The 576,716-nt window shown below is 39.3% G+C and overlaps 1 pseudogene; it reads left to right on the plus strand.

Annotated features, from left to right (window-relative positions):
- The first annotated feature begins 497,205 nt into the window (after positions 1–497,205).
- Positions 497,206–498,412, plus strand: LOC145064598 (pentatricopeptide repeat-containing protein At5g50390, chloroplastic pseudogene; annotated as a pseudogene).
- Positions 498,413–576,716: the final 78,304 nt, after the last annotated feature.

Below are 576,716 nucleotides of genomic sequence, written 5' to 3' on the forward strand. Positions count from 1 at the left end.
TGTCATAACAAAACATTCGGGTCTTGGTAGAAGACTACATTATCATAACAAAACATTAGGGTCTTGGTAGAAGACTACATTATCATAACAAAACATTCGGGTCTTGGTAGAAGACCACATTGTCATAACAAAACATTCGGGTCTTGGTAGAAGACTACATTGTCGTAACAAAATATTCGGGTCTTGGTAGAAGACTACATCTCAAACTAATAGAAAATAAGGGATTTTCTAGAACTTTTCATACTTACATCAACATTTTCATTTAAAGATTTACATGACTTCTAAAACAGCTTTTAGTAAGCAAGACAATGACACTTAAATACTTATGAATTCACCAGATTTAAAGCTGATACTCTCTTTCAAAATAACTTGTATTCTCAGGTCATCAATAGACAGGTACGGTGGCCAGGTTTTGAGAAGACGGAGCAGACAAGTCTCGTATATTATTTTGATTATATATTTTTGGTGTCTTATTACAATGAAAGAACACATGTATTAAAACTTTACTTATAATGCAATAGATGATGTTGTTGCTTGTTTACTATTTTACACTGCTGTGATACTATACATGACGTCCTCCACCCCTGAACGTTTCCGCCGTTCGTGGTTTTGGGGTGTGATAGAGATTTCACATTCTTGGAGAGATTTGGGAGAGATTTCACATTCTTGGAGAGATTTCTCATACAAAGAGATATTTGGGAGAGATTCTCGATAAAGAGAGATAGAGTGAGAACGATTGAGAGAGGTTTCATGTGTGACAATGGTGAGTGTTTGGCTCCGCAACGCAAGGTCCGTGAACCCCGTTAAGTCATGTTTAAGGATCTTACCCACTCCCGATGAGTATGTAACATTGTTTTATCAGTTTGGTTCATTGTTTAGCACTAAGGCTTAGGAAATTTAAACACACGAACTTTTCCAAGTGATGTTTTCTCATTAAAATAGTGAGTTATACAGTAATTACATAACGTACACTCCAATACTCAAGGTTAAACAATTCGATCAGTTTGACTTGTTGACTTTGACTTGACTCGAAATTGACGATTGTCACATCATCCCCCCGTTAGAGGGAATTTCGTCCCGAAATTTAAACTCGGATTGGGACTTCAAGGGTTTGGGAAGAGATGCGGATACTTTTGTTTCATTTGGTCTTCGCGTTCCTAGGTGAACTCAGGTCCTCGTTTCGCATTCCAACGAACCTTCACTATGGGAATGCGACTTTGTTTCGTTCTTTTGATCTCCCGATCCATGATCTCGACTGGTTCCTCCACGAAGTGGAGGTTTTCGTTAACTTCGATTTGGTCGAGTGGTATTACGAGTGTCTCGTCAGACAGGAACTTCTTCAGGTTCGATAAGTGAAAGGTGGGATGTACCTTATCGAGTTCTTGAGGTAATCGAAGTTTGTATGCCACTGGTCCAATCGTAGCAAGGATTTCAAATGGACCAATATACCTTGGATTCAGTTTCCCATTCTTTCCAAAATGTATCATTCCTTTCCAAGGGGAAACTTTTAGTAGCACTCGATCACCAACCTGGAATTCCAAAGGTTTGCGTCGCTTATCCGCGTAACTCTTTTGCCGATCTCGGGAGGCCTTCAGCCTTTCTCGGATTTGAACAATCTTTTCTATGGTCTCCCTTATGATTTCAGGACCAGTGAGGGTGCTATTAGGAACTTGCTCCCTAGCTAGCTGAGTATCCCCCACTTCGGCCCAACACAGGGGTGATCTGCACTTGCGGCCATAAAGAGCTTCGAACGGAGCGACTTTAATGCTAGTGTGATAGCTGTTATTATAGGAGAATTCGATAAGCGGTAAATTGGTATCCCATGCTTTTCCAAAGTCTATCATACAAGCTCTCAGCATGTCTTCCAATGTCTGGATGGTTCTCTCGCTTTGTCCGTTGGTTTGTGGATGGTAGGCCGTACTCATGTCAAGCCTAGTTCCCAAGGATTTCTGTAGAGACTGCCAAAATCGCGAGGTGAATCTACTATCTCGGTCGGAGATAATGGATATTGGTACACCATGCAGTCGCACAATCTCCTTGATGTACGTTTTGGTTAACTTCTCCGTCTTGTCGGTTTCCTTTATTGGCAGGAAGTGCGCAGACTTGGTCAATCTATCTACGATTACCCATATGGTGTCAAACCCGCCTGGAATCTTAGGCAGCTTGGTTATGAAGTCCATGGTTATCCGTTCCCACTTCCATTCCGGTATATCAAGTTGTTGTACTAGTCCTGAGGGTTTCTGGTATTCCACCTTGACCTTGGCGCAAGTCAGACACTTGCCCACATAAGTAGCAATCTCGGCTTTCATGTTCGGCCACCAGTATAGCTTTTTGAGGTCTAGATACGTCTTATTTGACCCTGGATGGATGGAGTATCGAGTCTTATGTGCTTCATTCATGACCACGTCTCGGATCCCACCGAACTTCGGTGTCCAGATTCGGTTCCTAAGATAACGAGTTCCATCATCCTTGACTTCTAAGCTCTTATCCATTCCCCTTAATGCCTCACCTGCCACATTCTCTAGTTTCAAGGCTTCTAGTTGAGCTTCCTTGATTTTCGTGGCCAGGTGAGAATGGATGGTCATGGTTAAGGATCTTACTCGGCGGCCCGAATATTCCTTCCTGCTTAGGGCATCAGCCACTACATTGGCCTTGCCCGGGTGGTAGCGAATTTCACACTCGTAGTCGTTCAGCAGTTCAACCCATCTTCGTTGCCGCATGTTAAGCTCTTTTTGATTGAGGATATGCTGAAGACTTTTGTGATCAGTGAAGATGGTGCATTTTGTGCCGTAGAGGTAGTGCCTCCAGATCTTTAAGGCGAACACTACCGCCCCCAGTTCAAGGTCATGGGTAGTGTAATTAACTCCGTGTGTCTTAAGTTGCCTTGATGCGTAAGCGATGAATTTCCCTCTCTGCATGAGCATGCATCTGAGGCCTTGTTTTGAGGCATCACAATATACCACGAAGTCATCGGTTCCTTCCGGAAGAGACAAAACCGGTGCGCTGCATAGGGCTTGTTTTAATGTCTGGAAAGCGGCTTCTTGTTTATCTTCCTAATTAAATACCACACCTTTCTGAGTCAAGGTGGTGAGTGGTTTGGCGATCTTAGAGAAGTTTTGTATGAATCTTCGGTAATAGCCGGCAAGCCCTAAAAATTGTCGAATTTCTGTCGGCGTTGTAGGTGCTGACCAGTTTTCGATAACTTTGATTTTAGACAGATCCACGTGTATCCCCTTCTTGCTGACCACATGGCCAAGAAAATTCACTTCTCTGATCCAGAATTCTCACTAAGAGAATTTGGCATAAAGCTTCTCCGCCCTCAGTATTTCCAAGATTAGCCGGAGATGTTGACGGTGCTCTTCCTCGCTTTGGGAGTAGATTAAAATATCGTCCTAAGTAGGGTCGACACACTCGATTCATCAGGTCCATGAATACCGCCGGTGCATTCGTTAATCCGAAGGGCATTACCACAAACTCGTAGTGCCCGTAGCGAGTTCTGAACGTAGTCTTGGAAATATCCTCTTCTTGTACTCGTAGTTGATGATAACCCGACCTCAGGTCGATTTTTGAAAAGTAGCTTGCTCCTTGGAGTTGGTCGAAGAGGTTATCGATTCGGGGTAGGGGATATCGGTTCTTGATAGTGAGTTTGTTTAGCTCCCGATATTCTATGCACATGCGAAAAGATCCGTCCTTCTTCTTTACAAACAAGACCGATGCTCCCCAGGGTGAGAAGCTTGGCCTGATGAATCCTTTGCTTAATAGTTCATTCAAATGGCTGGACAGTTCTTGCATTTCTGCCGGTGCTAAGTGGTATGGAGCTTTGGCGACGGGGGTAGCTCCTGGAATTAAGTCGATCCAAAATTCGACTTGTCGTGCGAGCGGTACACCTGACAGATCTTCTGGGAAAACGTCGGGGAAGTTGCACACTTCCGGAATGTTTTTGATGTCCTTTACCCCATGATTCTTATCTACGATGTGGGATAAGAAGACATGGTATCCTTTCGGAGATACTTTCGGGCTTTGACACAAGAGATGATTTGTAGGTTTGCACTAGGTTTGTCGCCATAAACGGCGAGGGTGTTGCCATTCGGCAACTTGAGGCGGACGACCCTTTCGTAACATAAAATGTCGGCACGATTAGGACCCAACCAATCCATACCAATGATGACGTCGAGACTTTTTATTGTGACCGACATTAGATCGATTTTGAACGAATGGTTGTCTAAAGTGAGGGTACACTCCATGTAAATATCATTAGCGCGCTCAACCTTTCTGTTTGCCATTTCTACGACGTATGAATCTTTTAATGACTGGGAATTTTGCTTAAGTAAATGTTTGAATTGGTGACTTATAAAAATTCTTTCTGCCCCACTATCGAAAAGTACGCATGCATAAGATTTATTGAGGAGGAACGTACCGGTAACCACCAAGGGGTCCTTGACTGCTTCTCCGTGTCCCATCGTCAGGACTCTCCCTACACCACCAGCATTAGGAGCTTGTGCCTTGGGGCAGTTTCTCGTGAAGTGTCCTGCTTCACCACATCCATAGCAGGTTTGGCTTGCCCCCGCATTGGCAACTTGGTTGTTCGGTCATGCTGGCGCTTTACAGAAACAAGAAGTATGCCCTTTCTTGTCGCAGTTTTTGCAGTGCATTTCCCGACAAGCACCATTATGGTGGTAGTTGCACTTGTTGCACTTGGGGAGATTTCCAGCATATTGCTTCGGTGGTGCTAGAGTGGTAGCAGTAGTGGCAGCACGGACAGCAACGGTCTGTTGCTTCTTTGTGGGGTCCAGTTCCGGTTGCTTCTTTTTATGGTTCCAGAACTTCCTCTTGTTGTTTCCTCCCTTTGATTGGTCGGTGGTGGCGATCACGGTACCACGGCTGGCCCTGTGATCGATAAGTTGTTGTGCCAATTCCTTGGCACTCTCAAAGGTAGTAGGTTTCGAGGCCAGTACACTATCATAAATCTGGGATGATAGCCCCCAAAGGTATCGTTCTACCTTTTTCTCCTCCGGAGTGACCATTGCGGGACAGAGGAGTGCTAGGTCATTGAATCGGGCGATATAAGCTTCGAGATCCGTCCCCGACATCTTGAGATTCCAGAGTTCTTCTTCGAGTTTTTGTATTTCTCCCCTCGGGCAATACTCCTTTAACATCAACGCTTTTAAGTTTTCCCAGCCTATGGAGTTAGCCACTGCAGGAGTAAGTGACTTAACTCGGCCATTCCACCAAGTAAGAGCTTTTCTTGTGAAAGTGAATGCCGCATACTTGACCTTGCTCGCTTCGGGACAAGCACATATTTCGAAGACTGCTTCGGTCCTTTCGAACCATTGCATCAGCGCAATGACGCCCCCGCTTCCGTCGAAAGGATCCGGTTTGCCATTCGTGAAGTCTTTGAAAGAACACTCCTTAGTACACCCCGTGTTGTCCCCCTGATTCGAGTTAGTATTCCCGGATCCGGAACCGCCGGAACCATTTGTACCCATTTGCGACATTGCTGCCGCCACGGCTGCTGTTACTGCAGCCTGAAACATCACAGGATCAAACTCCGGAGGTGGTGGCGGAGGGGGTGGTGCTGAGTTTCCGGAAGGTCTTGGTCTTTTCCTTGGTGGCATGGTTCTGACATAAAAATAAAAAGAAAAGACTTGTCGGTAAGACTTCAATGGTCATAACGAGTCGAGTGTTACTTCTTTCATCTCAATTGTATTTTATCCGAGTTTATTACTTTAGAAGGTATTTCATCGAAAAGTTTATGCAATTTAAACTTATGAATTAAATAGTGTTGACCCAAGCAGATTCATGTGTTTGGTTCGTGTCAGCATCCAAGGAAGTAAAATACATGCCACATTCATTGATAATTTGTTAGTACATATTGTTTTGAGAAATTTGACCTCACAAGGGTCTACATTACATCATATTAAAAGATAAAGTTTTGGCAGTACAAAAGCCCCTTTGACTAGTGTGATCACTTAGTCGCGGGGTCAACCTATTCGCAATAAAGAGTAGCACCAACGCATACTCGAAATCCTAGATTTATAACAAAATATGAGCAGTGCGAACACTACTCGCGGCGGGTGGTATCTGGTTCATGGTGCCCCTGAGATGAGGTCGAGGCTCCCTGAAGCTCCGCAATCCGGCGTTCGGCCGCGATCACTCTGTCCTCAAGAGCTGCGTGCCTCTCCTGGTACTCCCTTACCTCCGCTCGAGCAGTGGTAAGGTCCTCGATGAGTTGGTCCACTGGATAGAAGTCCCTCTCCAGATCCCGGGTGCGTGCATCAGTGGCTGCCATAATAGCGCTGAGATTTCGAACCTGGTCTGCCATTTCCCTACTCTGGTTCCCCAAGTTCATGATGTGTTGCGTCATAACGGGGAGAGCTCTGTGAGCCGGTCCCCCGTGACTGAGGTCATAGTAACCTCGTTGGTCGCCATATGGTGACCGATGGCGCTGTTGTCGGCTCCACCTTTCGATTGTTGTTGCCCAACGGGGTTCAGGCCCGTTGTGCCCCCAGCGGTTTTTAGGTACCCTCGCGATGTAAGGAGGGTTGAAGACTTCCTCCTCTGGCTCTTCTTCACGTTCTTCCTCATCCATGTCCACCTCGTCGTCTTCCTTCTCTTCTTCTTCTTCGTCTACCCCCTCTTCTTCTTCTTCTTCGGGTTCTTCTTCGGGATCCTCTTCAATCCAGCCGACATTTCCCTGATTGGGAAAGTATGGGTCTCCTGGTAGGTGAAATCCTGCCATGTCGTTTGCGCGAGAATAAGGGTGTAAGAAGCAGATAGCGGTTAATAATAATAATATTGCGATATAGCAACATACAAATACTCCTATAGTATTTTAAATGTTTGGATTTGGTTCTTATAGCATTCTTTGTAGGGTGAAGTTAGGTTATTAGATTTGTTGCCCTTACAGATTTTTTTCTTCCGTTTGAATTCATTTCAATAATTCTTTTAGTTGCGTTAATCGGCGCAATTGCTGTAGCTCCTACGACTATCCCCCGATATGAGTAAGTTACTTCCCGGACGAATATAGTTGATCAGGCTATATCCTTCCCAGAACTGATTACTCATACCAAGGCATACTCGTAGCGTTCAACCCCTTTTCTTTTAGTTTATGTTCTTCTAGTTATGACGCTATGCAAGTATGCAATGCATGTAGGTATACTTTTAAACAAGAAACTATTCATTTTCTAAAAGTATAACCCGTTAGGTTGTTTTAAAATCAGAGACTCTTAGTCCCAAATGTGTTTATAGTTTGTATATCCTATGTTGTTTGATATACTTAATTCACTATAAACCGTGCTCTGATACCAATCTGTCACACCCCCAAACCAAGGATGGCAGAAACGTCCGAGGGTGGAGGACTTCATGTATAGTATCATAACAATAATGGCAATAGTGATGAAAGTAAACACAACCAACATATATATAATTGAAACAGTTACATCATTGTAAGCGTTACATGTTTCAAAATCAATTAAAATATGTTAAAATAAAGTTTTGGGTGAAAATCTCGTGTTAAAACAATTAAAAACAAGCCTAAAACGCAAAATTAGTCGAAAACCGGGAGAAAATGGACTTCCCAGCGAGACCTCTCGGTCCTGGCCGAGGCTCGGTCCGCTCTGATGCTGAGCCGGAAGCGAAAGGAAGCAGGAAGCGAAGGGCTCGGTCCAAGGCATTAGAAGCGAAATAGCCCGAAATGAACAGTACCTTCGGGTTCGGGTGGTGTGCGAGGTTCGGTCCTGAGAGGACCCTTCGGGTTCGGTTCCATTGAGCGAGGTTCGGTCCTGAGAGGACCCTTCGGGTTCGGTCCTCTTGGTTTCAGTCCCTAAGAGGACTTTCGGGTCCTAAGAGGCTTCGGCCCTAATAAGAGGGTTTCGGGTCCTTAAGCCCTTTTTGCCCGTTCTTGCCCCATTTTGAGCGGTTTTTGACCCGGTTAAGGGTCGGAATGACCCGTAAGACTTCAAAAAGTTATGGAAACGTTTGAGAGAGATTTGGGAGAGATTTCACATTCTTGGAGAGATTTGAGAGAGATTTCACATTCTTGGAGAGATTTCTCATACAAAGAGAGATTTGGGAGAGATTTCATATTCTTGGAGAGACTTGGGAGGGATTTCGCATTCTTGGAGAGATTTCTCATACAAAGAGAGATTTGGGAGAGATTTCACATTCTTGGAGAGATTTCTCATACAAAGAGAGATTTGGGAGAGATTGTGACAACCCGGAATTTCCATTCTGTACAAACTAGATCACTTCAATAGAAGTTATAGCAGTCACAGTTAATTTTCAGACTTTTTCGTGTAAGTTTGAGTAATTCAGTGTTTACACTTCAGGAGATATCAGAAGAGTGGATGCATTAGGGTTTAGTGCAACACTGTTATTCCAACACTCTGTTATATGAGAAATCATTTCAGGAATAAAACTATTTTCTGCCAAAAATATCTCAGGACTATAAATAGAATTCTGAACCGAATTCATTCATTATTCGCATTTCCAACTAGAGAAAATCCATTTTCTCTCTCACGGATCTTCGGGTTTTTATACCAAAACGTGAGTAACTCTCTCTAGTAGTGTTAGAAAGCTTATTATGTGTTTATAACATGATTTAGATGGCTAAATCACTAGATTTAGGAGTTTACTCCCCAAGGTGTTCTTGTGCGGTAAAGTCCCGAAATAATGCCTAGACCTTCCCTTATGATATGATACTACCTTGGACTCATATATATGTGTGTTAGGGACAAGAAAACAACCAAGAAATACCAAAATATGGGTGTTCACGGCCCAAGATCATCTTGGACCGTGAGCTCCAAAATCATGGACAAAAGGGCGCTTTTAAGGCACCTAAAGCCTTAGACAATTACTAGGAATTGTTTCCACTTAAATCAAGGACCAAAACACATCAAAAACACCCCTCAAAGTGAGTTCACGGCCCTAATAAGGTTCTTGGGCCATGAACATCAAAGAAGGGCACCAAAGTGTGCCTAAGGCCTTCATATGCTTGGGATAAAAGTTTAAGACCTATACTACATGTGTATGAGACATTGAGACTTGAAAGCATCAAAAACACCCATCTTTAAGAGTTTACGGCTACAAACTCTAAAGGAAATGGCCTTAAGGTCGTAAACTCCTCAAAGGGGTGTTTCTATGCCTTAAACCCTTCCAAGAATTTAACCACCAAGTTGGAATAATTCTAGGGATCATTTAGAACTTCAAAACACAAAATACCACCAAGTTGGGAGTTTACGGCCGTAAACTCCATGTGTGAGGATATATGGAGAGTAAACTCATGTATAGGGTCCTTTGGAACCCTAAACACAAGTGCCTTGTCCCATAATAGCTTAGATGCAATCCTTAGGGCTTAAAACACTTATATAAAGTGTTTATTATGTCTATGATGTCTTAACATTATCAATTAGTAATTTAAGACTAATTAAATGCATATATTTGTGATTATATGTTCATTAGGATCGTAGTGTGTGTACAAGTCCTCACTTGACACCTAACAATCCTACACCGTCCAGTTCATCCAAACCACCATCTACAGGTGAGTTCATACCCCTAAATGAATATTTTAAATGTTTTTAAATGCTTTAATGGGGGGGGGGGAATACAAGTAGAAAACAGTATGTTACTAAATCACTCATATGTATTTTATAACTGTGTTTTCATCCAGCGGATTTCACATACTTCAAAATGTGATGCATGAAATGGTTTTCTATCTTAAAATACTTTGAAGAACAAAAGTATTAGTTTTGAAATGTTTATAGAAATGACATCAAGTCACTTTTATATTTGTTCAAAACCCTTAGATGTCTTACAAAACCATTTTACATTCTTGAACTAAACTATGCATATACACTTATATTCTTATATATGTATTGATGTTATAGTTTACATCTTTCATTTAGTTTCCCACACTCTTGAGTAGTAATAGTGTATAAACCTACTTGAACAACCAATTACTTTTCAGTAAATTATCATAGGGATAATTTGAAGATATCAAACATTATTCCTATTACAAGGAATCACACAAGAGTCAGTTCATTCATGAGTCTACACCAGTATATTACCTGATACATGAGTACATATACATATGCTTACCTGATACATGAATATGTTTACATATACTTACCTAATACATGAACACACTTACATGAATACCATACATGAACACTGTTACATAGGTGCATTATCCTGTATTCACTTACCTGGATACTTTTACTTAGAACTATGAGGAAGATTTATTTGTACCTTCTGTGTAAATTTTCCTGCCTATCCCTGTTCGACGGGATGTCTAGACGGGACTAACCATTCCGGAACCCAGCTGTTAGCACCACTGGGTGATGAACATCTACAGATGTCTAAGGTTATCACTTATAATAGATAGATTGATATCGGAACTAACCATTCTTCCATCCTGCTGTTGCAACAGAGGATGAGATGAAAATCTTCGGATGATCATTAGGTTACCACTTATATTAGGAGTCGGCTACGGGACTAACCCTTCCTCCAACCTGCTGCTGCTACAGAGGACAATTGGACCATCTTCGGAGGTTCATTAGGTTATACATATCGCTTACTGCGATGGCGTGTTAGTCCTGGTATCCATGGATAACACTTACATGGTTATATTTTTCCTATTTACTTTATTTTGTGATATATTCACATAAACGATGAGTTAGACTAATTACTGTTGTAGTAGTCAAAAAGAAGGAAAAACTATCATTTTACTTACAAAACATTTGGGTCTTGGTAGAAGACCACATTGTCATAACAAAACATTTGGGTCTTGGTAGAAGGCTACATTATCATAACAAAACATTCGGGTCTTGGTAGAAGACCACATTGTCATAACAAAACATTCGGGTCTTGGTAGAAGACTACATTATCATAACAAAACATTAGGGTCTTGGTAGAAGACTACATTATCATAAAAAAACATTCGGGTCTTGGTAGAAGACCACATTGTCATAACAAAACATTCGGGTCTTGGTAGAAGACTACATTGTCATAACAAAATATTCGGGTCTTGGTAGAAGACTACATCTCAAACTAATAGAAAATAAGGGATTTTCTAGAACTTTTCATACTTACATCAACATTTTCATTTAAAGATTTACATGACTTCTAAAACAGCTTTTAGTAAGCAAGACAATGACACTTAAATACTTATGAATTCACCAGATTTAAAGCTGATACTCTCTTTCAAAATAACTTGTATTCTCAGGTCATCAATAGACAGGTACGGTGGCCAGGTTTTGAGAAGACGGAGCAGACAAGTCTCGTATATTATTTTGATTATATATTTTTGGTGTCTTATTACAATGAAAGAACACATGTATTAAAACTTTACTTATAATGCAATAGATGATGTTGTTGCTTGTTTACTATTTTACACTGCTGTGATACTATACATGACGTCCTCCACCCCTGAACGTTTCCGCCGTTCGTGGTTTTGGGGTGTGATAGAGATTTCACATTCTTGGAGAGATTTGGGAGAGATTTCACATTCTTGGAGAGATTTCTCATACAAAGAGATATTTGGGAGAGATTCTCGATAAAGAGAGATAGAGTGAGAACGATTGAGAGAGGTTTCATGTGTGACAATGGTGAGTGTTTGGCTCCGCAACGCAAGGTCCGTGAACCCCGTTAAGTCATGTTTAAGGATCTTACCCACTCCCGATGAGTATGTAACATTGTTTTATCAGTTTGGTTCATTGTTTAGCACTAAGGCTTAGGAAATTTAAACACACGAACTTTTCCAAGTGATGTTTTCTCATTAAAATAGTGAGTTATACAGTAATTACATAACGTACACTCCAATACTCAAGGTTAAACAATTCGATCAGTTTGACTTGTTGACTTTGACTTGACTCGAAATTGACGATTGTCACATCATCCCCCCGTTAGAGGGAATTTCGTCCCGAAATTTAAACTCGGATTGGGACTTCAAGGGTTTGGGAAGAGATGCGGATACTTTTGTTTCATTTGGTCTTCGCGTTCCTAGGTGAACTCAGGTCCTCGTTTCGCATTCCAACGAACCTTCACTATGGGAATGCGACTTTGTTTCGTTCTTTTGATCTCCCGATCCATGATCTCGACTGGTTCCTCCACGAAGTGGAGGTTTTCGTTAACTTCGATTTGGTCGAGTGGTATTACGAGTGTCTCGTCAGACAGGAACTTCTTCAGGTTCGATAAGTGAAAGGTGGGATGTACCTTATCGAGTTCTTGAGGTAATCGAAGTTTGTATGCCACTGGTCCAATCGTAGCAAGGATTTCAAATGGACCAATATACCTTGGATTCAGTTTCCCATTCTTTCCAAAATGTATCATTCCTTTCCAAGGGGAAACTTTTAGTAGCACTCGATCACCAACCTGGAATTCCAAAGGTTTGCGTCGCTTATCCGCGTAACTCTTTTGCCGATCTCGGGAGGCCTTCAGCCTTTCTCGGATTTGAACAATCTTTTCTATGGTCTCCCTTATGATTTCAGGACCAGTGAGGGTGCTATTAGGAACTTGCTCCCTAGCTAGCTGAGTATCCCCCACTTCGGCCCAACACAGGGGTGATCTGCACTTGCGGCCATAAAGAGCTTCGAACGGAGCGACTTTAATGCTAGTGTGATAGCTGTTATTATAGGAGAATTCGATAAGCGGTAAATTGGTATCCCATGCTTTTCCAAAGTCTATCATACAAGCTCTCAGCATGTCTTCCAATGTCTGGATGGTTCTCTCGCTTTGTCCGTTGGTTTGTGGATGGTAGGCCGTACTCATGTCAAGCCTAGTTCCCAAGGATTTCTGTAGAGACTGCCAAAATCGCGAGGTGAATCTACTATCTCGGTCGGAGATAATGGATATTGGTACACCATGCAGTCGCACAATCTCCTTGATGTACGTTTTGGTTAACTTCTCCGTCTTGTCGGTTTCCTTTATTGGCAGGAAGTGCGCAGACTTGGTCAATCTATCTACGATTACCCATATGGTGTCAAACCCGCCTGGAATCTTAGGCAGCTTGGTTATGAAGTCCATGGTTATCCGTTCCCACTTCCATTCCGGTATATCAAGCTGTTGTACTAGTCCTGAGGGTTTCTGGTATTCCACCTTGACCTTGGCGCAAGTCAGACACTTGCCCACATAAGTAGCAATCTCGGCTTTCATGTTCGGCCACCAGTATAGCTTTTTGAGGTCTAGATACGTCTTATTTGACCCTGGATGGATGGAGTATCGAGTCTTATGTGCTTCATTCATGACCACGTCTCGGATCCCACCGAACTTCGGTGTCCAGATTCGGTTCCTGAGATAACGAGTTCCATCATCCTTGACTTCTAAGCTCTTATCCATTCCCCTTAATGCCTCACCTGCCACATTCTCTAGTTTCAAGGCTTCTAGTTGAGCTTCCTTGATTTTCGTGGCCAGGTGAGAATGGATGGTCATGGTTAAGGATCTTACTCGGCGGCCCGAATATTCCTTCCTGCTTAGGGCATCAGCCACTACATTGGCCTTGCCCGGGTGGTAGCGAATTTCACACTCGTAGTCGTTCAGCAGTTCAACCCATCTTCGTTGCCGCATGTTAAGCTCTTTTTGATTGAGGATATGCTGAAGACTTTTGTGATCAGTGAAGATGGTGCATTTTGTGCCGTAGAGGTAGTGCCTCCAGATCTTTAAGGCGAACACTACCGCCCCCAGTTCAAGGTCATGGGTAGTGTAATTAACTCCGTGTGTCTTAAGTTGCCTTGATGCGTAAGCGATGAATTTCCCTCTCTGCATGAGCATGTATCCGAGGCCTTGTTTTGAGGCATCACAATATACCACGAAGTCATCGGTTCCTTCCGGAAGAGACAAAACCGGTGCGCTGCATAGGGCTTGTTTTAATGTCTGGAAAGCGGCTTCTTGTTTATCTTCCTAATTAAATACCACACCTTTCTGAGTCAAGGTGGTGAGTGGTTTGGCGATCTTAGAGAAGTTTTGTATGAATCTTCGGTAATAGCCGGCAAGCCCTAAAAATTGTCGAATTTCTGTCGGCGTTGTAGGTGCTGACCAGTTTTCGATAACTTTGATTTTAGACAGATCCACGTGTATCCCCTTCTTGCTGACCACATGGCCAAGAAAATTCACTTCTCTGATCCAGAATTCTCACTAAGAGAATTTGGCATAAAGCTTCTCCGCCCTCAGTATTTCCAAGATTAGCCGGAGATGTTGACGGTGCTCTTCCTCGCTTTGGGAGTAGATTAAAATATCGTCCTAAGTAGGGTCGACACACTCGATTCATCAGGTCCATGAATACCGCCGGTGCATTCGTTAATCCGAAGGGCATTACCACAAACTCGTAGTGCCCGTAGCGAGTTCTGAACGCAGTCTTGGAAATATCCTCTTCTTGTACTCGTAGTTGATGATAACCCGACCTCAGGTCGATTTTTGAAAAGTAGCTTGCTCCTTGGAGTTGGTCGAAGAGGTTATCGATTCGGGGTAGGGGATATCGGTTCTTGATAGTGAGTTTGTTTAGCTCCCGATATTCTATGCACATGCGAAAAGATCCGTCCTTCTTCTTTACAAACAAGACCGATGCTCCCCAGGGTGAGAAGCTTGGCCTGATGAATCCTTTGCTTAATAGTTCATTCAAATGGCTGGACAGTTCTTGCATTTCTGCCGGTGCTAAGTGGTATGGAGCTTTGGCGACGGGGGTAGCTCCTGGAATTAAGTCGATCCAAAATTCGACTTGTCGTGCGAGCGGTACACCTGGCAGATCTTCTGGGAAAACGTCGGGGAAGTTGCACACTTCCGGAATGTTTTTGATGTCCTTTACCCCATGATTCTTATCTACGATGTGGGATAAGAAGACATGGTATCCTTTCAGAGATACTTTCGGGCTTTGACACAAGAGATGATTTGTAGGTTTGCACTAGGTTTGTCGCCATAAACGGCGAGGGTGTTGCCATTCGGCAACTTGAGGCGGACGACCCTTTCGTAACATAAAATGTCGGCACGATTAGGACCCAACCAATCCATACCAATGATGACGTCGAGACTTTTTATTGTGACCGACATTAGATCGATTTTGAACGAATGGTTGTCTAAAGTGAGGGTACACTCCATGTAAATATCATTAGCGCGCTCAACCTTTCTGTTTGCCATTTCTACGACGTATGAATCTTTTAATGACTGGGAATTTTGCTTAAGTAAATGTTTGAATTGGTGACTTATAAAAATTCTTTCTGCCCCACTATCGAAAAGTACGCATGCATAAGATTTATTGAGGAGGAACGTACCGGTAACCACCAAGGGGTCCTTGACTGCTTCTCCGTGTCCCATCGTCAGGACTCTCCCTACACCACCAGCATTAGGAGCTTGTGCCTTGGGGCAGTTTCTCGTGAAGTGTCCTGCTTCACCACATCCATAGCAGGTTTGGCTTGCCCCCGCATTGGCAACTTGGTTGTTCGGTCATGCTGGCGCTTTACAGAAACAAGAAGTATGCCCTTTCTTGTCGCAGTTTTTGCAGTGCATTTCCCGACAAGCACCATTATGGTGGTAGTTGCACTTGTTGCACTTGGGGAGATTTCCAGCATATTGCTTCGGTGGTGCTAGAGTGGTAGCAGTAGTGGCAGCACGGACAGCAACGGTCTGTTGCTTCTTTGTGGGGTCCAGTTCCGGTTGCTTCTTTTTATGGTTCCAGAACTTCCTCTTGTTGTTTCCTCCCTTTGATTGGTCGGTGGTGGCGATCACGGTACCACGGCTGGCCCTGTGATCGATAAGTTGTTGTGCCAATTCCTTGGCACTCTCAAAGGTAGTAGGTTTCGAGGCCAGTACACTATCATAAATCTGGGATGATAGCCCCCAAAGGTATCGTTCTACCTTTTTCTCCTCCGGAGTGACCATTGCGGGACAGAGGAGTGCTAGGTCATTGAATCGGGCGATATAAGCTTCGAGATCCGTCCCCGACATCTTGAGATTCCAGAGTTCTTCTTCGAGTTTTTGTATTTCTCCCCTCGGGCAATACTCCTTTAACATCAACGCTTTTAAGTTTTCCCAGCCTATGGAGTTAGCCACTGCAGGAGTAAGTGACTTAACTCGGCCATTCCACCAAGTAAGAGCTTTTCTTGTGAAAGTGAATGCCGCATACTTGACCTTGCTCGCTTCGGGACAAGCACATATTTCGAAGACTGCTTCGGTCCTTTCGAACCATTGCATCAGCGCAATGACGCCCCCGCTTCCGTCGAAAGGATCCGGTTTGCCATTCGTGAAGTCTTTGAAAGAACACTCCTTAGTACACCCCGTGTTGTCCCCCTGATTCGAGTTAGTATTCCCGGATCCGGAACCGCCGGAACCATTTGTACCCATTTGCGACATTGCTGCCGCCACGGCTGCTGTTACTGCAGCCTGAAACATCACAGGATCAAACTCCGGAGGTGGTGGCGGAGGGGGTGGTGCTGAGTTTCCGGAAGGTCTTGGTCTTTTCCTTGGTGGCATGGTTCTGACATAAAAATAAAAAGAAAAGACTTGTCGGTAAGACTTCAATGGTCATAACGAGTCGAGTGTTACTTCTTTCATCTCAATTGTATTTTATCCGAGTTTATTACTTTAGAAGGTATTTCATCGAAAAGTTTATGCAATTTAAACTTATGAATTAAATAGTGTTGACCCAAGCAGATTCATGTGTTTGGTTCGTGTCAGCATCCAAGGAAGTAAAATACATGCCACATTCATTGATAATTTGTTAGTACATATTGTTTTGAGAAATTTGACCTCACAAGGGTCTACATTACATCATATTAAAAGATAAAGTTTTGGCAGTACAAAAGCCCCTTTGACTAGTGTGATCACTTAGTCGCGGGGTCAACCTATTCGCAATAAAGAGTAGCACCAACGCATACTCGAAATCCTAGATTTATAACAAAATATGAGCAGTGCGAACACTACTCGCGGCGGGTGGTATCTGGTTCATGGTGCCCCTGAGATGAGGTCGAGGCTCCCTGAAGCTCCGCAATCCGGCGTTCGGCCGCGATCACTCTGTCCTCAAGAGCTGCGTGCCTCTCCTGGTACTCCCTTACCTCCGCTCGAGCAGTGGTAAGGTCCTCGATGAGTTGGTCCACTGGATAGAAGTCCCTCTCCAGATCCCGGGTGCGTGCATCAGTGGCTGCCATAATAGCGCTGAGATTTCGAACCTGGTCTGCCATTTCCCTACTCTGGTTCCCCAAGTTCATGATGTGTTGCGTCATAACGGGGAGAGCTCTGTGAGCCGGTCCCCCGTGACTGAGGTCATAGTAACCTCGTTGGTCGCCATATGGTGACCGATGGCACTGTTGTCGGCTCCACCTTTCGATTGTTGTTGCCCAACGGGGTTCAGGCCCGTTGTGCCCCCAGCGGTTTTTAGGTACCCTCGCGATGTAAGGAGGGTTGAAGACTTCCTCCTCTGGCTCTTCTTCACGTTCTTCCTCATCCATGTCCACCTCGTCGTCTTCCTTCTCTTCTTCTTCTTCGTCTACCCCCTCTTCTTCTTCTTCTTCGGGTTCTTCTTCGGGATCCTCTTCAATCCAGCCGACATTTCCCTGATTGGGAAAGTATGGGTCTCCTGGTAGGTGAAATCCTGCCATGTCGTTTGCGCGAGAATAAGGGTGTAAGAAGCAGATAGCGGTTAATAATAATAATATTGCGATATAGCAACATACAAATACTCCTATAGTATTTTAAATGTTTGGATTTGGTTCTTATAGCATTCTTTGTAGGGTGAAGTTAGGTTATTAGATTTGTTGCCCTTACAGATTTTTTTCTTCCGTTTGAATTCATTTCAATAATTCTTTTAGTTGCGTTAATCGGCGCAATTGCTGTAGCTCCTACGACTATCCCCCGATATGAGTAAGTTACTTCCCGGACGAATATAGTTGATCAGGCTATATCCTTCCCAGAACTGATTACTCATACCAAGGCATACTCGTAGCGTTCAACCCCTTTTCTTTTAGTTTATGTTCTTCTAGTTATGACGCTACGCAAGTATGCAATGCATGTAGGTATACTTTTAAACAAGAAACTATTCATTTTCTAAAAGTATAACCCGTTAGGTTGTTTTAAAATCAGAGACTCTTAGTCCCAAATGTGTTTATAGTTTGTATATCCTATGTTGTTTGATATACTTAATTCACTATAAACCGTGCTCTGATACCAATCTGTCACACCCCCAAACCAAGGATGGCAGAAACGTCCGAGGGTGGAGGACTTCATGTATAGTATCATAACAATAATGGCAATAGTGATGAAAGTAAACACAACCAACATATATATAATTGAAACAGTTACATCATTGTAAGTGTTACATGTTTCAAAATCAATTAAAATATGTTAAAATAAAGTTTTGGGTGAAAATCTCGTGTTAAAACAATTAAAAACAAGCCTAAAACGCAAAATTAGTCGAAAACCGGGAGAAAATGGACTTCCCAGCGAGACCTCTCGGTCCTGGCCGAGGCTCGGTCCGCTCTGATGCTGAGCCGGAAGCAAAAGGAAGCAGGAAGCGAAGGGCTCGGTCCAAGGCATTAGAAGCGAAATAGCCCGAAATGAACAGTACCTTCGGGTTCGGGTGGTGTGCGAGGTTCGGTCCTGAGAGGACCCTTCGGGTTCGGTTCCATTGAGCGAGGTTCGGTCCTGAGAGGACCCTTCGGGTTCGGTCCTCTTGGTTTCAGTCCCTAAGAGGACTTTCGGGTCCTAAGAGGCTTCGGCCCTAATAAGAGGGTTTCGGGTCCTTAAGCCCTTTTTGCCCGTTCTTGCCCCATTTTGAGCGGTTTTTGACCCGGTTAAGGGTCGGAATGACCCGTAAGACTTCAAAAAGTTATGGAAACGTTTGAGAGAGATTTGGGAGAGATTTCACATTCTTGGAGAGATTTGAGAGAGATTTCACATTCTTGGAGAGATTTCTCATACAAAGAGAGATTTGGGAGAGATTTCATATTCTTGGAGAGACTTGGGAGGGATTTCGCATTCTTGGAGAGATTTCTCATACAAAGAGAGATTTGGGAGAGATTTCACATTCTTGGAGAGATTTCTCATACAAAGAGAGATTTGGGAGAGATTGTGACAACCCGGAATTTCCATTCTGTACAAACTAGATCACTTCAATAGAAGTTATAGCAGTCACAGTTAATTTTCAGACTTTTTCGTGTAAGTTTGAGTAATTCAGTGTTTACACTTCAAGAGATATCAGAAGAGTGGATGCATTAGGGTTTAGTGCAACACTGTTATTCCAACACTCTGTTATATGAGAAATCATTTCAGGAATAAAACTATTTTCTGCCAAAAATATCTCAGGACTATAAATAGAATTCTGAACCGAATTCATTCATTATTCGCATTTCCAACTAGAGAAAATCCATTTTCTCTCTCACGGATCTTCGGGTTTTTATACCAAAACGTGAGTAACTCTCTCTAGTAGTGTTAGAAAGCTTATTATGTGTTTATAACATGATTTAGATGGCTAAATCACTAGATTTAGGAGTTTACTCCCCAAGGTGTTCTTGTGCGGTAAAGTCCCGAAATAATGCCTAGACCTTCCCTTATGATATGATACTACCTTGGACTCATATATATGTGTGTTAGGGACAAGAAAACAACCAAGAAATACCAAAATATGGGTGTTCACGGCCCAAGATCATCTTGGACCGTGAGCTCCAAAATCATGGACAAAAGGGCGCTTTTAAGGCACCTAAAGCCTTAGACAATTACTAGGAATTGTTTCCACTTAAATCAAGGACCAAAACACATCAAAAACACCCCTCAAAGTGAGTTCACGGCCCTAATAAGGTTCTTGGGCCATGAACATCAAAGAAGGGCACCAAAGTGTGCCTAAGGCCTTCATATGCTTGGGATAAAAGTTTAAGACCTATACTACATGTGTATGAGACATTGAGACTTGAAAGCATCAAAAACACCCATCTTTAAGAGTTTACGGCTACAAACTCTAAAGGAAATGGCCTTAAGGTCGTAAACTCCTCAAAGGGGTGTTTCTATGCCTTAAACCCTTCCAAGAATTTAACCACCAAGTTGGAATAATTCTAGGGATCATTTAGAACTTCAAAACACAAAATACCACCAAGTTGGGAGTTTACGGCCGTAAACTTTATGTGTGAGGATATATGGAGAGTAAACTCATGTATAGGGTCCTTTGGAACCCTAAACACAAGTGCCTTGTCCCATAATAGCTTAGATGCAATCCTTAGGGCTTAAAACACTTATATAAAGTGTTTATTATGTCTATGATGTCTTAACATTATCAATTAGTAATTTAAGACTAATTAAATGCATATATTTGTGATTATATGTTCATTAGGATCGTAGTGTGTGTACAAGTCCTCACTTGACACCTAACAATCCTACACCGTCCAGTTCATCCAAACCACCATCTACAGGTGAGTTCATACCCCTAAATGAATATTTTAAATGTTTTTAAATGCTTTAATGGGGGGGGGGGGGGAATACAAGTAGAAAACAGTATGTTACTAAATCACTCATATGTATTTTATAACTGTGTTTTCATCCAGCGGATTTCACATACTTCAAAATGTGATGCATGAAATGGTTTTCTATCTTAAAATACTTTGAAGAACAAAAGTATTAGTTTTGAAATGTTTATAGAAATGACATCAAGTCACTTTTATATTTGTTCAAAACCCTTAGATGTCTTACAAAACCATTTTACATTCTTGAACTAAACTATGCATATACACTTATATTCTTATATATGTATTGATGTTATAGTTTACATCTTTCATTTAGTTTCCCACACTCTTGAGTAGTAATAGTGTATAAACCTACTTGAACAACCAATTACTTTTCAGTAAATTATCATAGGGATAATTTGAAGATATCAAACATTATTCCTATTACAAGGAATCACACAAGAGTCAGTTCATTCATGAGTCTACACCAGTATATTACCTGATACATGAGTACATATACATATGCTTACCTGATACATGAATATGTTTACATATACTTACCTAATACATGAACACACTTACATGAATACCATACATGAACACTGTTACATAGGTGCATTATCATGTATTCACTTACCTGGATACTTTTACTTAGAACTATGAGGAAGATTTATTTGTACCTTCTGTGTAAATTTTCCTGCCTATCCCTGTTCGACGGGATGTCTAGACGGGACTAACCATTCCGGAACCCAGCTGTTAGCACCACTGGGTGATGAACATCTACAGATGTCTAAGGTTATCACTTATAATAGATAGATTGATATCGGAACTAACCATTCTTCCATCCTGCTGTTGCAACAGAGGATGAGATGAAAATCTTCGGATGATCATTAGGTTACCACTTATATTAGGAGTCGGCTACGGGACTAACCCTTCCTCCAACCTGCTGCTGCTACAGAGGACAATTGGACCATCTTCGGAGGTTCATTAGGTTATACATATCGCTTACTGCGATGGCGTGTTAGTCCTGGTATCCATGGATAACACTTACATGGTTATATTTTTCCTATTTACTTTATTTTGTGATATATTCACATAAACGATGAGTTAGACTAATTACTGTTGTAGTAGTCAAAAAGAAGGAAAAACTATCATTTTACTTACAAAACATTTGGGTCTTGGTAGAAGACCACATTGTCATAACAAAACATTTGGGTCTTGGTAGAAGGCTACATTATCATAACAAAACATTCGGGTCTTGGTAGAAGACCACATTGTCATAACAAAACATTCGGGTCTTGGTAGAAGACTACATTATCATAACAAAACATTAGGGTCTTGGTAGAAGACTACATTATCATAACAAAACATTCGGGTCTTGGTAGAAGACCACATTGTCATAACAAAACATTCGGGTCTTGGTAGAAGACTACATTGTCATAACAAAATATTCGGGTCTTGGTAGAAGACTACATCTCAAACTAATAGAAAATAAGGGATTTTCTAGAACTTTTCATACTTACATCAACATTTTCATTTAAAGATTTACATGACTTCTAAAACAGCTTTTAGTAAGCAAGACAATGACACTTAAATACTTATGAATTCACCAGATTTAAAGCTGATACTCTCTTTCAAAATAACTTGTATTCTCAGGTCATCAATAGACAGGTACGGTGGCCAGGTTTTGAGAAGACGGAGCAGACAAGTCTCGTATATTATTTTGATTATATATTTTTGGTGTCTTATTACAATGAAAGAACACATGTATTAAAACTTTACTTATAATGCAATAGATGATGTTGTTGCTTGTTTACTATTTTACACTGCTGTGATACTATACATGACGTCCTCCACCCCTGAACGTTTCCGCCGTTCGTGGTTTTGGGGTGTGATAGAGATTTCACATTCTTGGAGAGATTTGGGAGAGATTTCACATTCTTGGAGAGATTTCTCATACAAAGAGATATTTGGGAGAGATTCTCGATAAAGAGAGATAGAGTGAGAACGATTGAGAGAGGTTTCATGTGTGACAATGGTGAGTGTTTGGCTCCGCAACGCAAGGTCCGTGAACCCCGTTAAGTCATGTTTAAGGATCTTACCCACTCCCGATGAGTATGTAACATTGTTTTATCAGTTTGGTTCATTGTTTAGCACTAAGGCTTAGGAAATTTAAACACACGAACTTTTCCAAGTGATGTTTTCTCATTAAAATAGTGAGTTATACAGTAATTACATAACGTACACTCCAATACTCAAGGTTAAACAATTCGATCAGTTTGACTTGTTGACTTTGACTTGACTCGAAATTGACGATTGTCACATCATCCCCCCGTTAGAAGGAATTTCGTCCCGAAATTTAAACTCGGATTGGGACTTCAAGGGTTTGGGAAGAGATGCGGATACTTTTGTTTCATTTGGTCTTCACGTTCCTAGGTGAACTCAGGTCCTCGTTTCGCATTCCAACGAACCTTCACTATGGGAATGCGACTTTGTTTCGTTCTTTTGATCTCCCGATCCATGATCTCGACTGGTTCCTCCACGAAGTGGAGGTTTTCGTTAACTTCGATTTGGTCGAGTGGTATTACGAGTGTCTCGTCAGACAGGAACTTCTTCAGGTTCGATAAGTGAAAGGTGGGATGTACCTTATCGAGTTCTTGAGGTAATCGAAGTTTGTATGCCACTGGTCCAATCGTAGCAAGGATTTCAAATGGACCAATATACCTTGGATTCAGTTTCCCATTCTTTCCAAAATGTATCATTCCTTTCCAAGGGGAAACTTTTAGTAGCACTCGATCACCAACCTGGAATTCCAAAGGTTTGCGTCGCTTATCCGCGTAACTCTTTTGCCGATCTCGGGAGGCCTTCAGCCTTTCTCGGATTTGAACAATCTTTTCTATGGTCTCCCTTATGATTTCAGGACCAGTGAGGGTGCTATTAGGAACTTGCTCCCTAGCTAGCTGAGTATCCCCCACTTCGGCCCAACACAGGGGTGATCTGCACTTGCGGCCATAAAGAGCTTCGAACGGAGCGACTTTAATGCTAGTGTGATAGCTGTTATTATAGGAGAATTCGATAAGCGGTAAATTGGTATCCCATGCTTTTCCAAAGTCTATCATACAAGCTCTCAGCATGTCTTCCAATGTCTGGATGGTTCTCTCGCTTTGTCCGTTGGTTTGTGGATGGTAGGCCGTACTCATGTCAAGCCTAGTTCCCAAGGATTTCTGTAGAGACTGCCAAAATCGCGAGGTGAATCTACTATCTCGGTCGGAGATAATGGATATTGGTACACCATGCAGTCGCACAATCTCCTTGATGTACGTTTTGGTTAACTTCTCCGTCTTGTCGGTTTCCTTTATTGGCAGGAAGTGCGCAGACTTGGTCAATCTATCTACGATTACCCATATGGTGTCAAACCCGCCTGGAATCTTAGGCAGCTTGGTTATGAAGTCCATGGTTATCCGTTCCCACTTCCATTCCGGTATATCAAGCTGTTGTACTAGTCCTGAGGGTTTCTGGTATTCCACCTTGACCTTGGCGCAAGTCAGACACTTGCCCACATAAGTAGCAATCTCGGCTTTCATGTTCGGCCACCAGTATAGCTTTTTGAGGTCTAGATACGTCTTATTTGACCCTGGATGGATGGAGTATCGAGTCTTATGTGCTTCATTCATGACCACGTCTCGGATCCCACCGAACTTCGGTGTCCAGATTCGGTTCCTGAGATAACGAGTTCCATCATCCTTGACTTCTAAGCTCTTATCCATTCCCCTTAATGCCTCACCTGCCACATTCTCTAGTTTCAAGGCTTCTAGTTGAGCTTCCTTGATTTTCGTGGCCAGGTGAGAATGGATGGTCATGGTTAAGGATCTTACTCGGCGGCCCGAATATTCCTTCCTGCTTAGGGCATCAGCCACTACATTGGCCTTGCCCGGGTGGTAGCGAATTTCACACTCGTAGTCGTTCAGCAGTTCAACCCATCTTCGTTGCCGCATGTTAAGCTCTTTTTGATTGAGGATATGCTGAAGACTTTTGTGATCAGTGAAGATGGTGCATTTTGTGCCGTAGAGGTAGTGCCTCCAGATCTTTAAGGCGAACACTACCGCCCCCAGTTCAAGGTCATGGGTAGTGTAATTAACTCCGTGTGTCTTAAGTTGCCTTGATGCGTAAGCGATGAATTTCCCTCTCTGCATGAGCATGCATCCGAGGCCTTGTTTTGAGGCATCACAATATACCACGAAGTCATCGGTTCCTTCCGGAAGAGACAAAACCGGTGCGCTGCATAGGGCTTGTTTTAATGTCTGGAAAGCGGCTTCTTGTTTATCTTCCTAATTAAATACCACACCTTTCTGAGTCAAGGTGGTGAGTGGTTTGGCGATCTTAGAGAAGTTTTGTATGAATCTTCGGTAATAGCCGGCAAGCCCTAAAAATTGTCGAATTTCTGTCGGCGTTGTAGGTGCTGACCAGTTTTCGATAACTTTGATTTTAGACAGATCCACGTGTATCCCCTTCTTGCTGACCACATGGCCAAGAAAATTCACTTCTCTGATCCAGAATTCTCACTAAGAGAATTTGGCATAAAGCTTCTCCGCCCTCAGTATTTCCAAGATTAGCCGGAGATGTTGACGGTGCTCTTCCTCGCTTTGGGAGTAGATTAAAATATCGTCCTAAGTAGGGTCGACACACTCGATTCATCAGGTCCATGAATACCGCCGGTGCATTCGTTAATCCGAAGGGCATTACCACAAACTCGTAGTGCCCGTAGCGAGTTCTGAACGCAGTCTTGGAAATATCCTCTTCTTGTACTCGTAGTTGATGATAACCCGACCTCAGGTCGATTTTTGAAAAGTAGCTTGCTCCTTGGAGTTGGTCGAAGAGGTTATCGATTTGGGGTAGGGGATATCGGTTCTTGATAGTGAGTTTGTTTAGCTCCCGATATTCTATGCACATGCGAAAAGATCCGTCCTTCTTCTTTACAAACAAGACCGATGCTCCCCAGGGTGAGAAGCTTGGCCTGATGAATCCTTTGCTTAATAGTTCATTCAAATGGCTGGACAGTTCTTGCATTTCTGCCGGTGCTAAGTGGTATGGAGCTTTGGCGACGGGGGTAGCTCCTGGAATTAAGTCGATCCAAAATTCGACTTGTCGTGCGAGCGGTACACCTGGCAGATCTTCTGGGAAAACGTCGGGGAAGTTGCACACTTCCGGAATGTTTTTGATGTCCTTTACCCCATGATTCTTATCTACGATGTGGGATAAGAAGACATGGTATCCTTTCGGAGATACTTTCGGGCTTTGACACAAGAGATGATTTGTAGGTTTGCACTAGGTTTGTCGCCATAAACGGCGAGGGTGTTGCCATTCGGCAACTTGAGGCGGACGACCCTTTCGTAACATAAAATGTCGGCACGATTAGGACCCAACCAATCCATACCAATGATGACGTCGAGACTTTTTATTGTGACCGACATTAGATCGATTTTGAACGAATGGTTGTCTAAAGTGAGGGTACACTCCATGTAAATATCATTAGCGCGCTCAACCTTTCTGTTTGCCATTTCTACGACGTATGAATCTTTTAATGACTGGGAATTTTGCTTAAGTAAATGTTTGAATTGGTGACTTATAAAAATTCTTTCTGCCCCACTATCGAAAAGTACGCATGCATAAGATTTATTGAGGAGGAACGTACCGGTAACCACCAAGGGGTCCTTGACTGCTTCTCCGTGTCCCATCGTCAGGACTCTCCCTACACCACCAGCATTAGGAGCTTGTGCCTTGGGGCAGTTTCTCGTGAAGTGTCCTGCTTCACCACATCCATAGCAGGTTTGGCTTGCCCCCGCATTGGCAACTTGGTTGTTCGGTCATGCTGGCGCTTTACAGAAACAAGCAGTATGCCCTTTCTTGTCGCAGTTTTTGCAGTGCATTTCCCGACAAGCACCATTATGGTGGTAGTTGCACTTGTTGCACTTGGGGAGATTTCCAGCATATTGCTTCGGTGGTGCTAGAGTGGTAGCAGTAGTGGCAGCACGGACAGCAACGGTCTGTTGCTTCTTTGTGGGGTCCAGTTCCGGTTGCTTCTTTTTATGGTTCCAGAACTTCCTCTTGTTGTTTCCTCCCTTTGATTGGTCGGTGGTGGCGATCACGGTACCACGGCTGGCCCTGTGATCGATAAGTTGTTGTGCCAATTCCTTGGCACTCTCAAAGGTAGTAGGTTTCGAGGCCAGTACACTATCATAAATCTGGGATGATAGCCCCCAAAGGTATCGTTCTACCTTTTTCTCCTCCGGAGTGACCATTGCGGGACAGAGGAGTGCTAGGTCATTGAATCGGGCGATATAAGCTTCGAGATCCGTCCCCGACATCTTGAGATTCCAGAGTTCTTCTTCGAGTTTTTGTATTTCTCCCCTCGGGCAATACTCCTTTAACATCAACGCTTTTAAGTTTTCCCAGCCTATGGAGTTAGCCACTGCAGGAGTAAGTGACTTAACTCGGCCATTCCACCAAGTAAGAGCTTTTCTTGTGAAAGTGAATGCCGCATACTTGACCTTGCTCGCTTCGGGACAAGCACATATTTCGAAGACTGCTTCGGTCCTTTCGAACCATTGCATCAGCGCAATGACGCCCCCGCTTCCGTCGAAAGGATCCGGTTTGCCATTCGTGAAGTCTTTGAAAGAACACTCCTTAGTACACCCCGTGTTGTCCCCCTGATTCGAGTTAGTATTCCCGGATCCGGAACCGCCGGAACCATTTGTACCCATTTGCGACATTGCTGCCGCCACGGCTGCTGTTACTGCAGCCTGAAACATCACAGGATCAAACTCCGGAGGTGGTGGCGGAGGGGGTGGTGCTGAGTTTCCGGAAGGTCTTGGTCTTTTCCTTGGTGGCATGGTTCTGACATAAAAATAAAAAGAAAAGACTTGTCGGTAAGACTTCAATGGTCATAACGAGTCGAGTGTTACTTCTTTCATCTCAATTGTATTTTATCCGAGTTTATTACTTTAGAAGGTATTTCATCGAAAAGTTTATGCAATTTAAACTTATGAATTAAATAGTGTTGACCCAAGCAGATTCATGTGTTTGGTTCGTGTCAGCATCCAAGGAAGTAAAATACATGCCACATTCATTGATAATTTGTTAGTACATATTGTTTTGAGAAATTTGACCTCACAAGGGTCTACATTACATCATATTAAAAGATAAAGTTTTGGCAGTACAAAAGCCCCTTTGACTAGTGTGATCACTTAGTCGCGGGGTCAACCTATTCGCAATAAAGAGTAGCACCAACGCATACTCGAAATCCTAGATTTATAACAAAATATGAGCAGTGCGAACACTACTCGCGGCGGGTGGTATCTGGTTCATGGTGCCCCTGAGATGAGGTCGAGGCTCCCTGAAGCTCCGCAATCCGGCGTTCGGCCGCGATCACTCTGTCCTCAAGAGCTGCGTGCCTCTCCTGGTACTCCCTTACCTCCGCTCGAGCAGTGGTAAGGTCCTCGATGAGTTGGTCCACTGGATAGAAGTCCCTCTCCAGATCCCGGGTGCGTGCATCAGTGGCTGCCATAATAGCGCTGAGATTTCGAACCTGGTCTGCCATTTCCCTACTCTGGTTCCCCAAGTTCATGATGTGTTGCGTCATAACAGGGAGAGCTCTGTGAGCCGGTCCCCCGTGACTGAGGTCATAGTAACCTCGTTGGTCGCCATATGGTGACCGATGGCGCTGTTGTCGGCTCCACCTTTCGATTGTTGTTGCCCAACGGGGTTCAGGCCCGTTGTGCCCCCAGCGGTTTTTAGGTACCCTCGCGATGTAAGGAGGGTTGAAGACTTCCTCCTCTGGCTCTTCTTCACGTTCTTCCTCATCCATGTCCACCTCGTCGTCTTCCTTCTCTTCTTCTTCTTCGTCTACCCCCTCTTCTTCTTCTTCTTCGGGTTCTTCTTCGGGATCCTCTTCAATCCAGCCGACATTTCCCTGATTGGGAAAGTATGGGTCTCTTGGCAGGTGAAATCCTGCCATGTCGTTTGCGCGAGAATAAGGGTGTAAGAAGCAGATAGCGGTTAATAATAATAATATTGCGATATAGCAACATACAAATACTCCTATAGTATTTTAAATGTTTGGATTTGGTTCTTATAGCATTCTTTGTAGGGTGAAGTTAGGTTATTAGATTTGTTGCCCTTACAGATTTTTTTTCTTCCGTTTGAATTCATTTCAATAATTCTTTTAGTTGCGTTAATCGGCGCAATTGCTGTAGCTCCTACGACTATCCCCCGATATGAGTAAGTTACTTCCCGGACGAATATAGTTGATCAGGCTATATCCTTCCCAGAACTGATTACTCATACCAAGGCATACTCGTAGCGTTCAACCCCTTTTCTTTTAGTTTATGTTCTTCTAGTTATGACGCTACGCGAGTATGCAATGCATGTAGGTATACTTTTAAACAAGAAACTATTCATTTTCTAAAAGTATAACCCGTTAGGTTGTTTTAAAATCAGAGACTCTTAGTCCCAAATGTGTTTATAGTTTGTATATCCTATGTTGTTTGATATACTTAATTCACTATAAACCGTGCTCTGATACCAATCTGTCACACCCCCAAACCAAGGATGGCGGAAACGTCTGGGGGTGGAGGACTTCATGTATAGTATCATAACAATAATGGCAATAGTGATGAAAGTAAACACAACCAACATATATATAATTGAAACAGTTACATCATTGTAAGCGTTACATGTTTCAAAATCAATTAAAATATGTTGACAAAAATATGAAATGTTTGACGCCTTAACGTCCCATCCTCAAAATGCACTTGGTTTCCTGTTTAGTGATTTCCTGAGAATACAAGTTGTTTGAAAACGTGTCAACACAATGGTTGGTGAGTTCATAAGCTTTTGTATGCAATTTTTGAAAACCTTGTCTCGTAAATGTATGGTTGTTCCAGAAAATTCCGATAATTTTCCTTAAAAATGTGTACTGTAGTCTTATATATACAAAGACCGTAACGTATAAGTAATCTTCCTTATTTATAGAAAATAATATGAGTTTAATTCAACATAACGCGTATGATGTCAATGAAATTCCCGTAAATTCTTATGTTTGTTAATACTTTCTGTGAACTATTATAACCATGCTATGACCTAGATGGCCTGAAAACGACGTTCTTCAGGCGTCGGAACTGTTATGACATTTGTCACCTCAGACCTGCCGGTCTAGCTGTTGCATGCAGCTCAGGTGTGGGTTTGTCATGCCCAATATAGATCTATATACAACTATCACGCTCTCCCTCCAGGAGACTCTGGTTACAATACAGGACTTATGATTAATGCGAAGGGGATGTCTCACAAAGTCATTATCGAATTTACACTTAGCGTAATGAAAGTTCCCTTTTGTATAAATGTACCCTTCTGAATTATATGTATTTTGTAATGTATCATAAACTATACCTATTATAGTTTATCAAAACAAGGGTAGAAATAGTAAAGTACATAAACTATACTTAACATAGTTTAATAAAACATTTGTATGTAATGGGTGTACTTTAATTATAACATTTTGTTATTTCTATGCATTACCTAGTAAAAATCCAATTGTTCACTGGTGTATATCTAGATACTAATACAAAAATGTCATATATTGCAACAACACATAATCACATAATGATATATACCTTGCTCAACATGTTACAAGGTGAAATGAAATTTATAGTGTTTTTCTGTTAATAACATTTTCTGTAACTGTTATTGGAAAATTTGTAGAAAAATCATAAAATGTCCAAATCAAGTTCTGTAACTTCTGAGAGTTTGGAAAATGAGTCTAGCTTGTTCATAAATTTTTCCATAATTTTTAGTGACCTCTAACTTGTGTGAACAAGTCCATAATCACAGACTGGTCCGGATTGATGTTTGAAATGATAAACAGTTTTGTAAAAATCACCATAAATTGTAGAAAAATCGTATTGAGATGTGCAAGTAGTCATTTTAAAGCTAAAAACATTAACTACAAGAACCTAAAACAGTTTTGAAAACAAAAAATGTTTAAGTTGTCCAAAACAGTCCGTGAATGGAGCCCAACTTTTCTGATGAAATCTATTAGAAAAGTTTAGTTATGTTCTTGGTGTTTTAACTTGTATTCCCCCCCCCCCCCCTAAAAACTTGAGAAAACATGAAAATATAGGGGTATGAACTCACCTTGAGTGATTTCAGTAGGTGATTGTTGAGGAATGGAAGTGTTTAACTCAAGAACACTTGAAAGATCACTTGGAGATTCGAAGATCTAACATGAACGTGATGATGTTTGTGTAAGGAATCAATGATTGGATTAGAATGAAGTGTATAAATCACAAGAATGATGGATTATACTTACCAAGAGTGGGAGAACACTTGATGATCAGCCTTGGGATCTCGAATTAGAGAGAAAAGTTTGAGAGAAAAGTTGTGTTTGATTTTTGGTGAAATGAGAGCAAGTGAGTGAGAATGGGGAGAGAGGATGAATGTCCAGCTCTATGAACGTGGGAATAACTTGTGAGAGGGGTAAAAAGGACAAGGAAGTGACAAGGTATGGTGGGGAGGAGTGTGGGTTGGTCATGGAGTGGGTATGGAGGTTGCTTGTGTCATAATACAAGGAAAAGTCAACACTCAACCTTTGTACTTCACCCACTCATCTTGGATAAGGTTTTATCCTTAAAACGTGATTAATCATTAATTAAGGGGTCTTATATGTTAAAATAAAGTTTTGGGTGAAAATCTCGTGTTAAAACAATTAAAAACAAGCCTAAAACGCAAAATTAGTCGAAAACCGGGAGAAAATGGACTTCCCAGCGAGACCTCTCGGTCCTGGCCGAGGCTCGGTCCGCTCTGATGCTGAGCCGGAAGCGAAAGGAAGCAGGAAGCGAAGGGCTCGGTCCAAGGCATTAGAAGCGAAATAGCCCGAAATGAACAGTACCTTCGGGTTCGGGTGGTGTGCGAGGTTCGGTCCTGAGAGGACCCTTCGGGTTCGGTTCCATTGAGCGAGGTTCGGTCCCGAGAGGACCCTTCGGGTTCGGTCCTCTTGGTTTCGGTCCGTAAGAGGACTTTCGGGTCCTAAGAGGCTTCGGCCCTAATAAGAGGGTTTCGGGTCCTTAAGCCCTTTTTCGCCCGTTCTTGCCCCATTTTGAGCGGTTTTTGACCCGGTTAAGGGTCAGAATGACCCGTAAGACTTCAAAAAGTTACGGAAACGTTTGAGAGAGATTTGGGAGAGATTTCACATTCTTGGAGAGATTTGAGAGAGATTTCACATTCTTGGAGAGATTTCTCATACAAAGAGAGATTTGGGAGAGATTTCATATTCTTGGAGAGATTTCTCATACAAAGAGAGATTTGGGAGAGATTTCACATTCTTGGAGAGATTTGGGAGAGATTTCACATTCTTGGAGAGATTTCTCATACAAAGAGAGATTTGGGAGAGATTCTTGATAAAGAGAGATAGAGTGAGAACGATTGAGAGAGGTTTCATGTGTGACAATGGTGAGTGTTTGGCTTCGCAACGCAAGGTCCATGAACCCCGTTAAGTCATGTTTAAGGATCTTACCCACTCCCGATGAGTATGTAACATTGTTTTATCAGTTTGGTTCATTGTTTAGCACTAAGGCTTAGGAAATTTAAACACATGAACTTTTCCAAGTGATGTTTTCTCATTAAAATAGTGAGTTATACAGTAATTACATAATGTACACTCCAATACTCAAGGTTAAACGAGTCAATCGGTTTGACTTGTTGACTTTGACTTGACTCGAAATTGATGATTGTCACAGTCGGTATCCTGGTTAGGATGATCTTATGCTATGTGATCTGTTAGATCGGTTTGATTGGATGCGAATTGTTATATGTTTGAATGTTTATGTGCACAAGGTTGTTGGACTGGGGTTGGGTTCAGGCGAGTCCTGCTTTGTGTTGTAGGCCAACATACCCAGGGCGGGCCGGTTATCCTGAAGGCCCAACGAGTAGTCCGGATAGGCTGTAGGCCCCAAGAGGGCGGACCAAACGTACCGAGGCTCGAAGAGTGGACCAGGCCGACTGAAGGCCCAGTGCGGGCGGACCAGTCATACTGTAGACTCAGAGAGTGGACCAGGTGGATTGAAGGCCCAGTGCGGGTGGACCAATCACATTGTAGAATCGATGTATGTGATTAGACACAGAGGGTGGACCAGGTAGACTGAAGGCCGGTGCGGCGGACCAGTCACACAGTAGACCCGAAGTGCATGGTTGTTCTGTGTTCTGTTATGATATGGCATGTTGTGCGTGTATGGTATATGTGGTTGGTATTTTGGGGGTATCTCACTAAGCTTTCGGGCTTATAGTTGTGGTTTAATGTTTTTCAGGTTCTTCAGGAGACCGTGGCAAGGCAAAGGCGTGATCGTACCGCTCCTCTGGATTATGCTTATGATGTGGTTCTGGGGAAGACTTTGATAATAATTGTATTGAAAATCTTTTTGTAATAACTTTATGAAACCGGGTTGTTTTTAAAAGTTTATATTGGTTGGAATTTTATGGTCGTTACAAGTTGGTATCAGAGCCTTGGTTTGAGTGAATTGGAGGAACATTCGTGTGAATCCAGTCTCAAATCAAGGAGCGTTTTTAAAAGAGAATTTAAGATGGTTTTCAAAAATGAGTAAAGGAGGACGCGGAGGTACGATCAGCCGGAGCCAGTAAGTAACCCCAAAATACCATACAGGATATTTGTTTTTGAGCTATGATAGAACAACATGCTAGTACTAGGCTAGGGATCTTCAGGATTTCATGATAATGTTGCCTGATTTATGATGCCTGTTAGCCTAGGGTTTCCTATGTAGGAGACTTCCAGTGTTCCTCTATGAGTGAGGGTTGAGTGCTTGTTATGTATGTCCTTCACTAGGGTGTTGTGGTATACTTGATACAAATATAAGTAGGTGTGGAAGGTAGTATGGGCCCGTAATACTGAAAGAACATGACCCATACGCGTATCAAAGAAACCATAACCTATAGGGATGGGTTGGGGGTTGATTCCCGGGTTAGTGGGAAGTATCTGAGATCATGCGGTGTTTTTCAGTATGGAGGTTACGAGGCATGCTGGGAGCGGATCTGGGTTAGGATCGGGAGCAGGAGAGGGCGGTCAGGGAGGGTCAGTACCGCCCGAGGTTATTGGTCAGATGAGCACAGACGAGTTGGATGCTAGCATTCGTGAGATCCTGCATGAGGAGGTTGCTGCGTTGTTCCGGGCCGAGTTGTCGGAACTGTTTGGGTCGATCAAGACTGCCATGGTTGAGTATTTTGATGAGCGCTATGCAGCTCTCACAGAGACAGCTGCCACGGCGGCTACAACATTTGTAGCAGCGACAGGGGGGAGTAGCCGGCAGAGTTTTTCAGTATCGGGACTTCCATAATACGAAGCCTCCTACCTTCGATGGGGTTCAGGACCCGATTGTTGCTATGAGATGGTTGTCGAACGTGGAGGGGTGTTTCTTCACGTGTTCATGCCTTGTTGATCAGAGGGTGAGGTGTGCTCTGAACCTGTTGAGGCTCGGGGTGAAGGATTGGTGGAGATTGACCACAGGGTCATATTCGGATGCGCAGAGGGCTGCGGTTTCATGGGATCAGTTCTGGGAGATGTTCAGCACTCGTTATGTTCCGCGGGTTGAGAGAGAGGTTGGCTCAGGAGTTCCTGGAGCTAAAGCAGGATTCGGAGTCGGTGACGGAGATCACCAGGATGTTCACCGAGAGGGTGATGTTTTGCCCTGAGTTCGCTTCGGAGCAGGCTCAGGTGTCCCGATATCTGAGTATGCTCAAGAGGGATATCAGGTAGTTTGTGTCTACGCAGAGGTGCGAGACCTTGTTAGAGCTGCAGGAGGCCACCAAGCGGCATGAGTTGGAGATTGAGTTGCAGTTGAGAGAGCAGAGGCAGGCCCTGGCATAGTCACAGCCGGCGCCGAAACGGTCCAAGACCGTTGATTTTAGATTGGGAGATCAGAGCAGCCGCACTTGTGGGAAGTGTGGGAGGGGTCGCTTTGGAGTTTGTAGGTCCGGTAGTGCATGCCACAAGTATTGGAGAGAGGGGCATTATGCGAGGGATTGTCGGCAGACAGCCCCGGTTCAGGATTTGAGGATTTGTTATCACTGCCATCAAGTTGGACACTTGAGGGTCAACTGTCCACAACTTGTTGCAGGATCGGGGCAGGTTCCAGTACCGACGACTTTGAGGATTACGGGTGGAGGTCACGGTGGAGCGGAGCCCCCAAGGGCTCAGGGTCATGCTTTTCAGCTTACAGCAGAGGAGGTCAGGGCAGTGTCGGATGCAGCTGCGGGTATGTTTCTTTCTTGAGGTCTTGTTATCTTGTAATTATTATGCAGTATTGTATATCTGCTAGTCTCGTTGGATGATTTTTGGTATTGTATTCGTTGTTCCTTGAGGGTTATGGTATGGTTATGGGTTTGGTGTTGGAGATTTCGTTGGTTATCTTTTATAAGGGTTATTAGTGGGAAATCTGGCTTTTGGTCTGAAGTTCGGGGAGCATTTGCAGTGTGAGGAGTGGTTTGCTGAAGGTCGGGTTTCTTTCAAGCCCGAGATGATCAGTGTTGGTATGTAATTTTGTGAAGGTTGCTCGTTCTAGTGGGAATCAGTTCGTGTGTAAGGGATTGTGTTGTGTAGGATTGATAAAGGAGGTCGGTGATGGCGACCGGTGGTTGATAGTCAGTGCTCTAAGTGGGGGAGAATTGGAAAATTCTCCGGAAGATCGATAAGCATGAGAGGATGATTAGCTGTTTGAGATCCAGCAATGATTCTGTCAGCCAAGAGCGTAGGTTGGTATGAGTAAGTGGTCGGCATGCGGGGCGGGATACAGACCAAGGGTGATTTGTTGAGAGAAAAACTTGGAGTCACACTTGAACAAACGTTAGAACAAGTATATTGCGGAATAGTTAATCTCAAAGGATCTAAAACCTCAATAATAATATAGTTAGATAGTTAGATAGTTAGTTGCGGAAAGTAAAGAAATATAAATGACAACAATTGTTATATCAAGAATACACTTAAACTGATTCATAACAAGGAATGCATTCACTCCGAGTTAATAAGGAAGATCAAGTTTAGTGATTAAGTCTAGAAGACTTGCTCCGAAGAGAGGTTATGTTTCAGTAGCAATTTAGAGTATGAAGAGTAGTAAGATAGAGGAATGAAGAAGATAACTTGTGTATTAAGAAGTTATAAGTTATTTAGAATACATCAGAAAGAGTCTCTATCTATAGAGTCTCAAAAATAAACAACTACTCTATAAGCAACCGTGCAAGGCATGCTGGATAATAGAGTACATTACATAAAGATAAGAAAAGAAATAAAAAAGGACTGCGGATACTGAAGACGAGTTCACTCCGGGTGCTAAGATGATCGCCGATGGTGAATAGTTGCGGTAGATAGATGATTGCGGTATCTTAGTTCAAGAGGGTCACATTTATGTTTCAACAATTTTCCCCCTAAGTGACCTCTTTAACTTCGGTTTAGGTATCAAGTTTGAGGAACTTGATCAAAATCCACCAGAATTTTCTGACATTTTCAAGCCAAGTGATTCTTCTAGAAATTTCAAACTTGACTTCAGCAGTAGTGTGCTTCGATCTTTCTATTGTGGTCTTGCAGATGTCAAGTTGTTTCTTGGGCAGGCGGTGCATAGCATTCATTGGAATGAAGTATTTGACATTGTCAACCTTCCGTTTGAAAATGATCCCAAGTTCAGGAAAGTTTGTTGCGCCTAATGATCTTTCTTCAAAGCCTTCGGTGGGCATTGGCACAGGTTCAAGTGGGGGGAGATCAAACTTCCTGATGATGGTGGGGTGGATATCCGCATCGATCTTGGAGAAGTCACAAACAGTGTCCCTTAGAAAGGATTTGGCTTTGTCGAGCGCCATTTGCATCTTCGGATGCTTTTCTGCCTTGTTTTGGAATACTCTGGCAATGAGGAATATTTCTTCCGGATTCATGCTTGGAAAATCTGCCTGAGTGCGTATGTAGTCATGCTCTCTTCTGGTAAGAGTGTACTGAACGAAGTCAGCTTTCATGAACTTCCGCATCTTGTAATTTTTAACTGCGGATGGTCTATCGTTAGACCATATGTTTTCCACAGAGGAGCCATGCTTCGCATAAAAGCGATTGAGTCTTTCAAATTCCATAGGCAGTCGTTTGTGATCAGGGAGACTGCAGTCAAAGGACTCAAAAATTGCAAAATACTTGGCAATGGGAGAGATTGGAATATCCCAATAACCATTGGACGGAGGTTCAGCATACGTGAGATGTGGAGTGTAGTCTTCATCTAGTAGCCTGCGGAGCGGATTGACCCATGAGTTAATCAGCGACCCATCTATCATTGTATCAAATCCGCATTCTCTCCATATGAGTTCAGCAAGCTTGGCCGCTTTCCAATCGTGTTTCCTTTGGGCTGTGGCAGGAGAGTCTGTGGAACTTGTTGATGACATATTTTCCTCAAGATTTTTGAGGTGAGGAGGAGTCTCAGACCTATTGAGGGTGTTGTTTATAGGTGAAGAGTGAGGAGATGGAATATTATGGGATGGTGGAGGTGAGGGCTGCGGTGTGGGAATTTTCTTTGTGGTGATGGGAGGACTCTGATGGATGGAGGTATCCGAGTGGTGGACTTCTTCATCATTTCCCCCTCTTGAGGGATGCAACGGAGTTGATTCCTCAAGCCATTGTTTAAGGCCATCCACTTTGGCACAGACTTCTGCAAAGTGAGCTTTCATGGTCTCGGCCAACTGTGAGTTGTTTTAGGTGGAGGAGTTGAAGAGCAGCTTGTGTATATCTTTGGTAAGCTGGAGGATCTCAGGGCCATGGAAGTTAGAAGTGAGGGATTTATGCATTCTATTGATTGTGGCATGAAGAACAGAGATAGTGGACTCATAGGCAGTATGAGTCTCATCTATCACTTTCTGAGATAGTGAAGCTTGATCCGCAATGGCTGTTTGAAGATCTTGTTTGATTGCGGTCACCTCAGTAATGAGGCGTTCCGCTGCAGCCATAAATTCTTGATGATCGGCCCTGCGGTTGTTGTCAAGAGATCAGATCCCCATTTCAACTTTGAGAGAGATGCGCTCAGCAGCCATACGCTCTCTCGTCTCAAGTCTTTCAACTCGTTCAATTAAGGATTGTGGTCCTGGAATATCTTCAGATGGAGGTTGGGTGGGTTTAACCGCAGCCAAAATTTGATCAACTTTGGCTAGGAGATTGAGGAATTCCTTCCTGGTGACAGCATCCTTCTTCTTCTTCTTTTTCTTTTCCTTGGGCTTAGAAGTGGAATGTTGAGAACCGCTGGACTCTTATTCTTCTTCGAACATCATAAGGTCATCGTCTGAAGGATTTGGTTTGTTGACCTCTTGGATGTCTTCATCATCAAAACCGAAGGTAGGGGCTGAGCTGAGTTCAATTGTCGTCTTTTTGTCTTGAGATGGGTTGACTGCGGGAGATGGAACAGGAGTTGGAGTAGGAGGAACTTTCGAGGTAGTTGCGGCTGCGGCTGAAGCTTGAGCTTTCAACATAGTGTCTGCCATTTGATCCATCTAGGTTTGAACCTTTTGGATTGTGGCAGCAGTATGGGCATTGCTGATGGCATTTGCCCAGTACTTGGCCACGGACAGTATTTCCTGTTCCTTCTGTTGTTGTTGTTTGACCTGTTGCTCCTTGCGGGCTTGGAATGCTCTTTTAAAAGCATCATATTTCTTGATTTCGGCATATGTAGTTGGTTGATACCGACTCCAAGAGTCACTTGAATCATTGCCATCAATTCGTTGTGTTCGCACCAAGGTGTCCCTTGGCTTCACGGATCCATGCACATAAGTGCTCACCGTGCCTAAACCACATGAATAGAATGGAAGCAGAGTAGGATTTCCTGGGCTTCCTTGGTCTCCTTGACCCGTGGTCAAGTCTGGCCTCGGCCCAGTTCTAGCATGGGCGAAAGAGATGCCCTGCGGATGGATTGGTGTTTGAAGTGTTTGGGATACATGCAAAAGGATGGAGTCTAACTCCTCAGAAGAAAAGGTATGCAGTCGGGAAGCCCTGGAGACCTTAGGGCGATGACAGTGATGCATACTATAATTTAAAGTTTGGATCATGAGTTTTACCTGTTCAATTATGCATAGAGTCCCATCCTTTGCCATGAAGCAGTAGTTCTTGTTCAACATTGCTGACCCATCATCATCCGTAGTGGCCAGAATGCAGATTTTCCCTTTTCCTTTAACACTGATGATGGTCTCTTCTTCATATCCTGATGACCAAACTTGGTGGTCTCTTTTAACTTGAGCCACATATGCCCTTTCCTTTTCTTTTTCTTCCAACTCTTGAGCCATTCTAAGATAGAATGCTCTGTCCTTGACTACATTGGCCTTACAGTCTTTTGCGAAGTGATTTTCTTTATTGCATTTGTGACAAATCACAACATCAGTCTTGTCTTCTGATTGAGTACCGGAGTCATTTTTCTGAGGAGACTGCGGTACCTCCTTTGGTTGATTGTTCTGAGAGCCTTTAGGATATTAAGAGTGGTTGTTCTGAGGACCGAAGTTACGGTTGAATGGAGGTTTGTTGAATTGTTGATTATTGCGGAAAGAAGAAGGTGGTATGCGGTTGAACTGTTGGCTAACCAGAGCAATAGCCTTCTGAAATTCTTCTTCATCATCATACTCAGAATCTGCTTCGTATGACTATGGTGGGGTATCATACGATGAAGAGTAGGGTGACTGCGGTGGAGCTTGTGCTATGAGAGCAAGTGGTCCTCCGAAGTCAACACAGTCTTTGAGTACAGTAGATTCTTGTGCTTGGAGTTCTCCATAGAGTTTGTAGAGTGATAAAGAGTGAATCTTCCTGTCACCTTGGACTATCATCTTAGCCGTAGTCCAATGTCATCCTAAGCCATTAAGGAACTAGAGATTGGTTTCATGGTTACTGCGGATGGTACCAGCATTTGATAACTTTGTGACTATCAGGTTGAATCTCTTGAAGGAGTCTTCCAAACTTTCACCAGTATGAGCTTTGAAGTTGTTGAAGTCGTTGAGTGCGGTAGTGAGCTTCTTATCTTGTGCTTGTTCTGAGCCTTCGTAAAGGTTTTTGAGTACATCCCAGATCTCTTTTGCTGACTTGCAGTTTATGATTATATCAAAGTTGTCAGGAGCGACACCACAAGAAATTTCATAAAAAGCAACAGCATCATTTTCCATTTTATCGAGATCATCCTTGGTGGGACGGCTCATGGTTGCTTGACCTCCTCCTAGCCTGGTTGACGCGCCGTCAGTTTGGACTGGTGTGAGGACTGAAACGTGTGGTCCTTCTTCCACGGATCGCCATACATCTCAACCCAGTCTTCTTAAGTACCTCTCCATTCTTTGTGACAAGTGATGATATTCATTTGCTACCAGTATTGGAGCTCGGTTAGAACCACCAACACTATTGGAGACATTGAGAGATAACGATTGTGCCATTTTGTTTTTTTTTTTGTTTTTTTTTGAGAAATGAGCTTTAGTGGTATAGAAGGCTTAATGAGAAAATCAGAGTTCCGATATTCAAAAAGCAACCACTTTGGCTCTGATACCAATTGTTGAGAGAAAAACTTGGAGACACACTTGAACAAACGTTAGAACAAGTATACTGCGGAATAGTTAATCTCAAAGGATCTAAAAGCTCAACAATAATATAGTTAGATATTTAGATAGTTAGTTGCGGAAAGTAAAGAAATATAAATGACAGCAATTGTTATATCAAGAATACACTTAAACTGATTCATAACAAGGAATGCATTCACCCCGAGTTAATAAGGAAGATAAAGTTTAGTGATTAAGTCTAAAAGACTTGCTCCGAAGAGAGGTTATGTTTCAGTAGCAATTTAGAGTATGAAGAGTAGTAAGATAGAGGAATGAAGAAGATAACTTGTGTATTAAGAAGTTATAAGTTATTTAGAATACATCAGAAAGAGTCTCTATTTATAGAGTCTCAGAAATAAACAATTACTCTATAAGCAGCCGTGCAAGGCATGCTGGATAATAGAGTACATTACATAAAGATAAGAAAAGAAATAACAAAGGACTGCAGATTCTGAAGACGAGTTGACTCCAGGTGCTGAGATGATCGCTGATGGTCAGGGGTTGCGGTAGATAGATGATTACGGTATCTTAGTTCAAGAGGGTCACTTTTATGTTTCAACATGATTGATTATGGAAGGCGTGGGATTGGGCCGGGATTGAGTGTGTAGGATGGAGATAGAGTTCGGAGCCCCTAGAGGGCTAGAACAGTATGCATGGGAGAGTTTCCCTGGAAGGATAATTCGGGATGATGAATGCTAGTTGAGCGGTCCGGATAGACTGAAGGCCAGTGGGCATACCAGTCAGGCCGAAGGCTCGGAGGACGGTCCAGACATGCTGAAGGTTCTGAGAGTGGTCCAGATTGGCTGAAGGCCTGGTAAGGCGGTCCAGTCATGCTGAAGACCCTATATGTGTTGATTGATCGGTGCGAGGAAATGGAATGAGTATGTCGTGATGTGTTAGCATTAGAAGGTCTGGCCCCAGGTATTGATCGTGGTGAGTGGTGATGGATTTTGAGCATTCTAACACTTCCTAAGTGTACATGCAACCCTAATAACCTTGAATCTATGTTTTCTCTATATACATGCAAATTTCTTTTTCAAGGTTATTTCCTAACTAGCATGGCATGGGGAATATATGAAACATAAAAACTAGTAGAAATACATACCTTGTTGTTGCTTGGATTCCTTCAAGACGTTGTGAGCCTAGCACCCCAAATGTTGTGCCTCAAATGCTTCACACAACACCACAAAACTTGGAATAACTTGAGAGAATACTTCTAGCACTCAAAATCGGTTATGCCCTCTCTAGTCACACTAGGTCATGATTTTGCTAGCCAAAGGGTTCCTTTTATAGTGGTGTCACAATTAGGGTTTCATTAAGAAGACCCATAATTGTCATGACTCTTCATTTCTCATGACCCATGGGTTTGTAACTCCCATGGACTATCCATGGAGCTCCAAATGGTTACATCCATAACCCATAAACCATGGATCATTAATCCACTATAAAAGAATAGATGATTGTCATAATCAACCCTATCTATTTAATTAGTCTCACTTTGATCACCAAATTAATACTAGATTAATACTTGATCAATACTAATTAAATAACACTATTATTAATATATTAGAACTTATAATATATTAATAATCATAAGTGCCATATTCTCTCATTTAGTCTATCCAAGTATTGCAATGCCATGCAACCCAAATGGACCATGCCGGGTCGGATCAAGTACATACCAAATAAAGTTATGGACTTAGACACTATATCCAACAGTCTCCCACTTGGATAAGTCTAATAACTATATTTGCAAATATGATTTCAAAATCCGACTAGCAATCATAGCTCTTTCAAAGTCTCTCGGAACTGAGATGATGATGATACGCCATTTAAGATAAGTGATCATATAATCCTCTGCTCTCATGATATCAGCCGGACAAACACATGGAACATGGTCTCACTTATTGTCCAGGATTTGTTTCTCGATCTCCTGATTTGTTTCGACATAGAACTAAATTGAACACATCAATTAGGTTCTGACCGGGCCCGGTACATAGGTCAAAACCAAATCATCGAGGGGCCCAGATATCGCTTCTATTTCTAGAAGGAATAGATAAACTTCGACTGATATGCTTGTACTAACTACTCGTTGAATTACTCACAAAGGCACATTTTATAACATCGAGTTACCAATGCGTTTTCGTACAATCAATGAATAACCAACTCATAGTCAACAACTCATATCTCTAGGTTTGAAGATTTATATGATATTACCGTCTCACGATCACTCGGGATAAATTCCATGAAGTGATGCAAGTGAGCGTGGGTTGAATCCATTACTCAGCCCTTATGAGTACTCATGAATGTTGTAGCAACCATTGCATTGTCTAAAGCACTTTAGACAAATCATACAAGCCAAATTCATGACAGTCTTGAATCAATACTTACTTCCAAAGTTTGACCGGCTGTGGATGGTTTGAATAATAACATGATTATTCTGGAAGTAAAAACATGCAAAATTGAAACATAGTAAACAATCAACACAAGATAGTAACACCTTACTCATAAATAAATAACAACTTTTATTTATCATCAAATGTCAATTACATTTTACAAGTTTCAGGAATCTAATTATTGAAACTAATATCATCCTTCAGCCCAATGCGCCTTGCATGCTGTAAATGCTTAACCCTGCTCAGTCCCTTCGTGAGGGGATCTGCCGGGTTCTCATCTGATGATACCCTCTTTGCCACGAGGAGTCCTTCTTCAATTCTATGTCTGATGAAATGGTATTTTTTGTCAATGTGCCTAGATCTCCCGTGATCTCTTGGTTCTTTCACCAAAGCAACCACACTTTCACTGTCACATAAAATTTCCATTGGCTCCTTTATAGCTGGCACAACTCCAAGGTCTCCGATGAAGTTCTTTAGCCATATCGCCTCTTTTGCTGCCTCGCTTGCTGCTATGTACTCTGATTCACAAGTCGAATTAGCTACTGTCTCCTGCTTGGAACTTTTCCAAGTAATTGCTCCTCCATTTAGAATAAAGACCCATCCTGACTGAGAGCGGAAATTATCCCTATCAGTTTGAAAGCTAGCATCACTATATCCTTCCACTCTCAAGTCATCACTGCCTCCGAGGGTAAGGACCCAGTCCTTAGTCCTCCGCAAATACTTGAGAATGTTCTTTACCGCTGTCCAGTGTGCCTTGCCAGGGTTCCCTTGATATCTACTGACCATGCTCAAAGCAAAGGCCACATTAGGGCGAGTACAGGTCATAGCATACATGATCGAGCCCATAGCGGAAGCATATGGTATCTGACTCATCTCAGCTATCTCAGCCTCTGTACTCGGACTCTGAGTCTTACTTAGCTTGGCATTACTCTTGATTGGTAACTCTCCTTTCTTGGAATCTTGCATACTGAACCTCTTCAGTATCGTATCCACATAAGTACTTTGACTAAGTCCAATTAGTCTCTTACTCCTATCTCTCAATATCCTTATCCCTAGGATATAGGAAGCTTCCCCAAGGTCCTTCATAGCAAAACACTTCCCAAGCCAGGCCTTAACCTCCTGCAAAGTTGGGATGTCGTTTCCTATGAGAAGTATGTCATCCACATACAACACCAAGAAGCTAATTATGCTCCCACTAGCCCTAACATACACACAAGACTCATCCTCACTCCTAGAAAAGCCAAACTCTTTGACTTTCTCATCAAACCAAAGATTCCACCTGCGAGAAGCTTGTTTCAATCCATAAATGGATTTTTCAAGCTTACACACTCTATTAGGGTATTTTGGATCGAAAAAACTGTCACACCTCGCTAAAGCGGAAACACGAGGCGTGGCAGTATAAAGGGTTTCATAGCAAAAGTTAAAAGACAACACCAACCATAGTATTAAAAATCATTACAAATTTACAATGGGTTTGAACAACTTTTACAAGAAATTACAATGAAAATAGAAATACAACACATGCAAATGCTCCTAAAAGTGAAGTGTCCCTAAGTGCCACTTACTCGATAATTCCTGAAAAAGCATGTAAAACGAGCGTCAACTATAAAAATAGTTGGTGAGCACTCACGAATAAACAAAATAATCTTGGTTCCATGGGTTGAAATCAAAGTTTTGATAAAAGTTTCCAATAATACAAGTATATTGTTAAAATGAGTAAATAAGTTTGTAAAAGCAAAGTTCTTTGTCATCATGAGAGATAAAGTATATTGCCCAAATAAGATGCAACATTCATATTCTCATGGAAGATAAAGTTCGTTACTCAAACGAGTAAACAAGTTTCATTGCTAAACTGAGCTGTCAATTTCGTTGCTACAAGGAGCAAACAATCTCATTGCTAAAACATGTATATAAGTTTCCACTAGTAAAAGTTCGTTGTTGTAATGAGAAATAGAGTTCATTGCTATAATGAGAAACCAGTTGATTGCTATAATTGATAACAAGTTTATTGCTATAGCGAGAAACGAGTTTGTATGTGTATGAGCAAACAATGAGTCTCAACCAAACCTATGACTGAAGCCCTATCAAGATCTATGCTTATCGTTCCATAGATGAATATGGTATCATGCACTCCAGCAATAGGACGAGTGAGGAGTTGTCAATTCCTAATAGCGCTATCCATAATGATCATTGGCTCAAAGAGTTAATGGTTAGAGACAAGGGAAGGGCCTTAGTATGATAAGTTCTCATGTTTCGTGTTGCATAGACATACATAAAGAGACATAGTAATAAAATAGCAATCGTGTTTGATACAAATCAATTTTAATACAACATGAAAATAATAGTTTTTCTAGACATGTTTTTCCACCCCAAAACATAAAAACCGAAAATAGGGGAGTACGTGAATACTCACAATATGCTAAATATAGCAACCAAGTATATACGAGTTAAATAAATACAACATATATAAATAGTTTAAGACATGCTTTTCCACCCCAAAACATTTAAAAACCGAAAATAGGGGAGTGGTGAATACTCACAACACATTGAGATGATGCAAATAGTGTCTTGACTATGTTCCACGTGTACCACTACCGATTCCTACAATATTGGTATTCACTAGTGAGTCTCTAATCGAAATGTAACACTAGTATACTTACTACTACAATAGAATTATGTCAATACTGAGTCACAATTGAATATTGATAAATTATAAATATTTTTCTGTGGAAATTAAGTTTCAAAGAATCAATTGTTATATAACAATTTAAGCGGAAAATTTCCATTATTGAAATGTTAATATTTAACATTTTAGAGGTGTTCCAATGATTAAATATTCAAAAATAAATCAATTTAGTTCTAAATTTTTCCAAACTTTGGATTTTAGTTTTAATTGAAGTCAAAGACCTCAAGATAAATTTTCTTGAATTTTTGATTTGTCTAACTATTTTTCACCACTTTAGTTTCTTGAATAACCATAAAATTATGAAAAATACTAAACAGTTAATAAAAATTACCAAACTTCAGATTTGGTTCTAAATGTGTTAAAAGACTACTAGATAATATGTCATCGATTATGGATATGCATAACCATTTTTCATATATTTAATTCTCTAAATATATAAAAATTCATGAAAAATAGAAATCAGTTAAGAAAATGCCCCAAACTTTTTATAGTAATGTCATTACACATACGTAATCTGTGAAAATATAAAAATGGGTTTCTAAACTGTTTAACCAATTGTTATGATTTTTCTGCCTTTATTCTAATAAAAATTGAAATAAATAGAAAAAAGTTTCTAAAATTACCCAAACTTTTTCTTATTACTGTTATTAAACATTATTGAGCTGGAAAAAATATAAAAATTGATTTATAAACTGTTTAACCCAATTTTATGATTTTTGAGCATTTATTCTAATAAAAATTGAAATAAATATAAAAAAGTTTCCAAAATTATCTAAACTTTTGATTTAACTTTTATTATACATAAATAGGCTGGGAAAAATATAAAAGATATTTTTCAGTGGGTATTTCTATTTTCCCTTGTTTTAACCCCTTAAATAATCATTAACTGAAGAATAAATAATAAACAGTTAAAATAAATTACCAAAAAATTTTGTAACATCATTTACAGTGTAAGTAATCTGGGAAAAATACTAAAAGTGGTTTTCATACTGTATAATCCGGTTTTGGGTATTTATGTGTATTTAAGTGTATTTAACCTTAGAAAATAGAAGAAAAATAGTATACAGTAGAGAAAAATCATCAAAATTTGTATGTGACCTCCTACTGTAAAAATTGATGTTCTGGTAAAATTTCATGAATTTTGGATAATCAGAACTATTTTTCCTATTTTTAGGCCATTCTAATTACCAAAACTTGGGAAAAATAGGAAGACATGATGAAAAATTCTGAAATTATTTTTCTTTGTATCCATCCACAGGTAAGAGCTGCGAAAACTGTTAGATACAATTTTCAGACTTCCTAAAGTGGTTTTGTGATTTATTATACCCAAACAAAAAGAAAATCGAAAATCATACTAAACAGCAACATAAATCGATGAAATTTAATGAGAGGTCATTACTCACCATAGGGGATATCCACGAATTTATACCGGATTTATAAACCTCTGGAAGTATTTTATATGATTTATTGCCTTATTTTATTGCATTAATTATAGTAATTCGAGCATCTTGTGGAAATTTACAGAGCATCTTATTTTGTTGATGAGAATCTGGGAAAAATAGGATTTGGTCAGAAAATGATTTTTAGATATTTATTTGGAAATAAATCTTTCATTAACATATTTGAAAGCTTTTTAACAACTTTGATCATCAAGCATCTAAGCTTGAAGATCATCACATGCATGTTGTTCTGAAGACCATTCATGAGTTTGAAATGTTCAAAAATCGTTTTTGATAGAAACTTTGGATGCATGTGGTGATTTTTACCCAAAGCTTGTATAAAAGGGCATTATGTTGATTTTGACTTAGGTTTTGGTCCTTGGATTTCACCATTAACAACATGCATGTTGTTTTTGGGTGAAATCCTACCACCATCATCATCAAAACTGTGAGTTTATGTGTGTGTATGTTTATGTGTTCTTGATCTTTCATTAGAATGGTGTAGAAGAACAAAGAAATGCAAGAAAATCCATGAAAACTTGAAGGAAAATGAAAGGAAATGGTGTTCTACCTTAATGAACACCATTAGATGATGAAGATTTTGAGTATCTTGAGTGTTCTTGGACATGTTGGCTGTAAAATTTCATGGTTCATAGTGGGAGGAAGAGAGAAAATGTGTGTGAGAGTGTGAGAGAGAAATGAGAGAAAATGAGGGAAGATGGAGTGTGAGAGAGAAGAAGAATCATTTTGTGTTAGGAAGAGGAGAGGCATCTTGGGAGGAGGGAGTCCGACTTTGGAGTGGAGAGAGGGTCTCCCTCTCTTAAATTTTATAAAATTATAACTTTATTTTATAAAAATATCAAGTTTTTATAAAATATGTACCTTATTTTAATTTTCATTCACAAAACCTTGATTTTTTTGCATAGAAATAAGGTTAAATACTAATGACTTAAATTTTATTTTTCTTAATTGCATTCTCATAATTTTTATTATTATAAGATCATATTATAAGTTTCATAATTATTTTTATAGAAATTTTTAAGGTTAAAGTTTATAAATATGAGTTTTTAAGGGTTTTTGATAGTTTGTAAGTCTTTGGATATCAAAATTAATTAAATTTTGAGACTTCAAACTATTTTAGAGTTTCATAACTCTTATTCAAGTTAGAAATAATGTTTGTAATATTTTTTATCGGTTTATTGGCATTCTATGTAGTGATTCCGAGATTCAAGCGAAATTGAGGAATCAAGTATACTAGTCCTAGTCTATAACTTTAACTTAAGTTTCTATGAGACTCCGACCTAATTTCTACTACTAGGTCAAGTGCATAATGTGTGTATATGATTCATGAAAAGGTGTTCGAGTCAAAGAGTGGCCTGAATAAGGATAGTTACTACAGTTAAGTAGTAGTAAATTCACATATCAATGTGAAATTTAAGTACACTATCCATTGATTCTAATTGTTTCCAAGTTTCTAGTAGGTTATAACTTAGCTTCTAGTTACTAAGTCTAGTACGTGTAGTGCCTATATGTGCAACTAAGTCTAGTCAAATCTAGAACCGACTCGAATTTTGACGGTTGTCACAGTCTCCCCCGGTTGAAAGTATTTCGTCCCGAAATTCAATTTGTGACGCATTCTATTAGAACTCAGCCGAATACAATTGTATAATTGGAGAGGTGGTGACTTGAAGAGCTCTTTGATTATTTTGGATTAATTCCTCAAGGGAAGAGCCCAACATTTTAACTATAATCAATTTAATGTTTCCCTAATTCGAGTTCTACAGTCTAGATTGCGAGAAATTAGGATCATGGAAATCATGATCCAACCATGGTGACCTAGTTGAAAAAGATCATCCAGTTAGATATTATATGAATTAAGAGAGCGGTATAAGTTTTGCTGAATCACCAACTGCACTGAGCGTTAAATCCGCATTGATGCTTAAGTCGCATTCTAAATTAGCACTAAGTGTTAATTCGCCACCTAATAAAGAAGAGATTAGGAACAATTTGTTCACTTCTGGGTTAGATATTACCTCTGGAAAAGATATATTTCGAAATAAGAAGGGGTAGCACGAATGAAAGGGAAGCGATCGAGGGTAAGTTCCTAAAAATACGTAGTAAGGGTAGGCAACGAAGCTTTGGTACATCTCAAATGTAAAGGCTATTTAAGTGTCATCTACAAAATAAATTACGAGATGATTGAGGATCTCCGAGGCTATAATTACTACTACGGTTACTCTTACAATAATAGAACTATATTCGAAGAGTATATATAATTAGAGAGTCATTGTTTCTAATGAAGGCGGTGAAAGTTTATGATAAATTAAATCACATTGTGTAGATAGCACTTTAAGTGCTTAGAAGTGATAAAAATCTCATTGTTATCAAAATGTTTGTTTAGAAATGATAATTAATCTTACTATTATCAAAATGTGTAATAATTCCAAGACAATGAAGATACATGTGTGGCGATCAAATAAAGTAGTAAAATAATATAAAGATTAATTAAGGTTAAAGGTTTAAGTCGTCATTAAAGGAATTTGTATAGAAATATTTGTATTAAACTTTTGAGAAATTGTCGAATTGTCTAAGTCAGGACAAATTCAAGTTTACGAGGAGTCAGAATACTTATGAAAACAAGTTTGAGAGTTTAGTAACTCACTGAAAATTGCAAAGTAGAATACTATTTTAAGAAAAGTGTAAAAATGTTAATCTTTGAAAATAGTGCATTCATAGTTTAGTGTTTCTACAAAAACAATCATTTAGAGAATAGATAATCGTAAAATTCAAAAATTTTGATGTATTTAAAGAAAAGAAGAAACATAAGGAAATATATCCTTCACATATATTTTCCGGATATAGAAAAATTATAAGCATAAGAGTATTCATCTTGTGTATTACTTATAACGAAAAATACAATGAAACTTGCATTTTAAATCAAGTTTCCAAATTTAGAACGAAAGAGCAAATGTAAATAAGGATTACTTGTTTATTGTAGATTTCAAAATAAAAACAAGATGTATATGGAAAAAGGCATAATTGAATATTACAAAGTTGACTAAATCGAAATTATGACTCACAACTATACACATATTAATCGCTCAAAACGAAAGGGGTAGACTTCTAGTCTATATGTGTACGAACATGGTACCAAGAGAAGCAAAATAGATAGTAACAAAGTTAGACAATGTATTATGTTAATATTATGGCGTGCGAGATCTAAAATCAGAAGGAGAGCGAGAAATAAAGTTTGGGGGAAAGAAAAAGGAAGGTAGCAGCGACAATGATTGTTATTGTTAAAATTATAAGAACAATACCTATAGGTAGATTTAAAACCAAGTTGAGATATATTTCAAACTTCAATATTTGATGTATATTGATGATTAAATAAACATATGGGAGTTTTAAAGTGTTTGCTAAGGATTTCTAAAAATTCACGAGTTATCTATTAAGTTAAACTCCATTTGTGAAAAAGAAGAAACACTAAAACTTGTAATTCAAAATCTGACAATTTTGACCTTTTTGATTGGGGTCCAATAATGGTTAAAACAGATAAAGTAAAGACTTAACATATTTAGACGAATAATTGTGCATTGTCAAAAGTACGTCGCTGCAAGTTTAAAAGTAAACACTAAGTTTTGCAATGTTGTAAGTTTTATAAACACATTATAAAACTAATTTGAAATAAAATAAACAAATAAGGTGTGTTTTGAAATGTAGGCATCAATGATGTCTTTTAAACACATTTGGATTGGAAAGTTGTAACACTACCATGTTAGGTTACTAGAAAACACATTTAAGTTTAGTACAATGCCTAAATGAGAAAGTAGTCAAAAGACTTAAAACAAAAGTGGTTTGAAGATCCGATGAAGCTTTTACACATAATATGAATTTTAATGTCATATGTTTAAGTTTTATAGCATAGGGTTTAAACACTTTTATAAAAGAAATTGTTTCTAAGTTTTTCGAAAACGTGCCAAAATGGTAAGCAAGGATTAAAATGGTTTATATTCCCTTAAAAGCACATCTATCCATTGAAATGGATTTGAAATGAAATTAAAATAACAAGGTTAAAACAAATATTGGTTAAATTGAGTTTTGAAGAAAAGTGTTAAGTTAACGCAAGTTGTCAAAAGATTTTTTTAGCGAGAATATGGCTTTCATTGTTAGGAAAGATCTAATAAGTTATATGAAAGGGTTATAAAATATTTTATCGATGATAAATAAAACCGATGAAATGAACTAACTTATTGATGGAAGATTAAGAAATAAGGAATAAGTATGTTAGTGTAGCTGATCGTACCTAAATACTAAGGCGAGTACAAGGCAAGTCTAATGCGAGTACCGGTGTCTTTTCCCCAAGATAAAGAACAAGAAAAAAAATTATTTGAAAAACGTTTTATGGTGTCAATGCAGTTTCACAGCCTTTTATAGATGTCAAAGGGACATCCTATGTTAAGTTTTAAGCTCAAGGTGGAAACAACGTAGAGTTAAATCGTAGAGTATTAATAAGGTCTCACGTATGGGTAGCAATGGGTTAAACCTTTGTGTCTCCTCGTGAGTCGAATCTGGAATGTCCGCTAATGGTATCCAAGTGATTACTAAGTGGCGACTCATCTACCTCCTTACACGATGCTCCAATTATCATTCGTGTCGATATCGAAATGCTTTTTCCTAGTCGTAACTCTAGTACAAAGACAATGAAGAAGTATTGAGGAATAATTGGTATAGGTTTCGACTTATGATTATTACTAGTGTATATCTAGCTACTAACCTTACATCTAAAGTCAATAGCTACCAAGGAATACTCATTCTCAGTACTAAGTGCATTGTTCCTAGAGTAGCTAGTGGTATAACATAAGTGGTTAACCTAGCACTTGATAAGGGATAAGAATATTTCTAAATAAAGGCATTGTGGTAAAAGTGTACTTAGTTTCTAAGTGTACCTAGATGAATGCCTATAATATGCAATGCCCGTACGCACACCGAAAAACTTTGTTTTTCAAAAGTTTAAGCTGAAAATAGTTTTGAACATAATTCTACTATAACTGTTTCAAGCCTTGCATTAAATTTCCTTAATTAAGCATAGTTGGTCAGGCTATACTTAATTAAAGTCCAATAATGCGTACTCAAATTAGTTATACCAGTACTATGTTCAGTATTTTAAAAAAAAAACACGTTTAGAAATTTTTTGGCTATAGTTGTGGTTTTCCAAAGGAAAACTGGTACTCTCATGTGAATGCTCCTAAAAGTGAAGACAACACTAACCATAGTATTAAAAATCATTACAAATTTACAATGGGTTTGAACAACTTTTACAAGAAATTACAATGAAAATAGAAATACAACACATGTGAATGCTCCTAAAAGTGAAGTGTCCCTAAGTGCCGCTTAGTCGATAATTCCTGAAAAAGCATGTAAAACGAGCATCAACTATAAAAATAGTTGGTGAGCACTCACAAATAAACAAAATAATCTTGGTTCCATGGGTTGATGTAACAACGGAAATTTTTAAAACAAAATTTTCATTTCTTAAAAATATATTTCCATCCAAAATAAGTCATAAAGATCCAATGTATCATGTCATAATACAAATCATATAAATCCCAAGATCATAAATCCTCCATCAGTGTGTACAGATCACGCCGACGCCTTCCCACGGTCCTCGCTGGTACCTAAAACACATATCACAACAACTGTAAGCATAAATGCTTAGTGAGTTCCCCAAAATACAACCTACACACATACGCCTTTCCAGGCCCTGACCTTCCGGTCCATGTGTCTCAGGGGACTTCCGTCCCGACTAGGTAAACATTCCGGTCCTACCCACGCCAACCTTACGGTCCACATTACAACGCCTTCCGGCCCATAACACATTCACCTTCCGGCCCATAACATAATGCCTTCCGGCCCATATCAAGCATATCATACATGGCACATATAACGATTAACTTATCACACACAACACATATATCTCATACCATATCCGACCTTCCGGTCACACAGTCAAACCCTTCCGGGTATAGTATAGTGATAAGACTCACCTCGTGGAAAGTCTAAGATCTCGTGTCCTCGCTAACATCGACCCCGAATGACGGCTCAACCTCGCCTAAACATAAAAATATCATTTATTACGTAAGGACTTCCACCACTTAGAACTTTACTCCTTATCATCATTCCTCAGAGGGTAAAAGACCATTTTACCCTTTCTTGACCTAAAGTCCTCAAGTTGACCCTGAGAGTACGCGGGGCGTACTCTAGATGTACGCGGGGCGTACGTCGCCAACCCCTCCCTGATCGGGGTCTCCACCCAGTATGCTGCGCGTACTGGAAGTTACGCCCAGCGTAATCCCTAGAATCAGCCACTCTCCATTTCTGGTCTTAATCGGTTAAGCCATTACTTCCACTTCTAGATCCGACTCTTCTAGTGTGTCTAAACCCATAAAGTCTAGACCTTTAAGCCTTGGCACGGCTGTAAAGGCTCCAACATCACATAACAACCCTTTATTCAAACTCAAGGACCTAGATCTCATGCATGGTGCAAACCCCACGTCCAAGATGCCATTTTTATGAGTCTACAACCCCAATAGATCAGAAATATGAAGTATCTAAGCTTATGGAGGCCATTTGCACAAAAGTCTCCACCTTTGGGACTTAAACCCTAGAAAATGACCTTTTAAGCATACAACATGAACCAAGTGACAAGATCCGAACTTTATACCTGGAAATGAAGCTTTAGCCCTTGCAAGGTTCAGATCTACACTTGGGCACCACTTCGAGCCTCTCCAACAAGCTCTACTTCTCCTTTGCAACCTTGAAATGACACCACCAAGCTTAGAATACACACACAATGGCCTAAGAACGAGGGTACACTCTTTTTAGGGTTTCACTCTGAGGGATGGTGGCTGAGAAGACCAACCACATGTTCCTTTTATAGCCCCATCAAAGGAATTTAGGGTTTGGGTCTGAATAAGTTACGTCGGGCGTAACCTTGGGTACGCCCTGCGTACCTGAGGGGAAACGCGTCCAAATGAGGCGCGCGAGTACGCGCAGCGTACACCTTGTACGCCCAGCGTACTCGCCTACCATGAAAACCCTAAATCATCAACTTAACCAAGATGTAAGGCCAAAAGAAGAATACCTGGATTTCGGGCTGTTACAATTCTCCCCCACTAGAATCAGACTTCGCCCCCGAAGTCTCATACTGAAAACAACTCTGGATACTGATCCCGCATCTCAGACTCGGTCTCCCATGTCAGCTCGGACCCCTTCCGATGTTGCCACTGCATTTGTACCAGAGGTACTTCCTTGTTCCTCAAAACCTTAATTTTCCGATCCCTGATCGCTACTGGTCTCTCCACATAGTTCAGGCCTGCATCCACCTGAATATCATCCAATGGCACCACTGCCGACTCATCGGCAATACATTTCCTCAACTGCGAGACATGAAAGGTATCATGAATCTACCCCAACTCAGCAGGTAGCTCCAACCGGTAGGCTACCCGGCCCACCCTAGCAATTACCCTGAAGGGTCCAATATACCGGGGTCCCAACTTGCCCTTTTTCCTGAATCGTATCACCCCTTTCCAAGGAGAGACCTTTAGGAGCACAAGGTCGCCAACCTGAAACTCGAGCTCGGACCGCCGCCTGTCCACATAACTCTTCTGCCGACTCTACACAGTCAACAACCTCTGCTTGACCTGCTGAATCTGCTCGGTCGTCTGGAGTACAATCTCCGTGCTACCCATCACCCTCTGCCCTACTTCTCCCCAACAGATGGGGGTGCGACACCTCCGACCATACAACAGCTCAAAGGGTGGCATACCAATGCTCGAATGATGGCTGTTGTTGTACGAAAACTCTGCTAAAGGAAGATAGGTGTCCCAGCTCCCCCCAAAATCCAAAACACATGCACGGAGCATATCCTCAAGCGTCTGAATCGTCCGCTCGCTCTGTCCGTCTGTCTGCAGGTGGTATGCGGTACTGAAATGCAGTCTCATACCCAACTCCTCATGAAACTTCTTCCAAAACCTGGAAGTAAAACGCACATCACGATTTGAAACAATCGACATCGGAACCCCATGCCGCGATACCACCTCCCTCACGTATAATTCCGCCAACTTCTCCGCAGAAGAGCTCTCGCTGATGGCTAGAAAATGAGCGCTCTTCGTCAATCTATCCACGATCACCCAAATCGCATCGACTCCCCTCGCAGTCCACGGCAATTTGGTGATAAAATCCATGGTAATCTGTTCCCACTTCCATTCGGGAATCTCTAGCGGCTGCAACATACCGTGCGGACGCTGGTGCTCGGCCTTAACCTGCCGACAAGTCAGGCATCTCTCAACAAACCATGCAACATCCCTTTTCATACAGGGCCACCAATACTCCTTCCTTAGGTCCAAATACATTTTCATAGCCCTGGGATGAATCGAGAATTTCGATCGATGCGCTTCCTCCATCAAAATAGTACGCGTACCGCCCACAAACGGTACCCAAATCCGACCCTGAAAAGTCATAAGCCCTCAACCATCCGTAACGAATCCTGATACCTGACCCACAACCCACTCCCTCTTTTGGTTTTCTGGTTTCACAGCCTCAGCCTGAGCTCCTCGAATGGTATCTAAAATCGGGGTCATCACCGTCAACCTCATACAAATATCTCGGATCGGGGCGCTTTCCGCCCTACGGCTCAACGCGTCGGCTACCACATTAGCCTTACCCGGGTGGTATAGGATCTCACAATCGTAATCCTTCACCACGTCCAACCATCTCCTCTATCGCATATTCAGGTTTGGCTGATCCATCAAGTACTTCAGACTCTTGTGGTCCGTGTAGATGGTACACCGAACCCCATAAAGATAATGCCGCCAGATCTTGAGGGCAAACACCACAGCCCCTAATTCCAGGTCGTGGGTGGGATATCTCGACTCATGAGGCTTCAACTGCCTCGAAGCATACGCTATCACATGCCCCCTCTGCATAAGCACCGCCCCTAAACCCGATATAGATGCATCACAGTACACCACAAAATCCTCCATCCCTTCCGGGAGTGCAAGCACCGGGGCCTCGCACAATTTCTGACGAAGGGTCTCGAATGAGGACTGCTGCTCCGGTCCCCACGAAAATGCAACACCCTTTCGGGTCATCCTAGTAAGTGACACGGCGATCTTGGAGAAATCCTTGATAAACCTGCGATAATATCCAGCCAAACCCAGAAAGCTCCTGATCTCTGTGGGCGATCTTGACACTTCCCATCTCATCACCGCCTCTATCTTGGCCGGATCGACCAAAATCCCTTTTTGGTTAACGAGGTGCCCTAAGAACTGGACCTCTCGTAACTAGAAATCACACTTGGAGAATTTGGCATACAGCCTCTCCGACCTCAGAACTCCAAGAATCTCCCTCAAATGCTCCTCGTGCTGCTCCCTAGACCTCGAATATACCAGAATATCATCAATGAATACGATCACCGACCGATCCAACATCGGCCTGCACACCCTGTTCATGAGATCCATGAATGCAGCTGGGGCATTGGTGAGCCCAAAAGGCATCACCACAAACTCATAATGCCCATAACGAGTTCTGAAAGCAGTCTTCTGAATATCTTCATCCCGAACCCTCATCTGATGATAACCCAACCTCAAGTCTATCTTGGAGAACCAAGATGCCCCCTGCAACTGATCGAACAGATCGTTGATCCTAGGTAACGGATACCGGTTCTTAACCGTCAACTTGTTCAACTCCCGGTAATCGATACACATCCGGTGTGAACCATCCTTTTTCTTGACGAACAAAATCGGCGCTCCCCAAGGTGAACTACTCGGTCGAATAAACCCCTTCCCCAACAGCTCCTGAAGCTGCGAGGATAACTCCTGCATTTCCGGTGGAGCGAGACGATAAGACGCCTTGGCGATGGGCGCCGCTCCCGGAACCAAATCGATACGGAACTCCACTTGCCTTTCTGGAGGCACACCTGGTAACTCTTCGGGGAACACATCCGAAAACTCGCATACAACAGGAACGTCATCCACTGATTTGGGCCTTCCCGTGGCCACTCGAGTATCCTTCACGTAGGCTATGAATCCATTGCAGCCCTGCTGTAAACTCTGCCTCGCCCTGGCAGCCGAACAAAACGCCGACCCACACCGGGCCCCCTCGCCATACACCGTAAGCACTCCCCCACTAGGGTCTCGAATCGTCACCAACTGTCTCTCGCAGTCAATGACTGCCCCAAACTTACTCAACCAGTCCATGCCCACGATAACTCAAACATCCCCCATCGCTATAGGAACCAAGTCTATAGGGAATTTGACACCAAAAATCTCGAGCACACATCCTCGAATCACGTATGCGGCATATATCACTTTCTCATCAGCTATGGAAACCCTCAGAGGTCGACTCATCACTTCTCGATCAATACCGAGGTGCTGACTAAAAGCCAGAGATACGAAAGACCGACTCGCACCCGAGTCAAATAATACTAAAGCAGGTACAGAGTTCACAAGAAAAATACCTACGCATATCATGAAATAAGCACAACATCTCATAAAAGAACAATAAATACATGAAAGAATACATACCAGCCACAACATCAGGCGCCGCGCGGACCTCCTCCGCAGTCAACTGGAAAGCTCTCCCACGAGCCCTCGGGGCCTCGACCTTCACTGGTCGAGTTTCAGTAGCCCTGGCAGCAGGTGCAGATCCCTGGAGAAGCTGAGGGCACTCGGCCTTCCGATGGCCGGTTTGATTGCAATGAAAGCAAACCATAAACCCCTTGTAGCAATCCCTAGCAATGTGCCCCTCCTTGCCACACTTGTAGCAAGCACCTGATCGACATGTCCCCTCATGACCCTTGCCGCACTTTCCGCAAGTGCGGCCCTTCTGACCTCCCGTCCTCGAATCGGCGGACTTGGTCCGCTTGGCTGCCGGCTGGGACTGAGCCGGCCGCCGATCCACCCGTTGAGACTCGGCCTCCTCCCTAGCCTGGGTCTCTAACTCGATCTCGCGCTTCCTGGCATTCGCCTGAAGCTCAGCAAAAGTCTGGTATGATGAGTTCGATACAAACTCCCGGATATCCCTCCTCAGCACACCCAAATACCGGCTCATCCGAGCCTGCTCCGTGGACACCTGCTCGGGGCAGAACATCGCCCTCTCATGAAACTTCCGCGTGATCACCGTGACAGAATCATTACCCTGCTTGAGGGATAAGAACTCCTGAACCAACCGTTCCCTCTCTACCGGGGGAACGTACTCGTCTCTGAACATAGTGGTAAACCTCTCCCATGTCACAGCTGAAACCTCTGCCAGAGTGAAGTTCACCGTCACGAACTTCCACCAATCCTTTGCTCCCAGGCGGAGCTGGTTCAAGGCGAACCGTACCCTCAGATGCTCTGGACATGAACAAGTGTAGAAGCATCCCTCGATATCAGCAATCCATCTCATCGCAGCGATCGGATCCTACGTCCCGTCAAACTCAGGTGGCTTCATGTTGCTGAAATCCCGGAACAGCAACGAGTCACCTCCCTGTGGTCTGGCAGCGGCCACAGCTGCGGTAGCTGCAGCGGCTGCAGCCTCAGTCAACGCGGCGTACCGCTCATCAAATGTCTCCATCAATGTGGTCTTAATAGACCCAAACATCTCCGGAATCTCAGCCCGGATCGCTGCAACCACCTCCTCATGAATCATCTGACGAATCTCCTCGTCACTCACACTGCTCGTACTGGGTCTGTGGCCTGGTCCAACCATGATGCCTCTGAAATACAACATAGAAATATCAGAGACTCTATCGAGGATAATCGCACTCGATAACGCAACCCTACTCAGTCTCTGATACCCAGGGATTCTTACTTGGGTTGCCCACTGACCCGGTGTCTTCGGTAGTACGGGCCCAATACTACCGACTACACCGCATCAGCATTCACCCCAAGTCCTCCTCCCCAAACCCCGGATCCTGAGTACTCTATTCTTGCCATGCACTAGCTACCCACTCGCTCTCAAAGCACCTCATAGCAACAAATTTCCCTAGACTAAGGCATCACAAATCAGGCCACTCTAGTCCTAATATGAATACCTAGTCTTCTAGCATGCGTATCATATCATATCATATTTCATAACACATATTGTAAGGGTATTTTGGGGATTTTTACCGTTCGGGCGCTGGCTGATCGTACACACTGCTTCATCCTTGGTTATCACAAAATCCTTTATAAAAATTTTATGCTTTTGTTTTTGAAAGATTTCCTCAAATCCTTGGTTTGAGTTCAGTTATGCCCGAAGGTGCACCCGAATCCCTCAAACCTAGGCTCTGATACCAACTTGTAACAACGGAAATTTTTAAAACAAATTTTTCATTTCTTAAAAATATATTTCCATCCAAAATAACTCATAAAGATCCTATGTATCATGTCATAATACAAATCATATAAATCCCAAGATCATAAATCCTCCATCAGTGTGTACAGATCACGCCGGCGCCTTCCCACGGTCCTCGCTGGTACCTGAAACACATATCACAACAACTATAAGCATAAATGCTTAGTAAGTTCCCCAAAATACAACCTACGCACATACGCCTTTCCAGGCCCTGACCTTCCGGTCTATGTGTCTCAGGGGACTTCCGTCACGACTAGGTAAACCTTCCGATCCTACCCACGCCAACCTTACAGTCCACATTACAACGCCTTCCGGCCCATAACATAATGCCTTCTGGCCCATATCAAGCATATCATACATGGCACATATAACGATTAACTTATCACACACAACACATATATCTCATACCATATCCGACCTTCCGGTCACACAGTCAAACCCTTCCGGGTATAGTATAGTGATAAGACTCACCTCGTGGAAAGTCTAAGATCTCGTGTCCTCGCTAACATCGACCCCGAATGACGGCTCAACCTCGCCTAAACATAAAAATATCATTTATTACGCAAGGACTTCCACCACTTAGAACTTTACTCCTTATCATCATTCCTCAGAGGGTAAAAGACCATTTTACCCTTTCTTGACCTAAAGTCCTCAAGTTGACCAAACCCCTAAAAGTCAACAAAAGTCAAACCCTAAGAGTACGCGGGGCGTACTCTAGATGTACGCGGGGCGTACGTCGCCAACCCCTCCCTGATCGGGGTCTCCACCCAGTATGTTGCGCGTACTGGAAGTTACTCCCAGCGTAATCCCCAGAATCAGCCACTCTCCATTTCTGGTCTTAATCGGTTAAGCCATTACTTCCACTTCTAGATCCGACTCTTCTAGTGTGTCTCAACCCATAAAGTCGAGACCTTTAAGCCTTGGCACGGCTGTAAAGGCTCCAACATCACATAACAACCCTTTATGCAAACTCAAGGACCTAGATCTCATGCATGGTGCAAACCCCACGTCCAAGATGCCATTTTTATGAGTCTACAACCCCAATAGATCAGAAATATGAAGTATCTAAGCTTATGGAGGCCATTTGCACAAAAGTCTCCACCTTTGGGACTTAAACCCTAGAAAATGACCTTTTAAGCATACAACATGAACCAAGTGACAAGATCCGAACTTTATACCTGGAAATGAAGCTTTAGCACTTGCAAGGTTCAGATCTACACTTGAGCACCACTTCGAGCCTCTCCAACAAGCTCTACTTCTCCTTTGCAACCTTGAAATGACACCACCAAGCTTAGAATACACACACAATGGCCTAAGAACGAGGGTACACTCTTTTTAGGGTTTCACTCTGAGGGATGGTGGCTGAGAAGACCAGCCACATGTTCCTTTTATAGCCCCATCAAAGGAATTTAGGGTTTGGGTCTGAATAAGTTACGCCGGGCGTAACCTTGGGTACGCCCTGCGTACCTGAGGGGAAACGCGTCCAAATGAGGCGCGTGAGTACGCGCAGCGTACACCTTGTACGCCCAGCATACTCGCCTACCATGAAAACCCTAAATCATCAACTTAACCAAGATGTAAGGCCAAAAGAAGAATACCTGGATTTCGGGCTGTTACAGTTGAAATCAAAGTTTTGATAAAAGTTTCCAATAATACAAGTATATTGTTAAAATGAGTAAATAAGTTTATAAAAGCAAAGTTCTTTGTCATCATGAGATAAAGTATATTGCCCGAATAAGATGCAACATTCATATTCTCATGGAAGATAAAGTTCGTTACTCAAACGAGTAAACAAGTTTCATTGCTAAAATGAGCTGTCAATTTCGTTGCTACAAGGAGCAAACAATTTCATTGCTAAAACATGTATATAAGTTTCCACTAGTAAAAGTTCGTTGTTGTAATGAGAAATAGAGTTCATTGCTATAATGAGAAACCAGTTGATTGCTATTATTGATAACAAGTTTATTGTTATAACAAGAAACGAGTTTGTATGTGTATGAGCAAACAATGAGTCTCAACCAAACCTATGACTGAAGCCCTATCAAGATCTATGCTTATCGTTCCATAGATGAATATGGTATCATGCACTCCAGCAATAGGACGAGTGAGGAGTTGTCAATTCCTAATAGCGCTATCCATAATGATCATTGGCTCAAAGAGTTAATGGTTAGAGACAAGGGAAGGGCCTTAGTATGATAAGTTCTCATGTTCCGTGTTGCATAGACATACATAGAGAGACATAGTAATAAAATAGCAATCGTGTTTGATACAAATCAATTTAAATACAACATGAAAATAATAGTTTTTCTGGACATGTTTTTCCACCCCAAAACATAAAAACCGAAAATAGGGGAGTACGTGAATACTCACAATATATATAGCAACCAAGTTTATACGAGTTAAATAAATACAACAGATATAAATAGTTTAAGACATGCTTTTCCACCCCCAAAACATTTAAAAACCGAAAATAGGGGAGTGGTGAATACTCACAATACATTGAGATGATGCAAATAGTGTCTTGACTATGTTCCACATGTACCACTACCGATTCCTACAATATTGGTATTCACTAGTGAGTCTCTAATCAAATGTAACACTAGTATACTTACTACTACAATGGAATTATGTCAATACTGAGTCACAATTGAATATTGATAAATTATAAATATTTTTCTGTGGAAATTAAGTTTCAAAGAATCAATTGTTATATAACAATTTAAGCGGAAAATTTCCATTATTGAAATGTTAATATTTAACATTTTAGAGGTGTTCCAATGATTAAATATTCAAAACTAAATCAATTTAGTTCTAAAATTTTCCAAACTTTGCATTTTAGTTTTAATTGAAGTCAAAGACCACAAGATAAATTTTCTTGAATTTTTGATTTGTCTAACTATTTTTCACCACTTTAGTTTCTTGAATAACCATAAAATTATGAAAAAAACTAAACAGTTAATAAAAATTCCCAAACTTCAGATTTTGGTTCTAAATGTGTTAAAAGACTACTAGATAATATGTCATCGATTATGGATATGCATAACCATTTTTCATATATTTAATTCTCTAAATATATAAAAATTCATGAAAAATAGAAATCAGTTAAGAAAATGCCCCAAACTTTTTATAGTAATGTCATTACACATACGTAATCTGTGAAAAATATAAAAATGGGTTTCTAAACTGTTTAACCAATTGTTATGATTTTTATGCATTTATTCTAATAAAAATTGAAATAAATAGAAAAAAGTTTTCAAAATTACCCAAATTTTTTTTTATTACTGTTATTAACCATTATTGATCTGGAAAAAATATAAAAATCGATTTATAAACTGTTTAACCCAATTTTATGATTTTTGAGCATTTATTCTAATAAAAATTGAAATAAATATAAAAAAGTTTCCAAAATTATCTAAACTTTTTATTTAACTTTTATTATACATAACTAGGATGTGAAAAATATAAAATATATTTTTCAGTGGGTATTTCTATTTTTCCTTGTTTTATCCCCTTAAATAATGATTAACTGAAGAATAAATAATAAACAGTTAAAATAAATTACCAAAAAATTTTGTAACATCATTTACAGTGTAAGTAATCTGGGAAAAATACTAAAAGTGGTTTTCATATTGTATAATTCGGTTTTAGGTATTTATGTGTATTTAAGTGTATTTAAGTGTATTTAACCTTAGAAAATAGGAGAAAAATAGTATACAGTATAGAAAAATCATGAAAATTTGTATGTAACCTCCTATTTGACCAAATGATGTTCTGGTAAAATTTCATGAATTTTGGATAATCAGAACTATTTTTCCTATTTTTAGGCCATTCTAATTACCAAAAATTGGGGAAAATAGGAAGACATGATGAAAAATTCTGAAATTATTTTTGTTTGTCTCCCACCACAGTTAAGAGCTGCGAAAATTGTTATATATAATTTTTACACTTCTTAAAGTTGTTTTGTGATTTATTATACCCAAACAAAAAGAAAATCGAAAATCATACTAAACAGCAACATAAATCGATGAAATTTAATACGAGGTCATTGTTCACCATAAGGGTCACGCACGAATTTATTCCGATTTATAGACCTATGGAAATATTTTATATGATTTATTGCCCTATTTTATTGCATTAATTATAGTAATTCGAGAAATGAATTATCTTGTGGAAATTTACAGATCATCTTATTTTGTTGATGAGAATCTGGGAAAAATCGGATTTGGTCAGAAAATGTTTTTTAGATATTTATTTGGAAATAAATCTTTCATTAACATATTTGAAAGCTTTTTAACAACTTTGATCATCAAGCATCTAAGCTTGAAGATCATCACATGCATGTTGTTTTGAAGACCATTCATGAGTTTGAAATGTTCAAAAATCGTTTTTGATAGAAACTTTGGATGCATGTGGTGATTTTTACCCAAAGCTTGTATAAAAGGGCATTATGTTGATTTTGACTTAGGTTTTGGTCCTTGGATTTCACCATTAACAACATGCATGTTGTTTTTGGGTGAAATCCTACCACCATCATCATCAAAACCGTGAGTTTGTGTGTGTGTATGTTTATGTGTTCTTGATCTTTCATTAGAATGGTGTAGAAGAACAAAGAAATGCAAGAAAATCCATGAAAACTTGAAGGAAAATGAAAGGAAATGGTGTTCTACCTTAATGAACACCATTAGATGATGAAGATTTTGAGTATCTTGAGTGTTCTTGGACATGTTGGCTGTAAAATTTCGTGGTTCATAGTGGGAGGAAGAGAGAAAATGTGTGTGAGAGAGAAATGAGAGAAAATAAGGGAAGATGGAGTGTGAGAGAGAAGAAGAATCATTTTGTGTTGGGAAGAGGAGAGGCATCTTGGGAGGAGGGAGTCCGACTTTGGAGTGGAGAGAGGGTCTACCTCTCTTAAATTTATAAAATTATAACTTTATTTTATAAAATATCAAGTTTTTATAAAATATGCACCTTATTTTAATTTTCATTCACAAAACCTTGATTTTTTTGCATAGAAATAAGGTTAAATACTAATGACTTAAATTTTATTTTTCTTAATTGAATTCTCATAATTTTTATTATTATAAGATCATATTATAAGTTTCATAATTATTTTTATAGAAATTTTTAAGGTTAAAGTTTATAAATATGAGTTTTTAAGGGTTTTTGAGAGTTTGTAAGTCTTTGGATATCAAAATTAATTAAATTTTGAGACTTCAAACTATTTTAGAGTTTCATAACTCTTATTCAAGTTAGAAATAATGTTTGTAATATTTTTTTATCGGTTTATTGGCATTCTATGTAGTGATTCCGAGATTCAAGCGAAATTGAGGAGTCAAGTATACTAGTCCTAGTCTACAACTTTGACTTAAGTTTCTATGAGACTCCGACATAATTTCTACTACTAGGTCAAGTGCATAATGTGTGTATATGATTCATGAAAAGGTGTTCGTGTCAAAGAGTGGCCTGAATAAGGATAGTCACTACAGTTAAGTAGTAGTAAATTCACATATCAATGTGAAATTTAAGTACACTATCCATTGATTCTAATTGTTTCCAAGTTTCTTGTAGGTTATAACTTAGCTTCTAGTTACTAAGTCTAGTACGTGTAGTGCCTATATGTGCAACTAAGTCTAGTCAAATCTAGAACCGACTCGAATTTTGACGGTGGTCAGAAAAACCCTCTGGCTGAGCCATGTAAACATCCTCAACCAACTTCCCATTAAGGAAAGCGGTTTTGACATCCATTTGCCATATTTCATAGTCATGAAATGCAGCTATGACTAACAACACTCTAATAGACTTAATCTTAGCTACTGGTGAGAAGGTCTCATCATAGTCAACTCCCGGAGTTTGAGTAAAGCCCTTCGCAACCAGTCGCGCTTTATAAGTGTGTACTTTCCCATCCATGTCGGTCTTCTTCTTGAAGATCCATTTGCACCCAACTGTCTTACGACCTGGTACATTGTCAACCAAGTTCCAAACTTGATTGTCATACATGGACTAAATCTTGCTATCCATAGCCTCCTTCCATTTCGCAGACTCAGGGCCTGTCATGGCTTCCTTATAATTATTAGGTTCATCCAAATCTATTAGTGTACTATCACTGATAAATGTATCACCTTCAGTGGTGATGTGATAACCATAATAAAATTCAGGTGTGTTCCTCACCCTAGTGGAACGTCTTGGAGGTACAGACTCATCTATCGGCTCAACAGGAGTTTCCTCCTCAGGTTGGCTGACAGCATTTGAGGTTCCTTCACCACTTGACTCTTAAAGCTCTTCAAGGTCAATTTTCCTCCCACTGTCCCCTTGGCTTATGAATTCTCTCTCACGAAAGACTCCTCTTCTTGCTACAAAGACCACATTATCACTAGGTCTGTAGAAGAGGTAACCAAAGGATCTCTGTGGGTAGCCGATGAAAATACACCTCTCACTTCGGGGCTCAAGCTTGTCATGAGTCTCACGCCTCACAAAAGCTTCACAACCCCAAATCTTGATGTGGTCCAAATTGGGCACTTTTCCAGTCCACATCTCGTGAAGTGTTTTGGCAACCTTTTTAGTAGGGACTAAATTAAGGATATGGGCGGCAGTCTCTAAGGCATACCCCCAGAAAGAGATTGGTAATGAAGCTCAACTCATCATGGAACGAACCATATCCAACAGGGTTCGATTGCGCCTCTCAGCTACACCATTCAACTGTGGTGTCCTGGGAGGTGTCAATTGTGAGACAATCCCACATTCCTTAACATAGTCAAGGAACTCAATGCTAAGATACTCTCATCCCCAATCGGATCGGAGCATCTTGATGTTCCTGCTCAATTAATTCTCAACTTCCTGCTTAAACTCTTTGAACTTTTCAAAGGTTTCTGACTTATGCTTGATTAAGTAAATATATCCATATCTACTGTAATCATCAGTAAAAGTCACATAATAACGATTAGCATCCCTTGTAGCAACTCTGAAGGGCCCACACACATCCGTGTGTACAAGGTCCAACAAACCTTCACCCCTATCACAAGTACCTGTGAAGGGTGACTTTGTCATTTTTCCAAGTAAACAAGATTCGCAACTATCATCTGACTTGAGGTCAAATGATTCCAAGACTCCAGCCTTTTGGAGTTGGCCTATGCGCTTCTTGTTAACATGTCCAAGACGACAATGCCACAAGGATGCTTTGTCCAACCTATCAGAAGAATCAATATACAACACATTATTTCCTAAATTGTCTGCAACATTCACAGCTTCATATACACCATCACAAGGTATTGCTTTAAAGTAAAATACATCATTGTAATAAACATTAATAGCACCATTTTTATTATCAAATGAAAATGTAAAACCTTGTTTGTACAAGCCATGAAAAGAAATAATATTTCTCGCCATTTCGGGCGAGTAACAACACTTATTCAAATCTAACATTAACCCATTATTAAGCAATAAAGAATAAACTCCTATCTTGGTAACAGGTGATGCTTTCATGTTGCCCATGACTAAGTTTATCTTCCCGTGCTCCACTTGCTCACTTCTTCTTAGTGCTTGCAAATCAGTACAAATGTGAATACCACACCCTGTATCAAGCACCCAAGAATTAGCATTAGATGAGTTGTTAGACAATATTGTGTAAATACCTGCATGGGTGGGTTTAACCTTCCCATCCTTTACATCTTGCAGATATTTGGCACAGCTTCGCTTGAAGTGTCCCTTATCTTGGCAATAGAAGCACTGTGCTTCCTTTGGGTTCGAAGAAGGAGTAATGGGACCTTTCTTTGTCCCACTTGAAGAGGAACCATCAAGAGTCTTACCCTTGGTACCCTTTCAAGGGCTTTTCCTCTTCTTACCCTTCCCTTGCCCAATTCCAAGAACAGGGGCTGTTAAAGGAGTAGAAGTAGTAACCGCTTTACCCTTAAGGCCATTTTCAGTTGTCCTTAAGAGTCCTTGAAGTATGCTAAGTGTGACTTCTTCCTTGTTCATATGATAAGTAATACGAAACTGATCATAACTTTGAGGTAAGGAATGGAGAATGATGTCAATCGCCAATTCCTCAGGGAAGTCAACATTAAGCTTTAGCAACCGGTCAACGAACCTCTGCATCTTCTGCAAGTGACCGGTGATGGGTTCACCATCCTTCATCCTTGCGGTTATCATGGAGGAAATGATTTCATACCTCTCTTGACGCGCGCTCTGATGGTACCTTTCCATAATATCTAGGTGCATCTCATAGGGCTAGAAATCTTCATAAGATTTTTGGAGTTCCGGAGTCATTGTGGCCATCATGATGCAGGACACCTTGGTGGCATCCTTTTCATGTGCAATGAACTCTGCAAGCTCTTCTGGAGTAGCAGTGGCTTCATTAACAACCTTAAGCTCCCTGTCAAGGACATATTCTTTGTCCTCATAACGGGTAATCATCCTGATGTTTCTGATCCACTCATTAAAGTTGGATCCATCAAAGATGACCTTACCACACAAGTTCATTAGGGAAAAGGAGCCTGTCGGGTTTGAGCCAGCAACGTTATTGGAAGACATCTGGAATAAAAGGAAGATAAGTTTCATTAGATTAAGAGTCCTTAATAAGTCACCCAAATGAAATATTAAGGCTAGGATCCAACAAACTATTTATAGGTGGAAGAGGGATGCCGTAATCCACACTATAAAATATTTGAAGGTAGATAAATGACGATTTACCAATTTCCACCATAAGACGAAATATTTTATTATTAGGTTTTATTGGTTTTGAAACTCCTAGATCTTTTGAGATACATTAAACTTTTCAATGGCATGTTTGAATCTCGAATGTGCCCTCTCAAGTTTGTTACTGGGATGCCGAGGATCACAAACAAGGTGTGAATAACCATACAAATTGACTTGGTACCCTTAACAATATTACCTAATCGATGTGCCGGTTAACCACACACGCTCCACCGATCTATAATAAAGTCAAGTTACCCTTTGCCACTCTTACTAGTCCATGTTAGTGTGCCGGTTAACCACACACGCTCCACTAACGACTTGGTAAGGTACAAAGTGTAATTTTATGGGCTAGCACCAAATTCACATTTTCCTAAAGTAACTAAGATTGGGAATTTATAATGTATAGTTACTTTATAATTCATTATACTTTTAATGAGAATTTAAAGTCATATCCTACCCGTTCGGCTAACGATCCTCCACCGATCAAGGAAGCGGTGGGTGAGAGTGGACACCCATTAAGTCACCATTTTATAGGCAACAACCTTATACCCCCCTTATAGATCGGCTTCGTGAATGAGGCCTACTAACGGTAAGAACGACATATTCTTATACATATCTATATAATAAAATTATAATAATAGTATAAGTAATGATTTTTAAACCTTTTAAAAATCTAAGGTTTAATTTGAAATTAAAGTATTAGAGTGTAAGACTTTTCAAATTCCAAAACTTGAGGGCAAGAATTGAAACTATTCCAAGTCTCTTCAATTTGTAACTTATGAGTTTTAATGGTTCATAATAATGAAGACTCTTCATTTTATGAAACCTCTTTAGTTCTTTAATCATAATTTAAAGAAGTGACTTTTGGTTATCCATAACTTGAGGACAAGTTATGAACACCATCATTACAATTAAGATCATGAATTAAACACACATGGAGGTTACATATAATTCCTATGATCTTCTAAAAACTCATAAGAACACAAATTCATGCCAAGCAATTTCATGAATCATATTAACATATACAATTCTTGAAAATTGATAAAAGTCATGTGAAAATGGGTTAACATAATCATTATCATTTTGAAAAACAATTTTTACAAGTCCAAAGCAGATTGGGATAATGATTTTAATCCATTTCCAGCAACAAAACACGAAAAGACTGCCCAACACGCACCTACTCGTCGAGTGCATGATCCTACTCGACGAGTAGGATGAATTTGTACATGGACTCGGCGAGTCTAGTCGACAGTGAGCAGAATTTTCGATTTTCAAGCAGTTTTGCATCAAGTATACTGAAAACAATCCTAGGCTCTGATACCACTGATGGGTTTTGAGCATTCTAACACTTCCTAAGTGTACATGCAACCCTAATAACCTTGAATCTATGTTTTCTCTATATACATGCAAATTTCTTTTTCAAGGTTATTTCCTAACTAGCATGGCATGGGGGATATATGAAACATTAAAACTAGTAGAAATACATACCTTTTTGTTGCTTGGATTCCTTCAAGACTTTGTGAGCCTAGCACCCTAAATGTTGTGCCTCAAATGCTTCACACAACACCACAAAACTTGGAATAACTTGAGAGAATACTTCTAGCACTCAAAATCGGTTATGCCCTCTCTAGTCACACTAGGTCACGATTTTGCTAGCCAAAGGGTTCCTTTTATAGTGGTGTCACAATTAGGGTTTCATTAAGAAGACCCATAATTGTCAGGACTCTTCATTTCTCATGACCCATGGGTTTGTAACTCCCATGGACTATCCATGGAGCTCCAAATGGTTACATCCATAACCCATAAGATCATTAATCCACTATAAAAGAATTTATGATTGTCATAATCAACCCTATCTATTTAATTAGTCTCACTTTGATCACCAAATTAATACTAGATTAATACTTGATCAATACTAATTAAATAACACTATTATTAATATATTAGAACTTATAATATATTAATAATCATAAGTGCCATATTCTCTCATTTAGTCTATCCAAGTATTGCAATGCCATGCAACCCAAATGGACCATGTCGGGTCGGATCAAGTACATACCAAATAAAGTTATGGACTTAGAAACAATATCCAACAAGTGGAAGGTAGTGCATGGACTTGAGAGTCCTGCGAGCGGATCCAGAGCATGTGTGGTGCATAGGATAGTGGTTATGCTATAAGGGAATGGTGTAGTATTAGGTGAGCACCGTGGCACTTGTTGTAGTGACAAGGCGGCCAAGTGGATTTCCTTGGTAAAGAAAGGGAAAGGAATGTAGCTCCGAGAGGGAGTGTAAGTTCACGGAAGTGAGTGCAGGGTTATGATTGAGGTGTTCCAATTATGATTTTTGAGCAGTGTGTTTGCGGCAGTGGTATGGAATCACATCCGGTTGGGATGTCTGCTTAGGTCACGGAAGGAAATTCCGAAGATGTGGAGCCAAGAGGCTCGGAAGGGATGTAGGGATGGAGTCTTGGATTCCTAGTTTGATTTGGCCAATGAATTATGTATGTAGTGGTAAGTCATCATGGGGGATGTTGGAGGTGTCGTCAGTGTATCGGGTTTTCCCAACCCGAGGATGCTAGAGCCAGTTCAGCATGGGTATGAGATTACGGAGGAGAACTCTTGGGATTTGCTCTGAGGCTAAAGGATATGTCATCCCGTCAGCATGGAGTGGATAAAGTTGGACTCAGATCGGGATTCCGGTGGTTCAGGGTTATTTCTAGCTCGTATGAGTCAAGTGATTGCCGTGCTTTGGAGAGAGTGATGTATCATAGAGTGGTACTCGGTTGATAAGTATGGTTATCATAGGATGAGGCCGGTGGCCGGCTTGAAGCGATGGTTAGGACACCGCAAAAAGGGAAAGTGGGGTTTTGGGTTTCGGTGGTTGTATTTTGAGGAGCTTGGTCTGGTTAATGCCAGGTGGTGCATTGCGAGAGTACTTTTGGAGTTGTGTTGCCCCAGGCTTCGAGGACGAAGCCTAATTTAAGTGGGGGAGAATTGTAACATCCCGAGTTCAGGAGTACAAGTTCAGGGTTCAAAGTGTAAATGTGAAAGGGCAACTCGGCGAGTCCATGGGTGGACTCGGCGAGTAGGGTCGCGATTCTGGTCACGTGTTAAGTGGCCAACTCGGCGAGTCGGCGAGTTGGTGCTGTGTGGAGAAAACCCTAATTTCGGAGGATGATCCCTATATAAAGGACATTATACCCTCCCCCAGCGTCTTTACCCTCTCTTGAAGTCCAGAAAACCCTAAGGAGCATTTGTGAGTGATTTTGAGGGCTTTTGAACCTTAGAGAAGAGATTTTGGAAGAGATCTTGGAGAGTTAAGAGGCTTGGAGCAAGGGGCTTTGCTAAGACTCAGATTCTCTTCTGTTGGAGCTTCCTTTTGAGGTATTATTTCGTTGCTTGGGCTATTATTCATTATTTTGGAGTATTTGGAAAGAATAGCTTGTGATGTTTTGAGTTTGGAGGTTAGATCTGAGGTTGCTACCTCAGATATGGAATGGATAAGGTCTAGAGTGCATTAAAGTCCCTGTTCTTGAGTGATTGGTGAAGCCATCTTGTCCCAAACCCAAACCCTAGAGTGTAAAATTCTTAGATCTACTTGGATTCACGTAAAGTTTGCCACTTTACGTGAAGGATGGCTTGTAGAAGGGTAGATCTATAGTTTGGATCATCTGCATGGCCTGGAAAGCTTCTATATGGGTTAAGATCTAGGGGTACTCGGCGAGTTATAAAGGTGTACTCGACGAGTTGCATGAAGATGGGCAGGAACTCGACGAGTTGGAAGAACAACTCGGCGAGTTGGTTGAAGATAGCCTTGGACTCGGCGAGTCTGTTCTTGGACTCGGCGAGTCAGGTCGTGAGGTCCTAACCTTCTTCTGGTTGAGCCGTGAATCGGTGAGTCAAGGGATGACTCGGTGAGTTGAGTGAGAAAGGACTCAGAGTTGTGGGACTCGGCGAGTCTCGGGGTGACTCGGCGAGTTGAGTCGCGGATTGGGGAAGTTCTGAGCATGGGGACTCGGCGAGTCATCAGGTTGACTCGGCGAGTAGAGTCAGTCAGGAAGATGACTTTGACTTTGACTTTGACCAAGGGTTGACCAGTTGACTTCCAGGGGCATTTTGGTAATTGTTGGCATTTGTTTTGAGTTCAGTGTTTTGGTGTTGGCTAGTGGTGGAGATCGTGTCAGTGGTCGGAGCAGCTTGGGCTTATCTTTTCAGTCGGCAGTTGCGAGGTGAGTTATCCTCACTATATCGACAGGGTCTAGGGCACCAAGGCCGGCCCTTTATCGGATTGTGATCCGGGTATCGTTGTTATGTTATTGTCTTGCTATGTTTGCATCCTGGTAGTTAGAGTGGTATATGTTAGAGACCTGGTTAAGGTCGGAATCCTGGTATATAGGATGATGCTATGCTAGTGACCGGTTAGGTGCGTATCCTGGTTAGGATAATGTTATGCTATGTGATCTGTTAGATCGGTTTGATTGGATGTGAATTGTTATATGTTTGAATGTTTATGTGCACATGGTTGTTGGACTGGGGTTGGGTTCAGGCGGGTCCTGCTTTGTGCTGTAGGCCAACATACCCAGGGCGGACTGGTTATCCCGAAGGCCCAGCGAGTGGTCCGGATAGGCTGTAGGCCCCAAGAGGGCGGACCAGACGTGCCGAGGCTCGGAGAGTGGACCAGGCCGACTGAAGGCCCAGTGCGGGCGGACCAGTCATACTGTGGACTCAGAGAATGGACCAGGTGGATTGAAGGTCCGGTGCGGGCGGACCATTCACACTGTAGACTCGATGTATGTGATTAGACTCGGAGGGTGGACCAGGTGGACTGAAGGCCAGCGGCGGACTAGTCACACAGTAGACCCAAAGTGCATGGTTGTTCTGTGTTCTGTTATGATATGGCATGTTGTGCGTGTATGGTATATGTGCTTGGTATTTTGGGGGTATCTCACTAAGCTTTCGGGCTTACAGTTGTGGTTTAATGTTTTTCAGGTTCTTCAGGAGACCGTGGCAAGGCATAGGCGTGACCTTACCGCTCCTCTTGATTATGCTTATGATGTGGTTCTGGGGAAGACTCTGATGATAATTGTATTGAAAACCTTTTTGTAATAACTTTATGAAACCGGGTTGTTTTTGAAAAGTTTAAATTGGTTGGAATTTTATGGTCATTACATGCAGATTACAAACATTATGTGTGATAGGGATTCGTTGTCTAGTGACGTAAAACTCTTATTAGCTCAACGAAATATATACTGTAATTCTGCTAAACGTCTATATAGAAAATTGACTGCATTGCATCATTCGTGTGAAATTAACAAGGAGAAACATAGGAAATTATTACCTTTTTTAGCATATGAGAGAGAGAGAAGGTTGATAATATTTCATATGATTATGAGAAAAATATTGTTGAGTTTGACAAAATCCTTGATGATAAATATGCTTATGGAATTGTCAAAATTGATGAATGTTTGGATTCGAATGAATTAGTCATTGTGAATGATACATTGACTAAATTAGAACATATCAAAATTTTGAAAAAGACTCAGAATTCAACATCTAATTCTCAATCTAATTTTGCTGATATTGAAGATAGCTCTGACAATATTAGCGAAATTAGTGATATTGAGGATGTTGATTGTTCTCGGTTGTCTGTCATTAATGTTGTATCAAAGTCTAAAGGAAAAGAAAAGATTAAGGATTTGATGGTTAAGATTGACACTGAAAAACCTTCAACTTCGAAAGTATATGATCCTGATTTTGTGGATATTCGAGATAGTCAAACAGATAGCAGTGATGATGAAAATGATGAAGACAATTCGCACAATAAGGTCTCATCAAACAAAGATTCGAAAGAAACAGAAATTCCACGTGTTGTTGTTGATCAAGTGTTAGGGAACACTAAAAATTTCCACAAAGTTTTGTATGAAAAAGGAGCCCATTAATTGGAAACAAATCAAGTGGTGTATCTAAATTTTAAGTGTAGAGATGATAGTGTTTTTCCAAATCAAGTTTTTGTCACTATTGGAAATGTTGAAAACATTAAACCAGAATTCAACAAAATGGTCGAAGATGACAACAAGAAAACAACAGACAAAGGATTCTTTTCAAATCAAAGCACTGTCGAAAATAATCTATCAAAGAATTCGTATGTTTTTCAAAGAGAAAAACCACAACGCAAATGGGTTGAAAAATCTAAAGTTGTGAAAGAAGTTACAAAAGAGGTTATTGTGGAGAATGAAATTATTGTCAAATTAAATTCAAAAGAATTTAAAGAACAAATTGACAAGTTTTAAAAAAAATGAAATTTCAAAAAGACAAGCACGAAAGAAGATTTTCTGGCAAACCGTGGAGTCTCGAAAGAAACAAAATGGTTTGACATTGAAAACGTCTGAAAACACAAAGACTAAATCTGTTGAGAACAAGTCTTCGAATTCAACATCTTATTCAGATCAAAAGAAAAATCTCGCTCAATCAAACAAAACAAAATCTGAATTTTATCCAAAAACAAGTTCTTCGAAAGTTCAAAATACAACAGTTTCCACAAATATCAAAAATACCTCAAAGAGCTTTCAAAATCAACAATCAAAATAACGATTTTCTTCTAATCAACAACCAAGATTTTTTCAAAAACAAAAATTTCACAACCGATTTTCTCAAAATGCAAGCGTTGAAAACAATTTTGGAAGTCGATATGCCATGGAATTTTGTCCTAAATCAAATGTTGATTTCGTCCCACAAAAACCGAATTTTCCAATTCCGTCTGGGAAGCAGAATTCGAAAGTGTCGTACACAAAAGGGTTGTTTCGTGACAAAAACATCGATCATTGGCTTGAAGGAAAAGGATGAGTGTATCAATCAAGGAAATACTCTCAACAACAAATTCAAGAAGCTTATCAGAAGTATGTGAATACTTCGTCAACTGCAAGCTCGTCTTCAAAAGATTCGAATGTTTTGGTAAAGACTTGGCAACCGGCTTCGAAAGAAAAGCATGTTCATACGCAATCTAAAAAGACAAAGGCATGTGTTAGTGACAATCCCAAACTAACAAAAACTTGTGTTTCCATTCCTTTACCTAGTGATGTGGACTTAATTGATAGTCTCAAAACTAAAGTTTGTGGTTGGGTTAAAAGTTTTGCATTTCATTCTGTTTTCAAAGGTAATTTCCAAGGACCCAAACAGCCTTGGGTACCTAAATTCTTTCATTGATCGCAGGTGCTATGTGACGAGCAATATGATGAGAAATAGTATATCGATAGTGGTTGCTCACGTCACATGATTGTGTTGGATATAGTGTATAAGTCGATAACTATATTTGGTATGTACTTGATGATGGGTTTTGAGCATTCTAACACTTCCTAAGTGTACATGCAACCCTAATAACCTTGGATCTATGTTTGTCTAATTATCATGCAAAGTTGAATTCCAAGGTTATATTCCTATCTAGCATACATGGGGAACAATTTTTAATTTGAATGAAAGATAGAATAACTTACCTTGTTGTTGCTTATGTTCCTTGAAACCTTGTGAGCCTAGCACCCCAAGTGCGATGCCTCAAATGCTTCACACAACACCAAATGCTCTTGGAAAGACTTTTGAGAGAACACACACTTCTTGAAATCGGCCTAGCCCTCTTGTTTCATATGTGTAACCGATTTTGGTGGAGAATGGGATTCTTATATAGTGTTCACACATCTAGGGTTACACCATGTAAACCCTAATGTTTCATGACTCTTCATTTCCATGACCCATGGGTTTGTAACTCCCATGGAGCATCCTATGGGTGGAACCCAACTTGATAATCCATGGAGCCTCTTAGCCCACTATACAAGATATGAATGATTTACATAATCAACCCATATATTTAATTAGTTATCTTTTGATCACTTAATTAATTCTAAATTAATTCTTGATCAAACTAATTAAATAATATTATTAATATATTAGAACTTATAATATATTAATAATCTCCAAGTTTTATTTCTTTCATTTAGTCTATCCAATTGCATGGTGCCATGCAACCCAAATGGACTGTGCCGGGTCGGGTTAAGTACTGACGATAAATAGTTATGGACTTAGACACCTTATCCAACAGTCTCCCAATTGGATAAGTCTAATAACTATAACTCCAGTACGTCAGGAACCAACCGGCAATCGTAGCTCTTTCAAGGTCTCTCGGAACTGAGAAGATGTTGATACGCCATTTAAGATAAGTGATCATATAATCCTCTGTTCTAGATATCAGCCGGACAAATACATGGAACAATGTCTTACTTATTGTCCAGCAGTTTGTTTCTCGATTTCCGATTTGTTTGACAAAGAACTTAATTGAACACATCAACTTAGTTCTGACCGGGCCCGGTACATAGGTCAAAACAAAATCATCGAGGGGCCCAGATATCAGCTTCCAATTCAAGAAGGAACAGATAAACTTCGACTCATATGTTTGTTCTACCACTCATTGAATTATACACAAAAGCACGTTTTATAACATCGAGTTACCAATGCCTTTTCGTACAATCAATGCATAACCAACTTGTAAGTAACAAATCATATCTCTAGGTTTGAAGACTTATATGATATTACCGTCTCACGATCACTCGAGATAAATTCCATGAAGTGATTCTAGTGAGCGTGGGTTGAGTCCAATGCTCAGAACTTATGAGCACTCATGATTGTTGTAGCCTTGTCCAACACCTTGGACCTCTGCAACCAATCATGACAGTCTTGATTCATACCTACTTCCGACATATGACCGACTATGGAGGTTTGAATAATATGTTATACCAAACAAAATTATTCTGGAAGTCAAAACATACAAAAGAAATATAGTAAACGATCGACAAGAGATAACAACACTTTACTCATAAATAAAACACCTTTTATTCATCATCTAATGTCAAGTACACTTTACAAATTTCTAGGTTATCTAACTACTAAATCTAATATCATCCTTCAGCCCTTTGCTCCGAGCATGCTGGAGATGCTTAACCCGAGTCAGTCCCTTCGTGAGGGGATCTGCTGGGTTCTCATCCGATGATACCCTCTTTGCCACGAGGAATCCTTCTTCTATCCGATGTCTGATAAAATGGTATTTTTTGTCAATGTTTCTGGATCTCCCGTGATCCCTTGGTTTCTTGGCTAAGGCAACATCGCTTTCACTATCACAGAAAATTTCCATTGGCTCTTTAATAGCTGGTACAACTCCAAGGTCTCCAATGAAGTTCTTTAGCCATATCGCCTCTTTTGCCGCCTCGCTAGCTGCAATATACTCTGATTCACAAGTTGAATCAGCCACTGTCTCTTGCTTGGAACTCTTCCAAGAATTGCTCCTCCGTTTAGGGTAAAGACCCAGCCCGACTGAGAGCGGAAATTATCCCTATCAGTCTGGAATCTCAGCCTTAGTGCTAGGGCTTTGTGTCTTACTCAATCTGGCGTTACTCTGGATAGGTAACTCTCCTTTCTTGGAGTCCTGCATGTTGAATCTCTTCAGCACCTTATCCAAGTAGATACTCTGACTAAGTCCAATTAGTCTTTTACTCCGATCTCTCAAGATCCTTATCCCTAGAATATAGGCAGCTTCTCCTAGGTCCATCATAGAGAAACACTTCCCAAGCCAGGACGTAACTTCCTGCAGAGTTGGGATGTCATTTCCTATGAGTAGTATGTCATCCACATACAATACCAAAAAGCTAACTATACTCCCACTAGCCTTGACATACACGCAAGACTCATCTTCACTTCTAGAAAAGCCAAATTCCTTGACCTTTTCATCAAATAAAAGATTCCATCTGCGAGGTGCTTGCTTCAATCCATAAATGGATTTCTCAAGCTTACATACTTTATTAGGGTACTCGTGGCTGATAAAACCCTCTGGCTGACTTATGTAAACATCTTCAGCCAACTTTCCATTAAGGAAAGCGGTTTTGACATCCATTTGCCATATTTCATAGTCATGAAATGCAGCTATGGCTAACAGAACCCTAATAGACTTAATCTTGGCTACTGGAGAAAAGGTCTCATCATAGTCCACTCCAGGAATTTGAGAGAAGCCCTTTGCAACCAGTCGAGCCTTATAAGTGTGTACTTTACCATCCATGTTGGTCTTCTTCTTGAAGACCCATTTGCACCCTACTGTCTTATGACCTGGTACATTCTCAACCAAGTTCCAAACTTGATTGTCATACATGGACTGTATTTCGTTGTCCATTGCCTCTTTCCACTTGGCTGACTCAGGGCCTGCCATGGCTTCCGCATAACTGTTAGGTTCATCCAGACTTATCAGTGTCTCATCACTGATAGGTGTATCACCTTCTGCAGTAATGTGGAATCCATAGTAATGCTCAGGAGCATTCCTAACCCTTGTGGACCGCCTCAGAGGTACAGACTTGTCAATTGGCTCAACAGGAATTTCCTCCTCAAGTTGAGTGCTAGGGTTTGAAGTTCCTTCACCGCTTGACTCTTGAATTTCTTCAAGATCAACTTGCCTCCCACTGTTTCCTTGGCTTATAAACTCTCTCTCTCTCTCTCTCTCTCTCTCTCTAAAGAAAGCCCTCCTAGCTACAAAGACCACATTTTCACTAGGTCTGTAGAAGAGGTAACCAAAGGATTGTTGTGGGTAGCCGATGAAAATACACCTCTCACTTCGAGGTTCGAGCTTATCATGAGTCTCGCGTCTCACGAAAGCCTCGCAACCCCAAATCTTGATGTTGTCTAGTTTAGGTACTTTACCAGTCCACATCTCGTGAGGAGTTTTGGCAACTTTCTTTGTAGGGACTAGATTAAGGATATGGGCGGCAGTCTCTAAGGCATACCCCTAAAATGAGATTGGTAGCGAAGCTCGACTCATCATGGAACAAACCATATCCAACAAGGTTCGATTATGTCTCTCAGCCACACCATTCAACCGTGGTGTTCTGGGAGGTGTCAATTGTGAGACTATCCCACATTCCCTTAGATAGTCAAGGAACTCTGAACTAAGATACTCACCACCACGATCGGATCGAAGCCTCTTAATGTTCCTGCCCAATTGATTCTCAACTTCCTGTTTAAATTCCTTAAACCTTTCGAAAGTCTCTGACTTATGCTTGATCAAGTAGATATATCCATATCTACTCTAATCATCAGTAAAAGTCAAATAATAACGATTAGCATCCCTTGTGGCATGTTTGAATGGTCCACACACATCCGTGTGTACAAGGTCCAACAAACCTTCACCCCTCTCACACGAGCTTGTGAAGGGTGACTTTGTCATTTTTCCAAGTAAGCATGATTCGCAACTATCATCTGACTTTAGGTCAAATGACTCCAAGACTCCATCCTTTTGGAGTTGGCCTATGCGTTTCTTGCTTATATGTCCAAGACGACAATGCCATAATGATGCATTATCCAAGTTATTATTAACAGAATCAAGACACAATACATTATTTCCTATGTTATCAACCACAGATACTGTTTTATACACGCCATCACAAGGTAATGCTTTAAAATAAAGAACATTATTATAGAAAGCATTAATCGAACCAACTTCATTATCAAATGAAAAGGTGAAACCTTGTTTATACAATGCATGAAAGGAAATAATATTTCTTGCCATTTCTGGCGAATAACAACACTTATTCAAATCTAAACTAAACCCACTACTTAGCGATAAAGTATAAACTCCAATCTTGGTGACAGGTAAAGCTTTCCTATTCCCCGTGATTAGGTTTATTCTTCCTTGCTCCACATTCTCACTTCTTCTTAGTCCCTGCAAGTCACAACAAATGTGAATACCACAATCGGTATCTAGGACCCAATATTTAGAATGGGGTGAGTTATTAGAAATGATAGTGTAAATACTTGCATGGTTGGGTTTAACTTACCCATCCTTCACATCTTGCTGGTATTTTGGGCAGTTCTGCTTCCAATGTGATTTTTCATGGCAATAGAAGCATTCAGCCTCTTTTGGGTCAGAAGGAGTAACGAAACCTTTCTTGGTTCCACTTGAAGAAGAGCCATCAAGTGTCTGAGCCTTGGTACCCTTTGAAGAGCTCTTTCTCTTCTTCCCTCGACTTTTCCCGATTGCCAAAACCGGAGTAGAGTTTGGAGTAGGAGTGTTAACAACCGACTTCCCCTTAAGACCTGTTTCTGCAGTCTTGAGAAGTCCCTGAAGTTTGCTGAGTGTGACCTCTTCCTTATTCATGTGATATGTCATGCAGAATTGATCATAGCACGATGGTAAGGAGTGCAAAATGATATCTATTGCAAGCTCCTCAGGGAAGTTCACATTAAGCTTCAGCAATCGATCCACATACCTTTGCATTTTATGCATGTGGCTCGTGACGGATTCCCCGTCCTTCATCATGGTTGTTATCATGGAGCAGATGATTTCATACCTTTCTTGTCGTGCACTTTGATGGTATCTTTCCATCAGATCTTGGTGCATTTCATAAGGGTAGAAATCCTCATAGGACTTTTGGAGTTCTGCTGTTATCGTGGCCATCATGATGCATGCCACCTTGGTAGCATCCCTTTCATGTGCCTGAAATTCAGCGATCTCCTGGGGAGTTGCAGTGGTCTTATCAATCTCCTTAAGCTCCTTGTCAAGGACATATTCTTTGTCCTCGTAGCGGGTAATCATCCTGATGTTTCTGATCCATTCATTGAAGTTGGATCCATCAAAAGTGACTTTCCCACACAAGTTCATAAGGGTAAAGGAGCCATTAGGATTAGAGCCAGAAGCAGCATTGTTTGAAGACATCTGAAGGAAAAAAGGACAAGATTAGTTTAGATATTTAGAGAGTCCTTATAAAGACACCCAAATGTAATATTAAGGCTAGGATCCAATCACAATATATTATAACTTAGAAGAGGTATGCCGTAATCCAAGCTATAACATATTTGAAAGGTAGGTGAATGACGATTCACCAATTTCCACCACGAAAAACGAAATATTAAATATTAGGTTTTTGATTGGTTCTTAGAAATTCCTAGATTCTTTGAGATTCAATGAACTTTTCAAAGGCATGTTTCAATCTCGAGTGTGCCCTCCAAGTTTTGTGACTGGGATACCGAGGATCACAAAACGAGGTGTGAAGTAACCATGCAAATCACTTGGTACCCTTAAAGTTTATCACTCAATCGATGTGCCGGTAAACCACACACGCTCGACCGATACTATAATAAACCTTAAGTTACCCTTTACCTACCGTGTTAAGTCCAAGTTAGTGTGCCGGTTAACCACACACGCTCCACCAACGACTTAAACAAAGTGTAAAGTGTAATTTCATGGATTAGCACCTTATTCACATTTTTCCTAAAGTAACTAAGATTGGGAATTTAATAAAACATTTAGTTACTTTATAATATTCATCATACTTTTAATGAGAATTTATAAGTCCTTGTCCTACCCGTTCGGCTAACGACCCTCCACCAGTCAAGCAAGCGGTGGGTGAGAGTGGACCCCCATTAAGTTGCCATTTTATAGGCAACAAATTTATACCCACCTTATAGACCGGCTTCGTGAATGAGGCGTACTAGCGGTAAGACGACTTTAATCTTATACATACATATATATATATATATATATATATATATATATATATATATATATATATATTATTAACTTATAATATTATAAGTATAAGGGTAGAATTTTAACTTTCAAAATTCTAAGGGTTGGAACTAAAGTTTTAGCATGACTTTACTTGTTCCAAAACTTGAGGGCAAGTTTTTGTAAACTTTCAAAACTTTTCATTTCTTGTAACTTATGAGTTTATTAGAGTAATAAAAATGAAGACTCTTCATTTTTCTAACTCTTGTGTTCTTTTAATGGTTTTAATTCAAGTGACTTTTGGTTTTCCATAACTTGAGGACAAGTTATGGACTCCATTAAAACACAATATGATCAAGAATTAAACTACCACATAGGTTACAAATAATTCCTATGATCATCTAAACATCATAAGATCAAGAACATGAACATGAACACTTTCATGAATCAAAATTACACTTAAAACTTTGTAATTTTGATAACTAGTTGTTGTAAATGGATTAGCAAAGACATTACACCATCTAAAATAAGTTTTCAAGTACCAAAACAGTTTAGGGTAATGTTTCTAGTCCATTTCCAGCAACTAAAGTCGAAAATCTGCACTCTGTGGCTCGTACTCGCCGAGTGCATGAACCTACTCGGCGAGTAGGTTGAAGATACAAGTGAACTCGGCGAGTCTCCCCTTGGACTCGGCGAGTTCATCAGGCAGACAACAAGTTTTTCGACTTTTTTCAACTTTTAAGCACAAATAACAAACAAACAAGCCTAGTCTCTGATACCACTGATGGGTTTTGAGCATTCTAACACTTCCTAAGTGTACACGCAACCCTAATAACCTTGGATCTATGTTTGTCTAATTATCATGCAAAGTTGAATTCCAAGGTTATATTCCTATCTAGAATACATGGGGAACAATTTTTAACTTGAATGAAAGATAGAATAACTTACCTTGTTGTTGCTTATGTTCCTTGAAACCTTGTGAGCCTAGCACCCCAAGTGTGATGCCTCAAATGCTTCACACAACACCAAATGCTCTTGGAAAGACTTTTGAGAGAACACACACTTCTTGAAATCGGCCTAGCCCTCTTGTTTCATATGTGTAACCGATTTTGGTGGAGAATGGGATTCTTATATAGTGTTGACACATCTAGGGTTACACCATGTAAACCCTAATGTGTCATGACTCTTCATATCCATGACCCATGGGTTTGTAACTCCCATGGAGCGTCCATGGAGCATCCTATGGGTGGAACCCAACTTGATAATCCATGGAGCCTCTTAGCCCACTATACAAGATATGAATGATTTACATAATCAACCCATATATTTAATTAGTTATCTTTTGATCACTTAATTAATTCTAAATTAATTCTTGATCAAACTAATTAAATAATATTATTAATATATTAGAACTTATAATATATTAATAATCTCCAAGTGTTATTTCTCTCATTTAGTCTATCCAATTGCATGGTGCCATGCAACCCAAATGGACCATGCCGGGTCGGGTCAAGTACTGACCAGAAATAGTTATGGACTTAGACACCTTATCCAACACTTGACCCGAACCGGCATGGTCCATTTGGGTTTCACTTCACCTGAACAATTTATGGATAATCTTTTGAGAATAGTATAAGTTATGATTTATTAGTATATTATAAGTTCTAATATATTAATATAAAACCATATTATTTAATTAGTGTTGATCTATAATTAATCTAGAATTAACTTAGAGATACAAATATATGACTAATTAAATATGGGCTCTTGTATTTATATAGTGTGGGCTAATGCTTATTTGGAATGGGCTAGGCTTACATGGAAAGTCTATGGATACTCCATGGAGCTTTAACCCATGGATCTCATGGATATGAAAAGACATGGGTATTAGGGTTTACATGGATGTAACCCTAATCCACCACACTATATAAAGGAGGCTTTAGTTCTTGAAATCACACTAGTTGTTGTGAGAAAACCAAGAGGGCCGATTTCAAGAAGTTAGTGACTATTCTCTCAAGTTTCCAAGTTTGTGGTGGTTTGTGACTTCCATTTGAGGCATCCACATTAACTCCAAGCAGTCAACTACAACTACAAGGTAAGTAATTCTACTAGTTTTATTTGATTCAAGTACCCCATGCCATGCTAGTTAGGATAAGAACCTTGGAAAAGTAATTATTTGCATGTATCTTAGTCAAACATAGATGCAAGGTTTCTAGGGTTGCATGTACACCATACAAGTGTTAGAATGCTCAAAACTGATAAGTGGTATCAGAGCCTAGGCTTGTTTACTTGATACTTGATGCAAATAGCTTGAAAATCGAATTTTTTGTTCACTGCACGTATGAAATCGCCGAGTCCATGGGGGGACTCGATGAGTCCATGAAGAAATGCATGCTACTCGTCGATTTTGTTCATGCACTCGACGAGTAGAGGCTGCAGTGTCCAGTTTTTCGAGTTTTGCTGCTGGAAATGGACTAGAAACATTACCCTAAACTGTTTTGGTATTTTAAAACTTGTTTTAGATGGCGTAATGTTCATGCTAATCCATTTACAATGGATATTATCAAAAATTAGAAGTTTTATATAAGTTATTTATGCTTCTTGAAATTATTGGTAATCATGTACTTGAACTTATGAGTTTAGATGATCATAGGAATTATTTGTAACCTCCTTGGTAGTTTAATTCTTGATTATTATGTGTTTTAATGGAGTCCATAACTTGTCCTCAAGTTATGGAAAACTAAAGGTCACACTTTAATTAAAAACCATTATAAGAACACATGAGTTATAAAAATGAAGAGTCTTCATTTTAATACTCAATTAACTCATAAGTTATGAGAAATGTAAAGTTTTGAAAGTTTAAAAAACTTTCTCTCAAGTTTTGGAACAAGTAAAGTCATATTAAAACTTTAGTTCCAACCCTTAGAATTTTAATTATTAAAATTCAATCCTTATACTTTATAATATTATAGGTTAATAATATATATATAAAAGAAAAAAGTCATCTTACCATTAGTAGGCCTCATTCACGAAGCCGGACTATAAGGGGGGCGGGGGGATAAGGTTGTTGCCTATAAAATGGCAACTTAATGGGTGTCCATTCTCACCCACCGCTTCCTTGATCGGTGGAGGGTCGTTAGCCGAAAAGGTAGGACAAGTACTATAATTCTCATTTAATTATGATGAATATACTAAAGTAACTAAACCCTTATTAAATTCCCAATCTTAGTTACTTTAGGAAAATGTGAATAAGGTGCTAATCCATGAAATTATACTTTGCACTTTGATTAAGACGTTAGTAGAGCGTGTGTGGTTAACCGACACACTAACTTGTACTTGTCAAGGTAGGCAAAGGGTGACTTAATGTTTATCATAGTATCGATATAGCGTGTGTGGTTAACCGACACATCAATTGAGGGGTAATACATTAAGGCTACCAAGTAATTTGCATGGTTACTTCACACCTTGTTTTGTGATCCTCATCATCCCAGTCACAAAACTTGAAGGGCACACTCGAGATTGAAACATGCCATTGAAAAAGTTCAATGAATCTCAAAGAATCTAGGAGTTTCTAAACCAATTAAAATCTAATTAAATATTTTGTTTTCCATGGTGGCAATTGGTGAATCGTCATTCACCTACCTTCAAATATCTTATTGATTAGATTACGACATCCCTCGTCTAAGTTATAAGATATTGTGTTGGGTCCTAGCCTTAATATTACATTTGGGTGTTTTATTAAGGACTATCTCTATATCTAATCTAATATATTCCCTCTTCTTTTCAGATGTCTTCCAATAACAATGCTTCTGGCTCAGACCCTACTGGCTCCTTCTCTCTCATGAATCTTTGTGGGAGAGTCATCTTTGATGGATCAAACTTTACAGATTGGATCCGAAACATCAGGATGGTCACTCGGTATGAGAACAAAGAATATGTTCTCGACAAGGAGCTAAAGGTACCCGAGCAAACTACTACTCCTGAAGAACTTGCTAAATATGAGGTACATGAAAGAGATGCTACAAAAGTGGCATGCATCATGACGGCCACCATGACAGCCGAGCTCCAAAATTCCTATGAGGACTATTATCCTTTTGAGATGCACCAGGAATTGATGGACCACTACCATCAAAGTGCTCGTCAAGAGCGATATGAAATAATCTCCTCTGTGATAACAACCCGAATGAAGGATGGTTAACCCATATTGGGCCACATGCAGAAAATGCAAAGGTATGTTGACCGTCTACTGAAGCTGAATGTGAACTTCCCCGAGAAGTTAGCAATAGACATCATTTTGCACTCCTTACCATCATGTTATCATCAATTCCGCATGACATATCACATGAACAAGGATGAAGTCACCCTCAGCAAACTTCAAGGACTCTTGAAGACCGCCAAAAGTTGTCTAAAGGGTAAGTCGGTTGTTACTACTCCTACTCCAACTCCAACTGCGGCCAATGTATTGTCAATCGGGCATGGCAAAGGGAAGAAGAGAAAGAACCCTTCTAAGGGTACCAAGGGTAAGACCCTTGAAGGCTCCTCTTCAAGAAAAACCAAGAAAGGTTTTGTCACTCTTTCTGCTAACCCTAATGAGGTTGAATGCTTCTGTTGCCATGAAAAGTCACACTGGAAGCGAAACTGTCCAAAGTACCAGCAAGATTTAAAGGATGGGAAAGTAAAACCCAACCATGCAGGTATATACACTATATTGTCTAATAACTCACCTCATTCTAAGTCTTTGGTCGTTGATATAGGTTGTGGTATTCACATATGTTCTGATTTGCAGGGACTAAGAAGAAGTGAGAATGTGGAGCATGGAAAGATAAACTTGATCATAGGAAACAGGAAAGCTTCATATGTCACCAAGATAGGAGCTTATTCCTTAGTGCTAAATAGTGGGTTTACATTAGATTTGAATAAATGTTATTATTCACCAGAAATGGCAAGAAATGTTATTTCCTTTCATGCATTGTATAAACAAGGTTTTACCTTTTATTTTGATAATAATAATGGTAGTATTGATGCTTTCTTTAATAATGTTCTTTATTTTAAAGCATTACCTTGTGATGGTGTGTATGAAACTGTATCTGTTGTAGATAACCTAGGAAATAATGTATTGTGTATTGACTCTTCCACTAGCTTAGATAAAGCATCTTTATGGCATTGTCGTCTTGTACATGTAAGCAAGAAACGCATAGGCCAACTCTAAAAGGATGGAGTCTTGGAGTCATTTGACCTAAAGTCGGATGATAGTTATAAATCTTATTTGCTTGGTAAAATGAAAAAGTCACCTTTTACTGGCACTTGTGCTAGGGGTGAAGGTTTGTTGGACCTCATACACACAGATGTGTGCGGACCCTTCAAAACCGCCACAAGAGATGCTAATCGCTTCTATGTGACTTTTACTGATGATTTTAGTAGATATGGATATGTCTACTTAATCAAACATAAGTTAAAAACCTTTGGAAAATTCAAAGAGTTTAAGCAAGATGTGGAGAATCAGTTGGGCAAGAACATTAAGATGCTTTGATCCGATCGAGGTGGTGAATATCTTAGTTCAGAGTTCCTCGACTATCTCAAGGAATGTGGGATTATCTCACAATTGACACCTCCTAGGACACCTCAGATGAATGGTGTAGCTGAGAGGCGCAATCGGACCTTGTTGGACATGGTTCGTTCTATGATGAGTCGAGCTACGCTGCCAATCTTATTTTGGGGGTATGCCTTAGAAACTGCCGCCCATATCCTTAATCTAGTGACAAAGAGGTTGTCAAAACACCTCACGAGGTATGGACTGGAAAAGTTCCTAATCTAGACCACATCAAGATTTCGGGTTGTAAGGCTTTCGTGAGATGCGAGACTCACGATAAGCTTGAACCTCAAAGTGAGAGGTGTATTTTCATCGGCTACCCACAAAAATCCTTTGGTTACATCTTCTACAGACCCAGTGATAATGTGGTTTTTGTAGCAAGAAGAGGATTCTTTCGAGACAGAGAATTCATAAACCAAGGAGACAGTGGGAGGAAAATTGACCTTGAGGAAATTCAAGAGTCAAGTGGTGAAGGAACCTCAACCTCTAGCCCTCAACATGAGGAGGAAACTCCTGTTGAGCCGACTAAAGAATCTATACCTCTGAGGTGTTCCACCAGAGTTAGGAATGCACCTGAGCATTATTATGGTTTCCATATTACTACAGAAGGTGAAACACTTATCAGTGATAACACACTGGTAAATCTGGACGAGCCTAACAGCTACACGGAAGCCATGGTAGGCCCTGAGGCTACTAAATAGAAAGAGGCTATGGATAGCGAGATACAGTCCATGTATGACAATCACGTTTGGAACTTGGTTGACAATCTACCTGATCATAAGATAGATGGGTGCAAATGGATCTTCAAGAAGAAGACCAACATGGATTGTACTGTACACACTTACAAGGCACGACTGGTTGCAAAGGGTTATTCTCAAACTCCGGGAGTTGATTATGATGATACCTTTTCACCAATGGCCAAGATTAAGTCTATTAGGGTTCTGTTAGCCATTGCTGCATTCCATGACTATGAAATATGGCAAATGGATGTGAAAACTGCTTTCCTTAATGGAAAGTTGGCTGAAGATGTCTACATGGTTCAGCCAGAGGATTTTGTCAGTACAAACTACCCTAATAGAGTGTGTAAGCTTGAGAAATCCATCTATGGATTGAAACAAGCACCTCGCAGATGGAATCTTTGTTTCGATGAGAAAGTCAAAGAGTTTGGCTTTTCAAGATGCGAAGATGAATCTTGTGTATATGTCAAGGCTAGTGGGAGTATAGTTAGCTTTTTGGTATTTTATGTGGATGACATACTACTCATAGGAAATGACATCCCAACCTTGCAGGAAGTAAAGTTATGGCTTGGAAAGTGTTTCGCTATGAAGGACCTTGGAGAAGCTGCCAATATCCTAGGGATAAGAATTTTGAGGAACCGGAGTAAAAGACTAATTGGACTTTGTCAAAGCACCTATGTGGACAAAGTGTTGAATTGGTTCAACATGCACAATTCCAAGAAAGGTGGGTTACCTATCCGGTGTAAGTTCAGACTAAGTAAAACTCAAAGTCTGAGTACAGAGGATGAGATAGCTGAGATGAGTCGAGTACCATATGCTTCTGCTGTAGGCTCGATCATATATGCTATGACTAGTACTCGTCCTGATGTTGCCTTTTCTTTGAGCATGGTCAGCAGATATCAGGGGAATCCTGGCAAGGCTCACTGGACAGCGATAAAGAATATTCTCAAGTACCTGCGAAGGAAAAGGACTAGGTCCTTACCCTTGGTGGGAGTGATGACTTGAGAGTTGCAGGGTATAGTGATGCTAGCTTTCAGAGTGACAGGAATAATTTCTGCTCTCAGTCGAGCTGGGTCTTTACCCTAAACGGAGGGGAAATTACTTGGAAAAGTTCCAAGCAAGATACAGTGGCGGATTCCACTTGTGAATCAGAGTATATCGCAGCAAGCGAGACATCAAAGGAGGCTATATGGCTAAAGAACTTCATCGGAGACCTTGGAGTTGTACCATCTATAAAGGAGCCAATGGAGATTTTCTGTGACAGCAATAGTGTGGTTGCCTTAGCCAAGGAACCAAGAGATCATGGGAGATCCAAACACATTGACAGAAAATATCACTTCATTAGACATCGAATAGAAGAAGGAATCCTCGTGGCAAAGAGGGTATCATCGAATGAGAACCCAACAGATCCTCTCACAAAGGGACCGACTCGGGTTAAGCATCTCCTGCATGCTCGGAGCATAGGGCTGAAGGATGATATTAATTTTAGTAGTTAGACAATCTTGAAATTTGTAAAATGTAATTGACATTTGATGATAAATAAAAGTTGTTATTTATTAATAAAATGTTGCTATCTCTTGTGAATCATTTACTATTATTTCTTTTGCATGTTTTGACTTCCAAAATAATTATGTTATGGTTTATATCATATTATTCAAACTCTCCATAGTTGGTTATATGTTGGAAGTAGATATGAATCAAGACTGTCATGGGTTGGCTTGTAGAGGTCTAAGATGTTAGACAAAGCAAGGCTACAACACTCATGAGTACTCATAAGTTCTGAGTATTGGATTCAACCCACGCTCACCAGTATCACTTCATGGAATTTATCTTGAGTGATCGTGAGACGGTAATATCATATAAGTATTCAAACCTAGAGATATGATTTGTTGCATATGAGTTGGTTATGCATTTATTGCACGAAAACGCATTGGTAACTCGATGTTATAAACCGTGCCGTTATGTATAATTCAACAAGTAGTAGAGCAAACATATGAGTCAAAGTTTATCTGTTCCTTCTAGGATTAGAAGCGATATCTGGGCCCCTCGATGATTTTGTTTTGCGTATGTACCGGGCTCGGTTAGAACTAAATTGATGTGCTCAGTTAAGTTCTATGTCAAACAAATTGGAAATCAGGAAACAAATGCTAGACAATAAGCAAGACCATGTTCCATGTATTTGTCCGGCTGATATCTAGAATAGCGGATTATATGATCACTTATCTAAAATGGCGCTTCATAGTTCAACAGAGTTTAAGGAGCTACGATTGTTGATCGGTTCCTGAAGTCATACTTTCAACTATAGTTATTTGACTTATCCAAGTGGGAGACTGTTGGATATAGTGTCTAAGTCAATAACTATATTTGGTATGTACTTGACCCGACCCGACATGGTCCATTTGGGTTGCACTTCACCCGAACAATTGATGGATAATCTTTTGAGAATAGTATAAGTTATGATTTATTAATATATTATAAGTTCTAATATATTAATATAAAACCATATGATTTAATTTGTGTTGATCTATAATGAATCTAGAATTAATTTAGAGATCAAAAGTATGACTAATTAAATATGGGCTCTTGTATTTATATAGTGCGGGTTAATGCTTATTTGGAATGGGCTAAGCTTGCATGGAAAGTCCATGGATACTCCATGGAGCTTTAACCCATGGATCTCATGGAAATGAAAAGACATGGGTATTAGGGTTTACATGGATGTAACCCTAATCCACCACACTATATAAAGGAGGCTTTAGTTCTTGAAATCACACTAGTTGTTGTGAAAAAACCAAGAGGGCCGATTTCAAGAAGTTAGTGACTATTCTCGCAAGTTTCCAAGTTTGTGGTGATTTGTGACTTCCATTTAAGGCATCCACATTATTAGTGCTAGGCTCTCAAACTCCAAGCAATCAACTACAACTACAAGGTAAGTAATTCTACTAGCTTTATTTGATTCAAATACCCCGTGCCATGCTAGTTAGGATAAGAACCTTGGAAAAATAATTATTTGCATGCATCTTAGTGAAACATAGATCCAATGTATCTAGGGTTGCATGTACACCATAGGAGTGTTAGAATGCTCAAAACCCATCAGACTGGACAAAAGGAAAATTTGAGAGATTTTCGAAGCTTGGAAAATGCAGGTGTTGTGAAGTTTGTAAACAATCATAAATGTCAAGTGAAAGGCTGTGGGAAAGTAACGAATGGACAGTTTACTGTAAATCGCGTTGCTTATGTCGAAGGTCATAAACATAATTTGATAAGTGTTTCACAACTCATTGTGGGTACTGGAAATCAAGTTGTATTATCTCAAACGTTGAAATGAACGAAGTATTGCTGAAGTCAAAATGCTATGGCGATATGTTTACACTTAATCTAAAACCGATTGTTGGGAAACCTTCAGTTTGTTTACTTTCGAAAGCCACATCTGATGTTAGCTAGTTATGGCATCGTCGTTTATCACATTTAAATCTTCGAAATTTAAATAAGTTGGTAATTGATGATATTGTTCGAGGTTTACCGGTTTTAAAATTTGACAATGATACCTTATGTGCAGCTTGCGAACAAGGGAAACAACATAGGAAAGGACATCCAATTGTGATAGATTCGAAAATTGTGGAACCGTTGGAACTTCTTCATATTGACCTTTGTGGACCATCAACTGTTGAAACTCTCAACAAGAAACGGTACATTTTGGTTATTGTTGATGATTTTTCTCGATTCACTTGGGTGTATTTTCTCAAGTTAAAATCTGAAGTCGCTCAAACAATGATTGATTTTATCAAGAAAATTGAGATGAGTTTGAAAAAGAATGTTCGAAAAATCAAAAGTGATAATGGCTCTGAGTTCAAAAACAATATGTTGGATTTGTACCTAATTGAGAAAGGAATTTTGCATAACTTTTCGTCACCATATACACCACAACAAAATGGTGTAGTTGAACGAAGAAATCGGTCACTTTGCGAAGCATCCAGAATAATGTAAACATATGCGAATCTTCCTCAATATCTATGGGCCGAAGCGGTGTCAACATCATGTTTTACTCATAATCGTTCTTTTATTTATCGATGTTTCAATATCACTCCGTATGAAATTATCAATAACCGAAAACCAAATGGTAAATTCTTTCATGTGTTTGGTTGTAGGTGCTTTATCATGAATCTCAAGGATAATCTTTCGAAATTTCAAGCGAAGGCTGACGAAGGAATATTTTTGGGATATGCGCACAACTCCGTGGCATACAAAGTGTTAAATAAGCGCACACGAAAAGCCGAAGAGACATTTAATCTTACTTTTTATTACTATTACATCAATCAAGTTGAAAACCATTTCGAACAAAAACCGTTTTTTAATGAATCAACAAATGAATCTGAAATTGTGAGTTCATCTAATTTTGATTATGATTTAATTTTTGGTGTTCCTGACAGGGCTGTGGATGTTGAAGTTCATGCGAATGATAATCAACAATCTTGTGACAACCCGAAATTTCCATTCTGAACAAACAATATCACTTCAATAGAAGTTATAGCAGTCACAACAAATTTTCAGACTTTCCGTATAAGTTTGAATATTTCAGGGTTTACACTTCAGGAGATATCAGGAGAGTGGATGCACTAGAGTTTTGTGCAACACTGTTATTCCAATACTCTATGATATTAGAGTTCATTCCGGGAATAAAATATTTTCTGCCAAAAATCTCAGGACTATAAATAGAAATCTGAACCATATTCGCTCATTAGTTACATTTCCAACTAGAGAAAAGTCATTTTCTCTCTCACGGATCTTCGGGTTTTCATCCCAAATCGTGAGTACCTCTCTCTAGTAGTGTTATATAGCTCTTAATGTGTTTATAACATAGATCAAATAGCTAAACAACTAGATTTAGGAGTTTACTCCCCAAGGTGTTCTTGGGCGGTAAACTCCCGAAACAATGCCTAGCCTTTCCCCGTGATATGTTACTACCTTAGGCTTGTATATAGGTGTAATTGGGACAAGAAACATCAAAGAAACACCAAAGCTTGGGTGTTCACGGCCCAAGAAGATATTGGACCGTGAACTCCAAAACCATGGACCAAAGTGTACTTTAAGACTAATTGGCTACATATATGTGTGATTATATGTTCATTAGGATCATAGTGTGTGTACAAGTCCTCACTTGACACCTAACAACCCGACACCGTTCAGTTCATCCAAACCACCATCTACAGGTGGGTTCATACCCCTAAATAAATATTTTAAATGCTTTAATGGGGTGGGGGGGGGGGGAGGGGAATACAAGTAGAAAACAACATGTTATTAAATCACTAATATGTATTTTATAACTGTGTTTTCATCCAGCAGATTTCACATGCTACAAAATGTGATGCATGAAATGGTTTTATATCTTAAAAATACTTGGTTATCAAATGTATTACTTTTGAAAGGTTTATTTAAAATGGCATCAAGTCACTTTTATTATTGTTTCAAAACTCTTAGATATCTTGCAAAAACCATTATTTTTACTTTCTTGAGCAAAACTACACTTATACGCATATATTCTTATATATGTATTGATGTTATAGTTTCATCCTTCGTTTAGTTTCCCACACCCTGGTGTAACGAGGGTGCATAAATCTACTTGAACAACCAATTACTTTCCAGTTAATTATCATAGGGATAGTTAGAAGAAACAAAACATTATTCCTATTACAAGGAATCACACAAGAGTCAGTTCATTCATGAGTCTATACCAGTACACTTACATATGCTTACATGATACATGAGTATATTTACCTAGGATTACATGATACGTGAGTACGTCTACATAGATACCTTTATCTGATTACGCTTACATGAATACCCTACATGAGTACTGTTACATAGATACATTATCCTGTATTCACTTACCTGGATACTTGTACCTAGAGTCACGAGGAAGATTTAGTCGGACCTTCTATGTAAATTTTCCTGCCTATCCCTATTCGACGGGAAGTCTAGACGGGACTAACCATTCCGGAACCCAGCTGTTAGTACCACTGGGTGATGAACATCTACGGATGTCTAAGGTTATTACTTATACTAGGTAGATCGATATCAAAACTAACCCTTCCTCCATCCTACTGTTGCAACAGAGGATGAGATGAAAATCTTCGGATGTTCATTAGGTTACTACTTATATTAGGAGTCGACTACGGGACTAACCCTTCCTCCAACCTGCTGCTGCTACAAAGGACAATTGGACAATCTTCGGATGTTCATTAGGTTATACCTTTCGCTTCTGCGATGTCGTGGTAGTCCTGGTAACCCAGGGATAACACTTACATGGTTATACTTTTTCCTGTTTACTTTATTTTGTGATAGTTTCACATAAACGAGGAGTTAGACTAAGTACTTTAGTACTAGTCAATATAAAGGAAAAACTATCATTTTACTTACAGAACATTTAGGTCTTGGTAGAAGACTATCTTATACTTTTTCCTGTTTACTTTATTTTGTGATACTTTCACATAAACGAGGAGTTAGACTAAGTACTTTAGTACTAGTCAATATAAAGGAAAAACTAACATTTTACTTACAGAACATTTAGGTCTTGGTAGAAGACTATCATATACTTTTTCTTGTTTACTTTATTTTGTGATACTTTCACATAAACGAGGAGTTAGACTAAGTACTTTAGTACTAGTCAATAGAAAGGAAAAACTATCATTTTCATAGTAAAACATTCGGTTCTTGGTAGAAGACTACATTTCATACTTGTAGGAAATAAGGGATTTTCTAGGATCTTCAAACTTATATCAATTGTTACATTTAAAGATTTGCCAGACAATCATGACAGTTTTCCAAACAAAGCAATGACACTTAAATACTTATGAATTCACCAGCTTTAGGCTGATACTCGCTTTCAAAATAACTTGTATTTTCAGGTCACCAGTTAGACATGTACGATGTCCATGCCTTGAGAAGACGGAGCACAGTCAGGACTCATCTTATTTTGATTATTTATGTTATTGTTGTACATTATGAAAGAACAAACATGTATTAAAACTTAACTTTTAATGCAATGGATGATGTTGTTGCTTCTTTACTACTTTACACTGTTATGATACTTCACATGACGTCCTCCACCCCGGAACGTTTCCGCCGTTCTTGGTTTTGGGGTGTGACAGATTGGTATCAGAGCACTGTTTATAGTGAATTAAGTATATCAACCCATAAAAGATATACTAACTATAAATACATTGGGATTAAAACACTCTGTCTAAGAGTATATAGTTTTAAATAATAAAATATTTAACAAAGTATACGTGCCTGCATTCATACTAAAATCCGTGTCACAATGACAAGAACAAAAGTATTGTGATTGTTGAATATCACAGGTAAGCTTGGGGATGTATGGTCAGTCTTGGGAGTGGCTTAGCCTGATCAACTATGTTGTTCCTAGGAGTGATTAGCACATGCCCAAGAATGGTTGTGATATGGCAACAAGTCTAAAAACTTACCAACATTACCACAATGAGAACATTATAACAGAACCTAAGTCTGAAATACCATAGGGGTGTTTTGTGTTACTATAAGTACTTTATACTTGAGAACTAAAGCGGGATCTTCATTACCAAGTTGATAGTTGGTAAGTGGATACACTAAAGTTATATGTAACTAGGATGTTATAGACTTAGAATTGGTGAAATTTTGCTTTATCCCTGTTCCTTGTGAATTTGGAGTTGAGGTCACTTATTCGAAGGACTATCCTGTGTTGATTACATATAACTGATATGCACTTTACAAATAGCGATGTAACTAATGAAGATTTCCTAAATAATTATCTAGATAGTTCGTCTAATAATTATTTCCTTACCCCAATTCTCGCGTAGATAACATGGTTGGATTCCATCCCCACAGCAACCTGTTCCTTCCGAACGAAGTAATTGATGGATGGTTTGGAGAAGAACCAGATAATGATCATCCGATCCCTCTGAATGATCACCATGCTGAAGACCTTTCAGATGGTGCTATTTCTGAACCCGAAGTTGAGAATCTACCACAGGCAGCTCCCTTTCCAATCCCTAACCCTCGTCCGGCTTTTCATGGCCCGACGCCTGAGTGGGTGGAATGTTTGGAAACATGGAGCCAGTGACAAGATCAGCCCATGCCATTTAATGGTGACCGAAGCTTCTATGACCTGAACAATGGGGGCTCAGCAGATAGAATCATGCCAATTCTGATTCGAAGAGTTGCCCGAAACGAAATTCAAGGCAGGACAGCTCTACAACGTATCACAGAAGTTGGTACAAATGGAGGAATGCATATGCTTCGCACCAGTCGCCTTGAACATGCTTGTGAGAGGTCTGAGAGAGACCATGAAACCCTGTTGCAAGCACTGGCTGAATCACGAGTCGAAGTCATAGAACTTCGAGTACGCCAGAGGGTGTACGAAAGACACCTACTTGATGTGGAACGTCAACTGGATGAACTTATAATTCACCAGAGGGATGATCGTCGCCAGTAGTAGATGCCTTAGTTTATTTTCCTTGTTAGAAAGGAATCGTTTTCTGTCTATGCCCGATGTGGCATTTTCTATGAAACTATCTTGTACTATAAGTACTTTTGGTTAGGTCTTTATGCTGTTGAGAACAATCTTCTCTGGATATGATGTAAGACCTTTTTACAAGGTCATTTTCCCGAACTTGTACGTCATGAATATCAAAGGTATTGACAGTCGGCTAACTTCTGTGTCATTCTTTATTCAAATACTTTTATCATACTTTCATTTGAGTCTATTTGAAACATGCTCTAGTCAAGTCATTGGACTATAGCAATTTAACTCCAGAGACATCTCCAAGTCTCTTTTAATGGTTGGATCACGTTATTCGCCAACCAGCAATATCTCGGCTAGAACGAAAAATGTCTTGAGACATTGTACAAACTTACTTCCGATCTTTGCTAGGACTGCATCATAGGGATGTAGGTCGAACCTTTGTGAACATACTTCCAATCCATACTAGGACTGCATCATAGGGATGTAGGTCGAACCTTAGGGAACATACTTCTATTCTTTACATGAGCGATCAATCTATGTCTAGGTTCAACCATTCTCGCTCACAAATTCATTTTCTTTCGTTGTAACAGAATCATGTCACCTAAGAAAAGCGATCAGCCCATCAACCAAACACCAACTCTTCAGATTGATGCAGCTACCTTTCAAGCTGCAGTCTCGGCTGCCGTGTCAGCTATTCTGACCCATCTGAACGCTAACAACGCAAGTGTTAGCGGGATTGTTAATAACCATTCCAATCCAAGTAACATTCAAGCACCGCAACGAGCAACAAACTACCACGATACCCCGAATTCCGAGACCATGAGTAACAAACGGAAGTCTTGGACTAATTCTAAGGATAAGTCGCTTCGAAGGGCGAACAGGAAACAACCACCAGTAACAACCTTCACAGCCACGACATCAGTACTTCCTACTACCATCCCTTCGGGCATCCCAATTGTCCCTAAACCAGCCAAACTTTATGCAGGAAATCTCCCAAAATGCATTAAATGCAGTTTTCACCACCATGGACCTTGTAGGGAGATGCAGTGCTCACACTGCAACAGGAAGGGGCATACAACCCGTTACTGCAAGACTCCGACAGCTCAGCCCACCCAAGTGCCAAACACCATTGTGAACCAGGCTTGCTACGGTTGTGGCAAGGTAGGTCACTACAAAAGGAACTGTCCAGAGGCAGTAATTGCTGGCACAGACGAAAGTCTACTACCAACCACCGCAGGAGAGTCTACTCCGGACCCACGTTATTGTAATTTAGGCGTTTCGTTGTAACATACTTATGAAACATCCCAAAACTAGTGCAACCAGAGTCTTATTTTTGTGGGATCCCATCCTTTTAGGGATGTTCGTGCTGCGTATACTTGTCTTTTGTAGTATACCTTGTTTGCAGCAATAGTCTTGTAGTAAATCTAAAAGTACAGTAACTCTGTTAATGGTTGTACTGTTGTGTTTTGTCTGTAATGCCTTATGTTCAAATCTAATGTCTTTAGTTTCCATATGATTCCGACTTTATCATATGACTCGAGTAAATTCGATCGTCGCAATACCAGCTTCATAAGTACATCTCTTTCTCAGTAAACGTCTTTTAGCGAAGCCGTCATATCAGAACACCGAGGTACTCGTGCATGAAGTACCTTATAGTTCTTTTCCTTCCCGAAGGAATCTCCACAATATTACTCGTGCAGTACGTCAAGTTTAATCCCAGGATTCACACGGTTGATCTATCACCGAAGAATGTATACATGAGAGTGATATATAATCAATGTTCTTCAGGTTTAGAATTGATGATTCCACTTTAACTTCTTTTCCCTCGATGGGATGTGAGATTAAGGAAGAATCAGTTATTCGACTACCTTTTCAACCTTAATTATATACAACTCATATACACAAGATTGTGAGCATTGAATCATGTATGAATTCTAATATGAACTTAAGGACGGAGACTGTCCAAGAGTACGAGTAAATTGCATTGGCGTAGGAACAAACTTAGAACCCAGTATGACTCTTATAACCAGATCGCCTTGCAGTCTAAACACCTACAGAAGATACAAGAACAGCCCGGGCAACACAGCGAACTACTCAACAATAGAATTAAAAGACCAGGCTTCTCACCCTTGAGAGCTCCGATCTTATTCTTACCAGAAGTCGACAGAGTGCATCATATGTACCTCAACGACCGGAGACTTCATTTAGATTTCCTTTAGAAATCATTGTCTTTGCCTCGCTTAGACGAGTTGATTGAGCAAACACAGGGAAAGAGTTACTTTTAGAAATGGACCTGAGATCCGAATATCACCGGTTCGAGTGATAGGGAAGGATGTCTTGAAGACTATCCCCTGAACTTGATACGGACACTTCGAGTCCGTAGTGATACCCCTCGGATAGGACCAATACACCCATAGTATTCATTAGCTAAATGAGTGGAGTACGCCTTCTTACTGGGATCAGTTCGTCATTTCCCCATGTAATGACTTGTTTATCTACCCTCGTAGTAAGAAAGAACCCATAGAAACATTACCCTCGGAGATACTTTTCGCAAAGTTCTCTGAACAAGAGTTTTGGAATTAAGAGTCAAATTTCCTGAGACACACTATTAGTGTTGTGGAAATTATTGAGTACTCTGTCAAATTATCCAAAACCTTTGGGAATTTGTCGGCACCGTAGGCACCAACGGAAAATTTGCCAAATACTAGGTCTTACAGACCTACTATCATAGTCCATTTAGAACTCCTCGCAAATTTCAGAAACCCTTTCGACTTTGAACCAGCAAGGGGTGGCCCTTGACTGGGAAGTTAAGCGAGAGAAAGAACCTTTGGAATTCCAAGTGAGAGGCCAAATTCTTTAGGAAACTTCACTCTGGGAACGACTTAAAACGCTTCGTAAAGCGTGGAAAGCTAAATCCAATGTAGTTAGGACCTCCGAGATTCTTACCAGAATCGGTCCTGCATCTCCGCGAACTCAGTAACATGCATTTTACCTTTCGCAACTCGAACTTGAAACTGTACCTTTCCAATTAAGACCCTCGTAAGCCCTCTCGACGAGATAGAGATTTACGAGATCCTCGCCTTCGTATTAGAACCGTAGTGACCCTCGACCGAGTGGTCAAGCGGACGAAGCAACGCCATCGCCCGTTAGTGAAGGTTCGTTGGAATACCAACCGAGAGCCCGTTTTCACTTTGGAGCGTGAGGAACAAAGCGATTAGGAAGTTTCCACCTCATGACTCGATCATTCGTACCTACTTCTTTGCCTAAATTCTAATTTCGGGACGAAATTCCCTTTAACAGGGGGATGATGTGACAACCCGAAATTTCCATTCTGAACAAACAATATCACTTCAATAGAAGTTATAGTAGTCACAACAAATTTTCAGACTTTCCGTATAAGTTTGAATAATTCAGGGTTTACACTTCAGGAGATATCAGGAGAGTGGATGCACTAGAGTTTTGTGCAACACTGTTATTCCAATACTCTATGATATTAGAGTTCATTCCGGGAATAAAATATTTTCTGCCAAAAATCTCAGGACTATAAATAGAAATCTGAACCATATTCGCTCATTAGTTACATTTCCAACTAGATAAAAGCCATTTTCTCTCTCACGGATCTTTGGGTTTTCATCCCAAATCGTGAGTACCTCTCTCTAGTAGTGTTATATAGCTCTTAATGAGTTTATAACATAAATTAGATAGCTAAACAACTAGATTTAGGAGTTTACTCCCCAAGGTGTTCTTGGGCGGTAAACTCCCGAAACAATGCCTAGCCTTTCCCCCGTGATATGTTACTACCTTAGGCTTGTATATAGGTGTAATTGGGACAAGAAAACATCAAAGAAACACCAAAGCTTAGGTGTTCACGGCCCAAGAAGATCTTGGACCGTGAACTCCAAAACCATGGACCAAAGTGTGTTTTTAAGGCTCCTAAAGCCTTGGACATTTACATAGAATTGTTTCCACTTAAATCAAGGACATAAAACACATCAAAAACACTTCCCAAAGTGAGTTCACAGCCCTAATAAGGTTCTTGGGCTGTGAACATCAAACTAAGGCACCAAAGTGTGCCTAAGGCCTTCATATGCTTTGGGTAAAAGTCTAAGACCTATCCTACATGTGCATTAGACTTGAAAGCATCAAAAACACCATTCCATGTGAGTTTACGGCAGTAAAATCCAAAGAAATTGGCCTTGGGGTTGTAAACTCCTCAAAGGAGTGTGATTATGCCCTAAACACTTCCAAGAATTAACCCACCAAGTTGGAATGCTTCTAGGAATCATTTAGCAACTCAAAACAACAAAGGACATTAAGCCTTCGAGTTCACGGCTGTAAACTCTTGAGTTTACGACCGTAAACTCCTTATGTGGGGTTATATGGAGAGTAAACTAAAGTATAGGGTCCTTTGGAACCCTAAACCCAAGTGCCTTGTCCCACAACAACTTAGATGAAATCCTTAGGGCTTATAACACTTATATAAAGTGTTTATTGTGTTCTAGGATGTCTTAACATTATCAATTTGTAATTTAAGACTAATTGGTTACATATATGTGTGATTATATGTTCATTAGGATCATAGTGTGTGTACAAGTCCTCACTTGACACCTAATAACCCGACACCGTTCAGTTCATCCAAACCACCATCTACAAGTGAGTTCATACCCCTAAATGAATATTTTAAATGTTTTTAAATGCTTTAATGGGTGGGGGGAATACAAGTAGAAAACATCATGTTATTAAATCACTAATATGTATTTTATAACTGTGTTTTCATCCAGCAGATTTCACATGCTACAAAATGTGATGCATGAAATGGTTTTATATCTTAAAAATACTTGGTTATCAAATGTATTACTTTTGAAAGGTTCATTTAAAATGACATCAAGTCACTTTTATTATTGTTTCAAAACTCTTAGATATCTTGCAAAAACCATTATTTTTACTTTCTTGTGCAAAACTACACTTATACACATATATTCTTATATATGTATTGATGTTATAGTTTCATCATTCGTTTAGTTTCCCACACCCTAGTGTAACGAGGGTGCATAAATCTACTTGAACAACCAATTACTTTCCAGTTAATTATCATAGGGATAGTTAGAAGAAACAAAACATTATTCCTATTACAAGGAATCACACAAGAGTCAGTTCATTCATGAGTCTATACCAGTACACTTACATATGCTTACATGATACATGAGTACATTTACCTAGGATTACATGATACGTGAGTACGTCTACATAGATACCTTTATCTGATTACGCTTACATGAATACCCTACATGAGTACTGTTACATAGATACATTATCCTGTATTCACTTACCTGGATACTTGTACCTAGAGTTACGAGGAAGATTTATTCGTACCTTCTGTGTAAATTTTCCTGCCTATCCCTGTTCGACGGGATGTCTAGATGGGACTAACCATTCCGGAACCCAGTTGTTAGAACCACTGGGTGATGAACATCTACGTATGTCTAAGGTTATTACTTATACTAGGTAGATCGATATCAGAACTAACCCTTCCTCTATCCTACTGTTGCAACAAAGGATGAGATGAAAATCTTCGGATGTTCATTAGGTTACTACTTATATTAGGAGTCGACTACGGGACTAACCCTTCCTCCAACCTGCTGCTGCTACAAAGGACAATTGGACAATCTTCGGATGTTCATTAGGTTATACCTTTCGCTTCTGCGATGTCGTGGTAGTCCTGGTAACCCAGGGATAACACTTACATGGTTATACTTTTTCCTGTTTACTTTATTTTGTGATAGTTTCACATAAACGAGGAGTTAGACTAAGTACTTTAGTACTAGTCAATATAAAGGAAAAACTATCATTTTACTTACAGAACATTTAGGTCTTGGTAGAAGACTATCTTATACTTTTTCCTGTTTACTTTATTTTGTGATACTTTCACATAAACGAGGAGTTAGACTAAGTACTTTAGTACTAGTCAATATAAAGGAAAAACTAACATTTTACTTACAGAACATTTAGGTCTTGGTAGAAGACTATCATATACTTTTTCTTGTTTACTTTATTTTGTGATACTTTCACATAAACGAGGAGTTAGACTAAGTACTTTAGTACTAGTCAATAGAAAGGAAAAACTATCATTTTCATAGTAAAACATTCGGTTCTTGGTAGAAGACTACATTTCATACTTGTAGGAAATAAGGGATTTTCTAGGATCTTCAAACTTATATCAATTGTTACATTTAAAGATTTGCCAGACAATCATGACAGTTTTCCAAACAAAGCAATGACACTTAAATACTTATGAATTCACCAGCTTTAGGCTGATACTCGCTTTCAAAATAACTTGTATTTTCAGGTCACCAGTTAGACAGGTACGATGTCCAGGCCTTGAGAAGACGGAGCACAGTCAGGACTCTTCTTATTTTGATTATTTATGTTATTGTTGTACATTATGAAAGAACACACATGTATTAAAACTTTACTTTTAATGCAATGGATGATTTTGTTGCTTGTTTACTACTTTACACTGTTATGATACTTCACATGACGTCCTCCACCCCGGAACATTTCCGCCGTTCTTGGTTTTGGGGTGTGACAAATCTGAATCTACGAAGCATATTGATGACTCCGAACGCAGTCAAACTATTGTTGATAGGAATTCAACATCGAATTCTCAAGGAGTTGGCAAAAGTATGCACAATAATCCAGTGTAGGGGAAGCACTTACATTCAAATACTCTGATTGAGGGAGAGCATTCTTTTGAGGGGAGAGAATGGGAGATTGGATGAAGATGTTGAGGGGGGAGCATCTTGTTGAGGGGGAGCGTCGGAATGATAATTTTGTTAAAAATGGACATAATGATAATGAGACGATAAGTCTTGAACAAAATGATGAATTTCACGAAATAAATGATAATCTTTCTGTTGCAGGTTCAGAAAATGAAGAATTATACGAAGATGCACATTTTGGATTTTGATCCAGCATATCCACCATTAGATAAATGGACAAGAAATCATCCGAAAGAACAAGTGATTGGGAATCCAAAAGAAGGAGTATTGACAAGAGCTCAAATTCGTGTAAAGAATGAGGTATTGAATACTCATCAAGAATTTTGCATGTTTAATGTTTTCATCTCAAAAATTGAACCAAAGACATATAAGGTTGCAATGGAACACTCTGATTGGGTTATTTCAATGCAATCTCGATTGGCCGAGTTTGAACGAAACAAGGTTTGGAGATTAATTCCTAAACTTGAAGATGTTTCGATTGTCGGGTTAAAATGGATTTTCAAAAATAAAACCGACAAGGATGGAAATATTGTACGAAATAAAGCACGATTAGTTGTTAAAGGGTATTCGCAACAAGAAGGTATTGATTATGAAGAAACTTTTTCCCCTGTCGCAAGACTCGAGGCTGTTCGAATATTTTTAGCTCATAAAGATTTCAATGTCTATCAAATGGATGTGAAATGTGCATTTCTTAATGGTGAACTAGAAGAGACAGTGTATATTGAACAACCTCTAGGTTTCATAAATGAAGAATATCCTAATCATGTTTATATTTTAGATAAGGCTGTTTATGGGTTAAAACAAGCACCAAGAGCCTGGTATGCAACTCTTACTTCATTCTTAAAACAGGCAAAATTTAAACAAGGATCAGCTGACCCACGTTATTTTGAAAGAAAATTAGGAATCATCTAATGGTTGTTCAAATTTATGTCGATGATATGATTTTTGGCTCTACTGACCCTGCTTTGTCTAATGAATTCGGAAATCTGATGAAAAGAAAATTTGAGTTGAGTATGATGGAAAAAATCAATAATTTTCTTGGTTTGAATATTCATCAAAACAGAGAAGAGAATTTTATCAATCAAGAAAAATATACAAAAAATTTGCTTGAAAAGTTTGGATTGATGAATAGCACGAAATTACGAGTACCAATGGCAATGGGAACAAGGCTTACACCTCCGTTAGATAAACCTGATGTTGATCTAACTCTTTACAGAAGCATGATAGGTTTGTTACTTTACCTCACGGCAAGTCATCCTGATATTATGTTCTCTATTTGTAATTATGCTAGGTACCAGTCAAATCCACGAGAACCACATCTTACTGCAGTCAAGAATATTTTTCGTTATCTCAAAGGCTCAATTTTGTTAGGATTGTGGTATCCTTCGAAAATTGGTTTCTTCATACAAGCTTTCTCAAATGCTGATTTGGGAGGTTGCAATCTTGATCGAAATAGCACGCGTGGAGGATGTCAATTACTTGATGGCAAATTGCTGAGCTGGCAATCGAAGAAGCAAACTTGTGTTTCGATTTCCACAGCGGAAGCAGAATATGTTGCTGCTGCAGCTTGCACATCACAAATAATTTGGATTCAAAGTCAATTTCGTGATTATGCAATTAATATGAAGAAAATTTCATTATATTGTGATTCTTAGAGTGCAATTCGTATTTGTCACAATCCTATGCAACATTCGAAGAACAAGCACATTGCTCTTCGTTACCATTTCATAAAAGATCATGTGGAGGATGGTAATATTGAAGTTCATTTCATGAAAACTACTGATCAATTGGCTGATATTTTCACGAAACCATTAGATGAAAAATCATTTGTGAGAATTTTAGGAGGACTTGGAATGAACGAAGGGAATTCTGTTCCAGGAGATAAGGAATAATGGTTCAAAAATGACGATTCAGAGGTGCTGAATAGAATTACAAAGGAATTTCATTCACCGTTCTGAGGTTACTGTTCATATTCAGCGCTTCGACACGCTTTGAATTCGAAACATTGCGCATTTTGGTTTGTCAAATTTTCGTTAGTTTAACAAATTTTCATTAGTTTTTCATTTTTTCGTTGGTAAGTAAAATAGCTTTATTTTCGAAAAATCAAAAACTCCAAAAAAAAATTATTTATGTTTTGTTGTTTTATTTTCGAAAAATCAAAAACTCCAAAAAGATTTTATTTTTGTTTTGTCATTTTATTTTCGAAAAATAAAAAATTACAAAAATATTTTCTTTTGTTAATTGTTTTCTTTTTCGAAAAACTTATAAAAACACAAACATATTTTCTTTCTTTTCGAAAAATCAAAAACATCAAAAAGATTTTTGTTATTTTGTTCTTTGTCTTTCCTTTGTTCAGATTTCACGAAAGTTTTACAAGGGTCATGCTTGTGTTTCTATGGGAAGGTACAATTTCGACAACTTTGTACTAGTTATACTGTCCCTAGAAGCATGATGCAGCATGTCGACCCAAGCCTCTAATGACTCAATGTGTGATTTCGAAAGCCTTAATGAAATTTTTCGTACGAAAATTTCTTCCCAATCTGGCTTGCATTCACGTTAGTCTCCTGAGCTACCTTACTCTTCTCAAATGAGTTAGAGTTGTCTGTTTGGTCCAATCATAATAGAGGTACAGTTAATTTCATGAACCAATCTTTTTCATCTAAAAAATCTAGCACAATTCACACACAATGACATATGTCCAAGAGGTCATTGATCAAACCAATCATGACTTAGGCATATCAAAATTTTGTGTTAATGATCCAACATCATGAGACCGTGATAAAAGTGAAACCCAACCTTACGAACTCAAGGAATTGACGGGGAACTAAGTTCCAGTTTTAACGAAACATTTGTGTTGAGAGAAATAACTTGAGACAGACTTGAACAAACGTTAGAACAAGTATGATTGCGGAATTAGTTAATCTCAAAGGATCTAAAAGCTCAACAATAATAAGTTAATATGTTAGATGGTTAGATAGTTAGTTGCGGAAATATAAAGAAACATAAATGACAGTAGGTGATATATCAAGTAAACACATAAGATGATTCATAACATGGAATGCATTCAAACCAAGTTAGTAAGTAAGATCAATCTTAGTGATAGAGTCACGAGTGACATGCTCCGAAGAGAGCTGTTAGTCAGTTGTGTTCGAGAGGATTTCAGAGAGTAAGAAAGATATGAGATAACATGAAGATAATTAAGATCTAGAGATGAGTAAGAAGAGATTTGTATTGATTGATAAAGCGTAGTCTCTATTTATAGAGACTAAAGAGATACAATAGATTGACTCTCTAAGAGTAGCCATGCAAGGCATACTAGACAATAGAGAGTATACAAGAAATAGATACAAAATAGACTAAGTACAGAAAGAAAGACTGCGGTAGCTTTGATGACTTCGGATGTGATCGTTGAAGGAGCTTAACTGCGGAGAGCTAAAGACAGTGGTAGACAAAATTAAGAGGGTCACTTCATGTATCAACAATTTCCCCCTAAGTGACCTCTAATTTTCTTCACTTATCAAGTTTAAGGAACTTGATCAGGATCCACCAAAATTTCCTGACATTTTCCAACCAGGTGATCCTCCTTAGAATTTCGAACTTGACTTCGACAGTTGTATGCTTCGATTTTTCCACTGCGGTTCGACAGATTTCAAGTTGTTTCTTCGAGAGGCGATTCTTGGAGGACATGGGGATGAAGTATTTGACTTGATCAGTCTTCCTTTTGAAGATGACTCCAAGTTCATGAAAGTTTGTAGCACCAAGGGATCTTTCCTCATAGCCTTCGGTTGGCATCGGTGCGGGATCAAGAGGAGGTAGATCAATCTTTTGGGCAATGATTGGGTGAATCTTCGCATCGATCTTAGCGAAGTCACAAATAGTTTCTTTCAGATACGTACTTTCCCTTTCAAGTGCTATCTTCATCTTCGGATGCTTTTCACACTTATTCTGGAACACCTTTGCTATCAGGAAGACTTCTCCTGGGTTCATGCAGGGGAAGTCAGCTTGGGTGCGGACATAGTCCTGATTCCTTCTTGTGAGTGTGTATTGCACAAACTCAGCCTTAATAAATTTGCGTGGTTTGAAGTTCTTGACTGCTGAAGGTCTGTCATTAAACCATATCTTCTCAATGGGAGACGCATGCTTGGCATAAAAACGGTTAACTCTCTCGAACTCCATTGGTAATCTCTTGTGATTAGGAAAGTTGCGGTCAAACTACTCAAATACAGTGAAATATTTAGCGTTTGGGGAGATAGGGACATCCCAGTATCCATCCGAAGGAGGTTTTGCATATGTAAGATAGGGTTTGTAGTCTTCATCAAGGAGTCTGCGATGGGGATTGATCCAGGAGTTTACTAAGGACTTATCTATCACAGTGTCAAAGCTGCACTCTCTCCAAATGAGCTCTGCAAGTTTAGCTACTTTCCAGTCAGCTTTCTTCTGCTTCGTTACAGGGGAGTCATTTGAGCTTGGAGAGGACATGTGATCCGCAATGTTCTTGAAGTTTGGGGGAGTTTCAGGTCTTTCAGGGGAAGGGATGATTTTGTATTACGGTGGTGGAGAATGGTGTTGCGGTGAAGGGATTTTTGGAGAAGCGGTGTTGGAATGATGTTCTTTGTCACACCCCCAAACCAAGGATGGCGGAAACGTCCAGGGGTGGAGGACTTCATGTACAGTATCACAACAACATGTATAATAGTGCTCAAAGTAAATACAACCATCATAAATATAATTGAAAAAGTTACACCAAAGTATATGTTTACATGCTTCAAAATCAATTACATTATGATGACAAAAATAAATTGTTGACGGTTTAACGTCCCATCCTCAAAGCGCTGAAGTTTTCCTGTTTCACTAATTTCCTGAGAATACAAGTAGTTTTGAAAGAGTGTCAACAATTAAGTTGGTGAGTTCATAAGAGTTTTGTTTGGAGTAGAAACCGTTTTCCTTTTAAAATCGATAGAGTTTGATCTCCAGAAAATCCAATATTTTCTTAGTTAAGTGTAAATAGAATATTCCTATATGATGTGTTGATGTATCCTAGATTGACCCATAGATTTCCCCTATAATCGTCCAGCGTATATAAGTTATATAAGATGTAGGTTAGATAAAACGTCGAATATAATGGGTCCGCCCTAGGTCCACAACCAAACAAGGAACAGGAGATGAGGCGGGCACCACCAATTCTAAGCCAATCCAGACTAAATTCTTGTATGACTCAAGCATATACGCTCAACGATTATAGTTGAAGTCTAACAATGCGAAGATTTAATGTGAATATAACCTATACATATCATAGTTCACCGGGGAGTAATAGGGATTAGTGAACCTGAACTATGCATATGATAGCTTATCAAAAGTGATGGTGATGGTGAATATAACCTATACATATCATAGTTCACCGGGGAGTAATAGGGATTAGTGAACCTGAACTATGCATATGATAGCTTATCAAAAGTGATGGTGATGGTGAATATAACCTATACATATCATAGTTCACCGGGGAGTAATAGGGATTAGTGAACCTGAACTATGCATATGATAGCTTATCAAAAGTGATGGTGATGGTGAATATAACCTATACATATCATAGTTCACCGGGGAGTAATAGGGATTAGTGAACCTGAACTATGCATATGATAGCTTATCAAAAGTGGTGGTGATGGTGAATATAACCTATACATATCATAGTTCACCGGGGAGTAATAGGGATTAGTGAACCTGAACTATGCATATGATAGCTTATCAAAAGTGATGGTGATGGTGAATATAACCTATACATATCATAGTTCACCGGGGAGTAATAGGGATTAGTGAACCTGAACTATGCATATGATAGCTTATCAAAAGTGGTGGTGATGGTGAATATAACCTATACATATCATAGTTCACCGGGGAGTAATAGGGATTAGTGAACCTGAACTATGCATATGATAGCTTATCAAAAGTGGTGGTGAATTCCTTTCTTGTAATTAAGTTCTTAGGGTAGATGAAACATAAACTATACTTATTATAGTTTATCAATTATTTGTGTGGGTAGTGAGCATAGGCCTTTCTTGTCATAAATTACCAATGTTTGTATTTTAATGGGTATAGCCTTGTAATATCATTTATATATTTACCATACTTGTGGAGGTGTAAATCCATTTATTTTCTGATGTATGTCTATATAAGAATACAAAATTGTCATATATTGCAACTACACATAAACACATAACGATGTATACCTTGCTCAACATGTTACAAGGTGAAATGAAATTTATAGTATTTTTCTGTTAATAACGTTTTCTGTAACTGTTATTGGAAAAATTGTAGAAAAATCATAAAATGTCCAAATCAAGTTCTGTAACTTCTGAGAGTTTGGAAAATGAGTCTAGTTTGTTCATAATTTTTATTATAATTTTTAATGACTTATTACTTATGTGAAAAAGTCCATAATCACAGACTGGTCCGGATTGATGTTTGAAATGATAGGCAGTTTTGTAAAAATCACCATAAATTGTAGAAAAATCGTATGGAGATGTGCAAGTAGTCATTTTAAAGCTAAGAAGTGGAACTACATGCACCTAAAACAGTTTTGAAAACTAAAATGTTTAAGTTGTCCAAAACAGTCCGTGAATGGGGTTGAACTTTTCTGATGAAGGCTGTTAGAAAATTTTAGTTATGTTCTTGGTGTTTTAACTTATATTCCCCCCCTAAAAACTTGAGAAAACATGAAAAATGTAGGGGTATGAACTCACCTTAAGTGTTTTCAGTAGATGATTGTTGAAGAATGGAGGTGTTTAACTCAAGAACACTTGGAGATGCCTTGAAGATTTTTGAGAATCTAGCATCATAGTTATGGAGTTTGTATAAGCTATCAATGATTTGAGTAGAATGAAGTGTAAAAATCACAAGGAGGATGAATTACACTTACCAAGAGTGGAAGACACTTGATGATCAGCCTTGAGATCTTGAATTAGAGAGAAAAGTTGGAGAGAAAAAGTTGGAGTTGAATCTTTGGTGGAATGAGAGTGATTGAAAGAAAATGAGGAGAGAGGTTGAGTGACCAGCCCTAGAACGTGGGGATGGCTTGTGAGAGGGGTAAAAAGTACAAGGTATGGTGGGGAGGAGTGGCTGGTCATAGAGTGGGTGTGGGAGTGGTTGCTTGTGTCATAAAGTAAAGCAAAGTCAACACTCCACCTCTTTGTACTTTACCCACTTGTTTTTATTATTTAAATAAAGATTTTGATGAAAATCTGATTAAATTGTGAATATTTAAGGTTTATTATGTTAAAATATGATTTTGGGTGAAAACTCCGCGTTAAAATAATTAAAAACGGGCCTTAAACGTAAAACTATGCGAAAACCGTGAGAAAAATGCTTCCCAGCGAGGCCTCTCGGTCCTAGGCCGAGGTTCGGTCCCTAGGCCGAGGCTCGGTCCACGCTGAGGTTGGAGTCGGAAGCGAAAGGCGCGAGAAGTGAAGGGCGAGGGTCCGGTCCGAAGGCTCGGTCCGAAGGGTCAGCAGGGAAGCTTCGGTCCTCGGTCTGGAGATAAGAGGCGAGAATGTCAGAACCGAACGAACTGTAGTGAACAGTAATGAACAGTACCTTCGGTTCGGTTGGTGAACAGTACCTTCGGTTCGGATCAGCAGCCTTCTTCATCAGGAGGGTTCGGTTCCTAAGAGGGGTTTCGGTTCCTTAGAGGGGTTTCGGTTCCTAAGGTCCGTTTTTCGCGTAGACTTCCGTTTTTGGGTTGTTTTCGCCAAATTCGAGGGTCGGGATGCCCCGAGTGATTATAGAAAGTTGGGAGAGATTTCGAGAGAGATTTGAGAGAGATTCCACATACTTAGAGAGATTTGGGAGAGATTTGACATTCTTGGAGAGATTTCACATACAAAGAGATATGTGGGAGAGATTTCACATACTTAGAGAGATTTGGGAGAGATTTGACATACTTGGAGAGATTTCACATACAGAGTGATATTTGGGAGAGATTTCACATACTTAGAGAGATTTGGGAGAGATTTGACATACTTGGAGAGATTTCTCATACAAAGAGATATGTGGGAGAGATTTCACATACTTAGAGAGATTTGGGAGAGATTTGACATACTTGGAGAGATTTCTCATACAAAGAGATATGTGGGAGAGATTTCACATACTTAGAGAGATTTGGGAGAGATTTGACATAAGAAGAGATAGAGTGAAAACGATTGAGAGAGGTTTCATTGGTGACCTTTTTAAGTGTTCGGCTTTGCAATGCAGGGTCCGTAAGTCCCGTTACGCCTTGTTTAGGGATCTTGCATACTCCCGATGAGTATGCAACATTGTTTTATCGGTTTGACTTGTTGACTTTAGTTGACTTTGACTTGACTGAATATTGACGGTTGTCACATCATCCCCCCGTTAGAGGGAATTTCGTCCCGAAATTTGAAATCAGGCAAGGAGTTTGTGAATGACTAAGGTCGGCTCTACATTATTTTGATTCTGACTAGGAGATGAGTTATTATACATGAAAACTTAGCTTATACACATTATGATATAACCAATACGGGGCGGATAGTAAAATGTGTGATTCTACTTCATTTTCACATCCCAACGAGGAAAAGAAACTAAGTCAGAATTCTCACATTCTATTATCTACCGGGTATTTGTTATATATAACTGGGGAATGTATAAGTGAGGAAATCATAACAAATAACATTCTTAGTAATCCTTCTTAATGAATTAGAGTTCCTAGTCAGGGCTATCATTGAATCTAGATGTATTTCAACCGTTCACCTATAGAGTAGAAGTATGTTCTCGAAGGTTTGACCTACATCCCTATGATGTAGTCCCATTACGGAGTCGAAGGAAATTCATAGAATGGTCTCATGACGGCTTTGGAATTTCTTGTTGTTTATGCTCTCAGTTTTATCCTTGGCATTACTACTATGCATGCTTTAATCGATGCTAGACTTAATCAAATAAAGAAATTTGGAATTTAAACGTCGATGTTAGAAACACGTACTAATATTTGCGGGCAGTTCCTGTTGGGTTATGTGCATTCTAACACTTCCTAAGTGTACATGCAACCCTAAATACCTTGGATCTATGTTTTCTCTATTATACATGCAAATAAGAACATCCAAGGTATTATCCTAATCTAGCATACAAAAACTATGAATGTAACAAGATAGAATACATACCTCTTGATGTAGCTTGATGTCTTCAAGCTTTAAGAGCTTAGCCCCAATAGTGTGGAAGCCTCAAGTGGAATCACAAATCACCAAGACACCTTGGAATACTTTAGAGAATATGATTACTTGGTTCTCTCTAATGAAATTGGCTAGCCCTTCTTTAGTGTATCCACACTAGTGCCTATTTCACCAACCAAAGACATCTTTATATAGTATGGAGGATTAGGGTTAAACCCTAATACCCATGACCTTTCATTTCCTAGGATCCATGGGTTAAACACTCCATGGACTATCCATGAAAGCTTAGCCCGACCTAAATGAACTTGGCCCATTCCATATATATAAGAGTCCATATTTAATTAGTTCCTTTTGATCACTTAATTAATTATAAATTAATTCTTGATCAATACTAATTAAATAATATGATTCCATATTAATATATTAGAACTTATAATATATTAATATTAATCATAAACATACTATTCTCAAAAGATTATCCATATAAATTGTGTCGGTGAAGTGCAACCCAAATGGACCATGCCGGGTCGGATCAAGTACATACCAAATATAGTTATGGACTTAGACATTAATCCAACAGTCTCCCACTTGGATAAGTCTAAAACTATTATTGCGTATGACTTCAAACCTAACTGGCAATCGTAGCTCTTAAAGCTGCTGTCGAACTCTGATCTAGTCAACGAACTTGTCCATTAGATAAAGGATCATATATTCCTCCATTCTAGATATCATATGGACTGAGACATGGATTATAATCATTCTCTCTGTCCATTTGTTGTTTCCCGATTTCCGATTTATGACGACTGACTAATTGAACAAATCAAATCAGTCCTGGCCCGGCCGAGCACTTCCATTTGTCATCATCAAATCATCGAGGGGCCCACAAATATCGCTTTTATCCCGAAGGTAAAAGGAATGGATAAACTTCGACTCATATGGCTTGTTCTACTACTTGTTGAATCATACACAAAGGCACGTTTTATAGCACCGAGTTACCAAATGCGTTTTCGTGCAATCAATGTACAACCAACTCATAGTAACAACTCATATCTCTAGGTTTGAAGAATATAAGATATTATTGTCTCATGATCACTCGTGATAAAATCCATGAAGTGATTCCAATGAGCGCGGGTTGAATCCAATACTCAGAACTTATGAGCACTCATGAGTGTTGTAGCCCTTTGTCCAACACCTTAGACCTCTACAAGCCAACCCATGACAGTCTTAATTCATATCTACTTCCAACATATGACCGACTATGGATGTTTGAATAACTTAGTCATTCAGGAAGAATAACCCAGTTTATTCGGGAAGTCAAAACATGCAAAATAAAACACAATAATAATTGAATCCAATATGGTATCAACCCTTTGAACATAAATAAAACACCTTTTATTTATCACCATATGATTACACATTATTCATTGTATACTGTTTCAGCTATCAACTTTATTCTTGAATTTAAAACAATAGTTGTCCCATGCTCCAAGCATGTACACTATGTTTTCTTAAACACTAGTCATGCCACACACCAAGTATGCATACTATGTTTGTCTATGATCTTTATTTTGTGAACTAGATCAATTGAACATAACTTCAATGATTCTCTTTTCACACTCCCAAATCCTTACTGCAAATGCAAGAATTCCAAATTCATGCCATTTACAGAAATCTGTTAGATTCTAAACTTATATGCATTGATCCTCTTGTAACGATTATGCACAAAGTCACAAAGACTTGGCAACAATCATTACAGAGTATTCCAAAGGAGATCAACTCCTTGAAATATCCTTCTTGCATTAAGTTTCCTTAATCTTACACAGATTGAAAATTCTAACTTTGAAACTTTTCCAGATTCCATTTTGACTATCACTTCTGAACAAGAGTTGCCTCCTTACAGATTATGTCAATATGGTCCTTCCAGAATTATCACTATACTTCCAATTGTCCTTGAGTAACCAATCTTTGGTAAACCTTAGATTGTCCTCGACAATTGTTTAATCCTTTTAGTCATATCCAGTTCTAAACCTTTTCCCTTCTTAATGCCCCAGGCATTTTGGAAAATTTTAGAACGGATGAATATAGCACATGTAATCGATCCTATATCCGAAGCATATGGGACACGATTCATGATGTCTTACATAAAGACTAAACCAGTCTTTTGCTATAATATTTCCATTTCAATTTGCCAAGTTCTCATAATTCAGATTATGAAAAGGGATGCCGTAATCATAATCGAATTTTAGAACGCAAATAATGGACCCATATACAGAATTTCCTTATGTTGAGCCATTCCAACATGAAATTCATATATATCCTTGACTAAATGATTAAAACCTCACGATCTAAGCTTATAGATTTGAGATGAAGCATAATTTCCTCTCCCTTAATTATAGCAAAACAACTTTTTCCCAATTGAAACTTTTGTTTTCTATAATTAACATTGCTAACTTGCAATACTTATCATAATTATCATGCTCCCACTAACATGATGATTATTAGCATAACACTTATGCTCCCACTAGCTTTGACATGTACTCAGAAATCAGCTGGACAGTCTGAAATTTAGATTCACACACCCTTTCCGTAGATAGCTCACCTGTGTGTCTAAGCAATTTCAAGAACCATGAAAAGGGATACCGTAATCATGGTCTCAATTGCTTAGGCATTTGCCATTTCTCACAAGTCCATGTTAGTGTGCCGGTTAACCACACGCGCTCCACTAACGACTTTTGAAAATGCAAATAACACAATTGATATCTTCGTAAAATCTACTTAGTGAAAGCGTTTCCTCACCATCATTTTCATGAATCGGAGAGAAACCTTATGACACTTAGATTTATATGGTGTATGAGTTCCTACCCATATGAATTTGTCAAACCATAATCACAAGACAAAGATAATGACAAATCCAAAACCATATGGATTGAACTCAATCTTAACTTCTTGCCACCTGGCAGCTCAAGGGCCTGCCATTGCTTCCAAGTTGTTATGCAACAAACTGAGAACTCTAAGAACTCATATGCAAAGCCAACTTTAACTGGAATGGGCACAGATATGTCAACACGATAGGTTATAAACCTCAAGTCGTGTGCTAGTGAAGAACTTCAGGTTTTATTCTTGATTATTTCTTGAGACTTTCAAGACCTTTAAGACTCCTACTGTCCTCTTGACATATAAGACTCCCTTGTCAAACATCCAAGAGATAGTGCGGATTCTAATCAAGAAAAACACTTTACCCAATTGGCCTAAGTTGGTCTTTGTTTTATCCAAAACATCACAACTTACCAATTTCAAATGTACAAGAGTAGAAAATTTTTACTCTTACATTTGACAAGTGTTTTAAACCTTCTTTAAGACATGTCACTCAAATGACAATCTTGGAGTATGACTCTAAGACTTGTATTGGAACGAAGTATGACTCATCTTCTTGATTTAACCATTTCAACAATTCAAGTTCCTCTTCTTAGTCATAAGAATGCACTAAGATTTCCTTAGAGAACTAATTTTGATATGGTTTCTTAATCATTAAGATGATCACAAAGAATGATACTAAAGTACTCTCCCATCTTTTCAGATTTGAGAAACTTTTATCCTTCTACCTAATTTGATTCTTCTTATTCGCTCTGCCTTACATTGGAACCTTTTCCAATGTCTCAAAGTTACACTTAAGCATGTAAGTATAATCATATTTACTGAGCTTTAGTAAACTATGACGAATAATCTTATCGATCTTTTGTGGTGGACTTAATCAGTGCACAAGACTGTGTACTCGATCCTTTAGTCCTTCACTTGACTCACACATCCATGTGAACCAGTAATTAGTCTTAATTTTTCCAAAACTTGAAAGTTCTCATTCATCATGCTATATAACTTGCATGATTCCAAGTCCCGGTCCAAATGAAACTTGGGTGATGAGAATCTTTCCTTATTTGGTAAATATAGACATTACCACAAATGAAAGAATCAACTTCATATTTCCACTCTTGCTCTTAATGGAATCATATAAGCAACAATTTTTCCTCAAAAGCCATTGTAAGGATATCTTAAAATAAATAAAATCAAAAAATTTTTCTTTTATTTTAAAACTTTATGGAAAAACTTATCCTTACAATCCATATGAAAACTTGTTGTTATCTATTCCTAAGCAATATCTCATAACTCCTAAGAAGTTGCTCAAGAATCCGATCTTCAAACTATGCGATAGAAATCCATCTACGCCATCAGATTCAACATATTCTTTCTTTAAGTTTCTTCACTTTTCTTTGATTCTTAAAACATCACCATGTGACCCAGTCACATCATGTATCAGGAATCTCAGAATAGAAACTTAACAGAGTTAGATAGTGGTCTTTACCTGAAGTAGAGTCAAACTTATTGACTTTAACATCCTTAGGTAAATTTGGCAGCTTCGCAACCAATGCCCCTTCCCTTGGCAATATAAACGTATGGACCCTTTGATAATGGTACACGAGACTATCACAGACTTAGCTTTTCTCTTTACCATTTGGTCAACCGAGTTGACTATGGCCGATCCCTTTCCATTGGGAAGAGAATGCTTTACTGGATATCCAATGTCATCATTGTCAATGTCCATAAAGTTTTAGGAAGTTGATCTTAGCAAATAGATAAGATCATTAAGGGTCTTGTCATAGTCTGTTTCATAGGTGTCCCAAAGGAACTCACTATGTGACTTAGAAAGTGATTGAACCACCAACTTTCTCAAGACTTTGACACCCAACTCTCCCGGCTTGTCAATATGTGACTACATCTCCAAGATGTGTTCACACCTAGACCTTGCCTTGCCAATAGGGCTTGAGTGACCTTAAACTTTTCAAGAACTTGTGGGTTGGGGAGAATAATTGGAGGAGGTGAAAGAAGTATGATTTCCAAAGGACATCATCTTCATTTAGGAAACCTTGTTTCACTAGATTTGGGAAGATCATAGGTGTCTATTACAGACATCTTTTGGGAGATATTCAAGATAGTTGATTTAAAGTCCTTAATATGACACCCAGTATGAAATATTAAGGCTAGGACCCAACAAACTATTTTATAACTTAGAAGAGGTATGCCGTAATCCAAGCTATAAAATATTTGAAGGTAGGTGAATGACGATTCACCAATTTCAACCAAGATAAACGAAATGAATTATTAGGTTTTAATTGGTTTTGAAACTCCTAGATCTTTGAGATTCATTGAACTTTTCAAAGGCATGTTTCAATCTCGAGTGTGCCCTTCAGGTTTTGTGACTGGGATGCCGAGGATCACAAAACAAGGTGTGAAGTAACCATGCAAATTACTTGGTACCCTTAAGTGTTTACCCCTCAATCGATGTGCCGGTTAACCACACACGCTCCACCGATACTATGATAAACATTAAGTTACCCTTTGCCTACCTTGTTAAATACGAGTTAGTGTGTCGGTTAACCACACACGCTCCACTAACCGACTTAAACAAAGTGCAAAGTGTAATTTCATGGATTAGCACCTTATTCACATTTTTCTAAGTAACTAATATTGGGTATTATTAAGAGTTTAGTTACTTAGTATTTATCATTAATACTTTTAATGAAGGGTTAATTATAGTCTTGTCAAACCCGTTCGGCTAACGACCCTCCACCGGTCAAGCAAGCGGTGGGTGAGAGTGGACACCCATTAAGTTGCCATTTTATAGGCAACAACCTTATACCCACCTTATAGACCGACTTCGTGAATGAGGCGTACTAGCGGTAAGACTGACTTTACTCTTATACATATATATATATATATATATATATATATATATATATATATATATATATATATATATTATTAACTTATAATATTATAAAGTATAAGGGTTGAATTTTAACTTTTAAAATTCTAAGGGCTAACTTGGAATTAAAGTATTCATAAGAGAAAACTTTACAAATTCCAAAACTTGAGGGCAAGTTTTGAAACTATTCAAAACTAATTAATTCCATAACTTATGTGTTTAAAGTAGTTTTAATCCAAAAACTCTTCAAGTTCCATAACTTGAGGACAAGTTATTGAAGACTTTAAACTAATAAAAGAATTAACTTTTTCTTTATTTTATAACTTATGGAATTAATTAAGGTTACACTTTTTTTTTTAATTTATTATTTAATGAAGAGACTCTTGGTCCTCCATAACTTGAGGACAAATTATGGAGTCATAACACCTTTTAATTAGAACTAGACTCTTCATTTTTGTAACCTTTGCCAACTTTTATGAGTTTTAAGATTCATAAATGTGACTTATAAGTTACATAAACACATTTTATGAACTTCTTTTAGATTAATTTGGATTAAAACCAACTATCACATAATTTTATTCATTAATCTAAATTCACTCATAAAACAAGGTAACACAAAAAACTTTTGGTGATCCATAACTTATTCTTAAGTTATGGAATCCTTTAAAACATTAACACCAAATTTTGTAACTCCATAAAAACTTTGAATCAATTTTTTTTAAAAACCTTTTCATATCCATAACTTATGGAGGTTTCAAAAAATAAAACTCTTTAGATCAAACTTTTAAAACTAATAAAATAATCATATCATTTTATCTTTTATTAAATTTGACCTAATTCAACTCATAAAGCAAATTATTCAAATTTTACAAATAATTAGTTTTTCACAAGAACAAGTAATTATCTTAAAATTTGACAAACTTCATGGTTTTTTCCTTTTTTTTTCAACTTGGAAAATAAAATATTTGCATCAATATAACAGAAAACAACCCGTGGCTCTGATACCACTGTTGGGTTATGTGCATTCTAACACTTCCTAAGTGTACATGCAACCCTAAATACCTTGGATCTATGTTTTCTCTATTATACATGCAAATAAGAACATCCAAGGTATTATCCTAATCTAGCATACAAAAACTATGAATGTAACAAGATAGAATACATACCTCTTGATGTAGCTTGATGTCTTCAAGCTTTAAGAGCTTAGCCCCAATAGTGTGGAAGCCTCAAGTGGAATCACAAATCACCAAGACACCTTGGAATACTTTAGAGAATATGATTACTTGGTTCTCTCTAATGAAATTGGCTAGCCCTTCTTTAGTGTATCCACACTAGTGCCTATTTCACCAACCAAAGACATCTTTATATAGTATGGAGGATTAGGGTTAAACCCTAATACCCATGACCTTTCATTTCCTAGGATCCATGGGTTAAACACTCCATGGACTATCCATGAAAGCTTAGCCCGACCTAAATGAACTTGGCCCATTCCATATATATAAGAGTCCATATTTAATTAGTTCCTTTTGATCACTTAATTAATTATAAATTAATTCTTGATCAATACTAATTAAATAATATGATTCCATATTAATATATTAGAACTTATAATATATTAATATTAATCATAAACATACTATTCTCAAAAGATTATCCATATAAATTGTGTCGGTGAAGTGCAACCCAAATGGACCATGCCGGGTCGGGTCAAGTACATACCAAATATAGTTATGGACTTAGACATTAATCCAACAGTTCCGGGGTGGTCTCTCCTTCGGTGATCGCAAGCACCCTTCCACCACCACTGGCATCTCTTGCTCTTGGGCAGTTCCTTTTAAAGTGGCCTGTTTCTCCACATTTGTAACAGGCTGGGCTTACTCCAGAGTCGGGGAACTGGTTGATGGGTCGTGCCGGTGCCCTACAGAAACGGGTAGTGTGCCCTTTCCTATTGCAGTTCATGCAATGCAATTCTCTACAAGCCCCAGTGTGATGGAAGCTACACTTGTTACATTTCGGAAGGGTTCCAGCGTATTGTTTCATGGGAGTTGGCGTGGTGAGGGTTGTGGCAGCATGAACAACAAAAATTGGCGTGGTTGTCGTAGTGTCATGGCTGGCACGATGGTCGATGAGTTGTTGTGCCAACTCCTTGGCGCTGTCGAAGGTAGTTGGTCTTGAGGCCAATACACTATCATGGATCTGGGATGATAGCCCCCAAAGGTATCGTTCTACCTTTTTCTCCTCTGGGGTGACCATTGCAGGACAGAGGAGTGCTAGGTCATTGAATCGGGCAGTATAAGTTTCGAGATCCGTCTCTGACATCTTGAGATTCCAGAGTTCTTCTTCGAGTTTTTGTATTTTTCCCCTCGGGCAATACTCCTTTAACATCAACGCTTTTAAGTTTTCCCAGCCTATGGAGTTAGCCACTGCAGGAGTAAGTGACTTAACTCTGCCGTTCCACCAAGTAAGAGCTTTTCTTGTGAAGGTGAATGCCGCATACTTGACCTTGCTTGCTTCGGGACAAGCACAAATTTCGAAGACTGCTTCGGTCCTTTCGAACCATTGCATCAGCGCGATGACGCCCCCGCTTCCGTCGAAAGGATCGGGTTTGCCATTCGTGAAGTATTTGTAAGAACACTCCTTAGTGCGTCCTGTGCTGTCCCCCTGATTCGAGTTAGTATTCCCGGATCCGAAGCCGCCGGAACCATTTGTACCCATTTGCGACATTGCTGCCGCCACGGTTGCTGTTACGGCAGCTTGAAACATTATGGGATCAAACTGCGAAGGGGGCGATGCTGTGCTTCCGGAGGGTCTGGACTTTTTCTTTGGTGGCATAGTCCTGTCATAAGTTGGTAGAGACGAACAAACGATAAGTTTTTAATATTAGTGACAAGTCAGATGTTATCAAGCCAGACTTGTCTGTATTATGTTCTGACTTATAAGTATTTTGTATGTAATTCATAACAAAGCCCCTATGAATGAATTTTAGTGGTAGTGACTCAAATGCAACTTGTGATTTGTTTCGCCTGATCCCTTTCTAAAATTACTTGGTATATATTAAGAATTTCTTGGAGTTACCATATGTAAATTGTTTGTAGTATAGGGTTTGAGGAAAATAGGTCTACATCTCATTAACGTAAGGAAGATTTTGGGCAATGCTACGGTTCCCTTGAATAGTGTAGTCTCCGGATTCTGAAGGATTCGAATGTCTCCATTTAACAACCTAGGTTGGTCATGTTCTTCGTTCCAGGTTTCCAAGCACTCTACCCAAGGAGGCGTTGGGCCTTGAACAACTGGACGAGGGTTAGGATTTGGAACAAGGGCCATCAGGGTAGGTTCTCCACTTCAGGATCGGAGTCAGGACCATCAGCAAAGCCTTCAGCTTGGTGACCATCCAAAGGGATTCGGTAATCATTCTATGGCTCCTCTCCGAGCCATTCAGTATTGTCGTGGTTAGGGTAGTACGGGTCGTCGTGGGGATGGAATTCAGCCATGATATCTTCGTGAGAAAGGGGGATATAAGAAATAGCTAAGTAGACGTACTAATTAGATAATTATAAGATGATCTTTACCAGGTACTTCAATATATTGTTTAGTGCATACTAGTCATATGTATTTGGGACAGGATAGACCTTCGAATAAGCGATCCTAACTCTAAATCCCCAATCCAACGAGAACAGGAAGTAAAGCAAAGATCCACAGATTCTAAGTCTATGACGTCCTGGATACATATAATTTTAATGTATCCACTAGGCAATTATTGACCTATTGATAAAAATCTATTTAGTTCTCAAATAAGTAATTATAATAACACCAAATACCCCTATGGTATTTCATTGTGCTAGTGTTGGTAAGTTTTTAGACTTGTTGCAACACCTACGACCATTCCTGGGCATATGCTAATCACTTCTGGGTGACACATAGTTGATCAGGCTATGTCATTCCCAGACCTGACTATACACCCCAAGCCTACTCGTATTGTTCAACAATCACTACTTTTGTCCCATCCCACCGTGATACTGACCCTAGTGTGTGTGCACATGCTCCTACTTTTAACGAGAAATTATTTGTTTCTAAAAGTATAGTTGCTTTGAAAACTTTAAATCAGAGACTTTCAGTCCCAATGTATTTATAGTTTGTATATCTTATGTGGTTCGATATACTGAGTTCACTATAAACAATGCTCTGATACCAATCTGTCACACCCCCAAACCAAGGATGGCGGAAACGTCCAGGGGTGGAGGACTTCATGTACAGTATCACAACAACATGTATAATAGTGCTCAAAGTAAATACAACCATCATAAATATAATTGAAAAAGTTACACCAAAGTATATGTTTACATGCTTCAAAATCAATTACATTATGATGACAAAAATAAATTGTTGACGGTTTAACCTCCCATCCTCAAAGCGCTGAAGTTTTCCTGTTTCACTGATTTCCTGAGAATACAAGTAGTTTTGAAAGAGTGTCAACAATTAAGTTGGTGAGTTCATAAGAGTTTTGTTTGGAGTAGAAACCGTTTTCCTTTTAAAATCGATAGAGTTTGATCTCCAGAAAATCCAATATTTTCTTAGTTAAGTGTAAATAGAATATTCCTATATGATGTGTTGATGTATCCTAGATTGACCCGTAGATTTCCCCTATAATCGTCCAGCGTATATAAGTTATATAAGATTTAGGTTAGATAAAACGTCGAATATAATGGGTCCGCCCTAGGTCCACAACCAAACAAGGAACAGGAGATGAGGCGGGCACCACCAATTCTAAGCCAATCCAGACTAAATTCTTGTATGACTCAAGCATATACGCTCAACGATTATAGTTGAAGTCTAACAATGCGAAGATTTAATGTGAATATAACCTATACATATCATAGTTCACCGGGGAGTAATAGGGATTAGTGAACCTGAACTATGCATATGATAGCTTATCAAAAGTGATGGTGATGGTGAATATAACCTATACATATCATAGTTCACCGGGGAGTAATAGGGATTAGTGAACCTGATCTATGCATATGATAGCTTATCAAAAGTGATGGTGATGGTGAATATAACCTATACATGTCATAGTTCACCGGGGAGTAATAGGGATTAGTGAACCTGAACTATGCATATGATAGCTTATCAAAAGTGATGGTGATGGTGAATATAACCTATACATATCATAGTTCACCGGGGAGTAATAGGGATTAGTGAACCTGAACTATGCATATGATAGCTTATCAAAAGTGGTGGTGATGGTGAATATAACCTATACATATCATAGTTCACCGGGGAGTAATAGGGATTAGTGAACCTGAACTATGCATATGATAGCTTATCAAAAGTGGTGGTGAATTCCTTTCTTGTAATTAAGTTCTTAGGGTAGATGAAACATAAACTATACCTATTATAGTTTATCAATTATTTGTGTGGGTAGTGAGCATAGGCCTTTCTTGTCATAAATTACCAATGTTTGTATTTTAATAGGTATAGCCTTGTAATATCATTTATATATTTACCATACTTGTGGAGGTGTAAATCCATTTATTTTCTGATGTATGTCTATATAAGAATACAAAATTGTCATATATTGCAACTACACATAAACACATAACGATGTATACCTATCTCAACATGTTACAAGGTGAAATGAAATTTATAGTATTTTTCTGTTAATAACGTTTTCTGTAACTGTTATTGGAAAAATTGTAGAAAAATCATAAAATGTCCAAATCAAGTTCTGTAACTTCTGAGAGTTTGGAAAATGAGTCTAGTTTGTTCATAATTTTTATTATAATTTTTAATGACTTATTACTTATGTGAAAAAGTCCATAATCACAGACTGGTCCGGATTGATGTTTGAAATGATAGGCAGTTTTGTAAAAATCACCATAAATTGTAGAAAAATCGTATGGAGATGTGCAAGTAGGCATTTTAAAGCTAAGAAGTGGAACTACATGCACCTAAAACAGTTTTGAAAACTAAAATGTTTAAGTTGTCCAAAACAGTCCGTGAATGGGGTTGAACTTTTCTGATGAAGGCTGTTAGAAAAATTTAGTTATGTTCTTGGTGTTTTAACTTGTATTCCCCCCCTAAAAACTTGAGAAAACATGAAAATGTAGGGGTATGAACTCACCTTAAGTGTTTTCAGTAGATGATTGTTGAAGAATGGAGGTGTTTAACTCAAGAACACTTGGAGATGCCTTGAAGATTTTTGAGAATCTAGCATCATAGTTATGGAGTTTGTATAAGCTATCAATGATTTGAGTAGAATGAAGTGTAAAAATCACAAGGAGGATGAATTACACTTACCAAGAGTGGAAGACACTTGATGATCAGCCTTGAGATCTTGAATTAGAGAGAAAAGTTGGAGAGAAAAAGTTGGAGTTGAATCTTTGGTGGAATGAGAGTGATTGAAAGAAAATGAGGAGAGAGGTTGAGTGACAAGCCCTAGAACGTGGGGATGGCTTGTGAGAGGGGTAAAAAGTACAAGGTATGGTGGGGAGGAGTGGTTGGTCATAGAGTGGGTGTGGGAGTGGTTGCTTGTGTCATAAAGTAAAGCAAAGTCAACACTCCACCTCTTTGTACTTTACCCACTTGTTTTTATTATTTAAATAAAGATTTTGATGAAAATCTGATTAAATTGTGAATATTTAGGGTTTATTATGTTAAAATTTGATTTTGGGTAAAAACTCCGCGTTAAAATAATTAAAAACGGGCCTTAAACGTAAAACTATGCGAAAACCGGGAGAAAAATGCTTCCCAGCGAGGCCTCTCGGTCCTAGGCCGAGGTTCGGTCCACGCTGAGGTTGGAGTCGGAAGCGAAAGGCGCGAGAAGTGAAGGGCGAGGGTCCGGTCCGAAGGCTCGGTCCGAAGGGTCAGCAGGGAAGCTTCGGTCCTCGGTCTGGAGATAAGAGGCGAGAATGTCAGAACCGAACGAACTGTAGTGAACAGTAATGAACAGTACCTTCGGTTCGGTTGGTGAACAGTACCTTCGGTTCGGATCAGCAGCCTTCTTAATCAGGAGGGTTCGGTTCCTAAGAGGGGTTTCGGTTCCTAAGAGGGGTTTTGGTTCCTAAGGTCCGTTTTTCGCGTAGACTTCCGTTTTTGGGCTGTTTTCGCCAAATTCGAGGGTCGGGATGCCCCGAGTGATTATAGAAAGTTGGGAGAGATTTCGAGAGAGATTTGAGAGAGATTCCACATACTCAGAGAGATTTGAGAGAGATTCCACATTCTTGGAGAGATTTCACATACAAAGAGATATGTGGGAGAGATTTCACATACTTAGAGAGATTTGGGAGAGATTTGACATACTTGGAGAGATTTCACATACAGAGTGATATTTGGGAGAGATTTCACATACTTAGAGAGATTTGGGAGAGATTTGACATACTTGGAGAGATTTCTCATACAAAGAGATATGTGGGAGAGATTTCACATACTTAGAGAGATTTGGGAGAGATTTGACATACTTGGAGAGATTTCTCATACAAAGAGATATGTGGGAGAGATTTCACATACTTAGAGAGATTTGGGAGAGATTTGACATAAGAAGAGATAGAGTGAAAACGATTGAGAGAGGTTTCATTGGTGACCTTTTTAAGTGTTCGGCTTTGCAATGCAGGGTTCGTAAGTCCCGTTACGCCTTGTTTAGGGATCTTGCATACTCCCGATGAGTATGCAACATTGTTTTATCGGTTTGACTTGTTGACTTTAGTTGACTTTGACTTGACTGAATATTGACGGTTGTCACATTCTTCTTCATATTCTTCTTCTCGATGGTCTTCTCCTTCACTTCCCCCTCTTGAGGAGTTCAGACCCAGAGACTCCTCAAGCCATTGTTTAACGCCATCGATTTTAGCACAAACCTCTTGGAAGTGAGCTTTGAGAACTTCAGCCAGTTGCTGATTATCAGGAATGGAGGTGTTGAACAGCAGTCGGTGAATCTCCTTTGTTAGTTGGAGAATCTAGGGGCCATAGAAGTTGGATGATAATGAGCGTTGAAGTTTGTTGATGGTTGCATGGAGAACTGAAATAGTGGACTCATATGTAGTGTGAGTCTCATCAATCAGTTTCTGAGACCGAGAAGATTGATCTGCGATGGCTGCCTGCAAATTGTCCTTTATTGCGGATACCTCAGATATAAGGTGTTCTGCAGCAGCCATAAACTCCTTGTGATCCGCTTGACGATTGTTGTCAAGGGACCTTATCCCCATTTCAACTTTGAGAGAAATTCTCTTAGTAGCCATTCTTTCCCTTGCTTCCATTCGTTCAATCCTTTCGATTAAGAACTGTGGCACAGGATTGTCGTCAGACTGCGATAGAGTAGACTTGACTGCGGCCAGGATTTGATCAACCTTGGATTGAAGATTGAGAAATTCTATTCTGGAGACGGCCATCTTTTTCTTCTTTTTCTTCTCATTTGGATTGGAGGTCGAGTGCTGAGAGCCACTCGATTCTTCTTCTTCAACATACATCATAAGGTCATTATCCAAAGGGATTGGCTGATTGACCTCTTGAAGATCAACAACGTCAAAACTGAAGGTAGGAGCAGAATTGACTTCGATTTCGGTGCCTGCATCTTAGGAGTCTTGGGCATTTGGAGATGGAGGAGGTTTTGAGGGAGTCTGATCAACAATCGCCTCTTGAGCCTGCGGATGGTATCAACCATGTCGTCCTTCATGGCATGGACTTTGCAGAAAGTGGCTATAGTATTGGCATTGTTTATTGCGTATGCCAAATACTTAGCCACAGAGAGTATTTCTTGATGTTTCTGCTGAAGCTGCTTCGTTTGTCTTGCTTTTCGTGCTTGGAATGGCTCTTCTTCAAGTGGAACCAAGAAAGGTTCCGTCACTCCTTCTTCTGACCCAAAAGAGGCTGAATGCTTCTATTGCCATGAAAAGTCACATTGGAAGCAGAACTGCCCAAAATACCAACAAGATGTGAAGGATGGGAAAGTTAAACCCAACCATGCAGGTATTTACACTATCTTATCTAAAAACACACCCCATTCTAACTCTTGGGTCCTTGATACCGGTTGTGGTATTCATATATGTTCTGATTTGCAGGGACTAAGAAGAAGTGAGAATGTGGAGAATGGAAGAATAAACTTAATCATGGGGAATAGGAAAGCTTTACCTGTCACCAAGATTGAAGTTTATACTTTATCGCAAAGTAGTGGTTTAATTTAGATTTGAATAAATGTTGTTATTCACTAGAGATGGCAAGAAATATTATTTCCTTTCAAGCATTGTATAGACAAGGTTTCACCTTTTCATTTGATAATGCAGTTGGTTCGATTAATGCTTTCTTTAATAATGTTCTTTAGTTTAAAGCATTACCTTGTGATGGTGTGTATGAAACTGTATCTGTGGTTGATAACTTAGGAAATAATGTATTGTGTATTGATTCTGTTAATGATAATAACTTGGATAAAGCGTCATTATGGCATTGGCATCTTGGATATATAAGCAAGAAACGCATAGGCCAACTCCAAAATGATGGAGTCTTAGAGTCATTTGACCTAAAGTCAGATGATAGTTGCGAGTCATGCTTGGAAAAATGACAAAGTCACCCTTCACAGGTTCTTATGAGAGGGGTGAAGGTTTGTTGGATCTTGTACATACGGACGTGTGTGTGTGTGTGTGTGTGACAATAGTCAATTTCGGGTCAAGTCAAAGTCAATTAAAGTCAACAAGTCAACCGGTCAACTCAATTAAACCTTGTATATTAGGGTTTACATTATGTAATTACTGTATAACTCACTATTTTAATGAGAAAACATCACATGGAAAATTCGTGTGTTTAATTTTTCCTTAGCCTTAGTGCTAAACAATGAACAAAACCTATAAAACAAGGTTGCATACTCATCTGGAGTGTGTAAGATCCTAAAACATGGCTTAATAGGGTTTACGGAACTTGCATTGTGAAGCCGGACACTCAAAAATGTCACAAACGTAACCACTCTCAATCGTATTCACTCTATCTCTCCCAAATCTCTCTCCGTATGTGAAATCTCTCTAAGTATGTCAAATGTCTCCCAAATCTCTCCAAGAATGTGGAATCTCTCCCAAATCTCTCTTCGTATGTGAAATCTCTCTAAGTATGTCAAATCTCTCCTAAATCTCTCCAAGAATGTGGAATCTCTCCCAAATCTCTCTCCGTCTGTGAAATCTCTCTACGTATGTCAAATCTCTCCCAAAAATCTCCAAGAATGTCAAATCTCTCCGAAATCTCTCCAAGAATGTGGAATCTCTCCCAAATCTCTCTAGAATAACTCGGGGCATCCCGACCCTTAATTTGGTCAAAAAACGCTCGAAAACGGAAGTCTACGTGAAAAACAGCCTTAAGGAGCCGAAACCCCTCTTAAGGAGCTGAAATCCCTGTTAGGGCCGAAAGTCCTCTTAGGGACCGAACCCTCTTGGACCGAACCCGAAGGCTGCTTAACCGAACCCGAAAGGTGCTCTCGGGCCCGAACCTCGCACAAAGAACCGAAGCCACCTTCGATCCATTTCGCTTCATACCCACTTTCGCTCCATTTCGCCTTCGGCCCATGATCAGAGGGACCGAACCTCGGCCAGGACCGAGAGGTCTCGCAGTGAAGCCCATTTCTTCCGATTTTCGATTCCGACTTCGTTTTGGCTTCGTTTTTCATCGTCTTAGTGCGGGATATTCACCCAAAACTTTATTTTATCAATTAAAGTCTCATAATTTATTAATTCCCACGTTTTTGGCGCAAATCTTATCCAATAAATGAGTGGGTGAAGTTCAAAGGTTGAGTGTTGACTTTCTTTGTATTATGACATAAGCAACCACCATACCCACTCCATGACTAACCCACACTCCTCCCCACCATACCTTGTCACTTCATTGTACTTTTCCCTCTCCCTCACAAGTTAATCCCACGTTCTTAGAGCTGGACACTCATCCCCTTTCCTCATTCTCACTCACTTGCTCTCATTTCACTAAAGATCAAACACCTCTTTTCTCTCTAACTCCCTCTCACAAAAACGAGATTTCCAAGGCATTTCCAGCTTTTCTCCTTCACTTGGTAAGTATAATTTATCCTCCTTGTGATAATTACACTTCATTCTACTCAAATCATTGATGGCTTACACAAACTCCATCATTATTGTGTTAGATTCTTGAATCTTCAAAGCAATCATTCAAGTGTTCTTGAGTTGAAAACTTCTCTTCTTCAACACTCAACCTCTGAAATCACTCAAGGTGAGTTCATACCCCTCTATTTTTATGTTTTCTTAAGTTTTAATGGGGGGAATACAAGTTAAAACACCAAGAACATAACTAAACTTTTCTTACAGCCTGCATCAGAAAAGTTGGACTCCATTCACGGACTGTTTTGGACAAATTAAGCATTTTAGTTTTCAAAATTGTATTAGTTGCAAATAGTTCAAGTTCTTAGCTTTAAAATTACTACTTGCACATCTCCATACGATTTTTTTTACAATTTATGGTGATTTTTACAAAACTGCCTATCATTTCAAACATCAATCCGGACCAGTCAGTGATTATGGACTTGTTCACACAAATCAGAGGTCATTAAAAATCATTAGAAAACTATGGAGAAACTATACTCATTTTCCAAACTCTCAGAATTTTTGGATTCTGATTTGGATCTTTGATGATTTTTCTACAAATTTTCTAAGAATAGGGATAGAAAATGTTATCAACAGAAAAATACTATCAATTTCATTTCACCTAGTAACACGTTGAGCAAGGTGTATATATTTATGTGATTATATGTTATTGCAATATATGACATTATTGTCATAGTATGTAGACATACATCAGTTAACAAATGAAGTTTTCTAGACAAAGCATAGAAATAACAATTTGTTATCATGAAAGTACATCTATTACATACAAACATTTGAATAAACTATGTTAAGTATAGTTTATGTACATTACCACTTTTACCCTTGTTTTGATAAACTATAATAGGTATAGTTTATGATACATCACATAACACACTCATACAAAAAGGTTACATTCATACAAAAAGGAATTTTCCATTACATTACACGTGAATTCGTTAATGGCTTTTGTGAGACATTCGCTTCACTTTACCAATAAGTCTTGTATTGTAACCAGAGTCTCCTGGAGGGAGAGCGTGATAGTTGTATATAGATCTATATTGGGATTGACAAACCCACACCTGAGTTGCTTGCAATAGCTAGACCGGCATGTCTGTGGTGACATATGTCATAACAGTTCCGACGCCTGAAGAACGTCGTTTCTGGCCAACTAGTTCATAGTATGGTTATAATAGCTCACATCAGGTATTAACAAACATAGTATTTACGGGGAATCCATGTAGATCAAACGAGTTTACATAGATTTAAACTTGTATTATTTTATCATAAGTATAACAAATTACTGGTACACCTCGGTCTTTGGGTTTTAAGACTACTTTTACACTTTAAGGAAAATATTGGATTTTTCTGGAACAAACACTACTTTTACAAGAAAAAGCTTTTCATAAAACATCTACAAATGCTTATGAACTCACCAACCTTTGTGTTGACACTTTTTCAAACAACTTGTATTCTCAGGAAATCACTAAATAGGTAACCAAGTGCTTTTGAGGATGGGACATTAAGGCGTCAAACATTTCACATTTTGTCAACATATTGTAATTGATTTGGAAACATGTAATTCATACAATGATGTAACTCTTTCAATTATATATGTTGGTTGTGGTTGCTTAAATCACTATTGCAATTTTTGTTATGATGTTATACATGAAGTCCTCCACCCCCGGACATTTCTGCCATCCTTGGTTTGGGGGTGTGACATATTAGTATGAGAGCACGGTTTATAGTGAATTAAGTATATCAAACAACATAGGATATACAAACTATAAACACATTTGGGACTAAAAGTCTCCGATTTTAAAACATTTTAACGGGTTATACTTTTAGAAAATAAATAATTTTCTCGTTTAAAATTATACCTACATGCATTACGTACTCGCGTAGTGTCATAACTAGAAGAACATAAAGTAAAAGAAGAGGAGTTGAATGCTATGAGTATGCCTTGGTATGAGTAATCAGCTCTGGGAAGGATATAGCCTGATCAACTATATCTGTCCGAGAAGTGACTTACTCATACCGGGGGATAGTCGTAGGGGAAACAAATCTAATAACCTAACTTCACTCTACAAAGAATGCTCTAAGAACCAAATCGAAACATTTAAAATACTATAGGAGATTTGTATCTTGCTATAGCGCAATGTTATTATTATTAATCGTTACCTGCTTCTTACACCCCTATTCTCGCGCAGACGACATGGCAGGATTCCACTTACCAGGAGACCCATACTTTCCCAATCAAGGAAATGTCGGCTGGATTAAAGAAGAGCCCAAAGAGCTGATTGAAGAGGACCCCGAAGAGGAACCCAAAGAAGAAGAAGAAGAGGTAGATGAAGAAGAAGAAGAGGAAGACAACGAGGTAGACATGGATGAGGACGAAGGTGAGGAAGAGCCATAGGAGGAAGTCTTCAACCCTCCTTACATTGCTAGGGTGCCGGCAAACCGCTTTGGCCATAACGGGCCTGAGCCCCGTTGGGCAACCATGATCGAGAGGTGGAGCCGACAACAACGCCAACGGTCACCATATGGCGACCAACGATGTTACTATGACCTCAGCCACGGGGGACCGGGTGACAGAGCCCTCCCCGTCATGGTCCAACACATCACAAACTTGGGGAACCAGAGTAGGGAAATGGCAGATCAGGTTCGAAATCTCAGCGCTATTACGGCAGCCACCGATGCACGCACCATGGATATGGAGAGGGACTTCTATCCAGTGGACCAACTCATCGAGGACCTTACCACTGCTCGAGCGGAGGTAAGGAAGTACCAGGAGAGGCACGCAGCTCTCGAGGAGAGAGTGATCGCGGCCGAACGCCGGTTTGCGGAGCTTTAGGGAGCCTTGACCTCATCTAAGAGCCACCATGGACCAAATGCCACCTGCCGCGAGTAGTGTTCGCACTGCTCATGTTTTGTTATAAAACTAGGATTTCGAGTATGCATTGGTGCTACTTTGTATTGTGAATAGGTTGACCCCGCGACTAAGTGACTACACTAGTCAAAGGGCTTTTGTGCCGCCAAAGATCATCTTTTATTTTGATGTAATGTAGACCCTTGTGAGGTCAAATTTTCTCAAAACAATATGTACTAAAAAGTTATCAATGAATTTTGGCATGCATTTTACTTCATTGGATGTTGACATGAGATTTCACTATGTGGTATTACAAACATTTTACAACTGATGACTATGTTTGGGTCAACACTATTTAATTCATAAGTTTAATTGCATAAACTTTTCTATGAATTACCTGCTAACGTAATAAAGTCAGGATATAATATGAATGAGATAAAACAGATAACACTCGGCTCCTTATTACGATCGAAACCTTACAAACTTTCCATCTTTAAAAATATATGACAGAACCATGCCGCCAAGGAAGAGACCAAGACCATCCGGCAGCGCAGCACCACCTCCTCCACCGCCACCTCCGCAGTTTTACTCCGTGATGTTCCAGGCTGTAGTAACAGCAGCTGTGGCAGCCGCAATGTCGCAGATAGGTACGAACGGTGCTGGTGGTTCTGGATCTGGTGCTACACACTCTAACCATGGGGACAGTATGGGGCGTACGAAGTAGTGCACTTACAAGGACATCATAAATGGGAGACCCGATTCTTTCAATGGAAGCGGGATAGTCATTGCACTAATGCAATGGTTCGAGAGAACCGAAGCAGTCTTCGAAATTTGTGCTTGCCCTAAAGCTAGAAAAGTTAAGTACGCGGCACTCACTTTCATCGGAAGAGCTCTCACTTGGTGGAACGGCAGACTTAAGTCACTTACTCCTGCAGTGGCTAACTCTATAAGCTGGGAGGATTTAAAAGCTTTGATGCTGAAGGAATATTGCCCGAGGGGCGAAGTGCAAAAACTTGAAGAAGAACTCTGGAACCTTAAGATGTCGGGAACGGATCTCAAAGCTTATACCGCCCGATTCAATGACCTAGCACTCCTCTGTCCCGCAATGGTCACTCCAGAGGAGAAAAAGGTGGAACGATACCTTTGGGGGCTATCATCCCAGATTCATGATAGTGTACTGGCCTCGAAACCCACTACCTTTGAGAGTGCTAAGGAATTGGCACAACAACTTATCGACCATAGGGCCATCCATGCTACCGTGATTGCCACCACCAACCAAACAAAAGGAGGGAACAACAAGAAGAAGTTTTGGAACCAAAAAAAGAAGCAACCGGCACTGGACCCCGCAAAGAAGCAACATACCATTGTTGTTCGTGTTGCCACTACTGCTACCACTCCAACACCACCGAAACAATATGCTAGAAGTCTCCCTAAGTGCAACAAGTGCAACTACCACCACAATGGTGCATGTCGGGAAATGCACTGCAAAAGCTGCAACAAGAAAGGGTATACCGCTCGTTTCTGTAAAGCGCCAGCACAACCGAGCAACCAAGTTGTCAATGCAGGGGCAAGCCAAACCTGCTATGGATGTGGTGAAGCAGGACACTTCAGGGGAAACTGCCCCAAGGCACAAGCTCCTAATGCTAGTGGTGTAGGGAGAGTCCTGACAATGGGACACGAGGAAGCAGTCAAGGATCCTACAGTGGTTACCAGTACGTTCCTCCTCAATAACTCTTATGCATGTGTACTTTTTGATTGTGGGGAAGAAAGGAGTTTCGTGAGCCACCAATTCAAAAATTTACTTAAGCAAAATCCCCAGTCATTAAAAGATTCATACGTCATTGAAATGGCAAACAGAAAGGTTGAGTGTGCTAATGATATTTACATAGGGTGTACCCTCACTCTAGACAACCATTCGTTCAAAATCGATCTAATGCCAGTCACAATAAAAAGTTTCAACATCATCATTGGTATAGATTGGTTAAGTCCTAATCGTGCCGACATTTTATGTTACGAAAGGGCCGTCTGCCTCAATCTGCCAAATGACGAAACTCTTCTCGTCTACGGCAATAAACCCAGTACAAACCTACAAATCATTTCTTGCGTTAAGGCTCAAAAGTATCTCCGAAAGGAATACCATGCCTTCTTAGCCCACGTCGTAGATAAGAATCAAGGGGTAAAGGACATCAAAGACATTCCGGAAGTGTGTAACTTCCCCGACGTATTCCCAGAAGATCTGCCAGGAGTACCGCTCGCACAACAAGTCGAATTCCGAATCGACTTGGTTCCTAGTGCTACCCCCGTAGCCAAAGCACCATATCGCCTCGCACCGGTAGAAATGCAAGAGCTGTCTAGTCAATTTAGCGAACTATTAAGCAAGGGATTCATCAGACCGAGCTTTTCACCCTGGGGAGCACCGGTTCTATTTGTGAAAAAGAAGGATGGATCCTTTCGTATGTGCATCGATTATAGGGAGTTTAACAAACTTACCATCAAGAATTGATATACCCTACCCCGAATCGATGACCTTTTTGACCAACTTCAGGGATCAAGCTACTTTTCAAAAATCGACTTGAGGTCGGGTTACCATCAATTGCGAGTTCAAGAAGAAGATATCCCCAAGACGGCATTCAGAACTCGCTATGGACACTATGAATTTGTAGTGATTCCATTCGGATTAACAAATGCGCTTGCGGTGTTCATGGATATGATGAACCGAGTGTGTCAACCCTTCCTAGATAAATTCGTAATCATGTTAATCGATGATATCTTGGTCTATTCAAGGAGCGAAGAAGAGCACAGGCAACACCTGCGACTAATACTGGAGACTCTAAGAGCTGAGAAGCTTTATGCTAGGTTTTCAAAGTGCGAATTTTGGCTCCGGGAAGTGGGATTCCTTGGCCACGTAATTAGCGATAAAGGGATACATCTGGATCCCTCAAAGATCAAATCAATTGAAAGCTGGCCAGCACCCACAACGCCGACAGAAATCCGACAATTCTTAGGACTCGATGGATACTACCGAAGGTTCATCCAAAACTTCTCCAAGATCTCAAAACCACTCACCACCTTTCAAAAAGGTGTGATGTTTAAGTGGGGAGATAAACAAGAAGCCACCTTCCAAACGTTAAAACAAGCCTTATGTAGTGCACCGGTCTTGTCTCTTCCAGAAGGAACTGATGACTTCATGGTATATTGTGATGCTTCAAATCAAGGCCTCGAATGCGTTCTCATGCAGAGAGGGAAAGTCATCGCTTACGCGTCAAGACAACTTAAGACACACGAAGTTAATTACACTACCCACGACCTCGAACTGGGAGCGGTAGTGTTCGCATTAAAGATCTGGAGGCACTACTTCTACGACACAAAATGCACTATCTTCACCGATCACAAAAGGCATGGGATACCCATTTACCGCTTATTGAATTCTCCTACAATAACAGCTATCACACTAGCATCAAGGACGCCCCTATTCAAAGCTCTTTATGGACGCAAGTGTCGATCACCCCTGTGTTGGGCAGAAGTAGGGGACACTCAACTAGATAGGGGGAAAGTCCCTAATAGCACCCTTACTGGTCCTGAAATCATAAGGGAGACCATAGAGAAAATTGTTCAAATTCGGGAAAGACTGAAGGCGTCTCGTGATCGATAAAAGAGTTACGCGGACAAGCGACGCAAACCCTTGGAATTCCAGGTCGGTGATCGAGTCCTACTAAAAGTTTCCCCTTGGAAAGGGATGATACGTTTTGGTAAACGTGGGAAACTAAACCCAAGGTACATCGGACCGTTTGAAATCCTTGCCAGGATTGGTCAAGTAGCGTACAAACTCCGATTACCACAAGAACTTAATAACGTACACCCTACCTTCCATGTATCCAACTTGAAAAAGTGCCTATCCGATGAGACTCTCGTGATACCTCTCGACGGAATTGAAGTTAATGAGAGTCTCAATTTCGTGGAAGAACTAGTTGAGATTATGGATCAGGAGGTCAAAAGAACGAAACAAAGTCGTATTCCCATAGTGAAGGTTCGTTGGAACGCGAAACGAGGACCTGAGTTCACCTGGGAACGCGAAGATCAAATGAAACAAAAATACCCGCGTCTCTTCCCAAACTCTTGAAGTCCCTGTCATAATGTAAATTTCGGGACGAAATTCCCTCTAACGGGGGGATGATGTGAAAATAGTCAATTTTGGGTCAAGTCAAATTCAATCAAGGTCAACAAGTCAACCAGTCAACTCAATTAAACCTTGTATATTAGTGCTTACATTATGTAATTACTGTATAACTCACTATTTTAATGAAAAAACATCACCTGGAAAATTAGTGTGTTTAATTTTTCCTTAGCCTTAGTGCTAAACAATGAACAACACCTATAAAACAATGTTGCATACTCATTTGGAGTGTGTAAGTGTAACGCCTATGTTTCCGGGCTCGTCAGTAATATTGATATAGTAATCCAGGTTAACCTTTGTAACCCGTTTTGAAATAATAGAAGTGTATTATTTGAGTATTATGTGTTATGTGCTTAATTGTGTGTCTTAATTTAATTAAGAATAAAAATAAGCATCAAAATGAAATGTTAGATAAAGTCGATATCTATGGATAATGTTGTAGTAGTTGAAACAAGGTTTCCGAATATATAAAGAATGCCGAAATCCGAGTTATAACGAAGAAGTTATGACGTGTCGAAGTTTCGTGGCAGAACCGGCAACGTTGAATGACGTAAAAAGTGAACTTTACGTTAGTGCGATATTTAGCCTTAGTGATCTAAACGAATGTTGTAGAGTTCCTTAAACCGAGAGCGTGCATGAAAAGAACGCCCAAATCTGACTTCGTATGAGGAAGTTATGATATTTCGAAGATTCGACTTAGCGGTATGCAGCCCGAATACTCGAAATAGAGATCGAGTGATATTTAGCCAAAAATTTCTAAATAAGAATTGAATATCTCATTGATAGTAGTCCAATGATAAAAATACAGACGAAAACGGAGTTCAGATGAAGGAGTTATGAATTTCGAACAGATTTTTCCTGTCTCGGCCTAATAATAATAATATATAAGTAATATACTTATAATATATTAAAAATCAACTCCAAATTAGCCAATGGAGTCTAAACGAGAGTTGTAGAGCATAATCTCACCTTCGCGTCGATATAAAGAACATCGAAAACGGAGTTCGTATGCGCAAGTTATGAATTTCTGAAGTTCGGGGCGTGAAACCCCAAAACTGTCAGATACCACGACGTGGCAAGCAGTGCCACGACGTGGTAAGTCTTCTGACACCTCCGGGAGTCCCCTAGATGCAACTTGCATTGACGCATGCAGTGACGACCAAGCCCACGACGTGGCAAGGGCCAATTTTGCCCTATAAATAGATTTGAAGGGCCAGCCATTTAGGGTTGCTATATTCTCTCATCTCTCACATATATTACCTCGATTTACGTGCAAAGAAGTACCCCCGAAGCCCCGGTGTCAATCCCGAGTCCCGAAGCAAGTTCCGAAGCCCCAAAGATCCCGAGAAGTGCAATTCCTGAGCCGAAGCTCTGCTCGCGAGAAGCCCGGTTTTGTGAAGATCTTCCAGATCTACTGAAGAATACTACTTCTGCAAGTCGTAGTGTTGTCCGATCATCTTCTGATCAAGTGAGTGTGTAGTTACTTTCTTCTAACGCATAACTATGAAGTATTTTATACGATATACGTGTTATGTGTATATTTTGTTGTTATATGTGTGAATGTATATTCACTTTCTTCTATCTCATAGATATGATTTATTCTCTATGAAATACGTGTTATGCGTATGTGTCTCATCTGTTGATTGGAATATTTATTGAATGAGAATGCTATACAGGTTTTAAACTATGTATAAAAATATATATTTTTATCTACTAATATGTTGGGTAGAACATGGGTAGATAGTTGATGTGTGATAAATAGATGAGAGGCCTCGTTGTTGTTGTTGTTGATCTAGTTATTCAGCGGAGTATGGATAACAACCACCGACTCTTTCTAGACAGTCATGTGGAACGCTAGCAGGTTCATAACCTGTAGGTGTTGTGAACGATGTGTTCACCGGTGTACTCTATCCCCCTCATGGTTGCCTTTAGGATATCTATTGTTGAGGAAACCCCTTAGCAGTAATGTCCGTCCCGATGAAAATCCTAGATTAGGTCCCTTGAGATAGATGTTGTTTTAGGGACATAAAGTGAGGATAACGGGAATGGGTAATCGGGTTATTGTTGGTTGGTGAAATTAAATATAATTATTTATTGTGGGTTGAAAACCCTATATGCTCATCGGGCTCCCAAGCTTGACCCACTCAGTTTATTCGTATTATAGGTAGTGGCACGAGGGCATAAGATGGTTGAATCATCAAGTTGTTTTGTTTACAAGTCTGTATATGTATATATTTGTTGAATGACTTGTAATGTTATCGTTTATGCTTTACGGTCTGTATCGGAACATGACATCCCGAGTTTTGATTATATAATGAAAATGCATCTCTTGATGAAATGCTTTGATAAATATTATTTTATCATATTTTGTTTTGGGAACAAATTCCGCAACTCTTTTAAATCAAAAGGATTTACTTTGAAATTATTTTAAAAAGCATAAATGAAATCATTCTTTTATGGTCGTGATTTTGGGGATGTCACAGTTGGTATCAGAGCATTAGTTTAAGCGAACTAGGAATTTATAGGATTTCTAGACTTAAACTTAGAGTGCTAAGTGGAGATTGTGAGATGTGTGTGTGATATATTATAGACACGAGCACTAGTATATTTTAGGAAGCTGTCTAAAATGCTTTTATATGCTAAATGTTATATGTTGCCATATATGATATTATTTGTTCGGATCTATGGTCTGTTGCCGACCAGATCTGGAAACCTTATGTGTGTAGGATTCTAAGCGTACGTCTACGATATTAGAACTAACATGTAAACGTTTCGGAGTGATACAGATGATTTATTTATCTATCATGGATGAGGATCTAATTTCACCTTATTCGGTGTGTAGATCAAAAATAGTAAGAACCAGGAGTGGCGTTGGAAACGCGGATGAAAATAGGAATCAACCACCAGTGATTGAACAAGCACCTGTTTTATCAACAACACCAGAACCAATAACGATGGCTGGGGTGCAAGCCATGATTCGAGATATGTTAGCCGAACAAAGGGATGAAATGCGGCAGATGTTGCATGATAATAGGGACGTACCTATCATACCTATTGAGGAACCCGAATTGATTCCCGAGCAATCGGAGGAAGGGAACAATAGTCGCATGGTGAGTCAATTTTGGACTTAAGGAGAACGAAGGAACGATCTGGAAAGGAGAAACAACAAGGATGGGTGAATATACAAGAATTTCTTGGGCGCCAAGCCGCCAAGTCTTTCTGGAAGCCCAAAGCCTGTTGAGATTATGGATTGGATCTCCGAAATATAGATGGTATTTGAAAGTTGCGACTGTAGCAACAAACATAAGACTATCTTTGCAGTTAGACAACTGAAGACTGGGGTCTTGAGTTGGTGGAAGTTGCTGGCAGATACTATGCCACAAGGAGAAGCCCTGAAAATGTCATGGGAGGAGTTCTTGGAACAACTAAGGGTGCAATATTGTTCAGAGATAGATCAGATTGATCTAAACAATGAGTTCCAAAACTTGAAGAAGGGGAAGATGAGCATAGATGACTATGCTACTGCATTCACTGAGAAAATGAAGTTATTTCCATACTTAGTGCCAACAGAACTCTCTAAGATTGAGAGGTTCGCTAATGGGCTGCCTGCCGACTTTGGCCCGATAGTCAAGATGACAACTACTCTGAAAACAGTTGTTTGAGCAGCTAAGAATGTGGAGGCCCAACAGAAGGAAAAGGTTCTGGAGAGGATAGAGGTTGGTGAAAATAGGAAGTTCGATGGAACTTCAGGGTCCAACAAGAAAAACAAGTTCTCAAAGTCTAGTTCGAGAGGAGGAGGAGGGGAAGCGAAATGGTGCGAAAAATGTAAGAAGAAGCATCATGGAAAATGTGAGGTAGTGGCCACATGCTTCAAATGTGGAAAGCCAGGGCACTATGCCAATGAATGCACCCTCGCTAAGAAAGTTTCCTATGGTTGTGGTGAGGAAGGACACATGTCGAGGGACTGCCCGAAAAAGAAAGAGGCAGCAAGACCCAACATTCCGCCAAAGCCGAAGGCGAGAGCATTCCAGATGACACTGGAAGCTGCTAAAGATGAAGCTGATGTCGCTTCAGGTACCTTTCTCGTAAACAAATTGTCTGCCCCAATTTTATTTGATTCTGGAGCTAACTATTCCTTTATTTCGCATGAATTTGGTAGAAAACTAGCTTTGCCTATCGATAGACTAGATAATGCTTTATTAGTCGAAGTTGCTAGTGGCAAGTTTGTAACTATTAGCCATCGTATGAAAAACATCTTAATTGACTTAAATGGGAATAAGTTCCACGAGGAATTATTGCCTATAGAACTTAATAGTTTCGACATCGTGTTGGGAATGGATTGGCTTAGCGCCAATGACGCCGAGATATTGTGCAAGAAGAAGATTGTAAAGGTAAACCCACCAGGGAAAGAGTCGTTTAGGGTGTATGGAGATAAACGCAGAGTAAATTCTGGAATCATTTCATTGATGAAAGCCAGAAAGTGTTTGGCCAAAGGATGTACGTCGTATCTAGCATTTGTGATAGATGCTAAGAAGGAGAAAAAGGCGATGCAAAGCATTCCTGTCGTATGTGATTATCCGGAAGTATTTCCCGAAGATCTTCCCGGATTACCGCCTGATAGACAAGTGGAGTTTAGAATAGACATATTACCAAGGACGACGCCAATAGCAAAAGCACCTTACCGATTAGCACCGACGGAGATGAAGGAGCTGATGATGCAACTTCAGGAGTTATTGGACAAAGGTTTCATTATACCTAGTTCATCGCCCTGGGGAGCTTCAGTGTTATTCATAAAGAAGAAAGATGGGAGCATGAGGATGTGCATTGATTACAGAGAGCTGAATAAAGCAACAATAAAGAATAGATATCCATTGCCGAGGATTGATGACCTGTTCGATCAACTTCAAGGTTCGAGCTATTTCTCGAAGATCAATCTTAGGTCAGGATATCATTAGCTGAAAGTAAGAGAGCAGGATATAGAGAAGACTGCATTCAGAACATGATATGGGCACTATGAGTTTTTGGTTATGTCGTTTGGACTAACCAATGCTCCAGCAGCATTCATGGATTTAATGAACAGGGTTTGTAATCCGTTCCTAGATAAATCTGTGATAGTGTTCATAGATGACATTCTAATTTATTCGAAAAGCCAAGAAGAGCATGGCAGAAACTTGCGAGAAGTGTTAGAAGTTTTGAAGAAGGAGAAGTTGTATGAAAAGTTCTCCAAATGTGATTTTTGGATTCGAGAAGTCCAATTCATGGGTCACGTTGTCAACCAAGAAGGGATAATGGTTGATCCAGCAAAGATTGAAGTTGTAATGAAGTGGGAACAACCAAAAAGTCCCACGGAGATCCGAAGCTTTTTAGGATCAGCCGGATATTACCGAAGGTTTATCCAAAGATTTTCTTCGATCGCTACTCCATTGAAAGCTTTGACCCACAAAGGAGCTACTTATGCTTAGAGTGATAAGCATAAAGAAGCATTCGAGAAGCTAAAGAAGAAACTATGCGAGGCACCGATACTTTCTCTACCCAGTGGAGTTGAAGACTTCACTATTTATAGCGATGTGTCTGGGGTTGGATTGGGTTGTGTTTTGACCCAAAGAGATAAGGTGATCGCATATGCGTCTCGACAATTGAAAGAGCATGAAAAGAACTACCCGACTCATGATTTGGAGTTGGCAGCGGTAGTTTTCGCTCTGAAGATATGGAGGCATTACCTCTATGGCACGAAGTGCAAACTTTTCACTGATCATAAGAGTCTCCAATATCTATTTAATCAGAAAGAATTGAATATGAGGCAACGACATTGGCTAAAGTTACTTAAGGACTATGACTGTGAGATACTTTACCACCCCGGTAAAGCAAATGTTGTTGCTGATGCTCTCAGTTGGAAAGTCAATCTAGAAAGGAAGAGGCCAAGAGCATTGAGAATTGAAGTTGTCTCGACCATTGTGGAAAGTATAAACAAAGCTCAAGAGGAAGCTTCTGAGAAGAATGACCGAAAGGAGGAAAGTTTGGGCAAAACGTTGGTGTTCGGTATAAACAGTCATGGACTGAAGGTGTTCCTAGATCGGATTTGGATACCTAAGACAAGAGGAGTCAGAGATCTTCTGATGGAAAAAGCTCATAAGACCATGTACTCGATTCATCCCGGTAGCACTAAAATGTATAGGGGCCTGAAACCCTACTACTGGTGGCCGACGATGAAGCTTGATGTCGTAAAGTATGTGCCTATGGGTAAGTGGGAAAACATTGTTATGGATTTTGTCACTAGACTGCCCAGAACAAAGAATGGTCACGACATGATTTGGGTAGTCGTTGATCGATTCACTAAGTGTGCGCATTTCATAGCATCCAAGGAGAAATGGTCTATGGATAAGCTTGCAAATTCTTACGTGAAGGAAATTGTGAGGCTTCACGGTGTTCCGTTAACGATTGTGTCAGATCGTGACAACCGTTTCACCTTGCGATTTTGGAAAAGTCTACAAGAGGAATTGGGTACCAAGTTGTGTTTGAGTACGGCTTACCATCCACAGACTGATGGTTAGAGCGAACGGACGATACAAACACTTGAAGATATGCTAAGAGCATGTACCATGGAATTTCAAGGTAACTGGGATGAACATTTACCTTTGGTAGAATTTTCCTACAATAATAGTTCCCACTCGAGCATAAAGATGGAACCTTATCAGGCTTTGTAAGGACAAAAGTGTCGTATGCCGTCTTGTTGGCTTGAGGCTGGGGAAAAGCAGTTTATGGGACCGGAGATAGTCCATCAAACTGCTGAAAAGTTGAAAATAATTAGGGAAAGAATGTTAGCAACTCAGGATCGTCAAAAGAGCTATGCTGACAACAAGCAAAGACCCATGACTTTTGAAGTTGGAGATTCGGTTTTGCTTAAAGTCTCACTGTGGAAGGGACTTATAAGATTTGGTAAAAGGGGAAAATTAAGTCCAAGGTTTATTGGACCGTTTAAAGTTCTTCAGAGGATTGGGAACCAAGCTTACAAGCTCAAACTACCAGAAGAACTGAATGGAATTCATAACACTTTCCATGTGTGTTATTGGAGGAAGTTCACGGGAGAAGTTCCCGACATGATTCCACTTTCGGAGTTGAGAATCGATGAGAACAAAAGGTTGATTGAAGAACCAGAGGCAATCATTGACCGAAAGACTAAGAAGTTGCAATGCAAGATGGTCGAGATAGTGCTTGTCCGATGGAAACACTCGAATGGGCTGAATCTCACCTGGGAGACGGAGAGTGACATGATGGGTCGCTATCCGCATTTGTTTGTTGGTGTGTGATTCCAGGGATGGAATCATTCTAAGGTGGAGAGAATTGTAACGCCTGTGTTTTCGGGCTCGTCATTAATATTGATATAGTAGTCCAGGTTAACCTTTGTAACCCGTTTTGAAATAATAGAAGTGTATTATTTGAGTATTATGTGTTATGCGCTTAATTGTGTGTCTTAATTTAATTAAGAATAAAAATAAGCGTCAAAATCAACTGTTAGATAAAGCCGATATCTATGGATAATGTTGTAGTAGTTGAAACGAGGTTTCCGAATATATAAAGAATGCCGAAATCCGAGTTATAACGAAGAAGTTATGACGTGTCGAAGTTTCGTGGCAGAACCGGCAACGCTGAATGACGTAAAAAGTGAACTTTATGTTAGTGCGATATTTAGCCTTAGTGATCTAAACGAATGTTGTAGAGTTCCTTAAACCGAGAGCGTGCATGAAAAGAACGCCTAAATCTGACTTCGTATGAGGAAGTTATGATATTTCGAAGATTCGACTTAGCGATATGCAGCCCGAATACTCGAAATAGAGATCGAGTGATATTTAGCCAAAAATTTCTAAATAAGAATTGAATATCTCATTGATAGTAGTCCAATGATAAAAATACAGACGAAAACGGAGTTCAGATGAAGGAGTTATGAATTTCGAACAGAGTTTTCCTGTCTCGGCCTAATAATAATAATATATAAGTAATATACTTATAATATATTAAAAATCAACTCCAAATTAGCCAATGGAGTCTAAACGAGAGTTGTAGAGCATAATCTCACCTTCGCGTCGATATAAAGAACATCGAAAACGAAGTTCGTATGCGCAAGTTATGAATTTCTGAAGTTCGGGGCGTGAAACCCCAAAACTGTCAGATACCACGACGTGGCAAGCAGTGCCACAACGTGGCAAGTCTTCTGACACCTCCAGGAGTCCCCCAAATGCAACTTGCAATGACGCATGCAGTGACGACCAAGCCCGCGACGTGGAAAAGGTGCCACGACGTGGCAAGGGCCAATTTTGTCCTATAAATAGATTTGAAGAGCCAACCGTTTAGGGTTGCTATATTCTCTCATCTCTTACCCGTATTACCTCAATTTAGATGCAAAGAAGTACCCTCGAAGCCCCGGTATCAATCCCGAGCCCCAAAGCAAGTTCCGAAGCCCCGAAGATCCCGAGAAGTGCAATTCCTAAGCCGAAGCTCTGCTCGCGAGAAGCCTGGTTTTTGTGAAGATCTTCCAGATCTAGTGAAGAAGACTACTTCTGCAAGTCGTAGTGCTGCCCGGTCATCTTCTGATCAAGTGAGTGTGTAGTTACTTTCTTCTAACACATAACTATGAAGTATTTTAGACGATATACGTGTTATGTGTATATTTTGTTGTTATATGTGTGAATGTATATTCACTTTCTTCTATCTCATAGATATGATTTATTCTCTATGAAATATGTGTTATGCGTATGTGTCTCATCTGTTGATTGGAATATGTATTGAATGAGAATGCTATACAGGTTTTAAACTATGTATAAAAATATATATTTTTATCTACTAATATGTTGGGTAGAACATGGGTAGATAGTTGATGTGTGATAAATAGATGAGAGGCCTCGTTGTTGTTGTTGTTGATCTAGTTATTCAGCGGAGTATGGATAACAACCACCGACTCTTTCTAGACAGTCATGTGGAACGCTAGCAGGTTCATAACCTGTAGGTGTTGTGAACGATGTGTTCACCGGTGTACTCTATCCCCCTCATGGTTGCCTTTAGGATATCTGTTGTTGAGGAAACCCCTTAGCGGTAATGTCCGTCCCGATGAAAATCCTAGATTAGGTCCCTTGAGATAGATGTTGTTTTAGGGACATAAAGTGAGGATAACGGGAATGGGTAATCGGATTATTGTTGGTTGGTGAAATTAAATATAATTATTTATTGTGGGTTGAAAACGCTATATGCTCACCAGGCTCCCAAGCCTGACCCACTCAGTTTATTCGTATTATAGGTAGTGGCACGAGGGCATAAGATGGTTGAATCATCAAGTTGTTTTGTTTACAAGTCTGTATATGTATATATTTGTTGAATGACTTGTAATGTTATCGTTTATGCTTTAGGGTCTGTATCGGAACATGACATCCTGAGTTTTAATTATATAATGAAAATGCATCTCTTGATGAAATGCTTTGATAAATATTATTTTATCATATTTTGTTTTGGGAACAAATTCCGCAACTCTTTTAAATCAAAAGGATTTACTCTGAAATTATTTTAAAAAGCATAAATGAAATCGGTCATTTCTGGCCTTGATTTTGGGGATGTCACAGTAAGATCCTAAAACATGGCTTAATGGGGTTTACGGAACTTGCATTGCAAATCCGGACACTCAAAAATGTCACAAACGAAACGTCTCTCAATCGTATTCACTCTATCTCTCCCAAATCTCTCTCCGTATGTGAAATCTCTCTAAGTATGTCAAATCTCTCCCAAATTTCTCCAAGAATGTGGAATCTCTCCCAAATCTCTCTCCATATGTGAAATCTCTCTAAGTATGTCAAATCTCTCCCAAATCTCTCCAAGAATGTCAAATCTCTCCAAGAATGTGAAATCTCTCTCAAATCTCTCTAGAATCACTCGGGGCATTCCGACCCTTAATTTGGTAAAAAACCGCTCGAAAACGGAAGTCTACGCGAAAAACAACCTTAAGGAGCCGAAACCCCTCTTAAGGAAGCCGAAACCCCTCTTAGGGCCGAGAGTCCTCTTAGGGACCGAACCCGAAGGCTGCTGAACCGAACCCGAAGGGTGCTCTCGGGCCCGAACCTCGCACAAGGAACCGAAGCCACCTTCGGTCCATTTCGCTTCTTAGCCACTTTCGCTCCATTTCGCCTTCGGCCCATGATCAGAAGGGACCGAACCTCGGCCAGGACCGAGAGGTCTCGCAGGGAAGCCCATTTCTTCCCGGTTTTCGATTCCGACTTCGTTTTGGCTTCGTTTTTCATCGTTTTAATGTGGTATTTTCACCCAAAACTTTATTTTATCAATTAAAGTCTCATAATTCATTAATTCCCACATTTTTGGCACAAATCTTATCCAAGAAATGAGTGGGTGAAGTACAAAGGTTGAGTGTTGACTTTTCTTTGTATTATGACACAAGCAACCACCATACCCACTCCATGACTAACCCACACTCCTCCCCACCATACCTTTTCACTTCATTTTACTTTTCCCTCTCCATCACAAGTTAATCCCACGTTCTTAGAGCTGGACACTCATCCCCTCTCCTCATTCTCACTCACTTACTCTCATTTCACTAAAGATCAAACACCTCTTTTCTCTCTAACTCCCTCTCACAAAAACGAGATTTCCAAGGCATTTCCAGCTTTTCTCCTTCACTTGGTAAGTATAATTTATCCTCCTTGTGATAATGACACTTCATTCTACTCAAATCATTGATGGCTTACACAAACTCCATCATTATTGTGTTAGATTCTTGAATCTTCAATGCAATCCTTCAAGTGTTCTTGAGTTGAACACTTCTCTTCTTCAATATTCAACCTCTAAAATCACTCAATGTGAGTTCATACTCCTCTATTTTCATGTTTTCTTAAGTTTTAAGGGGGGGGGGGGAATACAAGTTAAAACACCAAGAACATAACTAAACTTTTCTAACAGCCTACATCAGAAAAGTTGGACTCCATTCACGGACTGTTTTGGACAACTTAAACACTTTTGTTTTCAAAACTGTATTTGGAGAGAATATTTCAAGTTCTTACCTTTAAAATGACTACTTGCACATCTCCATACGATGTTTCTACAATTTATGGTGATTTTTACAAAACTGCCTATCATTTCAAACATCAATCCGGACCAGTCAGTGATTATGGACTTGTTCACACAAGTTAGAGGTCATTAAAAATCATGAGAAAAATTATGGAGAATCTATACTCATTTCCAAACTCTTAGAATTTTTGGATGCTGATTTGAACCTTTGATGATTTTTCTACAAATTTTCTAAGAACAGGGATAGAAAATGTTAGCAACAGAAAAATACTATCAATTTCATTTCACCTTGTAACATGTTGAGCAAGGTGTATATCTTTATGTGATTATATGTTATTGTAATATATGACATTATTGTCTTAGTATGTAGACATACATCAGTTAACAAATGAAGTTTTCTAGACAAAGCATAGAAATAACAATTTGTTATAATGAAAGTACATCTATTACATACAAACATTTGAATAAACTATGTTAAGTATAGTTTATGTACATTACCACTTTTACCCTTGTTTTGATAAACTATAATACGTATAGTTTATGATACATCACATAACACACTCATACAAAAAGGGTACATTCATACAAAAAAAATTTCCATTACATTACACGTGAATTCGTTAATGGCTTTTGTGAGACATTCGCTTCACTTTACCAATAAGTCCTATATTGTAACCAGAGTCTCCTGGAGGGAGAGCGTGATAGTTGTATATAGATCTATATTGGGATTGACAAACCCACACCTGAGTTACTTGCAACAGCTAGACCGGCAGGTCTGTGGTGACAATTGTCATAACAGTTCCGACACCTGAAGAACGTCCTTTCAGGCCAAATAGGTCATAGTATGGTTATAATAGCTCACATCAAGTATTAACAAACATAGAATTTATGGGGAATTCATGTAGATCAAACGAGTTTATGTAGATTTAAACTTGTATTATTTTATCATAAGTATAACAAATTACTGGTACACCTCGGTCTTAGGGTTTTAAGACTATTTTTAAACTTTAAGGAAAATATTGGATTTTTCTGGAACAAACACTACTTTTACAAGAAAAAGCTTTTCATAAACCATCTACAAATGCTTATGAACTCACCAACCTTTGTGTTGACACTTTTTCAAACAACTTGTATTCTCAGGAAATCACTAAACAAGTAACCAAGTGCTTTTGAGGATGGAACGTTAAGGCGTCAAACATTTCACATTTTGTCAACATATTGTAATTGATTTGGAAACATGTAATTCATACAATGATGTAACTCTTTTAATTATATATATGTTGGTTGTGTTTGCTTAAATCACTATCGCAATAATTGTTATGATGCTATACATGAAGTCCTCCATCCACGGACGTTTCCACCATCCTTGGTTTGAGGGTGTGACAGTGTGGACCCTTCAAACATGCCACAAGGGATGCTAATCGTTATTATTTGACTTTTACTGATGATTACAGTAGATATGGATATGTCTACTTAATCAAGCATAAGTCAGAGACTTTCGAAAGTCTTAAAGAATTTAAATAGGAAGTCGAGAATCAATTGGGCAGGAACATTAAGATGCTTCGATCCGATCGAGGTGGTGAGTATCCCAGTTCAAAGTTCCTCGACTATCTTAGGGAATGTGGGATTGTCTCACAATTGACACCTCCCAGGATACCGCAGTTGAATGGTGTGGCTGAGAGGCGTAATCGAAACTTTTTGGATATGGTACGTTCCATGATGAGTCGAGCTTCGCTACCAATCTCATTTTGGGGGTATGCCTTAGTGACTGCCGCCCATATCCTTAATCTAGTCCTTACAAAGAAAGTTGCCAAAACTCCTCATGAGATGTGGACTGGTAAAGTACCCAAACTAGACCACATTAAGATTTGGGGTTGCGAGGCTTTCGTGAGACGCTAGACTCATGATAAGCTCGAACCTCGAAGCGAGAGGTGTATTTTCATCGGCTACCCACAGAAATTCTTTGGTTACCTCTTCTATAGATCTAGTGAAAATGTGGTCTTTGTAGCTAGGAGGGTTGTCTTTCGAGAGAGAGAGTGTTCATTAGCCAAGGAAATAGTGGGAGGTAAGTTGACCTTGAAAAAATTCAAGAGCAAGCGGTGAACGAACTTCAAACCCTGACACTCAACTTGAGGAGGAAACTCCTGTTGAGCCAATTGACAAGTCTGTACCTCTAAGGCGTTCCACAAAGGTTAGGAATGCACCTGAGCATTACTATGGATTCCATATTAATGAGGAAGGTGATACACTTATCAGTGATGAGACACTGATAGGTCTGGATGAACCTAACAGTTACGTGGAAGCCATGGCAGGCCCTGAGTCAGCCAAGTGGAAAGAGGCAATGGACAACGAGATACAGTCCATGTATGACAATCAAGTTTGGAACTTGGTTGAGAATGTACCATGTCGTAAGACTGTAGGGTGCAAACGGATCTTCAAGAAGAAGACCAACATGGATGGTAAAGTACACATTTATAAGGCACGACAGGTTGCAAAGGTTTTCTCAGAAACTCCGGGAGTTGATTATGATGAGACCTTTTCTCCAGTTGCCAAGATTAAGTCTATTAGGGTTCTGTTAACCATAGCCGCATTTCATGATTATGAAATATGGCAAATGGATGTCAAAACCGCTTTCCTTAATGGAAAGTTAGCTGGGGATGTTTACATGAGTCAGCTAGAGGGTTTTGTCAATATAGAGTACCCTAATAGAGTGTGTAAGCTTGAGAAATCCATTTATGGGTTAAAGCAAGCACCTCGCAGATGGAATCTTTGCTTTGATGAGAAAGTCAAAGATTTTGGCTTTTCTAGGAGTGAAGATGAATCTTGTGTATATGTCAAGGCTAGTGGGAGTATAGTTAGATTTTTGGTGTTGTATGTGCATGACATACTACTCATAGGAAATGACATCCCAACTCTGCAGGAGGTTAAGTCCTGGCTTGGGAAGTGTTTCTCTATGAAGGACCTAGGAGAAGCTGCCTATATTCTAGGGATAAGGATCTTGAGAGACCGGAGTAAAAGACTAATTGGACATAGTTAGAGTACCTACTTGGATAAGGTGCTGAAGAGATTCAGCATGCAGGACTCCAAGAAAGGAGAGTTACCCATCCAAATTAACGCCAGATTGAGTAAGACACAAAGCCCTAGTAATGAGGCTGAGATTGTAGAAATGAGTTGAATAAATTATGCTTCAGTTGTAGGATCGATCATGTATGCTATGACGTGTACTCGACCTGATGTAACCTTTGCCTTGAGCATGGTTAGCAGGTATTAGGGGAACCCTGGCAAGGCACACTGGACTGCGACAAAGAATATCCTCAAGTACCTACGGAGGACTAAGGACTAGGTCCTTACCCTTGGTGGGAGTGATGACTTGAGAGTTGTAGGGTATAGTGATGCTAGCTTTCGTCTATAATTTCCGCTCTCAGTCAGGCTGGGTCTTTACCTTAAACGGAGTAGAAATTTCTTGGAAGAGTTCCAAGGCTGATTCAACTTACGAATCAGAGTATATAGCAGCTAGCGAGGCAGCAAAGGAGGCGATATGGCTGAAGAACTTCATTGGAGACCTTGAAGTTATACCAGTTATTAAGGAGCCAATGGAAATTTTCTGTGATAGTGAAAGTGCAGTTGCCTTAGCCAAGGAACCAAGGGATCACGGGAGATCCAGACACATCGACAGAAAATACCATTTCATTAAACATCGAATAGAAGAAGGACTCCTCGTGGCAAAGAGGGTATCATCGGATGAGAATCCAGCAGATCCCCTCACGAAGGGACTAACTCGGTTTAAGCATCTCCAGCATGCTCGGAGCATAGGGCTGAAGGATGATATTAGATTTAGTAGTTAGATAACCTCGAAATTTGTAAAGTGTAATTGACATTAGATGATGAATAAAAGGCGTTCTATTTATGAGTAAAGTGTTGTTATCTCTTGTCGATCGTTTACTATATTTCTTTTGCATGTTTTGACTTCCAGAATAATTATGTTTGGTATATCATATTATTCGAACCTCCACAGTCGATCATATGTCAGAAGTAGGTATGAATCAAGACTGTCATGATTGGTTGCAGAGGTCTAAGGTGTTGGAGATGACTACAACAATCATGAGTGCTCATAAGTTCTAAGCATTGGACTCAACCCACGCTCACTGGAATCACTTCATGGAATTTATCTCGAGTGATCGTGAGACGGTAATATCATATAAGTATTCAAACCTAGAGATATGATTGGTAATTATGAGTTGGTTATGCATTGATTGTACGTAAACGCATTGGTAACTCGATGTTATAAAACGTGCTTTTGTGTATAATTCAATGAGTAGTAGAACAAACATATGAGTCGAAGTTTATCTGTTCCTTCTTGGATTAGAAGCTGATATTTGGGCCCCTCGATGATTTTGTTTTGACCTATGTACCGGGCCCGGTCAGAACTAAGTTGATGTGTTCAATTAAGTAAGACATTTTTCCATGTATTTGTCCAGCTGATATCTAGAACAGAGGATTATATGATCACTTATCTTAAATGGCATATCACCATCTTCTCAGTTCCGAGAAACCTTGAAAGAGCTACGATTGTCGATCGATTCCTGAAGTCATACTTGCAGTTATAGTTATTAGACTTATCCAAGTGGGAGACTGTTGGATAAGGTGTCTAAGTCAATAACTATTTCTGGTATGTACTTGACCCGAACCGACATGGTCCATTTGGGTTGCATGGCACCATGCAATTGGATAGACTAAATGAGAGAAATAACACTTGTGGTTTATTAATATATTATAAGTTCTAATATATTAATAGTATTATTTAATTAGTATTGATCAAGAATTAATTTGGAATTAACTACGTGATCAAAAGATAACTAATTAAATATATTGGTTGATTATGTAAATCATCCATAACTTATATAGTGGGCTAAGAGGCTCCATGGATTATCAAGTTGGGTTAAACCCATAGGATGCTCCATGGATGCTCTATGGGAGTTACAAACCCATGGGTCATGGAAATGAAGAGTGATGACACATTAGGGTTTACATGGTGTAACCCTAGATGTGTCAACACTATATAAGGAACCCATTCTACACCAAAATCGGCTACACATGAACAAGTGAGGTCTAGGCTGATTTTTCAAGTGTGTGTATTCTCTCAAAAGTTTACTCCTTTGCATTTGGTGTTGTGTGAAGCATTTGAGGCATCACACTTAGGGTGCTAGGCTCACAAGGTTTCAAGGATCATAAGCAACAACAAGGTATGTTATTTTATCTTTCATTCAACTTAAAAATATTCCCCATGTATGCTAGATAGGCATATAACCTTGGAATTCAACTTTGCATGATAATTAGACAAACATAGATCCAAGGTTATTAGGGATGCATGTACACTTAGGAAGTGTTAGAATGCTCAAAACCCATCAGTGGTATCACAGCCAAGGCTTGTTTGTTTGTTATTTGTGCAAAATTGTTGAAAAAAGTCAATTTTGTGTTATCTGCCTTCTGAACTCGCCGAGTCCATGGGGGGACTCGTCGAGTTCATGTGTAAATTCATCCTACTCGCCGAGTAGGTTAGTGCACTCGACGAGTAGGAGCCTCAGAATGCAGATTTTCGACTTTTCCTGCTGGAAATGGACTAGAAACATTACCCTAAACTGTTTTGGTGTTATAAAACTTGTTTTAGATGGTGTAATGTTTATGCTAATCCATTTACAATGGCTACAATTGTAACACCGTAAAAATTAAAGCAATTTTTCACACTTTCAAAACACATTATTCATTAACAATTATTAATAAAATCTCATTGTATCATAACTCGGTTCCACAAAACATTTCCCAAAATCGAATTACATAAAACTCCATGTGCATGTACGAATTATGTTGGCGCCTTCCCACGCTCCTCACTAGTACCTGAAACACATAACACAAAACACTATAAGCAAGAAGCTTAGTGAGTTCCCTAAAATACCACTCTAACATACATTAGCCACTCAAGGCTATAACTCTGCTGACCCTCTGGTCAGTGTGTCTCAGTGGGACCCTCTAGTCCTAACTCTCTCTGTGGGCCCTCTAGCCCTAACTCTATGGACCCACTGGTCCTAACTCTGGAAACTCTGAATCATGCATATCACATATTACAATAACACATAAATAACATACAATATACTAGCACATAGCTCTGTTACCATTCTAGGTAATGTATATTGAGAAGACTCACCTCAGATGTCTCGGTAAATCTCTGACTCGGTAGAAATATGGTCTAGCATCCTCCTAATCACATAAAGTAAATACTCTCATAAATATAACTCTCGAGACTAGACTCAACCCTCTCTTGGCATCCTCAGAAGAGTAGAAGACCATTTTACCCCTTTCTTGACACAAAGACTCCATTCTTGACCAAACCCTCAAAGTCAACAAATTCAACGATCCAACTTTGACCCGGCTCGCCGAGTGCACTTGGGTGACTCGGCAAGTCTACGCATGTCCACTATCCCGCTAGTCTCGCATGACACGTCGAGTATTTCCCCTGCTCGACGGGTTACACCTGGCATGAATTGTGGGGTCACCCCGACTCAACTCGCCGAGTCCCATTATGAACTCGGTGAGTTCCGCCATGTACTCCAGTCCTCTAATTCCCTCTGACTCACCGAGTCATTCCCCCAACTCGGCAAGTACTCACTGAGTAAACTATGGGAAACCCTATCCCTACTCGTCGAGTCTGTTCTTGGGACTCGGCGAGTCTACGCCATGCTCAAGCTCAAATGACCTCCTGAGGTCAGATCCGTTCCTCTAATCCATAGATCTGGCCTCCTTAAGCAATATAAACACGTAAAGTCTGGATCTTGATGCCCATGCAAAGATCCGATGGCTCTATTTGAAGAAATGGCCTCAAAATGTCACCCTAAGCTCATATTACCCAATGTCACCCCATAAAGATCAGGGAGTTAAGGTCTCTGGACCTCTTTGGATCCAGATCCGCAGCCTCAACACAAGAAGGGACCAATTGCACCATCAGTCACACTCTAAATGGGCTAGAAACCCTAACTCTCATGGATTAACACCCAAAACTGAAAGAAGGATCCAATATATACCTCAATATGAAGTTCTTTGGCTCTGAAATCCACAGAATAGCGCCTTTTTCAGCTCCCTCTTGCCTTGGTCACCTTCTTCTTGCAAAAACAACCACACAAGGATCAACAATGGCTCCCCTTCCTCACAAACGCTCTAGATCGCTTAGGGTTTCACTCAGGGGTCTGGTAGCCGCAATTGGTGGCTATAAGCCCCTTTAAATAGGCCTCAAACCCTGGGGATTAGGGTTTCATTAAACAGCACGGACTCGCCGAGTCCGGTCATTAACCCGGATGGAATTCGCGACTCTACTCGGCGAGTCTAAGCATCAACTCGCTGGGTCCCTCCAAAATCTCCAAATTAAATGAATAAATAATGTGCCTGGAAATCCAGATGTTACAATTCTCCCCCACTAGTATCAGACTTCACCCTCGAAGTCTCTTTCCACAAATAACTCTGGATACTGCTCGCGCATCTCTAACTCCGGCTCCCAGGTCATCTCGGAACCCTTCCGATGTTGCCACTGGACTTGAACCAATGGCACCTCCTTGTTTCTCAAACCCTTGATCCTTCTATCCCGAATCGCGATCTGCCTCTCAACATAGTTCAGGCTCGCATCCACCTAAATGTCCTCTAATGGAACCACTGCCGACTCATCAGCGATACACTTCCTCAACTGAGATACGTGGAAGGTATCATGAATCTGACTCAACTCTGCAGGTAGCTCCAAACAGTACGCTACCCTGCCCACCTTGAAAGCACCAATATACCGAGGCCCCAACTTGCCTCTCTTCCTGAATCGGATCACTCCTTTCCAAGGAGATACCTTCAGGAGTACGAAGTCACCAACTTGGAACTCGAGCTCCGAGCGACGCCTGTCTGCGTAGCTCTTCTAAAGACTCTGAGTCGTCAGTAACCTCTGCCTGACTTGTTGAATCTGCTCATTCGTCTGAAGTACTATCTCTGTACTACCCATCACATGCTGACCGACCTCACCCCAGCAAATGGTAGTCTGAAACCTCCTCCCACACAACAGTTCAAAGGGTGGCATACCGATGCTCGAATGATGGCTGTTGTTACAGGAAAACTCAGACAAAGGCAAAAATGTGTCCCAACTCCCTCCGAAGTCCAGTACACATGCCCGAAGCATGTCCTTGAGAGTCTGAATCGTCCGCTCGCTCTGCCTGTCGGTCTGTGGGTGGTATGCGGTGCTAAAATGCAGCTTCGTACCCAACTCCTCATGAAATTCCTTCTAGAACCTGGAAGTGAAACGCACATCTCGATCTGAGACAATCGAGATCGGCACTCCATGCCGTGATACCACCTCTTTCATGTATAACTCTGCCAACCTCTCAGCGGAAGAGCTCTCACTAAAAGCAAGGAAGTGAGCGCTCTTCTTCAAGCTGTCCATAATCACCCAAATTGCATCTACGCCCCTAACAGTCCTCGACAATTTGGTGATAAAATCCATGGTAATCGGTTCCCACTTCCACTCGGGAACCTGCAACGGCTGCAACTTACCATGCGGTCTCTGGTGCTCGGCCTTAACCCTGCGACAGGTCAAACACCTCTCAACGAACCATGCAACATCCCTCTTCATACAAGGCCACCAATACTCTCTCTTCAGGTCCAAATACATATTAGTGGCCCCGGGATGGATCGAAAACTTCGATCTATGCGCCTCCTCCATCAAAATGGTACGCGTTCCGCCCATAAACGACACCCAAATCCGACCCTGAAAAATCATAAGCCCTGGGCTATCAGTGACGAACTCCAATACCTGCCCAATAACCCGCTCCCTCTTACGGTTCTCTGGTCTCACGGCATCAGCCTGGGCCATTCAAATGGCGTCAAACACTGGGGTCATCACTATCAGCCTCATACAAACATCTCGTATCGGGGCACCCTCCGCCCTACGACTCAGGGCATCGGCTACAACGTTAGACTTGCCCGGGTGGTACAGGATCTCATAATCGTAATCCTTCACCATATCCAACCATCTCCTCTGTCGCATGTTCAAGTTGGGCTGATCCATTAAATACTTCAAGCTCTTGTGGCCCGTGTATATGGTACATTGAACCCCATATAGATAGTGACGCCAGATCTTGAGGGAAAACACCACTGCTCCCAACTCCAGATCATGGGTGGCATACCTCATCTCATGAGGCTTCAGCTACCTCGATGCGTATGCTATCACATGCCCCCTCTGCATAAGCACCGCTCCCAACCCCGATATCGATGCGTCACAATACACTACGAAGTCCTCCATCCCCTCCGGAAGAGCTAACACCGGGGCTTCGCATAGTCTCTGGCGAAGTGTCTCGAAGGAGGCCTACTGCTCTGGGCCCCATGAAAAAGCAACACCCTTCCGGGTCAACTTGGTGAGTGGCACGGCGATCTTGGAGAAATCCCTGATAAATCTCCAGTAATAGCCTGCCAATCCTAAGAAACTCCTGATCTCGGTGGGGGATCTCGGCACCTCCCAACTCATCACTGCCTCAATCTTGGCCGGATCGACCAATATCCCATTCTAGTTAACGAGGTGCCCAAGGAACTGGACCTCTCGTAACCAGAAATCACACTTGGAGAATTTGGCGTAAAGCCTCTCCGATCTCAAAACTCCAAGGATCTCCCTCAAATGCTCCTCATCCTACTCTCTAGATTTCGAATACACCAATATATCATCGATGAACACGATCACCGAGCAGTCCAACATCGGCCTGCACACTCTGTTCATGAGATCCATGAACGCCGCCGGTGCATTGGTGAGCCCGAAAGGCATCACCACGAACTCGTAATGCTCGTAACGAGTCTTGAACGTTGTCTTCTGGATATCCTCATGTCGCACCCTCATCTGATGATATCTAGACCTCAAGTCAATCTTTGAGAACAAATATGCTCCCTGCAACTGATCGAACAAATCGTCGATCCTTGGCAACGGGTAACGACTCTTGACCGTCAACTTTTTCAACTCACGGTAATCAGTACACATCCGGTGTGAACCATCATTTTTCTTGACAAAGAGGATAGGCGCTCCCCACGGCGAACTGCTCGACCGAATAAACCCCTTCCCCAGCAGCTCCTGAAGCTGCGAGGATAACTCCTGCATCTCTGGAGGTGCAAGGCGATAGGGCGCCTTGGCGATAGGTGCTGCCCCCGGAACCAAATCGATACAAAACTCTACCTGCCTCTCAGGAGGCACACCCGACAACTCCCCCAGGAAGACATCCGGGAACTCTCGCACTATCGGAACCTCATCAACTAACCTCGGCCTCCCTAAATCAACCCTCGTATCCATCACATACGCCACAAACCCACTACAGCCCTGCTGTAGACTCTATCTCGCTCTAGCGGCCGAACAAAATGCTGACCCAGAACATGTACCCTCATCATACACCGTAAGAACTCCCCCACTAGGGTCTCGTATGGTCACCAGCTGTCTCTCACAGGTGATGACCGGTCAAAATTTTCTCAACCAGTCCATGCCCACGATGACACAGACATCTCCCATTGAAATAGGAACTAAATCAATCGGAAACTCAACGCCGAAAATCTCGAGTACACACCCTCGGATCACCTCGGTGGCATACACCGCCCTCTCGTCAGCTATGGAAACTCTCAGAGGTCGACTCAACGCCTCTCGACTAATACTAATGTGCTGACTGAAAGCCAAAGATACAAAATACCGACTCGCACCCGAGTCAAATAACACCAAGGCAGGTACAGAACTCACAAGAAAAGTACCTACACATAACATAATATAAACACAATATCTCAGACATCAAAATAAATATATGAAAGAATACATACCAGCCACGACATCGGGCGTTGCGCGGACCTCCTCCGCGGTCAACTGGAAGGCTCTCCCTTGCGCCTTCGGTGCCTCGGCCTTTACGGGCCGACTGTCTGTAGCTCTCACTGCAGCAGGGGCAGATCCCCGAGATGCTCCCTGAGCTATCCCTCGCAACTGTGGACACTCTGCCTTTCGGTGTCTGGTCTGGTTGCAGTGGAAACATACTGCAAACCCCTTGGGGCAATCCTTGGCCATATGCCCCTCCTTGACACATTTGTAGCAAGACCCCGCTCTGCACACCCCATCGTGGCTCTTGCCGCACTTGCCACAAGTACGGCCCCTCTGACTCCCGGATCTTGAATCAACGGGCTTGGCTCGCTTGGCTGCTGGCTGAGACTGCGCTGGTCGCCGATCTCTCCCCTAAGACTCAGCCTCCTCCCTAACCTGGGTCTCCAGCTCTATCTCCCTCTTCTGGGCATTTGCCTGAAGCTCAGCAAATATCCGGTACGTCGAGTTCGCCACGAACTCCCATATATCCCTCCTCCAAATGCTCAGATATCGGCTCATACGTGCCTAATCGGAGGACACGTGCTCTGGGCAGAACATCGCCCGCTCATGGAACATCCTCGTAATCACTGTAACAGACTCAGTACCCTGCTTGAGGGTAAGAAACTCCTAGGCCAAACGTTGCCTCTCCACCTGGAACGTACTCATCTCGGAACATAGCAGTGAACCTCTCCTAGGTCTGTCACACCCCAAAACCAGAACGGCGGAAACGTTCTGGGGTGGATGACGTCATGTCAAGTATCACAAAATATGCAGTATAGTAATCAAAGTACAACAACCATTTCATTAATAGTAGTAATTTTACATAGGTTACATGTCATAGTAATATCAAAGCAATTACAGAACATAACATAGATGCAGCTCGGTACTAGGCTGTCTTCGCAAAAGCTCCCGAAATGTACCTGTCTATCGATGACCTGAGAATACAAGTTATTTTGAAATCGAGTATCAACATTTTTATAATGCTGGTGAGTTCGTAAGCATTTAGTTTCATTTGTATAAATACACATTTTTAATCAAAATAACTTTATGAAAGCTAGTAGTTTAGAATCTACGATGTATTAGTGTCCTTTCTAGAAAATCCTATATTTTCTAAATAAAGGCAGACTTCTACCAAGACCGCGGTGTACCGCTCATCAAAAGTCTCCATCAATGTGGTCTTGATAGACCCAAACATCTCCGGAATCTCGGCCCTGATCGCCGCAGCCACCTCATCGTGGATCATCTGACGAAGCTCCTCGTCGCTCACACCGCTCGCCTCAGGTTTGTGGCGTGTCCCAACCATGATGTCTCTGAAAGATAACATAATAATATCAAAGACTCATTCGAGCATACTCGCACTTGATAACTCGACCCTACTTGGTCCTTAGTACCCAAAGGATTCTTACTTAGAGTGCGCACTGCTCCGGTGTCTTCGGTCGTACGGGCCCTTATACTACCGTCTACACCGCATCATTATTCACCCTAAGTCCTCCTCCTTGGATTCCAGATCACAAGTACTCTATATCTCACTGGCATAGGCTACCCTTCGGTAGGCCTCTTATCACCCCCCTCACTGCTATCTACTCGCTCTCAAGCATCACATAGCAGCACATTCCTTCCTAGACTAAGGCATCACAAAATCAGGCCACTCTAGTCCTAATATGAATACCTAGCCAATTCTAGCATTCATAATATAACATATCATATCTCATAACACATAACTTAAGGGCATTTGGGGGTTCACCGCCCGGGCGCTGGCTAACCGTACACACTGCTCCGCTCTGTTGTCTCAAAATCTCTTGCTTTTTAGAAAATTAGTTTTTATCGTTTGAAAATTTTCTCAAATCCTCAGTATGAGTTCAGTTACGCCCGAAGGTGCATCTGAATCCCTCAAACCAAGGCTCTGATACCAACTTGTTACAACGTAAATTTTCGAAACAATTTTTCATTTCTTTATAACATAATTTCATTCAAGACAACCATAAAATCCAATGTAGCATAGTCATAATACAAAACATATCAATCCTAAGATCAATCATATCCAAATCCGCCTGTGTGTGTGTATGAGTCATGCCGGCGCCTTCACACTGTCCTCACTAGTACCTGAAACACATTACACGTCAACACCATAAGCAAGAAGCTTAGTGAGTTCCCCAATATACCACTTACAAACATACGCCTTTCCAGGCCATACTCCACACGACCTTCCGGTCTATTTGTCTCAGGGGACTTCCGTCCCAACCCGGTAAACCTTCCGGTCCTACCCGTATTGACCTTCTGGTCCATAACTCTCTGACCTTCCGGTCCGCATCATAATGCCTTCCGGCCCATATCATAATGCCTTCCGGCCCATATCAAGCATAGAACACATATCACATACATAGCACATACGAAATAGGCAACTCATAGCATACAATGCACATATCTCATAGCATACCAGACCTTCCGGTCACACATAGGTACCCTTCCAGGTACAGTATAGTGAGAAGACTCACCTCGAACGATGTCTAGAATCTCACGTGCTTTATATCTTAGAATCTCGAAACGACAACCTAGCCTTGCCTAATCACAACAAATAATCATTCCAATCATTAACGACTCTCAAGGCTATGCTACACCCCTTTCCACAATCCCACAGAAGGGTAAAAGACCATTTTACCCCTCCCTAACTCAAAAGTCCACATGTTGACCAAAACCCTAAAAGTCAACAAAAAGTCAACAGCAAGTAGTAAGCGGGGCATACCAGCTCCTGTATGCGGGGCGTACCCTTGCACTCCAGAAACGGGAACGCGACCCTCTACGCAATGCGTATTGGGATTAAGCCCAGCGTAAATCCCAGTTTCTTATTTCCTCACTTTAATGTCTTAAGTAGTTAAGACATAACCCTACATTCCAGATCTGGCCATTCTAATACCTCTTAATCCATAACGTCGAAACCTTTAAGCCTTTGCATGGCTATAAAGGTTCCCCACACCTTCTACACCTTTCCTTTCTCCTCCAAAAGTCTAGATATCATGCATGGCTCAACATTCACGTCCAAGATAGCATTTTTATGAACATATAACTCATATAGTACTGGAATATGATAGATCTAGGCCAATAGAGACTATTTTTGCTCATAAAGTCTCCACCTTGGGACCAAAAAGCCTAGAAATTGGTCCAAGAAGCACACCACACAAACCACAAGGCAAGATCTGAACTTTTTACCTCAGGAAGAAGCTCCAACGCTTGTAGTCCTCAGATCTACACTTGTCCACCACTTCTAGCTTCCCCAATGGCCTCCTCTTCTCTTCCACCACCTTGAAATGGCACTTTGAAGCTTGGAACACTCACACCTAAGCTAAAAATGAAGGAAATACACTCTTAGGGTTTCTTTCTGAAAGATGGTGGCTGAGGGACAAGACCATCTCATTCCTTTTATAGCCTTCAAGTCATATTAAGGTTTTGAAACTGGGCCGGTTACGCCCGGCGTAACCCTTAGGTATGCCCAGCATACCCGGATGAATCCGCGTACAAAATAAGCGCGTGAGTACGTGCAGCGTACTCCCAAGCTTAGCACTTTAACACGAAGGGACCTAATTTGACAACTTGGAAAAGAAAAAGGGTTAAATGGTTAAACCTGAATTTCGGTATGTTACAATCAAGCTAAACAACAAGTTAGGATAGATTACTTACGATTATGGTGCTTGAAAGAGGCGTTTTTGGATCAAAATTGGCTTTTAGAGAGAGAGAGAGAGAGTAGAGAGAGAGTGTGTGTGTGTATGTGTTATGAGTGGAAAAGTTTGAAATGGAGTTCCACTCACCCTTATATAGGGGTTTGAGTTTGTGGCCCGGAGGAAATCTACCCGATACCGACGTTGAACGGGGCTTATGGTCGTACCCGATTAAGTGGCTGTAACTCGACGTGGTCGTAAACTAAAAACTTTTCAAAGGGATACCGAGGATGTTTCACGTTTTTCTAACTCGTTTGGACACTCATGAAGTCATAATAAAAGTCCCAATTTAATTAACCTAGTCCAAAAGGTTAAAGGAACAGTTTAATAAAACGAGTTTTATTAGCAGAAAAGGGGTTTATTGTGACAGGATAAATTTCAGGTTGTCACAAGGTCACTACAGCAAGCTCAGCAGGCGAATAATGCACCGTCAAAAACTTCCACCAGTCCTTCGCTACCAAGCGAAGTTGGTTCAATGCGAACCGGACTCTCAAATGCTCTGGAGATGAGCAATTGAAGAAAGACCCCTCGATCTCTGAGATCCACCTCATCACTGCAATCGGGTCCTGGGTCCCATCAAACTCCGGTGGTTTTGTGTTGCTGAACTCCCGGAACAGCAATGCATCACCACCCTGCGGCCTAGTCGCAGCTATGGCTGCAGCAACCGCAGCCTCAGAAAGAGCAGCGTATCTCTCGTCAAATGTCTCGATCAGGGTGGTCTTGATAGACCCGAAAATCTCTGGTATCTCTGCCCTGATGGCCGCATCCACCTCCTCATGAATGATCCTAAGGATCTCCTCATCTCTAGCACTACTGCTCCCTAGTGTGTGGCGTGTCCCAACCATGATCTCCCTCTGAAATACGACATAAGAATATTAGGGACTCGCTCAAGTATACCTACACTCGATGACTCCACCCTACTTGTTCCTTAGTACTCTAAGGATTCTTACTTGGACTGCGCACTGACCCGGTGTCTTCAGTAGTATGGGCCCAATACTACCATCCACACCGCATCAGCATCCATCCCAAGTCCTCCTCCCGGAGTCCCAAATCCCAAGTACTCTACTCTCTTTAATCATATGTTACTCACTAGCAGATCTCTCATAAGCTCCTCGCTGCTATCTAAACACTATCAAGCATCCCTAGCAGCAAAACTCCTAGACTAAGGCATCACATATCAGGCCACTCTAGTCCTAATAAGAATACATAATCTACTCTAGCATGCATAATATAACTCATCATATAACATAATATATCTCATAACACTTATTGCAATGGTATTTTGGGATATCACCGTTTGGGCGCTGGCTAATCGTACACACAGCTCTGCTATGTTTGTCTCAAACCTCTTTTTACTCTTTTAAAATTGTTTTGTTATCAAAACTTTTCTCAAATCCTCAGTTTGAGTTCAGATACGCCCGAAGATGCATCCGAATCCCTCAAACCAAGGCTCTGATACCAACTTGTAACACCGTAAAAATTAAAGCAATTTTTCACATTTTCAAAACACATTGTTCATTCACAATTATTAATAAAATCTCATTGTATCATAACTCGGTTCCACAAAACATTTCCCAAAATCGAATTACATAAAACTCCATGTGTGTATACGAATCATGCTGGCGCCTTCCCGTGCTCCTCAGTAGCACCGGAAACACATAACACAAAACACTGTAAGCAAGAAGCTTAGCGAGTTCCCCAAAATACCACTCTAACATACATTAGCCACTCAAGGCTATAACTCTACTGACCCTCTGGTCAGTGTGTCTCAGTGGGACCCTCCAGTCCTAACTCTCTCTGTGGGCCCTTTAGCCCTAACTCTATGGACCCACTGATCCTAACTCTGGAAACTCTTAATCATGCATATCACATATCACAATAACACATAAATAACATACAATATACTAGCACATAGCTCTGTTACCACTCTTGGTAATGTATAGTGAGAAGACTCGCCTCAGATGTCTTGGTAAATCTCTGACTCGGTAGAAATATGGTCTAACCTCCGCCTAATCGCATAAAGTAAATACTCTCAAAAATATAACTCTCGAGACTAGACTCAACCCTCTCTTGGCATCCTCATAAGGGTAGAAGACCATTTTACCCCTCTCTTGACACAAAGACCCCATTGTTGACCAAACCCTCAAAGTCAACAAAGTCAACGGTCAAACTTTGACCCGACTCGCCGAGTGCACTTGGGTGACTCGGCGAGTCTACGCGTGTCCACTATCCTTCTAGTCTCGCATGACATGTCGAGTCTTTCCCCTGCTCGACGGGTTACACCTGTCATGAATCGCGGGGCCACCGCGACTCAACTCGCCGAGTCCCATTATGAACTCGGCGAGTTCCGCCTTGAACTCCAGTCCTCTAATTCCCTCTGACTCACCGAGTCATTCCCCCAACTCAGCAAGTACTCACTGAGTGAACTATGGGAAACCCTTGCCCTACTCGCCGAGTCTGTTCTTGGGACTCGGCGAGTCTACGCCATGCTCAAGCTCAAATGACCTCCTGAGGTCAGATCCATTCCTCTAATCCATAGATCTGGCCTCCTTAAGCAATATAAACACGTAAGGTCTGGATCTTGATGCCCATGTAAAGATCCAATGGCTCTATTTGAAGAAATGGCCTCAAAATGTCACCCTAAGCTCATATTACCCTACGTCACCCCATAAAGATCAGGGAGTTAAGGTCTCTGGACCTCTTTGGATCCAGATCCGCAGCCTCAACACAAGAAGGGACCAATCGCATCATCAATCACAATTTAAATGGGCTAGAAACCCTAACTCTCAAGGATTAACACCCAAAATTGAAGAAGGATCGAATATATACCTCAATATGAAGTTATTAGGCTCTGAAATCCACAGAATAGCGCCTTCTTCAGCTCCCTCTTGCCTTGGTCACCTTCTTCTTGCAAAAACACCCACACACGGATCAACAATGGCCTCTCCTTCCTCACAAACGCTCTAGATTGCTTAGGGTTTCACTCAGGGGTCTGGTAGCTGCAATTGGTGGCTATAAGCCCCTTTAAATAGGCCTCAAACCCCGGGGATTAGGGTTTCATTAAACAGCACGGACTCGCCGAGTCCACTAGTCGACTCACCGAGTCCGGTCATTAACCTGGATGGAATTCGCGACTCTACTCGACGAGTCTAAGCATCAACTCGCCGAGTCCCTTCAAAATCTCCAAAATAAATGAATAAATAATGTACCTGGAAATCCGGATGTTATAATAATAAAAAATTACAAGTTTATGAGTAATTTATGATTCTTGAAAGTGTTCATATTAATGTTCTTGAACTTATGAAGATTAGATGGTCATAGGAATTGCTTGTAACCTTCATGGTAGTTTAATTCATGATCATAATGTGTTTTAATGGAGTCCATAACTTGTCCTCAAGTTATGGAAAATCAAAAGTCACACTTTTATTAAAGCCATTAAAAGAACACAAGAGTTATAAAAATGAAGAGTCTTCATTTTTATTACTCAATTAACTCATAAGTTATAAGAAATGAAAAGTTTTGAAAGTTTACAAAACTTGCCCTCATGTTTTGGAACAAGTAAAGTCTTGATTAAAACTTTAGTTCCAACCCTTAGAATTTTAAAAATTAAAATTCAACCCTTATACTTTATATTATAAGTTAATAATATATATATGTATAAGATCAAGTCATCTTACTGCTAATACGCCTCATTCACGAAGCCGGTCTATAAGGGGGGTATAAGCTTGTTGCCTATAAAATGGCAACTTAATGGGTGTCCACTCTCACCCACCGCTTCCTTGATCGGTGGAGGGTCGTTAGCCGAACGGGTAAGACAAGGACTTATAAATTCTCATTAAAAGTATGATGAATATTATAAAGTAACTAAATGTTTTTATTAAATTCCCAATCTTAGTTACTTTAGGAAAAATGTGAATAAGGTGCTAATCCATGAAATTATACTTTACACTTTGTTTAAGTCGTTGGTGGAGCGTGTGTGGTTAACCGGCACACTAACTTGGACTTAACAAGGTAGGTAAAGGGTGACTTAAGGTTTATCATAGTATCGGTGGATCGTGTGTGGTTTACCGACACATAGATTGAGTGATAAACTTTAAGGGTACCAAGTGATTTACATGGTTACTTCACACCTCGTTTTGTGATCCTCGGTATCCCAGTCACAAAACTTGGAGGGCACACTCGAGATTGAAACATGACTTTGAAAAGTTCATTGAATCTCAAAAGAATCTAGGAATTTCTAAGAACCAATTAAAAACCTAATATTTATATTTTGTTTTTCATGGTGGAAATTGGTGAATCGTCATTCACCTACCTTTCAAATATGTTATAGCTTGGATTACGACATACCTCTTCTAAGTTATAATATATTGTGATTGGATCCTAGCCTTAATATTAAATTTGGGTGTTTTATTAAGGAATCTCTTAATATCTAAACTAATCTTGTTCTCTTCTTTCAGATGTCTTCAAACAATGCTGCTTCTGGCTCTAATCCTAATGGCTCCTTTACCCTTATGAATTTGTGTGGGAAAGTCACTTTTGATGGATCCAACTTCAATGAATGGATCAGAAACATCAGGATGATTACCCGCTACGAGGACAAAGAATATGTCCTCGATAAGGAGCTTAAGGAGATTGATGAGACCACTGCAACTCTCCAGAAGATCGCTGACTTCCGGGCACATGAAAGGCATGCTACAAAAGTGGCATGCATCATGTTGGCCACCATGACAGCGGAACTCCAAAAGTCCTATGAGGACTTCTACCCTTTTGAAATGCACCAAGATCTGATGGAAAGATACCATCAAAGTGCAGGACAAGAGAGTTATGAAATCATCTGCTCCATCATAACAACCATGATGAAGGACGGGGAATCCGTCACGAGCCACATGCAGAAAATGCAAAGGTATGTGGATCGGTTGATGAAGCTTAATGTGAACTTCCCCGAGGAGCTTGCAATAGATATCATTTTGCACTCCTTACCATCATGCTATGATCAATTCCGCATGACATATCACATGAATAAGGAAGAGGTCACACTCAGCAAACTTCAGGGACTCCTCAAGACCGTAGAAACAGGTCTTAAGGGTAAGTCGGTTGCTAACACTCCTACTCCAAACTCCGCCCCGGTTTTGGCAATCGGGAAAGGTCAAGGGAAGAAAAGGAAGAGCTCTTGGAAGGGTACCAAGGCTAGGACCCTTGATGTCTCTTCTTCAAGTGGAACCAAGAAAGGTTTCATCACTCCTTCTTCTGACCCAAAAGAGGCTGAATGCTTCTACTGCCATGAAAAGTCACATTGGAAGCGGAACTGCCCAAAGTACCAGCAAGATGTGAAGGATGGGAAAGTTAAACCCAACCATGCAGGTATTTACACTATCTTATCTAAAAACTCACCCCATTCTAACTCTTGGGTCCTTGATACCGGTTGTGGTATTCATATATATTCTGATTTGTACGGACCAAGAAGAAGTGAGAATGTGGAACATAGAAAAATAAACTTAATCATGGGGAATAGGAAAGCTTTACCTATCACCAAAATTGGAGTTTATACTTTATCGCTAAGTAGTGGGTTTAATTTAGATTTGAATAAATGTTGTTATTCGCCAGATATGGCAAGAAATATCATTTCCTTTCATGCATTGTATAAACAAGGTTTCAACTTTTCATTTGATAATGAAGTTGGTTCGATTAATGCTTTCTTTATTAATGTTCTTTATTTTAAAGCATTACCTTGTGATGGTGTGTATGAAACTGTATCTGTGGTTGATAACTTAGGAAATAATGTATTATGTATCGATTCTGTTAATGATAATAACTTGGATAAAGCGTCATTATGGCATTGTCGTATTGGACATATAAGCAAGAAACTCATAGGCCAACTCCAAAAGGATGGAGTCTAGGACTCATTTGACCTAAAGTCAGATGATAGTTGTGAGTCATGCTTGGAAAAAAAACAAAGTCACCCTTCACAAGTTCTTGTGAGAGGGGTGAAGGTTTGTTGGATCTTGTACACACGGATGTGTGTGGACCCTTCAAACATGCCACAAGGGATGCAAATCGTTATTATTTGACTTTTATTGATGATTACAGTAGATATGGATATGTCTAATTAATCAAGCATAAGTCAGAGACTTTCGAAAGGTTTAAAGAATTTAAACAGGATGTCGAGAATCAATTGGGCAGGAACATTAAGATGCTTCGATCCGATCAAGGTGGTGAGTATCTTAGTTCAGAGTTCCTCGACTATCTTAGGGAATGTGGGATTGTCTCACAATTGACACCTCCCAGGACACCGTAGTTGAATGGTGTGGCTGAGAGGCGTAATTGAACCTTGTTGGATATGGTTCATTCCATGATGAGTCGAGCCTCGCTGCCAATCTCATTTTGGGGGTATGCCTTAGAGACTGCCGCCCATATCCTTAATCTAGTCCCTACAAAGAAAGTTGCCAAAACTCCTCATGAGATGTGGACTGGTAAAGTACCCAAACTAGCCCACATTAAGATTTGGGATTGCGAGGCTTTCGTGAGACACGCGACTCATGATAAGCTCGAGCCTCGAAGCGAGAGGTGTATTTTCATCGGCTACCCATATCAATCCTTTGGTTACCTCTTCTACAGACCTAGTGAAAATGTGGTCTTTGTAGCTAGGAGGGTTGTCTTTCGAGAGAGAGACAGAGAGAGAGAGTTCTTAAGCCAAGGAAACAGTGGAAGGCAAGTTGACCTTGAAGAAATTCAAGAGTCAAGTGGTGAAGGAACTTCAAACCCTAGCACTCAACTTGAGGAGGAAACTCCTGTTGAGCCAATTGACAAGTCTGTACCTCTAAGGCGTTCCACAAGGGTTAGGAATTCACCTGAGCATTACTATGGATTCCATATTACTGTGGAAGGTGATACACTTATCACTGATGAGACACTGATAGGTCTGGATGAACCTAACAGTTACGCGGAAGCCATGGCAGGCCCTGAGTCATCCAAGTGGAAAGAGGCAATGGACAGCGAGATACAGTCCATGTATGACAATCAAGTTTGGAACTTGGTTGAGAATGTACCAGGTCGTAAGACTGTAGGGTGCAAATGGATCTTCAAGAAGAAGACCGACATGGATGGATGGTAAGGTACACACTTATAAGGCACGACTGGTTGCAAAGGGTTTCTCATAAACTACGGGAGTTGATTATGATGAGACCTTTTTTCCAGTGGCCAAGATTAAGTCTATTAGGGTTCTGTTAGCCATAGCCGCATTTCATGACTTTGAAATATGGAAAATGGATGTCAAAACCGCTTTCCTTAATGGAAAGTTGGCTGAGGATGTTTACATGAGTCAGCCAGAGGGTTTTGTCAATACAGAGTACCCTAATAGAGTGTGTAATCTTGAAAAATCCATTTATGGGTTAAAGCAAGCACCTCGCAGATGGAATCTTTGCTTTGATGAGAAAGTCAAAGAATTTGGCTTTCTAGGAGTGAATATGAATATTGTGTATATGTCAAGGCTAGTGGGAGTATAGTTAGCTTTTTGGTATTGTATGTGGATGACATACTACTCATAGGAAATGACATCCCAACTCTGCAGGAGATTAAGTCCTGGCTTGGGAAGTGTTTCTCTATGAAGGACCTAGGAGAAGCTGCCTATATTCTAGGGATAAGGATCTAGAGAGACCGGAGTAAAAGACTAATTGGACTTAGTCAGAGTACCTACTTGGATAAGGTGCTGAAGAGATTCGGCATGCAGGACTCCAAGAAAGAAGAGTTACTCATCCAGAGTAACGCCAGATTGAGTAATGAGGCTGAGATAGCAGAAATGAGTCGAATACCTTATGCATCGGTTGTAGGATCGATCATGTATGCTATGACGTGTACTCGACCTGATGTAGCCTTTGCCTTGAGCATGGTTAGTAGGTATCAAGGGAACCCTGACAAGGCACACTGGACTGCGGTAAAGAATACCCTCAAGTACCTATGGAGGACTAAGGACTGGGTCCGTACCCTCGGTGGGAATGATGACTTGAGAGTTGTAGGGTATAGTGATGCTAGCTTTCAGACTAATAGGGATAATTTCCGCTCTCAGTTAGGCTGGGTCTTTACCTTAATCGGGGGAGGAATTTCTTGGAAGATTTCCAAGCAAGAGACAGTGGCTGATTCAACTTGTGAATGAAAGTATATAACAGCTAGCGAGGCAGCAAAGGAGGCGATATGGCTGAAGAATTTCATTGGAGACCTTGGTGTTGTACCAGCTATTAAGGAGCCAATTGAAATTTTCTGTGATAGTGAAAGTGCAGTTGCCTTAGCGAAGGAACCAAGGGATCACGGGAGATCCAGACACATCGACAAAAAATACCATTTCATCAAACATCGAATAGAAGAAGGACTCCTCGTGGCAAAGAGGGTATCATCGGATGAGAATCCAGCAGATCCCCTCACGAAGGGACTAACTCGGTTTAAGCATCTCCAGCATGCTCGGAGCATAGGGCTGAAGGATGATATTAGATTTAGTAGTTAGATAACCTCGAAATTTGTAAAGTGTAATTGACATTAGATGATGAATAAAAGGCGTTCTATTTATGAGTAAAGTGTTGTTATCTCTTGTCGATCGTTTACTATATTTCTTTTGCATGTTTTGACTTCCAGAATAATTATGTTTGGTATATCATATTATGTGACAACCCAAAATTTCCATTTTGTAAAACATATCAAGTCAATAGAAGTCAAAACAGTTACTGCTAACTTTCAAGCTTTTTGGTTTACGTTTGAGTCCTTTTAAGTTAGTACTTCAGGAGATATCAGGAGAAAGGATGCCCTAGGGTTTATTGTGCATCAATAACTTTCCAAAACTCCAAGAGTTTGGAGTTTACGGCCTAAACAAGGGTGTTTATGGCCGTAAACCCTATACGGGGGTATATATTTGACACTTAGTCATTATTTACCCTTTTTCACAAAATCAAGATCTAAACTCTATTCTCTCTCAAGTATCATTCACCATTTCTTCAAGATCTTCAACTAGTAAGTATGTCTAATCCTTATTAAGTTGATATATCACTTAATCTAGTGTTTTAACACACTTCCATCCTTGAAATCATTCCAAAAGGTTAGATCTTCAAGTTTCACCAAGAACACACACTAGTGTTCTTGGCCTTTTGGTATCTTTTCAAGCTTCTAACTAGTAAGTACTTCTATCCTAGAGTAAGATAAGGCTTGTTACACTTCTTTACATCAAGAAAACACAAAGAAACACCAAGATCAAAGGTGTTTACTGTCCAAGAACTCCTTGAACCATAAACCCTTCTTAAGGGGGCCAAAGTGGCCCTAGTCCCTTCCTTAGCTTTGGAAACTAGTCTAGACTCATTCCTTAATGTGTTTACGACTTGGAAATATCAAAAATACCATAAAACATAAGGGTTTACAGTCGTAAACCCAAGGAAAAATGGTCTAGGGACCGTAAACTCCTCAAAGGAGTGAAATGGTGCCCAAACCTCTTCCAAAGGCTTAACCATCAAGTAGAATTGCTTCTAGGGACTCATAAGCCTTCAAAACACCAAATGGTCAAAAGGGTATGAGTTTACGGTCGTAAACTCATGGGTTTACGACCGTAAACTCAATGAGTTTAGGTCACAAAATCGTAAACTCCAAGGGAGTTTACCCTTGAACCCCAAACGCAATAGCAAGGTCCTACCACCGTTAGATGCAATCCTTATGACTTATAGCACTTAAATCAAGTGTTTTACATGTCCTAGGATGTCTTAAACTTGTTAATTTAGTTGTTATATGACTAATTGGATACATATATGTGTGATTATATGTTAACTAGGATCATTGAGTGTGTACAAGTCTTCACTTGACACCTAGCAATCCTACATCGTTCAGTTCATCCAAACCACCATTTACATGTGCGTTCATACCCCTTAATCAATGTTTTAAATGTTTTTAAATGTTTTTATGGGGGGAGGGGAATACAAGTTAAATCATGCTAGTTATTATATCAATCACATGTGATTAATAACCAACATACAAATGGATTTACTACACTTTTAGCTGTTTTATCAAACTGTTTACTTCAAACGACTTTCCAAAACGTTTTACTTGTTTAACAACTTTTTATTAAACTGTGTTATGTTCTGTATGTTTTCTTCCAAACTCTGTTATACTTTGTTATCAAAGGAATTACTTTTGAAATGCTTTATAGAATGACATCAAGTCATTATTATTTATTTATTGTTCAAAACCCTTAAATGTTTTACAAAGCTTCTTTTATACTCTTAAATTTTTAAAAGCATGCCTATATATGTATAGTTATATAAGTAACGTTTGAAGGACTTAGGAAGGCTAGCTCGCCTTATTTCCTTTTCCTCGTTGGGATGTGGCTTTAGGGTATCGGTTATCCGTCCGAAGGTCGTTTAACTATTAGTTATATATCATGTATACATATATAGATATAAAAGTACCCTCAGTCAGTTCAATACCTTTGGCTAGCAAAGCTATACCTTCGTTGATACTTGTATATTGCTAGTAACCATTATAGGTGTAGTTAGGAGATACTACTTGTTATTCTTATTACAAGGAATTACACCAGAGTTAGTTCATACATGAGTCTATACTAAATGCTATATGAAGGGATACACTTACATGGATACACTTACTTGGATACACTTACATAGACACACTTACTTGGATACACTTACATAGATACCTTGTTAAAAGCTTGCATGTATATGTATAGTTATATAAGTAATGTCTAAAGGACATAAGAAGGCTAACCCGCTTTATTTCCTTTTCCTCGTTGGGATGTGGTCTGGTGGGTATCAGGTATCCGTCCAAAGGCCGTTTAAATATTTAGTTATATATCATGTGTACATATACGTACATAATAGTTCTGATCACTCAGTTCAGTACCTTTGGGTAGCAAAGGTATACGTTCATATATCCCTATTGATATTATAGGTATAGTTTGGGCTTATATATGATTTGGTAATAAATATGGATTTCGACCTAGCGATTCATTGCGGAAGTCACCTTTAGTTCTAAACGTAGAATACGAACTACCAATCATATTATTACTTACTTACAGCGGGTCTCGTGAGAAGACTACTTACTTACAGCGGGTCTTGTGAGAAGACTACTTACATACAGCGGGTCTCGTGAGAAGACTACTTACTTACAACGAGTCTCGTGAGAAGACTACTTACTTACTTACTTTCTTTCACTTAAGTCTGGGTAGAAGACTACTTTCAAAACAGTCTAGTTTTGGTAGAAGACTACCTTTTTATACTAGTAGGAAATATGGGATTTTCTAGGAAATTCAAACGTTTACAATTTTATTTATAAGACTTTTCATTAATAATTATATAGATAACGACATTAAATACTTATGAATGCACCAGCTTTAAAGCTATTACTCGCTTTCAAAATAACTTGTATTCTCAGGTCACAAATAGATAGGTACCGATGTAAGGTTTAGAGAAGAGGGAGCAGTCAAGACTCGTCTTTTATTTTGAGTATTCATTATGTTGTTATTACTATGAAAGAATACACTTGTAAGTAAAATTATACTAATAATGCAATGGATGATGTTGTTGCTTGTTTACTACTTTGCATTGTTGTGATATTATACATGACGTCCTCCGCCCCCGAACGTTTCCGCCATTCCGATTTTGGGGTGTGACAGATTGGTATCAGAGCTTTGTTTATACTGAATATAGTATATTAACCCATAAAAGATATATTAACTATAAATACATTGGGATTAAAACACTCTGACTAAGATTTAATACTTTTAAATAATAAAATATTTAAGTAAGTATACGTGCTTGCATTCATACTAAAATCAATGTCATAATGACATGAACAAAAGTATTACGATTGTTGAACATCACAATTAAGCTTAGGGATGTGTGGTCAGTCCTGGGAATGGCATAGCTTGATCAACTATGCTGGTCCGAGGAGTGATTAGCATATGCACAAGAATGGTTGTGATGTGGCAACAAGTCTAAAAACTTACCAACATTTCCACAATGAAATACCATAGGGGTATTTAGTGCTACTGTAATTACTTATCTGAGAACTAAATAGATTTTTATTAGTTTGTCAATAGTTGTTTAAGTGGATACACTAAGGTTATATGTACTGAGATATCATAGACTTAGAATCTGTGGATCTTTGCTTTATGTCCTGTCCTCGTTGGGTTGGGGGCTTAGAGTTAAGGTCACTTATTCGAAGGTCTATCCTATCCTAAATACAAATAATTGGTATGCACTAAACAAGTATAGAAGCAACTAATAAAGATCATCTTATAATTATTTTAGTTAGTTCGTCTATTTAGTTAGTTCTTATTATTATTCCTGTTCTCGCGTAAATATCATGGCTGGATTTCCATCCCCACGACAACCCGTACTACCCTAACCACGACAATGCTGGATGGATCGGAGAGGAGCTAGAGAATGATCACCTAATCCCTTCAAATGATCACTCAACTGAAGACTTTTCTGGTAGTCCTCGTAGCTGATAGAATCTCATCGACTTCTCCTTCGGATATAACCTAGTTTATCTAAAACTCCCATCTAATTTCCTATCGTTGTAAATCTTAGATCTATTAGGTCTTGATTAGGTCGTTGTCCTGTCAAAACTTTCCCATCAACGGTTGATGTAAGGCCTACTCCTAGGCCACTTTTCCAGAACATGTTACATCTATAATTCCAGTATTTTTGACAGATACCAAATCGTATGGACATTATTGCCCAAATGCTTTCACCTTTCGATACTAGATCCTCATTCAAACATGTTATTAAATTGTGTTGTTGGACTATGGAGAGTTATTCCATGAGTCACTCTCCCTATTCATTTATTCTTACCGTGTTGTCATCTTTTAATTGTATATTCAAAAGATGCCGCCTTCCAGGAATCCAAGGCGTCACCCTAATAACGAAACGCTGATACCACCACCACCTCCACCACCTCAACCACCTCCTCATGTTGACACTGCCATGTTCCAAGCAGCCTTCACGACAGCAGTAGCAGCTGCCGTGTCAGCCATCAATACTCCTGTCCCTAGTGGATCGGGAACAGGTGCACATCCTTCCAACCATGGCGAGAGCTGTGGGCTTCCCCGGGGATGCACCTACAAGGATTTTACGAATGCCAAATGTCATAACTAAGAATTTTGAGGCCTTGTAACTACAACACTTATAACAATTATGAATCAATAACAAGAAAACATGCAGGATGCTTATTCTATAACAACAAAACTTCATCAAATACTTCATTCTAGCACTACAAATGGTCAACAAAGAATTGGAAACCATTGAAATCCCAATTTGAGTCCATTTTGGACTAGGATTTCCTTATTGGGCCTAATGGACTAATAAACTTCCAAATTATCCATCTTGAACCTAGAACTCTCAAATGGGCCCTAGTTGGACCCATATACATGAAACTTAATATTTTTGGGCCTTATGAGCCCAAAATATACTAGGTTAACTTTAATGGGCCTTAATGGGTCACAACCAAATTAATTTAACCCTATTAGGTCATAAAAGTTACACTTTGATTTATTTGGGCCCAAACATCATCTAAAGTGAGTCATAATATGGGTAAGCACTTAAGACCCTATTCTTTCTCTTTTCCCTCTCCATTCTAGGCCCAAGCCCACAAAGAAGGAGGAGTTGACTTTGTGTGTGCCAACTCATTTTTACTTAATGGTCTTCCTTGCATTCTCTCATATTTCCATGCAACCATCTCATCAACCTTCTCTTTTCTCTCCTCTCTTCTTCTCTCGGCCGAACACAACACACACACACTCACAAAAATTCATTCCATTCTCTCAAACTCTCACTAGAACATCCTTACACTCACTCATCAAATTTTCGAGATTAAGGGAACTTTCAAGGAGATTTTTCCCACAAACACATCATCTAAGGTAAGTTGATGTTAAATCCATGATCTAGCTACTTCATTTCATCAAAAATCTCTTCTAAATATATTCCAACTTGTGATCTTGCACCTTAGAAGTCACTAAACTCGAGATCTACCAAGAAGACTTGCTAGGATTGAAATTTTCTTCTTTTCTCTCTTCAAAATCGAAAATACAACTCAAGGTGAGCTTCATACCCCTCTCTTTTCGGTTTTCATATGTTTTATGGGGGAGAATACAAGAAAATGTGTAGATCTATGTGTATGTGTATGTTATGTGTGATTTTATGCATGTATGTGTGTGATTTTATGTGTTTTTGTGATAAATATGTAACCAAAAGGGGTGTTAACTCAAGATCTATGACATGATAAAGGAAACAAACATAATCTAAGTTATTTTACACTAAACAAGTCAAGATAAATACCTTATAAGGTTATGAGGAACATATTCTAGCATAAAACCCATTTTAGGGCTTAAATTGTCAAAAATACAAAACTTGGGTAAAAAACTTCACGGTTTCTTGAGGGTCAAAAGAGTCAAAACAATTTCTATAATCATTTTTCTAAATATTAGAATTTTCAAAGGACTTGAAATGCAAAAAATAAGGTTAATGGGCTAAATTTGGGCTTTTCGGCCCAATAAGCCCATAATTGCGAAATTTGAAGTTTTAAGGGGCTGAAATGTAACATTTTGCAAAACAAGGCATAAGAAGTGAAATAAAACTATTTCAAATGTCAAAAATGCTTTTCAAGTCCAAAAAGGATAAAAAATGTAACTTTTTTATATTTTGGACCAAAACTATAAAAGTTGCGAAATATGGGGTTCTAACCAAGAAACTCCATTCTAGAAGGGCTAGAGTTGTTTACGAAATAAATTTTGGGTTAAACCTGTCTTTTCAACAAGTTTATGATACAAAAGTGTCAAGAAAATGTTTTAAGGGCTAAAAATGAAATTCTTTTATATAAAGGACTAAAAGTGTTATTTCTATAAAAGAAAGGTAGTGAAAGGGTCAAAATCATACTTTTAAACAAATTAATTCATTAAGACAAAATACAAGATACCCGACTAGCGACAAAACGGAAAACGAATACACCTTCAATACCAAATATCGTTATAAACGAATTGATTCGGTTTCGAATCAACACAAAACAACAATCGTTAAATAAAAACTCTCCAATAGATATGTGATGACTAAGATGAATAAACCTACAAACTTTGGGCTTATGAGTATCAAATCATGCTTGTTGGGCCTTGCAAGCCCACCAACATGATCTTTGGGCCCAAAGGGATAACGCTTATATGTTATTGGGCCTTCAATGCCCCAATGTTTTATAAAAGGACTTTCAATAGCTTTTATATGCTAGTGGGCCAAAGTGTCCCGTTAGAAAAGCTAGTAAGGTCACAATAATCAAATGCGAGTTGGACCATCGTGTCTTTCGCATCCACGACTGCCTAAGGTACTTACGATGGTAGTGGGACATAATGCCCCCTTCTCGTCGTTCGCTAAGGCTTACAAGAAATCAAAGTAGACAAAATTAGGACGATATACCATGTGGATTAATCAATATTCATTCGTTAAGACAATACAAAAATCAGTAATCACGAATACATTTCAACATCGGAAAACATTGGGTTTTCCAGGGAATTCAATACTACTCACTCGAAATCTTATATCTATAATACAAAATACCCTTCATATATATATATATATATATATATATATATATATATATATATATATATATATATATATATATATATATATATATATGTTTTTGAAATCATTCATGCATCAACTTATGGATCTTCACACTTTGATAAACAAAAGTGTTTTCAGAAAATATCGGATTTTCTGGGTTTTACAAACTATACAAATCATTTTATCACAACATTGCTTATGAACTCACTAACATTTCATATGTTGACGTTTTTCCAAAATAACTTGTATTCTCAGGTAACAGGTAAGCGGAATAGTAACATGAAGTAATGTTAGATGTTATGTTTTTAAAATCACTCAAACAATTTATTTTATGAAAGTGTAATGTTAAAACAATGCCCTTGATGTGAACAATTCCAGTTGTAATTTATTGATGCATGGTGACGTTTATGTTATGATTCATGTATATGCATTGTGATGATATTAAATTTAAGTCACGCGAGCCCTCGGTTGTCTTCGCCGTCTGGTTCGGGGGTGTGACAGGTTGGTATCAGAGCATTGTTTATAGTGAACTAGCATATGTAACCATACATTGATATGCAACTATAAACCAAAAAGGGACTAACCCAACTCTGAACAAACCAAAACAAATAAAAACACAACTATAAAACATCTTTGCATGTGTGAATTAGGAAACATAATATAATACCAAACCAAACAAGATAATGCTATCATCTCGGGTAAGCCGAGACAGTTCACGGTTGTATCGAGGAGAGGATGTAGCCTGATCAACTACATTTCCTCCAAGGTACAACTGTCACGTGTCCCGAGGAAATCGTGATGGTAGGAAAACCTAAAAGCATACCCCTTTATCACCAAAAAGAGAACAGCAACTTAACCTATACAATACTAGAAGCGTCATAGGAGTAACGATAGTTATTCGCATACCCCTCTCAGTCGACATGGACGGAGAAAACCAGGGCATTCAGTTTCATCAAGCCCTAGTAACCCATGGGAGGATCAAGGATGAGCCAGAGGTAGATCAAGGAGGGGCACACAACATTGGACCTGAAGAGGAACAGGACAAATACGTAATAGTTGATTTCGATTATGATGAGCTGGACCAGGAGCCAGACGAAGAAAAGGGCGTACAGGAGGCACGCAGTGAACACCACCAGTCGGAAACCCCGCCAGATTCTCGTGCGTTCCAAGGGGTTGATACAGACTATCTACGCTCTCTCGAGGAGGCAATTATCAGCCAGAAGCTTCAACTTATTATGGCTAAGGCAAGGGCTGTGCGAGCCGAGCAAAACGTAGAGGTAATCACCCAAGAAGCGGATGAACAAGGCTAAACTTCTGGTATGTCATCTCGACGATTGAGCGTCGTCGTCATCCTTACTAATAGGACCTGCTCTACTACCTGCCATATAGGCCTCACCGTACGAGGAAATAGTTGTACCCGTCTTTAGTACTATGTCACTAGGATCTATGCTATGTACCCCGACTCTATGTTTAAGTGATTACACTACTCATAGAGCCGTTATGCTGCCGAAATTGCACCACTTATGTATGCTCTCTTGAGCAAAATTTTCATGTATCAAAAATGCGGATAATATTAATGAAAGGTTTTATGTGTTCTACTGTGATGTTGTAATCTGCTATGTGTTATACATCCATGATTGTATGCTAAAATTGTGAAATTACTTAAGTTCGTGCTACACACCTAGTTTATAGGATCACAATCTCACAAAACCATAGGCACTCAACATATTTCTGTTCCATGACAGAAAGATGCCTCGACGACCAACTCGCGGTAACCCTGGGCCAACCCCTCCAGAAGTTGACTCAGCTGCATTCCAAGCAGCTGTGTCTGTTGCGGTCACCGCAACAATGGCACAGATTCACCAAGGGAACAATGGATTAGTCAACGGACAAGGGGCAAGAAGTTCGAACAACGGGATCAATCGAGGACCAACCAAAACATGCTCCTACAAATATTTCACCAATGCCAAGCCGCGAACCTTTAATGGCACAAGTGGTGTAATAGCCCTGAAAAGGTGGATTGAGAAGGTGGAATCATTGTTTGAAATATGTGAATGCCCCGAGGAATTGAAAGCGAAGTTTTCCGCGTGCACCTTGGTCGACCAGGGTCTCACCTGGTGGAATGGACATATAGAGGCCATGACTCTCCCTGTAGCCAACTCTATGCCATGGACGAAGCTGAAGGAAATGCCGATGGCTGAGTACTACCCTCGTGGAGAAATTCAGAAGATGGAGCAAGAGCTGTGGGATCTCACCGTCCGAAACTCTGATATAGATGCATACATATCAAGGTTTAGCGAGCTGTCATTATTATGTGTCACACCCCCGAACCAGACGGCGGAAACGTCCGAGGGCTATTGTGACTCAATTGAATACCATCACAATGAATATACATGAAAAATAACATCATACATTACCAAGCATTGGAATATCACAACTGGTAGCGTTTACATTCGGTACATTGATCCATAATATTACATGCCCAAAAAGTACATTGTTCGATACTATTTAAAACAACAGCAAGACGTTACTGAATACATATTTCCTTTTCGATTTACCTGTTACCTGAGAATACAAGTATTTTGAAAACGGTCAACATATGAAATGTTGGTGAGTTCATAAGTAATGTTTGAAATATAGTGGTTTGTATTGTTTTGAAAATCACCAGAAAATCCGATATTTTCTGAAAAGAGCATAGTATAAAAAGTGTGAAGATCCGTAAGTATGCTTGTTTGTTTCTATAAATGTAAAAGTACAATTTGTAAAACTCGGTATGTAACTCGTAGGTGTATTAATTGAAAACCCTAGGAAAACCCGATGTTTTCCTGATACTTTGCATCAAATGATTTATATCTTGTTATTTCGTTACGACGGGTGTATTCGTTGAGTCCCGGTGACGTTGGATTAATTATGGATTGTGAATTGTTATAAACACACATTAATGAAAATGACTAGTTTACAACCATACAAACGATCCCTTAGGCGTCGCTCGCACTATTCACTTAATCCAATCACCCGGACTTCTCGTAGCCCCACAACCGAGGAGGAGAAGAGGGTGCGAAGCCCCGATATCTTCCGTAAGTCGTTCAAGGCTATCGTGAATGCGAAGGGCCCTTAGCCCGACTCGCATTTGGTGAATTCTCGACTTTTCTAGCAGCACCAGAGGGCCCTTGGGGTCCAATAGCACAAAGCCTGTAAAAGTCCTTTTACACGAAATTAGGTCATATAAGACCCAACTACATGTAAGCGAGTTTCCTTCGGGCCTAAAGATCATGTCATTGGGCTAGCTAGGCCCAACAAACACGATTTGAAACTTTCAGGCCCAAAGACGGTGTATCGACATCTGGTGTATTCCCATGTGTGTATTGACTTCCCGAAATTTCCGCGTGTGTATTGAAGTTTCGTCGTGTTAGTAATTTCGGATTCATTATTGATTCGAGACCGAATCAATTCGTTTGATAACGATTTTTGGTGTTGAAGGTGTATTATAATTCGCCGATAGTCTAGTATTTCATCATGTCGGATTTATTGTTTAAAACATTAGAATATTTCATTTTTGCAACCTCTTTCTGTTGGATAATTTACACTTTTAACCCTTTGTATAAAAAAAATTTCTATTTTAGTCCTCAAACCATTTTTCTTGACACTTTAGTATCAAAACTTGTAGAAAAGTTATTTTTCAGCTCAAAGTTATTTGAAAAACAGTTTTAGTCCATCAAATGAAATTTTTCTCGGCTGAAACCCTTATTTTCGTAATTTTTACACTTTCGGCCCATAGTAGAAAATTTTTGCATCTTTGGTCCCTTTTAAATATGAAAAGCATTTTTAACCCTTGAAATGGACTTGGAGCACTAGTAGTCCCCTGTTTTACAGAAAAATACAGTTTCAGCCCCTCTAATTTGAAAATCTCGCATATTGGGCTTTATTGGGCCGAAAAATTCATTTTTGGCCCATTATGCTTAAAAATTTCACATTTAATCCTTCAAAGAGAATATTTCCAAAAAAATACATTATTGAAACTGTTTTGATTCATTTCATCCATCAGAATTTGTATTTTGTCATTTTGGGCCCTTTAACCTTATATTTTTAACATTTTGAGTCCAAAAATGGGATTTTTAGCCCAAGGAGCTCATCTTAACCAACTTGGTTATTTTTCTAGAAATGATTTGTGGGTAATAATATGTTTAATACTTGATTCATACGTCCTAATGCAAATCTCGATTTTGAGGACTTTTTGACTAGTTTCAACACCACAATCACATAAGAACATGTAAATAAACATAGAAATCATACAAAGCATGCATATACTCATAGATCTACACATTTGCTTGTATCCCCCCCCCCCCCCCCACAAAACTTATAAAAACCAAAAAATAGGGGGTATGAAGCTCACCTTGAGTTGTAGTTTCGGTTATGGAGGAGAAAGGAAGAAGTTTAATGTTGTTTTCGGACTTAGATGGTTGTAAGGAGTTAGACCATAAATTTTTATGAGTTAAGATGAGATGTTTGATAAATCAAGGAACCTAGATCATAGATTTAAGTATAAACTTACCTTGGATGGTAGTTCTTGTGAAAAATCTCCTTAGAATGACCTTAAATCTCGAAAATTTAGAAGAAGGAGGGAGGAGATGTTCTTCAAAACTTAGAGAGGATGAAATGAATTTTTGTGAGTGTATGTGTGTGTTCGGCCGAGAATGAGAGAGAGGGAGAAGAAGAGAGATCTTGAAGTGATGTATGCATGGATATATGGGATAAGATGCATGGAAGAATGAGATATGTTGCATGGAGAACCAAGAGATAATAATGAGGTGGCAATCCATAAGTCAACTCTTCACCCTTGGATTTGGGCTTTGGGCCGAGATTTTGAAAGAAAAAAGAGAGTATTGGGCTTTAATGCCCCTAAGCCCATATTAGAGTTAGGTTTGATGATTGTTGGCCCTATAAAATATAAGTGTGATTTTTATACTTTGTTAGGCTAGTTTTGGTTAATTATGGTTCATAATGGTTCATAATATTTAATTTATTCCATTCTAGGCCCAATATGGCCCAAAATGTTGAAATAAATGAAAGTGGTTCCAATTAGAGCCCATTTGAAGGTTCTAAGCCCATGATAGTCAGATTGGAAGCTTATTGGTCCATTGAGTCCAATAAGAAAGTCCTAGTCCAAAATGGACCTAAACAAGGACTTCTAGGGTTTCCAATTGCTTGTTGACTATTGAAGTACTTGTATGGTGTATTGGATTGAAATTTTTGTTGTCATAGAGTAAGCATCATACATGCTCTTAAGTTTTTGATTCTACATTTTACTTGAGTGTAGTGATTACAAGACACAAAATTTCTAATTATGACATCATCCCCCCGTTAGAGGGAATTTCGTCCCGAAGTTCTGTTTGAAAGCTAGATTTGAGAATGCTAGAATAGGTGAGGGTACTTTTGCTTCATTTGGTCTTCGCATTCCCACGTGAATTCTGGCCCACGCTTCGCGTTCCACCGTACTTTCACGATCGGGATGCGACTTTGCTTAGTACGCTTCACCTCCCTGTCCTTGATTTCAACCGGTTCTTCAACGAACAGGAGATTCTCGTTGATTTCGATCTCATCAAGGGGAATGACGAGTGTTTCATCCGATAGACACTTCTTTAGATTAGAGACATGGAACACGGGGTGTACACTGTTTAGCTCTGCGGGTAGCTGCAGTTTATACGCCACTGGACCTATTCGGGCGACGATCTCGAAAGGTCCAATGTATCGTGGGTTCAGTTTTCCCCTTTTTCCGAAACGAATAACTCCTTTCCAGGGTGAGACTTTCAACAATACTCGATGCCCGACCTGAAATTCTAAGGGCTTTCGCCGTTTATCGGCGTAGCTCTTTTGTCGGTCGCGCGATGCTTGTAATCGAGCTCTGATTTGAACGATCTTTTCCGTGGTTTCACGAATGATCTCCGGTCCCGTTAGTGCCTTGTCCGATGTATATGTTTTTGCTAGTTGGGTATCACCCACCTCAGCCCAACATAACGGTGATCTACACTTACGCCCGTATAGTGCTTCGAAAGGAGCGACCTTGATGCTCGAATGGTAACTGTTGTTATATTAGAATTCGACTAAGGGTAAGTGGGTATCCCAAGACTTCCCAAAGTCTGTCACACATGCGCGAAGCATGTCTTCGAGCGTTTGGATGGTTCGTTCACTTTGACCATCCGTTTGTGGATGATAAGCGGTGCTCATGTCGAGATGAGTTCCTAGTGCCTTCTGGAGAGATTGCCAAAAACGTGAAGTGAACCTACTGTCCCTATCCGAGATAATAGACACCGGTACTCCGTGGAGTCTCACGATTTCTTGAATGTATAAACGTGTCAATCTTTCCATCTTGTAGGATTCCTTTATTGGCAGGAAATAGGCAGATTTCGTCAGTCGGTCGACTATTACCCATATGGTGTCTAGTCCATCCGACGTCTTGGGTAGCTTGGTCACGAAATCCATAGAAATCCCCTCCTATTTCCACTCAGGGATTACCGGTTGCTGTAATAACCCTGAGGGCTTCTGGTACTCCACCTTTACCTTGGCACACGTAAGGCACTTACTAACATAGGTGGCAATTTCCGCCTTCATGTTGGGCCACCAATAGTGTTGTTTAATATCCAAATACATCTTGTCTGAGCCGGGATGAATGGAGTATCGCGTCTTGTGGGCTTCCTTCATAACTACCTCCCTAAATCCTCCGAGTTTAGGGACCCAAATACGGTTCATGAAATAGTATACTCCATTCTCCTTTGCCTCTAGGTTCTTCTCCATTCCGCGCAATGCTTCGCTTGCTCTACTTTCCGTCTTCATGGCCTCTGACTGGGCTACTGCAATTTGAGTGGCTAGGTGAGATTGAATGGTTATTGAGAGAGTTTTCGTACGACGATTAGAGTACTCCTTCCGACTTAATGCGTCAGCTACCACGTTGGCCTTGCCTGGGTGGTACTTGATCTCACACTCGTAATCGTTTAGTAATTCAACCCATCTCCGTTGCCTCATGTTAAACTCTTTCTGGTTCAAGAGGTGCTGGAGACTCTTGTGGTCCATGAAGATGGTGCACTTTGTACCGTAAAGGTAATGCCTCCAAATTTTTAGGGCAAAGACCACGGCTCCCAATTCTAGGTCATGGGTCGTATAGTTCACTTCGTGCGTCTTTAGTTGGCGGGATGCGTAAGCTATCACCCTTCCACGCTGCATGAGAACGCAACCTAAGCCCTGATTTGACGCATCACAGTAGACCACGAAGTCTTCCGTTCCCTCCGGTAGTGATAGTACCGAGGCACTACAGAGAGCTTGTTTCAGGGTTCGGAATGCGACTTCTTGTTTGTCCGTCTATTTGAATGGTACGCCCTTTTGTGTAAGCGAGGTAAGTGGCTTGGCGATCGTAGAGAAGTTTTGAATGAATCTCTTATACTAGCCTGCTAGGCCCAAGAATTGACGGATTTCCGTGGGTGTTGTCGGGATTGCCCATCCTTCAACAGCTTTGACCTTAGAGGGATCCACATGAATTCCATCTTGGCTAACTACATGACCTAGGAAGTTCACACTCCGGAGCCAGAACTCACACTTGGAGAGTTTCGCGTATAGCTTTTCCGATTGCAGAGTTTCTAGGATTTGTCGGAGATGTTGGCCATGCTCTTCTTTGCTTCGGGAGTAGACGAGAATGTCGTCGATGAAGACAATGACAAAGTTGTCGAGGAATGGTCGACAGATTCGGTTCATCAGATCCATAAATGCGGCAGGAGCATTTGTTAGACCGAAGGGCATTACGACAAATTCATAATGTCCGTAGCGAGTTCGGAAAGCGGTTTTTGGAATATCCTCTTCCCGGACTTTGAGTTGGTGGTATCCGGACCGTAGATCTATCTTAGGAAAATAACTAGCTCCTTAGAGCTGGTCAAATAGATCATCGATTCGTGGGAGTGGGTAGCGATTTTTAACAGTGAGTTTATTTAACTCTCTGTAATCGATGCACATTCTAAAAGATCCGTCCTTCTTTTTGACAAAGAGGACTGGAGCTCCCCATGGCGAGTAACTAGGGCGGATGAATCCCTTGTCCAAGAGTTCACTGAGTTGGCTGGACAATTCCTGCATTTCAGCAGGAGCTAGCCGATAGGGTGATTTAGCGAGAGGAATTGCTCCTGGAACGAGGTCAATTCAGAACTCCACTTGTCTCTCTGGGGGTACTCCTGGAAGATCTTCAGGAAACACGTCTGGGAACTCACATGCTATGGGAATGTCTCGAACATTAACCTCTTCCTTGATTTTATCCACTATGTGAGCCAGGAATGCCAAATTGTTCTTTCGTAGATGTTTTCGTGCCTTGATGCACGAGATGAGGCGAAGGTTCATGCTAGGTTTGTCTCCGTAAATTACTAGGGTTTCGTGATTAGGAAGGCGAAGGCGAACGGCCTTCTCGTGACACATAATTTCAGCATGGTGGGGGCTTAACCAGTCCATGCCAATAATCACATCGAAACTCCTAATTGATACAGGCATTAAGTCTATTCGAAAGACGTGTTGATTTAGGGTTAGGGTACATCCGATGTAGATTTCCCCGGTGGATTCGGTTTTCCCATTGGCCATTTCCACCGTAAAGGTTTCATTTAGCTTCTGGGGCTGTTGTTTTAATAAATGATTAAACTTATTGCTTACGAAACTTCGCTCCGCTCCGGTGTCAAATAGGATGCATGCATAAGTGTGGTTTAGGGGAAACGTACCGGTAACAACAGCGAGGTCCTGAATCGCCTCTCCCTGACCCATGGTCAGCATCCTTCCTGTTCCTCCGTTTTCGGGATTGTTTTTGTTAGGGAAATCTCGGCGGAAATGCCCAGTCCTCCCACACCCATAGCAGGTGTGGCTAGGCCCTGCATTGTGGCCGCCGGTGGTGATGTTGTTGTTGCGATTTGTTGTTGTTGTTGCTGTTTCCCTGTTGTTGGTTCTGGGGAGGGTAGGTCCTGCAGTACCTCGCCGTGTGTCCCCTTCGATTACAACTGGTGCACTGCAACTCCTTGCATTCTCCATTGTGATGGAAACCGCATTTGTTGCACTTGGGAAGATTACCGGAATAAGGTATGGGAGCATTTGAAGCAGCTGAGGCTGGAGCATGTGGTGTGGCTGGAACCGGTGCGGTGACAGCATTAACTGCCACTGTCTGCTGCTTTTTAGAGGTCTCGGGGCCCTAACGCCCCTTCCTCTTGTTGTTCTTCCCTTTCTTGCCATCACCTTCCTTCTTGCCTTCAGTCTCCGCTGGCTTCTCGCCCTTTTTGTTGTTATGGTCATACAGCTTCTTCGCCAATCTTTTTGCACTGTCAAAGGTTGCGGGGTTTGCAGCTATCACGTTTCCTTGGATTGGTGATGTTAGTCCCCAGATGAATCGCTCAATCTTCTTTCCTTTCGAGGTGATCATACTCGGGCACAACAGAGATAGTTCACTAAATCTCGGTATGTAGGCATCGATATTCGCATTCTGCACAGTGAGGTTCCACAGCTCTTGCTCTATTTTCTGAATCTCACCTCGTGGGCAGTATTCAGCCATCAACATTTCTTTCATTTCCGACCACGGCATGGAGTTGGCTACAGGGAGTGTCATGGCTTCCACGTGTCCGTTCCACCAAGTGAGCGCTTGATCAATAAAAGTGCAGGCTGCGAACTTCACTTTCATCTCCTCAGGACAATCACATATCTCGAATACCGATTCCACCTTCTCGATCCATCGCTTCAGAGTGATCACCCTTCCAGTGCCGTTAAAAGTTCGTGGTTTGGCGTTTGTGAAGTCCTTGTAGGTACATGTTTTGGTGGGTCCTTGATTCATCCCGTTGTTCGAACTCCCGGCCCCTTGCCCGTTGCCTCCTCCGTTATTCCCTTGGTGAAGTTGTGCCATAGCTGCGGTGACCGCAGCAGACACGGCCGCCTGGAATGCAGTGGAGTCAACTTCGGGTGGGGTTGGTCCAGGGTTTCCGCGAGTAGGTCAGCGAGGCATCTTTCTGTCATGAAACAGAAAGATGTTGAGTGTTTGGGGTTTCTGGGAGGTTGTGACCCTACTGACTAGGTGCAAGGTACGAACTTAAACACTCCTACCATTTAACATACAATCATAGATTCTCAACACATAGCAATTTGTAATATCATAACAAAGCACGTAAAAGTTTACTAATATTATCCGCATTTGATATATGAAAAATTTGCTCGTAAGAGCATACATGAGTGACACTAGTTCGACAACATAACGGCTCTATGAGTAGTGTAGTCACTTAAACATAGAGTCGGGGTACATAGCATAGTTCCTAATGGCCTACTAAGATAAGTCTATCCCTAACCGCGATGAGTTGCGTCCGGAGGTGGTGCCGAGGATGTGGATGCTCCCTAAAGACGAACCACCAGTCGTTCTGCATCCTGGAGTCGAGACTCCCACCTTACCTGCCTCATGTGAAACTCCCGAAGGACGTCACGTGTCTCCTGTTCCGCATGCTCGACCCTAGTCCACAGCTGGCGTACCTGATCAGCAGTGCCCTGAGCAAGATCGCCGGTGTTCCGTAATCGTCTCACCATGACCGGTAGGGCTCGGTCGGCCGGTCCTCCGTCCCTCAGGTCAAAGAACTCGCGCGACATGCCGAACGGGGGTTGCTGTCCCTGCTGTCTGCTCCATCTCCAAAGATCAATACCCCAGGGAGGGGTAGGACCAGTGGGGCCCACACGGTAAGCAGGCACCCTGATCGGGTAAGGGGGGTTGATGACTTCGGACTCCGTGTCCGAATCACCCCCTTCACTGTCATCAGGTTCCTCCTCGAAGTTCCCTTCGTCTTCTTCTGGTTCGGCAGGCTCGCCTTCGACTCCAGCCTCCGGTTCCCCGTCAGAATCCTCTTCGGGGTCTTCCTCAGGCTCTTCCTCTAACCATCCGTTATTCCCCTTATTAGGGAAATAAGGGTCTCCAGGGTGATGAAAACCAGCCATGCTGTCTGCGTGAGTATGTAAATATGCTAACATTATTCCTAGGATGCTACAACTATTGTACAGACTAAGCAGGCGTTCTCCTTTTGGTGATAAAGGGGTATAGTTTTTAAGTTCCCTAGTTATCACGATCTCATCAGAACGTGTGTTAGTTATACTTTGGAGAGAATGTAGTTGATCAGGCTACATCCACTCCTTGGTACCACTAAGAACAGTCCTGAATTAACCGAGATACTAGCATTATTTTGTTTGGTTCGGTGTTATGTTCCTTATTCCTAATGCAAGCAAAGGTGTTTTATTATTGTATTATACTTGTTTTGTTCAGAGTTATGTTATTCCTTCTTTTGGTTTATAGTTGCATATCAATGTATGGTTAGATATGCTAGTTCACTATAAATAGAACTCTGATACCAACCTGTCACACCCCCGAACCAGACGGCGGAAACGTCCGAGGGCTATTGTGACTCAATTGAATACCATCACAATGAATATACATGAAACATAACATCATACATTACCAAGCATTGGAATATCACAACTGGTAGCGTTTACATTCGGTACATTGATCCATAATATTACATGCCCAAAAAGTACATTGTTCGATACTATTTAAAACAACAGCAAGATGTTACTGAATACATATTTCCTTTTCGATTTACCTGTTACCTGAGAATACAAGTATTTTGAAAACAGTCAACATATGAAATGTTGGTGAGTTCATAAGTAATGTTTGAAATATAGTGGTTTGTATTGTTTTGAAAATCACCAGAAAATCCGATATTTTCTGAAAAGAGCATAGCATAAAAAGTGTGAAGATCCGTAAGTATGCTTGTTTGTTTCTATAAATGTAAAAGTACAATTTGTAAAACTCGGTATGTAACTCGTAGGTGTATTAATTGAAAACCCTAGGAAAACCCGATGTTTTCCTGATACTTTGCATCAAATGATTTATATCTTGTTATTTCGTTACGACGGGTGTATTCGTTGAGTCCCGGTGACGTTGGATTAATTATGGATTGTGAATTGTTATAAACACACATTAATGAAAATGACTAGTTTACAACCATACAAACGATCCCTTAGGCGTCGCTCGCACTATTCACTTAATCCAATCACCCGGACTTCTCGTAGCCCCACAACCGAGGAGGAGAAGAGGGTGCGAAGCCCCGATATCTTCCGTAAGTCGTTCAAGGCTATCGTGAATGCGAAGGGCCCTTAGCCCGACTCGCATTTGGTGAATTCTCGACTTTTCTAGCAGCACCAGAGGGCCCTTGGGGTCCAACAGCACAAAGCCTGTAAAAGTCCTTTTACACGAAATTAGGTCATATAAGACCCAACTACATGTAAGCGAGTTTCCTTCGGGCCTAAAGATCATGTCATTGGGCTAGCTAGGCCCAACAAACACGATTTGAAACTTTCGGGCCCAAAGACGGTGTATCGACGTTTGGTGTATTCCCACGTGTGTATTGACTTCCCGAAATTTCCGCGTGTGTATTGAAGTTTCGTCGTGTTAGTAATTTCGGATTCATTATTGTTTCGAGACCGAATCAATTCGTTTGATAACGATTTTTGGTGTTGAAGGTGTATTATAATTCGCCGATAGTCTAGGTGCTAGTATTTCATCATGTCGGATTTATTGTTTAAAACATTAGAATATTTCATTTTTGCAGCCTCTTTCTGTTGGATAATTTACACTTTTAACCCTTTGTATAAAAAAATTTCTATTTTAGTCCTCAAACCATTTTTCTTGACACTTTAGTATCAAAACTTGTAGAAAAGTTATTTTTCAGCTCAAAGTTATTTGAAAAACAGTTTTAGTCCATCAAATGAAAATTTTCTCGGCTGAAACCCTTATTTTCGCAATTTTTACACTTTCGGCCCATAGTAGAAAATTTTTGCATCTTTGGTCCCTTTTAAATATGAAAAGCATTTTTAACCCTTGAAATGGACTTGGAGCACTAGTAGTCCCCTGTTTTACAGAAAAATACAGTTTCAGCCCCTCTAATTTGAAAATCTCGCATATTGGGCTTTATTGGGCCGAAAAATTCATTTTTGGCCCATTATGCTTAAAAATTTCACATTTAATCCTTCAAAGAGAATATTTCCAAAAAAATACATTATTGAAACTGTTTTGACTCATTTCATCCATCAGAATTTGTATTTTGTCATTTTGGGCCCTTTAACCTTATATTTTTAACATTTTGAGTCCAAAAATGGGATTTTTAGCCCAAGGAGTTCATCTTAACCAACTTGGTTATTTTTCTAGAAATGATTTGTGGGTAATAATATGTTTAATACTTGATTCATACGTCCTAATGCAAATCTCGATTTTGAGGACTTTTTGACTAGTTTCAACACCACAATCACATAAGAACATGTAAATAAACATAGAAATCATACAAAGCATACATATACTCATAGATCTACACATTTGCTTGTATTCCCCCCCCCACAAAACTTATAAAAACCGAAAAATAGGGGGTATGAAGCTCACCTTGAGTTGTAGTTTCGGTTTTGGAGGAGAAGGGAAGAAGTTTGATGTTGTTTTCGGCCCTAGCAACTTCTTGAGGAGATTTTCGGACTTAGATGGTTGTAGGGAGTTAGACCATAAATTTTTATGAGTTAAGATGAGATGTTTGATAAATCAAGGAACCTAGATCATAGATTTAAGTATAAACTTACCTTGGATGGTAGTCCTTGTGAAAAATCTCCTTAGAATGACCTTAAATCTCGAAAATTTAGAAGAAGGAGGGAGGAGATGTTCTTCAAAACTTAGAGAGGATGAAATGAATTTTTGTGAGTGTATGTGTGTGTTCAGCCGAGAATGAGAGAGAGGGAGAAGAAGAGAGATCTTGAAGTGATGTATGCATGGATATATGGGATAAGATGCATGGAAGAATGAGATATGTTGCATGGAGAACCAAGAGATAATAATGAGGTGGCAATCCATAAGTCAACTCTTCACCCTTGGATTTGGGCTTTGGGCCGAGATTTTGAAAGAAAAAAGAGAGTATTGGGCTTTAATGCCCCTAAGCCCATATTAGAGTTAGGTTTGATGATTGTTGGCCCTATAAAATATAAGTGTGATTTTTATACTTTGTTAGGCTAGTTTTGGTTAATTATGGTTCATAATGGTTCATAATATTTAATTTATTCCATTCTAGGCCCAATATGGCCCAAAATGTTGAAATAAATGAAAGTGGTTCCAATTAGAGCCCATTTAAAGGTTCTAAGCCCATGATAGTCAAATTGGAAGGTTATTGGTCCATTGAGTCCAATAAGAAAGTCCTAGTCCAAAATGGACCTAAACAAGGACTTCTAGGGTTTCCAATTGCTTGTTGACTATTGAAGTACTTGTATGGTGTATTGGATTGAAATTTTTGTTGTCATAGAGTAAGCATCATACATGCTCTTAAGTTTTTGATTCTACATTTTACTTGAGTGCAGTGATTACAAGACACAAAATTTCTAATTGTGACATTATGCCCTGGCATGATTACGTCTGAAGGAAAGAAAATCGAACGATTCATCTGGGGACTGACCTCCCCAATCCAAGGAAATGTGATCGCTGCAAAACCTGAAAAGTTCGACTATGCCAAGAGATTAGCCAAGAAGCTGTACGACCACAACAACAAAAGGGCAAGAAGCCAGCGGAAATCGAGGGCAAGAAAGAGAATGACAACAAGAAAGGAAAGAACAACAAGAGAAAAGGGCGACAAGGCTCGGAATCGGCAAAGAAGCAACAAACGGTGACGGTCAATGCTGCAACCACTCAAGTACCCTTCACACCACATGCTCCATCCTCAGCTAATCCAAGTGCTCCTAGGCAGTATTCTAGGAATCTCCCAAAGTGCAACATGTGCAACTACCACCATAATGGCGAATGCAGAGAAATGCATTGTACCAGTTTCAATCGGAAGGGTCATACTACAAAGTATTGCAGGACCTATCCTCCCCAGAATCAACCACAAGGAAACAACAACAACAATAGAAACCGCAACAACAACAACACCACCAACAACAGCAGCAATAACACGGGATCAAGCCCCACTTGCTACGAATGTGGAAGGACAAGGCATATCCGTCGGACTTTCCCCAACACCAACAACCCTAGGAACACAGGAACATGAAGGGTGCTCGCTATGGGTCAGGGAGAAGCGGTTCAGGATCCCACTATTGTTACTGGTACGTTTCTCCTAAACCACACTTATGCATGCATCCTATTTGATACCGGGGCAGAACGGAGTTTTGTGAGCAATAAATTCAAACACTTGTTAAATCAACAACCCCAGAAGCTTAATGAAACCTTCACGGTGGAAATGGCTAATAGGAAGACAAAATCCACAGGGGAAATCTATATCGGATGTACCCTAGCCTTAAATCACCACATCTTTCAAATAAACTTAATGCCTGTTTCCATTAGGAGTTTTGATGTGATAATCAGCATGGATTGGTTAAGCCCCCATCATGCTGAAATTATGTGTCACGAGAAGGTCGTTCGCCTTCATCTCCCGAATCGTGAAACCCTAGTTGTTTACGGGGACAAACCTATCACGAACCTTCGTCTTATCTCGTGCATTAAAGTGCAGAAGCACCTACAAAAGAAGGACTTGACGTTCCTGGCTCACATAGTAGATAAATCCAAGAAAGAGGTCAACAATCAAGACATTCCAGTAGCTTGTGAATTCACAGATGTCTTTCCTAATGATCTTCCGGGGATACCCCCAGAAAGACAAGTCGAGTTTCGAATTGACCTTGTACCAGGAGCTACCCCCATCGCCAAATCGCCCTACAGATTGGCTCCTGTGGAGATGCAAGAATTGTCTAGCCAACTCAGTGAGCTTTTAGAAAAAGGATTCATCCAACCCAGTTTCTCACCTTGGGGAGCTCCAGTTCACTTTGTCAAGAAGAAAGACGGTACATTCAGGATGTCTATCGACTACAGAGAACTTAACAAGCTCACTGTCAAAAACCGATATCCACTTCCACGAATTGACGACCTATTCGACCAGCTCCAAGGAGCTAGTCACTTCTCAAAGATAGATCTGCGATCTGGATACCACCAACTCAAGGTCCGGGAGAAGGATATTCCTAAAACCGCCTTCCAAACTCGTTACGGACATTATGAATTTGTTGTAATGCCCTTCGGTCTAACGAATGCTCCTGCCACATTCATGGACCTAATGAATCGAATATGCCGACCTTTTCTTGATAATTTCGTAATCATTTTCATCGATGATATCCTAGTATATTACCGAAGCGAAGAAGAACACGGCCAACATCTTCGACAAATCCTAGAAAACCTGCGAACCAAAAAGTTGTACACAAAACTCTCCAAGTGTGAGTTTTGGCTCCGAAGCGTGAACTTTCTGGGACATGTTGTTAGTCAGGAAGGAATTCATGTGGATTCTTCTACAATCCAAGCTATTGAAGGATGGGCAATCCCAACAACACCCACATAAATTTGCCAGTTTCTGGGTCTCTCAGGCTATTACAGGAGATTCATCCAGAACTTATCTAAGACGGCCAAACCACTTACCATGCTTACACAAAAGGGCATACCCTTCGTATGGACGGACAAGCAGGAAGCCGCATTTCGATCTCTGAAGCAAGCACTCTGCAGTGCGTCGGTGCTATCGCTACCCGAAGGAACGGATGACTTTATAGTCTACTACGATGCGTCAAATCAGGGTTTAGGCGGTGTACTCATGTAGCATGGAAAAGTGATAGCTTACACGTCCCGAAAACTAAAGACGCATGAAGTGAATTACACGACCCATGATCTGGAGCTAAGAGCAGTGGTCTTCGCCCTGAAGATTTGGAGACACTACCTGTTTGGTACCAAGGGCACTATCTTCACCGACCATAAGAGTCTCCAACACATCTTGAATAAAAAAGAGCTAAACATGAGGCAACGAAGATGGGTCGAACTACTAAACGACTATGAGTGCGAAATCAAGTACCATCCAGGCAAGGCTAACGAGCCGATGCCTTGAGTTGAAAAGAATACTCAAATCGTCGTGTGAAAACTCTCTTGATAACCATCGAATCCCACCTGACCACGCAAATCAGAATGGCCCAGTCAGATGCCATGAAGGCGGAAAACAAAACAAGTGAAGCGTTGCGTGGAATGGAGAAGAACTTGGAGGTGAAGGAAGATGGAGCATATTACTTCATGAACTGCATATGGGTCCCTAAACTTGTGGGATTCAGAGAGGTAGTCATGAACGAAGCTCACAAGACGCGATACTCCATCCATCCGGGTTCAGACAAAATGTAATTGGATGTTAAGTAACATTATTGGTGGCCAAATATGAAGGCAGAGATTGCCACTTATGTGAGCAAGTGCCTCACTTGTGCTAAAGTAAAGGTGGAATATCATAAGCCCTCTGGATTACTACAACAACCAGTAATTCCCGAGTGGAAATGGGAAAGGATTACCATGGATTTTGTGACCAAACTACCCAAGTCGACGGACGGTTTGGACACGATCTGGGTAATAGTTGATAGACTAACGAAATCCACCCATTTCCTACCAATAAAAGAATCATACAAGATGGAGCGCCTGACAAGAATCTACATCAAAGAAATCGTGAGACTCCACGGAGTACCGGTATCAATCATCTCAGATAGAGATAGTAGATTTACTTCATGCTTTTGGCAATCGCTTCAGAAAGCTATGGGAACACAACTCGATATGAGCACTGCCTACCACCCATAAACGGATGGTCAAAGCGAGCGAACCATTCAAACACTAGAAGATATGATCCGAGCGTGTGTAATAGACTTTGGAAGATCATGGGATACCCACTTGCCTTTGATCGAGTTCTCTTATAACAACAGTTATCACTCGAGTATCAAGGTTGCTCCTTACGAAGCATTATACGGGCGTATATGTAGATCACCGTTGTGCTGGGTTGATTAGGGACTTACAATTCGTATCAGAGCCAATTTGTATCAGTCAAAAAGATTTATTGTTTCATCCAAATATCGAATATTCTGTGTTTACGGTCCAAGCTTACGGCCGTAAACACCGAGTTCTTGGGCCATAAACTCTATTTGGAGCATTATTTGATCTTATTTTCGAAATATTTTTGCGTTTTTGGATAGATCTCGCAAAAATAAGGGGGTTTGTTCTTTGTGTTTTTCATAAAAAGGGGTTTTTGATCGAGTTTTGGAGCTTCAAAGTCGAAAAATCGCTGTTTTTCACGTAATCTTGAAGGGTTTTCGACCGGAGCTTACTGCCGGAAACAGTTCACGGCCGGAGTTTACGGCCGGCGGTGGGATTCGGGTTTACGGCTAGGGTTTCCGGAGTTTGCGGCTCGGCTCGGCGGCTTGCGGATCGAACGCTTTCGGCTCGGCTCGGTTTGCGGCTTGGAGATCGGCTCGGCTAGGCAGCATTAGTAGGCGCGCTTCGAATAAAAAAGGGGGGACGCGAAGTTGTGGGTAGCAGGGATCGAACCTGCGACCTCTAGGTCATTGACACAACTCTTTGCCAACTCGTCCAAGTGAACACTTGTTTTAATCCACCGAAATATTAGACTTAACCTCTCCCAGTCGCAGCAAATTTCGCTTTAAGTTTTGATTTTTGACACTTTTAACCCCAAAACTCAATTTCTTTTATTTTTAAATTCCTTTTTCATCCAAATTAAAAAAAAATAATAATAAAATTTAATTTTAATTTTTTTTGAATTTTATTTTTGACTTTTTATTTCAAGTTTTGATTTTGACATCCAAGTTTGACCTTTGACTTTAAACTTTGACTTTTTCGTTTAACTTTTAAAATTTCAAATTTAGTTTTTCGGTTTGACTTTTAAGTTTGACTTTTAAGTTTGACTTTTCAAGTTCGACTTTTGAGTTTGATTTTTTTAAATTTGACTTTTAAGGTTGTTTAAAAAAAAGGGCCATTTTAAATTTGACGTTTAATTTTTATTTTAGCTTCTAGTTTTTTTATTATTGATTTTAAGGTCTACGAGGGAGTTGAAATCATGAAAGAAAGTCGTCAGGATATGTTAAGACAAAATTTCAACTTTTTCGATTATGTCCCTGGAGAAACGCTCGAAACTCAGTTGCAGCGGTTTACTACACTTATTACCGAGATGAATATAGCTGGGATCTTCTTGTCTAAATCTGAGACAAACAAAAAGCTATTGAATTCACTTCCAAAATCGTGGGATATGGACGTGGCTGACATCAAGAAGACAAAAGATCTCAATCGTCTTAGTCTGGCTGATATAATTGAAGAACTTAACGCTTTGAATTGTCGAAAAACAATGAGTTCAGCAAACCTTCCGGTCAATGAAGTGTCGTGTTCTCATTCATGTGAAGTTTCATGTTCTCAATCATGTGAAGATACAATTAAATTTCTTCGGGAACAAATTGATTTATTAAAAGGGGAAGTTGAGGACCTGAGACATAAAGGATATCAACTCAGGAAAGGACAGAAGCCCCTGAAGGCTGAATTAGAAGCTAAAACCAAGGACTTTAGGAAACTTCAGGAAGAGTACAGCAACAAGTGTGGAAATTATGATTATGTTAAGAGTCAACTTGCTGCTGTAACTGAAGAACTTGACGCTTTAAAAATTAAGTGTGGAAAAACTGATGTCAGTTTCAAAAATTATACTGCGTCAAGTCAGACAGTCGAGTCCTTATATGATACCCAGTTAAAATTCAAAGAAAATCAAAGCAAGGGTCTAGGGTATGATAGTGTACCTCCTCCTTACAATCATAACTACACATCCATCCCTATGAAACAAGAAGAAATTGACAGGGAGGCACATCTTAAATATGGAAAACCAGCTGGATTTGTGTCAGGAGGAGTTATTAATGTTGAAAATATTGATGTTTCTGTTACATGTGCAGGTAAAGTAGCAGAGGATGAGAACAAGGAGAGTTCTTCTGAACAAACCAATAACTCCTTGAACTCTAAATCTGTTGCTTCGAACTCGGCTGCTTCTAACAAACCTGCCGTTGAGAAATACAGGCCACCAATTCCAACGCAACAGAGTTCTTGTGGCAAGTGTGCATGTGGGAACAACAAGAAACAAGGCAATGATATGTCACCAGGGGCAGGAAGAGACAACTCCTCAGTGAAGAAAAGGACATGTTTTCACTGTGGAACACCTGGACACATTGCCAAAAATTGTCCTAATCACGCGTATGTTCCCTACTACGCACAAGGATGGAAAAATGCGCCAAGTGGGAGATACTTCAAAAGAAACCCTTCCAGGTCACGTTCAGACAATGGTGATTGGAACGCGCACAAGGCCAAGAATCAAACCCACAAGGCAAAGAATCTGAATCCCAAGGGCAAGAAGGGAATGCAGGCCCAGAAGTCTAGTTCAAGAGATGATCCTATGAAACCAAGACCGATTAGGTCAAAGTCATCTAGGCAGACGACTTCAAGTTCCAAATCAAGTGTCGAGGCACCCATCGGATCGAAAAAAAAATGGGTTAAACCCAACTACAAATGGGTTCTGAAGGCTCAATCTCCCAAATCAACTAATGACTCTAATGTTTCTACATCTTCTGTTTGTGATAACCAGGATATGTCATGGGAGAAAGTATTTGTGTTGATGACAAAGGTCGACCCAGTTTCAAAATGGACTGGGTTCCAAAGACCAACTAATCCCGCTATGTGTCGGAGCAGCTATGGAGGCATATCATCAGACTTCGATTTATTGGTAGTGGTTGTTCCAGGCACATGATAGGAGGCATCTCTCAACTATACAACATTCAAAATTTTGTTCGAGAGTATGTGTCCTTTATGGGAAAGGAAAGAAGGGATCACACGGGGTTAATGCTTAATGATATGAAGAATTTTTGGATCTATTCTGAGATTACGTGTTTTGTTCGCAGATTCAATCGGTGAATTACGGTTTGCGTTTTCTTCTCTATACTCCTAAGTTTTTCTTAACCTGATTTGCTTTAAAGACTAATTTTTGTTTTAGGATAATTTAAATTTGCGCATTTACTTTCGTTTCTCTCCTATGCACAAATTTAGGGGGAGAAATAAAAACAAAACAAAAATTAGAAAATTTTTAAAAAAATCCAAAAACATCAGAAAATCAGAAAATAAAAAAATAGGTCTGTAATGATATGTGATTGAGGGAGTTGTTTTGGGAAGTGATATTATCAAGTGATAATAGGCAACCTGAGTCTGCGTAACGTACCCGAAGTTGAAGGGTCTATGCTCTGGTTTGATGCGTCGGTAGGCACGAAATTTTTTAAATGGACTTGACTAGGGAGATTTGAACTTAGGAAATTTATAGACTTGACAAATCTTGACCTAGTTAGATACGTTCAGCCTGACAATATGACGCTCGGATAGGTTGAGCAGGGAGATATATATGGGAATCTACTCGTCACATTAATTGAACCCGTACTTGGAACTGTGGTTTAACTTTTCCTCGATGTGCGGATTCTGTCCTTAATTCCGGTTGGATGGGGCTGGTAAATTCCGATAAATTAGGTCTGTAGAAAATCGTTTTCTTTCTTTCTGTCTGTTAGTCATATGTTGTCTCCTTTGCGTGACTTATAATCCGACCTGGTACACAACATATGCAACTCTTTTTCTCTGCAGGCTATATATAAATGTGTGAAATACTTCTTATCTGTTAGCCATATGCTGTCTCCTTTGCTTGACTTCTAATCCGACCTGGTACACAACATATGCAACCTTATTCTTCTCAAACCCTCTGAAGTAGTTAGCAATAGAATTCTGAATCTCTTCTCTCTCTGAATGGTTGTCTGCTCACCCGGTGTATGGAGTACTCTGGAAGTTCTTGATGGCTGGGGCATATCAGGAAGCGGGAAACACGTTCCAGTACACTTAAAATTGAACTCATACAGATTGTCTATAGATCTCGCTGCTCAATTTAGGTGGACAACAATATCCCTGGTTGTCGTCAGATGAATGGTCCTTAAGATATAGTATTTAAGGAATTAGGATCAAATATAATTACTAGGAACTTAAGTTCACCTTGTCTTGTAACAAACAATATGTCCTAAATTTGTCACAATTTTTCGTGTTTAAGTGGACAACAATACCGACGATCGACCAGACAAAGATGTGAATATGAAAGGTACCGACAAGTGGATAAACGTTGTCTAAAAACTTTGATCCCAAATCACTCTTAAAGTTAGATATCAATTTTATTTTTGTTAAATTTTGTCATAGTTTCTTCTAATTTAAATATTAGGGGAAAATTAAAAATTAAAAATAATGAAAAAAAAAAGAAAAATTAAAAAATTAAAAATCTAAAAATAGTGTTATTTCTGTTTTGTTTCTTGTTCAGAAAAATAAAGAAAATTCAAAAATATTTTTGTTTCCATTTTAATTTGTGTGCTAAGTTTTCTTTTAGTTTTGTTTTTGTCTTGAATAGTGATTTCAGATATAGATAAGACTCATGGAGTTTGTGTTGAAGATTTCTGAGCCAAAGCCTCGTCCGTGAGCATCGAAGAATTCTCATTTGAAGGAGCAAGAAATGAAGATCATTCTTTCAACATTCAATCCTTCAATCCCAGATGCAAGGTGAAGCTGAAATTGAAGATTATGTGACGGATTGCATTGAAGCCTCCTCAATCAGTCTGCTGCTATCTTTGTACCTGCTGAAGTGATCCAAAAGATTTGTTCTCTCTGAAGATTCTCAAGCTGAAAGCGCTATTTTTTCAAGAATCAGTACGTAAAACCTCTTCCTCCAACGTGCGATCAATGCTAAATTCTGAAGAAAACCTCAAGTGCTCAAGATGAAGTCATTCATTGAAGATTCATATGTTCATCTTGATGCTATGAAGAAATTGAAGATAAATGCTGAAGCCAAGCTCTCATTGAAGATTGACAAGAAGAGCCAGCTACCTTTTAGGGGGAGCTTGTTGGGTCATTAAGAAAAAAAGATATAAACCAAGGGGGAGATTGTTGGGTCAAAAATATGGTTTATACTTTACTTTTCTAGGCAATTATTTTTATGTAATATTTTATTAATTTGTGGTCTAGTTTACGGCGGAGTTTACAGCCGTAAACACCTTACGGCCGTAAACTCATTTACGGCCCATTTGTTTCCGGCCCATATCCAACATTTATAAATAGAGGTGTTAGGGTGAGGAGTAGAGATTGATGAACCCTAGAGAGTTTACGGCCAGAGAGAAGAGAGAAACTTTAATTTATATCAATACATACAAGATTCATATTATTCTTCGTCTTCTTCTCTTCTATTTTATCTGACATCATCCGTTTGATTGGGATTCCGCACCATCAAACGGATCTGACTGATACACAGGCAAATTAGGGACTTACAGACACCCAACTAGCGGAAGGGCAGACTCCAAACAACGCCTTAACGAGACCGGAAATCATACGCGAGACGACCGAGAAGATAATTCAGATCACAGCACGACTGCAATCGTCACGAGACAGACAATAGAGCTACGACGATAAATGACGAAAGCCCTTAGAATTCGAAGTCGGAGATAGGGTGTTACTAAAAGTCTCTCCTTGGAAAGGTGTGATTCGTTTTGGGAAGCGGGGAAAACTGAACCCTCAATACATTGGACCCTTCGTGATTCTTGCCCGAATCGGTCCAGTGGCTTATAGATTGCAACTACCCGCCGAGCTCAGCACTGTACACCCTGTGTTCCACGTCTCCAACTTGAAGAAGTGCTTATCCGACGAGACTCTCGTCATTCCTTTAGAGGAAATCGAAATCAATGAGAACCTTCTGTTCATCGAAGAGCCGGTTGAAATCATGGACCGAGAGGTAAAGCATACCAAGGAGAACCGCATTCCAATTATGAAAGTTCGATGGAACGCGAGACGCGAAACAGAATTCACATGGGATCGCGAAGATCAAATGAAGCAGAAGTACCCTCATCTATTCTCGCATTCTCAAATGTAGCTTTCAAAAGAATTTCGGGACGAAATTCCCTCTAACTGGGGGATGATGTCACAACTAGGAATTTTGAGGCCTTGTAACTACAACACTTATAACAATTATGAATCAATAACAAGAAAACATGCATGATGCTTATTCTATAACAACAAAACTTCATCAAATACTTCATTCTAGCACTACAAATGGTCTACAAAGAATTGGAAACCTTTGAAATCCCAATTTGAGTCCATTTTGGACTAGGATTTCCTTATTGGGCCTAATGGACTAATAAACTTCCAAATTATCCATCTTGAACCTAGAACTCTCAAATGGGCCCTAGTTGGACCCATATACATGAAACTTAATATTGTTGGGCCTTATGAGCCCAAAATATACTAGGTTAACTTTAATGGGCCTTAATGGGTCACAACCAAATTAATTTAACCCTATTAGGTCATAAAAGTTACACTTTGATTTATTTGGGCCCAAACATCATCTAAAGTGAGTCATAATATGGGTAAGCACTTAAGACCCTATTCTTTCTCTTTTCCCTCTCCATTCTCGGCCCAAGCCCACAAAGAAGGAGGAGTTGACTTTGTGTGTGCCAACTCATTTTTACTTAATGGTCTTCCTTGCATTCTCTCATATTTCCATGCAACCATCTCATCAACCTTCTCTCTTCTCTCCTCTCTTCTTCTCTCGGCCGAACACAACACACACACACTCAAAAAAATTCATTCCATTCTCTCAAACTCTCACTAGAACATCCTTACACTCACTCATCAAATTTTCGAGATTAAGGGAACTTTCAAGGAGATTTTTCCCACAAACACACCATCTAAGGTAAGTTGATGTTAAATCCATGATCTAGTTACTTCATTTCATCAAAAATCTCTTCTAAATCTATTCCAACTTGTGATCTTGCACCTTAGAAGTCACTAAACTCGAGATCTACCAAGAAGACTTCCTAGGATCGAAATTTTCTTCTTTTCTCTCTTCAAAACCAAAAACACAACTTAAGGTGAGCTTCATACCCCTCTCTTTTCGGTTTTCATAAATTTTATGGGGGAGAATACAAGAAAATGTGTAGATCTATGTGTATGTGTATGCTATGTGTGATTTTATGCATGTATGTGTGTGATTTTATGTGTTTTAGTGATAAATATGTAACCAAAAGGGGTGTTAACTCGAGATCTATGACATGAGAAGGAAACAAACATAATCTAAGTTATTTTACACTAAACAAGTCAAGAAAAATAGCTTATAAGGTTATGAGGAACATATTCTAACATAAAACCCATTTTAGGGCTTAAATTGTCAAAACTACAAAACTTGGGTTAAAAACTGTCAATTCAGGGTTTCTTGAGGGTCAAAAGAGTCAAAACAGTTTCTATAATCATTTTTCTAGATATTAGAATTTTCAAAGGACTTGAAATGCAAAAAATAAGCTTAATGGGCTAAATTTGGGCTTTTCAGCCCAATAAGCCCATAATTGCGAAATTTGAAGTTTTAAGGGGCTGAAATGTAACATTTTGCAAAACAGGGGATAAGAAGTGAAATAAAACTATTTCAAAGGTCAAAAATGTTTTTCAATTCCAAAAAGGATAAAAAAATGTAACTTTTTTATATTTTGGGCCAAAACTATAAAAGTTGCGAAATATGGGGTTCTAACCGAGAAACTCCATTCTGGAAGGGCTAAAGCTGTTTACAAAATAAATTTTGGGTTAAACCTGTCTTTTCAACAAGTTTATGATAAATGTTTTAAGGGCTAAAAATGAAATTCTTTTATATAAAGGACTAAAAGTGTTATTTCTATAAAAGAAAGGTAGTGAAAGGGTCAAAATCATACTTTTAAACAAATTAATTCATTAAGACAAAATACAAGATACCCGACTAGCGACAAAACAGAAAACGAATACACCTTCAATACCAAATATCGTTATAAACGAAGTGATTCGGTCTCGAATCAATATAAACCAACAATCGTTAAATCAAAATTCTCCAATAGATATGTGATGACTAAGATGAATAAACCTACAAACTTTGGGCTTATGAGTTTCAAATCATGCTTGTTGGGCCTTGCAAGCCCACCAACATGATCTCTGGGCCCAAAGGGATAACGCTTATATGTTATTGGGCCTTCAATGACCCAATATTTTATAAAAGAACTTTCGATAGCTTTTATGTGCTAGTGGGCCAAAGTGTCCCGTTAGAAAAGCTAGTAAGGTCACAGTAATCAAATGCGAGTTGGACCATAGTGTCTTTCGCATCCACGACAGCCTAAGGTACTTACGATGGTAGTGGGACATAATGCCCCCTTCTCTTCGTTCGCTAAGGCTTACGAGAAATCAAAGTAGACAAAATTAGGACGATATAGCATGTGGATTAATCAATATTCATTCGTTAAGACAATACAAAAATCAGTAATCACGAATACATTTCAACATCGGGTTTTTCGGGGAATTCAATACTACTCACTCGAAATCTTATAACTATAATACAAAATACCCTTCATATATATATATATATATATATATATATATATATATATATATATATATATATATATATGTTTTTGAAATCATTCATGCATCAACTTATGGATCTTCACACTTTGATAAACAAAAGTCTTTTCAGAAAATATCGGGTTTTCTGGGTTTTACAAACTATACAAATCATTTTATCACAACATTGCTTATGAACTCACCAACATTTCATATGTTGACGTTTTTCCAAAATAACTTGTATTCTCAGGTAACAGGTAAGCGGAAGAGTAATATGAAGTAATGTTAGATGTTATGTTGTTAAAAGCACTCAAACAATTTATTTTATGAATGTGTAATGTTAAAACAATGCACTTGATGTGAACAATTCCAGTTGTAATTTATTGATGCATGGTGACGTTTATGTTATGATTCATGTATATTCATTGTGATGATATTCAATTTAAGTCACGCGAGCCCTCGGACGTTTCCGCCGTCTGGTTCAGGAGTGTGACACCAAACCCCGAGACTTCAATGGAACTGGTGGGGTTATGGTCTTAAGGAAATGGATAGAAAAGACAGAAGCAGTCTTTGAGATCTGCACCTGCCTGGAGAACAACAAGGTCAAGTTTGCTGCTTGTACCTTTTCAGAAAGAGCTTTAACATGGTAGAATGGCCACGTTAAGGCACTGACTCTAGTAGTGGCAGATTTGGTAAGTTGGGAAAACTTAAGGATCACGCTGATGAGAGAGTACTGTCCACGAGGAGAAATTCAAAAGCTCGAACAAGAACTCTGGAGCCTTAGAATGGTTGGTACTGATATATCGACCTATACGGGTAGATTCTATGATCTGGCAATTATGTGCCTAGATATGGTTGCTCCTGAGAGTAAGAAAATAGAGAGGTATATTTGGGGACTGTCTCCGCAAATTCAGTCAAGTGTGTTAGCTTCAAGGCCTGATACTTCCGATAGTGCCAAAGAACTAGCACAATCTCTGATTGACCACGGAAACCATTGGAACTCAAACAAGAAGGAAACAACAAGAATAACAAGAGGAAAGACGAGTCCTCACAAGAATCCTTAAGGAAACAGCAATAAGTTACAGTCAATGATGCTACAGTACCTATAATAGTCTCTGCTAACCCATTACCAGCAAAGCCATATGCGGGTAATCCCCCAAAGTGTAACAAATGCATCTATCACCACCATGGACCTTGTCGGGAGATGCAGTGCTTAAATTGCAACAAAAAGGGACACACCATACGTTACTGCAAGAATCCAGCAAGACCGATCAACCAAGTACCCAACGCTGGTATGAGCCAGGCTTGCTATAGTTGTGGCAAGGTGGGTCACTACAAAAGAACTGCCCAGAGGCAGCGAATGCTGGCACAGACGGAAGGATGCTAATGATCACCGCCGCAGGAGAGACTACTTCGAACCCACGTTAAAGTATCTACGACATTCGTTGTAACAGACTCATAAACTATTTAAAACTAGTGCAACTTGAGTCTTATCTTTTTCTAGATCCCGTCAGTTAAGGGACCCTCGTGCTGTGTATACTTGTCTTTTGTAGTATACCTAGTTCGCAGCAATAGTCTTGTAGTAAATCTATAGTATTGTAACTCTGTTAAGAGTTACACTGTTGTGTTTTTTCTGTAACACCGTTAGATCAAATCTAGTGCCTTTATTTCCAGGTAATTTTGATTTCATCATACGACTAGAGTCCATTCGATCCTCACAATACCAGTTTTATGCGTAAATCTCTCTCTCCGAAACCGTCTTTCTAGTAAAGTCGTCGTTCCAGAACTCCAAAGTACTCATGCGTAGAGTACCTCATGTTTCTAATCCTTTCCAAAGGAACCTCAACAAATGTCCACGAAATACCACTCGTCCACCAGATCAAGTCCGAGCACAGAGGCTATGGACGAATACAGCCCACCTATTACTATTTAGTGTATACGCAAGGGTGGTATATGATTATGATTACGCAGACTTAGTATGTGTGTTTCCGCCCTTTCTCCTGTTCCTTGTTGGGTTGTGGACCTAGGGTAGATTCGCACATTCGAACGTCTAACTAATCCTAATTATATACGGCTTGTATACATGAGGAAATGATAGATGGACCAAGTATGAATCCTATCATGAACAGAAGGGCAAAGTTGCCAAGTCTACGAGTGGGTATTCTGCCAATCAGAAGAGCGCAACCCCAGTAGTAATGCTAAGAAAGCTAATTTTGGGACGAAATTCCTTCTAACGGGGGGGATGATGTGACAACCCGAAATTTCCATTCTATACAACATATCAAGTCAATAGAAGTCAGAACAGTTACTGCTAACTTTCAAGCTTTTTGGTTTAAGTTTGAGTCCTTTTAAGTTAGTACTTCAGGAGATATCAGGAGAGAGGATGCCCTAGGGTTTATTGTGCATCAATAACTTTCCAAAACTCCAAGAGTTTGGAGTCTACGGCCTAAACAAGGGTGTTTATGGTCGTAAACCTTATATGGGGGTATATATGACACTTAGTCATTATTTATACTTTTTCACAAAATCAAGATCAAAACTCTATTCTCTCTCAAGTATCATTCACCATTTCTTCAAGATCTTCAACTAGTAAGTATTTCTAAGCCTTATTAAGTTGATATATCACTTAATCTACTGTTTTAACACACTTCCATCCTTGAAATCATTCCAAAAGGTTAGATCTTCAAGTTTCACCAAGAACACACACTAGTGTTCTTGGCCTTTTGGTACCTTTTCAAGCTTCTAACTAGTAAGTAATTCTATCCTAGAGTAGGATAAGTCTTGTTACACTTCTTTACATCAAGAAAAAAAAAGAAACACCAAGATCAAAGGTGTTTACGGTCCAAGAACTCCTTGAACTATAAACCCTTCTTAAGGGGGCCAAAGTGGCCCTAGTCCCTTCCTTAGCTTTGGAAACTAGTCTAGAATCATTACTTAATGTGTTTAGGACTTGGAAATAACAAAATACCATAAACCATAAGGGTTTACGGTCCTAAACCCAAGGACAAATGGTCTAGGGACCTTAAACTCCTCAAAGGAGTGAAATGGTGCCCAAACCTCTTCCAAAGGCTTAACCATCAAGTAGAATTGCTTCTAGGGACTCATAACCCTTCAAAACACCAAACGGTCAAAAGGGTATGAGTTTATGGCCATAAACTTATGGGTTTATGACCGTAAACTCAATGAGTTGAGGTCATAAAACCGTAAACTCCAAGGGAGTTTACCCTTGAACCCCAAATGCAATAGCAAGGTCCTACCACCCTTAGATGCAATCCTTATGACTTATAGCACTTAAATAAAGTGTTTTACATGTCCTAGGATGTCTTAAAATTGGTAATTTAGTTGTTATATGACTAATTGGATACATATATGTGTGATTATATGTTAACTAGGATCATTGAGTGTGTACAAATCTTCACTTGACACCTAGCAATCCTACATCGTTCAGTTCATCCAAACCACCATCTACAGGTGAGTTCATACCCCTTAATCAATGTTTTAAATGTTTTTAAATGCTTTTATGGGGGGGGGGGGGATACAAGTTAAATCATGGTAGTTATTATATCAATCACATGGGATTAATAACCAGCATACAAATGGATTTAATACACTTTTAGCTGTTTTATCAAACTGTTTACTTCAAATGGCTTTCCATGTTTTACTTGTTTAACAACTTTTTATTAAACTGTACTACGTTCTGTATGTTTTCTTCCAAACTCTGTTATACTTTGTTATCAAAGGAATTACTTTTGAAATGCTTTATAGAATGACATCAAGTCATTATTATTTATTTATTGTTCAAAACCCTTAAATGTTTTACAAAGCTTCTTTTATACTTTTAAATTTTTAAAAGCATGCCTATATATGTATAGTTATATAAGTAATGTTTGAAGGACTTAGGAAGGCTAGCTCACCTTATTTCCTTTTCCTCGTTGGGATGTGGCTTTAGGGTATTGGTTATCGGTCCGAAGGTCGTTTAACTATTAGTTATATATCATGTATACATATATAGACATAAAAGTACCGTCAGTCAGTTCAGTACCTTTGGCTAGCAAAGCTATACCTTCGTTGTTACTTGTACATTGCTAGTAACTATTATAGGTATAGTTAGGAGATACTACTTGCTATTCCTATAACAAGGAATTACACCAGAGTCAATTCATACATGATTCTATACTAAATGCTATATGAAGGGATACACTTACATGGATACACTTACATGGATACACTTACTTGGATACACTTCCATGGATACACTTACTTGGATACACTTACATGGATAGTTTTACATAGATACCTTGTTAAAAGCTTGCCTGTATATGTATAGTTATATAAGTAATGTTTAAAGGACTTAGGAAGGCTAACCCGCTTTATTTCCTTTTCCTCGTTGGGATGTGGTCTGGTGGGTATCGGGTATCCGTCCGAAGGTCGTTTAAATATTTAGTTATATATCATGTGTACATATACGGACATAATAGTTCTGATCACTCAGTTCGGTACCTTTGGGTAGCAAAGGTATACGTTCATATATCCCTAGTAAGATATTATAGGTATAGTTTGGGCTTATATATGATTTGGTAATAAATATGGATTTTGACCTAGCGATTCGTTGCGGAAGTCAAGTTTAGTTCCAAACGTAGAATAGGAACTACCAATCATATTATTACTTACTTACAGCGGGTCTCGTGAGAAGACTACTTACTTACAACGGGTCTCGTGAGAAGACTACTTACATACAGCGAGTCTCGTGAGAAGACTACTTACTTACAGTGGGTCTCGTGAGAAGAATACTTACTTGCTTACTTTCTTTCACTTAAGTCTGGGTAGAAGACTACTTTCAAAACAGTCTAGTTTTGGTAGAAGACTACCTTTTTATACTAGTAGGAAATATGGGATTTTCTAGGAAATTCAAACGTTTACACTTTTACTTATAAGACTTTTCATTAATACTTATATAGATAATGACATTAAATACTTATGAATTCACCAGCTTTAAAGCTGATACTCGCTTTCAAAATAACTTGTATTCTCAGGTCACAAATAGATAGGTACCGATGCAAGGTTTAGAGAAGACGGAGCAGTCAAGACTCGTCTTTTATTTTGAGTATTCATTATGTTGTTATTACTATGAAAGAATACACTTGTAAGTAAAACTATACTAATAATGCAATGGATGATGTTGTTGCTTGTTTACTACTTTGCATTGTTGTGATACTGTACATGACGTCCTCCGCCCCCGAACTTTTCCGCCATTCCGGTTTTAGGATGTGACATATTATTCGAACCTCCACAGTCGGTCATATGTCGGAAGTAGGTATGAATCAAGACTGTCATCATTGGTTGCATAGGTCTAAGGTGTTGGACATGACTACAACAATCATGAGTGCTCATAAGTTCTGAGCATTGGACTCAAACCACGCTCACTGGAATCACTTCATGGAATTTATCTCGAGTGATCGTGAGACGGTAATATCATATAAGTCTTCAAACCTAGAGATATGATTTGTTACTTATGAGTTGGTTATGCATTGATTGTACGTAAACGCATTGGTAACTCGATGTTATAAAATGTGCTTTTGTGTATAATTCAATGAGTAGTAGAACAAACATTTGAGTCGAAGTTTATCTATTCCTTCTTGGATTAGAAGCTTATATCTGGGCCCTTCGATGATTTTTTTTGACCTATGTATCGGGCCCGGTCAGAACTAAGTTGATGTGTTTAATTAAGTTCTTTGTCAAACAAATCGGAAATCGGGAAACAAACTGAAGGACAATAAGTAAGACATTGTTCCATGTATTTGTCCGACTGATATCTAGAACAGAGGATTATATGATCACTTATCTTAAATTGCGTATCATCATCTTCTCAGTTCCGAGAGACCTTGAAAGAGCTACGATTGCTGATGGGTTCCTGAAGTCATACTTGCAGTTATAGTTATTAGACCTATCCAAGTGGGAGACTGTTGGATAAGGTGTCTAAGTCCATAACTATTTCTGGTATTTACTTGACCCAACCCGACATGGTCCATTTGGGTTGCATGGCACCATGCAATTGGATAGACTAAATGAGAGAAATAACACTTGTGGTTTATTAATATATTATAAGTTCTAATATATTAATAGTATTATTTAATTAGTATTGATCAATAATTAATTTGGAATTAATTAAGTGATCAAAAGATAACTAATTAAATATATGGGTTGATTAGGTAAATCATCCATAACTTGTATAGTGGGCTAAGAGGCTCCATGGATTATCAAGTTGGGTTAAACCCATAGGATGCTCCATGGATGCTCTATGGGAGTTATAAACCCATGGGTCATGGAAACAAAGAGTCATGACACATTAGGGTTTACATGGTGTAACCCTAGATGTGTCAACACTATATAAGGAACCCATTCTCCACCAAAATCGGCTACATATGAACAAGTGAGGGCTAGGCCGATTTTTTAAGTGTGTGTATTCTCTCAAAAGTTTACTTCTTTGTATTTGGTGTTGTGTGAAGCATTTGAGGCAGCACACTTGGGGTGCTAGGCTCACAAGGTTTCAAGGATCATAAGCAACAACAAGGGATGTTATTCTATCTTTCATTGATGTTAAAAATGTTCCCCATATATGCTAGATAGGAATATAACCTTGGAATTCAACTTTGCATGATAATTAGACTAACATAGATCCAAGGTTATTAGGTTTGCATGTACACTTAGGAAGTGTTAGAATGCTCAAAACCCATCAGACCTTAGGGTGAGAGCCTGACCCATCCTCTTGGGAGTGACCTAGGGGGGAGTCTCAATGTTGTGGTTAATCAGACGCACTGCTTGCACCTGAGTGGTATAGGATGGTTGTTTCGAATGGATGTGCAGCCATCCCAAGGACTACTGGAGCCTGTTGAGAGGCTGAGGTATCAGTCTGGTCACGCATATGGCTAGTGGGATCGGATTTGCGTTTCTTGAGGATTGCAATGGGTTGATCATCCTCATCAGAGTCACTGCTGGAGATACGTCTGCTTGGTTCGACTATAGTGACCACTGGTGGAGTTTTTCTTTTCTTGGAGGGCTTGGAAGGATTGGAAGCATCCTTTGTAGGAGTTCCTTGTTTTTTGGTGTTGCGGGGGCCATGACGAGCAGAGACTTTCTGCTTGTGTCTTTGGGATAGAGAAATGTTGGAGAGAGTTGTGGAAAATGGGACTGCAGTACTGGTGTGATCAAGAACTGCAGCATAAGTTGGAAGAGGCAGGGTAGGAAGGTATGGGGCAATACCTTCTGTAGCGTCAATGTGATCTAAGACATCAACAGTCTCAAGACCGAGGGTAGAAAGAATGTGAGTGGGTAGTCTTCTTATTGGTCCAAAAACAGTTTGATCAGATGAGGGATTGTACCTTTTGAGATCCTTGGTTATAAAGAAGTTGATGTCGTTTCCCATGTTGATTCCTGCATCCGCATGGAGGTCTGAGATGCAGAGAGACCAAAACCTTGCAAAGGTGAGTTCGGTAGGGTTGTCTCTTGGGCTTTCTTTTGGAACGTACTGCAAAAATCTTCCCATAGGATTTGTCCGTAGTTGACGTCATGCCCTGTAAAGATGCTCCATACGAGTTCTAGGAGCTTTAATCGCATGTTGTTTGTGCCTCCAGTTCTGCCAGACAGACTGCGGATGATGAAGTGACAAACAAATTGCCAGACCGCAGGCAATTGGTTTTTCTTGAATTCCCCAATTCCCTTGATTTTCTTCTGGTATCCCATTTGGTAAAGCGCAGATAGTATATCCGCCATTGATGGAGTAAAAACCTCGATGGATGGATGAACAAGGAGGTTTATTGCAGTGAGAAATTTCTCCTTGGTCAAGATGACAAGAGAATCGTTGACTAGATTGAGATGCACTTCTTGAAGGTTTTCGAGTGGTCGATAGTGAATGAATCGAGAGGGACAACGTCTGTGAATGAATCGAAGGGTCCAAATAGTTGGTGATTGGACAAGAACTTGATCATCAGTTTTGTGGGATGTTTTGAGGCAGAGGCTGAACCAGTCGGTGTGGGATGTTTTGAGGCAAAGGCTGAACCAGTCGGGTTGACTGATCCAGATGCCTTGGAAGGTTTCTTGGATACACCGGATTTCACCATTGTTGAGATTTTGAGGAATCTTTGAAGAAGGAAGGTAGAATGCAAGAGAAAGGTTTATGGTTTAGAGAGCGTAAAGTTTTCTTTGTGGAGAAGAAAGGATTTTTTATAGTGGTTTAAGGGAGCGGGAAACGTTTTTTTTTCCTAAGTGAATTTGGGAAAAAACGTTTGGGGGTTTATTTTGAATTAAGAGTATTAATCTCAACCACAGATTAAGAAAAGAGGGATTAAATCTGAGATTTGGGGTTTACCAAAAAAGGTTTGCATTTAATGAAATGTCAGATTTGTGACCACGTCTGGTGAACGTGTGGTGAGCGTGTCACGCCCCCAAACCAAGGATGGCGGAAACGTCCGAGGGTGGAGGACTTCATGTGTAGTATCATAACAACAATGACAATAGTGATGAAAGTAAACACAACCAACATATATATATATAATTGAAAGAGTTACATCATTGTATGAATTACATGTTTCAAAATCAATTACAATATGTTGTCAAAATATGATAAGTTTGACGCCTCAACGCCCCATCCTCAAAAGTACTTTGTTACCTGTTTAGCGATTTCCTGAGAATACAAGTAGTTTGAAAAAGTGTCAACACAATGGTTGGTGAGTTCATAAGTTTTTGTATATAATTATGAAAAAAAAAAGCTTGTCTCGTAATTGTATAGTTATTCCAGAAAAATCCGATATTTTCCTTAAAATGAATACTATAATCTTGTATCCAAAGACTGAAACATATGAGTAATCTTCCTTATTTACAGAAATAACGTGAGTTTATTTCAATATAAACGCGTATGATATTAGTGAAATTCTCGTAAATTCTTAAGTTTGTTAATACTTTCTGTGAGTTATTATAACCATACTTGACATAGACGGCCTCGTAATGCGACGTTCTTCAGGCGTCGCCGTTAAATGACACTTGTCACCACAGACCTGCTGGTCTAGCTATTGCAAGCAGCTCTGGTGTGGGTTTGTCAAACCCAATATAGATCTATACACAACTATCACGTTCTCCCTACAAGAGACTCTAGTTACAATTTACAGGACTTTTCGACTTTGTTACTTTGGAAGTAACCCGAAGGGAATGGCTCACAAATTTATTCATTAACAGATTTACGTGAACTAAACTGAAAACCTTTGGTAAATAAGTTTGAGAAGTAAATGATACATAAACTATACCTATTATAGTTTATCCAAAACGTTTGTAATGTATAAGAATTCTTTTATGAATGCTTTAATACTATGAATCCATAAACTATGCTCATTATAGCTTAATTTACGTATTCTAAATGAATGAATAATCTTATCATGAATGACTATATTTCAGTTTATGATGATAAACTAACAAGGAAACACATTCAATATTTAGAACTTATCGTTATACACTTTGCTCAACATAATACAAAGTGTTATGAAAGTTATAAGCTGTTAACAAATTTTCAACCTTTCTACACTGTTTTTGAAAAGTCATAGAAAAATCATACGAAGTTGAAAACTAAATCCGTAAATTCTGAGAGTTCCCAAAATGTGTCTAGTTTACTCATAATTTTTATCATGATTTTTAATGACCTCCAACTTGGGTGAAAAAGTCCATAATCACAGACTGGTCCGGATTGGTGTTTGAAATGATAGGCAGTTTTGTAAAAATCACCATAAATTGTAGAAAAATCATATGGAGATGTGCAAGTAGTCATTTTAAAGCTAAGAACTGGAACTACTTACAACTAAAACAGTTTTTCAAACAAAAATGTTTAAGTTGTCCAAAACAGTCCATGAATGGAGTCCAACTTTTTTGATGAAAGCTGTTAGAAAAATTTAGTTATGTTCTTGGTGTTTTAACTTGTATTCCCCCCCCCCCCCCCCCTAAAAACTTAAGAAAACATAAAAATGTAGGGGTATGAACTCACCTTGAGTGATTTCAGTAGGTAAGTGTTGAAGAAGAGAAGTGTTCAACCCAAGAACACTTGAAGAATCACTTGAAGATTCGAAGATCTAACAAGAATGTGATGATGTTTGTGTAAGGAATCTTTGATTTTGAGTAGGAGGATGTGTAATAATCATAAGAAAGATTATGATACTTACTAATTGTAGGAGAAGAGTCTTGGAGTATGCTTTGAAATTCTTGAATTAGAGAGAAAAAGATGAGAAAGTTTGGAGTGGGATTCTTGGTAAAAATGAGAGAATGATTAAAGTGTGAGGAGAGAGGATGGATGTTCCAGCCCTAAGAACGTGAGAATAGTTGTAAATAGTAAGAAAGGACCTATGAAGTGACTAGGTATGGGCTGGTGGTGAATAGTGACATGGAGTGGGTATGAGAGTGGTTGCTTGTGTCATAGAAGTAAGTAAAGTCAACACTCTACCTTTGTACTTTACCCACTCTCTTTTGGATAAGGTTTTATCCTTAAAAATGTGATTAATTAATAGTTAAGGGTCCTTATATGTTAAAATAAAGTTTTGGGTGAAAATCCCATGTTAAAACAATTCAAAACGGGTCTAAAATGCGAATTTAGTCGAAAACCGGGAGAAAAACCATTCCCAGCGAGACCTCTCGGTCCTAGGCCGAGGTTCGGTCCTTGCTGGTGCTGAATCGGAAGCGAAAGGCGCGAGCCAGAAGCGAGAAGCGAAGGGCGAGGGGTCTATCCGAAGGTTCGGTTCGGTTTTTCTTCATCAAAGGGTTCGGTTCGGTTCTTCTTCATCAGGAGGGTTCGGTTCGGTTCTTCTTCATCAGGAGGGTTCGGTTCGGCAACCTTCTTCATCAGGAGGGTTCGGTTCCTAAGGGGACTTTCGGTTCCTAAGAGGGGTTTCGGTTCCTTAAGTCCGTTTTTCGCTTAGACTTCCGTTTTTGGGCTGTTTTTGCCAAATTCGAGGGTCGGGATGCCCCGAGTGATTATAGAAAGTTGAGAGAGATTTTGAGAGAGATTTGAGAGAGATTTCATATTCTTAGAGAGATTTGTGAGAGATTTGACATACTTGGAGAGATTTCACATACAGAGAGATATTTGGGAGAGATTTCAGTTTCTTAGAGAGATTTGGGAGAGATTTGACATTCTTGGAGAGATTTCACATACAGAGAGATATTTGGGAGAGATTTCATATTCTTAGAGAGATTTGGGAGAGATTTGACATTCTTGGAGAGATTTCACATACAAAGAGATATTTGGGAGAGATTTCATATTCTTAGAGAGATTTGGGAGAGATTTCACATACAGAGAGATATTTGGGAGAGATTTCACTTTCTTAGAGAGATTTGGGAGAGATTTGACATTCTTGGAGAGATTTCACATACAGAGAGATATTTGGGAGAGATTTCACATACTTAGAGAGATTTGGGAGAGATTCTCGATAAGAAGAGATAGAGTGAAAACGATTGAGAGTGGTTTCGTGTGTGACGAATGTGAGTGTCCGGCTTCGCAATGCAAGGTCCGTAAACCCTGTTATGCCATGTTTTAGGATCTTACACACTCCCTATGAGTATGCAACATTGTTTTATTGTTCTTATTCATTGTTTAGCACTAAGGTTAAAGAAATTTAAACACACGAACTTTCCAAGTGATGTTTTCTCATTAAGATAGTAAGTTATACAGAAATTACATAATACAAACCCTATTATACAAGGTTTAATTGAGTTGACCGGTTTGACTCGTTGACCTTGTCCGGCTTAGACTTGACCCGAATTTGACTATTGTCACATCATCCCCCCGTTAGAGGGAATTTCGTCCCGAAATTTACGCTTTGGCCAGGACTTTAAGAGTTTAGGAAAAGATGCGGGTACTTTTGTTTCATTTGGTCTTCGCGCTCCCAGGTGAACTCAGGTCCTCGTTTAGCGTTCCATCGAACCTTTACGATGGGAATACGACTTTGTTTCGTTCTTTTGACCTCCCGATCCATAATCTCAACTGGCTCCTCTATGAAGTGGAGATTTTTGTTAACTTCGATCTCGTCAAGAGGTATTACAAGTGTCTCGTCAGACAGACACTTCTTTAAGTTGGATACGTGAAATGTGGGGTGTATGTTATTAAGTTCTTGAGGTAATCGGAGTTTGTACGCCACAGGACCAATCCTGGCGAGGATTTCGAACGGTCCAATGTACCTCGGGTTTAGTTTCCCACGTTTACCGAAACGTATCATTCCTTTCCAAGGGGAAACTTTTAGTAGCACTCGATCACCAACCTGGAATTCCAAAGGTTTGCGTCGCTTATCCGTGTAACTCTTTTGCCGATCTCGGGAGGCCTTCAGCCTTTCTCGGATTTGAACAATCTTTTCTGTGGTCTCCCTTATGATTTCAGGACCAGTGAGGGTGCTATTAGGGACTTGCCCCTAGCTATCTGAGTATCCCCCACTTCAGCCCAACATAGGGGTGATCTGCACTTGCGACCGTAAAGAGCCTCGAATGGAGCAACCTTAATGCTAGTGTGATAGCTGTTATTGTAGGAGAATTCAATCAGCGGCAAATGGGTATCCCATGCTTTACCAAAGTCTATCACACAGGCTCTCAACATGTCTTCTAATGTTTATATAGTGCGCTCGCTTTGCCTGTCGGTTTGTGGATGGTAGGCCGTACTCATGTCTAGCCTAGTTCCCAAGGATTTCTGCAGGGACTGCCAAAATCGCGAAGTGAACCTACTATCTCGGTCTGAGATAATAGATATTGGTACACCATGCAGTCGCACAATCTCCTTGATGTATATCCTGGTTAACTTCTCCATCTTGTCGGTTTCCTTTATTGGCAGGAAGTGCGCAGACTTGGTCAATCTGTCTACGATTACCCATATAGTGTCAAACCCGCCTGAAGTCTTAGGCAACTTGGTTATGAAGTCCATGGTTATCCGTTCCCACTTCCATTCCGGTATATCAGGCTGTTGTAGTAGTCCTGAGGGTTTCTGGTATTCCACCTTGACCTTGGCGCAAGTCAGACACTTGCCCACATAAGTAGCAATCTCGGCTTTCATATTCGGACACCAGTATAAATTTTTGAGGTCTAGATACATCTTGTCTGACCCTGGATGGATGGAGTATCGAGTCTTGTGTGCTTCATTCATGACCACGTCTCGGATCCCACCGAACTTTGGTGTCCAGATTCGGTTACTGAGATAACGAGTTCCATCATCCTTGACTTCTAAGTTCTTATCCATTCCCCTTAATGCCTCACCTGCCACATTCTTTGGTTTCAAGGCTTCTAGTTGGGCTTCCCTGATTTGCATGGTCAGGTGGGAATGGATGGTCATGGTTAAGGATCTTACTCGGCGGCCCGAGTATTCCTTCCTGCTTAGGGCATCAGCCACTACATTGGCCTTACCCGGGTGGTAGCGAATTTCGCACTCATAGTCGTTTAGCAGTTCAACCCATCTCCGTTGCCGCATGTTGAGCTCTTTTTGATTGAGGATATGCTGAAGACTTTTGTGATCGGTGAAGATGGTGCATTTTGTGTCGTAGAGGTAGTGTCTCCAGATCTTTAAGGCGAACACTACTGCCCCCAGTTCAAGGTAATGGGTAGTGTAATTAACTTCGTGTGTTTTAAGTTGCCTTGACGCATAGGCGATGACTTTCCCTCTCTGCATGAGCACGCATCCGAGGCCTTGATTTGAAGCATCACAATATACTACGAAGTCATCAGTTCCTTCTGGAAGAGACAAAACTGGTGCGCTGCATAGGGCTTGTTTTAATGTCTGGAAAGCGGCTTCTTCTTTATCTCCCCACTTAAATACCACACCTTTTTGAGTCAGGGTGGTGAGTGGTTTGGCGATCTTGGAGAAGTTTTGTATGAATCTTCGGTAGTAGCCGGCGAGCCCTAAAAATTGTCGAATTTCTGTCGGCGTTGTAGGTGCTGACCAGTTTTTGATAGCTTTGATTTTTGCGGGATCCACGTGTATCCCCTTCTCGCTAACCACATGGCCAAGAAAATTCACTTCTCTAATCTAGAATTCGCATTTAGAGAATTTGGCGTAAAGCTTCTCAGCCCTCAGTGTTTCCAAGATTAGCCGGAGATGTTGACGATGCTCTTCCTCGCTTCGGGAGTAGATTAAAATATCGTCGATGAATACAATCACGAATTTGTCTAAGTAGGGTCGACACACTCGATTCATCAGGTCCATAAATACTGTCGGTGCGTTCGTTAATCCGAAGGGCATTACCACAAACTCATAGTGCCCGTAGCGAGTTCTGAACGCAGTCTTGGGAATATCCTCTTCTTGAACTCGTAGTTGATGATAACCCGACCTCAGGTTGATTTTTGAAAAGTAGCTTGCTCCTTGGAGTTGGTCGAAAAGGTCGTCGATTCGGGGTAGGGGATATCGGTTCTTGATAGTGAGTTTGTTTAGCTCCCGGTAGTCTATGCACATGCGAAAAGATCCGTCCTTCTTCTTTACAAACAGGACCGGTGCTCCCCAGGGTGAGAAGCTTGGCCTGATGAATCCTTTGCTCAACAGTTCATTTAACTGGCTGGAAAGTTCTTGCATTTCTGCCGGTGCTAAGCGGTATGGAGCCTTGGCGACGGGGGTAGCTCCTGGGATTAAGTCGATCCGGAACTCGACTTGTCGTGCAAGGGGTACACTTGGAAGATCTTCGGGGAATACATCGAGATAGTTGCACACCTCGGGAATGTCGTTGATGTCCTTCACCTCTTGTTTTGTATCTACTACGTGGGCTAGAAATGCGTGGTATTCCTTTCGGAGATACTTTTGGGCCTTGACGCAAGAGATGACTTGCAAATTTGAACTGGGTTTGTCGCCATAGATGAAGAGGGTTTCGCCATTTGGCAGATTAAGGCGAACGGCCCTTTCGTAACATAGAATGTCGGCACGATGGGAACTTAACCAATCCATACCGATGATTATGTCAAAGCATTTTATTGTGACCGACATCAGGTCTACTTTAAACGAATGGTTGTTTAGAGTGAGGGTACACCCTGAGTATATATCATTAGTGTGCTCTTCTTTCCCATTAGCCATTTCTACTACGTATGTATCTTTTAATGAATGAGGGGTTTGTTTTAGTAATTGTTTGAATTCATGGCTCACAAAACTCCTCTCTGCTCCACTATCAAATAGTACGCATGCATATGTGTTATTGAGGAGAAACGTACCAGAAACCACCGAGGGATCCTTGACTGCTTCTCCGTGTCCCATCGTCAGGACTCTCCCTACACCTCCAGCATTGGTGTTTCGTGCTTTTGGGCAGTTTCTTTTGAAGTGCCCTACCTCTCCACATCCGTAATAGGTTTTACTTGCTCCGGTGTTGGCGGCTGGGGCGACTTGAGGGGCGGATTGGGCTGGCACTTTACAAAATCGAGCAGTGTGCCCCTTCCGGTTGCAATTACTGCAGTGCAATTCCCGACAAGCAGCGGTATGGTGGAAGTTGCACTTGGGAAGAGTTCCTGCGTATTGCTTTGGTGGCGCTGGAGAGGTAGCAGTAGTGGCTGCACGGACAACAACAGTCTGTTGCTTCTTTGTGGGGTCCTGTGCTGGTTGTTTCTTTTTACTGTTCCAGAATTTCCTCTTGTTGTTCCCTCCTTTCGTTTGGTCGGTGGTGGCGACCATGGTGCCACGGCTGGCCCTATAATCGATAAGTTGTTGTGCCAATTCCTTGGCACTCTCAAAGGTAGTAGGTTTCGAGGCCAGAACACTATCATGAATCTGGGATGATAGCCCCCAAAGGTATCGTTCTACCTTTTTCTCCTCCGGGGTGACCATTGCTGGACAGAGGAGTGCTAGGTCATTGAATCGGGCAGTATAAGCTTCGAGATCCGTCCCCGACATCTTGAGATTCCAGAGTTCTTCTTCGAGTTTTTGTATTTCTCCCCTCGGGCAATACTCCTTTAACATCAACGCTTTTAAGTTTTCCCAGCCTATGGAGTTAGCCACTGCAGGAGTAAGTGACTTAACTCGGCCATTCCACCAAGTAAGAGCTTTTCTTGTGAAAGTGAATGTCGCATACTTGACTTTGCTCGCTTCGGGACAAGCACAGATTTCGAAGACTGCTTCGGTCCTTTCGAACCATTGCATCAGCGCTATGACGCCCCCGCTTCCGTTGAAAAGATCGGGTTTGCCATTCGTGAAGTCTTTGTAAGAACACTCCTTAGTGCGCCCCGTGCTGTCCCCCCGATTCGAGTTAGTATTCTCGGATCCGGAACCGCCGGAACCATTTGTACCCATTTGCGACATTGCTGCCGCCACGGCTGCTGTTACTGCAGCTTGAAACATCACAGGATCAAACTCCGGAGGTGGTGGCGGAGGGGGTGGTGCTGAGTTTCCAGAAGGTCTTGGTCTTTTCCTTGGTGGCATGGTTCTGACACAAAAAAAAATAAAAGAAAAGACTTGTCGGTAAGACTTCAATGGTGATAACGAGTCGAGTGTTACTTGTTTCATCTCAATTGTATTTTATCCGAGTTTACTAATTTAGAAGGTAATTCATCGAAAAGTTTACGCAATTAAGCTTATGAATTAAATAGTGTTGACCCGAGCAGAGTCATGTGTTTGGTTCGTGTCAGCATCTAAGGAAGTAAAATACATGCCACATTCATTGATAATTTGTTAGTACATATTGTTTTGAGAAATTTGGCCTCATAAGGGTCTACATTACATCATAATAAAAGATAAAGTTTTGGCAGTACAAAAGCCCCTTTGACTAGTGTGATCACTTAGTCGCGAGGTCAACCTATTCGCAATAAAGAGTAGCACCAACGCATACTCGAAATCCTAGATTTATAACAAAATATAAGTAGCGCGAACACTACTCGTGGCGGGTAGCATCTGGTCCATGGTGGCCCTGGGATGAGGTCGAGGGCCCCTGAAGTTCCGCAATCCGGCGTTCGGCCGCGATCACTCTCTCCTCGAGAGCTACGTGCCTCTCCTGGTACTCCCTTACCTCCGCTCGAGCAGCGGTAAGGTCCTCGATGATTTGGTCGAATGGATAGAAGTCCCTCTCCAAATCCCGGGTGCGTGCATCGGTGGCTGCCGTAATAGCGCTGAGATTTCGAACCTGGTCTGCCATTTCCCTACTCTGGTTGCCCAAGTTCGTGATGTGCTGGGTCATAACGGGGAGAGCTCTGTCAGCCGGTCCCCCGTGACTGAGGTCATAGTAACCTCGTTGGTCGCCATAGGGTGACCTCTGGCGTTGTTGCCGGCTCCACCTCTCGATCATGGTTGCCCAACGGGGCTCTGGCCCGTTGTGCCCCCAGCGGTTTGCAGGTACCCTCGCGATGTAAGGAGGGTTGAGGACTTCCTCCTCTGGCTCTTCTTCACCTTCATCCTCATCCATGTCCACCTCGTCGTCTTCCTCTTCTTCTTCTTCTTCGTCTACCTCCTCTTCTTCTTCTTTGGGATCCTCTTCGGGATCCTCTTCAATCAGCTCTTCGGGCTCTTCCTCAATCCAGCCGGCATTTCCCTGGTTGGGAAAGTATGGGTCTCTTGGTTGGTGAAATCCTGCCATGTCGTCTGCGCGAGAATAGAGGGGTAAGAAGCAGATAGCGGTAGATATTAATAATATTGCGATATAGCAACATACAAATACTCCTATAGTATTTTAAATGTTTAGATTTGGTTCTTATAGCGTTCTTTGTAGGGTGAAGTTAGGTTATTAGATTTGTTGCCCTCCTACGACTATCCCCCGATATGAGTAAGTCACTTCCCGGATTAATATAGTTGATCAGGCTATATCCTTCCCAAAATTGATTACTCATACCAAGGCATACTCGTAGCGTTCAACTCCTCTTCTTTTAGTTTATGTTCTTCTAGTTATGACACTACGCGAGTATACAATGCATGTAGGTATACTTTTAAACAAGAACTATTTGTTTTCTAAAAGTATAACCGGTTAGAATGTTTTAAAATCAGAGACTCTTAGTCCCAAATGTGTTTATAGTTTGTATATCCTATGTTGTTTGATATACTTAATTCACTATAAACCGTGCTCTGATACCAATCTGTCACACCCCCAAACCAAGGATGGCGTAAACGTCCGAGGGTGGAGGACTTCATGTGTAGTATCATAACAACAATGGCAATAGTGATGAAAGTAAACACAACCAACATATATATAATTGAAAGAGTTACATCATTGTATGAATTACATGTTTCAAAATCAATTACAATATGTTGTCAAAATATGATAAGTTTGACGCCTCAACGCCCCATCCTCAAAAGTACTTTGTTACCTGTTTAGCGATTTCCTGAGAATACAAGTAGTTTGAAAAAGTGTCAACACAATGGTTGGTGAGTTCATAAGTTTTTGTATATAATTATGAAAAAAAAAAGCTTGTCTCGTAATTGTATAGTTATTCCTGAAAAATCCGATATTTTCCTTAAAATGAATACTGTAGTCTTGTATCCAAAGACTGAAACATATGAGTAATCTTCCTTATTTACAGAAATAACGTGAGTTTATTTCAATATAAACGCGTATGATATTAGTGAAATTCTCGTAAATTCTTAAGTTTGTTAATACTTTCTGTGAGTTATTATAACCATACTTGACATAGACGGCCTCGTAATGCGACGTTCTTCAGGCGTCGCCGTTAAATGACACTTGTCACCACAGACCTGCCGGTCTAGCTGTTGCAAGCAGCTCTGGTGTGGGTTTGTCAAACCCAATATAGATCTATACACAACTATCACGTTCTCCCTACAAGAGACTCTGGTTACAATTTACAGGACTTTTCGACTTTGTTACTTTGGAAGTAACCCGAAGGGAATGACTCACAAATTTATTCATTAACAGATTTACGTGAACTAAACTAAAAACCTTTGGTAAATAAGTTTGAGAAGTAAATGATACATAAACTACACCTATTATAGTTTATCCAAAACGTTTGTAATGTATAAGAATTCTTTTATGAATGCTTTAATACTATGAATCCATAAACTATGCTCATTATAGCTTAATTTACGTATTCTAAATGAATGAATAATCTTATCATGAATGACTATATTTCAGTTTATGATGATAAACTAACAAGGAAACACATTCAATATTTAGAACTTATCGTTATACACTTTGCTCAACATAATACAAAGTGTTATGAAAGTTACAAGCTGTTAACAAATTTTCAACCTTTCTACACTGTTTTTGAAAAGTCATAGAAAAATCATACGAAGTTGAAAACTAAATCCGTAAATTCTGAGAGTTCCCAAAATGTGTCTAGTTCACTCATAATTTTCCCATAATTTTTAATGACCTCCAACTTGGGTGAAAAAGTCCATAATCACAGACTGGTCCGGATTGGTGTTTGAAATGATAGGCAGTTTTGTAAAAATCACCATAAATTGTAGAAAAATCATATGGAGATGTTCAAGTAGTCATTTTAAAGCTAAGAACTGGAACTACTTACAACTAAAACAGTTTTTCAAACAAAAATGTTTAAGTTGTCCAAAACAGTCCATGAATGGAGTCCAACTTTTTTGATGAAAGCTGTTAGAAAAATTTAGTTATGTTCTTGGTGTTTTAACTTGTATTCCCCCCCCCCCCCCTAAAAACTTAAGAAAACATAAAAATGTAGGGGTATGAACTCACCTTGAGTGATTTCAGTAGGTAAGTGTTGAAGAAGAGAAGTGTTCAACCCAAGAACACTTGAAGAATCACTTGAAGATTCGAAGATCTAACAAGAATGTGATGATGTTTGTGTAAGGAATCTTTGATTTTGAGTAGGAGGATGTGTAATAATCATAAGAAAGATGATGATACTTGCTAATTGTAGGAGAAGAGTCTTGGAGTATGCCTTGAAATTCTTGAATTAGAGTGTCACACCCCCAAACCAAGGATGGCGGAAACGTACGGGAGTGGAGGACTTCATGTGTAGTATCATAACAACAATGGCAATAGTGATGAAAGTAAACACAACCAACATATATATAATTTAAATATTTACGTCATTGTATGAATTACATGTTTCAAAATCAATTACAATATGTTGACAAAATATGATAAGTTTGACGCCTCAACGTCCCATCCTCAAAAGTACTTTGTTACCTGTTTAGCGATTTCCTGAGAATACAAGTAGTTTGAAAAAGTGTCAACACAATGGTTGGTGAGTTCATAAGTTTTTGTATATAATTATGAAAAAGCTTGTCATGTAATTGTATAGTTATTCCAGAAAAAAATCCGATATTTTCCTTAAAATGAATACTGTAGCCTTGTATCCAAAGACTGAAACGAATGAGTAATCTTCCTTATTTACAAAAAATAACATGAGTTTATTTCATTACAAACGCTTATGATATTAGTGAAATTCTCGTAAATTCTTAAGTTTGTTAATACTTTCCGTGAGCTATTATAATCATACTATGACCTAGGTGGCCTGAAAACGACGTTCTTCGGGCGTCGTAGAACTGAAATGACACTTGTCACCACAGACCTGCCGGTCTAGCTGTTGCAAGCAGCTCTGGTGTGGGTTTGTCAAGCCCAATATAGATCTATATACAACTATCACGCTCTCCCTCCAGGAGACTCTGGTTACAATACAGGACTTATGATTTATGCGAAGTGAATGTCTCACAAAGTTATTAACGAATTTACACTTAACATAATGAAAGTTTCCCTTTTGTATAAATGTACCCTTCTGAAATGTATGCATTTTGAAATCTATCGTAAATTATACCTATTATAGTTTGTCAAAACAAGGGTAGTAACAGCAAAGTACGTAAATTATACTTAACATAGTTTAATAAAATGTTTGTGTGTAATGGGTATACTTCAATAATAATGCTTTGTTTAATCTATGCTTTATCTAGTAAAAATCCATTTGTTAACTGGTTTATGTCTAGATACTAACACAAGAATGTCATATATTGGAATAACACATAAACACATAATAATATACACCTTGCTCAACATGTTACAAGGTGAAATGAAATTGCTAGTGCTTTTCTGATTATAACATTTTCTGTAACTGTTATTAGAAAATTTGTAGAAAAATCATAAAATGTCCAAATCAAGTTCTGTAACTTCTGGGAGTTTGGAAAATGAGCCTAGTTGGTTCATAAATTTTCCCATAATTTTTAGGGACCTCTAACTTGTGTAACCAAGTCCATAATCACAGACTGGTCCGGATTGATGTTTGAGATGATAGGCAGTTTTGTAAACATCACCATAAATTGTAGAAAAATTGTATGGAGATGTACATGTAGTCATTTTAAAGCTAAGAAGGGGAAATACTTGCATCTAAAACAGTTTTGAAAACTAAAATGTTTAAGTTGTCCAAAACAGTCCGTGAATGGGGTCCAACTTTTCTGATGTAGGCTGTTAGAAAAATTTAGTTTTGTTCTTGTTGTTTTACTTGTATTCCCCCCCCCCCCCCCCCCCCTAAAAACTTGAGAAAACATAAAAATGTAGGGGTATGAACTCACCTTAAGAGTTTTCAGTAGATGATTGTTGAAGAATGGAGGTGTTTAACTCAAGAACACTTGGAGATGCCTTGAAGATTTTTGAGAATCTAGCATCATAGTTATGGAGTTTGTATAAGCTATCAATGATTTGAGTAGAATGAAGTGTAAAAATCACAAGGAGGATGAATTACACTTACCAAGAGTGGAAGAACACTTGATGATCAGCCTTGGGATCTTGAATTAGAGAGAAAAGTTGGAGAGAAAAGTTGGAGTTGGATCTTTGGTGGAATGAGAGTGATCGAAAGAAAATGAGGAGAGAGGTTGAGTGACCAGCCCTAAAAACGTGGGGATGGCTTGTGAGAGGGGTAAAAAGTACAAGGAAGTGACAAGGTATGGTGGGGAGGAGTGTGGGTTAATCATGGAGTGGGTATGGGGTTGCTTGTGTCATAAAATAAGGTAAAGTCAACACTCTACCTTTGTACTTTACCTACTCTCTTTTGGATAAGGTTTTATCCTTAAAATGTGATTAAATCATTAATTTAGGGGTGTTATATGTTAAAATAAAGTTTTGGGTGAAAATCCCGTGTTAAAACAATTAAAAACGGGCTTAAAACGCGAATTTAATCGAAAACCGGGAGAAAAAGGCTTCCCAACGAGGCCTCTCGGTCCTAGGCCGAGGTTCAGTCAGGATGGTGCTGATTCGGAAGCGAGAGGCTGAGCCAGAAGAAGGAACGAGGGCGATGGGCTCGGTCCGAAGGTTAGAAGCGAGGGTCAGAAGCGAAGGTCAGAAGGGAAGGTTCGGTCCTCGGTCCTCAGAAGAGAAGGTTCGGTAGCCATTAGAAGAGAAGAGGTCAAAACCTAAAGGTGCCGAACGTTCGGGTTCGGTTGAGCAGCCTTCGGCTCAGAAGGGTTCGGTTCCTAAGAGGGGTTTCGGTTCCTAAGAGGGGTTCGGTTTCGGTTCCTAAGAGGGGTTTCAGTTCCTAAGAGGGGTTTCGGTGTTTCGGTTCCTTAGGTCCGTTTTTCGCGTAGACTTCCGTTTTTGGGCTGTTTTCGCCAAATTCGAGGGTCGGGATGCCCCGAGTGATTATAAAGAGTTGGGAGAGATTTCGAGAGAGATTCCACATACTGAGAGAGATTTGGGAGAGATTTGACATACTTGGAGAGATTTCACATACAAAGAGATATTTGGGAGAGATTTCACATTCTTAGAGAGATTTGGCAGAGATTTGACATTCTTGGAGAGATTTCTCATTCAGAGAGAGATTTGGGAGAGATTTCACATACAAAGAGATATTTGGGAGAGATTTCACATTCTTAGAGAAATTTGGGAGAGATTTGACATACTTGGAGTGATTTCACATACAAAGAGATATTTGGGAGAGATTTGACATTCTTAGAGAGATTTGGGAGAGATTTGACATACTTGGAGAGATTTCACATACAAAGAGATATTTGGGAGAGATTTGACATTCTTAGAGAGATTTGGGAGAGATTTGACATACTTGGAGAGATTTCACATACAAAGAGATATTTGGGAGAGATTCGACATTCCTAGAGAGATTTGGGAGAGATTTGACATAAAGAGAGATAGAGTGAAAACGACTGAGAGTGGCTTCATGTGTGACAATAGTGAGTGTTTGGATCCTCAATGCAAGGTTCGTGAACCCCGATAAGCCATGTTTTAGGATCTTACACACTCCCGATGAGTATGCAACATTGTTTTATTGTTTCTAGTTCCTTGTTTAGCACTAAGGTTAGGAAAAATTTAAACACACAATTTTTTTTCCAAGTGATGTTTTCTCATTAAAATAGTGAGTTATACATAATTACATAATACAAACCCTAATATAGAAGGTTTAATTGAGTTGACCGGTTTAACTTGTTGACTTTGTTCGGCTCAGACTTGACCCGAATTTGACTATTGTCACATCATCCCCCCGTTAGAGGGAATTTCGTCCCGAAATTTATGCTTTGGCCAGAACTTCAAGAGTTTGGGAAAAGATGCGGGTATCTTTGTCTCATTTGGTCTTCGCGTTCCCAGGTGAACTTCATTTAGCGTTCCATCGGACCTTCACGATGGGAATACGACTTTGTTTCGTTCTTTTGACCTCCCGATCCATAATCTCCACTGGCTCCTCTACGAAGTGGAGATTTTCGTTAACTTCGATCTCGTCAAGAGGTATTACAAGTGTCTCGTCAGACAGACACTTCTTTAAGTTGGATACGTGAAATGTGGGGTGTATGTTATTAAGTTCATGAGGTAATCGGAGTTTGTACGCCACAGGACCAATCCTGGCAAGGATTTCGAACGGTCCTATGTACCTCGGGTTTAGTTTCCCACGTTTACCGAAACGTATCATTCCTTTCCAAGGGGAGAATTTTAGTAATACTCGATCTCCGACCTGGACTTCTAAGGGTTTGCGTCGCTTGTCTGCGTAACTCTTTTGTCGATCACAAGACGCCTTCATTCTTTCTCGAATTTGAACAATCTTTTCTGTGGTCTCCCTTATGATTTCAGGACCAGTAAGGGTGCTATTAGGGACTTGCCCCCTAGCTAGCTGAGTATCCCCCACTTCGGCCCAACACAGGGGTGATCTGCACTTGCGACCATAGAGAGCTTCGAACGGAGCGACTTTAATACTGGTGTGATAGCTGTTATTGTAGGAGAATTCAATTAGCGGTAAATGGGTATCCCATGCCTTACCAAAGTCTATCACACAGGCTCTCAACATGTCTTCTAATGTTTGTATAGTGCGCTCGCTTTGCCCGTCGGTTTGTGGATGGTAGGCCGTACTCATGTCTAGCCTAGTTCCCAAGGATTTCTGTAGGGACTGCCAAAATTGCGAAGTGAATCTACTATCTAGGTCGGAGATAATAGATATTGGTACACCATGCAGTCGCACGATCTCCTTGATGTATATCCTAGTTAACTTCTCCATCTTGTCAGTCTCCTTTATTGGCAGGAAGTGCGCAGACTTGGTCAATCTGTCTACGATTACCCATATAGTGTCAAACCCGCCCGAAGTCTTAGGCAGCTTGGTTATGAAGTCCATGGTTATCCGTTCCCACTTCCATTCCGGTATATCAGGCTGTTGTAGTAATCCCGAGGGTTTCTGGTATTCCACCTTGACCTTGGCGCAAGTCAGACACTTGCCCACATAAGTAGCAATCTCGGCTTTCATATTCGGCCACCAGTATAACTTTTTGAGGTCTAGATAGATCTTGTCTGACCCTGGATGGATGGAGTATCGAGTCTTGTGTGCTTCATTCATGACCACGTCTCAGATCCCACCGAAATTCGGTGTCCAGATTCGGTTACTGAGATAACGAGTTCCGTCATCCTTGACTTCTAAGTTCTTATCCATTCCCCTTAATGCCTCACCTGCCACATTCTCTGGTTTCAAGGCTTCTAGTTGGGCTTCCCTGATTTGCGTGGTCAGGTGGGAATGGATGGTCATGGTTAAGGATCTTACTCGGCGGCCCGAGTATTCCTTCCTGCTTAGGGCATCAGCCACTACATTGGCCTTGCCCGGGTGGTAGCGAATTTCGCACTCATAGTCGTTTAGCAGTTCAACCCATCTTCGTTGCCGCATGTTGAGCTCTTTTTGATTGAGGATATGCTGAAGACTTTTGTGATTGGTGAAGATGGTGCATTTTGTGCCGTAGAGGTAGTGCCTCCAGATCTTTAAGGAGAATACTACCGCTCCCAGTTCAAGGTCATGGGTAGTGTAATTAACTTCGTGTGTTTTAAGTTGCCTTGATGCGTAAGCGATGACCTTCCCTCTCTGCATGAGCACGCATCTGAGGCCTTGTTTTGAGGCATCACAATATACCACGAGGTCATCGGTTCCTTCTGGAAGAGACAAAACTGGTGCGCTGCATAGGGCTTGTTTTAATGTCTGGAAAGCGGCTTCTTTTTTATCTCCCCACTTAAATACCACACCTTTTTGAGTCAAGGTGGTGAGTGGTTTGGCGATCTTGGAGAAGTTTTGTATGAATCTTCGGTAGTAGCCGACGAGCCCTAAAAATTGTCGAATTTCCGTCGGCGTTGTAGGTGCTGACCAGTTTTTGATAGCTTTGATTTTAGAGGGATCCACGTGTATCCCCTTATCGCTAACCACATGGCCAAGAAAATTCACTTCCCTGATCCAGAATTCGCACTTAGAGAATTTGGCGTAAAGCTTCTCAGCCCTCAGTGTTTCCAAGATTAGCCGGAGATGTTGACGGTGCTCTTCCTTGCTTCGGGAGTAGATTAAAATATCGTCGATGAATACAATCACGAATTTGTCTAAGTAGGGTCGACACACTCGATTCATCAGGTCCATAAATACTGCCGGTGCGTTCGTTAATCCGAAGGGCATTACCACAAACTCATAGTGCCCGTAGCGAGTTCTGAACGCAGTCTTGGGAATATCCTCTTCTTGAACCCGTAGTTGAGGATAACCCGACCTCAGGTCGATTTTTGAAAAGTAGCTTGCTCCTTGGAGTTGGTTGAAGAGGTCATCGATTCGGGGTAGGGGATATCGGTTCTTGATAGTGAGTTTGTTTAGCTCCCGGTAGTTTATGCACATGCGAAAAGATCCGTCCTTCTTCTTTACAAACAGGACCGATGCTCCCCAGGGTGAGAAGCTTGGCCTGATGAATCCTTTGCTCAACAGTTCATTTAACTGGCTGGAAAGTTCTTGCATTTCTGCCGGTGCTAAGCGGTATGGAGCCTTGGCGACGGGGGTAGCTCCTGGGATTAAGTCGATCCGGAATTCGACTTGTGGTGCGAGGGGTACACCTGGAAGATCTTCGGGGAATACATCGGGGTAGTTGCACACTTCGGGAATGTCATTGATATCCCTCACCTCTTGTTTTGTATCTACTACGTGGGCTAGAAATGCGTGGTATTCCTTTCGGAGATACTTTTGGGCCTTGACGCAAGAGATGATTTGCAAATTTGAATTAGGTTTGTCGCCATAGATGAAAAGGGTTTCACCGTTCGGCAGATTAAGGCGAACGGCCCTTTCGTAACATAGAATGTCGGCACGACGGGAAATTAACCAATCCATACCGATGATTATGTCAAAGCATTTTATTGTGATCGGCATCAGGTCTACTTTAAACGAATGGTTGTCTAGAGTGAGGGTACACCCTGAGTATATATCATTAGTGTGCTCTTCTTTCCCATTAGCCATTTCTACTACGTATGTATCTTTTAATGAATGAGGGGTTTGTTTTAGTAATTGTTTGAATTCATGGCTCACAAAACTCCTCTCTGCTCCACTATCAAATAGTACGCATGCATATGTGTTATTGAGGAGAAACGTACCAGAAACCACCGAGGGGTCCTTGACTGCTTCTCCGTGTCCCATCGTCAGGACTCTCCCTACACCACCAACATTAGGAGCTTGTGCCTTGGGGCAGTTTCTCCTGAAGTGTCCTGCTTCACCACATTTATAGCAGGTTTGGCTTGCCCCCGTATTGGCAACTTGGTTGTTCGGTCGTGCTGGCGCTTTACAGAAACGAGCGGTATGCCCTTTCTTGTCGCAGTTTTTGCAGTGCATTTCCCGACAAGCACCCTTGTGGTGGTAGTTGCACTTGTTGCACTTGGGGAGATTTCCAGCGTATGGCTTTGGTGGCGCTGGAGCGGTAGCAGTAGTGGCTGCACGAACAACAACAATCTGTTGCTTCTTTGTGGGGTCCTGCGCCGGTTGTTTCTTTTTACTGTACCAGAACTTTCTCTTGTTGTTCCCTCCTTTTGTTTGGTCAGTGGTGGCGACCATGATACCACGGCTGGCCCTATGATCGATAAGTTGCTGTGCCAATTCCTTGGCACTTTCAAAGGTAGTAGGTTTCGAGACCAAAACACTATCATGAATCTGGGATGATAGCCCCCAAAGGTATCGTTCTACCTTTTTCTCCTCCGGAGTGACCATTGCAGGACAGAGGAGTGCTAGGTCATTGAATCGGGCAGTATAAGCTTCGAGATCCGTCCCCGACATCTTGAGATTCCAGAGTTCTTCTTCGAGTTTTTGTATTTCTCCCCTCGGGCAATACTCCTTTAACATCAACGCTTTTAAGTTTTCCCAGCCTATGGAGTTAGCCACTGCAGGAGTAAGTGACTTAACTCGGCCATTCCACCAAGTAAGAGCTTTTCTTGTGAAAGTGAATGCCGCATACTTGACTTTGCTCGCTTCGGGACAAGCACAGATTTCGAAGACTGCTTCGGTCCTTTCGAACCATTGCATCAGCGCTATGACGCCCGCGCTTCCGTCGAAAAGATCAGGTTTGCCATTCGTGAAGTCCTTATAAGTGCATTCCTTTGTGCGCCCCGAACTGTCACCCTGATTAGAGGGTGTAGCACCGGATCCGGATCCACCATTACCGTTAGGGCCGATTTGTGACATAGCTGCTGCCACAGCTGCCGTCACTGCAGCCTGGAACATTGCTGGATCAAATTGTGGTGGCGGCGGCAGAGGAGGTGGTGCTGTGCTACCGGAAGGTCTTGGTCTTTTCCTTGGTGGCATGGTTCTGACACAAAAATAAAAGAAAAGACTTGTCGGTAAGACTTCAATGGTGATAACGAGTCGAGTGTTATTTGTTTCATCTCAATTGTATTTTATCCGAGTTTACTAATTTAGAAGGTAATTCATCGAAAAGTTTATGCATTTAAACTTATGAATTTAATAGTGTTGACCCGAGTAGAGTCATATGTTTGGTTTGTGTCAGCATCTAAGGAAGTAAAATACATGCCACATTCATTGATAATTTGTTAGTACATATTGTTTTGAGACATTTGGCCTCATAAGGGTCTACATTACATCATAATAAAAGATAAAGTTTTGGCAGTACAAAAGCCCCTTTGACTAGTGTGATCACTTAGTCGCGAGGTCAACCTATTCGCAATAAGGAGTAGCACCAACGCATACTCGAAATCCTAGATTTATAACAAATATAAGTAGCGCGAACACTACTCGTGGCGGGTAGCATCTGGTCCATGGTGGCCCTGGGATGAGGCCGAGGCTCCCTGAAGCTCCGCAATCCGGCTTTCGGCCGCGATCACTCTCTCCTCGAGGGCTGCGTGCCTCTCCTGGTACTCCCTTACCTCCGCTCGAGCAGCGGTAAGGTCCTCGATGAGTTGGTCCACTGGATAGAAGTCCCTCTCCAAATCCCGGGTGCGTGCATCGGTGGCTGCCGTAATAGCGCTGAGATTTCGAACCTGGTTTGCCATTTCCCTACTCTGATTCCCCAAGTTCGTGATGTGTTGGGTCATAACGGGGAGAGCTCTGTCAGCCGGTCCCCCGTGACTGAGGTCATAGTAACCTCGTTGGTCGCCATAGGGTGACCTCTGGCGTTGTTGCCGGCTCCACCTCTCGATCATAGTTGCCCAACGGGGCTCAGGCCCGTTGTGCCCACAGCGGTTTGCAGGTACCCTCGCGATATAAGGAGGGTTGAATACTTCCTCCTCTGGCTCTTCTTCACTTTCGTCCTCATCCATGTCCACCTCGTCGTCTTCCTCCTCTTCTTCTTCTTCGTCTACCTCCTCTTCTTCTTCTTCGGGTTCTTCTTCGGGATCCTCTTCAATCAGCTCTTCGGGCTCTTCCTCAATCCAGCCGGCATTTCCCTGGTTGGGAAAGTATGGGTCTCCTGGTAAATGGAATCCTGCCATGTCGTCTGCGCGAGAATAGGGGTGTAAGAAGCAGATAGCGGTTAATAATAATAATAATAATAATAATAATAATAATAATAATAATAATAATAATAATAATAATAATAATAATAATAATATCGCGATACAGCAACATACAAATACTCCTATAGTATTTTAAATGTTTAGATTTGGTTCATATAGCATTCTTTGTAGGGTGAAGTTATGTTATTAGATTTGTTGCCCTCCTACGACTATCCCCCGATATGAGTAAGTCACTTCCCGGACTAATATAGTTGATCAGGCTATATCCTTCCCAAAACTGATTACTCATACCAAGGCATACTCGTAGCGTTCAACTCTTCTTCTTTTTAGTTTATGTTCTTCTAGTTATGACACTACGCGAGTATGCAATGCATGTAAGTATACTTTTAAACAAGAATCCATTCATTTTCTAAAAGTATAACCCGTTAGGTTGTTTCAAAATAAGAGACTATTAGTCCCAAATGTGTTTATAGTTTGTATATCCTATGTTGTTTGATATACCTAATTCACTATAAACCGTGCTCTGATACCAATCTGTCACACCCCCAAACCAAGGATGGCGGAAACGTCCGGGGGTGGAGGACTTCATGTGTAGTATCATAACAACAATGACAATAGTGATGAAAGTAAACACATCCAACATATATATAATTGAAAGATTTACGTCATTGTATGAATTACATGTTTCAAAATCAATTAGAATATGTTGACAAAATATGATAAGTTTGACGCCTCAACGTCCCATCCTCAAAAGTACTTTGTTACCTGTTTAGCGATTTCCTGAGAATACAAGTAGTTTGAAAAAGTGTCAACACAATGGTTGGTGAGTTCATAAGTTTTTGTATATAATTATGAAAAATATTGTCATGTAATTGTATAGTTATTCCAGAAAAAAATCCGATATTTTCCTTAAAATGAATACTGTAGTCTTGTATCCAAAGACTGAAACGTATGAGTAATCTTCCTTATTTACAGAAAATAACGTGAGTTTATTTCAATACAAATGCGTATGATATTAGTGAAATTCTCGTAAATTCTTAAGTTTGTTAATACTTTCTGTGAGCTATTATAACCATACTATGACCTAGGTGGCCTGAAAACGACGTTCTTCGGGCGTCGTAGAACTGAAATGACACTTGTCACCACAGACCTGCCAGTCTAGCTGTTGCAAGCAGCTCTGGTGTGGGTTTGTCAAGCCCAATATAGATCTATATACAACTATCACGCTCTCCCTCCAGGAGACTCTGGTTACAATACAGGACTTATGATTTATGCGAAGTGAATGTCTCACAAAGTTATTAACGAATTTACACTTAACATAATGAAAGTTTCCCTTTTGTATAAATGTACCCTTCTGAAATGTATGCATTTTGAAATCTATCGTAAACTATACCTATTATAGTTTGTCAAAACAAGGGTAGTAATAGCAAAGTACGTAAATTATACTTAACATAGTTTAATAAAATGTTTGTGTGTAATGGGTATACTTCAATAATAATGCTTTGTTTAATCTATGCTTTATCTAGTAAAAATACATTTGTTAACTAGTTTATGTCTAGATACTAACACAAGAATGTCATATATTGCAATAACACATAAACACATAATAATATACACCTTGCTCAACATGTTACAAGGTGAAATGAAATTGCTAGTGCTTTTCTGATTATAACATTTTCTGTAACTGTTATTAGAAAATTTGTAGAAAAATCATAAAATGTCCAAATCAAGTTCTGTAACTTCTGGGAGTTTGGAAAATGAGCCTAGTTGGTTCATAAATTTTCCCATAATTTTTAGGGACCTCTAACTTGTGTAACCAAGTCCATAATCACAGACTGGTCCGGATTGATGTTTGAGATGATAGGCAGTTTTGTAAAAATCACCATAAATTGTAGAAAAATCGTATGGAGATGTACAAGTAGTCATTTTAAAGCTAAGAAGGGGAAATACTTGCACCTAAAACAGTTTTGAAAACTAAAATGTTTAAGTTGTCCAAAACAGTCCGTGAATGGGGTCCAACTTTTCTGATGTAGGCTGTTAGAAAATTTTAGTTTTGTTCTTGTTGTTTTACTTGTATTCCCCCCCTAAAAACTTGAGAAAACATAAAAATGTAGGGGTATGAACTCACCTTAAGAGTTTTCAGTAGATGATTGTTGAAGAATGGAGGTGTTTAACTCAAGAACACTTGGAGATGCCTTGAAGATTTTTGAGAATCTAGCATCATAGTTATGGAGTTTGTATAAGCTATCAATGATTTGAGTAGAATGAAGTGTAAAAATCACAAGGAGGATGAATTACACTTACCAAGAGTGGAAGAACACTTGATGATCAGCCTTGGGATCTTGAATTAGAGAGAAAAGTTGGAGAGAAAAGTTGGAGTTGGATCTTTGGTGGAATGAGAGTGATCGAAAGAAAATGAGGAGAGAGGTTGAGTGACCAGCCCTAAAAACGTGGGGATGGCTTGTGAGAGGGGTAAAAAGTACAAGGAAGTGACAAGGTATGGTGGGGAGGAGTGTGGGTTAATCATGGAGTGGGTATGGGGTTGCTTGTGTCATAAAATAAGGTAAAGTCAACACTCTACCTTTGTACTTTACCTACTCTCTTTTGGATAAGGTTTTATCCTTAAAATGTGATTAAATCATTAATTTAGGGGTGTTATATGTTAAAATAAAGTTTTGGGTGAAAATCCCGTGTTAAAACAATTAAAAACGGGCTTAAAACGCGAATTTAATCGAAAACCGGGAGAAAAAGGCTTCCCAACGAGGCCTCTCGGTCCTAGGCCGAGGTTCAGTCAGGATGGTGCTGATTCGGAAGCGAGAGGCTGAGCCAGAAGAAGGAACGAGGGCGATGGGCTCGGTCCGAAGGTTAGAAGCGAGGGTCAGAAGCGAAGGTCAGAAGGGAAGGTTCGGTCCTCGGTCCTCAGAAGAGAAGGTTCGGTAGCCATTAGAAGAGAAGAGGTCAAAACCTAAAGGTGCCGAACGTTCGGGTTCGGTTGAGCAGCCTTCGGCTCAGAAGGGTTCGGTTCCTAAGAGGGGTTTCGGTTCCTAAGAGGGGTTCGGTTTCGGTTCCTAAGAGGGGTTTCAGTTCCTAAGAGGGGTTTCAGTTCCTAAGAGGGGTTTCGGTGTTTCGGTTCCTTAGGTCCGTTTTTCGCGTAGACTTCCGTTTTTGGGCTGTTTTCGCCAAATTCGAGGGTCGGGATGCCCCGAGTGATTATAAAGAGTTGGGAGAGATTTCGAGAGAGATTCCACATACTGAGAGAGATTTGGGAGAGATTTGACATACTTGGAGAGATTTCACATACAAAGAGATATTTGGGAGAGATTTCACATTCTTAGAGAGATTTGGCAGAGATTTGACATTCTTGGAGAGATTTCTCATTCAGAGAGAGATTTGGGAGAGATTTCACATACAAAGAGATATTTGGGAGAGATTTCACATTCTTAGAGAGATTTGGGAGAGATTTGACATACTTGGAGTGATTTCACATACAAAGAGATATTTGGGAGAGATTTGACATTCTTAGAGAGATTTGGGAGAGATTTGACATACTTGGAGAGATTTCACATACAAAGAGATATTTGGGAGAGATTTCACATTCTTAGAGAGATTTAGGAGAGATTTGACATACTTGGAGAGATTTCACATACAAAGAGATATTTGGGAGAGATTCGACATTCCTAGAGAGATTTGGGAGAGATTTGACATAAAGAGAGATAGAGTGAAAACGACTGAGAGTGGCTTCATGTGTGACAATAGTGAGTGTTTGGATCCTCAATGCAAGGTTCGTGAACCCCGATAAGCCATGTTTTAGGATCTTACACACTCCCGATGAGTATGCAACATTGTTTTATTGTTTCTAGTTCCTTGTTTAGCACTAAGGTTAGGAAAAATTTAAACACACAATTTTTTTTCCAAGTTATGTTTTCTCATTAAAATAGTGAGTTATACATAATTACATAATACAAACCCTAATATAGAAGGTTTAATTGAGTTGACCGGTTTAACTTGTTGACTTTGTTCGGCTCAGACTTGACCCGAATTTGACTATTGTCACATAGAGAGAAAAAGATGAGAGAGTTTGGAGTGTGATTCTTGGTAAAAATGAGAGAATGATTAAAGTGTGAGGAGAGAGGATGGATGTTCCAGCCCTAAGAACGTGGGAATAGTTGTAAATAGTAAGAAAGGACCTATGAAGTGACTAGGTATGGGCTGGTGGTGAATAGTGACATGGAGTGGGTATGGGAGTGGTTGCTTGTGTCATAGAAGTAAGTAAAGTCAACACTCTACCTTTGTACTTTACCCACTCTCTTTTGGATAAGGTTTTATCCTTAAAAATGTGATTAATTAATAGTTAAGGGTCCTTATATGTTAAAATAAAGTTTTGGCTGAAAATCCCATGTTAAAACAATTAAAAACGGGTCTAAAATGCGAATTTAGTCGAAAACCGGGAGAAAAAGCATTCCCAGCGAGACCTCTCGGTCCTAGGCCGAGGTTCGGTCCCTAGGCCGAGGTTCGGTCCTTGCTGGTGCTGAATCAGAAGCGAAAGGCGCGAGCCAGAAGCGAGAAGCGAAGGGCGAGGGGTCTGTCCGAAGGTTCGGTTCGGTTTTTCTTCATCAGAGGGTTCAATTCGGTTCTTCTTCATCAGGAGGGTTCGGTTCGGTTCTTCTTCATCAGGAGGGTTCGGTTCCTAAGGGGACTTTCGGTTCCTTAAGTCCGTTTTTCGCTTAGACTTCCGTTTTTGGGCTGTTTTTGCCAAATTCGAGGGTCGGGATGCCCCGAGTAATTATAAAAAGTTGAGAGAGATTTTGAGAGAGATTTGAGTGAGATTTCATATTCTTAGAGAGATTTGGGAGAGATTTGACATACTTGGAGAGATTTCACATACAGAGAGATATTTGGGAGAGATTTCACTTTCTTAGAGAGATTTGGGAGAGATTTGACATTCTTGGAGAGATTTCACATACAGAGAGATATTTGGGAGAGATTTCATATTCTTAGAGAGATTTGGGAGAGATTTGACATTCTTGGAGAGATTTCACATACAAAGAGATATTTGGGAGAGATTTCATATTCTTAGAGAGATTTCGGAGAGATTTGACATACTTGGAGAGATTTCACATACAGAGAGATATTTGGGAGAGATTTCACTTTCTTAGAGAGATTTGGGAGAGATTTGACATTCTTGGAGAGATTTCACATACAGAGAGATATTTGGGAGAGATTTCACATACTTAGAGAGATTTGGGAGAGATTCTCGATAAGAAGAGATAGAGTGAAAACGATTGAGTGCGGTTTCGTGTGTGACAAATGTGAGTGTCCGGCTTCGCAATGCAAGGTCCGTAAACCCCGTTATGCCATGTTTTAGGATCTTACACACTCCCTATGAGTATGCAACATTGTTTTATTGTTCTTGTTCATTGTTTAGCACTAAGGTTAAAGAAATTTAAACACACGAACTTTCCAAGTGATGTTTTCTCATTAAGATAGTGAGTTATACATAAATTACATAATACAAACCCTATTATACAAGGTTTAATTGAGTTGACCGGTTTGACTCGTTGACCTTGTCCGACTTAGATTTGACCCGAATTTGACTATTGTCACAGAGCGTCAGATCAATCCATTGGGTAAAGGGGAGTTGTAACGGATTTGATGTTTTAGGGTAATAGGAAGAGACAAATTTAAAAAGGATTTGATTTGGAAAATCTTTCTTTTTGTCATCATACCTAAAATAGGCCTGACACGAGGTTTATTCAAAAGAATGATACAGATGCACAAAGAATGTTTTTCTTTAATGTTTTCTCTATTTAATGAAGGATCATTAAATAGCACACCATGTTTTTTTTGTTTTTCAAAAGATTGTAACAATCTGAAAATTAATTAAAGTGACTGCAGATAGACACTTTATTGCGGATGGATCATATGTCGTCAGATGGATGACTGCGGTAGATGAACTGAGATGAAAAATTTGAGCAAATATTAGTAATAACAAACAATAAGGACCATTGAAGTATCATTATGATATATGGTTGCAGTACATAGAATATACCAAAACCATCCAAGATAAATAACTTCAACTAGAACCGCAACGGAGACCAAGGATGGTCTGCGGTGCCTATCAATTCAAAAAGAATTGTGGGTCCGGATTCATCATTCCTAACATTTGTAAGAAAGTGTTGAGTTTTGTAGAGTCAAGTGCCTTTATAAATACATCAGAAATCTCTTCATGAGTATGGACAAAAATTTGTTCAATGTTACCTTTCAGGATGTGGTCTTTGATGAAGTGATACCGTAGTTCAATATGCTTGATCTTGGAGTGCTTAATAGGATTGTGAATCACTATGGCACTTTCAGAGTCATAATAGATTGGTATCCGCAGCATTCTGTGCAGTTTTGTTTCCCTGAGGACCAGCTAACTAGTCTTCCACCCAAAAATTGACCTCCACCTGAGGTGCTTTTACGGTCAAGTTTGCATCTGGCATGATCCACATCTGTAAATGCTTGAAGACTGAAATCATTTCCTTGCGCATACACCCGTTGCAAAGACTATATCCGGTCGGCTAGCAGTGAGGTACATTAGAGAGCCAATAATACCTCTATAAGACTTGTGATCAACAGATTCACCTGAGGGATCAGCAGAAATCTTATAACCAAAGGCCATGGGGACCTTAGACGAATAACAACTATCCGTTGAGTACTTCTTCAATAGTTCTGAGGTGTATTTTTCTTGATGAATGAATATCCCTTCAGGAACTTGTTTCACTTGAAGTCCTAGAAAGAAATTAATCTCTCTATTCATGCTCATTTGGAATTTGTTGGTCATGAGCTTAGCAAATTCATCCACCATATTTTGATCAGTTGAGCCAAAAATAATATCATTCACATATATTTGTACAAGCATTTGCTTTTCGAAATAAAGTGGGATCAATCACTCCTCTTTTGTAACCTGAAAAGAGAAGAAATTCAGATAGAGTCTCATACCAAGATCTAGGGGCTTGTTTTAGACCGTAGACTGCCTTTTCAAACTTGTAGCAATGGTCTGGGAATTCAACGCTTTCTAAACCCGGAGGTTGCTGAAGATAAACCTCTTCTTTTAATTCTCCATTGAGAAAAGCACTCTTCACATCCATTTGATGAACCTTGATGTTTTTGTGTGCTGCGTATGCTAAGAAGATCCGGATGGCTTCCATTCGTGCTACCGGAGCATATGTTTCATCATAGTCAATGCCATCAAGTTGACTGTATCCCTTGGCAACAAGTCTTGCCTTGTTTCTGACAACCGCACCAGATTCGTCTAACTTATTCTTGAACACCCATCTTGTGCCAACAATGGTGTGGCCTTGCGGTTTTGGAACGAGCTACCATACCTTGTTCCTTTTGAATTCTTCCAGTTCTTCTTGCATTGCTGAAATCCAGTCTGGTTCAAGTAATGCTTCTTTGATCGATTGAGGTTCGACTAAGGACAAGAACGTTGCGTAGTGGCAATTATCAGATAAGTCCTTGGATGACCGAGTCTGGATTCCTGCGGATGGGTTTCCAATAATTTGACCTGGTGGGTGGTCTCTCGTCTATACATGTAGACGAGGTATCAGATGATCAGTAGCGGGTAGTTCCCCCTAGACTTGAGAACATCATGCTGAAGTGTCTTGAACTGGGAAGGCGGGATTTGATTTATCTTAGGAAGATGGCGAAGGTTCCCCGTGGAGTGTAGAAGGGAGTTCGCCTTGAACCTGCGAAGGTTCCCCCTGGATTATGGATGGGAGTGTGATAATCCTTGAATCTGTTATTGTGTCAATGTTTTCTATTTTTTCATCATCCAAATCTGAAGAAATGTTTGATGGTTGAAACTCTCTGCGGATTGGAGCGTCATCTTCTGGTACTAGAACCTCGATGGTTGTTGTATGGTCTAGAGTGGAGTTTTCCCCCTCAACCGGCGAGGTGGAAGTATTTAGCGATACTTCTCCAGACGCTGTAGGACCAGTTACATCTGCATGTTGTTGTTGAGCTTCTAGAGACACGAGAACTTCAGATAGCTTGGCTGTATCAACAGGATCAAAGAGATAATCATACTTTATTTCAACTAGATTCAATGGAACCGAAGAGGCAGGAATATCACTTTCTAGAATTGCAGTGGTTTCAGTTGACGGAGCGGAGTTACTGATGTGATAATCATCAAACTTGACATCTAAGCTTTCAATTATCAACCTTGTGCATCTAATGAGAACTCGATAGGCAACTTTGTTAGTAAAATATCCAAGGAAGATGCCTTCATCAGACTTCGGTGCAAATTTATTGAGGTGATCTCTATTGTTTATTACGAAGCATCTACACCTAAAGATATGAAAGAATCGAGCATTTGGCTTGCGGTTGTTGAGACCTTCATATGGTGTTTTGTTGAGGCGTTTGCACACAATGCTTCGATTTTAAACAAAACAGGTTGTGACCACTGCTTCGGCCCAAGCCACTCTGTTGTGGTGTGTAAGGAGATGAGAAGTTGAGCATAATCCCTTTGAAGACCAAGAAACTATTTAGAAGATGATTAGTAAACTCGGTTCCATTGTCACTTCGGATACGTCTGACTGGTAACTTGATCTGAAGTTCTATTTCCTTGATAAAGTTGATCAACACCTGCGGTGTTTTTTACTTGAGTCAAAGAAAGAAGAACCATGTGAAACATGTGAAGTCATCCACAATAACAAGTATGTATTTTTTGTGATGATGACTGGCTACGGTAGATGGACCACAGAGATCAATGTGTAAAACTTCTAATGGTTTAGAGATTGAGGAATCAATCACCGTGGGATGACTTGCCTTGAATTGCTTTCCGCATTCATATGCAGGACAGAGAGTATCATTGCTGAATTTGAGGATTGGAAGACCTCTAACTAGTTCTCCGATGACCAAGTTGTTAATGTATCTGAAGTTAAGATGAGCGAGCTTTCGGTGCCATAGCCAGGTGATTTCGGATACAACTTTGGATAGAAAGCATAACTGTGGTTTACCTATGATCAGAGATACATCCAGGGGGTAGATGGTACCTTTGGATCTGGACTTGATCAGACAAATGCTTCTATCGCTTGTCAATACATAGCAGAATTGGTCATCAAATTCAACACGATGGCCTGCTTTACATAGTTGACCAACATTGATGAGATTGTGTTTAAGGCCTTCTACATAAGAAACGTTTTGAATAGAGAAGTTTCTCGTAATGAGAACACCGTAACCTCGGATTATCCCATTAGCATTGTTCCCAAATGTGACATTTCCATCGTTGCAAATTAGCCTGAAATCTCGAAGGTATTCTAACCTTCCCGTCATGTGCAAGGAGCAGGAACTATCGATTAACCATTATTCTTCATGTTCCTCCTTGCACAAGGCCTGAAAATTACACGGTTAGTTTAGGCATCTAAACTAGTTTGGAGCCTAGGACAATAAATGAGCTTCTGATTGATGCATGAAAAGAAGTTGTAGGGACTGGTTTCGTATCAACTTTTAATCCTGGTCCTGGGTGTTTGTGAGTTTTTGGAGCATAGTGTCTTTTTGAAAAGTTACGAGGTTTCTGAAAAAGGTCGGTTTTGACATGAGAAAACTTTTTCTAACAACTACATTGACATTGAAATGCTGAAATTTTGTCTTTTGTTTTGGCTCTTTGTTTGGTCAGCGGTCGGAAGGGTGTGGTTGATTTGTGTCTGGTTCGAGGTTGGTAAGATTTGACACGTGAATTGTTGGATTTAGAAAAAGTTTGTCTTGAAGAAGATGTTGCACGTGTATACACTTTGGACCTATTCTTGGGATTTGGTAAAATGCCTTTCCATTTGTTGAAACTTTGATGTGATTTAAAAAGTGTTGGAGTGGGTAAGATACCCTTCCATTTTGGATCATCTGAGGAATAAATTTGAAAACCATTGTTTTGAAAAGACCTTTCTTTCTTTTGGGTTTTGTCAGATGAATTAGGAACGGATGTTGAAATTGCACATTCCTTTTTACATGGTTTCTTGATGGGAGAGTTTTTTGAAAGATAATGAGCAAAAACAAACTTTTCTGGACTCTTAGATTTTGGAAATCTGATATGTCTTATTTTTAGAAAAGATTTGTCGATTTGTGCCTCGAGATCGAATATCCTCTTTGAAAGCCTTTTTTGCTAAAGTTTTTGGAGATCCACAGTCATTAGTGTTTAACTGCGGTTTCCTGGAAGCCTTTGAAAAATTTTGACATCGAGGGCTTGATTCATCGGAACTTGAAAATTCAGGATTTTGAGAACATTGACCTACCTCAAAATTTTCTATGGGTAGTTCATAGTGAATTGGTTGAAGAGTCACAGAACCTTTAATTGTGGACTTTGGTAAGGAAGACTTAGCTACCATAGCATAAGTGTGGGTTGTGACAGGAATAGGATTTTTCTGAGAATCATGACAGCAGTGAGAGGCACTGCGGTCTGAGGACAAGGGTGGAAACTCCTGTGAGACTTCGGGACTTTCTATGACTATTTCTTCATCAACAATAGATGAGGTCTGAGAATTTGGACTGATTGTGCCACAGATAAGAGGTTGATCACATGTGTGATCCGAAGCCTCAGGCACAATTTCCTCAATGACACAATTATTACTTAGATTATGAAGTCTACCGAAGCGTGTTCTGATATCTTCAGGAAAAGTCTTGTCATTGACTAAGAAATGAAATTCTCGGTTTGGAGGGACATAAAGTCGATCTTTGTTAAACTGGGTTGAGGAATCCTCTACGGTAAGATATCCATTGGACCAACCCCAATTGTATGTATTGTCCACGGTTCCATTATTAACTAAATTTTCAATAGCTTCACTTTCATTGAACAATTTTTCTATTAAAAGATTTAAACGTACAATCTCACTCTGAGCTAAATCTCTTTGGTTCAAAGCTATTTCTAGTTGGGTTTCACTCAACATTCTTGCATCCTTTTCTAACTCTAAATCTCTTTCTAACATAGCCATTTTGAGTCTTTTGTTGTCCAGTCATCCTCTCACATGAAACATCTCTTGGGACGCTATGTTCATCTCATCTAAGGCTTTGTTGTAATCTGAAAGGACGGCAACACATGTGTCATTAAGATTGTCTATGAAAGGTTGACAGTCATGCAGGCTAGAGTTTTGAGTTTGGATCATGAGTTTTACCTGATCGACGATGCTTAGAGTTCCATCCTTTGCCATGTAGCAGTTGTTCCATTCCAGCTTCGTAGAGCCATCATCATGAGCAGTTGCTAGCAGGCAGATCTTGCCTTTCCCTTTGATGTTGCTGATGTTTTCTTCTTCATCTCCAGATAACCAAACTTAATGGTCTCTTTTAACATGAGCCACATATGCCCTATCCTTTTCCTTTTCTTCCAGTTCTTGGGCCATTCTAAGATAGAATGCTCTGTCTTTCACTACGTTGGCTTTGCAATCCTTTGCAAAATGATTCTCTTTGTTGCATTTGTGGCATATTACAACTTCACTCTTGTCTTCTGAAGGGGTACCGGAGTCAGAGGTTTGCATGGACTTCGGTGTCTCATTTGGTTGAGTGTTTTGAGATTACGGTTGTGGATGTGAATTTTTAGGATACTGAAAGTGATTGCTTTGTGGGTTGAAGTTACGATTGAAAGGAGGTTTATTGAATTGTTGATTCTTGCGAAAAGAGTGAGGTGGTAGTCGGTTGAACTGTTTACTAACTAGAGCAATAGCCTTCTGAAATTCTTCTTTGTGACAACCCGAAATTTCCATTCTGTACAAACTATATCACTTCAATAGAAGTTATAGCAGTCACAGTTAATTTTCAGACTTTTTCGCGTAAGTTTGAGTAATTCAGGGTTCACACTTCAGGAAATATCAGGAGAGTGGGTGCACTAGGGTTTTGTGCAACACTGTTATTCCAACACTCTATTATATTAGAGATCATTTCAGGAATAAAAATATTTTCTGCCAAAAATATCTCGGGACTATAAATAGAATTATGAACCAAATTCATTCATTATTCGCATTTCCAACTAGAGAAAAGCCATTTTCTCTCTCACGGATCTTCGGGTTTTTATCCCAAATCGTGAGTACCTCTTTCTAGTAGTGTTAGAAAGCTTTATATGTGTTAATAACATGATTTATAAGGCTAAATCACTAGATTTAGGAGTTTACTCCCCAAGGTGTTCTTGGGCGGTAAACTCCCGAAACAAAGCCGAGACCGACCCTTGTGTTATGCTACTACCTTAGACTCATTTATATGTGTATTAGGAACATGAAATCAATCAAAGATCACCCAAGTTTGGGAGTTTACGGCCCAAGAATATCTTAGGCCGTGAACTCCAAATTCAAGCTCAAAATGGTGCTTTTAAGGCACCTAAAGCCTTAGGCTTTTACCTAGACTTGTTCCCATTTAATCTAAGACCTTAAACACATCGACAACACATTTCAAAATGAGTTTACGGCCATGACATGGTTCATGGGCCGTAAACATGATTTAAGGACACCAAAGTGTGTCAAGGGTCTTCATATGCATGGAATAAAAGCCTAGAACCTATACCACATGTGCAAGAGACTTGAAAGCATCAAAAACACCCATACTTAAGAGTTTACGGCCGCAAACTCTAAGGGAAATGGCCTTAGGGCCGTAAACTCCTAAATGGAGTGTTTCTATGCATTAAACCCTTCCAAGAATATAACCACCAAGTTGGAATAATTCTAGGAATCATTTGGAACTTCAAAACACACAATACACCCATGGTTGGGAGTTTACGGCCGTAAACTCAATATTTTTCAACCGTAAACTCATATATGGGGTCCTTTGGAAACCTAAACACAAGTGCCTTGTCCCACAATAGCTTAGATGCAATCCTTTGGGCTTAAAACACTTATATAAAGTGTTTATTATCTCTAGGATGTCTTAACATTATCAATTAGTAATTTGAGACTAATTGAGTGCATATATGTATGATTATATGTTCATTAGGATCGTAGTGTGTGTATAATTCCTCACGTGACATCTAGCAATCCTATACCGTTCAGTTCATCCGAACCACCAACTACAAGTGAGTTCATACCCCTAATCAATGTTTTAAATGATTTTAAATGCTTAAATGGGGGGGGGGGGGGGAATACAAGTAGAAACAAACATGTTATTAAATCATTGATATGTATTTTATAACTGTGTTTGTCATTTAACATATTTCACATACTACAAAATGTGATGCATGAAATGGTTTTAAATCTTAAAAATAATTTGTTATCAAATGTTCTACTTTTGAAATGTTTAATTAAAATGACATCAAGTCATTGTTAATTATTGTTCAAAACCCATAAGATGTCTTACAAAACCATTTTTCATTCTTGAACTAAACTATGCATATACACTTATGTTCTTATATATGTACTTATGTTATAGTTTACATCTTTCATTTAGTTTCTTACACCCTTGAGTAGTAAGAATGTATAAACCTACTTGAACAACTAATTACCTTTCAGTAAATTATCATAGGGATAATTTGAAGATATCAAACATTATTCCTATTACAAGGAATCACACAAGAGTCAGTTCATTCATGAGTCTTTACGAGTACCGTACCTGATACATGAGTACCTTTACATATGCTTACATGAATACATTACATGAATACCTTTATGTGGATCCATCTACCTGTGTATACTTACATGAATACTTGAAACTCGATTCGTAAACATGATTTATTAGTACCTTCAGTAAAATCATTCCAGCCCATCCCAGTTCAATGGGAGTCAGTTACGGGACTAACCATTCCTGGAACCTATTGTTCGCTACAGAGGTTAATTGGACAATCTTCGGATGCTCATTAGGTTATCTATTTCGCTTATACCGATGTAGAGTCAGTTACGGGACTAACCATTCCTGGAACCTATTGTTCGCCACAGAGGTTAATTGGACAATCTTCGGATGTTCATTAGGTTGTTATTACATATATTAGGAGACAGTTACGGGACTAACCATTCCTGGAACCTACCGTTCGCTACAGAGGTTAATTGAACAATCTTCGGATGTTCATTAGGTTATTTACTTCGACTATAGTGATGTAAAGTCAGTTACGGGACTAACCACTCCTGGAACCTACTGTTCGCCACAGAGGTTAATTGAACATTCTTCGGATGCTCATTAGGTTATACCTTTCGCTTCAGTGATGTCGTGTTATCCCTGGTAACCCAAGGGTAATACTTTCATGGTTATATTTTCCTATTTAATTTATTTTGTGATATATTCACATAAATGATGAGTTAGACTAGTTATTGTTGGTAGTAGTCAAAAAGAAGGAAAAACTATCATTTTACTTACAAAACATTCGGGTCTTGGTAGAAGACTATATCTCAAACTGATAGAAAATAAGAGATTTTCTAGGGTTTCATACTTACATCAACATTTTCATTTAAAGGTTTACATGGCCTTCATAACAGATTTTCATAAGCAAGACAATGACACTTAATTACTTATGAATTCACCAACTTTAAAGCTGATACTCTCTTTCAAAATAACTTGTATTCTTAGGTCAACAGTAGACAGGTACGATGGCCAGGTTTTGAGAAGACGGAGCAGACAAGTTTCGTCTTTTATTTTGATTGTATATTTTTGGTGTCTTATTACAATGAAAGAACACACATGTATTAAAAATTTACTTATAATGCAATGGATGATGTTGTTGCTTGTTTATTATATTACACTGTTGTGATACTGTACATGACGTCCTCCACCCCTGAACGTTTCCGTCGTTCGTGGTTTTGGGGTGTGACAGATTGGTATCAGAGCATTGTTTATAGTGAATATAGTATATCAACCCATAAAAGATATACTAACTATAAATACATAGGGATTAAAACACTCTGTCTCAGAGTTATACTTTTAAATAATAAAATATTTAAGTAAGTATACGTGCCTGCATTCATACTAAAATCAGTGTCACAACGACAAGAACAAAAGTATTACGATTGTTGAATATCACAAGTAAGCCTGAGGATGTATGGTCAGTCTTGGGAATGGCATAGCCTGATCAACTATGCTGGTCCGAGGAGTGATTAGCATATGCCCAAGAATGGTTATGATATGGCAAGAAGTCTAAAAACTTACCAACACAACCATAAAGAAATACCATTGGGGTATTTGGTCTTACTATAATTGTCTTAATCAGTTCGTCTATTTTAGCTATTTCTTATATCCCTTTTCTCGCGTAGATTAAATGGCTGGATTTCACCATGGCAATCCGTACTTCCCAAACCAAGGCAATGCTGGTTGGCTAGAGGCAGAACCAGAAGCTGATCACCGAATCCCTTTGGATGATCACTATGATGAGGGTTTTTCTGATAGTTCTGACTCAGAGCCTGAAGTCAACAACCTACCCCCAGCTGCTCAAAACCCAAACCTGAACCCTCGCCCTGTGTTTCAAGGACCCACGCCTCTGTGGGCCACAAACTTGGCTAGATGGAGCCAGGAACAAGGTCAGCCCATTCCCTACAATGGAGACCGAAGTTTCTACAACCTCACTGAAGGAGGTTCTGCTGACAGGGTCCTACCATCATGGTTCGTAGAATTTCCAGAAACACTATACTGGGTCAGGCAACTATTGATCGGGTCGTGGAGATTGAAGCCAACTCTGGCGTTAACGTTGTCCACATTCGCCAACTAGAGTCTTCTCACGAAAGGACTCTGGCCCGCAATGCAAATCTGTAGAGGGAACCTGCTGAAACTCAAGCTGAAGTTAGGGAACTTCGAGCTCAGCAAGGGAGAGCTGAAAGGCATATGAGGGACATGGAACGTCTACTGTCGGGATCAAGAACTCATGCTAGCAGTTCTCGTCGCCGATAGAATCTCTTCGACTCATCTTTTGGATATAACCTAGTTTATGTAAAACTTTGGTCTAATTTCCTGTCTTTATAAATCTTAGATCTGTTAGGTATTGATCTAATCTTAATTCTGTCAAAATTTTCCATCTTGGTTGATGTAAGGCCTACTTCTAGGCCATTTTTCCTGAACTTGTTACATCTGTAATTCCAGTATAATTGACAGATATCTAATCTTATGGAAATTATTATCCAAATGCTATCTTCTTCATTTAGTCATTCTATTCATTCTGTTGTTGGGCTATGGGGAGTTAGTCCATGAGACACATTCATTAATTATTTATTCTTATCCATGTCGTCTTCTTTTAAACGTATAGTTAAAGATGTCGCCTCGCAGAAGTACAAGACGTAACCCAAACAACGACGCACCGATACCACCACCTGAACCTCTTCAACCACCTAATCCTTTCGATGCCAACATGCTCCAGGAAGCCTTCACAGCGGCGGTTGCAGCTGCTGTGTCAGCAATCAATGCTCCTATCCATAGTGGATCGGGATCAGGTGCACCTCCCTCCAACCACGGCGAAAGCCATGGACACTCTCGGGAATGCACCTACAAGGACTTCACAAACGCCAAACCCCGCAACTTTAATGGTACTGGTGGGGTTATGGTGTTGAGGCAGTGGATTGAGAAGATGGAATCTGTCTTCGAGATCTGCGGATGCCAAGAAGGCAACAAGGTCAAGTTTGCAGCTTGTACCTTCTCTGACAGAGCATTAACATGGTGGAACAACCATGTTAACTATTTGACCTTGGTGGTGGCGTATTCCATCGACTGGGAAAAGCTGAAAGACATGCTGATGAAAGAATACTGTCCTCGAGGTGAAATACAAAAACTCGAGCAGGAGTTATGGGGTCTTCAAATGGTTGGATCCGACATCATGACCTACACAAATAGGTTTTGTGATCTGGCGAACTTATGCCCTGATATGGTTGCTCTTGAGAGCAAAAAGATAGAAAGATATATCTGGGGACTGTCGCCCCAGATCCAGTCAAGTGTGATCGCTTCCAGTCCTATTACCTTCGATAGTGCCAAGGAACTGGCACAATCTCTTATCGATCACCGAAAACCTCAGAACCCAACAATCCCTACACCCATACCCCAAAAGTCCAACCCCGACAACAACAAGAAAGGGTGGTCTAAGAGGAAAAGGGGGGCTTCGCAAGGATCCTCCAAGAGACAACAACTTGTGGCAATCAATGCTGCCACAGTGACTCCCGTTGTACCTGCGAACCCCTTACCAGCAAAAACTTATGCTGGAGCTCTTCCGAAGTGCACCAAGTGCAAGTACCACCACCATGGACCTTGCAAGGAGATGCAGTGCTCTAGCTGCAACAGAAAGGGGCATACAGCCCGTGTCTGCAGGACGCCAACAGCATAGGCCGCCCAGGTGCCTATCGCCGGTATGGGCCAAGCTTGCTACGGTTGTGGCGAAGTGGGCCACTACAAGAGGAACTGCCCTAAAGCAGAGATGGTTGGAGGAGTAGGAAGAGTTATGGCCCTAGGACATGAGGAAGCAGTAGTTGATCCTACGATAGTTACTGGTACGTTCCTCCTCGATAACTCATATGCTTGCATACTTTTCGACAGTGGAGCAGAGAGAAGTTTCGTAAGTCACAAATTTGCACACCTGCTTAAACAAAAACCATGTGCATTAGATAGTTCATTCACAGTAGAAATGGCTAACGGGAAAACAGAGAGTACTAACTGCATATACGTAGGTTGTACCATAACTTTAGATGGCCATACTTTCAAGATAGATCTCATGCCAGTCCCAATTAAATGTTTCGACGTTATCATCGGTATGGATTGGTTGAGTCTTCTTCGTGCCGACATTATGTGCTTTGAAAAAGCAGTTCGTCTTAACCTTCCTAACAACGAAACCTTAATTATCTACGGCGACAAACCTAGTACGAGCCTTCACATCATTTCGTGCAAACAAGCCCAGAAGTGTTTGCGAAAGGAGTACCATGCATTCCTCGCGCACGTCGTTGATACAAGTCAAGAAACGAAAAACATTCAGAACATTCCCGAAGTGCGCGACTTCCCTGATATATTCCCAGAAGAACTTCCCGGTTTACCACCACAATGCCAAGTTGAGTTCAGAATCGACTTAGTGCCAGGGGCTAACCCCGTAGCCAAATCTCCTTATCGTCTGGCACCGGCCAAAATGCAGGAACTTTCCAGTCAACTTAACGAACTTCTCAAGAAAGGATTCATTCGACCAAGCTTCTCACCATGGGGAGCACCGGTCTTGTTCGTCAAGAAGAAGGATGGATCGTTTCGCATGTGCATTAACTATAGAGAACTCAACAAACTTACCATTAAAAATCGTTACCCCTTGCCCCGCATTGACGATTTATTTGATCAACTTCAAGGAGCCAACTACTTCTCGAAGATAGATCTACGATCCGGATATCACCAACTATGAGTGTTAGAGGAGGATGTCCCCATGACAGCCTTCCGAACTCGTTATGGGCACTACAAGTTTGTAGTGATGCCGTTCGGATTAACTAACGCGCCCGTAGTATTCATGGATCTGATGAATAGGGTGTGTCGTCCTTACTTGGATCAGTTCGTCATCGTCTTCATTGATGACATACTCATCTACTCTCGAAGTAAGGAGGAACATAGCCAACACCTCCGTAAAATCTTAGAAACATTGCGATCGGAGAAGCTCTACGCGAAGTTCTCCAAGTGCGAATTTTGGATTCGGCGAGTCGAATTTTTGGGCCATGTTGTTAGCGAAGAAGGTATACACGTGGACCCTTCCAAAATTAAGGCCATCGAGAACTGGTCAGCACCAAAGACACCTACTGAAATTCGTCAATTTCTAGGTCTAGCTGGCTACTATCGCAGGTTCATTCAGAACTTCTCCCGCATAGCAAAACCTCTTACGACACTGACCCAGAAGGGCGTAGGCTTTGACTGGGAAGAGAAACAAGAAAGAGCGTTCCAAACACTCAAGCGAGCCTTGTGCACCTCACCAATAATGTCCCTCCCCGAAGGGATAGAAGACTTCGTGGTCTATTGTGACGCATCAAACCAAGGGCTCGGATGTGTTCTGATGCAACGAGGTAAAGTCATAGCCTATGCCTTGAGACAGCTAAAGACACATGAGGTTAACTACACAACCCACGGTCTGGAACTAGGAGCAGTTGTGTTTGCTCTGAAGATCTGGCGACATTACCTGTATGGTACAAAAAGCACGATCTTTACAGACCATAAGAGTCTGCAATACATTTTCGACCAGAAGGAGCTCAACATGAGACAACGACGGTGGGTCGAGCTACTCAGTGATTACGAGTGCGATATTCGTTATCATCCGTGTAAAGCCAATGTAGTAGCCGACGCCCTAAGTCGGAAAGAATATTCTGGTCGTAGAGTCAAATCTTTGACTCTAACCATCCATTCACACTTGTCCACGCAAATAAAGGAGGCTCAGATCGACGCTTTGAAACCTGAAAACGAGGCTGGTGAATCCCTTAGAGGGATGGATAAGAACTTGGAAATCAAGGGTGGCGGAGCCTTGTACCTCATGGATCAGATCTGGACACCGAAACACGGTGGCTTCAGAGACTAGGTCATGACCGAAGCTCACAACACTCATTATTCCGTCCACCCAGGTTCAGATAAGATGTATCTGGATCTTAAAAAGTTATACTAGTGGCCTAACAAGCAGATATTGCTACCTTCGTGAGTAAATGCCTTACTTGCGCAAAGGTCAAGGTCGAATACCAGAAACCCTCTGGCCTCCTGCAGCAACCGGAGATACTAGAATGGAAGTGGGAGCGGATCACTATGGACTTCATAACCAAGTTGCCCAAGACGACGGGTGGACTTGATTCCATATGGGTCATCGTCGATAGACTGACCAAGTCTGCACACTTCCTACCAATCAAAGAAACAGACAAGATGGAGAAACTTACCAGAACTTACATTAGGGAGATTGTAAGGCTGCACGGTGTTCCTTTATCTATCATCTCGGACCGAGATAGTAGATTCACTTCAAGGTTCTGGCAGTCATTACAAAGTTCCCTGGGAACTAGGCTGGACATGAGTACAGCCTACCATCCACAGACCGACGGGCAAAGTGAGAGAACTATCCAAACCTTAGAAGATATGTTGCGTGCCTGTGTGATTGACTTTGGAAAAGCTTGGGATACCCATTTACCCCTTGTTGAATTTTCCTACAACAACAGTTATCATACGAGCATAAAGGCAGCTCCATTCGAGGCCCTCTATGGCCAAAAGTGCAGATCCCCTCTGTGCTGGGCTGAAGTGGGTGATACCCAGTTAGCTAAGGGACGAGTTCCCGAAAGCACTCTCACGGGTCCGGAAATCATTCGGGAAACGACAGAGAAGATCTTTCAAATTCGTGAACGATTGAAAGCCTCTAGAGACCGACAGAAAAGCTATGCTGACAAGCGTAGGAAACCATTGGAGTTCCAGGTGGACGACCGAGTCCTACTGAAGGTCTCACCCTGGAAGGGCTTGATACGCTTTGGGAAGCATGGGAAACTCAACCCAAGATACATAGGGCCTTTCGAGATTCTCGCGAGAATTGGCCCTGTGGCTTACAAACTCAATCTACCGCACGAACTCAGTAACGTACATCCTACCTTCCACGTGTCAAACTTGAAAAAGTGCCTATCCGATGAGACTCTTGTTATTCCACTCGACGAGATTGAGATCAACGAGAGCCTCAACTTCGTGGAGGAACCAGTAAAGATCATGGACCGAGAGGTCAAGCAAACAAAGCAGAGCCGTATCCCGATAGTGAAGGTGCGCTGGAACGCAAAGTGTGGACCGGAATTCACTTGGGAATGTGAGGATCAGATGAAACTGAAATACCCTCACCTTTTCGCTTAGTTATTTGTAATTTCTTATTTGCTTAAATTCTAATTTCGTGACGAAATTCCTTCTAACGGGGGGATGCTGTGACAACCCGAAATTTCCATTCTGTACAAACTATATCACTTCAATAGAAGTTATAGCAGTCACAGTTAATTTTCAGACTTTTTCGCGTAAGTTTGAGTAACTTAGGGTTCACACTTTAGGAAATATCAGGAGAGTGGGTGCACTAGGGTTTTGTGCAACACTGTTATTCCAACACTCTATTATATTAGAGATCATTTCAGAAATAAAAATATTTTCTGCCAAAAATATCTCAGGACTATAAATAGAATTCTGAACCAAATTCATTCATTATTCGCATTTCCAACTAGAGAAAAGCCATTTTCTCTCTCACGGATCTTCGGGTTTTTATCCCAAATCGTGAGTACCTCTTTCTAGTAGTGTTAGAAAGCTTTATATGTGTTAATAACATGATTTATAAGGCTAAATCACTAGATTTAGGAGTTTACTCCCCACGGTGTTCTTGGGCGGTAAACTCCCGAAACAAAGCCGAGACTGACCCTTGTGTTATGCTACTGCCTTAGACTCATTTATATGTGTATTAGGAACATGAAATCAATCAAAGATCACCCAAGTTTGGGAGTTTACGGCCCAAGAATATCTTAGGCCGTGAACTCCAAATTCAAGCTCAAAATGGTGCTTTTAAGGCACCTAAAGCCTTAGGCTTTTACCTAGACTTGTTCCCATTTAATCTAAGACCTTAAACACATCAACAACACATTTCAAAATGAGTTTACGGCCATGACATGGTTCATGGGCCGTAAACATGATTTAAGGACACCAAAGTGTGTCAAGGGTCTTCATATGCATGGAATAAAAGCCTAGAACCTATACCACATGTGCAAGAGACTTGAAAGCATCAAAAACACCCATACTTAAGAGTTTACGGCCGCAAACTCTAAGGGAAATGGCCTTAGGGCCGTAAACTCCTAAATGGAGTGTTTCTATGCCTTAAACCCTTCCAAGAATATAACCACCAAGTTGGAATAATTCTAGGAATCATTTGGAACTTCAAAACACACAATACACCCATGGTTGGGAGTTTACGACCGTAAACTCAAGATTTTACAACCGTAAACTCCATGTGTGTTAGTATATGAGGAGTAAACTCATATATGGGGTCCTTTGGAAACCTAAACACAAGTACCTTGTCCCACAATAGCTTAGATGCAATCCTGTGGGCTTAAAACACTTATATAAAGTGTTTATTATCTCTAGGATGTCTTAACATTATCAATTAGTAATTTGATATTAATTGAGTGCATATATGTATGATTATATGTTCATTAGGATCGTAGTGTGTGTACAAGTCCTCACGTGACATCTAGCAATCCTATACCGTTCAGTTCATCCGAACCACCAACTACAGGTGAGTTCATATCCCTAATCAATGTTTTAAATGATTTTAAATGCTTAAATGGGGGGGGGGAATACAAGTAGAAACAAACATGTTATTAAATCATTGATATGTATTTTATAACTGTGTTTGTCATTTAACATATTTCACATACTATAAAATGTGATGCATGAAATGGTTTTAAATCTTAAAAATAATTTGTTATCAAATGTTCTACTTTTGAAATGTTTAATTAAAATGGCATCAAGTCATTGTTAATTATTGTTCAAAACCCATAAGATGTCTTACAAAACCATTTTTCATTCTTGAACTAAACTATGCATATACACTTATGTTCTTATATATGTACTTATGTTATAGTTTACATCTTTCATTTAGTTTCTTACACCCTTGAGTAGTAAGAATGTATAAACCTACTTGAACAACTAATTACCTTTCAGTAAATTATCATAGGGATAATTTGAAGATATCAAACATTATTCCTATTACAAGGAATCACACAAGAGTCAGTTCATTCATGAGTCTTTACGAGTACCGTACCTGATACATGAGTACCTTTACATATGCTTACATGAATACATTATGAATACCTTTATGTGGATCCATCTACCTGTGTATACTTACATGAATACTTGAAACTTGATTCGTAAACATGATTTATTAGTACCTTCAGTAAAATCATTCCAGCCCATCCCAGTTCAATGGGAGTCAGTTACGGGACTAACCATTCCTGGAACCTATTGTTCGCTACAGAGGTTAATTGGACAATCTTCGGATGCTCATTAGGTTATCTATTTCGCTTATACCGATGTAGAGTCAGTTACGGGACTAACCATTCCTGGAACCTATTGTTCGCCACAGAGGTTAATTGGACAATCTTTGGATGTTCATTAGGTTGTTATTACATATATTAGGAGACAGTTACGGGACTAACCATTCCTGGAACCTACCGTTCGCTACAGAGGTTAATTGAACAATCTTCGGATGTTCATTAGGTTATTTACTTCGACTATAGCGATGTAAAGTCAGTTACGGGACTAACCACTTCTGGAACCTACTGTTCGCCACAGAGGTTAATTGAACATTCTTCGGATGCTCATTAGGTTATACCTTTCACTTCAGCGATGTCGTGTTATCCCTGGTAACCCAAGGGTAATACTTTCATGGTTATATTTTCCTATTTATTTTATTTTGTGATATATTCACATAAACGATGAGTTAGACTAGTTACTGTTGGTAGTAGTCAAAAAGAAGGAAAAACTATCATTTTACTTACAAAACATTCGGGTCTTGGTAGAAGACTACATCTCAAACTGATAGAAAATAAGGGATTTTCTAGGGTTTCATACTTACATCAACATTTTCATTTAAAGGTTTACATGGCCCTCATAACAGATTTTCATAAGCAAGACAATGACACTTAATTACTTATGAATTCACCAGCTTTAAAGCTGATACTCTCTTTCAAAATAACTTGTATTCTCAGGTCAACAGTAGACAGGTACGATGGCCAGGTTTTGAGAAGACGGAGCAGACAAGTCTCGTCTTTTATTTTGATTGTATATTTTTGGTGTCTTATTACAATGAAAGAACACACATGTATTAAAAATTTACTTATAATGCAATGGATGATGTTGTTGCTTGTTTATTATATTACACTGTTGTGATACTGTACATGACGTCCTCCACCCCTGAACGTTTCCGTCGTTCGTGGTTTTGGGGTGTGACAGATTGGTATCAGAGCATTGTGTATAGTGAATATAATATATCAACCCATAAAAGATATACTAACTATAAATACATAGGGATTAAAACACTCTGTCTCAGAGTTATACTTTTAAATAATAAAATATTTAAGTAAGTATACGTGCCTGCATTCATACTAAAATCAGTGTCACAACGACAAGAACAAAAGTATTACGATTGTTGAATATCACAAGTAAGCCTGGGGATGTATGGTCAGTATTGGGAATGGCATAGCCTGATCAACTATGCTGGTCCGAGGAGTGATTAGCATATGCCCAAGAATGGTTATGATATGGCAACAAGTCAAAAAACTTACCAACACAACCATAAAGAAATACCATTGGGGGTATTTGGTCTTACTGTAATTGTCTTAGTCAGTTCGTCTATTTTAGCTATTTCTTATATCCCTTTTCTCGCGTAGATTAAATGGCTGGATTTCACCATGGCGATCCGTACTTCCCAAACCAAGGCAATGTTGGTTGGCTAGAGGTAGAACCAGAAGATGATCACCCAATCCCTTTGGATGATCACCATGCTGAGGGTTTTTCCGATAGTTCTGACTCAGAGCCTGAAGTCAACAACCTACCCCCAGCTGCTCAAAACCCAAACCTGAACCCCCACCCTGTGTTTCATGGACCCACGCCCTGTGGGCCACTAACTTGGCTAGATGGAGCCAGGAACAAGGTCAGCCCATTCCCTACAATGGAGACCGAAGTTTCTACAACCTCACTGAAGGAGGTTCTGCTGACAGGGTCCTACCCATCATGGTTCGTAGAATTTCCAGAAACACTATACTGGTTCAGGCAACTATTGACCGGGTTGTGGAGATTGAAGCCAACTCTGGCGTTAACGCTGTCCACATTCGCCAACTAGAGTCTGCTCACGAAAGGACTCTGGTCCGTAATGCAAATCTGCCGAGGGAACTTGCTGAAACTCAAGCTGAAGTTAGGGAACTTCGAGCTCAGCAAGGGAGAGTTGACAGGCGTATGAGGGACATGGAACGTCTACTGTCGGGATCAAGAACTCATGCTAGCAGTTCTCGTCGCCGATAGAATCTCTTCGACTCATCTTTTGGATATAACCTAGTTTATGTAAAACTTTGGTCTAATTTCTTGTCTTTATAAATCTTAGATCTGTTAGGTATTGATCTAATCTTAATTCTGTCAAAATTTTCCATCTTGGTTGATGTAAGGCCTACTTTTAGGCCATTTTTCCTGAACTTGTTACATCTGTAATTCCAGTATAATTGACAGATATCTAATCTTATGGAAATTATTATCCAAATGCTATCTTCTTCATTTAGTCATTCTATTCATTCTGTTGTTGGGCTATGGGGAGTTAGTCCATGAGACATATTCATTAATCATTTATTCTTATCCATGTCGTCATCTTTTATACGTATAGTTAAAGATGCCGCCACGCAGAAGTACAAGACGTAACCCAAACAACGACACACCGATACCACCACCTCCACCACCACCTGAACCTCTTCAACCACCTAATCCTTTCGATGCTAACATGTTCCAGGCAGCCTTCACAGCGGCGGTTGCAGCTGTTGTGTCAGCAATCAATGCTCCTATCCCTAGTGGATCGGGATCAGGTGCACCTCCCTCCAACCACGGCGAAAGCCATGGACACTCTCGGGAATGAACCTACAAGGACTTCACAAACGTCAAACCCCATAAACTTTAATGGTACTGGTGGGGTTATGGTGTTGAGGCAGTGGATTGAGAAGATGGAATCTGTCTTCGAGATCTGCGGATGCCAAGAAGGCAACAAGGTCAAGTTTGCAGCTTGTACCTTCTCTGACAGAGCATTAACATGGTGGAACAGCCATGTTAACTATCTGACCTTGGTGGTGGTGTATTCCATTGGCTGGGAAAAGCTGAAAGACATGCTGATGAAAGAATACTGTCCTCGAGGTGAAATACAAAAACTCGAGTAGGAGTTCTGGGGTCTTCAAATGGTTGGATCCGACATCACGACCTACACAAATATGTTTTGTGATCTGGTGAACTTATGCCCTGATATGGTTGCTCTTGAGAGCAAAAAGATAGAGAGATATATATGGGGACTGTCGCGCCAGATCCAGTCAAGTGTGATCGCTTCCAGGCCTATTGCCTTCGATAGCGCCAAGGAACTGGCATAATCTCTCATCGATCATCGGGAACTTCAGAACCCAACAATCCCTACACTCGTACCTCAAAAGTCCAACCCCGACAACAATAAGAATGGTTGGTCTAAGAGGAATAAGGGGCTTCGCAAGGATCCTCCAAGAGACAACAACTTGTGGCAATCAATGTTGCCACAGTGACTCTCGTTGTCCCTGCGAACCCCTTACCAGCAAAAACTTATGCTGGAACTCTTCCGAAGTGCACCAAGTGCAACTACCACCACCACGGACCTTGCAAGGAGATGTAGTGTTCTAGCTACAATAGAAAGGGGCATACAGCCCGTGTCTGCAGGATGCCAATAGCACAGGCCGCCCAGGTGCCTAACGCCGGTATGGGCCAAGCTTGCTACGGCTATGGCGAAGTGGGCCACTACAAGAGGAACTGCCCTAAAGTAGGGATGGTTGGAGGAGTAGGAAGAGTTATGGCCCTAGGCCATGAGGAAGAAGTAGCTGATCCTATGATAGTTACTGGTACATTCCTCCTTAACTTTAGGTGGCCATACTTTCAAGATAGATCTCATGCCAGTCCCAATTAAATGTTTCGACGTTATCATCATATTCTGAGTCAGCTTCGTATGACTGTGGTGTAGTGTCATACGAGGGAGAGTAAGACTGGTTGTGAGGAGCTTGTACTGCAAGAGCAAGTGGTCCTCCGAAGTCAGCACAATCTTTGAGTATAGTGGATTCTTGGGCTTGCAATCCCCCATATAGCTTGTAAAGAGACAGGGAATGAATCTTTCTATCTCCTTGAACTATCGTCTTAGCAGTAGTCCAATGTCTTCCTAACCCGTTGAGAAATTGAAGGTTTGTTTCATGGTTACTGTGGATGGTGCCAGCATTTGATAAGTTAGTAACAATCAGATTGAACCTTTTGAAGGAATCCTCTAAACTTTCACCAGCATGAGCTTTGAAGTTTTTGAATTCATTGAGTGTAGTTGTGAGCTTCTTATCTTGAGCTTGTTCTGAACCTTCATACAAGTTCTTGAGAAAATCCCAGATCTCTTTTTCCGATTTACAGTTTATGATAATGTCAAAGTTTTCAGGTGCAACTCCATAAGAGATTTCAGAAAAAGCAACATGATCGTTTTCTATTTTATCAAGATCATCCTTGGTGGGACGGATCAAGACTGGTTGTCCTCCTCCTATTCTGGCTGTGGCACCATCGGTTTGAATAGGTGTAAGAGCAGGGACATGTGGTCCTTCTTCAACAGATATCCATACATCTCTACCAAGTCTCCTTAAGTATCTTTCCATTCTTTTAGACCAGTGATGGTATTCATTTGCAACCAGTATTGGAGCTCGATTTGAACCACCAACACTATTGGAAACGTTTAGAGAAAGTGTATGTGCCATTTGCAACCAGTATCAGAGTTCCGTTTTCAAAAAGCAACATATATGGCTCTGATACCAATTGTTGAGAGAAATAACTTGAGACACACTTGAACAAACGTTAGAACAAGTATGATTGTGGAATTAGTTAATCTCAAAGGATCTAAAAGCTCAACAATAATAAGTTAATATGTTAGATGGTTAGATAGTTAGTTGTGGAAATATAAAGAAAGATAAATGACATCAGTGATATATATCAAATAAACATATAAGATGATTCATAACATGGAATGCATTCAAACCAAGTTAGTAAGTAAGATCAATCTTAGTGATAGAGTCACGAGTGACTTGCTCCGAAGAGAGGTGTTAATCAGTTGTGTTCGAGAGGATTTTAGAGAGTAAGAAAGATATGAGATAACTTGAAGATAATTAAGATCTAGAGATGAGTAAGAAGAGATCTATATTGATTGATAAAGCATAGTCTCTATTTATAGAGACTAAAGAGATATAACAGATTGACTCTCTAAGAGTAGCCATGCAAGGCATAATGGACAATCTACAAGAAATAGATACAAAATAGACTAAGTACAGAAAGAAAGACTGCGGTAGCTTTGATGGCTTCGGATGTGAGCACTGAAGGAGCTTGACTGCGGAGAGCTGAAGACTGCGGTAGACAAAATTAAGAGGGTCACTTCATGTATCAACAATTTGTTTCTATGCCAATTTTCGAAACTCCAAATCATATTCAATTCGTTTGAGCGGTCTTGATCAAATATTCAAATCCCACGATATTTGTTACCCAACAAGATCCAACACACAAATTTTATTTTCTTGAATGTGATTTCCGTGTGAGTTTCATTTGCTTTCTAAGTCACATGCAAAATAATTCAAAGCATACTTGTCCCTGACTACACTGGTCAAACAGGTAATTTCGGTTACAATTACTCACCTTATGTTTAGGTTGATATGTAACGAAATTGTAAACCACCCACAAAGCCTTGCAAAAGTAGGCATTTGATACTTCTCTATAAGTATTCGATTGAAATTCATGGGAACATACACAAGCAGTTGATTATCTCTCGTGATAATTAACGAAGCAACCTTTGCCCGTGGTTTATCTACTTTTGTGTCGAAAATTTGTTTTTCGACATCACGGTTCCCAATTTTCGTAAATTTGCTTCTTATCTTATCTTTGGCACACTGCACTCACGAAATCCTTGAGGTTCAGAGTACTACCAACTTAGGCAGATGATTTCGAACATCTAGCAAATGACTTCGTCTCGAAAACCAAAGACGAAAGAGCTTTACCTCCATATGAAGGTTTGTTATGATTACAATTCTATTGGAAGAAACGAACAGACTGTTTGACAAGACGTTTTTTATTCAGTATGGCTTTCAAGGCGATGTGACAGTTACTTTTTGACGCATGGCTACTTTATCGGCAGAGTGGTGCGAGTTTCAAGGTGCCACGTCAGATCTCATTTAATGCTTATCACGCATAAAATTCAAATTCCAAGGTTACATATAAAAGGGAATCAAGGGTTCTTCCTCATTTTACGCTCACAAAAGAAAATTTCCCAAAATTGTCTCTGTTCTTCAAAGCTTCAAAAACCCAATCGTGGCTGCTCATGTTGGTGTTGATTCTGCATCACATACAACTATAGATATCACTTCCCAACCGATTATGAAGATTCAAAGCACAAATTATCAAGTAGATGGGGATGTTTCACTGTATCCAGAAGAGTTGAAGAGGTTGGTTGTCGCTTTGAAAAGCTTTGTTCTTTCGACTGCCATGTTCTACTCGTTTGAAGTTCATCTATCCTGGCTGTCCATCGCAGGATCTACTGCATCATACAACAAAGCTCTGGATATTATTACGTTTAATCTGGTAAACAATAAGAAGGTTCGCTTGTCCAAGAAGTTTTTTTGTCAGATTCTTGAAATTCCTAATTCTCCACCGTATACTGATCTTTCGTTTGCTCAAGCCCTTTATATTTTCAATGAGATGGATCATCAACCCCAACTCACCAATATCAGTGATTTCAAGAAGTCTGGACTTCCAAGTATTTGGAATTTATTATTTGGTATTTTTCTCCAATGCCTGGCTGGTCGCAGTATTGGATTGGATAAAGGAAGAATCGAAGTCTATGCCACAGTTGTTGGTATGTATTATGATATTCCAGTTGATTATTCTACTCAGATGTGGAAGGAATTTCAAAAAAGTGTGAACAACACTAACGTGGTTCAAAGAATCTCTTGTGCAACATACGAGAGTTTGATTCTTCGTTATGTCTATGACAAAGAAGGGATTGAATTACCAGCAGATGAAGAGAAAGTTGATTTCATGAAGTATCACTTTCCCAAGGAAATTTTAGATGATGCTAAGGTCTTTTCGAACATTGCTAGAATTCCTGATGCAATGTTAAAACGGGTTGATCCAGCCAATTCGGTGTTGGTTGAGTATTTGAAGAATATCAATCCTGATGATGAAACAAGAAATTTATTATCTAAAGAGGATGTTGGCCCTTCTAAGAAATCGAAACGTTCGAAGAAGGATGCAAAGGCTACTCCTGAGAAGCCTGTGTAAGATTCCAATCCAAAGAAGTCTCCAAAGAAATAGTCTACGACAGAGGAGCAAGTTTTTCATGTTGAGGCAAAGCCTGTTGAGCCTGTTGTTGATGATCAAGTTAAGGAAACAATTCCATTGAAGTGTGGTGTTTTTAGAAGAATAAAGAAACAATTTCGTGGTTCAAGAAAGTCTAAAGATGGATCTTCTAGGTTTTCTCATACAATGGTTCGTAAACCACATATTAATCACCAAGGGGTCCTTATTCGTGAGGTTCCAGCTCGTGTTTCTCCTACAATTGTCTCTGTTCTTCAAAGCTTCAAAACCCTAATCGTGCTTGCTCATGCTGGTGTTGATTCTGCATCAGATACAACTAAAGATATCATTTCCCAACCGATTATGAAGATTCAAAGCACAAATTATCAAGTAGAGGGGGATGTTTCACTGTATGCAGAAGAGTTGAAGATGTTGGTTGTCGCTTTGAAAAGCTTTGTTCTTTCAACTGCCAAGTTCAACTCGTTTGATGTTCCTCTATCCTGGCTGTCCATCGCAGGATCCACTGCATCATACATCAAAGCTCTGGATATTATTACATTTAATCATGTAAACGATAAGAAGGTTCGCCTGTCCAAGAAGTTGTTTTGTCAGATTCTTGAAATTCCTAATTCTCCACCGTATATTGAACTTTCGTTTGCTCAAGTCCTTTATATTTTCAATGAGATGGATCATCAACCCCAACTCACCAAGATCAGTGATTTCAAGAAGTCTGGACTTGCAAGTATTTGGAATTTATTATTTGGTATTTTTCTCCAATGCCTGACTGGTCGCAGTATTGGATTGGATAAAGGAAGAATCGAAGTCTATGCCATAGTTGTTGCTATGTATTATGATATTCCAGTTGATTATTCTACTCAGATGTGGAAGGAATTTCAGAAAAGTGTGAACAACACTAATGTGGTTCAAGGAATCTCTTTGGCAAGATACTAGAGTTTGATTCTTCATTATGTCTTTGACAAAGAAGGGATTGAAGTACCAGCAGATGAAGAGAAAGTTGATTTCATGAAGTATCACTTTAATAAGGAAATTTTAGATGATGCTAAGGTCTTTTCGATCATTATTAGAATTCCTAATGCAATGTTAAAACGGGTTGATCCAGCCAATTCGGTGTTGGTTGAGTATTTGAAGAATATCAATCATGATGATGAAACAGGAAAGTTATTATCTAAAGAGGATGTTGGCCCTTCTAAGAAATCGAAACGTTCGAAGAAGGATGCAAAGGCTACTCCTGAGAAGCCTGTGTAAGAATCCAAGCCAAACAAGTCTCCAAAGAAACAGTCTACGACAGAGGAGCAAGTTCTTCATGTTGAGGCAAAGCCTGTTGAGCCTGTTGTTGATGATCAAGTTAAGGAAACAATTCCATCAAAGTCTGGTGTTTTTAGAAGAGTAAAACAACAATTTCGTGGTTCAAGAAAGTTTAAATATGGATCTTCTAGGTTTTCTTCTACAATGCTTTGTAAACCACATCTAAATCACCAAGGGGTCCTTATTCATGAGGTTCCAGCTCCTGTTTCTCCTATAATTGTCTTTGTTCTTCAAAGCTTCAAAACCCTTATCGTGGCTGCTCATGTTGGTGTTGATTCTGCATCACATACAACTAAAGATATCACTTCCCAACCGATTATGAAGATTCAAAGCAAAAATTATCAAGTAGAGGTGGTTGTTTCTGTTGGATAAGGTGTCTAAGTCCATAACTATTTCTGGTATGTACTTGACCCGACCCGGCATGGTCCATTTGGGTTGCATGGCATCATGCAATTGAATAAACTAAATGAGAAAAATAACACTTACGGTTTATTAATATATTATAATATCTAATATATTAATAATATTATTTAGTTAGTTTTGATCAAGAATTAATTTTGAATTAATTAAGTGATCAAAAGATAATTAATTAGATATATGGGCAGATTATGTAAATCTTCCATATCTTATATAGTGGGCTAAGAGGCTCCATGGATTATCAAGTTGGGTTCGACCCATAGGATCCTCCATGGATGATCCATGGAGTTAACCCATGGATCAAGAAATGAAGAGTCATGTTACATTAGGGTTTACCTAATGCAACACACTATATAAGCAATGTGTTTCTCCCCAAAATCGGCTACACTAACTAGAAGAAGAGGGCTTGGCCGTTTTTGCAAGTGTTAGAGTATTCTCTCAAGTTTCTTCATTGCATTTGGTGTTGTGTGAAGCATTTGAGGCATCACACTTGAGGTGCTAGGCTCACAAGGTTTTAAGGAACACTTTCAACAACAAGGTATGTAGTTCTATCTTTCATTCAAAGAAAATTGTTCCCCATGTATGCTAGATAGGAACATAACCTTGGAAATCAACTTTGCATGATAATTAGACAAACATATATCCGAGGTTATTAGGGTTGCATGTACACTTAGGAAGTGTTAGAATGCTCAAAACCCGTCAGTGGTATCAGAGCCTAGGCTTGCTTGTTTGATTTTTGTGCAAACTGCTTGGAAAAAATCGATTTTCTTCTTTCTGCTCGTATGAACTCGCCGAGTCCATGGGGGGACTCGACGATTCCATGACCAAATGCAAGCTACTCGTCGATTTTGTTCTTGCACTCGACGAGTAGAGGCTGCAGTTTTCAGAATTTCGACTTTAGTTGCAGGAAATGGACTAGAAACATTAGCCTAAATTGTTTTGATACTTGAAAACATGTTTTTGATGGTATAATGTTTATGCTAATCCATTTACAATGACAATTATCAAAATTACAAGTTTTTTAGTTGTAATTTTTGATTCTTGAAAGTGTTCATATTCATGTTCTTGTTCTTATGATGTTTAGATGATCATAGGAATTATTTGTAACCTATGTGGTAGAATAATTCATGATCATTATGTGTTTTAATGGAGTCCATAACTTGTCCTCAAGTTATGGAAAACCAAAGTCACTTTGTTAAAAGCCAATAAAAAGAACACATGAGTTATAAAAATGAAGAGTCATCATTTTTAATACTCTATTAACTCATAAGTTACAAGAAATGAAAAGTTTTGAAAGTTTACAAAACTTGCCCTCAAGTTTTGGAACAAGTAAAGTCTTGATTAAAACTTTAGTTCCAACCCTTAGAATTTTAAAAGTTAAAATGCAACCCTTATACTTTATAAGGGGGGGGGGGGGGGGCGGTATAAGGTTGTTGCTTATAAAATGGCAACTTAATGGGTGTCCACTCTCACCCACCGCTTCCTTGATCGGTGGAGGGTCGTTAGCCGAACGGGTAGGACAAGGACTTATAAATTCTCATTAAAAGTATGATGAATATATTAAAGTAACTAAATGCTTTTATTAAAATTCCCAATCTTAGTTACTTTAGGAAAAATGTGATATAAGGTGCGTATCCATGAAATTATACTTTACACTTTGTTTAAGTCGTTAGTGGAGCGTGTGTGGTTAACCGGCACACTAACTTGAACTTAACAAGGTAGGTAAAGGGTGACTTAATGTTTATCATAGTATCGATGGATTTTGTGGTTAACCGGCACATCAATTGAGGGGTAATACTTTAAGGGTACCAAGTGATTTGCATGCTTACTTCACACCTCGTTTTGTGATCCTCGGCATCCCAGTCACAAAACTTGGAGGGCACACTCGAGATTGAAACATGCCATTGAAAAGTTCAATGAATCTCAAGGAATCTAGGAATTTCTAAGAACCAATTAAAAACCTAATATCAATATTTTGTTTTTCAGGGTGGAAATTGGTGAATCGTCATTCACCTACCTTTCAAATATGTTATTACTTAGATTACGGCATACCTCTTCTAAGTATAATATATTGTGATTGGGTCTTAGCCTTAATATTACATATGGGTCTTTTATTAAGGACTATCTCAATATCTAAACTAAACTTTTCTTCTTTTCAGATGTCTACAAACACTGCTGCTTCTGGCTCTTATCCTAATGGCTCTTTTTCTCTAATGAACTTGTGTGGGAAAGTCACTTTTGATGGGTCCAACTTTAATGAATGGATCAGAAACATCCGAATGATTACCCGCTACGAGGACAAAGAATATGTCCTCGATAAGGAGCTTAAGGAGATTGGTGAGACAATTTCTACTCCTCAAGAGATTGCTGACTTTAGGGCACATGAAAGGGATGCCACCAAGGTGGCATGCATCATGATGGCTACCATGACAGCCGACCTCCAAAAGTCCTACGAGGACTTCTACCCTTTTGAAATGCACCAAGATTTGATGGAAAGATACCATCAAAGTGCAAGACAAGAGAGGTATGAAATCATCTCCTCCATGATAAAAACTCGAATGAAGGATGGTGAACCCATCATGGGCCACATGCAGAAAATGCAAAGATTTGTTGACCGGTTGCTGAAGCTCAATGTGAACTTCCCCGAGGAGCTTGCAATAGATATCATTTTTCACTCCTTACCATCGTGCTATGATCAATTCCGCATCACATATCACATGAACAAGGAAGAGGTCACTCTCAGCAAACTTCAAGGACTCTTAAAGACCGCGGAAAGCGGTCTTAAGGGTAAGGTGGTTGTTACTACTCCTACTCCTACCAACTCTGCCCCTGTCTTGGCAATCGGGAAAGGACGAGGGAAGAAGAGAAAGAGTTCTTCGAAGGGTACCAAGGCTAGGACCCTTGATGGCTCTTCTTCAAGTGGAACCAAGAAAGGTGTCGTCACTCCTTATTCTGACTCAAAAGAGGCTGAATGCTTCTATTGCCATGAAAAGGCACATTGGAAGCGAAACTGCCCAAAGTACCAGCAAGATGTGAAGGATGGGAAAGTTAAACCCAACCATGCAAGTATTTACATTATCATTTCTAATAACTCACCCAATTCTAACTCTTGGGTCCTTGATACCGGTTGTGGTATTCGTATTTGTTCTGATTTGCAGGGACTAAGAAGAAGTGAGAATGTGGAGCAAGGAAGAATAAACTTGATCATGGGAAATAGGAAAGCTTCACCTGTCACCAAGATTGGAGTTTATACTTTATCGCTAAGTAGTGGGTTTAGTTTAGATTTGAATAAATGTTGTTATTTGCTAGAAATGACAAGAAACATTATTTCCTTTCACGCATTGTATAAACAAGGTTTCACCTTTTCATTTGATAATGAAGTTGGTTCGATTAATGCTTTCTTTAATAATGTTCTTTATTTTCAAGCATTACCTTGTGATGGTGTGTATGAAACTGTATCTGTGGTAGATAACTTAGGAAATAATGTGTTGTGTATTGATTCTGTTAATAATAATAATTTGGATAAGGCATCCTTATGGCATTGTCGTCTTGGACATATAAGCAAGAAACGCATAGGCCAACTCCAAAGGATGGAGTCTTGGAGTCATTTGACCTAAAGTCAGATGATAGTTACGAATCATGCTTACTTGGAAAAATGACAAAGTCACCCTTCACAGGCTCTTGTGAGAGGGGTGAAGGTTTGTTGGATCTTGTACACACAGATGTGTGTGTACCCTTCAAACATGCAACAAGGAATGCTAATCGTTATTATTTGACTTTTACTGATGATTACAGTAGATATGGATATGTCTAGTTAATCAAGCATAAGTCAGAGACTTTAGAAAGGTTTAAGGAATTTAAATAGGAAGTCGAGAATCAATTGGGCAGGAACATTAAGATGCTTCGATCCGATTGAGGTGGTGAGTATCTTAGTTCAGAGTTCCTTGACTACCTTATGGAATGTGGGATTGTATCACAATTGACACTTCCCAGGACACCGCAGTTGAATGGTGTGGCTGAGAGGCGTAATCGAACCTTGTTGGATATGGTTCGTTCCATCATGAGTCGAGCTTCGCTACCAATCTCATTCTGGGGGTATGCCTTAGAGACTGCCGCCCATATCCTTAATTTAGTCCCTACAAAGAAAGTTGCCAAAACTCCTCACGAGATGTGGACTAGTAAAGTACCCAAACTAGACCACATCAAGATTTGGGGTTGTGAGGATTTCGTGAGACATGAGACTCATGATAAGCTTGAACCCCGAAGGGAGAGGTGTATTTTCATCGGCTACCCACAGAAATCCTTTAGTTACCTCTTCTACAGACCCAGTGATAATGTGGTCTTTGTAGCAAGAAGAGGAGTCTTTCGTGAGAGAGAATTTATAAGCCAAGGAGACTGTGGGAGGCAAATTGACCTTGAAGAACTTCAAGAGTCAAGTGGTGAAGGAACTTCAAACCCTAGCCCTCTACTTGAGGAGGAAACTCCTGTTGAACCAATTGACGAGTGTGTACCTCTGAGGCAATCCACGAGAGTTAGGAATGCACCTGAGCATTACTATGGGTTCCATATTACTGCGGAAGGTGAAACACTTATTAGTGATGAGTCACTAGTAGGTCTGGATGAACCTAACAGTTACGCGGAACCCATGGCAGGCCCCGAGTCTGCTAAATGGAAAAAGGCAATGGACAGCGAGATACAATCCATGTATGACAATCAAGTTTGGAACTTGGTTGAGAATGTACCAGGTCGTAAAACTGTAGGGTGCAAATAGATCTTCAAGAAGAAGACCGACATGGATGGTAATGTACACACTTATAAGGCACGACTGGTTGCAAAGGGCTTCTATCAAACTCCAGGACTGGATTATGATGAGACCTTTTCTCCAGTAGCCAAGATTAAGTCTATTAGGGTTATGTTAGCCATATCTTCATTTCATGACTATGAAATATGGCAAATGGATGTCAAAACCACTTTCCTTAATGGAAAGTTGATTGAAGATGTTTACATGAATCAGCCAGAAGGTTTGGTCAGCACAGAGTACCCTAATAGAGTGTGTAAGCTTGAGAAATCCATTTATGGATTAAAGCAAGCACCTCACTGATGGAATCCTTTCTTTGATGAGAAAGTCAAGGAATTTGGCTTTTCTAGGAGTGAAGATGAATCTTGTGTGTATGTCAAGGCTAGTGGGAGTATAGTTAGCTTTTTGGTATTGTATATGGATGACATACTACTCATAGGAAATGACATCCCAACTCTGCAGGAAGTTAAGTCCTAGCTTGGGAAGTGTTTCTCTATGAAGGACCTAGGAGAAGCTGCCTATATTCTAGGGATAAGGATTTTGAGAAACCGGAGTAAAAGACTCATTGGACTTAGTCAAAATACCTACTTGGACAAAGTGTTGAAGAGATTCAGCATCCAGAACTTCAAGAAAGGAGAGCTACCTATCCAGAGTAATTCCAGATTGAGTAAGACACAAAGCCCTAGTACTGAGGTTGAGATAGCGGAGATGAGTCAAGTGCCTTATGCTTCGGCTGTAGGATCGATCATGTATGCTATGACGTGTACTCGACCTAATGTAGCTTTTGCCTTGAGCATGGTTAGCAGGTATCAGGGGAACCCTGGCAAGGCACACTGGACTGCGGTAAAGAATATCCTCAAGTACCTACAGAGGACTAAGGACTGGGTCCTTACCCTTGTTGGGAGTGATAACTTGAGAGTTGTAAGGTATAGTGATGCTGGCTTCCAGACTGATAGGGATAATTTTTGCTCTCAGTCGGACTGGGTCTTTACCCTAAACAGAGGAACAGTCACTTGGAAGAGTTCCAAGCAGGAGACAGTGGCTGATTCCAGTTGTGAATAAGAGTATATATGTCACACCCCAAACCAGAATCGCGGAAACATTCGGGGGTGGATGACTTCACGTAGTACCATAACAATTGAATATTGTAAAGAAAGTAAGACAACCATCATATATATATAATAAAAACGTATATTGTTGCGTTATACATATTTCCAAAAGAATATTACAATATGATGATGTAAAATGTTTAATAATAAACGTCTTTAGCGTTCCTTCTGCAAAAGCTGGTAGTTACCTGTATTACTGATTCCCTGAGAAATACAAGTGGTTTCGAAAAAGTGTCAACAATAAAGTTGGTGAGTTCATAAGTGTTTTATATTGAAAAAGTATGTCTTTTTGGTAGAAAATCGATGAACGTGGTTTTCAGAAAATCCAATATTTTCTATATATAGTTTGAAAAGATTCCAAAGTTGGAGTGCGTTAGTATTTTTCGTACTTGAATGATAAAGATAAATTTTGTGCTCAAAATAATGTAAATACTGAATGCATATATGAATCTCGTAAATCAAACTTGTTTTTATACTTTCATGTGAGTCTTATAACCATACTATTGACACAGATTGCCTGTCACAACATTCTTCTGGTGTTGTAGTGTTATGACATTTGTCACCCCAGACCTGTCGGTCTAACTGTAGCTAACAGTTTAGGTGCGGGGTTGTCAATCCCATATAGATCTATATACAAGTATCACGCTCTCCCTCCAAGAGATTATGGTATATAATACAGGACTTGAAATGCATACATAAGAGTACGTTGAAGTTTTAATATCTCACATCACTTAGTATAAATAAGTTTACGATAAGAAAGACTTTACTTCATTTTTGTTGAAAGTATTTCGCTTTTCAAGATGTATACGTAAGAATGTATGAACAACTTGCTAACTATACCCATTATAGTTTTTCAGAAAGGACGTTCTATTTGGTGAAAATAACTTGAGGATATACTAAACTTTATACGTAAAGTAAGATGTTGGTATCGATAAATAATAAGATAGATGTTGCATTTATGTTTATAAAACGATACGTTTACTTGTAATGTACTTGTATTTCCCTCCTAAAACATGAAAAGACTTGAAAAGTAGGGGTATGAACTCACTTGTTTGGTTTGAAGAGAGTAGGACTAGAGTCGAGCAGAACTTCAACCGCAGAAAGCTGCGTCTTCGAGCTTCTCGGGGATCTCGGTAGCGTAGAACCTTTGCCGGGGGCTCGGGTGCGGAAATCGAGGGTGTCGGGATGGCTTCTGGTGCTTGCAAGTGTGTGAGAGTGTCTGGAAGTTTGAGAATGTGTGCCAAAAATCCGGAGCTTATGCCTTCTATTTATAGTGCTGGAAAGGAGAGTACGCTGGGCGTACCATCGGAGTACGCTGAGCGTACGCGTTACGCTGGGCGTAACTTTGCGTCATGGCTTACGACTTGAGTCTAGCTAGGCGTAGAGCTGCAGCCGATGGGACTCGACCCTGCACCTGAGTATGCTGGGCGTACTCCTACATTACGCTGGGCGTAATCCTGGCTTCCATCTTCTAAATTCCGTAACTTTCGCGTACGGGCTCCGTTTTTCGCGTTCTTTATATCCATGTGTAGGTGAGATTATGCTCTACAACTTTTATTTAGATTCCGTTGGCTATTTTTGACTTTATTTTTAATGATATGTTTTTAATAGGCCGGGACTGCTAAAGTCTGTTAAAAATTCATAGTTTCTTTATCCGACATCGGTTTTCGTTTGTCTTTTTATCATTTTACTCCTATTGTGGAGACCTTCAACTTTCGTTTAGGTTGCGTTAGCTAATTATCGTTCGATCTTCAATTCGAATTTTTAGCCCTCTACTACTGTTACGAAACTTAGAAAATTCGTAACTTCTTCATACTAGGTCGAATTTGGGCGATCTTTTTATGTACGTTTACAGTTTAACGAAATCTACAACTTTTGTTTAGATACTTAAGGCTAAAATGCATTTTATTGAAATTTCACTTTTTACGTTAAATAGTGTTTTACCAAGTGTGTCGTAAATATTTGAGTGGTTATAGTTTCTTCAATATAACCCGGTTTCGAATGTTATTTATGTTTTCGGAAACCTTGGCACGATATCTAACACTTGATGTATCCCAATTTTAGATATTTGAACACTTTATTTTTGAGGTTAATTTCGTTGAGTCCAAATAGTATTCATTGTATTTGACTTTTGAGTGTTACATTGCTTTTGGAAAAATATAGGGTTGTCACATCGGCCCCCCGTTAGGGGAATTTCGTCTCGAAATTTAATCTAAGATAGAGTTTACAGGTTGGGAAAAAGATGCGGGTACTTTTGTTTCATCTGATCCTCGTGTTCCCATGTGTATTCAGGTCCTCGCTTGGCGTTCCAGCGGACCTTTACAATAGGTATGCGGCTTTGTGTAGTCCTTTTAATTTCTCGATCCATGATCCCTACTGGTTCTTCTACGAATTGGAGATTCTCGTTTATTGTAATTTCGTCTAGAGGGATGACTAGGGTCTCATCGGACAAGCACTTCTTTAGGTTTGATACGTGAAAGGTAGGGTGTACGTTGTGGAGTTCCTGAGGTAATCGAAGTTTGGAAGCCACCGGACCGATCCTGGCAAGGATCTCGAATGGTCCGATGTATCTTGGGTTCAGTTTCCCTCGCTTTCCGAAGCTTATTAATCCATTCTAGGGCGAGACTTTTAGTAGGACTCGGTCTCCAACCTGGAATTCTAAGGGTTTCCGTCTTTTATCCGCGTAACCCTTTTGTCTGTCCCTTGATGCTTTCAGTTGCTCCCGAATCTGCATTTACGGCTGTAGAGGGCTTCGAATGGGGCAGCCTTGATACTAGTGTGGTAGCTATTGTTGTATGAGAACTCGACTAAGGGTAGATGGGTGTCCCATGCTTTGCCAAAATCGATTACGCAAGATCTCAACATATCCTCTAGGGTTTGTATGGTTCTTTCACTCTGGCCGTCAATTTGTGGGTGATAAGCAGTACTCATGTCTAGTCTTGTTCCTAGAGATTTTTGTAGCGACTGCCAGAACCTGGAGGTCAATCTACTATCTCGGTCCGAGATAATGGATATGGGCACACCATGCAGTCGTACAATCTCTCTAAGGTATGTTCTAGTTAGTTTCTCCAATTTATCCGTTTCTTTGATTGGTAGGAAATGCGCTGACTTAGTTAACCTATCGATGATCACCCAGATGGTGTCGAGTCTGCTTACCGTCTTGGGTAATTTGGTTATGAAATCCATGGTTACCCGTTCCCACTTCCATTCGGGTATTTCTGGTTGTTGCAACAATCTTGAGGGCTTTTGGTATTCTACTTTGACTTTGGCGCACGTCAGACATTTACTCACGTAGGTAGCAATTTCGGCCTTCATGTTCGGCCACCAGTACAGTTTCTTGAGGTCGAGATACATCTTATCGGAGCCGGGATGTATGGAACATTGTGTCTTATGGGCTTCATTCATGACGACTTCTCTGAATCCACCGAACTTCGGTGTCCAAATTCGATCCATGAAATAAAGAACTCCATCGCTCTTGACTTCCAGCTTCTTATCCATTCCCCTTAAAGCTTCCCCTGCCACATTTTTAGATGTTAAGGCTTCTATTTGGGCTTCCTTGATTTGCGTGGACAGGTGTGAATGGATTTTCATAGTTAAAGACTTCACTCTACGGCCCGAGTATTCCTTCCGGCTGAGTGCATCGGCCACCACGTTAGCCTTTCCGGGATGATATCGAATTTCGCATTCGTAATCATTTAGTAGTTCTACCCATCGTCTTTGTCTCATGTTGAGTTCTTTCTGGTTGAGGATATGCTGTAGGCTTTTATGATCGGTGAAGATTGTACATTTCGTGCCGTAGAGATAGTGCCTCCATATCTTTAGAGCGAAGACGACTGCTCCTAGCTCGAGATCGTGCATTTGTTCCTTCTGGCAAGGTTAGGATGGGCGCACTGCATAAGGCTCGCTTTAGTGTCTGAAATGCAATGTCTTGTTTTTCTCCCCAGTCGAAGGTCATATTCTTCTGAGTTAGGGTGGTGAGTGGCTTGGCAATCTTGGAAAAGTTCTGTATGAACCTTCGGTAATACCCGACGAGTCGCAAAAATTTCCGGATTTCTGTAGGGGTTCTTGGAGTCGTCCAACTCTCTATTGCCTTGATCTTAGAAGGATCCACGTGTATCCCCTCCTTGCTTACTACATGACCTAGGAAATCTACTTCTCGAATCCAAAATTCACACTTTGAAAATTTTACGTATAATTCTTCTGCCCTCAATGTTTCCAAAACATGGCGGAGGTGTTGGCTGTGTTCTTCCTGGCTTCTTGAATAGATGAGTGTATCATCTATGAACACGATCACGAATTTATCCAAGAAGGGACGACATACACGGTTCATCAAGTCCATGAACACCGCAAGTGCATTTGTCAACCCGAAGGGCATTACTACAAACTCGTAGTGACCGTAACGTGTTCGGAAAGCCGTTTTGGGGATGTTTCCTTCCAGTACTCGCAGTTGGTGATAACCAGGTCTTAGATCGATCTTTGAGAAGTAGCTCGCTCCCTGTAGCTGGTCGAACAGATCGTCTATGCGCGGTAGGGGATATCGGTTCTTGATCGTGAGTTTGTTCAGCTCCCGGTAATCGATGCACATGCGAAAAGATCCGTCCTTCTTTTTCACGAATAGGACCGGTGCTCCCCATGGTGAGAAGCTCGGTCTGATGAAGCCCTTGCTCAGCAGCTCGTTTAATTGACTGGACAGTTCCTGCATCTCGGCTGGGGCTAAACGATAAGGCGACTTTGCTACTGGAGTAGCTCCGGGGATTAAGTCGATTTTGAACTCGACTTGGCGTTCTGGTGGGATTCCTGGAAGATCTTCTAGGAAAATGTCTGGGAAGTTGCAGACTTCCAGAATGTCTTTAATGTTCTTTGGTTCTTGTTTCTAGTCTACTACGTGGGCTAGCAAGGCATTATATTCCTTGCGAAGATATTTTTGTGCTTTAACACAAGAGATGATTTGTAAATTTGAACTAGGTTTGTCTCCATATATGATAAGAGTTTCGCTGTTTGGCAGATTGAGGCGAACGGCCCTTTCATGACAAAGTATATCGGCATGGTGAAGACTTAACCAGTCCATACCGATGATGACATCAAAACTTCTTATCGAAATGGGCATAAGGTCGATTTGAAATAAGTGCTCGTTTAAATTTAATGTGCACCCTACGTACATATCACTTGTGCTTTCCATTTTTTCGTTTGCCATTTCTACAGTGAATATTTTATTGAGTGGTTAGGGTTTTTGATTAAGTAGGTGTTTGAATTTATGACTCACAAAACTTCTCTCCGCACCGCAGTCAAAGAGTATGCATGCGTAAATGTTGTCGAGGAGAAACGTACCCGTAACCACTGTGGGGTCAGCTATTGCTTCATTTTTGACCTATCGCCAACACTCTCCCAACACCGCCAACATTCTTTGCCTTGGGGAAGTGCCTCTTGAAGTGCCCAGTTTCTCCACACCCATAACATGCCTGTCTTATCCCAGTACCAGGAACTTGAGTGATTGGTCGCGCTGGTGCCTTACAGAAACGGGCAGTGTGCCCTTTCCTGTCGCAGTTTTTATAGTGCATCTCGCGGCAATTACCGTGGTGATGGTAGTTGCATTTGCTGCACTTTGGCAGGTTCCCAGCATATTGTTTTGTTGGCGCAGGGGTAGCAGGAGTTGTAGTGGGAGCAGTAGCGGCATGAACCGCCACCATTTGTTTCTTTGAAGGTTCTTGCGAAGTTTGCCCCTTTCTCTTGTTCCAGAATTTCTTCTTGCTGTTGTTGTTGGCATTGTTATCGTTGTTGTTGTTCCCTTTGGTTGGTTCAGCGACGATAGCCGTGACTCCCTGACAGACACCATGATCAACGAGAGATTGCGCCAGTTCCTTGGCGCTGTCGAAGGTCATGGGTTTGGAGGCTAACACACTTCCTCGAAGTTGGGGTGATAGTCCCCAGATGTACCTCTCCACTTTTTGTCTTTCTAGGTTCAACATCCCTGGGCAAAGTATTATCAAGTCACTGAATCTGTTGGTATAGCCTACGATGTCCGAGCCTACCATTGTAAGGCCCCACAGTTCCTGTTCGAGCTTCTGAATCTCGCCTCTTGGGCAGTACTCTCGTAGGAGCATTCGTTTCAGGTTTTCCCAACCCATGGAGTTCGCCACCACTAAGGTTAGTGCCTTGGCGTGGCCGTTCCACCATGTCAGGGCTCGTTCAGAGAAAGTAAAAGTGGCAAACTTTACTTTGCTTTCTCCCGGGCAAGCGCAAATTTTGAATACAGCTTCTGTTTTCTCTATCCATTGGGATAGAGCCATCACACCCCCAGTCCCATAAAAAGGAATAGGTTTTTCGTTGGTGAAGTCTTTGTAAGTACATACTCCTGAACGGGCTTGGCTTTGGCCATTTGTAAAGCTGTTTGTTCCTCATCCCGACCCATTGTTGCTCATTTAAGCCATCGTTGCGGTTACAGCGGCGGTTACGGCAGTTTGGAACATAGCGGCATCCATAATTGGAGGAGGTGGTGGAGGTGGTGTTGGAGCTGAGTTTCTGCATGCTGATCTACGAGGAGGCATGTTCTGGTAGAGAAATAATAATGAACACTATAAGTTTCTAATGATTTGACAATCGTGTACTAGAGGGTTAGTTGTATCTTGTAATTTGTTTTGACTTTAGTTTATGGTTTTAAAGTAGGGATAACAATTTAGTTAATCCCATAAGTTTCGAGAGGTATGTAAAGAAGTACTTCATATTTATATATATATATATATATATATATATATATATATATATATATATATGTCACACATACGGTGCATTACATTATGCTTCGTGTTTAGGAAAATTTGACCTATCTATAGGTCTCCGATTACAAGTACAAGGAAATAAGAGAAAAACTTTATCCGAGGTCCTATTCTATATCAAAATTGTTGAAGTTGAGCAAGTTCTACTTGCGGTGTGTTGTGCGTTTGGAGCTAGACTCAGCATCCGACTGCTTGACTCCCATTAGGCGCCTTTCAAGAACTGCTTGTTGTTCCTTCATCTCTCTTATTTCTGCTAGTGCTGTCACCATTTGATTCTAAAGCGTCCCTGTGTAGAGTTGGGTATTTTCGTGTAGTCCTTCCAAACGACGGATGTCTGCGGCATTACCCTGTGTAGCAGCATTGATCTCACGAACTTTGGCCGCTTGCTTGTCCGCATGGTAGTTCTGGGTAGCTATAGTGCCCACAATAACGGGAAGCGCTCAATCAGCTGAGCCTCCCCCACTAACATTGTAAAAATCTCGACACATGCCGAAAGGAGGGCGTACACCTAGTTGGCGGCTCCCGTAGTAGAGGTGGCTTCCCCACATGGGAATGGGTCCTAGTTGATATGGTCTGACTTCGGGAGGATGAGGGACAGGAGGGTCGATCACTTCCGGCTCGGAGTCTGTCCCACTAGCAGCTTCTTCTTCCTCCTCGACCTCCTCGTTGACTTCGAATTCCTCTCCGACTTCGACTTTGAATTATTCTTCGACTTCCTCTTCAATTTCCTCCGGGTCTTCTTCTATCCATCCGCCGTTGCCTTCGTTTGGGTAGTAGGGATCTCCCGGTAAATGGAATCCGACCATTTGTCTGTACTAGGATAGAGGTATGAGAATTTTATAAGAAAAGAAATTTCTATTTAACGGTGTCCTATGTTTAACTATTTCTTATGGTGTGTAAGTTTTTCATTGTACTATTTTTTTTAACAATAACCCTATAGTATTTCAAATTGGTGAATTAAAAGAATTTTATTTGGTAAGTTTTTGACTTGTTGTCCACTACGACCATTCCTCGACGTACATTGGTCAAATTCAGGATACATATAGTTGATCAGGCTATATTTATGCTCGATTTGATTACATACCTCAAGGCCCAATCGTAGTGTCACAACTTGCCTTAATACTTTTTAGAAAATTTTGTTATCATACGAGACTAATGCATGCGAGTAAAAATGTATATTTTTAAAAGAAAATATATTGTTTATCAAAACGCTTTGTCAGAGGGTTTTTGGTCCCCTTTGCATTTATAGTTTGTATATCTTATGTGGTTCGATATACTTAGTTCACTATAAACAATGCTCTGATACCAATCTGTCACACCCCCAAACCAGAATGGCGAAAACATTCGGGGGTTGATGACTTCACGTAGTAACATAACAATTAAATATTGTAAAGAAAGTAAGACAACCATCATATATATAATAAAAACGTATATTGTTGCGTTATACATATTTCCAAAAGAATATTACAATATGATGATGTAAAATGTTTAATAATAAACGTCCTTAGCGTTCCTTCTGCAAAAGCTGGTAGTTACCTTTTTTTTCTGATTCCCTGAGAAATACAAGTGGTTTCGAAAAAGTGTCAACAACAAAGTTGGTGAGTTCATAAGTGTTTTATATTGAAAAAGTATGTCTTTTTGGTAGAAAATCGATGAACGTGGTTTTCAGAAAATCCAATATTTTCTATATATAGTTTGAAATGTTTCCAAAGTTGTAGTGCGTTAGTATTTTTCGTACTTGAATGATAAAGATAAATTTTGTGCTCAAAATAATGTAAATACTGAATGCATATATGAATCTCGTAAATCAAACTTGTTTTTATACTTTCATGTGAGTCTTATAACCATACTATTAACACAGATTGCCTGTAACAACATTCTTCAGGTGTTGTAGTGTTATGACATTTGTCACCCCAGACCTGCCGATCTAACTGTAGCTAACAGTTTAGGTGCGGGGTTATCAATCCCGTATAGATCTATACACAAGTATCACGCTCTCCCTCCAAGAGATTATGGTATATAATACAGGACTTGAAATGCATACATAAGAGTACGTTGAAGTTTGAATATCTTACATCACTTAGTATAAATAAGTTTACGATAAGAAAGACTTTACTTCATTTTTGTTGAAAGTATTTCGTTTTTCAAGATGTATACGTAAGAATGTATGAATAACTTGCTAACTATACCCATTATAGTTTTCAGAAAGGACGTTCCATTTGGTGAAAATAACTTGAGGATATACTAAACTTTATACGTAAAGTAAGATGTTGGTATCAATAAATAATAAGATAGATGTTGCATTTATGTTTATTAATGTACTTGTATTTCCCCCCTAAAACATGAAATGACTTGAAAAGTAGGGGTATGAACTCACTTGTTTGGTTTGAAGAGAGTGGGACTAGAGTCGAGCAGAACTTCAACCGCGGAAAGCTGCGTCTTCGAGCTTCTCGGGGATCTCGGTAGCGTAGAACCTTCGTCGGGGGCTCGGGTGTGGAAATCGCGGGTGTCGGGATGGCTTCTGGTGCTTGCAAGTGTGTGAGAGTGTGTGGAAGTTTGAGAATGTGTGCCAAAAATCCGGAGCTTATGCCTTCTATTTATAGTGCTGGAAAGGCGAGTACGCTGGGCGTACCACCGGAGTACGTTGGGCGTACGCGTTACGCTGGGCGTAACTTTGCGTCATGGCTTACGACTTGAGTCTAGCTAGGTGTAGAGCTGCAGCCGATGGGACTCGACCCTGCACCTGAGTACGCTGGGCGTACTCCTACATTACGTTGGGCGTAATCCTGGCTTCCGTCTGCTAAATTCCGTAACTTTCGCGTACGGGCTCCGTTTTTCGCGTTCTTTATATCCACGTGTAGGTGAGGTTATGTTCTACAACTTTTATTTAGATTCCGTCGGCTAGTTTTGACTTTATTTTTAATGATATGTTTTTAATAGGCCGGGACTGCTAAAGTCCGTTAAAAATTCATAGTTTCTTTATCCGACATCGGTTTTCGTTTGTCTTTTTATCATTTTACTCCTATTGTGGAGACCTTCAACTTTCGTTTAGTTTGCGTTAGCTAATTATCGCTCGATCTTCAATTCGAATTTTTAGCCCTCTACTATTGTTACAAAACTTAGAAAATTCGTAACTTCTTCATACTAGGTCCAATTTGGGCGATTTTTTTATGTACGTTTACAGTTTAACGAACTCTACAACTTTTGTTTAGATACTTAAGGCTAAAATGTATTTTATTGAAATTTCACTTTTTACGTTAAATAGTGTTTTACCAGGTGTGTCGTAAATATTTGAGTGGTTATAGTTTCTTCAATATAACCCGGTTTCGAATGTTCTTTATGTTTTCAGAAACCTTGGCACGATATCTAACACTTGATGTATCCCAATTTAGATATTTGAACACTTTATTTTTGAGGTTAATTTCGTTGATTCCAAATAGTATTCATTATATTTGACTTTTGAGTGTTACATTGCTTTTGGAAAAATATAGGGTTGTCACAATATAGCAGCGAGCGAAGCAGCAAAGGAGGCAATATGGCTGAAGAACTTCATTGGAGACCTTGGAGTTGTACCAGCTATAAAGGAGCTTATGGAAATTTTCTGTGATAGTGAAAGTGATGTTGCGTTAGCTAAGGAACCAAGGGATCACGGGAGATCCAAACACATCGACAGAAAATATCATTTTTTCAGACATCGCATAGAAGAAGGAATCCTCATTGCAAAGAGGGTATCATCAGATGAGAACCCAACAGATCCCCTCACGTAGGGACTGAGTAGGGCTAAGCATCATCAGCATGCTCGGAGCATAGGGCTAAAGGATGATATAAGTTTTAGTAGTTAGATAAATGTCACACCCCCAAACCAAGGATGGCGGAAACGTCCAGGGGTGGAGGACTTCATGTACAGTATCACAACAACATGTATAATAGTGCTCAAAGTAAATACAACCATCATAAATATAATTGAAAAAGTTACACCAAAGTATATGTTTACATGTTTCAAAATCAATTACATTGTGATGATAAAAATAAATTGTTGACGGTTTATCATCCCATCCTCAAAGCGCTGAAGTTTTCCTGTTTCACTGATTTCCTGAGAATACAAGTAGTTTTGAAAAGTGTCAACAATTAAGTTGGTGAGTTCATAAGAGTTTTGTTTGGAGTAGAAACCGTTTTCCTTTTTAAAAGCGATAGGATATGTATCCAGAAAATCCAATATTTTCTTAGTTAGGTGTAAACAAAATATTCCTATATGATGTGTTGATGAACCCTAGATTGACCCGTAGATTTCCTCTATAATCATCCAGCGTATATAAGTTATAGAAGATTTAAGTCAGATAAAACGTCGAATGTAGTGGGTCTGCCCTAGGTCCACAACCCAACGAGGAACAGGAGATGAGGCGGGCACCACCAATTCTAAGCCAATCCAGACTAAATTCTTGTATGACTCAAGCATATACGCTCAATGATTATAGTTGAAGTCTAACAATGCTAACCTTTAATGTGAATATAACCTATACATACCATAGTTCACCGGGGAGTAATAGAGATTAGTGAACCTGAACTATGCATATGATAGCTTATCAAAAGTGATGGTGAATATAACCTATATGATGTGTTAATGTATTCTAGATTGACCCGTAGAATTCCCCTATAATTGTCCAGCGTATATAAGTTATAGAAGATTTAAGTTAGATAAAACGTCGAATGTAGTGGGTCTGCCCTAGGTCCACAACTCAACGAGGAACAGGAGATGAGGCGGGCACCACCAATTCTAAGCCAATCCAGACTAAATTCTTGTATGACTCAAGCATATACGCTCAACGATTATAGTTGAAGTCTAACAATGTGAACCTTTAATGTGAATATAACCTATACATATCATAGTTCACCGGGGAGTAATAGAGATTAGTGAACCTGAACTATGCATATGAATAGCTTATCGAAAGTGATGTGATGGTGAATATAACCTATACATATCAAAAGTGATGGTGAATGTGAATATAACCTATACATATCATAGTTCACCGGGGAGTAATAGAGATTAGTGAACCTGAACTATGCATATGAATAGCTTATCGAAAGTGATGTGATGGTGAATATAACCTATACATATATCAAAAGTGATGGTGAATGTGAATATAACCTATACATATCATAGTTCACCGGGGAGTAATAGAGATTAGTGAACCTGAACTATGCATATGAATAGCTTATCGAAAGTGATGGTGAATTCCTTTCTTGTAATTAAGTTCCTAGGGTAGATGAAACATAAACTATACCTATTATAGTTTATTACTTTGTTTGTAATATGTATTTACCATAACTATACCGATTATAACTAACGCGTTCGTTTGTGGGGGTATAATGGCTTAACTATACTTATTATAGATTATCTTAATCGTCCATAGCGGCAATAACTTTTTTGTAAGTGTAAGACCTTTAATATTGTGTTTGTTATATAAATAACCCTAAACTATACCTATTATAGTTTATCGATTGATTTCGTGGGAAATGAGCATAGGCCTTACTTGTCATAATTTATCAATGTTTATATTTTAATGGATATAGCCTCGTAATATCGTATATATATATATATATATATATATATATATATATATATATATATATATATATTGTCATACTTGTGAAGGTGTAAATCCACTTGTTTTCTGATGTATGTCTATGTAAGAATACAAAATTTGTCATATATTGCAACTACACATAATCACATAACAATGTATACCTTGCTCAACATGTTACAAGGTGAAATGAAATTTATTGTGTTTTTCTGTTAATAACATTTTCTGTAACTGTTATTGGAAAAATTGTAGAAAAATCATAAAATGTCCAAATCAGGTTCTGTAACTTCTGAGAGTTTGGAAAATGAGTCTAGTTTGTTCATAATTTTTATTATAATTTTTAATGACCTCTAACTTGGGTGAAAAAGTCCATAATCACAGACTGGTCCGGATTGATGTTTGAAATGATAGGCAGTTTTGTAAAAATCACTATAAATTGTAGAAAAATCGTATGGAGATGTGCAAGTAGTCATTTAAAAGCTAAGAAGTGTAACTACATGCACCTAAAACAGTTTTGAAAACAAAAATGTTTAAGATGTCCAAAACAGTCCGTGAATGGAGTGAAACTTTTCTGATGAAAGCTGTTAGAAAAATGTAGTTATGTTCTAAGTATTTTAACTTGTATTCCCCCCCTAAAAACTTGAGAAAACATGAAAATGTAGGGGTATGAACTCACCTTGTGTGATTTCAGTAGATAAGTGTTGAAGAAGAGAAGTGTTCAACCCAAGAACACTTGAAGAATCACTAGAAGATTCGAAGCTCTAACACAAATTTAATGGAGTTTGTGTAAGATACTCATGATTTGAGTGGAAATAATAGAGATAATCTTAAAGGAAATGGATTATGCTTACCAAAGGTGGAGGAAACTCTCAAGATCAGCCCTTGAATCTCGGATTTCTAGAGAGAGAAAGTGAGAGAGAAAGGAGTTTGATCTTCTTGTGAAATGAGAACAAATGAGAGAAAATGAGGAGAGAGGATGTATATCCAGCTCTCAAAACATGGAGATGGCTTGTGAGGAAGGTAAAAAGTACAAGGAAGTGACAAGGTATGGTGGGGAGGAGTGTGGGTTAATCGTGGAGTGGGTATGAGGTTGCTTGTGTCATAAAATAAGGTAAAGTCAACACTCTACCTTTGTACTTTACCTAACCTTATTTGGATAAGATTTTACCCTTAAAATGTGATTAAATCATTAATTTAAGGGTCTTATAATTAAAAATAAAGTTTTGGGTGAAAATCCTATGTTAAAATAACTAAAAATGGGTTTAAAACGCAAAAATATGCAAAAATGGGCGAAATCCGAGCTGCCCAGCGAGACCCTTCGGATCTCGGCCGAGGCTCGGTTCTCTGGGCCGAAGTTCGGTCGGATGGTGCTTGGTTCGGACGCGCTAGGCTGAGTCATAAGGCGGGAGGCGAAAGCGAAGCTCGGTCCGAGGAGTAGCTGTCCGAAGCGAAGGCGAGAAGTGAAGGTGGGGTTCGGTCCGAAGGGAAGCCAGAACCGAAGGAACTGTAGTGAACAGTAGTGAACAGTAACTTCGGTTCGGACCTTCCTTCCATGTGAGGTTCGGTTCGGATCTCCTTCAATGCTGGGTTCGGTTCGGATGAACAGTAACTTCGGTCCAGCTCATGAACAGTACTTTCGGTTCGGACCCTCATGAATAGTGCTTTCGGTTCGCTTCATGAATAGTACTTTCGGTTCGGAGGGTTCGTTTCCTGAAGTCCGTTTTTCGCGTAGACTTCCGTTCTTGGGCTATTTTTCGCCAAATTCGAGGGTCGGGATGCCCCGAGTGATTATAGAAAGTTGGGAGAGATTTCGAAAGAGATTTGAGAGAGATTCCACATACTCAGAGAGATTTGGGAGAGATTTGACATTATTGGAGAGATTTCACATACAAAGAGATATGTGGGAGAGATTTCACATACTTAGAGAGATTTGGGAGAGATTTCATATACTTGGAGAGATTTCACATACAAAGAGATATGTGGGAGAGATTTCACATACTTAGAGAGATTTGGGAGAGATTTGACATACTTGGAGAGATTTCACATACAAAGAGATATGTGGGAGAGATTTCACATACTTAGAGAGATTTGGGAGAGATTTCACATACTTAGGGAGATTTGGGAGAGATTTGACATACTTGGAGAGATTTCACATACAGAGAGATATTTTGGGAGAGATTTCACATACTTAGGGAGATTTGGGAGAGATTTGACATACTTGGAGAGATTTCACATACAGAGAGATATTTGGGAGAGATTTCACATACTTAGGGAGATTTGGGAGAGATTTGACATACTTGGAGAGATTTCACATACAGAGAGATATGTGGGAGAGGTTTCATTGGTGACCTTTTTGAGTGTCCGGCTACGCACTGCAAGGTCCGTAAACCTCGTTAAGCCCTGTTTAAGGATCTTGCATACTCCCGATGAGTATGCGACATTGTTTTATCGGTTTGGCTCGCCACGTACCTCAGTTTTAGGTTAAGGAGATCTAGGTGTACGCACTTTTTGATTTAGGATCTCTCGTTAGAATAGAGAGTTGTTTAGGAGTTACTTATCATAAGCTCTAGCACTTACGGCAAGATGAGTGGACCGGTTTGACTTGTTGACTTTCGTTGACTTTGACTTGAGTGAAAATTGACGGTTGTCACAATAAAATTATGAAATTTGTAAAGCATAATTGACATTTGATGATAAATAATAGTTGGTTGTTTTTTTATGAGTAAAGAGTTACTATCTTTTGTCAATCGTTTACTATAATTTCTTTTGCATGTTTTGACTTCCAAAATATTATGTTGTGGTTCTACATATTATTCAAATCTCCACAGGCAGTCATATGTTGGAAGTAGATATGAATTAAGACTGTTATGAAGTTGGTTGTAGGTGTCAAGGTTAAGGACAACACTTCATGAGTACTCATAAGTTCTGAGTATTGGAATCAACCCACGCTTACTGGAATCACTTCATGGAATTTATCTCGAGTGATCGTGAGACGGTAATATCATATAAGTCTTCAAACCTAGAGATATAATTTGTTACTTATGAGTTGGTTATGCATTGATTGTACGTAAACGCATTGGTAACTCGATGTTATAAAACGTGCTTTTGTGTATAATTCATTGAGTAGTAGAACAAGCATATGAGTCAAAGTTTATCTGTTCCTTCTTGGATTAGAAGATGATATCTGGGCCCCTCGATGATTTTGTTTTGACCTATGTACTAGGCCCGGTCAGAACTAAATTGATGCGTTCAATTAAGTTCTTTGTCAAACAAATCGGAAATCGGGAAACAAACTGAAGGACAATAAGTAAGACATTGTTCCATGTATTTGTCCGACTGATATCTAGAACAGAGGGTTATATGATCACTTATCTTAAATTGCGTATCATCATCTTCTCAGTTCCGAGAGACCTTGAAAGAGCTACGATTGCTGATGGGTTCCTGAAGTCATACTTGCAGTTATAGTTATTAGACCTATCCAAGTGGGAGACTGTTGGATAAGGTGTCTAAGTCCATAACTATTTCTGGTATGTACTTGACCCAACCCGACATGGTCCATTTGGGTTGCATGGCATCATGCAATTGAATAAACTAAATGAGAGAAATAACACTTATGGTTTATTAATATATTATAAGTTCTAATATATTAATAATATTATTTAATTAGTTTTGATCAAGAATTAATTTAGAATTAATTAAGTGATCAAAAGATAACTAATTAGATATATGGGTAGATTATGTAAATCTTCCATATCTTATATAGTGGGCTAAGAGGCTCCATGGATTATTAAGTTGGGTTCCACCCATAGGATCCTCCATGGAGTTAACCCATGGATCAAGACATGAAGAGTCATGTTACATTAGGGTTTACCTAATGCAACACACTATATAAGCAATGTGTTTCTCCCCAAAATCGGCTACACTAACTAGAAAAAGAGTGCTTGGCCGATTTTGCAAGTGTTAGAGTATTCTCTCACGTTTGTTCATTGGATTTGGTGTTGTGTGAAGCATTTGAGGCATCACACTTGAGGTGCTAGGCTTACAAGGTTTTAAGGAACACTTTCAACAACAAGGTATGTAGTTTTATCTTTCATTCAAAGAAAATTGTTCCCCATGTATGCTAGATAGGAGCATAACCTTGGAAATCAACTTAGCATGATAATTAGGCAAACATAGATCCAAGGTTATTAGGGTTGCATGTACACTTAGGAAGTGTTAGAATGCTCAAAACCCATCAGTTTCACTGTATCCAGAAGAGTTGAAGATGTTGGTTGTCGCTTTGAAAAGCTTTGTTCTTTCGACTGCCATGTTCAACTCGTTTGATGTTACTCTATCCTGGCTGTCCATCGCAGGATCTACCGCATCATACAGCAAAGCTCTGGATATTATTACGTCTAATCTGGTAAACGATAACAAGGTTCGCTTGTCCAAGAAGTTGTTTTGTCAGATTCTTGAAATTCCTAATTCTCCACCGTATACTGATCTTTCGTTTGCTCAAGTCCTTTATATTTTCAATGAGATGGATCATCAACCCCAACTCACCAAGATCAGTGATTTCAAGAAGTCTAGACTTCCAAGTATATGGAATTTCTTATTTGGTATTTTTATCCGATGCCTGACTAGTCGCAGTGTTGGATTGGATAAAGGAAGAATGGAAGTCTATGCCACAGTTCTTGGTCTGTATTATGATATTCCAGTTGATTATTCTACTCAGATGTGGAAGGAATTTCAGAAAAGTGTGAAGAACACTAATGTAGTTCAAGCAATCTCTTGTGCAAGATACTAGAGTTTGATTCTTCGTTATGTCTATGACAAAGAAGGGATTGAAGTACCAGTAGATGAAGAGAAAGTTGATTTCATGAAGTATCACTTTCCCAAGGAAATTTTAGATGATGCTAAGTCTTTTCGAACATTGCTAGAATTCCTGATGCAATGTTAAAACGGGTTGATCCAACCAATTTGGTGTTGGTTGAGTATTTGAAGAATATCAATCCTGATGATGAAACAGGAAAGTTATTATCTAAAGAGGATGTTGTCCCTTCTAAGAAATCGAAACGTTTGAAGAAGGATGCAAAGGCTACTCCTGAGAAGTCTGTGTAAGATTCCAAGCCAAAGAAGTCTCCAAAGAAACAGTCTACGACAGAGGAGCAAGTTTCGCATGTTGAGGCAAAGCCTGTTGAGTCTGTTGTTGATGATCAAGTTAAGGAAACAATTCCATCGAAGTCTGGTGTTTTTAGAAGAATAAAGCAACAAATTCGTGGTTCAAGAAAATCTAAAGATGGATCTTCTAGGTTTTCTCCTACAATGGTTCATAAACCACATCTTAATCACCAAGGGGTCCTTATTCATGAGGTTCCAGCTCCTGTTTCTCCTACAATTGTCTTTGTTCTTCAAAGCTTGAAAACCCTAATCGTGGCTGCTCATGTTGGTGTTGATTCTGCATCAGATACAACTAATGATATCACTTCCAAACTGATTATGAAGATTCAAAGCACAAATTATCAAGTAGAGGGGGATGTTTCACTGTATCAAGAAGAGTTGAAGATGTTGGTTGTCGATTGGAAAAGCTTAGTTCTTTCGACTGCCATGTTCAACTCGTTTGATGTTCCTCTATCTTGGCTGTCCATCGCAGGATCTACTGCATCATACATCAAAGCTCTGGATATTATTACGTTTAATATGGTAAACGATAAGAAGGTTAGCCTGTCCAAGACTTTGTTTTGTCAGATTCTTGAAATTCCTAATTCTCCACCGTATACTGATCTTTCGTTTGCTCAAGTCCTTTATATTTTCAATGAGATGGATCATCAACCCAACTCACCAAGATCAGTGATTTCAAGAAGTCTGGACTTCCAAGTATTTGGAATTTCTTATTTGGTATTTTTCTCTGATGCCTGACTAGTCGCGGTGTTGGATTGGATAAAGGAAGAATGGAAGTCTATGCCATACATGTTGGTCTGTATTATGATATTCCAGTTGATTATTCTACTCAGATGTGGAAGGAATTTCAGAAAAGTGTGAAGAACACTAATGTAGTTCAAGGAATCTCTTGTGCGAGATACTGGAGTTTGAATCTCCGTTATGTCTATGACAAAGAAGTGATTGAAGTACCAGTAGATGAAGAGAAAGTTGATTTCATGAAGTATCACTTTCCCAAGGAAATTTTAGATGATGCTAAGTCTTTTCGAACATTGCTAGAATTCCTGATGCAATGTTAAAATGGGTTGATCCAGCCAATTTGGTGTTGGTTTAGTATTTGAAGAATATCAATCCTGATGATGAAACAGGAAAGTTATTATCTAAAGAGGATGCTGGCCCTTCTAAGAAATCGAAACGTTTGAAGAAGGATGCACAGGGTACTCCTGAGAAGCCTGTGTAAGATTCCAAGCCAAAGAAGTCTCCAAAGAAACAATCTACGACAGAGGAGCAAGTTTCGCATGTTGAGGCAAAGCCTGTTGAGCTTGTTGTTGATGATCAAGTTAAGGAAACAATTCCATCGAAGTCTGGTGTTTTTAGAAGAATAAAGCAACAAGTTCGTGGTTCAGGAAAATCTAAAGATGGATCTTCTAGGTTTTCTCCTACAATGGTTCGTAAACCACATCTTAATCACCAAGGGGTCCTTATTCGTGAGGTTCCAGCTCCTGTTTCTCCTACAATTGTCTTTGTTCTTCAAAGCTTCAAAACCCTAATCGTGGCTGCTCATGTTGGTGTTGATTCTGCATCAGATACAACTAAAGATATCACTTCCAAACTGATTATGAAGATTCACAGCAAAAATTATCAAGTTGAGGGGGATGTTTCACTGTATCAAGAAGAGTTGAAGATGTTGGTTGTCGATTGCAAAAGCTTAGTTCTTTCGACTGCCAAGTTCAACTCGTTTGATGTTCCTATATCCTGGCTGTACATCGCAGGATCTACTGCATCATACATCAAAGCTCTGGATATTATTACGTTTAATATGGTAAACGATAAGAAGGTTCGCCTGTCTAAGACTTTGTTTTGTCAGATTCTTGAAATTCCTAATTCTCCACCGTTTACTGATCTTTCGTTTGCTCAGGTCCTTTATATTTTCAATGAGATGGATCATCAACCCCAACTCACCAAGATCAGTGATTTCAAGAAGTTTTGGCTTCCAAGTATTTGGAATTTCTTATTTGGTATTTTTCTTCGATGCCTGACTAGTCGCCGTGTTGGATTGGATAAAGGAAGAATGGAAGTCTATGCCACAGTTGCTGGTCTGTATTATGATGTTCTAGTAGATTATTCTACTCAGATGTGGAAGGAATTTCAGAAAAGTGTGAAGAACACTAATGTAGTTCAAGGAATCTCTTGTGCAAGATATTAGAGTTTGATTCTTCGTTATGTCTATGACAAAGAAGGAATTGAAGTACCAGTAGATGAAGAGAAAGTTGATTTCATGAAGTATCACTTTCCCAAGGAAATTTTAGATAATGCTAAGTCTTTTTGAACATTGCTAGAATTCCTGATGCAATGTTAAAACGGGTTGATCCAGCGAATTTGGTGTTGGTTGAGTATTTGAAGAATATCAATCCGGATGATGAAACAGGAAAGTTATTATCTAAAGAGGATGTTGGCCCTTCTATGAAATTGAAACGTTCGAAGAAGGATGCAAAGGCTACTCCTGAGAAGCCTGTGTAAGATTCCAAGCCAAAGAAGTCTCCAAAGAAACAGTCTACGACAGAGGAGCAAGTTTCGCATGTTGAGGCAAAGCCTGTTGAGCCTGCTGTTGATGATCAAGTTAAGGAAACAATTCCATCGAAGTCTGGTGTTTTTAGAAGAATAAAGCAACAAGTTCGTGGTTCAAGCAAATCTAAAGATGGATCTTCTAGGTTTTCTCCTACAATGGTTCGTAAACCACATCTTAATCACCAAGGGGTCCTTATTCATGAGGTTCCAGCTCCTATTTCTCCTACAATTGTCTTTGTTCTTCAAAGCTTCAAAACCCTAATCGTGGCTGCTCATGTTGGTGTTGATTCTGCATCAGATACAACTAATGATATCACTTCCAAACTGATTATGAAGATTCAAAGCACAAATTATCAAGTAGAGGGGGATGTTTCACTGTATCAAGAAGAGTTGAAGATGTTGGTTGTCAATTGGAAAAGCTTAGTTCTTTCAACTGCCATGTTCAACTCGTTTGATGTTCCTCTATCCTGGCTGTCCATCGCAGGATCTACTGCATCATACATCAAAGCTCTGGATATTATTACGTTTAATATGGTAAACGATAAGAAGGTTCGCCTGTCCAAGACTTTGTTTTGTCAGATTCTTGAAATTCCTAATGCTCCACCGTATACTGATCTTTCTTTTGCTCAAGTCCTTTATATTTTCAATGAGATGGATCATCAACCCAACTCACCAAGATCAGTGATTTCAAGAAGTCTGGACTTCCAAGTATTTGGAATTTCTTATTTGGTATTTTTCTCTGATGCCTGACTAGTCGCAGTGTTGGATTGGATAAAGGAAGAATGGAAGTCTATGCCATACATGTTGGTCTGTATTATGATATTCCAGTTGATTATTCTACTCAGATGTGGAAGGAATTTCAGAAAAGTGTGAAGAACACTAATGTAGTTCAAGGAATCTCTTGTGCAAGATACTGGAGTTTGAATCTCCGTTATGTCTATGACAAAGAAGTGATTGAAGTACCAGTAGATGAAGAGAATGTTGATTTCATGAAGTATCACTTTCCCAAGGAAATTTTAGATGATGCTAAGTCTTTTCGAACATTGCTAGAATTCCTGATGCAATGTTAAAACGGGTTGATCCAACCAATTTGGTGTTGGTTTAGTATTTGAAGAATATCAATCCTGATGATGAAACAAGAAAGTTATTATCTAAAGAGGATGTTGGCCCTTCTAAGAAATCGAAACGTTTGAAGAAGGATGCACAGGGTACTCATGAGAAGCCTGTGTAAGATTCCAAGCCAAAGAAGTCTCCAAAGAAACAGTCTACGGCAGAGGAGCAAGTTTCGCATGTTGAGGCAAAGCCTGTTGAGCTTGTTGTTGATGATCAAGTTAAGGAAACAATTCCATCGAAGTCTGGTGTTTTTAGAAGAATAAAGCAACAAGTTCGTGGTTCAAGCAAATCTAAAGATGGATCTTCTAGGTTTTCTCCTACAATGGTTCGTAAACCACATCTTAATCACCAAGGGGTCCTTATTCATGAGGTTCCAGCTCCTATTTCTCCTACAATTGTCTTTGTTCTTCAAAGCTTCAAAACCCTAATCGTGGCTGCTCATGTTGGTGTTGATTCTGCATCAGATACAACTAATGATATCACTTCCAAACTGATTATGAAGATTCAAAGCACAAATTATCAAGTAGAGGGGGATGTTTCACTGTATCAAGAAGAGTTGAAGATGTTGGTTGTCAATTGGAAAAGCTTAGTTCTTTCAACTGCCATGTTCAACTCGTTTGATGTTCCTCTATCCTGGCTGTCCATCGCAGGATCTACTGCATCATACATCAAAGCTCTGGATATTATTACGTTTAATATGGTAAACGATAAGAAGGTTCGCCTGTCTAAGACTTTGTTTTGTCAGATTCTTGAAATTCCTAATTCTCCACCGTATACTGATCTTTCGTTTGCTCAAGTCCTTTATATTTTCAATGAGATGGATCATCAACCCCAACTCACCAAGATCAGTGATTTCAAGAAGTCTTGGCTTCCAAGTATTTGGAATTTCTTATTTGGTATTTTTCTCCGATGCCTGACTAGTCGTAGTGTTGGATTTGATAAAGGAAGAATGGAAGCCTATGCCACAGTTGCTGGTCTGTATTATGATGTTCTATAGATTATTCTACTCAGATGTGGAAGGAATTTCAGAAAAGTGTGAAGAACACTAATGTAGTTCAAGGAATCTCTTGTGCAAGATACTAGAGTTTGATTCTTCGTTATGTCTATGACAAAGAAGGGATTTAAGTACCAGTAGATGAAGAGAAAGTTGATTTCATGAAGTATCACTTTCCCAAGGAAATTTTAGATAATGCTAAGTCTTTTCGAACATTGCTAGAATTCCTGAGGCAATGTTAAAACGGGTTGATCCAGCCAATTTGGTGTTGGTTGAGTATTTGAAGAATATCAATCCTGATGATGAAACAGGAAAGTTATTATCTAAAGAGGATGCTGGCCCTTCTAAGAAATCGAAACGTTCGAAGAAGGATGCAAAGCTACTCCTGAAAAGCCTGTGTAAGATTCCAAGCCAAAGAAGTCTCCAAAGAAACAGTCTACGACAGAGGAGCAAGTTTCGCATGTTGAGGCAAAGCCTGTTGAGCCTGTTGTTGATGATCAAGTTAAGGAAACAATTCCATCGAAGTCTGGTGTTTTTAGAAGAATAAAGCAACAAGTTCGTGGTTCAGGAAAATCTAAAGATGGATCTTCTAGGTTTTCTCCTACAATGGTTCGTAAACCACATCTTAATCACCAAGGGGTCCTTATTCATGAGGTTCCAACTCCTATTTCTCCTACAATTGTCTTTGTTCTTCAAAGCTTCAAAACCCTAATCGTGGCTGCTCGTGTTGGTGTTGATTCTGCATCAGATACAACTAATGATATCACTTCCAAACTGATTATGAAGATTCAAAGCACAAATTATCAAGTAGAGGGGGATGTTTCACTGTATCAAGAAGAGTTGAAGATGTTGGTTGTCGATTGGAAAAGCTTAGTTCTTTCAACTGCCATGTGCAACTCGTTTGATGTTCCTCCATCCTGGCTGTCCATCGCAGGATCTACTGCATCATACATCAAAGCTCTGGATATTATTACGTTTAATATGGTAAACGATAAGAAGGTTCGCCTGTCCAAGACTTTGTTTTGTCAGATTCTTGAAATTCCTAATTCTCCACCTATACTGATCTTTCGTTTGCTCAAGTCCTTTATATTTTCAATGAGATGGATCATCAACCCAACTCACCAAGATCAGTGATTTTAAGAAGTCTGGACTTCCAAGTATTTGGAATTTCTTATTTGGTATTTTTCTCCGATGCCTGACTAGTCGCAGTGTTGGATTGGATAAAGGAAGAATGGAACTCTATGCCACAGTTGCTGGTCTGTATTATGATATTCCAGTTGATTATTCTACTCAGATGTGGAAGGAATTTCAGAAAAGTGTGAAGAACACTAATGTAGTTCAAGGAATCTCTTGTGCAAGATACTAGAGTTTGATTCTTCGTTATGTCTATGACATAGAAGGGATTGAAGTACCAGTAGATGAAGAGAAAGTTGATTTCATGAAGTATCACTTTCCCAAGGAAATTTTAGATGATGCTAAGTCTTTTCGAACATTGCTAGAATTCCTGATGCAATGTTAAAACGGGTTGATCCAGCCAATTTGGTGTTGGTTGAGTATTTGAAGAATATCAATCCTGATGATGAAAAAGGAATGTTATTATCTAAAGAGGATGCTGGCCCTTCTAAGAAATCGAAACCTTCGAAGAAGGATGCAAAGGCTACTCCTGAGAAGCCTGTGTAAGATTCCAATCCAAAGAAGTCTCCAAAGAAACAGTCTACGACAGAGGAGCAAGTTTCGCATGTTGAGGCAAAGCCTGTTGAGCCTGTTGTTGATGATCAAGTTAAGGAAACAATTCCATCGAAGTCTGGTGTTTTTAGAAGAATAAAGCAACAAGTTCGTGGTTCAAGAAAATCTAAAGATGGATCTTCTAGGATTTCTCCTACAATGGTTCGTAAACCACATCTTAATCACCAAGGGGTCCTTATTCGTGAGGTTCCAGCTCCTGTTTCACCTACAATTGTCTTTGTTCTTCAAAGCTTCAAAACCCTAATCGTGGCTGCTCATGTTGGTGTTGATTCTGCATCAGATACAACTAAAGATATCACTTCCAAACTGATTATGAAGATTCAAAGCACAAATTATCAAGTAGAGGGGGATGTTTCACTGTATCAAGAAGAGTTGAAGATGTTGGTTGTCGATTGGAAAAGCTTAATTCTTTCGACTGCCATTTTCAACTCGTTTGATGTTCCTCTATCCTGGCTGTCCATCGCAGGATCTACTGCATCATACATCAAAGCTCTGGATATTATTACGCTTAATATGGTAAACGATAAGAAGGTTCGCCTGTCCAAGACTTTGTTTTGTCAGATTCTTGAAATTCCTAATTCTCCACCGTATACTGATCTTTCGTTTGCTCAGGTCCTTTATATTTTCAATGAGATGGATCATCAACCCCAACTCACCAAGATCAGTGATTTCAAGAAGTTTTGGCTTCCAAGTATTTGGAATTTCTTATTTGGTATTTTTCTCTGATGCCTGACTAGTCGCAGTGTTGGATTGGATAAAGGAAGAATGGAAGTCTATGCCACAGTTGCTGGTCTGTATTATGATATTCCAGTTGATTATTCTACTCAGATGTGGAAGGAATTTCAGAAAAAGTGTGAAGAACACTAATGTAGTTCAAGGAATCTCTTGTGCAAGATATTAGAGTTTGATTCTTCGTTATGTCTATGACAAAGAAGGGATTGAAGTACCAGTAGATGAAGAGAAAGTTGATTTCATGAAGTATCACTTTCTCAAGGAAATTTTAGATAATGCTAAGTCTTTTTGAACATTGCTAGAATTCCTGATGCAATGTTAAAACGGGTTGATCCAGCGAATTTGGTGTTGGTTGAGTATTTGAAGAATATTAATCCGGATGATGAAACAGGAAAGTTATTATCTAAAGAGGATGTTGGCCCTTCTAAGAAATTGAAACGTTCGAAGAAGGATGCAAAGGCTACTCCTGAGAAGCCTGTGTAAGATTCCAAGCCAAAGAAGTCTCCAAAGAAACAGTCTACGACAGAGGAGCAAGTTTCGCATGTTGAGGCAAAGCCTGTTGAGCCTGCTGTTGATGATCAAGTTAAGGAAACAATTCCATCGAAGTCTGGTGTTTTTAGAAGAATAAAGCAACAAGTTCGTGGTTCAAGCAAATCTAAAGATGGATCTTCTAGGTTTTCTCCTACAATGGTTCGTAAACCACATCTTAATCACCAAGGGGTCCTTATTCATGAGGTTCCAGCTCCTATTTCTCCTACAATTGTCTTTGTTCTTCAAAGCTTCAAAACCCTAATCGTGGCTGCTCATGTTGGTGTTGATTCTGCATCAGATACAACTAATGATATCACTTCCAAACTGATTATGAAGATTCAAAGCACAAATTATCAAGTAGAGGGGGATGTTTCACTGTATCAAGAAGAGTTGAAGATGTTGGTTGTCAATTGGAAAAGCTTAGTTCTTTCAACTGCCATGTTCAACTCGTTTGATGTTCCTCTATCCTGGCTGTCCATCGCAGGATCTACTGCATCATACATCAAAGCTCTGGATATTATTACGTTTAATATGGTAAACGATAAGAAGGTTCGCCTGTCCAAGACTTTGTTTTGTCAGATTCTTGAAATTCCTAATGCTCCACCGTATACTGATCTTTCTTTTGCTCAAGTCCTTTATATTTTCAATGAGATGGATCATCAACCCAACTCACCAAGATCAGTGATTTCAAGAAGTCTGGACTTCCAAGTATTTGGAATTTCTTATTTGGTATTTTTCTCTGATGCCTGACTAGTCGCAGTGTTGGATTGGATAAAGGAAGAATGGAAGTCTATGCCATACATGTTGGTCTGTATTATGATATTCCAGTTGATTATTCTACTCAGATGTGGAAGGAATTTCAGAAAAGTGTGAAGAACACTAATGTAGTTCAAGGAATCTCTTGTGCAAGATACTGGAGTTTGAATCTCCGTTATGTCTATGACAAAGAAGTGATTGAAGTACCAGTAGATGAAGAGAAAGTTGATTTCATGAAGTATCACTTTCCCAAGGAAATTTTAGATGATGCTAAGTCTTTTCGAACATTGCTAGAATTCCTGATGCAATGTTAAAACGGGTTGATCCAGCCAATTTGGTGTTGGTTTAGTATTTGAAGAATATCAATCCTGATGATGAAACAAGAAAGTTATTATCTAAAGAGGATGCTGGCCCTTCTAAGAAATCGAAACGTTTGAAGAAGGATGCACAGGGTACTCCTGAGAAGCCTGTGTAAGATTCCAAGCCAAAGAAGTCTCCAAAGAAACAGTCTACGACAGAGGAGCAAGTTTCGCATGTTGAGGCAAAGCCTGTTGAGCTTGTTGTTGATGATCAAGTTAAGGAAACAATTCCATCGAAGTCTGGTGTTTTTAGAAGAATAAAGCAACAAGTTCGTGGTTCAGGAAAATCTAAAGATAGATCTTCTAGGTTTTCTCCTACAATGGTTCGTAAACCACATCTTAATCACCAAGGGGTCCTTATTCGTGAGGTTCCAGCTCCTGTTTCTCCTACAATTGTCTTTGTTCTTCAAAGCTTCAAAACCCTAATCGTGGCTGCTCATGTTGGTGTTAATTCTGCATCAGATACAACTAAAGATATCACTTCCAAACTGATTATGAAGATTCACAGCAAAAATTATCAAGTTGAGGGCGATGTTTCACTGTATCAAGAAGAGTTGAAGATGTTGGTTGTCGATTGCAAAAGCTTAGTTCTTTCGACTGCCAAGTTCAACTCGTTTGATGTTCCTATATCCTGGCTGTCCATCCCAGGATCTACTGCATCATACATCAAAGCTCTGGATATTATTACGTTTAATATGGTAAACGATAAGAAGGTTCGCCTGTCTAAGACTTTGTTTTGTCAGATTCTTGAAATTCCTAATTCTCCACCGTATACTGATCTTTCGTTTGCTCAAGTCCTTTATATTTTCAATGAGATGGATCATCAACCCCAACTCACCAAGATCAGTGATTTCAAGAAGTCTTGGCGTCCAAGTATTTGGAATTTCTTATTTGGTATTTTTCTCCGATGCCTGACTAGTCGTAGTGTTGGATTTGATAAAGGAAGAATGGAAACCTATGCCACAGTTGCTGGTCTGTATTATGATGTTCTAGTAGATTATTCTACTCAGATGTGGAAGGAATTTCAGAAAAGTGTGAAGAACACTAATGTAGTTCAAGGAATCTCTTGTGCAAGATACTAGAGTTTGATTCTTCGTTATGTCTATGAAAAAGAAGGGATTTAAGTACCAGTAGATGAAGAGAAAGTTGATTTCATGAAGTATCACTTTCCCAAGGAAATTTTAGATAATGCTAAGTCTTTTCGAACATTGCTAGAATTCCTGAGGCAATGTTAAAACGGGTTGATCCAGCCAATTTGGTGTTGGTTGAGTATTTAAAGAATATCAATCCTGATGATGAAACAGGAAAGTTATTATCTAAAGAGGATGTTGGCCCTTCTAAGAAATCGAAACGTTCGAAGAAGGATGCAAAGCTACTCCTGAGAAGCCTGTGTAAGATTCCAAGCCAAAGAAGTCTCCAAAGAAACAGTCTACGACAGAGGAGCAAGTTTCGCATGTTGAGGCAAAGCCTGTTGAGCCTGTTGTTGATGATCAAGTTAAGGAAACAATTCCATCGAAGTCTGGTGTTTTTAGAAGAATAAAGCAACAAGTTCGTGGTTCAGGAAAATCTAAAGATGGATCTTCTAGGTTTTCTCCTACAATGGTTCGTAAACCACATCTTAATCACCAAGGGGTCCTTATTCATGAGGTTCCAGCTCCTATTTCTCCTACAATTGTCTTTGTTCTTCAAAGCTTCAAAACCCTAATCGTGGCTGCTCATGTTGGTGTTGATTCTGCATCAGATACAACTAATGATATCACTTCCAAACTAATTATGAAGATTCAAAGCACAAATTATCAAGTAGAGGGGGATGTTTCACTGTATCAAGAAGAGTTGAAGATGTTGGTTGTCGATTGGAAAAGCTCAGTTCTTTCAACTGCCATGTGCAACTCGTTTGATGTTCCTCCATCCTGGCTGTCCATCGCAGGATCTACTGCATCATACATCAAAGCTTTGGATATTATTACGTTTAATATGGTAACCGATAAGAAGGTTCGCCTGTCCAAGACTTTGTTTTGTCAGATTCTTGAAATTCCTAATTCTCCACCTATACTGATCTTTCGTTTGCTCAAGTCCTTTATATTTTCAATGAGATGGATCATCAACCCAACTCACCAAGATCGGTGATTTTAAGAAGTCTGGACTTCCAAGTATTTGGAATTTCTTATTTGGTATTTTTCTCCGATGCCTGACTAGTCGCAGTGTTGGATTGGATAAAGGAAGAATGGAATTCTATGCCACAGTTGCTGGTCTGTATTATGATATTCCAGTTGATTATTCTACTCAGATGTGGAAGGAATTTCAGAAAAGTGTGAAGAACACTAATGTAGTTCAAGGAATCTCTTGTGCAAGATACTAGAGTTTGATTCTTCGTTATGTCTATGACATAGAAGGGATTGAAGTACCAGTAGATGAAGAGAAAGTTGATTTCATGAAGTATCACTTTCCCAAGGAAATTTTAGATGATGCTAAGTCTTTTCGAACATTGCTAGAATTCCTGATGCAATGTTAAAACGGGTTGATCCAGCCAATTTGGTGTTGGTTGAGTATTTGAAGAATATCAATCCTGATGATGAAAAAGGAAAGTTATTATCTAAAGAGGATGCTGGCCCTTCTAAGAAATTGAAACCTTCGAAGAAGGATGCAAAGGCTACTCCTGAGAAGCCTGTGTAAGATTCCAATCCAAAGAAGTCTCCAAAGAAACAGTCTACGACAGAGGAGCAAGTTTCGCATGTTGAGGCAAAGCCTGTTGAGCCTGTTGTTGATGATCAAGTTAAGGAAACAATTCCATCGAAGTCTGGTGTTTTTAGAAGAATAAAGCAACAAGTTCGTGGTTCAAGAAAATCTAAAGATGGATCTTCTAGGATTTCTCCTACAATGGTTCGTAAACCACATCTTAATCACCAAGGGGTCCTTATTCGTGAGGTTCCAGCTCCTGTTTCACCTACAATTGTCTTTGTTCTTCAAAGCTTCAAAACCCTAATCGTGGCTGCTCATGTTGGTGTTGATTCTGCATCAGATAAAACTAAAGATATCACTTCCAAACTGATTATGAAGATTCAAAGCACAAATTATCAAGTAGAGGGGGATGTTTCACTGTATCAAGAAGAGTTGAAGATGTTGGTTGTCGATTGGAAAAGCTTAATTCTTTCGACTGCCATTTTCAACTCATTTGATTTTCTTCTATCCTGGCTGTCCATCGCAGGATCTACTGCATCATACATCAAAGCTCTGGATATTATTACGCTTAATATGGTAAACGATAAGAAGGTTCGCCTGTCCAAGACTTTGTTTTGTCAGATTCTTGAAATTCCTAATTCTCCACCGTATACTGATCTTTCGTTTGCTCAGGTCCTTTATATTTTCAATGAGATGGATCATTAACCCCAACTCACCAAGATCAGTGATTTCAAGAAGTCTGGACTTCCAAGCATTTGGAATTTCTTATTTGGTATTTTTCTCCGATGCCTGACTAGTCGCAGTGTTGGATTGGATAAAGGCAGAATGGAAGTCTATGCCATACATGTTGGTCTGTATTATGATATTCCAGTTGATTATTCTACTCAGATGTGGAAGGAATTTCAGAAAAGTGTGAAAAACACTAATGTGGTTCAAGGAATCTCTTGTGCAAGATACTAGAGTTTGATTCTTCGTTATGTCTTTGACAAAGAAGGGATTGAAGTGCCAGCAGATGAAGAGAAAGTTGATTTCATGAAGTATCACTTTCCCAAGGAAATTTTAGATGATGCTAAGGTCTTTTCGAACATTGCTAGAATTCTTGATGCAATGTTAAAACGGGTTGATCCATCCAATTCAGTGTTGGTTGAGTATTTGAAGAATACCAATCCTGATGATGAAATAGGAAAGTTATTATCTAAAGAGGATGCTGGCCCTTCTAAGAAATTGAAACGTTCGAGTAAGGATGCAAAGTCTACTCCTAAGAAGCCTGTGTAAAATTCCAATCCAAAGAAGTCTCCAAAGAAACAATCTACGACAGAGGAGCAAGTTTCGCATGTTGATGCAAAGCCTGTTGAGCCTGTTGTTGATGATCAAGTTAAGGAAACAATTCCATCGAAGTCTGGTGTTTTTTGAAGAATAAAGCAACAAGTTCGTGGTTCAAGAAAGTCTAAAGATGGATCTTCTAGGTTTTCTCCTACAATGGTTCGTAAACCACATCTTAATCACCAAGGGGTCCTTATTCGTGAGGTTCCAGCTCCTGTTTCTCCTACAATTGTCTTTGTTCTTCAAAGCTTCAAAACCCTAATCGTGGCTGCTCATGTTGGTGTTGATTCTGCATCAGATAAAACTAAAGATATCACTTCCAAACTTATTATGAAGATTCAAAGCACAAATTATCAAGTAGAGGGGGATGTTTCACTGTATCAAGAAGAGTTGAAGATGTTGATTGTCGATTGGAAAAGCTTAATTCTTTCGACTGCCATTTTCAACTCGTTTGATGTTCCTCTATCCTGGCTGTCCATCGCAGGATCTACTGCATCATACATCAAAGCTCTGGATATTATTACGCTTAATATGGTAAACGATAAGAAGGTTCGCCTGTCTAAGACGTTGTTTTGTCAGATTCTTGAAATTCCTAATTCTCCACCGTATACTGATCTTTCGTTTGCTCAAGTCCTATATATTTTCAATGAGATGGATCATCAACCCCAACTCACCAAGATCAGTGATTTCAAGAAGTCTGGACTTCCAAGCATTTGGAATTTCTTATTTGGTATTTTTCTCCGATGCCTGACTAGTCGCAGTGTTGGATTGGATAAAGGAAGAATGGAAGTCTATGCCATACATGTTAGTCTGTATTATGATATTCCAGTTGATTATTCTACTCAGATGTGGAAGGAATTTCAGAAAAGTGTGAAGAACACTAATGTGGTTCAAGGAATCTCTTGTGCAAGATACTAGAGTTTGATTCTTCGTTATGTCTTTGACAAAGAAGGGATTGAAGTACCAGCAGATGAAGAGAAAGTTGATTTCATGAAGTATCACTTTCCCAAGGAAATTTTAGATGATGCTAAGGTCTTTTCGAACATTGATAGAATTCTTGATGCAATGTTAAAACGGGTTGATCCATCCAATTCAGTGTTGGTTAAGTATTTGAAGAATACCAATCCTGATGATGAAACAGGAAAGTTATTATCTAAAGAGGATGCTGGCCCTTCTAAGAAATTGAAACGTTCGAGTAAGGATGCAAAGTCTACTCCTAAGAAGCCTGTGTAAGATTCCAAGCCAAAGAAGTCTCCAAAGAAACAATCTACGACAGAGGAGCAAGTTTCGCATGTTGATGCAAAGCCTGTTGAGCCTGTTGTTGATGATTAAGTTAAGGAAACAATTCCATCGAAGTCTGGTGTTTTTTGAAGAATAAAGCAACAAGTTCGTGGTTCAAGAAAGTCTAAAGATGGATCTTCTAGGTTTTCTCCTACAATGGTTCGTAAACCACATCTTAATCACCAAGGGGTCCTTATTCGTGAGGTTCCAGCTCCTGTTTCTCCTACAATTGTCTTTGTTCTTCAAAGCTTCAAAACCCTAATCGTGGCTGCTCATGTTGGTGTTGATTCTGCATCAGATACAACTAAAGATATCACTTCCAAACTGATTATGAAGATTCACAGCAAAAATTATCAAGTTGAGGGGGATGTTTCACTGTATCAAGAAGAGTTGAAGATGTTGGTTGTCGATTGGAAAAGCTTAGTTCTTTCGACTGCCATGTTCAACTCTTTTGATGTTCCTCTATCCTGGCTGTCCATCGCAGGATCTACTGCATCATACATCAAAGCTCTGGATATTATTACGTTTAATATGGTAAACGATAAGAAGGTTCGCCTGTCCAAGACTTTGTTTTGTTAGACTCTTGAAATTCCTAATTCTCCACCGTATACTGATCTTTCGTTTGCTCAAGTCCTTTATATTTTCAATGAGATGGATCATCAACCCAACTCACCAAGATCAATGATTTCAAGATGTCTGGACTTCCAAGTATTTGGAATTTCTTATTTGGTATTTTTCTCCGATGCCTGACTGGTCGCAGTGTTGGATTGGATAAAGGAAGAATGGAAGTCTATGCCACAGTTGCTGGTCTGTATTATGATATGCCAGTTGATTATTCTACTCAGATGTGGAAGGAAATTCAGAAAAGTGTGAAGAACAGTAATGTGGTTCAAGGAATCGCTTGTGCAAGATACTAGAGTTTTTTTCTTCGTTATGTCTTTGACAAAGAAGGTATTGAAGTACCAGCAGATGAAGAGAAAGTTGATTTCATGAAGTATCACTTTCCCAAGGAAATTTTTGATGATGCTAAGTCTTTTCGAACATTGATAGAATTCCTGATGCAATGTTAAAACGGGTTGATCCAGCCAATTTGGTGTTGGTAGAGTATTTAAAGAATATCATTCCTGATGATGAAACCGGAAAGTTATTATCTAAAGGGGATGTTGGCCCTTCTAAGAAATTGAAACGTTCGAGTAAGGATGCAAAGTCTACTCCTGAGAAGCCTGTGTAAGAATCCAAGCCAAAGAAGTCTCCAAAGAAATAGTCTACGACAGAGGAACAAGTTTCACATGTTGAGGCAAAGTCTGTTGAGCCTGTTGTTGATGATCAAGTTAAGGAAACAATTCCATCGAAGTCTAGTGTTTTTAGAAGAATAAAGCAACAAGTTTGTGGTTCAACAAAGTCAAAAGATGGATCTTCTAGGTTTTCTCCTACAATGGTTCGTAAACCACATCTTAATCACCAAGGGGTCCTTATTCGTGAGGTTCCAGCTCTTGTTTCTCCTTCATCAAAGAAACGAAGAGCTGAAGATGTGGCAAAACATATTTCCAAGAAGAAGCTAAAGAAACGAAAGTTGTTTAGTCAAGAAGATTCATCTAAAGGTGAGAAAGTTCCTGAAACACCTGAAGCTACTCTTTCTAAATCGACATCGACTCCTGAGCAGACTGAGGTTATACTACCCAAAGTTTCATTAACCAAGTCAGTAACTGAGGAGGTTCGAACTTCAGACATCACTACAAATGTATCTGATATGGTTGTAAATATCAACATGGGTGAAAGAGTTTCGAATACAGAGCTTCCATTTTCAGCTCAAGGCATTCCTTCTTTATCTCACATGGATACTACTGTTTCATTACCACCGTATATCATCCCTGTTTCCAACACAACAAACTCACCTACTTTCGAGCATTTTATTCAAAATCCATTTACCACACTTTTCTCATCACAATCCACTGATCCACCTAAACCTGTTCATGAACCTGAAACTGATACTGATGAAGGAGGTTTTTGCGAAACTTTCGATGATTTTGAATTTGATGATGAGGAAGAAAATTTTCCAGATCATATGTTAATGTCTATGAAGCAATTCAAGATTCTTAACAAGAAATTGAATTCGATTATTCAATCTCAAGCTGATATGGGGGGAAGTCAGTCTGTGCCAGGCATGGGAATTGATGGTCTCCTCAAAGCAGTCGAAGCTAGGGTGATTAATAAGTGTTCTGGATTGATTCAAGCCTCTGAATCAAGACTCATGAATAAAGTGGATCAAAATGATAAGAACAATGAGTTGAGAGTCAAATCTCAATCTTCGAATGTTGAAGGGAAAATTAAAGATTTCAAACAATTGGCGAAGGAAAAGCATTTTTGTTTGTTCAAGATGTGAAGAAGGTCAGAGAGGATGTTAATATGCAAATTAGAGAACTTTGTGATGACATGACAAAAGACATTGCTAGTGTTCAGCAAGACTATGCATCTCTCAATCAGAAGGTGGATATTATATGTGATGTTGTTACGAAGTTTGTCAAGCTATAAAAAAGTTTAAGTCCTCAAATTACTCAACTTTCTACGAATGATAGCTAGAGTTTTACGGAGGTCATTACTTTGCTAAAGGAGCTGAAAAAATTATTTGTCAAGCCTGTTTCGTCTTCGATCACTACACCAGAATTCTTATCTTAGAAGTTTTCTCAATTCGAAGTTGTTTTGCATAAACAATTGGCTCCATTGTCCAGGATCTCAAATCTTCTACCAACAGATGCCCCACGTGTTAACGCAGGGGTGCAAGGGGGGGGGGAAAAGAAGGTTGGTGATGTGATGGTTGGTGTGATTTCGCATGAAGATGCTAAGACTGTTGGGAAAGTTTATTCAACAAAGATTCCAACAACAAAACCAATTGTTTCATCTGCTGGGCCAGCTACTTCAATGATTGTTACCACGATGCCAATTACAAGGCCAATTTCTAAAGTAATTGTGATTGGTTCTTCCGTTGAAGGTGGTAGTAGTTTGAAGTTAAAAGAAGTCGTTGATAGCTCTTCGCTCAAAGACAAAGGGAAAACAATTGTAGTTGAAAAGACGAAAGAGGAGAAGAAAGCTGAAGCTGAAGCTGAGTTGGAGAAATTATGAGTGGTTCAAAGTATAATGAGACTTCGTGCAAGTGATCCTCCTGGAATGGACAAGGGAGATCTTTCTAAGCATTATAACTATGAAAAAATTGAAGCAAAAGTGGAATTCAATCATATGTATGCTTTTCAGAAGAAGCCCAAGCAAAGCTATATGACTACGAATACAACTATGAGTCAGTTTGACTTTCCAATCAATGAAATGATGTTCATCATGGCTCAGTACAAAATTGCTGAGAAATTTGATAATGATGATGACTACACATATGAAACTCAGGTTTCATGCTATTCTTCGGAAAGCTCTAGAGGAAATATGGTCACTTGTGAAGATAAAGAAGGTGATCAGTATTAAGAAGGATGTTATGTTTGAGAACATGATGCAAAATTTTCGTTTCTCTGTGGCTGATTTTCCTTTGATGAACTTGTATGATCTTATACAAGTTGCATTGCTTTTGAAAGATGAAGATGTTTCGTATCTTCGAGAAACTGATCCAGAAGTTTTTCGTCTTAGGCTTGCTCATATCAAGATATTTATAGACAATTACTATGAATGTTTGGCACTAACTGATGTGGAGTTAGCAAATGCGAAGGGGTTGGGAGTAAAAGCTCCCATGGAACCAACGAAGCCTCAAATTGAGTTAAAGAAGTATACAGATGGGGAGATATACTTGAAGCCATTTGGATTGGTCTTCGCTGGGAAAGATAAGAATGGAAAGGCCAAGAGATTTTTGTTCCAGGCATGCAAAGTAGAGAGGTACACTATGTCCCAATATATGAACTTTATTGTTTGTGTGAATAAATGCAAGAAGAATAATCAAGGAGACAAGAAAGAGTTGAAGAAGATTATTTCTTGGTACACAGAAATTCGAAGGGTGATGCTATATGCCATACAGATTCTTACGAACTAAAGAAGGTAGACATTATTACAAATGGGGATATTGTAAGGGTCGAAGACCAGTTGTAATATGTCGACAACTTAATGTTATTTTACAAGGCATTTTGTAACGAAGCTTAGATGTTTAGTCCTTGTAATTTTTTGTATGATTTCATGTTTCCTATAAATTGGGGGTGTTTGGGGTGAATCCATTTGCAAATCGAAGGTAGTGATGGTGGATTTTGGTCTATTGGTGCTCGATCGAGACAAGAAGGGACCAAATCGAAGGCAGTAAGGTTGTAGTCGTCGGCTTTTAATGGCAGCGACGGGGCTGCTCCGAAAGTTTCCTCGATTGTTCTTCCTCGTTGCAAGTAGAAAAAGAAGGAGATGAGAGGGATAAACAACTTGAATAGATGGGAGAAGGGAAGCAGCAAAACAAGAAGCTCAAGAATGGTGTTTGGCTGGTTCAATCGACGGGAAGGATAGGGCAAAATGAGGCTATTGCCTCCTTTTTCACTGAGTGGAAACATTACCTCCAATGAAGTGTTTTTGGTTAGAAATCAAAGAAGTCAAAGGAAACATTACCTCCTATGAGGTGTTTTGGGTAGATATCCATACTTGGGGTCAAAAGACCATTTTACCCCTAACCTAGCTTAGTCGAGACTAAAGCCCAAACTCACAATCTAAAAGTCCCAAAAACCAATCAATCAACCAAGGCCCAATTTGGAAAATTGGGCCCAAACCACTTACATAGGCCTTAACCTAAAGCCCAACCATTTTTTCTAGTCCAAAACACTTGCACTGAGATAGCCCAATAAGAAATCAAACACCCAAGCCCAAAAGAAAGCCAAAACTTGAAGCCCAATATGCAAAATCCCACCTGACTAAGTACGTGAGGCATGCTCTGCTGTACAGTAGGCGTACACACTACTTGGCTTGTATGTTGCACGTATACACTTGTACGCCCATCGTACTCATCCATTAAGCCAAACTCTTCATTAAGCTCTTAATGCTTAAGTCCAGAAGTCCAAACCACAAATTTGAGTTCTAATAAATATCTAGAACCATAAAGTCACTAACAAGGTGACTTTCCATGCCCCAAATAACCCAACTTCAAGATATAGCATTATACTTTACTAAATGGACACAATCTCATGCGTGGGGGATTCTAAATCCTAAAGGTGACAACTTTATGAATCTAGAACCTCATAAACACCAATAGTGGCAACTCATAGCTCCTGGAGTGGTATCAAACGACTAAATCTCATTCTTGGGGTCAAAAAAGGACCAAACACTCATATATAATAGATATAAGCCATTAATGAACACGTTCATAGCTTTTTACCTCAAACAAGCTAGAAATGAATCAAATAATCAAGATCCACAAGCTCTTCCTTGATCCACCAGCTTACACTAAGCTTCTACTTCTTGAATATGGACTAAATCACATCAAAATGGACACAATGAGCTCAAAACACAAAGGAGAGGCTTAGGGTTTCGAATATGAGGCTAAATTGTCATTGGAGGCTGAGAAATGAGGGTTTCATAAGCCATACAAGTGATTATATAATGTCTAACTTCGAAAATTAGGGTTTTAAGAATCCTTACGTACGCCCCATGTACGTCTCCGGAACCCCGACCAAGCCTTACATGAGTACGCTAAGCGTACCATGTGGTACTCCCCGCATACTTGCTTCACAGCTTGTATCCCAAGCGTACCATGTGGTACGTCACACAGACAACACAAGGACCAAAATGCAACTTTTACATAATATAAGGACAATAATGAAACATATCAGGGTTCAAGTGTTCCACCTAGGTTGTTGGATTTAAGAACGGCTATATGCTAAAATGGTCCTGCCCTATGGCATTTCTCATTTGGCTAATCCCTATTTTGGTAGTCTCGAAGTACAAAACAATAATAGCTGCCAACCATAAATAAAGTATACAAATAAAAAAATGTAATATATAAGACAATTGTCTAAGATGGTTTTGTATGTAAAGGTTGAGTCACTCCTAAATGTAGCGTGGTCACCTATGTTTAGTCTTGACTGAACCAATACATCAACTGAATTAGGGATAATAAGAGATAAAATAGAAACCATATATACGCGAACACAAAAGCATACATAAGTGTATCAAATATATCCCACAAAATAAGAAAAAATAAGTATCATAATACAAAGCATCAACTTACTCATCGCTGCTATCATACTCATTCTCCTCGTTCTCTGTAACATCCTCTCTATCATCTATATCCCCGAGATGTGTGCCTGAAGTGCCAACACCATCATGATTGGTACCTCTAAACTGAGCAGGTGGTGGGAAAACAGGACCCGCCTGATGAAAATGTGGATGGTCCATCCCCAGATGTTGTATCACCCTAGAAAGCGAAGCCATGATCCAGCGACGTTCCTGTGCAACAACCGAACAACGCATCACATCGCGTAAAGTCGGCTCTGGCTGTTCAGGCTCTGCATGCCTAGGTCTCTGACGCCACTCAAAGTCAGGCTCAGGGATGTCCTCCAACTCCACCTGTCTAATTGGTTCCACAATATCGTCATCTAGAAGCCTCCAATGTCGCCCCACTCCCCAAACCAACACCCACATCTTCCCTAGAGCGATGATACTCATGTCTTTGATAGGGATAGGAACCATCCCACTAGTGTCAGCATCATAAGATAAGGCCAACCGAGTGACCCAATGACCGCCACAAATCCTACTCGAAGGCATAGAACCTACAGCGAGACTAGATAGATAGAGAGCTAGAGAAAAGGGAAGATGGGGGAAAACCTTAGTCTGAGTGAGGCACCACATATAGAAGAGGTCGCCCAAAAGGAACCTTGTCAAACTGCTCACGGTGACAAATAGTAGAAATGATCAATCGGTGGATCAACCAATAAATAGGAGATCTGAAGAAACTCTCTTTGGTTGTCCTAGACACATAGGTCCCCTAGCGTGACCCCAGACATGCATATAGCTATACTCTGTGGTGGAATAAAAATCTTAACTACTGAGAATAAGTATTCCTAGATAGCTTTTGACTTCAGATGTAAGGTTAGTAGGTAGATATACACTAGTAATAATCTTAAGTCAAAACCTATTCCAATTATTCCTCAATACCTCTTCATCGTCTTCGTACTAGAGTAACAAATAGGAAAAGCGTTTCGATACCGACACAGATGAAAATTGGAGCATCGCCTAAGGAGATAGATGAGTCGCCACTAAGCAATCACTTGGATACCATTGGCAGGCATTCCGGATTCGACTCATGAGGAGACACGAAGGTTTAACCCATACGTGAGACTTCTCTACTACGCTACGAATTTAGCTTTAGGTTGTTTCCACCTTGAGCTTAAAACTTAACATAGGATATCCCTTTGACCTCTATAAATGGTCATAAACTACATTTGGCACCATAAAATGTTTTACAAACAATTTTTTTGTCCTTTATCATGGGGGAAAAGACATCGGTACACGCCTTAGACTCGCCTTGTACTCGCCTTAGTATTTAGGTACGATCAGCTACACTAACATACTTATTCCTTACTTCTTAATCTTCCATCGAAAAATTATTTCACTTCATCGATTTTATTTATCATCAATAAAATATTTTATAACCACTTCATTCAACTTAGTAGAAATTTCCTAACAATGTAAGCCATATTCTCGCTAAAAATCTTTTGACACCATGCTTTAATTTAACACTTTTCTTCTAAACCCAATTTAACCAATATTGGTTTTAATCATGCTATTTCAATTTCATTTCAAATCCATTTCAATGGATAGATGTGCGTTTAAGGGCATATAAACCATTTTAAACCTTGATTACCATTTTTGTACATTTTTAAAAAAATGTAATTATTCTTTTAAATATGTTAAGTCCTTACGTTATCCGTTTTAACCATTGTTGGACCCCAGTCAAAAGGTCAAAACTGTCAGATTTTCAATTACAAGTTTTAGTGTTTCTTCTTTTTCACAAATGAAGTTTAACTTAATAGATAACTCGTGAATTTTTAGCAATCCTTAGCAAACACGTTAAAACTCCCACATGTCTATTTAATCATCAACATACATCAAATATTTAAGTTTGAAATATATCTCAATCTGGTTTTAAATCTACCTATAGGTATTGTTCTTATAATTTTAACAATAACAATCATTGCCGCCGCTACCTTCCTTTTTCCTTCCCCCGAACTTTATTTCTCGCTCTCCTTCTGATTTTAGATCTCGCACGCCATAATATTAACATAATACGTTGTCTAACTTTATTTCTGTCTATTTTGCTTCTCCTGGTATCATGTTCGTGTACATAAATACTTGAAGTCTACCCTTTCGTTTTGAGCGATCAATACATCTATAGTCATGAGGAATAATTTTGATTTACTCAACTTTGATATATTCAATTACGCCTTTTATCATATACATCTTGTTTTTATTTTGAAATCTCTATAAACAACTGATCCTTATTTACATTTGCTCTTTCGTTATAAATTCAGAAACTTGATATAAAATGCAATTTCATTATATTTTTCCTTATAATTAATACACAATATGAATACTCTTATGCTTATCATTTTCTATATTCGGAAATTATATGTGAAGGAGATGTTTGCTTATGTTTCTTCTTTTTTTAAATACATCAAAAGTCTTGAATTTTACTATTATCTATTCTCTAAACGATTGTTTTGGTATAAACACTAAATTAAGAATGCGGTATTTTCAATGATCGATATTTTTACAACTTTCTTAAAATAGCATTCTACTTTGTAATTTTCAGTGAGTTCTTAAACTCTTAACCTTGTTTTCATAAATGTCCTGACTCGTAAGCTTGAATTTGTCATGACTTAAACAATTAGACAATTTTTAAAAAGAGTAATCAAAATATTTATGTCTAAATTCCCTTATTGATGACTTAAACCTATAAGTTTAATTAATCTTTATATTATTTAATACTTCATTTGATCGCCACACATATATCTTCATTATCTTGGAATTATGACACATTTTGATAATAATGAGATTAATTATCATTTTTAAACACACATTTTGATAACAGTGAGATTTTTATCACTTCTAAACACTTAAAATGCTATCTACACAATGTGATTTAAAATATCATAAACTTTCACCGCCTTCATTAGAAACAATGACTTTGTAATTATATATACTGTTAGAATATAGTTCTATTATTATAAGAGTAACCGTAGTAGTAATTATAGCCTCGAAGATCCTCAATCATTTCGTAATTTATTTTGTAGACGACACTTAAATAGCCTTTACATTTGAGATGTACCAAAACTTCGTTGTCTACCCTTAGTACGTATTTTTAGGAACTTACCCTCGATTGCTTCCCCTTTCATTCGAGCTACCCCTTCTTATTTTTGAATATATCTTTTCCAGATGTAATAGCCAACCCGGAAGTGAACAAATTGTTCCTAATCTCTTCTTTATTAGGAGGCGAATTTACACGTAGTGCTAATTTAGAATGCAACTTAAGGAACAATGCAAATTTAACGCTCAGTGTAGTTGGTGCTTCAGCAAAACTTATACCGCTCTCTTAATTCATATAATATCTAACTAGATGATCTTTTTCGACCAGGTCGCCACGGTTGGATCATGCTTTCCATGATCCTAACTTCCCACAATCTAGACTGTAAAACTCGAATTAAGGAAACACTAATTTGATTATAACTAAAGAATTGGGCTCTTCCCTTGAGAAATTAACCCAAAATAATCAAAGAGCTCTTCAGGTCACCATCTCTCCAAATATACAATTGTAGTTGGTTGAGTTCTAATAGAATACGTCACGAATTGAATTTCGGGACGAAATTCTTTCAACCAGGAGAGACTCTGACAACCGTCAAAATTCGAGTCGGTTCTAGATTTGAATAAACTTAGTTGTACGTGTAGGCACGACACATACTAGACTTAGTAAATAGAAACTAAGTTATAACCTACTAGAAACTTGGAAACAATTAGAATCAATGGATAGTATACTTAGATTTCACATTGATATGTGAATTCTACAACTACTTAACTGTAGTGAATTTCCATATTTAGGTCACTCTTTCACTCGAACACCATTTCATGAATCATATACACACATCATGCACTTGACCTAGTAGTAGAAATTAGGTCAAAGTCTCATAGAAACTTAAGTCAAAGTTGAAGACTAAGACTAGTATACTTGATTCCTCAATCTCGCTTGAATCTCGGAATCACTACATAGAATGCCAATAAACCGTTAAAAACGAATTACAAACAATATTTTTTTTTAACAAGAAAAGAGTTTTGAAACTCTATTATAATTTGAAATGTCAAATAATTCAATGTATTTTGATATACAAATACTTATTAAATCTCAAGACCCTGAAAACCCTAAAAACTCAAATTTATAAACATTAACACCTAAAAATCCATAAAATTTGATATGGACTATATAATATCAATTTAAAATAACTCAATTTAGTAAAATATAATCAAGGAAAAATAAAATTTTAAGTCATTAGTATTTAACCTTATTTTCTAAGCCAAAAATCAAGGTTTTGTGAAGGAAAATTAGGATAAGGTGCATATTTTATAAAAACTTGATATTTTTATAAAGTAAAGTTATATTTTATAAAATTTAAAAGAGGGAGACCCTCTCTCCATTCAAAATTCGGATTTCTCTCTCTCTCTCTCTCTCTCTCTCTCTCTCTCCTCTTCCCAACACACTCAATCAATTCCTCTCCATTTCTCCATACTTCACTTTCTCTCTCACACTCCCTCACTTCATCTTCTCTATTCTTCCTCTCTCTAGGAACCACGAAATTTCCAGAAAACAAGTCCAAGAACACTCATGATGCTCAAAATCTTCATCATCCAGTGGTGTTCATTAAGGTAGAACACAATTTCCTTTCATTTTCCTTCAAGTTTCATGGATTTTCTTGCATTTCCTTCTTCTTCTACACCTTTTTCTTAGAAAATTTGTGTGCATGTTCATTCACTTCAGTTTAATGATGATGGTGGCAGGATTTCATCCAAAAACAACATGCATGTTGTAAATGATGAAATTCAAGGACCAAAACCTAAGTCAAAATCAACAAAATGCACTTTTCTACACGTTTTATGGAAAATCACCACATGCATCCAAAGTTTTCAATCAAAAACGAATTTTGAACATTTCAAAATCATGAATGGTCTTCAAAAAAACATGCATGTGATGATCTTCAAGCTTAGATGCTAGATCATCAAAGTATGTTGTTAAAAGCTTTCAAATATGTTCATGAAAAATTTATTTCCAAATAAATATCTAAAACTCCTTTTCTAACGAAATCCGATTTTTCCCAGATTCTCATCAACAAAATAAGATGATCTGTAAATTTTCAGAAAATAATTCATTTATCTCGAATTATTATAATTAATGCAAGAAAGTTTGGCAATAAATCATATAAAATACTTTATGAGGTCTATAAATCCTAGGTATATTTTTGGATGACCCCTATGCTAAATAATGACTTCTCATTAAGTTTCATCAATTTTTGTTACAATTTAGTGTGGTTTTGAATTTTCTTTTTGTTTAGTCCCAATAAATCATAAAACCACTATACAGAATGAGAAAAATGATATCTAACAACTTTCATAGTTTCTACTATAGGTGTAAGACTCAGAAACATATTTTCAGAATTTTTCATAATGCATTCCTTTTTTTAGATTTTAGAATTTATAATGGCGTAAAAATAGAAAAACTAGTTCTGCTCATCCAAAATTCATGAAAATTTACCAGAACACCTTGTAGTACATTCAGATGCTATATAAAGTTTTTGATGATTTTTCTCTTCTGTATACTATTTTGCTTCTATTTTCCCAAGATTAAATACACTTAAACCCAATTTTTATTAGAATAAATGCACAAAAATCATAAAATTGGGTTAAACAATTTATAAATCCATTTTTATATTCTTCCCAGCTTAATAATGTTTAATAACAGTAATACAAAAAGTTTGGGTAATTTTGGAAACTGTTTTATATTTATTTCAATTTTTATTAGAATAAATGCACAAAAATCATAAAATTGGGTTAAACACTTTAGAAGAACATTTTTATATTTTTTTTAGCTCAATTATGTCCAATGGAAGTGTTATAAAAAGTTTGGGAATTTGTATCATCTGGATACTATTTTTCACAAATTTATATTGTTAATAAGGCTTAAAAATTGGGAAAAATAGTTAATCACATCAAAAATTCAAGAGAAAATTTCTGGAAGACCTCTAGTATGGTTAGAATGAAAATGCAAAGTTGGAGAATTTTTGGAAAATGTTTGATAATATTTTCGCTTTTTAAGAGCTTAAAACACATTTAAATGTGTTGAAATACTCTCAATTAATATTACAAAAATCTGGAAATTAATATCCAAAATGTGACAACCCAAGTTTATTCCGTTACATTACCCCGTTACCGTTAACGGAATATTCCACTATATAAAAGTTCCGTTAATTTGAGGTCGTAAAATAAATATATGTTTTATTTATTTATATCTTATGTCGTTATTCGTCGTAATAAGACAAGTAAAAGCATGTAAATTACATTTCCATATTAAGTTGGAAAAAGTTAAATTTTATTGCGACCACTAAATCGGGTGCGACCAAAAGTCCCGTTTAACGACAGTATCGAGTAGATTCCTACTGAGCTCCAACTCCAACCCATATATAAGGGGGAATGGACTTCATTCCACTCCTTTTCACTCTCTCTCTATACTCTCTCTCATAAAAGTCGAATTTGTCTAAAATCCGCAACTAAACGCCTCCAAATCGTAAGTATCCTTACCCTAGCTTATTCTAAACCTCATGGCTTGTGATTATAGCTCAAAATTCGACCATATAAGCTGTCAAAGAGGAGTTTACGGCCCAAGAACACTCTAGGGACGTAAACCCCCTTAAATGAGGCCAAAATGACCTAAATTTGTCCCTTTGAGCCTAGGAACCAATTAAGGATTTAGCCTAGAAGTGTTTGAAGCATAAAACAACAACTTTTGGGACTTAAAAGAGGTTTTACGACCCAAGCTCATGCTTAGGCCGTAAACACCCTCTAAACTTGTAAAATCAAGTTCCAAACACTCCCAAACCACCCTTAGGCTTAATACATAAATTAGGGACTTGCTATTTCGGGTTTAGAACAATTAAACACGTAGATTTGAGGGGTGAAATGGAGTTTACGGTCCAAGCACATGCTTAGGCCGTAAACACCTCCAAACCATGTCAAATGGTAGTTTTAATCCCCCCAAATGGCCTTATACCTTCACTAGAACATGCTAGGGTTGAAACAAGGGCTTAAACTTCAATAAAATCAAGGTATAGGAGTTCACAGCCGTGAACTCCCATAGGGGTGGTTCATGGGCCGTAAACTCCCATTTGGTCCCTTTAAATGACTTAAACCCATTCATACATTTTAGATTTGGACCTAGCAAAATTCCACGATCAATATAAGGCCTTTAAACATCCTAGAACCCCTCACCATGAGTTTACGGCCGTAAACTCATGGGGAGTTGTCCTAGGGCCGTAAACACCATATGGAGAGTTTACTCTTGGAGAGTAAACTCCATTCCTTAGTCATACTAGCCCTTAAATGTTACCCGGGAGACCCCAAACACTTAACCAAAGTGTTTTCCGCTCCTTAGAGTGCGTATACTTGTTTAATTAGTATTAAATGTACTAATTGTGTGTGAACATATGTTATCATATGTTAAATAGGTCACTAAGTGTGTCCAAGTCTTTGCTTGACACCGAGCACCTAACCGGCACCTTCGTCGGATCCACTTACACCAGGTGAGTTCATACCCCTGAATGAACCTTTTTAAATGTTTTTACATGTTTTGTAGGGGGCAATACAAGTTAAACATGCCAGTTATCATATCAATCACATGTAATTGATAACCCGCATGCACAATGATTTACCACACTGTAAACTGTTTTACCGAGTAGGATACTATAAATGGTTTTCTAAAATGTTTTCAGTTGTTCAAAACTCTTACTTATACTGTTTTATCAAAGTTCATTTTAATCTGTTTTATGAAAAGTTTCCAAAGAATTTCTAAAGGTTTTCAAACTTATTTTACCAAAGAATACCAAGTTGTGATTTTCTTAACAATAAAGGTTTTTCCAAGGTTTTCATCAAAGTTCTCTTTAATGCCGTATACTCTTACTTGTTAGATATCGCTGCTTCGCTTTTACTTAGTTTAAACTCCTACTTGATAACATTTCCACTTCGTGATACACTTATATTTGGTAACGCTTATACTTTACGATTCGGCTGTTCACACTGTTCGTTCACACTTCACGATTCGGTTATTCCACACTGTTCGGTTATACCTCACGATTCGCTTATACATCACGATTCGGTTATACTTCACGATACGTTTCCACTTGTTAAACACTTAGACGTAGTTAGATGTATGTCTGTGCTTGTATAGATGCATATAAATAATGATTGAAGGACTTAGGAAGGCTTGTCTGCCCTATTTCCTTTTCTTCGTTGAGATGTGGTCTGGTGGGATCGGATGGCCGTCCGAAGGTCGTTTGATTCATCAGTTATATATTATGTATGCAAGCATAAACATATAGGTTTACATTAGTTAGTTTAGTTATGAGTCTCTACCTCTAGTTCAGCACTTATATTGGAAACCCACTACCCACTATTTGGGATGCATCTTCGGGACACAGCCTTCTCCGTCGTCTAGTTGGTAACCAGAGTCTCCTGTAGGGAGAGCGGACATTGTGTGTATAGATCTATACGGGATTGACACCCCCGCACCCTGACTGCTAGCTACAGTCTACGGCCTACCAAGCCAAGGGGTGACAAATGTCATATTTTATAGACGCTTGCAGGGCGTCAGGTACTCTAGTGTCGGTTAGTATGGTTATGAGTATCCCAGGTTACCTTATAATTCATGGCTTTAAGGTAACGGTATTTCACACTGTATTTTACACTGTACTTTACACTGTATGCTGAAAACCCACTCTCAGAGTCACACTGTTTTGAGACCTTGCTAGCTGTATCATTTATTTGATATTGTCTGGGGTCGGTATTCCTTGTTTTAGACCTTGCTAGCTGTATCTTTCATTTGATACTGTCTTGGGTCTGTATTCCTTGTTTTAGACCTTACTAGCTGTGTCTTTCATTTGATACTGTCTGGGGTCTGTAGTCTTTGTTTTTAGACCTTGCTAGCCATACCTTTCATTTGGTACCGTCTTGGGTCTGTGCCTCCCTTTGTTAGACTGAGCCAGACGTGTCGTTTGTTTGATACTCTCCTGGAGTCTATGAGTCCTTTTGCCTTAGTCAGCAGTCTTCACTGTTGAGGCATATGTTATTTTCCCCGATTTCTCTTGCTTTCTTTAATAATCAAATTTTGTATTTTGATAATGATAGCGATTAAGGGAAAACTACTTTTTACCACATAACTCCGTCCAGTCTTGGTAGAAGACTGCATTTATTAAAGAAAATATAGGATTTTCTGGAAAAGACTCTAATTTATTAGATACTCTAAAACTACCACTGTTATTAAAGTTATTTGAATAAAATGACACTAAATACTTATGAACTCACCAGCATTTGTAAAAATGCTGATACTCGCTTTTCAAATAACTTGTATTCTCAGGTCAGCATTAGACATGTACATCCCCGGAGCTTCTGACGAAGACAGTTTAGTACCAAGCTGCACCTATATTATTTACTTGTATTACTTTGATATATTGTAATGTAAACCATGTAAAATATTACTATTAATGCAATGTTTTGTTGTACTTTGATTACTATAATGCATGTGTTGTGATACTTGACATGACGTCATCCACCCCAGAACGTTTCCGCCGTTCCGGTTTTGGGGTGTGACAGATTAGTATCAGAGCATTGTTTATAGTGAGCTAAGTATATCAAATCATAAAAGATATATAGCCTATAAATACAAAGGGATAAAACACTCTGACCAAGAATTATACTTTAAAATATAACCATATTTTACCAAAGTATAAGAACATCCAGAATCTAAACACTCGAACACAAGTATCACAAGAAGAACAATAATAAAAGTCTTCGGATGTTAAGCATTACTGTCAAACCTGGGCAGTTATGTAATCGTAAGCTGGAATAAATGTAACCTGATCAACTACATTTATTCGAGATGCGATGAACATGTGCTTGGGAGTGATAGTGATGTTGCAACAGGTCTGAAACTTACCAACTAGGAATGCTAGAGCCAAACATAAAGTTAAAATACTATAGGAGTATTTTGGAACACTAAAAGACTCACATAAATCCCAGAATCACATTCAGAAGATAAGAAAACCAACAAGAAATTAAAATACCATAGGGGTATTTTAGAATCCATAACCAACCTTGTGTGAAGAACTAAAAAGATCCTTATTGATATACCTACAACTACAGAGGGTATACTCCCAAGGTTATATATAATAAGGATCCCATAGGCTAAGAATGTGTGGTTTCGCTCTACTTCCTTTTCCTCGTTGGGATGTGGATATAGAGTAGTATCACATATTCGAAGGCCTATCGGATCTAAGCTATATATGATTTGTATACCCTGTGTAATCGTAGCAGGACTCGATATGGATCATCCAGTGAAATGTTAATAATCTTTTAGGATTCTTTAGACATTTCCATTCTCGCACGAACCCTGTAGACAACCCTATCCACTTCAGTGCTTGACAGAAGAGTTGATGCAGACCCATAAGAGGTTCAATGAGAAGATTTCCTATTCAGAAATAAATGAACTGGGTTGAGACTATTAAATTCACCAAGCGCCCATATCTCTTTAGGGACATCGGTGAGAAATTCACCTAAACTTCCGAGATCTCCAGTCATCCATCATGAAGTGATGACACCCAGAGTTGGATTCGGAAGTAAGGCGGAATAGAAATTCAATGAGTCTCCACGAGAAAAGAACCCTAGGTAACTACCCGAAGGAAACCAACGCCGATTCCAATCAAAGATACGAGGCAGACAGAGGGAGCCAGTGCATGGAACCCAGGAAGTGTCTTACCCTCGTGTTCGTCACGCTAATACACCCTTAAAATAATACAATTCAGTGAGTTAGTGGTTACACTACTCACGCTATGTGTTTGGTAAATCGTCGTTCTCGTTGCCAGTAACACGATTAGAGCGGATCCCCGCACCTCTATTGAGAGTATTTAGCCATAAGCCTTCATGAGCCTCTCTTTCCGCGGTTTCGTTCCGAACTGTTCTCAAATCTTTCCAGGCCAGGGAGTGAAACCTTTCCCAGTATAAAGGTAACTTAGTAGGAACGACTCGCATCTTATGGCCTTTTTCCGATACCCATACTCCTACCTTGATTACCAGGAGTACATCATAGGGATGTAGGTCGACACTCAAACAACCAGTACCCGAGGCACAGGAAAAATTTACGCCTAATGCAGTCAGGACAGATATGTCCAGGGTTAGCCATCGTCTCTCATTATCTTGTATTCCTTTCCGTGTAGGAAAAACCATGCCACCGAAGAAACGTAACCAGTCCACGAGCAAGAAACCTACTCTCTTATTCGATGAAGCTACGTTCCAAGTTGTGGTCTCGGCAGCCGTAGCAGCTGTCATGGCTCACCTGAATGCTAACAACGCCAACATTAGCAAGGGCCTTATCGGGATTTCCGATCCTAGCAATGGACATCAGTAACCAACCCCTGCATACCCATCCACCCAAGAACCTCAACCGATTCCACTAAAGAGAAAACTCAAGATCGAGGAGGGAGGTACCTCGGCTTAAGGACCTTCCGGAGGGCAACGAGCTGAGGCAGTTAATACCCCTGTCCATCCTTCCCTCCTGACTTCAAAAAGACCATACCTAGGAAACCTTCCCCACTGCTGCAAGTGTAGCTACCATCATCATGGTATATTCCGGGAACTCTTATGTGCTAGGTGCAACATGAAGGGGCATACTGCTAGCGTATGCAGAACTCCGGTGGAGCGTATTGCGTCAATCACCAACGTGACGACCAATCCAGTTTGCCGTTTATGTGGTGAGATCGGACACTTTAAAAGGGATTGCCCAACTAAAGAAAACAACAAAGACTCAGGAGGAGCCTAACTCTACAGCTTAAGGAAAAGCATCAAGGAACACGGTAGATGTTGGTACGTCTCTAAATCTCAGATAACTAACTAAAAACATTAAAAAGCTAATTCAAATGTAAATACTTCCCCATTAAGGCGAAAGTCGCAACACTATTATAAAATTTAAAATTCATCAGGTAAAACAATAAGGGCTAAACATATACGTTACGACCATGTATAGTTAAGATGGATAGACCTAGAGTGAGTGAATGCCGCCTCATTTCCTATTCCTCGTTTGGTTGTGGATTTAGAGCGGAGTCGCTCAGTCAACAGTCCTCCCCACCTTAATTATACATGACTAGTATATGTTAGGCTATTATAGAAATGCCTCGTGAGAATCCATTCATGAAAAGGTACTCTACTCAGAAACACTTAGGACTCTTTATAGTTCCGCGTCGACTCTATCGGTCCAAGTATCCGCGCTAGTGGTACACATGACAAAACCCTAGATGCCTAGAACTTGTGTGCCTGATCGGCGCATGACTCTATCGACCCTCATTTTATGTCATGTCAAAGTATGCAAATTTCGACGACTCTATCGATCATTGTTTGACGTAGTGCAACCATGTGTAAATCGCTAGTGTTGTGTAAAAAGAACTTTCTCCGTAGCCATGTCGACAAATAAAGGTTCTTCCGAACCTAAACCTAATACAAATAATTAAACCTAATGCGATTCGTCAGTGATCCCTCTTATCTCAAACCTTCCGAAGTACCCAGGAGAAGGGTACCGCGCGCTGTTGACCGACCCCTCTTAGTCATATGGAAACCGGAGCGAAAGACACTGCAAGATACTCCAGAAGACAATAACTATCCGAAGCATACTTCGTAGAATCCCCAGAAAGACCCTTCCCACCTCGCACATCAGGTTCGTGAACCCAGAGGATAGAACTCATGGGACTGACCACTATAACCAGGTATATGCATAAAGGTGGTATATAGTTGAGATCAAAAAGATTTAAGATGTGTGCTTCCTCCCTACTCCCTGTTCCTCGTTGGGTTGTGGGACTGGGGTGGAGTCGCACAACTGAACATCCTTCCGACCTCAATTATATACGGCTTGCATACACCAAGTATTAGTGGTTAAGCCGAGTATGAGCTCTACCACGAACCTCATAGTAAAGCCCATCATCCTATTCCATAAGATAGGAGATGGAGTCAAGAGAACCACTGCGGGTTAAGCTACTATAATGACCACAGATCCAAAATTTGTTGTCATTCTGGTTAAGCCCACATAGTAGCTAACACCCTCAGCTAGTAAGGAGATTAAAGTTCCGAGTGATGGGAACCTATACTCACTAGATTTTACCAAGACCGAGAAAACTAAGAACCTTCGGAAGAGTAGTTGCAGTAGATGCTCGTACCACTCAGGCACTTCGTCCACCTCATTACAGACTAGTAGTGCCTAGGACCCTCCACCCTCTCGCATGGAGGAAATCGTTGTCGCCGTGTAGACGATAGACAACATTCTCCGAAGTGAACACTAGAATACCGAGAACCACAGGATAACCTTCGCAGCCAAGAATACTTGATCAAAGTGCAAAAGTAGTTGCGTTAAGCCTCATGACCCAGATCCTGAAGAGATTATAGACTTGACACCAGCCTTGGTGTTAGTCGAGGGGTTATGCAGGAGCATGTGCTTTCCGCACTAGAATAAACCAAAGTCTTGGAGATTCATTGGACTATTAGGTGTTCCACGAATACTATCTCACGAAGAAATAGTAGAACCACCTCCCGAGATAGTCCAACACTCGTCTGGTGAAACCCTATCTCCCCGACCCTGAGGGTTTCCATACCTCAAGATTCGTTAGTACAGGTTCATTTGCACGAGCTTGAGATAGACACTCTACAGCAAAAAGATACTGTAGTCACACAACCCATTCGACGACCTAGAAAGCCTCTAAAAGCCAATTGACAGGAAAACGCGAAACTGAGGACAACCCGAGCTTCCTAAGAACCAACCTGAAGGACTACACTCCCAGTATGAGAGAACTTTATGAACTTTGGAATGGCGGTCACACCAGTAATGATCTTGCCATAGAAGTACACTATGTTCTAAGTACTGAAAAGCTCTACCATTCCGAGAGCTTTGGACCATCTGAAATCCGTTACGGAGATTTGGTCCAACCCTTTTCAGACCACTACTACTTTCGGATATTCCACAAGTTTCACACTCGATCGATCCACTCCTTAGACTTGATATGAGTTTACTCGACATCACTCTTCATATCCCACCCACCCAGATAGAAACCATTGAGAACCCTAACCTCATAGATACACCAGTCGGAACCCACTAACCACACGAGACGGAATCTGCATCCCGTAGGTGAAGGTTTGTTGGAATGACAAACACAGACTAGAGTTCACTTGGGAATATATAAGACAATTGTCTAAGATGGTTTTGTATGTAAAGTATACAAATAAAAAAATGTAATATATAAAACAATAATAGCCACCAACCATAAATAAAGTATACAAATAAAAAAATGTAATATATAAGACAATTGTCTAAGATGGTTTTGTATGTAAAGGTTGAGTCACTCCTAAATGTAGTGTGGTCACCTATGTTTAGTCTTGACTGAACCAATACATCAACTGAATTAGGGATAATAAAAGATAAAATAGAAACCATATATATGCAAACACAAAAGCATACATAAGTGTATCAAATATATCCCACAAAATAAGAAAAAATAAGTATCATAATACAAAGCATCAACTTACTCATCGCTGCTATCATACTCATTCTCCTCGTCCTCTGTAACGTCCTCGCTATCATCTATATCCCCGGGATGTGTGCCTGAAGTGCCAACACCATCATGATTGGTACCTCTAAACTGAGAAGGTGGAGGGACAACAGGACCCGCCTGATTAAAATGTGGATGGTCCATCCCCAGATGTTGTATCACCCTAGAAAGCGAAGCCATGATCCAGCGACGTTCCTCCTGTGCAACAACCGAACAACGCATCACATCGCGTAAAGTCGGCTCTGGCAGTTCAGGCTCTGCATGCCTAGGTCTCTGACGCCACTCAAAGTCAGGCTCAGGGATGTCCTCCAACTCCACCTGTCTAATCGATTCCACAATATCGTCATCTAGAAGCCTCCAATGTTGCCCCACTCCCCAAACCAACACCCACATCTTCCCTAGAGCGGTGATACTCATGTCTTTGATAGGGATAGGAACCATCCCACTAGTGTCAGCATCATAAGATAGGGCCAACCGAGTGACCCAATGACCCCCACAAATCCTACTCGAAGGCATAGAACCTATAGCCAGACTAGATAAATAGAGAGTTAGAGAAAATGGAAGATGGGGGAAAACCTAAGTCTGAGTGAGGCACCACATATAGAAGAGGTCGCCCAAAAGGAACCTTGTCACACTCCTCACGGTGACAAATAGTAGAAATGATCAATCGGTGGATCAACCGATAAATAGGAGATCTGAAGAAACTCTCTTTGGTTGTCCTAGACACATAGGTCCCCTAGCGTGACCCCAGACATGCATATAGCTATACTCCTGTGGTGGAATAAAAATCTTAAGTACTGAGAATGAGTAATACTCGATAGTTGTTGACTTTAAATGTAAGGTTAGTAGGTAGATATACACTAGTAATAATCTTAAGTCGAAACCTATTCCAATTATTCCTCAATACCTCTTCATCGTCTTCGTACTAGAGTAACAAATAGGAAAAGCGTTTCGATACCGACACGGATGAAAATTGGAGCATCGCCTAAGGAGATAGATGAGTCGCCACTAAGCAATCACTTGGATACCATTGGCAGGCATTCCGGATTCGACTCATGAGGAGACACGAAGGTTTAACCCATACGTGAGACTTCTCTACTACGCTACGAATTTAGCTTTAGGTTGTTTCCACCTTGAGCTTAAAACTTAACATAGGATATCCCTTTGACCTCTATAAATGGTCATAAACTACATTTGGCACCATAAAATGTTTTACAAACAATTTTTTTGTCCTTTATCATGGGGGAAAAGACATCGGTACACGCCTTAGACTCGCCTTGTACTCGCCTTAGTATTTAGGTACGATCAGCTACACTAACATACTTATTCCTTACTTCTTAATCTTCCATCGAAAAATTATTTCACTTCATCGATTTTATTTATCATCAATAAAATATTTTATAACCACTTCATTCAACTTAGTAGAAATTTCCTAACAATGTAAGCCATATTCTCGCTAAAAATCTTTTGACACCATGCTTTAATTTAACACTTTTCTTCTAAACCCAATTTAACCAATATTGGTTTTAATCATGCTATTTCAATTTCATTTCAAATCCATTTCAATGGATAGATGTGCGTTTAAGGGCATATAAACCATTTTAAACCTTGATTACCATTTTTGTACATTTTTAAAAAAATGTAATTATTCTTTTAAATATGTTAAGTCCTTACGTTATCCGTTTTAACCATTGTTGGACCCCAGTCAAAAGGTCAAAACTGTCAGATTTTCAATTACAAGTTTAGATAACTCGTGAATTTTTAGCAATCCTTAGCAAACACGTTAAAACTCCCACATGTCTATTTAATCATCAACATACATCAAATATTTAAGTTTGAAATATATCTCAATCTGGTTTTAAATCTACCTATAGGTATTGTTCTTATAATTTTAACAATAACAATCATTGCCGCCGCTACCTTCCTTTTTCCTTCCCCCGAACTTTATTTCTCGCTCTCCTTCTGATTTTAGATCTCGCACGCCATAATATTAACATAATACGTTGTCTAACTTTATTTCTGTCTATTTTGCTTCTCCTGGTATCATGTTCGTGTACATAAATACTTGAAGTCTACCCTTTCGTTTTGAGCGATCAATACATCTATAGTCATGAGGAATAATTTTGATTTACTCAACTTTGATATATTCAATTACGCCTTTTATCATATACATCTTGTTTTTATTTTGAAATCTCTATAAACAACTGATCCTTATTTACATTTGCTCTTTCGTTATAAATTCAGAAACTTGATATAAAATGCAATTTCATTATATTTTTCCTTATAATTAATACACAATATGAATACTCTTATGCTTATCATTTTCTATATTCGGAAATTATATGTGAAGGATATGTTTGCTTATGTTTCTTCTTTTCTTTAAGTACATCAAAAGTTTTAAATTTTACTATTATCTATTCTCTAAATGATTGTTTTTGTATAAACACTAAATTAAGAATGCGGTATTTTCGATCGATATTTTTACAACTTTCTTAAAATAGCATTCTACTTTGTAATTTTCAGTGAGTTCTTAAACTCTCAACCTTGTTTTCATAAATGTCCTGACTCGTAAGCCTGAATTTGTCATGACTTAAACAATTAGACAATTTTTAAAAAGAGTAATCAAAATATTTATGTATAAATTCCCTTATTGATGACTTAAACCTATAAGTTTAATTAATCTTTATATTATTTAATACTTCATTTGATCGCCACACATATATCTTCATTATCTTGGAATTATGACACATTTTGATAATAATGAGATTAATTATCATTTCAAAACACACATTTTGATAACACTGAGATTTTTATCACTTCTAAACACTTAAAATGCTATCTACACAATGTGATTTAAAATATCATAAACTTTCACCGCCTTCATTAGAAACAATGACTTTGTAATTATATATACTCTTAGAATATACTTCTATTATTGTAAGAGTAACCGTAGTAGTAATTATAGCCTCGAAGATCCTCAATCATTTCGTAATTTATTTTGTAGACGACACTTAAATAGCCTTTACATTTGAGATGTACCAAAACTTCGTTGTCTACCCTTAGTACGTATTTTTAGGAACTTACCCTCGATTGCTTCCCCTTTCATTCGAGCTACCCCTTCTTATTTTTGAATATATCTTTTCCAGATGTAATAGCCAACCCGGAAGTGAACAAATTGTTCCTAATCTCTTCTTTATTAGGAGGCGAATTTACACGTAGTGCTAATTTAGAATGCAACTTAAGGAACAATGCAAATTTAACGCTCAGTGTAGTTGGTGCTTCAGCAAAACTTATACCGCTCTCTTAATTCATATAATATCTAACTAGATGATCTTTTTCGACCAGGTCGCCACGGTTGGATCATGCTTTCCATGATCCTAACTTCCCACAATCTAGACTGTAAAACTCGAATTAAGGAAACACTAATTTGATTATAACTAAAGAATTGGGCTCTTCCCTTGAGAAATTAACCTAAAATAATCAAAGAGCTCTTCAGGTCACGAATTGAATTTCGGGACGAAATTCTTTCAACCAGGAGAGACTCTGACAACCGTCAAAATTTGAGGCGGTTCTAGATTTGAATAAACTTAGTTATACATGTAGGAACGACACATACTAGACTTAGTAACTAGAAACTAAGTTATAACCTACTAGAAACTTGGAAACAATTAGAATCAATGGATAGTATACTTAGATTTCACATTGATATGTGAATTCTACAACTACTTAACTGTAGTGAATTTCCATATTTAGGTCACTCTTTCACTTGAACACCATTTCATGAATCATATACACACATCATGCACTCAACCTAGTAGTAGAAATTAGGTCAAAGTCTCATAGAAACTTAAGTCAAAGTTGAAGACTAAGACTAGTATACTTGATTCCTCAATCTCGCTTGAATCTCGGAATCACTACATAGAATGCCAATAAACCGTTAAAAATGATTTACTAACAATATTTTTTTAACAAGAAAAGAGTTTTGAAACTCTATTATAATTTAAAATCTCAAATAATTCAATTTATTTTGATATCTAAATACTTATTAAATCTAAGGACCCTGAAAACCCTAAAAACTCAGATTTATAAACATTAACACCTAAAAATCCAAAAAATTTGATATGGACTATATAATATCAATTTAAAATAACTCAATTTAGTAAAATATAATAAAGGAAAAATAAAATTTTAAGTCATTAGTATTTAACCTTATATTCTAAGCCAAAAATCAAGGTTTTGTGAAGGAAAATTAGGATAAGGTGCATATTTTATAAAAACTTGATATTTTTTATAAAATAAAGTTATATTTTATAAAATTTAAAAGAGGGAGACCCACTCTCCATTCAAAATTAGGATTTCATCAATTTTTGTTACAGTTTAGTGTGGTTTTGAATTTTCTTTTTGTTTAGTCCCAATAAATCATAAAACCACTATAGAGAATGAGAAAAATGATATCTAACAACTTTCACACTTTCTACTATAGGTGTAAGATTCAAAAAAATATTTTCAGAATTTTTCATAATGCATTCCTTTTTTTCTCCGATTTTAGAATTTATAATGGCGTAAAAATAGAAAAACTAGTTCTGCTCATCCAAAATTCAAGAAAATTTACCAGAACACCTTGTAGTACATTCGGATGCTATATAAAGTTTTTGATGATTTTTCTCTTCTGTATACTATTTTGCTTATATTTTCCCAAGATTAAATACACTTAAACCTAATTTTTATTAGAATAAAGGCACAAAAATCATAAAATTGGGTTAAACAGTTTATAAATCCATTTTTATATTCTTCCCAGCTTAATAATGTTTAATAACAGTAATATAAAAAGTTTGGGTAATTTTGGAAACTGTTTTATATTTATTTCAATTTTTATTAGAATAAATGCACAAAAATCATAAAATTTGGTTAAACACTTTAGAAGACCATTTTTATATTTTTTTTAGCTCAATTTTGTCCAATGGCAGTGTGATAAAAAGTTTGGGAATTTGTATCATCTGGATACTATTTTTCACAAATTTATATTTTTATTAAGGCTTAAAAATTGGAAAAAATAGTTAATCACATCAAAAATTCAAGAGAAAATTTCTGGAAGACCTCTAGTATGGTTAGAATGAAAATGCAAAGTTGGAGAATTTTTGGAAAATTTTTGATAATATTTTCGCTTTTTAAGAGCTTAAAACACATTTAAATGTGTTGAAATACCCTCAATTAATATTACAAAAATCTGGAAATTAATATCCAAAATGTGACAACCCAAGTTTATTCCGTTACATTACCCCGTTACCGTTAACGGAATATTCCACTATATAAAAGTTCCGTTAATTTGAGGTCGTAAAATAAATATATGTTTTATTTATTTATATCTTATGTCGTTATTCGTCGTAATAAGACAAGTAAAAGCATGTAAATTACATTTCCATATTAAGTTGGAAAAAGTTAAATTTTATTACGACCACTAAATCGGGTGCGACCAAAAGTCCCGTTTAACGACAGTATCGGCTAGATTCCTACTGAGCTCCAACTCCAACCCATATATAAGGGGGAATGGACTTCATTCCACTCCTTTTCACTCTCTCTCTCTCTATACCCTCTCTCATAAAAGTCTGAATTCATCTAAAATCCGCAACTAAACGCCTCCAAATCATAAGTATCCTTACCCTAGCTTAGTCTAAACCTCATGGCTTGTGATCATAGCTCAAAATTCGACCATATAAGCTGTCAAAGAGGAGTTTACGGCCCAAGAACACTCTAGGGACGTAAACCCCTTATATGAGGCCAAAATGACCCAAATTTGTCCCTTAGAGCCTAGGAACCAATTAAGGATTTAGCCTAGGAGTGTTTGAAGCATAAAACAACAACTTTTAGGACTTAAAAGAGGGTTTACGGCCCAAGCTCATGCTTAGGCCGTAAACACCCTCTAAACTTGTAAATCAAGTTCCAAACACTCCCAAACCACCCTTAGGCTTAATACATAAATTAGGGACTTGCTATTTCGGGTTTAGAACAATTAAACACGTAGATTTGAGGGGTGAAATGGAGTTTACGGCCCAAGCACATGCTTAGGCCGTAAACACCTCCAAACCATGTCAAATGGTAGTTTTAATCCCCCCAAATGGCCTTATACCTTCACTAGAACATGCTAGGGTTGAAACAAGGGCTTAAACTTCAATAAAATCAAGGTATAGGAGTTCACAGCCATGAACTCCCATAGGGGTGGTTCATGGGCCGTAAACTCCCATTTGGTCCCTTTAAATGACTTAAACCCATTCATACATTTTAGATTTGGACCTAGCAAAATTCCCACGATCAATATAAGGCCTTTAAACATCCTAGAACCCCTCACCATGAGTTTACGGCCGTAAACTCATGGGGAATTGTCCCAGGGCCGCAAACACCATATGGAGAGTTTACTCTTGGAGAGTAAACTCCAGTCCTAAGTCATACTAGCCCTTAAATGTTACCCGGGACACCCCCAAACACTTAACCAAAGTGTTTTCCGCTCCTTAGAGTGCGTATACTTGTTTAATTAGTATTAAATGTACTAATTGTATGTGAACATATGTTATCATATGTTAAATAGGTCACTAAGTGTGTCCAAGTCTTTGCTTGACACCAAGCACAATGATTTACCACACTGTAAACTGTTTTACCGAGTAGGATACTATAAATGGTTTTCTAAAATGTTTTCACTTGTCCAAAACTCTTACTTATACTGTTTTATCAAAGTTCATTTTAATCTGGTTTATGAAAGGTTTCCAAAGAATTTCTAAAGGTTTTCAAACTTATTTTACCAAAGAATACCAAGTTCTGATTTTCTTAAGTATAAAGGTTTTACCAAGGTTTTCATCAAAGTTTTCTTTAATGCCGTATACTCTTACTTGTTAGATATCGTTGCTTCGCTTTTACTTAGTTTAAACTCCTACTTGATAACATTTCCACTTTGTGATACACTTATATTTGGTAACGCGTATACTTTACGATTCGGCTGTTCACACTGTTCGTTCACACTTCACGATTCGGTTATTCCACACTGTTTGGTTATACCTCACGATTCGCTTATACATCACGATTCGGTTATAATTCACGATACGTTTCCACTTGTTAAACACTCAGACGTAGTTAGATGTATGTCTGTGCTTGTATAGATGCATATAAATAATGATTGAAGGACTTAGGAAGGCTTGTCTGCCCTATTTCCTTTTGTTCGTTGATATGTGGTCTGGTAGGATCGGATTGCCGTCCGAAGGTCGTTTGATTCATCAGTTATATATTATGTATGCAAGCATAGACATATAGGTTTACATTAGTCAGTTCAGTTATGAGTCTCTACCTCTAGTTCAACACTTATATTGTAAACCCACTACCAACTATTTGGGATGCATCTTCGGGACATGGCCTTCTCCGTCGTCTAGTTGGTAACCAGAGTCTCCTGTAGGGAGAGCGGACATTGTGTGTATAGATCTATACGGGATTGACACCCCTTCACCCTGACTGCTAGCTACAGTCCACGGCCTACCAAGCCAAGGGGTGACGAATGTCATATTTTATAGACGCTTGCAGGGCGTCAGGTACTCTAGTGTCGGTTAGTATGGTTATGAGTATCCCAGGTTACCTTATAATTCATGGCTTTAAGGTAACAGTATTTCACACTGTATTTTACACTGTACTTTACACTGTATGCTGAAAACCCACTCTCAGAGTCACACTGTTTTTAGACCTTGCTAGCTGTATCATTTATTTGATACTGTCTGGGGTCTGTATTCCTTGTTTTAGACCTTGCTAGCTGTATCTTTCATTTGATACTGTCTGGGGTCTGTATTCCTTGTTTTAGACCTTACTAGTTGTGTCTTTCATTTGATACTGTCTGGGGTCTGTAGTCTCTGTTTTTAGACCTTGCTAGCCGTACCTTTCATTTGGTACCGCCTGGGGTCTGTGCTTCCCTTTGTTAGACTGTGCCAGGCGTGTCGTTTGTTCGATACTCTCCTGGAGTCTATGAGTCCTTTTGCCTTAGTCAGCAGTCTTCACTGCTGAGGTATATGTTATTTTCCGTGATTTCTTTTGCTTTCTTTAATAATCAAATTTTGTATTTTGATAATGATAGCGATTAAGGGAAAACTACTTTTTACCACATAACTCCGTCCAGTCTTTGTAGAAGACTGCATTTGTTAAAGAAAATATAGGATTTTCTGGAAAAGACTCTAATTTATTGGATACTCTAAAACTACCACTGTTATTATAGTTATTTGAATAAAATGACACTAAATACTTATGAACTCACCAGCATTTGTAAAAATGCTGATACTCGCTTTTCAAATAACTTGTATTCTCAGGTGAGCATTAGATAGGTACATCCCCGGAGCTTCTGACGAAGACATTTTAGTACCAAGCTGCACCTATATTATTTACTTGTATTACTTTGATATATTGTAATGTAAACCATGTAAAATAATACTATTAATGCAATGTTTTGTTGTACTTTGATTACTATAATGCATGTGTTGTGATACTTGACATTACGTCATCCACCCCAGAACGTTTCCGCCATTCCGGTTTTGGGGTGTGACACAAAATTGTCTTAATCACATAAGCTATAAAATTTCACCATTTCAGAAAAATGTTTGTAACTTAACTATATTAAATTTTGACACATTATTGGCATAAGTCTATTGTAGTAGTAAATATACTAGTATTAGATTTCAATTAGATACTCATTAGTGTGTAACATCGTTGTAGGAAAATGATAGTGGTACGAGTGGAGCATAGTTCAAGGCACCATTTGCATCATCTCAATACATATTTTGAGTATTCACGCACTCAACTATTTTCGTTTTTTAAATGTTTTGGGGTGGAAAAGCATGTCCGAAAAGCTATTTATTATTCATTATATTTAAATTGAATTGTATCAAACTTGATTGCTATATTTTGCTATATTTTGCTATAATTTGTTATATTTTGCTATGTATGTCTATGCAACACGGAACATGAGAAGTTATCGTCTTAAGTCCCTTCCTTTACACTTTTCTCTAACCATTAACTCTTTGAGCCAATCGCTATTAGGAATTGACAACTGCTCACTCGCCCGATTGCTTGAGTGCGTGATACCATATAATCTATTGAACGATAAGCATAGATCTTGATAGGGCATCAGTCATAGGCTTGGTTGGGAACTCATTGTTTGCTCATACACATACAAACTTGTTATTTATTATGGAAATAAACTTATTTATTAATTATAGTAATGAACTTTGTTTCTCATTATAGCAATGAACTTTTTTTCTCATTACAACATCGAAATTTTATTATTAGAAACTTATATACATGTTTTAGCAATGAAATTGTTTGCTCCTTGTAGCAATGAACTTGATTACTCATTTTAACAATATATTTTCGTTTATGGAAACTTTTATCAAAACTTGATTTCGATTCATGAAACCAATATTATTATTTTAATCTGTGAGTACTCACCAACTTTTTTTATAGTTGACGCTCATTTTACATGCTTTTTCAGGAATCATCGAGTAACTGACACTTAGGGACACATCACTGTTAGAAGCATTCGCATGTGTTGTATTTACATTGTAATTTCTTTTAAAAGTTGTTCAAACCCATTGTAAATTTGTAATGATTTTTAATACTATGGTTGGTATTGTCTTTTAACTTTTGCTATGAAACTCTTTATACTGCCATGCCTCATGTTTCCCCTTTAGCGGGGTGTGATAGAAATGGTATCAGAGCCAAAGGTTATAGTGAATACCGTTTTTCCTTTGGAGAACCACAACTATAGCCAAAAAAAATTTCAAAACGTTTTTAAATTACTGAACATACTATTGGTAACTAATTCGAGTACGCATTATTGGACTTTAATTAAGTATAGCTTGGCCAACTATGCTTAATTAAGGAAAATTAATGCGAGGTTGGAAACGCTTATAATAGAATTATGTTCAAAAAAATTTTCAACTTAAACTTTTGAAAAACAAATTTTTTCAGTGTGCGTATGAGCATTGCATATTATAGGCATTCATCTAGATACTTTTATGTCGGTCTGGCAATGCTTGAAGTCGAGATCTGATTTGAATAATCTTCTCCGTCGCTCACGAATAATTTCTGGCCCTGCTAAAGTATTGTTTGATGATTTTCCTTTTGCTAGTTGGGTGTCACTTACCTCGACCCAGCATAGGAGCGATCTGCATTTACATCCGTAAAGAGCCTCGAAAGCAGCAATCTTGATGCTCATGTGATAACTGTTGTTATAGGAGAATTCGATCAAAGGAAAGTAGGCATCCCATGACTTGCCGAAGTCAATCACGCAAGGTCAGAGCATATCCTTAAGTGTCTGGATGGTACGCTCGCTCTGACCATCCGTCTGTAGGTGGTAGGCAGTGCGAATATCTAGTTGTGTTCCCATTGCCTTTCGAAGAGATTGCCAGAATCTCGAAGTGAATTTGCTATCTTGATCCGAGATAATAGACACTGGCACTCCATGGAGTCTCACGATCTCCTTGATGTAGATCCGGGTCAGCTTCTCCATCTTGTATGATTCTTTCAGTGGTAGGAAATGAGCGGATTTTGTTAATCTATCGATGATTACCCAGACATCATCCAATCCGTCTGCTGTCTTTGACAAATTGGTCACGAAGTCTATAGTAATCTTTTCCCATTTCCACTCGGGTATCACTGGCTGTTGCAATAATCATGAGGGCTTTTGGTATCCCACTTTCATTTTGGTGCAAGTAAGACACTTGCCCACGAAAGTGGCTATCTCTGACTTCATATTAGGCCACCAATAATGTTGTTTGACATCCAGATACGTTTTATCTGACCCCGGATAAATAGAATATTGCGTCTTGTGGGCTTCATGCATGACTACTTCTCTGAATCCCCCAATTTTGGGAACCCAGATTCTATTCATGAAGTAGTGAGTTCCATCTTCTTTAACTTCAAGTTCCTTGTCCATTCCACGCAGTGTTTCACTCATGATATTCTCCGAATTCAACGTGTCCGATTGGGCTTCCTTGATCTGTGAGGCTATATGAGATTGGATGGTGATTAATAGAGTCTTCACGCGACGACTTGAATACTCCTTTCGACTCAGGGCATCGACTACCACGTTAGCCTTGCCTGGATGGTACTTGATCTCACACTCATAATCGTTTTGCAGCTCAACCCATCTTCGCTGCCTTATGTTTAGTTCCTTTTGATTTAAAATGTGATGGAGGCTTTTGTGATCGGCGAAAATGGTGCACTTGGTACCGTAAAGGTAGTGCCTCCAAATTTTCAAGGTGAAGACCACCGCTCCCAGCTCGAGATCATGGGTAGTGTAATTCACTTCATGGGTTTTTAGTTGCCTGGAGCCATAGGCAATTACCTTTCCGCGTTGCATCAGCACGCAACCTAAACCTTGATTTGAAGCATCACAGTAGACTACGAAGTCTTCGGTTCCCTCCGGAAAGGATAGCACTGGATCACTATAGAGGGCTTGCTTCAAGGTTCCGAAGGCAATCTCTTGCCTCTCAGTCCAGTTGAAGGGTATGCCTTTTTGTGTCAATGTGGTGAGACGTTTGGCTATCTTGGAAAAGTTCTAAATAACCTTCGGTAGTAGCCTGCAAGACCCAAGAATTAGCGAATTTTCGTTGGTGTTGTCGGAATTGCCCAACCTTTGATGGCCTTAACCTTAAAGGTATCTACATGGATTCCTTCCTTGCTAAAAACATGCCCCAAGAAATTTACACTGCAGATCCAAAACTCACATTTGGAGAGTTTCGAATACAACTTTTCAGCACGTAGAATCTCTAAAGTCTGTCGAAGATGTTGGCTATGATCTTCTTCGCTTCAAGAGTATACGAGAATATCATCAATGAAAACGATCACGAAATTGTCAAGAAATGGACAGCAGACTCAATTCATGAGGTCCATAAATGCAGCGGGGGCATTTGTTAAACCGAAGGGCATCATGATGAATTCGTAACGTCCGTAGCGAGTTCGGAAAGCAGCCTTAGGAATGTCCTCATCTCGGACGTTGAGTTGGTGGTAACCGGATCTCAGATCTATCTTTGAAAAGTAACTAGTCCCTTAAAGCTGGTCAAATAGATCATTGATTCGGGTAAGTGGATACCGGATTTTGATGGTGAGCTGATTTAATTCCCTATAGTCAATGCACATCCTGAAGGATCTATCTTTCCTTTTAACGAAAAGAACTGGAGCTCCCCATGGAGAGAAGCTTGGTCTTATGAATCCTTTATCCAAGAGTTCACTTAGTTGGCTTGACAATTCTTGCATTTCGGCAGGAGCCAACGGGTAATTTGGCGATTGGAGTGGCTCCAGGCACTAGGTCGATTTGGAATTCGACTTGTCTTTCTGGAGGTATTCCCAGAAGATCTTCTCGGAACACATCTAGGAAGTCACATGCCACTGGAATGTTTTGAATGTTTAATTCTTCTTTGGTCTTATCCGCCACATGAGCAAGGAATGTGTAGTTCTTCTTATGTAGACACTTTTGTGCCTTGATACATGAGATAATGCTAAGGTTTGTGTCGGGTTTATCTCCATAGATTATTAGGGTTTCGTGATTAGGAAGATGAAGGCGAATGGCCTTTTCGTGACACATAATATTGGCATGATGGGTGCTTACCAGTCCATGCCAATTATCACATCATAACTCCTAATATTTACAGGCATCAAATCTATTTGAAAATAGTGATTTTTTCAGTGTTAACGTGCATCTTATATAAATATCTTTGATTGTTTCAGTTTTCCCATTAGCCATTTCCACTATGAAGGCTTCGTTGAGCTTGTGGGGTTGTTGATTTAGCAAGTATTTGAATTTATTACCAACGAAACTTCGCTCCGCTCTACTATCGAATAAGATGCACGCATATGTGTTGTTAAGTAGGAATGTACGGGTGACAACGGTTGGGTCCTGCACTACTTCACCCTGACCCATTGCTAGCACTCTCCCTACTGCTCCTGCTCCTTGATGGTTGATATTGGGGCAATTACGCTTGAAAGGCCTGGTTCTCCCACATCCGTAATAGGTATGACTGGCCCCAACATTGGTGTTGTTGTTATTGTTGTTGTTGTTGTTGTTGTTGTTGTTGTTGTTGTTTGGCATCTGGTTTTTTTGAAGCTGATCACTACAATACCTTGTTGTATGGCCCTTCCGGTTGCACCTTGTGCAAATCATCTCTCTGCATTCCCCATGATGGTGGAAGTTGCATTTGTTACATTTTGGGAGATTTCCTGAATACTGCTTTGGAATATTTGGCGTGGATGAGGCTGGAGCATGTGGTGTGGTGGTAGCTTGTGTTGCAGCATGAACAGTCACCGTTTGTTGTTTCTTATATGATTCTGAGTTTTGTTTTCCCTTTTGCTTGTTGTTTTTCCCTTTCTTGTTCTCATCTTCTTTCTTAACCTCCGCTTCCACTGTTTTGGCATCGATTTTGTTGCCATGTGGTGGGTTTTGAGCAATCTAACACTCCTATGGTGTACATGCAACCCTAAATACATTGGATCTATTTTTTCTCTATTATACATGCAAATATCAATTTTCCAAGGTATTGTTCCAACTAGCATAATATAAAGTACACATAATATAAATTCTAGTAGAATTACATACCTCTTGTTTGGTGCTTGATTCCATGGAGCTCAAGAGCCTAGTGCCCCAAATGTGACACCTCAAATTGTTCACACAACATCATATTCACTTGGAGTAACTTAGAGAGAGATCATCACTTCATGAAATCGGCTTTCCCTCCACACATAGACTTAGTCGCCGATTTTGACAAGAATGATATGTTTATATAGTGTGACACAATTAGGGTAAACCCTCATTGTCATGGCTTTCCATTTCCTTGGATCCATGGGTTCAAACACACCATGGAGCATCCATGGAGCATCCTATGGGTTTAAGCCCAACTTGATAATCCCTGGAGCATTAGCCCACTATACAAGTATGGATGATTTACACAATCAACTCATATATTTAACTAGTCTTCTTTTGATCACTTAATTAGTTCTAGATTAATTCTTGATCAATACTAATTAAATAATCTTATTAATATATTATTACTTATAATATATTAATAAACCTTAAGTGTTATTTCTCTCATTTTAGCCTATCCAAATGCATGATGCCATTCAACCCAAATGGACCATGCCGGGTCGGGTCAAGTATATACCAATTACAGTTATGGACTTAGACACTAATCAAACAATCTCCCACTTGGATAAGTCTAATAACTATTATTGCAAGTACGCCTTCACAACCTGACCAGCAATCGTAGCTCTTAAAGTTGCTGCCGAACTCTGAACAACTCAATGACGATTCTAGATATCATATGGACTGAGACATGGATTATAATCATTCTCCCTGTCCATTTGTTGTTTCCTGATTTCCGATTTATGACGACTGACTAATTGAACAAATCAAATCAGTCCAGGCCCGGCCGAGCACTTACATTTTGTAATCACTAAATCATCGAGGGGCCCACATATATCACTTTTATCCCATTAAGGGTAAAAGGAATGGATAAACTCCGACTCATATGCTTGTACTGACTACTTGTTGAATCATACACAAAGGCCCGTTTTATAACATCGAGTTACCAATGCATTTTCGTGCAATTCATAGTCAACAACTCATATATCTAGGTTTGAAGAATATAAGATATTATCGTCTTATGATTCACTCGTGATAAAATCCATGATGTGATTCAAATGAGCGTGGGTTGAATCCAATACTTAGAACTTATGAGCACTCATGAATGTTCTAGCAACTCTTACAATGTCTAATGCACATTATACATATCATACAGGCCAAATTCATGACAGTTTTGATTCCTATCTACTTCCAACATATGACCGACTGTGGATGATTTGAATAACTTAGTCATTCGGGAAGATTGACCTAGTTATTATGGAAGTCAAAACATGCAAAGTGAAACACAAAAATAATACTAATCATGTATGGCCCCAACACTTTGAGTGTAAATAAAAACACCTTTTATCTAAGCACCATATTGATTACTCATTATTCATGTTTCGATTAATAAACTTAATACTTGAATTGAAACAATAGTCATGCCATGCTCCAAGCATGCACACTATGTTCGTCCAAAAAATAGTTATGCCATACTCCAAGTATGCACACTATGTTTACATGTGGTCCTCTCTTTGTGAAACAGATCAATTGACAACATTTCTATGATGTTCATTTAACAATCTCAAATCCTTTACAATAAATGTAAGAACACCAAATTCTTGTCATTTACCGTAATCTTGTTAGATTCTAAACTTATATGCAATGATCCTCTTGTAATGAGTATGAACACAAGTCACAAAGACTTGGCAACAGACATTAAAAAGTATTCCAATGGAAAGCAATTCCATGGAAATGAAGTCCCAAATTCAAAGTACATTCCTTTGAACATCCTTCTTTGCATTAAGTTTTTTCATCTTACACAGATTCAAAGAATAACTTCCACCTATGGAAACAGTTCCATATTCCCATTTTGACCAACACTTTGGAAAAAGAGTTGCCTCTTTTCAAAATATGTTAATATGGTCCTTACTCTATACTTCTAATTTTCCATGAGTAACCAATCTTTGGTAAGCCTCAATTTGTCCTTGACAATTGCTTAATCATTTTAGTCATTTCCAGTTCTATTCCTTTTTCCATCTTAATGCCCTAGGCATTTGGAAAATTTAGAACGGATTATAGCACATGTAATCGAACATATACCCGAAGCATATAGGACACGATTCATACTATAAATTTTTATTTTCCATATTCTCACAATTCGAACTATGAAGAGCTATGTCGTAATCATAATCGAATTTTGAGAACGCAACATACATAGAATTTCCTTATGTTGAACCATTCCAACATAACATTCTTATGTATCCTTGACTAAAGTAGACTAAAATCTCATTCTAAGCTTGTAGAATTGGAATGAAGTATAAAATCCTCTCCCTTAATTATAGCAAAACAACTTTTTCAAGGCGTATTGAAACTTTTGTTTTCTATAATTAATATTGCTAACTTGCAACACTTAACATAATATGCATGCTACCACTAGCATAATGATTATTATCTTACTAGCATAACACTTATGCTCCCACTAGCTTTGACATGTATCCAGAGTGATGGGATTTGAGCATTCTAACACTTCGTAAGTGTACATGCAACCCTAATAACCTCGGATCTATGTTTGTCTAATAATCATGAAAAGTTGTTTTTCCAAGGTTATGAACCTATCTAGCATACATGGGGAACAATTTTTCTTTGTATAAAAGATAGAACTACATACCTTGTTGATGAAAGTGTTCCTTGAAACCTTGTGAGCCTACCACCTCAAGTGTGATGCCTCAAATGCTTCCCACAACACCAAATGCAAAGTATAAACTTGAGAGAATACTCTAACACACTCAAAATCAGCCAAGCCCTCTTGTTTCTCTAGTGTAACCGATTTTGGGGAGAGACATGGTCCTTATATAGTGTGTTGCATTAGGTAAAACCCTAATGTAACATGACTCTTCATTTCTAAATCCATGGGTTAACTCCATGGAGCATCCATGGAGCATCCTATGGGTGGAACCCAACTTGATAATCCATGGAGCCTTTTAGCCCACTATATATAGATATGGAAGATTTACATAATCTACCCATATATTTAATTAGTTATCTTTTTGATCACTTAATTAATTCTAAATTAATTCTTGATCACAACTAATTAAATAATATTATTAATATATTAGAACTTATAATATATTAATAAACCATATGTGTTATCTCTCTCATTTAGTTTATGCAATTGCATGGTGCCATGCAACCCAAATGGACCATGCTGGGTCGGGTCAAGTACATACTAGAAATAGTTATGGACTTAGACACCTTATCCAACAGTCTCCCACTTGGATAAGTCTAATAACTATAACTGCAATACTTCAGGAACCGATCGGCAATCGTAGCTCTTTTAAGGTCTCTTGGAACTGAGAAGATGTTGATACCCCATTTAAAATAAGTGATCATATAATCCTCTGTTCTAGATATCAGATGGACATTTACATGAAACAATGTCTTACTTATTGTCCAGCAGTTTGTTTCCCGATTTCTGATTTGTTTGACAAAGAACTAAATTGAACACATCAACTAGGTTCTGACCGGGCCCGATACATAGTTCAAAACAAAATCATCGAGGGGCCCAGATATCAGCTTCTAATCCAAGAAGGAACAGATAAACTTCGACTCATATGTTTGTTCTACTACTAATTGAATCATACACAAAAGCACGTTTTATAACATCGAGTTACCAATGCGTTTTCGTACAATCAATGCATAACCAATTCATAGGAAACAAATCATATCTCTAGGTTTGAAGACTTATATGATATTACCGTCTCACGATCACTCGAGATAAAATTCCATGAAGCAATTCCAGTGAGCGTGGGTTGACTCCAATACTCAGAACTTATGAGCACTCATGAAGTGTTGTCTTATATCTTGACACCTACAACCAACTTCATGACAGTCTTACTTCATATCTACTTCCAACATATGACCGATTGTGGAAATTTTGAATAAAATGTAAAACTGAACATAATATTCTGGAAGTCAAAACATGCAAAAGAAATTATAGTAAACGATTGACAAGAGATAGCAACACTTTACTCATAAATAAACACAACTTTTGTTCATCATCAAATGTCAATTACATTTTACAAATTTCAAAATTATCTGACTACTAAAACTAATATCATCCTTTAGCCCTATGTTCCGAGCATGCTGGAGATGCTTAACCTTAGTCAGTCCCTTCGTGATGGGATCTGTTGGGTTCTCATCCGATGATACCCTCTTTGCCACGATGATTCCTTCTTCTATGCGATGTCTTATAAAGTAATATTTTCTATCGATATGTCTGGATCTCCCGTGATCCCTTGGTTCCTTGGCTAAGGCAACAACACTTTCACTATCACAGAAAATTTCCATAGGCTCCTTTATAGCTGGTACTACTCCAAGGTCTCCTATGAAGTTCTTCAGCCATATAGCCTCCTTTGCTGCCTCGCTTGCTGCTATATACTATAATTCACAAGTAGAATTAGCCACTGTCTCCTACTTGGAACTCTTCCAAGTGATTGGTGCTCCGTTTAGGGTAAAGACCCAGCCCGACTGAGAGCGGAAATTATCCCTATCAGTCTGGAAACCAGCATCACAATACCCTACAACTCTCAAGTCATCACTCCCACCGAGGGTAAGGACCCAGTCCTTAGTCCTCCGTAGGTACTTGAGGATATTCTTTACCGCAATCCAGTGAGCCTTGCCAGGGTTCCCCTGATACCTGCTAACCATGCTCAAAGAAAAGGCTACATCAGGTCAAGTACAAGTCATAGCATACATGATCGAGCCTACTGCTGAAGCATAAGGCACTCGACTCATTTCTGCTATCTCAGCCTCAGTACTTGGGCTCTGAGCTTTACTCAATCTTGCGTTACTCTGGATAGGTAATTCTCCTTTCTAGGAGTTCTCCATGTTGAATCTCTTCAGCACCTTATCCAAGTAGATCCTTTGACTAACTCCAATTAGTCTCTTACTCCGGTCTCTCAAGATCCTTATCCCTAAAATATAGGCAGCTTCTCCTAGGTCCTTCATAGAGAAACACTTCCCAAGCCAGGACTTAACTTCCTACAGAGTTGGGATGTCATTTCCTATGAGTAGTATGTCATCCACATACAATACCAAAAAGCTAACTATACTCCCACTAGCCTTGACATAAACACAAGATTCATCTTCACTCCTAGAAAAGCCAAATTCCTTGACCTTTTCATCAAAGCAAAGGTTCCATCAGCGAGGTTCTTGCTTTAATCCATAAATGGATTTCTCAAGCTTACACACTCTATTAGGGTACTCGTTGCTGACAAAACCTTCTGGCTGACTCATGTAAACATCTTCAGTCAACTTTCCATTAAGAAAAGCGGTTTTGACATCCATTTGCCAAATTTCATAGTCATGAAATGCAGCTATGGCTAACAGAACCCTAATAGACTTAATCTTGGCCACTGGAGAAAAGGTCTCATCATAATCAACTCCTGGAGTTTGTGAGAAGCCCTTTGCAACCATTCAAGCCTTATAAGTGTGTACATTACCATGCATGTCGGTCTTCTTCACGAAGATCCATTTGCACCCTATTGTCTTACGACCTGGTACATTCTCAACCAAGTTCCAAACTTGATTTTCATACATGGATTGTATCTCGCTATCCATAGCCTCTTTCCATTTCGCAGACTCGGGGCCTGCCATGGCTTCCGCGTAACTGTTAGGTTCATCCAGACCTACTAGTGTCTCATCACTAATAAGTGTCTCACCTTCACCAGTAATATGAAAACCATTGTAGTGCTCAGGTGCATTCCTAACCCTCATCGAACGCCTCAGAGGTACAGACTCGTCAATTGGCTCAACAGGAGTTTCCTCCTCAAGTTGAGGGCTAGGGTTTGAAGTTCCTTCACCACTTGACTCTTGAAGTTCTTCAAGGTCAATTTGCCTCCCATTGTCTCCTTGGCTTATAAACTCTCTCTCTCGAAAGACTCCTCTTCTTGCTACAAAGACCACATTATCACTGGGTCTGTAGAAGAGGTAACCAAAGGATCTCTATGGGTAGCCGATGAAAATACACCTCTCGCTTCGGGGTTCTAGCTTATCATGAGTCTCGCGCCTCACAAAATCCTCGCAACCCCAAATCTTGATGTGGTCTAATTTCGGTACTTTTCCAGTCCACATCTCGTGAGGAGTTCTGGCAACTTTCTTTATAGGGACTAGATTAAGGATATGGGCGGCAGTCTCTAAGGCATACCCCCAAAATGAGATTGGTAGCGAAGCTCGACTCATCATGGAACGAACCATATCCAACAAGGTTCGATTATGCCTCTCAGCTACACCATTCAACTGTGGTGTCCTGGGAGGTGTCAATTGTGAGACAATCCCACATTCCCTAAGATAGTCGAGGAACTCTAAACTAAGATACTCACCACCTCGATCGGATCGAAGCATCTTAATGTTCCTGCCCAATTGATTCTTGACTTCCTGTTTAAATTCCTTAAACCTTTCGAAAGTCTCTGACTTATGCTTGATTAAGTAGACATATCCATATCTACTGTAATCATCAGTAAAAGTCAAATAATAACGATTAGCATCCCTTGTGGCATGTTTGAATGGTCCACACACATCCGTGTGTACAAGGTCCAACAAACCTTCACCCCTCTCACAAGAATCTGTGAAGGGTGACTTTGTCATTTTTCCAAGTAAGCATGATTCGCAACTCTCATCCGACTTTAGGTCAAATGACTCCAAGACTCCATCCTTTTGGAGTTGGCCTATGCGTTTCTTGCTTATATGTCCAAGCTGACAATGCCATAATGATGCTTTATCCATGTTATTATTATTAATAGAATCAATACACATCACATTATTTCCTAAGTTATCTACAACAGACACAGCTTCATACACACCATCACAAGGTAATGCTTTAAAATAAAGAACATTATTAAAGAAAGCATCAATAGAACCAACTTCATTATTAAATGAAAAGGTAAAACCTTGTTTATACAATGAATGAAAGGAAATAATATTTCTTGCCATTTCTGGCGAGTAACAACATTTATTCAAATCTAAAGTAAACCCACTACTTAGCGATAAAGTATAAACTCCAATCTTGGTGACAGGTGTAACTTTCCTATTCCCCATGATTAAGTTTATTCTTCCTTGCTCCACATTCTCACTTCTTCTTAGTCCCTGCAAATCACAACAAATATGAATACCACAACCGGTATCAAGGACCCAAGATTTAGAATTGGGTGAGTTATTAGAAATGATAGTGTAAATACCTGCATGGTTGGGTTTAACTTTCCCATCCTTCACATCTTGCTGGTACTTTGGGCAGTTCCGCTTCCAATGTGCCTTTTCATGACAATAGAAGCATTCAGCCTCTTTTGGGTCAGACGAAGGAGTGACGAAACCTTTCTTGGTTCCAGAAGAGGAGCCTTCAAGGGTCTTAGCCTTGGTACCCTTCAAGGGGCTCTTCCTCTTCTTACCCTTCCCTTTCCCGATTGCCAAGACAGGGGCGGAGTTGGTAGGAGTAGAAGTAACAATCGCCTTACCCTTAAGACCACTTTCCGCAGTCTTTAAGAGTCCTTGAAGTTTGTTGAGTGTGACCTCTTCCTTGTTCATGTGGTATGTCATGCGGAATTGATCATAACATGATGGTAAGGAGTGCAAAATGATATCTATTGCAAGCTCCTCGGGGAAGTTAACATTAAGCTTCAGCAAACGATCCACAAATCTTTGCATTTTCTGCATGTGGCCCGTGATGGGTTCACCATCCTTCATGCGAGTTGTTATCATGGAGGAGATGATTTCATACCTCTCTTGACGAGCACTTTGATGGTATCTTTCCATCAAGTCTTGGTGCATCTCATAGTGGTAGAAATCTTCATAGGATTTTTGGAGATCCACGGTCATGGTGGCTATCATGATGCATGCCACTTTGGTGGCATCCCTTTCATGTGCCCTAAAATCAGCGATCTCTTGAGGAGTAGCAACTGTCTCATCAATCTCCTTAAGCTCCTTATCGAGGACATATTCCTTGTCCTCGTAGCGAGTAATCATTCTGATGTTTCTGATCCATTCATAAAAGTTGGATCCATTCATAAAAGTTGGATCCATCAAAAGTGACTTTCCCACACAAGTTCATTACAGAAAAGGAGCCATTAGGATTAGAGCCAGAAGCAGTAGTGTTTGCAGACATCTGAAAAAGGGAAGAAAGAAAGGATTAGTTTAGATATAGAGATATTCCTTAATAAAACACCCAAATGTAATATTAAGGCTAGGACCCAATCACAATATATTATACTTAGAGGAGGTATGCCGTAATCTAAGTAATAACATATTTGAAAGGTAGGTGAATGACGATTCACCAATTTCCACCAAAGACGAAATATAAAAAATATTAAGTTTCAATTTGGTACTTAGAAATTCCTAGATTCTTTTGAGATTCAATGAACTTTTCAAAGGCATGTTTCAATCTCGAGTATGCCCTCCAAGTTTTGTGACTGGGATGCCAAGGATCACAAAACGAGGTGTGAAGTAACCATGCAAATCACTTGGTACCCTTAATGTATTACCCCTCAATCGATGTGCCGGTTAACCACACACGCTCCATCGATACTATGATAAACATTAAGTCACCCTTTACCTACCTTGTTAAGTTCAAGTTAGTGTGTCGGTTAGCCACACACGCTTCACTAACGACTTAGACAAAGTGTAAAGTGTAATTTCATGGATTAGCACCTTATTCACATTTTCCTAAAGTAACTAGGATTGGGAATTTAATAAAACATTTAGTTACTTTATAATATTCATCATACTTTTAATGAGAATTTATAAGTCCTTGTCCTACCCGTTCGGCTAACGACCCTCCATCAGTCAAGCAAGCGGTGGGTGAGAGTGGACACCCATTAAGTTGCCGTTTTATAGGCAACAACCTTATACCCACCTTATAGACCGGCTTCGTGAATGAGGCGTACTAGCGGTAAGACGACTTTGATCTTATACATACATACATATATATATATATATATATTATATATATATATATATATATATATATATATATATATATATATATATTATTAACTTATAATATTATAAGTATAAGGGTTGAATTTTAACTTTTAAAATTCTAAGGGTTGGAACTAAAGTTTTAATATGACTTTACTTGTTCCAAAACTTGAGGGCAAGTTTTGTAAACTTTCAAAACTTTTCATTTCTTGTAACTTATGAGTTAATTAGAGTATTAAAAAATGAAGACTCTTAATTTTATAACCCATGTGGTCTTTTAATGGTTTTAAAGCAAAGTGACTTTTGGTTTTTCATAACTTGAGGACAAGTTATGGACTCCATTAAAACACATAATGGTCATGAATTAATCTACCACATAGGTTACAAACAATTCCTATGATCATCTAAACATCATAATATCAAGAACATGAACATGAACACTTTCATGAATCAAAAAATTACACTTAAAACTTTGTAATTTTGATAACTTGTTGTTGTAAATAGATTAGCATGAACATTACACCAACTAAAATAAGTTTTCAAGTACCAAAACAGTTTAGGGTAATGTTCCTAGTCCATTTCCAGCAACTAAAGTCGAAAAATTGCATTCTGAGCCTCCTACTCGCCGAGTGCATGAACCTACTCGGCGAGTAGGTTGAAGATTCACATGAACTTGGCGAGTCCCCCATGGACTCGGTGAGTTCATCAGCCAGATTGCACAAAATCGACTTTTTTCAACTATTTAGCACAAATAACAAACAAACAAACCTGGCTTTGATACCACTGATGGGATTTGAGCATTCTAACACTTCCTAAGTGTACATGCAACCCTAATAACCTTGGATCTATGTTTGTCTAATAATCATGCAAAGTTGTTTTTCCAAGGTTATGAACCTATCTAGCATACATGGGGAACAATTTTTCTTTGTATAAAAGATAGAACTACATACCTTGTTGATGAAAGTGTTCCTTGAAACCTTGTGAGCCTAGCACCTCAAGTGTGATGCCTCAAATGCTTCACACAACACCAAATGCAAAGTATAAACTTGAGAGAATACTCTAACACACTCAAAATCAGCCAAGCCCTCTTGTTTCTCTAGTGTAACCGATTTTGGGGAGAGACATGGTCCTTATATAGTGTGTTGCATTAGGTAAAACCCTAATGTAACATGACTCTTCATTTCTAAATCCATGGGTTAACTCCATGGAGCATCCATGGAGCATCCTATGGGTGGAAGCCAACATGATAATCCATGGAGTCTTTTAGCCCACTATATAAGATATGGAAGATTTACATAATCTACCCATATATTTAATTAGTTATCTTTTTGATCACTTAATTAATTCTTTATCAAAACTAATTAAATAATATTATTAATATATTAGAACTTATAATATATTAATAAACCATATGTGTTATTTCTCTCATTTAGTTTATCCAATTGCATGGTGCCATGCAACCCAAATGGACCATGCCGGGTCGGGTCAAGTACATACCAAAAATAGTTATGGACTTAGACACCTTATCCAACACAGAGATCAACTGGACTTTTAGAAATCAATACTTTATTTACTTTCTTACCAAAGTTCAGATTTTTGATACACAATTGCTTTGATAAGACTTTATCAAAATCATACACCTTTCCTTAGATAGCTCACATGTGTGTCTAAACAGTTTTAGAACTATGAAAAGGGATGTCGTAATCATAGTCTCAATTGTTTAGACCTGTCACACCCCAAAACCGGAACGGCGGAAACGTTATGGGGTGGATGACTTCATGTCAAGTATCACAACATATGCAGTATAGTAATCAAAGTACAACAACCATTACATTAATAGTAATAGTTTTACATAAGTTAAATTTTATAGAGACATCAAAGTAATACAAAAACTAGTATAGATACAACTCGGTTCTAGGCTGGCTTCACGAAAGCTCCCGGGTGTACCTGTCTATTGCTGACCTGAGAATACAAGTTATTTTGAAAGCGAGTATCAACATTTTTATAAATGCTGGTGAGTTCATAAGTATTTAGTGTCATTTGTGTAAGTAAGCATTTTATTCAAAATAACTTTATGAAAAGTAGTAGTTTAGAATCTACGGTGTATTAGCGTCCTTTCCATAAAATCCTATATTTTCTAAATAAAAGCAGTCTTCTACCAAGACTCGACAGAGTTATGTTTGAAAGAGTAATTTTCCCTTAAATACTATCATTACCAAAAAACGGTATTTGACTTTAAAGAAAGTAGGAGAATATCACTAGTAAAATACTAGGGGAAAATAACATATGCCTCAGCAGAAATACTGCTGACTAAGGCAAAAGAAATCATAGACTCCAGGAGAGTATCGAATGAATGATAATACTCCTGGCTCAGTCTAACAAAAGGAAACACAGACCCCAGACAGTATCAAATGAACGATACAACTAGCAAGGTCTAAGACAAAGAAACACAGACCCCAGACAGTATCAAATGAATGATACAGCTAGCAAGGTCTAAAATATCTGGTAATCCTAAGTGGGTTGGTTTAAAGGTTTATAACATGACCTAGTATATAACTAGGAAGATAGGTTAAGATGGTTTCAAAAATACCGTGATAATTCTTGTTACCTTAAATCCATGAATTATAAGGTAAACATAGAGATACTCGTAACCATACTGATTGACAATCGAATACTTGAGGTCCTGTTGGCGTCGGAATGAATGTGACATTTGTCACCCCTTGGCTTGGTCGGCCGGGGACTGTAGCTAGCAGTCAGGGTGTGGAAGTGTCTATCCCGTATAGATCTATACACACAATGCCCGCTCTCCCTCCAGGAGACTCTGGTTACCAACTTGACAATGGGGAAATCAGTGTCTCATGGATGTATCTCGTATTTCGAATTCTGTTATAAGTACTGGAATAATGATATAGACTCACGAATGAACTAACTCCTTTGGAATTCTCCATACTAGAAAGAGTAAATAGAAATCTCCTAACTATTCCTATAATAGTTACTAATGTTTCAGGTATATGATTGGTGAATGGAAGGATGCCCTTGCTACCCAAGGGAAATGAACTGGCTGATGGAAACCTTTATGACTATACATATATACATGATATATAACTAATATTGAAACGACCTTCGAGCGGATAACCGATACCCTAAAGCCACATCCAAACAAGGAAAAGGAGACAGGGTGAGCTAGCCTTCTTAATTCCTTTAAACAATATTTATATAACTATACATATATAGGCATGCGTTTAACAATATAAAATCATAGAAGAAAACCTCGGTAAAACCTTTGGAAAACTTTAAAAATTTATGACTTGATGTCAGTTTATAAGACAAGGTTTGAAGACATTTGGAAAACCTTTGGAAAACCTTTGACAATCTAAAAGAGAAATTCATATAATAAAACAAGATTTGAAAACGGGATTTGAAAAAAAACTTTTGTTGAATGAAGTAGTTTATCATGTAAAAATCTATTTGCTATACAGTTATTAATCACATGTGATTGATATAATAACCCTATAGTTCAACTTGTATTCCCCCCCCCCATAAAAGTAGTTAAATCATTTGAAAGGTTGATTCAAGGTATGAACTCACCTGTCATGGGCGATTCGGATGAATGGACGGTATAGGACGCTAGGTGTCAAGTGAGGACTTGAACACACACTCGGATCCTATTTAACAAGTAATGATACATTTAAGTATCTAATTAGTCATTTAATAACTAATTAATCAAGTAAGGATGTCCAACTACATGAAAACAATTTGCTACAAGTGCTAGGAGTACTAAGGGTTGCGTATAAGGAGAGTGTGGACTCACATTGGAGTTTACTCCTCAAATGGTAATACCTAGGGGTGTTTATGGTTTTCATACCACTTCCCCCATGAATTTACGGCCGTAAACTCATGGAAGTGGTGTCATTGAGTGTTTGAAGGACTTATATCACTCAAGGAATTATGCTAGGCTCGAATCAAGGGCTATGGAAGTGATTGGGGCTTGAAATGGACACTTTATGGAGTTTACGGTCCTTGGACCATTCCCTTGGGAGTTAAAGGCCGTAAACACATGAGTTTATGGTCGTAAACTCATGTTAGTCCATTTCTCTTGTGCTTTGGTGGTTCTGACTCATGCATGCAAGGTTCTAGTCACTTGTATGGGCATAGGAAGGTGTTAAGGGCACTTAAACACCTTGGAAATGTGTTTACGGTTTTGGGAGATGTTCTAAAAACGTAAACTCATGTTTGTACCTTCATTTCATGTTCTTGGGGTTCCTAGTTCATGCAATTGAGGTTCTACTCCATTACACAACCATTAGAAGGCATTAGGGGCATCTAAACACCTCTAGGAGGTGTTTACGGTTTTTGGGATGATCTCCCCAAACCGTAAACCCATAAGATCATGGAGAAAAGATAATTTTCGATTGCTAAACTCATCTAGGAAGGGATCTATGCTAGTTGTCAAGGCTTAGAATGAACCAAGGCACACTTTGGCACCCGATTTGGAGTTTACGGTCCAAGAACACCATGGACCGTAAACACCTTGTTCTTGTTTTTCTTCAAGGTTTTGACATGTATTCAAATCAAACAACTAGCTAGGAGAAGTATACTTACGTATAGGAAGTTTGAATGATCGATTTTGGCGGATTTGACGAGTTGAATTTATGATAGTTGAGAGAGAATTCCTTGGGTGTTCTTGAGGTGGGAGTTGGAAAAATAGGAGAAAATGACTAAGTGTCATATTTATACCCTTGGGGGTTCGCGGTCATTTACTCCGAGTTTTTGTTCGTAAATTCTAAATTTTTGGAGTTCCGCGACTTATGCTAAACACGACAACTCTAAATTTTACTTCCTTATTTTTGATTCGCTTGACGAATATTATTTAAAATATTCCAACGAGTCTAAATACGGCCAAAAATATTTTGGGATAAATTTGGCTAATTTTTGACGTGCTTAATTACGACGTTAAAACAAATGGAAATTTCGGGTTGTCACAACCATTTTCACAGACCACAAGAGTCTCCAACACATCTTAAATCAAAAGAAGTTAAACATGAGACAACGAAGATGGGTTGAATTGCTGAACGATTACGAATGCGAAATTAAGTACCACCCAGGTAAAGCTAACGTAGTAGCCGATGCCTTGAGTCAGATGGATTACTCAAATCGCTGTTTGAAAACTATCTCGATAACCATCCAATCCCACCTGACCTCGCAAATCAGAACAGCCCAGTCGAATGCCATGAAGGCAGAAAATAGAACGAGCCAAGCGTTACCTGGAATGGAAAAGAATCTTGAAGTGAAAGAGGACGGAGCATATTATTTCATGAACCGCATTTGGTTCCCTAAACTTGGGGGATTCAGAGAAGTAGTCATGAATGAAGCCCACAAGATACGATACTCCATCCATCCGGGTTCAGATAAAATGTACTTGGATATTAAGCAACATTATTGGTGGCCCAACATGAAGGCAGAGATTGCCACCTATGTTAGCAAATGCCTTACTTGCACTAAAGTGAAGGTGGAATATCAGAAGCCCTCGGGATTATTACAACAAACAGTAATTCCCGAGTGGAAATGGGAAAGGATTACTATGGACTTTGTGACCAAATTACCCAAGTCAACAGATGGATTGGACACCATATGGGTAATAGTCGACAGATTGACGAAATCCGCTCATTTCCTGCCAATAAAAGAATCCTACAAGATGGAGAGGTTGACGAGGATATACATCAAGGAAATTGTGAGACTTCACGGAGTGCCAGTATCTGTCATCTCGGATAGAGATAGTAGATTCACTTCATGTTTTTGGCAATCACTTCAGAAAGCACTAGGAACACATCTCGACATGAGCACTGCATATCATCCACAAACGAATGGTCAAAGCGAACGAACCATTCAGACACTTGAAGACATGCTTCGCGCGTGTGTGATAGACTTTGGAAAGTCGTGGGATACCCACTTACCCTTAATCGAATTCTCGTACAACAACAGTTATCACACGAGCATCAAAGTTGCTCCTTTTGAGGCGTTGTATAGACGTAAATGTAGATCACCATTGTGTTGGGTTGAGGTAGGTGACACCCAGCTAGCGAGAGAACTGACATCAGGCGATGCGTTAACGGGACCAGAGATCATACGTGAAACGACGGAAAAGATAGTTCAAATCAGAGCTCGACTACAAGCATCACGCGACCGATAGAAGAGCTACGATGATAAACGGCGGAAGCCCTTGGAGTTTCAAGTCGGGGATCGGGTGTTGTTAAAAGTCTCTCCCTGGAAAGGAGTTATTCATTTTGGAAAACGTAGAAAGTTGAATCCACAATATATCGGACCTTTCGAGAATCTTGCCCAAATCGGTCCAGTGGCGTATAGACTGCAGCTACCCGCTGAGCTAAGCAGTGTACACCTTGTGTTCCATGTTTCCAATTTGAAAAAGTTTTTATCCGAAGAAACCGTCTTCATTCCCCTTGAAGAAATAGAAATCAACGAGAATCTCCTGTTCGTCGAAGAACCATTCAAAATCATGGACAGGGAGGTGAAGCGTACTAAGCAAAGTCGCATTCCGATTGTGAAGGTACAGTGGAACATGAAGCGTGGGCCAGAATTCACATGGGAACGCAAAGACCAGATGAAGAAGAAGTACCCTCACCTATTCTCACATTCTCAAATCTAGCTTTCAAAAGAATTTCGGGATGAAATTCCCTCTAACGGGGGGATCATGTCACAACTACAAATTTCGATGCTTTGTAACAACAACAATGATAACAATTGTGAACCAAAACTGTGAAAGCATGTATGATGCTTATTCAATAACAACAAAACTTCCATCAAACACTTTATACAAGCACTGCAAATAGTCAACAAACAATTGGAAACCCTAGAAATCCCGGTTTAAGTCCATTTTAGACTAGGACTTCCTTATTGGGCCTAATGGGCCAATAAGCTTCCAATTTGACTATTGTGGGCTTAGAACTCTTCAATGGGCTCTAATTGGACCCAGTTCCATTTATTTTAAAATTTTAGGCCATATTGGGCTTAGAATGAAATAAAATACCCTAATGGACCTTATTGGGCCACAAATAACCTAATTAGCCCTAATGAGCCATAAAAATCATTTCCTTGATTTATTTTGGGCCGTGAACCCTCTCCAAAGACCAATTGGGCCAAAAGTCATCTAATTGGATCATAATATGGGCTTAAGCACAAAAGGGCCTAAAATCTTTCCTTTTCTCTCTTTTCTCGGCCCAAGAAGAAAAAAAAAGAGAAACTAGTGAAATAAGGAGGGTTAGCCACCTCCTTATTACCTTATGGATTTCCATGCACCATCCCATACATCCATGCAACTCTCTCTCTCTCTCTTCTTCTCTTCTTATTACTCTCGGACAAGGGGAAAAAGACACACACACACAACTCACATAAAACTATCTCAAGAACTCACAACAACCCCTTCCTTCTCCACCAAAATTTTCGAGATTTAGAGCTTTTCAAGGAGTTTCTTCCACAAAAATCATCATTTAAGGTAAGTTGGTGATAAAATCCATGATCTAACTACTTCATTTCATAAAAAATCTCATCCTAATCAATTCAAACTCGTGATCTTGCATCTTAGAGCACATCTAAGCCAAAGATTCTCCAAGAAGCTTGCTAGGCCAAGAATAGTATCAAACTTCTTTCATTCTTCTTCAAAACCAAACCCACAAACTCAAGGTGAGTTCATACCCCTCTTTTTTTTGGTTTTTACAAGTTTTATGGGGGAGAATACAAGTAAAATGTGTAGATCTATGTGTATGTGTGTGTTATGTATGATTTTATGCATGTATGTGTGATTGCAAGTGTTTATGGGGTAAATATGCAACAAAAAGAGAAGAAATCTCGAGATCTATGACATAAGAAGGAAAAAAAAACATGATCTAAGTTATACTACACTAAACAAGTCAAGAAAAATACGCTCTAAGATTAAAATAAACATATTGTAACATAAAACAAATTTTTGGGGCTGAAATTGTCAAATAAACAAAAGTTGGGTGAAAAGTTGCCATTCACGGTTTTACTGAGGGTCAAAAGACTCAAAACAGTTAAAATAAATGTTTTTAAGAAAATTATACTCTTCAAAGGACTTGAAATGTAAATATTAGCTTAATGGGCCAATTTTTGGGCTTTTCAGCCCATTAAGCCCAAATTGCGAAAAACATGATTTTCAAAGGGCTGAAATGATAAATTCCTCAAAACAGTGGATAAAGAGGTAAACAAAATTATTTCAAGGGTTAAAATGCTTTTCTTTACCAAAAACGATCAAAAATGTAAAGTCTTTGGATTTTGGGCCAAAATTGTAAAAGTTGCAAAAAGTTTGGACTTTAACCGAAAGATACTTTTCTGGAAGGGCTGAAACTACCAAAGAATAAGTTATGAGCCAAAAATATCACTTGAACAAGTCTAAGGATCAAATGTGTCAAGAAAATGGTTTAAGGGCTAAAATGTCTTTTTTTATATAAGGGACTAAAATTGTCATCTTTATTAAAGAAGGGCTGAAATGGGTCAAACCAATATTTTGTATCAATTCTTTTACTATTCAAATGTTTTAGTCAAAAATACAAAACTACAACTCATGAAGATGAACATATGTAAAATCCCAAAAATCGTTAACAATAACTGAGCGGCCTCGTGCCGATTCAAAATAACAATCGTCGAATCAAACCTTCCAACAATTATACAATTCCTAAAAACAAGTAAACAATCCAAATTTTAGGCTTGAAAGTCCAATCATGCTTGTTGGGCCCCTGTTACCCATTAACATGATTTTGGGCCCAAGGAATAATAATAAATGATATTGGGCCTCCTACGACCCAATTTCATATTTAAGGGACCATCAATGGCTTTTAAGTGCTATTGGGCCTTAGTGGCCCATTAGTACTGCTAGTAAGGTCCAAGTAAGCAAATACAGGTTGATAATCAATAGTAATCAAGTCAATTTGGATTTAGTGAGTAATAACGGGTGACACCAACGTGTGTCGGTCGTAGTCTGTAGTTATAATCAAAGTCTCCTGGAGGGAGAGCGAGAGTTTGTGTATAGATCTATATGAGGGTGACTCCCCCACACCTCAGCTGTTTGCTACAGTTAGACTCGGCCAGTCTAGGGTGACAAAATCTTAAGATTAATTCCGGCGTTCACCAGAGTGTTAAGACAGACGAACTAGTCATTATCATGCATGATTATAACGAATCACATAAATAAATCCGATATAAATCAAGTAATCAAGGTAATTCAAAATCATTCACGTGATGGGATAACAATTCGAACCGTTATATGATATTTTTATTTTGGAAAACATCGGGTTTTCCGGGGAAGTTCAACATTTTTCACTTGTACGTTTAATACAAAGTTTTTCAATCATACATGTTTTGAAATCATCATGCATATATTTACGGATTTTCACAATGGTCTTTTCAGAAAATATCGGATTTTCTGGGTTGTTTTCGTTCAAACTACACAAAACATTTTCATATCAAACCTGCTTATGAACTCACCAACATTCCATATGTTGACCGTTTTTCAAAATAACTTGTATTCTCAGGTAACAGGTAAGCTGAGGAATAAGTACCAAGTATGTTAGTGTGTTTTGCTTTTGAAAACTATCAAACAATTTATGTATGGATTTATAATGTTAAAACAATGTACTTGATATGAACAATGTCAGTTGTATTATATTGATACATGGTGATGTTTATGTTATGATTCATGTATATTCATTGTGATGATATTCAATTTAAGTCACGCAAGCCCTCGGACGTTTCCACCATTTGGTTTGGGGTTGTGACAGCCTCTTTGATGAGAACCTTGTAATTCCTCTCGTTGAGATCCAGGTCAACACTAAACTTCACTTCGTGGACGAACCATTGGACCTCATGGATCGAGAAATCAAAAGCCTCACACAAAGTGACATACCTATAGTAAAAGTCTGATGGAACTCTCATAGAGGGTTGAAGTTTACTTGGGAACGCGAGGATCAGATGCAAAAGAGCTATCCAGCTAGTGGGACCGAATAATCTATAACTTAATAATTTCAAGATGAAATTCCTTTAACGGGGAGATAATGTGACAATTCCAGAATTTAGGTCTAAAACTATAGACAATCGGTTCACTGTGAACCTCTTTGTAATTTGACATATTAAGCTTAAATGCATATTTTGAAATATAGTGTCATTACAACTATTACAAGATATCAGATGGTATCTTACTTCCATTTGCGGAAAATCTCAACCGAATCACAAATCACAAACTGCAACCCTAGTTAATACGTCTGAAAAACTGAAAATTTGTATGAAGTAGTTGTGAGCGAAGCAAACATTTTAGTCTCATAACACATGTTTCCTTGTTTCCAAAAATATAATGAACATCCAAAACGGAGTTCATATGCAAAATATACTACAATTACAAGAAAACAAACTAGTAAAACATTGATTTTCTTTAAACTGCTAAAACCGATTGGAACCGTTGAGGTACTTGCACACCTCAGATGGAAATTCCGAGAGCATAGTTTGGACTCATACTATGGTCTGATATTTAATTCCATACTCGAAATATTTTTAGCAAGAATATTTTGTAAAAGTCAAAAACTCGGACGTGTCGGGTCATTTAGACGCGAAATTTTTTAAATGTGATTTCCTGGAGTTCTACAACTCGAAAAATTGATATGTTTGGGTTTTTAGAATCCTTGAACTCTGCTCTATCATATGACACTTTTGAAAGAGTACTAGATAACTAGATATTGCGATCTCGATACATAAAGCTAGAGTTGTTTTAGGCACTTTTTGGAGAGCATGACATCATCATGGCCCACATAGCTTCCAAGAGATGATAAAAATCTGATCTTGGCTTCTCCTTGTGTAATACCCCAAAAATCAAAGAACTCTAAAATTTTAAAATCATTCATTAACCAACATTGTTTATAAAAAGAGTCATCGCTTCAAAAGTATTATTCAAAATCAGAGTTTACCCAAGACGCAGTAACATAAAATAGGAAGATGTGCACGATCACGTCTTTACTTTCCCATGATCCTCAGAAGTACTAGAAATAATAAACAAAAATTGAAAGCCAAAGCTTAGTGAGTTCCCCCAAAGTAATAACACACTATGAAACAAATAAAGCATGCAAATATGAGCATTCAACCTACATGGTCCGCCTCACAAGGCCTACAGTCTATATGGACCATTCTACAAGCCTTCATCATGAATGGACCACCTCGCAGGGCTTACAGCCTATCCGGACCGCTCTACGGGCCCCCAACTTGGCTGGACCGCCTCGTAGGGCCTACAGCTTATCCGAACATCCCTGAGTGTCTTGGCCTTCAGCACAAAGCAGGACCGCTTCAACCCAAACACAATTTTATGTTGACATATGAAACAGATAAACATAAATACAGAACCAACAAATACCACTACTATAAAATGAGAATAATGTAACTTTTTAGATGCAACCTTTTAACAATAGTTGCATTTGATTATAAAGAAGATCATGTCCAACAAAAAGGTTGCATTAAACAATTTACTATAACCATTATATTAAAATTGAAAGTTTTTTTTAAATAAAGTTACAAATTATATTTAACATTGTAACTTATTTCTAAAAGGTTGCAATTTTATTAAAAATTGCAACTTTTATTACAAAGGTTGTATTGTTAAAACATGAATCAATTTTAGTGTAAAGGTCCATGTTTTATAATTTTGCAATCTAAATTATAGAATAAAATAAACAAAATTTAATTAAAACACTGTTATATATAATTTAAATATAATATCAAAGGTATTTATTATTGTTATCAAATAAACTTCAAAATTTCTTTAAATATATTTTTCTTACATTTATTTTAATAAAATTTCATTTACATATCTTTCTTGGGACGAATACGGTTAGCCTATCACAGCTAAGGTTATGTGTGAGGATAATATGTAATTAAGATTCTACGGCATCGGATGTGTGCTTCCGCCCTATTTCCTGTTCCTTGTCTGGTTGTGGACCTGGGGCAGAATCACCCATCCAACCACCTTACCAACCGTAATTTCATACGACCTATATGCGCAAATTAATGATAGATGGACCAGGTACGAGTCCTACCAGGACCCTCAAGACAAGACTACCCAGGAGTGCGAGTGAACGTCCTATCATCCGAATAAGTCTAGTCGTGTAAACCAAACCCACATGCTTCCCACCGATTATAAGAACCTAAAAGGCAAAAGCGGTAGGACATGTTATCTCATTAACCGGATTTAGACACCGAGGTTGATGGATTCAGAAATAATGTCACAAACGAAGCACATGAAAACTCACTACTCCCTTCATCCAGGCTCGGACAAGATGTGTCTGGACCTCAAAAAGTAACATCGGTGGCCGAATAGGAAAGTTGACATCGCTACACATCTGGGCAAGTATCGGACTTGTGCCAAGGTCAAGGTAGAACAACAGAAGTCTTCGAGTTTCCTACAAGCAACCAATAATAACTGAAAGGAAGTGGAAGCAGATAGCCAAGAACTTCACAACCAAGTTACCAAAGTCAAAGGGTAGTCTCGATACCCTTTGGGTAAATGATGATAGGATGACCAAATCCGCGCACTTCCTACCAATCAAAGGAACCAGCAAGATGGAGAAATTGACTAGAACATACATCAAAGAGATTATATGACTGCATGGTCTGTCAATATCCATTATCTCTGACAGAGATAGTAGATTCATTTCTCAACTCTAGCAACCCTTTCTGGAACTAGGCTAGACTTGAGTATGGCCTAGCGCCAGCAAACCGACAGATAGAACAAAAGAAACCGTTTAAACCTTGGAATACATACTAATAGGTTGGGTGATTGACTTCAGTGAAGCGTAGGAATGCCCACTTACCACTTCTTAAATTTTTGCACAACAACAACTATCACCCTAACATCAAGGTCACTCAGTTCGAAGCTTTCTATAGCCGCAAGGACAGATCACCATTACGTTGGACTGAAGTGGGAGATACACATCTAGCGAAGGAGCAAGTCCCTAACAACACCCTCGCTGGCCCTGAAATCGTAAGAGAGACAACGGAAAAGGTCGTGCGAATTCCAAGTTGGTGATCGTGTACTGCTGAAGGTCTCACCGTGGAAAAGAGCGATACGTTTTGGTAATCGTGGGAAACTAGATCCAAGATAAATCGGACCATTTAAAACCCTTACTAGGATTCGCTCGGTAGCAAGCAAACTCTGACCGCCTCAGGAACTTAATAACGTACATCTTACCTTCCACATATCGAACTTAAAGGAAATGTCTATTCGACGAGACCCTCGTGATACCACTCAACCAAATCAAAATCAACGAGAGTCTCCACTTCACAGGGGAACCGGTTGAAATCATGGATCAGGAAATCTGGGGAACAAAACAAAGATGCATCCCTGTTGTGGAGGTCCATTGGAACGTTATACGAGGACCCAATGCACCTGGGAACGTGAGGACCTAATGAAACAAAAGTACCCGCATCTCTCCCCAAACTCTTGAAGTACCAGTCAAAACGCTAATTTCGGGACGAAATTCCTTTTAACGGGGGGATGATGTGACAACCATCAATTTCTAGTCAAGTCAAAGTCAAATAAAGTCAACAAGTCAAACCGATCAACTCAATTAACCCTTGTATATTAGGGTTTACCTTATGTTTACTAGTGTACAACGCACCATCTTAATACAAAGCATCGCTTAGAAGTTTCACGTGTTCAAAAAACCTACACCTAAATTAGGGTAAGTGATGAAACTACTTTGTAAAACACTATCCCATACCCCTCGTGGGCATATAACATTCATAACGAGGCTTAAAGGGGTTTACAAACCTTGCATTTCGAAGTTAAAGCACTCACAAAAGTTGCAAATAAAGCCTCTCTAAATTTCTCTCGCTCTATCTCTCTGTATGTGAAATCTCTCCCAAATCTCTCTAAGTATGAGAAATCTCTCCAAGTATGTGAAATCTCTCCCAAATCTCTCTAAGTATGAGAAATCTCTCCAAGTATGTAAAATCTCTCCCAAATCTCTCTAAGTATGAGAAATCTCTCCAAGTATTTGAAATCTCTCCAAGTATGTGAAATCTCTCCCAAATCTCTCCAAATATGTGAAATCTCTCCCAAATCTCTCCAAGTATGTGAAATCTCTCTCAAATCTCTCTCAACTTTTTATAATCACTTGGGGCATCCCGACCCTCGAATTAGTCGAAAACAGCTCGAAAGCGGAAGTCTACGCGAAAAACAGCTTTAAGGAGCCGAACCCTCTTAAGGAGCCGAACCTCTTAGGAACCGAACTTGTCAGAAGCGAAGGTGTCAGAAGCGAAAGTGTCAGAAGCGAAGGTGTCAGAAGCGAAAGTGTCAGAAGCGAACTACACCCTCTCGGACTGAAGCTCAGCAGACTGAACCGAACCTCGGACCTTCAGTCCCTCCCCCTCGCACCTTCGGTCCCCTCCTCTTCTTCTCGGTTCCTTCCTTCCCTTCTCTCGGTTCTCAATCTCTTAGAGTTGAACCTCGCAGGTTCGGTCCATATTGCCGGTTCTTGACCCAAACTTCGTTTTAAGCTCATTTTTCGTTATTTTAACGCGGGATTTTCACCCAAACTCGTACTTTAACATAATAAACCCTAAATATTCATATTTTAATTATATTTTGGTGAAAATCCTTGCCTAAGAATAAAATCTAGTTGATGAGATATTTAGGTGGAGTGTTGACTTATCCTTTGGGCAAAGACACAAGCAACCTCCCACACCCACTCCATGGCCATACCCAACCACTATTCATCACTATTCAGTCAATGATTGTCCTTTCTACATTCATTTTTCCAGCCATACTCTTGAACAATGGCTGAAAATCTCCTCTCTCCTCCCATTTCACTCACTTTTCACCAAAGAGCAACCACTTTTCTCTCTCACTCTCCTCTCCAAATTCTCGAATTCTCCAGGAGTTCTAAGGCTTCTCGCACACCTTGATCTTCGAATCTTCAAGCATCCTCTAAGTGCTCTTGAGTTGAACACTTCTTTTCTTCACCATCCATCTTCTGAAATCACTCAAGGTGAGTTCATACCCCTATCTTTTCATGTTTTTCGTAAGTTTTAAGGGGGGGGGGGGGGATACAAGTTAAAACACCAAGAACACAACTAAACTCATCAAACAGCTTTCATCAGAAAAGTTTAACTCCATTCACGGACTATTTTGGTCAACTTAAACATTTTAGTTTTTAAAACTGTATTAGGTGCAAATAGTTTAGGTTCATAACTTTAAAAGGAATACTCGCACATCTCCATACGATTTTTCTACAATTTATGGTGATTTTTACAAAACTGCCTATCATTTCCAGAACAAATCCGGACCAGTCTGTGAATATGGACTTTGTCCCACACGTTAGAGGTCACTAAAAATCATAATAAAATTTATGTACAAACTAGACACATTTTCTAAACTCTTAGAATTTACGGATTCTGATTTCGACTTTTCATGATTTTTCTATAATTTTTCTAAGAACGGGAACAAGAAAGCTAAAACTAGAAATGTTATAATTAGAAAAATGTTAACAAATTCGTTTACACCTTTTAACTTGCTGAGCAATGTAAATACATGTTGTTATATTACATGTTATTTCACCTTAGTAAAAGGTATATATCAGTAAACAAAATGGTTTTTACCTTTACAAATATAGTAGTTAACTATAATAAACAAAGTTATAACCATTACATTTAAACGTTTTTGATAAACTATAATAGGTATAGTTTATGTTTCCAATAACACAACAAACACATTTCGGAAGGTTTTATTCCCACAGAAAAAGGTTTTACACTCACGCACACCACACGTAAACTTGTTAACTTAAATTGTGAGACATTCTTCTCAGTACTCCTAGAGTACGGGTTAAAATTCCTGGTAGTTATAACCAGAGTCTCTTGTAGGGAGAACGTGATAGTTGTGTATAGATCTATATTGGGTTTGACAAACCACACTTGAGTTGCATGCAACAGCTAGACCGGCAGGTCTGGGGTGACAAGTGTCGATTTAAAATCACTTTTTATATCTATAAGCACGGATATTACTGTACACTTTCGGTCTTGGTATTTAAGACTACACATCATTCTTGTAAGGAAAATATTGGATTTTTCTTGGTAACACACAACACATTTCAAAGATCGGTTTCCAAACTCTTTATCTAAAAAGCTTATGAACTCACCAAATTAATTGTTGACACTTTTTCAAAACTACTTGTATTCTCAGGAAATCAACGAAACCAAGTAACCACAAGCTTTTGAGGATGGAATGCTACAACGTTGACAACTATTTTTATATCATGTTGAAATCAATCATTGAAATATGTAGCATATGAAACCATGTAATTCTTTTCTGATTATATTTATGATTGGTTGTATTTACTTTAAGCACTATTATACTCGTTGTTGTGATACTATACATGAAGTCCGCCACCCCCGGACGTTTCCGCCATCCTTGGTTAGGGGGTGTGACATGAAATCCTTGGAATCCTTCAGTTGTATTATGAACGAGTCTTATTAATGAAAATAAAACTTAAGAAGAATGAAATCCCGTAAAAATTAAGGTTAATTTATACTATTGTGAGTCGTGTAACCATGCTTGATATGACCTAGTGACCTTTACGACGTTCTTCAAGTGTCGGATAAATGACATTTGTAACCCCAGACATGCCTGCCTAATTGTAGCTAGCAGTTCAGGTGTGGGATTGTCAGTCCTGAATAGATCTATTCACAAGTCTCATACTTTCCCTCCTGGAGACTCTGGTTATACTATGATAGGATTTGACCTGTGCCCCGAAAGGTACACTTGAAGTGTTGTCTCACAATCCTGTATTAACTAGTTTACGTGTGGTTCTATATGGCTCTTTTGTATGTGTATCTGTGTGCATATTTTATAGGGTAATAATTATACTTAAATAATTACTTAATGTTGTACTCTTGAACTCCAAATGTAGTAATGTATATCATAAACTAAATCTATCATAATTTATATATTTTGCAATGTATAACTCTGAATTCATAACTATGTATTGAAAAACCCCAAATTATACCTATTATAGTTTGCATGTATGTTGTGTACTTGGTTCGTGTATTGATCTGAAAACTATGCAATTATGATTGCACTTTGAAAACGTCCCTTATGCTCAGGATGTTACAAAAGGGATATAATATCTAAATATTTTATAAAACATGGAAATCTTTTGGTGGTATCGATTGCATAACTTTTAAACTTTTTGAAATTCTTTTGTTTAAATTCACAAAATCATTTGTGTTTGGCTTGTATTCCCACCTAAAAACGTTTAAAAATAGTAAAAGCATAGGGGTATTAACTCACTGTTGGTTGCGTGACAAGCGGACAACAAAATTGAAAACGAGAATCCTCGGGCTGAAGTAAGCGACACTTATCGGGATCCGAGACTCGATTGAGGTGGAAAAGTGGGTTTGCGGAAAAGCTTCACGGTGATAGGGAGTTTGCGTTCGTGAAGAGTTTACGGCCGTAAACTGTTTCCGGCCGTAAACAATCCCTTGAAGGGTTTACGTCCTTTGAAGATTTGAAGAGTTTACGGCCTTTGAAGATTTGAAGATATGAAGGGTGTACGGCCGTAAACTCATGAACAAGGATGTTGGATTCGATGAAAAACGTGTTTTGGATGCTTCAAAACAACTCCTAATTGCGTTTCTTGATGATTTTAGGAAGAAATAGGGTGTTTTTGGAGTTTACGGTTGAGAGGTAGAGAGAGAGAGAGAGAATAAGAGAGTTTTCGGCTGAGATAGTTCAAATGAAGGTGGGGGTCCCGTATATATATAGGCTGGGGGTATGGTTGGTGGCAGGAGCCACCTGGCACTAGCCGTAAACGAGTGTACGGCCGTAAACAAATTTACGGCTGTAAACCTCACTTAGGCCGTGAACTGTTGTTTGTCGAGGAAACTCGGAATTTCGTGTGGTTTTGGTCCCGACTCATCTATATAAAATTCGATTATACAACTAAATGATTTTCCAAACCAAAGGAATTTGACGGAACTCAATAAAATCCAAATTTTATTAACGGAAATTGACTAACGGTTATGGAAAAAGGTTCGGGTTGTCATAGAATTCAATAAGAAGGTACCTATCAAAAGCATAAACATAAGCATACACTAAAATAATTGAGAGAATGATAAATGGAAACGTACCAGTAACGATGTCCAGTATCGCCCTAGCCTCCTCTGTTGTGATATGAAAGGCACGACCTCAAGCCCTCGGGGGCTTTGCCCTACCCTGGCACCCAGGGATGATCCTCAATGTAGCTGGTGCTGGAGCATGCGTCGGTCCCACGGTGATCAAAGGACAATTGGCCTTAATATGGCCAACCTACTCATAGTGATAACAGATCCTAGTGCTCGGTACTGGGACCTGTTGGCGACAATCCTTGGCATAATGCCCCTCCTTGCCACATTTGTGGCACTTATAAGAATATCAACAAGAACCATCATGAACCTTGCCGCACTTGCCATAGTACGGCCCCTATGACCCTTAGATCTCACATCAGAGTCCTTGAACCGCTTCATTGTAAGTTGCGCCTGCATCGAAGCCTGCCTCCACTCTATAGTCTAGAGCTCCATCTCAATCTCCTGCCTCCTTGCGGCATCCTGAAGCTCCACAAGTGTACCATAGCGCTGAGTGGACAGAAACTGGTGGATGTTCGTCTTGAGCATGCTCAAGTACTGGGTCATTTGAGCTTGCTTAGAAGCAGCAAACTCAAGAAAAATCAGAGCCCTCTCAGTAAACATCTTGGTGATCTCAGTCCCCTTCCTCAAATCCAAATACTCATGGTTCAGCCTCTCTCGCTCCACCAATAGAACATATCTCATGTGAAACATCTCAGAAAACTACTCCTATGTCACAACAATCCTCTGCTCTGGGGTGTACAAACAAGTCACCAATCTCTACCTGTCATTCACTCCTGAAGGAAGAAGGTTAAGGGTGCACTTAACCTTCCGGTCAGCAGGACAGGAGCACGTAAAGAAACACCCCTCAACATCGGATAACTGCCTCATAGCAATGACTGGATCCTAAACTCCATCAAACACTAGGGGCTTCGTATTATCAAAGTCTCGGTACAGGAAGGCTCTCTCTCCTTGAACCACAGCAGTTGCAACAGCCGTGGTAGCTGTAGCAATAGCAGACTCAGTTATGGCGGTCTTCATAGACCCAAACAACTTCGGTATCAATCCTCGGAGAGCAGTAACAACCTCAGTAGAAATCAACTCCTTAATCTGATCCTTAGTTAACCCTGGCCTATCATGGCCTCCCACTCCAGCTCCCGAACCTAATCCCCTCGTGAGCACAATATTGAAAATGAATAAAAAAATATCAGACAAGGAGCATTTCATACTATACGAGCTATTCTAAATAACAAAACACTAGGGTTATGAGTTCCCTACTACACGTATGGTTCTTGTGCTTCTGGTAGTATGGGCCCATACTACCTTCCACACCTACCTGTATGTCTTAGAAGATCATCATAACAACCCTAACAACACATACTAGAATACACATAAATCCAATTCTCACTCCCTAGAAAGGATAGACATTCCTTAACTAGTCGACTGCTCACACATAACCCATCCATGAAACATGCACCAACCCTGCAGCGCTCGCTTATGCTAATCATACATAACATTGGATCCTATAAACAGTCGAATACTTGATTCTACCCTAAGATCTTCATCAAACAAGAATAGGAAATAAGGCCAAACCAAACATTCTTAGGCTATAGAATCTTAATTGTGTAAAACTATAATGCATACACTAAGCAACTACAGTAACAATGTCAATTCCATACAAGAAATAATCCTAGGCTATCGGGCATCATATATCAGACAATTCTATCATGCAATTCCTAAAGATACCTAGCCTACAAATAGCATGCTATTCTAACATAAACATAATATCAATAACAACGTAGGTAACTTGGGGTATACTTTCTTGCTCCGGCTGATCGTACACATCTCATCCTTCCTTTGTTACTTTTGAAAATAATTTTGAAAACTAGTTTAAAAACTTTTTCAGTTCCATAGTTTGAGTTTGGATTCACATGAATGTTCATCTAATTCTCTCAAAGCAACCAACTTGTAATACCCCAAAAATCATAGAAATTTTAAAATTTTAAAATCAACCATTAAAATTCAAAATCAGAGTTTTCCCAAGACCCGGTAACACAAAAATAGGAAGATGTGCACGATCATGCCTTTTCCTTCCCACAATCATCATAAGTACCTGAAACAATAAAGTAAAACTATAAGTTAAACCTTAGTGAGTTCCCCCAAAGTACACACACTACAAAACAAATAATGACACACCCCCGAACCGGAACGGCGAAAACGTTCGGGGGTGGATGACATTACACGTAGTATCACAATAATTGTATCATAGCAATCATAGTAAACACAACCAAACATTGAATATATATATGAAAAAAGTTTACATATGTTTGAAACATAGTTTGTATACATCAAAAGTATAATAAAAAATAGAAAGATGTGACACTATGCACTCCGTCTTCTCAAAACTCCAAAAGGTACCTATCTACTGATTCCCTGAGAATACAAGCAGTTTTGAAAGAGTATCAGCATAAAGTTGGTGAGTTCATAAGCGATGTTTGTGTATTGAAAACTTGTTGATGACTCTGTAAACTGTTTTCATGTTTCTAAGAGAATCCAATAATTTCTTTAGTAAAAGTGAGATCATATTAGTAAAAATGTTTGTATCATTTGATTGCTACTAGATGCATTATATGATGAATTTTGTATGAAAAACCTCTTATAAAATGTTCTGTTTGAAAACCCTGGTTACTACCAGCATGTATAGTGGTTTTATTTCTCATAACAAAACATGTATTTTCCATAATTGTACCCAGTAATCATTGTTCATGTATGGTATATTACTACGTAAATATATCTTTGTTATGTACATTGGGAGCTTTATGACCATACTAAACTTGATCTGGCGCGAATCGGGCACCAATATCCTTTATGGCTTTGTCACCCGTAGACCTGCCAGCCCTACTATAGCTAGCAGTAAGGTGCGGGATAGTCAGTCCCGTATAGATCTATACACAAAAATCACGCTCTCATTCGAGGAGACTCTGGATCATAAGGGGTAGTCATCCACTTAGTTAAGTTTATAAGCGCCCAAGAGCGTGTCTCCAATTAGATTAACAACTTTACAAGTAATAATACAGAAAAACCCTTTTTAAAAATAACCGAAAGGTTTATAAAGGATAAGTTTGTAAACTGTTTAATGAACTCCCAAACTATACTTAATATAGTTTGTGTGTTTGTATATGTATAACCTTGCCTGAATTCCCAAACTATACCTATTATAGTTTGTGTGCTTGTATATGTATAACCTTGTATGAATTCCCAAACTATACCTATTATAGTTTGTGTGTTTGTATATGTATAACCTTGTATAAATTCCCAAACTATACCTATTATAGTTTGTGCGTCTGTATATATGAACAACCTTGTATGAATTCCCAAACTATATCTATTATAGTTTGTGTGTTTGTATATGTAAAATCATCTATTGATCTGAAAGCTATGTAGTTAAGCTTGTAAGTTGAAAACGTCCCTTATGCTCAGCATAATACAGATGGGATAAAATATCTAAATATTTGATAAAAGTATAGAAACTGTATGTTTGTCTCGATTGCATCCGTTTTAAGTTTATTGAAATCCTTTTTGTATAAATTTCATAAGAACCATTTATATTTGGCTTGTATTCCTCCCTGAAAATATTAAAAACTCGGAAAAATGTAGGGGTATGAACTCACCTTGAGTGAGTGGTTTGTATGAAAGATCAATATAAGATGCTGAGTGTCAAGTGAAGCCTCAAACACAATTGGATCCTATTTAGCATGTAATAACACATAAATGAATCAAATTAGGCCATTTCACTACTAAACATGACAGGAAACAACCATAAGGACTTGGGAACACTTGAACTAAGTGTTATAATCGTGTGTGATTGAATGAGGGAGGTGTACGGCCACACTAAGCGTGTGTACGGCCATGGGTGTGCGGCCCATGAGTGTGCAGCCGCACACTCATGAAGAGGTGTGCTTTTGAGGCGTTTCTAAGGTCCTAACTAGTATCCAAGAAGTGTTCTAGGTCCCATGCTTAGTTGTAATGCAATTTTGAGGCCTAATATGATCATCAAAGTGGGTTTACAGCCCTAAGAGGTGTGTGCGGCCGTACAAGGGGTGTGCGGCCATACACCCTTTCTGTTTATGCCAAATTTGTCGACTTTAAGGTGAATCAAGGCTAGGGTCATGTCCAACTAGAAGATAGGGGCCAAACTCTCACTTTGGAGGGTCTTGAAGGTGTGTACGGCCAACCTTATGAAGGTGTGCGGCCGTACTCCTTCAAAGGATGAAGAACATGATGAAACTTGAAGAGTCAAGGCTTAAATCAAGAGGTCTTTCAAATATAACAAGCTAAAGAATGGAATACTCACATTTTTTAAGCCTTGGAGAGTTCACGTTTGAAGAAACTTGAGAGAAAAAGGAGTAGTGCGCAGCCAAGGGGAGAAAGGAATGAAAAAGGAGGTCTACTCATATATATAGGGGTGGGTGACTCACCACCTTGAGTGTACGGCCATGAGGGGGCGTGTACGGTGTGCCGCCGTACACTCCTCCTGAAAGAGTGTATGGCCCGAAATGCTACTTTACGACTTTGTTAACTCCCTCCTAACTTCAACCTTGGTTGTACTTAAGCCTACAACACTTAAACAAACCCTTAAACAGTGCTAAATGATAACATAAACAAGTTTAACATTGATTGAATTGAATAGTTGCACAAGATAGGAGCTACGGGTCGTCAAAAATAAAGCATAAAAATATGAGCCTTCAGACTAGTCGGACCGCCTCGCTGGGCCTACAGCCTATCCAGACTGTTCTACGAGTATTCAACATGACTGGAATGCCTCCGCAAGGCCTACAGCCTATCTGGATCGCTCTACAGGCCGTCAACCTGATTGGACAGCCTCGCAGGGCCTACAGCCTATATGCACGTCCTCGGGTGTCTTGGCCTTCAGCACAAAGTAGGGCCGCTTCAACCCGAACACAATATGTCAACATATGCAAGAGATAAACATAAACACAGAACCAGCAAATATAGATAATCATACAAATATATTACTCAGTTACATACTAGAATAAGACTATCCTATAACAAGGAGTAATCTAGTGGGCCAACATTGGTGCCTTCAACCCACGAGTACAGTGAGGAAAACTCACCTCTTAGTCAGAATACAAGCTGAATAATCTTTGTGCCGATAACCAGCTCTAATCGACACCTATTATCCATAAATATTGCCCAACTTAAATTAATACCAAATTACCCAAAATATCCTTTGGGTCAAAATAGGTCAAACTTAAAAAACTAGCCGAGTCAAATCAGTCGAGTCAATCCATCCAAGTGAACCCAACTGAGTATGTTAGGTGTAAACATCTATACGCAGGGCGTACTCGATCGCGACCAAAAGAGATGGGGACCTAACCGCGTACGTGCAGCGTACCATCTGGTACACCCAACGTACGCAGCTAAAGACTCTCAACCTATTAAGTTCTTAATACTTAAGCCTTTTTCGTTCAATTTACAGATCCAAGTCCCAAAGATCGTTTTTTAGCATAAAGTTTCCAACTTTATGGTCTTGTATGGCCAAAAAGTGCTAAATGCTAGAAACCCAAACCTCTTAACCCATTAAGACCACCAAGCACATGCATGGGGAAGAGTTAAGAGCCAAGACCCTATTTTTGTGCTTCTAAACTACTCAAAATGTCTGAATGGACAGTTAAAATGGGATGGAGCATGCCATAAACTTAAATGTCAGGATTTGGGACCAAAATGCTCATGAATCAAGAGCTTAGCAAGACCTAAGAAATTACAAGTCGAGTTTAAAGATTTATACCTCTTGGAGGTTGCTAGATAAGTGAAGATCCCAAATCCAAAGCTCCTTCAAGCTTCCAAGGTGGTTCTACTCCCTTGTTTCTCCTTCAAGACCACAAAAAACACACACAAGGGTCAAGAATGCTCAAACAAGCGGCTAGGATTTGCTTAGGTCATATGGAAGTGTTGGAGGATGACGAGAGATGCGATTTGGAGGCCATAAGTTGATTAAATAGAGGCCAAACCCTAAAAATTAGGTTTTATGGCTCACACACATACGCCCCGCGTACGTGAGCCTGTTTCAAATATTAGAAAAATGCAATTATGGGCCATTTTGCAAGCTTTCTCATGCACAAGGGCTAAAATTCAATAATTTGACATATGGTTAAAATTGAAATTACCTCATCATTGGAATGTTACACCTTACCTCTTACTCATGTTCATTACCTATCCTTTTTCACCATCTTTCATTAAGTGCACTCTTAAACAAAAGTACAAGGCATGGGGTGTTTCTTGAAGCGTTTAACCTTCCATGGAAGCATGGAATGCATTGTAACATCCCAAAAACATAGTCTGAAAATTTCGTTTAATTTAATAATAAAAACCATAGTCAATAAACCTCATATAAAAATCGTAAGCAATGTATCTCAAAATATTATAACAACTGTCAAGTATATCAGAGTATAAACATCCCAGGCTGAACAAATGGTGTGTGCACTGCAATCTTCCCGAGCTCCTTTTTTGAAAACTGAGTACTTGAAACCAAAAATGAAACTGTAAGCACGAAGCTTAGTGAGCTCCCCCAAACTACCACATACAATACAATAACATATAAATAGATATTAGGCCTTGCCCACTACATCGGACCGAAGTCCAGAACTAACTGCATCGGACCGAAGTCTGGAACTGGCTGGGACCCCGTCCCTTGCATCGAACCGAAGTCCGAAACTGATTGCATCAGACCGATTTCCAAAACAGACTGGGACCCCGTCTCCTGCATCGGACCGAAGTCCGGAACTGACTGCATCGGACCGAAGTCCAGAACTGACTGAACATATCATATCGTAAGCATATCAACTAGCATGAATACATATACTACATACTGCATCGGAACAGAGTCCGGAACACATAACATAAAACATGCTTGAATCACAAAGACATCAAGAACTCTAACTACTTCATCAGACCGACGTCCGGAACTACTGCTAACTAAACGGGCCAGCATTGTAGTCGTAGACCCGTTCCTACTGGAAGTAAACTCACCTCATACTGTTGAAGTCCCGTAGACACAATCCCACACTGCTGAAATCTCGCAGACTCAACCCTAGCTGCTGGATGACAAATTCCCGAACTGTCAACACCAAAATAACACCCAATTAATAATTGGGTTCCACTACATAGCTATAAATACATACTTTGGATAATTACTACATTACCCCTAGCTTGGCTTACCCAAGCCCAAGGCCCAATCCATAGGCCCAAAGTCAACTAGGGATCAAAGCACGACATATGGCCCAACTTTCCAAATTGGGCCCAAACCTCTACATGGACTTCCCTTAAGGCCCAATTGTTTAGTCCAGTCCAACATGTCTCATTCTAAGGGCCCAATATCATACAACCATCTAGGCCCAAACTATGGCCCATCAATGGCCCAATTTTTCAAATTGGGCTAATCCTTCATATAGGCCTTACCCTAAAGCCCAACTAATTACTCTAGTCCATTTGATTATTCTTGGATGGCCCATTAATAAACCAATTACCAAAACCCAATTGAAAGGCCCAAATCAAGGCCCAAGTGAAACTAGGGTTTCACATAAAATGACGATTAGCGTTAAGTGTTTCTTACTTAACCCATTAAGGACATAATCCATTAAGTCCTTTACTCTACTAAATCAAGGATATGGAGAAATTGGGCTTAATACATAATCCAATTAACAGAATACATTATTTCTTGTTACGGAGCCCGTAAAGGGGTTGTGGATACTGATATCCGAACATCAGATGCAGGATATCTCATGCGCAGACTTGTTGAAGTAGTTCAACACATTATTGTACGTCGAACAGATTGTGGCACCGTTCGAGGTATTTCTGCAAGTCCTCGAAATGGAATGATGACGGACAGGATGTTTATACAAACATTAATTGGCCGTGTATCAATAGCCCAAAAGTGGGTCCAATAAGTCTAAGGCCCAATTACTCACAATTAGGGTTTTCTAAACCTTAATTAGGGTTTCCACTCAAACATGGCCCAATAGGCCCAAAATTAATATTTAGGCCCATTAGGGTTTTGGCTATGTCCATTAGGGTTTTGCTTGTGGGGCACCACCCACTACCACCTCGGGTAGTGGTGGTCAATGGCGGTTCACGGCGGCTGCCACCACCTTACGGTGGTGGTTTGAGCTTCTTTTCATTAATCTTTTGGAAATTACACTTACAATTCTTTAATCCAAATAAACATACACCACTAACTAACTAACTAACTAAGTAACACACACACACACAACCACCCTAGCGGTGGCCGGTGGTGGCATGTGGTGGTGAGGCTGTTCTTGGGTATTCCGATCAAACAACCCAACACCACTCAACTAAAATAAACACGTACGCCCTAACCGATCACAAAACGACCCCAGCCATGCACCTAGTGGCACACGACGGCAACAACAACACAAAACGACGACAGCAACGGTGCTTCCGGTAGCCGCAACGGCGGTTTTCCGAATCCTTACGAGAAGACACTAACGCCGACATTTTTTTCTACTACAGCCATATAACGCGTCCCCGTCATGATTCCACAAGCTCAGCCACCCTTAACGGTGGCAGAAAAACATTCTTGGTGACACTGGGTCTTCAACAAAACCGACAACAAGATTATCTGCGATTCAATGGCGGTGGAGTCACGGCGTTCGACAGCCCAAGTGACACCGGCGACGGCGTAGCAACGGGCAAGCAGCAGCAACGACGAACATAACACCCTCCGCCGGCGGTGAGGCAACAGCGACGGCCACCGATGGTCTTCGATGTCACGGACAGCAGGGGCACGACGATGGTTTAAGCTCTCGGCGGTGGAGGAAGTGGCGGCTGAAGATGATGGTGGCGTCCGACGACTAGAAATTGTAAGGTGGCGACTGATCTCCTCATTTAGGGTTAGGGTTGGACTGGAGGGGTGACGGGATATATACCCTAATCCCCTAACTTGTTCCTATAATGACGTAAGTAGTCCCTCTCTCTCGAAATATTTTGCAAACGAACCTATAATTTACCCTTTCAGCCCTTAACAATAAAATTCATTACAATTTAGGTACAATAATTACCAAACATACCCTTGCCTCTAAAATTCTTCTCAAAACAACTCTATAACTTACTAAACAACCCCCAACTATCAAAATTCTTCACAAATTAGTCTGTGACTTACATTTATTAATTTATTTACTTAATAAACAGGGCGTTACAACTCTCCCCCACTTAAATTAGATTTCATCCTCGAAATGATTCCTTACCATTCCTTACATGCCCAACTATTCTAGTAACATGGTCACAATCCTGGGCACACCCTATCCTTCCCAAGGTAACCATGACCAATCTTCGCAAAGCCCTAAATTCCACGGGTGAATGAATTCCTCGCAACAAGATTACCTCTACTCCATCGAAAATCTGTTGTCTCGAGATGGTCTGAATCCCTGAGAGACCACTCATACAGAATCATTATAGTTGAATACAGTCCACTTGCCTCTCCACTAACTATTCAACTCCACATAGCCCGAGGTTTCCACTAGAAACATAAATACAGATCAAACTATCCCTGCTAGTCACTTATACTTGGCCTAGGCTTAGATAATCCTGTTGTGAGTGAGTTAGCATAACTCAAGCTATCCGTGACTCCTACCATACATGAAATCCCAAAATGTCGTTACTGCTTGCATCACTGAAACTATTCGAAGCACTGATCTGCCTGAAACACCGAACTTCCTGAAACACTGAACTACCTGAAACACCGAACTGCCTGAAACAACATGTTACTACATGGTTGCTTTCCAAAACCTATCGAGACCCTCCTGGTCTCAATTCATTCATCAATCATCTGAAATATCGGGTTTCGGCCTGGTTGCGGAGCTAAAGGACTCCCACTTAGTCGCCTCGCACGACTTCTGAAAGAAATCCTTCTTTAGAACTAGTTGCCACTAGTTACCATGCCACTGAGGCTGTAATAACTTTTTGATCTAACTGATCGAGTCCATACGTCGAATCCTGACGTCACCAAACCCAAGGCTAAAAGCGACTGCTACATGACCATTGGTAGCCTCATGTCATGAATGACCTTAAGCAATCCACTGCTTCCTTGCTCTCGTAGTTGTAGTGATGCTTCTACTGTCTTATCACTGAATTAACCAAGTCTAATCCGTCTGGGTAATTCCGAAATCAAATCCGTGGATTTCCATATCCTCAATACTACACCCGAACTAGTGGGTATTACTGTTCCTTTCGCGTCCTAACAACGCACTCACGCTATCTACCAACCTAGTGAATGCTACAGCTACACCCGCAGACTTACAACACTCTATCACTATTTGACTGCTAGTGAATGCTATGACAACACCCGTAGACTTACAACACTCTAACACTATCTGGCTGCTGGTGAATGCTACGACTACACCCGCAGACTTACAACACTATAACACTGTCTGGCTGCTAGTGAATGCTACGGCTACACCCACAGACTTACAACACTCTAACACTGTCTGGATGCTAATGAATACTACGGCTACACCCGCAAACTTACAACACTCTAACACTGTTTGGCTGCTAGTGAATGCTACAACTACACGCGCGGACTTACAACACTCTAACACTGTCTGGCTGCTAGTGAATGTTACGGCTACACCCACAGACTTACAACACTCTAACACTGGATCGAACACGCACTTGAATCGCAGTCAACTGTATTCATGTCCTGAATGGAATCCCCCACGTGATTCCATAAGGTTTGCTAGCAAACATTACGGGGACGCGATCTCCTTATTGGCAAGTTTTTCTGAACTTCCATATCATAGTATCCTTAAATCATATAGCCGCTTGGGCTTTCTTCCTTCCTGACAAGGATGCAAAACATATCCCATCTTCATAACCGCTCTTGCTTCTGAATCCTTAGGTTATTCTCCCCCACTTTGATTCAGCTAGTGCCCTACAACACATAAACTGGAAAAATTCTCCATTCTTCCTACCATTCTAAGCCCAATCTGCTGAAAACCACGCTTACCATTGCTAGTGATTCAATACTAGCCAATTCAAAAGATCACACCACCTCCAATATCCCGAATAGATCTCTAGGAATAACCCACTAGACCCAGGGAACTCCAAATCTCAATTGGAGACCTCAGAATCTCCCACTGCATCACGACCTCTATTTTGGCAGAATTAACTAGAATACCCTTCTGATTGACAAGGTGCCCAATAAATTGCACCTCGCGCAACCAGAACTCACATTTGGAGTACCTTGCAAAAAGTATCTCCCTTCTCAAAGTCTCCCGCACCTTCCTCAGGTGCTTCTCGTGCTGCTCCTCAGTCTTGGAATAAACCAAGATGACGATGTAATCTCCCAATCCTGCGATTTGGGGATATGATCTTTCGCTATCCACTAAAAATTATCGGTATGCAGTTGGCATATGCCATTTTCTTAGAAGTATAATTCAAACACAAACGGAGGATAACCCAGAGTCACACTTACTCAACCCCTTGAAAGAAATACTATATCGTGCAGTTTCCCACACATGCTGTACTGAATCTAACCCTGCTGGTCTCTCAAAGGTTAATCCAAAATCTAGGGTCCCTTCCTGAGACCCCTCAATAGAAGCAACTGATCTGATTCCCTCTTACCAATGTTCTCCAAGTCCATATCTCGTTCTCAAGCTCTAGAAGTCATATCATTCAGGGTCTTTATCACGACTGTTATCTCAGTGCATAATACACTCAACCTCTCATCACAAATCTCTATAATGCCCTCCTTGATCACACTAAGGATCACAGGATTTTGGTCAATGATACTGCGCATAATTCTCAGATGGAATGAACTCCCTCATCTGATCATCAATCTGCCCGACTCCAGAGTCCGAGCCTGATCCCTCGTCGACACCAGAACTACCATCTGGTGTCCATGACATAGCTTCACTATACTCGGCAACATACCATCACTAACATCACAATACTCATCAAAACTCGAGGGATCTCACACACTACAAGCTCCCTGGTCTTATCTCAGCCCTCCTTAATTCGAGTACATATCCTATACTTTCAGTAGTACGGCCCATACTACCTTCCACATCTATCCGTACTTTCCTTAAGTACTGCCTCGACTCGACCAAGTCCCTTTAACTACTACTACTGATCTCTTGCTAATCTCATCCTAGGCTTGCCCTGGGATAATCACCAGCCCACTCTCCGTCATCAGCTGCATAAGAAGTCCCTGCTATCTTCCCCTAACTAGCTCGTGAATACTATTACATATTACTAAGACTAGATAATTCTTCGAATGAGAGACCCTACACTACAACGGTTGGACTTAGACAAGAGCTGCGCAATGGAGCTAGACCTAACCTTTTGAAATTAATTAATCCTCGCAATATGTAACGTAACATATTCACTTAATAGATAGTAAAGATAACTAGAACTCCTAAAAGCACAAAGCAAGCAACATTTGGGCATTGGGTACACATAATCAAGCATATATACTACTATGGCTATCATACTGGCTAATATGTACTAACACGTAGTTCTAAGCTCATACTATTAAGCATAACCTAACCAGGCTATCCTATTACTATCTACCCGAAACTAGCATGCAATTTTTATAAAGCTGAAACACATATAGCAGGCACATAAGGCATCCTTCCTAGATCCTTAGTCCTAATCTAGCATGCTGTTCTACTGAAATTGATAATCATAGCATAAACTTGTATGGGTAATTTGGTAGTACTTACTTGAGCTCGGATGATTGCATGCATCACACCCTTTTCTCTTTTCAAAATTCTTTTTGGTTTTTAAAAAACTCTTTTCTTTATACTTTTTTTCTAAAATTGTTTTCTTTTCTCAAAATCCTTTTGTAAACAGGGTTTTTCTCTTAAAAACTGTATACCACTTCCTTAGTTTGAGTTCAGACACACCCGAAAGTGTGCCCGAATCCCTCAAACTAAGGCTCTGATACCAACTTGTAACATCCCAAATACACAGTCTGAAAATTTCGTTTAATTTAATAATAAAAACCATAGTCAATAAACCTCATATAAAAGTCGTAAGCAATGTATCTCAAAATATTATAACAACTGTCAAGTATATCAGAGTATAAACATCCCATGCTGAACAAATGGTGTGTGCACTGCAATCTTCCCGAGCTCCTCTTTTGAAAACTGAGTACCTAAAACTAAAGTTGAAACTGTAAGCACGAAGCTTAGTGAGCTCCCCCAAACTACCATATACCATACAATAACATATAAACAGATATTGGTCCTTGCCCACTGCATCGGACCGAAATCCGGAACTGACTGGGACCCCATCCCTTGCATCGGACCGAAATTCAGAATTGATTGGGACCCCGTTGTTGGATAAGGTGTCTAAGTCCATAACTTATTTGGTATATACTTGACCCGACCCGGCATGGTCCATTTGGGTTGCACTTCACCCAAAAAATTTATATGGATAATCTTATGAGAATAGTATGTTTATGATTTATTAATATATATTGTAAGTTATAATATATTAATATGAAGTCATGTTATTTAATTAGTTTTAGTCTTAAATTAATTATGAATTAATTTTTAGTGATTAAAAGGAAGACTAATTAAACATGGGCTATTGCATTTTATATAATGTGGGCTTAAACTCATTAGGAATACGCTGAGCATGCATGGGGGTCCATGGATGATCCATGGAGGTTTTAACCCATGGATCCTTGGAAAGGAAAAAACATGGGTTATTAGGGTTTACCCTAATCCTCCACACTATATAAAGATGCACATATTGCAAGAAATGGCAACTAGCTGTGTGAGACTTTGTGGTGGCCGATTTCTACATAGCATATTATTCTCTCAAGGTTTTTCCAAGTTTGTGGTGATTTGTGATTCCACTTGAGACATTCACATTATTGGTGCTAGGCTCTCAAACTCCAAGCAATCAATCACTATCAAAAGGTATGTCATTCTTCTAGTGTTTTATGATTCTAGTTCTTCATGCCATGCTAGTTAGGATTTAAACCTTGGAAATTATTATTTGCATGTATTTTAGAGAAAATATAGATCCAAGGTTTATTAGGGTTGCATGTACACTTAGGAGTGTTAGAATGCTCAAAACCCAACAGTGGTATCAGAGCCTAGGCTTGTTTACTTAAATACTTGATGCAAATTGCTGAAAAATGTCGAAAAACTGCATTCTGCACAACTGACTCGCCAAGTCCATGTGTACATTCAACCAACTCGCCAAGTCAGTTCATGCACTCGACTAATCGGCAGGCCTGAGTGCAGATTTTCGAGTTTTGGTGCTGGAATTGGTCTAGAATCATTACCTTAAACTGTTTTGAACTTATAAAACCTGTTTTTGATGTGGTAATGATGATGGTGGACCAATTTCAAAGTTATAATTAAAGTTTCAAGTTTATATATATGTTTATATGATTCTTGAAAGTTGTTGATTATGAATGTTCATTAACTTATGAGTTTTGATAGATCATAGGAATTGTTTGCAAATTGTTTAATAGAATAATTCTTGATCTTTATGACATTGAATGAACTCGATAATTTTTCCTCAAGTTATGGAATTCCAAAAGTTTTTTCTTTTAAATGTTTTTAAGAAGTCATAAGTTACACTTTTGAATAATTTTTCTAATAAATGTTTTTATGGACTCCATAACTTGTCCTCAAGTTATGGATTTCCAAGAGACTCTTCATTAAAAGTTTTAAACACTTAATTAAAGCTCATAAGTTATGAATATCCAAAAGTTTTTGAATTGTTCAAAACTTGCCATCAAGTTTTGGAATTTGTAAAGTCTCACACAAACTTTAATTTCATACCCTAGAAGTTTTAAAAGTTAAAATTCTACCCTTATACTATTATAAGATTAATGGTTAATAATTATATATATGTATAAGAACAAGTCGTTTTACCGTTAGTAGGCCTCATTCACGAAGCCGGTCTATAAGGGGGGGGGGGGGGTATAAGGTTGTTTCCTATAAAATGATAGCTTAATGGGTGTCCACTCTCACCCACTGCTTCCTTGATCGGTGGAGGGTCGTTAGCCAAACGAGTAGGACAATGACTTTAAGTTCTCATTAAAAGTATAATGATTATTATAAAGTAACTAAATATTTTAATTCCGAATCTTATTTACTTTAAGAAAAATGTGAACATGGTGCTAGCCATGGAATTCACACTTTTTACCTTACCAAGTCGTTGGTGGAGTGTGTGTGGTTAACCGGCTGTAACAACCGTCAATTTTCAGTCAAGTCAAAGTCAACGAAAGTCAACAAGTCAAACCGGTCCACTCATTTTGCCGTAAGTACTAGAGTTTACGTTATATAACTTCTAAACAACTCTCTATTCTAATAAGAGATCATAAATCGAAAAGTGCGTTCACCTAAATCGCCTTAACCTAAAACGATGGTACGTAGAAAGCCAAACCGATACGACAATGTTACATACTCATCGGGAGTATGCAAGATCCCTAATCAAGGCTTAACTGGGTTTAAGGACCTTGCAGTGCGTGGCCGGACACTCAAAAAGGTCACCAGTGAAACCTCTCCCACATATCTCTAAGTATGTGAAACCTCTCCCACATATCTCTAAGCATGTGAAACCTCTCCCACATGTCTCTAAGTATGTGAAATCTCTCCAAGTATGTTAAATCTCTCCCAAATCTCTCTAAGTATGTCAAATCTCTCCCAAATCTCTCTAAGTATGTGAAATCTCTCTCACATATCTCTTTGTATGTGAAATCTCTCCAAGTATGTCAAATCTCTCCCAAATCTCTCTAAGTATGTCAAATCTCTCCCAAATCACTCCAAGAACGTCGAATCTCTCCCAAATCTCTCTAAGTATGTGAAATCTCTCTCACATATCTCTTTGTATGTGAAATCTCTCCAAGTATGTCAAATCTCTCCCAAATCTCTCTAAGTATTTGAAATCTCTCTCACATATCTCTTTGTATGCGAAATCTCTCCAAGTATGCCAAATCTCTCCCAAATCTCTCCAAGTATGTCAAATCTCTCCCAAATCTCTCTAAGTATGTGAAATCTCTCTCACGTATCTCTTCGTATGCGAAATCTCTCCAAGTACGTCGAATCTCTCCCAAATCTCTCTGAGAACGAGGAATCTCTCTCAAATCTCTCTCGAAATCTCTCCCAACTTTCTATAATCACTCGGGGCATCCCGACCCTCGAATTTGGCGAAAATAGCCCAAGAACGGAAGTCTACGCGAAAAACGGACTTAAGGAAACGAACCCTCTGAACCGAAAGTACTATTCATGAACCGAACCGAAAGCACTATTCATGAGGGTCCGAACCGAAAGTACTGTTCATGAGCTGAACCGAAAGTACTGTTCATCCGAACCGAACCATGCAAGGAAGAAGGGTCCGAACCGAAAGTACTGTTCATTACTGTTCACAACAGTACCTTCGGTTCTAGCCTGCCTCGGACCGAACCTCTACCTTCCGCTTCTCGCCTTCGCTTCGGACTGCATCACTTCGGACCGAGCTTGTTCGCCTTTCGCCTCCCCGCCTCAGCCACCCGCGTCCGAACCTTCGCCCAGAGAACCGAGCCTCGGCCGAGATCCGAAGGGTCTCGCTGGGCAGCTCGGATTTCGCCTATTTTTACATATTTTTGCATTTTAAACCCATTTCTGATTATTTTAACATGGGATTTTCACCCAAAACTTTATTTTTAATTATAAGACCCCTAAATTAATGATTTAATCACATCTTAAGGGTAAAATCTTATTTAAAAAGGAGTTGGTAAAGTACAAAAAGAAGAAGTGTTGACCTTACCTTAGTTATGACGCAAGCAACCCCCTCACCCACTCCATGACAACCCACACTCCTCCCCACCATACCTTGTACTTTTTACCTCCCTCACAAGCCACCTCCATGCTTTGAGGGCTGGATAATCATCCTCTCTCCTCATTTTTCTTTCATTTGTTCTCATTTCACAAGAAGATCAAACTCCTTTCTCTCTCACTTTCTCTCTCTAGAAATCCAAGATTCAAGGGCTGATCTTGAGAGTTTCCTCCACCTTTGGTAAGCATAATCCATTTCCTTTATGATTACCTCTATTATTTCCACTCAAATCATGGATATCTTACACAAACTCCATTATATTTGTGTTAGAGCTTCGAATCTTCAAACGGTTCTTCTAGTGTTCTTGGGTTGAACACTTCTCTTCTTCATCACTTATCTACTGAAATCACACAAGGTGAGTTCATACCCCTACATTTTCACGTTTTATCAAGTTTTTAGGGGGGGAATACAAGTTAAAATGCTTAGAACATAACTACATTCTTCTAACAACTTTCATCAGAAAAGTTTCACTCCATTCACGGACTGTTTTGGACATCTTAAATATTTTTGTTTTCAAAACTGTTTTAGGTGCATGTAGTTCCACTTCTTAGCTTTAAAATGACTACTTGCACATCTCCATACGATTTTTCTACAATTTATGGTGATTTTTACAAAACCGCCTATCATTTCAAACATCAATCCGGACCAGTCTGTGATTATGGACTTTTTCACCCAAGTTAGAGATCATTAAAAATTATAATAAAAATTATGAACAAACTAGACTCATTTTCCAAACTCTCAGAAGTTACAGAACCTGATTTGGACATTTTATGATTTTTCTACAATTTTTCCAATATCAGTTACAGAAAAGGTTATTAACAGAAAAACACAATAAATTTCATTTCACCTTGTAACATGTCGAGCAAGGTATACATCGTTAGTTGATTATGTGTAGTTGCAATATATGACAAATTTTGTATTCCTACATAGACATACATCAGAAAACACATGGATTTACATCTTCACAAGTATGACAAATATATATATATATATATATATATATATATATATATATATATATATATATATATATATATACGATACTACGAGGCTATATCCATTAAAATATAAATATTGATAAATTATGACAAGTAAGGCCTATGCTCATTTCCCACGAAATCAATCGATAAACTATAATAGGTATAGTTTAGGGTCATTCATATAACAAACACAATATTAAAGGTCTTACACTTACATAAGAGTTATTGCCGCTATGGACGATTAAGATAATCTATAATAAGTATAGTTAAGCCATTATACCCCCACAAACGAACTCGTTAGTTATAATTGGTATAGTTATGGTAAATATATATTACAAACAATGTAATAAACTATAATAGGTATAGTTTATGTTTCATCCACTCTAGGAACTTAATTACAAGAAAGGAATTCACCATCACTTTCGATAAGCTATTCATATGCATAGTTCAGGTTCACTAATCTCTATTATTCCCCGGTGAACTATGATATGTATAGGTTATATTTCACATTAACACATCATATAGGTTATATTCACATTAACACATCATATAGGTTATATTCACATCACTTTCGATAAGCTATTCATATGCATAGTTCAGGTTCACTAATCTCTATTATTCCCCGGTGAACTATGATATGTATAGGTTATATTCACATTAACACATTGTATAGGTTACACTCACCATCACCATCACTTTTGATAAGCTATTCATATGCATAGTTCAGGTTCCCTAATCCCTATTACTCCCCGGTGAACTATGATATGTATAGGTTATAATCGCAATAGATTTTCATATTGTTAGACTTCAACTATAATCGTTGAGCGTATATGCTTGAGTCATACAAGAATTTAGTCTGGATTGGCTTAGAATTGGTGGTGCCCGCCTCATCTCCTGTTCCTCGTTGGGTTGTGGACCTAGGGCAGACCCACTACATTCGACGTTTTATCTAACTTAAATCTTCTATAACTTATATATGCTGGACAATTATAGGGGAAATCTACGGGTCAATCTAGGATACATTAACACATCATATAGGTTATATTCACCATCACTTTTGATAAGCTATCATATGCATAGTTCAGGTTCACTAATCTCTATTACTCCCCGGTGAACTATGATATGTATAGGTTATATTCACATTAAAGGTTAGCATTGTTAGAAATCAACTATAATCATTGAGCGTATATGCTTGAGTCATACAAGAATTTAGTCTGGATTGGCTTAGAATTGGTGGTGCCCGCCTGATTTCCTGTTCCTCGTTGGGTTGTGGACCTAGGGCAGACCCACTACATTCGACGTTTTATCTGACTTAAATCTTCTATAACTTATATACGCTGGATGATTATAGAGGAAATCTACGGGTCAATCTAGGGTTCATCAACACATCATATAGGAATATTTTGTTTACAACTAACTAAGAAAATATTGGATTTTCTGGATTTATATCCTATCGCTTTTAAAAAGGAAAACGGTTTCTACTCCAAACAAAACTCTTATGAACTCACCAACTTAATTGTTGACACTTTTCAAAACTACTTGTATTCTCAGGGAATCAGTGAAACAGGAAAACTTCAGCGCTTTGAGGATGGGACGTTAAACCGTCAACAATTTATTTTTGTCACCGTATTGTAATTGATTTTGAAACATGTAAACAAATACTTTGGTGTAACTTTTTCAATTATATTTATGATGGTTGTATTTACTTTGAGCACTATTATACATATTGTTGTGATACTGAACATGAAGTCCTCCACCCCTGGACGTTTCCGCCATCCTTGGTTTGGGGGTGTGACAGATTGGTATCAGAGCAATGTTTATAGTGAACTCAGTATATCAAACCACATAAGATATACAAACTATAAATGCATTGGGACTAGAGTCTCTGATTTTACGTTTTCAAAACAACTATACTTTTTGAAATAAGTAGTTTCTTATTAAAAGTATACACGCATGCATACATACTAGGGTCACGTCGTTCTAGAACAAAACAAAAGTAATGATTGTTGGATATCACAGGTAAGCGCGGGGATGTATGGTCAGTCTTGGGATTGGCATAGCCTGATCAACTATGCTCGTCTGAGGAGTGATTAGCACATGCCCAAGAATGGTTGTGATATGGCAACAAGTCTAAAAACTTACCAACACTACCACAATCAAATACCATAGGGGTATTTGGTGTTATTATAATTACTTATCTGAGAACTAAATAGATTTTTATCAATAGGTCAATAATTGCTTAGTGGATACATTACAATTATATGTATCCAGGACGTCATAGACTTAGAATCTGTGGATCTTTGCTTTACTTCCTGTTCTCGTTGGATTGGGGATTTAGAGTTAGGGTCGCTTATTCGAAGGTCTATCCTATCCCAAATACATATGACTAGTATGCACTAAACAATGCATTGAAGTACCTGATAAAGATCATCTTATAATTATCTAATTAGTACATCTACTTAGTTACTTCTTATATCCCCATTTCTCGCGAAGATATCATGGCTGGATTCATCCCCACGACGACCCGTACTACCCTAGCCACAACAATACTAAATGGCTCGGAGAGGAGCCAGTGAATGATCACCCAATCCCTGTGGATGGTCACCAAATTGAAGGCCTTGCTGACGGGTCCGACCCCGACCCTGAAGTGGAGAACCTACCCTGATGGCCCTTGTTCCAAATCCTAACCCTCGTCCGGTTATTCAAGGCCCAACGCCTCCTTGAGTAGAATGCTTGGAAACCTGGAACGAAGAACACGACCAACCTAGGTTGTTAAGTGGAGACATTCGAATCCTTCAGAATCCGGAGACTACACTATTCCAGGGAACTGTAGCATTGCCCAAAATCCTCCTTACGTTAATGAGATGTAGACCTATTATCCTCGAACCCTATACTACAAACAATTTACATATGGTAACTCCAAGAAATTCTTAAATTATATACCAAGTGATTTTAGAAGGAGAGACCACCCCGGAACTGCCCGCAAATATTAGTACGTGTTTCTAACATCGACGACTAAAGTCCAAATTTCTTTGTTTAATTAAGTCTAGCATCAATTAAAGCATGCATAGTAGTAATGCCAAGGATTAAACTGAGAGCATAAACAATAAGGAATTCCAAGGCCGTCATGAGACCATTCTATGAATTTACTTCGACTCCGTATTGGGACTGCATCATAGGGATGTTGGTCAAACTTTCGAGAACATGCTTCTACTCTATAGGTGAACGGTTGAAATACATCTAGGTTCAGTGATAGCCCTGACTAGGAACTCTAATTCATTAAGAAGGATTACTAAGAATGTTATTTGTTATGATTTCCTCACTTATACATTCCCCCAGTTATATATAACGAATACCTGGTAGATAATAGAATGTGAGAATTCTGACTTAGTTTCTTTTCCTCGTTGGGATGTGAAACTGAAGTAGAATCACACATTTTACTATCCGCCCAGTATTGGTTATATCATAATGTGTATAAGCTAAGTTTTCATGTATAATAACTCATCTCTTAGTCAGAATCAAAATAATTCAGAGCCAACCTTAGTCACTCACAAACTCCTTGTCATTCGTGTTGCAGAATCATGTCATCATCCGGAAATAGTCAACTGAACAACGAATCCCCTATCCTCCATATCGACGCCGCTACGTTTCAAGCCGCGGTAACAGCTGCTGCGGCGGCTGTCCTTATAAACCTCAACACTGGCAACGCAATCGCGACTGACAAAGGAATTGAAAATTTCGATTGTTGTATCAATCCAGGAAGCCAACAAAGGGCAGCAGTCATGGACGTACAAAGCCGTAAGACCGAAAAGAGGAAACGAAATCGTCGAGCTCGAAAGGAGCGCCAACGATCCCAAAGACTTGCCATGCGACAGCAACAAGTGGCAACTCCTGCCCCTTCAGCACCGGCACAACCAATTTCTCAAGTACCCGGCATCGGGACAAACTCTGCACACAAAGGTGGTGGTAAAACCGGCCCCCATAAAAGGAAAGTTTCGAAGTGGATGAACGAGGAGGGCACCCGTGTCCACGTAACTCTGACTAAACACCTCACTTCCACCACCAATGCTAGTGCAAGCCAGATGTGTCACCAATGCGGCGAGATTGGACACCTCAGAAAGGACTGTCCAATTATAAAGAACTCCGACGCAGATGGGAGGATACTAAGGATCACTGCCACCGGAGAAACTACTCCGGACCTCGTTAAGAATATCTAAAGCATTCGTTGTATCGGACTCATAAACTGCTTAAAACTAGTGCAACTAGAGTCTTACCTTTTGCGAGACCCCGTCAGTGAGGGGACCCTCGTGCTGCGCATACTTGTCTTTTGTAGTATACCTAGTTCGCAAACAATAGTCTTGTAGTAAATCTATAGTACTATAACTCTGTTTAAAAGTTGCACAGTGGAGTCTTGTCTGTAACGCCTTTAAGATCAAATTTAGTGTCTTTATTACCAAGCGACTTCATTTTTTTTTATCATACGACTAGAATGCCAACCAAGGACCTGGATTTACTTGAGAGCGTGAGAATCAATCGATTAGGAAGAATCCCCACTTTTGGCTCGATTATTCATGCCTACTCCTTGTCTAAATTCAAATTTCGGGACGAAATTCCCTCTAACGGGGGGATGATGTAACAACCGTCAATTTTCAGTCAAGTCAAAGTCAACGAAAGTCAACAAGTCAAACCGGTCCACTCATTTTGCCGTAAGTACTAGAGTTTACGTTATATAACTTCTAAACAACTCTCTATTCTAATAAGAGATCATAAATCGAAAAGTGCGTTCACCTAAATCGCCTTAACCTAAAACGATGGTACGTAGAAAGCCAAACCGATACGACAATGTTACATACTCATCGGGAGTATGCAAGATCCCTAATCAAGGCTTAACTGGGTTTAAGGACCTTGCAGTGCGTGGCCGGACACTCAAAAAGGTCACCAGTGAAACCTCTCCCACATATCTCTAAGTATGTGAAACCTCTCCCACATATCTCTAAGCATGTGAAACCTCTCCCACATGTCTCTAAGTATGTGAAATCTCTCCAAGTATGTCAAATCTCTCCCAAATCTCTCTAAGTATGTCAAATCTCTCCCAAATCTCTCTAAGTATGTGAAATCTCTCTCACATATCTCTTTGTATGTGAAATCTCTCCAAGTATGTCAAATCTCTCCCAAATCTCTCTAAGTATGTCAAATCTCTCCCAAATCTCTCCAAGAACGTCGAATCTCTCCCAAATCTCTCTAAGTATGTGAAATCTCTCTCACATATCTCTTTGTATGTGAAATCTCTCCAAGTATGTCAAATCTCTCCCAAATCTCTCTAAGTATGTGAAATCTCTCTCACATATCTCTTTGTATGCGAAATCTCTCCAAGTATGCCAAATCTCTCCCAAATCTCTCCAAGTATGTCAAATCTCTCCCAAATCTCTCTAAGTATGTGAAATCTCTCTCACGTATTTCTTCGTATGCGAAATCTCTCCAAGTACGTCGAATCTCTCCCAAATCTCTCTGAGAACGAGGAATCTCTCTCAAATCTCTCTCGAAATCTCTCCCAACTTTCTATAATCACTCGGGGCATCCCGACCCTCGAATTTGGCGAAAATAGCCCAAGAACGGAAGTCTACGCGAAAAACGGACTTAAGGAAACGAACCCTCTGAACCGAAAGTACTATTCATGAACCGAACCGAAAGCACTATTCATGAGGGTCCGAACCGAAAGTACTGTTCATGAGCTGAACCGAAAGTACTGTTCATCCGAACCGAACCATGCAAGGAAGAAGGGTCCGAACCGAAAGTACTGTTCATTACTGTTCACAACAGTACCTTCGGTTCTAGCCTGCCTCGGACCGAACCTCTACCTTCCGCTTCTCGCCTTCGCTTCGGACTGCATCACTTCGGACCGAGCTTGTTCGCCTTTCGCCTCCCCGCCTCAGCCACCCGCGTCCGAACCTTCGCCCAGAGAACCGAGCCTCGGTCGAGATCCGAAGGGTCTCGCTGGGCAGCTCGGATTTCGCCTATTTTTACATATTTTTGCATTTTAAACCCATTTCTGATTATTTTAACATGGGATTTTCACCCAAAACTTTATTTTTAATTATAAGACCCCTAAATTAATGATTTAATCACATCTTAAGGGTAAAATCTTATTTAAAAAGGAGTTGGTAAAGTACAAAAAGAAGAAGTGTTGACCTTACCTTAGTTATGACGCAAGCAACCCCCTCACCCACTCCATGACAACCCACACTCCTCCCCACCATACCTTGTACTTTTTACCTCCCTCACAAGCCACCTCCATGCTTTGAGGGCTGGATAATCATCCTCTCTCCTCATTTTTCTTTCATTTGTTCTCATTTCACAAGAAGATCAAACTCCTTTCTCTCTCACTTTCTCTCTCTAGAAATCCAAGATTCAAGGGCTGATCTTGAGAGTTTCCTCCACCTTTGGTAAGCATAATCCATTTCCTTTATGATTACCTCTATTATTTCCACTCAAATCATGGATATCTTACACAAACTCCATTATATTTGTGTTAGAGCTTCGAATCTTCAAACGGTTCTTCTAGTGTTCTTGGGTTGAACACTTCTCTTCTTCATCACTTATCTACTGAAATCACACAAGGTGAGTTCATACCCCTACATTTTCACGTTTTATCAAGTTTTTAGGGGGGGAATACAAGTTAAAATGCTTAGAACATAACTACATTCTTCTAACAACTTTCATCAGAAAAGTTTCACTCCATTCACGGACTGTTTTGGACATCTTAAATATTTTTGTTTTCAAAACTGTTTTAGGTGCATGTAGTTCCACTTCTTAGCTTTAAAATGACTACTTGCACATCTCCATACGATTTTTCTACAATTTATGGTGATTTTTACAAAACCGCCTATCATTTCAAACATCAATCCGGACCAGTCTGTGATTATGGACTTTTTCACCCAAGTTAGAGATCATTAAAAATTATAATAAAAATTATGAACAAACTAGACTCATTTTCCAAACTCTCAGAAGTTACAGAACCTGATTTGGACATTTTATGATTTTTCTACAATTTTTACAATATCAGTTACAGAAAAGGTTATTAACAGAAAAACACAATAAATTTCATTTCACCTTGTAACATGTCGAGCAAGGTATACATCGTTAGTTGATTATGTGTAGTTGCAATATATGACAAATTTTGTATTCCTACATAGACATACATCAGAAAACACATGGATTTACATCTTCACAAGTATGACAATATATATATATATATATATATATATATATATATATATATATATATATATATATATATATATATATACGATACTACGAGGCTATATCCATTAAAATATAAATATTGATAAATTATGACAAGTAAGGCCTATGCTCATTTCCCACGAAATCAATCGATAAACTATAATAGGTATAGTTTAGGGTCATTCATATAACAAACACAATATTAAAGGTCTTACACTTACATAAGAGTTATTGCCGCTATGGACGATTAAGATAATCTATAATAAGTATAGTTAAGCCATTATACCCCCACAAACGAACTCGTTAGTTATAATTGGTATAGTTATGGTAAATATATATTACAAACAATGTAATAAACTATAATAGGTATAGTTTATGTTTCATCCACTCTAGGAACTTAATTACAAGAAAGGAATTCACCATCACTTTCGATAAGCTATTCATATGCATAGTTCAGGTTCACTAATCTCTATTATTCCCCGGTGAACTATGATATGTATAGGTTATATTTCACATTAACACATCATATAGGTTATATTCACATTAACACATCATATAGGTTATATTCACATCACTTTCGATAAGCTATTCATATGCATAGTTCAGGTTCACTAATCTCTATTATTCCCCGGTGAACTATGATATGTATAGGTTATATTCACATTAACACATTGTATAGGTTACACTCACCATCACCATCACTTTTGATAAGCTATTCATATGCATAGTTCAGGTTCCCTAATCCCTATTACTCCCCGGTGAACTATGATATGTATAGGTTATAATCGCAATAGATTTTCATATTGTTAGACTTCAACTATAATCGTTGAGCGTATATGCTTGAGTCATACAAGAATTTAGTCTGGATTGGCTTAGAATTGGTGGTGCCCGCCTCATCTCCTGTTCCTCGTTGGGTTGTGGACCTAGGGCAGACCCACTACATTCGACGTTTTATCTAACTTAAATCTTCTATAACTTATATATGCTGGACAATTATAGGGGAAATCTACGGGTCAATCTAGGATACATTAACACATCATATAGGTTATATTCACCATCACTTTTGATAAGCTATCATATGCATAGTTCAGGTTCACTAATCTCTATTACTCCCCGGTGAACTATGATATGTATAGGTTATATTCACATTAAAGGTTAGCATTGTTAGACTTCAACTATAATCATTGAGCGTATATGCTTGAGTCATACAAGAATTTAGTCTGGATTGGCTTAGAATTGGTGGTGCCCGCCTCATTTCCTGTTCCTCGTTGGGTTGTGGACCTAGGGCAGACCCACTACATTCGACGTTTTATCTGACTTAAATCTTCTATAACTTATATACGCTGGATGATTATAGAGGAAATCTACGGGTCAATCTAGGGTTCATCAACACATCATATAGGAATATTTTGTTTACAACTAACTAAGAAAATATTGGATTTTCTGGATTCATATCCTATCGCTTTTAAAAAGGAAAACGGTTTCTACTCCAAACAAAACTCTTATGAACTCACCAACTTAATTGTTGACACTTTTCAAAACTACTTGTATTCTCAGGGAATCAGTGAAACAGGAAAACTTCAGCGCTTTGAGGATGGGACGTTAAACCGTCAACAATTTATTTTTGTCACCGTATTGTAATTGATTTTGAAACATGTAAACAAATACTTTGGTGTAACTTTTTCAATTATATTTATGATGGTTGTATTTACTTTGAGCACTATTATACATATTGTTGTGATACTGAACATGAAGTCCTCCACCCCTGGACGTTTCCGCCATCCTTGGTTTGGGGGTGTGACATCGGCACACTAACTTAGACTAGTAAGGATCACGAAGGGTGTCTTAATGTTTTTCATAGAGCAATGGAGCGTGTGTGGTTAACCGGCACATTGATTAGGTGATAATATTAAGGGTACCAAGTGAATTAGTATGGTTATTCACACCTTGGTTTGTGATCCTCGGCATCCCAATCACAAAACTTGAGAGGGCACCATCGAGATTGAAACATGCCATTGAAAAGTTCAATGAATCTCAAAAGATCTAGGAGTTTCAAATCCAATTAAAACCTAATAAATTATTTCATTTTTCATGGTGGAAATTGGTGAATCGTCATTCGCCTACCTTCAAATATTTTATAGCTTGGATTACGGCATCCCTCTTCCAAGTTATAAAATATTGTGTTGGGTCCTAGCCTTCATATTTCATATTGGGTGTTATATTAAGGACTTGAATCAATTAACTTGATTTTATCCCATTGTAGATGTCTGGTTCAGACAACTATGATCTACCCAAATCTATTGGAGCAAGCCTTCCTCTTGAAGATGATGTCCCTCAACATCATGCTTCACTTCCTCCACCTCCTCCATTTATTCTCCCTGACCCACAAGCCCGGAGACTTGAAAGGTTCAAGGTCACTCAAGCTCTACTAGAAATGAAACATAAAGATGGAAGACCTGTGTGCACTCATGTCTTAGAAATGAAGTCACACATTGACAGGTTGAGAATGTTGGGTGTTGTTATTTCAAGGAAGTTCGCTATTGACTAGGTTCTTCAGTCGCTTCCTGAGTCGTATAGTGAGTTTATTAAAAACTACTATATGACAGATCCTGACATAACCCTAATATATCTTTCTTAGTTGCTTATTGCTGCTGAATCAGCAATGATTTGGCGCAATGGTCAAGCAAATATTGATGGAAAATCTGATTCACAAACTTCCATGGACATGGACAATGGTAACATTGGAAGTCCAGAAAAGCTTTCCCTTCCCAATGGAAAGGGATCGGCCTTGGTCAACCCGGTTGACCGAAAGGTAAAGGGAAAGGCTAAGTCTGTGATTGTCTCGTGTACCATTCCCAAAGAGTCTATATGTTTTTATTGTCATGAGAATGGACATTGGAAGCGAAGCTGCCCTAAATACCTGAAAGATTTGAAAGCAAAAAGAGACAAAATATTTCACTCTGCTTCAGGTAAGTACACTATCTAACTCTGTTAAAGTTCCTAATTGTTGATTCTTATTACATGATGTGACTAGGTTGCATCTTGATGTTTAGCAGGATCAAGCAAAAGGAAGGTTAAAAGAAGAGTGTGCTGAATCTGATCGCGAAGATGGATTTTTATCACATGGTTCGAGGATCGGATTTTTGAGCTACTACTTAGAAGTTATGATAGATTGCTAGGGAATATGTAATAGCATTGTTTCCATTTAAAGTTGCATTGTAAGGAATATTTTCCGCATTTTAATAAAGAAATAAAAGTTTTGTTTATTTTATTTTATATTGTATCCCCTTACAATGGCATTTATGGAAAATTAATGTTTGTATGTTTCTAGCAATATTGGAAATATAAGTTTGATACTCTCATTTGTGGCAGTGTCTGAATTTACTAAATGAGGAGAAGTTCTCATTCCCCAAGTTTCAACTGGACAGAAACTTGGAATCATGCAAGCTGTATTGTATGATGAATGAGAATTTTTGTCTCTGGAAAATTAAGACTAATTCATTGATCACATGTATATGTGAGTAAAATGAAGGACTAAGGGATCAGGTACACTGGGTGTGTGCTGGTCAAGGTCCACCTCAAAGGTTGATTCGTCATGATTTACTAAAGATTAGTAAATATGGCTATACTTACAAGTTTAAGTATAATTCTGGAACATTGAAAAGGTTTCAATGTATGGCAGAACGAATGAGAAGAATCAAATTAGGCAGAGAGATAAAAGTTTCTCAAATCTAAAAAGATGGGAGAGTACTTTAGTATCATGTTTTATGATCATCTTAATGATTTTGAAACCATATCACAATTTGATCCTCTAAGGACATCTTAGTGCATTCTTACGGCTAAGAAGAGGAGTCATGAATTGTTAGATTGGTTAAAATCAAGAAGATGAATCATACTTCGTTCCAAAACAATTCTTAGAGTAATACTCCAAGATTATAACCTTAAGTGACATAAAGTAAGGTTTAAAACAATTATCAAATGTAGTGTAAAATGTTTTCTACTCTTGTGCATTTGAAATTGGTAAGTTGTGATGTCTTGGATAAGAGAAAGACCAACTAAGACCAATTATGTGTAGTGTTTATCTTGATTAGAATCCGCACTATCCCTTGAATATTTGTTTTGTCAAGGAATAGTTCTTGACAAGAGAGTCTTATATGTCAAGAGGATAGTGGGAGTCTTAAAGGTCTTGAGGGTTTCAAGAACTAGTCAAGGATAAAACCTATAGTTTCTTCACTAGCACATGACTTGAGGTTTATAACCTATCATGTTGACATTTATGTGCCCCTTCCAGTTAAAATTTGGCTTTGCATAGGAGTTCTAAGAGTTCTCAATTGGTTGCATAAACAACTTGGAAGCATTGGTGGGCCTTGTACTACCAAGTGACAAGAAATTAAGATTTAACAAGTTCAATCCATGTAAGGCTGAATTTGTCACTAACCTTGTCTTGTGATTATGGTTTTGACAAATTCACATGGATAGGGACTCACACACCGTAAAATCTAAGTTTCATAAGGTTTATATCTGATTCATGAAAATGATGGTGAGGAAACGCTTTCAATAAGTATATCTTAAGTAGATAGCAATTGTGATATTTGCATTCTCAAAGTAGTTAGTGGAGCATGTGTGGTTAACCGACATACTAACATGGACTTGTGAGAAATGGAAAATGCCTAAGCAATTGAGACTATGATTACGGCATCCCTTTTCATAGTTTTGGAAATTGTTTAGGTACACAAGTGAGCTATCTAAGGAAAGGTGCATGAATCTAAATTTTAGGAGTCCAACTGATTTCTGAATACATGTCAAAGCTAGTGGGAGCATAAGTGTTATGCTAATAATCATCATGTTAGTGGGAGCATGATAATTATGATTAATATTGCAAGCTAGCAATGTTAATTATAGAAAAACAAAAGTTTCAATTCGTGAAGTTGTAGGAGTGAAAAAGTCGTTTTGCTATAATTAAGGGAGAGGAAATTATACTTCATTTCAATTCTAGAAGCTTAGATTGAGATTTTAATCATTTTTAGTCAAGGACATATATATGAATTTTATGTCTGAATGGTTCGACTTAAGAAAATTCTATATATATTGCATTCTCAAAATTCGATTATGACTACGGCATCCCTCTTCATAGTTAAATTTTGAAAACATGGGGAATAAAAAATATTGTAGAAAAAGACTGGTCTAGTATCATGTCTTTATGTGAGACATCATGAATCGTGTCCTATATGCTTCAGATATAGGATCGATTGCATGTGCTATAATATTCATCTTTTCTAAATTTTCCAAATGCTTAGGGCATTGAGAAGGGAAAAGTCTAGAATTGGATATGACTAAAGTGATTAAGCAATTGTCGAGGACAATCTGAGGTTCGCCAAAGATTGGTTGCTCGGGGACAGTTGGAAGTAGGATATAAATTGTTGGAAAGGACCATATTGACATATTCTGAAAATAGGTAACTCTTGTTCAGAAATGATAGTCAAAATGGAATATGGAAATGTTTCCATAGGTGGAAGTTACTCGTTCATCTCCGTGAGATTAGAAAACATAATGCAAGAAGGATGTTCAAAGCAATGTACTTTGAATATGAGACTTCGTTTCCATAGAGTTGATCTTCTTTGGAATACTCTGTAATGACTGTTGACAAGTTTTGTGACTATGTGCATAATCATTACAAGAGGAACATTGCATAAAAGTTTAAAATCTAACAAATTTTTGGTAAATGGTAGGAATTAGGAATTCTTACATTTACAATAAGGAGTTGGGATTGTTAAATGAGCATCATTGGAATCATGCTCAATTGATCTATTTCACAAAAGTAAAGATCATAGACAAACATAGTGTGCATACTTGGAGTATGGCATAACTATTGTTTAGAAAAACAAAGTGTATATGCTAGGAGCATGGGACGACTGTTGTTTTATTCAAGTATTAAGTTGATTCTTTGAAACATTATACAATGAATAATGTGTAATCAATATGGTGATAAATAAAATGTAATTCTATTTATATTCAAAAGGGTTGTGAGACCATATTGGATTTGATTATTATTGTGTTTCACTTTGCATGTTTTGACTTCCAGAATAGCTAGGTTATTCTTTCCGAATAACTAACTTATTTAAACACTCCACAGTCGTTCATATGTTGGAAGTAGGTATGAATTAAGACTGTCATGAATCGAGGTTGTAGATGGCTAAATGTGTTTAGATGTGACATCCCCAATTTCACGGCCAGAAAAGACCGATTTTGTTTATGCTTTATAAAAATCAGAGTACTTCTTTTAATAAAAATGTTGCAGAATTTGTTCCCAGTAAAACATGATAAATATGTTATCAAAACATTTTCGAAGAAACATATTTTATCCAATTAAAAACGTTTGGGATGTCATTGTTAATACAGAAACATAAGCATAAACGGAACTTACATTTATTTACACTAGTGATCTACATCTCTTTAATCTCTCAGTGTAATGTGACTTCATATCAACACCTGTGATGTAAATAAACTGAGTGGTTCAGGTTGGGAAACCTGGTGAGACAATGTGCACACACAACACGTAATTTATATTAAAATACTTCATATCTATGTGTAAGATGAAAGGGACTATGCACTCACCTGAAAGGTGGTGACTCAGCACTCGGACAACGCTTCAATACTCTCAAAACAATTTCCTTCGATAAAACCTAGTATCAATACCACTAGGGTTTAATCTAACGTCAACATCGACTAATTAATAGTTTAGCTATTATTATTATTATATAAGCGTTAAATAACACTCAATATAACTGATAATAATAGCCCAAATAATTATTTTAAGGACCTAATAACATTACTATAATTATTTGAAAGCTATATTAAAAATTTGCGTAAGCGTAGCTTACTTACAGCGAATTTTATCGAAAACCGGAAATTTATTTGGAGCAGCGTTTCGAAACCGAAAGACCCTTTTTCTCGGGATTCCGGGAGCCTCGGGGCTTCCTTCGGGTGCTAGGGAGGTTCCCTAGGGTTTAGGAGTGTTTAGGAAACTTAGAGAGAGAAAGAAGTTAGAGAGAGAGTGAAGAAAGGTGTGAAAAATGTGGAACCCTCGTCCCCCTTTTATACCCAGCGAGGCCTCGGACTACGCTGGGCGTAGTCCTTGGCTACGCTGGGCATAGTGCTCGGATAAGGGTGCCAACGAGCCTCCAACTGTCTTACACTGCGAAACGATAAGAACCGAAGTACGCTGGGCGTACCCGGCCTCGGACGTGAGGCGTAGATTCGAGACGACGTGTCAAGATCCGAAGCGAGGCTTTCTTCAGCGATGGACGGTTCAGAACGCGCCACCTCATCGATTTCGTTCCAGACTTCTCAATTTCGAATGCAATCTTTAAAAATTCGTAACTTTAGCATACGAACTCCGTTTTCGACGTTCTTTAAATCCACGCGAAGGCGGGAACGTACTCTACAACTTTCATTTAGACTCCATCGGCTAATTTTGATTGATTTTAAATTTTAGATTATTAACAAGCCAGGACAGGATTGGTCCGTTAAATCCTCAGAACTTCTTCATCCGACGTCCGTTTTCGCCCATCATTTTCTCGTTACGCTACTCTTAACGAGATCTTCAATTCTCGTTTAGTTCGTGTCGGCTAAAAATGTCACACCCCGAAAACCGAAGGCGGAAACATTTCTGGGGTTGACTCCACGTTGAGTATCAAATCCAAGGTACATAGTAAGTAAAGTAAAACAACCGTTACATTACATTAAGAAAAGTTTTACAATTTTTTCAAAAGTACAGTTATACAGTTGTGATACATAGTATATAATAATAAAACGAGTGGGTCTTCGGAGTACTCCATCCTGAACAAAAACGATCTTCGGGTACCTGTTCTAACGTTGACCTGAGAACACAAGCGGTTTGAAAATCAGCATAACGCTGGTGAGTTCATAAGCGATTTTTGTTTTGTGAAAATGTTCATGTTTCCTTTCTGTTTCTGAAAATGTAACACACGCCAAGAAAATATCACATTTTCTTAAAAAGGTTGGTTGTTGTTTCACAATATGTAATGTAAAGTTGTACACTGAAAACATGTTTGCCCTTGTGAAAATGTACATTTAGGTTATCTGTTTTGTTATTCTGTTCTGGTTATGTACCAATGGATCCCCAGGAAAGTCCCATACTTTCCTGATTGTATATTACCAATTGTAAAAGATGTAAGGTTATCCAGTTTGTTATACTTTTCTAGTTATGTAAATGTTTCCCCAGGAAAGCCCCATGCTTTCCTGAATGTTGGTTACCGTTTGTAAAAGATGTAAAAGATGTATTCTGGTTAGACCTGGATATGTACAAGGTTTCCCAGGAAAGTCCCATACTTTCCTGAATAGTTGGTTTTCAATGTAAAAGATGTATTATATTGAACATTATTACTATTAAGTAAATCTCTGTTATCCTAATTGCGAGTTCCATAACCATACGATAGACTAATTGTGGCAATAAGTAGTCCACATCTCCTTATGACTTTTGTCACCCTTGAACCATTCCGGTTCAGCTGTAGCTAGCAGCCAGGTGTGGGGTAGTTAGCCCCGTATAGATCTATACACTCAAGTCACGCTCTCTAATCCCAGAGATTCTGGTTACGGGTGTAGTCCTCCACTCGCGTATCTCTGTGGAGTGTTCGTCGAGGACGTGTCTCCAATCATACAGGAATAACAAATTTACTAGTAATAATATAATAATCCTCCACTCGCGTATCTCTGTGGAGTGTTACTGAGGACAAGACAGTGTACAAGTTTTATGTTCATATGTTCTAATGTCATGCTTTTAACTGATAAAATGTGGAAAACCATTTGTGAAATATATAAAACATAACAGTTTATAAACCCATTTCACAAATAATATGTTTACGTAATCTGCATGTTCAAACGGTTATCAGTTGTATCAATCAGTGTTAAAAGCATATAAATTGTGAAATACACACACGAAAACAAGTTTTTGAGTACAAGAAAACCCTTGTACTTTGCTTGTGTTCCCCCCTGAAAACAGTGAAAATAGTGAAAAAGGGTAGGGGTATGATCTCACCAGACTCGGAAATGCAACGGTTTCGAACACTAGATGTTGGTTCGGGGCTTGATTATTCGCGATGTCCCTATGTAAAATGAAATAATGTCCATATATATTTAATTAGATTTACAATCATTAATTATATGGAACATTACACTCCAACGAGGTTAAACACTTCAAAACGAGTGTTTGGAGTGACCCGGGTGACATCTACAGACGTGATATGGTACTCGGGACTTGGGATTTGAGTTTACTCCCCAAGATTAAACATTTTATGGAGTTTACGGCCATATAACACACACATACATGAGTTCACGGCTGTGAACTCATGTGTGTGTGATTTTGAGGGTTTAATGGCTTGTTTGGACTTAGGGATTGTTGGAATGAATTACTAAAATGTCTTGGAATGATTTAAATGAATTTATACCATTTAAAAGGGAGTTCACGGCTGTAAACTTGGAGTTTACAGCCATAAACTCTCCTATGGTCAAGAGAAATTGATTTGAGGCACTTAGAGCAATCACATGTGATTCTAGTAATTTTTCCAAGCCTTTGGGTGATTTAAGGGCATCATCTAACATATTTTTATGAGTTTACGGCATAAGAGTATGCTCTATGGCCGTAAACTCTTATATGTGGTGTTTTGTTATGTTTAAGGTCTCCAAACTATTTTTAGATGGTTCTATGATTTATTCCAAGGCTATTGGTTAAGTTTCAAGGCAAACTAACATGTAAAAATGTGTTTACTCCCCATGTTTGAGGAGTTTACGGACCAAGCACATGCCTTGGCCATAAACTCTCTTTTGTCCCTCAAAATTCATGTTTAAGGTGTTCTAAGTCCAAGATTGAAAGCCTCAAAGTCGTATCTAAGTTCCAACAATGATTTGGAAGGGTTAATTGGCTCAAAAACCCCATTTTTAAGTGTTTACGGCCCAAGCTTGATCCTTGGCCGTAAACACATGTTCCAGGTCCTAAATCCTTGTTTAAACATCAATTTGAAGGTTAAAGAGGTTAGATAACAAGTTAGGGATGTTACGTCTTTGATTTGGAGCCTTAAATCTTTGTTTTTGGACCTTTGATTATGGATGAGGAGAGAGGTTAGAGAGTGATTAAGGAAAGATGGCCAAAACTTCAAATGGAAGCTTTGAATCATTTATATAGTGTTCGGGAATTGGACACGATGGAATTCTACCTAATACCGGCGTTAGGCGGGGCTTTTGGTCGCACCCGACCAAATTGCCGTAACCCGATATGGTCGATTCTAGAATTATTCCGATAACTATTATGAGGTGTTAGAATGATTTCAAATGGCATTAAGACACCCATTAAGTCATTTTAGATTAATACAAGAATGACTTAATTAAACGGCGAAATCGGAAACGGATTTGGAAACGGCATTTGGTCGATCGAATTGGATTACAATTTGAGTTACAAGAAGTGATATGGAATTTCAAGTTGTTACAAAAATCAATCGATCTAATATTCAAATTTCGGGTTGTACATCGCTAATCCAAAACTTCGAAAAACCATAACTTCTTCATACGAAGTCAGATTTGGGCGTTCTTTTTATTGATGTTCTTAGTTGAACATACTCTACGATTTTCATTTATATCGCTAAGGATAAAACTCGCTCTATCGTAAATTCAATATTTACGCTTCCCGGTGTCGTGCTGGTTCCGTCGCGAAACTTCGATGGGTCATAACTTCTTCGTTATAAATCGGATTTTGGCGTTCTTTATATGTACGGAAACCATGTGACATATACAATAACTTGGTTCAAATTATTTATTCTAAATAATCTTTTGTCGAAAATTCGTTTTCAACTCCCATTATCTCGAAATTAAGTAGCCCGGATCTACGGGCGTCACAATTATCTCCCCCTTAGGATGATTACATCCCGGAATCATCAACGAAACAAGGCTCACCTTATGACTCCATACGTTATCTCTTCGTCCTAGGTAATGACTGTAACTTCTATGTCACCTCGAATAAGTATCTAACTCTTGGACTCCTCGACCGCAGGCGGTGCTCGATCTTATACTTGCTCCTTATCTCATTATGACCTACATGTCACCATCTCGTTCCTTACTGGAGACTCCTTCTTTTTCTTAACAAACTTAAGATAAGTTCTTTTATGGAACGATGTGTCACATTCTAATGAACTATCATCGTGTGTTGCAACGCTTAGACTCAGGTCTCTTAGAGTCAAATTCTAGAATAGACTATATCTTCCTTCATGTTCTAATGTGATATAATCACATCTTAGAAGGTAGCATTCCTAGCTACAAGGAACTATCGCGATACCTCTACTGATTGCTTTGATTGTCTTTCACTTCAAGCTTCTAGCTTAAGTAAAATGCTAAATCGGACTTGGTTCTCTGAACCACGTGTCATACTCACCGTAGTCGGACTCAATGTGATATGGACACTAGGGTCGGAATAACAATCATCTTCTTAGTCATTATCGAAACGATGGTAACAACATACTTGAATAAAACGAAATCAATTACTAGTTTCTTGGTAACCTTGTGACTTTCCCTGATCCAAGCGTGAGTCCTGTGCTTCCGGTAGTATATGCATCTACTACCTATCACACCTACTCATACTCATCCCATGTATTGTCTCGCAGTCCCCAAGTCACTATGCAAGAAAATCACATAATAGTTTAACACACCAGATAGCAAAATGAAGGCTTTATATTATTTCTTGAAACGATTACATAGATGCTCAAGTTCACCCTAGACTATGCCTCTAATAGGCTACATCATACGATACTATGGCTACTGCATAACTTGACCTTCGATATGAAATCTTCATCCTTGATTCCTCGCGTGGTTTCTGCTTCATCGAGGATCATGTGAAATGACCTTGGCCTTGGTGGTGTGTTTGGCCTTGCTGCTTCATTCTTCTTTGGGCAATTCTTTGAAAGATGCCCCCCTTCTTTACATTCATAACACAACCTCTTGTTGGATGTACACTCATTAGCGTAATGCCCAGACTTTCCACACTTGAAACATGTCACCTCTTCGCCGCATTTTCCAAAGTGTTTCTTCTTGCATTTATCACACCATCTTGCTTCACCTCCTCCTCTAGGCTTTGAGAATTTGCTCTCCTTGTTGGACCTTGAAGATCCTTCAAACTTCCGCTTCTCTCCTGCCTTATCTTTTTCTAGACCCTTTTCTCTTATCGGGGTCTCTACGTTCTTAGCTGCCCTAACAGCTGTTTTCAAGGTAGTTGCCATTTTGACCATTGGGCCAAAGTCTGTGGGCAGTCCGTTAGCAAACCTATCGATCTTTGAGAGTTTAGTAGGAACCAAGTAGGAGAATAGCTTCATCCTCTCGGTGAATGCGGTGGCGTACTCATCAACACTCATCTTCCCTTTCTTCAGGTTCTGAAACTCGTTGTTCAGGTCTATCAGATCTATCTCTGAGCAGTATTGCATTTTCAACTGTTCCAAGAACTCTTCCCATGACATCCTTAGGGCTTCTCCTCGTGGCATCGTATCGGCCAATAGCTTCCACTAGCTCAAGACTCCAGTCTTCAGTTGTCTTACAGCGAAGACGGTCTTCTGTTTCTCACTACAGTCGCAGCTCTCGAACACCATCTCCATCTCGGAGATCCAATCCATAATCTCAACAGGCTTTGGGCTTCCTAAGAGACTTGGTGGTTTCACACCCAAGAGATTCTTGTACATTCACCCATCCTTGTCGTTTCTCCTCTCCGGGCCATCCCTTCATTCATCTTGAGTCTCAACATGACTCACTTGGCGGCTGTAGTTCCCTTCCTCCGATTGCTCGGGAATCAGTTCGGGTTGCTCAATGGGCACAGTAGGTTCGTACCTATTCAACATCCGCCTCATTTCTTCCCTTTGATCAGCCAACATAGTCTGAATCATGGCTTGTACTCCAGCCATGGTGACTGGCTCAGGTGCAACTTCTTCTATAACAGGTATTTGCTAAGCCACTGGGGGTTGGTTCCTATCTCCATTTGCGTTTACGTTTCCGCTACGGGTCCTTTCCATCATGATCTATACACCAAATAAGGTGAATTTGGACCTTTTTTTAGGATTGACGTTTGAATCATCCTTATCACTCCGAAACGTTTGCATGCTAGTTCTAATATGGTAGTCGTACGTTTAGAATTCTAAACACATAAGATTTCCAGATCCGGTCAGCAACAGACCATAGATCCGAATAAATAACAGCATATAAGGCATAAAGCATTTAGCACATAAAAGCATTTTAGGCATAATTCCTAAAGTAAGCTAGTGCTCACACCTCACAATCATCGCTTAGCATTCTAAGTTTAAGTCTAGAAACAAATCCATATTCCTAGTTCGCTTAAACTAATGCTCTGATAACAACTGTGACATCCCTAATTTCACGGCTAGAAAAGACCGATTTTGTTTATGCTTTATAAAAATCAGAGTACTTCTTTTAATAAAAATGTTGCGGAATTTGTCCCTAGTAAAACATGATAAATACGTTATCAAAACATTTTCGAAGAAACGTATTTTATTCATTTTAAAACGTTTGGGATGTCATCGTCAATACAGAAACATAAGCATAAACGGAACTTACATTTATTTACACTAGTGATCTACATCTCTTTAATCTCTCAGTGTAATGTGACTTCATATCAACACCTGTGATGTAAATAAACTGAGTGGGTCAGGTTGGGAAACCTGGTGAGTACATAGGGTTTTCAACCCACAATAATATAATTATTATGTTTAAACAATCAAACAATCAACCCAATTACCCAATTACCCAATTACCCATCCCCATTATCTTCTTTAGTCTTAAGGATCTACCCTAAGAATCAGCTATCCCTCGTTTATTGATTCCTAAGGAATCGGCACGAAGTCCATCGTTACCAAGGCTTATAGGTTATAACTGGTGAATACGTAGTCCAAACATCTGGTAAACACTTAGTTTAAAAGTAACTAGTGAACACACTTAGTTCAAATACCTAGTGAACACACTCAGTTCAAAGATACCTAGTGAACACACTCAGTTCAAAGATACCTAGTGAACACACTCAGTTCAAAATACCTAGTGAACACAATCAGTTCAAAAATACCTAATGAGCACCTACAGGTTACGAGCCTGCTAGCGTTCTACTGAACTGTCTAGTATCGTCCATGGTCATCATCTATACTCCACTAGATGACTGGATCACTATCAACATTTATGTCTTCCATCGTGTTATCACAAAACAACTATTTCATCTACCCATGTTTCACCCAACACATTTTGTAGATATAAAATACACATACAGTTTAAATCATTTAAAACATGTATAAAATTTTTTCACCCAGCATAGACAGCAAGTATTCAGACAATATGCACACACAACACGTAATTTATATTAAAATACTTCATATCTATGTGTAAGATGAAAGGGACTATGCACTCACCTGAAAGCAGGCGACTCAGCACTCGGACAACGCTTCGATACTCTCAAAACAATTTCCTTCGATAAAACCTAATATCAATACCACTAGGGTTTAGTCTAACGTCAACCGCGACTAATTAATAGTTTAACTATTATTATTATTATTATTATTATTATTATTATTATTATTATTATTATTATATAAACGTTAAATAACACTCAATATAACTCATAATAATAGCCCAAATAATTATTTTAAGGACCTAATAACATTACTATAATTATTTGAAAGCTGTATTAAAAAATTGTGTAAGCGTAGCTTACTTACAACGAATTTTATCGAAAACCGGAACTTTATTTGGAGCAGCGTTTCGAAACCAAAAGACCATTTTTCTCGGGACTCCGGGAGCCTCGGGGCTTCCTTCGGGTGCTAGGGAGGTTCCCTAGGGTTTAGGAGTGTTTACGAAACTTAGAGAGAGAAAGAAGTTAGAGAGAGAGTGAAGAAAGGTGTGAAAATGTGGAACCCTCATCCCCCTTTTATACCCAGCGAGGCCTCGGATTACGCTGGGCGTAGTCCTTGGCTATGCTGGGCGTAGTGCTCGGATAAGGGTGCCGGCGAGCCTCCAGCTGTCTTACACTGCGAAGGGATAAGAACCGAAGTACGCTAGACGTACCCGGCCCTGGACGCAGGGCGTAGATGCGAGACGACGTGTCAAGATCCGAAGCGAGGCTTTCTTCAGCGATGGACAGTTCAGAACGTGCCACGTCATCGATTTCGTTCCAGACTTCGCAATTTCGAATGCAATCTTTAAAAATTTGCAACTTTAGCATACGAGCTCCATTTTCGGCGTTCTTTATATATTCGAGAAGGCGGGAACGTACTCTACAACTTTTGTTTAGACTCCGTTGGCTAATTTTCACTCGATTTTAAATTTTATATTATTAACAGGCTAGGACAGGATTGGTCCGTTAAATCCTCATAACTTCTTCATCCGACGTCCGTTTTTGCCCATATTTTTCTCGTTATGCTACTCTTAACGAGATCTTCGATTCTCGTTTAGGTCGTGTCGGCTAAAAATACTCGATCTAATATTCGAATTTCGGGTTGTACACCGCTAATCCGAAACTTCGAAAAATCATAACTTCTTCATACGAAGTCAGATTTGGGCGTTCTTCTTATCGATGTTCTTAGTTCAACATACTCTATGATTTTCGTTGATATCGCTAAGGCTTAAACTCGCTCTATCGTAAATTCACTATTTACGCTTCCCGGTGTCGTGCTGGTTCCGTCGCGAAACTTCGACGGGTCATAACTTCTTCGTTATAACTCGGATTTCGGCGTTCTTTATATGTACGGAAACCTTGTGACATATACTAAAACTTGGTTCAAATTATTTATTCTAAATAATCTTTTGTCGAAAAGTCGTTTTCGGCCCCTATTATCTCTAAATTGACTAGCCCGGATCTACGGGCGTTACATTAGACATAGCAATGGTTGCTACAACATTCATGAGTGCTCATAAGTTATGAGTATTGGAATTAACCCACGCTCACTTGTATCACTTCATGGAATTTATCTCGAGTGATCGTGAGGCGGTAATATCATATAAGTCTTCAAACCTAGAGATATGAGTTGTTGCCTATAAGTTGGTTGTGCACTGATTGTGCGAAAACGCATTAGTAACTTGATGTTATAAAATGTGCCTTTGTGTACAATTCAACAAGTAGTAGAACAAACATATGAGTAGAAGTTTATCTGTTCCTTCTAGAAATAGAAGTGATATTTGGGCCCCTCGATGATTTTGTTTTGACCTATGTACCGGGCCCGGTCAGAACTAAGTTGTTGTGTTCAATTAAGTTCTTTGTCAAACAAATTGGAAATCGAGAAACAAACTCCTGGACAATAAGTACGACGTTGTTCCATGTATTTGTCCGGCTGATATCATGAGAACAGAGGATTATATGATCACTTATCCAAAATGGCACTTCATAGTTCAACAGAGTTTTCGAGAGCTACGATTACTGGTTGGTTCCTGAAGTAACATACACAAATACAGTTATTAGACTTATCCAAGTGGGAGACTGTTGGATAAGGTGTCTAAGTCGATAACTTATTTGGTATATACTTGACCCGACCCGGCATGGTCCATTTGGGTTGCACTTCACCCGAGCAATTTATATGGATAATCTTATGAGAATAGTATGTTTATGATTTATAAATATATGATAAGTTATAATATATTAATATGAAGTCATGTTATTTAATTAGTTTTAGTCTTGAATTAATTATGAATTAATTTAGTGATTAAAAGGAAGACTAATTAAACATGGGCTATTGCATTTTATATAATGTGGGCTTAAACTCATTAGGAATGGGCTGAGCATGCATGGGGGTCCATGGATGATCCATGGAGCTTTTAACCTATGGATCCTTGGAAAGGAAAAGACATGGGTTATTAGGGTTTACTGTAACAACGCAAATTTTCAAACAAATTTTTCATTTTTAAAAATAAAGTATTTCCATTCAAAACAAGGCATAAATAATTTAAGTATCATGTCAAATACAAACTGTCTAAATCCCAAGATCATAAAAACATCCTTCAGTGTGTATCAATCACGCCGGCGCCTTCCCACGGTCCTCGCTAGTACCTGAAACACATACATAACAACTGTAAGCATAAATGCTTAGTGATTTCCCCAATATACAACTTACGCACATACGCCTTTCCAGGCCCTGACCTTCCGGTCCATGTGTCTCAGGGGACTTCCGTCCCTGCTGGGTAAACCTTCCGGTCCTACCCACGCCGACCTTCCGGTCCATCACACAACATATCGCCTTCCGGCCCATAACATATTGCCTTCCGGCCCATAATATAATCGCCTTCCGGCCCATGACATACATAGCACATATAACAAATAACTTACCACATATAGCATACATATCACATATCATATCCGACCTTCCGGTCACACAGTCAAACCCTTCCGGGTACAGTATAGTGAGAAGACTCACCTCGTGAATGCTGAAAGCTAGCAAATCCTGAAATCACTCGTGCACAATCCGACGAGCTACAACCTCCCTATAACATCACATATCCCTCATTAACACTTATATCTTCTAAGTGTGACTATCCCTAAGAAGTCAGACTTAGATCAACTCTGGTCAACGGTCAACGGTCAACGGTCAACTTGACCGGACTCGGCGAGTGCAAAGACGACTCGGCGAGTCTAGACGTCCTCCCCAACTCTCCCTGATGTTCCCTTTCTACTCGTCGAGTATCCCTCTTGGCTCGACGAGATCCTCGTGGAAGAATCGCGGGGCCACCCCGACTCCACTCGCCGAGTCTGAAGAACAGCTCGACGAGTTCCAGTCAATCTCCAAGCTACTCGCCGAGTTTGTTCGTCGGACTCGGCGAGTCCATGCCATGCAGTCGATCAAACTGCTTCCTGAGATAAGTATTGTCCCGAAATACACAAGCATGGGACCTTCTGGACCTCTAAAGGTCCTAATACAGGGTTATAGTCGTTTGGGTAACAAGGTACTAATCCATCTAATCACCAAATGGGTTCCATAAACCCTAAATCCATGCACACATCAACATAACAGAAAAGATCCGAAATATTACCTGAATAACGCACTCTCTGTGTCCCCAAACCGCAGAACTCGAATCCCTTGCTGTTCCTTTAGCCAAAACTCTTCTCCTCCTTGCACAACAATTTCTTCAAGGCCCTAATATCCTTCAATCTTGCTCTAGATGCCCACAGCCGTTTAGGGTTCTTCTCAGTCGACTAAAGACGGACAATGACGGCCTATAAGTCCCTTTTATACGTCCCAAACCTGAACGGTTAGGGTTTTCGCTAAACAGCGCCGACTCGCCGAGTCCATATCTGGACTCGTCGAGTCCAGTCGCGAACCCGCGACCAGGTCTGCGGTCCTACTCGGCGAGTCTAGGCTCTAACTCGCCGAGTCCCCTCTTAAAACACCCCAAAAACATAATTTAACAATACCTGAGATTTCGGGCTGTTACAATTCTCCCCCACTAGGATTAGACTTCGCCCTCGAAGTCTCACTCTGAAAATAATTCCGGATGCTGTTCCCGCATCTCACATTCCAGCTCCCAAGTCATTTCCGATCCCTTCCGGTGTTGCCACTGAACCAACACCAGAGGTACCTCCTTGTTCCTCAGAACCTTGATCTTCCGATCCCTGATGGCCACTGGTCTCTTAGCATAATTCAGGCCCGCATCCACCTGAATATCCTCTAATGGGACTACTGCCGACTCATCGGCTATGCACTTCCTTAATTGCGACACATGAAAAGTGTCGTGGATTTGCCCCAACTCCGCTGGCAACTCCAAACGATAGGCTACCCGGCCTATCCTTGCACTCACACGAAATGGCCCAATATACCGGGGCCCCAACTTGCCCCTCTTCCTGAATCGAATCACTCCTTTCCAAGGAGAGACCTTCAGGAGAACGAAGTCGCCGACTTGAAACTCAAGCTCGGATCGGCGCCTGTCTGCATAACTCTTCTGTCGGCTCTGGGCGGTCAATAACATCTGTCTAACTTGCTGAATCTGCTCTGTCGTCTGAAGCACGATCTCTGTGCTACCCATCACTCTCTGTCCCACCTCTCCCCAGCAAATGGGGGTCCGACACCTCCTACCATACAACAGCTCAAAAGGTGGCATACCAATGCTCGAGTGATGGCTGTTGTTGTAGGAAAACTCTGCTAAGGGCAAGTATGTATCCCAGCTACCCCCGAAGTCTAACACACACGCTCGAAGCATGTCCTCCAGCGTCTGAATCGTCCGCTCGCTCTGACCGTCTGTCTGGGGATGGTATGCGGTACTAAAATGCAATTTAGTACCCAGCTCCTCATGGAATTTCTTCCAGAACCTGGAAGTGAAGCGCACATCACGGTCTGAAACAATTGAGATCGGTACTCCATGCCGAGATACCACTTCTCTCACATATATCTCCGCCAACCTCTCCGCTGAAGAACTCTCGCTGATGGCAAGGAAGTGTGCACTCTTCGTCAACCTATCCACAATCACCCAAATTGCATCAACTCCCCTGGCAGTCTTCGGCAATTTGGTGATGAAATCCATAGTGATCTGCTCCCACTTCCACTCGGGGATCTCCAATGGCTGTAACTTGCCATGCGGTCTCTGGTGCTCGGCCTTAACCCTACAGCAGGTCAAGCACCTCTCAACGAACCATGCAACGTCCCTCTTCATATAGGGCCACCAATACTCTTTCCTCAAATCCAAATACATCTTCGTAGCACCGGGATGGATCGAGAATTTCGATCTATGAGCCTCTTCCATCAAAGTAATGCGCGCACTGCCCACGAACGGTACCCAGATCCGACCTTGAAACGTCATAAGCCCTCGTCCATCCTTAACGAACTCTGAAATTAACCCCGCAACCCTCTCTTTCTTCTGCATTTCTGGCCGCACAGCCTCGGCCTGTGCCCCACGAATAGCATCCAATACTGGAGTCATCACAGTCAGTCTCAAGCATACATCTTGCAATGGAGTGCTCTCCGTCCTGCGGCTCAATGCATCGGCTACCACATTAGCCTTGCCCGGGTGGTACAGGATCTCACAATCATAATCCTTGACTACATCCAACCACCTCCTCTGACGCATATTTAGGTTGGGCTGATCCATCAAATACTTCAAGCTTTTATGGTCCGTGTATATCGTACATCGAACCCCATACAGGTAGTGACGCCAAATCTTGAGAGCGAACACTACTGCCCCCAACTCTAAATCATGCGTGGGATATCTCGCCTCATGAGGCTTCAGCTGCCTCGACGCATAAGCTATCACATGACCCCTCTGCATCAACACTGCACCCAGTCCCGAAATCGATGCGTCACAATATACTACAAAATCTTCCATCCCTTCCGGGAGAGCTAATACCGGGGCTTCGCACAACCTCTGGCGAAGTGTCTCAAAGGAGGTCTGCTGCTCGGGCCCCCATGAGAATGCAACACCCTTCCGGGTCAATCTGGTGAGCGGCACTGCGATCTTGGAGAAATCCTTAATGAATCTCCGATAATACCCTGCCAGCCCAAGGAAACTCCTGATCTCGGAGGGTGACTTCGGCACCTCCCAACTCATCACCGCCTCAACCTTGGCCGGATCGACCAATATCCCTTTCTGATTAACAACATGTCCTAGAAATTGGACCTCCCGCAACCAGAAGTCACATTTGGAGAACTTTGCATAAAGCTTCTCCGACCTCAATACCTCAAGGACCTCCCTCAAATGCTCCTCATGCTGCTCTCTAGATCTCGAATACACCAGAATGTCGTCGATAAATACAATCACTGACCGATCCAACATCGGTCTGCATACCCTGTTCATGAGATCCATGAACACAGCCGGGGCATTGGTGAGCCCGAAAGGCATCACCACAAACTCATAATGCCCATATCGCGTTCTAAACGCTGTCTTCTGGACATCCTCGTCCCGCACTCTCACCTGATGGTACCCTGACCTCAGATCGATCTTGGAAAACCAAGATGCTCCCTGCAACTGATCGAATAAATCATCGATCCTCGGCAACGGGTAACGGTTCTTGACCGTCAACTTGTTCAACTCCCGGTAATCAATGCACATCCGGTGTGAACCATCCTTCTTCTTGACGAACAGAATAGGTGCTCCCCATGGCGAGCTGCTCGGCCGAATGAATCCCTTCCCCAGCAACTCCTGGAGCTGCGAGGACAACTCTTGCATCTCTGGAGGTGCAAGATGATAAGGCACTTTAGCAATAGGTGCGGCCCCCGGAACTAGATCGATACCAAACTCTACTTGCCTCACAGGAGGTACTCCCGGCAGCTCCTCGGGGAAAACATCTGGAAACTCACGCACCACAGGGACCTCCTCAACTGACTTCGGTCTCTCGGAAACCTCCCGCGTATCCATCACATACGCCACAAAACCCTTACAGCCCTGCTGTAGACACTGCCTCGCCCTAGCGGCCGAACAAAAAGTTGATCCCGAACGGGTACCCTCACCGTACACCGAAAGAACTCCCCCACTATGGTCTCGTATAGTCACCAGCTGACGCTCACAGTCGATGACAGTGCCGAATCGGCTCAACCAGTCCATGCCCACGATGACACAGACATCACCCATCGCAATAGGAATCAGGTCAATCGGGAATTCGACCCCGAAAATCTCTAACACACATCCCCGGAGAACCTCCGTGGCACAAATCACTCTCTCGTCAGCTATAGAAACCCTCAGAGGTCGACTCAACGACTCACGACTAACGCTGATATGCTGACTAAAGGCTAGAGATACAAAGGATCTACTCGCACCCGAGTCAAATAACACTAAGGCAGGCACAGAGTTCACAAGGAAAGTACCTACACATATAATAACATAAGTATAACGTCTCGACATTAAAAAAAAATAAATACATGAATTACAGCATACCTGCCACAACATCGGGCGCAGCGCGGACCTCCTCCGCAGTCAGCTGAAAGGCTCTCCCCCGAGCCCTCGGGGCCTCGGCCTTCACCGGTCGGGTCGCAGTAGCTCTGGCAGCAGGTGCAGATCCCTGAAGAAGCTGAGGGCACTCGGCCTTCCTATGGCCTGTCTGGTTGCAATGAAAGCAAACCGTAAACCCCTTGGGGCACTCCCTAGCAATGTGCCCCTCCTTGCCAGACTTGTAGCAAGCACCAGATCGACATACCCCATCATGACTCTTGCCGCACTTCCCTCAAGTGCGGCCCTTCGAACCTACTGTCCTCGAATCGGCGGACTTTACCCGCTTGGCTGCCGGCTGGGACTGAGCCGGTCGCCGGTCCACCCGCTGAGACTCGGCCTCCTCCCTGGCCTGGGTCTCCAACTCGATCTCGCGCTTCCTGGCATTTTTCTGAAGCTCAGCAAAAGTATGGTAGGTGGAGTTTGACACAAACTCCCGGATATCCCTCCTCAACACACCCAAGTACCGGCTCATCCGAGCCTGATCAGTGGATACCAGCTCGGGGCAGAACATCGCCCTCTCATGAAACTTCCGCGTGATCACCGCAACAGAATCAGTACCCTGCTTGAGGGTTAAGAACTCCTGTACCAACCGTTCCCTCTCCACCGGGGGAACGTACTCGTCCCTGAACATAGCAGTAAACCCCTCCCATGTCACCGCTGTAATCTCTGCCAGAGTGAAGTTCGCCGTCACGAACTTCCACCAATCCTTCGCTCCCAGACGGAGCTGGTTCAAAGCGAACCGTACCCTCAGGTGCTCCGGGCATGAACAAGTGTAGAAGCACCCCTCTATATCCGCGATCCACCTCATCGCAGCAATCGGATCCTGCGTCCCATCGAACTCAGGTGGCTTCGTGTTGCTGAACTCCCGGAACAGCAACGAGTCACCCCCCTGTGGCCTGGCAGCGGCCACAGCTGCGGTAGCTGCAGCGGCTGCAGCTTCAGTCAATGCGGCGTACCGCTCCTCAAACGTCTCCATCAGGGTGGTCTTAATAGACCCAAACATCTCCGGGATCTCAGCCCGGATCGCCGCAGCTACCTCCTCGTGAATCATCTGACGAATCTCCTCGTCACTCACACCGCTCGTACTCGCTCTGTGGCGTGGTCTAACCATGATGTCTCTGAAATACAACATAAAACCATCAGAGACTCCATCGAGTATAATCGTACTCGATAACGCAACCCTACTCAGTCTCCGATATCCAGGGATTCTTACTTGGGTCTTCCACTGACCCGGTGTCTTCGGTAGTACGGGCCCAATACTACCGACCACACCGCATCAGCATTCATCCCAAATCTTCCTCCCCAAACCCGGATAGTGAGTACTCTACTTTTGTTATGCACCATCTACTCGCACACTAACAAAGCATCTCATATCGGCAAACTTCCCTAGACTAAGGCATCACAAATCAGGCCACTCTAGTCCTATCATGAATACCTAGTCTTCTAGCATGCATAACAATTCATATCATATAATATTGTAAGGTATTTTGGGGATCTTTACCGTTCGGGCGCTGACTGATCGTACACACTGCTTCTTTCTTGCTTACCACAAAACCATTTACAAAAGTTTATGCCTTTATTTAAAAAGTTTCCTCAAATCCTCGGTTTGAGTTCAGTTACCCCCGAAGGTGCACCCGAATCCCTCAAACCAAGGCTCTGATACCAATTGTAACAACGCAAATTTTCAAACAAATTTTTCATTTTTAAAAATAAAGTATTTCCATTCAAAACAAGGCATAAATAATTTAAGTATCATGTCAAATACAAACTGTCTAAATCCCAAGATCATAAAAACATCCTTCAGTGTGTATCAATCACGCCGGCGCCTTCCCACAGTCCTCGCTAGTACCTGAAACACATACATAACAACTGTAAGCATAAATGCTTAGTGAGTTCCCCAATATACAACTTACGCACATACGCCTTTCCAGGCCCTGACCTTCCGGTCCATGTGTCTCAGGGGACTTCCGTCCCTGCTGGGTAAACCTTCCGGTCCTACCCACACCGACCTTCCGGTCCATCACACAACATATCGCCTTCCGGCCCATAACATATTGCCTTCCGGCCCATAATATAATCGCCTTCCGGCCCATGACATACATAGCACGCCATGCAGTCGATCAAACTGCTTCCTGAGATAAGTATTGTCCCGAAATACACAAGCATGGGACCTTCTGGACCTCTAAAGGTCCTAATACATGGTTATAGTCGTTTGGGTAACAAGGTACTAATCCATCTAATCACCAAATGGGTTCCATAAACCCTAAATCCATGCACACATCAACATAACAGAAAAGATCCAAAATATTACCTGAATAACGCACTCTTTGTGTCCCCAAACCGCAGAACTCGAATCCCTTGCTGTTCCTTTAGCCAAAACTCTTCTCCTCCTTGCACAACAATTTCTTCAAGGCCCTAATATCCTTCAATCTTGCTCTAGATGCCCACAGCCGTTTAGGGTTCTTCTCAGTCGACTAAAGACGGACAATGACGGCCTATAAGTCCCTTTTATACGTCCCAAACCTAAACGGTTAGGGTTTTCGCTAAACAGCGCCGACTCGCCGAGTCCATATCTGGACTCGTCGAGTCCAGTCGCGAACCCGCGACCAGGTCTGCGGTCCTACTCGGCGAGTCTAGGCTCTAACTCGCCGAGTCCCCTCTTAAAACACCCCAAAAACATAATTTAACAATACCTGAGATTTCAGGCTGTTACATTTACCCTAATCCTTCACACTATATAAAGATGCACATATTGCAAGAAATGGCAACTAGTTGTGTGAGACTTTGTGGTGGCCGATTTCTACATAGCATATTATTCTCTCAAGGTTTTTCCAAGTTTGTGGTGATTTGTGATTCCACTTGAGGCATTCACATTATTGGTGCTAGGCTCTCAAACTCCAAGCAATCAATCACTATCAAAAGGTATGTCATTCTTCTAGTGTTTTATGATTATAGTTCTTCATGCCATGCTAGTTAGGATGTAAACCTTGGAAATTATTATTTGCATGTATTTTAGAGAAAACATAGATCCAAGGTTTATTAGGGTTGCATGTACACTTAGGAGTGTTAGAATGCTCAAAACCCAACACCCGTCCCCTGTAACGGACCGATGTCCGGAACTGACTGGGACCCCGTCCCCTGCATCGGACTGAAGTCCCGAACTGACTGCATCGGACCGAAGTCCGGAACTGACTAAACATATCATATCGTAAGCATATCAACTAGCATGAATACATATACTGCATACTGCATCGGAACAAAGTCCAATCTCAATCGCCCAAAAGTGGGTCCAATAAGTCTAAGGTCCAATTACTCACAATTAGGGTTTTCTAAACCCTAATTAAGGTTTCCACTCAAACATGGCCCAATAGGCCCAAAATTAATCTTTAAGCCCATTAGGGTTTTGGATAGGTCCATTAGGGTTTTGCTTGTGGGGCACCACCCACTATCACCTCGGGTAGTGGTGGTCAATGGCGGTTCGCTGCGGCGGCCACCACCTTACGGTGGTGGTTTGAGCTTCTTTTCATTAATCAATGCTTTAATTCAAATAAACACACACCACTAACTAACACACACACACAACCACCCTAGCGGTGGCCGACGGTGGCCTGTGGGGGCGGTGGCTATTCTTGGGTATTCCGGTCAAACAACCCAACAACACTAAACTAAAATAAACACATACGCCCTAACTGATTACAAAAACGACCCCGGCCAGCCACCTGGTGGCACACAGCGGCAACAACAACACAAAACAACGACAGCAGCGGTGCTTGCGGTAGCCGCAATGGCGGTTTTCGAACTCCTCACGAGAAGACACTAACGTCGACATTTCTTTTCTACTACAGCCATATGACGCGTCCTCGTCATGATTCCACGAGCTCAGTCACCCTTCACGGTGGCAGAAAAACATTCCCGGTGACACTGGGTCTTCAACGAAACCGGAAGCAACATTATCTGCGATTCAATGGTGGTGGAGTGGCAGCGTTCGACAGCCCAAGCGACACTTGCGACGCGAGCGATGGCGTAGCAACGGGCAAGAAGCAGCAACGACGAACACAACACCCTCTGTTGGCGGTGAGGCAACAGCGACGACCTCATGGCTTCATCGGTGGTCTACGATGTCACCGACAGCAGGGGCACGACGATGGTTTAGGCTCTCGACGGTGGAGGAAGCGGCGGCTGAAGATGATGGTGGCGACCAACGACTAGAAATTGTAAGGTGGCGGCTGATCTCTTCATTTAGGGTTAGGGTTGGTGTAACAACCCGGAATTCCAAATATTGATATAATTATGATTTTGGGGGTGTTTTAAGAGGGGACTCGGCGAGTTGGAGCCTAGACTCGCCGAGTAGGATCGCAGACCGGGTCGCGGGTTCGCGACTGGACTCGACGAGTCCAGATATGGACTCGGCGAGTCTGCGCTGTTTGGCGAAAACCCTAACCGTTCAGGTTTGGGACGTATAAGAGGCACTCATTGGCCGTCATTGTTCAGTTTAGCCTTCTGAGAAGAACCCTAAATCGAGTGGGTGCATCTGGAGCAAAGTCTAAGGGCCATTGTTGATCTTGGAAGAGTTGTTGTGCAAGGAAGAGAAGGGATTGGCTAAAGGAGCAGCAAGGGAGTCACGTTCTGAGGATTTGGGGACACAGAGGGCACATTATTCAGGTAAGAATTCGAATTATGCTCTGCTATGTTGATGTGTCATGGAATTAGGGTTTATGGAACCCCTTTGTGATTAGATTAAGTGTTACCCTAGTCCCCCAAACGACTATAACCCTGTATTAGGACCTTAGAGGTCCAGAAGGTCCCATGCTTGTGTATTTCGGGACAATACTTATCTCAGGAAGCAGTTTGATCGACTGCATGGCATGGACTCGACGAGTCCGATGAGCAGACTCGGCGAGTAGCTTGAAGATTAACTGGGACTCGTCGAGTTGTTCTTCAGACTCGGCGAGTTGAGTCGGGGTGGCCCCGCGATTCTTCCAGGAGGAACTCGTCGAGTAAAAAGGGGATACTCGACGTGTAGAAAGGGAATCTTAAGGAATCGGTGAGTCAAGGGCGAGTGGACTCAGAGTCGTTGAACTCGGCGAGTCTTGGGGTGACTCGGCGAGTTAGGTCGCGGGTTAAGTGAAGTTCTGAGTATGGGGACTCGGCGAGTCATAGGGTTGACTCGGCGAGTAGGGTCAGTCAGGGGTTGACTTTGACCTTGTCTTTGACCAAGGATTGACCAGTGGTTCCAGGGGTATTTTGGTAATTGTTGTTTATCGTTTGAGTTCAGTGCATTGGTGGCTATCCAGAGGTGGAGATCGTATCAGTGATCGGAGCAGCTTGAGCTATCTGTTCAGTCGGCAGTTTCGAGGTGAGTTATCCTCACTATATCGCTAGGGTTTATGGCACCAATGCCAACCCTTTTATCGGATGGAAATCCGGGTAGTTGTCAGTTGTTATATGTTATGGGCCAGAAGGCAATACATGTCATGGGCCGGAAGGCATTACTATGTGGACCGGAAGGTCATGGCCTGGAAAGGCGTATGTATGCATTTAGTATGTTGACTGATTTATAGGGTAATGTTATGCTAGTGACCGGCCAGACCGGTACCTTGTTTAGAGTTATGCTATGATATGTGATCTGTTGATTGGTTGTTGTCTATGAACTGCTATATGATTATTCGTTATGTTATATATGTATCTTATGCTTATGGGCCGGAAGGCGATATGTTATGGGCCGGAAGGCGATTATGTTGTGTGATGGACCGGGAGGTCAGGGCCTGGAAAGGCGTATATGCGGTTGGTATTCTGGGGGTATCTCACTAAGCTTTCGGGCTTACAGTTGTGGTTTTATGTTTCAGGTTCTCAAGAGTCTGTGGCAAGGCAAAGGCGTGATCGTACCGTTCCTCGCGTTGGTGTTTTATGATATGAACCTGGGAAATTACACTGTTTAATAATGTATTGAAAACCTTTTTGCAACAATATTAATAAAATGGGTGATTTTGAAAAGTTTTAATTGTTTTGAAATTTTGGATGTTACAAGTTGGTATCAGAGCCTTGGTTTGAGTGAATTGGGGAAACATTCGTGTGACTCCAGTCTCAAATCGAGGAGGATTTAAAAAAAAAAAAAGAAAAATTAAAATGAGAAATTATAATGGTTTTCAAATTTGGTAAAAGGAGGACGCGGAGGTACGATCAGCCGGAGCCAGTAAGTAACCCCAAGATACCATACGTGATATTTGTTTATTTGAGCTTGATAGAACAGCATGCTAGAGTTAGGCTAGGGATCTTCAGGAATTCATGATAATGTTGCCTGATATGTGATGCCTGTAGCCTAGGGATCCCTTATGGGATGTTCTCAGTGTTCCTCTAGTGGTGAGGGTTGATAGTTGTTACGCATGTTCCCTAGGGTATTGTGGTAGTACTTCATACAAATATGGGTAGGTGTGGAAGGTAGTATGGGCCCGTACTACTGAAAGCACAGGACCCATACGCGTATCAGGGAAACCATGGTCTCTAGGGTAGGGTTGCGAGAGTTGGATCCCAGGATTTTGGGAAGTGTTTGAGATTGGTAGGGTGTCTTCATTATGGATATCTCGAGGCATGATGATAGCGGATCCGGATCAGGATCGGGAGCTGGAGAACGAGTTCCGGGTGGATCAGTGCCGTCGAAGGTTATCGATCGGACGAGCACGAGCGAGCGGGATGCGAGGATTCGTGGGATCCTGCGTGATGGGGTTGCTGCATTGTTCCGGGCTGAGTTGCCGGAGATGTTTGGGTCGATCAAGACCGCCATGATTGAGTATTTCGACGAGCGATATGCGGCTCTCGCAGAGACGGTTGCCGCGGCGGCTATAACGGCTGTAGCAGCGGCGAGGGGAGGAGCTAGTCGGGGTTTTCAGTATCGGGACTTCTATTATACGAAGCCTCCCACATTCGATAGGGTTCAGGACCCGATTGTTGCTATGAGATGGTTATCAGATGTGGAGGGGTATTTCTCCACGAGTTTATGCCCTGCTGATCAGAGGGTGAGGTGTACTCTGAACCTGTTGAGGCTAGGAGCGAAGGATTTATGGAGATTGACCACGGGGTCATATTTCGACGCGCAGAGGGCTGCAGTTTCAGGGGATCAGTTCAGAGAGATGTTCAGTACTCGCTATGTTCCGCGAGATGAGAGGGAGAGATTGGCTCGGGAGTTCCTTGAGCTGAAGCAGGATTTGGAGTCAGTGACTGAGAGCACCAGGATGTTTATTGAGAGGGCGAAGTTTTGCCCTGAGTTCGCTTCGGAGCAGGCTCAGATGTCCCGATATCTGAGTATGCTCAAGGGGGATATCAGACAGTTCGTGTCTGCACAGAGGTGCGAGACCTTGTTGGTGTTGCAGGAGGCTGCCATGTGGCGTGAGTTAGAGGTTGAGTTACAGTTGCGTGAGCTGAGGCAGGCCCCGATGCAGTCGCAGTCGGCGCCGAGACGGTCCAGGACCGTAGATGTTAGAATGGGGGGATCGGAGCGGCCACACTTGTGGGAAGTGTGGGAGGGATGGCACCGGAGCTTGTTGGTCCGGTGGTGCATGCCGCAAGTGCGGAAAAGAGGGGCACTATGCGCGGGACCGTCGGCAGTCAGTGCCGATTCGGGATTCGAGGGTTGTTATCATTGTCAGCAGGCTGGACATTTGAGGGTCAACTGTCCACAATTTTCTGCAGGACCGGTGCAGGCTCTAGCACCGGCCACCTTGAGGAGTTCAGGAGGAGGACAGGATGGAGCGGAGCCCCAAGGGCTCAGGGTCGTGTTTATTAGTTTGCGGCAGAGGGAGACGGAGCAGTGCCAGAGGCAGCTGCGGGTATGATGCTTTCTTGATGTCTTGATTAGCTTGCGTTGATTGTGGCGTATTGTTTGTGCTGGTAGTGTGGATTTCGATGCGGTGTTCGTTGTTTCGCGGGTTTGGCATGGTTATGGATTGGTGTTTCAGGTTTTCGCTTTGACATTCGTTGTCCCCTGATGGTTTGATATGGTTATAGTTTGGTGTTTTGGTGCCGGTAGCCTGGTGCGGTTTTCGATGTGGTATTCATCCTTTGGCAGGGTGTGGGTTTGGTTACGGGTTATTATTGGGAATTCCGTTGGTTATCATTCGTGAGAGTTGATAGTGGTAACGCGGCACTGGGTTGAATGTCGGGTAGCATCTGCAGTCGTGGAGTGGATAATTGAAAGACCAGATTCTTTTGAGCGGATTGATCAGGGAGGAGATGTGCTTTGCTGAGGGTTGCTTGTGCTTGTGGGAAGCAGTCAGTGGCTAAATGTTCTCTTGTGCAGGATTGTTCTGAAAGGTCGTTAATGACGATCGGTGGCAGTTAGTCAGTGCTTTAGTGGGGGAGAATTGGAGAATTCTCCGGGAGATCGATGAGTATGTGAGGGTGCTTAGCTGTTGGGATTCAGCGGTGTTTGTCAACTCAGAGTATAGGCCGACGAGAGCGAGTGTCGGGTATGCGGGGCGGGATACAGATCTAGGGCATTTGATTGTGGAGGCCTGAGAGAAGGCCGGGATCAAGCTTGAGTAAGTAACCGGGGTTATGCGATCAGGGTATTTGTATTCTTGATGTACGTGATGGGTTGTACCGCATTAATCCCACGGGATTTATGTTGTGCATGTTTCTAGAGTTGGAACCGGAAGGTTCCCAGAGTTAGAACCTGAGGGTTCGCAGAGTTTGGGTGTACGGACCCATAGAGAAATAGCCTCGAGTGGCTAGTATGTGTTATGAGAGTCGGTCCAGTCATGCTGGAGACTCCGTTGGTATTGCTGGATCAGTTTGAGATTGCGGATCGTGTATGTTGCAGTATGATTGCATTGGAAGGTCTGGTCCCGGGTTAGTGATCTTGTTTAGCTGAGGCAGTGATTTTGATGAGTGGAGAGAGTACATGGGATTGAGAGCCCCTGCAATGAGAACCAGAGTATGTGAATAGCGGTTACGCAAAAAGGGTGGTGTCGCTTGGGGCAAGCACCGTGGCACCGATTGGAGTGGCATTATGGCCAAGAGGGTCCCTTGGAAGGAAAAGAGAAAGGTGTGTAACTCCGAAGGGGAGTGCAAGTTCACGAGAATGAAAGCTGCAGAGCAGAGTTATGATTAGAGTATTTCGAGTATGGCTTCGAGAATCGTGTTCGCGGCAGCGAAGTAGGAACCCATCCGGTTTGGGGATGTCTGTTGAGGCTCAGAAGGGATGCAGGGGGAGAGAGAATCTTAAATTCTCAGTGTGATTCCGATCAGAGTGTAGGATGGATGTAGTGGTTCATCTTGGGAGATGTTCGAGGATATCATCAGTGTATCGGGTCTTCCAACCTACGGGTGTTGGGGCTAGTTCAGCATGTGTATGTGATGGCAAGAGGAGAACTTGTGAGAGTTGCTCTGAGAGTGAGAATGGATCTCTCAGTCGGTCCGGAATGGACAAAATGGGCTTTGGATCGGGGATCCGGTGGTTCATGGTTTCCTAACCCTTATGGGTCGAGTGATCGTTGAGATTTAGAGCAGAGTTGCATCTTGGGTAATTTTCAGTTACAGAGAGCGATGGACAGTACAGAGATCGGGCTTCAGTCGACAGAGCAGATTCAGCAGATGAGACAGAGGTTATTGACCGCCCAGAGTCGACAGGAAAAGTTATGCAGACAGACGCCGGTCCGAGCTTGAGTTTCAGGTCGGTGACTTCGTACTCCTGAAGGCCTCTCCTTGGAGAGGAGTGATTCGATTCAAGAAGAGGGGCAAGTTGGGGCCCGGTATATTGGGCCTTTTCATGTGATTGCGGGGGTAGGCCTGGGGTTCTACCGGTTGGAGTTGCCCACGGATTTGAGACAAATCCACGATATTTTTCATGTGTCGCAATTGAGGAAGTATATAGCCGATGAGTCGGCAGTGGTTCCATTAGAAGACATTCAGGTGGATGCAAGCCTGAATTATGCCGAGAAGCCAGTGATCATCAGAGGACGGAAGATCGAGGTTCTGAGGAATAAGGAGATACCTCTGGTGTTAGTTCAGTGGCAACACCGGAGGGGATCAGAAATGAACTGTGACATGGAACGTGATATGTGGGAGCAGCATCCGGGGCTATTTTCAGAGTGAGACTTCGAGGGCGAAGTCTAGTTCTAGTGAGGGAGAGTTGTAACAACCCGGAATTCCAAATATTGATATAATTATGATTTTGGGGGTGTTTTAAGAGGGGACTCGGCGAGTTGGAGCCTAGACTCGCCGAGTAGGATCGCAGACCGGGTCGCGGGTTCGCGACTGGACTCGACGAGTCCAGATATGGACTCGGCGAGTCTGCGCTGTTTGGCGAAAACCCTAACCGTTCAGGTTTGGGACGTATAAGAGGCACTCATTGGCCGTCATTGTTCAGTTTAGCCTTCTGAGAAGAACCCTAAATCGAGTGGGTGCATCTGGAGCAAAGTCTAAGGGCCATTGTTGATCTTGGAAGAGTTGTTGTGCAAGGAAGAGAAGGGATTGGCTAAAGGAGCAGCAAGGGAGTCACGTTCTGAGGATTTGGGGACACAGAGGGCACATTATTCAGGTAAGAATTCGAATTATGCTCTGCTATGTTGATGTGTCATGGAATTAGGGTTTATGGAACCCCTTTGTGATTAGATTAAGTGTTACCCTAGTCCCCCAAACGACTATAACCCTGTATTAGGACCTTAGAGGTCCAGAAGGTCCCATGCTTGTGTATTTCGGGACAATACTTATCTCAGGAAGCAGTTTGATCGACTGCATGGCATGGACTCGACGAGTCCGATGAGCAGACTCGGCGAGTAGCTTGAAGATTAACTGGGACTCGTCGAGTTGTTCTTCAGACTCGGCGAGTTGAGTCGGGGTGGCCCCGCGATTCTTCCAGGAGGAACTCGTCGAGTAAAAAGGGGATACTCGACGTGTAGAAAGGGAATCTTAAGGAATCGGTGAGTCAAGGGCGAGTGGACTCAGAGTCGTTGAACTCGGCGAGTCTTGGGGTGACTCGGCGAGTTAGGTCGCGGGTTAAGTGAAGTTCTGAGTATGGGGACTCGGCGAGTCATAGGGTTGACTCGGCGAGTAGGGTCAGTCAGGGGTTGACTTTGACCTTGTCTTTGACCAAGGATTGACCAGTGGTTCCAGGGGTATTTTGGTAATTGTTGTTTATCGTTTGAGTTCAGTGCATTGGTGGCTATCCAGAGGTAGAGATCGTATCAGTGATCGGAGCAGCTTGAGCTATCTGTTCAGTCGGCAGTTTCGAGGTGAGTTATCCTCACTATATCGCTAGGGTTTATGGCACCAATGCCAACCCTTTTATCGGATGGAAATCCGGGTAGTTGTCAGTTGTTATATGTTATGGGCCGGAAGGCAATACATGTCATGGGCCGGAAGGCATTACTATGTGGACCGGAAGGTCATGGCCTGGAAAGGCGTATGTATGCATTTAGTATGTTGACTGATTTATAGGGTAATGTTATGCTAGTGACCGGCCAGACCGGTACCTTGTTTAGAGTTATGCTATGATATGTGATCTGTTGATTGGTTGTTGTCTATGAACTGATATATGATTATTCGTTATGTTATATATGTATCTTATGCTTATGGGCCGGAAGGCGATATGTTATGGGCCGGAAGGCGATTATGTTGTGTGATGGACCGGGAGGTCAGGGCCTGGAAAGGCGTATATGCGTTTGGTATTCTGGGGGTATCTCACTAAGCTTTCGGGCTTACAGTTGTGGTTTTATGTTTCAGGTTCTCAAGAGTCTGTGGCAAGGCAAAGGCGTGATCGTACCGTTCCTCGCGTTGGTGTTTTATGATATGAACCTGGGAAATTACTCTGTTTAATAATGTATTGAAAACCTTTTTGCAACAATATTAATAAAATGGGTGATTTTGAAAAGTTTTAATTGTTTTGAAATTTTGGATGTTACAGTTGGACTGGAGGGGTGACGGGATATATACCCTGATCCCCTAACTTGTTCCCATAATGACATAAGTAGTCCCTCTCTCTAGAAAATTTTTGCAAACTAACCCATAATTTACCCTTTCAACCCTTAACTATAAAATTCATTACAATTTAGGTACAATAATTACCAAACATACCCTTGCCTCTAAAATTCCTCTTAAAACAACTCTGTAACTTACTAAACAACCCCCAACTATCAAAATTCTTCACAAATTAGTCTAGTACTTACATTTATTAATTTATTTATTTAATAAACAGGGCGTTACATGCATGGAGTCCATTAGGCTATAAATAAGATCCAATTCTTCTCATTTCAATCACCAATTTACCAACATTAATCCCTTAGTCTCCCCTCTCCATTTTCTTTTTTATCTTGGTTTAGAACCTACCACCGGGAACCACCACTTTACCATCGTAAACCACCACCATCTACCTTCTTTTCCCCACTGTTTTCGAAATATAACACCACCCTCAAACCTCCTGTCATCTGTTGCCCCTTTCCCCCCTCCTCCCCTTCGTTGTTAACCACCAAAAATGCCAAAAAAGGGTTGCGAGAAACAACCCCAGTTTAGATCATCCCTAGTTCGTGTTTCTCACGGTTCTTCCTGGAAAACAATCACATCCCCGAGTCTAAACCAAATTCACCCATCTAAGGTGAGTGCTTACAACCCCATTTTAAAGTTTGTATATATATATATATATACACACACACACACACACACACACACTAGTTGTATGCCCGCACAATGTAGCGGGATGCAAATTTTTAAGGTGGACTGAATCCCTCCTAAAAACTTTATTTGTGTACTTTAATGTTTAATAAGATGGTAACTAATAGGTTTTTTTTTGCAAATAGACTGAATCCCTCTTAAAAACTTTATTTGTGTACTTAAATGTTTAATAAGATGGTAACTAACATATATATATATATATATATATATATATATATATATATATATATATATATATATATATATTGCAAATAGTTCCCTTTTAAAATGTTAGAATCTTTTCTGCAGATATGATTCTTTTATTTAGCAAAGTAGTTTCCTTTCACATCCCAAATTCTTTTCAAAAATATAAATTAATATTCAAATAATAGTTAACCTAAGTATTTACTGGAGGGGTGATATTCTTGATTTGAATCGGATATTAATAGGATGTATATTTTCATAAATTGTTGTGGAAATAGTTACAAAAGTTATTTTATAATTGCATAATTAAAAAAATAGTATAATAAGCATAATATTTACTTTTTAAAGAATGAATATTTATTTTACCTGTATATTAATATGTATTTTTTAGGTTTTATATTACTTTAAAAGTATAATATAGTATCATGTATATCAATGCACGTTATTCAAACCTTTATTGTAAATAATGAATGAAAATTCTCAAAATGATATAATTTATTATTCAAATTAGTTTTTCTATTTACAAAGATGTTACAATCGAACTACGAAAGAAATCAAATGATTCATATAATTATATATTGCTTCTAATTTGGCAAAATTAGTCCCCTGTCTATTTATGTATGCTCAAATCCATTTTTTCCTTTGCTTTGGGTTTTGATGTCATTCTTTAATTGTTGGTGCACACGTGGTATTTATCAGGTTGGTTGTCCGGCTAACAGGTGTAATCCACCGCTTCTTTTAGGAAGTGATACGTGTTGTGTCCACACCCATTCGTGTCACGCCGCCTACATGATCGGGTTACCACAAGGTTTCCAACTCCACCGTTTTGACTGCTTATTCTCCACTCTTCTTCACCTTCTCACCACCGCCTAAATCTCCCACTTATGTCTTTCGATTTCGTCTGCAACATCACCAACGAACCTCTATCTAAACGCATCTACATCGAAGAAGAATTAATGCTTCAGGCTTCACACAACCACCGGAGAATTAAGCCGGCTCGACGGACTTTTTACGCATTAGCGACCATCGTATCAAATCCAACAGCCGCGATTTCCGACATCGTTTCTCCATTAATGGGATAAGAAAGAGAATAGAGAGATCTATTTGCCTGAACACACTTATTATTCTCGGAAAAGTCTCCTGTAAACCCTAATTTGGTCCAAGTTCAGAAATTTTGAAGAAAGATGGGGAAGAAACAACACAGCAAAGACCAGATGTACCTTACAAAGACGGAGTGGGCCACCGATGTCGTCGTCGGTTTGAAGACGATTGGTACAATGGTTTTTTCAATTGTATGCTTTCATTCCTGCATGTTCCATTTTTGGATTCTGACATTCTTTTAATCTTGATTTTATGCGATTTATAGGTTGTGAAAACTGTTAGAGAAAAGTGGAAATCCATGTCTGCAATTCGTAGGTCGGTTGAAGGAGTCCAGATCATTTATTGTTTCCGATTCGGCGGCAGGAGTCATATTTTTCAATTTGAGGTCAACTAAATGTTGGACGGATTCAATTTTACTCATTGGTAAGTGAAACACCCTTTGTTTTTATATTTTTTTGCTGTATTAGTAGTTTAAAAAAACCTAATTTTGCTTTCTGTATTGTTAATTGTTTGAAGTGGATGAAGAACTAATGGTCGATCATGTAAGACCTAATTTTCTACAGGGTTTATTTATTTCACTTTCTCAGAAACCTGATTTTGCTTAATGCATTGTTAATGGACTTATTTATTTCACTTGCTCCGTATATGACTCAATATTTTCCATGAAAGGATGTATTTCTGACTACAGGTGAGTATTTTAAGAGGGATGAAGGAGTACGTTTAGCAACGAAGGCTATATGCTCTGCATATTTAATGACCCAGGAAATGGAAGTAATGTGGATATATGTGTAATAGAGAAGGTTTGTTTTCTTCTCTTTGAATAACCGATTATGAGGTTGTTTCATTTTAGATTAGTGAGCTTTATGGGTTAAGTACTTAATCTAACCAAAAAAAATTGATGAGCTTTATGGGTTAAGTACTTAATCTAACCAAAAGAAATGATATCATAACAGGAATGCAATAGCTTTTACTTCATCCATTGGTTGAGTTAACAGAGGGTGTTCTGAAGGGTCCAAATTTGGCATTGCACATAAGTTGATCCAAGCTTAACAACTATATGTGATTCTTTGCTCCACATGTTCTGGTATTAAGTTGTCTATAATGTTAAGTATTATTAATAATTTGTACATTAAAAAGCATTATTTGAATGATGAAAACTATAACTCTATAATAAACAATAAGATGAATGTATGTTGTCTGAGTGGCCAAGTATGCCATCATTTTTTAAAAACTGTAAGTTCATAGCATTTATATATGATTCTAATAAAACAATTTTGTGATCGGTTGAGTTAAGGTCATATTGGAACATCTAAAAAATAAAATTTTCTAACAGGGGCATAACTAGAAAACCAAAATTCTTTTGAACAACAAATTCATTAGTTGTAAAAATTGGCCAAAAGTAATATAACTATTTTCTTTCTCTTGTGGATATGACTATTTGTATCATGTGCTCTAATCTTTGTTGTCATTTACTGCAATAGGATTGGGCTTTTGATAAATCCTGCCCAATATTCAATGTCAACTCTGGCTTGGTGAGTGACTTTCGACATTTTTTTCTTTGACCTTTGACCTTTTTTCTGGTCATGTGGATGTTATTAGATGATTCCATATGATTTGCAGGTGAAGATTTGGGATTTTTCAAGGCAAAATAACCAAGTTTTTATACAAGGCAGAATTCTATCCAAGAACATAAAACAATGTAAAATTACTAATACATGTGATCATTATTTTATTATTATATTCAAATTTAAAGTTGTTTTACGTATTTTTAGAATGATGAATTTGTGTGGACATTGCTAAAACTAAACCCATTGAATTTTTTCTATAAATTTAGTTAGTTTTTGAAGAATTTTCCAAGATACAGAATGAGGAGGGACAACACATGGATCTCTACATCCCAAGGAAGTGGTATGCCATGTAATTAACCCTTTCTAAATTTTAAATCTTTCTAAAAAAATGTGAATCATTCACCTCATTTTTCTTCTTCTTGCAGTTCTGCTACTACTTATAGGTTGATCACTTCAAAGGATCTTGGTTCTTTTCAGATCAATGTCGGTCACATAGATGAGTCTGTTCGCTACACTTGCCAGTTTTGTTCTCTGTGGTTTTGTCCGATCCCAGGTAGGTTTTGTCAGTTTTCCACTTTTACCCTCTACTGATGGATTGTGCTTATTCAGTTCATGTCACTTTTTCACTGCAGAATAAGATCAAGAGGTTAGTTTACAATCAAACATATTACTTCTAAAAAAGTAATCTGATATTGAAATAATTCATCAATTCAACACCAGCAGTATCCAATCAACCTGTTTTACCGGTTATTTTTCATTGTTTTATGCCAATTATAGTTCAATTTAATGATTTTGCATATTCACTATTTTAGTACATTGCAATAATAATAATGCTTACTCTAATATATATTACTCAAAATATACTATTTGATCAGTTTATCTTTACAAAAAGCCTTATATTTTTACTTCTTTAATTGAAAAGTTCCATTTTTTTTGTTAATAGAAAAAGACAGGATACCTGGTAAACATTTAGAAAAAAAAATCCTTTTTGCCAGGCTTTGCATATTTCACATTGTAATTTGGTCAGGTAGATTGTTTTCAGAAAATTAAAATATTAGGACCTCAGATTTACTGTTTGCTGATATTTTCCATGACTTGCATGAAGAAGTAACAACTTTTTTACCCTTTTGCGATTTTCCCAATTTCGTCGCCCCCATTTCGTCTCCTATCTGCTTCCGATTGTTGATGAGAGTGATTAGGCTTTCATGGATAACCATTGTATCCTAGAAAACCCACCAACCTCCACACGACGATGTGAAGACTGAAGAACACTAACCCGATGGGACCTCACTGCATCATCTTTTGGTTTTTGTATAAAGACGTAGAGGTATCCCTTATATGTAGTTTTATTTCTTTGGTTTTGGTATAAAGAGTGATTACATTTTATTTCTTGCATTTATAACATAGAATCCTCTAATTAACGAGTTTTTTTAGGTTTCTAGATGGATCTTTGATGGAAATTACCAAAGTCTATCCCTTATATGTAGTTTATGACTGCCTAGAAGATGTTCCTCAATGTGTATGTTTAATTTTAAGATAATATTCCTATAGTTTATGACATTATAAGTATCAATTATTAATATACTTTATATCTTATAATAATGCAGGATTGTGCAGGTTAAATCAAATAAACCTTATGTAAGGTTCTCAAAGTAGACTCTTAAGGTATGAGATCTCTAAGGGCATTTATGTCTTTTGCTATATTTTCTACCAATTGCAGGGTTTTTTAAGTCTTAATTCCTTTGCTCAATCTAATAAGATATGCAATTTCATGTAGAATTTAAAGTTATCTAAAGCTGAGACTGATGAGATCTGAAAGATTAAGCTGATCACCTATGAGCTATTGAGTTTATTAGAAGCTGTTGTCCCAAGTGACTAGTTATGATCCACCCAAGTTGATCAGATTTAAACCAGATTGTTGTAGCTGAAGTTATACGAACCTAAAATGGCTAATGAATTGGGGCTACCGTGGTGAGGATAATATATTGTGGGTTTGTCGTTATGGAAGAAACACTCAGAACTAGAGGGAATTCTAGATATTGTGTCTCTCTTTCAGAGTTTACAATTGTTGCTTAGTGTTTCTTTCTTTCCTTATTTCTTCACCGGTAATCTCTATTATGCTTTTAATATCTAATCTCACAAGTCATGGAAGCATCGCGAATATATAGTGTCAGGGTGTGCGTTGATGAAAATCTTGATGTACAGGCCTTCGCTATGAAGTAATTGGGGTGTTCTAGCATCAAATTACTGGTATGATCTTCTTGGGGTCCTAGATTAGGTAAATTTATTGGTTATTTTTTTATTTTGTAAAATTTTGTGGCTTATCTTTTTGACATCTCGCATATACGTATCCATATAAATAATCAATTCATTCAATTTTTGATAGTTTTTTGTTTGAAAAGATGTAGAACTTGACATAAAAAATAGATAAATGTTTAAGTGAAAGATGTGACGAGGGGCTTCAAGATTCATCAAAACAGTTGCATGGAAACAATATCAATGAAAAGATTGAACCACCATATACGTCAAAAGGATTGGTGTGAATGGATTGGATTCCAAATAGAAAATAAAACAAAATGTTTAAACAGTGTCAATGTAAGTCAACCATTCAGCTCTTAATCTAAAATGTTATACTCCTAGAACATTTTTTTGTTTCATGTGGCATACCCTGTTCAGATTTATCCCATCAAGTATAGTATTCAATATATATATATATATATATATATATATATATATATATATATATATATATATATATATATATATCTTAAAATTGTCGTTTTTATCACTTAATAATTTCATATTGACAACTTTTTTTATTTTTTTCCTGAACCGGTCACTTGCCCACAATCAATTCTCTGGTCCCATACCCAATGATCTTGGAAATCTTAAAGAACTAAATATGTTGTGAGTGCCCTTTAATGTCATTTTGAATACAAATTTATTGTAGTTAATTTTTATAAATTAGAACTATGTCGTTTTAAGTAATTTATAATTTAAACAGGCATGGTCCAATTTCATCATGTTATCACGCTATAATCTGTCATGCTAAGTTTCAAATGTTTTGTGGTTTGGAAGAACTAATGTGTCACACCATAGACTTAAACATGGAGCAAAAAGATTATGAAGATAAAGGACTTCCACCTGGATGGGATTACACATACAACTGTTTCAGCAATTTCGTCAGGTCGTGGAATTTGGCATATATATCAAGCAAAATAGGACAATGTACTTTCATTTTGGATCATGAAAATTGAAAATACCAATGTACATTCATTTTTTAACTGTGTTTTCAAATGGACGAATTGCATAGAATAACAACATATTTTATTATGGCTACCAATTAAGGCGATGTACTATAGTTGCACACAAAAGCAACATCTTCCAACCCCCGCAATGCGGGGGGAACACATCTAGTTTAGTAATAAAAAAGTTATTTTGTTATGATGAAATGAACCGAATCATTTGTTATTAGCTATTAACATCTTTACAACTCAAATGGAATTTAATATAATAAAAACTATTTATAAAAATAAGCAAACCACAAAAAAATAATTTTGAACTAAAAACTTATTCAACTTTAAAAAAACATCTGATATATGTGCACAAATTTGTGTATTATGTTTATGCAACAAGTTAAGCACAATGTGTGACCAAAATTTATGATAATACCTTTATTACCAATGATTTAAGTAGAAATATGTATATGTTAGACATTTTGGACAAGTGAAGAAGATTAATAATGAAATAATGTAAAAGGATTTCATTTCAAAATTTGAATTCCATAAAAAAAACTCCAAATAAATGACATACAGCTTTTTTTCTGATTAAATTCAATGATACATTTTCTTATTCCACTTCATTTATTTATGGTAAGGATTGGTTATTTATCTGTGCATTGGTAATTTGTACATCAGGATTTAAAATTTGTACCTCTTAAAATTCAAGAATTGTCTAATACGTTTTATAATATAGTTAATATATATATATATATATATATATATATATATATATATATATATATATATCGGGAGGGGGGGGGGAATACATGTGCTCATATATTTCCTTTATGCAAAAACACTCTTGAAAAACATACTACAAAATGCTATGATTTTATGTGAAAATTATGGTCCGTTCAAGACCTGTTTTGCCCATCTTAAACCCTATGGTTTGCAAAACTGTTTTGTATACAAGTAATTCAGATCAATAACTTTCCAGGGACTACTTTCACATATTCATATGATCATTATACAATTTATTATGACTTTTGCAAAACTGAATATCATTGTAGTCCTTCACGAACCAGTCTGTAAAAACGGTCATTTTCACTTTAGTAAAGGTTCATATCAAGTCATGGAAAAAATAAGGAATAAAGTAGACTTAATTTCTAAGCCTTGAGAGTTTATGGATCCTAATTCCAACTCCCAATGATTTTTTTTAGAATTTTCCTAAAACATGGACAAAATTGACATTCTAGACTAATTTCCCTTTTTTGTCTTTCAAATACATATATACATGCTATGTGACATTGTCACATTTGTAGTATTTCAAAGACCAAACTTATTTCATGCATGTATGTATATATGCTTAAATACATATGTATATAAGCTATAAAGATTATAACTTAGAGTTTACACATGTACTTATGATCACTAGTTTGAAACGTACCTCTTATAATGGTGAATACATTACACTCTTACATACATACTGAACATACTCGACTTTTATAATCTTTTTGCAATTCATTATGCCTAGTAACTTATCCACGTATAAGTTAGGGCTGAGAGCTATTCACGTACCTTAGTTAAGGGCTTTATAGTGAGATACTATTCATTAGCTAAGTCTAATCACTTAGCATACCCACTATAGTATAATCGTTAATCTTCATAGCGAGATACGTATGTATAGATCTATACGGGGTTGACATCCCCACCTGCAGTTGCTACTAGAACCTTGACTGATCAATTGAAGCGGGTGATAAGTATCAACTATTATTACTATGACGTACAATTAAGCGTTGTAGGGGGTACATTTAGTCATATAGCCTTGTTATAGGACTCACTATAAACATCATCTAGAATCTCTCTCTCTCTCTCTCACTACAAAACCATGGATTTGGTTTCTCTCAAAACAATTTTTAAGTATGGATTTACTTATGCGATGACGTCTTTTGGTTTTCAATGCGTATTCAAATACTCTTTACACACATATGATTTCTAATTAATATATTATTTCCATAATACATAAATAAATCATTTATTTTGATTTCTAATTTATTAACCAAGTAATAAATTAATAAATCATTATTCTCTCTCTAAAAGATATCTTATTCAATTGTCAGGTTTGAAGGCAACTGTGCTACTATCAATTCAAGTTTATACCAATTATAGTTATGGGCTTAGACACCTAATCGAACACTCTTCCACTTGGATAAGTCTAATAACTATAGTTGCAAGTATAACTTCAATAATTGACTAGCAAATTTTAGCAACCAAAATCCCCTGTCGACCTCTGACCCAGTCAATGATGTGTCCTAAGATAAGTGATCAAATATTCTTCCGTTCTACAAGATATCATATGGACATGAGACATGGATTATAATTAATCTCTTTGTATAGATCTTTTGAGATTCATTCAACCATTCAATGGCATGTTTAATCTCAATTACGCTCTTAGTTTGTGATTGGGATGCCGAGGATCACAAACAAGATGTGAATAACCATGAAAATTACCTTGGCACTCTCGATGTCATTTATCATCTGAAGTTAACATGCCGGTTAACCACACGCGCTCCATTAATTCAATGATAATTTACGAGACACCCATTTCCACCACTATTAGTCCCATATTAGTGTGTCAGTTAACCATACATGCTCCACTAACGACCAATAAGGTGCAATGTGCAATTTCATGGGTTAGCATCAAATTCACATTTTTTCTAAAGTAACTAAGAGTGGGATTTTTAGAAAAATTATTTAGTTACTTTATAATTTATTATACTTGAGAATTCAGTGTCCTTAAACTCCCCTTATAGATCAGCTTCAAGAATGAGACCTACTAACGGTAAAACTGACTTTTCTTATACATCTAGTAAATATTAAACTTTTAATCTTGCATATAGTATAAGGTATATTTTAAACATTTTAAACTACTAAGACTTTAATCATTTAATAAATTAAACTTCTAATTTAATTAAATTTAAACCACATATGGATTTATAAAATCCATAAGGATATATTTTAGGTTTTTTTTCGATTTAAATTTCCAAAATTAAGCCTTTTAATTTCAAATTTCAAACAACCTAAAATATTAATTATTAAATCCAATTAATAATTATCTAGTAACCAAATATGGATATATTAATTATCCTTTAATTAATCAATTAATTAAATTATTAACCATATCCATAAGGATAATTAATCAAATAAATCAACATAATCCAATTTATAATTATCTCCTAACATTTAGGTTATATTTAATTATCTAATATTTCCAATGACTAGATTATGGCAAAATAAGTAAAAGATAATTAACAAATATTAACCAAGTAAATCAAGTTAAGCAAGAAAATCCGAGATAAGCATCAGACGGACTGACTCACCGAGTTGGAGGACCAAACTCGACGAGTTCATGCAACTCGATGAGTTCTAAGAACAACTCGACGAGTTCATAGAATAGAATGTCGATTCTATTCCTTTCTCCTTTGGACTATTCACAATTGCATCATATTCAATAGAAAACTAATCCAAGGCTCTGATATCACTGATGGGTTTTGAGCATAAGAACATATCCTATGTGTGCATGCAACCATAAATTGATTGGATCTAAGTTTTCTCTAATTGAACATGCAAACTATGAACACAAAGTATAATCCTTAGATCCCTAGTGTATAATCAAAATCCACATAGTAAAGGGTTATGTAACATACCTTTAAGATTGTTGTTATAAATAATCTTGAATCCTTGCTTGAAAGACCTTTGGTAGCAAGTGCCACAAGTGTCGCGCCTCTAATGGCTCACAAACAAACCCAAGCAACCAATGAATTATATATATATATATATATATATATATATATATATATATATATATATATATATATAGAGAGAGAGAGAGAGAGAGAGAAAGAGAGAGAAGGGAAGAAGAATTTCGGCTCTAAGCCTTTTGGAGGAGTGTATGGATGAAATCTAACCCTAAGGAGGGTTTATATAGGTGTTAGGAAGGTATTGGATAAGGTAGGTGTATCCAAGATAACCATAATCCGTTAACTTCCTCCCTAAGGCATCCAGGGCACCCTTAGAACCCAAGGTAACCCTAGGAGCATTTAGAATTCGTCCCCCTTACTATAGGGAGGTTCTAGAATTGCCCAATGCTCATCTATTAAACATTGTCACCATTAGTCCCTACCGTTTCAATTAATTCTTTTAATCCCAAAATGAATTCCAAATTTATTTCTGATTAAATATTAATTAAACAATATGATTTCTAATTAATATATTATTTCCATAATACATAAATAAATCATTTATTTTGATTTCTAATTTATAAACTAAGTAATAAATTAATAAATCATTCTTGTCTCTCTGAAAGTTATCCTATTCAATTGTCAGGTTTGAAGGCAACCCAAATAAACTGTGCTACTATCAATTCAAGTTTTACCAATTATAGTTATGGGCTTAGACACCTAATCCAACATGTTCCACATTCTATGATTTGGTTTGTAATATGATAACTATTTTTCTACTTTGTCACAATCGATTGGTTTTTTGAAATGAATGATTGATTGTTTTGGTTGACTTAAGTATAAAAGTTTTTACTTGGTATTTTTGGGGCGTTACATGCTGCAATACCATATAGGGTGATTCGATGAAGTATCGAGAGTTCAACAAAACGAAGCCCTCAAAGTTTGACGGGGTCAAGGATCTGATTGCGGCCATTAGGTAGATTTCTATTGTCGAGGGATGCTATTACTCATGTTCAAGTCTGAAGGATCTTAAGGTTCGATTTGTGTTGAACCTTCTTCGCTTAGTAGCGAAGGATTGATGCAAGTTTGTGACTATTGGTTACTTACCTGCGGAGCGGGCCGCAGTGACATTGGAGCGATTTTGTTGAGATGTTTCATGATGAGTATGTTCCTTTGGTAGAGAGGGAGCGGTTGTAGGATTAAGGTATCTAACCTCATAAATTAATTGGTATATACTTGTAATTAAAAGCAACTTCCGTTTTGGGTTGCCCTCACAAACTAGAAAGTGATTAGATTGTCACATGGAGAGAGGTGATAATTTGTTAGTTTATTATATGATTAATTAGTTTATTAAAAATTATATGGCTTGTTAATATATTATATGATTAATATATTATTTGGAAGTAGAAAAAAATGATTTGTTAATTTATTATATGATTAATAAATTAATTAGGGACTATAAAGATGAAATGATGAAACAACTCATGTTTATAATTGTTAATGGAGCGTGTGTGGTTAACCGGCACATCAATGAGAGATTATAAATCGGCCGAGGGTGTTTAAGCGGGTTTGCATAGTTAACCACATCTTAATTGTGATCCTCAGCATCCCACTCACAATTAGTAAGAGCAAAATCCAAGATTAAACATGACATTGATGTTTCAGTGAAAATCTAAAAAGATCTAGGAGTTTCATGTGATTAAAATTGGTGAAATGATTCTACCTACCTAAAATAGTTTCGTGAAATGACTATGACATCCCTCTTCGAATTATGAAATGAAAATATGGATCCTAGGCTTAATTTAATTTACAGGTTAATAATTAAGGATTAAAATCAACTAACTTGAATTATCCTTTTTTCCCACTTTAGATGTCTTATGAAGATAAAACTGGTCTTCCTCGTTCTTAAGAAAATGGTTTTCCCCACTCATCTGGAGAAGGTATTCCACATTCGAGTCAAGGTGAAATTGTCTTCCCTTCCTTAGGCAATTATGGAACTGGACATCGTCTCTCTTCAACTCTTCACCTCCCCCTTCTGTGACTCTCCCAATCTCATGTTTTCCTCAAGTTGAAAGATATCAAACTGCTCAAGCCATATTGGCATGTAAACACAAAGATGGAAATTATGTGTGTGTGCGCATGTTCTGGAAATGAAATTGTACATTGACAAACTAGGAAGAATGGGTATCGAATTTTCAAAGGATCAATCCAATGATTTGGTTCTTATCTCTCTTCCTAAGTCATATAGTCAATTTGTTAAAATCTTTCATATGAGGAACCTCGATGTGACTGTCACACCCCAAAACCAAGAACGGCGGAAACGTTCTGGAGCGGAGGACGTCATGTAAAGTATCACAACACAGTATAACAGTAAATAAGCAAACAACATCATCCATTGCATTAAATATATAATTTTAATACAAGCATGTTCTGTACAGTTATAGACACCAAAAATATAATGTAAATAAAAATAATAAGATGAGTCTTGGATACGCTCCATCTTCTCAAAAGCTGGCCTCGGTACCTATCTACTGATGACCTGAGAATACAAGTTATTTTGAAAGAGTTTATCAGCATTAAGCTGGTGAGTTCATAAGTATTTTAGTGTTGGTGTTTGTTATCAAAACGTTTGAACATGTCTCAAATGTAAGTTTGTAAAATGTATGTAAATGTTTGTAAGTGTTTGTAGAAGTTTGAATCTCTCAGAAAAACCTATACTTTCTATTAAAGTAGCCTTCTACCAAGGCTTAACTGTTTTGTATGTTCGTTTGTTATAAAAGTGTGTAATTTCCCAAGTGTAACTATCATTAACAAAATATAGTTTGTACATTAATGTTTAAGTGACATAATCACTAAATAAATGTAATGGGTAAATTATTATAGTACTGTAGTGTTGTATTATAGGAACTACTGTTGTACTAACTACCTTAAACCGGATTTATATTATGGTATCATGTGATTAATTGCACCATACTATCGACTGGTAACAACGACATATGAATGGTCGTAATAACGGAATGATGTTTGGCACCCGCAGACCTGCAGGTCCGGCTGTAGCTAGCAGCAAGGTGTAGGATAGTCAATCCAGTATAGATCTATACGCAAACTCACGCTCTCCCTCCAAGAGAATTTTGGCTACAACTCGGGCCATGACATTTAAGGCATGCTCCGATACAGTGGATCACAATTGTTAACGTATTCATGTATATGTAATGTAATGTTACTTGTTCTAGTATCGTTGTATATGTTCTCGTCCTAGTATAGTTGTATATGTTCTCTTTCTAGTATAGTTGTATATGTTCTATTTCTAGTATAGTTGTATATGTACTCATAGTAATAAGTATTGACTCATAAATGAACTGACTCATTGATCTAGAAATTGTAGTAGTATGATCCTGTGTTACCCCGATGGTAACTTACTAATGATGTGACTAATACGCATGAATATGGAAGTACTTTTATGTCTATATACGTACATTTGATATATAATTAGTATTGAAACGACATTCGGACGGCTACCCGAAATCCCACCAGACCACATCCAAATCGAGAAAAAGGAAATAGGGCGGATGGCCTTCCTAAGCCCTTTAAACATTTCTTATATATCTATACATATATAGGCATGCAATTTATAAGAAATATAACAAAGTTTAAATAAAAGTATTTGATAAGTAAAAGAGTTTGTAAAGCAGTTTGAAGTAAAACAGTTTGATAAACAGTTTGAACAGTAATAAAATCATTGGTTTTGTAGTTATTAATCACATGTGATTGATGTAATAACTATAAGTATTTAACTTGTATTCCCCCCCCCCCATAAAATCATTTTAAAACATTAAAAGTATTTCAAAGGTTAATTAAAGGGGTATGAACTCACTTGTGGTGAGTGGATTGGATTGAAGTGTCGGATACTGTGCTAGGAGGCAAACGGAGACTTGTTCACACGCACGAGCCTAGTTATCATATAATGAGCATATATATAACTAATTATCCAAATAATAACTAATAAAATTTGTTGGGACACTCAGGAACATGTAAACACTTTGTGTCAGTGTTATAGGTCCTAATGGTTGCTTCTAGGTTGTTGGGGGATAAGGCTAAAGGGGTTTAATGTTCCAAAAGGCCTTATATATGTGTTTAACATTCAATAAACTCCACACAAGGAGTTTACGGTCGTAAACCCTTGAGTTTACGGCCGTGAACTCTCAACTTGGTGGTACATGGTGTTTTAAAGTGCCATTTGATTTCTAGAATAAGTTCTACTTGGTGGTTTAGTTCTTTGGGTAGTTTAGGGCATAGAAACACTCCGTTGAGGAGTTTACGGCCCCAAGGACAATTCCCTTAGAGCTTACGGCCGTAAACTCTCATGGGATGAGTATTTTTATTCTTTCAAGTCCCAAGCACAAGTAGGATAATTTCTAGGCATTTGTTTAAGGCTAATGAGGACCCTAGGCACACTTTGGTGCCCTTGCTTGGTGTTTACGACCTATGAGTATTCCCTTGGCCATAAACTCACTTTAAGGGGTGTGATTTTGATGTTTTAAAGTCCACAATTTAGCTAGGAATAAATGGGGGTTAATGTCTAAAGCTTTAGGAGCTATTAGGGCACATTTTGGCCCTTGAATTTGGAGTTCATGGTCCAAGAAGTTCTTGGGACGTGAACACCCTAAGCTTGGTGTTTTTGATTGTTTTCTAGTCTCAAATTTACATATCTATTGTCCTAAGCTAGTTACTTAACAAGAAAATGGGACTAGGAAGCATTTATGCCTCATTTTGGAGTTTACTCCCCAAGAACATTCTTGGGCGGTAAACTCCCGAATCTCACATATTTGACATGTAATCTATGTTATTAAGCATATAATAAGCATTATGAAACAACTAGAGAAGTGTACTCACGATTTGGGATGAAAACCCGATGCTCCGTGAGAGAGAAAATGACTTTTCTCTAGTTGGAAATGTGAAGAATGAATAAATTTGGTTCGGAAATCTATTTATAGTCCTGAGATATTTTTGACTGAAAATATTTTTATTCCTGAAATGATTTCTAATATAACAGAGTGTTGGAATAACAGTGTTGCACAAAACCATAGTGCATCCACTCTGCTGATATTTACTGAAGTGTAAACCCTGGATTATTCCAACTTTTACGAAAAGTCTGAAAATTGACTATGACTGTTATAACTTCTATTGAAGTGATATTGTTTGTACTGAATGGGAATTTCGGGTTGTCACATCATCCCCCCGTTAGAAGGAATTTCGTTCCAAAATTAGAATTTAAGCAATTAAGAAGTTACAAATAATTAAGCGAAAAGATGAGGGTATTTCAGTTTCATCTGATCCTCGCGTTCCCAAGTGAATTCCGGTCCTCGCTTGGCGTTCCAGCGAACCTTCACGATCGGGATACGGCTTTGCTTTGTCTGCTTGACCTCATGGTCCATGGTCTCTACTGGTTCTTCCACGAAGTTGAGGCTCTTGTTGATCTCGATTTTGTCGAGTGGGATTACAAGAGTCTCGTCGGACAGACACTTTTTCAAGTTAGACACGTGGAATGTAGAATGTACGTTACGAAGTTCGTCAGGTAGGTTGAGTTTGTAAGCCACGGGGCCGATCCTTGCGAGGATCTCGAAGGGTCATATATCTTGGATTAAGCTTCCCACGCTTACCGAAGCGTATCAAGCCCTTCCAGGGTGAGACTTTGAGAAGGACTCGGTCTCCCACCTGGAATTCCAAAGGTTTGCTTCGCTTATCAGCGTAGCTCTTCTGTCGGTCTCTAGAGGCTTTCAATCGTTCACGAATTTGAATGATCTTCTCTGTCGTTTCCCGAATGATCTCCGGACCCATGAGAGTGCTTTCGGGAACTCGTCCCTTAGCTAATTGGGTATCACCCACCTCAGCTCAGCACAGAGGGGATCTGCACTTTCGGCCATAGAAGGCCTCGAATGATGCTGCCTTTATGCTCGTGTGATAACTGTTGTTGTAGGAAAATTCGACGAGGGGTAAATGGGTATCCCAAGCTCTTCCAAAGTCGATTACACAAGCACGCAACATATCTTCTAAGGTCTGGATTGCTCTCTCACTTTGTCTGTTGGTCTGTGGATGGTAGGCTGTGCTCATGTCCAGCCTTGTTCCTAGGGAATGTTGTAGCGATTGCCAGAATCTGGAGGTGAACCTACTATCTCTATCGGAGATAATGGATATAGGTACACCATGTAGTCGTATAATCTCCCTAATGTATGTTCTCGTAAGCTTCTCCATCTTGTCAGTTTCTTTGATAGGTAGGAAGTGCGCAGACTTGGTCAATCTATCGACGATGACCCATATGGTATGAAGTCCACCCGTTGTCTTGGGCAACTTGGTTATGAAATCCATAGTGATCCGCTCCCACTTCCATTCTGGGATCTCTGGTTGTTGTAGTAGACCAGAGGGCTTCTGGTATTCGACCTTGACCTTTACGCAAGTAAGGCATTTACTTACGAAGGTAGCAATCTCTGCTTTCATATTAGGCCACCAGTATAGCTTTTTAAGATCCAGATACATCTTATCTGAACCTGAGTGGACGGAATACCGAGTGTTGTGCGCCTCGGTCATGACCAAGTCTCGGAAACCACCATGTTTCGGTGTCCAGATCCGGTTCATGAAGTATATGGCTCCATCACCCTTGGCTTCTAAATTCTTGTCCATTCCTCTAAGGGATTCACTCGTCACATTTTCAGGTTTCATGGCTTCTAGTTGGGCCGCCTGAATTTGCTTAGACAAGTGTGAATGGATGGTTATTGACAATGACTTGACTCTGCGACCAGAATGTTCCTTCCGACTTAGGGCGTCTGCTACTACGTTGGCTTTACCCGGATGATAACGAATATCGCATTTGTAGTCACTGAGTAGCTCGACCCACCGTCGTTGTCTCATGTTGAGTTCCTTCTGATCGAAAATGTGTTGTAAACTCTTGTGGTCGGTAAAGATAGTGCTTTTCGTTCCGTACAAGTAATGTCTCCAGATCTTCAGAGCAAACACCACTGCTCCTAGTTCAAGATCGTGGGTCATGTAGTTAACTTCGTGTGTCTTCAACTGTCTCGAGGCGTAGGCGATGACCTTACCTCGCTGCATCAGAACACACCCGAGCCCTTGATTCGATGCATCACAATAGACTATGAAGTCTTCTATCCCTTCGGGGAGGGATAGTATTGGTGCGGTGCATAAGGCTCGCTTGAGCGTTTGGAACACTCTCTCCTGTTTCTCTTCCCAGTCGAAGGCCACGCCTTTTTGGGTCAGTGTTGTAAGAGGTTTCGCAATTCGGGAGAAGTTCTGTATGAACCTGCGGTAGTAGCCAGCGAGACCTAGAAATTGACGAATTTTTGTAGGCGTCTTCGGTGTTGACCAGTTCTCAATGGCTTTGATTTTGGATGGGTCCATGTGGATTCCCTCTTCGCTTACCACGTGCCCTAAGAATTCGACTCTTCGGATCCAAAATTCACATTTCGAGAACTTCGCATAGAGTTTTTCCGTTCGTAAAGTTCCTAGAACTTGTCGCAGGTGATCGCCATGCTCTTCCTTACTTCGGGAGTAGATCAGGATGTCGTCAATGAAAACGATAACGAACTGATCTAAGTAAGGTCGGCATACTCTATTCATCAGATCCATGAAGACTGCGGGCGCATTGGTCAATCCAAATGGCATCACCACGAACTCGTAGTGTCCGTAACGAGTTCGGAAGGCTGTCTTCGGGACATCCTCCTCTAGCACTCGTAACTGGTGATATCCAGATCTTAGATCAATTTTGGAGAAGTAGTTCGCCCCTTGCAGTTGGTCAAATAGATCGTCTATGCGAGGCAGAGGGTAACGATTTTTGATCGTCAATTTGTTGAGTTCTCTGTAGTCGATACACATACAGAATGATCCGTCTTTTTTCTTAACAAACAAGACTGGTGCTCCCCAAGGTGAGAAGCTTGGTCTTGTGAAGCCCTTGCTGAGCAGTTCGTTAAGTTGACCGGATAGTTCCTGCATCTCAGCTGGTGCTAATCGGTAGGGCGACTTGGCTACTGGGGTAGCTCCTGGGACTAAGTCGATTCTGAACTCGACCTGTCGTTGCGGAGGTAATCCTTGTAGCTCTTCTGGGAAAATGTCGGGAAAGTCGCTCACTACTGGAATGCTCTTTAGTTCCTTCGTCTCTAGGCTCGTATCGACGACGTGAGCAAGGAATGCATGGTATTCTTTACGCATATACTTTTGTGCTTGAATACTTGAGATAATACGAAGACTGGCACCGGGTTTGTCGCCGTAGACGATTAGAGTTTCGTTAGACGAAAGGTTTAGATGGACTGCTTTGTCGTAGCACATGATGTCGGCGCGATGAAGACTTAACCAATCCATGCCAATGATAACGTCGAAGCTTTTTATTGAGACAGACATAAGGTCGATTGGGAATGAATGGTTATCTAGAGTTAGAGTACAACCTAAGTATATGCTATTCGTACTTTCAGTTTTTCCATTAGCCATTTCTACTGTGAATTGTTCCTTAAGCGTGTGGTTGTTGCTTAAGCATGCGAGCAAATTTATGGTTCACGAAGCTTCGCTCCGCTCCACTATCGAATATAATGCATGCATAGGAGTTATCGAGGAGGAACGTACCAGTCACCACTGTCGGGTCAGCAACTGCTTCCCCATGGCCTATTGCTAGTACCCTCCCTGCTCCTCCTACATTCTTCGCTTTGGGGCAGTCCCTCTTATAGTGGCCTGTTTCGCCACATCCATAGCAGGTCGGGCTCGCGCCAGAGCCGGGGACTTGGGTGATCGGCCTCGCCGGGAATTTATAGAAACGGACGGTGTATCCTTTCCTGTTGCAGTTAGAGCACTGCATTTCACGGCAGGGGCCGTTGTGGTGGAAGTTGCATTTGTTGCACTTAGGCAAACTCCCAGCATACTGCCTCACCGGAGCAGTATCAGCAGCAGGGGTTATCGCGGCATGTATAGCCACAACTTGCTGCTTTTTAGCAGCTCGCCGTTTCTTCTTGTCTTCCCAGAACTTTCGCTTAGTGTCAGCGGGTTTGGAGGGTTTCGGGATGGCTAGGGTGGTTGTTGCTGCAAAGGTTTTGACTCCATGGTCAATGAGTCGCTGTGCCAATCGCTTGGCACCGTCGAAGGTAGCAGGGTTTGATGATAGGATATTCCCCTGATACGGAGGCACTAGCCCCCATATGTACCTTTCGATCTTTTTCCCTTCAGTGGGAACCATATTGGGGCAGAGGGCCACTAGTTCGCTGAATCTGGCGGTATAAGCGACCACGTTGGTGCCCTTCATGGTCAGGCTCCAAAGCTCCTACTCCAATTTCTGGATTTCGCCCCTCGGGCTGTATTCCTCAATCATGAGGTCTTTCATCGTTTCCCAACCCATGTCGTTGGCTACAACGAGGGTTAGGGCTTTAACGTGGTTGTTCCACCACATCAGGGCCTTTCCTTCTAAGGTGCAGGCGGCGTATTTAACCTTGCTCGCCGCAGGGCATGAACAAATTTCAAAGACCGATTCAGTCTTCTCGAACCATTGCGAGAGGGCAATGACTCCGCCGGTCCCATGAAAGGACTTCGGCTTGCAGTTGGTGAAATCCTTGTAGGAGCACTCTCTCGAGCGCACAGGGGTTTCAACCGGAATTGATTCAACAGGGGTTCCACCTCTGCTGGCATCTGAAGAGTGATACTGAGCCATGGCAGTTGCCACTGCTACAGCTACGACAACATTCAGGGCTGAAGTATCGATGACCGGAGGCGGAGGAGGCGGTGGAGGTGCAGGGTTATTCCGGGGAGATTTGCGAGGAGGCATCTTTCAGCTATAAGTTTATAAAGATAAGCAAAGTGGTAAGAATCAATTTTCAAGTAAGGTGAGAGTGACACATGGACTAACTAACCATAGCCCCATAGTTTGAATGAGTGTTTGAGATCACAACAAAGAATATTAGTAGGAAAACACAAGTATACAGATTTTTCCCATAGATTAGATAGACGTCAATAATACTGGTATTATCGATGTAATAAGTTCAGGGAAAATCGAACTAACAGTAGGTCTTACATCATACCATATGGAAAAGTTTGACAGTTCTTAGATTCCTAACTAGAGTACTGAAAGTTAGGAATATTTACAAACAAGTGCTACTTAGAGCACAGATGTTAAAGGCTATTCCTTAACCAAAAGACAGAGATGTACTAGACATCATCTAACGGCGATGGGAAATCCTCGGGCGAACCCTGAGGTCTGCTACTTGACGAAACACCTCTTGAAGGTGTCGCTCCTGAGCCCTCTGACGGGCTCGAAGTTCCAAGACTTCAGCTCGGGAGGCAGCTAGCTGTTGCTGCAGGGTTTCATTGGTTCTCTGGGTCCGTTCCATGTCTTCTTCCAGACGGCGGATGCGGACTGTGTTGACACCAGAGTTGGTATCAATCTCCATGACCCGATCGATGGCTGCTCGACCTTGCTCAACATTACGAGCTATTCTGCGGATAATGACGGGCAGAGCTCGGTCAGCAGAACCATCTTTGCTGACGTTGTAAAAGCTTCGGTCCCCAAAGTAAGGTAAGGGTTGACCCTGTTCATCACTCCAGCGATTCAAGTTGGTTGCCCACAAGGGTGTAGGACCTGGAAAAGCTGGTCGGGGGTTGTTGTTCGGGGCTTGACCTACTAGCGGTAGGTTGTTGACTTCAGGCTCGGAGTCAGATCCATCAGAAAAGCCTTCTGCGAGGTAATCATCCAAAGGGATTGGATGCTCATCTTCGGGCTCCTCTTCGATCCACCCTGCATTGCCTTCATTTGGAAAGTACGAGTCGCCGTGATGGAATCCAGCCATTTAAATCTACGCGAGAAGAGAGGTATAAGAATATAGTATATATGTAGCTAGTAGTACAAAATACACCTATAGTATTTTAAGTTTAGGTTCTATTAATCTTCTTGTGGTATTGTTGGTAAGTTTTTAGACTTGTTAACATATCACAACCATTCTAGGGCACATGCAAATCACTCCTGGGACCAACATAGTTGATCAGGCTATGCCATTCCTAGGACTGACCATACATCCCCGAGCTCACTTGTGATATTTAACAATCGTAATACTTTTGTTCTTATCATTGTGACACCGATTTTAGTACGAATGTAGACTACTATACTTAATTAAATATTTTAATATTTAAAGTATAGACTCTTGGTCAGAGTGCTTTAATCCCTAATGGGTTTATATTTAGTATATCTTTTATGGGTTGATATACTCAATTCACAATAAACAATGCTCTGATACCAATCTATCACACCCCAAAACCAAGAACGGCGGAAACGTTCTGGGACGGAGGACGTCATGTAAAGTATCACAACACAGTATAACAGTAAATAAGCAAACAACATCATCCATTGCATTAAATATATAATTTTAATACAAGCGTGTTCTGTATAGTTATAGACATCAAAAATATAATGTAAATCAAAATAATAAGATGAGTCTTGGATGCGCTCCATCTTCTCAAAAGCTGGCCTCGGTACCTGTCTACTGATGACCTGAGAATACAAGTTATTTTGAAAGAGTTTATCAGCATTAAGCTGGTGAGTTCATAAGTATTTTAGTGTCGATGTTTGTTATTAAAACGTTTGAACATGTATCAAGTGTAAGTTTGTGAAATGTATGTAAATGTTTGTAGAAGTTTGAATCTCTCAGAAAAACCTATATTTTTATTAAAGTAGCCTTCTACCAAGGCTTAACTGTTTTGTATGTTCGTTTGTTATAAAAGTGTGTAATTTCCCAAGTGTAACTATCATTAACAAAATATAGTTTGTACATTAATGTTTAAGTGACATAATCACTAAATAAATGTAATGAGTAAATTATTGTAGGACTGTAGTGTTGTATTATAGGAACTACTGCTGTACTAACTACCTTAAACCGGATTTATATTAAGGTATCATGTGATTAATTGCACCATACTATCGACTTGTAACAATGACATACGAATGGTCGTAATAACGGAATGACGTTTGGCACCCGCAGACCTGCAGGTCCGGCTGTAGCTAGCAGCAAGGTGTAGGATAGTCAATCCATTATACATCTATATGCAAACTCATGCTCTCCCTCCAAGAGAATTCTGGATACAACTCGGGCCATGACATTTAAGGCATGCTCCGATACAGTGGATCATAATTGTTAACGTATTCATGTATATGTAATGTAATGTTACTTGTTCTAGTATCGTTGTATATGTTCTCATCCTAGTATAGTTGTATATGTTCTCTTTCTAGTATAGTTTTATATGTTCTCTTTCTAGTATAGTTGTATATGTACTCATAGTAATAAGTATTGACTCATAAATGAACTGACTCATTGATCTAGAAATTGTAGTAGTATGATCCTGTGTTACCCCGATGGTAACTTACTAATGATGTGACTAATACGCATGAATATGGAAGTACTTTTATGTCTATATACGTACATTTGATATATAATTAGTATTGAAACGACATTCGGACGGCTACCCGAAATCCCACCAGACCACATCCAAATCGAGAAAAAGGAAATAGGGCGGATGGCCTTCCTAAGCCCTTTAAACATTTCTTATATATCTATACATATATAGGCATGCAATTTATAAGAAATATAACAAAGTTTAAATAAAAGTATTTGATAAGTAAAAGAGTTTGTAAAGCAGTTTGAAGTAAAACAGTTTGATAAACAGTTTGAACAGTAATAAAATCATTGGTTTTGTAGTTATTAATCACATGTGATTGATGTAATAACTATAAGTATTTAACTTGTATTCCCCCCCCCCATAAAATCATTTTAAAACATTAAAAGTATTTCAAAGGTTAATTAAAGGGGTATGAACTCACTTGTGGTGAGTGGATTGGATTGAAGTGTCGGATACTGTGCTAGGAGGCAAACGGAGACTTGTTCACACGCACGAGCCTAGTTATCATATAATGAGCATATATATAACTAATTAGCCAAATAATAACTAATAAAATTTGTTGGGACACTCAGGAACATGTAAACACTTTGTGTCAGTGTTATAGGTCCTAATGGTTGCTTCTAGGTTGTTGGGGGATAAGGCTAAAGGGGTTTAATGTTCCAAAAGGCCTTATATATGTGTTTAACATTCAATAAACTCCACACAAGGAGTTTACGGTCGTAAACCCTTGAGTTTACGGCCGTGAACTCTCAACTTGGTGGTACATGGTGTTTTAAAGTGCCATTTGATTTCTAGAATAAGTTCTACTTGGTGGTTTAGTTCTTTGGGTAGTTTAGGGCATAGAAACACTCCGTTGAGGAGTTTACGGCCCCAAGGACAATTCCCTTAGAGCTTACGGCCGTAAACTCTCATGGGATGAGTATTTTTATTCTTTCAAGTCCTAAGCACAAGTAGGATAATTTCTAGGCATTTGTTTAAGGCTAATGAGGACCTTAGGCACACTTTGGTGCCCTTGCTTGGTGTTTACGGCCTATGAGTATTCCCTTGGCCGTAAGCTCACTTTAAGGGGGGTGCTTTTGATGTTTTAAAGTCCACAATTTAGCTAGGAATAAATGGGGGTTAGTGTCTAAAGCTTTAGGAGCTATTAGGGCACATTTTGGCCCTTGAATTTGGAGTTCACGGTCCAAGAAGTTCTTGGGCCGTGAACAACCTAAACTTGGTGTTTTTGATTGTTTTCTGGTCTCAAATTTACATACCTATTGTCCTAAGCTAGTTACTTAACAAGAAAATGGGACTAGGAAGCATTTATGCCTCATTTTGGAGTTTACTCCCCAAGAACATTCTTGGGCGGTAAACTCCCGAATCTCACATATTTGACATGTAATCTATGTTATTAAGCATATAATAAGCATTATGAAACAACTAGAGAAGTGTACTCACGATTTGGGATGAAAACCCGAAGATCCGTGAGAGAGAAAATGGTTTTTCTCTAGTTGGAAATGTGAATAATGAATGAATTTGGTTCAGAAATCTATTTATAGTCATGAGATATTTTTGACTGAAAATATTTTTATTCCTGAAATGATTTCTAATATAACAAAGTGTTGGAATAACAATGTTGCACAAAACCATAGTGCATCCACTCTCCTGATATTTACTGAAGTGTAAACCCTGGATTACTCCAACTTATACGAAAAGTCTGAAAATTGACTATGACTGTTATAACTTCTATTGAAGTGATATTGTTTGTACAGAATGGGAATTTCGGGTTGTCACAGTGACCCTAACTGATCTGACCAGGATGTTGATAACTATAGAAGTAGAAATGCTTAAGAGTACAACTAAAACATAAATGCTTGAAGGATCTAATCCCAAGAATTCAATGGATATTGACAATGGTAATCAAGAAAAGATTTCTCTTCCCAATGGAAAGGGATTGGCCAAGGTCAAACAGTTTGATCATATGGTAAAGAAAAAGGCTCGGTCTTAAATCATTCCATGTATTGAACCCAATGAGTCCATTTGTTTTTATTTCCAGTTGAAGGGACATTAGAAACAAAGTTGCCCAAAATACCTAGAAGATCTTAGAGATAGTAAAGTCAAGTCGTGTAACTCTACTTCATGTACATCCATTATCTAACTCTACTAGGTTTAGTTTGCAAACCCTAATAATTTTAATGTGCCTATTTAAGGAACATGGTGAACTCATTTCTAGCCACCTTTATCAGCCTCCAACCCTTCCGTAACCCTAAATCTCGATTGTGTGCTTGTGGGTGTAATTTTTGCAAGCTTAAAGTGATTCTTGGCTCTTGTAGTTATGGAAGGATGTTAGAAGAAGAAGAAGAATGTGCCATCCAACTTAGAGATCCAGAAACCACCCATCTTTGTGCATATTTTTTAGGTATAAAATGTATACCTTGGCTATTGTTCTTGAAGATCTATCTAGTGTTAGGTTTTTGAGCTTACGTCCCCGAAGTTTGGATCTTTTCGAATTTAAGACTCTTCAGAGAGTTTAGGTTGTCCTTTTATGCATTTTTGGCCTCCTAGATCAATAAAAAATGGTTGCTTGGTCCTTCCTTTGACTCCATGCATGAGTAAAGCACCTTGAAATTAATGAAATGTTGTTCTAGCTTGTCCTAGCCATGCAAAGGCTTAAAGCCCATGACTTTATGGATTAAGAGAACTTGATTAGCTCATATCTATAGTTTGAGTATTTTTCTTTATGGATTAAGACCAAAAGAAGCGAGAAATGGACGTCTGAGGAGTACGCTATGTGTACTCCCAGCTACGCGCAATGTAGGTCTGAAATCCCCCATCGCATGCATAGCCAGTAGTACGCCCAATGTATGGACTTGTATGCCCAGCGTACTCTTTGGGTGTTGACTTCAATTGACTTTCGTTTACTTTTGTTGATTTTGACTTTAGGTCAAAATTTAGGGTTGGACCTAGGAAGGGGCAAAATGGTCCTTTTTGCCCTTAATGGGCTTAATTGTGGACTTAGACTCGTGATATGGTTATGGGCCTTAATTATTAATTAAGGGTATTTGTTAGGGCTACTGTTAGCCAAGTTGGGGTTGCGCATAACCTCCAGAGCATGCTATTAGCTCATCGGGACTGCTGATAGTCTCAGGGTTGCTAATAACCCATAGTTGTTTATTTTATGTTACATTGTATGTGTTATCTTGAGGAACTCACTAACCTTTGTGTTTACCATTTTTGATTTGTATGTGGCAGGTACTTCGCAGGACCATGGGAAGGCGAAGGTCTGATTATACACACACCCTGGGAATTTATTATTGGGACACAATCTTTTATACTCTGATAACTTTGATACTTGTGTTTTGACATGATTTGCATTCGATCGGGTTGTAAAACTCCGTTTTAGGAAGTTTTAAAAATTAAAAAAAATGATCTAAAATTTGAGGTGTTACATTTATAGTTCCTTGCAATGGCATTAATTAGTGTGTTTCTAATAATATCAATATTAATTGTGGATGTGATTCTTATAATATCGTGCTTGTGGTATTGTCAAATTTGACCAATTGAAAGGAAATCTCATCACCAAGTTTCAATTGGACAAAAACTTGGAGTCATATAATTCGAATTGGATTATGCATGGGAGTTTGTTCATTAGAGAAATTATGACAGAGTCATTGTTCACATATTTATGTGAAGCAAGTGATGGATTAATGGATATTTTATATGTTATTATGAATTTTTCAGATTCACCACAAGGGACGATAACTCTGTTAGTCATGATTTACTGATGCTTCAGTGAATATTGTTGTGTTTATATGATTAAGCATAATTCTAATACTATTAAAAGATTCAAAGGGTGGCGAATGAATAGAATAATCTATTAGGCAGAAAGATAAAAGATTCTCCAATCTTAAAGGAAAGGAGAGTACTTTAGTATCATGTTTTATGATCATCTTAGTGATTGTAGAATTATATCACAATTGATCATCGAAGAACATATTAGTGTAATTGTATGACTAAGAGAGGAATCGTGTATTGTTGGAAATGGTTCGATCAGGAGATGAGTCATACTTCATTCCTAATCGAGTTTTAGAGCTATGCTTTGGTAACTCTAAATCATATCTTCAAATTCATTTCAAACTAAGAAGCTTGATAACACCTCGTAATATGTGGAGTAAGAATGATTTCTCACCCAATCACATTAAGAATTGGAGTTATGATGTTTTTCGGCAGTCGAGAAACAAAAGATGAACTGAATCTAATTCTGAAGAGTGTTATCATGTCGGGAATCTGCACGAACTTTTGCATATTTGTTTTAGATCATCAAGGAATGCTTCTTTAGAGAAAAATTATATGTCAAGAAGTTAGTGGGAGTTGTATTGATCTTGAGAGTTTCAAGAGTCAACCAATAATGATCCTTTTAGTTATCACTAATGTATGAACTGAGGTTGAAAACCTATTTTGTTTATTGACACATTCTTATTTTCGAGCAATTCCAGTTAAGTTGGCAATACTTATGAGTTCTATGTTTTTCATTTACATGCAAAAGCAAAACATGTTGGTCCAATGAAGGTACACTAATCAGTACGGATGAGTTGTTAACATGAACGAGGAAGCACTAGTGGGCTTTGAGTTTTCAGAAAGCAAAAAATAAAGAATTGTGAAGTTCAGTACAAGAAGGAGATCAAAATGTAATTTCGGTTTGTCCTAAATCTTGTCTATTGACTGTAGGTAAAAAATGAAAGTTCTACATAGATGGGAACATATGTACCTTCGAATCTAGGTGTCACACCTCGCTAAAGCGGAAATGTGAGGCTCAACAGTACAAAGGGTCTCATAGCAAAATTTAAAAGACAACATCAACCATAGTATTAAAAAGCATTACAATTTACAATGAGTTTGAACAACTTTTTAAAAGAAATTATAATGTATTTGAAAGACAACACATGCAAATGCTCCTACAAGTGATATGGCTTTAAGTGCCTCTTACTAGATGATTCCTAAAAAAGTATGTAAAACGAGCGTCAACTATAAAAATAGTTGGTGAGTTCACAGATTTACAAAAATATTGGTTTCATGAATCGTAATCAAAGTTTTGATAGAAGTTTCCATAAATAAAATTACATTGCTAAAATGAGTAAATAAGTTTGCATAAACAAAGTTCGTTGGCATCATGAGAAATAAAGTATTTTGCCAAAATGAGATACAAATTTCATATTCTCTTGGGAAATAAAGTTCGTTGCTAAAATGAGTAAACAAGTTTCGTTGCTAAAATGAGTATACAAGTTTCATTGATAAAATTAGTATACAATGTTCATCGCTAAAACGAGCATACATGTTTCGTTGATAAAATGACTATACAAGTTTCATTCCTAAAATGAGTATACAAGTTTCGTATATAGTGATGCCAGTTGATAAAATGAGTATACAAGTTACATTCCCAAGTTTCGGTGGGAGTGATGACTTAAGGGTACGAGGGTATAGTGATGCCAGTTTTCAGACCGACCGAGACAACAATCGCTCTCAGTCGGGCTGTGTCTTTACCCTGAATGGAGGAGCAGTGACTTGGAAAAGTTCCAAGCAAGAGATCGTGGCTGATTCAACGTGTGAATCGGAGTACATAGTGGTGAGAGAAGCATTGAAGGAGGCAATATGGTTGAAGAACTTCATCGGAGACCTTGGAGTTGTACCAGCCATAAAGGAGCCTATGGAAATTTTCTGTGATAACGAAGGTGCGGTTGCCTTAACCAAGGAACCGAGGGATCATGGCAGATCCAAGCATATCGACTAGAAATATCACTTCATTAGACATCGAGTGGAAGAGGGACTCCTCGTAGTAAAGACAGTATTGTCAGAAGAGAACCCAACAGATCCCCTTACAAAGGGACTGAGTAGGGTTAAGCACTTGTAGCACACTAAAAGCATTGGGCTGAGGGACGATATTAGTTTTGATTAGATAGTTTTGAAATGTGTAATAGATAAATTGTAATTAACATTTGATGATTAAATAAAGGAGTATTATTTATAAGTAAAATACTGTCTTGTGTTAATTATTTACCTATTGTTTCACTTTGCGTGTTTTGACTTCCTGAATAATAAGATTATTCGAACTGTCCACAGTCGTTCATATGTTAGAAGTATATATGAAAGAATACTGTCGTGAAATGGTTTGTAGACTGTCTAAAGTGTATTAGACATAGAAAAAGTTTGTTGCAACATTCATGAGTGCATATGAAATAAGATTTGAGAATTGGATTAAACCCACGCTTACTTGTATTACTTCATGGAATTTATCACAAGTGATCGTAAGACGATAATATCATATAGTCTTTAAACCAGGATATATGGTTTATTGTATGCGAGTTGGTTGTGCATTGATAATGTGTAAGCGCATCAGTAACTTGATGTTATAAAACTCATTGTTGTGTATGATTTGATGAGTGAATAGTAAATGCATATAAGTCAAAGTTTCTCTATTCCTTTTATTCTTAGAGGGTAAAAAAGATATATGGGCCCCTAGATGATTTTGTTTGACTTATGTGTCGGGCCCATCAGGACTGAGTTGATGCGTTCAACTAAGTTCTATGTCTGACAAATCAGATATCGAGAAACAAACTGCTGGGTAATAAGTATGTCTATGTTCCATGTAATTGTCCACACGATATCTTGATAATGGAGGACTATACGATCCCTTATCTAAAGGACAGGTTATTGATAAGATCAGAGTTGACAACGGATTTTGAGAGCTACGATTGCTAATCGGATTCTGAAGTCGTACTTGCATTTATAGTCATTATACTTATCCAAGTGGGAGATTGTTGGATTAGTGTCTAAGTCCATAACTATAATTGGGACATACTTGACCCAATAGTAGCATGGTCCTTTTGGGTTGCCTTCACACTGGTGACTAGACATGATGGCTATTGAGGAAAGAGGTTGATTTATTGGGACATAATGGCTATTAAGGAGAGAGGAAGCTAACTATACTCCTATTGGCTTTGACATATACACAGGACTCATCCTCGCTTTGCAGGAAGCCAAACTCTTTGACTTTCTCATCGAAACAAAGATTCCATCTGTGAGATGCTTTTTTCAATCCATAAATGGATTTCTCAAGCTTACACACTCTATTAGGATGCTTTGCATCAACAAAACCCTCTGGCTAACTCATGTAGACATCCTCAGCTAACTTCCCATTAAGGAAATCGGTTTTGACATCCATTTGCCATATTTCATAGTCATGAAATACAGAAATGGCTAGCATTACCCTAATGGACTTTATCTTCGCAACTGGTGAGAAGGTCTCATCATAGTCAACTTCGGGAGTTTGAGTAAAGCCCTTCGAAACCAATCACGCCTTATAAGTGTGTACCTTCCCATCCATGTCAGTCTTCTTCTTGAAGATCCATTTGCACCCGACCGTCTTACGACCTGTCACATTGTCAACCAAATTTCAAACTTGGTTGTTATTTATGGACTGAATCTCGCTGTCCACAGCCTCTTTCCATTTTGCAGACTCCAAGCCTGCCATGGCTTCCTTGTAGCTGTTACGTTCATCCAAATTTACTAGTGTACTATCACTAATAAACGTATCACCTTCAGTAGTAATATGAAAACCATAAAACTCCAGTGGAACACTAACTCTACTGGAACGTCTAAGAGGTAGGGACTCATCAACTGGTTCAACAGGAGTTTCCTCCTCAGGTTGAACGTCGGTGTTAGATGTTCCTTCATCGTTCGATTCTTGAAGCTCTTCAAAATCGATCTACCTCCCACTATCCCCTTGGCTTATCAGTTCTCACTCGCGAAAAACCCCTCTCCTCGTAACGAAGTCAACATTATTACTCGGTCTATAGAAGAGATATCCAAAGGACTTATGTGGATAACCGATGAAAATACACCGCTCACTACGAGGTTCAAGCTTGTCGTGAGTCTCTCGTCTTACAAAAGCCTCACAACCCCAAACCTTGATGTGTACCAACGAGGGAGTTTTTCCTATCCACATCTTGTGAGGTGTTTTGGCAACCTTCTTGGTTGGGACTAGGTTAAGTGCCACACCCCAAAACCAGAACGGCAAAAACGTTCTGGGGCGGAGGACGTCATGTACACTATCATAACAATGCATAATAGTAAAACAAGCAACAAAATCCATTGCATTAATAGAATAGTTTTAATACAAGTGTGTTCTTTAATAGTAGTAAGACACCAAAAATGTAACATCAAAATAAAAGACGACTCTTGAACATGCTCAGTCTTCTCAAAACCTGGTCCAGTGCACCTGTCTACTGGATCCCTGAGAATACAAGTTATTTTAAAAGCAAGTATCAACATTTAAGTTGGTGAGTTCATAAGTATTTAGTGTCGAATGTCTTCATTAGTTTCTTGAAAATGTTTGTAATTTTCTGTAAAAATGTTTGTATTACTTTGAAATTCTTTCTAGAAAATCGAATATTTTCTCCTTTAAATGAATTGTAGTCTACTCTCCAAGACCGACCTGTTTGTGTGTTTCGTTCTCTCAGAGTGATGTAAAATGTATGTTTGTACTTGAAATAGTATAAAATGTATGTTTCCATATTAGTAACTATCTTTATATAAAAATAGTATGCTTATCTCATGCGAGAAATTCACCGCATGTATGAAATGGAAAATGAAGACTTTTAGTAGTATTGTATAAATTATAATACTTATGCTTTAACTATCTTTAAAATTGCACGGGTTAATTAAGATAAAATGTGATGAGATTATAACCATATTTGATTGACTTAGTGTAAAAATGACGTTCTTCAGGCATCGAAAATGAAATGACATTTGTCACCCGTAGACCTGTAGGTCCCACTGTAGCTAGCAGCAAGGTGTGGGATGGTCAATCCCATATAGATCTATACACAAACTCACATTCCCCCTCCAGGAGACTCTGGTTACAAAACGTGACACAACAAGAAATATTGTTATGCCATGAAATAGTATCTCAAATTTAGTTATCTTGTTCTTGTTATAGTGTATGTTCCTTTCTGTACTTGTTATAGTGTGTTCTTTTCTGTACTTGTTATAGTGTGTTCCTTTCTGTATTTGTTATTGTGCGTACGCTTTGCAATAAATAGTAATAGTATGCATGTATTGTTTTCAGGAATGTTCACTTGTTCTAGAAATAGTAAGTAGTGATCCTCTAAACTATACCTATTATAGTTTACTAGTAAGCTCTGTAATTGAATGACTGAATATGTTTGTACACCATTGCTCCCTAAAGGTATTGCACTGATTAGAATTACTTTTTGTTGGATTAGTGTCTAAGTCCATAACTATATTTGGTATGTACTTGACCCGGTTGTGCATGGTCCTTTTGGGTTGCCTTCACCAAAGCAACTTGACTGGAGGAATAATATTGAAAGAGGTGATTATGGTTTATTAATATATTATAAGAATAATATATTAAAAGAGAAATCATGTTTGTTTGATTAACATTGGTCAATAATTAATTAAGAATTAGTTTTGTGATCAAAAGAAGTTAATGGAACTTAAGGGGCTGAACTGTAATTATATGATAGTTACAAAGTTGGGCAAGGAAACCCTAATGAATAGGGTGGACAAATTCTTAGGATAAAGCCTTAGGAATTCGCCCATGAAAGGGATTCTAGAATTATCCTTGGGCTGCTTGGTGGCTAAGTAACCAGATGAGGATAATCACTGGAACCCTAATTCCTACACCTATATAAAGACCCCTTGGGCATGCGATTTTCGGCCACTTGAACCCTAGAAGTCTTACATCCGAAATTCTCCTCTCCCCTCTCTCTCTATTGCTTCCTCCAATTGCTATTGGTGTTTGTGATTCATTAGAGGCACAACACTTGAGGTGATAAAGTACTCAAGGATTTAAGATCTTTAATCAACAACAAGGTAAACATCTAGATCTGATTTGTTATGATAATTTCGATTATATACACTAGATCTAGGGTTACAAAGTCTTGGATGAATTGCATGTACAATAGAGAAACCTAGATCCAAGCATTAGGGTTTGCATGAGCACATAGGATGTTCTTTTGGTTCAAACCCATCACTTATATATATATATATATATATATATATATATATATATATATATATATATATATATATATATGTGTGTGTGTGTGTGTGTGTGTGTGTGTGTGCATATAACTAAGATTTAAACGACACTCGGACAAACAACTAATACCCTAATCCACAACCAAACAAGGAATAGGAATTAAAGCGAGTTATCAGTCCTAAGCCCTTTCAACCTTATTTATATAACTATATCTATATAGACATGATTTTGACAATATATAAGTTTAAAAGAGTTTTGTAAAACATTTAAAGAGTTTGACCATTTGAATAAATATTGATGACCTGATGTCAATTTATAAAACGATTTGAAACAGTTTGTTTGATAACGTAGTTTTGAAGTATATGAAATTCCTTTGTTTGGTAGTTATAAATCACATGTGATTAATTATACAACTATATTGTTTTCTACTTGTATTCCCCCCCCCCTCCCCCCATAAAAGCATTTAAAACCATTAAAAGGTAAGTTAAGGGGTATGAACTCACCTGATAGTGAGTAAAATAATAGAAAGTACGATATAGGATGATAAGTCACGAGTGAAGTCCCGAGCACAAATAGATCCTATTTAGCATCTATAACAACATATATATATATATATATATATATATATATATATATATATATATATATATATATATAATTAGTGGATTAACAATTAAATTGTATAAGTAATAGCCTTATGATTTAGCAAACACTTACAACAAAGTGTTAGAATCGGATCTAGAAGGATAAAGAATGATCACGACCAACAAAGAACGGTTCATGGCCCTTTGGGGTGTTCATGGCCACCTTGAGGTGTTCACGACCCTTGATCTAATGAAGGGTTCACGTCCCAAGAACAAGTGTATCTTCTTGGTGTTCTTGGTGAAATGATGAAGATCTAAACAAAAAGTGATGGATTCATGGATGAAATCAAAGGGTTTCTAAGTAACAACAAGGACAAGGATGTGTTACTTACGTTTTTGAGGAGAAATGAGAGTTTTCCTTGATGACACTTGAGAGAGTTTGATAGTTCTTGGCTAAAAGATGTGGGAAATGAAGGAAAAATGAAGGAAATATATATATATATATATATATATATATATATATATATATATATATATATATATATATATATATATATATATATACACACAAGGGTTCACGGTCCGAAGGGTTCACGGCCGTCAACCTCGTTTGCGGTTCGAAGGTCTACACGACCCGAAGCCGTTCACGACCTCGTTCACGGCCCGAAGGTGATTGCGGCCCGAGCCTAAAAAGAGAAGTAGCAACTTGCGAGATTTCTCAGTTTAGCATGTAATCCTTCTAACACTCACAACTATGCATAAAATGTTTAAACTCCTTTTTAAAAGGCATTACTCTAACTTAATAAAGATAGAATACAAATTTAGTTGCCCATGTTTGACTTTTTTACAAGAATGGGAATTACGTGTTGTCACATTAAGGATATGGGCGGCAGTCTCTAAGGCATACCCCTAAAATGAGATAGGTAACGAAGCATGACTCATCATGGAACGAACCATATCTAACAAGGTTCGATTATGCCTCTCAGCCACATCATTCAACTGCAGTGTCCTAGGCGGTGTCAATCGCGAAACAAATCCACATTCCTTGAGGTAATCATGGAATTCAAGACTAAGGTACTCACCACCTCGATCGGATTGGAGCATCTTAATTTTCCTGCCCAGCTCCACTTCCTGCTTAAACTCTTTGAACTTTTCAAAGGTTTCTGACTTGTGCTTGATTAAGTAGATTTACCCATATCTGCTATAATAATCAGTGCAAGTTACATAGAAGCGGCTTGCATCCCTTTGTTGGATAAGGTGTCTAAGTCCATAACTATTTCTGGTATGTACTTGACCCGACCCGACATGGTCCATTTGGGTTGCATGGCATCATGCATTTGGATAGACTAAATGAGAGAATTAACACTTGTGGTTTATTAATATACTATAAGTTCTAATATATTAATAGTATTATTTAATTAGTATTGATCAAGAATTAATCTAGAATTAATTAAGTGATCAAATGGTGACTAATTAAATATATGGGTTGATTATATAAATCATCCATAACTTATATAGTGGAGTAAAAGGCTCCATGGATAATCAATTTGGGTTAAACCCATTAGATGCTCCATGGAGGCTCCATGGGAGTTACAAACCCATGGGTCATGGAAATGAAGAGTCATGCCACATTAGGGTTTACATGGTCTAACCCTAGATGTGACACACTATATAAAGAGCATCATACTCACCAAAATCGGCGACACACATAGTAACAAGAGGGCTTCACCGATTTTTAGAGTGTTACACATTCTCTTAAAGTTATTCCAAATCATTTGGTGTTGTGTGAAGCATTTGAGGCATCACACTTGGGGTGCTAGGCTCTCAAGGTTTCAAGGAATCATAACAACAACAAGGTATGTATTTCTAGCTATCTTTTATATTATAAAGTTCCCCATGTATGCTAGATAGGTTTATGAACCTTGGAAAAAGTATTTTGCATGTATCTTAGACAAACATAGATCCAAGGTTTTCTAGAGTTGCATGTACACTTAGGAGTGTTAGAATTGCTCAAAACCCATCAATGGTATCAGAGCCTAGGCTTGCTTGCTTGATACTTGATGCAAAATAGTGAAAAAAAGTCGATTTTTTGTTGTCTGCATGCTGAACTCGCCAGGTCCATGGGGGGACTCGTCGAGTTCATGTGAAAACTCATCCTACTCGTCGAGTAGGTTCGTGCACTCGACGAATAGGAGCCTTAGAATGCAGTTTTTCGACTTTTGCTGCTGGAAATGGACTAGAAACATTACCCTAAGCTGTTTTGGTGTTATTAAACCTGTTTTAGATGGTGTAATGATTGTTCTAATCCATTTACAATGGCTAATATTAAAATTCCATGATTTTATGTGTTCTTGAAATTTTGATTTTCATATTCATGTTCTTATGAGTTCAGATGATCATAGGAATTATTTGCAACTTCTTGCTAGTTTTAATTCTTGATCATTATGTATTTTAATGGAATCCATAATTTGTCCTCAAGTTATGGATTACCAAAAGTTTTATCTTTTATGTCCATTAAAGAAACACATAGGTTACATAAAATGAAGAGTCACTCATTTTAATGAACCAATTAATCTCATAAGTTATGAACTGAAGAGTTTTGTTAAGTTACAAAACTTGCCCTTAAGTTTTGGAACTTGTAAAATCACCTAATTAACTTTAGTTCCAACTCCTAGAATTTTAAATGTTAAAATTCAACCCTTATACTTTATAATATTATAAGTTATATATATATATATATATATATATATATATATATATATATATATATAAGATCAAGTCGTTTTACCGTTAGTAGGCCTCATTCACGAAGCCGGCCTATAAGGGGGGTATAAGGTTGTTGCCTATAAAATGGCAACTTAATGGGTGTCCACTCTCACCCACCGCTTCCTTGACTGGTGGAGGGTCGTTAGCCGAACGGGTAGGACAGTGACTTAAAATTCTCATTAAAAAGTATAATGATTATTAAAAATTAACTAAATGTTTTATAAATTCTCAATCTTAGTTACTTTAGGAAAAATGCGAATAAGGTGCTATCCATGAAATTACACTTTGCACTTCAATTAAGTCGTTGGTGGAGCGTGTGTGGTTTACCGACACACTAACTTGGACTTAACAAGGTAGGCAAAGGGTGACTTAAGGTTTTTTCATAAGGTTGGTGGAGCGCGTGTGGTTTACCGGCACATCGATTAAGTGGAAAAACATTAAGGATACCAAGTAATTTGCATGGTTACTTCACACCTTGTTTTGTGATCCTCGGTATCCCAGTCACAAAACATGAAGGGCACACTCGAGATTGAAACATGCCATTGAAAAGCTCAATGAATCTCAAAGGAATCTAGGAATTTCTAAAAACCAAATAAAACCTAATAATTTATATTTCATTTTCATGGTGGAAATTGGTGACTCGTCATTCACCTACCTTTCAAATATGTTATAGCATGGATTACGTCATCCCTCTTCTAAGTTATAATATATTGTGATTGGATCCTAGCCTTAATATTACATTTGGGTGTTTTATTAAGGACTTTCTCTATATCTAAACTAAACTTGTTTTCTTCTTTTCAGATGTCTTCCAACAATGCTACTCCTGGCTCAAACCCTACAGGCTCCTTCTCTCTCATGAAGCTTTATGGGAGAGTCATCTTTGATGGATCCAACATTACTGATTGGATCAGAAACATCAGGATGGTCACTCGATACGAGAACAAGCGATATGTTCTCGACAAGGAGCTCAAGGTGCCTAAGCCAACTGCTACACCTGAGGAGTTTGTTGAATATGAGATACATGAAAGAGATGCTACCATAGTGGCATGCATCATGATGGCCACTATGGCAGCTGAGCTCCAAAAGTCCTATGAGGACTACTATCCTTTTGAGATGCACCAAGATTTGATGGACCGCTAACATCAGAGTGCTCGTCAAGAGCGATATAAAACCATCTCCTCCATAATAACAACCCGAATGAAAGATGGTGAACCCATCACAGGCCACATGCAGAAAATGCAAAGGTATGTGGACCGTCCGATGAAGCTGAATGTGAACTTCCCAAAGGAGTTAGCAATAGATATCATTTTGCACTCCTTACCATCGTGTTATGATCAATTCCACATGACATACCAGATGAACATGGAAGAAGTCACCCTCAGCAAACTTCAGGGACTCCTTAAGACCGCAGAATCAGGTCTTAAAGGTAAGTCAGTTGTTACCACCTCTACTCCTACTCCAAACTCTGCAACTGTCCTAGTAATCGGGAAAGGGAAAGGTAAGAAGAGGAAGACCCCTTCGAAGGGTACCAAGGGTAAGACCCTTGATGGCTCCTCTTCTAGCGGAACCAAGAAAGGTTTCGTTACACCTTCTTCTGATCCCAAAGAGGCTGAATGCTTCTACTGCCATGAAAAGGCACATTGGAAGCGGAACTGTCCAATGTACCAACAAGATTTGAAGGATAGGAAAGTGAAACCCAACCATGAAGGTATTTACACTATCTTATCTAATAATTCACTCTATTCTAAATCTTGGGTCCTTGATACCGGTTGCGGTATTCATATTTGTTCTGACTTGCAGGGACTAAGAAGAAGTGAGAATGTGGAGCATGGAAAGATAAACTTGATCATGGGAAATAGGAAAGTTTCACCTGTCACCAAGATTGGAGTTTATACTTTGTTGCTAAGTAGTGGGTTTACTTTAGATTTGAATAAATGTTGTTTTTCGTCAGAAATGGTAAGAAATGTTATTTCCTTTCATGCTTTGTACAAACTAGGTTTTACCTTTTCTTTTGATAATGAAATTGGTGGAATAAATGCTTTCTTTAATAATGTGTTTTATTTTAAAGCATTACCTTGTGATGGTGTGTATGAAGCTGTGTCTGTTGTAGATAATTTAGGAAATAATGTGTCGTGTATTGATTCTATAAATGATAATAACTTGGATAAAGCATCATTATGGCATTGTCGTCTTGGACATATAAGCAAGAAACGCATAGGCCAACTCCAAAAAGATGGAGTTTTGGAATCATTTGACCTAAAGTCAGATGATAGTTGTGAATCATGCTTACTTGGAAAAATGACTAAGTCACCCTTCACTGGTTCTTGTGAGAGGGGTGAAGGTTTGTTGGATCTTATACACACGGATGTGTATGGACCCTTCAAACATGCCACAAGGGATGCTAATCGTTATTATTTGACTTTTAGTGATGATTACAGTAGATATGGATATGTCTACTTAGTCAAGCATAAGTCAGAGACTTTTGAACGGTTTAAAGAGTTTAAACAGGAAGTCGAGAATCAATTGGGCAGGAACATTAAGATGCTTCGATCCGATCGTGGTGGTGAGTATCTTAGTACAAAGTTTTTCAACTAGTACAGAGTTCTTCGACTATCTGAGGGAATGTGGGGTTGTCTCACAATTGACACCTCCCAGGACACCATGGTTGAATGGTGTAGATGCGAGGTGTAATCGAACATTGTTGGACATGGTTCTTTCCATGATGAGTCGAGCTACACTACCAATCTCATTTTGGGGGTATGCCTTAGAGACTGTCGCCCATGTCCTTAATCTGGTCCTTACAAAGAAGGTTGCCAAAACACCTCACGAGATGTGGAATGGAAAAGTTCCTAGTCTAGCCCACATCAAGATTTAAGATTGCGAGGCTTTCATGAGACGCGAGACTCACGACAAGCTCGAACCTCGAAGTGAGAGGTTTATTTTCATCGGCTACCCACAAAAATCCTTTGGTTACCTCTTCTATAGACCTAGTGAAAATGTGGTCTTTGTAGAAAGAAGGGTTGTCTTTCGAGAGAGAGAGAGAGAGAGAGAGAGAGAGAGAGAGAGAGAGAGTTCATAAGCCAAGGAAACAGAGGGAGGCAAGTTGACCTTGAAGAAATTCAAGAGTCAAGTGGTGAAGGAACCTCAAACCCTAGCAGTCAACTTGAGGAGGCAAATCTTGTTGATCCAATTATACCTCCAATTGTACCTCTGAGGCGTTCCACAAGGGTTAGGAATGTACCTGAGCATTACTATTGTTTCCATATTACTGTGGAAGGTGAGACACTTATCAAGGATTGGACATTGGTAAGTCTGGATGAACCTAACAGCTATGCGGAAGCCATGGCAGGCCCCGAGTCTGTTAAATGAAAAGAGGCAATGGATAGCGAGATACAGTCCATGTATGACAATCATGTCTGGGACTTGGTTGACAATGTGCCAGGTCGTAAGACAGTTGGGTGCAAATGGATCTTCAAGAAGAAGACCGACATGGATGGTAATGTACACACTTATAAGGCACGACTGGTTGTAAAGGGCTTTTCTCAAACTCTAGGATTTGACTATGATGAGACCTTTTCACCAGTAGCCAAGATTAAGTCTATTAGGGTATTGTTAGCCATTGCTGCATTTCATGACTATGAAATATGCCAAATGGATGTCAAAACTGCTTTCCTTAATGGAAAGTTGGCTGAAGATGTTTACATTAATCAGCCAGAGGGTTTTGTCAGCATAGAGTACCCTAATAGAGTGTGTAAGCTTGAGTAATCCATCTATGGATTAAAGCAAGCACCTCGCAGATGGAATCTTTGCTTTGATGAGAAAGTCAAAGAGATTGACTTCTCGAGGAGTGAAGATGAATCTTGTGTATATGTCAAGGCTAGTGGGAGTATAGTTAGCTTTTTGGTACTGTATGTGGATGACATACTACTCATAGGAAATGACATCCCAACCTTGTAGGAAGTTAAGTCCTGGCTTGAGAAGCGCTTCGCTATGAAGGACCTTGGAGAAGCTGCCTATATTCTAGGGATAAGGATTCTGAGAGACCGGAGTAAAAGACTAATTGGGCTTAGTCAGAGTACAGACTTGGAGAAGGTGATGAAGAGATTCAGCATGCAAGATTCCAAGAAAAAGGAGTTACCTATCCAGAGTAACGCTAAACTGAGTAAGACTCAGAGCTCGAGTACCGAGGTTGAGATAGCATAAATGAGTCGAGTACCTTATGCTTCTGCAGTAGGCTCGATCATGTATGCTATGACCTGCACTCATCCTGATGTAGCCTTTGCTTTAAGCATGGTTAGCAGGTATCAGGGGAACCCTGGTAAGGCTCACTGGACAGCGGTAAAGAACATTCTCAAGTACCTGCGGAGGACTAAGGACTGGGTCCTTACCCTTGGTGGGAATGATGACTTGTGAGTTGTAGGGTATAGTGATGCTAGCTTCCAGACTTATAGGGATAATTTTCGCTCTCAGTTGGGCTGGGTCTTTACCTTAAATGGAGGAGCAATCTCTTGGAAAAGTTCCAAGTAGGAGACAGTGGCTGATTCCACTTGCGAATCAGAGTATATAGCGGCAAGCAAGGCAGCAAAGGAGGCTATATGGCTAATGAACTTCATTGGAGACCTTGGAGTTGTACCAGCTATAGCGGAGCCCATAGAGATTTTTTGTGATAGTGAAAGTGCAGTTGCCTTAGCAAAGGAACCTAGGGATCACGGGAGATCCAGGCACATTGACAGAAAATACCATTTCATCAGACATCGTATAGAAGAAGGACTCCTCGTGGCAAAGAGGGTATCATCGGATGAGAACCCGACAGATCCCCTCACGAAGGGACTGGGTAAGGTTAAGCATCTCCAGCATGCAAGGAGCATAGGGCTGAAGGATGATATTAGTTTTAGTAGTTAGATAATTTTGAAATTTGTAAAGTGTAATTGACATTTGATGATGAATAAAAGTTGTGTTTATTTATGAGTAAAGTGTTGATATCCCTTGTCAATCGTTTACTAGTATTTCTTTTGCATGTTTTGACTTCCATAATATTTATGTTGAGTTTTACATATTATTCAAATTATCCACAGCCAGTCATATGTTGGAAGTAGATATGAAGTAAGACTGTCATGAGTTGGTTGTAGAGGTCTAAGATGTTGGACATGGCCTCAACACTCATGATTGCTCATAAGTTCTAAGTATTTGATTCAACCCACACTCACTTGTATCACTTCATGGAATTTATCTTGAGTGATCGTGAGACGGTAATATCATATAAGTCTTCAAACCTAGAGATATGAATTGTTAACTATGAGTTAGTTATGCATTGATCTTGCGAAAACGCATTGGTAACTCGATGTTATAAATCGTGCGGTTGTGTGTAATTTAACAAGTAGCAGATCAAGCATAGGAGTCGAAGTTTATCTGTTCCTTCTTGGATTAGAAGCGATATATGGGCCCCTCGATGATTTTGTTTTGACTCATGTACCAGGCCCGGTCAGAACTAAGTTGATGTGTTCAATTAAGTTCTATGTCAAACAAATCGGAAATCGGGAAACAAACTGCTGGACAAAAGGTAAGACACTGTTCCATGTATTTGTCAGGCAGATATCTAAAATAGAGGATTCTATGATCACTTATCTGAAATGGCGTATCATCATCTTTTCAGTTCCGAGAAACCTTGAAAAGAGCTACGATTGTCGATCGGTTCCTGAAGTCATACTTGCAGTTATAGTTATTAGACTTATCCAAGTGGGAGACTGTTGGATAAGGTGTCTAAGTCCGTAACTATTTATGGTTTGTACTTGACCCGACCCGGCATGGTTCATTTGGGTTGCGTGGCATCATGCATTTGGATAGACTAAATGAGAGAATTAACACTTGTTGTTTATTAATATATTATAAGTTCTAATATATTAATAGTATTATTTAATTAGTATTGATCAAGAATTAATCTAGAATTAATTAAGTGATCAAATGGTGACTAATTAAATATATGGGTTGATTATATAAATCATCCATAACTTATATAGTGGACTAAAAGGCTCCATGGATAATCAAGTTGGGTTAAACCCATTGGATGCTCCATGGGAGTTACAAACCCATGGGTCATGGAAATGAAGAGTCGTGCCACATTAGGGTTTACATGGTCTAACCCTAGATGTGACACACTATATAAAGACCATCATACTCACCAAAATCGGCGACACACATAGTGACAAGAGGGCTTGATCGCTTTTTAGAGTGTTACACATTCTCTCAAAGTTATTCCAAAGCATTTGGTGTTGTGTGAAGCATTTGAGGCATCACACTTGGGGTGCTAGGCTCTCAAGGTTTCAAGGAATCATAACAACAACAAGGTATGTAGTTCTATCTATCTTTTATATTATAAAGTTCCCCATTTATGCTAGATAGATTTATGAACCTTGGAAAAAGTATTTTGCATGTATCTTAGACAAACATAGATCCAATGTTTTCTAGGGTTGCATGTGCACTTAGGAGTGTTAGCATTGCTCAAAACCCATCAGCCTTGTGGTGGATCTAAAGGTCCCACACACATTGGTGTGTGTGAGATCCAATAAACCCTCACCCCTTTTACAAGTACCAGTGAAGGGTGACTTGGCGATCTTCCCAAGTAAACAAGAATCGCACACGTCATCGTCCCTAAGGTCGAATGACTCCAACACTCCACCTTTTTGGAGTTGGGCTATGCGTTTCTTGTTGACATGTGTGACAACCGTCAATTTCCGGTCAAGTCAAAGTCAACTAAAGTCAACAAGTCAAACCGGTTGACTCAATTAACCCTTGTGTACTAGGGATTTCCTTAACGTAATGAGAAATCATCAATTGAAAAGTTCGTATATCTAGATTTCCTTAACCTAAAACTGTGGTAAGTAATGAACCAAACCGATAAAACAATGTTACATACTCATCGGGAGTGTGTAAGATCCTTAAACATGGCTTAACGGGGTTTACGAACCTAGCTTTGCGAAGCCAAACACTCAAAAAGGTCACAAAAGAAACCTCTCCCAATCTCTTTCACTCCATCTCTCTATATTTTAAATCTCTCTAAAATCTCTCCAAGTATGTGAAATCTCTCCCAAATCTCTCTCAAAAGTTCCTTTAACTTTTTATAGTCTTTTGGGCCATCCCGACCCTTAACCAGGTCAAAAATCGCTTAAAACGGGGTAAAAACAGGTAAAATATACTTAAGGACCCTAAACCCCTCTTAAAGGGCCGAAGGTCCATGAAGGGACCGAAGCTGCTATGAACCGAACCCGAAGTCTCGGGCCCAAACCTCGCACAGACCAAACCCGAAGGTCCTCTCAGACCGAACTCTACCTTCGCCTTTGCTCCATTTCGGGTCCAAACCACTTTCGCCTTCCGTCCATAAACAGAAGGGACGAAACCTCGGCCCAGCACTGAGAGGTCTCGCAGGACGCCCAAAATCACCCGGTTTTCGACTACGACTTCGTTTTAGGCCCGTTTTTCATCATTTTAACACGTGATTTTCACCCAAAAATTTTTTAACAAATAAGGCCCCATATTTATAAATTAATCACCTTTTTTGGGGATAAATCTTATCCAAGAAGAGTGGGTGAAGTACTAGAGGTAGAGTGTTGACTTTTCTTTAGTTTATGACACAAGCAACCACCCATGCCTACTCAATGACCATCCCTTGTCCTTCTAGCATACCTGGTCATTACATTGTCCTTTTCCCCTCTTTCCAGCCAAGCACTTTGACTCAAGGGTAGAAAAACCCTTATCACTCCTCCCATTCGCTCATACTTCACCAAGAAGCAAAAACTCATTATCTCTCACTTCTCTCTCTAAATTTCGAGATTTAAAGCTGATTTTCAAGTTCTTCATCTACCTTGGTAAGTAAATCTCTTCCCACACTTGATTTCCTTACACTTCTTCACTCAAATCATGAGTTCCTTACACAAATATCGTCATATTTGTTGTTAGATCTTCGAATCTTCAAGCATCATATAAGTGTTCTTGAGTTGAACACTACCTTTCTTCATCATCCATCTATTGAAATCACTCAAGGTGAGTTCATAACCCTACATTTTCATGTTTTCTTCAAGTTTTAGGGGGGAATACAAGTTCAAACACCAAGAACACAACTAAACTCAAACAACAGCTTTCATCAGAAAAGTTGAGTATTATTCACGGACTGTTTTGACTATCTTAAACTTAATATATTTCAAAAATGTTTAATATGAAAATAGTTCAGGTGAATACCTTTAAAATGACTACTTGCACATCTCCATACGATTTTTCTACGATTTATGGTGATTTTTACAAAACTGCCTATCATTTTCAGAAACGAATTCGGACCAATCTGTGAATACGAACATTTTAACACAAGTTAAAAACTTCCAAAAATCATAATAAAACTTATGAATAAACTAGACAAATTTTATGAACTCTCAGAATTTACGGATTTAGTTTTCGACTTCGTATGATTTTTGTAAAACAGTGCAGAGAGGTTTAAAAAACTAGTTAACAACTTATAACTTTCATAACACTTCGTATTATGTTGAGCAAAGTGTATAACAATATGTTCTAAATATTGAATGTATTTTCTTGTTAGTTTATCATCATAAACTGAAATTTAGTCATTCATGATAACGATTCCTTATTCATTCGAACACCTATAATAAGCTATAATAAGCATAGTTTATGGATTTTTATTACATGAGAAAGGTTTTACTCTCAAAACAAATGAGTTTTTCATATACTAGATAATATTAGTAGTTTATGGACTCATAGCACTAATGTATTTTCATAAAAGAGGTTCTTTTACATTACATACGTTTTGGATAAACTATAATAGGTATAGTTTATGTATCATTTTCATTTCAAACTTATTTACCAAAGGTTTTCAGTTCAGTTCACGTAAATCTGTTAATGAATAAATTTGTGTGACGTCCCCTTCATGTTACCTTCATGGTAACAAAGTCAAAAGTCCTGTAAATTGTAACCAGAGTCTCTTGTAGGGAGAGCGTGATAGTTATGTATAGATCTATATTGGGTCTGACAAACCCACACCAGAGCTGCATGCAACAGCTAGACCGGCAGGTCTGAGGTGACAAGTGTCATTTAACGTGCGACGCCTGAAGAACGTCGTATTACGAGGCCGTCTGAGTCATAGTATGGTTATAATAACTCACATGTGGTATTAACAAATCATAAGATTTACGGGTTCTACTTTTAAATTAGCGAATTATGTCGATTTAACTCACTGGAATTACTTTAAGTATGGAAAAATACTTGAACACTTTTTATATCAAAAAGGGTTTATTTTCAGTCCTGGGATTTAGGACTACCTAACTTTTATAAGGAAAATATTGGGTTTTCCTTGGAAACATATCTCTATTAAAAGTACGTTTCATCTAGAATTGTTAGGTTTCAGCTATAATTGCTAACAGTATATGCTAGAGTTATATAAGAATCTAGTCATAATCGACTTAGAATTGGTGGGCCCGCCTTATCTCCTGTTCCTTGTTTGGTTGTGGACCTACGGCTGACCCATTATATTCAACGGTTTATTTAACTTAACTTTTAGATAACTTATATACGCTGAGTGATTATAGAAGGAATCTATGTGTCCTTCTAGGGTTCATTATCGGATAACATAGAAGCATTCATTTCACACTTAATTAAGAAAATATTGGGTTTTCTTTGGAAACATATCTTTATTAAAACTACATTTCATCTAGAATTGTTAGGTTTCAACTATAATTGCTAAGTGTATATGCTAGAGTTATATAAGAATCTTGTCATAATCGACTTAGAACTGGTGGGCCCGCCTTAACTTATGTTCCTTGTTTGGTTGTGGGACCTAGGGCAGACCCATTATATTCAACGGTTTATTTAACTTATTTTTTATATAACTTATATACGCTGAGTGATTATAGAAGGAATCTATGGGTCTTTCCAGGGTTCATTACCGCATAACATAGAAGCATTCGTTTCACACTTAATAAAGAAAATAATGGATTTTCTGGAAACATACTTTGTCGCTTTTATAAGGAAAACGGTTTCTTTCTCAAACAAAACTCTTATGAACTCACCAACTTAAGTGTTGACACTTTTTCAAAACTACTTGTATTCTCAGGAAATCAGTGAAACAGGAAAACCAACAGCATTTTGAGGATGGGACAATAAATCGTCAAACAGTTCATTTTGTCATCATAATGTAATTGATTTGAAAACTGTAAACATATACTTTGGTGTAACTTTTTCAATCATATTTATGATGGTTGTATTTACTTTGAGCAGTATTATACTCGTTGTGATACTATACATGAAGTCCTCCACCCCCGGACGTTTCCGCCATCCTTGGTTTGGGGGTGTGACAGATTGGTATCAGAGCATTGTTTATAGAAAACTAAGTATATCGAACCACATAAGATATAAAAACTATAAATGCATTGGGAAAACGTCTCTGATTTAACATTTTCAAATAACTATACTTTTAGAAATAAACAGTTTCTTGTTAAAAGTATACATGCATGCATACATACTAAGGTCAGCATAATTCTAGAACAATACAAAAGTAATGATTGTTGAATGGCACAAGTAGGCTTGGGGATGTATAGTCAGGTCTGGGAATGACATAGCCTGATCAACTATGTCTGACCCAGAATTGATTAGCATATGCCTGGGAATGGTTGTGGTGTTGCAACAAGTCTAAAAACTTACGAATTCTCTTTATAATCAAACGCTGAAAACATAAGACAAACATTAAAACTACTATAGGAGTATTTGGTGATACTATAACCAACTTATGTGAAAACTAAAGACCCCTATTAGTAGGTCTATAATGACTGAGTGCATATGCTAAGGTTATAATTGAAGATATTATAGACTCATAGTCTATGACTATTGCTCTACTTCTTGTTCCTTGTTTTGTTGTGGACTTAGAGTAGAGTCATTTATTCGAAGGTCTATTTTATCTCAGATTATGTATAATTGGTATGCACTATGTGATTATAGACATGACTGATAAGGATCACCCCCTGTAAGTAATTAATTATAGGATTAGATGCCTATTAATTACCTCTCCCACCCCTATTCTCGCACGGACAGCACGACAAAATCTTACATACCAGGAAACCCCTACTTTCCGAACCCAGAGAGTTAGTGAGTGATGAGGATAAGAGTCAGAGGTAGAGCCAGAGGTCGACAACTCTCCTCACATAGCCTGGGTAGCATTGATCGAGGGATGGAGTCGCCATCAGCAACAACAATTCGCCATTTAGGGACGTATTATCGTAAGCAGAGTTCATTTTACTCACAAGACTTTGTAGATTAGGTCTATGAGTATGCGTTGGTGTTACTCCCCTCCATGTGTAGGCCCGACCCCATGAGTTAGTGATTACACTAGTCGAGAGATTTATTTGCGGTCCAAACTTTCCTTGCAATGATGTGGTGTGGACCTGCATCAGGCTTAAAACCTTCCCCTAAAAACTAAATATGCTAAAATCATACAAATAAAAGGGACATGCATATTATTTCATTGGGAGCAATACTAAAAAATTCATAAGTTTATCATATATAGACTCTCGTTATTAACCTGTTTTCAGAACACCATAAACAACCGGAACACGATACACTCAGAACTAAGATAAATAACTCCCGACGTATAAAACCTTATTTAAGACTCACTATCATCCCACCTTTTTAAGCCTCATAGTTAAAAGATACTATTGTCATCATTCAATTTCGATTGGTATAGTCCTCACCTTCCCGATTTAACGGCTACGAAAGGACCCTTCACCTAACCCACCGTATATCGAAACCTTCGTCTCTCATAAATACAGATCAGACACGGACCTCCGGCTCATCTCTTGCTGTGAAACCCCAAAACACTCACCAGAGAAGTATTATACCTTCTGAAACCTTACCACAAGTATTTCCAGGAGACCCTTCATGCAGCAGATAAAGTTCAATCACAGAATCTTGGGACGAATACGGTTAGTCTATCACTACTAAGTATATACACGAGGATAATGTATAATTAAGATTCTACGGACATTGGATGTGTGTTTCCGCCCTATTTCCTATTCCTTGTCTGGTTGTGGACTTGGGGCAAAGTCACCCATCCAACTGTCTTGCCAACCTTAAGTACATACGACCTACATGCGCAAGTTAATGATAGATGGACCAGGTACCAGTCCTATCATGAACTTCGGGTTAAGGCTACCCAAGAGAGTGAGTGAATGTTCCATCATCCGAATAAGTTTAGCCATGTAAACCGAAACCATATGTTCCCTACCGATCTAATCAAATGAGAAACACTTAAGCAGACCCAATGCAGCGCTCCGAGGAGAGGTTATCACTTATGACTTAGTACAAATTCGAGAAAGGCTGAAAGCATCTCGAGAGCACGGAAAAACCCGAATAAGTCTTATCATCTATATAAAAACGCAGGGTTTTTACTTATAATATATTAATATAAATCATAAATATTCTATTCTCAAAAGACTATCCATATAAATTGTGCTGGTGAAGTGCAACCCAAATGGACCATGCCGGGTCGCGTCAAGTACATACGAAATATAGTTATGGACTTAGACATTAATCCAACAGTCTCCCACTTGGATAAGTCTAAAACTACTATTGAGTATGACTTCAAAAACCTAACTGGCAATCGTAGCTCTTAAAGCCGCTGTCGAACTCTGATCTTTTTCAACAAACTTGTCCATTAGATAAGGGATCATATATTCCTCCATTCTAGATATCATATGGACTGAGACATGGATTATAATCATTCTCTCTGTCCATTTGTTTTTTCCCGATTTCCGATTCATGACGACTGACTGACTGAACAAATCAAATCAGTCCTGGCTTGGCCAAGCACTCACATGTGTCATCATTAAATCATCAAGGGGCCCACAGATATCGCTTTTATCCCAAAGGTAAAAGGAATGGATAAACTTCGACTCATATGGCTTGTTCTACTACTTGTTAAATCATACACAAAGGCACGTTTTATAACACCGAGTTACGAATGCATTTTCGTGCAATCAATGTACAACCAACTCATAGTAACAACTCATATCTCTAGGTTTGAAGAATATAAGATATTATCGTCTCATGATCACTCGTGATAAAATCCATGAAGTGATTCCAATGAGCGCAGGTTGAATCCAATACTCAGAATTTATGAGCACTCATGAGTGTTTTAGCACAACTTTGTCCACCAACTCGGACCTCTACAAACCAACCCATGACAGTCTTGATTCATATCTACTTCCAACATATGACCGACTGTGGATGGTTTGAATGACTTAGTCATTCCGGAAGAATAACCTAGTTTATTCTGGAAGTCAAAACATGCAAAGTGAAACACAAGAATAAATGAATAAAATATGGTATCAAACCCTATGAATATAAATAAACACTTTTATTTATCACCATACTGATTACTCATTATTCATTGTTTTGGTTTTATCAACTTTATACTTGAATTAAAACACTAGTTGTACCATGCTCCAAGCATGTACACTATGTTTTCTAAACACTAGTCATGCCACACACTAAGTATGCACACTATGTTTGTCTATGATCTTTACTTTGCGAAATAGATCAGTTGAACATAACTTCAATGATTCTCATTTCATAGTCCCAATTCCTTACTGCAAATGCAAGAATTCCAAATTCATGCCATTTACTAAAATCGGTTAGATTCTAAACTTATATGCATTGATCCTCTTATAATGATTATGCACAAATTCACAAAGACTTGGCAAAAATCATTACAGAGTATTACAAAGGAGATCAACTCCTTGAAAAACATCCTTCTTGCATTAAGTTTCCTAATTTTACAGATTGAATACTTTAATACTTTCTAACTTTGAAACATTTCTATATTCCATTTTGACTATCACTTCTGAACAGGAGTTGCCTCTTGTCAGACTATGTCAATATGGTCCTTCCAATATTAACAGTATACTTCCAACTATCCTTGAGCAACCAATCTTTGGTAAACCTTAGATTGTCCTCAACAATTGCTTAATCATTTTAGTCATATCCAATTCTAGACCTTTTCCCTTCTTAATGCCCCAGGCATTTGGAAAATTTTAGAAAGGATGAATATAGCACATGTAATCGATCCTATATCCGAAGCATATGGGACACGATTCATGATGTCTCACATAAAGACTAAACCAATCTTTTGCTATAATATTTCCATTTCTATTTGCCAAGTTCTCATAATTCAGATATGAAAAGGGATGTCGTAATCATAATCGAATTTTAGAACACAAATAATGAACCCATATATAGAATTTCCTTATGTTGAGCCATTCCAACATGAAATTCATATATATATATATATATATATATATATATATATATATATATATATATATATATATACATATATATATATCCTTGACTAAATACGATTAAAACCTCAATCTAAACTTTTAGATTTGAGATGAAGTATAATTTCCTCTCCCTTAATTATAGAAAAACAACTTTTTCCCAATTGAGACCTTTTGTTTTCTATAATTAACATTGCTAACTTGCAACCTTTATCATAATTATCATGCTCCCATTAACATGATGATTAATAGCATACCACTTATGCTCCCACTAGCTTTGACATGTACTCAGAAATTAGCTGACTTTCTTACCAAAGTTCAGATTTCTGATACTAGATTGTTTTGATAAAACTTTATCAAAATCATACACCTTGCCTTAGATAGCACACTTGTGTGTCTAAACAATTTGAAAAACTATGAAAAGGGATGTCGTAATCATAGTCTCGATTGTTTAGAACTTTTCCACTTCTCACAAGTCCAGGTTAGTGTGCCGGTAAACCACACACGCTCCACTAACGACTTTGAGAATGCAAATATCACAATTTCTATCTAGCTAAAATCTACTTAGTGAAAGTGTTTCCTCACCATCATTTTCATGAATCGGAGAGAAACCTTATGACACTTAGATTTAATGGTGTATGTGTTCTTATCCATGTGAATTGTCAAAACCATAGTCACAAGACAAGGATAATGACAAATCCAAACTCATATGGACTGAACTCAATCTTAATCTCTTGCCACCTGGCAGCTCAAGGGCCTGCCATTGCTTCCAAGTTGTTGTGCAACCAATTGAGAACTCTAAGAACTCATATGCAAAGCCAACTTTAATTGGAATGGGCACAGAATATGTCAACATGATAGGTTATGAACCTCAAGTCGTGTGCTAGTGAAGAACTTTAGGTTTTATTCTTGATTAGTTCTTGAGACTTTCAAGACTTTTAAGACTTCCACTGTCCTCTTGACATATAAGACTTTCTTGTCAGTTATTCAAGAGATAGTGTGGATTCTAATCAAGACAAACACTTCACAAAATTTGCCTAAGTTGGTCTTTGTTTTATCCAAAACATCACAACTTACCAATTTCAAATGTACAAGAGTAGAAAACTTTTACTTTTACATTTGACAAGTGTTTTAAACCTTCTTTAAGACATGTCACTCAAGTTACAATCTTGGAGTATGATTCTAAGAATTGTTTTTGGAATGAAGTATGAATCATCTTCTTGATTTAACCACTTCAACAATTCATAGCTCCTCTTCTAAGCTATAAGAAGGCACTTAGAGGATGAATTGTTATAAGGTCTCTAAATCATTAAGATGATCATAAAAACTGATACTAAAGTACTCTCCCATCTTTTCAGATTTGAGAAACTTTTATCCTTCTGCCTAATTTGATTCTACTTATTCGCTCTGCCTTACATTGGAACCTTTTCCAATGTCTCAGAATTACACTTTAAGCTTGTAAGTATAACCATATTTACTGAGCTTTAGTAAATTATAACGAATAATCTTATCGATCGTTTGTGGTGGACTTGACTAGTGCACAAGAATGTGTACTAGATCCCTTAGTCCTTCACTTGACTCACACATCCATGTAAACAGGTAATTAGTCTTAATTTTCCAATACTTGAAAGTTCTCATTCATCATACGATACAACTTGCATGATTCCAAGTTTCTATCCAACTGAAACTTGGGTAATGAGAATCTTTCCTTATTTGGTAAATTTAGACACTACCACAAATGAAAGAATCAAATTCATATTTCCAATATTGCTATCATATGAATCATATAAATAACATCTTTTTCCCAAATGCCATTGTAAGGATATTTTTAAAATAAATAAAATTAAAAAATTTTCTTTTATTTTAAAACTTTGCGGAAAAACTAATCCTTACAATGAAGATGTATATGAAAACTTGTTGTCATCTATTCCTAAGAAATCTATCATAACTCTTAAGCACGTGCTTAAAATTCTGATCACCGAACCATGCGATTGAAATCCATCTTCGCGATCAGAATCAACATATACTTCCTTTAAGTTTCTTTACTTTTCTTTGATTCTTAAAACATCAACATGTGACCCAGCCACATCATGTAATAAGAATCTCCAAGTAGGAACTTAATAGAGTTAGACAATGGACTTTACCTGAAATAAAGTCAAACTTATTGACTTTATCATCCTTAGGTAAGTTTGGCAGCTTCGTAACCAAAGCCCCTTCCTTTGGCAATAGAAACATATGGACCCCTAGGTAATAGTACATGAGACTATCTCAGACTTAGCCTTTCTCTTTACCATTCGGTCAACCAAGTTGACTATGGCCAATCCCTTTCCATTGGGAAGAGAATGCATTTCTGGATTTCCTGTGTCACTATTATCCCTGTACATAAAGTTTTGGGAAGTTGATCTCCTAATCAAATTTGCTTTACTAGTACACTAAATCATTTCTGATTTAGCAGCACCAAGCAAATAGATAAGATCATTAAGGGTCTTGTCATAGTCTATTTCATAGGAGTCCCAAAGGAACTCACTATGTGACTTAGAAAGTGATTGAACCTATAACTTTCTCAAGACTTTGACACCCAACTCTCCCGACTTGTCAGTATGTGACTTCATCTCCAAGATGTGATCACACCTAGACCTTGACTTGCCAATAGGGTTTGAGTGACCTTGAACTTGTGGGTTAGGGAGAATAATTGGAGGAGGTGGAGGAAGTAAAGTTCCAAGACATTTGGGAAGATCATAGATGTCTGAACTAGACATCTTCTAGGAGATATTCAAGATAGTTTATTTAAAGTCCTTAATATAACACCCAATATGAAATATTAAGGCTAGGACCCAACAAACTATTTTATAACTTGGAAGAGGGATGCCGTAATCCAAGCTATAAAATATTTGAAGGTAGGTGAATGATGATTCACCAATTTCCACCAAGATAAACGAAATGATTTATTAGGTTTTAATTGGATTTGAAACTCCTAGATCTTTAAGATTCATTGAACTCTCAATGGCATGTTTCAATCTCGAGTGTGACCTTTAGGTTTTGTGACTGGGATGTTGTAACAACCCGAAATTTCATGTCAATTCTAATACCACAACTTGTAATTCAATCCGATCAACCAAACGTCATTCTCAATTTAGTTTCCAATATTCGCCATTTTATTAGGTCATTAATTTATATTGATTTAAAATGACTTAATGGGTGTCTTATTACATTTAGAAATCGTTTTAAAACTCAACTTTAGTGATCGGAATATTTCTAGAAATTACCGTATCGGATTACGGTAACTCAATCGGGTACGACCAAAATCATCATTTAACGTCGGTATCGGGTAGAATTCGATCGTGTCCAATTCCCGAACACTATATAAACATGATTTAGACTCCATTTGAAGCCTTTGGCCAAATTCACACTAAACTCTTACAACCTCTCTCCTCCAAGCTAGAATTAAGGTCCAAATTTCAAGTTTAAGGCTTCAAATCTTTAAGGTAACCTCTCTAGCATGTTATTCAACATCTTTAGCCTTCAAATTGATGAATTAATTGAGTTTTAGGGTCAAGAACATGAGTTTACGGCCAAGGAGCAAGCTTGGGCCGTAAACTCCATTTTATGGGGTTTTAAGCTCTTAAACTCCTTCCTAAACTCAATTGGACTTTAGATATGGCTAAAGGACTTTAAGAATTGGACTTTAAACAATTAAAACATGAATTTTGTGAAGTTTGAAGGAGTTTACGGCCAAGGAGCATTCTTGGGCCGTAAACTCAATAATCTAGGGTTTTTATGCCTTTAAACCCTTCCAAATCACTTCTATGGCTTAGGTATGAATTATAGGACCTTGGATATGGCATTTGGACACTTGAATCATAATTTTTGAGGGACTTATTTGAGTTTACGGCCAAGAGGATTGCTTGGGCTGTAAACTCCCTTTAACATGACATAATTTCATTTCTAAGGTGTTAGAAAGCCATCCAACACCACCAAAAGCTTGGGAATAAATCAAGGGACCAACCAAAAATAGTTTAAGGGACTAAAACACTTCATTTGTGAGTTTTCTAAGAGTTTACGGCCAAGACTTGTTCTTGGGCCGTAAACTCCAAAATTTTTGTTGTTAAAATGCAAACTAAACACCCCTAAAGCCTTTAGATGAATTTTAGAAGCCCTTCTATGCAATTTTTAGACCTTAAAACACATTATATCACCCTATATTAGAGTTTACGGCCATGATGAGGGTCTCATGGGCCGTAAACTCCATAATACCCCTCAAATGTTCCATAAAACTCATATTAGGTCTTAGAATAAACCCTAGAATCACATGTGATTGTCCCTTGTAGCTTAATCTAACCATTCTTGGCCATGGGTGAGTTTACGGCCGTAAACTCTAAGAGTATGGCTGTAAACTCATGTTTGAATGTTGTAAATTCATTCCAAGTGTTCCAAGGCATTTTAGATAAATCATTCTAGCATTTCCCATGTCCATGTAAGCCATTTAAGCCATTTTAACACCCAAAACCACACCCACATGAGTTTACGGCCGTAAACTCATGTATGTGTGTGTTTTGTGGTTGTAAACTCTTATAAATGTCTATTTATGGAGATTAAACTCAAGTCCCAAGTCCCTAGTGCCTTTACCCGCCTTTAAACGCCACCCGGGTCACTCCAAACTCTCATTTTAAGGTGTTTAACCTCATTGGAGTGTAATGTTCCATATGATTAGTGAATGTATCCCTAATTGTATATATATGGACATTATTTCATTTTTACATAGGGTCATCGCGAGTAATCAAACCCCGAACCAACGTCTAGCATTCAAAACCGACACGTTTCCGAGTCCGGTGAGTTCATACCCCTACCCTTTTCACTATTTCTTTTTACTGTTTTCAGGGGGGGAACACGAGCAAAGTACATGAGTTTTCTTGTACTCAAAACTTATTTTCATGTGTATGATTTACATTTCATATGTTTTTAGTATTGATTACACAACTGATAACTAGAAGAATATACAGGTCACTTAAACATTTATTTGTGAAATGGGATCTATAAACTGTTATGTTGTATATATATATTTCACAAATGTTTTCCACATTTTATAAGTTAAAAGTTTGATTATACAACACATGAACAATATATTTCGTACACTGTCTTGTCCTCGGTAACATTCCACAGAGATACGCGAATGGAGGATTATCCTAATATTACTAGTAAATTTGTTATTCCGTATGATTGGAGACACGTCCTCGGCGAACACTCCACAGAGATACGCGAGTGGAGGACTACACCCGTAACCAGAATCTCTGGAATTTAGAGAGCGTGACTTGAGTGTATAGATCTATACGGGGCTGACTACCCCACACCTGGCTGCTAGCTACAGCCGAACCGAATTGGTTCAAGGGTGACGAAAGTCATAAGGTTGTGGACTACTTATTGCCACAAGGTTGTGGACTACTTATTGCCACAGGTTCAGTCTTTAGTATGGTTATGGAACTCGCAATTAGGATAACAGAGATTTACATACAGTAATAATGAACCATATACTTCATTTTACAGATAATCAGGAATCAATTTACATTTCTTTCATCTTTTACATCTTTTACAAGTAATAACCTACATTCAGGAAGGTAGGGGACCTTCCTGGGGAAAAACTTTGTACATAACCAGGTCTATCAGAATACATCTTTTACTTTGAAAACAAACATACAGGAAAGCATGGGGCATTCCTGGGTAACATTCATATAACCAGAAAAGAGTAATCAATTGATTACCATTACATCTTTTACAATAACTAACTATTCAGGGAAGTATGGGACTTTCCTGGGAATATACTAATACATTTTCAGAAACAGAAAGGAAACATAAACATTTTCACAAAACAAAACTACTTATGAACTCACCAGCTTTATGCTGATTTTCAAATCGCTTGTGTTCTCAGGTCAACGTTAGAACAGGTACCCGAAGATTTCTTTTGATCAGAAGATGGAGTTCATGAAGATCCGTTTCATTTTGTCTATATATATTATGTATCACAACTGTACAAACTTTACTTTTGAAACAACTGTAAAACTTTATTATGTAATGTAATGGTTGTTTTACTTTACTTACTATGTGCATTGGATTTGATACTCAACGTGGAGTCAACCCCGGAAATGTTTCCGCCTTCGGTTTTCGGGGTGTGACAGATTGGTATCAGAGCCCTTGTTTATAGTGAATGAAGTATACCAAACATTACATGGTATAAAACTATAAACACAAAAGGGCCTAAGTGCTCTGAATTAAAAGTATCTTCGAACTACAAGTATTTTCAAAAAGTATACAAGTATACCGAATCGTCGCTATCCGTATCTATAAGTAGAACAAAACATAAGTAAATGGGTGTTGTGTATTGCAGTTAAACCTGGGCAGTTATGTAGTCATGTCTAGGGTCAATATAGCCTGGCCAACTATATTCATTCGAGACACGGCCAACATGTGCTTGGGAGTGACTGTAGTATGCGGCATGCCAAAAACTTACCCTAAAACCACAACCATCGAGCCAATATTGTAGCAAACCATGAAATACTATGGGAGTATTTCTCGAATCATCGTACATGTATAGACCGCCGATCATTCCATTAGCGATAGTTTACTTGCTTCAATAACTCTTTACTGCTTTACCGCTTAATTGGAATTAATATCTGTCATATCTCTCGATTTAGAGGACTTATCATCCTCTCTCTTTATTGATCTTATTAGATCAAGATGCCTCCCAGGAAGAGACCCAGCTCCAACAACCCTCCGCCACCTCCTCCTGAAATCGATCCCGTGTTATTTCAAACAGCTGTTACCGCCGCGGTGGCAGCTGCCATGTCCCAGTTAAATACCGGTGGTTTAGGGGGTAGTAATCGAAATCAAGATGGTAATCAGGAACGCCGTAAGGAGGGTTCCTATAAGGACTTCATGAATGCGAAACCTTCTTTCTTCAATGGCACTGGTGGTGTCATTTCCTTATCCCGATGGTTCGAGAGAATCGAATCCATCTTCGAAATCTGTGCCTGTGATGAGTCCGATAAGGTCAAGTTCGCAGCTTGTACCTTCCTTGATAAAGCATTGACTTGGTGGAATGGCCGAGTCAAATCCTTAACTCTCCCTGTAGCCAATGCCATGGGATGGGAGACTATGAAAGAACTCCTCCTTGCTGAATATTGTCCCCGAGGTGAAATGCAAAAGCTAGAGCACGAGCTCTGGAACCTGAAGATGAAAGGTTCCGATATTGTTGCCTACACTTCCCGATTTGATGATCTTGCCCTTCTTTGCCCTAGTCTAGTCACCCCTGAGAGCAAAAAGATTGAGAGGTTTATTTGGGGGTTAACCAATCCTACAAAAGGTCATGTCTTAGCTGCTCGCCTAGATACGTATGATAGTGCTAAGACTTTAGCACAAGCCATAATTCACCACAGTGATGATGTTGAGGAAACCACCACTGCTACCCCTGAGTCTACCAAAAGCAGTGGTGAGAAAAGGAAATTTTGGAAGAAGAAGAAGGGTCAATCTTCCCAAGGCTCCTCCAAAAGACAACAAACAGTAGCAGTTCATGCTGCTACTACCCCCGTAGCTGCTGCTTCCGTTGTGGGATCCACCGCTCCAACTCCTACCAGCCGATATGTTGGTAACCTCCCTCTTTGTGAAAAATGAAAATATCACCACAACCCTGGTCCCTGTCGAGAACTATCCTGCACTAATTGTGGAAAGAAGGGGCACACTGTTCGATACTACAAAGCTCCGACTCAATCAACAAATCAATCCTCTGGAACAGGTGTTGGTCAAGCCTGTTATAACTGTTGTGAAGCCGGGCACTTTAAAAGGAACTGCCCCAAGAAGACTACTGCTAACAACACAGGAAGGGTCCTTGCTATGGGACGAGAAGAAGCAGTTGCCGATCCCAATGTTGTCTCGGGTACGTTTCTTCTCGACAACTCGTATGCTAATATTCTTTTCGATTCGGGTGCTGAAAGAAGTTTTATTAGTCATGCATTCAAACATAACCTAAAACATAATTCCCAACCTTTAACCAAAATATTTACCGTCGAAATGGCAAACGGAGAGAAAGAAAATGCGAGTGAGGTATTCGTAGATTGCACTCTTACTTTGAACGATCATTCATTTCCTATCGATCTTATGCCCGTATCCATAAAGAGCTTTGATGTCATCATTGGCATGGATTGGTTGAGTCCCAATCATGCAGATATCCTTTGCTTCGAAAAAGCCATCCGTCTTAATCTTCCTTCGGGTCAAACTCTAATGATCTATGGCGATAAACTCGGTTCCAATCTTCATATCATTTCCTGCATCAAAGCTCAGAAACTCCTGCGAAAGGAGTGTGTTGCATTCTTGGCCCATGTAATCAACGAGAATCAAGAAGTTAAAAACCTCGCGAGCATCCCCGAGGTCTGCAATTTTCCTGATGTGTTTCCTGAAGAGCTTCCAGGAATCCCTCCCGAGCGACAGGTCGAGTTCCGTATTGACTTAATTCCTGGGGCTACTCCTGTAGCGAAGACTCCGTATCGCTTAGCACCAGCAGAGATGCAGGAGTTATCTAGTCAGCTTAATGAGTTGCTTAACAAAGGATTCATTAGACCGAGTTCCTCACCCTGGGGAGCTCCGGTTTTGTTCGTCAAGAAGAAGGATGGATCCTTTCGTATGTGTATTGATTATCGTGAGCTAAACAAGTTGACTGTCAAAAACCGATATCCTCTTCCTCGTATAGATGACCTTTTCGATCAACTCCAGGGAGCCAGTTACTTCTCTAAGATAGACCTTCGGTCAGGGTACCATCAGTTGCGAGTTCATGAAAGTGATGTGCTCAAAACAACTTTCAGAACTCGATATGGACACTACGAGTTCGTAGTGATGCCCTTCGGTCTAACCAATGCACCGGCTGTGTTCATGGACCTTATGAACCGGGTGTGCCGTCCCTTCTTAGACAGATTCGTCATCGTGTTCATTGACGACATCCTCGTTTACTCCCGAAGCGAAGAAGACCACAAACAACACTTGAGGCTAGTGTTGGAGACCCTTAGATCCGAAAAACTATACGCGAAGTTTTCAAAATGTGAGTTTTGGATACGGAAGGTAACTTTCCTTGGTCATGTGATAAGTGAGGAGGGTATTCATGTTGATCCTTCCAAGATTAAGGCAATAGAGAATTGGTCAGCACCGAAGACACCCACAGAAATCCGACAATTCTTGGGTCTCGCTGGCTATTATCGAAGGTTCATCCAAAACTTTTCCTGAATCGCCAAACCTCTAACCACTCTAACACAGAAAGGTGTACCCTTTTGTTGGGGTGATAAACAAGAGACCGCCTTTCAGACGTTGAAGAAAGCTCTGTGCAGCGCGCCTGTTCTATCCCTACTCGAAGGGACAGAGGACTTTGTTGTCTACTGCGATGCGTCTACTCAAGGTTTAGGTTGTGTACTTATGCAGAGAGGAAAAGTGATTGCTTATGCCTCTAGACAATTGAAAACACACGAGGTCAACTATACCACACACGACTTGGAGCTAGGAGCCGTAGTTTTTGCATTGAAGATTTGGAGACATTACCTCTACGGAACCAAGTGCACGATCTTTACTGATCATAAGAGCCTACAACATATCTTTGACCAAAAAGACCTGAACATGAGACAAAGGCGATGGGTTCAACTACTCAGTGATTATGAGTGTGAAATCCGCTACCATCCCGGCAAGGCCAATGTAGTAGCAGAGGCCCTTAGCCGAAAGGAGAATACCAACAACAAAGTGAAGAGTCAGTCGATAACCATCCATTCCAATCTACCCATGCAAATCCGAGAAGCTCAGCTTGAAGCCCTGAAACCGGAGAACATGAAAATTGAAGCTTTGAGAGGAATGGAAAAGAAACTTGAGATCAGAAATGACGGAGTTCAGTGTTTTAGGGATCGAATCTGGATTCCTAAGTCTGGAGGATTAAGAGAATTAGTCATGGAGGAAGCACATAGAACCAAATACTCTGTTCACCCGGGCTCTGACAAGATGTACTTAGATCTCAAGAAACAATATTGGTGGCCAAACATGAAAGCTGAGATAGCTACATTTGTGGGCAAGTGCTTGACTTGCGCCAAAGTCAAAATCGAACATCAGAAACCTTCAGGTCTGCTTCAACAACCCGAGATCCCCGAGTGGAAATGGGAGATGATTACCATGGACTTCATCACCAAACTACCCAAGTGTTCTAGTGGGCACGATACCATTTGGGTAATCGTCGATCGTTTGACAAAATCCGCTCACTTCATTCCAATTAAAGAATCATACAAGATGGAAAGACTTGCGCGAGTCTACATCCAGGAGGTAGTACGTCTACACGGTGTACCTGTATCCATTATCTCTGATTGAGATAGCAGGTTTACTTCCAGATTCTGGCAATCCCTTCAGAAAGCCCTTGGAACCCAACTAGACATGAGCACGACATACCATCCTCAGACTGACGGTCAAAGCGAGAGAACAATCTAAACTCTGGAGGACATGCTTAGGGCATGTGTCATTGATTTTGGAAAGTCGTGGGACGCACATCTACCATTGATCGAATTCTCATACAACAACAGTTACCACACCAGCATTAGGGCTGCCCCGTTCGAAGCCTTATACGGTCGCAAGTGCAGATCCCCTCCGTGATGGGCCGAGGTAGGAGATACACAGTTAGCAAAGAGTCGAGTCCCCGACAGCGCACTTACCGGTCCTGAAATCATCCGTGAAACCACTGAGAAAATTATCCAAATCCGAGAACGACTAAAGGCCTCGCGCGATCGTCAGAAGAGTTACGCTGATAATCGTCGGAAACCACTAGAATTCCAGGTGGGAGATCGTGTTCTATTGAAAGTCTCACCCTGGAAAGGCACTGTACGTTTCGGTAAACGTGGGAAACTCAATCCGAGATACATTGGACCTTTTGAAATCATCGCCAGAGTTGGTCCGGTAGCCTATAAGCTTCATTTACCTCACGAACTTAGTAACATCCATCCTGTCTTTCATGTTTCAAACCTCAAGAAGTGTTTATCAGATGAAACTCTAGTAATTCCATTAGATGAGATTGAGATTGATGAAAACCTCAACTTTGTGGAGGAACCAATCGAAATCATGGATCGAGAAGTCAAACGTACGAAACAGAGTCGCATTCCGCTGGTGAAGGTTCGCTGGAATGCCAAGCGAGGACCGGAGTTCACTTGGGAGCGAGAAGACTCGATGAAACAAAAATATCCACATCTCTTTTCTAATCTATGATTTGTATCTTGTCTTGTGTTTAAACTTTGAATTTCGGGACGAAATTCCCTCTAACGGGGGGATAATGTAACAACCCGAAATTTCATGTCAATTCTAATACCACAACTTGTAATTCAATCCGATCAACCAAACGTCATTCTCAATTTAGTTTCCAATATTCGCCATTTTATTAGGTCATTAATTTATATTGATTTAAAATGACTTAATGGGTGTCTTATTACATTTAGAAATCGTTTTAAAACTCAACTTTAGTGATCGGAATATTTCTAGAAATTACCGTATCGGATTACGGTAACTCAATCGGGTACGACCAAAATCATCATTTAACGTCGGTATCGGGTAGAATTCGATCGTGTCCAATTCCCGAACACTATATAAACATGATTTAGACTCCATTTGAAGCCTTTGGCCAAATTCACACTAAACTCTTACAACCTCTCTCCTCCAAGCTAGAATTAAGGTCCAAATTTCAAGTTTAAGGCTTCAAATCTTTAAGGTAACCTCTCTAGCATGTTATTCAACATCTTTAGCCTTCAAATTGATGAATTAATTGAGTTTTAGGGTCAAGAACATGAGTTTACGGCCAAGGAGCAAGCTTGGGCCGTAAACTCCATTTTATGGGGTTTTAAGCTCTTAAACTCCTTCCTAAACTCAATTGGACTTTAGATATGGCTAAAGGACTTTAAGAATTGGACTTTAAACAATTAAAACATGAATTTTGTGAAGTTTGAAGGAGTTTACGGCCAAGGAGCATTCTTGGGCCGTAAACTCAATAATCTAGGGTTTTTATGCCTTTAAACCCTTCCAAATCACTTCTATGGCTTAGGTATGAATTATAGGACCTTGGATATGGCATTTGGACACTTGAATCATAATTTTTGAGGGACTTATTTGAGTTTACGGCCAAGAGGATTGCTTGGGCTGTAAAATCCCTTTAACATGACATAATTTCATTTCTAAGGTGTTAGAAAGCCATCCAACACCACCAAAAGCTTGGGAATAAATCAAGGGACCAACCAAAAATAGTTTAAGGGACTAAAACACTTCATTTGTGAGTTTTCTAAGAGTTTACGGCCAAGACTTGTTCTTGGGCCGTAAACTCCAAAATTTTTGGTGTTAAAATGCAAACTAAACACCCCTAAAGCCTTTAGATGAATTTTAGAAGCCCTTCTATGCAATTTTTAGACCTTAAAACACATTATATCACCCTATATTAGAGTTTACGGCCATGATGAGGGTCTCATGGGCCGTAAACTCCATAATATCCCTCAAATGTTCCATAAAACTCATATTAGGTCTTAGAATAAACCCTAGAATCACATGTGATTGTCCCTTGTAGCTTAATCTAACCATTCTTGGCCATGGGTGAGTTTACGGCCGTAAACTCTAAGAGTATGGCCGTAAACTCATGTTTGAATGTTGTAAATTCATTCCAAGTGTTCCAAGGCATTTTAGATAAATCATTCTAGCATTTCCCATGTCCATGTAAGCCATTTAAGCCATTTTAACACCCAAAACCACACCCACATGAGTTTACGGCCGTAAACTCATGTATGTGTGTGTTTTGTGGTTGTAAACTCTTATAAATGTCTATTTATGGAGAGTAAACTCAAGTCCCAAGTCCCTAGTGCCTTTACCCGCCTTTAAACGCCACCCGGGTCACTCCAAACACTCATTTTAAGGTGTTTAACCTCATTGGAGTGTAATGTTCCATATGATTAGTGAATGTATCCCTAATTGTATATATATGGACATTATTTCATTTTTACATAGGGTCATCGCGAGTAATCAAACCCCGAACCAACGTCTAGCATTCAAAACCGACACGTTTCCGAGTCCGGTGAGTTCATACCCCTACCCTTTTCACTATTTCTTTTTACTGTTTTCAGGGGGGAACACGAGCAAAGTACAAGAGTTTTCTTGTACTCAAAACTTATTTTCATGTGTGTGATTTACATTTCATATGTTTTTAGTATTGATTACACAACTGATAACTAGAAGAATATACAGGTCACTTAAACATTTATTTGTGAAATGGGATCTATAAACTGTTATGTTGTATATATATATTTCACAAATGTTTTCCACATTTTATAAGTTAAAAGTTTGATTATACAACACATGAACAATATATTTCGTACACTGTCTTGTCCTCGGTAACATTCCACAGAGATACGCGAATGGAGGATTATCCTAATATTACTAGTAAATTTGTTATTCCGTATGATTGGAGACACGTCCTCGGCGAACACTCCACAGAGATACGCGAGTGGAGGACTACACCCGTAACCAGAATCTCTGGAATTTAGAGAGCGTGACTTGAGTGTATAGATCTATACGGGGCTGACTACCCCACACCTGGCTGCTAGCTACAGCCGAACCGAATTGGTTCAAGGGTGACGAAAGTCATAAGGTTGTGGACTACTTATTGCCACAAGGTTGTGGACTACTTATTGCCACAGGTTCAGTCTTTAGTATGGTTATGGAACTCGCAATTAGGATAACAGAGATTTACATACAGTAATAATGAACCATATACTTCATTTTACAGATAATCAGGAATCAATTTACATTTCTTTCATCTTTTACATCTTTTACAAGTAATAACCTACATTCAGGAAGGTATGGGACCTTCCTGGGGAAAAACTTTGTACATAACCAGGTCTATCAGAATACATCTTTTACTTTGAAAACAAACATACAGGAAAGCATGGGGCATTCCTGGGTAACATTCATATAACCAGAAAAGAGTAATCAATTGATTACCATTACATCTTTTACAATAACTAACTATTCAGGGAAGTATGGGACTTTCCTGGGAATATACTAATACATTTTCAGAAACAGAAAGGAAACATAAACATTTTCACAAAACAAAACTACTTATGAACTCACCAGCTTTATGCTGATTTTCAAATCGCTTGTGTTCTCAGGTCAACGTTAGAACAGGTACCCGAAGATTTCTTTTGATCAGAAGATGGAGTTCATGAAGATCCGTTTCATTTTGTCTATATATATTATGTATCACAACTGTACAAAATTTACTTTTGAAACAACTGTAAAACTTTATTATGTAATGGAATGGTTGTTTTACTTTACTTACTATGTGCATTGGATTTGATACTCAACGTGGAGTCAACCCCGGAAATGTTTCCGCCTTCGGTTTTCGGGGTGTGACAGATGTCGAGGATCACAAAACAAGGTGTGAAGTAACCGTGCAAATTACTTGGTACCCTTAAGCTTTTACCCCTCAATCGATGTGCCGGTTAACCACACACGCTCCACTAACCGGATTAAACAAAGTGCAAAGTGTAATTTCATGGATTAGCACCTTATTCACATTTTCCTAAGTAACTAAGATTGGGTATTTATAAAAGCTTTAATTACTTAGTATTTATCATTAATACATTTAATGAAGGGAGAATTATAGTCCTTGTCCTACCCATTCGGCTAACGACCCTCCACCGGTCAAGGAAGCGGTGGGTGAGAGTGGACACCCATTAAACTGCCATTTTATAGGCAGTAACCTTATACCCCCCCCCCCCTTATAGATCGGCTTTGTGAATGAGGCCTACTAACGGTAAGACTAACTTGCTCTTATACATATATATATATATATATATATATATATATATATATATATATATATATATATATATATATATATATATATATAAAACTTATAATATTATAAAGTATAAGGGTTGAATTTTAACTTTTAAAATTCTAAGGGCTAACTTGGAATTAAAGTATTCATAAGAGAAAACTTTTCAAATTCCAAAACTTGAGGGCAAGTTTTGTAACTTTCAAAACTTTTCTTATTCCATAACTTATGTGTTTAAAGTAGTTTTAGATAAAAAACTCTTCAAGTTCCATAACTTGAGGACAAGTTATGGAAGACTTTAAACTAATAAAATAATTAAGTTTTCTTTATTTTATAACTTATGGAATTTATTAAGGTTACACATTTTATTACTTAATGAAGTGACTCTTGAACTTCCATAACTTGAGGACAAGTTATGGAGTCATAAAACCATTCAATGAGACAAGACTCTTCATTTTTGTAACCATTGCCAACTTTTATGAGTTTTATGAAACTTAAATGTGACCTTTCATGTAACTTGAGGACAAGTTACACAAACACATTTTAGAATCATCTCTTAGATTAAAATGGATTGAAAACAACTATTCAATTAACTTATCTATTAATCTAAGCAACTCATATGAACAAGATAATTCAATCAAACTTTTCCCATGTAATTAGCATAACACTTAAACTAATACAAAACATGAATCTATTGATAATTATCTTTGAAATTGGATTAGTATGAACATTACCACATCAAAAATAAGTTTATAAGTCCAAAAACAGCTTAGGGTAATGTTCCTAGTCCATTTCTAGCCAAAAAAAAAGTCGAATATATGTTGTCTGGGGCTCCTGCTCGTCGAGTGCATGAACCTACTCGACGAGTAGGATGATTTTACTCATGGAATCGGCGAGTTCATCAGTGGGCTCGGCGAGTCCAGTGCCCAAAATGCCCGAAATTCGACTTTTTCAGCATTTTTCAGCAATTTGCATCAAGTATTTGAAAACAAGCCTAGTCTCTAATACCACTGATGGGTTTTACGCATTCTAACACTCCTATGGTGTACATGCAACCCTATAAACCTTGGATCTATGTTTTCTCTATTATATATGCAAATAAGAACTTTCCAAGGCTTTAATCCTAACAAGCATATTATGATGTTCTTATACTACAAAGTACTAGTTAGATGACATACCTTTTGATGTAGCTTGATGTCTTCAAGCTTTAAGAGCTTAGCCCCAATAGTGTGGAAGCCTCAAATGGAATCACAAATAACCAAAACACCTTGGAAGACTTTAGAGAATATGGATACTTGGTTCTCTCTAGTGAAATCGGCTAGCTCTCTTAGTGTATCCACACTAGTGCCAATTTCACCAACCAAGGACATCTTTATATAGTATGGAGACTAGGGTTAAACCCATGACCTTTCATTTCATATGATCCATGGGTTAAACACTCCATGGACTATCCATGAAAGCTTAGCCCAACCTAAATGAACTTGGCCCATTCCATATATATAAGAGTCCATATTTAATTAGTTCATTTTGATCACTTAATTAATTATAAATTAATTCTTGATCAATACTAATTAAATAATATGATTATATATTAATATATTAGAACTTATAATATATTAATATAAATCGTAAATATTCTATTCGCAAAAGACTATCCATATAAATTATGCCGGTGAAGTGCAACCCAAATTGACCATGCCGGGTCGGGTCAAGTACATAACAAATATAGTTATGGACTTAGACATTAATCCAACAGCTCTCAGCAGGCCTTGAAGCTTGCTCAAAGTGACCTCCTGCTTGTTCATGTGGTAGGTCATGTGGAACTGGTTGTAACAAGGAGGTAAGGAGTGAAGAATAATATCAATCGCCAGCTCCTCATCGAAGTTACCATTAAACTTCAGCAGCCGGTCGACATATCTCTGCATTTTCTGCAGATGGGCCATGACGGACTCCGAATCCTTCATCTTGGTAGTGATCATCGAAGTGATGATCTCGTACCTCTCCTGTTTGGCACTTTGGTGGTACCTGTCCAGTAAATCCTGATGCATCTCATAAGGGTAGTAGTCCTCGTAGGACTTTTCGAGTTCGGCAGTCATAGTCACAAGCATGATGCAATGGACTTTCATAGCATCTCGCTTGTGGGCCTCAAAGGCAGCGATCTCCTCAGGAGTAGCAGTGTTGACATTCACTTCTTTCAGCTCCTTGTCAAGGACATACTCCTTGTCCTCATAGCGGGTAACCATTCAAATGTTGCGGATCCAATCATTGAAATTGGACCCATTGAAAATCACCCTTATACAGTTATAATATTATGAGATTAATAATTATATATATGTATAAGTGTGTATTTTAAACATTTCAAAATACAAGAGTTATAATCAAATTTAAAATTTTCGAAAATTAATATCTTTTAATTTTAAAATCTTAAATATTAAAACTTTGATTTAATAATTATCCACAATTAAACAATTAATATAAATTATTAAATCTTGGAGGATTATCCATTAAATTAAACAATTAATTTAACTTAATCCCTTTATCCCCTAAAATTCAAAAATTTGGGATGGGATAATTCAAAAAAATCTTTAATTATCTATTTAAACAATTAAAGGGATAATTACAAAAGACGGCATTATCCAGATCCCTAAAATCATTAAATCTTATCTTGGGAATAAGGCAATTTCGAAATCCCTAGGGTTAGACAACCCTAGTTTCGAAATCTTAATGCCAAAGGAAAAGGGGTTTAAGAAAACCTAATAAAATTCGAAAACTAGGGTTTTGGAACCCTGATTTCGAAAATCCAAGCCCTGGGGTTTATTTGCCATAAACCCTAATTTGTAAAGTTCATACTTTTGTATCAAATCCAATTGAAAACAAAAACCAAAGGCTGTGATACCACTGATGGGTTTTATACAAACAATCCTATGTGTGCATGCAACCCTTGTTTCGGATCAATGTTTTCAATATTAGACATACAACAAATGAACACAAAAGGAAACCCTAGCATGCATCTAATATTTCGAAATTCATAAACAAAAAGGATTAGAATACATACCTTTGTTGTCATATAGTAATAACAACTAAATCTTGAAGTTCCTTTGCTCTTGAGAACAAGTACCACAAATGTAGTACCTCTTTGTTGCTATATAGTAATAACAACTAAATTTTGAAATTCATTTGCTCTTGAGAACAAGTACCACAAATATAGTACCTCTAATGTCTCACAAACACATAAGAGTCTATGGACCTCCTTACATTAGGCCTTGGACGAAAACTCCTAGATCCTTCTAGGATTTTCGCCTAGCCCTAATCAGGGTGATCAAATGGCCCAAAGCCTCAACTATCAAATAATTACAAAATAACCCATGCATTTTTAATCAGTTCCTTTAATCCTAAAATTAATTCCAAATTAATTTCTGATTAAATACTAATTAATAATATGATTCCAAATTAATATATTATTCTTATAATATATTAATAAATCATATTTATGTCCTAATTTATTATTCTTAACAATAAATCAGCCTCTCTCCTCAATAGTCATCCTGTCCAGTCACCAGTGTGAAGGCAACCCAAAAGGACCGTGCTACTATCGGGTCAAGTACGTCCCAATTACAATTATGGACTTAGACACTAATCCAATAGATTCGTATATGCATCAAGTTTCCATTCATGAGTTCACAACCCAAGCCTAATGATCGAATCGTGCCCTATTGACTACTATGTGTATCGCAAACATAGTGTATAAAATGGTAAAATGCACTCAAGCGAATCGTGTGAGTGAGGTGTTGTTTACCTCCTAATAACGCTATCCATAATGACCATGGGCTCAAAAGATTTAATGAGTTGTGTCAAATGTTTCCATGGACTTAACAGCGATACAGGCCTCGTGAGTTAAAGTAACATACACATACATGCAAAATATAGCAACCAACTTTATACGAGTCAAAATAAATACAACGAACATAAATAGTTTAGGACATGCTTTTCCACCCCCAAAACATTTAAAAAAAACTGAAAATTGGGGGAGTCGTAAATACTCACAATGCTTTGAGATCTTACAAATGATGCCTTGAACTACGCTCCACTCGTACCACTATCGATTCCTACAAGACGTTACACACTAACAAGTCTCTACTCGAAATCTAATACTAGTATATTTACTACTACAATAGAATTATGCCAATATTGTGTAAAAGTTTTAATATTGTTAAGTTACAAACCTTTATATATGAAATATAGATTTCTATGAATCAATTTGTTATATAAAAAATTCAAGTGGAAATTCTCATTATTGAAATGTTAAAACTTAACATTTTAGGAGGTGTTCCAATGATTAAATATTCAAAAACTAAATCAGTTTAGTTCCAAAATTTCCTAAACTTTTCATTTCTATTTAAATTGAAGTCAAAGACCATAAGATAAGTTTTCTAGAATTTTTGATGTGTCTAATTATTTGTCCTTTATTTAATTGCTCAAATCAACACAAATTCATGAAAAATAGCATCTAGTTAATAAAATTCTCCAAACGTTTTCTAACACTAATACTCATTATATATAATTTGGGAAAAATATAAAACTTGGTTTTTAAATAGATTAATGTGATTTTATGATTTTTGTGTACTTATTTTAGCAAAAATCGAAATAAATATGAAACAGTTTAGATAATTCTAAAAACTTTTTGTGCCACTATTATTTAACTTATATAATCTGGGAAAAATATCAAAGTTAGTTTTCAAACAGTTTCACCATTTTTCTTTGTTTTACTCACTTAAATACGCATTAATTTGTGACAAATTATTAAACAGTAGCTAAAATTCACAAAACTTTTTATTTATGATTAATATATAATATAAGTTATTTTAATGAAGTTTCATAATTTTTGGATAATCATAACTATTTCATCAATTTAACCCCTTAAATATTTATTAAATCGAGAAAAATAAGAAATCGTTTTGGAAAAATCTGAAAATTTCTGCATGGAGTCTTCATGATTTCCAGAAGATGCGAAAATTATCAAATTTTGTTTTGGACATTCATAAATGTACTTTACAATTTATGTATCTTCAACAAAAATAAATTTAAAATCAACAGAAAGCAGTCATATAAATGCATACAACTTCATGAGACGTCTTTAATAAATTACAATAAATAGAGAAAAATGATTTATTTTGAAAATTTCTAGATCATCTTATTTTGTTGTTTGGATTCTCGAAAAAATTGTATTTGATCAAAAAAGAAGGTTTAGATATTTATTTGTGAAAAAATCTTTTATGACATATTTGAAAGCTTTTTAACAATATACTTTGATCATCTAGCATCTAAGCTTGAAGATCTTCACATGCATGTTGGTTTTTGGGTGAAATACTACCACCATCATCATAAAAATCATGGTTATTACATATGGTTCATAATCCATCCATAAAATGGTGTAGATGTAGAAAATGTGCATGAAAACACAAATTTATGAAGGAAAAAATAAAGGGGGAATGAAGGTTTTTATGATTACCTCAAGAACAATACTTGATGATGAAAGTTTTGAGTGTCATGAGAGGAAGATAAAGATTATATAGAGTTTGAGTGGTGATGATGATGAAGTGTTGGGAGGAATGATAGAAAGAGTGTAAGAGTGACTTAAATGATTTCTCCTTTGGAAATAGAGTTAATGGGAGAGATAGATAGATAGATACAGAGAGAGAGAGAGAGAGAGAGAACGAATTTGAGGGGATGAGAGAGGGTTTCCCTCTCTTCCATTTTTATAAAGTTCATATCTTTTATAAAATTATGAAATTTTTATAACATGAGTACCTTAACCTAGATCTTATTCATAAAACCTTGATTTTTGACTTATAAATTAAGGGTAAATGTTATTGTCTTAATTTTTTTTCTTGATTATATTTTCCTGAATTTATTAATTTTAAATTGATATTATAAGGTTCATAACAAATTTTTATGGAGTTTTAGGTGTTAAAGTTTCTAAATTTGAGTTTTTAGGCCTTTTAGGGTTTTTCGGATTTTGCTGAACTTTGGATATCAAAATAAAATGAAGCTTTGAGGCTTCAAATTATTTTTGAGTTTCATAACTCTTTCTAGTTATAAAAATGATTGAAATTTGTTTTTGTCGGTTTATTGGCATTTCTATGTAGTGATTCTGAGATTCAAGTGAATTTGAGGAATCATGTATACTAGTCCTAGTTTCAACTTTGACTTAAGTTTCTATGTGACTCTGACCAAATTTCTACTTCTAGGTCAAGTACATTATGTGTCTACATGATTCAAGCAAAGATGTTCAAGTCAATGAATGACCTGAATTTGGATAGTCACTACAGTTAAAGTAGTTGTAGAATTAACATATCAATGTGAAATCAAAGTACACTATCCTTTGATTCTACTTGTTTCCAAGTTTGAAGGAGGTTATGACTTAGTCTCTAGCTAATAAATATAGCATGTGTCGTTCCTACACGTGCAACTAAGTTCAGTCAAGTCTAGAACTGACTCAAATTTTTAACGGTTGTGACACTACGTGGCAAAAGAGTTCACTCTAATTCATGAAAATGGTTATGAGGAAGCACTTTCTCTAGTATATTTTAAGGATTTTATAAAGATCAATACGGATATTGGTTGTATTAGTTACATTCTCAAATTCACAATATGATTATGACATCCCTCTTTATATTTTGAATTGTGAGGAATGGAAAGGAATTGTTTAAACTTTCATGTGATATGTTTATCACGTCTTGAAAGGGTTTGAACACACACACACACACACTATTTGGATAAAGTGTATAAGATTAAGAATCCTAATTAGAGGCTTGACGAAACATCCCGAAATAGGAATCTGCAGTTTCATGAGAAAGTCAAAGGGTATTGATTTCTAGAAGTCCAGTTGATTTCTGAGTACATGTCAAAGCTAGTGGGGTGCATAATTGTTATGATGACATCACATGTTGACAATGCTATTCTTAAGGAACAATGTCTCTAGTTTACAAGTTGCAAAAGTTGGGAACTGTTTCTCTATAGTGAACTTAAGGTAGAGGGCACTCATACTTTGTTACGAATATAAAGGTTTAGATTGCATAGTTTAATAGAACCTTGCCAAAATCATATATGAATAGTGTGTTGAAATATTTTAACATAGAAGATTATATATGGAAATATAATAGCAAGAGATAGAACTGATATTAAATCCTTATATAAGATATAATGAGTCGAGTGCCATATACTTCAGATACAGTATCGATTACATATGCTATAATATTTTCTTATTCTAATTTTTCAAATGCTTTAAGTAGTGTGAGGGAAAGGACTAGAATTTTAAGTCAGCAGAGTTATTAAACAAACTGTTAAGAACATTCTGAGGTTTCTGAAGATTGGTTGCTTGTGGAAAGTTGGAAGTATGGTATTGTTTTGAAAGGACCATAGTGACACGTTTTGGATAGAGATGATTCTTCGTCAGAATTGATGGTCATAAGGGAATATGGAAATGATTCCATAATAAGAGATAATAGTTTATTATAAAATTTACATGTGAGTTGGAAACTTTAATGCAAGAGAAGTGTTTAAGGAGTGTGCCTTCAATTAAGACTTCATAACCATGGAATTGTTCTGAGTAACAAGTTCCAGTGGAACATTCTGTAATATTGAACGCTCGATTTTTATGACTTTAGAACCATAACATCTCAGAAGCACAATGAATGTAAAAAGGAAATTCCACTGCATCTTAGATAGCGATGAGCATTAGGAATTGTGCAATAAGCATCATTGGAGTAATGTCCAGTCAATCTGTTCACAAAGGAAGAACCATAGCTAGGCATAATATGCGTGTTTAGAACATGGCATGAGTGATGTTACTTAATTTAAGTAGTTAATTGATTACACAAACAATCTACAATGAATAAATTCGTAATTATTATGGTGATTAAATAATAGAGATTTATTTATATTAAAAGGATTTGATACCATAGTCATTTAGTTTATTATTCTGTTTCAGTTTGCATGTTTACTTCCTAAATAATTTTATTTTTCGAAATTCCACAGCCGTTCATATTTTTGGAAGTAATTAGTGAATTAAGATTGTCATGAATTGTTTGTAGATTGTCTATGGATATTAGACATTGCATAAGGATTGCTTAGAGATTACATCATGAATTTTATCACGAGTAGATCTAAGACGATAATATCTACTATTCTTAAAGCGAAGATACAATTGTGCATTGGGTTGCCCAAACGCATCTCGTAATAGGATGTTATAAAGGGTTATTCCATGTATGATTTGGTGAGTAAAAGATATGACTACATAGTCAAGGTAATTTGTTCCTTTTGCCTGAATAAGGAACAATGATATCTTTTGGGCCCCTCGATGATTTAATGTTGACAATCATGTGCAAGGCCTTGCCTGGACTAAATTGTTGTGTTCAATTAGTAGTCTGAATCCAATCATCATATATCCAAAATCGAGAAATAGAATCTTGGGCCATAATATTGATTTGAATCCATGTCTCATGTCCATACGATATATTGCAGAACTCACTACAAGAAAAAGAACCTTTTACGACGCGCAAACAATGACACTCGGATATGTATGTTACGCAAAAGAGAGTGACGTTAAAAAAGTGTCATCTCTTCAAAAAATTTAAGGATTTAGGTCGCGCATTATTGCGTGCCCTTAACTTAGCTAAAAGGTGCGTCGCCTATGAATGTCGTTTTATATTTTTTTCAAGAAATGCGCTTCTCCTTAGAGGGAAAATGAAATCCCCAAATTTTTTAAACCCTCGCCTTCTTCTCCCTCGTTTCCACCCCCTAATCGAAGCTACCAGTTGAACAACCCCTAATTGACACCACCACCTTCTATTTTCTCCTTCTCCACCAGGTTTTCTCTCATCTCTATCCTCCACCTTCTGGATTGTAAAGGCGTCGTTTTATAATTCTTTTACCAAACGCACATCCATTATCCTCAATTACAAAAGGCGTCCAAATCTAGGGCTTTTTTTTCATAATATCTCATTCCACCTTACCTCATACTCACCTTTACACAATCGACCGTCACCACCATTCCTACCATCTGCTGCCGCCCTACCATCTCTTCCATCACCACCACTTTCCGACGTGAGAAAAGGTAGCATCACAACGACACCTTAGGCTCCAAAAGAACTCCGATGTGCTATAGGTTCAGAAACATTCTGTTGTACGTTGTTAATCCTTATTTTTATAGATTAAAAAGTTTGAAACTTTGATCAAAACACCCATTGGGTGATTGAAGGTGATACAGCAACAGAAAGACGGAGACTAGAATGGGAGAAAGAGAAATAGAAATCAGGAAATCAACTTTAAGTAGCCACAACTACTTAGTTTTGTTCTCAATTTTTCGTAAACCAATTTTTTTTCAAGTAAGGTTGTCGTTCTTCAAATTACAGTACCTTCTGGTAAGTCTTCTTCTCACTTACTTTTGCAGGACTGGAATTGATTTCTCCAGGACAACAATTACACGCTTGTGCTATAAAAATGGGTGTAAGTCAATATATCTTTGTATCATGTGCACTAATCGATATGTACAACAAGATTCTGGATATAGTGAAGAAGCTTTAGATCTCTACTATGAGATGCAAGATTCTGGTGTTAAAATGGAACACTTCACTTTCTCAATGATAGTAAGAGTGTGTACACGATTAGCTTCATTAGAACACACCAAACAAGCACACACAGGCCTCATCTGCCATGGTTTTGGTCTAGAGATCGTTGCCAACACTGCACTTGTTGACTTCCACAGTAAATGGGGAAGAATCGATGATGCATGCAACGTGTTTGATAAAATGCCTCACAAGAACTTTATATCATGGAACGAGCTAATTATTGGATATTGTAATAAGGGGAGAGGAATTGAAGCTTTAGAGTTATTCAAACAAATGATTACTGAAAACATGATCCCAAATCATGTTACTTTTCTTGCTGTTCTATCTGCTTGTAGCTATTCAAGTTTATCGGATCAAGGGTGGGACATATTTGAATCAATGGGAATAGATTTCAAGGTAAAGCCTAGAGCTATGCATTATGCATGTATGATTGAGTTATTAGGTCGTGAAGGGTTATTAGATGAAGCTTTTTCTTTGATCCAAAATGCTCCATTTAATCCAACAGTAAACATGTGGGCTGCTTTGCTTACAGCTTGTAGGGTCCACAAGAATCTAGAACTTGGAAAGGTTGCAGCTGAAAAAATATATGGTATGCAGCTAGAAAAGCTTAGTAATTATGTTGTTCTTCTAAATATTTACAACAGATGTGGAAAACAAAAATAAGCTGCTTCTATTTTTCAAACTTCAAAAAAGAAAGGTTTGAGGATGTTGCCTGTGTGTAGTTGGATAGATGTGAAGAAACAGCAGCATATACTTGTTTCAGGTGATAAAAAAATCAAAATCCCATGTTCAAATTTTGAATTTTAAGAAATTAATGTTAAAAATTGGAAAATACGGTTATGTTCCAAAGAAAAACTCAGAAAACTAGTGTTTATTTTATTTATTTTTTATTTTTTTATCTTCTATAATCTTTATTCTCATCTTTAATTTTTTTATTTTTGTTTACTTGCGAGTTATAAATTGTAACTTGTAATCACAAAAGTTCAGATTTTGAAATAAATAAATTTGTATCCTGTTATTGTTTACTGGTATTGGTATATCCTAATATAAATGATTGTTTGTTGGAATTTAATATATATATATATATATATATATATATATATATATATATATATATATATATATATATATATGGTTTGGTTAAAGTAATGGTGATTTGTTTTATAAATAAGCAGGCGATATGTTCATTGAAGAACAAAATGAACTGGTTGTGTCAGCAGCTGAGATGTTGTATGGCCTGATTCTTGTGCGCTACATATTGACCACCCGTGGAATGTCTGCAATGGTACAAATCTGTTCTCTTTTTCTTGTTTGATAAATTTAAAATTTTTATTATATATATATATATATATATATATATGTGTGTGTGTGTGTGTGTATTGAGATTTGTAGTGTTTAAAACATTGTATATATATATATATATATATATATATATAGTTGGAAAAGTACAAAAATTACGACTTTGGAAGGTGCCCAAGAGTTTACTATTTTGGACAACCCTGTCTTCCTATTGGCCAATCCAACATACCACGATCCAGCAGTGTCAAAATTTATTGTCCCAAATGTGAAAATATCTATTACCCTCGATCCAAATACCAAGGCAGTATCCTTTATTAATATCTACAAAAGCGAGCATTTGATTATAATATATTTTTCATTGAAAAGAATCTGTTTTTTTTTTTGTATGTTTGTCTTCCTTGAGTTTGATTGCATAATAGATATGGATGGTGCTTATTTTGGAACGACTTTCCCTCACTTGTTCCTGATGAGTTATGGTCACCTGAAGCCACAAAAGGCCATACAGTGCTACAACCCATTGGAAATTATCCCTCACCTTACAAAAGAAATCAAAGGAGAGAGGTTAATGACGTGGCACATGGTGCTGCATTGGCACTAACTAAAGCTTCACAAAGAGGAGGCTCTCCACATGTTTCTCAATCCCCATACCACATGAAGTCCACTCCATTGAAGGGCAGACAAAAAATTGTATGTTTTCTTTTTTTAATTTTTATTTCTTTGTTAGATGCTTTCTTTAATCTTTACATGTTAAATTCCATTTACAGTTGGATATAGTGAGAACAAAGCGTCATGGTAATTTGATTGATGAAGAAATATTTGAGGGTAGTTTGGGAAGTGGAGGAGCTGAAAATGAAGGGTACCAGAAAGGGAGAAAGTTTTATGGGCAAAAAGACGATAATGACCTTAATGATGGTGGAGAAGCGTGTAGTGGCACAGGAGAAGGACTTGTTGTTGGTGTGGCTGGGAAATTTGATGAAAATATTGAGCACTCATCACAGGGTAAAAGAAAAAAGAACAAGAAACTTCTATTTAGAGGTATTCTTGTTAATGTAATCATGTGAAACAATCTTAAATGTTTAATAGAATCACTAATTATTTCACCTAATTTGTTCAGATGAAACTTCTGCATTGGATGCACTACAAACATTGGCTGACTTGTCATTAATGATACAACCATCAAAAGGCGATGGTAAACTTAAACATGATAATAGAATGGAATGACCTATTCCATTCCTTTGTGATGATTCTGATTCAAATTTTGTGTGCAGATTCACCTGTATTAAGCCAGCAACAGGTACAAATGACAACAATGCCCCTGGAACACCTGGTTCTACAAGGAACAGGAGACAGAAAACCAAAATGTCAGTTGAGAAAGAGAAAGTAGGAAATGAGTTCCCTAGAGATGAATCTTCTAAATCAGGAAAGTCTAAATCAGGAAGGGAAGTAAAAGTTGATTACAAGGCTTTATCTGAAGGAAAACAGAAAAGAGAAAACAAGTCAACATCTTTTGAGGTTTTCATTGAAGAAGGAAAAACCTACAGATAAACTCTTACATTCCATACATTGCTACACCTGATGAGTATTCGGCTTCAAGCTCCACAAACCATGACTTATCACAAATCTCACATGCAATGCTTAAGTGGGTGGGTTCAGGTTCTAACCTTACACAGGTATGTATGCCCTGAAAATTAATGTGAAAAGCTTATCATGGTCTTAAGATTATTATATCGAAAGAAAGAAAAAAAAATTAAATTAGTAGATGTTTTAATGTGGCTTTCCTTTCTGTGTTTTTTTGATTAAATTTTATGAGATCTAAGAAGTTATATGGAAAATGGTTTATCTTTCTATATGTTACACTTGGTAGTAGAATTAATGTAATGTGATGCTCTGGTCTGGTCTGTACAAGCCAAGGTACTTTCATTGTATTCCTATTTGTTTTGTTTTGAATTTTGATTGTCTCCTGCACATAGATGCTTGCTTTATTTTAGTTTATACAAGTTGCATTGCATCAACACAGTTTGTCTGTGCGTGCTCAAACTCATAATAGTACATTACAGTTATCTTTTAATTTTTTATATTTTTTATGTAACTAACTCTTCATAAGTCATTGCAGAAAGCATGAAGAATTTGCTCCTAAATTTCCTGGGAGATGAATCCCTAAGGTCACGAAAACTTGTTTCACCAATCACACAGTTTATGTGTCCTTTTTTTAGTGTTGAACAACATGCATTTAATGTTAAAAAAGTGTTGCATGTATCCCAAATATGTATTGAGCTGCCAACTCTCGCTGATAAAGATAAGGAGGTGAAGTTTCTCTTTTGTGATTCCATTAGATGTTTCTTATCATATACTCATTTAAGTTGTAAGATTAACGGAAAATTTTAGGTTATTAGCACATGGGGAGTGCGTAACAAGATTTTTGCAAAGATAGAAAATTTTGAGGTCGGATGCCCACATTTTTCAAGTTGTATGTTATCAAATTGTCTCTTGTGTCACATTGGGGAGATTACTTTAATGTCACATTGAAATTTCATCGAATAGTATAGTGATAAATAGAAGACATAGCAGTGTACTTTCATCTATTATTTGTATGATATTAAATTTTATGCAATGGATTTTATTTTTTGTATATGGTATTTTATTTTCTATTATGAGACATTAAATACAAATTTAATTTGAAAATTAGTAAAGCCATAAATAATACATTTTTTTAAACATTTAAAATTACGATACGCAAAAATGTGTGTCATCTTCATTTATGACATGGCCTTTTTTGACAGGGGTTTTAATGATACGCATTGCGTATCATTAACACACGCGTCGTAAGGTTACGACACGCGAATGTGTGTCGTCTTCCTTTATGACAGGGCCTTCCTTGATACGCATTGCGCGTCGTAAACGCGCGTCGTAATTGCGCGTCGTAATTGCGCGTCGTAATTGAGCGTCGTAAATGTGCTTCGTCTCTCTTTATAACAGGGCCTTCCTTGACGCGCATTTGCGCGTCGTCTGGGCCTTTTACAACGCGCAATGAGCATCGTAAAAGACTGTTTTTCTAGTAGTGACTAAGGAGTAGTTGATCACTTATCTTAGGGCCAACGTTTGATTTGCATTAGAGTTCAGCAGTGGCTTTGGAAAGCACTCTTTGTTGTTTTGTTCAAGGATATAATTGTATTATCCAAGTGGGAGACTATTAGATTAAGGTGTCTGAGTTCATAACTAAATTGGTATATACTTGTAATTAAAAGCAACTTCCTTTTTAGGTTGCCCTCATAAAGTAGAAACTGATTACAATGACACTTGTAGAGAAAGGAGACAATTTGTTAGTTTATTATATGATTAATAAATTAATTAAAAATTATGTGATTTGTTAATATATTCTACAATTAATATATTAATTAAATATAGAAAAAATTGATTTGTTAGTTTATTATATGATTAATAAATTAATATGAAATCAAGAATTAATATAGAGTTAATAAAAAATTAGTTGGAATTAATATTGGGATAAACTAGAATTAATTAAATGTGCAAGAGCTAAGCTATAAGCGTTCTAAAGTTGAACAAGAGAAGGACTTCATAACCTTCCATATGATGGACAGTTTGGAGAACTTTAGATAAGGTTTCCGGAATGTTCCTGTAGCTGATAGGGATAAGGATTTGAATTGGATTAAAATAATATTATTTTAAATTCAAATCATGGTTTATCCTGGATATCCCCTAGCTATAAATAGGGCCCCTTAGCTTGCAAATTTTTTCATACATTTTGAAGGAGCATAGGAATGAAATTTCTATCTCATCTCCTCTCTCCTCTTGTCTTCTAGTTTCTAGGGTTTGGGGTGTGAACCATTAGAGGCAGCCATATTTTTGGTGTTGTCTTTCTGAAGAAGCAAAGGAAAGGATCAAAATTTTATTTGTTATAATAAATCTAATGGTATGTAAACCCTAATTCATGAATTTTGATTTTCATAGAGTTTCTTTAGGGTTCTTGAAGTTCATAATATGTTGCTATCAGTTAGATAAAACATAGATCCTCTATAGGTTGCATGTGAACTTAAGTGTTAAGATTTTCTGCTTTACATGTTTTTGATAACCTATAAAACCCATCAGCGGCTGGCCCAAGAGTACCAATCGCTTAGAAGAACGATAAAGTTAGTGACTGAGATCACCAAGATGTTCCATGAGAGAGCCTTATTCTGCCCTGAGTACGCATCCTCTAAGCAAGTGCGAATGACTTGGAATTTGATCATGCTCATGAGGGATATCAGAGAGTTCATGACGAATACCCAGTACCGAACATTCGTTGAGTTGCAATCCAATTATAGGAGGAGGGAGATTGAGTTGGAGATATAGGTGAGAGAGACTGAGGTGGAGAAATAGAGAAGAGACATGAGGCCAGTTCAGTCGTAGCCAAAGACTAAGCGGTTCAAACTCGCTGATTCGAGATCGGGAGGTCAGAGCAGTCGTGTAACAATCAGTCCTTGCAGGTAAATTTCTTTCCCTATGTAAAATATAAATAGTAAAGTTTTGGCCATTACGTAGGGCGTAACATGGCCTTTTGCACAACACATAGAGGAATGCTTGGAGGCGGGGTTTTAATGACTTATGTAGGGCGTAAGTCTGTGTACGCAGGGCATACGTGGCCAGAGCCCAAACCCTAATTTCGAGGTTTTAATCTACGTTTAAAGGCTTTAACCCCCTTAAGGCCTTGTATTATCACCCTTCACTCCCTTGAAGCAGCCACCTCGAAACCTTAATCTCCATTTGTGAGTTTTGAGCTTGTTTGAATGTTTTGTGTTCATCTTGAAGGAAGGATTTCATTGGGAAGCACTTGCAAAGTGTAACGTCCCAATTTTTAAGTCCAAAATTTTCTTTTTAAATTAACTGATTCATAAAAACATTCATAAGAAAATACTGTGAAATCACATCGTCTCATAAAACAATGTATCATGACTGAAAACCCAAGTCACAAAATAATAACATGTCAGAGTACAATCCCAGAATACCCATAGTGCGGAAAACAAAGAGTGTGGGTATGATGTGCCGCTACCACACCAGCTCCTTCCCCTTCGCCGAAGAGGTACCTGAAACCAAAATTGTAAACTGTAAGCACGAAGCTTAGTGAGTTCCCCCATCGTACCACATACCATACAATCACATAGCATACATACTGTTAGGCCATTCTAGGGTGCCCGACCTACCTGGTACGGCCATTCTGGGGTGCCAACGTACCCGTACGACCATTCTGGGGTGCCAACCTACCCTTGCGTCCATTATGGGGTACCATCCTACCCGTGTCAAGCCATTCTGGGGTGCTGACCTACCCGTCGGTCTTAACAACCGACCCTCGGGGACTATTCCACCCCCTACTACTACTATTACATATATCATAACATAAACATACTATCAGACATATCTGGGGTGTCGGAACCACCCTTCGGTCCTAACAACCGAACTCGGGGATTATTCCCCTCCTACCACCACTATCACATATAACATATCATGCCAGCATAGAAACATATCATCACATACTATCAGACATATCTAGGGTGTCTGACCTACCCTTCAGTCCTAACAACCGAACTCTACTACTATCACATATAACATATCATGCCAGCATATAACGTCTCAGGTAGTAGTGAACCTAGATGATATCACAAAGACAATCATCTAACATACAACTCCTATCGGTGGGCCGGAATTGTGGCCGTAGACCCACCACTACTGGAAGGTAACTCACCTCGAACAAGTAGCTGCTGATAAATCGTGTGGGAAGTCTCTGTCTGTTGCTGCTCCGGAAATCCTTCGGCTACAAACCCCACAAACACTTAGTCAGAAACTGACATCCACTCTTAGCGTAAAATGACTATTTTACCCCCAATCCAGTCCTAGTGAAAGTCAACTTCAAGTTGACCCGACTCGCCAAGTTGGGTCGTCAACTCGTCGAGTCCCTAACCCTTTACACGTCCTCATCCATGACTCGACTCGTCGAGTTTGGCGATGACTCGACGAGTTCCTCTTCTAAAAGAACATCAAATGAACCTTCATCCAACTCGCTGTGTTGTATGAACAACTCGTCGAGTTCACCTTCATCTGATGAACAAGTCTGACCTCGACTCACCGAGTTGTATGAATACCTCGTCGAGTTCACCTTCAATCTTAAGGAGATTGCCTTGGACTCGCGAGTCTGTTCTAGCACTCGTCGAGTCCCATGAACTCCATGTCTAAAACTAAGTCCAATGCGTTGGGTCACTCTTTCTGTCATGCTACAACCCTTCTAACACCCAACTTAGTTCTTTTGACCCTCAACATATATGGGACTCAAAGCCTTGGACTCGTCGAGTCCCAAGAACAGACTCGCCGAGTCGGTAACGTCCACACGCTAAATCCTCGATTTCTGATGTACAACCTTTGATCAAAATATAAATCCAAGCTCCTACAATCGTTCTAGTATGTAAAGCCATAAAGTTTACATGCATGCATGGGACTTTGAGCTCAAAAAGACATAAAATAAGCTCTTATGATGCGTGGGACCTTTCATGGGTGCAAAAGTAGCCCCCAACTGACTTATGACTCCCTTAATGACTTGATTTAGAAGCCCCAACCCCCAACCATGTTTGCAATCATGGTTGGTTATAAAAATGGCTTATAAAAGCCCTAAATCTCCCCAAAAAGGGATCTATCAAATGAAAGAGCAAGGTTATAGCTTTTTACCTTCAATGAACTGTAGAAGGTGCACAAACTCGGGTTCACTTGGTCTTTACTCGCTTCCTCAAGATTTTCTCCTTCCTGCTTAAGACCACAAGCACCACAATCCACCAACAAGGCTTAGATTGCTTCAATAATGGCTTGGCTTTCAATGAGAGGTGTTCTAGGAGCATAAGGGACGTTGTGGCCGGCATAACATTGTTTAAATAGTGTGCAAGCCCTCGGATTAGGGTTTTTGTCCATACAGGGTCTACTCATCGAGTCCGGGACCCGACTCGCCGAGTCCATCACTTAAATCCCGCGTCCCGTCCCGCTTCTACTCGGTGAGTTGGTCCTTCAACTCACCGAGTCCGAGGACAAAAATACAAAATACTTAGATAAAAATAAAAGAAATGCGCAAGAACCAGGTGCTACAAATCTTCCCCACTTATTTTAGACTTCGTCATCGAAGTCTGTTGCTCGCTCCCGAAACAGCTCTGGGTAGTGTTCCATCATCTCGTCCACTGGCTCCCAAGTCCATTCCGAGCCCTTCTGGTGCTGCCATTGAATCTTCACGAGTTCCACTCTCTTGTTCCTCAGATCCTTCGACTTCCGGTCGAGGATCGCCACAGGTCGCTCGATGTAATTTAGGTTGCATTCAACCTGAATGTCCTCGAAGGGTACCACTGCTGAGTCGTCCACTAGGCACTTTCGCAGCTGAGAAACATGGAAAGTGTTGTGTATCTGACTGAGTTCGGCTGGCAGATCCAGCCTATACAACACCTTACCCACCCGGGCTATAACCCTTAACGGTCCAATGTACCTAGGGCCCAACTTGCCCTGTTTCCTGAATCGGATAACGCCCTTCCATGGCTACACCTTCAGGAGAACCATATCCCAACCTAGAATTCCAGGTCTGATCGACGCTTATCGACATAACTTTTCTGCCGACTCTATGCAGTCTAAAGCCTGCACCGGACCTGCTGAATCCTCTATGTCGTCTTGAGCACTACTTCAGTGCTCCCCATTACCCTCTGGCCAACCTCGCCCCAACATATCGGGGTCCTGTACCTCCTCCCATACATCATCTCGAAGGGAGGGGGGGCGATGCTCGCATGATAACTATTGTTGTAGTAGAACTCTGCCAATGGAAGGTAGGTATACCAACTACCTCCAAAGTCCAACACGCATGCTCGTAGCATATCCTCCAGAGTCTGGATGATTCGCTCGCTCAGAACATCCGTTTGCAGGTGAAAGGCGGTGCTAAAGTGCAGACGAGTACCCAGATCGTCATGAAACTTCTTCCAAAACCCCGAAGTGAACCGCACATCCCTGTCTGAAATCACAGAAACTGGCACCCCGTGCCACGCCACCACCTCCCTGATGTAGATGTCGACTAACTTCTCGGCCGAGATGCTCTCCTGAATCGGAATAAAATGGGCGCTCTTGGTCAATCAATCGATGATGACCCTAATCGAATCCACTCCTCGCGCAGTCTTGTGAAGCGTTGTGATAAAATCCATCGTGATGTCTTCCCATTTCCACAGTAGAATATCCAACGGTTGCATCTTGTCGTGAGATCTCTGATGCCCGACCTTGACCTTCCTGCAGGTCAAGCACCGCTCCACGTACCATGCCACATCCCACTTCATGCAAGGCCACCAATAGTCCAGATGAAGGTCCCTATACATCTTCGTCGCCCTGGGATGAATGGAAAATCGGGATTTGTTTTCCTCCTCCATCAGAACCTGACGCACACCCCCATGGTACGACACCCACACCCTACGGTGTAGTTTCAATAATCCTCGGTTGTCATAGTTGAAGGAGCAGACCTGCCCTACTATCTGCTCGGTCTTCCGATGTTCCTCCTTCATAGCCTCCTGCTGGGCCTCCCGAATCCGCTCCAACAGCGGAGTCACCACTATCATCCTCTGACATATATCCCTAATCGGCGCTGCCTTGTGGCTAAGCGCGTCGGCCACCACATTGGCCTTCCCCGGATGGTAAAGGATCTCGCAATCGTAATCCTTCACCATGTCCAACCACCGATGCTGCCTCATGTTTAGATTCGGCTGATCCATGAGGTACCTCAAACTCTCGTGGTCTGTGTAGATAGTACACCGAACCCCATAGAGGTAATGACGCCAAATCTTGAGGGCGAATACAACAGCCCCCAGCTCCAAATCATGCGTCGAGTAATTCACCTCGTAAGGCTTCATCTGCCTCGATGCGTAGGCGATGACATGCCCTCTCTGCATCAGTACTGCACCCAAACCCAAGATGGACGCATCGTAGTACACCACAAAATCCTCCATGCCCTCCGACAGGGCTAAGATTGGCGCCTCACACAATCTCTGTCTCAGTGTCTCGAATGCGGCCTGTTGCTCAGGCCCCGAACGAAAGACCACGACCTTCCTTGTTAGCCTGGTCAAGGGTACAACTATCTTGGAGAAATCCCGAATGAATCTCCGGTAGTAGCCAGCTAATCCTAGGAAACTCTAAATCTCAGATGGAGACTTCGGAAATTCCCATCTCATCACGGCCTCCACCATGACCGGGTCCACCGAAATCCTATTATGGTTGACGAGGTGCCCAAGGAACTACACCTCGCACAACTAAAACTCACACTTGGAGAACTTAGCATACAAGTTCTCCCTCTTCAAAGTCTCCAGCACCTCCCGCAGGTGCTCCTCGTGCTCCTCCCGCGTGTTGGAGTAAACCAAGATATCATCAATAAACACTATCACCGACCAGTCTAACATCGGTCTACACACGCGATTCATGAGGCCCATGAATGCGGCAGGAGCATTGGTGAGCCCGAAGGGCATCACCACAAACTCGTAATGGCCATAGCGCATCCGGAATGCAGTCTTCTGTACATCCTCCTCTCTGACCCTCATCTGATGATATCCTGAACGTAGATCAATCTTGGAGAAACAAGACGCTCCCTTTAGCTGATCAAAGAGGTCGTCAATCCTCGGGAGTGGGTAACGGTTCTTCAACGTTACCTTGTTCAGCTCCCGATAATCTATACACATCCTATGCGACTTGTCCTTCTACTTCACAAACAGAATCGGGGCTCCCCAGGGAGAACTACTCGGTCTAATGATTCCCTTGTCTAACAGCTCCTGCAGCTGTGTAGACAACTCCTGCATCTCAGGAGGAGCCAACCGATACGGTGCCTTGGCTATCGGAGCCGCACCAGGGACTAGGTCGATTCTAAACTCCACTTGCCTCTCCGTAGGTATCCCAGACAACTCCTCGGGGAATACGTCCGTAAACTCTCGCACCACAGGCACATCGCCCACTATCGCCTTACCCGCCTCCCGGGTGTCCATGACATAAGCGACATATCCTGTGCAACCCTGATGAAGGTAACGCCTAGCTCTCGCTGCTGAACATACAGCTGGTCCTCGCTGTGGCCTCTCGCCCTGAACTACCAACTCTCCCCCACTTGGAGTCCTGATCCGCGCTAGCTGTTGTGCGCAACCTATCACTGCCCTATTGGGGCTCAACCAATCCATGCCTATAATCACCTTGTTCCCTCTTAACGGAATACTAACCAGGTCTACCAGGTAGCGCTCCTCGAATAATCTCAGCACACGGTCTCGGAATACCGCCGATGCTCGCACCGATCGGTCATCAGCAATCTCTACCTCTAAAGGGCAATCCAACATGCCCGAAGGCTCAGAAAACCTCTTGATGAGCACAAGAGAAACAAAAGATCGGGTGGCACCTGAATCAAACAACACCTACACCGGGATGCCGTTCACATGGAACGATCCTAAACATGTATACACAGGGCACATATCAACATCAATAATAGCATATACACAGATCAGGGAAAAAGAATCATACCCGTCACCACATCGGGTGCAGCGCGTGCCTCCTCGTTAGTCAACTTGAAGGCCCGACTCCTCACCACTAGAGCCTTTGCCTTCCCCTGCCGGCCATCAGTAATCCGCAGGGTCGTTGGGATGGCGCCTTCACTAGCACTGCTGCTGCTATCAACTGGGGACAATTGGCCTTCTTATGGCCCTTCTGGTTGCAGTGGAAACACAACAAATCTGATGTCTAAATAGTAGGTGCAGGGGCGGTACAATCTCTGCTGAACTGCCCCGTCTTGTCGCACTTGTAGCAGCCCGATGATCGCAATCTACACACCCCCTCATGTAGCATGCAGCGGCCATGTCCTGACTGGCCTTTCGGCCTACCATCTGATCCCTTAGGCTTCTTCCCCGAAGCCCCAGTTGTCTGTCCCTCCTCTATCTTCCTCTTCCGGACATGCTCTAGATCGATCTCCCTCTCCCTTGCCCTGGCAATCATGGAATCCAGGATAGGGCAAGCTGAAAAAACTAACATGCTCCCGAATGTCGGATCGCAACATGTCATGGTAGCGAGTCCTCCTCATATCCTGATCTCCCGCATACTGGGGCACCAGCAATGCCCTCTCCCGGAACTTGGCGGTGATCTCCGCCACAGTCTCTGTAGTCTGTATCATGTCCAAAAACTCCCTGACCAGCTGCTGAAGCTCTACAGCTAGCGCAAACTCCGCACTGAATCTGGTCACAAAGTCTGACCAGTTCATAGCCTCAATAGCCGAGGCTCCCAATGAGTCACCAACAGACTCCCACCAGTCTCTAGCTCTGTCTCTCAAACACCCTGCTGCATATCTCACCTTCGACCCCTCGGGGCAGAAGCTGGTCAGCTGTGCAGACTCAATGTTCGCAATCCATCGTCTAGCAGCAATGGGGTCCTTCGTCCCATGGAAATCTGGTGCACCACTGCCCTTGAAGTCCTTAAAGGACAGCGTGCGGGACCCCGACTGGCTGGTCGCCATGTCACTCCTGAACGCCCTAAGGCGATCCTCTATCAGCTCAACAATCCCTTCCTTGATCGACCCAAATATGACCGGGGTCGCATCAAGGATGCCTCTAGTGATCTCAGATGCGATGAGCTCGCGTAGCCTCTGATCCACTGGTTCGGAGCCTGAACCCGAACCCGATCCATCTCCTCAGCTACCAACTACTGGTCTCTGTCATAGTACCAACATTCTGCAAATACGTAATGACAACCGTTAGTGATACTGATACATCTAGAGGAATCACATCCACTACAAGTTCCCCGGTCTTCTCTCAGCCTTCCTCAATTCGGGTACAGATCTTCTGTTTTTAGTAGTACGGGCCCATACTACCTTCCACATCTATCCGTACCTTCCTCAAGGACTGCCTTGACTCCACCAAGTCCCTTTTACCACTGTTGATCTCTGCTATCCTCATCCTAGGCTTACCCTAGGGAAAATCTCTGACTCCACCCAATCTGGTCCTCAGCTGCTGAAGGCCTCCTTGTAATGCCAATTAGCCATTACCTGAATACCATCACATGTAATGAGGCTCGGATAATCCTTCGAGTAAAAGACTCATCCCTACAACGGTTAGAATCAAACAAGAGTTGCGCAATAGGGCCAAATCCACCACTCTGAGATTATTCAACCCTGATCACATGTCACGTGACGTATTCACCTAATGGCTAACTCCCATCATTCAGAGTCCCACCAAGCACAAAGCAAGCATCATTCGAAAGCAGGAAAACTACTCAAGCATATCTGTTTTCATATTGAGAAATTGTACTAGCATACAATGTTGAGCTCATACTACCAGGCATAACCTAAACAAGCTATCCTATTACTGTCTACTCAATACTAGCATGCAATTCTCATAAGCTGAAGCACATAAAGCAGGCACATAAGGCATCATTTTTAGATCCTTAGTCCTATTCTAGCATGTTGTTCTACTGAAACTGATAAACATAATATAAACTTGTATGGGTATTTTGGGGAATACTTACTTGATCTCGGTCAGTTGCGCACATCACACACTTTGATCTTTCTTAAAACTCTTTTACTTAGCTTTTAGAAAAAAAAATCATTATCTTTGTAAAAACATTTTAATCCCTTGGGTTAAGTCCAGACACCCCCGAAGGTGTGTACGAATCCCTCAAACCAGCGCTCTGATACCAACTTGTAACGACCCAATTTTTAAGTCCAAAAATTTCTTTTTAAATTAACAGATTCATAAAAACATTCATGAGAAAATACTGTGAAATCACATCGTCTCATAAAACAATGTATCATGACTGAAAACCCAAGTCACAAAATAATAACATGTCAGAGTACAATCCTAGAATACCCATAGTGCGGAAAATAAAGAGTGTATGTATGATGTGCCGCTACCATGCCTGCTCCTTCCCCTTCGCCTAAGAGGTACCTGAAACTAAAACTGTAAACTGTAAGCACGAAGCTTAGTGAGTTCCCCCATCGTACCACATACCATACATTCACATAGCATACATACTGTCGGGCAATTCTGGGGTGCCCGACCTACCCGGTACGGCCATTCTGGGGCACCAACTTACCCGTACGGCCATTCTGGGGTGCCGACCTACCCTTGCGGCCATTTTGGCGTGCCGTCCTACCCGTGTCAAGCCATTCTGGGGTGCTGACCTACCCATCAGTCCTAACAGCCGACCCTCGGGGACTATTCCACCCCATACTACTACTATTACATATATCATAACATAAACATACTATCAGGCATATCTAGGGTGTCCGAACCACCCTTCGGTCCAAACAACCAAACTCGGGGATTATTCCCCTCCTACCACCACTATCACATATAACATATCATGCCAGCATAGAAACATATCATCACATACTATCAGACATATATGGGGTATCTGACCTACCCTTCGGTCCTAACAACCGAACTCTACTACTATCACATATAACATATCATGCCAGCATATAACGTATCAGGTAGTAGCGAACCTAGATCATATCACAAAGACAATCATCAAACCTACAACTCCTACTGGTGGGCTGGCATTGTGGCCGTAAACCCACCGCTACTGGAAGGTAACTCACCTCGAACAAGTAGCTGCTGATAAATCGTGTGGGAAGTCTCTATCTGATGTTGCTCCGGAAATCCTTCGGCTACAACCCCCACAAAACACTTAGTCAAAAACTGACATCTACTCTTAGGGTAAAATGACTATTTTACCCCCAATCCAGTCCTAGTGAAAGTCAACTTCAAGTTGACCCGACTCGCCGAGTTGGGCTGTCAACTCGTCGAGTCCCTAACCATTTACACGTCCTCATCCATGACTCGACTCGTCGAGTTTGGCGATGACTCGACGAGTTTCTCTTCTATAAGAACATCAAATGAACCTTCATCCGACTCGCCGAGTTGTATGAACAACTCATCGAGTTCACCTTCATCTGATGAACAAGTCTTACCTCGACTCGCCGAGTTGTATGAATAACTCGTTGAGTTTACCTTCAATCTTAAGGAGATTGCCTTGGACTCGCAAGTCTGTTCTAGCACTCGTCGAGTCCCATGAACTCCAGGTCTAAAACTAAGTCCAATGCGTTGGGTCACTCTTTTTGTCCTGCTACAACACTTCTAACATCCAACTTAGTTCTATTGACCCTCAACAGATATGGGACTCAAAGCCTTGGACTCGTCGAGTCCCAGGAACAGACTCGCAGAGTCGGTTACGTCCACATGCTAAATCCTCGATTTCTGATGTACAACCTTTGATCAAAAGATAGATCCAAGCTCCTACAATCGTTCTAGCATATAAAGTCACAAAGTTTACATGCATGCATGGGACTTTGAGCTCAAAAAGACATAAAATAAGCTCTTATGATGCATGGGACCTTTCATGGGTGCAAAAGCAGCCCCCAACTGCCTTGTGACTCCCTTAATGACTTGATTCAGAAGCCCCAACCCCCAACCATGATTGCAATCATGATTGGTCATCAAAATGGCTTATCAAAGCCCTAAATCTCCCCAAAAAGGGATCTAACAAATGAAAGATCAAGGTTACAGCTTTTTAACTTCAATGAACTGTAGAAGGTGCACAAACTCAGGTTCCCTTGGTCTTTACTCGCTTCCTCAAGCTTTTCTCCTTCCTTCTAAAGACCACAAGCACCAAAATCCACCAACAAGACATGGATTGCTTCAATAACGGCTAGGGTTTCAATGAGAAGTGTTCTGGGAGCATAAGGGACGTTGTGGCCGACATAACATTGTTTAAATAGGGTACAAGCCCTCGGATTAGGGTTTTTGTCCTGACAGGGTCTACTCGTCGAGTCTGGGACCCGACTCGCCGAGTCCATCGCTTAAATCCTGCGTCCCATCCCGCTTCTACTTGGCGAGTTGGTCCTTCAACTCGCCGTGTCCGAGGGCAAAAATACAAAATACTTAGATAAAAATAAAATAAATGCGTACCAAGAACCAGGTGCTATACAAAGATTCAAGCCTTATAGATCTGGGATTTTCATCTCATAAGCGTTCTCCAGGAGGTATAAAGTTCAGAACTTGATGAATGTCATGATAGATCTTGTTAGCCTTAAGGTTTATGTCCCTTTTTGTCCCATATTCTTGGTTTAGTTGGGTATGAGCTACTCCAGACCTTATAAGTAGCCTTTTCAATTTTTTTTGTGTGCATGGAGTCATAAAAGTACAATCTTCGCCCTTTCTTTCTACCCATAAATGAGTTATGGAACTTGGGATTTTGTGATAAGTTAGGGTTTTGGATTTGGACACTTTATAGCCATGCAAAGACATAAAGTTGGAAAACTTTATGATTTAGAATGCTCATTAGGGTTATATCTGAGTATTGGGTGAAAGGTCTTAAGGAAATAAGTGCTTAATGGAGTGTTTAGGATTCAACATGAGTACATAGGCCGTACTTAAGGTTACACAACATGTAACCTGGATGAACCCCGTATTCTAGGATGAGGCTCTACGCCATGCATAGAGCTGGATTATGCAAGGCGTACTCGGTTTGATGTTGACCTTTGACTTTTGAACATTGACCGTGGACTTTGAACAAGTTTAACTTTAGGCCATTTTGGGGTAATTTGAATAGTATATTGAGATTGGGTCACAGTTTATTGTATAGTTGACCAGCAGAGACAATATTTGGAGTAGTGATTAGTTCAACTATCTTTCAAACTATGAGGTGAGTTTTCCTCACTGTACTCGTGGGTCGAAGGCACTAATACCAGCCCACTAAGTTATTGTTGGATTAGTGTTTAAGGCTGTAACTACATTTGGTAAGTACTTGACTCGGTTGTGCATGGTCCTTTTGGGTTGCCTTCACCATAGCAACTTGACAGGATGATTTGTTAAGAGAGAATAGATATTATTGTTAATATATTATGAGAATAATATATTAAAGGAATAATATTGTTATTTGATTGATATAATTCATATATTAATTGAGAATTAATTTGATGACTTAAAGAGGTTAATTGAATAAAGGGGCATAAACTGTCAAATGTGTGAAAGTTGTGTTTTGGGCTATGTATCCTTATGGATATAAGGGTGAACGAAATTTAGGGTTTGGGAACCTTAAAATCATCCAAACCTAGTATCTAGAGGGATCTTGGATTGCTTAGTGCCTAAGTTATTCAATTAGGGTTTAAGGTGAAACTCTAGTAGCTCATAGTATAAATCGATCCCTAGGGTGAGGGAAATCGGCACTCATGCAAGGCAAGGAACCCTAGGGCCGATTTCTCACCCTCTCCCCTCTCTCTCAAGATCATCCTCTTTCTAGTTGGTGTTTGTAAGCCATTAAAGGAGTGACAATTATGACTCTAAGCTCCAAGAAGAAGAAGTATCAAGTAAGTAATCCAAGGTATCGTTCTAGATCAAATTTCATATGATTAGATTCAATTGTTTACATTAGATCTAGTATTGAAAGTCTTGGATTCAATGCATGTTCAATTAGAAAAACCTAGATCCAAGAATTAGTGTTTGCATGTGCCCATAGGAAAGTTTTTATGGCTCAAACCCATCAGTGGTATCAGAGCTTTGATTGATTTCTATTGAATTGATGCATTGATTGATTGCTTGTTGCTTAAAAATTCGATTTTTGTGCTTCTGCCTGATGAACTCGGTGAGTTCCACTATGGACTCGGCGAGTAGCTCCAACTCGGCGAGTCCATAGTGGGAACTCGGCGAGTTCAAGCGTCAGAAAGAGGTAGTTTCAGGATTTCTTGTTGTTTTACTTGAGGAAACTTGCCTTAACTGTTTTGGGTCATTAAAATTCGATTTTGGACATATATATGAGTATATTCTTGACCTAATAAAAGATAATTTCCAATTAGTTGAATAATAATTTCCTTATATGATAATAATTGATTATTTCAATTGAATTGGTGAATTGTTTTGCAAGTAATATTGAATAAGATCAAATTGAGATAATCTAATTGTTGATTTACATTATTTGCTATTTGATCCTTATGTGTTTTTGAAAAGTTTAAAAATTGTCCTCAAGTTTTGAAAATTAAGTTTTGTGATTAAAAGTTTAATTTGAATGATTTAAATTTCAAACCCTAGAATTTTACAAGTTTAAAATTCACCACTATACTAATATATTATTACAAGCTTAGTATATATATATATATATATATATATATATATATATATATATATATATATATATATATATATATATATGAGTTAAAATATGCTAGTCTTACCGTTAGTAGGCCTCATTCACGAAGCCAATCTATAAGGTGGGTATAAGGTTGCGGCCTATAAAATGGCGCTTAATGGGTGTACACTCACACCCACCGCTTGCTTGACTGGTGGAGGGTCGTTAGCCGAACGGGTAGGATAGGGAAAAAATCTTCTCATTAATAAGTATAATGAAACTAAATAAAGTAACTAAACGTGTTTTAAAAAATTCTCAATCTTAGTTACTTTAGGAAAAGTGAATTGATGCAATCCCATGAAATTACACTTTGCACCCTTGCTAAGAAGTTAGTGGAGCGTGTGTGGTTAACCGGCACACTAATTGGTTCTAAGCAAAGGTGGCAAAGGGTGATTCATTGTTTGTCATAGTTCGATGGAGCGTGTGTGGTTTACCGACACATCGAATAGGTGATTGTAACAATGAAGGCACCATGTAGATTTGCATGGTTATTCACACCCGCTTTGTGATCCTCGGTATCCCAATCACAAACTAGAGGGGCATATCGAGATTTAAACATGCCATTGAAAGTTTTCAATGAATCTCAAAGAAATCTAGGAATTCTCAATACATTTAAAACTTGAAGCTTATGTTTTTCATGTTGAAGAATTAGTGAATCGTCATTCACTTACCTCCAAATTATTTGCATATTGGATTACGGTATCCCTTTTCTAATGTGTAAGATAATGTTGTTGGGTCCTAGCCCTAAATTTTTCATTTGGGTGTTAATTAGGGACTTAATTCTAATCAACTTTATTCCTTTCTATTTGTAGATGTCTAACGCGAATAACGCTGCTGCTAGCTCATTCACGCTAATGAGCCTTTGTCAAAAAGTGACTTTCAATGGATCAAACTTTAGCGAATGGATAAGATACATTCTGATGTGATCTCACCCAAAAACTAGGTTTGAACACACTTTGCCCGATCGTTCTATTGGTTGTTGTAATGTGATGGTGGAAACCGCGACCCATTGCCTATAAAGAGACAATAACCTTGGTATAGAAACACCACAACCAACCCACCAAGTTGATTGATAAGTTTTGAACGCCACAAGTTACATAACTTGATAAGTTCCTAAAGTTCCAAAAAGAACGACAAAGAGTATAAAACTCACATTGTTTTTATTCTAAACTTGATTGATTAAAATGAGAACATAAGCAACCTATTTATATGCGATTTGGAGACACCTCAAAAGTCATGAATTAAAGATGCAACTTTAATTCAATCAACTTTAAGGCATTAAATTCCATGACTTAAAACTATGAATCTAGACATACTTATGAGCAGGGTTCAAGTAACATATGACTCTTACAACTCCTACTCACTTATTTAGGAGAATAAAAACGAAAATTACATAATTAAATTATAAACATTCGAAATGGGCTTGTTAATGGCTCTTATTGGGTCTTGTAAATCTTTCTTGGACTTGAATTATGGTAATCCAACCTTAATCGGGTCAAATGGGTCTTCATGCACTTTCTTGAGTACAAACTTCTCTAATCAGCCCGTTTAAAGCCTTATTGAATGCTTTATAGCTCGTGCCTTTGCAAGTGGTCCATTTTCACAATGTTATTAGATGAATCATATCATTCCCCTTTTCTTGAAGATGATTCGACCTCGAATCTAAATAATGTTGAGCATTTTGTTTGTACTCGAATCATCTCATATCATTCTCCTTTTTTTCAAGATGGTTCATCATGCAAAAAAAAAAAAGTTGTACTTGGAATTTTATTCTTTCTCTCTTTTTTTTTTCATTTTCCCTTTCTTTCTTTTTTTTTCTTTTCTCTTCATCTTCTTTCTTCACATTTTTTTTTCTTTTCTTTTTCATTCTATTTTTTCCGAACATTCTTTTTCATCGATTTTTCTTTTCAACAAATACAAGAAAAAAAAATAAGAAAACTTGAACCAAAACCCAATAATAAGAACCACACCAACTTGTGATATGACCCACTATTAATACTTGTATCTTGATTCAATAAAAAGAAATATAGACGAGGAGATGAAAACTTAGAGATTCAATAAACACTAGTAAGAACCATGCCAACCTGTGACAAGACCCATTACCAATACGTGTATCTTGAATTCCATGTAATCGAGAATAAGAAAGATAAAAAAAACAAAAAAAGGGATATGCAAACCAATAGATCTGGCTCTGATACCAAATGATGTGATCTCACCCGAAAACTAGGTTTGAACACACTTTGCCCGATCGTTCTATTGGTTGTTGTAATGTGATGGTGGAAACCGCGACCCATTGCCTATAAAGAGACAAGAACCTTTGTATAGAAACGCCACAACCAACCCACCAAGTTGATTGATAAGTTTTGAACGCCACAAGTTACATAACTTGATAAGTTCCTAAAGTTCCAAAAAGAACGACAAAGAGTATAAAACTCACATTGTTTTTATTCTAAACTTGATTGATTAAAATGAGAACATAAGCAACCTATTTATATGCGATTTGGAGACACCTCAAAAGTCATGAATTAAAGATGCAACTTTAATTCAATCAACTTTAAGGCATTAAATTCCATGACTTAAAACTATGAATCTAGACATACTTATGAGCAGGGTTCAAGTAACATATGAGTCTTACAACTCCTACTCACTTATTTAGGAGAATAAAAACGAAAATTACATAATTAAATTATAAAAATTCGAAATGGGCTTGTTAATGGCTCTTATTGGGTCTTGTAAATCTTTCTTGGACTTGAATTATGGTAATCCAACCTTAATCGGGTCAAATGGGTCTTCATGCACTTTCTTGAGTACAAACTTCTCTAATCAGCCCGTTTAAAGCCTTATTGAATGCTTTATAGCTCGTGCCTTTGCAAGTGGTCCATTTTCACAATGTTATTAGATGAATCATATCACATTCGCTCAATTGTGCGTTACGAGGACAAGGAGTATGTTCTCGATGAGAAGCTCGAGAAGATCAATTCAGAAATTGCTACCCCCGAAGAAATGGCTGTCTTTGAGACCCATGAACGTGATGCAATGAAAGTCCATTGCATCATGATAGCCACAATGAACTCCGAATTCCAAAAGTTGTATGTGGACATGTATCCTTATGAGATGCATCTAGACTTGATGGAGCGATACCACCAAAGCGCGAGGAAAGAGCACTATGAGATCATAATGAATATGATCACCACTAAAATGGGAAGTGGAGAGTCTCTAACCATGCACTTGAAAAAGATGCAAAGGTATGTCGATCGTCTTCGCAAGTTGAATGTCAACGTTTGGGAAGATTTGGCTATCGACATTGTTCTCCACTCATTTCCCTCATGCTACAACCAATTTAGGATGACCTACCACATGAACAAGGAAGAGGTCACCCTAAGCAAACTCCAAGGGCTCCTGAGGACTGCTGAGAGCAACCTAAAGGACAAGTCTGTTGCACCATCTCCCAATCCGACCATTGCTCCTGTTTTGGCTATTGGGCAGGGAAGGGGAATGAAGAGGAAGGCTTCTTCGAAGAACCACCGCAAGGGAAAGTCCCAAGATGGTTCCTCTTCTAGTGGGACCAAGGTTGATCCTGCTAAGCCCAACCCCAACCCAAAGGAGGCAGAGTGCCATCATTGCCACAAAATAGGGCATTGGAAGAGAAGCTGCCCAGAATATTTGCAAGCCATCAATGATGGAAAGATCAAGCCATCTTTCGTAGGTATTTACACGATTAAATCTAATGATTTATCTCATGCTATTTCTTGGGTTCTTGATACAAGGTGTGGTTACCACATTTGTTCTGATTTGCAGGGACTAGGAAGAAATAGAGATGTGGAGCTTGGAAGAATAAATCTAATCCTGGGGAACAGAAGATCGTCGCCGGTGACCAAGATTGGAGTGTATTCTTTAGTGCTTAGTAATGGATTGAATTTAGATTTAAATAATTGTTGCTACTCGCCAGATATGGCAAGAAACATCATTTCTTTTCATGGTTTATTTAGACAAGGATTTAGATATTCATTTAATAATGAGAATGGTTCTATTTATGCTCATATAAATGGTGTTTTATACTTTGAAGCAATGCCTTGTAATGGAATTAATGAAACTGTTATGGTTGTAGATAACTTAGGAAATGATGTGTTGTGTATGGATTCTTCCAATAGTATGGATAAAGCATCTTTGTGGCATTGTCGTCTTGGACATGTCAACAAGAAGCGCATAGCCCAACTCCAAAAGGATGGAGTGTTGGAGTCATTCGACCTTAGGGAAGATGACACGTGTGAATCTTGTTTACTTGGAAAGATGACCAAGTCACCCTTCACTGGCACTTGTGAGAGGGGTGAGGGTTTATTGGATCTCATACACACCGAAGTGTGTGGGCCCTTTAGATCCACCACAAAGGATGGGAACCGCTTCTACGTGACTTTCACCGTTGATTATAGTAGATATGGGTATATTTACTTAATCAAGCACAAGTCAGAAACGTTTGAAAAGTTCAAAGAGTTCAAACATGAAGTGGAGAATCAATTGGGCAGGAAAATCAAGATGCTTCGATCTGATTGAGGAGGAGAGTACCTAAGTCTTGAATTCCATGACTATCTCAAGGAACGCGGAATAGTTTCGCAATTGACGCCACCTAGGACACCGCAGCTGAATGGTGTGGCAGAAAGGCGTAATTGAACCCTGTTGGACATGGTTCGTTCTATAATGAGTCGTGCTTCACTACCTATCTCATTCTGGGGGTATGCCTTAGAGACTGCCGCCCATATCCTTAACTGAGTCCTTACAAAGAAGGTTGCCAAAACACCTCACGAGACGTGGACAGGGAAAGCTCCCTCGTTGGCACATATCAAGGTTTGGGGCTGTGAAGTTTTTGTAAGACGAGAGACTCACGACAAGCTCGAACCTCGTAGTGAGCGGTGTATTTTCATCGGCTACCAGTAGAGATCCTTTGGATATCTCTTCTATAGACCAAGTGACAATGTTGTCTTCGCTGCGAGGAGAGGGTTTTCCGAGAGCGAGAGCTCATAAGCCAAGTGGACAGTGGGAGGCAAATCGATCTTGAATAGATTCAAGAGTTGAGCGATGAAGGAACCTCTACCGCTGGCGCTCAACCCGAGGATGAAACTCTGGTTGAACCGATTGACGAGTCTTTACCTCTTAGACGTTCCGAAAGAGTTACAGTTCAACCCCAGTTTTATGGTTTTCATATTACTACCGAAGGGGATACGTATATTAGTGATGGTACACTAATAAATCTAGATGAACCTAATAGCTATAAGGAAGCCATGGCAGGCCTAGAGTCTCCAATCCATGTATGATAACCAAGTTTGGAATTTGGTTGACAATTTGCCCGGACGTAAGACCGTTGGGTGCAAATGGATCTTCAAGAAGAAGACCGACGTGGATGGGAATGTGCACACGTATAAGGCGCGATTGGTTGCGAAGGGCTTTACTCAAACTCCCGGAGTTGACTATGATGAGACCTTCTCATCAGTTGCTAAGATAAAATCTATTAGGGTGATGCTAGCCATTGCTGCATTTTATGATTATGAGATATGGCAGATGGATGTCAAGACCGCTTTCCTTAATGGGAAGTTGGCTGAGGATGTTTACATGGCTCAGCCAGAGGGTTTTGTCGATCAGAAGCATCCAAATAGAGTGTGCAAGCTTGAGAAGTCCATTTATGGACTTAAGCAAGCATCTCGCAAATGGAATCTTTGCTTCGATGAGAAAGTCAAAGAGTTAGGATTTGTACGAAGTGAAGATGAATCATGTGTATATGTCAAGGCCAGTGGGAGTATAGTTAGCTTTCTCGTTTTGTATGTCGATGACATACAAATGACATCCCGACTTTGCAGGAAGTTAAGTCCTGGCTCGGGAAGTGCTTCGCTATGAAGGACCTCGGAGAGGCTTCCTATATTATGGGAATAAGGATAGTGAGAGAAAGAAGTAAGAGACTAATAGGACTTAGTCAGAATACTTACTTGGATAAGGTACTAAAACGTTTTAGTATGGAGAACTCGAAGAAGGGAGAATTACCGATACAGAGTAATGCCAAATTGAGTAAGACTCAAAGTACGAGTACCGAAGCCGAGATAGCTGAGATGATCCGAGTACCTTACTCTTCCGCAGTTGGCTCAATCATGTACGCTATGACTTGTACTCGCCCTGATGTGGCCTTTGCTTTGAGCGTGGTCAGTAGATATCAAGGGAACCCTGACAGAGCTCATTGGATTGCGGTCAAGAATATACTTAAGTACCTTCGGAGGACCAAAGAATGGTTCTTAGTCCTCGGAAGGAGTGATGACTTAAAGGTGTGAGGTTATAGTGACGCCATCTTCCTGACCGACAGGGACAACTACCGTTCGTAGTCAGGCTGGGTCTTTACCCTGAATGGAGGAGCAGTGACTTGGAAAAGTTCCAAACAAGAAACTATAGCTGATTCAACATGCGAATCAGAGTACATTGCAGCAAGCGAAGTGTCAAAGGAGGCGATGTGGTTGAAGAACTTCATTGGTGATCTTGGAGTTGTGCCTGCTATAAAGGAGCCTATGGAAATTTTCTGTGATAATGAGGGAGCGGTTGCCTTGACCAAGGAACCGGGGGATCATGGTAGATCTCGGCATATCGACAGAAAATATCACTTTATTAGACATCGAGTAGAAGAAGGACACCTCATAGTGAAGAGGGTATCGTCAGAGGATAACCCAGCAGATCCGCTTACGAAGGGACTGAGTAGGGTTAAGCATTTGCAGCACGCTAAGAGCATTGGGCTGAAAGACGATATTAGTTTAGATTAGATAGTTTTGAAACATGTAATAGATAAATGTAATTGACATTTGATGATTAAATAAAAGAGTATTATTTATGAGTAAAGCTATTGTCTTATGTTAATTATTTAACTATTGTTTCACTTTGCATGTTTTGACTTCCTGAATAATTGAGTTATTAAGAATAATTGAATTATTCGAATGGTCCACAATCGTTCATATGTTGGAAGTAGGTATGAATGAAGATTGTCATGAATTGGTGTGTAGATTGTCTAAAAGGGTATTAGACATAGCAAAGGTTTGCTACAACGTTCATGAGTGCTTATGAACAAGTTTTGAGCATTGGAATAAACTCGCGCTTGCTGAAATCACTTTATGGAATGTGACACAAGTGATCGCAAGACGATAATATCATAAGGTCTTAAAACCAAGATATATGGTTTATTGTTTATTAATTGGTTGTGCATTGACAATGCGAAACCGCATCAGTAAATTGATGTCATAAAACGCACTATTGTGAATAGTTGATTAGTAAATAATAAATGCATATAAGTCGAAGTTTATCTGTTACTTTTATCCTAAGAGAATAAAATCGATATCACGGCCGCTCGATGATTTGATTTGACTTATGTGCCAGACTCGGTAAGGACTGAATTGATGTGTTCAATTAAGTTCTATGTCAAATGAATCTGAGATCGAGAAATCAATTGTTGGACAATAAGTTCCATGAGATTGTCTGCATAATATCTAAACAAAGGACTGTACGATCTCTTATCTAAAGGACAGGAGATAAGATCAGCATTGACAACGTCTTTGAGACCTACAATTGCTAATCGGTTTGTGTTTGTATATATAGTTACTAGACTTATCCAAGTGGGAGACTGTTGGAATAGTGTCTAAGGCCGTAACTATATTTGTTAAGTACTTGACCCGGTTGTGCATGGTCCTTTTGGGTTGCCTTCACCATAGCAACTTAACAGGATGATTTGTTAAGAGAGAATAGATATTATTGTTAATATATTATGAGAATAATATATTAAAGGAATAATATTTATATTTGATTGATATAAGTCATATATTAATTGAGAATTAATTTGATGACTTAAAGAGGTTAATTGAATAAAGGGGCATAAACTGTCAAATGTGTGAAAGTTGTGTTTTGGGCTATGTATCCTTATGGATATAAGGGTGGACGAAATTTAGGGTTTGGGAACCTTAAAATCATCCAAACCTAGTATCTAGAAGGATCTTGGATTTCTTAGTGCCTATGTTATTCAATTAGGGTTTAAGGTGAAACTCTAGTAGCTCATAATATAAATAGATCCCTAGGGTGAGGGAAATCGGCACTCATGCAAGGCAAGGAACCCTAGGGCCGATTTCTCACCCTCTCCCCTCTCTCTTAAGATCATCCTCTTGCTAGTTGGTGTTTGTAAGCCATTAGAAGAGTGACAATTGTGAATCTAAGCTCCAAGAAGAAGAAGTATCAAGCAAGTAATCCAAGGTATTGTTCTAGATCCAATTTCATATGATTAGATTCAATTGTTTACATTAGATCAAATATTGAAAGTCTTGGACTCAATGCATGTTCAATGAGAGAAACCAAGATCCAAGCATTAGGGTTTGCATATGCCCATAGGAAAGTTCTTCTGGCTCAAACCCATCAGTTATATGATGTATTCAGGTATATAGGATGTTGCTATGTTGTAGTGTTCTGTTAGACTTGTAGATCTATATAATTATATGTTTGCTGGTTATATGTTTATCTGTTGCATATGTCGATTTATTGAGGTTTGGTTGAGGCAATACTACTCTGTGTGAAAGCCAACAAACTTGGGAGCAATCCATACATAAGTTTTTGTGACATCCCCATTTTCACGGCCAGAAAAGACCGATTTTGTTTATGCTTTGTAAAAATTAGAGTACTTCTTTTAACAAAAATGTTGCGGAATTTGTTCAAAGAAAAACACGATAAATACGTTATTAAAACATTTTCGAAGAAATGTCTTTTATTCATTTTAAAACATTTGGGATGTCATCGTTAATATAGAAACATAAGCATAAATAGAACTTACATTTATTTACACAAGTGATCCACATCTCTTTAAATCTCTTAGTGTAATGTGACTTCATATCAACACCTGAGATATAAATAAACTGGAGTGGGTGAGGTTGGGAAACCTGGTGAGTACATAGGGTTTTCAACCCAAAATAATATAATTATTATGTTTAAACAATCAAACAATCAACCCAATTACCCATCCCCATTATCTTCTTTACTCTTAAGGATTTATCCTAAGAGTTATATATCCTGCATTCGTTTATTCCGAAGTCCCTTACTTACAGGGTTATAGGATTGACACTAAATCTATAGCTGCCAATGTTCGTTCGTAAAACACTAATTCCATAGCTGCTATAGTCTACTCATCAGGTACTAAATCCATAGCTACTAGTGTTTATCTAATAGGTACTAAGTCCATAGCTACCAATTCCTGACAGGTACTAAGTCTATAGCTACCAGTGTTTAACTAATAGGTACATAGCACGTAGTTTATATAAAATACTTCATATCTATGTGTAAGATGAAAGTAACTATGCACTCACCTGAAAGGTGGTGACTCAGCACTCGGACAGCGCTTTGATACTCTCAAAATGATTTCCTTCGATAAAACAGTGAATTTTATCGAAAACCGGAACTTATTTGGAGCAGCTTTTCGAAAACGAAAGACACTTTTTCTCGGGACTCCGGGAGCCTCGGGGCTTCCCTCGGGAGCTAAGGGGTTTATCTAGGGCTTAAAGGGGGTTTGGAACTCTAGAGAGATAAACTAGTGAGAGAAAGAAGAGATTTTGGAGTGAAGAATTATGGTAGCCTCGGCCTTCTATTTATAGCCCAGACTTCGGACCTTATGCTGGGCGTACCGAAGCCTTACGTTGGGCGTAAGTTCGGATAAGGGTGCCAGCTTCGCACCAGCTGGCTCGCAACATCGGAAGAGGTAAGGCGAGGGTACGCGGGGTGTACTGACCTCGGACGCGAGGCGTATGCGAGGACGACGTGTCGGCCATCCGAAGTGAGCCACGATCAGCAAGCGACGGTCAGGATTAAGCCACGTCATCGATTAAGCAACAGATTTCGCAAATTGCATTCTCATCTTCTAAAAATCATAACTTTCACATACGAGCTCCGTTTTCAACGTTCTTTATATCCACGCGAAGGTGAGAATGTACTCTACAACTTTCGTTTATACTTGGTTGGCTAATTTTCATTCTATTTTAAATTTTATATTATTAACAGGCCGGGACATGATTGGTCCGTTAAATTCTCATAACTTCTTCATCCGACGTCCGTTTTCGCCCATCTTTTTCTTGTTATGCTACTCTTAAAGAGATCTTCGATTCTCGTTTAGGTCGTGTTGGCTAAAAATCACTCGATCTAATATTCGAATTTCGGGTTGTACACTGCTAATCCGAAACTTTGAAAAATCATAACTTCTTCATACGAAGTCAGATTTGGGCGTTCTTTTTATCGATGTTCTTAGTTTAACATATTCTACGACTTTCGTTTAGATTGGTAAGGCTAATTCTCTCTATCATAAATTCACTATTTACGCTTCCCGGTGCCGTGCCGGTTTCGTCGCGAAACTTCGACGGGTCATAACTTATTCGTTATAACTCGGATTTCGGTGTTCTTTATATATACGAAAACCTTGTGACATATTCTACAACTTGGTTAAGATTATTTATTCTAAATAATCTTTTGTCGAAAAGTCGTTTTCGACCCCTTATTGCCTCTAATTTGACTAGCCCGGATCTGCGGGCGTTACAATTATCCCCCCCTTAGGATGATTACGTCCCGGAATCATCAACGAAACAGGGCTCGTATAATGACTCTATACATCATCTCTTCATCCTAGGTATTAATTATAACTTCTATATTTCTTTAAGTCTATCTCTTAAACTTATTGACTGTAAGCAGTACTTGATCGTGCACCTGCTCTCTACCTCAGGTTAGACTCCAAATTATGACCTATCATCATGTGATGTACGTTTAGACTCAGGTCTCTTAGATTTAAATTCTAAAACAGACTATGCCTTCCTTCATGTTCTAATGTGATATAATCACACTTTAACATGTAGCGTTTCTAGCTACCAACTTCTTTAACAACGAACGCGATACTTCTATTGATAGCTTTGATTTCAATTGTTTGGTTAAAGTCAGACGCTACATCAAACTTGGTTCTCTGAACCACGTAACCTACTCATCGTAGTCGGACTCAATGTGATATGACCACTATGGTCGGGATAACAACAATCTTCTTAGTCATTACCGAAACAATGGTAAGGACATACTTGAATAAAACGAAATCAATTACTAGCTTCTTGGTAACCTTGTGACTTTCCCTGATCCAAGTATGAGTCCTATGCTTCCGGTAGTATAGGCCTCTACTACCATTCACACCTACTCATACTCGTCCCAAGTATTGTCCCGCAGTCCCCAAGTCCTAAAATCACAAAACAATTTAACACATACGAGTGTGTCCAAATAATCATAAAAATTTCCCTAAACTCTACTAGGACTTCTTCCATGCATATCTTCAATCATCAATTCTGCTTCAACTCGTTTGGTGATGGAAATTCCAGATGATAGGAAAACTTTAGGAATTACACCAATCGTTCTATCCTCCCGCCAATCAAATGTGTACATTCAGATATACCGTACTTCTCTAGACGTATTCATTTTATCAGACGTATTCTAAAGGCAAGATACCTCTCTTATGATATCTTCCGATAGGTATCATTCACTATCATAAGCCTTTTCATTTCCACCATTTACATAATTTGCTACCAGCCTTCACCATGACGTTACATTCACGGAAGCATGCGTTTAGTGCATCAAGACGAGAATATAGATAAAGAAGATTTAGACGTGTAATCCTCCTTATTACTCCGAAAAGTTACATGCCAGTTCTAATATCGTAATTAAATGTTTAGAAACCTGAGCACATAAAATTTCCAGATCCGGTCGGCAATAGACCATAGATCCAAACAAATAACAGCATATCAGGCACAAGCATTTAGCACATAAAAGAATTTTAGGCACAATCCCTAAAATAATCTAGTGCTCACACCTCACAATCATCGCTTAGCATTCAAAGTTTAAGTCTAGAAATAAATCCATATTCCTAGTTCGCTTAAACTAATGCTCTAATACCAACTATGAAATCCCCATTTTCACATCCAGAAAAGACCGATTTTGTTTATGCTTTGTAAAAATCAGAGTACTTCTTTTAACGAAAATGTTGCGGAATTTGTTCCCAGAAAAACACGATAAATACGTTATTAAAACATTTTTGAAGAAACGTATTTTATTCATTTTAAAACATTTGGGATGTCATCGTTAATACAGAAACATAAGCATAAACAGAACTTACATTTTATTTACACTAGTGATCTACATCTCTTTAAATCTCTCAGTGTAATGTGACTTCATATCAACACCTGAGATATAAATAAACTGGAGTGGGTCAGGTTGGGAAACCTGGTCAGTACATAGGGTTTTCAACCCACAATAATATAATTATTATGTTTAAACAATCAAACAATCAACCCAATTACCCATCCCCATTATCTTCTTTACTCTTAAGGATTTATCCTAAGAGTCATCTATCCTGCATTCATTTATTCCGAAGTCCCTTACTTCCAGGGTTATAGGACTGGCACTAAATCCATAGCTGCCAATGTTCGTTCGTAAAGCACTAATTCCATAGCTGCTATAGTCTACTCATCGGGTACTAAATCCATAGCTACCAGTGTTTATCTAATAGGTACTAAGTCCACAACTACCAATTCCTGACAGGTACCAAGTCCATAGCTACTAGTGTTTAACTAATAGGTACTAGGTCCATAGTTACCAGTTCCTAACAGGTACTAAATCCATAGCTACCGGTGTTTGTCCAATAGGCACTAAGTCCATAGCTGCCAATGTTTGTTAGGCACTAAGTCCATAGCTGCCAATGTTTACTCACATCATCTTTTATCCCTCATCATTCATCTACCCATCTCATACCCAACATATTCGTATATAAAATATTTATACAGTTTAAATCCTTTAAAACATATATAAAACGTTCATCCAGCATAGACAACAAGTATTCAGATAATATGCACACATAGCATGTAGTTTATATAAAATACTTTATATCTATGTGTAAGATGAAAGTAACTATGCACTCACCTGAAAGGTGGTGACTCAGCACTCGGACAACGCTTCGATACTCTCAAAACGATTTCTTTCGATAAAACAACGAATTTTATCGAAAACCGGAACTTATTTGGAGCAGCGTTTCGAAACCGAAAGACACTTTTTCTCGGGACTCCGGGAGCCTCGGGGATTCCCTCGGGAGCTAAGGGGTTTATCTAGGGCTTAAGGGGGGTTTGGAACTCTAGAGAGATAAACTAGTGAGAGAAAGAAGAGATTTTGGAGTGAAGAATTATGGCAGCCTCGGCCTTCTATTTATAGCCTAAACTTCGGACCTTACGCTGGGCGTAAGTTCGGATAAGGGTGCCAGCTTCGCACCAGCTGGCTCGCAATATCGGAAGAGGTAAGGCGAGGGTACGTGGGGCGTACTGACATCGGACGCGGGACATATGCGAGGACGACGTGTCGGCCATCCGAAGCGAGCCGTGATCAACAAGCGACGGTCAGGATTAAGCCACGTCATCCATTAAGCAATAGATTTCGCAAATTGCATTCTCATCTTCTAAAATCATAACTTTCACATACGAGCTCCGTTTTCGACGTTCTTTATATCCACGCGAAGGTGGGAACATAATCTACAACTTTTGTTTAGACTCTGTTAGCTAATTTTGATTCTATTTTAAATTTTATATTATTAACTGGCCGGGACATGATTGGTCCGTTAAATTCTCATAACTTCTTCATCCGATGTCCGTTTTCGCCCATCTTTTTCTCGTTACGCTACTCTTAACAAGATCTCCAATTCTCGTTTAGGTCGTGTCTACTAAAAATCACTCAATCTAATATTCGAATTTCGGGTTGTACACTGCTAATCCGAAACTTCGAAAATTCATAACTTCTTCATACGAAGTCAGATTTGGGCGTTGTTTTTATCGATATTCTTAGTTTAACATATTCTACGACTTTCGTTTAGATTGCTAAGGCTGAATCTCGCTCTATCATAAATTCACTATTTACGCTTCCCGGTGTCGTGCCAGTTCCGTCGCCAAACTTCGACGGGTCATAACTTCTTCGTCATAACTCGGATTTTGGCGTTCTTTATATGTACGGAAACCTTGTGACATGTTCTAAAACTTGGTTAAGATTATTTATTCTAAATAATATTTTGTCGAAAAGTCGTTTTCGATTCCTTATTGCCTCTAATTTGACTAGCCCGGATCTGCAGGCGTTACAGTTTTGGGCTGGGAGGGAAAAACAGAATTATGATGTAGGTTCAGGAGCAATCCAGACACGAGTTGTGGATTGGGATGGCAATCCAGATTTATGTTGTGGACTCAAGGGTAATCTAGTATGATGGTTGTGGACCTAATATGCATGTTGTTATACTTTTGTGTGGTTGTATTTTTGGGGAGCTCACTAAGCTTTGGCTTATAATTTGATCTTATGGTTTCTGGTACATCTGAGGACAGGGACAAGGCAAAGGCGTGATTGTACACATCATCATGGATTTTTATGACTTATGAATTTGGGATACTTTGATTCATGATGTTGGTTTTAGAACTACGTTTTTGTGTAATTTATGGATTTTGGAATGGTTTTAAAAATTAAAGTTTTTTCATGATTTTTGGGATGTTACACGACAGACCTGCAACAAGTGCGATAAGGGTCATCAGGTCTCTATCGGACAGGGACGATATACTACTTGTGTGGCAATGATGGGCACTTTACGAAGGATTGTTCTAAGGGTTTACAAGTCTGTTTCTGCTGCAACCAGGCGGGGCATGTGAAGGCCGAGTGACCACTACCTGTATCGAGGACAGTTCAGATTCTTGATCCTGCGACCCTGCACATTACTGATGGTCATCACGGGAAGGTTAAGGCCTTGAAGGCCCACTGATGAGCTTTTCAGTTGACTGCAGAGGAAATCAGGGTGACACTGAATGTTGTTCCTGGTAAGTGTCTATTTACATTTGTGTTGAGTAATTCTATATATGCTTATGTTTTGCTCATGTTAGGTACTTTTCTTGTGAATTCTATACCTGCTTTAGTGTTGTTTGACTTCGGTGTGAGATGGTCTTTTGTGTCGACATTCGTTTATAGATACTTTCATATTGCACGTGAGGCCTTGGATCAACCTTTGAGGGTCGCTATAGCTGATGATTGCATAATTTTGGCTTCTAATGTATATTGGGCTTGTGTATTGGAGATTTTCGATGTAGGATTTCCGATTGATCTTATCCCTAATACGATTGGGGATGTATGTATGCTCGTGGGCATGGATTGGTAGAGCCGGTTCAGAGCTTTGATTGACTGCGAGAGACAGTTGGTGACGGTTTGTGACCCAAGTAGGGGAGTGTTGACTATTTATAGTGAGGGTACAAAAGTTGGGTCTTCTTTCTGTTCCACCGCCAGGGAGAGGTAGGTGTTGTTAGTTTTTTTTTGTAAAAAACCTCTTCAAACCTTTTATTGTTGCGCGACGCATCACACACGCAACACTTTTCGTCTCGTAGCTTTTTGTTTTTTAGAAATCTTCGGAGTAAAAAACCTTTGTGCGTGTTCTGTTTGATGCAACACTTGTATTGCCTCTTCCAACCTCTTCTTCTTTTTTTTTTCTTGCTAAAACCTTATTTCACCTTTTCTTTCATATTTTTATTTATTATTTTTGATTTTTTTTTTGTTTTTTTATATTGAATAATGACAATTTCTTGATGGAATATTATTATTTTTTGCTAAAATAACTTTATTTTTTTTTGTTGAAATATAATTACTTTTTGCTAAAATATCATAAATTATTGCAGAAATATCATACATTATGAAATTTTCAATATTAAAAAACTATTTTTGGTTTATAAAATCATTTTATTTTAATTTTTTAATATCTGCAGCAGCACGCAGATGTTAAAAAACAAACACGCTTCTTATTAGAGTATGAAGCCGTTTAGTCGACCTCTTCTACTGCAGAGGGTTACAGAGGTGGTCAACAGACTTCATGAATTTTTGCTTAAAAAAGCAGCACCGTAGTGTCTTCAACATTGATGTATTGGGTATCTTACCTATGTGGTCGATATATGTCACACCCCAAAACCGAGAACAGCGGAAACGTTCTGGGGCGGAGGACGTCATGTAAAGTATCACAACACAGTATAATAGCAAACAAGTAAACAACATCATCCATTGCATTAAATATATAATTATAATACAAGTGTGTTCTGTACAGTTATAGACACCAAAAATGTAAATCAAAATATAAGATGAGTCCTGAATGCGCTCCATCTTCTCAAAAGTTGGCCTCGGTACCTGTCTACTGATGACCTGAGAATACAAGTTATTTTGAAAGAGTTTATCAACATTAAAGCTGGTGAGTTCGTAAGTATTTAGTGTCGGTGTTTGTATCAAAACGTTTGAATGTGGTTTGAAGTATGAGTTTGTAAACGTTTGTAATAAAAGTATATGAATGTTTGTAAGTGTTTGTAAAAGTTTGTAACTCCTAGAAAATCCTATATTTCCTACTAAAAGTAGCCTTCTACCAAGGCATAACTGTTTTGTATGTTTGTTTCTTGTAAAAGTGTGTAATTTTCCCACGTGTAACTATCATTATCAAAATATAGTTTGTACATTAATGTTTAAGTGAAATGATCACAAAATATATGTAAAGGGTAAATTAATGTAGTACTGTAGTGTTGTATTATAGGAACTACTACTGTACTAACTACCTTAAACCGGATTTATATCAAGGTATTATGTGATTTATTGTACCATACTATCGACTGGAAACACAACAATGTAGGTCGTAAAAAAGGTATGACATTTGGCACCTGTAGACCTGCAGGTCCGGCTGTAGCTAACAGCAAGGTGTAGGATAGTCAATCCAGTATAGACTCACGCTCTCCCTCCAAGAGACTCCGGCTACAATTTGGGCCATGACATTGAAGGCATGCTCTAATACAGTGGATCACATTTATGTTAACGTATTCATGTATATGTAATGTATTGTTACTCATCATAGTATCGTTGTATATGTTCTCTTTCTAGTATAGTTGTATATGTTCTCATTCTAGTATAGTTGTATATGTTCTCATAGTAATAAGTAATGACTCATGAATGGACCGACTCTTGTATGTTTCATTGAACTAGAAGTAGTAAGTAGTATAACCCTAAACTATACCTATAATAGTTTATTAGAAAACTTGACGAATGACTGAATGTACTGAACTAAGATATAAATCTTTATATCTATACATATATACATAATATATAAGTAAGGATTCAACGACACTTGGACAAACAACCGGTACTTTAGGACCACAACCAAACGAGGACAGGAAGTAATGTGGGTTATCTCTCCTAAGTCCTTCAAACCTTATTTATATAACTATATATGTAGTAGACATGGTTTTAACAATATATAATCTTGAAATCTATAAAAGAATGATTTAGTATAAACGTGAATTTGATAAAGAGTTTGATATGTAAAATAGTTTGATAACAGTTTAAAGTCATTTGTTTGGTAAAACAGATTAAAGCATGAAAAATCTATTTGTATGTTGGTTATTAATCACATGTGATTGATCTAATAACTAACATGGTTCAACTTGTATTCCCCCCCCCCCCCCACCATAAAGCATTTAAAACATTTAAAAGCATTTTAAAGGTTAGTTAAAGGGGTATGAACTCACTTGCAGCGAGTGGATTGGATTGAAGTGTCGGACACGGTGCTAGGTGACAAGCAGAGACTTGTACACACACAATGAGCCTAGTTATCATATAATAAACATATATATATATATATATATATATATATATATATATATATATATATATATATATATATATATATAACTAATTAGTCAATTTATAACTAATAAATGAAGTTAAGACACTCTAGGATATGGAAACACATTGTTTCAAGTGTTGAAGGTCACAAGGGTTGCATCCAAGTGTTGTAGGGCATGGCTAGTGCGCTTGGGGTTCAAGGAAAATTCCATAATGGAGTTTACGGTTTTATGGTCATCAAAAAAATGAGTTTACGGTCGTAAACTCATGATTTTACGGCCATAAACTCCTACTCCTTTGACCATTTGATGTCTTGAAGCCTTACAAGTCCCTTAGAAGCATTTTTACTTGATGGTTTAGCCTTTGGAAGAGATTAGGGCACCATTTCCCTCCTTTGAGGAGTTCACGGCCCTAAGACCATTTTCTTTTGGGTTTACTACCGTAAACCCTTAAAGATTTTGGTATTTTGATGTTTTCAAGTCCTAAACATAAAAAGGAATGAGTCTAGGCTAGTTTCCAAGGCTTATGAAGGATTTAGGGCACACTTTGGCACCTTTATTTGAGGTTTACGGTCCAAGAATATCTTGGGCCGTAAACACCATGTTCTTGGTGTTCTTGGGACGTTTTCTTGAGGTTTGGAAATGTAACAAGCTTTATAAGACTCTAGGATAGAAGTACTTACTATGTATAACCTTGAAAAGGTGCTAAGGTCCCAAGAACACTAGTGTGTGTTCTTGGTGTTTTGAAAATCTAAGCAAAATACGAAAATGGATGGATGAAAAGATGTATAATCACTAGTTGTTATGATATAACAACAAATCAAGTCAAGAAATACTTACATTTTCGGGAAATCGGGTGAAAGACGGGATGATAGTTGAGAGAGTTTTGGAGTTGTTCTTGAAGATAAAAGTAAGAAGTGAGGAGTTTGGGGAGTAAACTCATGCTTAAGGCATGAGTTTACAGTTTTTGGAGGAGTTTATGGCCCAAACATAAAACTTTGGCCGTGAACTTCTTAACTACGTGGTATTTGCGGTTTTGAAATTTCAAGACTCAAGACGGTACTTCCTTTCACCCGTTCGTTTAAAGAATAATTATTAAAATACTCAAACGAACTTTAAATTTGCTAAAAATAAATAAATGAAATTGACTTTTAATTGAAGTGATTGACTTTATGGTTTGTCCGAATGAAAATTTCGGGTTGTCACATCATCCCCCCGTTAAAGGGAATTTCGTCCCGAAATTAAAGTCTAAGCAAATAAAGTAGTTACAGATAACTAAGCGAATAGATGAGGATATTTCAATTTCATTTGATCCTCGCGCTCCCATGTGAATTCCGGTCCTCGCTTGGCGTTCCAGCGAACCTTCACAATCGGGATGTGGCTTTGCTTCGTCTGCTTGACCTCACAGTCCATGATCTCTACAGGTTCTTCCACAAAGTTGAGGCTCTCGTTGATCTCGATCTCGTCGAGTGGGATTTCAAGAGTCTCATCGGACAGACACTTTTTCAAGTTAGAGACGTGGAATGTAGAATGTATGTTACGAAGTTCGTTGGGTCGATTGAGTTTGTAAGCTACGGGGCTGATTCTTGCGAGAATCTCGAAAGGCCCTATGTATCTCGGATTGAGCTTCCCACGCTTACCGAAGCGTATCAAGCCCTTCCAGGGTGAGACTTTCAAAAGGACTCGGTCTCCCACCTGGAATTCTAAAGGTTTCCTTCGCTTGTCAGCGTAGCTTTTATGTCGGTCTCTAGAGGCTTTCAATCATTCATGGGTTTGAACGATCTTCTCTGTCGTTTCCCGAATGATTTCCGAACCTGTGAGAGAGCTGTCATGAATTTGTCCTCTAGCTTACTGGGTGTCACCCACTTCAGCCCAACACAGAGGGGATCTGCACTTCCGGCCATAGAGGGCTTCAAATGGAGCAGCCTTGATGCTCATGTGATAACTATTATTGTATGAAAATTCGACAAGGGGTAAATGAGTATCCCATGCCTTCCCAAAGTCAATCAAACAGGCTCTTAGCATATCTTCTAGTGTTTGGATGGTCCTCTCACTATATCCGTCGGTCTGAGGATGGTAGGTTGTGCTCATGTCTAGCCTTGTTCCTACGGAATGTTGTAGCGATTTCCAGAATCTTGAAGTGAACCTACTATCTCTATCGGAGATAATGGATATAGGAAAACCATGCAGTCGTACGATTTCCCTAATGTATGTTCTCGTAAGCTTCTCCATCTTGTCAGTTTCTTTGATAGGCAGGAAGTGTGCAGACTTGGTCAATCTATCCATATGGTATCAAGTCCACCCGTTGTCTTGGGAAACTTGGTTATAAAATCCATAGTGATCCGCTCCCACTTCCATTCTGGAATCTCTGGTTGTTGCAGTAAACCGGAGGGCTTCTGGTACTCGACCTTAACCTTTGCGCAAATAAGGCATTTACTCACAAAGGTAGCAATTTTTGCCTTTATGTTAGGCCACCAGTATAACTTTTTATGATCCAGATATATCTTATCTGAACCTGGGTGGACGGAATACCGAGTGTTGTGCGCCTCGGTCATGACCAAGTCTCGAAAACCACCGTGTTTCGGTGTCCAGATCCGGTCCATGAAATATAAGGCTCCGCCACCCTTGGCTTCTAAGTTCTTATCCATTCCTCTAAGGGATTCACCCGTCGCGTTTTCAGGTTTCAAAGCTTCAAGCTGATCCGCCTGAATTTGCGTAGACAAGTGTGAATGGATAGTCATCGTGAACGATTTGACTATTCGACCAGAATATTCCTTCCGACTTAGGGCGTCTGCTACTATGTTGGCTTTACCCGGACGATAACGAATATCGCATTCGTAGTCATTGAGTAGCTCGACCCACCGTCGTTGACGCATGTTGATCTCCTTCTGATCGAATATGTGTTGTAAACTCTTGTGGTCAGTAAAAATTGTGCTTTTCGTGCCATATAGGTAATGTCTCCAGATCTTTAGGGCAAACACAACTGCCCCCAGCTCAAGATCGTGTGTGGTGTAGTTGACTTCGTGTGTCTTCAGCTGTCTCGAGGCGTAGGCAATGACTTTACCCCGTTGCATCAGAACACAACCGAGCCCTTGGTTTGACGCATCGCCATAGACAATGAAGTCTTCTATCCCTTCGGGGAGGGATAGTATTGGCGCGGTGCACAAGGCTCGCTTGAGCGTTTGGAACGCTCTCTCCTGCTTCTCTTCCAAGTCAAAGGCCACGCCTTTCTGGGTCAGTGTTGTAAGAGGTTTCGCAATGCGGGAGAAGTTTTGTATGAACCTGCAGTAGTAGGCAGCGAGACCTAGAAATTGACGAATTTCTGTAGGCGTCTTTGGTGCTGACTAGTTCTCATTGGCCTTAATTTTTTATGGCTCCACGTGGATTCCCGCTTCGCTTACCACGTGTCCTAAGAATTCAACTCTTCGGATCCAAAATTCATATTTAGAGAACTTCGCATAGAGCTTCTCCGTTCGTAAAGTTCCTAGAACTTGTCGCAGGTGATCGTCATGCTCTTCCTTACTTCGGGAGTAGATCAGGATGCCATCAACGACGACGATGACGAATCGATCCAAGTAAGGTCGACATACTCTATTCATCAAATCCATGAAAACTACGGGCGCATTGGTTAATCCGAATGGCATCACCACGAACTCGTAGTGTCCGTAACGAGTTTGGAAGGCTGTCTTTGGAACATCCTCCTTTAACACTCATAACTGGTGATATCCGGATCTTAGATCAATTTTGGAAAAGTAATTTGCCCCTTGCAGTTGGTCAAATAAATCGTCTATGCGAGGCAGAGGGTAACGATTTTTGACCTTCAGTTTCTTGAGTTCTGTGTAGTCGATACACATTTGGAATGATCCGTCTTTCTTCTTAACGAACAAGACCGGTGCTCCCCAAGGTGAGAAACTTGGTCTTATAAAGCCTTTGATGAGTAGTTCGTTAAGTTGACTAGATAATTCCTGCATCTCAGCTGGTGCTAATCAGTAGGGCGACTTGGCTACTGGGGTAGCTCCTGGGACTAAGTCAATTACTCGACCTGTCGTTGCGGAGGTAATCCTGGTAGTTCTTCTGGAAAGATGTCGGGAAAGTCGCTCTCTAATGGAATGTTCTTTAGTTCTTTCGTTTCTAGGCTCGTATCGAAAACGTGAGCAAGGAATGCACGATATTCCTTACGTAGATACTTCTGTGCTTGAATACTTGAGATAATACGAAGATTCGTATCGGGTTTGTCGCCGTAGACGACAAGAGTCTCATTAGACGGGAGGTTTAGACGGACTGCTTTCTCGTAGCACATGATGTCGGCGCGATGAAGACTCAACCAATCCATGCCGATGATGACGTCGAAGCTTTTAATCGAGACCGGCATGAGGTCGATTGGAAATGAATGGTTATCTAGAGTTAGGGTAAATCCTAAGTATATGCTATTTGTGCACTCAGTTTTTCCATTAGCCATTTCTACCGTGAATTGTTCTTTAAGTGCGTGCGGTTGTTGTTTAAGTATGCGAGCAAATTTATGGTTCACGAAGCTTCGCTCCGCTCCACTATCGAACAGTATGCATGCATAGGAGTTATCGAGGAGAAACATACCAGTCACCATCGTCGGGTCAGCAATTGCTTCCCTGTGGCCTATAGCCAACACTCTTCCCACTCCACCGGCATTCTTTGCTTTGGGCAGTCCCTTTTATAGTGGCCCACATCGCCACATCCATAGCAAGCCTGGCTCACGCCAGTGCCGGGAACTTGGGTAATCGGCCTCGTCGGAGATTTGCAGAAACGGACTGTGTGTCCTTTCTTGTTGCAGTTAGAGCACTGCATTTCTCAGCAGGGGCCGTTGTAGTGGAAGTTGCATTTATTGCACTTTTGCAAACTTCCAGCATACTGCTTTACCGGAGCAAAAGCAGTAGCGGGGGTTATCGTGGCATGAACTGCCATAATCTGTTGCTTTTTGGTAGCTTGCTGTTTCTTCTTGTCATCCCAGAACTTCCGCTTATTATCAGCGGGTTTAGAGGGTTCCGAGATGGCCAGGGTTGTTGTTGATGGTGGGGATTGGACTCCATGATCAATGAGTCACTGTGCCAGTCGCTTGGCATTGTCGAAGGTAGCAGAGTTTGATGATAGGATGTTTCCCTGATACGTAGGCACCAACCCCCAGATGTACCTCTCGATCTTTTTCCCCTCGGTGGGAACCATGTTGGGACAGAGGGCCACCAGTTCACTGAACCTGGCGGTATACGCGACTATGTTGGAGCCCCTCATGGTTAAGCTCCACAGCTCCTGTTCCAACTTCTGGATCTCGCCCCTCGGGCAGTACTCCCCAATCATGAGGTCTTTCATAGTTTCCCAGCCCATGTCGTTTGCCACTACAAGAATGAGTGACTTGACATGGCTGTTCCACCATGTCAAGGCTTTCCCTTCAAAAGTGCAAGCGGCAAACTTGACCTTACTCACGGCAGGGTAGGAACAAATTTCGAAGACCGATTCCGTCTTCTCGAACCATTGCAAGAGGGCAATGACTCCGCCAGTCCCAATGAAGGACTTCGGCTTGCAGTTAGGGAAGTCCTTGTAGGAGCAATCTCTCGAGTGCACAAGGAGTTCACCTTGAGTAGAGTTAACAGTGGTTCCACATCTGCTGGCATTAGTGGAGTGATATTGCGCCATGGCAGTTGCCACTGCCGCAACTACTGCAGCATTCAGGGCTGCGGTATCGATTACCGGAGGAGGAGGCGGTGGTGGTGGAGGTGGAGGATTATGCCTTGTTGATTTGCGAGGAGGCATCTTTCAACTGTAAGTTTACAAGGGTGAACACAAAGGTAAGAATCAATTGTAAGCAGAGTGATAGTGATACATGGACTAAGTCATCGTAGTCCAATCAGTTGAATGAGAGTATGTTTTGAAATCAAAGCATAGAAGAAGAGCAGGAAAACACAAGAGTACAGATTTCTCCATAGATTAGATGACTGTCAATATTACTAGTATTATTGATGCAACAAGTTCAGGAAAATTGACCTACAGTAGGCCTTACATCATACCATAAGGGAAAAATGTCACACCCCCAAACCAAGGATGGCGGAAACGTCCAGGGGTGGAAGACTTCATGTACAGTATCACAACAACATGTATAATAGTGCTCAAAGTAAATACAACCATCATAAATATAATTGAAAAAGGTACACCAAAGTATATGTTTACATGTTTCAAAATCAATTACATTGTGATGATAAAAATAAATTGTTGACGGTTTAACGTCCCATCCTCAAAGCGCTGAAGTTTTCCTATTTCACTGATTTCCTGAGAATACAAGTAGTTTTGAAAAGTGTCAACAATTAAGTTGGTGAGTTCATAAGAGTTTTGTTTGGAGTAGAAACCGTTTTCCTTTTTAAAAGCGATAGGATATGTATCCAGAAAATCCAATATTTTCTTAGTTAGGTGTAAACAGAATATTCTTATAAGATGTGTTGATGAGCCCTAGATTGACCCGTAGATTTCCTCTATAATCATCCAGCGTATATAAGTTATAGAAGATTTAAATTAGATAAAACGTCGAATGTAATGGGTCCGCCCTAGGTCCACAACCAAACGAGGAACAGGAGATGAGGCGGGCACCACCAATTCTAAGCCAATCCAGACTAAATTCTTGTATGACTCAAGCATATACGCTCAACGATTATAGTTGAAGTCTAACAATGTGAACCTTTAATGTGAATATAACCTATACATATCATAGTTCACCGGGGAGTAATAGAGATTAGTGAACCTGAACTATGCATATGAATAGCTTATCGAAAGTGATGTGATGGTGAATATAACCTATACATATCAAAAGTGATGGTGAATGTGAATATAACCTATACATATCATAGTTCACCGGGGAGTAATAGAGATTAGTGAACCTGAACTATGCATATGAATAGCTTATCGAAAGTGATGTGATGGTGAATATAACCTATACATATCAAAAGTGATGTTGAATGTGAATATAACCTATACATATCATAGTTCACCGGGGAGTAATAGAGATTAGTGAACCTGAACTATGCATATGAATAGCTTATCGAAAGTGATGGTGAATTCCTTTCTTGTAATTAAGTTCCTAGGGTAGATGAAACATAAACTATACCTATTATAGTTTATCACTTTGTTTGTAATATGTATTTACCATAACTATACCGATTATAACTAACGCGTTCGTTTGTGGGGGTATAATGGCTTAACTATACTTATTATAGATTATCTTAATCGTCCATAGCGGCAATAAATCTTTTGTAAGTGTAAGACCTTTTTGTTATATGAATAATCCTAAACTATACCTATTATAGTTTATCGATTGATTTCGTGGGAAATGAGCATATGCCTTACTTGTCATAATTTATCAATGTTTATATTTTAATGGATATAGCCTCGTAATATCGTATATATATATATATATATATATATATATATATATTTGTCATACTTGTGAAGGTGTAAATCCATTTGTTTTCTGATGTATGTCTATGTAAGAATACAAAATTTGTCATATATTGCAACTACACATAATCACATAACAATGTATACCTTGCTCAACATGTTACAAGGTGAAATGAAATTTATTGTGTTTTTCTGTTAATAACATTTTCTGTAACTGTTATTGGAAAAATTGTAGAAAAATCATAAAATGTCCAAATCAGGTTCTGTAACTTCTGAGAGTTTGGAAAATGAGTCTAGTTTGTTCATAATTTTTATTATAATTTTTAATGACCTCTAACTTGGGTGAAAAAGTCCATAATCACAGACTGGTCCGGATTGATGTTTGAAATGATAGGCAGTTTTGTAAAAATCACCATAAATTGTAGAAAAATCGTATGGAGATGTGCAAGTAGTCATTTAAAAGCTAAGAAGTGTAAATACATGCACCTAAAACAGTTTTGAAAACAAAAATGTTTAAGATGTCCAAAACAGTCCGTGAACGGAGTGAAACTTTTCTGATGAAAGCTGTTAGAAAAATGTAGTTATGTTCTAAGTATTTTAACTTGTATTCCCCCCCCCCCCCCCCCCCCTAAAAACTTGAGAAAACATGAAAATGTAGGGGTATGAACTCACCTTGTGTGATTTCAGTAGATAAGTGTTGAAGAAGAGAAGTGTTCAACCCAAGAACACTTGAAGAATCACTTGAAGATTCGAAGTTCTAACACAAATATAATGGAGTTTGTGTAAGCTATCCATGATTTGAGTGGAAATAATTGAGATAATCATAAAGAGAATGGATTATGCTTACCAATGTGGAGGAAAGACTCAAGATCAGCCCTTGAATCTTGAATTTCTAGAGAGAGAAAGTGAGAGAGAAAAGAGTTTGATCTTCTTGTGAAATGAGAGCAATTGAGAGAAAATGAGGAGAGAGGATGATTATCCAGCTCTCAAAAACGTGGGGATGGCTTGTGAGGGAGGTAAAAGGTACAAGGTATGGTGGAAAGGAGTGTGGGTGGTCATGGAGTGGGTATGGGGGTTGCTTGCGTCATAAAATAAGGTAAAGTCAACACTCTACCTTTGTACTTTACCTACTCTTATTTGGATAAGATTTTACCCTTAAAATATGATTAAATTATTAATTTAGGGGTCTTATAATTAAAAATAAAGTTTTGGGTGAAAATCCTATGTTAAAATAATTAAAAATGGGTTTAAAACGCAAAAATATGCAAAAATGGGCGAAATCCGAGCTGCCCAGCGAGACCCTTCGGATCTCGGCCGAGGCTCGGTTCTCTGGGCCGAAGTTCGGTCGGATGGTGCTTGGTTCGGACGCGCTAGGCTGAGTCAGAAGGCGGGAGGCGAAAGCGAAGCTCGGTCCGAGGAGTAGCTGTCCGAAGCGAAGGCGAGATGTGAAGGTGGGGTTCGGTCCGAAGGGAAGCCAGAACCGAAGGAACTGTAGTGAACAGTAGTGAACAGTAACTTCGGTTCGGACCTTCCTTCCATGTGAGGTTCGGTTCGGATCTCCTTCAATGCCGGGTTCGGTTCGGATGAACAGTAACTTCGGTCCAGCTCATGAACAGTACTTTCGGTTCGGACCCTCATGAATAGTGCTTTCGGTTCGCTTCATGAATAGTACTTTCGGTTCGGAGGGTTCGTTTCCTTAAGTCCGTTTTTCGCGTAGACTTCCGTTCTTGGGCTATTTTTCGCCAAATTCGAGGGTCGGGATGCCCCGAGTGATTATAGAAAGTTGGGAGAGATTTCGAGAGAGATTTGAGAGAGATTTCACATATAAAGAGATATGTGGGAGAGATTTCACATACTTAGAGAGATTTGGGAGAGATTTGACATACTTGGAGAGCTTTCACATACAAAGAGATATGTGGGAGAGATTTCACATACTTAGAGAGATTTGGGAGAGATTTGACATACTTGGAGAGATTTCACATACAAAGAGATATGTGGGAGAGATTTCACATACTTAGAGAGATTTGGGAGAGATTTGACATACTTGGAGAGATTTCACATACTTAGAGAGATTTGGGAGAGATTTGACATACTTGGAGAGATTTCACATACAAAGAGATATGTGGGAGAGATTTCACATACTTAGAGAGATTTGGGAGAGATTTGACATACTTGGAGAGATTTCACATACAAAGAGATATGTGGGAGAGATTTCACATACAAAGAGAGATTTGGGAGAGATTTGACATACTTGGAGAGATTTCACATACAAAGAGATATGTGGGAGGGATTTCACATACTTAGAGAGGTTTGGGAGAGATTTGACATACTTGGAGAGATTTCACATACAAAGAGATATGTGGGAGAGATTTCACATACTTAGAGAGATTTGGGAGAGATTTGACATACTTGGAGAGATTTCACATACAAAGAGATATGTGGGAGGGATTTCACATACTTAGAGAGGTTTGGGAGAGATTTGACATACTAAGAGATAGAGTGAAAACGATTGAGAGAGGTTTCATTGGTGACCTTTTGAGTGTTCGGCTTTGCAATGCAGGGTCCGTAAGTCCCGTTACGCCTTGTTTAAGGATCTTGCATACTCCCGATGAGTATGCAACATTGTTTTATCGGTTTGGCTCGCCACGTACCTCAGTTTTAGGTTAAGGAGATCTAGGTGTACGCACTTTTTGATTTAGGATCTCTCGTTAGAATAGAGAGTTGTTTAGGAGTTACTTATCATAAGCTTTAGCACTTACGGCAAGATGAGTGGACCGGTTTGACTTGTTGACTTTCGTTGACTTTGACTTGACTGAAAATTGACGGTTGTCACAAAAAAGGTTGACAGTTCTTAGATCCTTAGTTAGAGTATTGAGAGATAGGAATATTTTACAGACAAGTGCTACATAGAGCATAGATACAAAAGACTATTCCTTAAACAAAAGACAAAGATGTGCTAGACATCTTCTAACGGCGATGGGAATTCCTCGAGCGAACCCTGAGATCTGCCACTTGACGAACCACCTCTTGATGGCGTCGCTCATGAGCCCTCTGGCGAACTCGAAGTTCTAGGACTTCAGCTTGGGAGGCAGCCAATTGTTGCTTCAGAGTCTTATTGGTTCTCCTGGTCCTTTCCATTTCTTCTTAGAGACGACGGATACGGACTGTGTTGACACCAGTGTTGGCATCAATCTCCATTACCTGGCCGATAGTTGCTTGACCTTGTTCCACATTCCGAGCAATTCTACGGACCATGACGGGCAGAGCTCGATCCGCAGATCCACCTTCCCTAAGGTTGTAAAAGCTTCGGTCCCCAAAGTAAGGTAAGGGTTGACCCTGCTCGTCGCTCCAGCGATTCAAGTTTGTTTCCCACAAGGGTGTGGGTCCCTGAAACGCTGGTTGGGGGTTGTTAATTAGGGCTTGACCTTCTTGAGGTAGGTTGTTGACTTCGGGCTCGGAGTCAGATCCATCCGAGAAGCCTTCTACGTGATGATCATCCAAAGGGATTGGATGCTCATCTTCGGGCTCCTCTTCAAGCCATCCAACATTGCTTTGAGGTGGAACGTACGGGTCGCCATGATGAAATCCAGCCATGATATCTATGCGAGAAAAGGTATATAAGAATCTTATATAAATAGATGTATTGCTTAAGATAATTATAAGATGATCTATATCAATTATGTCAATACTTGTGTAGTGCATACCAGTTATATGAAAGTAGAGTAGGACAAACCTTCGAATAAGTGGCCCTAACTCCAAATCCACAACCCAACGAGGACAGGAGGTGAAGCAAAGGTCACAGATTCTCAGTCTATAACACCTAATTTCATACAACCTTGGCGTATCCACTTAACGACTATTGACCTACTTGATAGCGACCTTTTTAGTTCTCAGATAAGTGATTAAAGTAACCCAAAATACTCCTATAGTATTTTAAACTTATGTTCTGTTCTAATGTTCTCATTGTAGTAGTGTTGGTAAGTTTTTAGACTTGTTACCATATCACAACCATTCTAGGGAATATGCTAATCACTCCTCGGACCAGCATAGTTGATCAAGCTATGCCACTCCCAGGACTGACCATACATCCCCGAGCGCACTTGTGATATTTAACAATCGTAATACTTTTGTTCTTGTCATTGTGACACTGATTTTAGTATGAATGCAGACTTGTATACTTAGTTAAATATTTTATTATTTAAAAGTATAGACTCTTGGTCAGAGTGTTTTAATCCCATTGGGTTTATAGTTAGTATATCTTTTATGGGTTGATATACTCCATTCACTATAAACAATGTTCTGATACCAATCTGTCACACCCCAAAACCGAGAACGGCGGAAACGTTTTGGGGCAGAGGACATCATGTAAAGTATCACAACACAGTATAATAGCAAACAAGTAAACAACATCATCCATTGCATTAAATATATAATTTTAATACAAGTGTGTTCTGTATAGTTATAGACACCAAAAATGTAAATCAAAATATAAGATGAGACCCGAATGCGCTCCATCTTCTCAAAAGCTGGCCTCGGTACCTTTCTACTGATGACTTGAGAATACAAGTTATTTTGAAAGAGTTTATCAGCATTAAAGTTGGTGAGTTCATAAGTATTTAGAGTCGGTGTTTGTATCAAAACGTTTGAACGTGGTTTGAAGTACGAGTTTGTAAACGTTTGTAATAAAAGTATATGAATGTTTGTAAGTGTTTGTAAAAGTTTGTAACTCCTAGAAAATCCTATATTTCCTACTAAAAGTAGCCTTCTACCAAGGCATAACTGTTTTGTATGTTTGTTTCTTGTAAAAGTGTGTAATTTTCCCAAGTGTAACTATCATTATCAAAATATAGTTTGTACATTAATGTTTAAGTGAAATGATCACAAAATATATGTAAAGGGTAAATTAATGTAGTACTGTAGTGTTGTATTATAGGAACTACTACTGTACTAACTACCTTAAACCGGATTTATATCAAGGTATTATGTGATTTATTGTACCATACTATCGACTGGAAACACGACAATGTAGGTCGTAAAAAAGGTATGACATTTGGCACCTGCAGACCTGCAGGTCCGGCTGTAGCTAACAGCAAGGTGTAGGATAGTCAATCCAGTATAGATCTATACGAAAACTCACGCTCTCCCTCCAAGAGACTCCGGCTACAATTCGGGCCATGACATTGAAGGCATGCTCTAATACAATGGATCACTTTTATGTTAACGTATTCATGTATATGTAATGTATTGTTACTCATCATAGTATCGTTGTATATGTTCTCTTTCTAGTATAGTTGTATATGTTCTCATTCTAGTATAGTTGTATATGTTCTCATAGTAATAAGTAATGACTCATGAATGGACCGACTCTTGTATGTTTCATTGAACTAGAAGTAGTAAGTAGTATAACCCTAAACTATACCTATAATAGTTTATTAGTAAACTTGACTTATGACTGAATGTACTGAACTGAGATATAAATCTTTATATCTATACATATATACATAATATATAAGTAAGGATTCAACGACACTCGGACAAACAACCGGTACTTTAGGACCACAACGAAACGAGGACAGGAAGTAATGTGGGTTATCTCTCCTAAGTCCTTCAAACCTTATTTATATAACTATATATGTAGTAGACATGGTTTTAACAATATATAAGCTTGAAAACTATTAAAGAATGATTTAGTATAAACGTGAATTTGATAAAGAGTTTGATATGTAAAATAGTTTGATAACAGTTTAAAGTCATTTGTTTGGTAAAACAGAATAAAGCATGAAAAATCTATTTGTATGTTGGTTATTAATCACATGTGATTGATCTAATAACTAACATGGTTCAACTTGTATTCCCCCCCCCCCCATAAAGCATTTAAAACATTTAAAAGCATTTTAAAGGTTAGTTAAAGGGGTATGAACTCACTTGCAGTGAGTGGATTGGATTAAAGTGTCGGACACGGTGCTAGGTGACAAGCGGAGACTTGTACACACACAATGAGCCTAGTTATCATATAATAAACATATATATAACTACTTAGTCAATTTATAACTAATAAATCAAGTTAAGACACTCTAGGACATGGAAACACTTTGTTTCAAGTGTTAAAGGTCACAAGGGTTGCATCCAAGTGTTGTAGGGCATGGCTAGTGTGCTTGGGGTTCAAGGAAAACTCCATAATGGAGTTTACGGTTTTATGGTCATCAAAAATGAGTTTACGGTCGTAAACTCATGATTTTACGGCCGTAAACTCCTACTCCTTTGACCATTTGATGTTTTGAAGCCTTACAAGTCCCTTAGAAGCATTTCTACTTGATGGTTAAGCCTTTGGAAGAGATTAGGGCATCATTTCCCTCCTTTGAGGAGTTCACGGCCCTAAGACCATTTTCTTTTGGGTTTACTACCGTAAACCCTTAAGGATTATGGTATTTTGATGTTTTCAAGTCCTAAACATAAAAAGGAATGAGTCTAGGCTAGTTTCCAAGGCTTATGAAGGATTTAGGGCACACTTTGGCACCTTTATTTGGGGTTTACGGTCCAAGAATATCTTGGGCCATAAACACCATGTTCTTGGTGTTCTTGGGACGTTTTCTGGAAGTATGGAAATGTAACAAGCATTATAAGACTCTAGGATAGAAGTACTTACTATGTATAAGCTTGAAAATGTGCTAAGGGCCCAAGAACACTAGTGTTAATCACTAGTTGTTATGGTATAACAACAAATCAAGTCAATAAATACTTACATTTTCGGGAAATCGGGTGAAAGACGGGATGATAGTTGAGAGAGTTTTGGAGTTGTTCTTAAAGATGAAAGTAAGAAGTGAGGAGTTTGGGGAGTAAACTCATGCTTAAGGCACGATTTTACGGTTTTAGGAGGAGTTTACGGCCCAAACATAAAAGTTTGGCCGTGAACTTCTTAACTACGTGGTATTTGCGGTTTTGAAATTTCAAGACTTGAGACGGTACTTCCTTTCACCCGTTCATTTAAAGAATAAGTATTAAAATACTCAAACGAACTTTAAATTTGCTAAAAATAAATAAAAATGAAATTGACTTTTAATTGAAGTGATTGAATTTAGGGTTTGTCCGAATGAGAATTTTGGGTTGTCATAATATACGGGTTGAGGGGAAGAATTCAGTTTCCGATGTTCCGATTGTGAGAGAGTTTCTTGACGTTTTCCTTAAGGAGTTGCCTGGTGTGCCTCCTGAGAGGTAGGTGGAGTTCAGGATCGATCTGATCTCTAGTGTTGCCTCGATTGCCATGGCGGCATATCGCCTTTCACCAACCGAGATGCAGGAGTTGTCCTATCAACTCCAAAAGCTATTGGGCAATGAGTTCATACGATCGAGAAGTTTTTCGTTGGGAGCACCGATCCTTTTTTCAAAAAAAAAGGATGGTTCACACCGGATGTGCATTGATTAAGGGGAGTTAAACAAGCTGATGGTGAAGAACTGTAAACCATTGACGATGATTGATGATCTTTTTGATCACTTGTAGGGAGCATCTTGGTATTCGAAGATTGACTTGAGATCAGGCTACCACCATATGAGGGTTCTAGAGGAGTACATTCAAAAGACGGCCTTCTGAACTCGTTATGGACATTATGAGTTCATGGTGATTCCTTTCAGGCTCACCAATGCATCGGTAGTGTTCATGGATCTCAAGAACCGAGTGTACAAGCCTATGTTGGACCAATCAGTGATCGTTTTTATATATGATATCTTGGTCTATTCTAAGAACCAAGGAACAGCATAAGGAACACATTTGTAAGATTCTAAGGGTTCTTAGGGGAGAGAGGTTGTACGTCAAGTTCTCTAATTGTTAGTTCTGGTTATGTGAGGTCCAGTTCATGAGACACTTCATCAACCAGAATGGTATTTTGGTCGACTCGGCCAAGATTGAGGCAATTATGCAGTTCGAAGTTCCGAATAATCCATCTGATATTCAGAGTTTCCTTGGGATGGCAGGTTACTATAGGAGATTCATTCATGACTTCTCCAAGATTGTAGTTCCTCTCACTAGGTTGATGAGGAAGGACACCACTTTCCATTAGGGGCCTGAGCAGTAGGCGGCATTCAATACTCTACGACAGAAGCTTTGTGAGGCGTCGGTACTTACCCTCCTTGATGGAGTTGAGGATTTTATGGTATACTATGATGCATCGATATTGGGTATGTGTATGGTTTTGATGTAGAGGTGGCATGTGATCACTTACGCTTCGAGGAAGCTGGAGCCTCATGAGGCGATTTATCCTACTCACGATCTTGATTTGGGGGCTATGGTTTTTGCCCTTAAGATTTGGCGTCATTACTTGTACGGAGTCTAGTGTACCATTTACACGGACTGCAAGAGTCTGACGTATCTGATGTATCAACCCAATATGAATATGAGACATCATAGATGGCTTGACATGGTGAAAGATTATGATTGCGATACTTTGTACCACCCTAGTAAGTCCAACATAATGACCGATGCTCTGAACCGTAGGGCGGTTGGTGCTCCGATTTGGGATCTATGTTTGACGATGACAAATTAACAGTTGTGACTCTGGTAGTGAAGATGATTAGGGATGTGCAGTCAGAGGCCATCAAGGAGGAAAATCAGAAGAGTGAGCGAGTGGTTGGTCAGGTTTCATCTTTTGATATTAATAAAAGGGGTTATTGACACTGCATAGCAGGATTTGGGTGCCCTGGTTTAATATTTTCATGCTTTGCAAAATGATCCTTGGTGAGTTAAAATGATTTTACGTTTATTCTAATTTAAAAGCTTTCGTTGCCGTTTTTAGCGTTTTTGGTAAAACAATTTTGAATAGAACCTCAACAATTAGTTTTAGAGCCATTTTTGCAAGTTTGGTTAGATTATTAGATTATTTGGTATAATCTTTGTTTTTTGAAAGCATAGATGATTTTCTTTTTGTAAGAAAATTTCATACATATTTTCTATGACAACTTTAAAATGTTTATAATTGTTATTTTATGTGACAAAACTTTACACACATTTTTTGTCACCAAAGTTGTTTTAGAAAAACAAAGTGTTGTTTTATATAATTTTTAGTATATATATTATATGCATAAACTAGCCATGAAGCTCTTATGATGTTGTTTGTGTTGATTTGTTAAACTGGTTGTAATATTTGTTTATTTATATGGTATGTAATAATTAAATTGATAGTTTTCATTTTGTTTATTTTGTAAGTAATATATTAGTTTTCGAAATAGTTTATCTTTATAAAAATGTAACAATAATGAAGACGGGGTCATTTTGAAGATCAAAAGTTCATAAACATGATTTTATTAAAGTTTTATACACTTTATAAAATTATTTTTATGAACTTGCTATAATGTATTTAAGAAAGTGTGAGCATGAAGACATTACAAGAAGTTTTGGTCCCTTAATATCCCTTAAGATGTCACAACTAGCATTTTAGCTAGGAAATTCTTGTTGGATAAGGTGTCTAAGTCCATAACTTATTTGGTACATACTTGACCCAGCCCGGCATGCTCCATTTGGGTTGCACTTCACCCGAACTATTTATGGATAATTTTATGAGAGTTATACACATATGTTTATTAATATATTATAAGTTATAATATATTAATATGAAGTTATGTTATTTAATTAGTCTTAGTCTTAAATTAATTTAGAGATTAAAAGGAAGACTAATTAGATTATGGGCTATTGGTTTTATATGGTGTGGGCTAACACTCATTTGTTAATGGGCTAGGCTTGGATGGAAGTCCATGGATGATCCATGGAGCTTTTAACCCATGGATCCTTGGAAAAGGAAAGGTCATGGGTTATTAGGGTTTCACCCTAACCATGTACACTATATAAGCATGCTTATGTTGCATGAAATAGCCACTAGTGTGTGTGCTTGTGTGTGGCCGAAAATTACAAGTGTGTGTACACTCTCTAAAGGTTTCCAAGTGTTTGTGGTGATTTGTGATTTCCATTTGAGGCATTCACACAATTGGTTCTTGGCTCTCAAACTCCAAGGAATCAATCTCATCAAAAGGTATGTAACCTCATCTAACTCTTTTATGTTTAAAAGTTCCCCATGCCATGTTAGATAAGTTATGAACCTTGGAAAATTATTATTTTGCATGTATTAGACAAACATAGATCCAAGGTTTATTAGGGTTGCATGCACACTTAGGAAGTGTTAGATTGCTCAAAACCCAACAGTGGTATTAGAGCCTAGGCTTGCTTGTTTGATACTTGATGCAAAATAGTAAAAAATAAATAAATAAATAAATAGAATGATCGGAATGCAGAATTTCGACTTTTGCTGCTGGAAATGGACTAGAAACATTACCCTAAACTGTTTTGGTGTTTTAAAACTTGTTTTAGTTGGTGTAATGGTTGTTCTAATCCATTTACAATAGCATATATCAAAATTCCATTATTTTTATGTGTTCATATAATTCTTGAAATTTTGATGATCATGTTCATGTTCTTATGAATTTAGAAGATGATAGGAATTATTTGTTGAATTGTTTGGAATTAATTCTTGATCATTTATGTGTTTTAATGGAGTCCATAATTTGTCCTCAAGTTATGGATATCCAAAGGTCACTTTTCTTTAACACACATTTAAACACATAAGTTACATGAAAATGAAGAGTCGTCATTTTTATGAACCTTTAATTCATAAGTTATGAAATGAAAAGTTTTTGGATAGTTACAAAACTTGCCCTCAAGTTTTGGAATTTGTAAAGTTTCACACACTTTAATAAACTTTAATTCCAACCCTTAGAGTTTTAATAGTTAAAATTTAACCCTTATACTATTTATAACATTAATGATTAATTATTATATATATGTATAAGAATAAGTCGTTCTACCGTTAGTAGGCCTCATTCACAAAGCCGGTCTATAAGGTGGGTATAAGGTTGTTGCCTATAAAATGGCAACTTAATGGGTGTCCACTCTCACCCACCGCTTGCTTGACTGGTGGAGGGTCGTTAGCCGAACGGGTAGGACAATGACTTTAAATTCTCATTAAAAGTATAATGATTATTATAAAGTAACTAAATGTTTTTATTTAATTCCCAATCTTAGTTACTTTAGGAAAAATGTGAATTTGGTGCTAGCCCATGGAATTCACACTTTGTACCTTACCAAGTCGTTGGTGGAGCGTGTGTGGTTAACCGGCACACTAACTTGGACTAGTAAGGATCACGAAGGGTGACTTAATGTTTGTCATAGATCAATGGAGCGTGTGTGGTTAACCGGCACATTGATTAGGTGATAATATTAAGGGTACCAAGTGAATTGGTATGGTTATTCACACCTTGTTTTGTGATCCTCGGCATCCCAGTCACAAAATTTGAGAGGGCACACTCGAGATTGAAACATGCCATCGAAAAGTTCAATGAATCTCAAAAGATCTAGGAATTTCAAATCCGATTAAAAACCTAATAAATTATTTCGTTTTTCATGGTGGAAATTGGTGAATCGTCATTCGCCTACCTTCAAATATTTTATAGCTTGGATTTCGGCATCCCTCTTCCAAATTATAAAATATTGTGTTGGGTCCTAGCCTTAATATTTCATATCGGGTGTTATATTAAGGACTTTGAATCAACTAACTTGATTTTCTCCCATTATAGATGTCTGGTTCAGACAACTATGATCTTCCTAAATCTCTTGAAGATGGTGTCCCTCAACATCATGCTTCACTTCCTCCACCTCCTCCAATTATTCTCCCTTACCCACAAGTTCTTGAAAAGTTTAAAGTCACTCAATCCCTATTGGCAAGCATAGTCTATGTGTGCTCACATCTTGGAGATAAAGTCACATATTGACAAGCCGGGAGAGTTGGGTGTCAAAGTCCCGTGAAAGTTGGATGTTCAATCACTTTCTTAGTAACATAGTGAGTCTCTTTGGGACTACTATGAGAGGACTATGACATGACCCTTAATGATGTTATCTATTTGCTTGGTGTTGTGGAATCAGCAATGATTTGGAACACCAGTAAAGCAAATTTGATTAAAAGAACAACTTCCCAAGTCTACATGGACATTGACAATGGTAGCATTGGATATCTAGAAAAGGATTTCTCTTCCCAATGGAAAGGGATCGGCTATAGTCAACTCGGTTGACCAAATAGTAAAGAGAAAGGCAAATTCTGAGATAGTCTCATGTGCCATTACCAAAGGGTCCATGTGTTTTGTTGCCAAAGGAAGGGGCATTGGTTGCGAAGCTGCCCTATTCACCTGAAAGGTCATAAGGTTGATCAAGTCAAGAGGTTTGACTCTACTTCGGGTAAAGTCCACTGTCTAACTCTATTAAGTTCCTATTTGGAGATTCTTATTACATAATGTGAATGGGTCACATGCTGATGTTTTTAAGAATCAAAGAAAAGATAGGAAGCTTAAAGTAAGTATATATTGATTCTGATTGCAAAGGTGGGTTTCGATCGCATGGTTTGGCAATCAGAATTTTGAGCTGTTGCTTAAGAGTTATAATATATTGCTTATGAATAGATAACAACAAGGTTTTCATGTGGATTGTAAGGATAAGTTTTTCCGCAAAGTTTTAAAATAAAAGAAAAAAAGGGTTTTAAGTTTGTTTATTTTAAAAATATCCTTACAATGGCATCTGTGGAAAATTGTTGCTTATATGTTTCCAGTAATAGCAATATTGGAAAGTGGATTTGATTCTTTCATTTGTGGTAGTGTCTGAATTTACCAAATGAAGAAAGTTTTTCATCACCCAAGTCCCAAGTTTCAATTGGACAGAAACTTGGAATCATACAAGTTGTATTGTATGATGAATGAGAATTTTCATCTTTGAAAATTAAGACTAATTCTTTGATCACATGTATATGTGAGTCAATTGAAGGACTAAGGAATTAGGTACACTGGGTGTGCGCTGGTCAAGGTCCACCACAAAGATTGATTTGTCATGATTTACTAAAGATTAGTAAATATGATTATACTTATAAGGTTAAGTATAATTCTGTAACATTGGAAAGGTTACAATGTATGACAAAACAAATGAGAAGAATCAAATTAGGCAGAAAGATAAAAGTTTCTCAAATCTGAAAGGATGGGAGAGTACATTAGTATCATATTTCATGATCATCTTAATGATTATGAAACCATATCACAAATTCATACTCTAAGGGCGTCTTAGTGCATTGTTATGGCTAAGAAGAGAGGTCATGAATTGTTGGATTGGTTAAAATCAAGAAGATGAGTCATATTTCGTTCCAAAACAATTCTTAGAGTCATACTCCAAGATTGTAACCTGGAGTGACATAAAGGAAGATTTATTAACACTAGTCAAATGTAAGAGTAAAATGTATTCTACTCTTGTACATTTGAGATTGGTAAGTTGTGATGTCTTGGATGAGACAAAGACCAACTAAGACCAATTGTGTGAAGTGTTAGTTTTGATAAGAATCCGCACTATCCCTTGAATATTTGTTTTGTCAAGGAATGGTTCTTGACTGGGGAAACTTATATATCAAGGGGACAATGGGAGCCTTAAAGATCCAAAAAGAGTTTCAAGATTTAATCAAGAGTAAAACCTGTAATTTATCACTAGCACACGACTTAAGGTTTGCAACCTATCGTGTTGATATAATTCTTATTTATGTACCTACTTCAAATAAGTTGAATTTGCATGTGAGTTATCAGAGTTCAACTTGGAAGCATTGGTGGGCCTTGTGCTACCAAGGTGACAAGAAACTAAGATTGAAGAAGTTTAATCCATGTAAGGCTGAATTTGTCACTAACCTTATCTTGTGATTATGGTTTTGACAAATTCACATGGATAGGAACTCATACACTATAAAATCTAAGTGTCATAAGGTTTCTCTCCGATTCATGAAAATGATGGTGAGGAAACGCTTTCACTAAGTAGATTTTACGTAGATATCAATTGTGTTATTTGAATTTTCAAAAGTCGTTAGTGGAGCGTGTGTGGTTAACCGGCACACTAACATGGACTTGTGAGAAATGGCAAAGGTCTAAGAAATTGAGACTATGATTACAACATCCCTTTTCATAGTTCTTGAAATTGTTTAGACACACATGTGAGCTATCTAAGAAAGGGTGTATGAATCTAAATTTCAGAAGTCCAGCAGATTTCTGGAAATATGTCAGAGCTAGTGGGAGCATAAGTGTTATGCTGATAATCATCATGTTAGTGGGAGCATGATTATTACGTTTAGTGTTGCAAGTTAGCAATGTTAATTATAGAAAACAAATTTTCAATTCATGAAGTTGCAGGGGTTGAAAAAGTCGTTTTGCTATAACTAAGGGAGAGAAAATTATACTTCGTTTCAATTCTAAAGCTTAGATTGAGATTTTAATCATCTTTAGTCAAGGACGTATATATGAATTTTATGTTGGAATGGTTCAACTTGAAGAAATTCTATATATATATATTGCGTTTTCAAAATTCGATTATGATTACGGCATCCCTCTTCATAGTTAAATTTTGAGAACATGGCAAATAAAAATTATTGTAGCAAAAGACTGGTATAGTATCGTGTCTTTATGTCAAACATCATGAATCGTGTCCCATATGCTTCGGATATAGGATCGATTGCATGTGCTATAATATTCATCTTTTCTAAATTTTCCAAATGCTTAAGGCATTGAGAAGGGAAAAGTCTAGAACTGGATATGACTAAAGTGATTAAGCAATTGTCGAGGACAAATCTGAGGTTCGCCAAAGATTGGTTGCTCAGGGAAAGTTGGAAGTATGATGTAAGTTGTCGGAAGGACCATATTGACATATTCTGAAAAGAAGTAACTCTTGTTCGGAAGTGATAGTCAAAATGGGACTATGGAAATGTCTCCATAGGTGGAAGTTATTCAATCTATGTAAGATTAGAAAACCTAAATGCAAGAAGGATGTTCAAAGCAATGTACTTTGAATATGAGACTTCCGTTCCATAGAGGTTGACCTTCTTTGGAATACTCTGTAATGACTGGTGACAAGGTTTTGGTGACTTTGCGCATAATCATTACAAGAGGAACATTGCATAAAAGTTTAAAATCTAACAGACTTTTTGGTAAATGATAGGAATCGGGGATTCTCACATTTACAATAAGGATTTGGGATTGTGAAATGAGTATCAATGGAATCATGTTCAATTGATCTACATCACAATGTAAGGATCATAGACAAACATAGTGTGCATACTTGGAGTGTGGCATAACTATTGTTTAGAAAAACAAAGTGTACATGCTAGGAGCATGGGATGACTGTTTTTTTATTCAAGTATTAAGTTGATTGTTTGAAACATTATACAATGAATAATGTGTATTCAATATGGTGATAAATAAAAGGTGGTTCTATTTATATTCAAAAGGGTTCTGAGACCATATTGGATTCGATTATTATTGTGTTTCACTTTGCATGTTTTGACTTCCAAAATAGCTAGGTTATTCTTTCCGAATGACTAAGTTATTTAAGCACTCCACAGTCGTTCATATGTTGGAAGTAGGTATGAATCAAGACTGTCATGAATCGAGTTTGTAGATGGCTAAATGGGTTTAGTCATAGCAATGGTTGCTACAACATTCATGAGTGCTCATAAGTTATGAGTATTGGAATAAACCCACGCTCACTTGTATCACTTCATGGAATTTATCTCGAGTGATCGTGAGACGGTAATATCATATAAATCTTCAAACCTAGAGATATGAGTTGTTACCTATGAGTTGGTTGTGCATTGATTGCACGTAAACACATCAGTAACTTGATGTTATAAAACGTGCCTTTGTGTACAATTCAACAAGTAGTAGAACAAGCATATGAGTAGAAGTTTATCTGTTCCTTCTAGAAATAGAAGCGATATCTGGGCCCCTCGATGATTTTGTTGTGACCTATGTACCGGCCGGTTAGAACTAAATTGATGTGTTCGATTAGGTTCTTTGTCAAACAAATCCAAAATCGGGAAACAAACTGCTAGACAATAAGTACGACGTTGTTCCATGTATTTGTCCGGCTGATATCATGAGAACAGAGGATTATATGATCACTTATCTAAAATGGCGCTTCATAGTTCAACAGAGTTTTCGAGAGCTACGATTGCTGGTTGGTTCCTGAAGTAACATACGCAAATATAGTTATTAGACTTATCCAAGTGGGAGTATGTTGGATAAGGTGTCTAAGTCCATAACTTATTTGGTACATACTTGACCCAGCCCGGCATGCTCCATTTGGGTTGCACTTCACCCGAACTATTTATGGATAATTTTATGAGAGTTATACACATATGTTTATTAATATATTATAAGTTATAATATATTAATATGAAGTTATGTTATTTAATTAGTCTTAGTCTTAAATTAATTTAGAGATTAAAAGGAAGACTAATTAGATTATGGGCTATTGGTTTTATATGGTGTGGGCTAACACTCATTTGTTAATGGGCTAGGCTTGGATGGAAGTCCATGGATGATCCATGGAGCTTTTAACCCATGGATCCTTGGAAAAGGAAAGCTCATGGGTTATTAGGGTTTCACCCTAACCATGTACACTATATAAGCATGCTTATGTTGCATGAAATAGCCACTAGTGTGTGTGCTTGTGTGTGGCCGAAAATTACAAGTGTGTGTACACTCTCTAAAGGTTTCCAAGTGTTTGTGGTGATTTGTGATTTCCATTTGAGGCATTCACACTATTGGTGCTTGGCTCTCAAACTCCAAGGAATCAATCTCATCAAAAGGTATGTAATCTCATCTAACTCTTTTATGTTTAAAAGTTCCCCATGCCATGTTAGATAAGTTATGAACCTTGGAAAATTATTATTTTGCATGTATTAGACAAACATAGATCCAAGGTTTATTAGGGTTGCATGCACACTTAGGAAGTGTTAGATTGCTCAAAACCCAACAATTCTATTCTCATGTAATCATACAACTATTGTAAGGCACGTACTCTAAGTAAATATCACTCAATGACCATTCAAATACATCTCACATGTTTAACTAAGGGTTGAAAACCCTAGAAATCCCGGTTCAAGTTCATTATGGACTAGGACTCTCTTATTGGACCCAATTCATAAATCTATAACATTTTGGTCCATTTGGGTCTAGAATGATTCATTCTAACCCTAATGGGACTTGTTGGGCCATAAATGATTTAATTAACCTTAATGGGTCATAAACCCATTCCTTTTTACCATATTGGGCCGTGAACCTCCTCAAGAGACCAATGGGTCGAAAAATATTATTAAGCTTCATGAATTCGAGCAAGCCAAGAAAAAGGAGCCCAAACCAATTCATTTTCATTCCTTATAGCTTAATTCTCGGCCCAATGGATTTAATAGACAAAAAAAAAGAGAAATGAAGGATTTATGTAGCATTGACACCTCATGTTTGCATGGTGGGTTTCCATGCAAACATCACCTCAATCTCTTCTATTTCCCCTCTTCTACTACCCTCGGCTGAACCCCCCACCCCACCTCCCATTTTTCATTCAAACATCTTCAAAGACTCTCAAGAACACCTTCTTCTTCCATCAATATTTTCGAACTTTGTGGGTACTTTCAACAGGATTCTTCATCAATATCATCATCTTTGGTAAGTTCTTACATAGATCTATGATTTAACTTCTTGATCCCTTCAAAAATCTCTTCTTAAATCATGTTATTTCATGATCTTGCTTCTTAGAACCCATCTAAGTCCAAACACTTCTCAAGGAGCTTGCTAGGGCCGAGAATCACACCATTTCCTTCCATTTCTTCTTCAAACTGAGAACAAAAAAGCAAGGTGAGTTCATACCCCCTTGTTTTCGGTTTTATCTTTTTTTTGGGGGAGGATACAAGTCGCTATGTGTTAGATCTATGTATTTGTGCATGTTATGTGTGCTTTTCTTGGTTTAAGTTGTGATTATTTGATGAAACACTATAGATCTCAAAAATTCTAACCAAAAGTTGGGATATTTGTAAACTAAAAAACTTCAAACAACATACTATGAAGTTAGATGGGTTAAACATGTGAAGATTCCTAAGACATTAAACAAAATCTTGAAAAAGGGCCATTTTTGAACAAATAAACAAAAATATGAGATTTTGTGATACTTTCGGTTTTACAAGGACTAAAAGAGTCACTTTTATACAAAAATGAGTTTTTATGATATTTTTGGGAGTAAAAGGGGCCAAAATGCAAAATTTCAAATATTGGGCCATAAAAATGGGCTTTTAGGTTTTAGTGGCCCAAAAATGTAAAAATCTCGATTTATAAGGAGTAAATTCTCATTTGACTCAAGTTTAAGTCCAAAAAATGTAAACCTACGGTTTCGTGGGTTAAAAATGAAATTTTCCAAAGTTTGGGCCAAAAAAATAATTCCTTTGAAAAGTGAGATAAAAATGTAAATTTTTATAATCATGGGCCAAAAATGTCATATTTATAAAACGTTAGTCGAAAAGTGTCATTTTATTTAAAAATGGGCTACAAATGTAAATCCTTACAAAAATGAGCCGAAAATAATATTTATTATATATTTTGGGTCAAAATGTCAATTTCGAAATAGTGGGCCTAATATATCCATTACATGTCCATTTGGGCCTTTTACATGTTTGTTGGGCCAAATGTGCATATTGCATGTTAACTTGGGCCTTTACGACCCATTAACATGCTTATTGGGCCCAGTCCTTACATCACATGCTTAGCGGGCCATAACTGCGTTATTACATGTTAGTTGGGCCTTATACATTCAGTACTCGCACATGAAACAAGTTGAGGATCTAGTGATACTTTTCGGTTGACACCTTTGAGTGTATGATCGTAGCCTATAGTTATAACCAAAGTCTCCTGGAGGGAGAGCGGGAGAAATGGTCCTTAAAACAACAAAAGACCATGAATCATTAGATTTTACGGCCGTAATCACATGGAGAAATGGTCCATGGGCCGTAAACTCCACAAAGGAGTGAAATGATGCCACAATCACTTCCAAAGGCTTAGACATGAAGTAGGAGTGCTTCTTTATGACTTATAGGCTTCAAGACACAAAATGGTAGAAGTACCATGAGTTTACGGCTGTAAACTCATGAGTTACAACCATAAACTCCAAGGAAGTTGGTCCCAAAGCCGTAAACTCATAAGGAGTTTACCCTTGGACCCTAAACTCAAAGCCCAAGTCCGACAACCCTTGGATGCAATCCTTAGGAGTTATAGAACTTAAAGCAAGTGGTTAGCATGCCTTAGGATGTCTTAACTTGTGTAATTAGTGTTATAATCACTAATTGTATATATACATATGTCTTTATATGTTATTAGGATCATTGTGTGTGTTTAAGTCTTCACTTGACACCAAGCACTTGTCCGACACTTCCATACGATCCACTCACATCAGGTGAGTTCATACCCCTTAAATAACCCTTTTAAATGTTTCTAAATGTTTATAAATGATTTTATGGGGGGGGATACAAGTTGAATCATGCTAGTTGGTACATCAATCACATGTGGTTAATAACTAGCATGCAAATGGATTTACTACACTTTTAGTTGATTACTCAGTATACTACTTCCAAATGACTTATTAAAACAATTTTACATGTTAAAGCTCTTTATCAAACTGTCTTACATGTTGTATGTTTCCTTTCAAACTCTGTTACAATTGTGTTTCAAACAAAGGTTGTCTTATACTTAAAACTGTTCTTAAAGAACAAACTACTTTCAAATCATTTTATAAAATGACATCAAGTCAACTTTCCTTAGTTAATAAACTTTTCAAAGGTTTTACAAAACTTCTATTATACTTTTATATTGTCAAATGCATGCCCATATATGTATAGTTATATAAGTAATGTTTAAAGGACTTAGGACGGCTAGCTCGCTTTATTTCCTTTTCCTCGTTGGGATGTGGCCTTAGGGCATCGGTTAATCCTCCGAATGTCGTCTAAATAGTAGTTATATATCATGTATACATATATAGACATAAAAGTTCCTTCAGTCAGTTCAGTACCTTTGGGTAGCAAAGGCATACTTTTGGTTATACACATACATTACTAGTAGCTATAATAGGTATAGTTAGGAGATACTACTTACTATTCCAAGTACAAGGAATCCCACAAGAGTCAGTTCATTCATGAGTCTATACTAATACAATACATACTATATAAAGAGATAGAATTACAGAAATACAATTACCAGAATACTAATACATTACATACTATATGAAGAGATACTATTACATACAATTACAAGACATACAATTACAAGAGATACAATTACATAGATACGTTTACATAGATACATTTACATAGATACTATTACATAAATACTATTACATACGTGAAGGGACTTACCATTCCACACCCAAGGCTGTTAGCTACAGTAGGGAAAATGTACATTGACGGGTGTCTACGGTTGCACTGTTCGGCGAGTTTCCACGCCGTGAATATCCTAGTACAAAAGGATACAATTTTAGTTATTATATTATTTTCCTTCTTACCTTTACTTTGTGACACATTCACATGAACGACGAGGTAGAATATATTTGATATAGTTAAACTATTTTCCTTATTACCTTTATATTGTGACACATTCACATAATCGATGAGGTAGATTAGATTTGAATAATAATAGTTGTACAAGGAAAAACCTTCACTTATGTAGAGGTTCATACTTTCAAAACAGTCGGGTCTTGGTAGAAGACTACTTTTTATACTAGTAGGAAATATGGGATTTTCTAGGGTTTTCAAACGTTTACAAGCACATACAAACATTTTCATACTTATACAAACATTTCTTCAAAGCAATTACAAGTCTTTTATTACAAGTTACATTTACAAATCAATGACATTAAAATACTTATAAATTAACCAGCTTTATTGTTGATACTCGCTTTCAAAATAACTTGTATTCTCAGATCACCAATAGACAGGTACGACGACCAGGTTTTGTGAAGACGGAGCAGTCAAGACTCGTCTTTTATTTTGATTATTCATTATGTTGTTTTATACTATGAAAGAACACGCTTGTAATTAAAATTATACCATTAATTCAATGGATGATGTTATTGCTTGTTTACTACTTTGCATTCTTGTGATACTTTACATGACGTCCTCCGCCCCAGAACATTTTTGCCGTTCTCAGTTTTGGGGTGTGACAGGTGCCTGAAAACGCCAAGACATGCGAATTAGTCATTATCAAGCATGGTTGTAACGGCTCACTTAGAGACTAACTCCATCAAAGATTTTAGTATACTTTATACTAATCTTGACAGTACTAAAAACATACATACATTGATACTCGGTCGTGGGATTTTATGGTTACAAAACTTTTATAAGAAGAAAATATCGGATTTTCTGGGATAAATACAATTATACATTACCTTCTATTTACATCAGAAAACACATGATTTTTATCTGAAATACATCTTTGTTATCTATGTATTCCGACAGCAGCAAACACACATGCGTTAATACTTGATTTGATACATCATTTTCAAACACTTTTGCAGAAAATATCGGATTTTCTGGTGTTTTACTAACGATACAAAAATTCTCATTCAAACATGCAAATGAACTCACCAACATTGTTATGTTGACCATTTTCAAAATAACTTGTATTCTCAGGAACTCGTTAAGCGGAAGAATCAACAAGAATATGGGATTTTGTTTTGTGTACTGTTAAACATCATACTTTGAATGTTTGGATATGTAATTTAAAATATTGTACTTGATGTAAACAATGGCAGTTGTATTATATTATGCATGGTGATGATGATGATGATGTTATGTTTCATTTATACTCATTGTGATGGTATTTCAAGATGAAGTCACGTACAAGCCCCCAGACGTTTCTGTCGTCTGGTTCAGGGGTGTGACAGATTGGTATCAAAGCACTGTTTATAGTGAACTGGCATATCTAATCATACTTGATATGCAACTATAAATGCAATGGGACTAAAACACTCTGACTAAAAGGATACCTAGGCATGCATTAAAATTTTAACACTAAAAAGTTTCTGGAGGAAATTGAACACATTGATTAAACCCGGACAGTTATATAGTCATATTGGGAATGAATATAACATGATCAACTATATTTATTCAAAATATGACCAACATGTGTTTGGGAGTAATTATGGAGGGAAATGGATCTAGAAGCTTACCTCGTATCCAATAACTCTAATGAACTAAAACTTAAACAATTAAAATACTATAGGAGTATTTTGAAATACTATATGAATACTCTAGTCACACATTCCTCACCTCCAGTTTCTCACGCAGTCATCATGGATGAGACACCTCAGGGCGCTCTTTACTATCAGGCCCTAGTGGCCCATGGGGTGATCGAGGAAGACTTGTGATGGATCATGAGGCAGCTCCCAGCATTGGGCTTGAGGAGTATATGGAGACAGACTACGAGTTTGAAGAGACTGACGAGGCCATGGAGGAAGATAGAGACACCGATGAAACCCCCAACGAACCTCCTACCACAGAGGCGAGCCAGGACCAATATCCTTTATCAGCAAGGAACCCAGTTGGTGAAACTCCCTCCTTGGAGGAGGAGGTTGCCACCCTTAGGTAGCAACTATTGACAATAGAAGCACGGGCTGTGCAGGCAGAGCGCGAGCAAGACGAGGTCATCAGAGAGATGACCAAAATGGCTAATCTTGTGGCACAACACTTCGGCATCTGATACCACCCCCGACCCATTTCATCACGATTAGGAACAGCTGTATCATTTAGTAAGTATTATGTTTCTTTTATATTTTATTCTATATACTATCGACCTTATGTTTAAGTGATTACACTACTCATAAGGTCGTCATGCTGTCGGATTTTACATTCTCCTATGTGATGAATGCCATTTTAGGAAAATTTTCATGTATTAAAAACGATTATTATTAGTGGATATGCACTATGTTTTATCGTGATATTGTTATCTGCTATGTGTTCTGTATTTTATGTTAATATATGGAATCACTTAGATGCACAAACCGATTCGCCGAGTCTGTGAAAATCTAAACTTGGAAAACGCTATGTACTCAACATCTTTCCGTTCCATGATAGAAGGATGCCTCAGAGACCGAACCGCAGAAACAACACGACACCGACACCACCTGAAATAAACTCAGTCGCATTCCAAGTGGCAGTGTCAGTTGTCACACCCCAAAACCTAAGGGGGAAATGTTCCGGGGCGGAGGACGTCATGAAGTATCGCAACCAATGTACATAGTAAGCATAGTAAACACAAAACTTTACATTACATAGATTCATTTACATTTGTTTGAAAGCAAAGTGTTACAAGTGTTATACATATATATCATATGAACAAAAGTGAAGATGTGTTTTCTGCGTACACCGTCTTCGCCAAAAGGAACGCTAGGTACCTGTCTAATGCGGACCTGAGAACACAAGCATTTTGAAAATCAGCATAAAGCTGGTGAGTTCATAAGCGGTTTATTTTTCAAAAAGAATAAGTTTCCTTTGGTTTTCTGAAAAATTCGTTATTCAAGAAAATCCCATATTTTTTTTATAAAGAAAGTTTAGTTATCATTCGTTACACAATTCGATTATCAGTAGTTATGTTATCCCAGGAAAATCCCTTATTTTCATAATTGTTTAGTTATCCATTCGTTACACTCTGGTGACACTCAAGGCGTACACTAACTGTATTTCCGAAGTCTTAGTGTCATCCAAAGGAATTCTTTTGTATTCGTTCTGTTCCTAGTTGTACTTTCGTATTCGTTTTGTTCCTAACTATACTTTCGTCATTTTGTTACTATCTGAAGACATATCTTATTAGTATTAATCCTAGTTTATGATTAGCATGAATCCTTCGTAAATTATAAAATGTAACGTAGATTATAATACTTTATAAAGACATCTGCAATTCATCTGAAAGCTAACTCTGCAATTCGAACTATTGGTTAATACGGTTTTTCGATATTAAAAGCATACATAATATGAAACAATTGTACAGAAAATAATAAGTTTGAGTACAAGATTTCCTTTTACTTTTGCTTGTATTCCCCTCCTGAAAACATTTGAAAACACAGAAAAAGAGTAGGGGTATGAACTCACCAGTCGAAAAGCGTGTCGGTTTGGATGCTAGACGTCAGTTCGGGGCTTGCAAACACACAAGATTCCTATGTAATATGAAAAGATACACATTTGTATCTAATTAGGCTTTGAACTACTAATTAGTTGAGGATATACACTTCTAGTCGCGAAAACACTTCATTTCAAGTGTTTGGAGTGACCCGTGTGACATCTATGGACGTATATGGCTTGGATATGGAGTTTACTCTTCAAGATTAAACTCCTAAGAGAGTTTACGGCCCTAATGACCCACTCCCCATGATTTTACGGCCGTAAACTCATGGTGGGATGTTCTAGGGTGCTAAATGGCCTTATAACATTTGAGGGGTGATTCAAGGTTTAGTTCTAGGGCATTGGAAAGTAATTTGGACATTCTAAGGACCATTTGAGGAGTTTACGGCAGTAAACTAGGAGTTTACGGCCGTAAGCTCCCCCACACACCTTCCTTTGATGTTTTGGTGGTCCTAGGTCATTTACAAGTGTTTCTATCTAAATCTACAAGTCATAGGATGAAGTGAAGGCACCATTTGACCCATTTATAGGAGTTTACGGCCCAGGAACCCATTCTTGGGGGGTTTACGACCGTAAGCTCCTATAGGAGTGGTTTTCATCATGTTTAAGGCTCCTAATTTGTTTGTGGTTGCTTCTAGATATTAGTTCAAGGCTTAGGAGGTGTGTAAGTGGCATTTTAACACCTTAAAAGGAGTTTACTACCCATGAAAGGGTGTTTACGGCCCAAGCATGTTCTTGGGCAGTAAACTCATGTTTACTCCCTTAATGATAAGTTCAAGGTGTTCCTAGTCCATTCAAATAAGTCCTTAAGCCATATCTAAGCTCCAAAGGGGGTTTGGAAGGGTTTTATGGCTCAAAAACCCCATTTGCATGTGTTCACAGCCTAAGGCTGTTCTAGGGCCGTAAACACATGTTTATGGTCCTATTCCATGATTTGAACACGAAATTGAAGGCTAAAGATGTTATACTAGGAGCTAGGATAGTTACCTTGATGATTTGGAGCTTGAAATGAGTGATTTTGGATCAAGAACTTGGATTTGAGGAGAGAGGTTGGAGAGAGAGAGAGGGTGAAAAGGCTTCATATGAGGCTTAATCAACTTTAAATATGGTTTGGATTTGAGACACGGTGGAATTCTACCCGATACTGACGTTAACCGAGGCTTTTGGTCGCACCCGATTAAGTTGTCGTAACCCGGCGGGGTCGAATCTAAAATTTCTCAAATTAATAATTTGGGCCGTTTACATGAGTTTCTAAAGGGTTTAGACACTCACGATATCATAATAAACATATTAATTTAAATAACTTAGCCCAAAAACGAAATCGGAACAAATCGCTAAAAACGGGTTTTACGGACGGAACGGGTTACGATGATGGAACAACTTCGGGTTGTCACATTATCCCCCCCGTTAGAGGGAATTTCATCCTGAAATTCAGAATTAAGAATACAATTCATGAATTTGAAAAGAGATGTGGATAATTCTGCTACATCGGGTCTTCGCACTCCCAAGTGAATTTCGGGTCTCCGCTTGACATTCCAGCGAACCCTCACTATCGGGATCCGGCTTTGTTTCATACCTTTTAAGTCTCTCGATTTATGATTCTGATTGCTTCTTCCATGAAGTTCGGGTTTTCGTTGATCTCAATCTTGTCAGGAGGGATCACTAGGGTTTCATCGGGCAGGCGTTTCTAAAGATTCGAGACGTGGAAGACAGGATGGATACTACTAAGTCCTTGAGATAGTCGAAGTTTGTAGTTCATGGTTCTAATTCTGGCGAGGATTTCGAAAGGTCCGATGTACCTCGGGTGAAGTTTTCCGCGCTTTCCAAAGCATATCATGCCTTCCCGGGGTAAGACCTTCAACAGGACGCAATCTCCAATAAGAGGGTACATCTTCATGTATCAGAGTAGTTAAGGGTTTGACGATTCTGAAAGAAATTTTTGGGTGGGTCTGCGATAATAGCCGGCGGGACCCAAGAATTGACGGGTTTTTGTGGGTATCTTCGGTGCCAACTAATTCTCTATCGCCTTGATTTTTGGAAGGGTTCATGGGTACGCCTACTTTGTTTACTACATGACCAAGGAAAGTGGTTTAACCGAAGGGCACCACTATGAACTCGTAGTGACCATATCGAGTCCTGATCGCTGTCTTGGAAACATCATCCTCACGGAGGTTTGGCTACGGGGGTAGCTCCAGGAATTAGGTCAATGCGATACTCGACTAGACGTTCGAAAGAAATTCTCGAGAGCTCTTCAGGAGGGACATCAGAAAGGTTGCAGACTTCGGGGATGCTCTCGAGGTCTTCAACATACCATTTCCCGATGATCACATGGACTAGGAATGCACGACACTCCTTTCGGGGAAACTTTTGAGCTTTGATGCACGAAATGATGCGAAGGTTGGCATTAAGTTTGTTGCTGCAGATCATGAGAATTGGATCAGAGGAGAGATTAAGACGGATGGCCTTTTTCGTACCCATAGATATCAGCATGAGTGAGACTCAGTCATTCCATGCCAATGATAGCATCAAAGGTTTTCATGAAAAATTTGCCATTAGGTCGAATGGAAAAGAATAATCGTCCAGAGTAAGGATACAACCTATAGATATGTCGTTAGCGTTCTCTTTCTCACTGTTAGCCATCTCGACGGTACACGTTTTGATTACTAACGAAGGACTAAGTTTAGAAAGGTGTTTAAATGGATAGCTAGCAAATTTCTTTCAGCACTAGAATCGAAAAGGATTACAGGCATAAGATTTATCGAGGAGGAATATACCTGTGGCAACAGTGGGGTCGGCGGCTGCCTCATCTTGTCCAATAGCTAGGACTCTCCCAGTGTTGCCAGTTGTTGATGTCTTTGGGCAGTTTCGCTTGTAATGCCCGACTTCACCACAACCGTAGCAGGCCTGACTGATACCTACTCCGGAAGCTTGACTGGTTGATTGGGTTGGTGTTCTGCAGCTTCGTGCGGGGTGACCCTCCTGGCCATAGTTTTTACAAAACTTCTCACGACATGGACCAGGGATACGATGATGGTAATTGCACATGTTGCACCACGGAAGAATACCAACATATCCAGTGATAGGTGCTTGGGCTGAGGAACCGACAACAGAAACAGCAGCAGGGGTAGTGGCAGCGTGGACTGCCACTATATGTTGTTTCTTCGAGGACTCCTGTGAAGGCTGACTCTTCTTCTTCGTCTTCCAAAACTTTCTTTTCTCACCACTTCTCTCCGTTGGTTCAGGAGTCGTGGCTGCTTCCTCTTGGTCATCACTATGGTCGATCAGGGTTTGCGCTAGGCATTTGGCGCTGTCGTAGGTATTCAGCTTCGTAGCTAAAACGTTCCCTTTGGTTGGCTGGGTCAATCCCCAGATGAACCTCTCAATCTTCTTACTCTCCAGGGTAACCATTCCCGGACAGAGTAATGCCAAGTCATCGAATCTGGATGTGTAGGCGGTGATATCGGAACCCTTCATCTTTAGGTTCCAGAGTTCATGCTCCAACTTCTACATTTCGCCCCGAGGGCAGTATTCCGCGAACAGAAGTTCCTTCATAGCTTCCCAACCCATAGCATTTGCTACAGGTAGGGTTAAAGATTTGACTCGGCCGTTCCACCAAGTCAGAGCTTTATTGGTGAACGTGCAGGCGGCGAATTTCACCTTGTCGGATTCTGAACAGGCACAGATCTCGAAGATAGATTCGATTTTCTCTAACCACCGAGTTAGGGCAATGACACCTCCTGTGCCATCGAAGAATGTGGGTTTCGCGTTCATAAAGTCCTTATAGGAACACTCCTTCTGGTGTCCCTGACTACCTTCCTGGTTTTGGGGTTGGGGACCACCTCCTTGCCCACCTAAACCACTGAGGTTCAATTGTGATATGGTAGCAGCCACAACAACATTAATAGCTGCTTGAAACATGACATTATCAAATTAAGGAGGAGGTGGTGGCGCAGGAGGATTGTTATTCTTTGAGCTGGGTCTTTTCCTCGGAGGCATCTTGATCTAAAATAGCCAGGAAAGAGAGGATCATAAGTCCTCTGAGTTGAATCAAGAGATATGAAATAGGGGATATCTCATTAAGACAGATATAGAATTCTATTAAACGATAAAACAGGGAAGAGTTATCAAAGCAAATAAACTATTGCTAAAGGAATGATCCAGGAACTATGCTTGAATGAGGATTTCTACAACGGATTGGCTCGAGAAATACTCCCATAGTATTTCATGATTCGCTACGACAATGGCTCGATGTTTGGGGTATTAGGTAAGTTTTAGGCATGCTGAACACCACAGTCACTCCCAAGCACATGTTGGTCGTGTCTCGAATGAATATAGTTGATCAGACTATATTGACCCTAGACACGACTACATAACTGCCCAGGTTTAACCGCAGCTTCCAACACCCATTTACTTATTTTTTGTTCTACTTGTAGTTATGGATTTCGACGGTTAGGTATACTTGTATACTTTTGAAAATACTTATATTTTAAAATATACTTTTAGTTCAGAGCACTTAGGCCCCTTAATGTTGATAGTCTTATACCATGTAAGGTTTGTTATACTAGTTCACTATAAACAAGGGCTCTGATACCAATCTGTCACACCCCAAAACCTAAGGCGGAAACCTTCCGGGGCGGAGGACGTCTTGAAGTATCGCAACCAATGTACACAGTAAGCATAGTAAACACAAAACTTTACATTACATAGATTCATTTACATTTGTTTGAAAGCAAAGTGTTACAAGTGTTATATATATATATATATATATATATATATATATATATATATATATATATATCATATGAACAAAAGTGAAGATGTGTTTTCTGTGTACACCGTCTTCGCCAAAAGGATCGCTGGGTACCTGTCTAATGCGGACCTGAGAACACAAGCAGTTTGAAAATCAACATAAAGCTGGTGAGTTCATAAGCGGTTTATTTTTCAAAAGGAATAAGTTTCCTTTGGTTTTTTGAAAAAGTCTTTATTCAAGAAAATCCCATATTTTTTATAAGAAAGTTTAGTTATCATTCATTACACAATTTGATTATAAGTAGTTATGTTATCCCAGGAAAAACCCTTATTTTCCTAATAGTTTAGTTATGCATTTGTTACACAATTCGGTTATGAGTTGTTATGTTATCCCAGGAAAATCCCTTATTTTTCTAATTGTTTATTTATCCATTCGTCACATAAGTCGATTACGAGTTGTTATGTAATCCCCGGAAAATCCCATATTTTCCTAAAAGTCGTGGTTAGTTCTTAGTTCGGATTTCGATGTACTAGTATCTACCATACTTGTAGTATTAGTTAGATATTATGATATCTTAGTTATTCTACACACGAATGTCGATTATCTACTATACTTAGTTGTATTTTCGAATACTTGGATACACTCAGAAACGTACATTAACTGTATATTCGATGTTCTGGTGACTTCCAAAAGCGTACTTTAGACGTATTTCCGAAACTCTGTCGACATCCAAAGGCGTATGTTTTCGAAACTCAGTCGATGTCCAGAGGCGTACTTTCGAATTATTTCCGAAACTCTGGTGACAATCAAGGCGTACACTAACAGTATTTCCGAAGTCTTAGTGTCATCCAAAGGTGTTCTTTCGTATTCGTTCTGTTCCTAGTTGTACTTACGTATTCGTTCTGTTTCTAACTGTACTTTCGTCGTTTTGTTACTATCCGAAGACGTATCTTATTAGTATTAATCCTAGTTTATGATTACTATGAATCCTTCGTAAATTATAAAATGTAACGTACATTATAACACTTTACAAAGAAATCTGCAATTCATCTGAAAGCTAACTCTGCAATTCGAACTATTGGTTAATACGGTTTTTCGATATTGAAAGCATACATAATATGAAACAATTGTACTGAAAATAATAAGTTTGAGTACAAGATTTCCTTTTACTTTTGCTTGTATTCCCCATGAAAACATTTGAAAACACAGAAAAAGAGTAGGGGTATGAACTCACCAGTCGAGAAGCGTGTCGGTTTGGATGCTAGACGTCAGTTCGGGGCTTGCAAACACACAAGATTCCTATGTAATATGAAAAGATACACATTTGTATCTAATTAGGCTTTGAACTACTAATTAGTTGAGGATATACACTTCTAGTCGCGAAAACACTTCATTTCAAGTGTTTGGAGTGACCCGTGTGACATCTATGGACGTATATGGCTTGGATATGGAGTTTACTCTTCAAGATTAAACTCCCAAGAGAGTTTACGGCCCTAATAACCCACTCCCCATGATTTTACAGTCGTAAACTCATGGTGGGGTGTTCTAGGGTGCTAAATGGCCTTATAACATTTGAGGGGTGATGCAAGGTTTGGTTCTAGGGCATTGGAAAGTAATTTGGACATTCTAAGGACCATTTGAGGAGTTTATGACAGTAAAATAGGAGATTACGGATGTAAGTTCCCCCACACACCTTCCTTTGATGTTTTGGTGGTCCTAGGTCATTTACAAGTGTTTCTATCTAAATCTACAAGTCATAGGATGAAGTTAAGGCACCATTTGACTCATTTTTAGGAGTTTACGGCCCAGGAACCCATTCTTGGGGGGTTTACGGCCGTAAGCTCCTATAGGAGTGGTTTTCATCATGTTTAAGGCTCCTAATTTGTTTGTGGTTGCTTCTAGATATTAGTTCAAGGCTTAGGAGGTGTGTAAGTGGCATTTTAACACCTTAAAAGGCGTTTACTACCCATGAAAGGGTGTTTACGGCCCAAGCATGTTCTTGGGCAGTAAACTCATGTTTACTCCCTTAATGATAAGCTCAAGGTGTTCCTAGTCCATTCAAAGAAGTCCTGAAGCCATATCTAAGCTCCAAAGGTGGTTTGTAAGGGTTTTAAGGCTCAAAAACCCCATTTGCATGTGTTCACGGCCTAAGGATGTTCCAGGGCCATAAACACATGTTTATGGTCCTATTCCATGATTTGAACACGAAATTGAAGGCTAAAGATGTTATACTAGGAGCTAGGATAGTTACCTTGATGATTTAGAGCTTGAAATGAGTGATTTTGGATCAAGAACTTGGATTTGAGGAGAGAGGTTAGAGAAAGAGAGTGAAAAGGCTTCAAATGAGGCTTAATCAACTTTAAATATGGTTTGGATTTGAGACACGGTGGAATTCTATCCGATACTGACGTTAACCGAGGCTTTTGGTCGCACCCAATTAAGTTGTCGTAACCCGTCGGGGTCGAATCTAAAATTTCTCAAATTAATAATTTGTGTCGTTTACATGAGTTTCTAAAGGGTTTAGACACTCACGATATCATAATAAACATATTAATTTAAATAACTTAGCTCAAAAACGAAATCAGAACAAATCGCTAAAAACGGGTTTTACGGACGGAACGGGTTACGGCGATGGAACAACTTCGGGTTGTCACTTCAGTTGCGGTCACTATAGCACTAACACAAATTTGCAACGGAAACAACGGTGAAGGTAATGGGCAGGGAACCGGAAGCACTAATCAGGGAAGAAACCACAGAAACACAAGAACCTGCACCTACAAGGACTTCACCAGCGCCAAGCCTCGAACCTTCAACGGAACGGGAGCCGTAATAACCCTAAAAAGATGGATAGAAAAAGTGGAATCAGTGTTTGAAATTTGCGGGTGTCCGGAAGGGTGAAAGGTCAAGTTTGCGTCCTGCACGTTCATTGATCAAGCACTCTCTTTGTGGAATGGTCACGTAGAGGCCATGACACTCCCGGTGGCGAACGCTATGCCCTGGGAGGAGCTTAAGGAAATGATGTTGGCCGAGTACTTCCCAAGGGGAGAAATCCAAAAAATGGAGCAAGAACTTTGGAACCTCATGGTTCAAAACTCTGACATCGATACTTACATATCAAGGTTAAGTGAGCTATCCAGTTTGTGTCCTGGAATGATCACATCTGAAGCGAAGAAGGTCGAAAGATTTATTTGGGGATTGACCGATCCAATCCAAGGGAATGTGATAGCAGCAAACCCTGAGACGTATGACAGTGCAAAAAGACTAGCCAAGAAATTGTATAATCATGGCAACAAAAAGGGTGCCAAGGTAGGAGAAGTGGAAGTTAAGAATGAAGGTGATAATAAGAAAGGGAAAAACAACAAGCGAAAACGGTGACAAAACACCGAGTCATCAAAAAAGCAACAAACTGTGACTATCCATGCTGCTACTCAAGCTAACACAACACCACATGCTCCAGCCTCAGCAACACCAAATGCTACCAAGCAATACTCAGGGGCCCTACCTAAATGCAACAAGTGCAATTTCCACCATCACGGAGAATGAACGGAGATGCATTGCACAAGTTGCAACCGAAAGGGTCACACCGCAAGATACTGTAGAAAGTATCCACAACATAATCAACAGCCAAACAACAACAACAACAACAATAACAAAAAAAACAACAACAACAATGTTGGGGCCAGTCACACCTGCTATGGGTGTGGAGGAACCGGCCATTTCAGGCGCAATTTCCCCAAGGCTAACAATCAGGGGGCGGGAACATCAGGAAGGGTACTGGCATTGGGTCAAGGAGTTGCAGTTCAGGACCCAACTATCGTTACTGGTACGTTTCTTCTTAACAACACATACGTATGCATTCTATTCGATAGCGGAGCCGAGCGGAGCTTCGTTAGTAATAAATTCAAACACTTACTAAATCAACAACCCCAAAAGCTCAACGAAGCCTTCACGGTTGAAATGGCTAATGGGAAAACTGAAACAACCAAAGATGTCTATGTAGGGTGCATATTAACACTGAACAATCACTCTTTCCAAATAAATTTGATGCCAGTAAACATTAGGGGTTTTGATATGATAATCGGCATGGATTGGTTGAGCCCCCACCATGCTGATATTTTGTGTCGCGAGAAGGCCGTTCACCCTCATCTTTCCGATCATGAAACCCTAATAATCTATGGTGATAAACCTGACGCCAATCTTTGTCTTATCTCATGTATCAAGGCACAAAAGTGCCCGTATAAGAAAATTTACGCTTTCCTTGCTCATGTTGTGGATAAGATCAAGGAAGAAATAAACATAAAAGACATCCCAGTGGCATGCGACTTCCCGGATGTATTTATAGAAGATCTTCCATGAATACCACCAGAAAGGCAAGTTGAATTTCGAATCGACCTTGTGCCAGGAGCCACTCCAATTGTCAAATCGCCTTATAGGTTGGCTCCCACTGAAATGCAGGAATTATCAAGCCAGCTAAGCGAGTTGTTGGACAAAGGATTCATCCGGCCAAGCTTCTCACCCTGGGGAGCTCCGGTCTTGTTTGTCAAGAAAAAGGACGGATCCTTCAGGATGTGCATTGACTACAGAGAATTTAATAAACGCACCATCAAAAATCGTTACCCACTTCCACGAATCGATGATCTATTTGACTAGCTTCAAGGAGCCAGTTACTTCTCTAAAATAGATCTGAGATCTGGTTATTATCAACTTCGAGTCCGAGAAAGGGACATCCCAAAAACCGCCTTTCGAACTCGTTACGGTCATTACGAATTCGTTGTGATGCCCTTCGGTTTAACAAATGCCCCCGCAACATTTATGGACCTCATGAACCGGGTTTGCCGCCCATTCCTTGACAATTTTGTGATTGTCTTTATCGACGATATTCTTATCTACTCCCGGAGCAAGGAAGAGCATGGACAACACCTCCGAAAAATCTTGGAAACCCTAAGAGCTTAAAGATTGTATGCGAAGCTCTACAAATGCGAGTTTTGGCTTCGCAGCATAAACTTTTTGGGGCATGTAGTCGGCAAGGAAGGAATTCATGTAGATTCCAAGATCAAGGCCATTGAAGGCTGGGTGATTCCGAGAACTCCAGCAATTCTTGGGTCTTGCTGGCTACAATCGAAGGTTTATTCAAAAAATTTCCAAGATAGCCAAACCCCTCACCACATTGACATAGAAGAGCGTACCTTTCAATTGGACGGAAAAGCAAGAAGCTGCCTTCCAAACCTTGAAACGAGTTTACTACTATGCTTCGAATCAAGGTTTAGGTTTTGTCCTCATGCAACGTGGGAACATGATAGCTTATGGATCTAGGCAACTAAAGACACATGAAGTAAATTACACCACACATGATCTCGAGCTGGGAGCTGTGGTCTTTGCCTTAAAAATTTGGAGGCACAACCTCTATAGTACCAAGTGCACCATCTTTATAGAACACAAAAGCCTCCAGCACATTCTAAACCAAAAGGAGTTAAACATGAGGCAACGGAGATGGGTTGAGCAATTAAATGATTATGAATGTGAGATCAAGTACCACCCAAGCAAGGCTAACGTGGTGGCCGATGCCCTGAGCTGAACGGAATACTCAAGTCGCCAGGTGAGAACTCTATCAATAACCATCAAATCCCACCTAACTTCACAATTCAAGGAAGCTTAATTAGATGCATTAAAGCCGGAGAATGTCACAGGTGAAACCCTACGCAGGATGCATAAGAACTTGGAAACAAAGGAGGATGAAACTCATTACTTCATGAACAGAATCTGGGTCCCTAAATTTGGGGGATTCAGAGAAGTAGTTATGAATGAAGCCTACAAGACGCGATATTCTATCCATCCGGGTTCGGATAAGATGTACCTAGACATAAAGCAGCAATATTGGTGGCCAAATATGAAAGCAGAGATCGCCACTTACGTGGGCAAGTGTCTCACTTGCGCCAAGGTGAAAGTGGAATACCAAAAGCCCTCGGGACTATTACAACAGCCAGTAATACCCGAGTGTAAATGGGAAAGGATTATTGTGGACTTCATAACCAAATTGCCTAAGATGAAAGACGGATTAGATGCTATCTGGGTAATTGTCGATATGTTAACCAAATCTGCTCATTTCCTGCCAATAAAAGAAACTTACAAGATGGAAAGGTTGACGCGAATCTACATCAAGGAGATCATGAGACTCCATGGAGTGCCAGTATCTATTATCCCGGATCAAGATAGTAGATTCACTTCATGATTTTGGCAATCTCTTCAGAAAGCAATGGGAACATAACTTGATATGAGCACCGCTTACCACCCTCAGAGCGACGGCCGAAGCGAACGAACCATCCAAACGCTCGAAGACATGCTCCGAGCTTGTGTAATTGATTTCGGCAAGTAATGGGATACCCATTTTCCCTTGATTGAATTCTCATACAACAACAGCTATCACACGAGCATCAAGGTTTCTCCTTTTGAGGCTCTTTATGGTCGTAAATGCAGATCACCTCTATGATGGGCTGAGGTGGGAGACACCCAACTAGCAAAAGGACAATCAACATCCAACACTCTTACAGGGCCAAAAATCATTCAAGAGACTACCGAAAAAGATATCCAAATCAAAGCCCGACTTCAAGCATCGCGAGACCGACAGAAGAGCTATGCTGACAAACGGTGAAGGCCTCTGTGACAATCCGAACCTTTTTCGGTTTCCGTTATCCAAATTCCGTTAATAAAATTTGAATTTTATTAAGTTTCCATCAAAACTTCATTGTTTAGGAAATC

The sequence above is a fragment of the Lactuca serriola genome, chromosome 1 (assembly GCF_051521515.1).
Source record: "Lactuca serriola cultivar US96UC23 chromosome 1, Lser_US96UC23_V15, whole genome shotgun sequence".
Lineage (NCBI taxonomy): Eukaryota > Viridiplantae > Streptophyta > Magnoliopsida > Asterales > Asteraceae > Lactuca > Lactuca serriola.